Source organism: Sylvia atricapilla, chromosome 13 (genome assembly GCF_009819655.1).
Source record: "Sylvia atricapilla isolate bSylAtr1 chromosome 13, bSylAtr1.pri, whole genome shotgun sequence".
Taxonomy (NCBI): Eukaryota; Metazoa; Chordata; class Aves; order Passeriformes; family Sylviidae; genus Sylvia; species Sylvia atricapilla.
In genome coordinates, this window is record NC_089152.1 from 19,410,313 (window position 1) to 19,987,028 (window position 576,716).

A 576,716-nucleotide genomic window follows, 5' to 3' on the forward strand; every position below is an offset into this window, starting at 1 on the left:
AGGTCAGGATCGATTCCGGAGCAGCCGGGCGTGCGGCAGGTGTGGCAGGGGCACACCTGGGGACACTGCGGCCCCCACGGTGGCCACACATCCCAGCTGCAGGAACCCACAGTGCCCCGGAGCCTGCCCCACCTCCCACCTCTGGATTTGTCCCCAAAGCCTCACCATGGCCGGCACTTTCTCAGCTCCATCTGGACGAGTGGCAGCAACAGCCCAAAAATAAACTGGCCACCAGTGGCTGCTCTTGTGAGGCCGGCTTGGAGAGAAGTGACTTGGCACGTTAATGACAATGGCCACCCTGGGGACAACCCTTGGCATGTAAGGAGCTGAGCCAAAGTTAGAAATTTCCCTAGAGTGGACAGCGTTTAAATGACCTCCTGTGAAGGAATACAATTACTCTTTAAGTCAAATTTTTACATGCAGTGACAAAGCAGGAGGATGCCTCCAAGGCGGTCGTCTGCGATGGAATTCATTGTGTCTGATCTGTTACCTTGAAGCATCCGACCTGATGGAGGGTCTGTGGGAAACAGATGGGATAATGTGCATCTTCCGCAGTCATGCAGACACACTTCAGTGGCACTGAGATCAAACAGCTCAATTTTGTACCCAGATTTGACAGGCAGCAATGGTAGCTGCAGATGCTAATTTATTAGCATAGAACAGATGACACCATGTAGGTCGGAGCAGTGCCACGCTTCAGTCACGCTGCTCACAAATACTCCTGAAAGAAAAAATAGAAACAACCCCAAAAACCAGCCTGCAGGATCTGTTCTCCTCACAGTCACAGTGGCTTTCACAGGTATGTCATCAGTCTCAATTATCAGAATTAGGTGAAATGTAACTACTACCTGCCCTTCACATTTATTTCTTAGACACCGTTTGAAAGCCTTTCAAAAACAGTTTAGGCTATTGTCCTCATCCTTTTGAAAAGTACAAAGCTAGCAGACTCCAGAAGTGTCAGTAAATACACAACACCTTTAACAGCCTGACAGATACTTCAGCGTTGCCAGAGTAATCCCTGTGCACTTCAACAAAGTGCCATGGACTTAAGCTGAACAGAATTAGATAATGCCATTTGTCAGTGGCAATCATCACTCTGCAGGGAAAAGATATGCAAAAGTAAACTGAACCCTTGTCAAGACACGATAATTATACTAGTTTAACTAAAATCTGTTTGAAATTAATTTAGTTCTGTTAGTGCAAACTCTCTTGTGGGTGTCCTTAAGCAGTCACAGTCTGGTGTTCTCATTTCAGCTTGTGCCAGACATGAACACAAGTGGAACAGATGCCTGGTTTCGGTTGATGCAAAAATGTCTGTATCAGATTTTTCACCAACTCAGAAATTCAGCCAATATTCTATATTCAATATTCAGCTATGTTCTACATGACAAACCTTTCTTTTGTAGAAAGCCTCCCTGCATCTCTTGAGCTCTGCAGGCTGCTGGTTTTGCCCCAGTTAATGAGCTTCTGTGGTGCCCCACAGGAATCACACCATCCTCCTTACCCAGAGGTGCTTTTAACCAGGCTCAGATAGAAGCAGTTCCCAAGGCAAACTGCTCAAGTGAAGTATTTGCCACAACCCACCTACTCTGCTGAGAGAGGCTGTAGTTTCATTTCTGAGCTAAGACTTGTAGCTCTGTGGACAAAGATACACATTAAAACACAGTGTTGGGCCTTCAAATCTTCAGCATTGGTGCTGCTGCTGCTGTCTCGGGAGGCAGCACTAGAGCCTGGTGCTTAGCCCACCCACATGGAAAATGGGGACGGGCTTCTTACCATCAGTTCAGTGCTTCAAAATGAGCAAAAAGTCATTGTCTGGCAAACAGACACCAGGGGAGTCACTGGGAGGCTCTGAAGTAGATTTGCTTCTGTAAAATCAGAGAACTTAAAGTAACAGCTGCCGAAGGTGCATTTGTTGCTACATCTCCTGTTCTCACACTTTGTTTCGCTGTCATTAGGGTGTTGTTTTTGTTACATTGCAGCTGGCAGACTCAAGACATGTATAGAAAGAAGCACTGGAACTAGCAGACAATAATAAAAGGATAAATCACAAAAACTCTGTTTCTTACCCTCCAAAAAAGAGAAGGCTCAGGAATAGGGAGGTTGATTGCTGAGGTATTTACCTCTGTCTGCTCTTTTCGGTACCAGCCCTAGTTGAACAGACCCATAGAAAGCTCCTTTCTCCAGCTGTTGCCTGGTGTTTCACAGGTGCTGGGAGGAGCCCATACTCCCTGCACAGCACAGTGAGAGACAGGAGGGCCCCAGGGACAGAACTGGTGTGAAGTGGGGCTGGGGGGCAGTTACAGATCTCATGTCAGATGCCAGGTTTTGCCTGATTTCCCTGGAGTCTTAACGGTCCAGATAAACTGCAGTGAATAGCAGATTAACCTTAAAAAGATATGAAATCCCTGCAGTGTATCTACGAGAAGCAAGCTATTAACTTTGCACCTCTCCAAAGTGCAGAAGGACATAAATATTCCTCTAAAGAAAATGAAGAATTAAATCAAGGTAATAAAATTCTTCTGGTTCCTACACGGGCACTAAATTTGAATCAAGTTACTGTTGGAAATGGGCCAGTAGTCTGCCCATGTACAGCCACCACTGCGACCATCAAAAGAGAAAGAACTTCCCAGAACCTGTGAGCCAGTCATGCAGCTTCTCTTGGCCGGGGAAGAAAGTCTCCTCTGAAACTTTTCCATCTACATTACTGGGAAAAAAGGTTTTATGCTCTGCCATATTAATGCTTCATCTTATGTATTTGTGTTTTCATAGGAGTTATTGCTGCAATCACAGGACATCAGGGTGTGCTCCAGCTCCAAACAAGAAGGTGCAACAGGAAGTCAGAAGAGGTTGTTGGATACTGTATGACAGATGTTTTAATGGCATTAGCTACAAACATTCAAATACCATCCAGACCCAGAGCTTCACATTCCCAGGCCCTTTTGCAGCAGTGAACTGTTCAAATAATTTCCCTGTAGCAGGAAGCATTTCTCCCTTGTACCTTGGAGTCTCAACAGCTCCTTCCATAGGAACTGCAGCACACAGTCCTGATCTCTTCTCCTCTTCCTCGCTGTGTGTGTGAGAGCTTTTTTGTTGCTGGTTTTTAAGGTGATGGGCTCAGACTGCGGGGCCAGGAGTAAGGCTGTCAGCATTCTGTAGAAGTGGCAGAATGTATTTTATCTACAGCCCATCAGCACCCTGTTTGCTTGTCCTGGGCAGATATGTCCATGCCTAGAATCTTGACTTGAAAATTCTGGACATTCACATAAGAATATTTTGTTTTACTTTTTTACTAGGAATTAATCTGTGTTCATCCAACTCAACATTGCCTTTGGTGGTTTTGGCTTTTTTCTTTTTTTTTTTTTTTTAAATAATTCAAATCCATCTGGAGTCTTTTACAACTTTCTGCAATTTAAGCTAATCTTGAACAGATTTCACTTTGTGATTAATTACTTCTTCCTGCAAATCAGCAATTGGAGACACTGAGCTAAGACTAGTTCTTAGGCACCGTTGTCTGTCTTCCCTAAAGAATTTGTACTTGTTTCATTGGTTTTGGTTTCTGTCACAATTAAAAGGGTATCCCTAGAAGTACAATAAAAATACAGTGTGAGTTTTGTGCTGATCCTGAAGCACTTTACAAGAAGAGATTAATTGCTATGCTGCAGATCCAGGAACTGATGGACAGCATGGCAAAGGAGTGTATAAAAAAGACACAGCAAGCCATTTGGTGGCAATAGTATGCAGGAATCCAGGGCCTATTCCATCTCCTACACTATTTCTGTTTGCATTCTGTTCACCACTGACTCACAACTATCCATCATGACTTGACAGACTCCATCAATTAAATCTATTGTGGAATGATTTTTATAGAATTATCAATTTGTTTTGTCAATTTTAATAACAGTTACTCAAACACAAAAGTAAAAAGATTACAGTCCCAAAAGAAAGGGATTCAAAGCTACAGCAATGGAGTACCAGGTGAAGCTGCTCTGACACCCATTTCAGCTCCAATATCCATCTAGAGTGAGACTAGCGTCCTCTGTCACTTCACCATCCTCTTCTGTCTCCCAGGAGATGTCAATACCTCTGGTTTGCAGAAGACAAATGCTGCTTTGGAGCATCTTTCCCACTTGGACCAGCCTAATTCCCAAGTATCAGTGAGCAGCCTTTCTTACAAAGAGGACATTGGGGCAAGAGGACAGCCTCATTAACAGGAATAGGAGTCCAGTGGTCAGCTGCCTTGGCACCCTGTCAGAAATGGGAGTAACAGACCCTGCATTTAACGCCCAAATCTGCTGCATTATTATGCTGATGACTTCAAGCAGTCTCTACTGGAATCTTCAAAGGCCCTTGTGTGATGAGCACGTCCAGTTCATACCACCCCCAGACGTTCCTTCTGAGACGGTGTGACACCTTTCATCACCACATCAGTGTAAAATACTCTGAACAGAGCCCCAGTGAACTTGGGCAGAGAGTTACAGCACATTGGAAGATGTCAGTTCACAGTGTAAATCTCCCTTTTCCTATTAGGTAACTTGCAAACTGTCAAGGCTTTCTTCTGCTGTAGCCAAAAGGTGTCTCTGTAACAGCTTGGGATCCCTCGTGCTGTGCTGGGTACCTTTCCAATAGTGCTGCCCTGGAAAAATGCCATCTGCTGAGCAGCACCCCATTCAAGGCATCAGGGGCAGGGAGAGGGGCAGGCAGGTGGAAAATAACAGTCCAAGTCTCCGTTAGAACTACTGGCTTACGAGAAGGGCTCTCATTCCAGCACTATTGCAAATTTGACAAGAAAAGATAGCGGACGACAAATTACCTGCTTCAGATACAGACTCAAGATGGTGCTTTTAAGAAAAATGAGAGATGCAGCACTGTCCTCTCAAAGGATGTCCCTGCCATCCCTGGCAGACCTGGCAGTCCTGGTCAGGGATTGGGGACCCTGTGACAATCAGAGCACTGGCCAGGGAGCCTGACTGGTGACTTCCCCAGCAGCTGGTATGAAGCGACTGCAGAGCTGCTCCACACTGCTCTGTGTACAACCCGGATTTAGCTGTGCATCACAAGTTCTCTTGTCAGACAACAAGGGCTTTCCCGACATCTTTCCCATAAAAAGGCTACTGGGCAGGAAAATGGTGTCTACCTCCACTGAGAAAGAGAGAGTCGCAAATGGTGTAGCCAGAGCTCAGTGGAGCTGTGCCTGCCTAATACCTCTAAGCATCTAACCTCCAAATCCCATTAGTAAGTTTAAATAAGTCTAAGGGGGAAGGATGTCAGATTGACCACAGACCTGACTGTGGAGTGCTCTCCCTGCTGGGCTGAGCCCATCGCCCATGGCTGACACCCCTGGTTGTGCATCTTAGAGGCTTGTACCAGTAATAATCACCAGCAAAAATAACTTTTCCATAATACTTTCTTCAGTGTTGCATGCCTTTGTAAAGCTCTCTTCTCTTATCCCTCTTCCTCTATTTTTTTCTCCTTTGATTGTTTTCCAAATTTTCCCTGTTATTAACTACATGCCAACTCACTGTGTATTTAGTAATCAGATTATCTGCTAATACCTGCCTAAAGCAGTCACCATTGATTAAAGAAAGAGTGGTCATTATGTTATTTTTAATACAAATTATTTATATTTTTAATACAAATTATTATCCTGAGGCCAAGATTGAATTAAAGGAGAGATCAAATTAATGAGGGATTGAATTAAATTAGAAACATCTGATTGCAATATTTCCTACGTCTCCAAGCTGCCAAAAGAAAACAGTGGTTTGGCTGTGGATTTATGTTATTTCATGAAAAGGTACAAACAGCTTGTTTTAACTGCATCTGAGAAGTGTGCCTTACCATGGATATAGCTGGGTAAGTGCTCAAAATCCACAGCAATTTTGAAAGAGGATATAAGGTAATAGCAAAAGATTTCATCAGAACATGAGCCAAAAAAATCTCTAATTTGTTGTTTCACAGAAGGGAGGCCAAAGATTTCCAGGTGCCCTGGTGACCCACTGCCTCCCCCACACGATCCCTACGGAGGGAACAGCAGACATGGGAGCACACAGCCCCTCAAAGGAAAGATCTGGGCCACCTTTTGGATGCAGACAAATTTAATACATTCTGCCAGTCATTAAGATTGCCTTTGAATAATTTTATCTTTTCCACCCTCCCCAAAGTGTCTTAATGAGGGATATGATGTGAAAGCACTTCCCTAGCTTCTAATTTGGATATACTTATTTGTTCTAAATAGTACAGGGAATGAAGACTCCAAGCTTGCTCTCTACAGGGAACAATCAGTGGGCTCAGGACGTTGTCTGAACTGAACTGAGCTCCTCAGTTTTATAAGTGGTCTTTCTAATCCTACTTCTTATCCTACTTATCATCAACAATCCCATTGCTATTCCTGCCCTGAGTCTGATCTGACTTTATCACAAGCAGTACTTGTGTTGCTCTGCATTTCAGTCATTTTTGTGAGACTCCAAACTGCTTGTGAGAAATGCTTTAACTGACTTGATTGATTGTTTATCTCCCAATCATAAATGCTAATTACACATCTGAGAAGATTGGTTTGTGTTTATTGCCATACTTCCACATAGAATTATAGAAAAACAATTTTTTATTATTTTAATGAATTCCCTTTATACTTTGATCCAGTGAGTGCAGACTATTCCTCCCAGTATGAGAGACTGCTTCACAGAAGCAGTAAGCCAATCAAGAGAAAAATCTTGGCAGTATGAAGTTGTGACCTAATTCTATCCTTCACTGCATTTCCTCCTCTCTCCAAAACATCCAAAGTTCGAAACAGCTGCCCTTATACAGAACAGTTCTTCTCTCTACTCAAATAGGTCACTTCCAGAATGAAGCCATAACTGCACATAACCCTCTCACAAACCAGAGTGCATGGCTAGGCTCTGGGATGCTTCACATCTCTGGAAAAAGCCTTCCTTGTGGGAAATGCAGCTGTGTTTTACATCCAAGACAGAATGACTTTTCCCTGCTGATTTTAAAAATCAATTGCAATTACAGTCAGAACAACTGCCCAAGTTCAGCGTGCAACTCCCTGGTTTCCAGTCAGAGAATCCCCCTGCATGTGGCAGATCCCTGCACAAGGAGGCTCCATCTGGGATGGAGATGTGCATTTTGCAAAGGTGCATCTTTTGGTCGGTGGAAGTCTGAGTATAAATTAAGAAAGCTCCACTGCAGGCTGCAGAGCTGGGCTGGTTCAGGACAGCTGAGCCCTGTTTGTGGCGTGCAAAGGAATGTTAGGGAAGGAGCAGCTGTAACATGTTCTTACGTGGGTGCTGTTTATCAAATGGTGAAACAGCATGGATCATCTAAACTGTTTGGTGACAACTATAAAATTCAGAAGTTCGAAGTGCTTCATACAAAGGCAGCAGATCCCTGGCAAAGCTGCCATGTGGTGGGACCCACGGCTAGAGGCACCGAGTGTAGTGGTTTGGGGTTGCTTATCTGAGTCACGGCACCATTTGTGAAGTCATTTTACATTTGCCAAATTTGTTTGCTAACTGGGATAAGATTTTGGGAGAAAAAGGCAGAACCAGCCTCAACTTAGAAGTAAAACCAGATAGATTTTATTGACTTACACAGAGAAGAGAAAAAAAAACCCAAGAGGAATTAATTTCTAAGACCAACCCTTTCTCTCACTACAAACTATTCATTTTCTACAAACAATGTAAAAAGGCAAAACTCCGAACTCCAGGTTAGTACCACTCACAAAACAGTCTCTCAGTCTTTGAGAGAGAGAAGTCACTCCTGTGTTTGGTAACTTTCCACAAGAGAAAATCTGCTTGTGGCTTCCAATTCACACAAAAGCACCCGAGCAGGAGATACTGCAGTTGTTGAACTTCCCATATCACATAGCCTTTCCTGTGACTACATATGGGCCGTAGATTCACAGATTGGGGTGGTACCTTTTAAAAATGAGCTGTTTCAAAAAAACAAAGGACTTTTTCAACTCAAGGAACAGAGATGTCTTCTCACTACTTCACTGGTAGAGGGCTTCTTATCTCTCTCTGTTCAACCTCTCGGGGGGTCACAAAAAACACGGCTGTTAATTCATTATTCACTCAGTTCATCACAGATACCTTTGCTCAAATCCACAAATCATCTTCCTAATTTATATTGTCTACAATTTAAAAAATCATCCTGTTACCATAATCCATAAAAGATTTTCAGTCTAGAACCAAGGCAACTAGTCATCTCTACCATGAAAAGTCACTCTTCCTTTACTGACTTTGAGATCTCCATATTGTCCCTTAACCTGTCTCAAATTTGGCCTTTTCTTTCATCTCTGAGAAGGAGTAGAGTTTTAAAGTCTCAGTCTGTGCCAGGAAAGAGGTGAAGCCTGCCCAGGCCTGTGGTGCTCAGGTGATCTCTGCCCTGGCAGCTGCAGATGTTTCAAAGCCATGTCCATAGGGAGGAGGCTGATGGATCCCTGGTCTCCCACCCCTGGACTGGATGGCTGGAGCCGCTCACAGCTGCTCCCTAAGGCCCAGCGTAGAGCAGGGGAAGGGAGAGATCCTACCCTCCCCTGGGCCAGGGCTGCGGGCAGCCAGGGGGCCTGGGGCATGGTCCTGCCACCACGGCCCCTGTCCCTGCCAGACACGGGGACACGGGGACACGGGGACACCCTGCGGGACTGCAGCTCCAGGGACCTGGACACCCTGTGAGACTGCAGCTCCAGGGACCTGGACACCCTGTGGGACTGCAGCCCCAGGGACCTGGACACACTGTGGGACTGCAGCTTCAGGGACCTGGACACCCTGTCCCACTGCAGCTCCAGAGACCTGGACACAGTGTGGGACTGCAGCTCCAGAGACCTGGACACCCTGTCCCACTGCAGCTCCAGGGACCGGGACACCCTGTGGGACTGCAGAGACCTGGACACCCTGTGGGACTGCAGAGACCCGCACACCCTGTCCCACTCCAGCCCGGCCTCCTCTGGGACAGCAGCTCCGGAGTCCCGGCCATCCCCAGCCTCCCCGGGGACAGCCAGGGCCTAAGCCGGGATCTCCTCAGCTGTCCACGTGTTACCTGCTCTCTGGATGGGGTGGGGGGAAAGGGGAAGTCTCAAACTTCAGCTTTTCTATGGGTATCACCAAAAGTTGCTTTCTGTTTTCTGAATGGTCAGAACCGCAAGTGAAATTCAAAACCTGCCCCCGACTCCCAAAGGTCCCTGTCTTTTCCAGAGAATTCTAAGGTCCTAGCAGAGAGATACTGTTTCAACCCATGACACCGAGGTTCAGTGGCTGGACATCCTGCAGATATTTACCTCATAAATCCACACAAATCAGGCATGGTCAGGACTGGCCTTATTCATGTGTTTAAGAGGGGCTGTTATTACAGCTGGAAATTTCCAACAATCTTTTGAGTCCCTTTGCACTCTGTTTTATTGGTGGGGGTTTTTTAACCAAACTGAATCAATAACAGCACAGCATGTTCTCCCTATTGCTTATATATAAATATAATTTAAAGGCCTAAACTAATGCATGCCATGTCTTTCACTAAAGAGAAGTTCCCAAAGGACTAAACAAGAAAAAATTGTTTAAAATATGAGCTTTCAAATGATGAAATATGTATATCATCAATGGTTTACAGAACAACTGGCTTCTGTATTTACAATAGGATTCACCCTTATCAAATTAAATCTCAGTATAAAGCTATATCTTAACATTCAGCAAGTCCTGTATCCTTCCAAAATATCCTCACAGCCTCCTTTCAAGTTTCATAGTCATGCAAGTTCATCAGAAAGCAAAGGTCTTTGGATGCTGTGGGAAGGAGATTTGAAGCAATGCAGTATCACTGTCAAATGTGTGACCTCTGACCCTCAACATTCCTACCCAGCTCAAACACAGACACTGTCTGCTTCAGCAGAACAGGGCATCAACTAAACTGCTGCCATTCCTCTCTTTTTCACATATAAGTCTGACTGATTTTGAAACCAGTCCACTGTGCTAAATTAGAACAAACTCTTCACTAAGGAATTAAGAAAGCTGCTACATGGAAAAAAAAAAAAAAAAAAAAAAAAAAAAGTCTTAGTAGTGCATTTCATTCCTGAAGTATTTGTGTGATTACCAGCAGAGGAAGGCCTTCATAAGCTGTACCCAGACTCAAACACAAGATCTTTTTGCTAAGTCCATAGGTTATTTTACTGAAAAAAGGAGATACATTTTTTCAGTGGTAAGGTGATGCAGAAATCCACAGGTGCTGAGGTGATTGCCTGAAATATGTGAGATATAGAGGATTACAGGTTGAAAACATGATATTCAAGACAATTACCTCGAGTTTAAGATGAAATAGAACTGTCATGAAATCTATAGTACTAGGGTATAATGCAGTGAAGAATTAAGCTTCAAATCTTTTCACTTGCTCTATGCTTACAGGAAAATTAAACCTCTTGAAGTCCAGCTGTTTCTGCAACAAAACTGCTCAAAATCCATGTACCTTCAAATAGTTAAGGCACCCAAGAATCATGCTTACAAATGGATCAATCCAGTTCAGTGGTTTTGTGGAAATACACACCAATAACCACAGCCCACAGCCAAATGGGCAGGCAGACACGTTTCCCCTGGGTTTGTTCTGTAGCAGTGACTGCGGCATTCCCAGGACAGCTGGGCAGAGAGGACAGACTGCACAGCGGGAGCAGCAGTGAAAGGCACAGAGTGAGTGGATGTCTCAGGCAGGCAGGAAGAGGGGCAGCCAGGAGAGGCTGGCTGCCAGGCAGTCACCTCTGTGCTTGCTGCCTGCTCCCGAGCCTGGCGCTGTAACAGGGAGCCTTGTCCCGGAGCCCCTCCTGGGCAGAAGGAAAGCCTGCCTCTGGAAAGGCCTGAGGAGCCCACAGCACCAGCACACAAATCCTCCTGCTCTTCTGCACAGATAACAGGGACAGCAGCCAAAGCCTGGGCACAGGCATCAAAGCACATTGGTGAGGAAGCTGTATCTGGCAGGGAGGACATCAGGGGCAGCTCTGCTGGGGGATATCGACTGCCCCGTTTTCTGCGACGTGGCAAGGTATGTAAATCCCTGCCTTGGGATCCTGCTGTGCTCAAGTCACCAGATGGTGCTCTACATACAGACTTGAAAGTTCTTTATCTTAATGTGGGAACTTCTGTGGCCTTTTAGGAAATAACGATCATTTTTTTGTGAAGCCTTTCCTTTAAAGTTTAATTTGCATCTTAGTCTTTTCATCTCAAATAATTATTTTTTTTTTTGTGAAGCTGCTTATTCAGAACAGCTTTGGTGCTGGGATTTTTGAGACAGAATTTACAGGCATGAGACTTCCATTCAGGTCTGCAGAAAATATGGGAGTAAAATATAAGCTACAATAAGAAAATGTTCAGACATATAATTTTTACATCACTTATTTTGCCTGCAATGGGAAATAAACATACAGAATCTTCTGCATCACAGTGAATATGACATCATAGAAGTGGCACCATGTTAGAAATGAAATCTGATGATGTGGTGAGGATGAAATAGTAGGTAGAAGGTTTTTCAGATTAAAATAGCTACAGCATAGTAGCGCATTCTTATCTTCTAGAAGTACAATGCCAAGTGTATCCAAATCCTACTCATCTTCCCTCTGAAATCCTATACTCATCCTGCTTCAACTAATAGATTTAAGAAATTAGCTGAAATACTGAGGATGTGGATGCCTCTTTTTCTCTTTCACCACCTCTCAAAAGAAGATTCATCTCATTAAAGTATATTTTAGAAGTCACGTGCACTACGACTCTCAAGGTCAAGGCAACAGCATTTACTAGAGCATGCATTTGATCGTCTCCTTGAAATTTTGGGAACCGCCCAGGAGATGGCAGCAAATGGCACTCCGGGGCTAGGAGCCTCCGGGTGAGCCTGCGAGATGCTCAAACCAGCGCCGGATTCCCAATTACACCGGGTTTATCTTCTACCCAGCACGAACTCGAGTCATTAATTCTGTTCTTTGCGGAGTGGCAGAGAGAACAAAGCCACATGAGACTTCCACAATGTTGCACTCAATCGGTGTGCAACGTAAAAATATAGTAGCACCTTAAAGTAACTTGTCATTTTCATAAAATTTATAATTACTCGAATCATTTATTTCCCTACATGAAGGCTATTAAAAATAGTTTCAGGGGCAGCGCAATTTGTTATGAAATGAAGGTCAATCTCATTAGATCACTGTAGCAGGGATCCTAATAATATCCTGGCAGAAACGAGGTATCTCATTACAGAAGTTGTATTTTGTTTGAAATATTAGGTCGTTATTAACTGAGCACTAAAATACACATAATACTGGGTGACATAAATTATTCCCCTGAAAAACTGCCACATGCAGAAGTGGTAAAACAATGATGAAGGTACAATACAAAGCTTAACATTTTCTATCTTTTCTAGCTGGATTCACCTACTTAATATCAATTTGGTTTGCTGCTCCTTCTGGATACTAAGCCACAGTTGGGCTGCTAAAATTACACAGAGAGCTAGTTTCAGACTGTGACATTGCAGACTACAGCCAGTAAGAAAGAAGTTTATCTTTTCCTTGTAACAGCTGAGTAAGCTGCCATCCAGGAAATACCAAAGTTTAAAAGGAAAAAACTTTAAAACAGAGAGTCCAGAAGTAAACGTTGCTTTTACAAATACAAGAGAAGGAGTTACTTTCCCTTTAATTATCTTTACCCATTTGGAAGGTACCAATTGGTTTTTCTAGGCCTTTCATTCTACTGGAACCACAGCTGAACGTATGGATCTGTTTAAATCCTTCTCTGGAGCTGTATCACAGCACTTAACACGAGGCAGGATCATGCTGAGCATCTGCTCCAAGCCAGTCAACAGGACCCAGAAAGGTGCCACAGACGATCCGTGGGAGGGAGTTCCAGTTCCAGGAGCCCTTTCCAGAGGCTTCCACATCCATGGTGTTGACTACAGATTCATGATACAGCTGTGCGGTACATCGGCAGCCTCAGGAAACAGCAAAAAGCAGACAAAGAGGTTATACTCAATTCCTAGCACCATGAAGTGGATCCAGGAAAGGTTCTCCACCTGTGGAGTGTGTGCTGTAACAGCACAGCCCTTTCCCATAACAGGTTTAATCCTGGGAACACTGCAGAGGTTGTGGTTAGAAGGTGTGCACAAGCATGGACACAACCCAGAGCAGCTCACAGCAGCTGCAGATGGCACCCAGAGAACACTTTGGTAGTGCTGTTCTGCAGAAGCAAAGGCAGCCCTGCTGCTTTGTGACTATAGCTCAGGCTTTTTTGAAATTCCCAACTGGAAACTGGGATTAAAAAAAAAAACCTATCCAATTTCTGGATTTAAAAATGCTAATTACAGGAATGAAATATTTTAAATTCTATTTTCAGCTGCAGATCATGTAATGAACTCAGACTGTAGTGCTTAGCATCTGAGGCAGGGAGGCCCCACAACACCTTAGAGAGACAGCCCACATCCCTGTGGCCCCCAAGCCATGTCCCCAGGGTGTGCCACCACATCACCAAAATGAAGTCCTACCCATCATGTAACAGGGACATGAGGACATGCACGTTGGATGATAAGCCCACATCATGCAGTGCTTACACAGGAAGTCTGTTGGTTTTATTTGACTTTCTGCCTGGCACTGACTTACTATATTTACATCAGCTTCAAAGTTTTCTTTTTCATCAGTTTTCTTTGTGAAACACTTTCTTAGTAGGTAAAACACAAACATAAATAGCTAAAGTGAGAGAATTGTGAATTGGCTTGAAGTGGGTGCTGCAAAAGGGAAAAGGCAATACAGGAATACAGAGCATGTGCAAGAACAGTCACAGCACTGTCCAAAGAGCACAAAAGCGTATAGAAAATAACCTTAACAGCTGAATTTTGAACAAAGAACCAGCAAACAAACAGCAAGTGATGATCAGGTAAAGTGAAACGCTTCAGGGTTCTCAAAGGGTGACATCTCAAGAGCATTTCTGCTGACAGCAAATAAAAGTCCCCACCCACCCACTGTTCATTTCTGCCTGTGCATGGCCCTGACAGGGAGGCTGGTGCACATTCTCCTGAGCATCCTCCAGTGAACAGACTGGATAAAAATCCAGGTTAAAAATACAACCTTCTTTTGCCTGAGTTATTTTTTCCCCTAATCTGCTGCCACCACTTGGTCTCCATGGTTACACAAATACTTCTAGTGGTACCTTTGCTACTGTCATGCGAAGCAGGGTTAGGGAGAATGGATAAGCCAGCAGAAAGCTGCCGAAGCTGATACTGCGGCAGAAAGGGAAATCTCATCACAGGATGCTCTGAGATTTCACAAACTTTTCCTTTCCAGCAGGTCTGATTTAAGGAGTCCCCACCCCAGTCCCCTCTTCAGCAGTGGCCAGCTGTTTGTGAATAAAACAGTGTCACCCTCTCCTCCAACAGTGCCTTGGTGCAGTAGAAAGGATGTCAGGCAGGGCAGACTGGAGGGATTTAGAAGCAGCTCCGTTGCCACGGGAGAAGCCATGGAACACAGAGGTCATTTTCCAGGATACAGATCCTGAAAACTGAGCTGACTGGAGCTGGCAGAGAACTCATGCAGGAAAAGTAATGATGAGGGAGTGAGAAGGTGCTATTTGTAGTCTGGTGTAAAAGACTCCAAAGAACAGAGTGGACAGTGCCATTATGTCTCACTTCTTCTTACAGCATAAATTGGATGAACTACACAGATTCAGCTCCTCTCCAGCATCAAAATGGACCTAGAGGCCAAACCACACCTATTTCTTAACAAAAACAATGCAAATGCACCTCTGGGGAAACTGCCAATGCCAGTGACATGTTTTGAAATAGAACTTCTCATTTCTTGTTTTTTGAACTATTACATCAGTCTTTTGGATCTATATGCAGAATTGTTTTAGAGTTTGTCTAATATCAGACTTTTAGCTCCAAACTGTTTTTCTGTGTTGTTTCTCAAATCTGAAAGGTCACCTTCCAGCATGCCAACCCTTATCATGACACAGTGACTGCTATCAAATATAAATACAGAAATAAATATAGAATACATTAGAGCACACAAATATATTTTATCTTTTATTTGAACAAGGATATATTATCATATCAGTTCATGAAAATTGTATTTAAATGGAGTGTATATAAGTCTTTACTATTATAAATTGTATTTAATATAGGTTAAGTCAGATGATAAAGATATAAAGATAATGAACTAAGCTCAACCTATTTTTTCCCCTTCCTTAGCCATGAAGAGTACTCTTCATTCCTTTTACATCCCTTCAGTGGTAATAAAATGAACCTTGCTTCCAATATTTGATCATTACCAAGAAGTTCACAGTGGCCAAGCCTATCAAAAAGTGAAGAAACACAGAGTGACTCCTATGAGATTATCTACTCCCAGTGAAGAGCAATTAATGGATTGCAAATTCATGACAGGCATTCCTGGGAACACAAAATCAGGTGGGTGGGATCAAAGTGGTAAGAGATCTCTCCTGCTTCAGAGCACACGAAAGACTGGATTTCACCACTGATGCCCTCCCTACTTTACACTGAGTGTCCCACTTCCCCTCTCTATTCACTGGTCTGCAATACTCTGATATGGGTGCTCTCATTTTCTAACTGTACTTCCAAATGCTGAAAAGATTGACTGGGAAAATATTTGTCAGGTAATCAGTCATTTTTACTATGCATCCTTCAGTGTTCATGGACCTTTCCAGGCTATTACACACTTCAAAGAAGCTTATGATTACCTCCTCGGGAGCTGGAGAAAAAGCACGAGATTATTCTCTACTACCTAATTCATTCAAATGTACTTAACTCATTTTTATAACATTTGCTAAACTGTTTGTCCCAAAAGCAAGAACACACTTTTACTTTTGCAATGCATGCCTGCAAATGAAAATGACTTCTGCTGTGGAATTGTCTACAGGCCTTGCTAGATGAGTGATTTATGACAGTCCAGACCAAACTGCACCAATGCAAAGTGCACTGTGTCCACAGAATTTAACTCGTGGTGTTCAAAAAATCTGAGAGTTGAACTGGGCATCATTAAACTGAAGGTCAAACTACATCATTATTGAATTTGCTTGCGCATTTGTTTCTGCTCCTCTGAGTCTGCAAAACAGCTTCTGCAGCCACTTGCCTTAACCAGGCACGCAGCCAAGCTGCCCACTGTGTGCCACAGTGCACCGAGAGGCAGAGACTGAGTCCTGGTGAGGTCACAGACGTGCCTCTTGCTGGCACACATTCTGCCCTTGAGACCTTTGGGCCACTCTTGCCCCATCCCAGCCTTTGACCCTCTCCCCCCCTCAGAAGTGGAGAAGATATCCTTGTGCAAGATGTAGGATATCCTTGTGTTCATTTCTGGTACATCTCTGAAAATATTGCTATGATGGCAGTCACAAACTGTGAAATGCCGAATAAACATTCTCTGAGGAATTTCAAAGAGGTTTAAACTGTATTAAAAACAAAAGCACATCTTGGCAGTCAAGCTACCTGTGCACATCAAGAAAGGTGGAGATCTAAGCAAAAAAGCTGTGCTGGAGACAGTTCAATCCAACTCAGTCAAGCCAGATACTGTAATTGCAGCCAGTGCTTGTTACAACCTGCTTTCCAGCAAGCCTGGCTGCCTGCTTTCCTGGGAATTGCCTCGCCTCAGCTCACTTCAGCAAGCCACCCATCCTTCTTTCTGCAAAGGCAGAGAGCTAGAATTCCCTGCCTACATTCCCATGTAAGGAGGAGGGGCAATTTCTGATGGCACCTTATTCAACCCGGTTTTCCCCCAAATGTCACTCGGCTGGTGTGCCACACTTGCCATGAGATCCCAGACAGAGTCTGCAGATTTAAGTCACAGCACAAAACTTTCGCACATGTTCTCCAAAGAACCAAGAGTATGTTCCTGCACAAGAACCTGCAAAGACCCCACCCTGGCACCCGCCATCAGCCACCTTTCTATGCATGGCAGCAGCAAGGCAGCACAGCAGAGGAGAATGCCAGGCACTGTTGTATTGATGTGTTTGTCAGGAGCCATGCTCAGAGGAACACTTGGCATTTATCTTTCAGGCAGTGTGAGTGCAGCCCACACAAACTCTGTGCCGACTCAAGGCACTGCAGTCTCCCCATTCCTCCTCTCTCCCCACGAGTCCCTGGTGTTCCTGAATGCAGAAACCTGCAGCCCCACCACAGGCACTTGGCTCCCTCCAGGCATGAAGTCCTGGCCCTTCCTTCAATGTTAAATACAAAAAAGAACCCCAAGAGTCTCTATTGAACACCAGTTCCTATGAATCTATAAAAATTTATGTGAGATCCATCTATCTATCTAATCTATCTTTCTCTACCTGTGAAGGCAGAGGAAATTAATACAGAAAATCAGATAAAACTGTTCATTTTGATGTTGAAATTGAATAACAGCATTGTACTAAAATCTTTCTGTGAGTTTTTAAATATCATTGATCCTTTCCCTATCAAATTCCTCTTTTAAAGGCTTTCTCTCTATTAACTTTTAATGGCTTTTTTGATAGTATCGCCTATATAGGCTTTTAAAAATACCATATGTCACTGAATTGTAGTATAACATAAACAGTACATTAAAAAGCAGAAATTACAAGACACAATCACACCCCAAAAAGCCATAAATTCAGTGCAAAACCTCATTAATTGTGCAACCAAGTTCAAGCCTATCTTCTGGGTATAGAAATTAATTTTTAGTGTCTGAAAATGGTCTGATAACACTTGAAAGATTGGGAAGTTTCATCCATGAGCATATAAGGACTTGAAATGAAAGCTGAAAACCCACTTAGTGTCTCCATGGTATCCAGAACTGGGTCTGGATATAACTTCCCAAACTGTAGCAAGAAAAAGAACTAACTTCACTACCATGGAAACAGAACAGTGGAATATAACTGATTGTTACTTGCCTTTGCAAGACCAGTTGCTGAAATGTTCAGGCCTTCAATAACATGGGTAGTTTTGTTTCCACCTGAAACATCAATCTGCTGGGAAAGGACCAAGAAGAAGCTCACCAAACAAGGGAGAGCAGCCCAGGAATGACAGGCATTTCTAGGAAGAGCAGGGGATTAGAGAGGAGAAAGAGGGTTAAGAGGAAGATCGAGAAGGAAGATATCCTGGTGCAGGTAAGATATTAATATTGAAGAATTAAGGACTTCAGTTAAAGTAGATATTGCGGACATAGGCTTCCCTTTACATTTTGAAGAATAAAGGACTTTAGTTAAACTAGATATTGCTGACGTAGACTTCCCTTTACTAACTAGACAGTGTTGAGGTAAACTTCCCTTTTTTTTAACATAAGCCGGATTTAAGGAACTGATAAATCAGGAGGCCTGTCAATCAATAGCCTCCAAGAACACAATGTGATCATAAATCAGATAGTCTTGAGAAAACAGGATCCAGGTGTCACCAACACTAAAAGGTTAAAAAGGCAAAGCGAGGAAAACCATCTTACTTCATCATTTTGAGACCCCACCCTCTAAAAAGGACCACCGACCCATTTCAAAGAACAAACTACGCATGCTTAATTGCTTTTTGGCTAATTACCATATGAAGCAGGGAATGGGATGGACCAGAGTTATGAATATGCATTTGTGGTTTGGGTATTCAACACTTTTGTACATAAAACGACCCTGTGATGATCTGTAAATTGCGGTGTGTATTTGGGAGCTATCCCGCACGCTGCCCGGTGTTGTAATAAACATCCACTTTCTAACTTCAAACTGTTAGAGAGTCTTTGTCCGTCAGAGTTGGATATTGGTATTAGATCAATATCCATTTTTTTTTTTAACAAATCACAGGAAGAAAGAGGGCAGTAAGGGTTTGGTTGAATTAGCGAGACAGGAAAAAAAAAAAAAAAAAAAAAAAAAAAAAAAAAAAAAAAACCACCCTTACAATGAAAGGTTAGATCCTGGCTGTGCTAAAATAAACTTTATGTATAAACTGGACAGCAAAACCTGGATTGGCGTTACCTCTTCTAGAAACCAGGCACGTCTTTAATTTCTTAACTTACTTTTCTTTTGTTCCTGGCTGGAAAACGCCGCCCTCTTTGGACGTGTCCAAAACACCCAGGAATTACCACCGCCCGCATTTTCCTCACAGTTTGCGAGGTTCTGCAGCATGAGCCCCAGTCTTTTACTCCAGTGGGAGCATTCCTCCTGCACAGCAGACGAGGTTTAGGTTATAAAACGCTGATGTTCCCCTCACGAAGACCCGCTCTCCCCGCCCTTGGCCGAGCCCTCAGCGCCCCGCGGCCACAGCCCCGCCGAAAACCCACCCTCAGGCGGCAACAGGCCGCGGGTTTATTACGCCTCCCGAGGGTGTCACTGGCTTTATGGTGCAGTTTTTTTATGGGAGGATGCGAACGCTCAGAATTCTTTAGGACCTGTTTTAAGGCTGTAAGGCAGTCGGGAAATCACCGCCGCAGGGGCTGAAGAAAGGGCAGAGGCTGTGTTTGTTATACCCTGAGGCTGCAGGACAGCAGCGGCCCCGTCCCCGCCATGAGGCGCCCTGAAGGCGGCGGAGGCGCGAGGCCTGCGGGGGGCGGGGCCGCTTTAAGGGGAGCGGTTCGCCATCTTAGGCGCCTCCGCCCCCTGCGCCACGTGACGCGGGCGGCCGCCATCTTAGAGCGGCCGGGCGGGCGGTCACGTGCGGCGGCGCTGAGGGGCGCGGGGCCGGCGGCGCCATGGGGCAGTGCGGCATCACCTCCTCCAAGACCGTCCTCGTCTTCCTCAACCTCATCTTCTGGGTGAGTCCGCTCCCGCCGCGCTAGGGATGGCGGCCCCGACCGTCCAGGACGGAGCCTGGCCCCGGGAGCGCTGCGGGCCTCGCTCAGGAGCCGGGAGCGCCTCCCCGCACGGCTTCAGTCCGTATTTAAACTGCTGATGTTTAACGGGCCTTGTGAGCCCCTTGGCGAGCTGCGGGGTCAGTGCTGGGCGCAGTCCCTTCCTCGCAGTCCTTCCCCCGAGCTCCAGGGCGGGGGGATTGAACCTGGCATTGAAGGTTTAACGAGCGTTAGGGATCTCGGGGTAGAGGCTCGTGTGTAAGTGAATACAGCTTCTCTGTCGTACGTTATTGAGCTGCTCAGGTCTCTGGCAGTTTGATTTCTGTGGGCAGGGTAAGTTTTGTAGCGCTGCTGTGGCCGTCTCGGGTTTGGCCGTCCGCTGCGGGACATCCCAAACGCTGAGCGGTGAGTAAAAGCGGTTTTCTTCCTGGGAACACCACATCGGGACATACGTCTTTATACATTTATGTCTCGTGTATTCCGCTAGCCGCGGTAGCGTGGTAGTATTTGTGCATCGCTGAAACCTCCCACAGCTACAGTGACAGTAAGACAAAAGCTTTACAGAAGGGGGACAGGAGATTGCTGTAAATGACTTCTTTCAGGATGGACATACAGGCTCTGGCTTGGCTTTGTGTTCACTGTAAAAACTGGCTTGTCAGAACAGCGTAACTCTTAAATCAAAAAAAGAAGAGTGTAGATTTTAAAGAATTCCCGTTGCGCGTTTAGGTACTGCTCTAGTAGTCCCATCTCCAGGAACAGAATGTCTGTCGTCCCAACTGTTCAGGGATTTCATCTTTGGAAAAGTGAGAGTGGGTAACAATGCAACTTTTATGTTGGAACATAAAAGTGTAGCTATATATAGTAGTTTCATTTACTATTGAAAGTTATATAAAATCTTGCTTGCGTTACAGGATTTCTGTTCTTGTCTGAATTTTTACAAAGGAGTGCTCTTTAAGGGTGTTTGGAAATGAATCATGGCCAGGGAAAATGAGTATTTGTGCATTCTTACTGGGATTTGCCTATATAGCTGTTTTGGGAGAGGAGCAGTGCAGGTGAGGCATACTTGGCCTCAGGTGGTGCAGATTAGAAGTTTGTAATTCCTGCTGAGGTGCAGAGGCTCCCTTCTTTCTCTTTAAAGTAAAAAGCAGTGACATGAATCTCTTATTGCAGCAGTAAGGTTGGAATCCGCTTTGTTGGGTGTGGCTTTTTGTTACATGCATAGTTGCAAGTGGCATTTTAAAAGCTCTGTACGGCCTCCTACGTCATACTTAAAAGTTTTTGACTGGACACAGTTTTTGTGAGTCGCCTTCCTGATGGCACCTTGAAGTAGATTTTCTGTAGCTGCTGATAGAAATGAGGCTCTGTTTGGAGTTAATGAGCACAAGTTCTGTTTCTCCCCCGCTGCAGAAGCTTAGTGATAGGTGATGTTCGTTGTCTGCTGCATTTTGTAATTTAATTGCATCTCCGAATTGGCAGTTACTCATCTCATACAGTGGTGGGGTCAAAGTTATTTTGTGTAATGCTGGACTTCGTGCTTTGCAATTTTTGATTACTTTTGAGACAAACTTGGCTTGATTTAAAATGGGCAGGTTGTATTTTGATGAGATGTACTTCATGCCAAATTAAAATGTCATCAATCTTGTGTTCTGTAAACCACCTCCAGCCTATGAAGTCGGCTTGTGCTGATGGCTTTTTGGCAGATAAGTGACTGGTCAGGTAAGTGACTGGGTTGCTTGTGTTGGAACAACCTTGCACCTCATCAGCTACGTGCAGAATGATGCAGGCTTTCTGAAAGTGAGAGTTACAGAAAATAGTGGTTTTCCTTTTTCACAAGCTAGAGTCAGTAGCTCATTTGTTGACTGAGCTGATTATGTTAACATTTGGTGCTCATCTAGTTGGCAGTATAAGTGCTTCTGTGCTGTTAGAGAAATCTTTAGCTTGTTATCCTTGTGTAGTTCCAATATTGATAATTAGATCATTTGGATTTCCTGAGACTTGACAATAGACAAATGCCTATAATTGGTCAAGTAACTGTGAAATCTCCTTTAATTGCTTTTGTAAACTTACTCTCCCTCTTTAGGGTTTCATACACCACTCCTCTGTGTTATCACTGTCTTCATGGTCACGTGTAGGAATAGCAAGTTGTGACTCCACAGTGGATTATAAATTCCCCCCTTGTCCTGTGGGTCTCTAATTTGTGGGAGGATGTGAATGTTCAGAGACTTCATATCTGTCTCATGACTAAGATATTCAGAAAATTATCAGTGCTGTAAATAGGAGAGATATGCTTGTTATACTTTGGTTCTAACTTCTATAAATTTCTTTCAAGCCTGGAAGAAGCAGATCAGACCTTACTGACAGGTGACAGCCACTTACCATCCACAGCTGCTGATTTCAATTCTACAAGTTCATCTCATTTTGAAGAGTTGTGTGCTAATTGTTAAATTTTAGTTACCACCATAAAACATCATTTATTGTCTTGTGAAAACTTCTTTCTGCTGTGCAAAATTCTTACCTTAGCTGTACTTTCCTACATGTTGGTAATACTGCAGGATTTTTATTTTTTAAAGAAAATAGGCCATGGAAGCTGTCTAAAAGCAGGGCAGGTACTAGTTTATCATGTGGAAAGCTGAATGGACATTACTCACCTCTCTGCATTTTTGGTGCTGTATTTTGACAGTTCAGCTGAGTTACATTTGTGAGGGGTGTTGAGCATTGAGTGCCTCTTCTGTAGGTACCTATATTGCCTTTAAAATACAGTTCTGTAAGCAAACAATACCATGACTGGTAGTCATGAAGAGTAGCAGAATGTAAATCCTGTGTGGAACATGAGCTTGAGTTTTGGATAATTTGTCAAAGAGTGCTGAAGGTCGAAAATACTTCATCAAGAAATGGATTGATATGAAGTATCAGTTAAAACTTGCCCTCCTTAGACCAGGGAATACTGATCTAATTAATATGTTTCTTAGTGTCTCATTGCTAGGAGTTAATTTTTGAGTAGATATGATAAATGACAAAGGAAAACCAGTTCTTCAGTTGACCTTTATGTTATATTTGCACAAGATTTACTTGGTCAGCTGGTATCATTTTTTAGGGGATGCTCAGTCCTTTAAGAGTATCAGATAGGAAGTAATGGTGATTTGAAAGACAGTACAGCTTAGAAATAAAGTAATGTAACTTCTGGTACATATATCTTCATAATCAGCAAGATGTTTTTTGCTACATTGATGAAATGTTGATAATGACTAGTTGAAAAAAAATTGAGAATAGCATGTTCTTCAGGAAACCTCCTAAATTTACAGTCTGCATAATTTTGAAAGAGGAAGAAATATATTTACCTGCAACAGACAAAGACTGCTGTCAAATGTGTTTGTGTGCCCTTAATTTAAGGCTTCATGGTGTGACTTGCATAACTCAGTTGAAACTGGTTTGATGATAGATGAAGACGAAAATGCTAAGGAAATGTTTTCAGTCTTAGTTTAGTTCCTAGGAGAGAATGATAAAATATTCAGAGTTCCATGTGGCCTTGCTTCAGAAAAGGGAATCTGTCTAATGTGCTTTGACAGCCTGCTCTGCTAAAATAGTTCTAGATATCCTGTGCTTGCTAAGATTTTTATGTTTCACCTCTGTCTTCCTCTTTGAGAAAAAGAATGAACTCTGCTTCTACAATACTTTCAACTCAGTAGTTGCAAACTATTTAGGTTGTTCTTGCAGTATTTAGCTGGCTTGAAATCATTACTTTGACAGTTCATTTGACTAAAGCTGTTATGAAACATTCTTGGTATGATGGTTTAGAGAAATCTCAAGTCTCTACTTCTGTAAAGCACAAATACTTTGTACAAATCTGTCCTCCCTCCGCAGCTTGAGTGTGCCTGCCACAGTGCAGTGACCAGAGTATGGGAAGTGGAGGATTTTCTTAGAGGAGCTAGAGCAGTCAGTGTGTATATAACTTGTTGGGGGGTTCCTGGTAGGAAAAAAACAACAAACAAAATGAAATAGTGGGAAAATTCATTCAAACTTAGTAGTAGAAAGGAGGATTAGAGCTCACTTTCTCTTACACATAGCAATAAGCCTAGTAATTTCTCTAGGTGAAATTTATTGTGAGCTTGAGCATAGTTACTGCTGTGGACTTTAAAGCAAACTTCTCGAGTTCTTTGGTGATCAAAGGGTCTAACTGATGGATGATCCCAAAGGTAACTTTGCAGGGATTACTTGACCAAAGTCCTTTTTTCCTGGAAGACAGTTGGTTCTAGATGTAAAAATGGAATGTTTTCTACTTCTGTAGTGTGAAGCAAGTGTATCCTTCAGGATTGGCAATGGTTTGGAATCCTGTGCATTAAAAAATTAGTTCTTTTAATTAAAAAATTAGGATTAAAAGCACTCAAGTGTTGTGCCCTTTGAGTGATACTTCTTAAAATACTTGAATATTAATTTTCAGACAGCAAACATGCCTAGGTCCTGAATTTTAGTAATAAATATTTTGATTTGCTTTTAAGCAACGTATTAGTGTCATTTGTGTTTCTTTACAGGATGAGTTTCAGGTCTTTGCCTGGGATTTTTCAGGATTTTTGGCATCTGCTCTTGAGCTTAAAAGACCTAATACCTAACAAAACCAAGTTGCAAAGCTAAATGTGATACTTTTGAATAGTACAAGAAATTGTGATACCACTTCACCGTGGTGAACTTTGAAGCACAGAGTGATCATCATTGTTCTGGTGCAGAGCAAGGAGTCTGGGAGCAGTAGAGCACCAGCTCAAGTTACAGCCCTGGTGAGGGCTAAATCGGAGTAAAAGAATGGCTGTATTGTTAACTTGGCTTCTAAAGAGGCTGAAGACTGCAGATGCACTACATCTTGCAATTAGTGGCACTTCAAATATGTAATGCCAAATGCAAAAGCAGCCTAGCTGAGCCTTTTGCTTTAGCCTGAAAAGCCTGTGAGTTGGAGGTGTTCAGGCACAGAATTGAGCGTGGCTGGTACAGACAGAGCAGTCTGGCTTGCCTGAATTTTACAGGGTTTGCTTGTTTTCTAAGCCTTTAAGATAGTTTTAACTGTGCTATGGAGCTGAATGGAATTGCTGTCTTTCTTCCAAAAGATTTTTTAAGACAGTTACAGCTCAATGTTCAGGTTAGATTATCACTGATGAGAGCAAAGAGAGGAGTGTCAGAAAACCAGTATCATTGGGTTCTAAGCTGGCTCTGCATCGATTTCAGGAAGCAAAGAAAATATCAAGTATGGGTGTGGGTTTGTTTGGGAGGGGAGTGGAGAGAGAGAGATACACAGCAGGGAAGTGTTGAAAAGACTGTAAGAGAAATTAACTCCAAAGAGATCCTGTTGGGCCTTTGAGGTAAAGGAAATAAATTTTGAAGGACAGAAAGCTAAAAGGAAGACTTAGAAGTTTTTCTCATTGCCTTCGTTTTATGACAGTAATCAGGCTGTGAGTACTCTAGTGTTGGAAAGGACCAAAAATGTCAGAAGTACCCTAGAAGTCAAATAATGGAGAAACGTAGAAAAGCCACTTGTTCAGGTACTGTTCTAAGAAGCCCAATAATTTGGAGGCAGACTCCAATACCAGTGTTCCTGCTTGTGGGTAGGAAATGTTCAGGAGTTGGTATGCACAGACAGAAGTAACTGTAGACTCTCATAAATCTGTCCTGGAGTAGACCTGTGTTTTGTTTTTTAAAAAACGTGTTAGAAAGGCAGTGAGAACAAAAATTATACTCACATTTAATGTGAGGAAAGTAATGGACATGTTGGGAAGATGGTACTAGGACAGGATCCAGACAGGAAAGCTGAGGCTTTCTTAGTGTAAAAGGCTTTTTTCTTACTTTTTCCTTAGGATTTTGGGGGGGAGGGAGCGGTTGGGTTTTTTTTTGTTTGTTTGCTTTTGTTTTGTTGGGTTTTGTGGGGTTTTTGTTTGTTTGTGGGTTTTTTTTGGTTTTTTGTTTGGGTTTTTTTTTAGATGATGTAGATCGTCTGTCAGAATATGTCATGGGTGTAGTTAAAAACTCACGCTTGAAAGATAGCTCCATAGGAGAGTGAGTAATTGGTTTAGAGTGGTGTCTGTGTTGCTATCAACGTTTACCAATCAGCAGTGGCAAAGTTGGCAGCAGTAGGAATTTATAAGTAGGTGTCTTTACCAAAAATGTGAAATACTCCTCTTGCCTGAGTATCAGGTGAGTTTTCTCCTAAGATACAGTCCTTCACTGCTACCTTCATTTTCTTGTTCAGAGAGTATGTGTTTTTCTTAAAACAGTGAATAGAACACAGATTCTAAAAGGACTATTCTTTGGCCAAGCTAATTGAAACAGTACCACAGAAGAAATTCAGATTTTCTGCTGGATGTTCTGTTGGGGTCCCAAAGTGAAGCAAATTCCATAGCGAGGTGAAGAGCAAAAGTATGAACATACAAGTGTTGACCAGATCTCTTTGGCAGTAACATTATCAGGGTAGTGTAAGGAAGCGTTGGCTTGTAAAAGAAGCCACAGTGTCCATGGTTGATAAATAAATGATCAACGGAACAAGTTTAAATATCTTACACTCATCTTGGGTGGCCACAATTTTGGCTTTCAAGCTGCTGCAGTTTGTGAGCATTACTGAAAACATGAAAACTGTTCTTGGTGTGTGTTTGCAGCCTCGTTGGAAAACAAACAAGCAAGCTAAATCCCTGAAAGTGTTTCAAGGTGCAGCTAGACAGTGTACAGCCTTGTACACCTCAGGGCTTGTGAGAGGTGAAAGCTGACTTTGTGAAACAGCCACGAGCTTAAGAGGCTGTGTTACAGCAGCCCAAAGACTATTCAAAGAACCTGGATTTTTAACTGAGCTTTCCTAGAACGTGTTGAGTGATACCATTGTGTCATTGGATCTTCCAGTTTTCCCTCCAATTCTTTGCATAATTGTTAGGCTTTTAATAACTGCATAGACGCTCCAGCCAAAGCAGTAAAATCAATCTTATTGTGAACTCTGAGAGGTCCTTGTGTCTTAGAAATTTTCCTTCTGATGAAAAGGATGTTGAATTCCTCAAGTCTTTTGCAATGAGCTGTCTTCATTGACTGTACTGTGATACCAGTGTTTTTAAAGGTTAATTCATCCTAAAATAAGAGTGTGCTGCTTCAGGTCCAGAACTATGAGTTAGATGTAGACAACTGTAAAAGAATGTGAATGCTGAATAACCAGTCATGTCCCAGAACAGGCATGTGACCTGGCACAGGTTCAGGAAATGCTGCCACCTCTATTCAGAGCATTGAGCAGATTAAGTTGGAGAATTCTTCCTTCAAGCCCTGTTTATCAAAGACTTGTTTGAACTGTGTGCAGTTCATATATTTGGCTTCCATTTAATGATAGGAAATACATGATTGTAAACACAGCAGCTTTGTATTCAATTGTCTTTGACTTGAGTGAGTTTGGACTTTGCAGGTTTTCTGTTTACTCTGCAAGGTGGTAAACAGTGAGATGTGGATTATGAATTTTTTTTAAGTTATCCTTGTATCTGTATGGACTTTGGGTTCCTTAGACAATTCCTATTTTGAGATAGATGGTTTAAGCACAGGATACTATTTTGGGTGGTTTTGGTGGGTGGTTTGGTTTTGGGCAGGGGAGAGTCAGTTGGTTTGGTTTGTTGGGTGGTTTTTCTCCAAAAAGCGCATGTATTCAACTTTGTATTTGGTTTGCAGCAGGTAATAAACGTGCATTTAACTGGTGCAGCCCTGGTCAAGATAGACTGCACACTTTGTATGGGTAAAACTGCACACTTTGTATGTGTAAACTGTCTTGCTTGTTGCAGTGTTGATATGTTATTTGTGTCAGTGGATGGCCCTGTACTGTCTGCTGAGACCTCATGTTGGAGCTGCTGAGCTCCCAAGAGGCAGGGACCTCGGGCCAGTGCAGTCCCATTGACTGGACACCTCTGAGCAGCCAGCACAGGAACTGTACTTTTCTTTCTGGTTTCACCCAAAGTGACTCCTCTTACACACTCCTAAGACTATTCAGTGATGCAAGGCAGAAGGTAGCAAGAGAAAAATCATCAAAAGATGGGCAAAAAGGATTGTTTCAAAAGCCCTTTTCTCATCTCGGCTAAAACCCTTTGGAGACCTTCCCTTGCCTGGTTTAGAGCGGGCTGAAATAAACACTGTGTCCCGTGGTTGTGCTGTGAAGGGAGACGGGAGGGCATCTCAAACTTGTTTAAGTGTAAACTAACTGGGTAGTGTTGCTGTTTTCATTGGTCTGTGATAGACCAAGTCCTGTACTTGTTCAGAAACAGTGTTCAGCTGTGGTACACAGGGAAGGAGTTTTAATCTTTGTGGCTGTTAAAGCTGTGCAAGCTCCAGCAGGTACCTCTGCCCTCGGGACCTTCCTCCCCTGCAGATCAGTTGTTGAAGAGGTAGCAGCAGTAACTCTGAAGACTATGGTCACTTCATCACAGAGGCAGTGTCTGTTTCAGAAACACCAGTTCCTCGGCATTGTTCAGAAGCGAAACCCAGTGCTGTCATGGATGAATAGTCGTTCTTGTGCTATGTGTTGAAGGGCTTTAACGAAGTTTTGAAACCAGGCAGCTTTTAACCTGTCTAAAGGCTACAAAAGCCATGTTTCTTAAAATGCATGTACTTCTTGAAGTAGGGAAGGAAAGATGACACCTGTAGACAGATTGGAAATTTTTTTAAGGCTAAACTCCTTTTACTTCAAATACACTCTTCAAATGTTTGTGCTTATGCAGTTTATGATCCAGATTTTTCTTAAACAAGGAGGGATCCGATTCAATTACAACAAAAGGGCGACAAAGGAGTTCACAAATGGTTCTCATTTCAGCTTTGTGGTATATATTCTGTGACTGATGCCAACCACAGCTGTGGGTTTTCATTTGCCACCTTGTAGCATACCATATTTCTAACAAGCATTTTAGTTCTTAGAAATAGGAGATTACATCACTGGCCTGCCATTCACAGGCTTCATTGCTAGGCAACAGTTAATGTAATTCCATTGTTCAGTGACACTACTTTGAATCTTTGCTTTGTGTACAGAAAGTCAGTGTCTGCATTTTGCCGTGTTGTACCTAATATGGCAGGGTTTGTACAGATGGATTAGCATTTCAACATCTTCTGTGCAAGGGGATGATTTTGCAGTAGCTTGTTCATTCTTGTCTGGAAAAGAAATCTTGGTCTTTGTTACTGAATTTTCAGTTTTCCCTCCCCTTATATGGACATAGCACCTTTTATTGGATGAATGTGAGCCTCCTAGATGCCTTAAGATTCCTGCAGAGTACACAGTTACCTTTGCTGCAGAAAGAGAGGTGGAGAGGTCAAATGTATTGCTCAAATCCATGCAGAAGATAATACTTTTGAGCTGGCTCTTGGTATATTTTTCTTTGACTTAGTGTCTCTTTAGCAAAGTGCTTCAGGGAATATTCCATACATAAAGTCATATTCTGGTAGTGGTTGTGCACTGTTGTTTTACGGAAAAGAGTTGCATTAATGTTGCAGTACATCTAGTATGTAGTGGCAAACAGGACTGAAATTCTGGATACCTTTTGTCTTGTGGCTTGTCTTGTTCTGTGCCACACTGAACAGGCTTCCCAGGGAGGACTTCCAAGACTTGGACAAAGCCTTGAGCAACCTGGTCTGAATTCACTGTTGACCCTGCTTTGCACAGGCAGCTGGGCTAAATGGTGTTCCAGACTGAATTATTGATTGAGTCTGTGGCTGTGCACTAGCAGGATCCAGCCTTGCAGTGTTACAGCTACAGCTGTGTGTGTCTGCCCTCCTCTTCGCAGTGCAGGGAGGGGCTGCTTGTAATGCCAGTGAGTGGGAGCATTGGCTGGAAGCAGCCTGCAGTCTTCTCCCTCAGATTGGAGCTGCAGTGTGTCACATTCCAGTTGAGTGAGCTCTTGTGTCCAGGGTATGGATTGGTTTGTAATAGGGACACTACCCTTTATGGCAAGGTGAAATTCCCCAGGTCATTGCTTAGCCATTGCATCTTCTGAGTGCATTGTTTAAGCTTGCCCTTGTATTGGGACATTGGGAAAGCTTGTCATGAAACATTCAGATTATATTGTCCACATTGCAAATTGATATTTCGTTCTGCAGCAAATGTGAGGACAGTTAGGAAAGACATTTGTAAAGCACAAATTGATAAAGCCCTGTATTTAAAAATAAGTGTGTGTTAGTTGGCTCCTCAAGCAACAGTTGCCTCTCACTAGCTCTGGTTGGCTTAAAGATAATGAAGGTATTGATGTGTTGGGATCATTGTAATTGTAAGGGAGACAAGGTCATAGCAGATGGATGGAGGAGCTTTGTCTTACTGTTTAAATCCATCTAGTTGCAGATTCATCCTACAGGGCTTATTTTGCAGTGACTTCAAGTTGACGTTTTGTTTGTTGAAAAAGGACCATTTCATACAACAGTCCTTATGAGACTATCAAGTTTGCAGTGGTACATTTCTGTAGGTAGTTGGTTCTGCCTTTTAATAGTTCGTGGCTTGTATTTGTTTCTGCTTTCTGGTGGGATTCAGATGTTTCCAGTGCTGTGAACACTTCAGAAATGCTATTGTTTCCAGCAGTTCATCTTTCCCTAGCAGAGGTTCAAGTTTACAATGTGTACATCTATTGTATTCTAACAGTAGGTTGTGGATAGTAACTGGCAAAACTTGAGGAACACTACTTTATGGTGTTTGATAAAACAATTGTTACCTTGCTGAGGGAAGGGCTTGGTGTTCCAGGGAACTTACCATGTTTTTGTGCCTGTTGTAGGCAGCAGCAGGCATCCTGTGCTACGTGGGGGCCTATGTGTTCATCACATACGATGACTATGATCACTTCTTCGAAGATGTGTATACACTAATCCCAGCTGTTATCATCATAGCCGTGGGCACGCTGCTGTTCATCATTGGCCTCATCGGCTGCTGCGCCACCATTCGGGAGAGTCGCTGTGGCCTGGCCACGGTAAGTGCCACCCCCTGCACAGTCTTGGCCTGGCCTAGATTTCCCTGCCTTCTCTCTTAATAAACTCCTAAAACATTACTTAAACTTTTTCTTTATGGCCTGAAAAGTTCTCTGCTTAATTTTGTTAGGAACATCTTGTTTCAAATTTTCTGTTCTGAATAAAGGTGTTAAACAGTTCTAGCAGCAGAAGGCATCTCAGTTTTACCTTTTTTAGAACTGTGATAATCTCATTAAAAATGTAAAACCATATGATTAAGTCAGAACAGTTTTTTAAATCTCACTTTAATCTGTCGTGGTTTAAAAGCTGAATTGAAGGAAGAGAAAAGTGATTCAGAAGCCTTCTTGCTTTAAGTGTCTTGCATCAGGGTTTACTGAGGGTTGTCATAATGCCTGATGACTTTCTCTTACTGGGGCACTTGGTTTACAATATTTTATGCCCTGTGTTTCCAAGTATTTGAATTGTAATTTTTGCTTGAAAGCTAGTTAGGGAAGAAGAGAGGCTGGTATCTAAACTGTTCCCACAGGGGGGTTAGGGATTCTTTTGTTGAATGCTGTGTAGACTTCTTTAATACTACTCTTTAATATAACAAGAGACATGTATAGCTTACTGTCTTTTCCAGTTGTTACAGAGCTTAACCTGAAAAAACATTCCCTTAGTCCATCTACCACTCTAAGTAGCTGCCTGGGTAGCCTCTTTGATGAATCATTCCTATTTACCTAACAAAGAAGATTGAAAGAAACACTTGATTAAAGACCTGCAGTCTGGTGTTTTCAGTACTAATGGCAGCTGGACTTGCCTGACTGGACAGCTTATTGCTTGGTGAAGCTGTGAACACAAGTTTCAAGTTTCTTGAACATTCAAGTTTCTTGAATGAATTCTGGGCTCATTTGGTCAATTTAAGTGCCTACATTACATTATCTGTTAAATCAAAATCTTGCCTCAAAATAAATAGAAAAATCTACATGGAGACTTTTATTAGGCAAACAAAACTATTTGTACAAACACTCTTAATTTTATTTTCCAGTTTGTGATCATCTTGCTCTTGGTTTTTATCACTGAAGTTGTGGTTGTGGTTCTTGGATACATTTACAGAGCAAAGGTAAGAACTTCTGTTTCAGTAAATATTTTGTTGTGAACTCTGACCATAATACAGAAATGTATTCTTTACTGTGTTTGGTTCTGTTGGACTGTTAATGGGTATTTTTTAAGGGAATAAAATCAAATGTCTGAGTGGATTAATTTGTGATATCAGTATTTTAAAATTCAGAACATCAATGCAGAGAGCTATCTTGTAGGCAAAAAATTACCTGGAACATATCCTTAACAGTTAAACAGGAGAAGGGAGTCACAGTAATTGGTACTTTCATATTTTCCAGATGGTCTTCTAATTTATTTATGCTTTGACTTTGTGAATGATTGAGGCTACACAATGTTTGAACATAGGGCATATTTTTTTATATGCAATAACTTAAATGTTGTCATGTGTTTCAGTGTGCAAACTAACACTGCATAATAATAAAACAAAATAGATCAAGTGTGTTCCTGTATACTTTCTAGCTTTACACAGGCTGTTGACAGGGATTATGGCTAAAAAAACTTAAAACTATTTGCACTGTTTGTTTAATGGAATTAAGAAACAGGACCAGAAAAATGAAATTAGATGTGATTCTGCCAGCATATGTCAGAAATACACTGCATGGTATTAGAGATGCCACAATGCAGCTTGAAGAAACATCTAACTTGCACAGTTTACTGGCTGTTGATATGCCTATATCTAAATTCTGGAAAAAAAAGTAGACCAGAGAAGGCATTTTAGCAGTGACATGGAGTATGCTTGCAGTGTAGGACACTCAGGGATATCTTACCAGCAAGCTGAACTACAGTACCATTTATCTATCTTTAGACTTTTGTGTCCTGCGAACAGCAAAGTCTCACTGGTTCAGAATTCTCTCCTCCTTGCTTTCTCCTGCTATCCTGGAACAAATAGAAGACAGCTTAGAAGTAGAAGTGATGTTTTTGCCTGGGTCCCAGGGAAGGCTGCTTTGAGTAAAGAGCTGACCACAGGACCTTGAAGTGTTTGTGTTGTAGACTTGGTGCACAATGCTTACCCACTTCAGCAGAAGTGCTTTACTGGCCATGTTTGAGCTCAGAATGCTTTTCTCATGCCTTGCATTTGATTTCTGCTATCTTGGCAGTGAACTGAGATGGTCATTGGGCATTCTGAAGTTTGTAGCAGAAGTAGACCTTAGAAGCCACTGAGGAAAGCACCACAATTCCCAGGGAGTAGGAAGTGGGTTCTTAAATGTTGACCTGAACGGTTTCCTTCTGTTTCAGTTCTTGCAGAGGTGTTCTTTAATATGTGCAGAATTGCCATGGATCTGGTCTGGCCTAAGCAGTAGTTATCTTACTGTCTTCCTTGCTCCCATTTTGAATGGACTTGCTCTTTTTTCAGTGAGCAGTATTCACAGCAGACACAGGCAGATTCATACACCTTCCTTGCTCAGCTGTGTGTTCCTGTTGCCTCTCTTTTTTTTTATTTGCTGCCATTCAGTTTCCACTGCAGTAGGTAATTCAGGGCCAGAGCTTGGGAGAAGAGGGAAGATGGTCTAGTTTTGGTGGCAGTGTGATCTTATGTTAAGCTGTTTGTGGAAGTCAGTAGTTGAAAACTGAACCTTAAAACTTTGGAAGGACAGACAGGTTTTGTTAGCAAAAATGGCAATTTTCTAGTACCCTGCAGTATCTAGCATCTTAAACTATTGTTCCAAGTGCAACAGAAATAAATAGAAATAAATCTATTACCAGTGAGCTGAGAGGGGAAGTCTGCTTAGCCTTCTGATTGTTTTTGCCAGGATAAATAAGTCAGCTTTGTGGTTTGTTAATTTTGGTCTGTTGTTTCTGACATGGTGTGTGTACATCTGTGGGAGCCTTGGTTTGGCTTTTTTAAAGGCACCTGAATTGTGTTAGAAGTACTTTGTGTTCACTGTACAAGCTTCCAAACAGAAGGAAAGATTGAGGTCATAGCAGTTGTTGGTACCAAGTAACACGGAGCATAATGCCTCAAGAAAGTGGCACTGTGCTCTCTTAAGATACCATTACTGATCTTAGAATCACTTAATTTTCCAGCATGCCTCTGTAAACCTGTGTGCTGATGCAGTTAGGACTGTTGCAGGCGTGTGGAACATGCCCAGGCCGTGCTGAGATGGACTGAGCTGCTGCAGAGCCTTCCAAGCATTGGTCCTCAGCACTGAAAGTCAGGCTTATGGAAGTGCCAGGATGGATTAAACAGGCTTGGTTGGTTGAGGACCTGCTGGCTTTCTTCCTCTGGTTGGAGGGGCTCACACTCTTCATTTTTCATTAAACCTGCCTGTTAACTAGAACTAGTGATTTCTCTTTGGATCTTAGGAAATTTGCATGGTTTTCAGGAATAATGTTGCCATGATTGAACCACAAGCCAAATGATGCACAAACAAGCGCTGAAATAAATTGTTATAAAATGTATATGGCAAATTGAACAGCTGTTTTGTTATGAGTTGGAGTTGTAAATCAAATTAGTTAAATCATCAAAAAATTGATTTTTAAACTGGTCTGAAATGAGTTGCCTGTGCAGGCTAAATTTACTTTTATGTATACCTATCTTGAAATAGGCAGCATTATTGAGGACGGGGTGGTGGTGGAACTCGGCTTATGCTATTGCTGAGAAAATTCTTCCATTAAAGTATTTAAAGGAATGATGTGTTGACAAGACCTTCCTACTGTAGCTTGCAAATCTGAAGGATATGCATGCTTAGTGCTTAGTCCTAAAATTACCTTCCTTGCAAATAATTCCTGTCGAATGTGATAGAAAAAAAATCTAATCAGAGCTAATCTTAAAATTGCACATGTTTATCTACACTGAACTGTGTATTATTTAGGTAATATTTTACAGTAAAATATAGTACTTAAAACGTTCTAGTAAGATTTCCTCCAAACTGTGCATCATGGAATACTTTTGAGGGGCAAGTGATGGTTCTTGAGTGGCATCCATTTCTAACATATGTACTTGACTGCATCTTGACTGATTTGCAGTAGTTCTAGGACCTGTTGCAGTAAATATTGCTGTACACAATGCCCTCGGTGTTCCTTAGTCAGGCCTGGGAGACTGGGGCTCAGCAGAGAGCTTGGTCACTGTAGGGTCAGCCAAAAGGCATCTTTTGAATTTATTTACCTGGGCTTCAACCAGCAGAGTACGTGGTATGGCTTGGTACCTTCTGATTTGAATATCCTCATAGTCCCAAGGGGAATGAATTAGCCCAGGTGGTTTGAAATCGTTTTGGTTTGGAAAGTTGGCGTAGAAAGGTGAGTGCATGCTCTTAGTGAGAGTCCTTAACTTCATGAAATGTCTGCCACAGTGTCACAGAGGAAACATGTTCCTTTTTTGAGAGACAGTGCAAAACTACTTTGCCTGAAATCTGGAAGGTAGCTGCCTGGATTTTCCTTCTCCCTTAGCTGCAAGCTGGCAACATCATTGCAAAAGTCAGGTTTGAACTTTCGGAAGCTGTACCACTGAATTATGTGAGTTCAGATGAGGGGGAGTTACCTTGGTTTCCTGAAATGCTGTAGCTGGAAGCAAAATAATGTTACCTAACCTGTGCTACTTTTGCTGGTGAGCTAATGCAGATGCTTTCCTTCCCCTTCCTAGGTGGAGGATGAAGTTGATCACAGCATTCAGAAAGTATACAACCGATACAATGGGACAAATCCTGATGCAGCCAGTCGTGCTATTGACTATGTGCAGAGGCAGGTGAGATGGCAAGATGTGCTGATTTTCCACTCCTTTCTGTCCTTTAAAACACAGATGCTGCTGCTCTGCTGCTTGTGTAGATGGCCTTCCTTCATTCTGACAAATCTAGGAAATTGCTGAATGGACAATAAATAGCTGAACTTGGTTAAAATTAATATTAGGATGTTGCTGATGGGGAGATACGTTTTTATATAATTTGCTATCTGTCAGTCTGTGCTTGTATTCAAATATGTAGTACTTAAGTGTTTTTCTGCAGTGGAACATAATATACTTCTGTTCTTGGTATTGCACTTAGAACTGAATTCTTCACCTGTCTGATTTTCCAGCTGCACTGCTGTGGGATCCATAACTATTCAGACTGGGAGAATACTATCTGGTTCAAACAAACTAAAAACAACAGTGTGCCCCTCAGCTGTTGCAAAGCAGCCCTCAGCAATTGCACTGGCAGTTTGACCCGCCCCATGGACCTTTACTCGGAGGTAAGGCAGCCACAGCATGAGCTGGCACAGCCACATGCTTTTGCCTGCAATGCCTTTTCTTTCAATCAAATCTTGGGTGTATTTGCTTTAACAGAAAGTAGACGTGGTTTCTTGCAAGGGGGGGGGAATTCTCTCCTCTTTCCATCTGTGAGTAATTTTCATCTAATTACTTACCTAATTACATTATCTTTCTGCCCTATGTGATGCTTTTGGGGTTTTCTGGTTTGTCTAAATATGGTTGCCAGATTGATGCATAAGAAGCCTACTTGTTTCAGGGGTGTGAGGCTCTGGTTGTAAAGAAGCTTCAGGAGATCATGATGTATGTCATCTGGGCAGCACTAGCATTTGCTGCTATTCAGGTAAGAGAATGTTCTTTGTTACCTTCTTTCAGATTAGATCTAAACTGCAGTACAGATGGTTACAGATATGCACATACAGATATTACACTTTAACACAGAACTTCCCACTGCTGTGTGGCTGTATATTCTGTTGGAGCTAAACAGTCAGTGTTATATGCAGTAATCCATTCTGATGTAAATTATTTTGTGAAAACTTAATTATCTATGTATTAAGTATCATAAATGTCCTCTGATGGCATTTAACACTTGAAGAGTTTGCATAGTGTTTAATTTCCAGCTTCTAAACAGCTCATTCTTCATGCTGTTTTAGAGGTACAGCACTTAACTATGCTTCATGGTGTACAAATGTCAGGACCACCCAGGAGGTACACCAAGGTTTTTGACAGTGTGCTCTGTTCATGTACAACTAGTCCTGAAAAGGTCTAGTTGTCTGGTTTCTAGGACACCCTGGTCCTGAAAAGATAACTGAGGAAATAAACTAATGTGTATATTAGTATTTATTAAATTTTAAGGAAGAAATAAAAGACTAGCACTATCTCACAGACATATTTGTAAAATTGAAATGTTGAGTGCTCATCAGCTGGCAGACTTAGTACATTAATGACGTTATTTTCAGACTGTGCCTATGCTCTGGTCTCTGAGTAATGTAGTACATGTGCTGAATCCCAGGAGACCTGAAAACTAATTTCAAAGTTACTTTAGTGTTCTTTAATAGCATTTGAAGTAAAAAGCATACCTGTCAAGTCTGGAAATTCAAGCACTTTTGTTTTCAAAAGCAGCTTTCAGCCAGATAGTAAGTTTGAAGGTAAAGAATCTTTTGCAAAGTCTTATGAAAATAGGGTTCCCTTTATATTTCAATGCTGTAAGGAAGTACTCATAGTGCTATATACAGTCATGTTGAACTATTCAGACCCAGACTACGTTAGCTATGGAACTTCAGGTTTGGTGGGATCTGTGTTCATTCTCCTGAAGGGAAGGTATAGTTCTAATCGTCTTTCTTAAAACTTCAGTTGTTAAAGCAGTACTTGCTTGAGCAATGAAATGTATTCATGTACTGAAAATTAATGTCTTTACCACAACCATAGTTACTGTGACAATGTTTTTTTTATGTCAGGAAAAAAGTGTATCTTATGAAACTGACTGAGGTGAATCCCAAGAGGAGGCATTATTCTTAGTTTTGGAGTTTGCTGGTTGATGAACAGGTCTCCCCAAAGTGCAGCATGGTTATAATCCTTTCTGGCCCTTGCCCAGAGTTTCTGACACAAGCTTGCAATGGCAGTGTGGCTGCTTGCACCCTTCTGTTCAAGCTCTTCTATTATTTATCTCCTGAAATTTTGAGACATCAGTTCAGACATCTTTGTCTTGGCCACACAGAATTCAAGTATGTACTTGGCCCAGTTCTCAGCAGAATGGTCTGTGGGCTGACTGAAAGGGAGATAGAATGCAAACTTCAGCACATGGCTATAACTTGGGTCATACCCTGGAAACTTAGAGAAATAATTGTTTTTCTCACCATGTGGTGCATTTTGCTGCCTTCCCTGTGCTGGCTGCACAGTTCCCTCTGAACAGATTATTTTGTTATGCAATGAGGCTGTTCAAAGTTCATTACCTCTAATAGCCTATAGTCAACAAATTTAACCTTCAGTAATTGCTTTGAAATTAAAAGACTAAGAGTATATTTGCAAGGCTTGAAATACATGAACAACTCAGTCTTTTCTGTAAAGAAGTAATTTTTGATATGTTCATGTTTCAGTTACCATGGGGATCTTCCTGTGTGCAGTAATTCCCTGGTCCCAGCCACAGTGACAGCACAGAATCCTTATTAGATAGGGAGCAAAGGCACAGCTTTTGTGGTTGGTGATCATTTACAAAGGGCATATGTATATACAGCCAGTGAATTTTTGTACAAAATTGGTCTGGGGAAAGATTGAATGTAGTTATCGGTAGCAGGCAAGTTAAAACTAAAATTAATTTAAAAAAACTAAACAAACCTCCTTAACATAGGAGATGTCTAAGTTTTCCTGAAAGCTGTTAAAGAGGAGGATGCATGGATCATTCCTCAACACAGATGCCTAAAATAACTGTTCACAATATTAAATGGCAACCCAAGAGAAACAGACTCAAATCCCTTAAAATGTTTAGAGGTGCTAGCATATTTTTTAATGACATAATAAATAATGTCTGTAGAGAACATTGAGGTATGTGAGTCATTTTTGTGTTTATAATGAATTCTAGGAATATGCTCAGAGACCTCCTAAAGGACAAAAATGGTTTAAAATAGTAACTCAGAAGTTAATTGCATGAAGTTTTGTTATAGTACCTGAATTTTTGAGATTTCACACAACTCTGTATAAATTAAATGTCTCGAGGGAGCCACTGAACAGGGTTGTCTTTGTGCAAATAACTGTAGATGTTCTGGATCTACTTTTATTCATTTGATGTACATGGCTAGAGTGAATTCTAGCAAAAGACTAAAGGAGGTGTTGCTCTGCATCACACCTTTCATTTTGTTTTGGCTTTGAACAGCAGAGAAGGTTTTGTACTTGCAGACTGTGAGCCTTCTTGAGAGTTCTCTAGCCACTAGCAACTACCATAAACTGTCCATTTTACAAGTCTGACCGAAGTGGGTTTAATGGTAGATGCTCCCTCCTCACTTAGAAGGACTGTGTCCATGACCAGTCATGCTCTCATGTAACTTGTTTCCTCATGCTCTGACATGAAGCTGGCACACTGATGTCCCTGCTTATTGCAGAAGGGCTTGACTGGATGGCCTTTAAAGGTCTGTCCCAACCCAAAGCACTCCATGATTCTATGATAGCATGTTTAGGAGTCAGTCTGTGAGCTGGAACAAGCTGAGTGCAGAAAAGTGCTGTTTTTAATGGCAGCTGAAGTGTCATACTACGTTACTCTCTGTATGCTTTTTTAACCCATGCTGTTTCTGCTACAGCTCCAAGGCAGATACTGTACCTCAGGCAAAGAAGAGTATTGATCTTTACAGCTTGTTCCTTTCCAGGAAACTAAAAGCTAGATATTTCATACTCGAATTTCATCATGTCTCTTCCTAATCACTGCTTATTTAGATTTAGAGTTTTTAAACATTGTTTTCAGTCTTTCAGCAGACTAGAGTACTATATTGTGTGTACCATCATTTAGTTTTAAAACATGTTACACATCTGATGTTTGCATCAGCCTGTATTTTAAATAAGTCAGTAACTCTCCTTTTGTCCCAGTAGTATTTTCACTGGGCTTTGCTGTATCAGAGAGGAAAGACCTATTTGATTGTCTGCTCACCCATTTCATTCTTATTTGCTTTCTGTCCGAGGGGGTCTTTTGTAGTGTATTTTTGGAGTGGGCTCTTTTTTAAGAAATCAGGTTACCTTCAGAGTGCTGCTTTATAATCCAGAGACAAGACAGGAGCCTCCTGAAGTATTTGCATCTGTGAATAAACTTCTGTGCATACAACCAAATCAATACAATCTCATACTTGACTAGAAGCTATTGCCAGTTACTGTAGACCACAGAACACAACACCTGCTGTTTTTCAGCAGGTACAGTCTTCTACCTTCAGTAAACATGCAAATTGTTTAAAATATCATGCCCTGTATCCCTGATTATTTATATGGTTTAAGTCTTGTAAGTGGACACAGGGCGATCATACCCTAAATCCTGGCCAGCATGCCAGCACAGTTGTGGTACTGTGAATTTTCACATGTCTAAAAGTGAACTATTTGCCTTAGATTTAAGCTTTCTAATGTGACATGTTCACAGAGAAAGTTTCATGAAGTCTCTTTCAAAAGCCCATTCTCATCATAACAGTTAGGCTAAAGCATTTGAATTGCAGTTGGATTTTCCATACCAGATGCAGTATCTAAAAATCTGTACCTTTCATTAGAAAAACATCAGGAGTTTCTTCCACCTGAGTCTGAATTATTGAGGCAGAATACAAGTGGCTGACCAAATAGAAGTTTTGTTTTACATGTCCAGGATAATATTGTAAAGAAAATGAGATGGAAGTTTGTGGCCCTTGCAGTTTCTAGCAGGAGCCAGGGCTCCTTCGTGCGCTGTCATTTGTTGCCATTTATGTTAATTCCAGTCTTGAAGCATGCTGGCAGTCTGTGCTGAGATTGAGTCTCTTGAAGTACCTTCCTTGTACTCAAGCTTGTTCTCTTTTTTTTCTCCCTAGCTTCTGGGCATGTTGTGTGCCTGTATAGTTCTATGTAGGAGGAGTCGAGATCCTGCCTACGAGCTTCTCATTGCTGGCGGAACCTATGCCTAGAGGAGAACTCCAACATGCAGTTCAATCTCCCCCCACTTCTGTGGAAGGTGAATGGGCCAGGTTTACTTCCATAGCTTTCTTGCCCCAAGCACACCTTTCAGACATGAGGGCAGCCGCACTGTGCACTGGTGATGGGCAAAACAACAGCTTTACACAAACCCATATAATTACCTGTGACTTTCACTGTTTTAGCCAGCTATTCATGTATCTAAATGTTTTAGTCTGCTAGTAAACTTTCTAATTTCAGAACCATTTGCGAGTTTTAAGTGTAATTTGATTGATATGAAAGTCAAAGGATGTGTGCCTACCTTGGTAGATTACCTCTAAGCATTAACTGGCTGATTCTTGCATATAGAGAGAGGATGTCTTAAACCTTCACTACGTGGAACTTTTCTGGCCAAAGTTGTTCAAAAGAAGCCAGCTGTATTTAATTTGAGAAGAAAAAAATGTTTTAATCTTGCCCCTCACCAGTGTCACTTTTAAAAAAGAGAAAAAAAAAAACCTACCTAAGTCCAGTACACTGGACTCAAAAAACCCTAACTAATTTTAGGATTATGTGACTGCAGTTTTGACTTCAGAGATCCAGTCTTTCGAACATTAGTGGTTTAAAATACAAGCTGGCTTTTCAGGAGTATAATGTATGCACTACTGTTCTATAATGAAATATTTCATTTTTCTATGAAGAGCATTTTACGTGTTGAGTGAACTGTTAGACTGTAGACCTTCAGTTGGTTTGGAAAAAATGTAGCCGTGTAGAGTAGCAAAGTAGTATGTGAAAGTGATCTGAACTGTAAATAGTAAACCTGATGAAATAAATCTCTATATCCTCCCTATAAACATGTCTTGTTTTCTGTTTAACATTGTAGTGTATTTGGTCCAGTGGAGTCTGGGTGTGCTGGACAAACTGTGTGAAAACAACAGTTTTGGGTGGCTTCACTTCAATAGATCTGTATGTATGGTTTACTGGAAACCTGGTTGTAGTGTATTTGTGCTTTTTATTTGAAACAATAGCAGCAAAACACAGAACAACAGACTTGGCTGAACTTGATGGGAACTTAACATCTTTTGCATATGATTAGGGAATAATCAGTTGCCTCTAAACACTGGGCAATGAATAGCTTTACTGTGCCTGCTGTATGTTAATTATGTTTTCATGTGTCTTGCATTATTCAAATACTTAGTCACTGCCCGATTTTCAAGTGTCTTCAGGTTCCTCCTGCCTTACAGAAGCCAGGAATGTTCAGAATTTTTACCAGTTGCTTATGTACAGTTAAACTCGCATCCAGATAATCTCAACTAAAGAAACATCACTCAGACAAAGAAAATTCTAACGTGTACACATTGTTGAAGCCAGCGTGGCTTCTTGGGGGTTTTTTCTCGATTCTATTAACTTCTGAGGGTGGGTCATAAATGATGCTCCTTTGGGACTTAGATTTTCATCCTTACTGCAGCATGTGGCTCAATCCAGAGGTCTCCTGACTGTGGTATCCGATTTCCCAGATGTGGCAGCAAGCTTGACTGAATTTGATTGTCTTCGTATTGTATTGCATATTGTAAATATGGAACTAATAAGATTGAGATGATCCCGGCTTGTGGAGGTCCGTGTAGAGAAGTTTTAAGACAGACTTGTGTTGCATGAAACAAGGCGAAGGATGCTTCAAAAGGTGCTCAGCTCTTAGCAGCTACAAGGCAGAAAGAAACTCCACAGTCATGAGGCTGCACATACCCCTTTGAAATGAGGATAGGTTGGGGGAAATACCAGTGCATGTGCTTTGTCAGTCTTGCTGGAAGACATTGTGCATTTGAAGGACAGATGACTTGACAGTGCTTGCATGTAAATGAAGGCAGTCTCTATTTCCTCTTTAAAAGGCAGACTATTTGTGCTGGAATGTGAAAACTACTCAATATTTTACAACTTTATTACAATCTAAACAAAGCCTGACTGAACTTTTAACTGCTGTAAATTAGTTTTTTCTAGGAACCAGTGACTTTCTTGCATTACACCATTTGTGGTAGGTCTTGGACGTGTGACTAAATTTACGGTCGTGTTTGGGTTTTCTAAAATACAAAATCAAACTTCACACACCTCCACCCCATCCCCAAAAAGCCAACCGAACACAGACTTGTGAGGATCTAATACAGCACATTTTGTGTGATTTGCTGAAGATGGGAACAAGTGGTGTAGGTCTGTGGCTTCCCTTACTGCAAAAAAATGAATAAACTTTGGCTTGCATTAGGCAGGAGTGTTGGTGTGGCTGTTGTTTTGCCTTCGTAATTAATACATTTGTATCTGTATATTTTAGGGGACAAGGGATGGTTTAGTTTCATTATAAATTTTTTTTTTCTTTGATTCCTGTGTCTAGTCTTTTAAGTTCTTGTATGAATTTCCTCTTGGCTGTCTTGTAGCTGAAGAGTCTGAGAGGGCTCAGTGCAGGCTGCGCAGGAAATATTCAGACTTAGTGAATCTCTTTGTGCTGCGTGGAGCGTGGAGCACGCAGGCATGGAGCTTGCCTGCAGCAGGAAACTTTACCTGATCCAGAGGGGTTTAGCACAGGAAATAAGAATTGCCTTCAGGGTTGGGGTTTTTTTTAATTGGGTTTTGTTGTTCTCACAGCTATTAAAGTGACTTAAGTACATTGCAGTGCACTACCTGTGTTTTACTGCCTTTCAGCACCCTAATAGGAGGCCCTCCAAGTCTTATGAGTCTTATTCAGACTGCGGTCTAGAAAGGCACATTGCCTTATTAAAGCAGAGGAGAAGTGGTCTAACAAGCTCGATTTAACAGAGTTAGTGAAAAAAAAGAAATTCCTGCCTTGATAGCCAGAAGAAGATGGCTCATGAGATTCTTTGTACTTGCAGTTTCAGATGAGATTTGAGATAAGTACTTGTGATAATAAGTATCAGTGATAGTCTTCAGAGTACAGTTAGTGGGTCTTGTAACTGTGATGTTATCTTGGGCCTGAGACACATCCCTCTGGAATGCATGACAAGTCAGCAAGTGCAGTGGATCTTTGGTGTTCCATGTGCTGTGTCCTGCAGCAGCAGCACACTTGGGTCACTGCAGTACTTGGAGAATGCCACCAGAGCCTCCACCCTCCCTCCTGCAGTCCTTGCTCTTGGGAGCCACCCCCTATTGACTGGAGCAGCTGTCCTTGCTACACATAATAAGCTTAATTTCACTTCCACTGCCCTTTTCAAAACACACGTTGGTAGTCTTTCCTTGCTGGTCTCTGCAGCCTCTCCTAGGTGATCTGTTTCCCCTGGAGCTGCATTGAGCAGCTGGAAAGCTCTCTTGGGGCAGCATCTTTTAAACCATGATGTATGCTTGGGCTGTTGCTAAAAGGCACAGAGCAGACTTCCATCTGTGCTACATCCGAACTGATGTGAGCACAAGGCTTCCTCTGCCAAACTACTGATGTGATGCAGTGCCCTATAAAGTGGCAACATAACTGGATGCTGTGGACTGTGCCTGGCCCTGGGAGGGTAAGGTGCTGGCACTCAGCCTGTTTCCCACTGTCCTGCATATCAGTCTCCTGTTCCTGGGCCGCTTCAGCAGCGATCTGTCATGTCTGTTGTGATAACTGGGTTTCCTATTTGTCCCTCTCAGTTTCGGGGCTGCTCTTCATTACTGGGACTGATTAGAAGAGAGCAAACACTGGCAGGTAGCAGAATGGTGTTGCTGCTGATCTGTTCAAAGTCTGGGTATGATCTGATTTTGATGGGGCAGTCATAGTTTGCCTGTGCCCTACACACAGTAGGTGTAAACCTTGCCCTTCTACCTCCCCATGAAAGGATTACCTGTGGGAAACCTGCAAGATAGTCCTGAGGTAGCCCTGGCAGCAAGTCGTGTTTGCTTCTGTATACCATAACACCAGGTTTGGTGTTTAAAATAAGGCTTAATTGGAGGCCACTTGTTACTCGATGGAGGAGGAGGTGCTGGGGAAGCACAGCTGTACAGTTGCTCCATGGCCATGTGCTGCACCCTGGACATGTTTAATGTCCTGGCAGCTGCCCGGGGTGGCACAGGTAAATATTAGACTTGTTAACCCGCTCCTTTGTTTCTTCAGTCTGGCAGTTGCCTTCACAATACAGGTTTTCTGCTCACAATACGTTTTTAGTCCAGGCATATGCCTTTGATTTAGTCCTTGCTGTGACTGCAGTAATCCCTGCTGGATCTGTGCCTAGCCACAGATGTTGCTTCCTTCAGCGTCTGGACTCCAGGACAGGAGTTCAGTTGTTCTGTGTGGGGTATTTACAGCGTAGATGAACACAAAGTACGGTTTATTCATCATGTCAAAGCAGGGCTGGGTTTGTAGATTAAACGTGGACACGAACTTAAACTTGCACTAGTGAGGGACTATCCGAGCTCCAGTCTGGGGACCTGAGACTTGGTGATCCTTCTGGAGCAAGCAGAGAGGCACTTCTTTCTAGTGCTGTGCACTGAAGCACACATTTTCTCTCATCTTCTTTTGACTCCAAATGCTAAAGATCAGAGCTTTTGAGCTGTAAAAGTTTGTTCTTTGCCAGAGGGCAGCCTGCAAACTGGCTTGCTTGGGGTAACATGAGCCACAGCAGTGTTGGGACCATGGAGTTGTTCCTGCTGGCACTCCAGAGAATAGACAGCTTTGCTGTCATTTGCATGTGTGGTGCTTCAGGTACCAGCTCTTTTCACCAAATGGGCTCCTGACTGAAGAAGTGGAATGCATTTCCCTCATGCAAATAAAACACTTCAGCCGACCATTGGCAGTGGTGGGGCGTGACAGCGTGCAAAAGCAGTCTGGTCTAGAAAACTACTTCTGAAACGGAATTCTGAAGTTTTTCTCCCAGCTGGACGAAGGAAGCACCAACATCTGCTCTTGCCTGAATGAGTGTGCCAGCACATGGGGTGTGTGCAGGGGTAGTGTTCATTCATTCTCAGCTGAGAGTAGGAGAGGGATAAATCACCTGTGGCAGAGGTGGCATTGAGTCCTGTGCCCGCCTTTGCCAAGCACCTCACAGGCAGCAGGTAGGACTTAATTCCCAGTACACACTGTAGAACTGAGCACTCCGTGTACTTCCAGGACTTGGAGAATGCCCCATCCTTGGGAAGCATGCTTGGTGCTAGTAGCCTTGCACCCTGTGAAGCATTTTTGCCCTTTGAGTGCTATGTCCATTTTGTAAGCTTAAATCAGGTATTTATCCTGATAGCTTTGTTTCCCCCTGTACAGTAACACCTTCAGTATTGAAAAATGGTGTATTGAGGATACATTACAGACACTGAGGAAACATAAGTTAAATTTAGAGCTTGTGCTAATAAGTGCTGTGGTTATAAAAGCTGGCACAGGACCCTACAGAGCAGGGAGGATGCGTTTCTCCAGATGCCCTCTCCCTCTTGGGTTTTGAATCCTCTCATGACTGCTGAATTGAGCAGTGACCTAGTAAAACCTTTAGCTGCCACTTAGCAGAACAAAGTCACTATCGCTTAAGTCTCCCTTCCTCACCAGGGCTCAGACACAAGAAGGGCTGTGCAGCTCTTCTCTAAAGACAAAGCACTTCTCACGTCTATCAGTGCATTGAAAGCCTTCCCATTCACACTTACGTTACATTCTTATCCTGGGAAGGTTAAAGTTCACCAGTTTCCCAAGAAGTTCCTCCATGGGCTGTTTTCGGCTTAAAAATTCCGAACAATTCTTCTTTAGATGCAGCTGTTGAGCATTTGTGCCCGTGCAGAGTGGAAGGGAATGCACTGAACTCCCCCACACGCTCCCTGTGTTAAGTGTGTGTTATTTCATGTCTGCACCCCCCATCCTCACAGCCAAAACGAGCACTGTGTACACAATATATAACTTGTCCTTTTGTACGAGATTTTCCGTTGCAAATATTGATCCGAGCACCACCCAATGCTGGCTTGTTTAGGCTGGGTCTGGGATTTAACAATGCCCAAAATGCTCAGTGTACCAGGAGGATTTTCAGCTCGGTGTCAGAGTGGATTACAAGCTCTCCATGATGAATGGGGAGACTGAGGGATGAGGTGCGACTTCTCCAGTCATACCTTTGCTTCACAAAGCCATTGATTTATTCAAGGGTTTAGCCTGTGCTGCTTGAACAATCCAAGTGTGTAATCCAAAACGATGGAAATTTCATTCAGGTTTAGGCTGGAATGTCTCCAGCTGTACTGTGTGCCCATGTGCCCTGGGGCAGAGGCTCCAGCAAATGCCTGAATTTCAGCTCCAGGAGAATTGAAGTCAAAGCTGTACTTATGCAGCTGTACCTCCTTCAGCAGGACACCTGCTAACACACTGGTTACCTCTCTTTATGTCCACCTTGATCTGATGGTTTGGTTGAATTCTGGTAAGGGCAGCAAAGCTGGGATACATGTACTGGTTTATGTTTCCAAAACTGGTTAATATTGGCTTTTTTAGATCTGTAAGTAAATTTCCTCCTGCTTTCAAACATCCTCTTAGGGTATCTGCTCCCACTTCACCTCTGCCCCCCAGCTGTTTTTGTACCCTCAGTCCTCAGGAGGATATGTGGAATCCCTGGTTATAAATTCGAAGCTGTGCTCCAAGTTCTGTTTGCCTGGTGGCTTTGGATGATACTATCTTTCCCCCTAGAAATTTCAGGGATGTCAACTCTGATTTCTGCGGGTTTGCTGGGAGGTCACGGTGATTTCTGTTAGAGTTTTGTATCTAAAAGCGAGATCTAGTCTGCTTTCGGTCAGAATAGAGCAACACAGTAAATCTGCCTTTTGGGGCAGTGTGTGGGGCAGAACGGCTGCAGCCACATGGTACCCAGCAGTGACAGGCTGTAAATGTGCTCTTAATGGTGCCCCAGCAGCTTTGTGCCAGATCAGGTGTCAGCCGTCCTTCAGCAGCTGGTAGAAGGACAAGTTGAGCCCTGCACCATGTGTGTGTAACTGGCTAATTTGATGGAAATATGATTATCCAGCTATTCTAGAAACAGGTCAGATTGGCACTGTGCAGGATCCAGGAGTGCACAAATCTGGAGGTAACTGTGGCTCTGAGCAAAATGTGAGCTGGCTGCTGAATTTAGGTAATTGCTAGCAAAGAATAGATGGTGGCTAACAGTGACTAGTTCTTTGCCCTCTGAAGCGAATGCAGTGTTGGCATTTTGTTAATAACATAATCACAGGCAGGACATTAATTCCTCTTCCAGAATCTAATTCTCCACACAAGTATTCAACCCAGCCCACCATCCCTTGTGGTTCCTTAGCAGCCATTTATTTTCCAGAAGGCAGATAAAACTCAGCATCACAACTTTGTTTCCTTTCTTGCTCACTAGCTCTGAGTGTAGTTCCTGTTTAAGGACATGGGAAATATTAGTATTTGTGTGGCTGGGGACTGTTCTTGTGTTCAATGCCTCAGCCCCGCAAGCTGGAGAAAAGGAAAGCAGAGAAAAGAGATGGTGTTGAGCAGTCTAGGCTGCTCTCCAGGCCTGTACAGTTTGTCCTGTCCCATACAGAGTTGTTGCCACTGCACACTGAAGGTTGACAGTGACTTTTCCTACTGTGTTTGGGTAGCAGTGACGTAGAATCCCCTGTGCTCTCCAAGCCTGCACAGTTACGCCATGGCACAGTGCTACTGCCAGGAGGTTCTGTGGTACCACAAAGTGTGTAAGTTGAGGTTAGATGTTCCTTAATGCCCACCCAGGCTCCTGTTAGACACCCACATCTGGTGCTTGGCTTGTAATGCCTCTCCTCTTGACATCCATGTGCTTCTGCTTCAACTGCATTCTGTAATCAGTGAGGTATGAGCTGCAACTGGGAGAAAATTAATGGAGAGGCGACTCAGACCATGATTTCACCTCTTGATACAGGAAGGAAGCCAAGGTAGGGGTTTCTACTGTTTATGTCTTTATGTACATGATCAAAGTCACCACTTTGATGATACGGAGTTGTTCATACTACAGAGCCCAAGCCAGGGGTCCTCAGGGAGGTGGCAAACATTTCAAACCTCAAACAGTCACTGTGCTCCTGCTGTTGCTACATGATCAGCTGGGAAGAGGTTGATTTCTTCCTTGAAGCTGCGCAGCTGTTGGAAATGTTAGAAGCTGGTTGGCTCTGCAGATCACTGAGCTTGGCAGGAGGCCTGGCAGTGTTGGCTGTCCTAGAGCTCTGTTGGCTTTCTCTGTTTCTAGTCTGATACTACTTTGTTGTTACTGCTGGCTCATTGCCTCTTAATATGCAAAAATCTGATCTGTGCAGAGATGGGCCTCACCCTACACTTACAGATGTTTCCTAATTACGTGTGGTTGTCATTGGTTAAATGTTATTTCATACAGGTTTTCCTGTTCTTCTCCTTAATTGGTAGAAAACAGTGGAAAATAACAATATGCATGTTTTGACTTCAGTATAAGAATGCCATTGGAAGGGGCCCATTTCAGTTTCCCATCTTAGCTGAAAATTGAATGATAACTCAATTGTGTCAGTTTTATTGCCCAAATGTTCCCAAACTGGAGAGGAAATGTTAATAAGGGTGGTGTTATTAAGGCAGTAACCTACAACTGACCTTCCTGCTTTTCCTACTGATGGGGGTGGGTAGATGGATGACACCTAAAATGTGGGTGTTCTCAGAGGGTGTGAGTATTTCTTGATATCTCTGTTCTATTTGTGACAAGTGCTGCCACACAGATAGGGCAAACTGAAGAATTTGGCTGATAAGTAGTTCCAAGCCATATCTAGACAATGTGAAGTAGAGGATTCATGAGAAAACATTGCTGCTGCTTTTTCATTTCCTGAACAATCTGGAGTTAGCATGTTGGACCCAAGTGCTGTGACCCTGGGGAGATTTTGAAAATACCTACAGCCTCTTGTCACTCAACAGTGTATAGCAGAAGAAGAGATTGGCAGAAAGGATATTGGCTTTCTGACTTTTACAGCAAAAATACAGAATGATTTGATGGGAGGGAAACAGCAGCCACCATTCCACCAGCTGTCTGTTGGTGATGTAGAGCATGTGGTCCGTGGAAGCAAGGATGATCTGCAATAGGGTTTCAGGGCAATCAAGACTGGGCCCTGCAGTGCCTTGTGTGGTGAGGTTGGGCGCCCAGAGGAGTGAGGAGTCCTGCAAAAATCTGTGTGTCCCACATTAGAGGAGGTGCATCTCACTGGTTTTGTTTGGGTGGGGTTTTTTTTCTGTTTAATTAAGATAATCTGCAAGTATCTACCTAAATTTATTTGTTTGTTTATTACAGTCTCCTTTTTGGAGGAGTGTTCAAAAAGTAAATACATTAAATGCCTTGTGCTTTCAGTTTCCTCTCCTGCTGTAGCTAACAAAGGATGCTGTGATTATTGGGCAGTCTCCACTGGTAATGTCCTGGCCAAGCTGAAGCCATTGTGCATCTTTGTGTCACTTCAGGCGTGGTCGCAGAAACCTTCCCTTCCCTTCCCAGCTGGGTGAGCACTGCTGCTCTTATTCTGCTGCCTTCAGTGCCATTCCAGCCCCTCCAGAGCCTGTGCTGATGCCAAGGGCTGGGAGCCCTCCAGCCCAGAGGTGGATGAGCTGTGTGGTGACTGCAGGCAGCCAAAGGAAAAGGGCCTGCAGCAACTTCTGCTCTATTCTTGAAGGGAGAATTTGAATAGGATACTGCAAGTGTCTCTGACCTTCACTGTGTTTGATTTAAGAAAAGATTGCATTGACCATTACAGCTTTTTCTTTAGTCTGAATTTCTGTTGTCTTTCTTGTGTATCTGAGCTAACAGTTCCTCTCTCCTCCACGCCTTTCAGGTAGCAATAAGATTAATTTTCATTGTCCTGATTCAGTTTTTAGACCTAAAACCTTGGCAAATGGTCATTCCACCCCCAGAAATAGTTTGCACTGATTCAAATTAAGTCACCAGTTTTTAATTTTTTTAACTATCTTGAAATACTGAAAAGAGAAGAATGGCAGAAACTATCCATCAGTCCCTTGTACAGTACAGTAACAGTTGGAAACATTCTTAAATATTAAACTAGAAAGACTGATAGAGCTGAAATCTGTGAAATACAGCAAACCTGCACAGAGCAACATCTCTGAAGAGGTTTTGCTGAAGAATGAGCACGTTAGACGTGCCTGGAAAGAGCCCAGGATGTTGCTGTGGCAGCAGAGGTGCAGAGGCGGCAGATGGAGCCAGAGCAGCCCGTGGGCTGAGCGGGTGGAAGGAGGTGATGGGAAATCCTCTGGTGCTCAGAGGAGAGCAATCAGGGCAGGGCAGCTCTGCTGGAGGCTTGGCTTAGCTGCTCTTTGTGGTGTTGGATTTTTAACTTTATAATCCCAGAGAGGCATTAGGGAAACCTTCCAACCAAGGCAAAAGCAAGCCGTGGGCCCATCATCTGTCCCAGAATCCAGTGCAAAGCAGAGCCATGGCTAGCATGGATTTCATTGTGTTAGGAGATGGTTGTGATGGAGTGCCTCGAGTTTTCCTACCAGGGATGTGTCCTGGTCCTTCAGGTGCTCCTCTCTGGCCGCATTCACTGGTTTTTGTATTTTCATCATTGACTGGTAAGCCATCCTCTGTCAAAAATGCCAGCATGGCCTGTGCACGGAGAGAAAGGGATCCATGGAAGAAAATGTGGCTGTTGTGACCATGAGGGTGGCTCCCAGGCTGGCTGGAGACAATTCTCCATCCTAGAGAAACTGCACTTGCTTCTGGGATCTTTTCCCTTTGCACAGTTGAGATCTGGGCAGGATTTTCCTCCCAGGATCACCGAGCTTTGAAACACTGCTGGCAGCACATGTGCTGAGGGAGGACTGTGCCACAACATGCAAGTCCTAATCTCTCAGGAGCAAAGATGTTTTTTTCAGATAGTGTAGGCCAGAAGAATAATGGCATGAGGCAGGAGCAAGGGAGAGAAAAGCGTGGTCAGTTGGTTATTTCCTGACTGGTCGTTGTAGAAAAGATTATTATTGGGATGCCCTTGGTCAGCTGAAGCAGACCTTGTATGCTGATTGTTTTCAGTAAGAGAATACTTGTAAAGTCTGAGGACTGGGGCTTCCTTTCATCAAAGCTTTTCAAGATAAGAGCCTGGCACGAAGCCTCGCTGCCCATTCCTTTCTGCTGTCCACCAGCCATCCTCATTTTCAGCAATGACAGCTACAATGTCTCCTTCACTGATGTCCAGTTCATCCACGTTCTGAAAGGAGACAGGGAAAAGAAATGTAGTCAGCCTGAGGGCGCAGGAGGGCCAAAGCATGTATCTGGTGGGGTTTTTTTAATCCTGCTCTTCACCAACACTCTGCCAAGGTCCTCTGGTTTTGAAATACTAGACGATGAGGGATTAAGCAGTTTGGCTATTTCCTTAAGATCCTCAAATTTCCCCAGCCTCCATGGTGTCACCTCCTGCACAACCTGATGGTTTTATCACTGGGGAAGTCCAGAAAGGGTTAAACACTATTCTCCTAAACCAGCTCACCATGACCTGCATAGTCTGCAGGTGTTACTAAATAAAATAGAGCACAGCTTAATTCCTAAGGGGGATAACAGTGCCTCTGCTAATCCATGCCTGAAATAGGTCTCTCAGTTCTTTAGCAGGGAACAGCAGTGACCAGTGGGGGACAGTGACTCTTGGGCAGCAGTGACTTTCATCTGCAGACAAAAGAATTAGTTGCAAATAAGCTCTCACTGAGCTCCCAGGCAGCCATCAGTGTTCAGTGGTGCTGTCCTGTTTTCCATAGGAAACCACTTTGCTGCCCACGGTGTAGTAAATAGAAAACAGGCTTCCAGAGATGTTTGAGGTGTCAGCGAAAACTAAATTTAATGCACCTGAGTAGGTAAGAATGGACTCAGAAAATGAGTGGCCTCAATGTACAGTATACCAAAGGTAGTAACAGATTCTTTTCTCAGCAGGGAATATCCCTGTGTGGCATAGTTTTAAGGGACTCCTGGAGTAATGACGTGTTCCAGTTGTCTCCTTAGGGGAACTGCCATTAACAGTGAGGTGCTTTCAGCTGTGCTTGCATGAAATTTCATGTAAATAATAAAAGAAAGTTTAAAGTGAAGCAAAAAAACCCTCCAACATCAAATAAAAGGTGTTGAAATACTGTTATACCTAAGGGAAAGTGTTACTTTTGAGCTTTTTCTCTGTTTTCATCATTTATCTGGCTATTTTGTCACTGTCACATTACTTCAACATTGGCTGTTCGTGGCACGTCCCTCGGTGTGAGGCTGTCTCTGCACTGAGACATAAGACTTCCTGAATGCTGTTTCTTCTGCTGATCTAAAGCTGATAAAAGGAACCTTTAAACTGACATGTAAAAGCAGGTGGAGTTGGAATCCAGGTTCTGGAGACCATCTTAATTAGCAAATATTTATAACTAGTCCATTCACAACCTTTTACTGCCTAGTTGGGACTGGAGTCAGGGAGAGTTAAGTTATATCCCAGTTATCCCATATCCCAGTTAAGGATGCAGGTTGTTCTCTCTAACAGTTTTTGTTGGCAGATGAACCAGCTCCACTGTGATTCTGCAGCTTGCAACACGGAAGAACAGGGGAAGAATGTCCTTTATGGGATCCTGTCCTCTCCAGCAGCAAGAACCAGAATGCTAAACTGGAGCAGGACATCTGGATAATGTTCCTGGCTGTTAAATTATGGTAACATCTCCTTCACAGAATTTACACTTCCAAGATGTTTCAGTCAGTATCATTGATTTTAAATGTGATACTCTGAAGTATTTATTTCAAAGCCTGTTTTTTTTTACCTGGGCTGTGTAGTCGTAAAGTACTCTGTAATCCTGTGATGATGTGATCTCAGCATTTTCATTTACAAAAATGGATGCATAGACTCCGTCTGTTCTCTCTGCGAGGGGGAGAAAATAACAAATAAATACCCACCACAGAAACAAAGAGTTCAGTTGCTTATAAATGCATGGGATCATATGCAAGAGTTCACAAATACAAGGGTTTCTGTTCTCTCTCTGCCTGGGGATGTACGTGTATAGAAAAGCTGCTGTGAACTGTAGGTAAAGTCTTGCACAGAAACTGTCCCCCATTGATGGGATGACAATACACCCATTGAACTTCATGGGAGGTCAGAAAGTAGCTTCAGCCTCAGTTTGGGAAAAAGGTTTCCCCTGGTTAAACGTAATCCGAGTCATCCAAGGAAGGCAACACTGATTAAAATGGCTTAAAAATGCTGCTGCTGGGGGTATAAAATTCTAGCAGTTCTATGGCTCACATAGGACTTTTCTTTTCCCCTTGAGAAAAAAGGAAACTACTGTGCCAAAAGGGTCACCAGACATTTTCCAGTGGTTTATATAGTTCTCACACAGCGATTTGTCATGGACGTAACTTTTTTTGCAGATGTTTCATTTTAATACAGCTTGTTGTAATTGGGTAAACTTCTCATTTCTTCCCAGCATCTGTCTGGAGCTTCCCCTGCTGAGCACCAAATGCAGCAAGAGAGAGTGTGGGCTGTTTCTGGGTGCCGAGCAGGCAGGTCTGACAGAAGCAGTTAATATTAAAGCTGTTTTTAAACAACTTTTCTTTTGGTAAGAACTGCAGTTAAAATGCTTTTGTTTAGTATCAAACCAATAAAAATGTCATAAACTGTTACTTTCTGCATAGTCAAAATACTGTGTTTTAAATATCATCTGCTAAATTCCTAATTATAAAGATTACAAGACAGTAACTGTGAGGTGAGGTGAATATTTGTATTCATATGCCATGTGCCTGGTGTGTAAAAAATGTTATGTACTCTCTGGGGCTTTTTAGTGGTAGTTACGCTACACAAGGAGAAAACTCATATCTATGTCAGACTGCTGCTCTGAATGGACAGGCCTCCCCTGCCTAGATGTTGGGGAAACCTTATAAATGCGATTGCTTAGCAAAAGGTTCTGGAAATATGAAACCTATAATGGAAATAGAAATGAAAGCTGACTCTGAGTTGTAGGATACTGAGTCTTAGTTACTCTATAACCTGAAAACAATAGCCTAAATAGCTAAAGGAGAATCCCTTTGGATTGAACAATACCTTTCTGCTGGGTAAGGGATCCAAAGGTCAATGTAGCAAAACACAAGTCTAAAAGAGTAGTTTTTAGAGTTTAAAATATAACACAGTATGGTGATATAGTAGTTGTTACAGGCTGTGTGTAGATTCTATAGGATTTTGTGTCTTGTAATTAGTTGGTCACTGTAAATTAGAATATTCATCACAAAAGGAGATATAATGGATTGTAACCATGACCTCACTCTCTTACCTCTCCTCTGAACTCCTCTCTTACCTTCCTCTTCCCCCTATTCTCGCTCTCTCCTGCTCTCTTCCCCTGCCCTTTGCTCTCTCTCTCCCTTCTCTCTAAGCTCTCCCCCTGCTGTTCTCTCTCCCTCTCTCTTTGGGACTCCCCTCCAGCCCAGGCTGGTGGCTGAAGGCAAGGCCCTTTTACCCAGACCCTGCAATAAACCCACATGTTCTAGAATATACAGATTGGCAGAGTGCCTTGTCCCAGCCATCCACGGTTTCTCCTACACCTGGATGGAGGTTTTGAAGAATCTCTGGATTATTTGGCACTATCAACTGGGAAATTTGTTTAATACACATCCAAGCAAAAATCATTTCCAGGCTACTCTTGCCTGCCAACATGTGAATATCTACTCTGCTTTTCTGCTCCATGTCAAAGCCTGGTTTAGCAACATGATCTAAAACAAACACATCTGGTGAACTGATTTCCTGCAGAGCATACCCAGGGGAGGGGCTGAAGGAGTGGCACTTTCCGTGTTGTTTTTGCTGCTTCCATGGAGTAGTCCAGAAAATCTGCAGAATCAAGAGAAGCCAAAACCAAAATGAGTGAACAGGCCTGGGTATGAGCATTCCTTCATCTCAGGTCTCTGACTCAGCCTTCCCTCCATCTGATTCACAGAGTACATGTCACCTCTTTCCATGGCTTTCTATTTTCTTTTATGCTGAAGATATATTTATCTTCCTTTAAAAGTGTATTTTTAAAAATGCAGCAGACTACTGAACCATTAACTTCACTAAATTGTGCATGAAATGCAGCAGATATTTTTTTTTTTTGTAGAGCTGAAGGCTCATGGTGTGAAAGTCCAATTATTTCACAATGTTAAAACAATGAAAATTGCCAGTTGCTTATTAGAGATTAACATCTCTTTGTGTTTAAGGAAAACCCTGATACAATTTAAAATACAGACCTTGTGTAACAAGCCTTTCTAAAAGCTGTGAGTTTAAGTGAATTTTTATTTTAATCTATCCCTAGTTATTTCCTGTATCACAGCTGGGTACTGAAGAGTAAGTAAAGCAAGAAAATGGGTTAGGATTCTCAAGCAGAGATAGAAATAGCATTGCATGCTTAAGGCATATTTAATGGGTCTGATTTTTCAGCTAGCAAACATTCCATTTTTCTGGAAAATGAATATCCTCTCTCAAGAGTTCCTGAAAGACTCAGGCTGAGTCTCTCTAGGCGCCTTGCCCATGCTGCTCACAGTTGTGTTCTGAATGGCAGTACAATTGTCTTATGTAACTGCACAGGATGCAGCTTTGAATTCGTTATTAGAGAAGATCCAGTTTCCAACTGAAAAACAAAGTATTGTGTATGACCCTGACCAGCTCACTGGCAAGGCTGGACCACATTCCAAATGGGAGATCACTGCCTCCTTCCTGTCTTTGCCACGTCATAGGGTTTGTTAAATTATAAATCTCTTCTTCCTTAATTGTGATGCCCCATTGTGAATTTGCCATTTTAGTATAAAATATTTAAACCAATAGAGCAACCATACTCTTCTGCTGCTATTACTGCATCCATGTGCTAACATTTACCAGCAGAAATGGATCAGAATAGGGAAAATTGCCTCCCTAATCATCCCAGTTTTTCTGCCCTGTGCTTTTCCCCTTTGATCCAGCTGGAGAGAGCAGCTCTTTGTTCTGCTTAGCTGAGTGGTGCTGTGATCATGGAGGAACTGCCCCAGAGGACAGCTTTCCCAGCTCTTGCTCCCAGCCAGATTCACCTTCACCCTCCCTGGAACAAACCGGTCCTGTTGCTACATGCCCTGACTCAGGTAGGGAAGAGGAAACCAGTGACTGCTGGCCCCATAATTGTGTGATGAGCTCATTCTCTGTCCCTCTTCCCACCAGGGCACGGCAAAATTACTCTGACTCCATTTTAATACCTTCACTTCTTCCGTCAGGTCACACTTACTGATACGACGTTGCCTCTTGCTGCTATGAGGGAAGTAATAATTTCCCACGTGGTGTTTAGTCCCATTGCATGGCTGTAGATGTATAAATCCCCGTCCTGGGAACTGGCCTTTGGCACTCACCTCTTCATCATCCCGCAGGACTGGGTGGGGCTGCTGCTGCGCCTGCTGGGCTCCCTGCTGTAGTAGTTCTCGTACCCTATGGCATCTGCAACAGGGCAATGAAAGTGAGATGTTCAGACAGGAAACACTTTTCTCCCCGCCAGAACATGACCTGGGGCTGCTGGAGCAAACTGCAGGGCAGCACTTGTGTGCCCTCACCTGGAACGTGGCTGGAGCGGCTCAGGGGGACCTGGGGGCTTGACAAAACCATTCCAGTGGCTGTAAACAGCTGTGGCCTTGGTGGCAAGGCACCCTCAGCCTGAGCTGAGACCTGAGGGCCCACTGCAAGGGGTGAGGAAGGCAGTTTCCCCCATGGCTGTTCATTCCATTGCCTCAAAACTCCGGATCTGAGGGGCCGGAGTATGGTCATTGTGAGCCCTGAACTGTGTTCATGATAGAATTTGCTGCAGTACATTCTGTCTCTTGTTTCCTCAGTGTATCCAGTCAGGATTTTTTGTTGGATCTGAGGAGATTTCTGAGTGTTATTGTCTGGAGCAATAATGAGCAATTTCCTGGTGTGTACTTGTGTTTTCCCACCTTTCCTATCTCCCCCCACGCGTCTCCTGAGAGTTTATTTGCTGTTTACCCAGAGATATTTGGGGTTTGTTCTCTCAAACACATTAGGTTGCAGTTCCTTCACTCTCCCCTATGGTGTCATTAGGGGTGAAATTGAGACCATTTCCAAGTGTAGCTTTACAGATGAAATAGTTACACATGGATTTATTGGTCACCTCAGAGCTCCCAGTGCCCTTTCTGCCTGCTCCGTGTGAGAGCCAAACAAACATGAGTGAAGCCTGTGATGGTGTTTTATCTCAGCCCTGATACCAGCAAGGATCCTGAGAAAGGCATTAGACTTGGGCTAAAGGTTCTGTTGACATTCTCACACTGCTTCAGCCAAGATAATAAGCAGAGCAGGCACACAGAGCTGGAGACTGTGAAGAATCCCTACAAATATGACTCACGGTAATTAGGGAGTTTTCTGACCAATTTAAGGGTCTCCCATTGTCCTTCTGCATTGTGACTTTGGTGCAGTTTCCAGTCTAGAGGCCATTGTAAGATTGGGTAGAAAAGGAAGTGAGCAAGATCATCAAGAGGTTTTGCTCAGGATGAAGGTCTTCTGCCACACAATGCAAAATTACACATGAGCTTCCTCCTGCATTTTGCAAACAATTGTACAGATCAACAGCTCACCATGTGCTACAGTGCAAACTCATTAGCCAGAGCTGTAGAGATATTAGGGTATTGCTTCCAGAACATGTCATCTTCTAGAAGGTGGCAAAAATAAAAACAACAAAAAAGCAAGTCAGGTTTTTCTTTGCCTTTCATAAAACTCTCAAGGGTTTTTTTCCACCTAGTTCTTATTAGAAATGACTCTGACATAGCCAAGAGCTTTTTGTAGAAATTTTCTAGGTGACTGGAGAATGACAAATCTCAAATAGGAAAAATCCCCCAAAAAATCTAAAAACAAAACCAAAAAAGACCTAGCTGAGAATTACACATTTCTTAGTATATGGAAGTTCTTTCACACTGTTGCAAAGCACAGTTCTCCTCTCTGCCACTGAAAATGTAATTTTTCCTGGGTAAATTCTCCTTTATCAGTGAATTTAAATCCCCTATGTGAAGAAGAATAAACTATAGCAGAAAAATGGCATCCTGTGCACCTGTATCAATACGTTAGTTTTTAAAGTTCCCCAAATCCCAATTTTTAACCATCATAAGAGTAATGGCAAAAAGGCTGAGTGAAAAGTAGGCCTCAGGTGGCTCGGTGCTGAGTTGGTGGCAGCATCCAACTCAGCTGAAGAAGGTCCTGGGGTGTAATTCCTGCCTGCTTTGAGCTCTGCATTGAAATCAAAGGGGTGTAACTTCTTCATCTACAAGATAATTACTCCAGGGATCAAGCCTTCACACTGCTGATTTTGTACCTGTACAGCTCCTAGCATGGAAGGGTTTGTGTAACTCTCTTGTGATGCCTGTTGAAGCACTCAGGAGTGGTTCGTGTCCAGCCATGTGACACATTAGGCAGCTCCTTTCCTGTGGAGTGTTTGGAGAACTCTTACCCTGGAGCAGCAGGTTTTCATTTTACAACTGCTCTTGCCTCATACTTGGTTGATCTCCATTGCAGCCCAGAGGTTTTGAGCATTGAAGTCAAGGAAAAGGCAACTTTGGCTTGAATGGGTAGAGCCTGTGAACCTGACAGCAGTTCTGTGTGCTGGGACAATGCCAGTTTCATTTAGAATTTCCCCCAGCCAAAGTCTTGGTTTATACAAACAACTTCCTGAGAGCAGAAGATTTGTTATTCTCCGTAGGGCATGTGGAACAGAATAATAACCTGGGTCCTCTCTGTGCTGCAAATAGAGGCAGCACCTCTGTCAAGGGGCACTGGGGAGCAGTTACGTGGTAGGTTGGCTCTGTCTTGTCACCGCTGCAGGAAGCTGAAGTTGCCATTTCTGCAAGGCAATTTGCCACCTCCTTAGCAGTGTCACTTCAGCTGTACTGTGAAATGAGCCTGGCTGCAAAGCCAGAACTAGGTTTTTTTTTCTTTGGAGGGTTATTTTTAAGCTGGATCATTCTGCTATCCCACTTAGAGCAGCACACAGGCAGCGACATCAGCTCAGTGTGGGGGAAGTGAGCCATGGCAGGTGGGAAGGAAAAGCTGGAGCATAAACTCCTCCAGCTGGTTTCACCTCCAAAGGACATGTACTGTGCAAGCCATCTGACAAGATGAGTAGGAATAATTACCTGGAGGTTGTGTTCCTGTCATTTTTGTCTTAATGAAGTAGTCTATGTCTGACTCTACAACACAGTTCTCCAAGCTGACACGAACCTCTTCATACAGCTACAAAACAGAATCCAAGAGTTTAATTTAACTTTTAACATTTCACTTTGAATGAACAAATAATGCTCTTGTAGTAATTGTCCCCTTAAGAAATACTTTATACTTGGTACCTGTCTGACCTGGCTGATCTTTAGCCTGTCCCCTGTACCAATATTCTTGTAAACACACCTAATTGTTTGTGCTCTGGGTAGTCTTTAAAGAGAGCAGGACAAAGGCAGTCCAGGACTTTTCAATGCAATAAAGAAATTGATAGCAGGAAACAACCATTCAAAGTCAAATCTAGGGTATTCTTTATCTTCCAGTTTTGAGGCCATGACTGGATGCCTTTTTTGAAATCATGTTGGAGCCCAAATATACTCAGCTGAGTGTTTTGGTAACAGGAAGCATTCCCAGCAAAGCATTCCCAGCAAAGCATTCCCAGCAAAGCAAGGAGGACACGTGTGAGTGCCACCAAGTGTGACACAGGCTGTCTGCATGCAGACATGAATGTGGATTACATCTGGAGAGGAGTGAGGTGCTCCCCGGAGGCAGCACTGCAGAGCAGGGCAGGGCAGGGCAGGCTGTACCTCATCATCCTTCACACACTGCAGGGACAGCTGATTGCAGTGCACCCACAGCGAGTTCCTCAGGATCGTGATGCGGTCACACTCCTGCAGCTGGAAGACCTAAAGCCAAACAGGAAACGTGATGTAGCCTCATGGTGTGGAGTTATTTGCTTTGCAGGCTGGGACAGGGCTGGGGATGCAAACCTATTCTGAAGGCACCACTGTAAAGGATGTTTTTTCATTTGGTGGAGAAACTACGTCTACTGTTTGTGCTCAAAACTTTGTTCTTATTGGTCGTACCAAATTAAAGTTATATTTTAGAGACAAAAACAAAGCAGGTGAGAGGAATCCAGATGTGCATTTGTCTGCTACCTCTGCGGTTGAGCATTTCAGAGTCAGGGTCCTGTCTGCCCATCGCACTGAAATCTTGATGTTTAACAGGTCAGTAGAGTGCTGTCATGAAAGGGTTGTATTTATGTTAGAGGTAGAGCCAAAACTATCCACCTCTGCCATCTAAAATGTCTGTCTAAACTTCTCCCTTTTGAAAGTACTTGAGGCTCTCTGGAGTTGACTCTGCATATTGAAGGTTATTTTTGTGGTAAAGAGAAGGCATTTTTCAGAGTTACTCCATTCCTTCATCTGTCTGGCTTCCTCATGTTGCTGCACTGCTTAGGAGGAATGAAGGGGGCAGAGAGAAAAGTGTGAACCAATTTGGGGGAAGAGGCAGATAAGCTCTTTCTTGAAAAACTCTAAAAAACCAAATCACCCTGATCTCTACGTTATACTGTTAAAAGTAGAACAAAAAGTAGAGCAAAGTTTTGGTTTTCTATGAGGTGTGAAAATCTCTGATGCTTCCAGCCATCTGTCTCCATCTCTATTTGCTAGTAATTATGTCCAGAACACCACAAATGTATACAACTTTCAGCAGAACACTCAGCTGGGTATGCTGCCTGCCATCTAATAACTTACTGACAAAAAAAAAACCCCAGAAAAAGGAATCTGTCAAGGGAGTAAGCTGCTGTGGGGGCTGGTTTCTGAGAGTAAAAGCTTTTAAAGAGAACCTGCAAGGTGCAGAATGAGCATTTCAATACTTGTTCTGAACAGAAAGACTGTGGCATTCAAGGCTGCTGAAACAGCACCAGAGCCAACAGGGAATTTTTCAGCTAAATGGTGTCCTGTCAGGAAATGCAGGTAATTCAAGAGGGAAATGTAGCGGCTGGGCTTTTAAAACCCTTGTCAGCACCCAGGACAGCACAGCTGGGTGTTGTGTTTGACACATCCCTCCTGCTGCTGGAGAACCAGGTCATTCCACGACAGTGTGGCACAGGCCCTGTGATGAAGGTCACCCCAGTGCTGCCACTTTCTGCTTGCCCAGTGCAGCCAACATTTTCAGGCTGTGGTTGTCCAGCACTCCGTTAGAGATCCAAGCAACCCCCTCACTTCCAGATTCCCCACTGTGCAGCCACAAGTGTAGGATTTTAAGCTGCTTTTTGTACTAATTGCTAGTTTTAAAAAAAACTCAAAGAATATCAGTTCTTTTGTCTACAAGCACTTTTAAAAAAGGCATTAAAGATGCCCTTCCATTATGGATGGCTGTTTGGATTGAGCAGTGGCAGGTCACAAGCTCTGTGGGCTTGTCAGGATTCAGCCATATGGGACAGAAAAGTGTGAGGTTGTGGAATGCTCCACTGGTTTGTCAGCTTTTTAAGAAGGGAGAAAATACGCATCTTTGGAAGACTAAGGCTTGGCATAATATCTGTGGAAATGCCTGTGCCAGTTGTGGGGCCTTCAGTCCTCTCAGATAGGGAATATTGAAGAGGAAGCAAAGAACTGGAAAGGTACCCTCCTGGCATTTTATTTTCTGTGGAAATAAAGTCTGCAACAAGTAAATGTAGCAAAATCAGACTTCAGCAGATGGGCAAATGTGCTTGAAGGATTACTGTGATGAAATGTGTAGCTGATTTGGATGCAAACCAGCTCCTGTAAATTGTTGTGAAAAACTTAATAACCAAGTGTAAATCTCCTTGTCTATCCTCAGTAAAATGGAGATAGAGACTTCTCTACCGCAACCTTTCAACTGAAAGATTATTTCATGGCAGAGGACAAATATTCTTGCAGGTGAATTTAAAGTGCTATGAAACATAAAAAGGGGTATGCACCAGTTCATATATTGCTCCACCTCTCCCATCTCTCCACTTACTCCCCTCCTTTATTTTTACATAGCTGTGCTGATCAAGCAAGGAGAGTGTCAGTGAGACAGGAACAGCTATGTCTAAATAAGCTCTAGCTTTTGAAGTAATTTTGCACACACCTGCTGACACTCCACATAAAGCAAACAGCAAAACCCTTGGGATGATATTTCAGGCCTTAGATTGAAATCTTCAAATGGGATAAAAAAAAGAGTGAGCAAACATCTCAATGAAAGCCAGTGTTTACCTCACAGGTTTTGATATGTTCCTGTTCCCACTCTGTCCTGACCTTATCCAGCTGCTCGATGTTCTGTTTGTACACGTTCTCTGTAAACACAGAACAGAAACACAACAATCAGGGGAAAAGTGATAGAGCCTTTCTGTCTTTCCTCCTGTTAGGCCTTTCCTGTGATCCCTGCACTTCGGGCCTGTGGTTTGCTTGAAAATCACAAGAGTATGTGAGCTTGGAACTGGTGGGGCACAACAATTATTGGGTTTTCTTCTTTGTAGCTATGTACTAGAGTAAGGATTCTCTCTGTATGGTTTGTAAACTTTATGGTAGGGATAATACAACTCAGAGATGAAGAGCCTGGACCATCCTTGGGCACAGAGCATCCTTAGGCTCTTTTCCATTCCAAGCCAGCCAGGTGAGCCATGTGATTTGGGGTATTCCATGGGTAGGGAGGGACAAGCCTGAGCTCCTGAGCCAGCTCAGGTGTGTGCTGGCCTGTCCTTCCGGGCATGTACACGTTTGTGGCTGGAGATCACTGCTGTGCTCATGCACATGGGGACAGGGGGGTCTGCTTTGGTCTGTCTGGGGGCAATTTGCGTGTCTACTGTGCTTTCAAACTTGCTTCAAGAAGAGCTTTTGTTCCTGGGTGAAGTGCCTAAAGGAAGTCTTCTGTAAATTCTTTAATGCAAGCAGGACACAGGCATTTCCACAAAGGGGAGTGAATGCCAACGGCTGTCAGGTTGCTGCTCTTTGGAGGCTTCATTCATCTTTGGGTAGGTGGCTTTGGCAACCCTGAGAGCCTGAGTGATCTGGATGTGTTCTGTCAAAATCCTGTGCTGGTGGATCTTTGCTGAGAAGAATCATAGTTCAGCTGCAAACAGCATCACCTGCTTCATTTGCTGCATCTCTGCATTGCTTGGCTTTGTTCTGGCTCTGAAACAGGAAAAGAAACACCCCAAATTAATTCCTGACATATTCTTTCTTCTGCCCCAGTTTTTTTGTGCTGCCTGCTCTCTTTTCCCCCTAAGGGAAAGGCTCTAATATGCAAGGAAATTTCCTCTAATCCTGGCTGTCCCCCCTTTCTGTATGGTTCTGCTGAATGTCTGCTGTGGAGAAGGGACCAGGATTTCCCAGGTGCAGCCATAGGTCCAATGACTTCAAGGGAGAGTTTTCCATTCAGACATCCCTGCCAGAGGAGCTCAGAGCCAGCGGGATCCAGCCTGAAGCTGTGCCTGCTGGCTGAGTTGTTTGTCCTCAACTGTTTGATGTGCTTTTCTAATAGATATTTATAAGCAGAAATAAATGGCTGTTAAAATTCTTCATCTTTCAAGCTCCTCGTGTAATAGATGAAAAGCACACAGCTTTAAAAATACTTCGCAAATGCCACATTATTCCCCATGACAACTCAGAAGCCAAAAAGCTTCTGAAATTCACTCTAAGTAGAGGTTCTCTGTTTAAAAAACCTGCAGCTTTTAGCAAATGAGAAAACAGCCATCACTGAGAGCTCTGTACTCGCAGGTCTTTCTGCACAGATGGTGATGACAGCACAGTAATGCACTGCTCTAGACATCAGTGTAATACATTCTTCAATCCTGCCCGTGAAGGCAGGGCTCAGGTAGGGGTGCTTATGATCATATTCCTCATCACAGCTGCCTGGGAAACGTGTAGTAAGCTGGGAACAGAAGCTTCATTCTTCCTGGCCCAAACTGTTTGCAAATGCTGAGCAGAATTGAACAGCTTGTGAGCTGCCTCTGTGCATTCCCAACATGCTGACATGTGCAGGGAAGAAATGGCAATGGAGCACCCTGGGATCCTTCTGCATGAAAGGAGCTGGGTCAGGTTTAGCTGCCACTGAAGCTGTGAAATGTTCTGGTGTCATTTTGGCAGGGCTGGGATTCCATCCCCTCTTTGCAGCTAAGCTGCAGGGGTTTGCTCATCAAAGATTAGGGGATGCTGGAAATAAAATGTAAAGTTCTGATGCTGTTTTTAGAGTCTCCACACCACCACCCTCCACACTCCTTGAGATGATTTTTGGTTCTTTTTGCTTACACTGCACTGCTTTTTATCGAGCCAAAGGGAGTTCATTTATTTTGTTTTCTCCATCTGTTTCACTCTAAAATGTTCCCATTAAAAGTTAGTGAATTGTCAGCTACAAGTATCAAGACGCTGCACTGAAGGACTGCAGTGCCTTAATTTCCAACAATTTATTTTTGAGTGTCTAAATTTAGTTGAAATTAAGCTCCCCATAAGGAGAAGAATGTTGAGAAAAATATGCATTTTAATGTAAGATGCTATGCCTACTAAGTGTAAGAGACCAAAAGGCCAAACTAAGTGCATGACATATTTTTGACTTGTTTCTTTTACTTAATGAATAATTTCAGAGAAGAATCTCATTCAGTTTCCTTTCAGGATTCATAGAGCTATCGGATGACAGCCTGGGATAAATTAATTAGATAATTTAGTCCCTTCCCAAAGGATTCTTCGGGGTTAATTTGAAGACAAAGCAGCCCGTGGCATTCTGTAGAAGGGGTTGGTTGATTGTATTCTCCTGTACCTGGAGAAGGCAAACCCCCAGTGTTCCCTCTGAATAGCACCATCCTCTCTGGTACCTTTTCTGTTTGCTTCTGGTTCCCCGAGGCGCTGGTGCGTTCGAAGGACTGCTCAGCCTCGTCTGCCTCCCTGCACTTCTGCTCGTAGGTCTTCTTGGACTGGGGGAATGAAACCAAATGTGAGGGTCTGCCTGGGGAAACACGGCTGGCTTCCCCCCACTGTGATGTTCCAGACACTCTCGTGTTTGCACTTTGGCCGAGCAAACCCAGTTTGGGCTACAGAAAAAAAATCCCGGTGACACCATGAGGTAGAAAAGTAGAACTGAAACATTGGAGTAGGGGCTGACAGCAGAAATTGTATCCTTTTCCTGCAGCCCTGAAATTGTTTGCTTTGTGTAACTGCAGCTCCCTGCAGGGGTCAGGAATGCACAGGCTGCTCCACCACCACTGCTGCATCAGGCAGCAGATGCTGGCAAAGATGAAATTGGGAGCCCACATTCCTGGGGTGGCCAGGGGGTGGGTTGTCATGTGTTGCCTTGGCCATTGCTCCAAGCTGGGAGGAAGAGCCATAGGTGACAGTCTTGGTGTACTTCTCAGAAGCAAGAGAAATTCTTTATTTGCACAAAAACTTCTCTGTATCTTAGAGATGCACTTAGAGCAACCATATTTCAAAAAAAAATATATGGTTAATACACTTCCAGCCATAGCACTGACAGGTCTGCAACTACTTTTTTTAAGAGGCAGTTGCCCATTGGAAACCAAACCCAGCTCCCTGTAGTTTCTGTTGATGCCTTAAGTTTTAGCTTTCATAATTTTTAGGTTCTGTACTGCCTAACTCTGAACTTCATATTAGTGAGTTAGTGAGTTCTCTTCACAGGGTAGTTAGACAAAACAATCCTTTTCCAGCTTGAGAACCAAGGACAGCCACTGCAGCCTCAGGCCCAAAATGCATAAACAATGGTGAATTGAAGAGAGTGAACAAGGAGGATGGGACTTCATAACCTGAAGCTGTAATTGGACAATTAACCCCAATATGTAAATAGATCAAAACTTATAAAAGTGTGAAAACTCATGACCAGGTGCTCACCTTGAATCCAACCTGGGTCCACCATGGGCAGAGCCCCAGCTGGGCACTTGTACTGCCCAAGGTGTATCCTTGGAAGGTCTTTTAATAAATACCTATTTTATCCCTTTAACTCCCCCTAGCCTCTGTTCCAGGTCAGCCCCTCTAGGCATCACTGTTCCTGCAAGCTTTCCAGCTGCAGAGGATTCCTCCTGCCTACAAGATTCCCTCACTCTTCTGAAAATTGTACTTACACACACTGAAAAATTATCTTTACTCCACTAAGCACCCTTGCCTAGAAAGAATGACATCTGTTTGACCTGGGGCACCGTTCATCCTGTATTAACCTCCTGGACACTTTTCAGTGGGAGCAGCAGGGAAGATCAGCTTCCTCCTCTCAGCAGGAATGCCATCTTCCCTCCCTCACACACTCTTGCACACAGCTTTGACCTTTCTTTAAATAGAGGTACATGTGATACAGATTTCACTGGAGCCAGTTTGCATGGAAACCTGCCCAAGCCCTCCGTGCTTACCTCCATTGTTTTCTTATAATGGGACAGTTTGCTCTTTTGCATCCGCTCCATTGCAGACTCGTACTGTAAGAAACACACACAGCTCAGCATTTCTTCATTTGGGCTTCTTCCCTTTCCAACAGCAGAATTAGGAGAACCAGAGTCAGGGCCTTTCCATAAGCCACCTCTCTGTGGGGAAAATTACTTCACTCTGCTTTTATAAACGATAGGTTCCGAAGTGATACAGAGAGCTTCAAAGTGCCAGGTTAAAAAAAAAATAATCCCAGACAATTCTGCTTTGGTGGTTTACATTAATAGCCGAGAGGATATTGATCTTAATTTTCTTCCTCCTTTTTTTTTTTTTTTTTTTTTTTTTTTTTAAGGAGATGAAATCCTGCAACACTCAGACACAGTGGGCTCTGCCAGCAGGGTTCCTTTGCTGCTGCCAGAGCTTTATCCCACCTTGCTCCAGGCCAGATCACTGTCTCACCCACATGAGCACAAGTAGTTGTCCATTTTCAATCCAAACAATTCCTGTCTCTTCTATATTCCCCTGCTTCTGGCCACTTGATGCTCAGTGTGATGTGATTGCCATGTTGGAGGAGCAGCACTTGGATTCCCTGTCGTGGCTTTAGCTGTGATATGCCCAGCTTTACATGACAATGAGATGTGCTCCTACTGCAGGGGCTGGCTTTCTTCAGGGGGACCTTTGGTCCTTTAATATTTACATTCTGCTCGAGCAAAACTCTCTCCAGGGCCACCCAGATGTTTGTTTCACCTTGGGCACAGTCCTGAGACAGCTGCATTACAACACACATCAAGAGGGAGGTTACCAGAACTGCTAACACGACCCAGCGTGTTTGATGTTGGCTTCCTCACAGCCACATGCTGGACAGAGAAAAAAGCTTATTTAAGACTCCAAAGCAGCAGTTTTTCCTTTTTCTTTTTTGTTTTTTGGGTTGGTTTGGTGTTGTTTTTGTTGTTTTTTTTTTTTTTTTTCTCCTCAGGCCCCTCTAACTGTTCCCAGTCGAGTTACAGGCTTACAGTTCTCAGCAGGAGAGAGCCTCTCAGTGCCAAAGGGAATGGGGGACAAACACTGATGAGCAGGGTCTTTTAATGCCCTATTTGCTTCATCAGAGCACTGCCAACCTCAAGTCTCAGTAGCAGCACTGGTTTCATCCACATTCATATTAAGAATTATTTTCTATCCCGAGTTCCTGTGTGTCAGGGGTTTGTAGACACAAGAGTTTTGTGGCACCAGATATGAGTTATATGCATTTGCACCTGTTTAAAATTAGCAAAGAAAGGAATACTTATTTTACTCCTCCATCACTCATTGCTGTCAGAGTTAAGGCATGGTCCTGTCTTTGTCTTCAACCCCATGGACCCAGAGAAAGTGTGAGAGTGGTCACTGCTGTCTCTATTGAGAGTTATTTTTCAAGAGACTTAGGGCTTGATAAGGTCATAGGGGATGAAATGGCCTTAAATATACTCCATTTTTATTATACAACATCGACTAGCTGCTACTTATTCCGAGTATTTGGAATTCAGCAAATATTGGTGTTGCATTCAGCATGACATTAATTTGCTTTGGTGTTTTTAAACGTTTGTGTTATGTCTTTTTGGTGCATGTTGGAGATTGTGCAGGGTCATATCAAAGAAACCCATTAGCAAGGGTATAAAAAAGAGAAAGGGAAGGATTAAGTTCTTACAGAAATAATAATAACAGCATCTGCAGTAACACCAGAGACAGTAAAAGGGACTAAAGCCTCTGGCTCCTGAGTTCAGAGCACTACTTTATTTCCAGCTGGGAACAGAAAGAGATTTTTGTTCCACAGTCTCATCTATAGAGGGAACAGGGCATGCTGGTAATACTTTATCATCTTTTGCAGAATTCCCAGCCTATGGCTGGAGACAGGTCATCAGCAGAGACCCAAGCTGTTTCAACATTTCTCTGGTTTCTCACCTTTTTTCTTTGCTCCTTCTGCCTTTCTCGGAACTCCTCTATTCCTTTCAGTTCTTCCTTCAGCATTACTGCCAGCTGGATATGGGAGTTTCCAACACTTTCAATTTCTAAAGCAAACCAGAATTCATAGTCAGTCAGTGGGAAGGTCTTTAAAGATAAAGACCCATTTTTTAGGAGATGTCTCTGTGATGTGGCTGCCCTATGAGTTGTCACAAGCAGGGCAGCCTTAAAAAAGGTCTCCCTTGTGTTTTTGTGTGCACTGACATTGCTGAGGGTTCAAGAACAGAGTGAGTTTCTTCACGGCCCCTTTTCCCCCAGCTGCCCCTGTTCCTTTGGGGCTGAGGGTCAGGAGCTGTGGTGCAGAGGGAGGGAAGGAGCCCTCCATCACCCCTGGCTGTGCTTTGCCCTGGCTGGGCTGTCCCTGCTCACGGGAGCTGCTGCCAGCAGTGGGCAGTCATTAGATGAGGTTGCACACTGGGAATTTCCGAGGATCAGCCAAGACAGATTGAATTTCAGAGCACCTGGCTGGTGCTGTTTGAAGTGGCTGGGAGCTGCTCTGCGTTTGTCAGCTCCAGTGCCTCTGAAATGGAACCCTGCATTTTCCAGAAATGCTGAGCTCCCCTACCAGGCCCTAAAACACCTCCGTCCAGCAGCTGCTTTTCAAGAGGGAGTTTGGGTGTAAACAGCAGGTGCCAGTGACCAGGTACAGTGTCCTATTAAATCTCATGGTGCTGCATTTTGTGTGCGAAGGAGTTTCTTTGAACCTTGGGCACATTTAGGAAGTTGGTTTGATGTCGGTGGCTTGCAGAAGAGGGAACAGAGTTCATATCTTGTGACTTGACCCAGATAAAATTTACTGGAAGAACTAGCCATTTTCTTTGCCACCAGATTGAATAGGCATCCTTTTTCTCCCCCCTTTACACTACAGGCTGTGAAAGAAAAGCTGGGAATGGTGTGGGGAACAAGGTGAGCACGTTGGGTGCCTGTGTCTCCCAGGTGAGAAGGGAACAGGGAAATACTCACGTTGCTTGAGCATCTCAAATGCTGCCTTCAGCGTGCTGTGGGGCAGAAACAAGACACTTCATTAGAATTGGCTTCTAGGGGTGGGTTGTGAATCCAGGGGAAAACTTTCCCTCAGAATCTCCAAGATCCACATAGAGATAAAACCCTTAATGGCCTCATAATAAAAGTTGACCATGCTAACAAGCACAATAGCATCAATCTGTTACCATCAGGAAACACAATAAAATGCTCCATGAAGCAGGGAATTGCACCACTCCTTCTGTGCACTCCCAGTCTCGCTGTATTTGTGACCAGGAACGTTTACAGCCATTTCTCTGGTCTTGCACCTCGCAGGTAGATAGGAATGAAACGCCGGCGACCGGGGGAGATTGGGGGTTTTGGAACAGTAGCCTAAAGGGTGGAGCGAGGCCTGAAGGGTGAAGTAACCTGAAGGGCGAAGTGCTGCGTGCCGCCCCATTCCCGCCCCATTCCCGCCCCATTCCCTCCCCATTCCCGTCCCATTCCCGTCCTCCGTGCCCCGTCCTGCTCCGCAGCAGCGCCCTGCCGAGCATCCCTCCCCGCTCCTGCCTCCCGCACACAATCCCTGCTGGAGCATCCCGCCCCGCTCCTGCCTCCCGCACACAATCCCTGCTGGAGCATCCATCCCTCCCCGCTCCGGCCTCCCGCACACAATCCCGGCTGGAGCATCCATCCCTCCCCGCTCCGGCCTCCCGCACACAATCCCTGCTGGAGCATCCATCCCTCCCCGCTCCTGCCTCCCGCACACCATCCCGGCTGGAACATCCCATACTCGCAGCAGGAGGAGCAGACCATGCCGGGGAAACCCGGGCGCTGCTCAGCACGGAGCTGCTGGATGCAGCCACATCGCTCAGAGGGACATGAGAGGGAACCACAGGCTGATGTCCTGTCCCTGGCTAGGGCACAGCCCCGTTCTAGAAGGCACCAGAGATACCAGCACAGATGTGGTGAGAGAGCAAAAGGTGTGTAGAAGGCATTCTCAGCTTCATAAATTAATTCCTCTACCTCTGAACTTGCAGGCTGGCAGGGCATTTGCACACACAGGGGCCAGGGCTGGGGTGTGACTTGGGAGTTCTCAGATCTAGAGATGGTCTCTTCAAGGCCCAGAGTGTGTCACTCCTGGAAGGAATCAGTTCTGGCTCTCCACGGAGCCCTGCTCTGCCCCAGGCAGAGTCCAGGGTGGAGCTGCTCAGTGAAGAGCCCCAGACCTCCTGGGCTATTGGAGAGCCTGAGAGAGGCTGCTCTCACTTCCCAGCCGTGTGCTCCCACAGATGGGCAGGGAAATGTGCATCCCTTGGGCCGTTTCGGGAGCGTTGAGGGGCTCAGGAGGGATCCTAACTGCTCTGTGTTCATTTGGGCTGCACATCTGGCCAAAGCTTGCTCTCCCGGCAGTGGGGCTGCCTCGCCAGGCGTAAGGAAAATGCACAAGGCAGGGGAAAGGCTGGCCTGTCCTCAGCAAGAGCTGCATGGAAGCCCACACCAGCTCTAAGTGTCTAGAAATATAAGGAAAAGGTGTTTAGACAGAAAAGAAGAGCTGCTTGATTCTTTTTCGTATTTCAATTACATCGTGGTGAATCTCCTGAGATAAGCCAGGGAGAACATTCTATATTGAGTATATTTAAGTGTTTTCCTAACAATACTTAGAGATTTGAAGGTTTATTTTGTAAAAAGTTAGTGAAATTTTGATGGGAACTAAATTTTCACACCACAAAAGAAAACAAGCATTATTAGGTTTCAGCTAATTAAAAGCTTGACATTAAAAAACAAGTTGAATGTCAGCAGCAGAGATAGATTTTTCTCACCTAGAAGATCTAATGGATTATTTTGAAAATATAAATATGTACAAAGAATAAAATTTTCTTTTCCAGTAAGTAATAGGGGTTGGTGAATGTGCTAACAGCTTCATGCCTGAAACTTAAATACTGGAATTTAAAAAATAGAGGGCTCTTGCAAACTGGGGATACTTGTTGCAATCTGTGTTGATTTATCTTTCTCAGAGAGTTTTTTCTCTTTTTTGTTGGTTTGAACTTGGACTCAAGTTATGCGAAAACTGGCAAAATTACTGTAGTGGATAATGGAAAATAGCACTTTCTCAGTATATATCAAGGACAAAAGCAGTTTGCTGCTTCTTTTGTTTCCAGACACCTGAGCTTCAGGGCAGTTCATGGCCACAAGCCACCCATGGAGCTGTTCTCCTTTTCGCTGCCTGTCTGTAAGCCAAGGGTGTCTCTGCTGTAACCATGCATCTGCCTGTGGCCCAAGGAGGAATCAGTTTGTCCCCTGCATGGTCTCTAACGGCCTTTTCAGAAATCTCTGGGCTTTTTCTCCTTGTATGAAGTATTTGTCCAGCCAATTTCATAGCTGCTGACTGGTGTGAGTAGATTGAAATAGACTTAGGCCATTTCCTTCCTTATTTTTATAATAATAATTTTCTAAAATCAGTGAGTCGGACCTTTACACCCTTACAGGGCTTAAGGGGGCAGCAAATATGTCATCATGCCAAGTTATACATGTGGGAGAGAATCAATCAATCAATTTTTGACCTGTGGATCCATCAGGACGCCTTTATGACTCCTCAGCTGCAGCAGCCGTGCTGTGGATTTGCTCCTGGATGTTCTGATTATATCAGTGAAATATTTCAGGGCTTCAAAGGGTTTGATGGAAGTGACTCCTGTAGCTGATACACAAATGAGCTTTAGTTTTGTCTAGGCTGGTGTGGATGTACAGCACCTATTACCTACTGCTTCTGGGTGGGTTAGGCTTTCTAGTGGGATTGATATGGGCTTTACTCTGCTGTGTCCAACCCTCCTGGACACTCTGGAAGAGCGTTTTACCCTCAGGAGATAGTGCTGCTTAATATTCTGGTAGTAATAGTTTTTTTGTGTTTGTCCTGTGGCTAAATTAGAAAACCTAGGGTTAAAACCAATCTAAACACCGCTGAAAATATTACACCATATGCATTTGGGGTTTTGTTTTGTTTGTTTGTTTTTGATTATTCATTTCTGAGATATCCACACGCATTCTGGAAGAGTGTTAAACCACTTTGGCTAAGGACAGAGCTCCAGCCCTGCCTTTGGGCACCCCCACACGGAGAATCCCGCAGGTTTCTCTGAATGAATGAATGAATGAACCCCTGAAAATAAGGGGTTTAACAATAAGGAGTTTAACAGATTTATTCTGTGTATTTGTTAAACGATTCCCTGTTGTACACTGAAAGATTCCATTTGTCAGAATTAATTCTGGGTGGAAAGAGGAGCGCCTGGCTTTGGGAGAAGAGGGAGCAGCCTGAACCTGTGCCCCAGCCGCTGCAGCAACTCCGGGGGGGGATTGCCATCTAGTGGCTGCAATATTCCTACAGCTTTGGCTGTTTGTGCCTTTTTCTGTTTTCTTTCTCTCTTTGTATCTGGACCTTGTTTTTGCTGAAACACTGAGCTGTGCTGGGCAGTCCTCTGTGCCGTGGGGACCATCAGGAATTGCTCTGCTGCCTGCTTCACAGCCATCAAGAGCTGAATTTAGGGGCAGCGGAGATGTAATTAGCAGAGCCCTGTCAATGGCAGGGCCTCAGTGACAGATATTCTCACCACGCACCCTGCTGCACCACACTGTCCTGTCTCTTTAAATATTTTCAACTTTAAGTTTGAAAGTGTGGGCACTTTCCCCCAGTACTTTGCCTTTAGACACTGGGTTAACTGAGTAATTTAGAGAACTCCTTTATATCTTGCACTCAGGAAGGTAACACAGGTTCCTCTAACCGGAAAACCACAGATCGTTTTAAATTTTCTTTCTTTTCTACCTCTGCTTGGTGAATAGAAGCCTGAAATAACCCCACCTTTCCTTTCTGGTAGGTTTCTATTCTGACATTGGTACAATTTACAATGTTCAGTTGTTCTCGTCTTTAAAATCTTTAAAAATACCTTTTCTGGAAGTGAGAGGAGTGTGTGCCAGATGAACCCCACAGCCAGTCCCCAGCAGTGCTGTCCCCCCTCAGCCTCTGGTGCCGTGGATCCTGACAGCAGAGCTGTGAAACTCCCACAGGGCCAGTCCCCTGGCATCTGCCCTCCTCCTGGCACACAGGAACACCCAGAGGGGTTTCACCAATATTCCCTTCTCAGAGGCCCAGTGGTGGTGGCAAAGGGTGGGCAGAAGTGTTCTAAATCATCCTCAAATCGTCCACACCGGGGACTGTGTCTGTGTTGCACAAGAGAAATGAAGGGGGAGAAGTTGTGCTCTTCAAACAGGGAGGTAACTGAGTCACAACCCAGTCCCAGGCCAGGCACACAGCAGTGTCTGACATTCTTTAGTGGGCATGTGGCAAAAACATTGAAGAATGAATCTTGAAGGGTGTTTCCTTGTTCCCAGAGGAGCTGTGAAAGGCAGCAGCCCTCAGTGCAGCTGGAAGGATTTGTGTCCAGGTGCCAGCTGGGCTGTGGTGTAGAGCCACAGGAGCTGTCCTGTCAGCTGCAGGGTCTGCACTGTGTACCAGCCTGGGAGCAGTGACAGCCTGGGGGTTTTGTGGTTTCATGGCTTCCTCTGTGGAAGGCTCCTCTCATGCTGTGGGCTGTTCACATCCATGTTCTGCTGCTGGGATATTTCCAGGTGTGTGTCAGCGGTGGCAGCAAGGGGAAGGGGCTGTGTCATCACTTCAGGGCTGGTCACTGGAGCACAGAGATGTCACCCCAGACTTTAATGGGGCAGGGGAACAAACAGGAAGACATCTCCCTGTTCCTTCTCCTCCCTGTAAATCTGTGCCCGTAGACAACAAATTAGATCCCTTGTGGCTCCAGAATGAGCTGTGCCATCAAAATCAAAGGTTAAAACTGTCAAAACAAATTTTGTAACTAACATAAAACTAAATTTCCTCACATCTCTCAGAAAGAGAGCAGCGCTGCTCAAAAATGCCTGTCGTCATCACCAGAGAGCTTATCTAGATCAAATTTAACAGGGATTGAACAGAGGCTTAGCTCCATTTTCAGAGTCCTGAAAGTTCAAAGTACTGGAGTATAAATTCTGTGTGGGTTCAGAACATTTGGGTGGAGAATAAGCAACCACAGAAGGATGTGACCTTCCCAACTGACTTTTAGCTTCAGTTCAAAAATGCCTGCTTTGTGTGGAATAATACAGAGGATTCTGTATACTAAGTGACAGATGCACTATTTTTATCCACAGGAAGCAGCAATTGGCATTTCATTACAGATGCCCTCACCTCACACTCACTGAAATGTTCTATTTCAGGCATGGCAGAGAAGAGCAGAGCACACATGGGCTTGAAGGAACCACCCTTTCCCAAAGTCCTAAGGAGATGGTAGTGGGGAAAAAAAGGATGAAAAATGTAGGAAATCATACACATGAGAAGAGACAAGCAGAGCAAATGACAAAAATAGCTGTTGTCAGCCTAGGCAGAATTTAATCAGCTAGTGTGCGTTTACATCAGTTATTTTACAGAAGAGCAGAGCTCCCAGAGGCCCTGGTTTAGCTGGAGCTGGGCATGCAGCTGAGAGCTGGGCTCTGTATTCTGCTTTCACGTCACTGTGCTGAAGAGCTGCCCAAAGCCACTGCATGGAAATCCCCAGGCACCTTGCAGCCAGAAAGGTGTTTCCTCTTAAAGGCACAAGCTCTGCTGAGAGTCATCTCTAGTGCGAGAGGCATCATTGCTGTGCACACTCCCAGAAAACAGCTGCAACTGTGATCTCAGTCTGTAACTTGGCTGAAAATCCCAGTTTCTGTACATCCTCTCCCATGTGTGCCCCACAGAGAGTACAAATGCTGCAGTTTAAACTTGAAAACCTGTAGTTCTTTCTCCCCTGCTGGGTATGGGTATAAACTCTCATTTGCCAAGAAAACATGGCTATAGGTTCATCATAACCGTTTTGTAACTTCTTTTATAAGCAGAGACCAGGAAATGGTGATGCAGATTTAATTTTTAGTTCAAAAAGTGGGATAACAGGCATACATGGTTTTACCTATTGACTCAATGCATGCTAAAATGTTGCAGGGTTTTAAATAAGAAAAAGAAGAAAACACTAGAGGCTATTCCATAGAAAGCTGCTGCTGGTGTGGCATCCTGTGAACTCACTGATTGCTATGGGAGAAGATTGTTTTGAAGAAATATCTCCATACGCTTGCCCTGTTGTTCTCCCCTTCCCTTGGGATCTAGTGCTGGGGACAGAAAGTTAAGCTGAAGGGGTTAGTCTGAGCCTGTGTGATCCTTCTCGCAGTCTTACACTGAAGTGTGTGCATCCCTTCCATGCACTGGAGTGACCTTGCCAAGGCCTGTAGCAGCTGCTGGGTGAGAGCTGTGCCATGGGTTGGGAGGAACCTCCCCTCCCTGTGGGAAGGAATTTGTACCAGCTGCAGTGCTTTTGGCAAGGACAAGCAGCTGGACTATGGAGTGACAGTGTCCTTTGGCTGGTACCACCTAAAGGGAGCTTTTATTTCTTGAGCTGGAAGCTGGTGTGTTTGTTTGCTATGTCAGTGGTATCCGGCACCAGCTTCTTTTAGAAACCCCATCTTGTTTTTTTTTTTTTTAAAACAGAGAAGATGCAATGTGTCTGCCTTGCTGGTTTTGGTGCTGTCAGACAAACTCAGACCTGTGGGCTCCCCACAGCCAATTCTGACCCCACACCTCCAGCAGCAGCACCCAGACCTTGTCCCCTGCTCGCTCTGAGGTCACAGTAGTTGTCACGTTTCTGGGCTGGGGAGGCCTCAGTGGACACACCACGTGTGTCTGTCACCAGGCCACTGCCACTGCTGGGCTCCCACTGAAGGGCCTGGCCTGGAGCTGTCCCTGCCAGGCTTCAGACCAAGCTCTCCAGCCCAGGAGCTGAGGGAACAGCCCAGCCACACACATGGCATCCCCATGGCTGCTGTCACCTGCACTTTTCCCAAATCAAGAGACAGTGGTCCCACAGTTGCTGCTACATTCCAGTAAGCTTTTCCTACAATCTTTCTTTTGAGTCAGCAGCATATTCCTTCATCTCTGCCTTCGGTGAACAAAAAAGGGCAGTACAATCTATTTATATATTTAGCTGAGTTCAGCAAGTTGCTCCGGCTGAAAAAGAATTTGGAGAGAGAAGAGCAAGCCTGAAAAACGTTGAAATTGTTATTTTCTTCTTTTCAAAACTAAAAGCCTTTAAAATATAGGGGAGGCTTGGGACAGAACTGTTTCCTGCAGCAATGGCCACTGCCTGGTGCAGTGTGCCATCACCTCCTCCAGGCTGCTCTGGGGCTTGGCATTTATCACTGTGCTTACTCCCTGCACCCTGCTTTGTGCCTATCCTGACTGTGCTGAAATATCAACCTCAGCCTGTAGTTGTTTCTCTTACAGTCTTCTGGGAATTTTCTCATACCGGAGGGTTTTGAGTGTTTGTTGTGGATACATTTTTTATGTTCCTTTTATCGATTTTTTGAAAGAGTATCAGGTACCCTCCTGATATTGGGAACTACTGGGGTGTGAAATAATTTGCCAGAAGTGACAGAAAGCCTTTGTATCTGAGATATTTAAAAGATGGCTAAATTTAAGACTAGAGGATAGTAATTTTGCATTAGCAAGAAAATGACTGAGCGATTTAAAGTAAGTAATTCCTGCTCCTCTGCCATACACAGCAGGGCACAGGAAGGTCTAAAAAATGTTATGCAAAAAACCACTGGAAGCTACTTTTTTTCCTGGTGATTGTCAGATGGAAGTTCTAGGTACAAATGCATTAGATTTTAGGAAGCACTGCTACCCAAAGCTGCATTTGAAGACGTGAACAGCCCTGTTCAGCCTGTCAAGGACAGGTAATTCTATCAGGACTTAGTATGCTAGATGATAATAGGGAGTCCTGTAAAGAGGAAACATTTGGAATAATGCACTGGGAGAGTTGCAGCATAATCCTTTCAAGATTTTCTGATTTTAGGGAGTGCATTGATTCTCTCCCTCCAGTCTCCCTGAAGAACTGACCTTGGAGGCAGAACTGCTGCCAGCAATCAATGTCACATAAAAAACCAGAAACTTCACACCGTGGAGAACACACAGACCAAGAAAATTCAACAATTTTAAGGCATCAAAACCAAACACTGCATTTTCTTGTGTTGTTCCAGCCCTGGACAGATTTCAGTCTTTGATTTTTTGTTTGCCCTGGACAAATGCCCTTCACTGTCTGTGTAATTCCTTAAACAATCAGAGGATGCTGGATGAGAGAGAGCTAAGTGTCCTCTCTGCTTGAGAACAGGCACAGTGAGACACTTGCTGTGATAAAACATCAGTGCAGAGCTGGTCTCTGCCTGACCAGGTGTGGGTTATGGAAGCACAGTAAATTCTCTCTGCAGCATGGCTTTGTTCATGTATTCAGCCTTCCCTCCACGCCAAGCTATAAAATTGCTGTATCAAAGCGGAGCTGGGCCCAAGCCCAAACTTCCCCCAACTTGAGGGGAACTTGAATCCATATCCCAACACTGGGACTTGGCTCTGCTTCTAAATCAAGCTCTTATAATCTCTTGGGAAAAGGCAGACTCATGAATTGTCCACTATGTTACTGAGGACAGCCAAAGCTGCTCATTACTGAACACATTTGTTCTGCCTGCCTTGTACAGCCAGTAAAGGAGCTGAGGTGAAGCCTTCCTTTAATCCTGGAATGCTGACCTCAGCCTTTGGGTTGAGAAGAACCCACCCATCCTTAACCTGAGGTTTTAATTTCAGAACATTTCTCCTTCTCCTTTCTTTTCACCGATTAGGTCAGTGAACTGAGCCCCCAGGAAGGCAGAAGCCACCTCCTAGGACTGTGGGATCCCTGGGTGCTGCTCAGGGCCAGGCAGAGCTGGACCATTGCTGGGGAAAGCCTTGCAGGTTCTGCTGGCATTACCCAGCGCTGGTTAGCTCAGCAGTGTCTATGGCAGGCTGGCCATGAAGGATCCCTTTATGGGGTGCATGAATCACACAGTTAATATCCTTCACCAAGTCCCAGTGGTGCTCTGGGACCTCTGGCACCTGCCTGCCATGGCAGGGCAAGGCTTTGGGGTCAGGCTTTGCCATAAAATAGGGACAGGAAACCACTTGCACTGGGAGTGATAAATCAACAGGGAAAGGAGACTGCAATTAAGAAATGAGGTATGGAGGAAGGGAGCAGGCCCCAGGGATCAATAGAGCTGGTTTGTGTTTAGATTGAGGTCTTCACTTTCAGGATTGTCTTCTGTGACCCCACATCTTCATCCTCTGCCACCTTATTATTGTATTATTACTAGTTACAATAATGACAAAATGTCTCATTATTGCTGCTGCCATCAATAATACCAGTAGTTTATCAGCGGTGTTTATTAATTTAAATTCCATTCCATTCCATACAATTCCATTCCAACATCTGTCTTTCCCTCCCAACACAATTTATACATAATTTATGAGAGTAATGGAGGAGACAGAGAAAAATAGATGGCATTTTAGTGTATTTCAGCAGTTCCATAGAATTATTTCAAATTAGGTACCTTCAAAGGGATTTACATTTTCTATTCCTAAGCTAAGCCCTTTTCCCTGCTGGAGAAGCTGATTTTTTGGGTCTTTGTATTTGTTTTGTTGTGTTCACCAGCTCTCCAGAATTGTCAAGCCACCATCCGAAACATTTCACAACCTTCTCCTTTCTCTTTTTTCCCCATTACTTGGTCTGCTTTTGGAAGCAAATATTCAACATGAAAAATCTTGAAATTGAAAAAATTCTCAGGAAAGGATCTACTGGCAGTTTCCAAATAGAGACTTTGTGAATCCCCCTGTGAAGGACTGTGGTGTTTCCCTACTTTCCCTGTATATTGTGAAGAGTTGTGTAAGGCACTGAAGTGAGACCCCCATCCATAGGCAAAACAGAGGAGTCTGATATGTCCTCCAAAATAATTTTGTTTGCAGTAAAAAGAAAATAATTCCTTACTTGATTTCTGTTTGTCCTCCTGCTTTTCGGGCTATTTGAACCAACTCTTTCCCATATCTCTCTTCTGCTTGTGCTCTGTTAAAACAAAAACTTTTTCAGTTTCTCTTAGTGGTACCAGGATCACATTTACACAAATCTTGTAATTGTATCTAAGGTGCAAAACATCAGAAATGCAACTTATTTAATTTCTCTATCTCCTCAATCCTAGTGCTGTCAGTAAACCTCTGAAATATTTTGGATAAGTTATTTCTGGAAGAAATGAGATAAAAATGAAGCCCATCTTCATGGCTTTGTTTACTGTGAAATGCTATGAAGAGCTCTGCCCCCAAAACAAGGACTCACAGGAAGAAGGAGGTGGACAGAGATGAGATGAAGGTGTTCAGGACAGAGCAAGAGGAACATAGAAATCACAGCTGATTTCTATGGAATCACATGGATCACTCTATCCATGGAAACACCGGCTGCGAGGATAACGGAGAGTAGATTCCAAAGGATCCATTCAAGAGCTGTTGAGAGTTAATGGGAGCCAGGGTAGCAGGAATATTTCTATCCATTAGAAAGGTGAGGCACTGCTGGAAGAGCTGCTGTGGGGGCCGAGGGGGAAGGAGCCCTGGGGGTTGTGTGGTGAGGCTGGGGCAGCCTTGTGGAAGGGACAATTTGTGGTGCATCACCTAATGGGGAACTGTAACTGGTGACTCAGGAAAATGGTTCTGTTTCTATGGTTAATAAAGAAACACAAATCTTCCTTTGCTGTTTTCCCTTCCCCCAGCACTGGAGGAAACTTGTGTTTTAAAAGAAGTATTTGTACTGAATGTGTTACTTCCTTTCTCCTGGGTGCAAGTCCAAGGTGGAATCAAGTTGTCAGTCTTTGAGTAGCTGCTAAAAACGATTGAATGATCTACAATAAATAATGAAGAGATATCTGGTGCTAACCTCGAGGGAGGGGTGATTTTGTTTAGGCTAAGTCCAGTTCTCAAGAGCAGTTTCAAAGCATTTCAAACCGTTTTGGCCTGAAACTTGGCACCTTAGAGAAACATACTCTTTGTTCAAAAAATGAATTGGATGAGGGTGCAAGGCTCTACAACCCTGCTGGGTTTTAGTCCCATCAGTGTCCCCACTTGGCCAGGAGATGCTTTGTTTATCTGTGCTGAGTTGCAGCAGTTTCAGGGCTGCTCTTGCAGTTTTGCCCCACGGCAGCGGTTGGGGTGGGTCCCTGGGAATGTCCCAGCACCCTTCCTGCTGCCCTGGGCTCTGGCAGGACCTTGTAGCCAAGGCAAATCCTGAGGCAGGCTCATGCCAGGACTCTCCCAGCCCAAGGAGACCAGTGAGGCTGCAGTCACTGCAGCAGCAGAGTGCTCCTGGCCTCTGTCCATGACTCCCACGTGTGGAATGCTGCATGTGCTGCCCTCCTGCACTGGGAACTGCCATGTTTTAGGGGGCTGTTCCCACAGCACTGCTTGGCATTCCTGCCAGAGGAACATGGGGCAAAATATGGTGACAGGCCACTTCTTTTTCATGCTAGATGAATGACATTTCATCCAAATGGAAGCACACTCCAGACACATAATGCAGCAGAAGAATATATTAATTTTCTTCTGATTTTAGTACCAAGAAACACTTCTATGTCAGAAGTGTTTGCTTAGTACCTGTGCAGCAATGAGAATTACTCCAGTGCTGCAGTCCCACTTTGCTTGCTCAGTATACAAGTATATAAAGGGAAAAAAGCATGGCTAGCTTTTTAGCCAGTCCCAGCTTCTGAAACCTCAGCATGGACAGGACTGGACTAGCCCAGGGTCAGAGGAATTTGACAGGAGGCTGACACCATCTCTACATCTGTGTGCTGCTTTTCCCACTTTCCAGTATTCCTGCACACAGCCTCTAGGTTTCCCTGCAGCCACCCAGAGATGGAACACTTTGTGTTTTAGCCCTGGGCTTTGTTCTGGAGTACAATTGCTTTCCCACTCCCAAACCTCTTAGGCTCTTCTCTGGGTGTTTGTGGTTGGTAAACCAATGGAGTGTTAGTGGGGCCAGGGCAGGGTAGCTGGCTTCAGGACCACAGAAGTCCTTGCTGAAATTCCAACGTGAACCACATGGTGTGGGCAGCCTCTAGAAAGAGAGATTCTTTCCATCCTTTGATCTTCCGTTGGGTCATTCCTGTGAATGACGTGAGGGTGAGCTGAAACAAACATCTGCCAGCAATAAACTGGAAATCACATCTCTGACTCAGTGCCCACTTCTCGTCTCCTTTTCCTCCGCCCACAGGCACCTACACAAAGGCACACACACAAACACATGTAATATCTCGGGGGTGTGAAAAACCTCATGGAAACCTGTGAAAAATGACTCTACATGTATTTTTTCTTCTTTACGGAAAGGGCTTTGCGACTCCTCCACAAACCAGGAGAAACTTCATCCTGCACCTTTCAGAAGGCTCTGCAATGTTTTGGAAGGAGCACAGGCATGTGTAGCATTTGATGAAGAATTGCACTGCCCCAGGCCTGCAGTGCAGTTCTGATCTCTGTGAGTTATGAGGCACAAAGGAGCTATTTTAAACAGCTGCAGCTAAGCTGACTTCAGGCAGATGTGACTTCAGGACTGTCTGATGAGTGCCAACAAAACAGGCTTCCACTGGTGGTCGAGAAAAGCTACTTAAATAACTTCAGGTTTTGATGGGAGACTTCACACGCTGTGAAACAGCCACCTTTGAGTCTGACAGCTCACGCCCCCTTGAAGGCCCCAGGGCTTTAAAATCAGCCTGCAGAAAACCACCCTAAATCCAGAAAACTAGATGAGGACAGCATGGGAAGAAAAAGCAGGAAGGCAGAGCAGCATTCACAAGGTGACTGAGCTGAGCTGAGTTGCTCTGGGATTGCCTGCTGGACGTATAATCCATATTTGTGTGGTCTTTCCTGCATGTCAAGCCTGAGCGTGTGTGTGCTTCATGCTGTGTGCTGAAACTGCTGAAGCCACTTAAAAACAGAACCGAGTTTCAGAGCTGTTTGTCGAAGTCACAACTACAAAAATGAATGGCAAAGGAGCCAGAGCAGCAGTGTGATACACATTTTCTCACCCACAAGGTTGTCAGCTGTCCATGGTTGCTGTTGAGAAGCACCAAGAGGCACATAATCAGGAACATAAACTACAATATCTTTACTCAAAGCCTGCTAAGGTTGGTGAACAATGAGGGCTGTTTTGGGTGTCTGGGTAAGGTTTTAGGTAGCATTTTATGTAGCTTTGTGTTTGAAAAACATCTTATTTTTGGTACTGGCAGGAAACTGAAACAGTGCCTGTGGCAACAGCATGCTCAAAGAGAAACAAAAATGTGCAAGTCATTTTTACCTTGCAAAAAGGGAAACTTAAAAATGCTGCTTGTGGATGTAGGTGCTACTGTGTATTTCTGGACCCATAATGAGGAGTTTTAGAGGAGCTCTGGGTTTTTGACTCTCTCAACCTTCTCTTCTCAAGTCTTTGAGATTTCTGTTTATTTACCTTCACATCACAAGGCTGGGATTCAAATTACTCAGGCTTTTCTATGTAAGCTCATAACACTACCAAACTGAGAAACAGCCTGCTAATCCGGATGCCAAATGAGACAAAAAAGGAGGTTGTTCACACTTTTTTCATGCTGATTTTCATACCTCTGCTTGAGCAAATCCTCCACATCTTTGCACATCTTCCTCCCCTCCAGCAGCCGCTGTATAAGTACCTCGTAGCCGGTGTGGAAGGTGAACTCCTTGCACTGAAGACAAAAAGAATAAGCAATAGCTGTTAAGCACATCAGTTCCTCTTACCTTAATTCTAATTCTTATTTTTTAATTCCTCTTACCATATTTCTAAAAAGAAAGGTCAGAGTCAGCTCAGTACAAGCATCAGCTTGTGGGGCAGTGACAGTGCCACCTGTCAGCAGTGGTGTTTTAATGGGAGGATTTTGTAGCATGAGGAGACAGGATTTCTGTGTTTTACTCCTGGCCCTCCCACTGCCTCACAACAGGATCAGGACAAGCCATTTTTCCATGGGGAGCCTGAGTTAATCAGTACATAGTGATAGCATTATTGAAAATGTAGTGGTGAATGTTTTCTGAGCTTTATGTTACAGCATTATGGTAAAACCACAGGCTGTGAAACCATAAAGAGAATGAGTGTTTTCCTTCCCTCAAGCAGTTTATCTACAATACAAGCCCTTATATATGAACTGAATGCAGTTTCTCCATTCATCCACTGTCCCCTAAGCAGTTACCATTTAATAAATGGGCTACTTTATTGCTTTCTACCACCACTGTGAAGAAGACAGCTGTTTAAGTTTTGGTACTTGGAAAAGATCCTCTGGCAAGCAACTGCTGGGCACTTGAGCTTGTGCCTTTGCTTCCTTGTTGCTGGGACTGGAGAGGAGCAGGGGAGCTCTGCAGATGAATGATGGTGGCTGATGGCAGCCTCAGTGCTGCTCACATAGGCCTTGGGGCTTCTGTGGAGATTTGCAGATCTAGGAACAGCTTTTTTGGTTCTTCAAGAGCTAGGATAAATTTCTGCAGACAATCCCAGTAAACCTACAGGTTGTAGTAACACTTCCAGAGTTCATTGTAAAAGCCATCATCCCTGAAGAAACATGATCTCAAGCCCAAAACATTAGTTTTCCTAATGTTTCCAAGGGCAATTTACAATTCACACACACATCACAGCGAGGGATCCAGCTTTGAAATAAATGAGACGCAGCAACTTTTGCCATTCAGAGAAAAGAAGAAAGGTTCTGCACTTCCCTCTTCTTTCCCTCTTCTCTCTCTCTCTCTTTTTTTTTTTTTTTTTTTTTTTTTTTTTTTTTTTTTTTGAGGGCATTCCAATGACAGAAGGCATCACTGCTGTAAGAAAATTACTATAAATGGATCTCTCTGCCTGGCAGAAACACCCGTCAGATGCTCCACAACCAACTCACAACCCCAGCATTATAATTGTATGTTTTCGGATGCAATCAGCTCTATCCCATAGCTGTGCACACAGCTTTCTTGCCCCAGAAATGCTGCTCATGAGGTAAGTGAAAGCATCCTGTGGGTTGGTATCACCCCAGCAGCCAGCCACTGCCACATGCAACAAAGGCAGAGATAAGCTCCCTGTGAAGTCAGTCTGCCTTTCTGTTCAATATCCCTCTTTGTTCAGTAAATGCTGAAGCTCACTTGGTGTCTTCCCCCACGTCTTTTCAATTGGCACAGTTGTTATACTGAGAGGATGACCAATCCTTCATGTCTGAGAGAACACTTATTAAATTCCCCAAACAGAGAACACAACCCCGACTCGTTATCCCCCCAAGGCACAGACACAGACACGGCAGTGTGCTGGGGGCAGTCTGATGGGCTGAGTCCATGGGGCAGTTTCCTCAGCCCCTGGAAGCATCACTGCCTGCCAGGTTCCTCTGGGCTCTGCTCCTCTGCCTGGCCCTTCTGGAGAGACTGGGCTCCTCAGAAGGACCCCTGCTACAGAGAGTCATTTCATCTGTCTTCATCTGGGGGGCATTCATCTCAAAATTTGCTTTCTTGTCCTCCTCAGTGTTCCTGAAGAATGTGGAGGGCCTGTTTCAGAAACCCAGGGTCAGAAATCCAAAGCAGGGCTCGCAGGCAGCAGCTCAGGCTGTGCTTCTGTCACCCAGGCGGGCTGCAGAGGGAGGAGAGGAAATGCCACCGCCAGGCTGAGACAAGTGTGAGCTGCTCTGGGCACTCGTCCTGCAGCACTGCTTAATTTCCAACCACAATGGAGCACTGAATCACTCGGGTCTCTGCTTACTTGCACAAATGTTTCCCTTTCGTTTCAACAGCTCTATTTCTTCTTTCACATGTCATACAGCTATATCCCCTCTCAACTTCTCCTTGCATCCGAACAAACCTCCTTTGCCCTTCACTGACATTCTGCTTTTTTGTCCCATTGATTCCCATATGTTGTTACAGCACCTGTTCAAGGTTGAATAAATCCCTGTTGGACAAGGACGATGTTTTACCACACCAGTAAAGACTAAGTGATGCTTTGTACCATGGCATTAATGTCAGCTCTCTGAGGAACGCTTGTGGCCCTTCAGAGGATTGTATTTACCTTCTTCCACTTTCAAATCAAAGCAGTGGCACTTAAATGAGCTATGATCTACAGATATACCTGCAATTCTCTCCTCTCCTGCTATTTTATTCAGCAAGGTCTCAGAGTATATTGGATTTTTTCACTACTGATCTCTTATTCCCATTTTGTACTTTGAAACTTTGATTTTTATCTGTTTTCTGTTACCCCAGGCTCAAATGTTATCAGATACTTCCTGTACAATATTTCATTCTACCTGTTTTATTTCAAGCACAGCTATTCCCAGCCCATTCCTCATGTCTTGTGGCAGGATTCAGCACCTCCCCCAGATCAGTGTCTTTCCCCACTTTAGAATTCTTGCCCCGCTTTGTCTGTTCAGTCCCATTTTGTTTTTATCTAGTGTCTCAAGGATTTCCTGTGTAGCACCAGAGCTGACCCTACATTTTCTTTGTCAAGGCAATCAGACAGCAAGATCAGATCTCATTAAACAACCGTCTAGCCTTGCTAAGCTGTCTCACTCCTATTCTATTTTCCATTTGCCATTTTGTGTTATAATTAGCACCCGCATTGAGTGGTTTTGCAAAAGCTGTTAAGCACTCAGACAGTGCTTGGTACTTCTCAGAAAGGATTTTGTGATGATTCGAAGAACTAATGAATAGTCAAAGAACTATTTTATTTTTTTAGAAATTAGATAAAATGCTTTAATTAGATAATAAATATAGTCATTAAATGTGTAACACATCATTTGCTTATACTAAAATCTGGTTGCTTGGAAGAGGGCGATTTGACTCACCACCAGTAATTTCTCTCATTGCCAAGAAAGGGATTCTGCCTAGTCAAAGCTGTGGCTGTGAAAGAGGATTTAATCCTTGTTACTAAAAACGATTAGCTATTCCTTGTTGTCCAACAGGCCTATAATCACTAACAAGAAATTGCTTGACAGGGATTTCAGTGTTGTGAGCAGAGTTGTGTTGTCCTGAAATTCAGCCCCTAACTCTGCACGTTTGCTCTGCTCTCTACCTGGGGATTTCCTTCTTGTTTGACTCTTGGAAAGGAGGGGCAACCTTTCCTCTCCTCTGGCCAGTGACAAAAGTTGCTTCCCTCCAGTGCAATGAGCAGCACTGTTCCTTCAGAGAAAAAAGGAACATGGAGGAGAGTGTGTGACTGAAACCCACAACTTCTGAGCTCTAGTTCAGGCAGAACAGCTTTTCCTAGAACACCTGAAAGGAGGCCTGGAAGGCTGTAAGCAGAGGTGATGACAGTGAGCATGCTGGGATACAAGTTCTTCTTTCCATCCCTTTTTCCCTCAGAGGACTGACAGTGCTGCTCCCTCCCATCAGCACTCTCCTGGGAGGTGTGTGCTTGGGACTGTGCCGTCCCTCCTGGCACGGGTTTCTCCATGGGGAACCACCCAGCAAACGTCAGGAGTTAATTGTGGGAGAGATCATTCAGGACTCACTCTGAGCTGCTCTTCGCAGCCACCAGGGAGAGGCTCCGAGGCTTTTGCCTTGGTAATGAAGGCTCAGGGGAGGACTGGGAGTGTCAGTTCCCGCCCGGAGGGCAGGGTACCAGGATTGCTGTGGGGTGGCATATTTTCTCCTTACCTTCTGGTGGCACCAACCTTGTGTCTTTAACTCCCTGAGAATCAGCCTTATTCCAGAACATATTCCTCTGAGCCTTGTGCTGCTGTGTGCCCAGAGGGAACTATGAGGCTTTTTGAAATGCAAGAGTTCACATTTTGAAGTGACAAGGCTACTATTGCAATAATATAAAGGAGGAAAGACTAAAATGCTGTGCTCATTACCGAAGCAGCTTTCAGTAAGTAGTTTTTCCAATGGACTAGACTGAAGCAAAAACATCCAAACTCATGTACAGTGCACTCATGGTACACCCTGCACTGTCCAGCTGGTGATGGTCACATTGACACAAGCTCATCAGGTCATTGTGGCTGTGCCATGGCAGCTGGGCTTTTCTGCTGTGACTGCTCTCCTTGGAGCATTTCTAACCATGCTGGCACCTGGCCTGCCCATCCAGGACTTTGTTTAGAGAGAGTTTACATACCACAACTCACACCTCTCCCTGCTCCTGCAGGATTAGCTGGTTTGGCATCACATTAGCATCTCCCTCAGGGCAGCCTCTGCTGCTGAAGCCGTGTGTCCTGTTTGGGGAGTGCCAGAGCTCCACCTGGGCTTGCAGCAGGGCTCGGGGAGCTGCAGGGCTCTGGGAGCTGCAGTTCTGCCTCTCAGCAGGAAAAGCCCCATCTCAGCCTCTCCAGCTGCTCACCTGCTCACCTGCCTTCTGTAAGGAACCAGGTCCAGGTGGTGACAGGGTACAGAAGGGCAGTGGCACCACCCTGGTGGGGAGGAAGGGCTGGAAAAGGGAAAAGTCCACAGCAGACACTGGGTGTGTGGCTCAGTACCCAGCAGGACAGCGCTGAGCTGTCGTGGTGATAAACACAGCATGAGTCCACACGTGGTACCTGCTGTGCACCTCTTAGGGGGTCTGCTGCCAGCAGGCCTGGCATGGGCACTGACAGCCATAGCAGAGCTCTCAGGGGTTCCTTCAGCCTAATCTGCCCTCAGCTGGGAATTATTTGAAATGTATTATCTGCTAATATTTAAAAAATATTTTAAACCCCCCACACTTTCTCTTAAGTTTGAAAGCATTTAGTTATAAAAGTTCATTCCATGTCTCGGTTCCCAATGATATTTTTCCAAAGCTTGTATCAGAAGTGTTCTCACATGACTTTGGACTGAAAATGCTAAATGCTGCTACCTGATCCAAATAAACTATTAATACAGATTTTCAAAGAGAAAAATATTTGAAACTGAATCTCTTATATGTATCTTTGGAATTTTTCTCTAAATCAAATATTTTGCATTCATATCTTGTTTAGTTTAGGTAGGCCTATAAGAGTTGTAGTAAAATAAAAACTTAAGATCCAATTTTCCAAAGTTAAAATAGCCACTGGTGTGAGGAGGAAGTTTAGAGAGAACAGGGCACAGTGAAGTTTTGAACAAGCATCATTTTGACAATATCTTTTCCAACTGTCAGAAAGAAATCCTTTCTATCCACAGTGGTATCACACATGATAGTCCTGGGTGAAAGTAAGTTGTTCTGACTGAGTTAAATCAATTAATTGTATTCTTGCATCATACCACTGGGTACTGGCCCTGAGTGTTTCAAAGCTTGTTCCCTTGATCTGCCAATCTCCTTGTCAAGTGCTCTGCCAAGGGCTTTGTATGTGTAGATGAGCAGCAAACAGATCTAACAGCCAAACATGACTTAGAATCTCCAAGTACCTTGGGCTGGATATTTCCTGTCATGCCATGGCCTTTCACTGTAATTCAGTCACTTGCTTTATGCTTCATGGCTTTTCCCCAGGTACACTTTAAAATTTCTTAGTGTTTTTAGAAATATATTCCTGATACAAAGTGTTTTGGGCAGTTTACTGCTGTGTTTCTGCACCACTCACACTGCCCTGGAATAACTGGGACAGCAGTGAGCAGCAGTGCTGTGTGTGTGCTGCAATGGAAGTTTATTGCTGTCTTTCTGCACACTTTCTCCCGGAATAAGCAGGACAGCAGTGAGCAGCAGTGCTGTGTGTGTGCTGCAATGGAAGTTTATTACTGTCTTTCTGCACACTTTCTCCCGGAATAGGCAGGACAGCAGTGAGCAGCAGTGCTGTGTGTGTGCTGCAATGGAAGTTTATTACTGTCTGTCTGCACACTTTCTCCCGGAATAGGCAGGACAGCAGTGAGCAGCAGTGCTGTGTGTGCTGCAGTCCCCAGGGCAGCTCTGGGGCTCAGAGGTGCCTGGCACGGCCCTGTTGAGATAAGAGATGGTTTACTGCTGCTTCTTCCTGTTCCATGCTGCCCCAGCTCTGTTCCACCGCAGGGGCACATGAAAGAGCCTTTTTCAAAACCAACATCAGCTTTTCAGCCTGGCCTTCCTCTGCCTGGCCCTGGGAATGTGCCAGCAGCTGAAAAGGCAGCTCAGCACCCCCATTCTGAGCTGAGCACACACGAGGGGGAAGGTCACCATGCCCTGACCAGTGCTGGGTGTGATAGGAGTCCTTTTCCACACATGTCCATGTCACAATCAACTGTTTAATGGGTTTAAAAGCATTTGCCCATGCTGTACTGTGTAAGAGCTCCTTTCTTCTACTGGCTGAAATCAGTTGGAATGGATGGGAATGTGACAGTTGCTTGTGCTTTCCAAGATTGGCTACAGAATTTATACGAGCTTAAAAAAATCTAAATTTTTTAAAGTATTGATTTTTTTTCTCCTCACATAAGCAGAAAAAGCAAAGAAGAGTGGTGGGCTGAAGCTGGCTGTGTAAGATTTTTGTCACTTCCTGTAAATTCACTCTTCATGTATCAGAAACATAAATGTTTGCTCAGGATGTAGGTAGGGACATTTTGGTGATTATTCCAGGAGCTGACTTGGGCCTTTTCCACAGGAGGCTTAGTTTGCAGTTTTGCTGCAGCCTGTTACCCAAACCTGACATGCAGTACCTTTCATGGGGACAAATGGTATTTATTGCCAGGCAACAGCATAGAGGTGAACCTTGAATGGGACCTCAACAAATCAGAAAGAAAAAACCAGTGCCTCTGCAGCATTCCAATTGCTAGGCAGGCAGCTAGACTGTCTCTCCCACTGCCCCTACAGTGAGACTCTCATCAGACTTCAAACCTGCAGCAGCTAGGACAGTCAGAGGTAAAACTGAAATTGCGATTCACAAACTATACAATAGCACTGCAAATGACACCGAGCAAAAGGGTGGCTCCCCTGTAGTCTTTTGCTCTTGACCCTGCGGGTTTTCTCCGAGAAGGAAATGGTTGATTTCAAGTTCTGCTGATAGAGGAATTTGCTCCTCAGCTTCCTGAGCCCTTGTCCTCCTCACTGGCATCCTGGACTGCTCATGTGTAATGTATTAGGCATTCTTACAGTCAGACCACACTGTTTGGCTCTCTCCATGTTTTAATCACCCCCTGATTTGCAGAGCTCCAAAGTGATGGCTGCACAAAAGCCTGCCTCACTATTGCAGATGGTTTGCTGGCTGGCAGACTCACAGCACACAGGGAACAGCCTTGGAAAATCTCAGTTCCACTCTACTAAAAGGACTCTGCTTGTGCTTATTATCTCTGTCTTAGTATTGTTGTCTTCTTAATAATTTGATTAAATCCTATTCTGAGTGCAGTTCAGAGCCCCAGTGCTCCTGTGCTAGCAGAAGGAGAAAGGAGCCAACAGACAGATATGCATCACAACAAAAATTGAGACAAAAAACTAGGAATCCATTCAGGAAATCTATACAGAACAAACTTCTGGAACACCTCTATGATGGGCATAGTAAGAAATGGGGCAGGAGGCAGCAGAATCCCTCAGCAGTTTTAAATGGGAGCTTGATGTGGCTACATGACACAGGTTTGAGGTGGCAGCATCCCTTTGTATTTTCTCCATATGACTTCAGGCAATGACTAAGTCCATAAATTAAAGTGGCTTCTCCTTGGGAGTCAACAGAGAGGCCAAAAGTGAGGATTTGCACCTGTTTTTCAGAAGGCACAGCACTGTTGCCATGGTCCCTCTGACAGACAAACGTGTCAGTGGAGAAATCAGATGTTCCCTCAGTCTCCTACTGAGTAACATTAGCTACACAAGAGAAACTGGAAGAAAAATAAGGAGAAATAGAATCTTACAAGTAGAGGATACTTCTGTTTTACACAAAATAATGGTCAGAGATTACTTTTGTTTCTATTCCTCTTTAGTTCATGCACTTCCAGTTTCCTTCTCTGTTATATGAGGGCTTGTCTTCTTCTACAAGCACTGTGGGCTCAGTCCCAGAGCATGGTGAGTGAAGCAACCTGAAACAGCCCTGACTTGCTCAAGCACAGAGACAACTGTCCACCAGGTCTTACAGAGCCACTGGAACCAGACCTGCTTAGTTAGTACATTAATTTATTTAAAAATTGCGTGTGTCTTCTCCTTGTCTTAAAATGCTTAGAATTGTTTCCTGTCAGCCTGAAAAAGGCACTTCATAAAAGCCACTGCTGAACCCATGCTCTCTTTGTTGGTGTCTCCTGGAACATGGGGAAGGGTAAAACTTCAGGAAATATTCCCAGGGTCTTGTTGTACAAGGGGAATGAATTAAAGATTCACTTCATTTCTTAGTAAAGATTATTTCAATAGCCACATGTTACCAATTCCATTTCACAAGAGATCTTTGCCACCTAAATAATAGTTTTCAACATATCCCATTACTCAATATGATGCAACATCCTTACACTCCATTAGTACAGGATTGAGACAACCCCTGCCACAGCTGCCACAGCACCCTCCATCTGTTGCCTGTACAGGGAAGGGGAATTTCATGTGAACCTCTTTCTCCAGCTGTTTTATGCCGGGATGAAGCTTGTGACACAAGGGAAGGCTTGCCTGGACTCCAGCCTGCAGGCAGTGGCTGTGGGCAGGGAAACCACCAGTTCCTGTTTCAGGGTGTGCCTTCTCCCTGCAGAGCTCCCAGAACCACCCAGGGCTTTTGTGATCCTAGTCTCCTCCTCTTTGGTTAGCAAATGCACCTTAATTCTCCATCCCCAGAGAAAGCCTTTACCAGGTGAGAACTTTTTCATCAAAGCCCAGCTTTATCTTCCAAAACAGCACCCCAGCTTCCAGTAAAACTGTGTTTTTCCACAGAAAAGATTCTGTCAGAAACCCAAGTCCTAAGCAAACGTGCATCCCGGGTCATTCAATGGCAGGGCCCTCCTTCCCCTCTCCTGGTACTCGTGGGGATTTCCATCCCACTGAGCAGCAGCCCCAGGGCTGTTTGTCACTCCTCCCTTGTTAGTAACTCTTCAGTAATTACAGCAGCTACTGCAAGGAGCATGAAGTGATGAGACTCGGACCTCAGGGCTGCTGACCACCTATTTTCCTTTTTGGCTTTTTCCCCACCATTTATGTTTTATTTTTCTTTCATAATAGGAATACATTAGGCCTAGACAAATCGAGAGCAGAATATTTCTGCTATAGCAGAAATCGCTTCTTGATTTGAAAAGCTCCTACATTAGAGAAAAAAGCTTGTGTTTATTTATTTATTTGCTCTGACTAGAACCATAGGAGTTGGTATCTCTAAGCTAGCTTGAACTGGTACATTTTCACTTAATTCCCACGACTGTTGCCTTCCAATTCAAGCAAAGATAAAGTTGCACAAGGAGCAATGGAACTTTTCAATTCCTCAGTCTTGTTCAGTGACATTTTTCCACCACTTTATTACTGTACTAAACTCTATGTACAGTAAGGGAGTAATTCTCTGGGGAACTGAAAAATTGTTGGGATCCAGATGCGTATTTTCAATGTGAGTTTTTTCCTTCACCCTGACACCCTGAGCAAGGCTGAGTGATCTCCATGCAGAGCTGTTCCTCCAGCCCTCACCTCATCACAGCCTCAAATCCCCAAACTCTTACTGAACAACACAGTGAACTTTGCACATTATTGAACTGTGGCTGCTGAGAAAAGTTTTATTACAAAACCTAGATTAAACTGGAGATTAAACTAGTGTTTTCTGTGCCGCTTGCCAGCTGGAATCTACCTTGCTGTGGCAAGGCAAGAAAATGAAATCAGAAAAAGGTCTTCTTGAGCTAAAGGAGCTGAAATATAACCAAACAGCCCAACTTGCCTCCCCCACAACCACACAGTGAGTGTTACTGGATTGAAATTCCAGGGGTTCCCCTACAAAGCAGCACAAGTTCAGTGTCCCCAGCCAGTAAATGAAGAAAGAGAGAAATCTCTGCTGCACTGCAGAAGTGTCAGCCTTGAGGGAGGAAAGGGATGGCCGTGAATCACCCAGTCCTGCCAGGAAAAATTCAGCTGAAATGAGATCCATAGGGACACTCTGAGATCCACCCTGGAGAAGCGATGGTGGGAGGAGAGGCTAAGGGCTGGCACTGCTCAGCCTGTCCAAGAGGTGCTCAGTGTGTTTAAATTCCTGGGGGAGGGAGCAGGGGAGATGGAGCCAGGGCTTTGCAGGGGCACCCAGTGACAGGGCAAGAGCTAGCAGACCAATGGAAATTCAAAGAGTCCTGTTGAAGCATAGGAAGGGTTTTGCTGTGAGGGTGGTGAGACATGGTATCAGTTTGCCCAGAGAGGCTGTGGAGTCCCCATCTGTGCTGACACTGAGCTCAGTGCTGTGACTGGGCCTGTGCTGGGTGAGGGTTCCCTGGAGATATCCAGAGGCTCCTTCCAACCTTAGCTATTCTGTGACTCTGCCTCAGAAAATACACCTCAGTGGGCTGCTGCAGCAAGCCAGAGGACACCCTCTGATCTCTGTGTGAGGCTCCATTTCAAGCTCTGTGTGACAAACACTCTTTAGGTGGTGTTTGTTAAATGTGGTTGTGTACATGCAGGCAAAGAGTCCATGACTCACCTACTCCATATTTAAAATACAGACTCATGGCACACTTAAAATTGGCAGAAATAAGAATTCTCCTCTTTTCTGAGCCCAAGTAAAACCAACCAACTTTTGAAGAGCAGGATGGATCAAAACAAACCAGACACAGTTGTGTAAAAATATTAACAAAGTTGTCACAGTGACTTCCTTCATTAATCAATCAATTTTAATAGTCAAACCTCTCAGTTGCAACATGGCCATCAGAAAATTGTAATAAAGTGTATTTAACGGTCTAATTATTTCAGTCACTGACCCAAAATGAACTCCCTGTAAATCCATTCATCTGGTTTTAGTTCATTTGAGCTTCATTTTAGCTGCTGTGCTCTGCTCAGAAGTGACGTGTGAAGCACCCGTGTTTCCATAGCCATGACTGATCAGGTTTTGTACTTGAGATTTCCTCTGGTTTCAGTGACTGTTGTGGCTGCCTCCCCTGCACCCTCCACGGGTGCTTCTCCTTGCCTCAGTGAGCCAAGTGTCCTTCCCAGGGCAGCTGGGGGAATGGAGGAAGGAATTACATGTCTGAAAGAGCAGAGCAGCCTCTTCTGTGGAGATGAGGTTGGCATCACAACAAACACAGACACCAGCTGAGCAACCAGTTAAACTTTTCCAAGCTGGTTCCCCCTTTATTCCCCATTTTCACACACATCCTGCAGTGGTGACTTGGCTTGGATGTGATCAGTGCTGTGGCCATTCCTCTGCCTCTGGAGCCCAGGGAGACGCAGACCATGGCCATGCCTCTGCCTCTGGAGCCCAGGGAGACGCAGACCATGGCCATGCCTCTGCCTCTGGAGCTCAGGGAGACGCAGACCATGGCCATGCCTCTGCCTCTGGAGCTCAGGGTTAAGCAGGATGTGCTGAAAGCAGAGCCCACCTGTGTGCTGTTGTACAGGAAGATGATGTATCTTAATCTGCCTTGTGTCAGTAGGGTCAGATGTAACTGATGCCATGCCATTCAAACCAAACTTGGTGCGACTCACTTGCAAAGCTGGGATGCCAGGCTGGAAGGTTTGCCAGCCTCATTCCTGCCTGGCCAAGCTCAGCCCTGAGTGCCAGGCTGGCAGGAGCCCCCAAAGCTCCAGGTCTTCCCAACAAACCTGCCCAGTCCCATTTCCTCCTCACAGACCCTGCTGCAAAACAACAGGCCCTGCAAAGCTCAACCTCTACGGGGAAGCAGGGTAGCTCCTGGTATAAAAAAATCTTCCTATTTTGAGTAAAACAATTGATGTTGTATTTCTTCAGCATGTTGCCTAATAAGTTTAGGAAATAGCTTTACTGTGACTTTTATCACCACGAAGCTCTTGTTCCCAAATTAAGAGTCTCATTAGAAGCTCAATTATTTGTGAAGCTAATTACATCTTTTTTTGATATATATAACAGACCATTGTGTGAAAAAGCTACAGTAAGAGTAAGCTACAGTAAGACACCTTCATAGTCAGCTTTGCACTGAACCTGAGTTTGAACGTAGCCTGAAGTCAAAGCAAGAGACATGAAGCATCTTTGTAAGAGTCCCTGTTCCTGGAGCACTCCCGTGGCTCCCGTGACCGCAGTGTGTGACCACAACCACGGCTCCACAGGCAGGGATGTGGGATGTGGGAGGGACCAGCCCACAGCACGGCAGGGGAGCAAATCCTGCCAGCTCCTGTTCAAGGCCTGCTTCATATTTGCTGGCTTGCATCTCCCCCACACTTTTAAATGTGAGCTGTGAGAATCCACAAGCCCCGAGCTCATCCCACAGCTGAGAAGGAACAAGCATCTCACACTTCAAGGGTTTATTTTTAAATCCTAAGTACCTTAGAAGCCCATGACACATTTTCAGAATTGACTCGGCTCTTGGGTTTTATTCAAAGTTGTCCAAGGGAAGAGATTTGCTCCTACTCAACTCTGGGCAGTTCAGAGCCTGCCCCAAAACCAACCAGCTCTTTTGAAAATTTTCCTCATTCCCTGTTCTCAGGTGGGAATGGCAAAGCCAGAAGTGGTGCCAGTGCTTTCCTGCCCCTTGGCCAGAAATAGCTGCATTTCAGGGGCTGCAGCTGCAGTTTTCAGCAGCAGGTTAGAGGCAGACCAAATAGAAGGAAAAGGCAATGACAGGAATTGCACAGGAAAAGCAGCAATGAGTGCAAGAACACAGAATGAGACTAAGAAAGATACTCTGTGACTGAGGGGGAAAGATTTTCTTGGATAGTGTTTTTTGTTACAAAAAAAATTACTGTTGCTCTGCCTGTTAACATAACCCCATTAACGTGGAACTCAACTGGTGCCACACACCCGTTCCCCATTAACATGGGATTTTCCCTACATGTCTCATATGATGCTAGAGAAGACAGGTAACATCTGTCAGGCTTGTACAGCAACTCAGCAGAATATTAATCCATCAGCAACTGCCCTGCACTGGCTATCAAATCTAATTTGAATTTTCATCTCACTAAAATTTTCCAAAAAATATTGTCAGAGGATACAACACTTCTCTTAAGAAGCACATTTTAATGCAGACTTTGAGCAAATATACCTTAAACCATTACAGAGTGTGTGGAACATACAGAAATAAAAATTGTAATTAAAAAATACACAGATTTTTGCTCAGGCCATGCTACAAAGAAAATAAAATTGAACTAAGCATGCAAGTTCTAGTATAGTACTGTCACTGCTACATTTATTTGGAAAAGAGGATAAAACTTAAATCTGTTATGATGAACAATTTGCATTTTCCTGGAAGACAGCACATCCTGTTCTTATGAAGTCTGGAGAACTTTGGGGCGGGATGAATGGTGCTTTTTCTCTGCTAGCTGGGGGAGATCCCCCACTTTTAGGATTTCTTTACATATTTTACATTGAGGTAGGTCCTGAGGAAACCCCTGCTTATCCAAAAGTTTCCTGATGGTGGAGCAGGGAGCTGTTGCTTAGGGGCACCTGGTCGGGAAGAAGCACAGGGAGGGGCTGCAGCAATCAGAGGTCAGGGCTCTGTGTTGAGGCACCCACCACGAGGCAAACACCTTTTGGGTGTCAATCAGAAAGGCAGCTCCTGTTCAATGTACAGACCAAATATAGGAGATATATACTGAAGCAAAACCACATAAATACATTTTCTTCTCACAACAGAACATTATGAATGCAAAAAATAATTGCTGATCTTGTGATCTGGGGGGCAAGATGCACGCTCGTGCTGCGTTGTGCAATATCCTGTAAGTTTGCACTTTAAAAGACTTCTTGCATAGCTAAAGCTTCCATCCTGCAACCAGATATATTCCTGCTCTCTTAATCGAGCTGGGCAATACATTTCCAGCCAAAAATGAAATCCAAAGATACTTTCCTTTAAACAAGGTGTTAGCTTCAAAGCTAAGCAAGGATTTGAGTCATGGTAACGTGACTAAGCACAAGAGAGAAGTTTAGGGAAGAGGAGAATGAAGAACCGGCCTGGCCAGATCATCAGCTGGCATTCATCACCCTCACACTACTCCCATTGCTTGATTTATTCTCCCTAAAGACCAAGACACTGAAAAGTAGCTGTACCAAAGGCACCAGCCCTAAAAGTCAGGCAGTTTGTTTTCCAAGGAAGTTCAGCAATGCCAGGGCTGAAGCTCCCAGAGTAGCCCTGGCCCACGCTGTGCACTGCACTGTGCAGTCAGTGGGTGCACAAATGAGGACAGTCTCATGTAGGTGTGGTCATGCACAGTTAGTCCTAACATCAACACTGACTTTTGTATTTCCTCATTGTATTTGTATTATTTTTAACTGTTCAAATCTAGCACTCCAGTGGGGGTGGGGAGGGCTTCCTGAGGATGGTGGTTCACTGAAACGTGTTTTTGCCTCTGCCCTTCTGTTTTCTACCAAGAGAGGGTTTACCCTGAAGCGTGGGTGAAAAGAAAGACAGCACAAGCAGAAAAAACAGCCAGGCAATGGCAGGAAGAATTCATATGGCTTCATGTCTTTCTTTAAGTCAGTCCTAGATGCTGAATACACAATTACCCAGAAAAGAGTCAACCACATAACAACCTGTTTACTCAGCTTTGCAACATGAGAATTTTGATTTTGAACTTTCATTCTGCAATTGCAAGAGAACCTCAGATTACCATAGTGAGAGAAATTACTGAGGTACTTTTACCTTGTAACTGCAGAAAAAGAGCTTGAAAACAGGAGACCAAAGGGATTTTCAAACAAAAGTCATGTAACAAGTATGGAGCGGATCTCCTTGTTTCAGTATTTGCTGGTTTTCAGTCAGCTGTGAGGGCTTGGGCTTAGCTGTGGAGTATCACTGCTGGTCCTTTCTAACCTGTGCTGCTTCACAGCTCCTGGGCTCTGGATGCCTGGGAATGCTGGCAGCAGGGTGGGAGCCTGCAGGGAGCTGAGCAGGAACATTCTGCTCACAGCTGCTGGATCTGCTCTTCACCAAACAGGAGGGAATTCAGCCTATCATTAGCAAGAGCTCACCTGCTCTGGGAGTCTCCTGTACAGCTGAGGACACTCATTGCAAGCAGGTTCTCAGCGCTGTGAGACAGACAAATCCACGTCCTTTTCAAAAGTAGTTTCTGGCCCTAGCACAGGAACTGGGAATGTCAGTGGTTTTATGGGGACTGATATATTCTTTACACTGAATCCCACTGGCCAAGATCAAACACTGCCAAACACTATATTTTTACTTGGAGACAAATTTTGATTTTTACTAAACTAAATTTAGAACACAGAACAGCATTAAATTAGTTTTAAACTATATATAGAACCAAGCTGTATTTTAAAAGATTTTAAAATACAGAGACCTTGAATATAGGAAAGACATAGTAAATGTTCACTTACCCAAAAAGCATCTTTAAACTGCAGCTGGGTCATTATTATTGCTCTGTGGAGGGGTAGGAATCCTTCAGCTGGTCCGTTGCGGGGTGAAAGTGGCAGCAGGCACAGCTCTGAGCCTTGTCACTGCACCCCAGCCCAAGCAGAGAGTGCAACACATCCACAGACCTGTCCCTCCTGAAGTCAGGCTGGTGCCAGTAACATGAGGCTGTTCCAGGCAGCTCAGAGAAATGACCTGTGGCTGAGGGACAGAGGGCAGAAAAGCTGTTGCTCACACACAGAGACATGCAAGTGCTCAGCACCCGCACCCCAAACCTGTTTCTCTTCTGGTAAACAGTTAATATTGAAATGAGGAAGCAAGGAGATGTCAAATGGTGTCAGACTGCTCCTTGCCATGGGTGCGTGTGAGCGGACAGGAAAAAAATAGAGGGGAAAAAAAAGGCACAAAGTTCAGTGATATGATCAGCTGCAGGAGGAGAGAGAACGATTACAGTGCAAAGGAAACCACCATAATACAAAGAGATAAACTATTCTCTAATGCTGTGGTCTTGCAAAAAGAAGCAAAAGAAACAGAGGTGCTCCATTTCTGCAGCACCTTCTGGGACTGGCAGAGGCCCATGCCTTTGCACACGAGAAGCTTAGCTCAAAGCTGCATTTTGCAGCTGGAAAGGCTTTTCAGGACTCGGGTTAAATTAAGAACCCTGAGAAGCGTGCAGGTGTCTGCACACATTTAGATACCTGGATGTTGACGTAGAGAATGTTCCTGATTTGCAAGCCCTCATACAAATACTCGAATGAATATGCAAGATATGTGAAATTTAGAAGTAAAATCGGAAGTCTTGAAAAAGAAGAGAGCTAAGAGTTTGTTAACATCAGGACCTGAGTGAAGCCTCACAAACCAGTGAAGCAGCAGAACCCAGACCACACCCAGCACCCTGCTGACACCAGGTATTTCAGGCAGCTCCTCAGATCAGCTCCTCCAGTTGTTAGAACACAGCTGCAAATACCTGAGCACAGGGTAACACTTCTAAAGCTTCCCTGAAACCCTCTCCAAAGCACCTGTCCTCCAGGTGACATTTCTCTGTTCACCTCCTTAGGATGTTTTAAGCATTCTTTAACACCTGTTTTTAAATACTCACTGGCGTCATTGGGGCATAGGAAAAAAAAAAAAAAAAAAAGAAAAAAAAAAAAAGTCCTGTGGTGGTTGCATAGGCAAAACCTGTCTGTCCACACCAAGAACACATCAGGATTTACTGATATCCAACCAAGTGATGCTGCTCTGGGTCCCACAGCAGCAGCCCCCTGGCAGATCCTTCCAGAGTGGGGAAGCCTTGCAGCTTCCCTGGGCTCCAGCAGGACTCGGGGCTCTGCTCAGAGCTCTGCAGCAGCTGGGGGCTGCACTTACCCCTATTCATTCCATGCGCAATTTGTAGCTGGTGTTTTAAAGAATTTGCAAGGTTCCTTCCTGATGGTCTGAAGAAGACAGAATGTGCAGGAGGGACTTTGTGAGGGAAAATGAAGTGCAAGCAGAGGAGGGCAAATGAGAGTCTGGAGGGTCAGAGAGTAACAGGAAGAAAACATCATTGCATGAGAGTGGGAGAAGGAGAAATGTGAGGATTCGCTTGCAGATAGTGTTGAGGAGAAAGGAGTGAAGTTTTCTTCCAGAAGGAAAAATTCCTTGAAAAAACGTATTTTGAGGGCACTAGTCATACTTGATCTGTATGAAAAAAAGGAACTTTTTTAGATCAGTCCTTCCAAACCTAAATGTTTCCTGTTACTATTTCCAAGTTACAGCTGTGTTTTGAAACCATCAAGCCTGCTGTTGGGGTTCATAAAAATGCACTGAGTGCATTTTAGCCCTCTAAAATGATACGCTACTTTCTTGTTATTTTTAGTTTGGCCTCCAGCCACAAAACCAATTATTTGACTAAACCTCAAGCTGGGCTTTGTGCCTGCATCCATCCCACACAAGAGCTCTGGTGTAGCACAGTCAGCTCCCCAGCAGCTCCCAGGGATGCTCTCTCTTGACGCCATCATCACAGGCAGTTCACTCTGCGCTGGGGGGTTGAGTTTCTCAGAATAGCCCAGATCAGGTCTCCAGTTTGGGTATTTGATGAGCTGTCAGAGAGCAGTTGCTGTGAGTCCCAGCCCTAGCTCTGATGGAGCAGATTTGGGTCGATTTGGATCCCTGCTCCCAGGTCCTGATGGTGCTGGGTTATGCCCATAGGGTGCTGTGCCATGCAGGGGTAGCCAGACTTTGCAGCGCTTCAGAAGAGGGACACAATTCTCTATTCCTCTGTGCTCCAAATAGGAACAGGACATTAAGGCCTCCAGTTCCGAAATGCTGTGTCTCAGGATTGGGTTAGTTTCTTGCTGGGTGTGGCCAGAGTTCTCTGAAGCGTGGAAAGGCAGAGCCTGGGAGGGAGCTCTGTGCGGCTGAGGCAGGGAGCAAAACCACTGAGCCTCGCTGGGCTGTGAATGCTGTGATGCCATCTACTGAAATCCCCTGAGCGTGCTGCAACTCCCCCTGCAAAACTGATGTCAGCATCTTTGAGCTAAGCAGCAGCATTTTAGTGGGCAGGGAAGGGGTTGAGACTTGTCAGGATGCTTTGGACACCTGAAGGGCCTTTCAGCTACCCTTTTTCACTCCTTTAAAGGGGATTTTAGCCTAACCTGACAGGCTTGCTCAGAAATTCAGCATGTCAACAAGAAGCCTTAATTGGAACTCTTCCCTGACAGCCACTGCATCTCCTTCCACCACTGCTCTTAGAGGTTAAAAATCAGGTGTTCTCTTTGATAAGGCCAAGAACACACTTCCGGAGGGTTTTTCCCCAGTAATTAAATTGTTTGGCAGCAGAATGTACCATTTGAATCCATTCTGTGGTGAAAAGTGAAGATAAGACTGATTTTTAAAAGATTGTTTTAAAAGCCCTCAATTTTTCTCATTCTTTAGAATGGAATCTTCATTTAATTTTTAACTATATACTACTCTGAGAAAAGCTTTTTATCAGGGATTTGGGTGGCACGTTTGGATTTGACATTAGGCAAAATATGAAAATAGCACTTACAAACATTTTTTTGCTCATCCAGGATGCCAAGGAAGACATTCTTCAGAGGAAATGTTTCTGATTTTGGGGAGTCTGATCAAGCAGACAGTAAACCTTCTATTCTACGTAGCAAGAGGATGAGGGAGTCTATGAAAAGTGTTCAGGCAGAAGATAAAGAAATGCTGAATACTCAGATAATTCAGGTGTTGAGCTGGTTGTAACTTTCAGAAGTTACAGTCAGTCCTTGGGTATATTGTGGTCCCTTGGAATGGTGGTTTGGGACATGTCAATGGAGACTGGAAGACACTGGTGCAGTCCTTCCCAGCCTCCAGAACTGTTCCCTCTGAGATACAGCTTCCAAACAACTGCTGCAGTGCAGCCACGTCCAAACTCCAACAACCCAGCCCCGGGGTCTGTCTGAGCCCCACAGCCTGGGGATAGCAGCAGCAAGGAAACCACCATGCTAAAGGAGACACAGTTCAGCTGCTGAGCTGTGCCTGCCATTCTAATTCCCTACGAAGGCATCTCTGAATTTCCATGCAGGAAATGTCAAGGGCTTGCAAATTATCCCCAGTCATACCCATTAAGAATGTTGAAATCACCTTGCCTTCTGTGAGGAGCCAGTCTCTGTTCCCATGGAAACAGAAACTGTACCTCTGAACACCTGGCTTGGTCTGTTCCCGCTGCTCTGGGCCATCCTGGCTGCTGCTGGAGGCTGCTCCAGCACGGCCCAGACCCCACATCAGGCTCTGCTAAGCTCTGAAACTCAACTCCCTCTGCTCCTGTTAGAGGGAAACGCTGAACAGCCTTCCAAAAGCAGTCTCACAGTGCAAGACAGTCCTGCTGGTGTTCTGTTTCAGTAAAATCCATAATTAATATAACGATTAATTCCACAGGCTCTGTTCTTACCTCTTATCTAATATTTCATTGCAGTTTCTAATAGAGGCCATCACTAAAAGATGGACTCTGTTCTGCTGTTGTACCCAGGAGAAAGATCATCAGCCTTTGCTATACTGGTGAAGAACATGAATGGATTTCCTCTAGAATTAACATTTTGATACTTTGTATATAATAAAATTGTTTGTATCATAGAAATGTAGGGTCTTTTTGGGCTTGGTATGTGCTTAAACTATCCTTACCTCTGAGAATGTTTAAAGGCAAAAAAAAAGGAAAAAAGGGGAACTGTGGAGAAGTTCAGTGTCACTGGGGCCTTGAACAGCACAAACAGGATCAGGTTGCTCTTGGGAGAAAAGTAGAAGTACTTTGTGAAAGAGAAAATGAACTTATTTGAGGTTTTATCCCCTCTTCTTGTCATGAATTCAGGTTCCTGCTGAAAGATGTTTTTAATTTGTCTGACACCTTTTGAATGCTGTATCAACACACCGGCTTTCTCCATGCCTTAATTCAAAGCAAATCACTACTCATTTGGAAGTACTGCACATTCATTAGCCAAGCAAGGCAATGCTGGTGCTGCTGAGATTTCTGTGTCTCACAAGAATCCCGGGATCTGTGTCCCCACCATATCATCTGTAGCAGGTTCTGCCTCTGGACCAAATGCCCCTTCTTCAGCAATACTTTAGCATCATGGGAGGCAACACTTTCGCTTCCTTCAGCACATTTTAGCCAATACTCTGCTTATGTGCTCATTTAGAAATATCACCAGTCAGTTTAAAATTTTTATTTGTTTGTTTTAATATTCCTGGGCACACCGGATTTATTTTATTTTTTTAATCAGATCTCACCACCACTATGGCAAGAGCTGTACTCATATTCCCAAGGAACTGACATTAAAAAATATGGGTAGAAAAAAATCCAACCACTACAATTGAAAACGTGTTTTGAATTTCTATTACTATGATACCTAAAAATACAGCATATGTGGTTTTCCTCTGAATCAAAATTTCTAAGCTTCTACTGGTGACACATCAGCACTTACCTCGAAAGGAATTCCATTTGCTCTGAGCATAATTAAGAGGTGGTATCCTGGGAAAAAAAACAAGGCAAAACTAGCTGCTTTTACTCAATAGAGCTGGGAGGAAGGAAAACATTAGTCAAGGAACACACTGTGAGAGCATTAGAAGAGTTATTTATGTAGGAATTAAAAAATCCCAACACACTCCACACAAGCTGTTCTGTGAGCATTTGTCTGGAATACTCAGCTCATTTCTTTCCAGGAGACAGAAGTGAGTATTTGGACTTTCCTACACTGAACCTGTAGTGCCGTTAAGCCTTCAGACTATTTCAAATAATCACAAAACAGGACAGCTCTCACTTGTGGAGCTTTCAGTTGAGGTTAACTTTTAGAGGTTATTACTACAAATATTATTTAGTAATGCCTTGATGCTTTAGCCTTCCATATATCACAACTCAAAAAATAAACACAATTGCTTCTGCAAACTTGTCCAAAAAAGGCTAAATGCACACATTGCTTTTTGTGAATCTTCTTTAGCAGCCAGATAAGATGACACATCTCTGGTTGATAAAGCCAAGAATGTTGCCACTGGACATTACGCACATTTTTCACATCTGCAGGAGCCGCTATGGGTGACCAAAGGTGAGAAATGAATGCACAAAATACAGAAAGATAGAACATTTTAATTTTTAATCCAACAAATGAAGAGGGTCTTGACACAACATAAAATACCACTGTATTGCTAACGCTCTACAACTGTACATTAAAAATAATTATTGTTTATAGATGTAAAAATAGCAAGTTTTATGATAGAGTAAAACACAATATAGAAACCATTCAAAATAAAGTAGAAACCTCTTAAACGACTGAGGCATTTATGTAAGTATTTCTCCAAAGGTATTAAACAAAACACAATTCATAGTTACATAAACATCCCCCCATGTTCCCCACAAAACATCCCCCCACATTCCCCACACTCTGCCCTAATTTAATTGATTAGAAAAATAGTAGTCTCCGTTACTATATTTTGCATTCTTTCAGAACTATCTAGATTCTCCATTTTCTTCAAGTACAGTAGAACAACTCCTCACAATACAGTACTACTTTGAAGTAATTAATTTCCCAACAGTACAGAATTTTGATAGCAAGTATTTCAGATTAATTTTGAAGGCTAGAAGAGGCCCAGGAAATTTGCAGGAGGGCAATTAAATTTTGAATGCAAATTATTTACACAAACATTAGTGTACTGTAATTACAGCGTAAAACTTGCAATGCAGCTGGATGAGTGTTTTTAACAAAAGCTCCAAATGAAAGAAAGGGAAGAAAAAAAGATTACAAAATAAATAATCTAAAGTTCTTCATGGTAGAAACGTTCATCGTGAAGCTGCCTACCATAATCTGTTGCTTCACTGTTAAGAAACAAATCCTGGTTCTTAAGAATTTCTGCTTCAGAAAGTTTTTTGTCATCATTTAAATCCATCTCTTCAATGAGGTGCAGAGCCTGTAAAAGAAACAAACCACACACGCACCATGTTAAAAAAAATAGTGATTTCTGCTTATTTATGTATAATAAAAATAGGGAAGTCTAGCAGTAAAATGAAGAACCAATTGCAGAATTTAGCTGTAGTTCATTCACCGGTATTTTTTAGTTTAAAGCTAACAGACTGTGTAGCAGCTCTACTGCACCTCTTATTTCTCAGAAATAGGAGTCCTGATATGACATGGTTTTGTTTTCATTTGCTGAACATCTACAAATACCGTGATTTAGAGAATCCTTCTGTTTCTACTTTTCCTGATTGGTTTGGCTCAATGTAACTGAGCCAAAAATAACGGGGACTAACGTCAACCAAGGGGATTTTAAAAGCACTCTGCATGGCAAAAGCTGAAAGATTAATGACAAACATCTTGGCCAACACATGTCAATTCCTGAAAATGGAATAGATAGTAATTTTTCTATTTTTATGTTATTTACCTACTGGGTTTCTCAAGTAATTTTGAAATGCCAGAATGGAACTTCAAACAGCAGTTTGTGACTGAAATCAATGCTACCTTCTCTTTAGGACAGGTGACTTTGCTAAGCCTTTATATTACCCAAAGGAAAAAAAACTAGCACACTAGAGAAACAAATAAAAGAAATTATTAGTTGCAGAATTGAGCTATTACTACAGCATGGCCTTGCTGTAAGCCACAATTTGAAAGACAGCTAAGAAAAGCTAAAAAAAACCCCAAACCAAGACAGGTATGAACACACTCAGCAGCACAGAGAGCTCATGTCAGAACAGTGGTATTTCTGTGAACTAAGAACTGACCACAGGCAGAAAAGGCCATGCAAAGGCTCCCAGATCCTCATTTACAGAAGTACTCCCAGAACAGCTCAGCGCCCGACAAGGTCCCACGTGGCAGCACCCAGGGCTGCTGCTGCTGCTGTCCCCAGAGCCCAGCAGGGCAACAGGGGGCAGCTCAGGGGGCAGCACATGGGCTGTGGGGCTGACACAGGGAGGTGCCCCCTCCCCAGCAACATGAACCTGCTGTTCCTGTCATTCTGAACAACAAAATCCTCCATGGGAAAGCAAAGACATGGAAAATTTAGCTGAGAAGTTACTAGAAGAAAGGCAGAAATCCACTCTACTGCAGTCAGAGACTGAAAACTACCACAAAAAATAAGCTAAAATGAGAATCCACTTAAAAGCTATTAGGCTGTTCTACCTCTGATTAAACCATTTTAATTAGCATCATCAAAGTTTGCTTTACACCATCTTGAATCACAGAGTACTTCCATTTTCTGGTACTTTAAACAAGTTTTTAGTTCTATAAATTATGGTGATTTATCCAGTTAGAAGAATTACAATCAATTTCTTATTTCAAAATTATGCAGTTTCTTTTGGTAGTGCATCTCATTAGATTTACCTACAACAACTAAAAAATTACTTATTAAAATTCTGTACCCTTGAGTCAAAGCAGATAAGCTATTTAAACATGTCCAAAAGCACTTTGTTAATTTACAAACATTTACACAATTAATAGGAACTTCACATTTACCTAATGGAGTCAAAGGACCTGCATTCCTTGTCAAAGTGAAAAGAAGTTAAAAATACACACAAAGATCTAGTGATACTCTTTCTCAATAACTAAGACACGATAAATCTGAATGCTTCTCTCATTTTGCTGTGATCCTTCAAAATTCTCCTGCAGCAATTAAAACCTAACCAGCAGTCAAACCACGAACCTCTTCTTGTGCAATACCCTGATTGTTGGGTACTATCCAAGACAGCAACTCTTGAGGGCTCAGTTTTCCATCATGATCCTTGTCATAGTCATTCACAAACCGGTCCTTCTCAACCAGTATCCATTCTGGATCTTCCCTTGCAGCTAGTAAGACACAATAGTGAAGTTTAGAGTCACTCTTCGCTTTGAAGAAGAGGTTTTCATCTTTTCTCCTAAGCAAATTCATTTATTCTCATAAAACATAACCAAAAACTGATGTCACTAAACAAAAGCAAACCTTAATGGGCAGAGGAAAGTAGGGAAATCAATTTCATTTACTGTCACTATATATTTGAACACTTGTTTTATACTTACCCGATGTACAGGTATTGCATCCTGCAGCCTACAGCAATCTTAGACTTGTCCTTAACTCTTCCAGAAATTGGGAAATAATTCATCAAAATTATAAACACTGCAGACAAGCATGATCTGGCTTTCTAAGCTTTATGAAAATCAAAAGTAGCAGGTATCACAAGCACGTAACAGTTTAAAAATAATTACAATTCTATTATTAAGGAAGAAAAAGTGAAGGCTTTCCTTCCTAACATTTTGTTTTGCAAGGAGATTTTCCCTCTATGTGACATAAAGGGAAATTGTTGCCCGAAACCACAAGCAAATTATGAAATCAGAGCCCTCACGTAGCCTACTAGTAAATTTAAAGAGTCCTGCAGGAACACTGCCTGCAGAAGAGAAAAGCTGAAGAAGTTTGTACAATCACAGCTGATTCTCAAGTCTTGCTAACAAGTTGTGATGACAAAGCTGTTATGTGTTCTATTACTGCAACAATTTCACTCTTCTCCAACAACTTTTTATAGACTGACTTGGAAAAGCTTTCTTTCATGTTAAAGCAGGAAAAAGATAAAGAACCCTGTAGTTGCATCAGAGATCTGTTGTTTTTGCTGGCTCTGACAAACAAAGATGGTTATAAAACATGAAATTCCAGGTGGCTGATTAGAGTAAAGAAAAATGGATTATTCCCCTTGCTCTCCATATCCTCAAGCAGCTTACACAATTCTCCTCAGCTAGGATGCCATTCAGAATTAGCACTTCTTTGGGCCAAGTAGACTTTCCACAAAACTGAAGTTCCTGGGCTTTTTGGAATGGGAAGGATTATGTGCCCTAGCTTTTAGCAAATCAAATACAGTGTGTAAAATATTGAGAAATATTGATAAGCCTCAGGTAAGTGTCGTTCTTTTTGTTAAAGAAGGAACAGATCAAGTTTAAGGAAGAGCAAGACTGGGAAAAAACCCAAACAAATCAAAGAATGAAGGCAGCAATCAGGTTTCTGATACCTGGAACAGTGAAGTGACTCCTCACACTTCCCTTCCATCCCTCTCTCAACACACTCAGCTCAGTCCTTCCAAAGCAAGGCCAGCAGCTGCCTGCTCAGGCTGATCGAGGCCAGGGCAGTGTACCCTCACATTCCTGCTAGCTGAATCTGCAGATGTGTTCAGCTGGCAAATACGGCTGCACCTTGTTTCAGCTGCATCCTTTGTGGTCAGGAATTCGCTTCAGTCTTTCAGAAAACAAGAAGCAACTTGCAAGGAAACTGCAGAATGGGCTACACACAGATCACTACCAAATGGGGAAGACTGAAATAAGGAGTCTACTACGCCCAGTTTCAGAAAACAGAATTATTCCAAGACAGAAAATCTTACTCAGAATTTGTAGGTGTAAGTGTGAAAAGATAAAAATAAAGGCGCATCCAATTCTCCCCATTCCAAAAGCTTTTGTTAATTCCCTCTTTCATGCCCCTTCCCTTTTTTCCTTACTTGGGTCTCTTCTGTAATCACCAAGGAATTCTTCCAGGCTAACAAATCCATCACCATCTTTATCGTGTTCTTCTAAAGCCTCCTGAATGACAAAGTCCTTTTGTACACATACAAAGATCAGAATTAGCAACTCATGATCAAGAGAAACAGCAGTGAATCATTTTAGAGCAGTGACTTACTCCTTAAACGAAAGGACTCCCTCATTTCAAATCTCTTTTTGTGTTTTATGCAGACTAGTGCAGTATTTGCTTCCTGTAACAATAAAACAGATCCTGTCCTGTCCTGTCCTGTCCTGAAGAGTTTAGAATGTCAGATTTCATGAAAACTAAATCTGAAAGGTGTCCACAGAGCTGGAATCTTCAACACAATTCAAAACTGCAAAAGCAGCTGAGAAACATGAATATGTACAAAGCTCTACCATCTCACTTCACTTTTCTTTTCATGTGGTGGATTCACTAATTTGCATTTTTGCCACTTAATTGAATTTTTAGGAGAACTAGTTGGTCTTTTGTCCACCAGAGAGCCAAAACTGAAAGCTAAAATCTCACTGACGGATTTGTAGCCTAGCAGAGCTGAGAGGTGGCTAAGTCAGTCCAGTCCCCAGAGTTGGGGATACTTGTGCAATCCTGGTTCTTGTAACAGATTTCAAAGAAAAGCACTGAATTCTTGCTCCAGCTCGTCACCTCCAGCACCGGATCCACAAGACATTATCTGATTTTTAATTTAGGCTGTCCAAGCTATGTCCATAACTGCCCCACTTCCTGAGGTGCTGGGGCTAAGGACACACACTAAAAAGACCTACACACACAGGCTGATAAAGATGCTCCCCTAAATCTTACCGTCATGTACTCCACTTCTTCAGGATGTTCAAACGCAATATATTCATCCACATTTAGAGCAGGAACATCATCTCTATTAGCTTTCTCAAAACGTTTTTTCTCCTTTAAATGAAGCTTAGAAAATAGATTTAGTTAGAGCCCTTACTGGAAAGGAAAAACAACATAATAGTAGATGGCTGTAATCTCATCAGGATATTAATTGTTTCACATTACCTATTCATAATATACTGATGTTAAATTTTCACTAAAAACAAGTCATTGAGAGCAATAAGAACAACACTTCTAATTGAGATGGTTTTATTCTAAGAATCACAAAAACCTCTGCTTTTTTCAATTTAAGGAGCCATTTAAAACACACTAAAGAAAGATAATGAAAAGACCAAGAATTCTCAATTTAATATGTGCATCCTCTTCTAAAAGTTACCAATTCCCAAAATAACAAATTGAAGTACAGTGATTATAATTAATGGCAGCCATTAGAAATTCCAGAATTTACATATTAAGGGCACTTAACCTTCTGGATTTACATCTCATTTATGTCAAGGGCTGCCTTTAGTTCAGAGAAGGTCTTGAAAGATCATGTATGTAAAATGTCTTTTCTGAAGCCATTTTAAGGCCAGACTCCTTTACTACAGGATTGCTGTCCATTACACATGATCATTTTAAACAGGAGTCACTTCTCTGATCTGTTTTAAGTACGCATATTAGCATGCCATTAGAAAAGAAATAATATCTGATATAAGCAGGCAAGTTCTTATTTCTGAATGTCTTGCACTTCCTATTTCTGTCTCCCAGAAGTGCAAGGACTTCCTATTTTTTTCTGGTTTCATTTTGTACAAACTCTGGATAAAATACAGGCCCACACCAGTGACAACCAATCTCTGCTCAAACTGTACATGATGTGAACTATAAAAACCTTGGAATCCCATCCTTAGGTGTGCTGTGCTATCAGTGTGAGTGATCTGGGTATGGCAGTAGCCAGCAAGTCAGAGATCATAAACACTTCACAAATAACCATTTGAAATTGTACTTCTGATTTATATCCCATCTATTGACACTTTTCTCAATATCAGGCTAACCTGATGAACACAGAGCATAACATGTAACAAATGAAGTGTAAGATCTCAACTATTCTGTAAAACAGTTAAACGTCCTCTTAGAGAAAAGCTAACTTTAGCTGGGAGTTTAACTAGGAAGGGAATCCAGAAGGATTACAGAAAGTACTATACTGCAATGTAAGCTTGAACAATTGAGGGATAAACTAAGTTTTCCAGTGTTTTTTGGGAAGTGATGAACAAGGCCGCCACCTTCTGGTAATTTCCTGTGGTTATTAGATGTCAATTCTAAACCGTGTCTCACTCCTCCATCTTGATCAGAGCAGGACACTAATTGACAGACATAAGGAAAATGCTGTATGTGGCAGACCTGTGATGCTTGTACAACGCTGCTCATTTACAATCTACGTGGGAGAAGTCAGCGGGCAGGAAAACACAGCAAGCAGTCAAGCCAACATAAGCAAGCAGTTCTATCCCAGCTCATATAGCTATAGCTCTGTATGTATCTGTGATGACAATGTCTCAAACTTAATGTCTCAAACTTAGTATCAATATTTTGACTGGAAGTTCTTCTGGAAATCTTGTGGTATTTAAATGCTATGTAATTATTCAGTTATGTGACATTCCATTTACAGTTTGTTTCTTCAGTGTGTAAAATCCTCCGTTCACTATATTAGTTTCACTTCTGCTAGCATCCTATATTATCTACTACTACTCCAGTAGAAGCAGACAAAGCAATCCTCACAAAAAAAAATAAACCTCTGGCCAGAATAGTCTACAAATGCACTTATTCTCTTTCTGAGAAACATTTACATATAAATGTGGAACTTGAAGAGAAACAAGTTTTGCTATGTGGTGGTTCTTGGTGAACCTTTTCTCCCTGCCTCTCTTGCCTGCTTAAGCATCTGCTTTAATACATGTGACTCATACACAACTTCTGTGTTTAAACATCCTTTTATAGCTGTGGGAGTTGCACTTTCACTGTTTAAAACTGTTTGAATTGCTATTGCTTTCTCTGTGGCTCTCTAATGGACAGACAATCTCAGGGCAGGCAATACTGACACCCCACACTGAGTGCTTGAGCAGTAACTGAAAGAACGGGGACAGTGCAACCAAGGGGTTAAAGAGCTTCCTTCTGCTCCAGCCCCAGTGGTGCTGGCCCCTGCTGACGGCAGGACCCTGTCAGCCTGCAGACCTCACCCAGTGGACTGCAGCCTGGGTTTAAGACGGTGGCTGGAGACTATGATCTGCTGTAAGACTATCAATAGACTTATGCTCCACTCAGCCAGCAAAATACATTCAGGAGGTACCATTTCATTGTGTCTTTGTCAGTAACACCTTTAATACTCTACTACTTTCCTTTAATTACTCCCCTATCTCAGCTAGCAAAAGTGTTAAACATATGCCAGCTGCTCCTTTTTCTCTACCCATCTTGTTCTGCCACAATAAACAAATATTGCTGCCTTTGGCCAACAGCTCACAGGAGCTGCTGCTGAAACATTTTACCTGGCGAAATGATTCTTCTTCTTGATCCTCCAGGACAGTGTCCTCGTCATAATCAATTACACGATCATACATTTGCAAGTTATACTCCTTCCAAGACACCAATCCATCGCCATCTTTGTCATAGTCACTGAAGTGTTGCTTTGCTTCTTGTGTAACATAATGCTTAAAAGACTGCTGTATCCAGGAGCTCAGCTCATCTGTGAAAAACATTAAAAATATAATAAAACAAAGAAAATCAGAATCATCTGCACTATAAAAACTGTGAAGAACCCACAGATCTATTCTGTCTGGAATATACTTCACAATTCAGATGAAAGCATATAGGCAAAAGGTTACTTAAAGCAAACAGTCCGTTTACTTCAGGCTGTGGCTTTTTCCAAGGTAACTGAATGAGGGAATAGATCACAGCTACAGACTTCAGGGGGTCTGTTAATGGTGATGTGGCCTTGTCTTTTCAAATCTGAAGGAAATCAACACTATAGCATCATTTCTTTTTTCTCCAAAGCTTTATGAAAACGATGCTGAGTATGGTTTAGACGGACAACTCTAAATGTAATTTGGTACCCCAAAAAACATTGTTCTCATCACTCCGGGGCTTCTTTTGAAAAATCCACAAAGTGAAATAAAATTTAATTTAGTACCATTGCCTTAATTACCCAAAATAAAATATTAACTATTTATGTAGAGCTATTTTCCCTTTACTTGGGGCTGAAATCAAGCCTCATAGTCTGGAAAGGTTTTTTAGTTGCTTGTTTTTATAGAAATGTAGCTAAAAGAAATAAAACTTAATATACCTGAACTGACAGAAATACATTAAAGTTACTTCATTTAGAGAAGATTGGGAGAACATTTTCTCTCAGTATCTCTCAGCTATTTTCAGACGCCTGGAAGAGAAAAATATCTCCCTCTGCATTGCAAAAATTATACACCTTAATCAACTCAAATGAAATCCTGCCCAGAGGACTCATGACTAATAAAAAGTCCTGTAGAAATCACTACTTTGACACAGAAAAATCTTACAGCATTTTTAAATACTAAAGAATCTTATCCTGTCCTTCTTGGCACAATCCATGCATCAATACAACTTTATTAGTTTTATTTAAATATCCTTGAAAAGCAGGAATGGATTTTCTAAAATGTATTTTGAGTACTGAATTTATATTTGCAAAGGAATCAGCTTGCTAACAGATTCTGTGAACTGATTGAACATGCAGAGGTGTGTGTGCCAGCAAGGCTTGTGCACAAACCAGCACTGCCTTATAAGAAACTGCAACATGATTTCTTAAAGATGGTCACCATTAATTAATGGTTTATTTCCCAGCATTTAAGGTGTGAGGCACAGCCATGTGACTACATAATGTCCAGGGCCATGAATCAGAAATACTTAATACTCCAACATTAGAGAAGGAGCATTAACGTATTTCATCTTCTCATCTCTCACTGTCAGCCTCCAAACGGAGGCACCACTAATAGGGAAAATGTTCTCAAGAGTTTTGCAATACACTGAGGAATAACTGAGCTCAAAAAGCTTCAGTACCATAAATTTCTTAGTGTAAAAACACATTCCACTGTGAGTTTTACCTTTGGGAAGCAAAAGGAAGGCAAGTTTTCATTAGACTGAGAATCAGATGCAACATATATACACGATGAGGACAGAGTATGGGTGGAATTCCTATATAGACTTTTACCCTTAAAGCTTTCATGTTGTGAGCTGTCTGTGGTAGATGACAGGGATTGGCCATGCCACTGAACTATCTGACTATCTCACCTCTACACAATCCATGCAGGAACACAGAAATCAGTGTGCAGTTGATTAAATTGAGAGTGAAAGGCATGAAGTGAAGGGCATTCAAAAATCTTGCCTTTAAAACTGCATTTTGTTCTCTCACCTAGAAAGCTTCCTGCATGTTTAGAACAATTTTAATGAAATATTACTGTTCTGGCATTTGACCAAGGATTCTGCTTGCTTTGTGTGTGCACACGAGAAACTTTTTTGTCAGAATCACAGTTGAACAACAACAAAAAAGTTCATAACGAGGTTTAAAATTACATTAACATTATCATAATGATGTACTGAAAGAAAGGGCCTGAGTTTACCATGGAGTTCCTAAGTCTGACTGACAAAAACCTGTCTGGGAAGAGACATTTGACAGTGTATTATGATGAAATACAATCCATCAATGTCACTTGGTGTCACCAGGTACTGAAGTACATCTATGTAGTACTATGGCTGCAGTACTTTCTTTCCATCTTAAACGTGCTCTCTGATTTGCACATAACAGGATTACAAAGACAGAAACCCACTCGATTCTAAGTAGATTCAGACATGCAAAGAGCAGGTACAAGTGCAAAGGAGGTACCTTCAACCGGATACTGCTCTGACCCACACTAACTCTTGCTGGCCACACTCCTTCCATCACAGAATGGATCGGGTTGGAGGCAACCAGAGTGGGTCATCTGGTCCAATCTGCTGAAGCAGGGCCATCTCAGTGCACATGGCACAGGATTGTGTCCAGAAGGTTCTTAAGCATCTCCAGCGAGGGAGACTCCACAAACTCTCTGGGCAATCTGTGCCAGCGCACAATCTGCACAGGAAAGTTCTTTCTCATATTCAGGTGTAATTTCCTGGGCATGAGTTTCTGTTCATTACCTACTGTCCAAGTAGTTGGCACCACCGAGCAGAGCCTGGCTCCATCCTCTTAGCGCCCTTCCTTTAGGTATTTAATACACATCAGCGAGGTCTCACTGGTCTCTTATCGAGTCAAACAGAAACCTTAGGCACTGAGATAGCCCCAGTGTGAGCCTGTCAGTGTTTCTAACTCACTGTGCAAGGGATGTTTTCCACGGGATTCCCCCCAGCACCAACGCCACGGGCTGTGTCACGGGTAGAGCGCGTTTTCCTCCCGGAGCAGCCCGGCCCGCCCGGCGCCCCCCGTTACCCTCGCTGAGCAGCCCGTCCGCGTCCGCGTCGATCTTCTTCACGATGTTCCTCAGCCGCCGCTGCTGCTCGTCCGGGCTGAGCCGCGCGTACTCCTCCGCCTCCTCCTGCGGAACAGCAACGCGCCCCGTCAGCGGCGCGGCCCGGCCCGGCCCGGCGAGCGCGCCCGCCCCGCGGCCCCGCCGGAGCGGCGGCCGGCCCCGCCCGGCCCCGGCCCACCTGCCCGCCGAGCAGCGCCTCCCGGTCGTACTCGGCTCGGTGCTGCCCGCTCGCCGCTCCCAGCGCCAGCGCCAGGCCCAGGGCCAGCAGCAGCGGCCGCATCGCGCCGCCCGCCCTCAGCGACCCGTGGCGAGGGGCGGGGAGAGGCCCGGGGGCGGGCGGGGGGCGCGGCGGAGGGTCGGGCCCGCGGCGGCGGAGGGTCGGGCCCGCGGCGGCGGAGGGTCGGGCCCGCGGCGGCGGAGGGTCGGGCCCGCGGCGGCGGAGTCGCTTGCGTGCAGCACTCGCGATTCCTGAATGGAAAGGAGCTTCTCTCGCCTTTCTGATCTACCGGACTTTCTGGTCTGCCAGCGGAAGGCACAAATACCGTCAGGATATACTGACAATTATCCAAGTTTTAAACATTAGTGAGGCCTGGCAGATTGAAGTAATTTACTACAGTCTGAATGATTACGAGGAGCGTTTGGATATGGTAGGAGTTGCCCTGCACAGGGCAAGGAGTTGGGGTGGAAGATCCTGATGGGTCCTCTCCAACTCGGCATATTCTGTGATTGCCATAATTTCAGGCAAGCATTAACAAACTCTGCAAGATGATCAGAAAACAAGTTGTGCAAAATGTTTATACCAAAAAGGAGCGAGCATTAGTCTTGCTTGAGGGCCCAACTCACAAGTAACGCTTCTGAGGCAAAGAGAAAGGGAAGCGAGGCTTTGTAAGAGTTATTAATAAGGTGGATCAATTCAAGTTTTAATAACTGTTCATCACAGATAATAGAAAGCTGTAAAATAAATTCAACCTCATTGACCACTCAGACAAACTGAAAATATATCGAGTAAATGAGCAGGGGCCTCCCCAGGAATATCATTCCTAACAGCTGTCACATGAAATTGGTATTACTCTGATCCCGACCCCACTTGTGGTCAAATTAATAATTGTTACTGGGTTGAGATTTATGTAGGACCATCATTAGATATGTTATTTCTCCTTTCAATACAAGGGTATTTTCAACATTCCTCCTTCAACCAGAAAGAAGTGAGATTAACCTACCTGTGTTTCCACAAACACAATTGTTTAGACAGAGCCCCCGGTGATGGAAGTTGCTGCACTGTCCAGTCTCTTCCATGGTGACAGTGATGGACTGCTCCTGGTTCACCTCCAACTCTATTAATCATGAAGAGGTATGACAGTTCATTTTGAAGATCCAAGAGTGAAATATTGTAATAAATCAGTAAACATGTTATTGCAATTTCCTGCCCATATAAGAAATGTCTTTCCATTAAAAAATCTAATAGTGGGTTAAGTCTAATACCTTTTATTGGTTTAAATGTCAAATTTAATATCAGTAAATTAAGTATCAGTATTTAATAAATCACATATACAAAATGTGAATTAAGTCCTACTACTTGTGGCATGTGTAGACAAAGCAAATCCTATGAGCAATCAAAACAGAAATAAGATTTGATTAGTTTCTGAAATAGTACCCAGAATATTTTGTATTCTTTGTCTGATGCATTACTAAGAATGCTAAGAAGCTCTTCGCTTCATATCTCGAGGGTTGACAAGTGTATCAGATGAGACACTTCAGTGCCTACACAACTTGCAAGACCACATTTTTTATGATGAAATTCATTATATCCTATACCTTAGAAAAAAATCTGGATCTCAGCAAGAGGGAAGGCAGAGGAAATCATATTCTTCTCCATGTCAAAATACAATCCAGACCCTTTCCGGCACACAATTAAACCACAAAAAAATTAATGTTAGAATGTCATGTTTAGCACAAGTTCTTCTCTGAGAGATCTGCAAATGTAAATTTGGGCTGTTGGACTGGCAGCATGAGAGCAGCTGTCCAGCAGCACAAACACCAGTTCCTGACCAGTTCTTTCTAGCAAGTCAAGTTATCCATCTGGTGTTCACTGTAAGTTTTAGATGTTTCTACATTTCAGTTTTATAAATCATTGCCCGACTTGAATAAGTCATAGTTTCTTTTATTCTACTGCATGTCTTTTATACCCTGTCAGAATAAATTGTTTGACAATAGCTTTATTTAGATAGGCTTCCATTTTGACATATTCCTCTAATTTTATTGTTACCACATATCAACATTTTAAGCTGCAACTGAAACAGTTTATTGAAGACCTGTGTGAAAAGATTATCCTCCCTTTTTCAGTTATAAAAGTTGTTGATTTTGGCACATAGATTTAAGTAAGGGAAAAAAACTGAGCAGCAATAGCAGGAATTTATTTATAAAGATCATCAATTTAAATATACTATGTTCAGATTTCAAAGAGACAGTAATTTGCTTTAGTAGTACCCAAATATGACTTCTTGAGTATTCTAATTGTTTCATAAGACTTTGCAGAAAGTGTTTATACTCTGCAGACATTACTGACCTGTTTTTCTACTTCTTTGCATTTAGTGCAGTTATTAATATCTGAGGAAATAGGTTATTCTTCTAATGCTGTGTCTGATTTGGCATCAAACCAGAACAGCAGGATTTGATGCAACTCAGCTCAGCCACACACTGAAGAGGCAGCTGTGGGAACTCTGATAAATAATAAACAAGTGCATTATCAAAGGATGGCAGTGTGAGGGATTTGGATGGGACCTTCATGGCTCAGCTCTCTGCTCTGAAACACAGGAGAGTGATGTATCATTTCTGGGAGATGATGTCGTTACTGCAGATCCAACTGAAACGTGTATGATCTGCCAAGCTATCTATTCCCATCCTTGCAGGACTTTAATGTTTTAGAGATGACAACCTGAGCTGACAAGGTTATCATTTAGGCCTCTTTCTTCTCCCTATTCATGTCACACTGAGGGAAATGAATTATTCTCTTCACATCATGCTTTTATATGCTTGAACACTCCTATCACATCCCCTTTTGTCTTCTTTTGGCTTAATAGGTTCCACTTGTCCTGTGTTTCCTCACAAATCGCATTTCCCAGGCCTCAGACCCTATGAGGAAGGCTGGCCTCTTCACAAGCCCCACTTGTCCCCCGGTACAGTGTGCAAACTGGATGCAGTAGCCCAGATCACACCTCAGTGTTACACCCCAGGATTAGGTGCTTCTATTGTACCTACACGCCATGTGTTACACACAGTTATTTATGGTTCCCTTTTTCCCAGCTCCCAGCAGCGGGGAAGGGCTGAGGAGCTGACTGCCATAGCCTCGGTGATCACGCTGGCACAGGAGGACACGTCAGGCCAGCAGCAGCTGGACATGAGCACAGGGGGCAGGAAGGCTGATGCCATCTGGGCTGTAGCAGCGATGGTGTGACAGCAGGACAGGGCAGTGACCAGCTGTCTGTGCTGGGCACTGCTGGTGCCACATCTCAGATCCTGGGGTCAGTTTTGGGCCCCTCACAACAAGGAAGACGTGGAGGGGCTGGAGTGTGTCCAAAGGAGAGAACGGAGCTGGGGAAGGGTCTGAAGCACCAATGGTACCCACGGGAGCTGCAGGGGCTCAGCCTGGAGGAAAGGAGGCTCAGGGGGGCCTGAGCTCTCCACAACTTACCGACAGGAGGTAAGGGTTGGTCTCCTCTCCCAGGCAATGGTGGCAGGATGAGAGAGAATGGCCTCAAACTGCACCAGGGGAGATTTTAGGTTGGACATCTGGAGGAATTTCTTCACAGAAACAGTGGAAACTGTTAGAAACAGTTAGAAACATCTCTAAATACAATAGACTTTGGAACAGGCTGCCCAGGGAGGTGGTGGAATCACTTTCCTTTCAGGTGCTTAAGGAAAGACTAGACATGGCACTCGGTGCCATGGTCCAGGTGACAAGGTGCTGTTCGGACATAGCTGGGATTCGATGATCTCAGAGGCCTTTTCCGACCTAACTGATTCTGTGCCCGCCCCACAGCGTATTCTCAGGGGCTGTGGGCAGCCTCCAGCTGGCCCTGCCGAGGGGCCGCGGGAACCGCGGGGCAGGGGCGAGGTTCAGGCCGGGGCGAGGCGAGGGCGAGGCGAGGGCACCGCCTCACGGGCGGGGCCGGCACGAGGCGGGAGGGGCGGGCGGAAGGTGTGGGGCAGCTGAGGGCGCCGCCTCACCGGCGGGGGCTGCGCATGCGCGGGCCCGGCGGGCGGGACCGGCGCGGCGGTGGGCGGGAGGTGCCGGCGGGGGGCGATGACGTCAGCGCGGCGGGACGCGCGCGGGCGGAACGGCGCGGCGCGGCGGAGAGCGTGAGTGGCCGGCGCGCGGGCCCGGCGCGAGCGGGCAGCGCGCCAGAGGCGCGGGCAAGATGGCGGCGGGCCGGCCGCACCCCCCCTCAGCCCCGCAGCCCCGGGCGCTGCCCCGGCGGCCGGCTCTGCCACACGGCTCGGCGAGACGGGGCAGGGACAGCCTGGTTGCTACAGGCGACCGGGAGCGGTGGGTGTGGGTCAGGCCGTGCTGTGAGGGGGAAACGGGCTGTCCGTCTGAGGCAGCCCTTCCCGTCGTTCCCGCACTGCCTGCGGGGAGACTCGGGCTCCGCCTGAGGGGGATCGCGGTGCTTGTGATCCCGCCGGTCCTTCAGGCTGTACAGGCCCACCCGTCCGGAGTGGGTGCTGGGGAGGGGGAGAGGCACCCACGCTGAGGAAATTCGCTGTGACCTCGTATAAAATGCCACATGATGTATGACTGTTTGCATCTTAGAAACTAGTAATGTCGTTCTTAGCATAAACCCTTGGTCTGCCTTTGCTGTCAGAGACAAAATCACGGCTGACAGCGCGGTAGGTCTCGCAGTGTACTCAGGGTCTGTCTTCTCTATGCAGTTCTCTGAATACAGATTCTTATTTCTCCCTTACTTCCAAGTGAACTGAACTACTGGAAAGTACGTGGATCCTCATGTTTTCTCCTCAAATACATATGCCAGTTTAATGAGCTTTTATTAGCCCTCGAATACAATCAAGTTTAGTTTGGCGTATAAAACGTTTTCTAAGACGCTTTGTGTTTGAAGACTTAGGGGTGGATCTGTTCTGATGGCTGAAATGATGCAGAAGTACAATCTTTGTTTTCAAAACTCAGCTTCTTTCATCTAACTGCAGAACATTTTGGTTTGTATGGGTTTTGTAGGTTGTCTTAAGGCATACAGACATCTGTGGGCTTCTTGACACAGGCTGGGCTATATCCTTTTGGAAAATTCAGCTGTTTAGGTAGTGTGTGAACAAGTGAACAGCCTGCTTAAAGCAGTATTTTTCATGGTAAAGGCCAACAAAATCTGACATTGGATCTGATTAAATGTTAATTTTGGTTTTTTACCTAATTTTGGATAATTTTGCGCCTTTAATTTCCATTTAGCATCCAGTTCTTCAGACAAGTAAGATTAGACTGTTTGCTCTTGAATCAGCAGCTGTTTAGAATCTAGAATTTATCAGCCTTGAAGCCAAGAATTTAACTTTATTTCAGAATTGTTAACACTGTCCTGGAAATTCGTGATAAACCTATAAATATTTACGCCTGTGTGCTTTCTTTATTTGTGGCAATAATTCTGTGTTACAGCCACATAAAGTATTCACTTTGTCAGAGCTGGCTTGTACAGGAGCCTTCACATCTTAAAGTTAAATGAGAGCAGAAGTTTCAGTTTTGTTTTGCTCTGTCGGTAATTATCTGATGCTGATTGTTAGTGCATGTCTGATTCATTTTTCATTTTGAACTGATAGCCAGCTTGCCCAGTTCTCTGTCACAGGAAAGACTATTCTGCTTGCATCACTGTTCTAGAGCAGTCCATGCAATGATTTGTTTGAAAGTTTTGATAGTCGTTGTACTATTTACTGGATGATGTATAAAATTACATTTTTCTGTCGTGTCAGTCTCATTTTGTTTTCTTCTTGGACTTTTGGCTGGTTTTAGTATGGAGCAATGCAAACACTTTACAAATAAAATTATCTTCTGACAACCTTACTGTGTTCATCTGATGTCCATGACCTAAATGCTGCCAGCAAGCCAGAAGTAGTTACAGAAGTGGTTTAAGGTAAAATAATTAATTGCATTTTTTCTGACACAGGTATGAAAACTCAATGGGGTCGTCCAAGAATGTAATAAGTGAGCCCGTTGATGCAGAGGAAGGCTGTAACATGATGGTAAGACATTCAGTAACTATAACACTGTATGGTAGAGTGTTTTTCAAGGGCAAGAAATACTAGTTTTTCATGTTGGGAGTCATTCATAAATCAGTACATCTGTACCTTCTATGAAAGTATTGATTCTGTACCTTCTATGAAAGTATTGATTCTAGGAGCTCATAACTGTTATTCATTAACACTGTAGGGAGGAACCTTCAAAAAGGAATTTTACAGTAGGATAAATTTGAGCATTTTTTCCATTTGCATAAATTCTGTTTGTGTTAAGTATATAGCCTTTTTTGCTTTCATTCTTTTTCAGCTGACTCACATTTTAAGCTGCTTTCATCCAACCTGTGCTGTAGTGTAAGACCTTAATGTTTGGTTACACTTCACAGTGTGGTGTTTTTAGGAGGAGCTGAGGTTAGAGCTCATTGAATTCTCTTTGTGTTTCCATCAATATATTTATGTCCATGAACATGATTAAAAAGTCTTCATAAAAGGTCCTTAAGTATTTATAGCCACGAAAAGAAGCAGTACAGACTAAATAACAAACATTTGCTATTTAAGGCTGAGTAATTTCTGGTCCCTCCTTTTGCCTAAGGGCTGATGGTATCCAGAGCATGTGGCAGAAGGTAACTTTGGATAGTTGAGTACAAATCGCAGGGATTCATGTTGATGGAGCAGTCAAAAGCCAGGTGTCAGTGTCACTTGTATGAGGGAGGGGACTCCAGTGAGGTCTTGTCAAATGAGAAGGCTGTTCATTCCCACTGTGGCCTTTGGCACAACGATTTTCACTTCTCGGTGGCTGTACAGTTCCTCATTGCTGACTGGCGTTTGGGCCTCCCTCAAGGGTTTGTTGGGGTTTTTTCACTGATGTCCAGGTTACGGAGATGATAATTTTTTGTTAGGCTCTAGTTTCATGAAATGTGATTTCACCTTGAAATGTCATGATGAGATACTTATTGCTTCCTTTTTAGCTTTTCTGGCTTGTAGAAAAATAGATAATTTAGAAAGTTAGTTTGCTGTGGACTAATGTGAAGTTTTACACTCACGTCATTAAGCAACAAGGGGTTAAAAACCCAAACCAAACTTGCTACAGTAGAAATGGTCACACTTACTAAGAATTCCTAGCAAGAGTATGCAATTAGTTGTATAGAATAAGGATAGACTAGAACCAGTTCTGTACGGGTTCTGGACTTTTTATGTGCTTTATTTAAGTTGCTTTGGGACAATGTATGTAATTTTCTCTGTTTTCCAAAACTTCACAGATAGAGCAGTTCTATTTGTTCCTCTGTTGTGTTGCCTGGTGTCTCTGGGCAGGTCTGTGAAGCACTAGATGACACGGTGTGACTTCCAAACAGGCAACTGAAAACATCTGGATGAGAGAAACCCAAGTTAAACACTATTAGATTAACATTAAAGTAAAAGGAGTTCCTCATTTGTGTTGTGATTCCTACTGCCTTAATAAATTCTAGCCATTCATCTGCTGTATTTATTTTTAGTGTAATTTTACTGTATTTTCTTTCTAAAGATGTAGAAGTGGCTGCAGGCTTGAGCCATATGATGGTAAGAATGAAAAGAGGAAAAACATACCTCCTGATTCTCCTACAGGAAATCAGTCTATCCGTGCCTAAAATAATACTTAGGTTTATTTAAGTTCTTTGGGGTTAAGTTTGCCAGTGTTTAAAGCTAATGTGCTCAGCAGTTTTGTGCTATCACGGTACAAAAGTTTATCATCACCATACATAGTTTGGCTTTGTTGCAAAATAATTTCTGAGGATGAACTTTCCTGCACTGTAAAAGAGGTAAGATTTTATCTGGTTGTTGTCTGTCGATTGATACAAATACTTCTTAACATACTTGGTTTCTAATATCCTGTGATGGTGCATTTTACAAGTGCAAAGAACTGTGTTTATTAAGTAAATGAAGTGCATCCCTAGTGTCTCTTATTCTGTCTTTGAGTGGTTGCAGCTTTCGAGTAATACCCCATCACAGTTGCCAGGAAATACTTTCTAGGTTCTTGTCTTCTCAGTGAGAGACCTGGGCTTTTATACGTGTTTCAGATGGTTCCCACACAGCTCTTGCCTTTCTCCCGGCTCTCACCAATCAGCCAGCACATGTACTTTGGTCTCATGCAGCCTTTAGCTTGTATAATTAGTTCTAATTGACAGGGTAATTAAAACATTTGTGAAGTCTGCTGTGAGGCTCCAGCAGCATTGATGGGCACTTAAATGGAAGTGATGTGGTCTAAACATACCCATATTGAGGGCTGGGTAGTAACTCCCATGACATGCTCATGAAGAAATCTGCTTCTATGCAGAAAAATGGGAATGAAAATGGATGCATAGACCAGTTTCAGATATGTGAGAAAAATTCAGCACCTGTGCACCCCACTTTGGATGGTGTAACCACATACTGGATGAAATTAACATGTCAGACCAAGGATTTCTCTTTCTTGTGTGCCCATCCATGTATTCCTTGTTTTCAGGCTTCCTTCCAGCGCTCTAACAGCCATGACAAAGTGAGGAAAATAGTGGCAGAAGAGGGACGGACAGCGAGGAACCTGATTGCGTGGAACGTCCCACTGGAAAACAAGGAAGATGATGGTATGAGTTTAACAGTCTTCCACCAGGGCTTTGCACTTCCAGTCCTCTTCAACTAGAGTTGCTCATCTGGAAATACTTTCCTTACATAGAATTTCTCTGTTTAAAAATGTTCTGTTTAGCATGGGAAGTATAATTTAGAAGTTTTTTTCCAGAATGTCCCTTGCGATTGGTAGATCACTTTATAAAACCTTCCAGTGACAGGTTAAAAACTGTTTTGTGTGCAGGTAACATCTATGACTGTTTTCTTCTGCTGAGATTATCACGATAGTTGTGTAATACAATGATGTTGTCCTAAAGTGATCTCTTGTAACTGGGGAATTCAGAATTGTAGGAATGACTTAGAACAATCTAACAAATTGCTCTCTGTGTTCTAAAACAAAAAAACTTGGAAGTTTTTTTTTGGGGGGATCACTTAGGCATTGGTAAATGCCAATGAAGGATCTCTAAAGAAGGGGATACATGGGGACAGCTTTCTGTAATGCAAGTCCTCATAACAGTTTTGTTACTGTCATAATACTCTCTTGTGGCATGATGACTTACTTAAGAAGCCAGGAATTGACTTTTATTTTTATCCTACTCAAGCTGTTCCAGATGTCTGAATGCTATTTTTGAGAACTTAATCTCAAATATTTTTGTAGCTGCATGTCCCTGTCCAGGTGCTGCAGCTTTTGAGTGTCCAAAAGTAAATTTTTTTTTGCTGTGAAGGTGGTTGAACATGGGAACCATTTGCTTTGAAAAACTGTGGGCATCATCTTGCTTGGAGATGCTCAAAACCTCCCTGGACATGGCTCTGGACAGCCTGGAGGTTGAGCTAGAATGGTCTTTAGAGGCTCCTTCCAACCTCAGCTGTTCTGTGATTCTGCCAGTGAAAAAGATATTTCTAAGAAATGTTATGTCTTAAGTTGTGAGATAGTTCACCCTATGTCTGATGCAAAGTTGAAACTGTCTTTAAGCAGAATAGAATTGGTGCCCAAAGTATTTCCAGGTTCCAAATTAAACTTCTGGGAAAGGTAGTGATATGAATGTGTGTGTGGTAAAGGAACATGCAGTGTATCTCTAGCAGTATTTTTGAGCAACTTTTGGGTTGATTCACTTTCTGTGTAAAGTGTCTGTTATGTTTCAATACTACCTTGCTTGTAATATTATTTTTAGAAACTTTAAGACTTTTTCCTTAAAAAAGATTGTGAGTTATAGATGAATGTTTGCTCTAACAATTTCAGCTAAACCATGATAAATGAATGTAAAAGTGAATTTTTTGCTTTCATAAAATAGTAGTTATGTACAGTGATTGAAATCCAAGTGGCTGTATTCATTTCCTTCTTTTGGTTGTGTTAGCCCCGTTGTAACTTTTAAACTTTGTCAGTGGTGCTTTCTTGTTGAAATTCCTTAAAAATAAATTATATGCTGACCTTTTTGCATAATGCAAAGGATCTGATGATTATTGCCTGATGGAAAATTCCCTGTGAAAAGGAACTTGTGGTTAGTGAAAGCCTGGCAAGGCCAGATCCTTTATCTCTTGACCCTTGCTTGGCATAGAGGGTGTTTATGTGGGTGTCAGTGAGCTCTGGTTCATTCTGTGCTGATCCTTCCATATGTGCTGTGTCCCTGAGGGATGATACAGCAATATGATGGATTAGGATAGTTCTGACTTCTTCACCGGTTGTGTGAATCAGGCCAAAAGGTCAGAGTGCCTGAGCCAATCCTGCCACTCTTCTGTACAAAGCAGGATTTTGTCTTTGGGCAGTTTCTTCTGCTTGTAATGTTCAGAGGTATTGATTGAGCAGCACCAGTGTGTGATTTAACATTTTTAATTCAATACTGTTATTCATAATGAGATTTTTTTTTCTAGACACAGTGAAGGTATGAGTAAATTTTTATTACTAGGGGTAGCGTTACAGTGTTGATTAATTAAAATGCTGAATTCACCTTTTCCATTTGTATCCTTTTTCTATTTCCTTTAAAAATTGTGTGCTTATATTCCTCTTCTCATTTTTCCTTTTGCTCTGAAAGACTTGAGTATTTTATATGGCACACAAAGATAAAAGAGAAATAAAAACCTTCTGATTCCATTCTGTAAATATATAGTTCCTGCCAGTAAGCAGTATTTCTTTAGAAACAAAAGAGATTTCTGGAAAGGCAGATGATAATGTCTATTGTGTGTTTTGGAGCAGTGTGCACCCCAGTTATGTCAGATCTGAAATTCTAGTTTTGATTACAGATCAGTGCCATGACAAAATCCCAGGCATGGATGGTGGTGACAGAAGAGACAGTGACTGTTAACACTCTTCAGCCACTGAAATTCAAATTCTCCTTCACAGAGTTCAGTAGTACACAGCAGATTCTGTTGGATGAACTAACCACCCCTTGGTGTTTTAGGAGTCTTGAAACTCTGACAAATTCACTATGCTGGTGTTGTGTCTCCAGAAGGGAATTTGCATTCCAGGTCTGCAGTCACATTGCTTTTGCCCACCTTGGAAAGCCGCGATCATTCCAAGGGAGGGTTTCAGATTTTTCCCCTTTTTTTTCTCCATAATTATTTCACATGCCTAGAATGAAATTTGAGGGACTGTATTTGAGGTAAGCAACCACACACAAATTTTATTACAAAGCCATAGGTATTATTTTAGCAACAGTTAAAAACTTGCAGAGGCTTGACATTTAAATGTTCATAGGTGGTAAGATACCTTTGTAAGTTTGAGATTTGTAGAAAGATTGGGAAATCCTGTTTTTGTGAGTCTTCCCTTCTTATTTCCTATGTGTTCAAAATCACCTGGGCTCTTGCCATATAGAATTCATTTGCAGATTAAGCATTTCAGAGTAAGGAAATATATTTTACTGGTTAAAAAGTACCTGGCACACTCTGGGGAGTCTGCAGCATATTCCACTGTTTTAGCAAGAGCCTGCTGCAGAAAACAAGTTTTGTGGGATGTGATCAAAGTCATGAAACTTGTCTGTCTTTGGCCATGTGAGGAATTATGAGAGTCCTGACTGTACACATTGTGTGTGAGCCCTTGCAGCATGGGTCTGATGGGAACTGGCAGAATGTAGTGTGAAGGGAGGGAGATTCATTTAAAAGTCATAAGTTTCAAACCTTGAATTTCACTGGAATGAATGGCAGTCCAGTCTAGTGCAGGTAGATGAATACAGGCCATTATATTCTGGATGAGACATTGACAGTAATTTATAAAAGTAATTTTGTGCAAAATATCTGGAGGCTGGAAAATGTGGAGATTTTTTGGTTACACTCATGCTTGAAAGCAGTCATTTCTCCAGATCCTTAGCATTGTACAGTTAGAAAAATAGCAGCTACTGCTGCTCTGCAAACTTGTAAGAAGATGTGGTTCATAATAGGATTAGAAACTTCAGTGTGCTTCCTCAGTTGAAAATTATCATTTCTGCTGAGGATGTGATCATGGACAGTGTCAAAGACATTGAAACAACATGTGCAGTTGGTCTCTGCCATGGCCAGGACAGAAATGAAGGCTGTAATTAACTACTAAATGTAAAGGCAATTCCCACACCAGTAAAACTATCCTACAGAGAGAGATGAGTGGGATGGTTGTTGAGGTTATTAGGTAAAAGGTCGCTTTTGAAAATAAGTTATCAGTGGGGGTTTTTGACAGGCATTGCACCTCAGCTTTTTAGACAGGAAAACGTCACAAATCATAAACCCTGTGTGCTTCGTATTTAAATACCAGACTTCCAGTGTCAAATATGGCTGTAGCTCCTCCAATGCTTCGAAACTTTGATACTTTATATATTTCACATGGGCAACTTAATAGTTAAAGGAGATGATCTTGGCTCACAACTGTTCTCTCCTTACAGTTCAGTAAGTTGCTAGCAGGGGGTGCTATTCAGGTGTCACTGAGGTCTGTGCATCTCTTAGCAATGCCAGCATGGTGTAGTTACACATCAGTGACACACCAGTTATACACCAGTTGCCCTGAACAGCCACTGAGGAGTGCTGCCACTGCTTGAGAGTATAGAGGGATAAAAGCAGAAACAGACTTCTAATAACCAGAGGCCTTATTGTAAGAAAAGGAATTAGAAAGCTTGAAAAGGTGGTTACTGCTGAAATCCAAAGTTTTTTGGCCTACACACCTTAAGAAAAAGCTAGTCCTTGCCCCACACTACATTAATAAAGTTGAGAAAACTGGCTATTTGCATCTAAATGGCTGCCCCGTATAGGAAGTGCCTGGAAACTTGCCTTTGTGTTTAGAGGGGACTTGTTCACACATTTCACAGATCTTAGATGATAGATTGTTATTCTGGATTTTACAGAATCTAAAGTGTCTGCAACTTGGTGTATTCCTCTACCCCTTTTTAATTTTAGTGTACCCATATTTGTGGGAAACTTTTCACTATGCAAGTTGTGTATGCCATTGCCTTCAAAACCTTGTCCTTGCAGAGTGTAAATCACATCAGAAGAGAGACTTGGGTGATTGAAATACTTCTGTTATCAGAAGTCTGCCATGCAATTATTCCCCAGTTCAAGTTTTTAGTGACTAGGAGGTTTTATACATGCAGTAGCTGAATGACTTTTTTTTTTCCTGAATGCTGCTGAATTGAGTTCACTATATTAGTTTATACCTGTTTTTTGGCTAATGTAGCATTTAAAAAATGAATTATCAAGCAAATAATTTTTAATTTGTTTTAAATTAAAAGCCTTGTTGCCTGGAATAGCCAGTGATCTGAACCAGCTGTGGAAACCAGCTGTACAATGCTTGATTAAGACAGGTTTGCAGCTGCTTTACATAACCAGTGCAATGTAAAACAGCTGGGCTGCATTTGGGAATTTGGCCTCAGGACTGTTAAAAACTCAACTGGACAATTCTGAAATTCAAGAATGATCTTCATGGTCTAGGGAGGACTGTATTCAACTAATGCATTGATTTGGTTGGCTTCATCCAGCTGAATAATCTTGAAACTTCTCTTTGGATGTAATCTGTGCTAGAGAAAACTCTGGCCATAGTTACTGTTTTGTCTTAGCTTGCTTACTTTTTTGGTAATTGGATCCTATGATTTTCATGTTGTGCAAGTTTAGATAGTTGGAGGAATAATTTTTTTTTACATTACCCCGTAGCAAATCTCAAAGATTAAATGCAAACAGATCAGGTTGGTCTAGGCTAACATAGATTTTTCTATGCAAAGATAACTCTTAACTCATTTAATTGCCACCACTGGCAGCACTGAGACCTGGAATCACCCCTCTGACTGGGGGAATTTAAACTGATTTTGGAAGCATAGTTGCTAAAGTCACTTTGTATAAGCAGTGGATGAAGACTGGTATGTGTGAGAAGGGATTTCAGGCCTTAAGGAGACTGACTTGTGTTCTGTTAATGCTTTTCTCTCTTCGTTTGGCTACCTAAATGTTGATGAACTAAATCCTGACCTAAGTTCTTGTTTTTTCCCATCTTTCTTCGCAGAACAGTTCCAGAAGAACTAAATCATTACATTTTGTTTTTCCTAACAAATATATTTCTTGTTTTAATTCTGTAATAGCTGATTGAGCAATCATTCAAAAGCAGACTTCTTAAAATTTATATAGAAAACTAGTGTCATATTTGACATGTAGATTGTGATGATACTGTTTTTAGAGGCACTGAGAATTCAAGGCTTATCTTTGTATAATGAAATCCGTATGTCTTGCCTTTCTTGTATTTTTTTTTTTTCATTTTCCAATATTTTCTGGCATTATCCACATTCTAAACAGTGGAATATATATTTTGAATAGAAAATTTGCCAAACCTCCTAACTCAGGAATTGTGTCCCTCTCAGTACATTGCAAGATGAGATATGTGCATTGTAGAGTGCTCTATTTAATTAAAATCGTTATTGTTGATTAAAACAGTTGCTTCTCCCACAGGAAAATCAAAATGGCAATCTGGTGGAAAGACAAAAAGGGTGACGCAAGGAACACACAAGACTGCAAAGCAGGTATCTGCTAATTTTTTACTGTGACATAAAATTGATGACATAACACTGGTTTTCTGTGAGATCACTGATATCTTGTTGGCTGATTAAAACGTATCTGAAACTGTGTATACATTGTATTTTTAAAGCATATGAGTTTCAAAGTCAAGTATTCAGAAGTTTAAATTGCCAGAATTTAGGCTGTATTCTTCAGCTTTTCCTTTTGGCACTTCCCAGCCTTTGCACACATGACTTATTGGCATTAAAGTTATTTTAAGGAAAGTGTTGTCCAATAAAATGATACAGGATATTCTTCCTATAATTACATTGCTTAAATAAAGGCTGCCTTTCTTCTCAATTTCCAATTAAAGGAAAGTTCTTGACCTCACGTGTTAGTGGCTCAAGTCAGTATATCTTAATTGGGAAAAAAGTCCAGGTGAGCAAAATTTCTAGAAGTTAGGACTGGAAAGCAAATTTGAATGAGAATTGCAAAGAAGAAACTGGTCCTTGTTTTATTCAGTTTTTTTTTTTCTGTGAATGACAGCCTTTATTACATTAATAAAGTAATACCTCAATCTTTCCTCATGTTTAATGTTTTTAACCACTGTTTTTCTTTGATTTATGGATTTAGCCATTAGTACAGCTTTAGCCATTTAATATTTTGAGGCAGCCTGTCAGAATTTGGTAATAAAGCATATGGAAGACGTTACTTTTTGAAAAAAGAAAAAATGTTCTGCTTCCGTAGCGATGCATTTGCATCTTTAAACACAGGCATGTTCCTTTCCCAGTTTCAGGCTGTTACCCTGGTGCTGTGTCCTCACCCACTGCTGCATTCCAAACAGGGGGGTGCTGCTTCTCTTGGTGTGGCAGCTGGAGGATCAGTGGCGTACCTGGGGCTCCCTGTCAGGGTTTGCCCTCAGAATTGTGAGGGTGGAGAGCAGTGTGCAGTTTGGGTTCTGACCTGGGGATTGTGTGAACTCAGGAGAATGTGTGGCTGCTGCTCAGTGTGAGATTGCTCTACTGAAGCTCCTGTTGACACAGTGCATTCCTGGTGGCTTCAGTTAAGGTTTGAATACTGCTGAGCTCTGCATCTTGGCATCTCAGTTTGGCATTCTGCACCTTTATTTCTGCTGCTTTTCAGACACTGGATACTGCTGTAATTGGTGGCTTTTTTGGCTTACTTTTGTTGAGCTTTCACTTTTAATTTTCCTTTAAATATAAATGGGCCACTAATGTCAAGAAAATAAACTTACAAGAGCTATTTCGTACGGTCTTACCAACCTCATCCTCCTTTCAGCAGGGTGCTGGCAAATATACATTCAATAAATTTTGGCATCCCAAGAGTATAAATATGCATTGCATACTTTCCACTAGTCCAAGACAAGTTACTGAAACTATTAGAGGGTAAAGAAAACAAATTAAAAAACACCAAGATAGAGATTCAGTTTTAATGTCACTTTTGTCATCCATGCTGGGTTACTTGGGATGTAAGAAGTGATATTCCCATGCCTGTTAACCTCAAAGGTGTGTAAGCTTTGCATCTTCTGCAGTTGAAGATTTTAACTGTTGTTGCAAGCTAAAATAATTTTTCTAGTAACAAGCCACTAACTTAATGCTTACTAGCTTGTGTGATAGTGTTTACAATAAATCAGGTAGGTTAGAGGGTTTTATCCTTTCAAAGGTCTTCTCCTGGAACACTGGTAAATGTTGATTAGGTTTTACTGAGACCCTGAAAGTCTGCTTACAGAATAATAATGGAACTGCTGTGACTTACAGGGCCTACACATGGTGTTTTCCTCATTATAATATGGCTGACATATAAGAGAGAAGATAAATGGATGCCAAATACAGCAGAAGGATAACATTTATTGCTAAATATCAAAAATATTTCATGACATTGTCTTTTGAAGATAGGTTTGAAAATGTATCTTTCAAATAGTGGGAATTATGCGCATTTCCCATTCCAAAACAACTGATCCTTTATATCAACAGTATTATCTGAATGACTGTAAACCTAATCAGTTTCCACATTTTATAAATACAGGCAGCAACAGGTAGCACTGTTATTTTAATGTAGCTATTTATGATTCTGTAGTTACGCTTGCATTATTATAAACAGTAATTTCAAAGAGCTATAAATTAGCCAGTATATAAGCTTTGCTTTAAATGTTTTTACACAAGGCCTCAGCCTAGGAGCATCTTGTCTCCCAGCAGTTTGTTAAAAGGTGACTTATGTAATGGAAGAAAAAATATGAAACCCTTCTGAAATTGCTGTTCGTTGGTTGTTTATGCCATGCATCTTTCTGAGCATGACTCTTGTGCATACATTAACTAGAGTTCATCTGGAGTACACTTGGAGCACTTGGAGATATATGTAAGGGTAGCAGAGATGTTGGTGTGATTGTAGTAAATCAGGTGCCCATTCTTCTGCTTCTTACAGAAAAATTAGCATCTCACCACAAACGCAGGTGAGGGTGTTTGTGTAACAGCACTGTGTCTCCCTCCCTAATTGCAAATTGGAATGTGTTTAATGATGTGTGGTACAGGACAAAAACGCTTGAATTCCAGCCAATTGTTTTGAAAATTACACTGTTTCTAGTTAGTGATTAGATATCCTAATTATAAATGCTGTATACTGTCATGTGTGATGTCATTTGATTGTTCTTACTCAGTCACCAAAGTAGAGCATTTAGAACGGGATTTTGCATTAATCCCTGCAGGAGTACGCTTGTAAGAATTGATGTGCTGAAGATACATACCTCAGTGGACCAGTGCATCAAAACTACATTAAAGGTGCTATTAAATACATGAGTGAAAAAAGCCAACCACAACCAGATTACCTTAACAGGTAGCTAAAACCTCCATCAGGACACAGCACACAGTTGAGTGTCACTTGGTGTTTACTGGAGTGCTTGTCCACTGGCTATGGAATGCACAAGCTTATGGTAGCAACATCTTACAGTTCATTTTCTATTGTGGGAGAGAATTTCAGATTTAATAAGGGCAGTGGTGATTTGGTATTTTTAGCCAAATGGGTGTGCTTCAGAACATCCTACACACCCATCCCATTTAGCACGTTGGCTGTCCCCTGCACCTGTGCAGCAATGCAGTACTGGGTCAGTTAAGTTTGTGTTTCAAGGGGAGCCACATCAGCATTTCACTGGCATTAGCACGTATTGGCATGGTGGTTTAAAAACAGTCATGTCATATGTAATGTCTCGGTAATAGATTTTCCCTGTGGTGGAATATGGCTGGTATGTTCATTAGTAAAATGCTGTTTTCACATCTGGAGAAACAGATCTGTCAGAATAAATAATACAGCGTATGTAATTAAAAAATGTATCTTTCCAGTGTGCTGAGAGGCAGAGGGTATCCAGTACTGTTGTGGAATGCAAATATTGTAACTGTCAAAGAAACATAATCTAGTTAAACATAAGTGCTGCCTATATTTAAGAAAGTGTGTGTTAAAAAACTCAAGTCAGTGCAATGATGGAGTGATCTTCAGTGAGGAAGTTCTTGTTTACAGGTGTTTCAATATGTTGATAGAAGGTGTGTTGCAGAGAAACCCAACTCCTTACCATACTTCTGTTTGTTGTTCTCCTTTCCCCTTGTACCTTCTTGTTTTCAGAACACTGCCTTGGACTGTAAATTAACAGCAGCAGGAGCTGGAGACAAAAACTTTGACAAAAGCCCCACCAAGACCAGGCAGCCTCGAAAGGTGGATCTGCGGGCTCGGTACTGGGCGTTTCTCTTCGACAACCTCCGGCGGGCAGTTGATGAAATCTATGTCACCTGTGAATCAGATCAGAGTGTGGTGGAATGCAAGGTAATGCTCCACCTCTTCTTTGCCTAGCTGGATTCTATCTGGCTTTTTTTATATTTCAGAAAAATGGTAAGTGAGGAATTAGAGCTTCAGAAACATGTTACTCTTTCATTTATATTTTGTGTAGGCTTTTAGATAGGAAAGCTGAGGACGTACGTATTTGTATTTAACAAAATGCTTTCATCTTGAGCAGGGACTAAGTTTTGAAGTGTATAAAACTTGTTGTGTTCTACATGATATTATTAGAGCTCAAGTTTTTGCTGAAATCAGATTTTGTTTATTGAGTTCTGATTTTGTTATTTTTGTGACTAAACACTGATTGATTTCTTTTTTTCCAGTAATGTCCTTTACTGTAGGTGGCACTGTTGCAGTTCAGCTTTTTTTACGTTCTTTTGCTGCCTGTTAAGTGGCCTAATTACACACTGCTCCCTTTCTGCAGTGATAGTTATCACTCTTCTCACTCTCCCTTTGTTAAAAAAGTGATTGATGGTCGAGTGTAAGCAATGTCTAGTTGGGATGTCACTGTAAGACACCCTCCAGTTTCAAATAACCAGGATTTGTAATAGCTTGTGCATCTGGTTCACATTTTATTGTGATTTTGTAGTAGATCTGTAGAAATACCCTTGTCATTTAATAAAAATCACTCATGCTTTGGAAATGGAATTTATCGCAAGCATTAAGAGAAGTCAGAATACATTATAGAAGAAATGTTAAAGATATTACTTTGTTTTCATATTAAACATGGCTGGAAACTCAACACATTCTGGAAATGATTATCTAATCACTGTAAAAAAATTCATATATCAATTTAAGTATACTTTTTTTCTTATCCTATGCATCTCCTCCTCTGCTGTAATCAGACACGGCCGAATTGCTGTTGAGATTAGCGTACAAATACATTTCATTGAAAGCAGCTTTGAGAACTGAACAGTAGCTCAGAGGCTTCCAAATTCTGGTTGGTCTAACACAATTTAACGTTTTTTTACTGAACTGTCTTCCTGCTCAGGAAACTTCTCTGTAGATTTTTTTTTTTGTTTAAGAAAGTCAGCCAGCCTTGGATTGTAATTAAATTAACATTTTAAACTTTTGTGACTGAAAGAACAGAAGCATATTTGTATCATTATCACATATTTTGGTGGTTAGATATCATTCAACATTTTAATCAGGCTACTTGATCTGCTTTTGGATGGGGATACCATGCAGCCCAAGTGGAAAGTCTTCATTTTAGCAGACTCTTGACAATGATGTATGTATCTGTGTGGATCAGGTTACTTGTTTGCAAAACAGAGGTGAAAGAAACCAAAAAATGAGCAAACAGGGCACTGCAGTGTTTGATGTTGTGAAATTTATGTAATGTTCATATTAATCTTACCTTTCAAAAGGCCTTTTTTCTCAGCACAGAAGTATGCCTTACCTGAGCAGCTGGAATATGTTTGTGCTGTGGTCTTTTGTCTGTGGGATTTTCTTTTACAGGTTACTGTTAAATGATGATTATTCTTCTGATAAATTACTATAATTTCTGTTAAGTTACAAAGTGCGAAACTGCTTAGTCTTGGAAAGTATATTTACTAATAATGTTTCTCTTCTATAAATTCTATTATTTGTCATTATTTTATGGTGGTTTTGACAGATAGTCCAGTTTCTCCCATTTTGACTGCTGGACATATGTGGGAAATCATTATTAAATAAGAAACCAAAATGGTCCCACTGGTAACCTTTCCTTCCTTTTTTTTTAAATGGTATTTTGAAAAATCCTTTCAATTAAGATAAATTAATGTTATCAAAAATTTTTCCTTAATTTTGACTTTTTAAACTTCTGTCTTGGTTAAATGGGCAAGGTGCTATTATGTTTAAACATTGTGGTTGTATAAAGGTTGTCTTATAAGAAGACCTGTGTAAAAATGAAATGTGACAACTTCTGGCATTTTAAACCTTCTGCTTGACCTAGTGTAAAAGTGTAAGTTGGGTTTTTTTGGTGTTTTGTGCCTTTTGCTCTCCTGTGTCCTTACGAGTTGTTGCAGTTTTATCGATTGTGTTGTCACTGAAGATGTTTGATGCTCCCCGGTGGGAAAGGGCTCTGGTGGCTCTTTGTGGTTGAAACTGCAGACAGAAGGGTTGTGGTGAGGATCCAAACAGCAGCAATGTGTGTAAGAGGATCAGTGCTTGTGTGTATTTTCTCAGCTTTGGGCTCTGCTGAAGTTGGTATTCTGCTATTGATTTGGAATTGAGAACTCTCAAATCACGTATGTAGATATATAGATATGGCTTGGATGCTTTGTGTGGAAAGGTATAATCAACATGGTTGAATTATTTCTGAAATAAATGAATAGTTCTCCACTTTAAGCATCATCTCACTGTACATAAATTAGTTTGTGCAATAGTGATAAAAGATTAGATATATCCGAGTATGTAGGCAAATCCGGACGGCTGGGACAAGGCACTCTGCTCACCAGTATATTCTAGAACATGTGGATTTATTGCAGGGTCGTGGGTAAAAGGGCCTTGCCTTCAGCCACCAGCCTGGGCTGGAGGGGAGTCCCAAAGAGAGAGGGAGAGAGAACAGCAGGGGGAGAGCTGAGAGAGAAGGGAGAGAGAGCAAAGGGCAGGGGGAGAGAGCAGGAGAGAGCGAGAATAGGGAGCAGAGGAAGGGGAAGAGTAAGAGCTAAGAGAGCTAAGAGTAGCAGGAAGGAGAGGAGAAAGAGTTAAGAGAGTGAGGTCCTTGCTACAATACATTATATTTCCTTTTGTGATGAATATTCTAATTTACAGTGACCAACCAATGCAAGACACAAAATCCTATAGAATCTACATACAGCCTATAAGAACTACTATATCACCATACTGTGTTATATTTTAAACTCTAAAAACTACTCTTTAGAGTTCTGTTTTGACTACATTGACCTTTGGATGCCTTAGACAGCATGCTGAAAGGAATTGTTCAATCAAAAGGGATTTTCCTTCAGCTAGCTAGGCTATTGTTTTCAGGTTATAGAGTAACTAAGACTTGAATCCTACAACTCAAAGTCAGCTTTCACTTCTATCGATTATAGGTTTCATATTTTTAGAATCTTTTGCTACACAATCATATTTATAAGGTTTCCCTGATTCATCTTCCCCAACACTAGTAGATATGGCCCTAACCTTCAACATTTGAAATGAAAATTCTGTGAATATTCTATATATTAGCTGGGTTTCTGTGTGTCTGATGTTTTTATGACTATCTACCAACTATTTTCTAAGTTTGGGTGGCAAGTATAGGCACAACAGGAATGGTAATGTCTTTAAATCTCTGCTGTATGATAAAAGGTATTAAGACCAAAAGATTTTTAGAAGGATGAAGGCAGATTCTGTGGTCAGTTTTGGTTAATATAGCAGATGTCTTCAGCTGCTGTTCTTCTGTGGTGTTTCCAGGTGTCTCAGCAACTGATTTTGTATTTGTGTGTGTGTGTGTATGTATATATAAAAAACACTACACACTTACGTAAATCCTTTATTGAAAGTGTTTGAGCAATTGGATCCAACAACTAATGATAACAGCAAGTATAGAAGAATATCAAACTACCTTTAATTTAGTTTTAGAGGGTTTTTTATCCTAGAATGAATTAACAGCTTCAGCTCTTCTTTCCCTTTCAAAAATGCTGCATTTTATCATGTAAAAATTTAGTTCTGTATTCTTTTCACATTGCTGTTTAGAATTACTTAAAGCTTGTACAGTCTCTTGTCTTTTCACCTAACATTAGTTTCTGGTGTATTTCTGGGAGGTTTTGTCCTTCTCTTGTTTCTGAATGTTACAGATACATTCTTAAATCAGTCTGATTCAGTGAAAACAGTTTAATTTTGTTTGAGTTTCTTATTCCCTCTTATGAAATGGAAAATTCCGCAGCGGAGTTCCATCATTCTGCTTCTCACAAACAGCACAAGGTGAAGAGGTGGGTAAAGACTTTCATTAAAAGTTTAGACATGTTGGATGAGGTTCCTCTGTGTGAAAGAACCAAGTGAATCAACTTCAGTTAAAGCCTTTGGCTCAGGGGATGTCTGTGAGAGAGTTTGAGTTGATTGAGGCCTCCCAGAAGCAGAGAGAAGCCTCTCTGGGGTCCTTTTGGGCTTTGGTCTGCAAATTCCACTGATTTCATGTCTGCATGCAGACCAAGACTCCTGCTCATGCAGCTGAGCCATTGCTGGTGTTTGGGACAGCCAGTACTGCAGCTGGAGTGTGACAGAGGAGTGCAAGGCTGCCACACAGCGCTCACAAAATGCTCTTTCTAGTTGTGAATTTGGGGATATTTGCCAAGAGTATATATCTTCCTCAGTAAATGACTTATGGCTGTATTGTGGCAGTCCTGCCCAGTGAAAATCTCTGTGAGCATTCCTGCTGCCTCCTATTGGACATTTACTTTTTCATCATTGTCATCTTTCATGGATGAGTCAGCAGAGGAGGACAGGAAAACGGGTTCATGATCAAGCATTCCGTCTTAAAAAGAGATGAAGTCTTTCACAATGGTGATCTATTCTGAAGAGCCAGCACGTCTTTTAGTTGGCAGTCTGGGTATCCCTGTTCATGCCACTCCATCCTTTCCATCAGACATAAATGTGTATATATGTGTGTGTATGTATTTAAATTTTGTGTGATTGAGTCCCTGCATGTGCCACTGCATTAATTCTTCTGGAGAAAATTTCTTTTGGAAATGGTTGTGGCTCTTTGGAGCAGGTTCTTGTCAGGCAGGGGACTCAGCTGCCGTGTCAGAGGTGCATCAAATGAGACCAGATGTCGTGCATTTAGTACTTGGATCTAGGAAACCATGTGCTTGCTTAAAATGTTATTTGCCACATACTGAAGTTGATACAAGGAGAGTCCTTTGTCTAGAGGAGCTGCTTCCTTTCATCCTTTCTCAAAGCTGTAAGAATTGCTTTGACAATCATCAAACCAACCCCAGAGCTGGCTTTAATTATCTGTAATTCAACTGTATGAAAAAGCTACCAGGAATTTTTTGAAGTGATCTTTTGTCAAATTACTGAAACACCCAGTTAACCTTGAAAACATACATTAAAAAAAAGAAAGAAGGAATTTAGTCTGTGTGCTAAAAGCATACTCCAGTACAAAAAAATTGAGTTTATTTTGGTAAATACATAAACTAAAATATTCAGTATAGATAATGAAACAGCATAAAGTAGGCATGGTTTATAAAATAGAAGCTGTGTTTCTAGCTTGGCTAATAAGCCAAAGTACAGATGTGGTGGCTGAGTTAATATTCCTGAAGTGTGTGCTACTGTTTTGGGTTGAAGTAATCTTAAAATCCTGGAGTCTTCTATACTTTCCTGTTTGCCTCTTCCTTGTTTGAGAATGGGAGAATAAGTGCATGAAATGACATTTCAAAGTGGTTAAGCCATTTCTGAAGTGCACTTCCGTTCTGAAGGATGCCAAGGGCCTGTGTAGGACCTGAGTCGTGAATGAGAATTGTTCCGATGTCGCTACTCTTGAAGAATTTTGTTAGTTACAAAGTATTATAAACGACATAACCAAACTGATCATTAAAGAGGATTTTATTGCGGTATCAAAATCGGTTTTGGAAAAGCCACAGTCAAAACAGTGCTGAGCCTGGAGTTGGCACTGGGTGAACCGAGATTCAGACTTTACCGCTCCGAATCTCCCTCAGTTCACAAATTTTTGCCTTTGCAGGATCCGTTTTTATACAGTTTTTCGACTGAGCAGGGGTTTTCTCATTCTTTTGTCACTCTTATTCGTTTAGCATATTCATGTAGTTTCTTTTCTTGCTGTCACTCTAATGAAAAGTTTTCCAGGAAGGGATGAATACTTGATTCTTTTTACGGGAATTCAGTTTGGGAGTACGGCCTTAACAAGGCACATTTTCTTATCGTAGATGCATATCGGATGCTTATCACGAAGCCGTTGTTAGGGCCATCTCCGGAGGCAGCACATCTTTGCTGGGTGCCACCCTCCTTCCTACTGCAAATCGAGTCCTTCTCCTGTTGCTGACTGTGGTTTCACAATTCCTGAAATCTATAATTCTCAAGCACGAATTATTTTATCCCGTCTGTTACACAAAGTAATTAACAGGATCACTCAGCTGAGGAGACTAGAAGTCCGAGTTTGATGTAAATACATGGCAACAAGAGTAATCAATGAAAGCTGGAGAAAAGAAGGAGAATAAAAAAAGAGACAGGCAGAACTATTGATCAGAGAGTTGAAAAGAGAGAAAAAGGTAACAGGAGTTACATTGTGGCTAGTTTGGGTTTCATGTCATGGATTTTCCTTGAAGGGCTGTTTTTCAGTAGTATTGCTTTCTTAATTAGTTCAAACTGTCTCTTTAAAAATCGTACAGCATGGATGTGACCTTGAGAAATAATGCCATTTAAAATTGTTCTGACTCCAGTGCAGCCGCAGTGTGGCCCATAAAGGTTCCTTTCCGTCAGCAGCTTCTCCCGTGGTGCAGGTTTGCCCTGGCTCAGCAGCGGGCTCCGGGAGCTGCCGCAAGCCGAGGGGATGGCTCCGGGAGCCCCGGCGGGATCCAGTGTCAGAGGACAAAGGGACGGCGCCGCCCGGCCTGCTCTGCGCCGGCCGCGGGCTCCATTACAAACCAATCGAAGCCGCTGCAGCCGATTGGGGAGCTAATTGGTAATTTTAGCTGGACATCTATATGGAGTTATCTGCATGCCTGCAACGGCGCTTTCAGAGCCACTTTTGTTCTGCTCCATCCTGCTTGACAAAATGGCCCTCATAGCTTTAGGGAGAGAGATGTGCATCAGTGAGTATGGGGCCGCTCCAGCTGCTTGTCTTGTTTGTATTCCCTTGTTCATAAAACATGGTTCGGGTTACAGCTGCATGGGTCTGCTCTGATCATTTCTGATAATGTGGAGCTAAACATTCCTTAAAATAGGTTAAACCATTTATTGCGGGTTTTTTTCCTGTGCCAGCTAACTTCAGAAATATAACTCATATTCACATTAATTCTTCTTTTTTTTTTTTTTTGTTTTTGTGAGGAGTATGGCAGTGGCTGCCTTGAAAAGTAAATGATTCAGAATTAAATTTTGCTTTCTATGCTCTCATTGTTAGTAACAGTCAGCACAACTTAGTATGGGCTAACCTAAATGGACATGAATTGGATTAGAAAGCTGAAATTTTATTAGTGGAACTGAAAAAAGAACTGGCTGAAACACTTGACTTGTTCATTTCTTGTAGCAGACTTTACTTAAGAATTATTTTGGTGCTGTAAACCAACTGCTTTGTAAGAAAGATTTCTGTTAGCATTTTTGGGGAATATTTCAAAACAAAGAGCAACTTTTAAGTCAGCAGTGGGATTCTGTTTGATTTCCCTGATGTCTGACTTTGTGGTGCCTTTGCCTTACAGCAACCAGCATATGCTCTGTATATGTCATAAAGAGTAGCTAAAAGGATACTTACATCAAAACTGAAGCTGAATTTCAAAGTTAAATTAAACAAAATAAATATTAATCCATATGATTTTATATGAAAAAATATTTTGCGTGTGTTAGAGGTCTTTTTTCTGTTAAAAAGACAATTCAAAGTAAAGATGTGGGGGTTGTGATGTTACAGAAATGTGCATTAGTTACCAGGACTGTAGGAGAGTGTTTTTACTGGTTTTGGTGTGAAAGGTTTTACTGTTAAAATTTGTAGTTATACACTTAAAAAGCAATACCTTCTCATTTGTAATTGTTCCCAAAATTTCTAAATAATAATTATTTGCTTTGAGCAGAAAATTTGTCTTATTACCAGCAGGAATGACTTTGGCATAGTAAAGAACTTGTGAAACAGCAACATTTGTCATTAGTATTTTTCCTTATACCATAAAATTATGTCTGTACTTTACATTCTGCATGTGAAGCTCATTTAAGTTTCATAGAATTCAAGCTTCATTCATGGATTTTGATTATTTTCAGCACATTGTCATGACAGAGCACAGGACACATTTTTCTTGTCTCGGACAGAGTGGTTATGAAAGCTGCTCTTTCTGACTGACATGAGCTGAAACTTCCTCCCTTACAGAGTCATTCATGTGCTTAAATGGCAAAACTCAGTTTTGCTGAGGAGGTGCCTTAAGTCTGTGTGTGTTTTGTCACGTCCAGTCAATGATTTTTGAGTTGATACGTGGAATACAAAGAATTGCTCTTTTCCCTGCCAGTGGCAGTAGATGCCTGTAGTTTGCTCAGGGAACACAACTGAGAGTTCCATTATATTGTGTTTTGCTGTGCTTCACAGTGGAAGAAGTGGTGCCATTAACTGAGTAGAGGCAACTTAACCTTGAATTTTTCATTCTTTCTGGATGTAATGTGACCATACTATAGGTACCACACTCATATGTTTGTGCCTACTGGGCATCAGTAGACACAGTCTATAATTTCTCAAGGGTATTTTAAGCAGAAACAAGTCTCTTCAGCCACTGCCATTTTGTCTGTGGCTTTCTTCCTAATGTTATGTGAAGTTAATTTATATGTTCTTTTGTAACAGTTAATTTTATTTGTTAGAGACCAACATTTGGTTACCAATTCAAACTTCTTCATTAAGATTTTGCAAATTGTGAGTATATCTCCAGCATGCCTGCATAATTCCTGTCAGCGTATGTTTAATCCCACCCAGGTTCTGATGCAGTTGCCTTTGTGTAGTTTTATCTACTTTCACTTCGCAGATGAATTGTGTTCTTTTTAGTCTTCCACAGACCCGTTAGGTTTTATACAGTTTTGCCTTCTTGGTGATGTATGTCTAGCATATTTTAAAAGGTAACTCTGACCAAAAAAGGGGCATAAATAATGGAACAGGTATCCTTATGTGTGTTGAGGATTTTATTGCGAATGTTGCCATTTTGTCCTTATGCATTGTTGCTGACACAGATCTTGAAGAATCTGCACCTTTTTTTTTTTTTTAGGATAAATGTTTGAATGATGCTTCACATAAAAATCTTAATTATCTGTGTCTTCTTGTTTTCAGGGTTTTTTTTGGGTTTAATAAGAAGGCTAAATAGTAAATGTCCTTTTTTCTTTCCAGTTCCTTTATTGAGGTGGGGGATTGTTTTTTAAATAGAAAGATTGATGGGCTGGTTGCTTTTCAGGAAGTCCTGATGATGCTTGATAACTATGTAAGGGACTTCAAAGCATTGATTGATTGGATACAGCTACAGGAGAAGCTAGAAAAAGCTGATGCTCAAAGCAGGTAATTCAATTTATATTTTTTTAATCTACAGGGAGAGTAAAGTTCACAGTAAACTTCATTTTCTAGCAGATTCAGCAAATAGAGCCAATTCTCCTTTTGTACAAAATGTGTGTGAGGACATTTAATGTGCATGGTCACTGTCACTTAAAAGTAGAGGATATTTCCAGTCCTTTCCCCATCTTTTCTTTTTATATGGTTGGTTTGATGCTTTGATCTATACTGTAATTTGAAATAAACATTACAGTCTTGCAAAGAGGAATTATTTTTGATATGGGTCCGGCTGATAGGGTTTGGAGTTGGTGTAGAAACAATTGCTAAGATGAATTATTAAATTCAGCAGGATTTGTTAATACACTGAGCATTTGTTGGTTCTAGTTTTGCTTTAAGCTGGTAGAGGAAGAGTTATTGTGAATTGTATTTTTGAACTTTTCTTTCCTGGGTTTGCAGACCTACTTCACTGGCTTGGGAAGTAAAGAAAATGTCTCCAGGACGCCACATGATCCCAAGTCCATCCACAGATAGGATCAGTGTGACATCAAATGCTCGAAGGAGTTTAAATTTTGGGTATGAAACCAGCTAAGACATTTATTGAAACTAAAATAAAGATTGATTTGAAGCAAAGTTCACGAATGCACTATTTTTCTATAGTAACCAGTGTATTGTTTAGTTGTTTATTTAATCATATAAGCAATTATTTGCATTCCTAAAAGAAAAGCCTATGATCTGTAAAGGAAAATGCTCTCAAGGACTTACTTTTTTCCTGACTTCGTAATATATTTAATTACTGGTCAATACAAAGACCTGAAGATAAAATCCTATTTGTGTATTTCATGTGATCTGTTTAGTACTTTCTTCTCTCTACAAAACAAAGGTGAAAATGTCTGTTATTGGCATTTTAAAATTGCCAGTGTATGCAATGTGAATGGCCAGCTGAGTGAACAGAAGTCTGTACAGGTCAGAACGAGTCAGTGTAAAGTGAGATTATGGTGATTCTGATGTGTGGCAAAACTGATACTAGTTCAAATGTAGAGCATGTAATATACTACAGTAAAGTATCTTTTACTTGTTGAAATGGAAATGTCTGAAAACAGTTCAACAAAGATGTGCATAGATTTAGAGCAGCAGTGTCTGGTGCTGTCTCAGTCTGCAGAGCACGCATGTGTCCAGTTGAAATCTTTCTCCATAGGTGTGCTGTAGTCCCTTCAGGTTTGTTGGGATCCAGGGAACACGCTGCCTAGTTTCCTGAGTGGTTCCAGTGTCCTCAGCAGAGATGTGATACTGGACTCTTTGGTCAGCACTCTGAGAACTGAGCTCTGTGATATTGTGCACATCGAATATTTCCACAAAAATACTACCAAGTGTGTTTGGTGGAAAAAACAAAGTGTTTGGTGTAAGCCCTGTGTAGGTGAATCTGTTGGTACCTACCTGACAACATCTGAGAGGTGTCTCCTGAAATGCCTGGTGGTGGGGAGAAAATATGCACAAGCATTCAAATGAAACACTTGCATCTCATGGAAATCAATGCTCTTTTATTTTTGTTCCAACACAACAGCTCCGCACAATTAGTCTTTCAGTTAAGCCTTATTTGGCTGTAATCACTTGCTGCTACTGCTGCTGGAACTGTTTTATTCAGTTACAGGGACATGATCAGCAACTCGGTGTGTGTTAGAGCAGGGAACAGCAAGATGAGTTTTCTGTCATTCATTCACACTTTCAAACTTTTTTCCTTCTGTCTTAGTCCACTTGTGTGTCTCAAAGCAAGGCAACCCCAAAGAGCTATAGTATTTTGTATGTGAGAGAAAAAATAAGATGGAGAAAGAGGGCTGAGACGTACTTAATATTATAGAAATCTTCGGCAGAATGCTAGGAGTTAGTAGGAAAGGAATAGGGGGTACAAGAGAAGGTAGTCTCTTTCTACAGGTACCTCTGTAGAAAGTAATGATTCATATCTGTAGTCGTCTTCATATCTTTTCCCAAAGCAGTCTAGGAAAAGTACTGAAACTAAAACCAGGAATATTCAGAGGTAAACAAGAGCATTGATGCAAAAAGAAAAGAATTGGGATAAGAGATAGCAAGAAGAGTGTTATAAATAAGTTATGTGGAAGATGAGTAGGAAAATTCTGTTCATTGTTTTTAATGAGAGGAATTGGGAGTACTAAATGGTCAAACACCAGGCTTAAAATGACAGAAGTATTTTTCGAGACTTAGTATGTAGAATTTATTACTATGCATTGCTTTGGTTGCCAAAAACAGTAATGCCTTCAGAAATCGATATCACAAGGTTAAATTTAATTTTGTTTATTAAAAACAAAGATTTGTTGAGCAAATTACAGCACTTTTTAGTGTAAACTGCTGCGACCTGAAGAGTTTGCCAAAGGAGAAGTAGTTCTGTGCATCACTATTCTGATAGCCTCTGACAGACTGATGAAGCTTTCTAACAAACCATTCTGTTACTTGATCAGACACTAAAAAGAGCTGTGACTTTTCATTTAGGAATGCTGCAGTGACAATTTCTGCAACACGCCTGGCTCCTTCTGGTGTAAGTTGGGCTGATAAGGTAAAAGCCAACCATGGAACTAAAGCTGCCAATCCTGAGCTGGCAACAGCACAAGCCTGTCTGGTACCTCCGGCACAGAAGTCACTGCGGAAAAATGGCAAGTCCCCTTCAGTGGCTTCAGTTATTTTCACAAACTCTGTGCTATAAAGTGAATTCAGAATGTGGTGACCTATGTTCTAAGCAAAATTCAGCCTAGATTTGCAAAATACAGTGTTTAAATTCAATATAGAGGTGAAAGATTCATGCAGCCTTACATTGCAGTAGTTAAGTGTGAGACAAAAGTGTGTTTTCCTGTGTAGGTAACATTATGCTGCATTTTCACTAACTAGAATTTGATCTGTTAAAATACCAGTTTATAACATCCTAAGAAGCAAAAGGTCTTTGGTCATAAACTGCCAATCTAACTTTCATCCCAACTGCAAGTTGGGATGGCTTAACAATATAAAGAATAATGCATGTACAGGAATCTGGGAAGAGCTCAAGATGGTTTTATACGTCCTGGGAGAACATGCTATTAGAACTGTGTTGCAGTAACAATTGATGTTTCTTCCTTGGAAGACAAGAGTTACCACATTTAGTTATGAATTGTTTCTCTAATGATGCTCCTTGGAGAATGCTTGTTTCAGGATCCTAGAGGAGATTGCTTTGGTTGCAGACATTAAAAACGACCATTTGGTTTATAAAATTAGTTTCTTTGCACTGGATCCCTGAGATTGTTTTCAGAAATGCTTTTTTTCCCCCATTTATTTTCTTCATGTGTGGTCTCAAAAGACTTTCTGCAAAACCGTTGGGCAGGATGTAGAAATGGATATTCTGAAAGTGGTTTGGGGTTTTTTTTATTAAAAAAAATGTTCCAGGAAGTGCATGTATCAGTTTAAGATAGTTGTATGTTCAACCTAGGAGTAGTAGAAGCCATGTATGGTGACTTGCAGATTTGTGGCATATTATGGGAGTAAAACACCTTGTCCTGGGGTCTTGCATTGTAACTCATTCCGGAGTGGACTCCTGCCTGGAGCAGAACCATCAAAGCCATGCTCCAGGGATGGTGGTTTGAAGGGATCCATGGCTGCTGCTTGCATGAGGGAATAGTGTTCTGTGTACAGTTGCAGTGAGCTGCTTAAGGAGCAGGAGCTGTTTGACTGAGGTCTCAGCACTGTCACTGATGTGTAATTCCACTTTAGATACATGCCAGTAGTTGAAATTACTCATAATAAAAGCTTTTTCTGGTGTTTATCACTTGTACTAGTGACAGGCTCCAAGCTGTTGCTAAAATACCTTTATTAGGTGCTCCTGTGCATATGGAGAATGTTATTAGCTACACAGGGAGTAAAAGTGATCTGTGTTTCAATATGGGTAACATATTTATTAGGCTAAAAGGGAAAACAAAAGACTTGATCCTTGTGTTGCTTTCAGTGGCTTTTAGCAGTCTGAGGAATTAGTGTTGTGCTGTTTTCTGTTGAATGTTACTTGCAGCTGATGAGCTCCAAAAAGGGAGAAGCCCCTTAGTTCCTGTACTACTGGCCTACAAATTTTCAGTAATCTTCAAATCAAATGTATGATGCAATCCAGACTTGAAACATTTTATTTTAAGAAATAACAGTCATGCCTCTAGACTTCGTTTGTTCCTAGGAATCTCTCATTTTTGACACTGAGCATTGGAGAATTTCAGTGATTTTCTCGTGGCTGAATTGTTATGTTTTTAACAAATCAAGTTCTCTGTAGGGGCATGTTGTCTTTTGTGTGGGAAGTGGAATCACTTTGGTAAGATCCAGTTATCCTCACTTACAAAAGCACATGAAAACCTGTGAAGTTTCTGTGAAAGGAGCCACAGAGGCTTTTCACATGCGTTACTGAAGCAGCTCTGAGGCTCGTGTGTCACCTGCTCTGCCCCTTGCCCAGCTAATGCTCTCCCAGCTGTTTGGTGCATGTGGGCCTTGGGGGAAGGATTCCTCCTGTAATGCTCTCTTGCCCACCCAAAGCCCAGCTGGGGCTTACAGCCACAGCATTTCCCCAGACGCTTTTTCTCCGGTGATTTCCAACAGCATTATCATTAGGTCTCACAATGGCTTTGCAATGTGGATGAGTGGTATGATACTGTATCTGTTTCATGGTTGATGCAATTTTCAATTTTAACTAAGTAAGCCCTTAGGGAGAAAGAAAATGCATTATTTTTCCATGTAGTTCTTTAATCTTTCCTTTTCTGAATGCATAATTAAATGAGGTTAAATCATCTTAGCTCATTTTCCTCATTAAACTTACTGTTACCCTCAATATTTTAATGAGTTTTTAAAAATTGTCTTTCATGCTTGAGTGTTTTTTACAATACAAAATATAGTCTGTTCTTTCTGTCTGGGTGGTTTCTGGTCATGAATTCCCTGGTGCCTGTGGTAAAAAGTGAAATGGGTTACAAGTTTAGATTGTGTATTAGAAATGGAAGTAGGTGCTTACAATTAAAATAATTATTCCAGAATTTAGGAAAAAGAGCAATCTAGAACATGTGAATTTCTCCGAAATACTATTTTTTCCCAATGCTATACTTGAAATCTGGATGCTTTTTATTGTTATTACTATTATTATCATTAATATCTCGTATGAATTGCTCATGTCCATAGCTATGAATTGATGTTCTCTGTAATGTAGCTAAGAATGGAGACCTTGCAGGATGTGGAGCCCTCTCAGGCAGCTGTCCTGCTTTGGTCAGGATAGTAGCAGATAGTAAAATTTTTAGAAGGTAGAACCCCCAGGCGTTTGCGCACAGGTGCCTGGATTTCTTTTCATGGTGTTTCCAGTGAGCTCCTTGTCCAGTTCTTCCAGATGGAGCAACTTCCCAAGAGCCTGGTGGCTGGGAGGGCCTGGAGATAACAGATGGCTTGTCACATCCATGTAACACAAGAGCAGGCAGGGACAGCCAAGTTCACATGAAACTAGAGAATGATCAGGGTAGGCAAATGAATTATTCATTTACAAAGCTCTGGGAGTAATCAAACCCAGCATGTGATACATAGCCTGTGGAGATGGCTACTGGGCTGTAAGAATTCCAGATGTAGGGAAAAAATATGGAGGAAGATTGATGCCTTACTGAGTATTAACTTTGTCTCTCATTAGATATGATCTAATGTCAATAAACATATTAGCTTTGCAAACTCTTACTTAAAAACTGCCTGGAAGTGACTGAACGCTGAACTGCTTGGTGAATTAAAATGAATAGAATCTTCTAGTGCACTGTAGTTGTCAGGTGGCATCACACTGTTCAACTGGCTCCAGGTAGGTCAGGAGTCTGAATGTATACATGCATTAAAAACTGCTTTGTGTTTAAAGAAGTCACCAAACAATATTCTTTCAAATTCAAGTATTCCTGACTGTTAAAATTCTTGGTTGAGTCTTGGGTAATAGATATGAATCTGACAGTGAACAAATGCAAATTAAAAATTGAACATGTATAGCTTTTATGAAAAGATTCATTCTTACTTAAGTAAGTGTGATTATGGTTTTTCTATGCTCTGAATAATTTTATTCTGATTAATTCTGTCATTTTAGACTACTAAGAAATATGCCACGAGACAAAGAACAACTAGGCAAGACAGGCAAGAATATTCTTTTTTGGTAGAATAAACTTTAGTAGATATTAGTAGAATTATTAAGATATATATGGTTAATACATATTATTGTCTAGATGTTAGTAAAATCATGTTTAGGTAATAGATACTACAGAAGGGTATCTTCTGATCCTTATAATGTAGAAAATACACTTTTATGTAAAAGGTGACTTCAGTTTTTAGGACAAATAGAAGTGAAGTGTTTCAACAGTCTTGTTTTGCAAATGACAAGCAAAAGGAATTGCAACCCACAAGTTGCTGCAGTAAAGCGGTGGTTGTTTTTTTGGTTGGTTTTAGCAGTTCTTCTGAACAATCTCTGTTGTCTGTTACTTGCCAGTGAAATTTCTTGGCCACATTTTGTCCTAAGCCAGATACAGCAGAGTCTTTGTGGTCTCCTCAGTTACTAAAGTTGGTGGAGTCCCTGAAGGGCCTGACAGTCCTTGCCCCACAGCGTGCAGAACCAGATGCTACACAGGCTGTGAGCTTTCTACATTAAATCTGGTCGTAATTCCTAGGGAATTAAACCCTGTTCCTGGGATAATTGCCTTGAGAAGGCAATATATTCCCATCACTGGGTCCTGTAGGTAATAGTATTTTTCCTGTATGAAGATGAAGAAAAGAAAATAAGGCCAAAGTTGTCTGCAGGGGTCAAATGGGAGGCCTGTGGCAAAGGAAAATGTTATTGGTGTGGCTTTGACTGCCATTCCCATGTCTGGTCAGTGGGACACACTGAAATGGGTTCAAGTGCACGAGGGGAAGGAACATTGAAAGGCTTTTTGCAGACTCTGGTAGCAGCAGTGATCTGAAGAGATCAGCTATATTTATTCACTCAGCTTGGGAATTTTGTTTACTTTGAAAGACACAGCAGTTTTTCTAGAGTGAAACAGTCTGGATAGTAAAATACCAGATATTTTTTTTTGCATTTGTCATTACCATTATCGTTTGTGAACAGTTATATAGTTACATAAAACCAGCTGTTGCTTGAGCTGCTCTGCAGAGGTAAATTCCAGTGCAGTCCTGGCAAATTCCCTGGTAACTCAGGAGTTACACCACCTGTTGGACCAGGCTGCTGGTTCATCCTGAAATGTTAAAAGAACCCAACAGTTCAATGAGCAGTGTTTGAAAAACGCTGGATGTTAAGGGCATCAAAGGATGAAAGTGCCATTAATCCTGGTTTTGGCTCATTTCCAGTTCACTGGTTACTGCTACTCTTGGACATCAGCTCAAGTCCACCTAAAGTCTCTTCAGTCCAGTTCATGTATTAAGATTTAATATTAAAAACCTTAAAATATTAAGGTTTAATATTTGAGCTCCAGCTCTGGTTTTTATGCCTGAGCTACACAACCATCTTTGTTAGTAAAAACTTCAGAAATACCCAGAGAATCAATTTTTTTATACAAGTTGTATTCTAGATTATTACCCTGTGTAAAACAGGCAATTTAGTGCTGGGTTTTTTTTGCATCTCCACTTCTCCAGGTAAAAGTCATGTTCTACACCCTTCTCTTCCTTTCATGTGAACGATCTTAAAATCAGCTTTTGCCAAAAGGATATTGGACAATATATTCATAGATTTGAGTTTTTTGGAAGAAGTTTTTGTTCAGCAAATAGACTGGCCTGGGCTTACCTTTCACACTTGTGAGTTGTACTGTCAGGTTTCAAAGAATCACTTACAGTTGTGAGAATACGTGGGAAATTACATGCTGCTAATTGTTAATTAGTTAAATAGCTAAACGTTAATTGTTGGCCACCAAAATGTTACATAGGGAGAAGGAGTTCACCTTGAAATCTAGAAATCTGGTCATGCCTATGACCTGATGCTTCAGGCAAACAAATGTAACTTTAAATTATTTTCAAGTGTGTATCAATATCAGATCTATTGATCAGAAAGTTATGTGTAACAGCTATATAGAAATCAAAGTAAATTGAAGAAAGCTGCTTTTCTATTTTCTCCTTCAGTTTGCAGTCCCATTATAGCAATATTTTGCTATTTCCTGGAATCCAGGAAAAACAGTTTTCTAAAAGCTGACACCAATTTGTGTATTTTTGTTATCAGGTTGAAATAAATAGAAAAAGAAGTAAAGAGAGCACTGGCAGAATAGTAAGGATAGTAAGGCACATTTCTGTTTTCCGTGTTAAGTCATGCAATTGTCTGTACTTGCACTTTCACAAGAGACCTCTAACGTTACTGTTGCTGCAAAGAAGAGCAGATGTGGGTGCTTTGTTGTGCTTTGTTACCGTCTTATGAAATAGCAAGGAGAAAGCATGGCAAGCTTAAGTACATGTTGCCATTTCCCACACCTTTTTGTGTCTGAGCAGCTTCACTCTGCAGTAACAGAACGTGTCCCATGAATGGAGTTGTCCAGCTGTCTGTAATACCAATAGCAGTCCTTGAAGTAAAAAGCTTTGCTGAAGAATATTTCATTGATTTTTTTTGGTATTTATTTTTAAAGAGAAAATTTTTCTCCCACAACTTGTGTAACACTGTAATAAAATGGTTGTTTCTAATGCTTCTATTTATGAGTGTTCCTGTCTGAGAATGGCTTTTTTTTCTGTATAGATCGTAAGGATGCAGAGGGCTGGGAAACAGTTCAGCGTGGAAGGCCCGTTCGATCTCGATCCACAGCCTTGGCAACAAAAGCTCCTGTAGCTGCAGAATCACTGAAGTCCAGAGGTGACAGTGACAAAGAAAATGTGATTTCACCACCAGCAGAAAACAAACATGAGAGTTCAGACATCGGCAGTGATGCATCCAAAAGCATGGAGCTGGTACAGAAGGATCCTTTACAGCACTGTGAGGATCCCCTTACTGAAAGGACTCAGGTCAGTACATCATTCATCATTTTGAACCATTTTCTAATCTAAATCTTGCAACTTCTCTTCAGATCATTTTCTGAAGGTGATATTGGCTAGAGCTTTTATTAACTAACCAGACTGGAAAAGGCTTTTAAAATAATGGTTATTTCATTTTCATTTACGGAAATGCAGTGAGATGTCAGCACAAATAGGCTAATTAAAATTATGATGCTGTGGACAGCTTTTCTATGTTTTCCAAAAAGTCGGCATTCAGCACATCTCATGCGTAGATTGCAGGTAGAAAGAGCCAATTGTTACAAGGCAATGAGCCTGAAATAGATGAAGTTATTTGCCTCACTCACTGTTGTTGCCAGGTATTTCCTTAAAATTTGACTCTGACTTTAAAAATCAGTATGTTCCATTTTGTTAATTTTGCAAATGCCTCTTGTTAGTTCACAGCGTTGGAGGCCAACGGGAGCACTGGCACAGCATTGCAAGGGGATTCCTTAGAACCAGCTCCTGAGATGCCTCCAGTTCTCACCAGTACTGACTGCAGTTCAAAAACTCTGCAGATGAATGAAGCCTCCCCCCAGAGCACTGATGCTACAGACTGGTATCAAACAGAAAAAGCTAAATCTGAAACTGAAATGGATCCCTCAGATATTTCAAATGTGAGTGCTGCCAGATTGGTGAGAATCTTGTAAGATTTGTGAATGAATAATAAATCTAAGCCTTAATTTTCTTGGTGTTTGTTGCACAGTGTTTACTGTTAGCCATATGTAAAAACTGTAGAAAAATCTGAGGTACTTACTGTAGAAAATATAAATTGTTGCACAGATGCTTTTCATTATAGAAATCAATTCTGGTAAAGTTTTGGAACTTAAACTAGAAGGATACGAATGTGTTATTTGGAATAAAAAGATCTGTGTTCTCATTACTTTTTTTAATAATGTTTGTGCTAATTTTTCACTTCCTTCTAATAGCAGTCATTTTAAGTCACAGTCTCGTTAAAGTCTTTCTTCAGTTTCACTCATCATTCAAACTGGAAGCACGTGGGATATCAAAATTCTGTTAGAAGTCATACCTCTGCCTTTTAAGACTCGCTGAGCTGCTTTGCTGGGTCTTCCTTTACAACAAGCAGTTTGGAGGAATGCTAATCTTAAAGCAAAAAATATGAAGTCAATTTTCTGTTTTTATCTGGCTTCCCAAGAAATTGTCCTTTCCTGTCTGGAGAATTCTGCAGGTCTCAGGGTGTGTGCTTCACTGAGATTCTCTGAGTTGAGAGTTGCAGTAATGTTACATAAAATCTAGTATATTTTCATACTTCGTTTTGTTTTGGGGTTTTAAGGATTTGTGTTTGTTTCACTTTTGTTTTTGGTTTGGTTTTCTTTTGTCAGAAACTAGATTAAAATTCTGATTTGCAGAAGTTTCCCTTTAACTTTTGCAAATTGGAGTCCTGCTAGAGAACTTCCAACCCAGTACCTGTTTGCTTTTAGAGCAGATTTCAAGCGTCTCACCCACTAAAATTGTTTCAGATCTCAGTTTTTAACAGTTCAGGATGCTTCCAGTTGGTAGGATCTGTATCTCTTGGAAGTACTTTACTGCTCCAGATTAGACTGCTTGAAACACCAGTTTGTGTATTGTGGCACGTGGTTTGGTACTGGAGTGGAAGTGGAGTGGTTAATGCTGGACACTAGGGAAGGAAAAGATAATCAGCATGTCCAGGATTACATTTTTGCTCCACTCTCTTGTCATTCATGTTGAAAAACAAGTACAGCCTGAGATTCCGTTGTATTAACTATGGTAAAGTTTCCAGATGCAGTTCATGCAGATAATTTCCATCTTTCAGTAATACTTTGGAGCATGGTTCCTTTCCTAGAGGTAACAGCATGGCATGCCTTCATGTCTCAGAGTATGCCTTGCTTAGTGCCTAAGACAGTAAGTACTGGAGAAATGTCATTGTGCTTTTAATGACAGTGTTTGTAGAATAAGTCTTTGAATTATGTGAATAATTAATTTCATAAGTGTTTCTTGTAGTTATTAAATGAGTTAATAGTTGCTAACACTTTTAGTGGGATTTATATCTTCAGCTACCTTCACAAAATATATCAGTAAAAAAAACTATAAGTAAAGAGAAGTTGAACTAAATACCATATAATTCATGTTAACTCTGTGGAATCCTCCGTTTTGTGCCTGCTATTTATTTCGGGTTTTTTCTGGTGTCATGTTTCCTCCAGTCCATGGCAGAAGTCCTTGCTAAGAAAGAAGAGTTAGCAGATCGGCTGGAGAAGGCAAATGAAGAAGCCATTGCCAGTGCTATTGCAGAGGAGGAGCAGTTAACCAGAGAGATTGAGGCAGAGGAAAACAATGACATTAACATCGAGACTGACAATGACAGTGACTTCTCCGTGAGTGTCCAGTTCATTTTACTGTACCCAGATTCGACCTTTGTTGTCAGTGGAGAATGAATACAGAATTTGTTAGTATTTTTTTTGGTGTTGATGTAACCTGTTTGACATGTGAAATAGTGCCATGTAATAATTATCCCATAAGAGATATTTAGCCCTACTGAACTCAGCAGCACAGTGCTGCCAGGTTGGTGAGAATCTTCTAAGATTTGTGAATGAATAATAAATCTAAGCCTTAATTTTCTTGGTGTTTGTGCTGCTGAGTAGTACAGAGCCCTCAGAGCTTGCAGTCAGTGTCCTGCTGCCTATTTCTGGGTGCAAAACAGAGGCAGCTGGGACTTGTTACCTTTATTGCTACTGTGGAAGAGGACATGAAGCAAAAGTCTTCATTTTTACTGTCAGAGCAGGAAAGGCAGCTACGTTTAGGGTGGCCAGTTCTGTTCTGTTTCTGGAAGCATTGCTGAATATTGCTGAGTTGGCACTGTTTAATGTGTGTGTACACCTGTGAGTTCAAGTTTATGTTTTTACTGTCTGGTTCATATTAAATTTCAGGCTAATATAGGCAATGGAAGCATATCCTTCTGTGGTTTGTCTATGGACTGGAATGATGTTCTGGCAGATTATGAAGGTAAATTTTGATGTATTACTGTGCTTGCATGGAAATGACAGCAAAAATTCAGAAAAATTCCTGTTTTTTTCTTGGCCAGTTAACGTCTCAGAAGTTTGCCCAACAATTGCAAGTTACATTATTTTCTCTGTTTCCTGAGGAGAGATAGACTTCATGTTCAAACTGTGTGTCTCTTTGTTCTTCAGTTCTCTTTCTGCATGTCTCTATTAGAATTTTACAGGTTTTAATCCAGTTTCGTATTAACATCTGGATAAAAGTGTAATAAAATTGCATTAGAAAAGGACAGGTATTAAAGATGCTTCAGTCTATATTTGCACCTAGGCCGAAGGAAACCCATCTGGGAGAGAACTAGAGAAACTAATCCTTATTAATGGCATTTCTTATGGAAAAGTATGTTTAAATTGTCCCCACCTTGGTTTTTTTCTCTGCACAGCCCGTGAGTCGTGGCGCCAGAGCAACTCCTGGGGAGACCGAGTGGAGGAGGAGCCCGCGCGTCCCCCCGGCCACGGCATCCACATGCACGAGAAACTCTCGTCACCCTCGCGCAAAAGGTGCTGCAGTTCTTCCTGCCTGGCTCAGCCAGGGAGAGCGAGCAGCCAAACTCATGGCTGCTGGAAACTCATCGTAAATCTGCTCTGTTGAAGTCTCTGCGTGGAAAGTGCTGCAGAAATCTCTCTGTATTTTTCCATGAGTAGGCTTGTGCTACGTTGTCCACCAAATACAGTAGTCTAGAAGAGAAATATTCACATTTACAGGAAATAATTGCCCTCCAGTGGCCTACTTGTTTCCTCTTAGTGAAATGGAATAGAAATGTTTGCTACTCTGTCAGTTAATATTGTCTAACTTGCTTTTGTTCTACTTTGGTTTTTATTTAAAGAACAATAGCAGAATCCAAAAAGAAGCATGAGGAGAAACAAATGAAAGCTCAGCAGCTGAGGGAAAAGTTACGTGAAGAAAAGACACTGAAGCTTCAGAAATTAATGGAGAGGGTAAGCTTTCTCTGATATAAAGGGCTGCTCTACTGCCTTTCAGAGAAGGATTTTTTCTGCATAGTAGACATATTAGAGATTCAAACTAGTGGTGAATTGAAGTTGTCATCTGAGTAGTTTTCACAGCTGACTTGTGCATCACAGCAATTAAAGAAAGTGTTATTTCAAATCATGGACTTCTTGACTGTTTTAAGAGACAATCTCAGATTCAAGGAAGGTATGACAATGTATGTAGAAATATGTTGGGTATGACAGTGTATGTAGAAATGTGTTGCATGTGTCCAACAGAAATGGTGAAGCTCATCGAACTGAAGTGGTGTCCTTCAGGTTAAACTTAAGGCAGGCTTTGTGTAAGGCATGAAAATATTTTGTTACTGTGAGGAAGGCTTCAAGAAAAGTTAGAAAATGCTGAGGAAAATTCAGGCTGTGTTGTCAGATGCTGTGTTAGTGATGAATTGACTCCTTGTGTGTAGGAGAAAGATGTGAGGAAATGGAAAGAAGAATTGTTAGATCAAAGGCGCAGGATGATGGAGGAGAAGTTACTCCATGCAGAATTCAAACGTGAAGTGCAGCTACAAGCAATTGTGAAAAAAGCACAAGAGGAAGAAGCCAAGGTAAGTGACTTTATTTCAAAGGAACTATTTAATAGCTCTGCTTTTATATATGCTGTGCTTCAGAGTACTCCTGAGCAGTTTGTGAAGGACAGTGGAGGTTAGATACAAACACATGTGGGCCATGAAGCAGATAAATGCTGATGTCTAAATGGTGCATTTTTTCTAATGTGACTTAAAATTAATTAGCTGTTATTAGACATCGTGGCGGGTTGGTGTGGAAGAAAAGATGGGTTGAAATAAAGAGCTGATCGTTATCTTGCTGCTTTTGTTCCTCACAGTGTGGCAGCATTTTTGGTGATATCTAGTCCTCCTGGAAGGACTAGAAGATCTGATGGTCGATTCTCTGCTTTTTCAGCTCCATTTTTCTTCTCATTCTTGAGAGGGAGCTCATTTTTCTTCTCCCTTGTGGAAAAGCCACAGATAACAGCATAGTGTGTCCTTAAACTGTGGTTGTGTGGCTGTGTTTTGTACCACTGATGTTGCTGAGCAGCTGGGAATAGACAGAGACCTGCAGTTGGCATGTGGCAGTTACTCTAAATTAAGCAGGTTTAGTGTTCTTCTGACTTAATACATAATTCATTAAGGCAGTCACTGGATGGATGGTTTTTGATTCATTTTGCTTCATTTATACTACTTGGATAAAATTTTTAATGGTTTAACCCCAGGCAGCAGCTAAGCACCACACAACCACACACTTATTCTGCCTCCTGTCCCATGGGATGGGGGGAAAGAATCAGAAGTGTAAAGGTAAGAAATCTTGTGGGTTGATACAGAAACAGTTTAATAACTGGATGGGGAAAAATCAGTTCTAAGAAAAAGGAAAATAACAAAGAGAGGTAAATGATGAAGACAAGTGATGCAAAAGGAAACAATTGCCAGTTGTCCCACACCAATCTCCCCCCAGTTTTGTTGCTGCACACGATGTCTTGTGCTCTTAGATATCCCTTTGGTCCCTTGGCCTTGTTGCTGTGCAAGCCCTGCTCAGCAGTAACTAAAACATCCCTGTGTTGTCAGCATAGTTTCCAGCACAAATCCTAAACATAGTCTCATACTAGCTACTACAATGAGACTTAACTCTATCCCAGCCAAAACCAGCATAAAATAAATGAATAATTTTATTTTAAAGGCTGTTTTTCTCAAGTGAAGGTACATGTTATCTCCTCAAAACTGTTTCATTATATGATGAGCATGTATCCCAGCTGTGATTAATGCAGCTGTTCATTTGTGTTTCAAGATAAGCACAACAAAACTGATTGCGCTTTTTTACTTAGTTGCAGTTTCTCTCTTGGATTAAAAGGATTTCTAGGCTACATAATTCAGTCTGCTGTGCATTGATTACTGTTCCATTACATCAGTGTGACTTCTGTAATTGTATTAACTAAATCACACTTGCCTTAGTTCCCCAGATAAGCAGATGTTTCAAATATTATGTGTTTAAATGTGTGGGATCTGCTGCCTCATGAGGTTCTTATGTTCTGGAAATCGAGGTTAATTGGGCCAGAAGGCTTTAGAGAAATAGCTGATGGGTAGGATAGCTGCTGACCATGGTAACTGTTGCTGCCCAGTTGGTTATCTAAATTCCCAGTGCTTGCTTGTTTACTGACCTGTAAAATCCATTCTGTAAATGGGTTCTAGTTAGTAAACAAAGTTACAAACATGATCCTGCCGCTGTTTTTCGTGATTGGTTTTTGTCTTTCTGTATGTGCTCTTTTACCTGTTCTATTTAGTGTACTCATTAAAGTTCTTTTAAGCTAACCTTTTCTTATTATTTTTTGTTGTTATGTATTGCACTCTCCTGTGGTTGAAAAAGATAGTACATGTTCATGAAACAGGCTATATGGATAAAAATATTAGAACATAAGCTTGTTTGGTTTTTTCTTATTCATACTGTGTATACTTTCACTTTTTTGATCAGTTAAGTAGGCATGTATTTAAAGTTAGCTCAAAGCCTTGTTGGATTCTACTAGCACTTGTGTATTTTACTGAATCATCCATCTGGGTTTTAACATTACACATGTTATGACTGAGAGAATGGACTGATGAAGTCTCAATGCTGATAGAATTGAGAGATTTCTTTCTATATTTTAACCAAAGTTTCTTGTTTCTCTGATACAACTCAAGTTTTTCTTTTTATATTCCATGGGCTGCCTTGTTTAAAACAAATGAAACAATAAAAAAGCATTACAAAACCTAACGACTTATTCTCAAGTTGGTGGTTTTCCAACCCATCTGGAGAAATGTCCCACCAGTTTAATTATCAAGTGGATAATTAACAAATGGATGAAATTCCCTAAGATGAAACCTATTTCAGCTTCTTGAGTCTTTTCTTACACCTTCTGATTGTTTTCAGGTCAACGAAATTGCTTTTATAAACACCTTGGAAGCTCAGAACAAGCGCCACGATGTGCTGAACAAACTCAAGGAGTATGAGCAGCGCTTGAACGAGCTGCAGGAGGAGCGTCAGCGGAGGCAGGAGGAGAAACAAGCGCGGGACGAGGCCGTTCAGGTACGGCGGCTCTGGAGCTGCAGGGGCACAATGGAATGCAGGGTTCTGTTTCATTTCCACTCTGCAGACACTAAAATGCAGATTCTCTTAATTCCTGTGTATTTCATGCCTAAAAGAGCAGTGAGAGTTTGCTTTTCCCCGGGTAGGAGCGCAAGAGAGCCCTGGAAGCAGAGCGGCAGGCCCGGGTGGAGGAGCTGCTGATGAAGAGGAAGGAGCAGGAAGCACGGATTGAACAGCAGAGGCAAGAGAAGGAAAAAGCACGAGAAGATGCAGCACGGGAGAGGGCCAGGTAACTTTGCAGATGTTTCTTTGTTTCTCTTCACCTTCCCCAGCAAGCTGCACCTTCTCTGTAACAGCAGTACCTTCCTGGCTTGTCAGGCTTAGGATTTTAAAAAGTAGCATTAATAAGGATTCCTCATGAATGGCTTGAAAGAAGAAATCAGGTGAGTCATCATAAATTCTGTAGTACGTTTTTGTTTTCCTTACATGCATGCACAATATGAATTGTAAGGCTATTTTACTGTATTCATCTGATTTTTGTTGCTGACAAGGCCTTGTAATTTGCCTTTTTCATATTGCACCTTAGTTTTCAAAGGAAACAAAGAGTAATGTACCCATGTTCTCCATTTCCTCCACTCTGCAGATACTTTTGAACTTACTAGCATCAATTGGATTTCACCTTGTAGACACCAGAGATTGTATTTGTGAAGCACACAGCCAGGAAATCAGGCTTTGTTAATTCTGCTGCCTGTGAACTACTTGGTTTATAGTTTTGTCCATAATTAAAAGTTCATAAAGGGGACTTCACATGGACTCTTCTCTTTTTTCCTTTTGAGCCAGACATGAGGTGCAGAGAGAAGGAATGTTGGTGTATGAGACAGGTTTACTTTCCAGTCTGATGCAATCTGATGCAATCTACTTGTTTAATTTACCAAATTCTCTTTGTATTCACCTCCTATTTCTCCTTCTTTGCCTGCAGTTCCCCTGTCATAAGCATTCCTTAAAACCTTGCTAAAAGTTCAGGGTTTTTCTGTGATGGATGTTTAGTAATGAAAATTGTCATGAAGAGGATTTTTTTCCCAAGTAAAATATTCAGAAATGTATTGATCACCTTTCATATTCTGAAGTCCTGAGTGACATCGTAAAGAGATTCAGCTTTCCATTAGATGTGCAATGAATTCTGAGCAGGATCTGTAGCCTTTGCTGGGGCTTCATGGACCTTTCCTCAGTGTATTGAGCCAAAATTACCATGAGATAGAGTGAGTTGGAAGGGATCCTTCAGTATCTCATTGTTATTTGCAAATACTGGAGGAAGATTAGGACTAATGGAGAATTTGGTTATGCTGTTTTGGGAAGACAGACTGTACATGTGTAAGGCTTCTGCCTCTTTCTGAAATCTGAAGAAACCATCAAAATAAGCGAATGGCCGATAATTACCCTACTGACATCTTAGTCTTCTAAGGCCTTCTATGGTTAGATCCTGTGGAAAATCTCCCAGCATGTAATTCCTTGCTCTTTGAGTTTAGTCAGAGTTAAATCGGCCCCATCCCTTTGTTGCACCCCATTCTTTTCCTATGACTTGTGAGGAGAAGCAGATTCCATTTGCCTTCTGTTCCTGTTGTGTGTCAGCAAACCTCCTCTGTGTTTGTTGCTCTAGCACTCAGTTTTCAAATCCTTTTTGTACTTGATATTTCAGTACCGTGCTTGCACTTGTTTTCCTTTGCTTTTCTTTGCCAGATGTTGATTACATGAGAGATTTTTTCTTTTTTTCTTTCCTGGTTTTTGGGTTTTTTTATAATTTTGGGAAAGAGTAGGAAAGAATGTGTGTGGTGCCTTACAATGCAATGATTCTGTTATCTCAGAGTCATTACATCTCCCTAGTAACTGTTCTGAGGTTTCTCTACCATAGCAGAATGAGGGGAGGACTCAGTGCCCTGGGTTTGAAGCTCAGGGAAGGATGAGCTTGACAGGAATCTGGCTGTCCTGTCCCTTCCATCCTGGATTGCAGTGTGTTTTGGTAGAACCTCGGGGCTATCATTTGGTGTTTTGTTGGGGTTTTTCCTGCTGTTAGGATTTGGCTTGTATCCTGAAGATTAAATACTGGCTGGAATGAGCAATTCTTGAAGGATCTGCTTAAAGTTTTTTCAGTATAAGCTTTACTGTGTGCATCTGTTGGTGATTAAAACATCTGTATGAATGGAATAGTGTACTTAAATCTGACTTTAAAAGCCCCTCTGCCCTTAAGTTGTTTCCAGTAAAATTTTAGTTGTAATTTCAAAGTATTTTATATTCCAGAGAGTTGAAATCCATAATATAGAAAATGTTGTTCTTGTCAATAGAAATCATAAAACTGTATAAAGTGCCCTAACTATGGAAAAATAATGCTTTTCAGAAGGGCTTGTTCAGGAGTTGTGTTGATGCTCTATAAATGGAAACTTGGGAATTTTTTCAAAGACAAAACATTATTAACCCAAAATAGGAAATGGTAATAATCTGCTATAGATTGTAGTGTTCAGCAAATATGTAAAAATGCAGACTGAAAGAAACAGCTTAAGTGAGCTTGTAGTTAAGTTTTCCTTTCTATACCTCATGGATGGTAACACATAAACTATCTAATACTTCCCATCCATAATCTCCTTCTCTCCCTGCCTGTGCCCACAGAGATTGGAAGAGTTCACCTTTTCTTTCTGAAAGAATAGTTTTTAGTGTTTATCATTTGATTTGCCTCCTCTGCTGTCTTCTTTCCTGCCACTTCTGTGTTTTCTGTGGCCTTTTGTTTTAAAAGTCTTACTTTATCTGCGCCTTCTGCCTTTGGAATGGAACTGATTTTGTTTTTTTCTATCGGGTTTCTCTTGAAAAACCCAGACAAACAGAAATCCACACGTGATAAAATTCTTTGCAGTTTGGGTAGTAGTCCTTGTGTCAGGCTCTCTAGTTTTGTCGCTCAGGCTCCTTTAATTTTGGAATGCTTTTTGAAGAAATAGCTGGTGGCTTTGATTGACTCCTTCATAGCTCAGTTTTACCCAGAGCCTTCATTATGTCTTTGGCACTTTAGAGCTGCCAGGCTTCTCTCTCATGACACTGTACAAATTTTGTTTGTATAAACAGCATGAGTAGCTGACTTTATTCCCCTTTGGGATTTGATTGCTCCCTTGGCTTACTGATCACTAGGAAGTTGTTCTTGATTAAACTCTTACCTCCATACCTGGGTTTCTGCTTAATGGTCATGTTTACATGTCAAATTACAACCCTTGTTCTTTTATCAGAAAAAAAATCTACATCTCTTCAACGCAGTGATGTTGTTGGTCAGCGTTTTATCTGGAAGTTTCATTATTTAAATTTATGCCAATGAACATTTTATGAAGCACTGCCTTCAGTGCTGCAAGGGGTTTTTTTTGATTTGTCATCTGCTCCTCCCCATTGATTCACTGACTGCCCCCCTTGCCTGAGGAATGCAAGTGGTGACTGGGTTTCACATTCATCATTCTTTTGTGGTGTCTTGGGACTGAGGTGTGATCCACATTCTGCTACAAAGGTTCAAGTGTCTGTCTTTGTCAAGTCATTCAAATGAAAACATCAGCATTCTCAGATACCTAAGTTGCTTTTTGTTGTTTTTCTTTTCTACTTTACCATCTTGAACCTCATTTTGGGGTTTTCTTGTTCTGCATTCCAAACATAAATATAGCAGTATTAATCATGCTTTACACTGATGCAAATTCTCCCTATACTTATTATCTTTTGGTTAGAGATCGAGAAGAGAGGCTGGCAGCTCTTACTGCAGCTCAGCAAGAAGCCATGGAAGAACTGCAGAAGAAGATTCAACTGAAGGTATAAAAGGATACATTAGCTGAAAAATACGTCAATATTTCTTTGCACAATTCAATTCCATTTGCTGTCATTCAATGTGGTTTCTCTTCGTTGCTTTGTTTATTTTCCATCAGCACGATGAAAGTATTAGAAGGCACATGGAACAAATTGAACAGAGGAAAGAGAAAGCAGCTGAACTCAGTAGTGGAAGACATGCTAACACTGACTACGCACCAAAGCTCACTCCCTACGAGCGAAAGAAGCAGTGCTCCTTGTGCAATGTCATGGTGAGTTGGGCAGGGGGATGCTGCTGGAGCTGCAAGACCAACTCAAGCCATGAAGCTGCAAGTTCTGCTTCACTCACTTGCACACTTAGTGTGTCCCTGCTCTGCTTTTGTAAAAAGTGCATCTTTTTCTTCTGCCCATAAGTCAAGTGGGTTAGGGAAGGTTTAAAAGAGCTGTAGAGTTGTGGGTAGAAATGAGACTAAGCAGTGCTCAGTTATTGCTCAGTTATCAGTGCTCAGTGCTCAGTTATCTCTGCTGGGATAAGCAAGAACTCAGGAACATCCATGTCATCCTTTCCATAGCAGGCAGCTGAGCTGGGAACACCGTTTTGTGAGATTCTGTGGATATTTGAATATACTGTGAATTCAGGGGCTGATTGGCTAAGTGTCGTTGGACTGAAATTCACAGAGAAACCACATCAAGCTCAAGAAGTTCTCAAATTGATTTTGGTTTGACACTAAATTGTTGGACAGCAAAAGGAGTGTTCTCTTTGTCTCCTCCCTTCCTTTGGTGCCTGATTTTTTGGTCACCACTGGAAGCCAAGGAGATTGCGTGGCAGCGTCCCAGCCTCAGCAGGGGCTCTGTGCCTGTGCCTGCCTTCCCTGTCCTGGGGATGGTCAGGGAGAGAAGGCACACAGCCACTGGGCCAGAGCTGAGAGATCTCTTACTGATCACTGCTTTGCAGAGACTGTGCATTATGGGAGCCTTATATGCCACTGAGCATTATTTTTCTTTTAATTGCAGCATTAAGCATGATTGCATGGGATCACCTCAGGCAGTGCTGGAACAGAAACTCAGGCTCAGCAGGCTGGAGTCTTGTGTACTCACTGATCATACACTTCAGAATGAAACTCCTCCAATATGTGAAATCAGAATAAAGTGAAAATGAGAGGAGAGCCTAATGTATTTTTGAATCTGTTCTTACACTGCTGGCTAGGAAATTATTCTGTAATCTACTGTTAAGTACTGCATAAAAGATGTTTATGTGAATTAGGCTGAGGAGTAAAGTACTGTGCTTGAATTTCTGAACATACCCCTGACAAACTAACATATTTGATATAACATTTAAAGTACTGTTTTTTATGCAATATGGAATTTGCAAGGGAAAAATAACTATTAAGATATTGTCATTACAGATTTCATCAGAAGTGTATCTTTTCAGCCACATTAAAGGGAAAAAACATCAACAAGCTGTGAGAGAAAACAGTAGTATACAAGGACGAGAGCTTTCAGATGAAGAAGTGGTAAGTTTTATACTATTTTTCTATATTATTTCTGGTTTTAAATCCCATTCAGCTGAGTAGCCTATGAAAGTCTTGTATAAGGAGTTGAACAAGACTGTTTCTGTTAGCATGGGAGTCATGGCAGACTAGCAATGAAAAGCAGTGAAAGAAACAGTGCATTCACATACTGCAGGCAAGTGCCATTTGAATTTGATTCTTTGTAAAATGTGACTAACTGCTTTTCTGTTAATGAAAGGCATTTTTCATGTCACTACACTTATCTTTTCATCCTAAAAATCTTATACATTGCAGTTGTCACTATCCTGTTGTTTTCTTTGTTTTTTTTCTTGTTGCTTAAAATCCCTTAGTCCTCTTCTAGGTGAGCAGATGTGCTGTCCTGTGCATCATGGTCCATAATGCTGAAAACTGTAGTGCTAAATTACTTCAAAATGTAAGATTTGAAATGTTTTGGAAGTATTAATATTGCTAAGAAGAATAATAGTTTTTCAATAGCTTCTTTAGAAGAGTTGGCATTTAGAGTGATTTTGAGGAAGCATTGAAGGCATCTTATACTACACCAAGAGGCTACTCTTTTGTAGAAAAGCCATCTGCATAGCTGTTTCATTTAATTTTTCATTGCTGCTGCCAGATCTTGACTGCAATATTAAGTCAAGGCCTTTTCTGTGAGAATTTGGGTTCTGCCACATCCAAAAAATTTGTGAATGCCCCTGTATTACATCTGTCAGGTGTTAGGAAGAAATAATGTCCAAGCCAGTTCTTCAGCACTGATTCAGGTTAAATTTAATTGTGTTTGGAAATCTGTTTGCAGCCAAGCTGATCCAGATGCCACTGTCTGGTGGTTCTGATTTTTTCACTTGCCATCCCAGTTCTTTTACTGTTTTTATTTACTGAAATCTTCTCTTTGTTTTCAGCTTCTTACATCTGGGTAGTAACATATTTTCCTGTATAAAAAGCTTTGGAGAGTTAGGTCTCTGAAGTACTGAAATCTACAGATTATCACTGAAAAAGCAGAAAAAGATAACTGGAGAGGCACGGTAGTCTGGAGGAATAAATGTTTGTGGAGTTGCACTTTCCTTCCCCTTCCCAGCTGTAATGAGAGTACATAAACAGCTTTGTCAGGTTCTTTTTTCCTCTTGGACAGTGGTTAGTGGAAGTTGTGTGGTTTTGGATTTGGATTTTAGATGCCAGGCTTACCTAGGGTGTGTATGTGAGAAATCTCCATAGTGCACCTATTTGCCTGGAAATACCAGCTGTGAGTTTTCCCAGAATCTGTGCTGTGTGGGCAGTCCCAGGTATTGATTGACATTTTCTTGGATCTCTCTGGAATTTTACTGGTACCTGTGTGCCCACTGGTGAGTGAAGTGTGGTTCTTGCTGGGCAACTGGCTCCGAGGGGTCTGGAGGAAGACAGGGAGTGGATTTCCCTATGACTGGGCATTACACACTCCCCACATCTAACCTGATCTCTGAACAATTCCAGTTTCTGGAGAATGGGGTCAGGTGCCCACAGCTGCGTTTGCAACCACCTCCTCAAAGAGAAGTTCCACTAGAGGGCACAAAGGTCCTGATTTTTGTGCCTAAATCCAGGGTTTCTCAGCAAAACATTTTGATGAGGATGTTAGACCCAGATGAAGGTTAAATGTATTTCTTGAATAATGTTTAGTGCAGGAGAGAACAATTTTAACTGAATGAACAGCTTGAGAATTTCTATAGCAGATTCCAATATCCTTAACCAAGATGCTGCGTAGCATTTGGCATACTGGCAATGTATGAATGCTTCCATTGTTAGGGGTTTTATATATTATTTATGGCTATATTTCAGTTAGTCCAAATACAAAATTCTTAACTGTATTATCATAACCTGAAATTTCCTAGGCCTGAGGCCTTCTCTGCTTTTTATTACTTACTTTTTTTTTCAAGGAGCAGTACTGAGACACTTGTTATAGATCTGGGCAGTGCAAAGTAGGAAAGCAGTTTTACCAATCAGAGCAATCAACTTTGTGTATCCTTTGATTCAGTATGCATAGTTAATACCAACCTCCCACCTAAAACATTCAGTAACTTCTCAAGTTTTGAAATACTTGAGAAAAAAATTCCAAAGTATTACAGAAGTGAACCCATATTCCAGGGAAGCTTTGTAATAGTCATAGTTACTTATTTATCGCTGGTTTCAATTTTTCAGCCAGTGAAGATAACTCTAGTGAGAACACACTTGTGCTACACTTAAAGATATTACTTGTCATCTGTGATGTCTTAAGATTATATATGTCTTGTCCATGACCCCTCTTCTTTGACATAAAAGATTTTATTTATATCACCTTTGACCTAATAAAATTCCACCTTTAACCTTATGCACTTGACACCTCAGATAACTTACTCTTGATCTTTGACTCGTTTTGTGTTTAGCCTGTTTGGTATATTAGGCAGCTGCCTGGAAAGAAAGCTTTTATAAAATTCTAATCTGACCATAGAATTTCTTTTCTATTACTTGAGAAATCACAGGATTTGAAATACTTTAACTTTGTCCATCTTGGTAACTCAGTTTTGGGTATCTCCTCAAGATTTTGGAAGCTGATTTAAGCAAATGATTATATAATTTCTCTTCACACAGTAAGGATTTTTCTTGGTTGATTTGGCTATAAACAAAGTTAAAAACTTCTTAATGGTCATGGACACTGATTCCTCTGGGCCCATGGGTGGTAGGAGTTGATCTTGCAGAAATAAAAAGAAGCTGATGTATTCTAGGGGTTTTCTCTTTGCTGTAGTGTCTATAAATTCTGTAATTTTAGAGACATTTTCAGAGGTGAAGCATACTTCGTGTTGGAGCAGTGTCCCACTGGTTTGGCATTAAGTGTTAACTATGCTTAATTCCAGCATGTCTTGTGCAGGAGCTGACAGCTGGGATTAGACCATCAGGAAGGTGAATTCATTTGCAGATGTGAAATGCACAAAGAAAATAGTTTTGCTGTGAATGAAGATACAAAAATGAAAAAGCATGAGGTTCTTTTTCAGATTATGTGGCAGCTTCATTGCATGTCAGCCTTTTGGGTTTTCTTCATTTGGGGATTTATTAGTCTCCAGCTGAAGTAGTTGTACCTTTCTGTTGCAGCAAACAGCTCTTGGTTTTCTAACAGTGGATATCCTGTGAAAGCAAATGAAGTTCTGTTCACATTGGTTACTTTGTAACTTTGCTTTTTTTCTGGACTCTTATAGATACCTTAATTCACCTAGGTGGTAAAACTTGCAGCAGGGTAAAAATCATCTTCAGTATATTTCTGAAGCTTTCAATGCTCCCAGTGCCCCACATCATTTCAGCATTATCTCCAGTGTAGTAAGAGCATTCTGCCTGCATTATCTCTCTGCTTAAGTGCCTGGCTGTTTCCATCAAACTCCCAGCTTCGCCTGCTTTTGCACTACCTTTTTCCGTGCTATTGATTTCCCGTCCTCTCTCTCAACATCCACGTTGCTTTTAGTTCAGCAAAAGATGTAAACAGTGTAAGCAATTTGCTTTCATTGACTTCACTGGAATCAATTAGTATGTTGGTAGTCCTGACTAATTGCTTTGCTGAATTAAAGCCTGTGTGACACAAAGGCCTCACTGAAAAGGTGCCTGCAAAAGCCATAGGACAACACCTGGTGATTTCATTAGGCTGAGGAGTCTCTGCAAGGACCTTGTAGACGTTTTCTCCCACTTGTAGCTCCTAGAGATTCACTTTTATGCCCCTCTGCTTTCCCTTTTGTCTTTGCCTTTTTTGTCTCTCCGGGCTTGTTTGGAGAAATACACCCAAGAGCTCCCTTTGAACCATTGTCCCAGCTTACTCTGTATCTCCTGGCGTTTAAATGCAGTGGTTTAAAGGTACTTTCAGAATATAAATCATGTAATTCCATGTGGTCTATGAATGTTTCTAATAAGGGAAAAGCTCTTCTAAAAACCAGATGCAATAGATAACTTGGCAGGGTTTGGTTAATTTATATAAGGTGCGTGCTACAATTTTATGTATTCCGAAGAAGGATGGAGGAATATTAATGAACTGTTGTTTGCATATGTGAAAAATATACTTTTTTTGTATCAGGAGAGAAAACTGATTCTATTGTCATTATATAAAGGCAACAGAGAACTTCTAAGAGGTGTATTTAGATCAAATAAAAACATAATCCCATGATGGAGCAGAGAGGTGATCGTTGTCTGAAGACTGACAGTGTTAAAATGTGAGGATTTATATACAGACCTGGCTGGTTGAGCCCACCCACGTTCCTTTAGAAAAAGCTGCTGGCCAGTGGCTAAAGCTCCCTGTGGAGTGTGGCTGCCCAGCTGGCTGGGGCTGCAGTGGGAGCCTGTCCTGGCCCAGCTGTGAGTTACAGAGTCCCTCCTGTGCTGGCAGCTGCCCCGGGCACGGGCACAGCCCTGGCAGGGTGAGCTGGTACCTGTGCTGTGCCAGCCACGGGAGCTTTACAGCCAGCACCACACACAGGCAGAGCTCCTGTTTACAGCACTTGGAAGTTCTAAATGATTGTTAGATTTTAGGAGCAAGGAGTTGTTTTTCTGAAAGAAATTGAGCTGTTTTCCTGGAGGTGTGTGTTCCTTCCATTATTTCTTGCAGAGGAAATTACTGAGGGGGAAAAAGATATGAGAGTAGTTTAATGTCTGACCCTTGTTCTTCATCTGTATTTACAAAGAGCTGTCTTGTCTAGACACATGGTGGTGCCAGGATTTTGCTAATTCCTCTTTTTTTTTTGAATACACTGTATTTTCATTACAATTAAATTGTGTATAATTATTGTTTTATTGTTTAGCCTTTGCAGTATTGAAAGAATGCTTTTGTTTTCCTTTCTGAATCAGTGTTTTCAAGTTCTTGTCTTTAAATTAATAGAGTTTTATGAACTCCTTTGGGTAGCCTGTCTAAAAGATATGATTAAGCAAAATGGAAAATAAAGGTCACACTTCTAGTTTCATCTAATAGAGGAATTTGAGGTGTTTATACCTGTGGGTATGTGGCTTTTAAAAATCATTATACACAATCAATAGTTCTCTTTTCTTATTCTGGAACATTCAGATGTATATTACATATTACATGTCTACCTGTATTCATAAAATCGGTCTGTTTTGGGGTGGAAGGGATCTTAGAGCTCCTCCAGTGCCACCCCTGCCGTGGGCAGGGCCACCTCCCACTGTCCCATGGTGCTCCAAGCCCTGTCCATTCTGGCCTTGGGCACTGCCAGGGATCCAGGGGCAGCCACAGCTGTGGTCAGTGCCCAGTGTGTCCAGCCTTGCCCTTGCCCTGCTGCTTGCCCTTCATCTCTTCTGGCATTTGGCTGTTCCATTCTGACCATTACAGCACAGGGAGATGACCCTGACCCAACTCTGGTGGTGCTGCAGCCATTTTGGGGCAGTATGGTGATGAATGTGTTTTGGTCATATGTGCAATAGTATTCCTGTTTACTTTATCCACAGACTTCATAGCAAATTCTTTCTTGGCGTCTGATCATAGTTCTCCAACAGTAGCCCATTTTTCTCTGTTGCTCACAGGAAACAATCTGTAAATCACTTGCAAACAAGAGCTCCCCATCCCAGTAAAGCACCAGGTTCTGGTTGAGTTGGCTTTACTTTCTTTTTCCCCCCCCGAGGAAGGAAGGATATTTTTTTTAGAGCAGAGGTGTGTTGCTAGAGGAGTGGAATTATGCCAGGCATCTGTGGTCCATTTTTGTTTGTGGGTATTTCATACCTCATGGATACCTGTGGTCCTTTCAGCTCAGGAGCTCTGGCCATGTCATTCTGCTGTGAATACTTCTGTCCTAGAAGACATTGTCATGAACAGTCAATTATAAAGTCTAATCCATGTTGCACCTTGGAGAAGGTCTCTCAGTACCCCATACATCAATTCTGGTTTTTTGTACTTTGCACAGCAATAGCTTCTTACGTTTAATTTATTATAAAGTGTTGTTTTTCTTGGCAAAAATGTACATGATTAATTGTTTATTGGCTGTGTCGTTAATTTTGATAGATCACTGCCAGCAGCTGCACCCTTCCTATTTTTGGCTTGGATATCTTGAATATTCACAGCCAGTAAAAAAATCTCCTGCTGGCAGGCCCAAGTGCACCCTGATCCCTCCCTTTCTCTCAGCTGTCCTTGCAGCCAGATGATAATGTCAGTGCTTCCAGCTTTGCTCCTGCATCTGCAGAGATGCTTTCTGTGGCCAGGATGCCACAGAAGAGACACCATTACTTTGCCTTCTATTCCTATATTTCGGAGTGACAAGTGGGAATTATATTAAAAATCTGAAAAAATACTTAAAGCTCCTAATAAGAATATTATTGGCTGTTTATCTTAGTGGCAGATTGTGGTGTCATTGAATCTATGGACAAGCAAGGTGACTGAAAGTGCAGTCACTATTAGCAGTAAAAATAGTTTTTAGTTTGGGCGCGCTAAAAAGCAGGATTAGTCCCTCATGGAAAAAAAAAACTAAATCACAGATGTCAAGGAAAACTTAGTTGTACAATGAAAAGTCACTCCTCAGTTTTGAATGAATAACAAAAATTTTTTAATGCTCTCAACTCATCATCTGAAGTACAGTCTAGCATAGAAATGTGAATAATTAAAATTTATTTTGAGAAAATAATATTTGAATATTCATTACTTTATGACCTGTTTCTTATACGTGTAGCACCTCTAGTAACACTTAGTAATTCGTATTAGTAAGGAATACCTTCCTTTTTATGAGTCCTCACATTTTGGAGTGGATCACTTGTGGTCCTATAATAGTATTCGATTTCTTTATGATTGAGAATTACTGATCATTTGTGTTTCGGGCTGTCATTGTTTAAAATTGAAGTGTGCTTTTGATATAACTCATAGTCTACTTCAGCATCTGTTTTCCATATTAAATATTGTCCTAGGTTATGAGGAAAAAATAAAATATTGAGTAGTTCTGTTGAAACATGTAGTAAAATCATGAACAAATATTCCTGTGGTAATGTGATTTAAAATTTAACCTTAAAAAACCCTTCAAAATTTGGCAAATATATCCCTTAAGTGATTATATACACAAATAAGAAACCATTATTCCTGACTTCGGTAATAGATAGCAAAAACACTTTTTAATGGTTTTCTACAGTTACAGAATATTGTTTATTTTGGAACAGGTAGAGATGTAAATCCAAAAGATATATGTAGGCTTCAGAATAATTGCCTATTAATTTGCTAGAATATATTTCTTACGTACCTTACCTTTATGGGAAATACTCTGTTTGATATATATATTTTAATAATAAAATGGTAAATGAGTGACAGCTATTATTATGTGATATAAGCTAGTACAAATATTTCTTTATAGTCTTCCTCTTGTTTATATTTTGATGCTGATGTGAGAGGGTAAGTAACAACAAGTGTTTGGAAGTTCTGAAGGCCCAATTTAGATAAATAGCTGGAGACAAATGTTTTTCAAGTTGCCTTGGTCTGCAGAATTGAGTTAGAATACTTATGAGAATACCTTTTATTTCAGAACTTGGGGATTCAAGGTTGGAAAGAATACAAAAATAACAGAATAACCAGCCTTACAATGTTCTGGCATTTGTTCTTCATTTCTGGCCAGAATCCAGAAATACAGAAGGGAATGAAAATGAAAAATAACAGAGGGGAAAAGCCCTGTAAACCCTTGAGATTCCACAAGGTCATTTTGGCTTAGTTTTTTGGGGCGAAGGTCCCAATAGCCAGGAAGGTTTTCCACATCTGTCCTTGATTAGTTCAGGAATGATGGAGCAGGTCAGGAGCCCTGGCTCACACCAAGTGGCGCTGCCAGGCCTTGCCCTGCTCCCTGCTGGACTGAGGATTCCCCTGCTCTGCTGCCTCCCTGAGCCTGCAGGAGGTGTCAGGAGCTCCCTGGTACACTGCTGGCTGCTGCTGGCTTCTCCTGTGTGCTCCAAGGATTCCAGAGCCTCCTGTCCCTGCCTGTGCTAGAGGGAGGGCCAGGGGTAACAGAGGATCTGCCTCTGAGGCTGCACCACCTCAGCCAGGCTCTCCTTCACTTCTTGGCTTTGCTGCAATGTTGTCCTGCCCATGTAGGCATGCCCCAGGCAGAATTCAGAAAAAGGCAACACCTACTTAAAAAGAAAGGAACTGGAAATAAGTATTTGTGTTATGGTTACCTCTAATTTTAGAAGGAAGGAATTTCATTAGGAAGAATTCTGTTTGGCACACTTCACAATTTAATAAGGTTTCTATTAACATATCCTGAGTAGTGAAAGGAATAGTAGCTTATATGTAATACAGAAAGCCAAGAAGTGTCATAGTTGAAAAGATTGTGTAGGAACATAATTTTGCAGTTGTGTTCTGGTTTGATAAATACATACCCAAGGTTTCATCTGCCAAGGACAGATCCATGGATGCTCTTGCTGTAATTAGAACATTAAATGGGGAGAGCTGCTGAAGAGTATTGGTCTTGTGAATGGCTATTGTATGAAGAGGATGTCAGCTGGGAAATTTCTTGTCCAGCTGTGGTATTTTATATAGATTACTGAGGTTCAGAATCCAGTTTAAGGTACGGTTTTTCTCATCCAAGCAGAAGTGGGCCCTGCTCAGCTATATATATATTTCAACATTTTGTAGCATTTGCTGCACTGTCCATAGAAAACTTTGCAATTATGTTTGTTTTGGAGTCTGAAAAAATTACCTTTATTTCAGGAGATATTGATTGTAATGCTTTTATCCTTGTAGTGTAAACATGTCATATAAGAAACAGAGAAAACATTGGTTCTAAGAAGTACCTATTCAACTAATATTACCAACTTCAAGATATGAGATTACAGGGTAGATTTTCTGGTTCAGGCAGTTGAAGGGGACTAGGCAATGACCAGCAAGAATGTGACTTCAGGACTGACCTTATTAGCTTTAGCTTTAATGGTTTTGGCAATTCGATTTCTCATGTAGTTTGTAGATGAGGCCCATCTGTTGCATTTGGAAAGCTTCAGGATTTTCAGTGACTTGACTGAAAGTCAGAACAGTTGAGAATGGAGGGAGAAGGAAGGAATCATGAAGACATTTTTTGTAACTAACCTAATTTGTCTGCTTTGTGGTGTCTGCATTTTACATGGCCATTTAATGTTAGTCTTTATCACCTTGCTTGTGAATAAACTATTGAAATTTTTACAGAAATCTATGTCAGTTGTTCTAAAAATCACTTCAGTGTCCTATAAAAATTGAGAGGTTCTATGGAGTTTTCCAATAACAACACGTGTCTGTACAAGATGCTGTTAAATATCATGTAGGTGGATGTTTACTACCTTGCTTTTACTTCATGGCTTTTTCAACTGGAAACTGAGGATCTCCCCCTGAGACAGGTACAGGATGCCTTGGGGTTTTTAACAGTAGGTTCTTAGCTTTGGGGAATGCATGGAAATAACACTGGAGAGAGAGCAGGAGTATTTCTACTCTAATAGGTCACTAAGCCGTCATCACATGAGCAGAGAGGAACAGACACAGGCGATCATGAAGAAATCCATGTCAGCCTTCAGTTCTTGTTTCTTTGTTTTGCAGTTGCACATCCCAGCACAGGACAGTGCTTCCTCTTTGTGGCACACATTCATGAAAACTGAGACCTTACTTTGTGATGTTCCAGGTCTCAGCTGTGCAGCTCAGAGGATGGGTATCATGTATGAAAAATGATGGCAGAAATCTGATACAGAATGACCATTGTAGATGGCTCTGGTTTAATCCTGAGATAAAAGGTGTCCCAGGAGGACAGAACCAGCAAAATTAGTATATTGTGCATAAGCCTTTAAAACAGAGCTTCAGAGAAATCACACAGCTAAAATTTATATGGCTGAAACTGAAACTGTGCTGAACATTTTTGGTAGGCCTGAATATAGATCTTAATGACAGAAGCTTCCATTTAAAAAGATCCTCTTATTAGTAACGCTTCACATTTATAATGGCCTAAATTCTCCAAAGATTGCTGGTTTACCGAGAACTGGGAATTTGGGGCCAGAATGTGCTCAGCATAGCACAGGACCAGACCAGTGATGACCCTTCATGTTGCTGTAACCCAGGGAGGATGCTTTTAGGGAGAGGATAAATTCATTTAGTCTCAGAAATTCTGACTGCATTTAGTACTCACTTACATTAAAAAAATAATTTAAAAAAAGTGAAAGACTTTCAGGAAGAAGTATCCAGATTACCCAGTTACCTTCCTTACATTTATTAGAAATACACCCACCCCAAACTGATGAGTTTCATTCTTACTTAAATGAAAGGATGACAAAAATTTGCTGTAAAAACACTGCACTGGCCTCACTCTCTCATGCTCTGGTGGTTATTTTTGTGGTGTGTTCACCTGCCCAACTATGGCTATGCAGGTAAAATTACTCATGAGTTTAATTTATTTAAAGGATTGGACTTCCTGTACTTCAGTGTGACTCTGTGGATTCTGAAACCTTAATTTTTTCAGGTAAGTGGTGGGAGCTTAATAAAACACGGGAATAAATTTTTTTCCCCTTCTCTGGAGGCTGATGTAGCAGCAGCTCTCCTCAGGTGCCAGTTGTCACCTAATACCAAGCTACTTGTTCTCATTTCACACCTGAATGCTGTCAATCTGCCCACGGTGATAATCCCACGCTTTGATCTGTACCTTCAGAAAGTGATTGTTTTTGTGACACAAGGTATTGTTACTCTGGTCTGACTTTAATGAGCTCTATGAAGTCTGATATTAATCCACACTGGCCTGTGTGAAAGCTGAGAACGCTGAGAACTGTCATGCACAGAGGTGCTCGAGTTCCTGTGAGCAAATGTGTGCAACCATCATGGGTGCTCTCCTGGCCCCACAGCCTGGGGCATGAATGTGCTTGTTGAACCCTACAATTCTCTTCAAGTCAGCAGCTAATCACAGACAAGGTGATGAAAAAAGAGATGAGTGTCTGTGCAGGAGGTGCAAAGCTTTGTCTCCTTGCTTTGAGCCCAGCACAAGTGTGACCCCACGGTCACAGCTGCCCTGGTGGGGCTGCACAGCAGCCTGCTGCCCCTGGTGTAGCATGTGACCATCCCAGAGTGCATTGGGGACTTTATCCCACTCTGCTGTCACTTTGGAGCAGTAACAGTTTGAAGATGTGATGAACCAGAGTCCCAGTTGCACTGTTGGAATAAAGATGTAGAAGTAAAGTAATAGCCCTGCTTAGTTTTGTGTGTCACCAGTGCTGCATCCCACTGGAGCGACCTGAGCTAGGCTCCAGGAGGTGCTGGGCTTTTCCTTTAGAGAGTGGGGATGTTTGTACCAAATCCCATGGAAATCATTCATAAATATCTTTGTCAGTAGATGTCACAGTACCCTGAAGTGCTTGGTAGCAAAGCAGCAGTGCCGTGGTCTGTTCTGAAGAAGCCCTTTCTTTTCTTAATGTTGTCAAACTCCAACCCACTTGTGTCCTGTGCAGTTTGAACCTAAGGACAGGATTTCTGATTTTAAAAAGAAAAGGAAAAGGTATTTTTAAGTGGGTGTTGATGGATACATCTCTCTGAGGAGACAAAACTGAGCTGGGGGTTCATAACCAGGACAGGGATGGTTTATTCTGCCCTCAGCAGCTTGGTGGAGAACTAACTCATTGCAGTTCAGTCATGCTCCAAGGGCACTGCCTCTGGAGATACCCTGAGAAGGTTTTCTTTCAAGCACTTCTTGCCAAAACTAAATGGAGAATATTCAGGGCAGGGAAAATGTCTACAGGTGCTGTTAAAATTACCTTACAAGAGACTCTAGCAATCTGTAGCAATGTGTATGGTGTGAACAGCTTGGAGAATTCATTGAGGAAAACTGTTCAGGTGTGCTGGGACTTACCTAAGGTAGGCAGAGGAGCAAAGGGAAAATCAGCATTACCTTTAGAATTTGCTTAGAATAGAGGATAATGTTGGATTTCTTAAGTCCAGTACTCATTCAGTAGAATTAAATGTACTAATTCAGTATTCATTTTGCATTCCTGTGATTTAAAATAGATATTTCATTTACTGTTTCCACCAGATTTATATTCCTAGGTTATACCATGCAGCACTGCTTTCCAAAAACTAAGTGGTCTTTTTCCAGGAAATTTCACAGAGATTTATTTTGTTTTCAACAGGCGCAGCATTTTCCTGAATCAGTGAAAGAAAGTATAGGTTGTTTTCTGGAAAATACTGTCTTTAAATTTTTTTAGCGCTTCACCTTTTACTTTGAATTTTAAGGGTACTTACCAAAAAGGAAGTAATAACCACATCTGATTGTGGCCATAAAACTATAAAGATATTCAAGGATAAATTATCCTAATAAGCTGTGATGGTGACCTGTACTTCGTAATAAGTTTGGTATTTTGTAAGAAAGAGATACAAGCCTCAGTATATTAAAAATTGTGTAAATACATTCTAATAACTGGCATTAAACTGATTGTTTAGCATTTCTTCTCTGGGGAACAGAAGTTTTACCAATATTTTGCCTAAATTCAAATTTTTTTAATGTGAGAGGTAAAGTAAAAGCCCCATTAATAAACAGTAGTGTTGTAAAGCAGTCAATAGTAATATAACAAAATACATTTCCTTATACCCTAATGAAGACTAAGACACATTTAGATTTTGATGAAGAATTGATACAAAACCCACAATTAGCTTATTTTCTGTAGTGAATTATGTTGGTAGGGCAGGTTTTCTGAAGCTGTAAAAGGCAGCTCTGAGGAGAGAGAGGATGTCAGCTTGGAGTCCATACTTGTTAGGTAACAATTTCTTGAAAAGAAGACACAGCATTCATTGTTCTGCTTTTAATATTTTTTCACCCTTTTTAGAAAATATACAACTTGTTCTCTTCAGTGTGCAATAATCTCTTTCCCAAAATTCATTTTCAAATTTGGCTTCGTCTTCCTAACCTTCCGTTAAATATTTATTACTGTTTTTTTTTTTTTCCCTGGGAAGATAATCTGTTATCTCCATCACATACTTTAGCAGTAAATATGATTTCATTATTTTCTGCAGGAGCATCTGTCACTAAAAAAGTACATTGTGGACATTGTGGTTGAGAGTTCCGTTCCTGTGGAACCATTAAAAGATGGAGAGGAGAAACAGAAAATTAAAAAGAAAGCCAAAAAGCTAAAGGCACGGATGAATTCCAGGTAGTAAAAATTTCTTTTTATTTTTTCTCCTCTGAGTTTTGTTCTAAACTTTACCTTCTGTCATCTAATATGAGTGCAGTGGAAGACTGAAAAAACTGTGAAATTATTTGCTTTGGGAGTGTCTTGAAAATAACACTGATGAGCCTAATTTATGGCCACTTTCTCTGATTGAGAAAGAAAACTGAATATCGATCTGGAGCCCTTGGTTTCACCTGTTAAGAGCTTTTCTCATAATTGGATGCCAGTGCCCTGCCAAAACTGTATCCTCTCCTAGCATACAATAGCATGTTTAAATTTGTGTAAACCATGCCTATTTTTCTTTCTAGCTATTGATTTTTAAATGTAGTATCAAAGAAAATCAATAGTAATCAACAAATAGAAGTCAGCCTGCTGTAGTGTCAAATCCCATGACTAAATATAATCATTTTTTGTTGCCTGTCACAACAAGAATAAAGTTTAAAATATCTTAGAGTGGAAAGTGAGTTGTCAGACGTGCAATTTGTTCTTAGTCTAAAAAGTGACATCTGCAAATCAGTGTCATGTGCAGGACATCATTATATCAGGAAGTGCCAGTGTCACCCTTTATGGCTGAATGGGCCCCAGCTCAAGTTAATGCTCAGCCCAATATTGAAGCATATTTTTGCATTTCTCTCTAAAAATATTCCTCCACTAGGCAAGAGTCACTGTTACACATTTTCTCTGCCTTTTTAAGCAAGAAGACTTTCAAATAAGAGACAAAAGCTTGCACAGATTTTTAGACGTACATTAGAAGTGAGATGTTTTATTAACTCCTGTCAGGCACATCAGCCTTCAAACCCACAACACTCTCACAGTGTGTTACTGTTTCTGACTGCTCTCCTCTTTGCATGAGCAGGTCCACTAGCTGAATATCACAGCCTGAACTGGATAAGGTTCTTCAGGTTTCTGGTTGCTCAGGATGCAGAGTTATTCGTATGACTTGTTGATTTAATGCAGTTACTGGGTTCAGTTTTAATTGTTTCTCCAGGGCTGCTTCTGTTTAATTTAGTCAAAGATTTGTCAGATCTTGGAATGCAAGTTGAAATAAGAATTTGTTGTTGGCACAGAGAGGAGAAGAACTTTTTCAGAACATTTCTGAACATGTGTATGTGTCAGACTTCCGTGTGAGTCAGCATATTCGTCATCAAAAATTGTGATTAAAACAGTAATAAGGGGCCATCATTTTACAACGGTGATGTACTGTTGAAAAATACAGCGAAAGCTTCAAAATCGAAGTTATATTGAGGGGACAGGAACTTCGTGTTCATATTAAGCTTGGTTTTAACTTTTTAAGGGTGGCTAGAGTTTTCAATGGCATTGCTGTCCTTGAAGACAACTCAGAGTTAAATAGAAAGTTTTCTGATGTTTGCACAAAAGACTTACTAATAAAAATGTCCAAGAGCAACATAAAGATTTTTTGATGTTGCTAATTCAGTCTCAGGCGCTAGCACATTATCTACACGCCATGTTTTAGGACATATTTGCATCTCTTCTCTGGCAAACTAAATAGTTACAATGAATTTCCTTACACCTCAGCACTTGAAATAACACAATCATTTCAGTTTCTAGGAAGCTGTAGTATTTTAAACTGGAAAAAAATAAGAACTGCAACCAAATAGGTTCCTGTTACACTCCTGAGTTTTCAGATCTTAAATCACTCTTGTAGTATCAAAGCAAAGAAGGGCAGAGGTGAATGAGGGGACAGATGGTGATCAATGGGATATTAGATGTGTTGAGAAGTTTCGTTAGTCTTATTAATTATATTTATAACCCTAAGCCATTTAACTGGTGCTATCAGTAGCAACTGATATATAGGTAAGTAAATTATCTCAGGTTATCATGTATGTGCTGCTAGCAGGAGGATGTTTGGACACTCACACAAGAAAAATAGGGTTGGTGAAAGCTGTGTGGAAGCATTAGAGGTGTGCTTAGCAGATAGTTGGTACAGGCTTTGCAGGGGATTTAAAGCACTCCAGCCATGTGCATTTAGTAACAGAGTTTTGGGGTGATAATTCAGGTTTTACTGACTTGTCTGTACAGAAGCTGAAATGTGTTGTTTCTGGCTAAGAAGGCAAAAGGTTAATAAAGGAATCTCACCTTCATGTTTAATACTAAATTCAGCTGTGATTAATGGCTTTATTAATGACCCACAAATCAGAGCTGGTGGTGATGTAACAATATTTGTGTGGGGCATAAGTTGGAATGGTGAAGCAAACGAAAGGAAAATCTGAGTAGCTTTGGGAAACTTGAGCTATTTGGGTGAACAGAAAAGACAAAGAAAGGTTTAATACATGTATCTGAGAGAAATGTATCTGCATCACTGCAGTGCCTGGATTAGTTTTTCTTTTTGTGTGTGTTAGAAATGGGGTACAGGATTGTCACTGTGGGTCTTGCCTTGCTCCTGGAACCACTCCTGGGCTTCACCTGTTAGCACAGGCTGGCTGGAGTGAAAACAAGCAGTGGAAAAAAGTCTTGTCTCCCTCTTCCTGCTTTTTGGCATATGGCCAATGTAAACAATACTTTTAAGGGATTAAAGAGGTTGTGTTTCTGTTTCTAGCAGTAAAGGAGTCCTTGGTGGAGGTGTTTAGATGCTGTTTGCCTAATGTTCATTATGTTACACTACAGTCAGTAGTTACGTAAAAAATGCTCCTGTGCCTGCAGATACAACCAATTATTTGTATGTTGATTGTAATCTCTCTGATGTACTAATCTGGTCTGCACTATGTCTAAGCCATTAATATGTATATAATAACATGACTTATATATTTTATTATAATATTATATAGCATTATATCAATAATTATTTTATAATAGGCAGTAGATTACTACAGTTGGATATATAATTTGTGAAATTTTCTACCATTTGAAAAGTCAACTTCAGTGCACCTTTTGTGTATTGATGGCATTCTAAAGTAGTAATGTTAATCATAACTTGTTAATGGCCAATGGCCAGTAGTTAAGCATCAGTGGATTATGGATTATGACAGGGCAGCACTGACAGAAATGCTGTGCTTTGCTGTGAAGCAGAAAAACCCAAAAGTTTGAACTCCCTTGCCGATCTTACATCCTGTACACTTTAGACAATAGTCAATAATAATGGATATTTTCTCCTCCAGGGCAAAGGAATATGAGAGCTTGATGGAAGCAAAAAATGCTGTGTCTGATTCCCCATTTAAAGCCAAGTAAGTATTTATCTCTGTATATTTTAGACATGTGCTTTTTTTCCCCTGTCTGTCACAGAAGTGCCCCTGAAATATCTGGTGGAGCAGGTGTGGAAGGTTTTCCCTCAATGTAGGGCATGTTGCCATCCTGAGTTACAGATCAGTCTCTCATACAAAAGGTCAGACTTCAATAGATGCAGGTTTTTTCTCAAGACACTGTATATCTTAACCTGGGTAAGGTGCAATAGTAAAAAGAACATATACTTACTTTTTCTTACCTGGAAACAAGAAGGTTCCAGTCTTGGACCATAAAACTGAGAGGTGAAAATTCAGCGTTGGAATTCTAGGATTGGAAGTCTTATGTTCAACCTCTGTTTGGTCAGAAACAAAGGTTCTTGTGGTGGAAATACAGATGTTTTAATGCACAGATGTCTTAGGCTGACATTGAGCTTTTTAAAGAATGGACCTTTTTATTGTCAAGGATGAGGCACAGATGAAAACAGCTGGATGGAAAGATTAAAACAAGATCTGTGATCACTGACAAGTTCCTTCTGCTTAGTTTGAAAGTGAAAATTACTCACTTTTTCTTTTCTGATTCCATTGAAACCAGTTGGGAAAAAATGCAAGATATTCAGATTTCCAAAATTACTTTGATAAAGTGTATTACCTAAGATTTTAAAAGAAACTATACAGCTGTAGTGAAGAACAGTTAAGAAATGGAAAAGAAGTGGAGTGTCATCAGCCTTGGCAGAACAGGAGGGTTACCAAGAGTTCTGCAGTTCTGTGATGGTCAGCATGTCCTCAAATGACTTGGAAAAAGAGGGCCAGCAGTGAGGGGTCAGTGTGATGTTCATGCAGAGATTCAGGACAGTAGAGATGAGAACTGGTGCTGAAGGATAACTTTGAAGAGAGTGAGTGAGCAGGCAGTAAAATGGCAGGTGAAATCCAGTGTATGTTGAGTGCTACCCAATGGAGGGGGAGGACAGAACTCAACTGTATTTTCACATGAAAAGTGTGAGTCTTGAATTTGCAGCTGGGATAGGTAGTTCCTGGAAAGTATCAGCTCAGTGCTCAGCAGCTCATAAAAATCTTTTGTTACAATGACTTAGAAACAAGCGAAAACAGAACAAAGAATGTCTCATCAGGTACAAATACTTGGGTCATTTACATCTTTTGAATAGGATGTGAAGTTCTAGTTCTTTGTCTCTGAACATGTAAGCTGCAGTTGCTAAAGGTTCAGAGAATAGCAGAAAGGGAAATAGGATTTGGGGTATATCTTAGGTATTAGGAAATAAATAAACTAGTACGGCTTCTGGAGGAAAATGTGATAATGGAAGAAGTTCTTACTGGGGTTATGTTTTAGAGATCTACAATGTCACAAATAGCATGGAAGAGAGGGATGGTGACTGCTGGCTGTCCTTCTTGATACCAGAACAGGGGAAAGCTGGAGCCAGGTTCTAGAGAAACCAAACCCACTGTTCTTAATGCAGCATGCACGGAGATGTAGAGAACTCCCTGAGAGGGTTCACACAGGTGGGCACTGACAGGTTACCTGCATTCCTGCAGCTCTAGCCCAGCCAGCCCAAGAGACGCCTAAGCCAAAACTGGGGAAACAAACGGATTAGCAAAGAGGATTATGTAGCCTGCCCTGTTCTTAGTGTTCCTGAGACATCCATTCCCAGTGGGCAGATGGTGTGTGTGCCTTACTGACAGCTGGGCCTAGGGAGTCTGTAGCATCAGTCAAGGGGCTGTGGGGTCTCAAGAACTGGAGTCAAAAACCCTCACTCATCCTAAAATTGCAACAACTTTCCTGATTGGAGATACTTGTCTTCAGACCAAGATAATAACCTGTACCAGATCCTGTATATTTTGTGGCTCTTTCCATCACTCAAAAACTGCTGAGGAAGGTGGCATTTTGTAGAAGTTGCTGGTTGTTAAACAGCTCAGATCCTTTCAGTTAGACCTCCTTGATGTACATACAACCAGCCTGTATGCAGGTATCTCTTACATAGGCTTCTCAAAAGCTTGAAAACTGCTGCTGAATCTTAGATGTATTTTAAAATAATAAAAATCCATCACTGAGCTTTGACACAAGAAAGTGACCCATCTCCAGCAGATGGCACACCTGCATAAACACATGGAAAAGAGTTGGCTTCATTTCTTGTTCATCAGCACTTCCATTTGCAAGATTAATTTCATGGTATATTGAGACTTCCAGATTTGTACCTTTTGCATTTTGCTTTTCTTTGCTGCTAGAAAATAAAAAATTAGATTCCAGTCATCAGAAAGTAGAAACATGTGCTTTGGACTCTGAATATATTAATAAGCTCTAGTGTCTCAGTGTTAAACTCTGAGATTGTCAGTGATGTAACTTGGTCAATTCTGTCTCAGTTGTAGCATGAGAGAAACTCAGCTTTTAAATTTTTTTAAAATGTTTTCAAGTCTTTTGACTGATCCTGAATTTACAGTTTTTATTTCTCTTTATGTAGTTAATTGCTCATTTGATTTCAGGTAGAATCTTCTGCTCCATCTGCTTTTTTAGTTTCTTCCTTTATTGCCTCCGTTAGGGCCGTACCCTTTTACATGTGAACTAGTGATGGCTACTGTGAGCTCACTTCCATCATGGATCTGGGAGGTCTCTTTGCAGTCTTCATGTAGAAACCCGAGATCTATCAGCTGCTTACTGATAGCTGATTTTTAAAATATGGTTTCAGGTACCATAGTTATTGTTATTTCCAAAATTCCACAACTTTTTACCTGCTATGAGAGCTTAAATATTTGTGAGCTTCTTTGAAACTGGGGCGGGGGTAAAGATGGGAGCTCAAGTCTGAACTGGCTTTTTAAGCAGAGGAGTGTCTGAGTCAACCAGGAGCCCATTTATTTCTATTAAAATATGTTTACTTTGCACAACTCGTACTACAAAATGAAAGAAGAATAGGGAACTATTATCTCTTTTTGTAAGAGAAAGGATGAGAGAGCAAGGAATTTTATGAGGCGAGAGTTTTAACCCAGACTGTATCTGCTTACATGGCACAACCTATAGAGAAAAATAACAGGAAAATACAGAGCTAAGTACAAGATCCTACTTAACCAAGGAAGAGGAGTCAGCACAAAGAAACAACCAGTAGTAGATCTGAAGCATGGTTACGTTGAGGAACTGTACAAGCAGTCAGAGGATTGGCTCTTCAGCCAGAACACCAAGTGCTGCACAGGGATTCTGGGATGAGCTGCCCCTGTACCTGGCTGGGAGAGCAAACTGCTGCCAGCTGGGAGTCTGCACAGCTCTCAGATCTGCACAGTTACTGGGAAAAGTCCCATCACAGAACGAAGGGGGTGAAAACCCAGAGTGCTGAATGCAGTCTTTGGGTCAAAACAAATGCAAGGACTGTTTCTCCCAAGGGGAGGTTTGTTGTACTTATACTGGAGTGAATATATACCAATGAACAGAAAACATCTTTTGACTTAGTGGGCTATGGAGCTTAAAAATGGAGAAGTTCCTTTTTAAATTCTATTTACAATGGGGCACAATTGGTAGGTTTATTTATTTACTTAACAGAAGCCATGTGTTTTAGAATTAAGTAAAGATATCTTTCTTTTATGCTTCCTTGCTTATGCCACATTTCTTTATCCACTCCTCTACCCCCAAACTATGAGTGTCTTCACAAACAACGAGAACCATTTATGGAATGCAACTTCTTATCTGATTTTAGTTCTTAGTCATGTTGGCAGTTGTTAAAGAAGAAAGAAACCAGAGGTAGTCTTTGGCAGGTAAAAAGCCTTTTTAGATCACCTTTAAGATTAAGCCACTTTAATATTATGAGACCACTGATTTCCTGATGCAACTGATAGACTGTTTCAGTGGTTCTTTTTAGTTGAAGGTTTGCAGATTTATAAAACCTTTTGCACTGAGGAAGCACTAATCCAAGTGCTTTCTAAGCTCTACACTGATACTACACTAATAGCAACAAGCAGACAGGCTTTATCCTGCTGTGATGGACAGTGTGTATCCCTTCTTCACTGGTACAGCACTGGGATTATAAGTGGCTCTAAGGAGTTCTTTCTTAGAAATGACTTCTAAAAGATGGCTGGGACAGTTGGGGTTTTTAGTATCTGTTAAAAAAATGGTGTGCATTAGGGAGAGGGGTGGGAGAGTTCCAAATATTGTTTATTTGGTAGGTATTTTGGTCTCTGAATTATTTCATGTACCAAGAGGGACATTCAAGGAAAGTACAGTGGACATTGTCACCTGGAGCAGCCAGGTGTTGCTCCCTGCCTTTTTCAAGTGCATTTTTTGGTTGGTCTCTGGTGGCACTTAGGTAGTTTTCTAAGTGCTGATGGACTCTTGTTGGGTTTGTAGTATAAATTCATATTCTCTGGGAACTGATCTGAGTAATTATTTAGTGTCCAGTGTACAAGGATAACGTGGCAAAAGGTGTGTCAAGTGTCCATTAGAGCAGTCTCAGGTGTCCCTCAGCACGTTTTGAAAAGGGAAGGAAAACATTTTCACAGAGTTTGAGGATTATTTACATCTGTTTAGTATCTTCTAATGCAGAGGCGAGACCATGTATTTCAGTCATGAATATCCAGGTAACAAAGTATAATTGTCATCTGTCAATACCACAGGGAAACTAAAGTAATGAAGGATTGCCTTGTGCCTGAAGGGAATTAGCAGGTTTGCAGGGGGAAAAGTTAACCCCTTGGTCTAAAATTTTATCTAGTCTCTCCTCACATAACAAGGAATTGTTTAAATGTATTTTTTTTTTTTAAACTGTAAAGGGATACTTCAGATAGTATGGAAATTGGAACCACTATTATCCAGGAAACAGACTGCAGCACAAAAAGAAGAGGTAGAAAAAGAAATACTTCCTGTAAGAGTCTGCTGCAGGGGAGATGGGAATGTAGTGTGAAGTTTGTTCTTTCAGAAGCCCAAAGCTAAATGTCTGTATTGATCTAGTACTTTCTTTCATTAGGATATCAGTTTGTTCACAGGATAAACTCATCTTGCAGGTTTTCCTGGTGTGGTAGGCTTAGAGTCTAGTTAGTCCAGTTATAAGATATTATACCAAAATACTGATTACTGAGGGGAAAAAATAGACAGTCTCTGAAACTGGAAGTACTTACACAGAATTTAATTTCCAAAATGTTGTGAAAACTGTAGACAAGCCAGAGTGTAAATAAAATAAAATTCGGGTAGACTTTAAAACAAGATAAATACTAAGGCTGTGATTGGGTGGGTGGTGGATTTCCTCTTCAGAGAATGGATAAACATCCACATGGGATTGCAAATAAATATATTCAGAAAACAGTATTTCTAGGAGGTTTCATCATGATTCAGGTTTCCATTTCAAGGTGCATGAAGCTGCAGCTGGTTTGTGTCTGGCAGTGTTGGGGGCTGTGTGCAGCTGTGGGGTGCTGTTCCCATGGCACACCTGCAGCACCCAGAGGGTGTCCCGTGTGCCAGGACATGGACTGTAGTGCAGGGGTGGCACTGGGGTCACAGGGAACGGCTGGGGCATCCTCCACGGCCCTGCCTGGGGTGGGGCAAAGGGGCCACAGCCACCTACAGTTCCCTCTGGCATTGGCTGCCTCGGGGAGAACGGGGCCAGTGTGCCCAGGGATGGGGGGCAGTGTGCTCAGGTATAGAGCAGTGTGTCCAGGGATGGGGCAGTGTGTCCAGGGATGGGGCAGTGTGCCCAGGGATGGGACAGTGTGTCCAGGGATGGGGGCAGTGTGCCCAGGGATGGGGGGCAGTGTGCCCAGGGATGGGGGCAGTGTGCCCAGGGATGGGGACAGTGTGCTCAGGTATAGAGCAGTGTGCCCAGAGACGGGGGCAGTGTGCCCAGGGATGGGGCAGTGTGCCCAGGGATGGGGGCAGTGTGCCCAGGGATGGGGCCAATGTGCCCAGGGATGGGGGCAGTGTGCCCAGGGATGGGGGCAGTGTGCCCAGGGACGGGGGCAGTGTGCCCGGGGATGGGGGCAGTGTGCCCAGGGACGGGGGCAGTGTGCCCAGGGATGGTGGGCAGTGTGCCCAGGGATGGGGGCAGTGTGCCCGGGGATGGGGGCAGTGTGCCCAGGGATGGGACAGTGTGCCCAGGGATGGGGGCAGTGTGCCCAGGGATGGGGCTATGTGCCCAGGGATGGGGACAGTGTGCCCGGGGATGGGGGCAGTGTGCCCGGGGATGGGGGCAGTGTGCCCAGGGATGGGGACAGTGTGCCCGGGGATGGGGCAGTGTGCCCAGGGATGGGGGCAGTGTGCCCAGGGATGGGGCTATGTGCCCAGGGACGGGGACAGTGTGCCCAGGGATGGGGGCAGTGTGCCCAGGGACGGGGACAGTGTGCCCGGGGATGGGGCAGTGTGCCCGGGGATGGGGCAGTGTGCCCAGGGATGGGGCAGTGTGTCCGGGGATGGGGCAGTGTGCCCAGGGATGGGGCAGTGTGCCCGGGGATGGGGCAGTGTGCCCAGGGATGGGACAGTGTGCCCAGGGATGGGGGCAGTGTGCCCAGGGATGGGGCTATGTGCCCAGGGATGGGGACAGTGTGCCCGGGGATGGGGGCAGTGTGCCCGGGGATGGGGGCAGTGTGCCCGGGGATGGGGCAGTGTGTCCGGGGATGGGGCAGTGTGCCCGGGGATGGGGGCAGTGTGCCCAGGGATGGGGCAGTGTGCCCAGGGACGGGGCTATGTGCCCAGGGATGGGGCAGTGTGCCCAGAGACGGGGGCAGTGTGCCCAGGGATGGGGCAGTGTGCCCAGGGATGGGGCAGTGTGCCCAGGGATGGGGCAGTGTGCCCAGGGATGGGGGCAGTGTGTCCGGGGATGGGGCAGTGTGTCCGGGGATGGGGCAGTGTGCCCAGGGACGGGGGCAGTGTGTCCAGGGATGGGACAGTGTGCCCAGGGATGGGGGCAGTGTGCCCAGGGATGGGGACAGTGTGCCCGGGGATGGGGCAGTGTGCCCAGGGATGGGGCAGTGTGCCCGGGGATGGGGCTATGTGCCCAGGACTCGTGGCAGTGTCTGGCTGGCCCCAAGGCTGGCCTGGCAGGAAGGCCTGGGAGCAGAATCCTTTCCTTCCATGGGAGCTGCCCAGCAGCCTGCCCAGCCACACCCATCCTTACCTGGACATCAGCATACAGCCAAGACATCATGTCAAACCTGCAAGTGCTGGATACATTGATGCTATTGTTTCAAGGCTTTTTGGCTTTTTCTGGAGATGAGGTGTGTCTTGGAAATATTGACAGATCTTTTTCCTTTGCTCTATAAAATATATTAAACCTGCTAAAAATACTTAGCCCCTGTTAAGAACCTTTGTTATGAATATCTCTTATTTTCCCATTTGCAGTGCAAAAAAATCAGATACTAGTTTGCTCTTGCTGAACATATGATTTGTTAGTTTACATTATGGTAATGTTCCAAGACAAATCTGGGCCTTTTACGTGTTTCTGATATTTTTTCTGCATTCTGAATTATCCGGTTGTGAGGAGTACTAAAACCTTAATAAGTGAGATGTAAATAATTTAAGAAAAAAAAACCCATTAACTTTCTGTTTTATCCTGCGCAGTAAAGTTTCAATTATTTATCATTCCCTGTATGGCTTAGTAAGCATTGGAGGAGTGAAAATTGGGGGACAGAAGGAAGACTTATTAATTGTCTTAGGATGTTTGGATTTGGATTCAATGGTATTTCCAGAGTCACTGGATCAGGTGTGGATGCCATGTCCCAGTAATCCCCCGTGCATACCAAGAGTGTGCCAGGAGGCCAGAGTGTACAAAGAGCTCTCTCTTTCCAAATCCATTCACAGCAATGGCAAATTCTGCATCCAAGCACAAGTCCTCTTGCACAGCTTTCTAGTCCTTTGAAACAGTCCAAAAATTATTCTTATTTCTCTGACACGGCCAAGAAGTGAGTATGAAGGATATTTAAATAATTTCTCCAAGGTGGACTGGGTGGGAGGAGGCAGTTTTTATTTCCCCTCTCCTCCCCATGTGATCACACAGCATCTGTTGACTGCTTTTGGCAGAAGATTCACACTGTAGTAGGATATGAGGATGTAAGAGGTAATTCTTCAATGTGGCAGAATTGGAAATTCATTCTTCCAGTTGCTTACTCTATGATGATGAATACACACTTAGAAAGTTTGAATTTTGGTAAAAGTGTCCAGAAAGACTTGTAGAAGAAATGGAAAGCTGGAAGCTTTTCCTGGAGAGTTAGTACAGGTTGTTTTTAAACTGGGGACAGAAACTAAATGTGATGTTTAACTTATGGAGCTTCTTAACAGACTGAAGAAAAAGACACTTGTGTTAGTTGTGTCAGCTGAAGGCTCAGTGTAATATGATTATGTTCTCCTTGAGTCCCTGTGAGTAGTGTTTTGATAAACCTTACACATTTTGTATGCTAATGCCTGATGAAGATTAGGGAAGGGCCTTTCTTCAGCCTCTGTGGTTAATCCTAGTGGAATTCCATTCCTGTGATGTTAAATGAAGCAAATAGAATCTTGTTTTGCTGTCTTTTGTCCGAAGTTACAATATAGGGTAGTGGGCTTTATATATGCTTTAATCATGGAATTTGAGTAGATATACCAAAGAAATAAAGTATTTTTTGCTTAATGTACTAGGATATTTCCAAGGCAATGGCCATTCTAAATCCACTCTGTGAGAATACTCTGCTTGTGGACTGCAGCAATTCCACTGCTCATTGGTACTGTGGTCTTTTGATTTACTGTCCAAGTCCTGCAGTTATTTGGGCTTTGACTTTTAATTTTGTTTCCCATTTTAGCTTGTGGCTTATGGAGATAGACAGAGGTTTCCTCCAACCTCATTTTCCACAGAGGAAATAGCAGTGCAAAAAAAATCTCATCAGGATATAATCTCCTTTTATTTTTCTTGTCATAGAAAAATCCTGGTTGTATATTAGTGGGCTCAGCTGACGAGATGATAAGTCCAAGACTCAAAATTCTACAAATCATTTTTATTTGTACTTCAAGAATGTATATGTATCTTCAGCATGTCTTGAAAGCTATTAATGAAGCTCCTAATTTTTTCAAAGAGAAAACATAGAGTACTTGTTTTCTCTTGATTAAATGGAAACTCTCTATTCTTCCCCAAATTAATATTCTGATATTGGGGAGATATATATATATATATATAATTTTTTTTAGTACAGTGTGACTATTGTGGTACAATCTCCAATTCCTTTTCCTGTCTCATTTCTGAGAGACTGGTTAATGTAATCTTTTTCTTTTCCAATACTCTGTGGTCATTTTGTGAATGCCTTCTGGCTCTTCTACACTGATGTCTCACATTTTATAACAAGCATTGTTATCTTTGCCCTCATTTTTCTTCCTTTAGACTTCTGTGTGTAGGCTTCCAGTCCCAGCAGTGCCTGCCACTGCTCCTGCTCAGTTACCAGCTTTGTCCCATTTCAGTGCAAATTGCCCAGTAGGTGAAGGTCCAGCAGGTCCTGAGCCTTTTCACTCAGAGCAGCCAGGGGACACTGAGGCAGTGACATCAAAGCCATGGAAAGTGCAGAATGACACTTCCTCCTGATTGCCCTCAGTCTCCAGCTAAGGCACTCTGGCAGCCTTGTCTCCTCTGCCTTGCTGCTCCCACAGAGAGGTCTCCACCTGCACAGTCAAGGCACAGGAGGATAAACTCTGAGTGTGTTTTCACTGCTGTATTTTGGACCTTAGTGAGAGAATTGAGCCCTGGCACTGTGTGTTTCCCCTCACTGCTGAGCAGGGGAGCACTGGTGAATAGCCCAGGTGCAGATGTGTAAAACTGAAATGAAACCTAACCGATGTGTTTGTCTCCATCACTGCCACCTTTGCGTTTTGACTTCATGACTGACCCTTGTTAATAAAATGCCCTTTCTGAGGTAGGTTACAAAGCTGTTGCTTTTCTCTTATTCAAATAACCCTGAAGAGCCATTTCTTTTATGATGCCTATAAGAAATCAGCCAAGTGGTCCTGCTGTTCCATTTCCCTTACTCATCTTAAATCGGGTGAAACCATTTGAGAATGAGGATATGCTGTGGAAGGGAATAGGGAAACAGAAACAAATGTAGCTAATAAAGCACCTTTATGGCTGTACTGTTCACTCTTTAACTGTGCTGTCTCCTTGAAAAAGTGGATAGTGAAATGTTACTCCAAGCTGACTGTATCTCCTTGGATGTTTAGCATTCTGTTTAGACTAGATGATAATAATATTTAACATAGATTTTCATGATTCTTTCAGTGTTACCAGAGGTTCATGACAAAGATGTAAGTTAATAAGGGAGTTTTTGCTTTAACTGCTCTTTGTGTTCTGTTTTCTGTTGAAGGTTACAGCGATTAGCAAAAGACCTTCTGAAGCACCTCCAAATGCAGGACAGCTGTTCCTTGGGGAGCAACAAAGTTCCTGGTCTGGACAGGACTTTAGGAGAGATCTCTCGGATTCTGGAAAAAGAGGTATTGTGACTTATGATCGACCTATAAAATTGTTTTGCCCTCAAGTCTCATCAGTTTGGATTTGTGAATGTTTAATGTGAGATATTGAAGGATAAATGACCTCTGTGTAACAAGCAGTGTCTGCTATTACACTTTTCACTTTTTTCCCCTGTATTTTTGTGAGGATTGTTTTTAACCTGGGTCATTTCAGTCATCTAGTTTATAGTGCTTACCCACAAATAGCTTTTACAGTAAGGGCCAAACCAATCAGCAGGAAACAGAGGAAGGAATGGGATCCAGGTTTGCTGGGGCACCAATCTGTTGAGTTTTGCCAGAGTTCAGCCAAGTCAGTGGGTCTTTGCTGGAGGAGGAAGGTATGATGTGCGTGTATGTGGGATATTTCTAGGTTTTTAACTTTTTGAAAGTGATATGATTGTAGAGCATGTTTTGCTTGATGGTAAATATTGGATTTTTTTTTATTGGTAGTGCTGCATTTGCATCGTTTTTCCTATTTCCTCAAGGTCAGTCTGCTGCCACAGTGCTTTGTGACTTGTAATGTTTTTTTGCTCCATTAGGACCACAGTATTTGAGTTTTCAGCTGGAACATTATGTTCTGTTCTCTCTTCAACCACTAGAAAATACTTCTCTTTCTTATCTGTAATCAAAATATAATGAAAATTAGTTCTGGAAGAAACCAAATTAATGAAATCTGAGGAGGGGTTGCATCATTGTGGTTCAGAGTTGATATTTGTGAAAATGAGAGCTCTGCTTGATGCTTTTCACAGCTTAATCTGTGTGGAAAGCACAGTTGTTAATGGCCCATGCTTTTAAATACTAGAGCCTGCCTGGGATACACAGGCACCTCATGTCTTCTGGTGGTTCCTTGGAGCTGCTCATCAAGCTTAAGAGTGTGTTTGAAAGAGTTGTGCCATTTTCAAATTTTACAGTGTTTTCATTAATTATTGAAAAATTAATTTTTATTAATTTCAAAATACAGAAATCATGTACCGAATACTATGAAAAGATGAATCTATTTGAAAGTTATCTAAATAATCCTTGGAAACTCTCTGGAATGTGGAGTTGTATCCAGCCTTTTGCTAGTAGTTGTCTGCTGAGATTTTTTTTAACGTGAGATGTGAATTGCAGCGAAGTGTTTACTCATTAATTGTTGACATGGTTTTGCTAGTTGTTGAGTCTGCAATGGGGAATTAAAAACTGAATTTGATAGTATTAGTAGACATGGGTTATTTTGTTGTTGATTTGGGGGTTTCCTCCCAAAACATACTGAACTACTGGAGAAGTATTTTTCTGTCTGAGTGTCCTGATCAATAAGGTCAAGAAGGATTGATTTCAGTAGCTGTTGCTGTGTTTATAGCACAGATCATACATGGTCATTTGCAGGAGGGGATGGGAATTCTCTTGTTAACTTGGGCGTCAGAAATCAGCAGACACATCTTACATGTCAGTGGGCACTGAAAAGAGCCCTGATGGTGTCAGTCAAGGACTGAGAGGAGGGGACTGACACTGTTAATTGAATTTCCCTGGAGAGCATAAAAATATAACCTAATGTGGGGGGAGGAAGGGGGAGTGGGAACCACACAAGCTGTCAGTGTGTGTGAGCTGATAACATTGATTTACCCTTGCTAATGGCCTGGCTTGAATAAAGAACTGCCCTGAGGGAGGACAGGCTTCACTATAATAGATCCTTGCCACTTAGCTAGAAATTCTTCTTACAAGAAGTCCTGCTAAACTATTACAAAATGTAATTGATCCAAAACCCCTCTTTTCATTCACACTGTGAAACATTGGATTTTTCTTTTGTTAATAGTTTACACTGCCTGAAAAATTTATGTATTCAGGCTCACCAGGGGGAAAAAAAGACTGGTTTTACAGACGATGAAATAAATTGCTGAGCTGGTGTTGGTAACAGTAAATAAGAAAAATATATACCACTAAATTTCTCAACAGAAGGAAGGGTTATTCAGCTCATTAGAAATTACATGACTGTGTTAAAACAGCCTGAAAGGGTGGGGTGTAATATTTATGCAAACTTGAATCACAAAAAAAGCCACACACAAAAGATTTGCAGCCCTGTCTCAGTGGGATTTGCCTCCAGGTACAATCAGATCACACTAACAATTTCTGCTTGGACTTGGCCTTCATCTGATGTGTTCTGCTGTACTGAATAAGGCTTTTTCTCACTTCTGAACCTCTTTCATACTGTGAGAACATTCTAGAGTGCTGCATGCCTGCATGCTTATTGTGGTCACACTTACTCTTGTTTCTGCCTTCCTGCTCTGGTAGACACAGCACATTCTGCACCTGGGGCCAAGTGATTCCACTGATGCAGCAAGAAGTGCTTGTTTAATGCAAACTGAAAGGTTTATGTATCCTCTAGATACTCAGATTTGAGAAATCTCTCTCAGGCAAAGATGCATCTTAACTACTGTGTGTTTTGGAGTCCTGGCTGTTCATTGTAGCACATTACTTGCTTCCCATTCACTGCTGCTGGATCCTCGTACAACACAGTGTATTTTGAGTGCTAACAAATGAAAGAGATGTGCTTTGTTTTGCTTCAAGTAGTTGTTAGCTCTCCATACACTTCTTGATATGCCCACATTGCCTAAGCTGGATAAAACTCTGCAAAAAGTAGGAGCTTTGTGTCCAATGCCAGAAAAGGACTTGTGAAAAATAAGCAAATTGAAGTGCAGATTTTGAGGATCTGACTTGGAGCATGGCCATTAGCTGCATGAAACATGTGGCTCATGTGTCTTTAAATTAAATATGCTTAAGAGGTACTCTAAAGTCATAAACCACCACGTGGTTCCAGTTTTAAATAGGCATGTGCCTCTCAGGCTGTGTATTGGTAGGAGGCAAGGACACAAATCCCAGTGTTGTGTACTCCTGGTGTGGTGTGCCCCAGGTGTGTCCAACACATACTGCTGCTGCTTTGGGTGTGCTCTGCATTATTGGAAGGCAGTGCTTGGGTTTGTGTATATCACCCTTTCTGGCAGAAATCCTGGAAAGAAGCTGTATTCACTTTCACCTCTACTTTGTAGGAAAGTACATTAAGAAAACAAACACATACAGAGTCACAACAGCAGAATGCATGCAAATGTTACCAGAAAGCCCTGGCCTGAGGTTGTCAGATGTCATATTGGACTCTTCAAGCTCTTAGTAAGATCTGATAATCAGTTTACAGTCTCCTGTGAATGAGCCTTTGATGCTCTTACAGAAGGCAGAGCTGATGTTTGAGGTGGCAGGGCTAGAGCACTTGTCCTGCCACGGTTCTTTTGATTTTAGGCATGTTCATGCCTTGATGGGCTGATTTTTACACATCCATCACTGAGAGCAACTGTGTGTTTGAGATGTGCAGGGAATCCTAAAGTAACTGCTCTGGTCTGCCTTGAGCAGACTCCCACAGAAATGTCCTGTAGTGGGGAACTCTTAGGAACCAGGATACTGAGAGGAGTATATCCCTTGAGTGTGACTGCAGCTACAGTTTTAACTTGCTTATGTTTATATCATCTATTTCCCTATTATGTAAAGAGGTGAGATGTACTGATTAAAAACTTGCTGATTAAAAGAAGTCTACTGATTAAAAAATGTCTCCTTTACAGACATTAGACCCTAAGCTGACTGAAGTACTTACATTTCCAAGGTTTTGACCCTGACCTGGGTCAGAGATTACTGCCTCTCAGATGGTCATCCTTATATTTGCGGAGAGAATATCTCTTCCCTAAAAATCTTTGCAAAATTTATTTAGAGAGGGTTGGGTTTGCCTTCAGGTTTTAAAAGTCCTACTTTTAAATGTTAGCAGTGTCCTGTGTGGGTTTGGATAGGTCTGTGCTGGGCAGGGTTGGCAGACACTGACTCTGAGGGACATGCAGGGTGTTGCCATTGTAAGGGTGGTGACAGCAGCTGAGGGCAGTGCCTTTTCACCTGGCTCAGCTGCAGCTGAAACACTGCACTTAAATTTGTACAACACTTATGTGACATTCAGACAAGCCCTTTGTCTCTTGTCCATCCGACTGGGAATATGGCACAAAGATAAAGTAGGATGCTGTGTGAACCTCACGATTTTTGGAATTGAAGGGCAACAATTAATCTGCTTAACTGGAATTGCTTTTATATGATACTTCTTACTGATCACTAGTTTGAAAAAGATTTGCACCACAACACGAGTGATAAAGTTCCTTTAACTGAGTGGTTTGACTGAAGCTCTTAGAGCTCTGCTCCTGAGGAGAGGGCTGCAGCAGCAGAATGCAGGTTTGATCTGTGGCCCAGCACAAACAGTACAGATGAGGCTCCCATATACTCACAAGGCACAAAGTCCTACAAACAAGACTTCACTGCTTCTGTTCAGAAAACTTACTGTGATTCTGGATGGGTTTGAGGGTAGTTATGTCCTCTATCTCCTTCAGGCTCTCTAGGTGCCATAAAAATCTCAGTAAATAATAGTGACTGTAAAATAAATTGTTAAAGTGTGGAATTAAAGTGGAACCAAAATTAAACAGGAGGCTTTTAATAAATGTGCCACAGTGCTTTTAGTTACTTACCAGCTCTCTTCATGCAAATCTAGAAGCAGCTGCCTTTCAATAGGCTAAGTTTGAGTATGGGTTTTTTTGCATTACTAATTCAGAGTAATATTCTTACTGAAAACAGATTTCAAGGGGGAAATTCCTTAGAGAAGGGTATCATTTTGTAGCTGAAAAATATGTGAATATGAGCTAGTAATTGACTGCAGTGGTTTAATCCTTTTTCTAAAAAAAGGGTCTCAATGCTCATGATCTCTAAAACATGCTCTCTCAGTTACCATTAATGGTTTGTTTTGTGTCAGGCAATGTTTTTGGGTTTGGGATTTTTAGAGAGATTTTTCAGCCTCCTGTTTGAGCAGTGATGATGTCAGTTATTTACATTTCAGTAAAATGTTTGTCGTAGCTTTCAAATACATGGGGACTGTAGACAGACAGTGTTTATCCCATTGTAAAGACTGTCAGAAATGGCTGGCTCTAACAACACACTGGCCCTGTATTTATGTTTTATTCTCTAAACTGTTGGGCCCACTGGGGATGGTGACCATAGCCAGGGTGAAGAGGGACAGTCCCCCCAATAATACAAACTCTTCATCATCAGAAACAGAAACAATAAAAATAAGAACTCTTGGAGAACTAATGTATGGAACAAAAGCAGTGTTAAATGGAACATGTGATAATTTTCTTCAAATATCTGCACAGAGATTTAAAATTGCCCTATGTGTGTATATGTGTGAGTATGTGTATATAAATATATATATGACGTATGTATACAGACAAAATAGATTTTAGAAGCAAATACTCTGTTATTAAGACTCAGTATTGTTGCTTAAAGTATATTTAAGAACATAGTGAGAATTGTGATTCCCAAACTCTTGTGCATTTAATTTTGGTGCTGCAGATATTTGCACACAAGGAACTGTGTGTTCCTGGTATAGCAGAGTGGTAAGGAGAGAATTGCCAGCCTATCTGTCACCATCTTATATAAGTCAAAAAAAGCATTATATGTGAAAAAGAGTGAAGATTACTGTCATAGTGAATTTACCTAAATCATGAACCTGTGGCTTGGCTCATATTGTCTGTATTTTGTGATCTTGCGTATATCCATGCATGTACACAGAGGCACAGTATCTGTGCATCATTTAACATACAGCCTCGCAGCGGATTCATTTCCTAGACTGACTGAAGCTTTACAGAGTTGACCTTTAAGCCTTATTCTGGCAATGAAAAGCTTGGTCAGCATTGTGCTGGGTGCAGGTTTGTGAGTGGGAGGTGTTCCTGGCAGGGTGGTTCTGGATCAGCCCGTTCCTTTCCCTGGTTACTCAGCATCTGCTGGCTCTCCAGTAGAGGACACCACTGGTAGAAACAGCAGCGGTCCTTTGAATCCTTACAAGTCACAAATCTATTTAGAAGTAGAATTTTTCTCTGACAGCGGGTTTAGACACCATTGTGCTTGGAAATCACACAGCTCTTTCTCCTGCTAAGCTGCTTACAGCAGCTGTCTCCTGGTGTGGGTGCACAGGGGACTTACCTGGATAATCCTTGTGTATCCGAACAAAACTGAACCCTGCAATCACACAGAGAATTCTGCAGAAGAAATAGAAGTACACATATGCACAGTACTAGTTTCAAAAGGAAACAGCTACACGCCCAAAGTCCAAGAGGCACACTGATGAGCTGGAGCTCTTGGTGCTGTCTCTGCATTGCAGAGGTCTGTGAGCACATTGGGGTGTCCATCTATGTGTCTGCAGCAGCCCTGCAGCTGGGCTGCAGCACTGCCAGGGCACTGGCAGCAGGGCTGAGCTGTGCCACAGCTGAGGGTGTGATGCCTTGGGAAGACTGACCTGGAACAGAGACTGGACAGAGCTAGAGAATAAAGTAGGTATTATTGAAAGGCCTCTAGGATCCACCTTGGGCAGGACAAGAGCCTGGCCAGGGCTACACCCAAAGTGGACTGAGAATGGTCACAGAAATGGACGACCAGTCACAAGGTCTTACACTTTTATAAGTTTTGGTCCATTTTCATATTGGGGTTTAATTGTCCAGTTACAGCTTTGAGTTGTGAACTCCAATCCTTGTTTTCTTTCTTCAGTCCACTGTTTATGCTTTTGGGCCTGAAATTTGTACTCATTGTCCTTGGTCTTCATCGGAAAAGAGATTTGTTTTGTCTATCTACTGTGAAGGGATCTTACTAACACTTAATATGAGGCTCAGAACTACATCCCTAGGCAGCACAGCAGCTGAAAAACATGAAAGCTAAAACTTAAGGCATCAGGTGAAAGCAGCTGGAGAGGCCCTGAGCCTGCACCTTTCCACCTCCCCCTGCGATGCCTCAGTGGGGCCCTGCGGAGCCCTTGGTGCTGTCACGGTGCAACCTCTGCCTTTCTCTCATGTGTCTTTTGGCTCTTGGCCAGGTGAAGATTTTCGTGCACTGGCTTACACCAAGAAGCCTGCTTTTATATCAGTCAGTGGTATTTCCTAGCCAAAGTTTTAAAGAACAAAATAAATACCTACATGCCACCATAATTGCGCTTTCGTCCTTATGGGTTTTGTCCTCTGTAGAAGTAATTTGTATTCTTATTTGTTACAATGAGTAGTTAAAACTTTAAGGTTCATTTTAGCTAAACATATGATGTATTTCTATGCAAGTAGTGGATTAATATTTTAATCCACCATTAATTTTTCAACTCAGGATATTCCTGCAGTAGCCAGTTCCTAAGCTACAATGATTCCACATGAGGGGAAGTAATTAATCAAATGTAATCTGAATTATAACTATTTAAAGCAAATTTAAAATTCAAAATCCAAACTTTTATTAAGGGTAGTGAACTACAAAATATAAAAATAAGTTTTAAAAATTATTTTTTTAAAGTAAAAATGAATAAGTTTAAACTAAAATGATGTTTTTCCAGCTACAACTAGAATTCGAGCTCTTAAAACTTCGTATATTGCCACTGAAAATCTAATAATTTTGCCAACATAGAAAGTAACATAGGGAATTCTGTATTTATACATCCTTTGTTGCAAGTGTTAAGGACAGAACCTGAATCAGAATGTGAACTCCAGAAAGGGTAAAGCAGATATAATTGTTGGAAAAGGCAATTATATGTCTTTATGAGATATGAATAACCCTCCTTAAAATTAATTCACTTCTTTAAAGCCAATACGAGTGAGAATTAAAGAATGTTAATGTCTAGATGATCAGCACTGAGTGCCTGTGATGCGCAGGGCCACTCAAACACAGCTTGAACAAAGTTCAGCCATGTTCAAAGCCTGGACTATCAACATTGTCCTGTAACTACCAGTTTATGTGCAGAGGGTCCAAGCTGCTGTTGGAATAGAAACATCCCCATCTCTATCAGCTGCAGCAGCAGATTTGATAGTCCCAGCACAGAGGCTGTGGGCAAACACAGCAGGAGCTCTTTGGATAGCATTTCCCACCCAAACAGCCTTTTCCTGTCACTGCCTGGAAGAAGTCAACAGGTCAGGTGTGTCTTATGTGCTGCAGGTTGGGCAAGGCAGCTTTATCTCATCAATAATTCCTTCTCCCAGAGTTTCTGTAATCTGTGGATTAACCTTTTCCCCAAGATGAACATATAAATAGGAGCTTCTTACTAGGGGTCAGTCACAGAATATTTTTTAACTTGCTTGCTGGAAATGGTATTAAAAGGCAAGTCGAGTTCACAGATAAGCTCTGCAGTGTTCTTATTCCAAGATTATTGGGAGGTTAATTTCTGTGCTCAGTGAGTGTAGTTGAGAACTGTTGCAGGATGTAATTAAATGCTGTCAGCTTCCGGTGTTGTACTAATTGTGGCTTTTGCTGTCAGATCAGGCTTCTGCATCAGTTTAGAGCTGACATCATATCAGAATGTTTACATCATATCAGAATGGATATAATGGATATTTATACATTCCAGGGTATGCAAAGTTCCTTCACTACTAGACAAGATATATGTGTTAGTACCATTAAACCCCTCTTCTCAGTGAGGAGAACTCTCTACCCCGGCACATTTCTGCCAGTAGCAGAGGCCAGTTTAGAACTCACAATAAAGTAATGATTAATATGGTTTCTAAAGAAGTTTTTGTTTAATTTGGTCTGATGTTATATATACACGCACGTATTTTCTTCCAAGTATTTTTAAGTTCAACAGTGATTTGAGACCATCACTTCTGACTTGAGAACATGTTACCCAGTGGCCTTCATGGTCTGTTCTGATGTCTGCAGCAGCACACAAACCCACCCTGTTCCTGTGCCCTGCAGTCCCTTGTGGCTGTCCTGTAGGTGGGCTCATGGGTGAATGGTCTCAGAGGTTGGTTACAAGAGAGCACCCAAGGCAATCAGGGTGAGAGCTTTGTTCAGAGTTGAAATGCCCTTGACTTCATGACTGGTCTTTAAACAACCACTGCTCCCTCTCTATGTGTCCTCTCCCACATAATTTTAGTATCTTCACTTTGGCTGGATTGCACTAGTTTTCATAGTCTGGTTTCCACAGATCTCAGCTTCTTTCTAGTAGCTGACAGCTCTCAGTAGTGACCTGTTGTCACAGCATAGCTGGTCTGTAGCTGGACAGACAAATCTGGCCATAACAGGAATCCAACTTGGCTAAGCCTAGCTCATTCTAGAACAAGTCTCTGGGTAGGCAATGATAGGGTGGATTTGAACTCCAGCAGGGACCCCAGCCACTCCCTTTCAATCCTGAATGCAGACATGTCACTGGCCAGTGAGCTGAGTGATGCTGAGACCCCACCAATCAGCTGTCCAAGCCTGGGAGTTTTCAACCCCCTTATAAAAGGAGATGCTGAACTCCCCTTATAAAAGGGGAATGAGGCGTAGAATATGAGGAACAGGCATTGTTAGCCTTGCTAAGGTGGGCTAAGAACCGTGGGTTGGATACAACCAGAGGCAGCACTTGATATAAATACTTCAGCACAGACTGGCAGATTTATAATTAAAGCAGCTTCTAAAGTCAACGAAAGTGACAATAAAGTTCTGAAGCCCTGCAACTTAGTTTGGACTTGCTGAGGCAGTTAAATTCCAAGGTTTGTGGCGAAGACTGGGTGCCAGACAAGGTGGTGAGGGGGCATGGGCACCGTTAAAAGCCTGTGGAGGAGGCGGCTGGACAAAACAGCCACCCCGTGCCATTGCGCTGCTCTGAACGGGTGCCCCACACCAGCACTCTGGGTGCCGTGCAGTGGGGCCCTGGGGGGCAGCAGAGCCGGGGGGACGGCCAAACCACAGCGTGTGGCAGCTGAATTGTGCAGCCCCGCCACGTGGTGAGGGCAGAAGGCGGCAGAGCAGGCGGTGCAGCCCCGCTGGGCCAAGGAGACACAGAGGGCGTGGGGACCTGCCACCAGACAGAGCCCCAGAGCCGCAGTGCCATGGCAGCCAGCAGAACTATGGCAGCTGCCCTGAGCTCTTGCACCGCCCCACGCTGCCATGTTGGGCTTTTGGAAGGAGGTAAAGCAAAAGGCAGTTACAAGTGGGGATATAGAGGGGGCTGAGCAAATTTCTCTGCCTGTGTCTTTGCCATCATCAGAGTACTGGCAGCGGGGGCATGGGACTATTGCAGCATTCCCAGCGAGGTAATGGGAGTGGACTGATCAACACATCCCTTTGTTGCAAATTGCAAGTCCTCTTTGAGTTAACTTCTGTTGGTTGCTAAGCACGGGCTGGAGTCACCTGCAGATACAAATACACTTTGATTTATAACTGCCAGTGAATTAACCCCATTTAACGTGAGGCAAATTGCAAAATTACTCTGTACTCCAGTGTAAGGTATGATGTTTGAAGCTGCCTGGAGAAAATTTGCAGAGGAACAGGGACTGCTAACCTCAGAAGCTTCGCAGCAGCATCCATGCTTTGGGGCAGGGGTTTCTCAATTAATGGGACTGCCTCCCATAGAAAGTACCCAGATGCAAGCCTGTCTGATCCTTCAATACTAGCTCAGGCGAAAGACTTAGGAATGTGAGCCCTAATGAAAATTACAAACATGTCTGTGCCAACTCAGAGATATTCAAGTATAAGCTAAAGCCCCAATGAATTATATATGCATTTCATAGAATGTTTGAAGGATGCTATGGAAAAACAAATAGCAAACAGCAAAGCAAGGGGTCAATTAATACTACAATTAGCACAAGATAATGCAAATGAAGACTGCATAAAAGTTACAGATGCATTACCCGAAGACAATCCATCCTTAGAGGAAACAGTGAATGTGTTCGCTAAGGTTGGAACTGGATCATATAACATGAATTTGTTAGCTAATTCTGTTACAGCTGTGGTGAAACTGACAGCCCATTGCTACAGCTGTGGACAAGGCCACTCGAAGGTGAGCTGTCCCCACAAGTCCATCCAACAGTAGACATTTCAAGGACAGAGGGGTGTGAATACAAACTGCAGCTGATGTGGGAAATCTGGTCATGCAACCAGACTATGCAGATCCAGCTATCATATTGATGAACAGTTTCTCAAAGGCCGGGAGAATGGGAGACCAAGCACGAAAGGGAAATGCGTGACGCCACGAGTATTTTCCCACCTTCCAGTACAAGCCTGTGTGACCAGCTCACAGCAAACACGAGAGGATCAGCTGGCATGGATGTTTGCACCTCAATCCCAATAATTATAAGCTCATTAAAGGTACATAAAGACCATCTCGAAGCCCAGGGGCTCATAGGGAGAGGACTGAGGGCACTACTTCTAGGGAGATCTAGTGCAACTTTGCAAGATATTTACAGAACAAATGCAAGCCATGGTATCAACCTCTACTCCACCCATGACTATCCCTGCTAAAACCCAAATTGCACAACTCATTCCTTTTAAGTCTTCTGTCTCTAAAACGGATTCTAGGGTGCAAGGAGACCAAGGCTTTGGATCAGCAGGACAGCCCCATGTGTGCTGGACTCAGGTGGTGGATGATCAAAGACCTAACATGGTGTGTACTGTTATGGTGCTTCCAGCAAAGCCTTTGCAGATGCAGGTCAGTGGTGTTGATTGACACAGGGGCAGATGTCACTGTCATCTCTGCCAACACTTGGCCTTCATCGTGATCTATCACACCTGCAGGATCTGCTGTTGCTGGCCTCAGAGGCCACACAGAGCTCCATGAGTAGCAAACCTGTGTTGGTTAAAAATCCAGAGGGTCAAGTCAAAATTTGGCCATATATATCACTGCTGCACCACTTAACCTATGGGGGAGGGATATTCTAGCAGCATGGAGAGTCTGGGTGGGGATGGATTTTTAACAGGAGCCACTGTATTAGAGGGCATAAAGCATCCCACATTAGCTGTAGAATAATTCACTACTCAGCCTGTATAACAGTGGTCCCTTTAGAAAGACAAACTGGATGCCCTAAAAGCCCTGCTACAAGATCGGCTAGTTCATTGAACTTCCAGTGAGCCTTTGAAACACCCTGGTATTTATTATAAAAAAGAAATCTCGTGGATGGAGGTTGCTCCATGACCTGAGAAAAATCAGTGCTGTAATAGGAAGCATAGACGCTTTGGAACGTGGTGTGCCATCTCCTGCAATGATCCCTGCCACCTGGGACGTTCTGATTGTGGACTTCAAAGACTGTTTTTTCACTCTTCCATTACACCCAGACGATACCCCAATGTTTGCTTTCCCAGTGCCTTCCATTAATAATGCTGTACCAGTGGACTGTTACCAATGCAGAATTCTTCTCCAAGGCATGAGAAACAGCCCTACAGTTTGACAGTGGTACATTGCACAGGCACTCTCATCAGTGAGAGAACAATTTCCAGTGGCATACTGTTGCCACTACATAGATGACATTTTGATAGAAACTCAAACAAAAAATGATCTCTCACGGATTTGGCCAAGCCTGTTGCAAGCATTAAAAACACTCTGGAAATACTATGGACTCCAAATAATGGATCAGACTATATAGCCACAAACAATTCAACTTTCAACCAAAATTCAGACTCTAAATTATGCACAAAAACTTTTGGGTGCCATAAACTGGATTAGACCCTATCTAGGATTGACCAACTCACAATTGGCGCCCTTATTTAACCTCTCAAATGATAATCCTGAGTTAACTTCTCCCAGAAGATTAACTCCAGAGGCAAAAGTTGCTCTTGAAACAGTAGAGCAAGCCATTACAGACAAGTACATTAGATATGCGCAGAGGTGTGCATTACTGTATTTATTCTCATTGTTGACTTTCATCCTACTGGTGTTATTGGGCAGTGGGATACTCACTGGCCCAATCCGTTGAACATTCTAGAGCGGATGTTTTTACCTCATCAACCAAAAAAAAGGCACCTACCATCTTTGAGCTGATTGCACACAATTAATTATCAAGTGCCACCAGAGGTGCTTACAACTGAGCGCTGGAGATCCTTCAAAAATTATTATGCCTGTGATTCAAGAACAGTTTGAATAGTGCTTTGCTAACAGCACAGCCTTACAAAGCGCCTTGCAAAATTTCTCGGGACAAATTACTTATCATCTACCAAGCCACAGATTACTGGGTCAAGTGAGGAAATTGCACAGTCTTTAAAACCTCTAAATAGCTGCACATCCCTAAAAGGTGTTACAGTGTTTGCCAATGGTTCTGGAAAAACAAGAAAAGCCATTGTGACATAGAAAGAGGAGGGTGAGTGGCAAATATTGGAAGGTTATAAGAGTGGATCACCTCACAGCTACATGCTGTACTTTTGGCTTTTCAGCATTTCCTCCACATTCCTCTAAGTGTTGTGACTGCCATGTATCACACAGAGAATAGATGGAGCACTATTATGAGAAATTGACAATGCACTACTATTTAACTTCCTAAAGATTCTGTGCCGTACTATCTAAGCCAGAATTTGCTTATTACATCTTACACATCAGAAGTCATACAAATGTACCAGGTTTCATTGCAGAGGGCAATGTTTGAGCAGATTGGCTAGCTAGCCCTGCTTGCACAGCACCACAGCCAGATATGCTTGCACAAGCAAAGGCATCACACGGTTTTTTCCACCGAGGTATTTGAGCCTTATAGTGACAATTCCAGCTGTCAAACACAGGGGCTTGTAATATAGTTAACACCTGTGCTGGCTGCCAAGGCCACACTGCACCACCGCAGATGGGCGTTAACCCTTGTGGACTGCATGCTTTGCAAATCTGATAAACTGATGTCATGCATACCCCTGAATTTGGCTGTCTAAAATATGTGCATGTCTCAATTGATACCTTTTCATCAGCAATATGGGCTTCAGTATACACAGGAGAAAAAGGGTAGGATGCCATCGCACATTGGCAATCAGCCTTTGATGCTTTAGGTATCCCCCATACATCAAACCAGAGAATGGCCCTGCTTACATTTCACAGAACACGAGACAGTTCCTACAGCTCTGGGGTGTGTCACACCTCACCAGTATTCCCTGCTCAGCAACAGGACAGGCCAGTGTAGAATGTGCACATGGCACTTTAAAGCATATACTTACTAAACAGAGAGGGAGAATGTGTGGTGAGACCCCACAGAGCAGAGTGGCTAATGCTGTCTGTACCCTAAACCACTTGAGAGTATTAGAAAAGTCCCAGAACCCAGTAATTTTAAATCACTTTTTATCATTATAATCATCCAGCAACACTCAGTTGCCCAAACCCATGGTGCAAGACCTTGCCACCAATATGTGGGAAGGTCCTTGGGATCTCATTACTTGGGGGCAAGGATGTGCTTGTGTCCCCAGGACACCAGAACACGTTGGACACCTGTCTGGTGTGTCTGCCCTGCACTGCGTCCTGCCCAGGACTACAAGCAGCACCCCTCTGACAGGCCCTCAACTGACATCATGGAGCCACGTGTGGATCAGTGATTGAAACAACTTGTGGACCTACCTCATGGAAATCTGTGACTCTTGAAGTGACAGTTTGTATAGGATTTTATTTGTTAACAAATTGTTTCTTCTGTTTGTTGGGTTTTTCTGAGGGTTCTAAAGGTTGAATGGCTTCTTGTTTGTAGTGTTAAGCTGCAACTTGTAACCTCTAAGCAGTTAGCCTGTGACGTGATAGTTTGAAGGATTGTGTTGGTGGTGGTCCTGCCTGACAGCTCCTGGATGTGAGTGTTGTAATTGCAGTGGTATATAGGATATATCACTGGCTGGGGGGAGCTTGGTTTGTTGAGTGGTGTGGAAAGCCTTATCTGAGTTAGACTCATGCTGTCTTTTGTCATCCTGTCTGCAAAGGGCATTTGCAGGTAGGATCACAGAGAATGCTTTGCATTTTTTAATAAAACAGAAAGAAGGAATTATCACAGCATAGCTGGTCTGTAGCTGGACAGACAAATCTGGCCATAACAGGAATCCAACTTGGCTAAGCCTAGCTCATTCTAGAACAAGTCTCTGGGTAGGCAATGATAGGGTGGATTTGAACTCCAGCAGGGACCCCAGCCACTCCCTTTCAATCCTGAATGCAGACATGTCACTGGCCAGTGAGCTGAGTGATGCTGAGACCCCACCAATCAGCTGTCCAAGCCTGGGAGTTTTCAACCCCCTTATAAAAGGGGGTGCTGAACAGTAAACCAGCTGTTTGTCTCATGATCATCAGAGACTCCAGTTGTCAATCTGCCTTCAACCTACAACCTGTAACATAATAGCCTGTCAGATTCAGTGTTGAGAGAGAGCTGACTTTCCTACTCACTGAACAATACATTGTCCAATAAATGTTGAGAGAGGACAGGACAAGATTGCATAATTTTGCTTTCTGTTTACCTGTTTGAGAACTTTTATTTGTGTGATTAATCAGAAAAAGTCAAATTGGCCTCAGCTAATGAGCCATCTGTGGAAATGAAGGAGCTGTTCCTCTTATTAAACCTCAGTTGTTGCTTTCTTCCTTTAATTGATGCACTTACTAGATGCCCTGTTATTTATAAATAGACCAAACATTTATTTTTAATAAGCGCCAGTGGCTGCAATGCTCAGTGCTGTCTCTCGGGATATTTATGAGGATAATTCTTACTTTCCCAAGCAATATTGTCTGTTTCCTGTAATGCTGCTTGGCGTGGCTGAAAGTAGCTGAACAGAGAGCATGGAATTCACTGGTTTACCTTTACCTGTCTTTCCTTTATGGCTTCCACTAATTCTTGTGGCTTCACAATCAGGATTGTGAGGGTCCTGTCCTTGTCAACAGAATTACAACAAGCTGCCTCTCTGGGACTTTACTGCTGAACTGAAAAGCCACTGCAGAACTAGGAAGGAGATTGTGTAAATAAAGCTCATCCTGTTCAATTAGATCATACAGTGAGTCAGTAAGGAGTCCTATTGAATTTGGTTTGACCTGACAATGTGGGCAGATGTTTGCAAGCAGAAAAATGAATTAAGTATATGATGGCATAGACAGAAATTAGGTTTATGTGCACAGGATGTTCAGTGTTTTCAGGACAGGCCTAAGAATCAATGTTTTAGTATTGGTATTGTCCCTAGGCCTGAACAAATTTTAGGTTGCTTGTCAATAGTAGACTTTCAGAGAGGATAGTCAAAAATGGCTCTTCTTTTATTTTTGATACAGTTAAAAAGTAAGGTGAGCCTCATTTTCATATTGCATTTGAATGCTGTATCAAGTGTTTGTTTTTTAAGCCCTTTTGTTCTTACATGTTGGTCTTCCTCCATGCTAACTCCAGGCTGTGAGGTTGCAGTTGGCCTACCTGAGCTGTGGAGGTGAAAAGCCAGTGTTGCCCAGGTGCCTCAGGAGCCAGAGGCCCCTTTGCATTGGCCTGAGCAGGTGCTGAACTTGTGCAGGGAGTGAGACACCTTCCTCAGCCCCTTTTCCAGCAGGTGCCAGAGAACTTCCACTCCTGCCTGAGGAAACATAGAACAGCTGCCTTTCCTCTAAGGCTTCAAAATCACCTCTCAGGCTTCAGAATCTGCACTTTGCTGAGCAGGACAAGGTGGGAGGGAGCGTTTCTCAAGGCCTCCCTTTTGGAGCTTTAACCCATAAGCAGTGCAGGAGGAAGAAATGGATACAAATACATGAAAGGTATTCCTTGATGTGAAAGAATACCTCCCTCCAGTTCAAACCACACTTAGCCAGTTTTGGCTCATATTTTAATCCTGAACTAGCTTTCCATTGATACTCAGTGGTTGAAACTTCATTTATTTATGGGTGAATTCACTCATGTTTGAAAACCGGTTTGAGGTTTTCACGTGGAGTGGTGGATTATTATAACACTAATTTCACTAAAGAGAAGTGTTTCAGGGAGCAAAATTGCCTATTTTGTCAAAAAATACTACTTTGGTGTACTCTCCAGAGATTTTCACTGTATAAAGTCTGGAGAACTACTTAAATAATGTAGATTTTCTACAGTCACAAATTTGTCCAGGGGATTGAATGTGCATGTAGATATACTTGTGTATTTATTTAAAGGGAGAGAAAAGATTAAAAAAAAAAAAAAGAGAAGCCAGCCCAATATTCAGTTGTCTGGTTTGTTTTTCTAGGCAAGCTTTGAACTGCATTGCTTAGCCTCTGGCATTTTAGATAGAATCTTCAAACACTAGATAAAAGGAAAGAAAAATTCTTAAGATGGATTTCAACTATATTTTGCTAATTAGTTACTATTTCTTCCATCAATGAATGGTTTAGAATAGAGTTGCACAAGTGTGTTCTTTCAGAAATAGAAGTCAGCATGTTTTGAAGTATTTGGGTTCCATTCAAAAATAATTTCTTCTGAAATACTGTAGTGTCTGAGGTCTGCTCAAACGGGCTTTCCAGATCAGCTTCTGATTTGAACATTCTGCAGGACCAGCAGAAAATGTTCTTTAGGTTAATGAAGGAAAAATAATTTTTCTAAATTTTGTTTTTAGTCTACATGAAAATACTTGTTTTGGAGGTTTGTCTTTGAGGGAGGGTCTACACCAGAGTATTTCAGTTAGTTCATAAATATTTCAAATGGTCAAAATGGGCTAAAGTCACATAGAGCAGAGATAGCAAAGATGGCATTAAATCGTTTCAGCTGTTAAAGCTCAGCATTATTTCTGATTCTGCTTTACTTATTAACTGATAATAATACTTTAACAGGAGAAATGCATGGAAGTGAGTACTTTGGTCCAGGACATTGGATTTCACCCAATATCTCTTGCACCAAATTAATAAATTATGGTTTAATTAGGATCATATTTTTCTAGGAGATAATCAGGTTTGATTTAAAAACTTTAAATGATTGAGAGTCGACTGTATATGCTAAGTATATTATGCTCAGCATTAATTACTCTTGGCATTAAAAAAACTCAATTTTGTTCTCACCTGATTTCATTCAGTTTCAGCTTCTAAATAGTAGCTGTTCCTGTGCATTATCAGACATCTTCCCATTCATTCCCTTCCACAACTGTCATCCCAGCATATTCTTCCTTTCCCCAGGATAAACTAAATTACACTTGTGTTGTGCCTCCTGGTGAGACAGATTTCTCTGATCTCTTCTGCTCTCCAAGTGCTGCAGTTTGCCAGTGCCCTGTGCAGGGGAGCAGCAGTGCAGGACAGGGTTTGGTCTCGCTTTTCTCCTGGGATATTGAATGCACAACTCAAAAGCTGTTGCAAAGCAGTGCTGGTGTTATTTCCCTCTGTGTTACTTTGTGGTACCTGCTGACTTGTATAAATTCAGCAGCATTTTCCCCCAGTTTGGTTTTATTTCTGAAGCACACAGTTCACATTATGAGACTGCTTTAATGAGTGCAACAAAAGCCTGCCAAGTACCAGCACAGGCCAGTTGCCTTTTCATGTGTTTCTTTGTCGGCCACGTTCGGTAGGACGGGGCATATGTGTAAATCACTCTTTTTTGAGCTGTGTGTATTTTTCTGTACCAAATGCCAGATAATGAGATGAAAACATTATATTGAACTTTCTATTTAATCTGCTCATTTTCGAATTTGCCAAACATACTTGTGTCCTCGGGTAAGTGGTGCTTCCAAAGGTGCCACAGATGCCAGACCCTGATAAAATCTACCCTATCTTGTTAATGAACACACAAACAGTTGTTCCCCATCTGCTGCCTCTGTCTGAAAGGTTAGGAAGCCCTTCCTTGATCACAAAGGACGTAATTATTGTCTGTAGAGGAGTCAAGTACAAAGACAGTCCATCCAGTCTGACCGCTACTACACTGCAGGCCACCAAAGATTAACAGCTGCTTCTCCTTTGATTAGGTTAGGTAATAACAGTTACTTTAGTTAATAATTGGATGGATTCCCAGGCCATGTAATTCAGGTTTAGGCTGTCATTTTTTGCTGGCATGTAGCTGAGCTGTATTATTGGAACAGAGCCTGTAATCCTATTAGTCAGTTGTCACTCAAGCCCTAAGAGAGAAGGGAAATTCAAATCCATTAAGGTGTTGTAACAGGTAGGTAAATAACTCAGCCATGCTTGCCCACTGTGCAGGGAGCTGTCTTGACTGTTTGTCCTTTTTTTAAGGATTAATTTTAAGTTTTTTAATATGTTTAATTCATACTTAATGCATTAAATGTTTACATGGTTTGTCTCATTTATCAATGTTTCTGTTTACTGTGCCACACGCATTAGTGTACACACACTTCGAACTAAGTTACTTGATTCGTACAGTGTTCTGCCTAAATTAAAGGCTGTGTGCATCAAATGACAAGTTTGTAATGGTCCAGAGATTAAATACATGCTTCCTGTCACATCAGCTGGGTTGGCTTTCCTCCTGTGCAAACATGACCACTGTAGTTCCCAACGATGGGCTTGGGAGGGGTAAGGAAAGCAGACTTTTCCTGGGCTGGGTTTGAGTGCTGTGTCTGCTGCTCTGAGGAGCTGCATCTCCGGTTTTGTTTTTCTGATGTTCGAGACACATCTAGGTAGCATCCCCAAGGTTTTTGTGCCTTCTTATCTCTGTTAAAAAATGCAGAGATGACAGTAATAATAATTTTTGCTTACTTGTTCATTTGTCTTTGCTCTCCTGTGTCACCAGAGAACTTCAGAGCATAGAAATCCTCTTGTGTTTAAAAATCAAATTGTTTAAAAATGTTATTTAAATAGTTGTGAATTTCTGAAAATACATATTAGCAAATCAAATTTATACACACTATTTAAAAACAATGTGTAAAAACATGTTTATATATTTTCTGTTGTTCAAGGAACATGAATCCCATGGTATCGATTGCAGAATAACCCTCCCAATCTGAATGTGTAGTTACTCAAAGAACAGTTCCTACAGTGAAATAACAAAACAGGTTTCATAAACAGGAGAGCTAATTAATTTGGGGGGGCAGATTAGAAGTCTGGAGGCTCCTTTCAAGCAGCAGAAACATGCAATGCTGGTTTATGCTCTTTTCAAATAGGTATGTAATATTTATTCCCTGTAGGATCTATCAGTTTTCATACTCACATGATGCCTAATCTGCTCAGAGCTTTGGGTGCCTCCAGAGTAAAAGTAGTTACCTGAAGGGGTGTTTTATATTGACACCGCTTCAGGCAGGGATCAATTTAAATAAAAAAAGCATGTGAACAAGGGCTCTTGAGTAAGTGAGATATCTCAGTCCACTTCTTCTGAATACCTGTTACAATATGTATTGGCTAATGTAAAGCTTTAGCACTACAAGACATCATATTTTCAAGGATATTCAAAGTTCATTTTTGAGAGAAAGACAAAATGGATAAGATGTCTCACTCACCTAGTTTAATGATCCAAGAAAGATTTCCTCAGATAATTATAAAAATACTTAAAATTTGAAAATTTCTTCAAGTAAGAATTAATTCAGACATATTTTAAAACAATTTGGTGTGAGTTGGCTGCTTCAGAGATGGAATGACAATATGTTCCAACACTGAGGGGATTTCTTTATAACAGCTCACCAGTAGGAGGTCTTGGCATGGGTGAGGGACAATTTCCAGTGTTTCCTCCAGTCCCATGGTGCTCACCCTGCAAACGTCAGCAGTGCAGTATTCAAGTGACTCTTCTGCTCCTTAGCAGACAGGGCACATTTTCCTTTCAGCTCCCCTGGCCCAGCTCCAGGAGCTGGGATGATCCTGGGATTCCTGAGAGCTGGACACTCAGACTGGGGCCAAGGTCATTCACTTGTGCCAGATACCAGCAGCTACTTCAGCATCACCATTGCATTCCAAGAAATGGATTAGAAACCCTGAGAGTTCTCCATCTTAAAAGAATCACTGGGGAGAGATACATTAAATGTGCTAAAAGCCATGTATCCCTACGTGGCAGTTTTCCAGACCTCTGTGAGCACAGGTAACAAATACCGTGCTCATGGATTTCCCCAGCTTCACTGCTGGTTGTATCTTCCTTCTATGGAAGCTTTCCCTCTCTTCCCCGCACATTGCTAGGGATTTATTTTTGTCCATAAGCATCGAAATGAATTTTTATGAGTAATCTAGAAAGAGGAGTGATAGGACATACAACTAAATTTTACAAAATCAGAAGAAATTGCAGACTCCCTTCTGCTTCGTAGAAAACTATAGTAGTAGCAGAAGTTTCTAGAATGCAGATTTGTATTTTGACAAGTAGACCTGTATTTTAGTAAAGTATTAGACAAAAGTGAACCAGGCTCTGAAAAAAGTCTGTCTATAAAACAAGTGACATTCCAGATTGAAATGGAAGGAGAGCACATAGGAAATAAAACAACTTCAAAAATGTATGTAATTTTAAAATAGATAACGTGAAAACCTCCCCTCATAGCAGGAAGACATTGCTTCTTTCAGTGTGGCTCTAGTGACTGATTTGAGATAGGGGGAAGTTCCTTTCTGGACACTTCATTACCTGGTATTTTTGGAAAAAAGAGGAGTTCTGGAAAAAATCACAGATAAGAAAAGTTCATATGAAAAAATACAGAAGGTGGAGTTTAGCATTGAAGAGAAATTAGAGTTGAGAAACAAGCCAAGCAGGAAAAGGAAGCAGTGTGCAAGTTCAAGAATGGAGCAATTGCTGAGGGGACAAACAAAATGAATGCAATAAATTGGATATAACTCAGAGTAATGGGATGAAATAGAGAAAGGGCATATTTGCTCTGAATGACAGGAAAAGACTTCTTGCCACAAGAGCTAATAGGTTGTGGCATAATCTCACATGAGAAATAGGGAAAGTGAGAAGTGGCAAGTGCTGGGCACATTTGGAGCTGAAGGAGTGCTGGCAGATAAATCAGCAGTGTCACAGCCCTTGGTGCTGTGCTGCCCAGCTCTGAGCTCCTGTGTGCTGCTGCTCTGCACTGCCAGGGTGTGCCCATTCCCAAGGAAAGGCACTCTGCAAATAACAGCATCTCTCTTTACACCCGAGAGCTTTTCAGCTGAAGCGAGCAGGGGAAGGTTAGAAAGGCCCTGGGCTCTGTCTGGGGCTGCTGCAGCACTGGGGGAGCAGGGCAGGAGGTTTGAGAGCTGTGGCTGGGAGCCAAGGTGCTCAAAGAAAGTCAATAATGATAATTTATGGCAGGACTGGTTCTTTGCTGTTTGGGTCTTTTCTTTATGGCTCTAGCAGGAGTTGGTGGAAAGTGTTATTGGGAGCCAAGGGAGCTTAAGGAAGCAGGGGGTTGAGATTTTTTTTTAGATGGGAGGAAGAGGAAGCAGAGGAAGAATATATGAATGAAACTCAAGAGTAACTGCAGTTAAGGCTCACTGGGCTAAAATTAACTGCTAGAAATTATACTTATTAACTAGCCTGTAGGAAATCACTGGCTGATTTTCTTAACTGCTTGGTGAGTTGGCGCACAGATTTCCACTCATTTGAGGCTAGTTATTCCTTGGAAGATAAATCTGGTTGTCTAAAAGTCTAAATGCAGTTCATATTAATTGTGGGAAATGCTTTCTTTTTGAATATCTGACTTCTATGAATAGTTTTCTGTAGCTTGAAAATTAAATACTGTATAGCTATTTGCTTGACCAAATGGAGAGTTGCATGATTTAAATGAAAAGTAAGTTATATACTTCTTTCTGTAATGTCTGCTCTCACAGGGAAAAATGTTGCCCAGGTAAATCATAGTACAGCTGCTTAATTAGTTTTGTAGTTATTCAGATAAATATTTTATTGTCGGTGTCATTAGGAGTTTTTCCTGTTATACATTCTGTTACAGTAGAATACATTCTTTACAGAGCAATAATAATTGTGTTTGTAGAGGACTTCGATTTTTTTTTCCCATATGTGAAGTGCTTCCACCCCGGGGGTGGGGGTGGCGGGGGAAGAAGAAATTATTTCCTTTTAGCTAGAATATCATCATCATTGACAAAATCAAGATAATCAAATACAAACTGCCAATAAAACTATACAAAATTAGCAGCTTAGAAATAGAGAATAAAATCTTTCTTGCCTTGTTGTAAAAAGAGATTATAACAATTTTGCAGGAAAGGAAAAGAGCATAAGTTCTAAAATACTTGATCTGCTGCAGCAAACCCCCAGTCATTTACAAACTGTGAGAATAATGACAAGATGGTATTTAAGTGTAAAGTTCTGTTTGTTATATGCAAGTTCCTTGCAGACACCTAGGATAAAGGGATTTGCCTAAGCTGTTTTATGCATATTTATAAACCAAGCCTGAAGGGTGTCTCCTGTTGGAGAAGTTTGTAAAAAGGAGGAATTACCTATCTAGAGATTGTCTGTATTTTAAAAATCATACAAAGCAGTGTAGCTACAAAGATAATAGCAACAGGTAAAGATGAACTTTATTAAAATCCCTGTAATTGTATGTCCTTACAGAAAATATGGTATTCAAGTGTATTATTTGTGTAGTACTGGATATGTATATACTATAATTAAAAAACTAACTCCTGAGACATTCAACTCCTGCTCTAGAAAGTCTCTTCCTTGTGCATGAGCAGTGAAAGGCTCTTTTTCAAAAGCGTCCAACATAATAAATAAATGTTTGAAGGACTTTCTACGTTGACAGAATCCACAACTGCCAGAGGTACCCTTTCTGTAGACATTTCTTTAATTTCTATTGGTTCTCTTCTGTGTTTGTGTTTCTTCAGAACACAGCAGATAAAATTGCATTCCAGGCTGCAGGAGGGCTGAGTGCACTTGAAAATGTTCTTCAGATGGTGACTTCTCCCACCAACCTGAACGCAGCTGCCAGGGTTCCCTTCAAGTGAGTATGATGGGTCCTTCACCTGCACTGAGAGTCCCTGGGAATTCATTTCATACCTGCTGCTTCACTGCTGCTTCTTCTCCTAGTCCCGTGTGGGACTTCAGAGCAAAAAACTGCTGTTCTCTGTGCCGTGGAAGGTGAAAGATGTTTCCACTCACCCTCTGGTTTCCTAACATGGTGATTTTATTTTGAGCTATGATTTATCTGAGCAGCAGCTAATTGTATAAAAAGAGGAAAGATGAAACTGTGTTTAACAGAGGAGGAGATGCATGTCTTTTGAAGTTAGTCTGCAGAGATCTCTAGTGGGAAGCAGGAGAATTTTTAAAAGGGTTGTAATTCACTGGAATCTGCTTTTAAAATTAAATAGTTGTAAGATACTGCCAGCTGAAAGGGCTCCTACCAACAGGTAAATCAAAATTCTTGTGGATTAGAGAAATTCCTCTTTACAGAAAGGATGAATGGAAGGATTTAAATGTCTAATCCCTAAAAAAAAAAGGTGGTGACTAAGCAGAATTTCCTGCAAAAACTGGTAACTCAAAAGCACGCTCTTTTCCCTAATCTCTGACTGTAGGTTTTATACAGTCAAGAGCACATAGGTGCTTCCAGAGCACAGCTAGGCAAAGTTTTAGTACAAACCCAAGATATCCTGCTGTGTACCATTGTCATCATTGTTTGTGGATACTTTGTAATATTGATTTAATTGTAATTTAGGCACTGCAGTGTGACAGTTTGGATTAAAACTGGCTGATAATACGTTATGGGACACAAGTGTGAAGTGCTAGGAAAGAGCCCTAAGGAAAAAACATTTTTAAGTGTGTTGACTTTGCACTTCTAAGAGAATAAATAAAATTCCTGCCTTTGCAGTAATGCTGAATGCACTTGCTGCAGGTCCAGCCAGCTCCACTGGTGAGCAGTCCTGAGATGGGCCTATAGTGAGCAGCTCAGGAACAGCCTTGGGCTTCTTCATTTGGAGAGTCTCTAATTCTGAGTTATCTTATCAATGTGGGATACACTTCACAAGGGACAGGATTGCACTGTGTGCCCACATAAAGCCTAGTTCAAACTGAGCTTTAAATTCTTAGAACATGCACCTTCTGTACATCTTCAGTTTTTGTTCTTTCCTTGTAAGAATAGTCTTGCTTTGGTAACCTTTGTTGAGAAGGTTTGAGAACATTGTGTTTACATTACTGAGAACATTGGGTTTGAAGCTTGTGAGGCAGTTTGAGGATGTATTAGGTCTTGAAGGAGTTTGTGTGCTAATGAATAAAGCCTTCTGTCAGCCATATTTCTGTAACAGAAATCACACCCAAAGAGCTGATAAGAGGTTTTCCTCTCTCTGACAGTCAGTGTCTATCTCACACCCCTTTCAGACCAGTGGTCACTCAGATTCCTGACCCTGTTCGTGACTGAACTATAAAAAGAGGTTTTTTGCATCTTTGAAAAATTATCTGAACGTTGTTTTATTAACACAGTTTTTCCACTAGCCATATTTCCAAAAGAAATACGGGGGCAGAAAGGAGATTAATATAAACTGTTCTGACAGCATTGTATGTTAAAAACATCTTCCGAAGAACTTTGCTCCACTCCTGAAATACAGCATTTCATTCAACTTCACAGCAAATTGCAGTCTGCAGTTTGCAGGCACCTGAAAGTATGGAAGTTGGGAAGTTATCCATCAGCTTGCACATAATTGACGCAGGATCCTGCTCTCAAAAGCAAACTGCTCTTGCAGGGTTGGTCTGGGAGAGTCTCACTGCTTGAGTCTGACTTAGACAATCTGGGGTGTGCTGGAAGTGGCCCAAGGAACTTGGTGTTGCTGCATGGGATGCAGAGCCTCCTCTGTTGGTATTTCTGTGGCCTTTTTGGTGGAGAAGGACGTTCTGTGCAGAATCTGCACCTCAGCTCTGGAGAGCAGAGGGTGTCCAGAGGGTAGGATTTTCCATGAGCAGTTTGAACCAGGCACAAACCACATTCGTGGGTATTGGTGTGGTGTCACTGAAAGGATTAAAGGAATTTTTCACACACAGAGTGTTTGAGGGAGGTTCAAAACCAAGGGCAATCATAGAATGTGTTTCATTCTTTAAACGAGGAAGAAAATTCAGATCACATTTCTCATTTAATGTTGATGCAAGTTTGAAGTTACTTTTCTTTCTTTTGTGCAAATGTCATTTACATCTGGATTTCTTGAACTTTGAATCTAGTGAAGCAGCAGTTTTCTCTGTTTAAAGACAAAGCAAAGCTCTTTGGAAAGAAGTTGAATGAAGACCTTTCATGAATTGCAGTCCAGTCTTCCCCCAGCCAAATATGCTTTGCTGAAGAACACTGCTGTACTTCAGATTGTTTGTGGGTTCTTGGGATGTTTAAGCATTTGTACTCATCTGAAATGGGGAATTTGTCTGTTGCTTTGCGATGAGGATAAGCTATTTACAAGTAGGTGAGGAGATTACATGGGCTATTATCTACATCTCTGTTTCCCCAAAATCCTGGCTGTATGGTGCAGCTCAGAACTTTAATCCCATGTCTACAAGATAAAGCTTTATTATCAGAAGATTTAACAATATGCCTGTTGTTTTGTACCGCTATCCAGCTCGGTAGTCAGAGCAGGATGGGAAATGCTGTGAGGAAGACGTGACATTTATGAGACAGATGATACATTTGGTGTTGGGGCAATTTTTCTCCCCTTCAAATACATCACTGGAAAAGGGAAAGAGAAAGCAGTGGGTTATAGTAAGTTTTATTTTTTATGTTAGCATAAAAATTATTGTCCAGCTGTATTATTTCTCAAAGCAGTGTTTTGTAGTTTGCCAGGATTTGTCCACTTCTCCACAAAACAAGACACAGTCAGCTGAATTTATAAAGGTTTCAGAGCCCTATGATACTCTTCTTGCACTTCTCTAGAAAAGCAAATGGGAGCTGCACAGCAAAACAGTTTAATGCCTTCAGATGAAGAGCAGGAGATGAGTCTCATCCCCTGGGTTGCCTTGCAGTGTGCAGCTCATTTACCATGACATGTTGGTGACAAACCTGCTAACAAATGAGGCTTGTAGGGTTTGTTTAATTAACATTTGGGAAATGCTTTGACTTTCTTGAGTGACAAGTATTTTAAAAGAGAAATTGGCAGTAGTTTTGTAAGGAGGAAAGTTGGACTTTAGCTACAAGTTAGGATGGGATTGAAGTCAAGTTTAATGTACCTTCTGTTTTCATACAGTTTCTTGCATCATTTATTTAAAGCAAGTAGTATCAGAGTAAAAAAGCTCAAACCATAATTACGTACATAAAAAGAAATTAGTGCCCCCATAATATTTTGGATAGCATTGATACGAATTATATTCTTCAGTAAGAACTGTTTTGAACTAAGAGCTGGTTTTATAGCTTGTTCTCTGTAATTTTTACTTGGCTTTAGGAGCATACACTTCTTAAGCTGCAGTGTTGTTGTTCATGCAGTTTTATTGCTGTTTCAATCCATATTCTTACCTTGATGGTTCCTTACCCATTCCGTGCACCATTTTGCAGTAATATTTCACCTCCCACTTCTTTGCAACTCAGGAGGTAATTGCTAATACTGATCCTTTTCCCCGTTGGAGTGATGTGTAATATTCAAACTGATTAAAAATGAGCCATTTTCTACTGAATTAGCACATCCTAAATTTGATAAGGCTTAGTTTTGTACTATTGCCCTTCCAAATGGAGTTTTTAGGGTTATTCATTGATAATCAAAGTACATTCATTTGTAACATCAGAAGTTGTAAGAATAGGGAAAAGCTTTACACTTGAAACAGGTGAATTATTGTATGTTGATGCCCTGGTTTTTGTAAAGCAAAAATCGAGTTCTTGCTTCTGTATCCTGGTGCACTATCGTGGATAATTCTTCATGGCTGCATACTGTTAATGCCTCAGTATTTTTAATAAAAGTTAAAGTTTGTCAACTTGTTTATATCAGGCAGATTGAGGAAATGAAGATGAGCTAACATTAAAAAAAGTCATCTGCAGACATATAAACTGTTGAGATCTAGCTTGATTAAAATGAATCCTCCTCTCCTCCTTCATACTCGTGTGAAATAAACATAACATACAGATGCATATTTTTGTCTAGTGTAGAGACAGATTTCTTTTTTTGTCTCCAAGCCTGTGTACCATAAGGAGGTTTTTATAATTGGATTTACTCTGGAGGAAAGCCTTGCATCCGAGGGCAGCCTGGCGGTGGGCTGGAGTGAACGTGCTGGGGCCAGAGCTGGAAAGCTGCTTTGTGGGTGTGATACAAAGTTTACAGCAACAGCCCGAATCAATAACCACCTGCTTTGCACTGCCTCCTGCTTCAGGCCTTCAGCTGGCTCTGGGGTCTCTGGGGGTAACACCTTTGGCATTCAGAGCAGTCATTTTCCTCCGAAAGGGAGGAAGATGTTGGGAAATGCGTTGGGGGTTTCGTCCCTGAGAGTTTAAGGTGTGGTTAAATAAAGTTGTGGCTCTGCTGTTTGCAGCCCCTTGCTTGTCTAGGTGGCCTTGTGCAGAAATGATGGCAGTTGACAGCTGTTGTTCTCTTAATAAGATTAAAGTAAAGAAATTAGTTGTGCTGTCTCTAATCTGCCATTTAACACTGCCAACCACCTGGGGACACTTCTGTGCTGACACTCCTGGTGCTGAGCCCCAGTGAGGCGGGGCAGCCCAGGCAGAGCTTCAGCGCCTGCCGTGATCACAATGTGTTCAGACGAGCTGCTGCTAGCAAGCTTATGGTATCAATTAAGTGAACCCTCTTTATTGTTGTGAAAAATTAATTTGACATCCATTTGCTTCCAGCACCTTTTCAAATGCATTATCAGAGTCTCTGGAAATGCCGGGACTCTTTGTGACATGAGGTTCACTTGGGAAATATAGAAGCGTGATGCATTCTTACAGTGGAATTTGGTCTTTATTTAAAGTGGGAAGTTTTTGTGTTTTCAAGTGTAAAATAAATGGTCCTCTTAGGAATTAGGAATCCCATATATCAAAAATCATTTATTGCAGTGAATTAACTAAATCACCTCAGAACTCTGAAATGCTGTCAGAATTAACCTACAAGTTCATTTTTGACACTTGGATGAATTATACTGTTTATATTTGAATAGAATTGATCTTTATTTTAGAATAGCTGATAAAATGACAGAAGCTGATTTAAAGCATCTTCTCAACAGAAAATAGAAACTACCAATATGGTTTCTTCTCTCTCCCCCTTTCAACATGCTAACACCAGGGAATAATCATCATGAAGGGTAGAAGGAGGTGCCTAATGAAAATATTTTTCAGTTTAGTTATGTTTCAACTAAACCACCTATCTAGTCAGGAGAGGAAGACAGAATTGTGTTGCAAGATGGGTTTGTAAAAATGCATATGAAGCATGCTGCTTCAATTATCTCTAGGTGTTATCCTTGTAGGGTAAAAGTTAAGTTAAATAGGTGAAAGTTAATCTTTGGTCAATACGTAATGATTTAATATTGTTTTCACACAATGTAAGCTGCAGATTGAAATTGATTTTATTAGGCAGTAGAGTAAAATTAATTACCAGTACAGTTAAGTTAATATAACTGGTAATATAGTGATATTCAGAAAAGGAGAAGTAGAAACGTTCATTCACTTCTTTTCTGAATTCTCCAGCTGAGGAGACTATCCAGCCATACAAATGAAAAAAATTTACTCCACTTTTTCTGGCCTCTGAGCATTTCCAGCTTGCCTTTGCTTGAGAAACACAACACATGTATGTGGGAGGCTTCCATTTCAGCTCTGGGGAGCCAGGCTGAGTGACCAGACGCCTCAGCAATGAGCCCAGCATCAGTAAAGCCACAGTCCGTATTGTGTAAATAATTTGGTTGTTTCAAAAAGCATTATAGGAGAAAGATAAAGCGTAAAACTCAGCTCCAGAAATATGTTGGATTAGTCTGCAGCTTCTTCTGTTAAATACCAGCTTTGATGATTTTGGTGCAGTAACTTGGTGTTTGTTGCAGTCCCACTTTTGTATGACCTTTCAACAGTGCTCGTAATTTATTTTCTTCTTTGGAGCTTATTTGAACTTAGTCACATTTTTTCACATGTTGAGAAAAACTCAACAAAGTAAAAGTTTGGGGTTTTTTTATTTTGGTTTATTTTAGAGTAACAACTTGAATGTCTAACCATCTGTATTTGTATTATTGGATGTATTTATGATGCATTTGTGTTGTGTGTCTGTGTGTGTGAAGTAACAGTGATGGCTTTTGTAATAAGCAAAGCTCAAGAAACAAACTTTTTGTTTATTCTGAAATAGAGGTCTCTTTGGTAAGATTAATCTTTGTGAGAATATTCTCTAGGACTGGTCCCAGCTTCACAGCAAGGCCTGTTTTGAGAAGAACACTTTAACTGGCACAGACAGAAATCACCGCCTGTGGTGCAGAGAGCAGTTGTGCATGTGCTGGTGTTTGTGTTGTTCCCATTGCAAAGCTGTCCTCTCTGCCCCAGCCATCGGGGGGCTCCCCCAGAGCTGCACATCAGCCCTGCAGGCTCTGTGAGCACTGGGTGACAATGTGGCACCAGAACCTCTGGGCCAGCCCTTCCACCTGCTGCCCTTTGATTCCTTGCTCATCTCTGCTCCTCGTGCTGGGCACAGGCACTGCTGGCATCTCCTCTCTAAAGCTGGCCCTGCTGTCCTGGCAGTTGCTGTCAAATGCTTCCCACAGGGCACGAAGGTCCTGCCAGGAAAGAGTTCAGTGTGTGCTAGAGCTGTAAGCCACACACAGAGAAATGTTACCTGTCCAAGTGATGAAAGTGGCTGATACTCTGGATCAGTTTTGGTCAGAGTTTTGAATACAGGAGAGTCGAGTACCCATAGAATATGTGGCTTCTCACAAGTATGGCTTTATTTTTTTGAAGTTATTTCATTAATTCCGTTTAAGGTGTTAGTTCTCTTTGGAATCCCAAGTGGAAGAAAATTAATGTGAATTCCTGCAGACTTGCTTTTTGATGTGCTGCCATTTATTTGCTTTTAATTTACTGAAGAAAGTAGAATTCTAATTTTTCTTCCCTTCTGATTTTTTAGGTCACTGTGTAGTACAGTAAATGTTTACAGTCTCACCTGCAGCAACTGCATAGAAAACTGCACCTATGTTCTCTTTAGTAATAAGATCACTTTTCTGATGGACCTGTTGATACACCAGTTTACAGTAAGTAAAATACCTTTTTTATTTAAAATTTTAAATTTTTGCATGCTTCACAAACATGTTAAAGTATTTAGAGTATAAGAATGCCAGGAGGTAAATAAGAATAAAGCCTTGAAAGAATGAAATTCATTTGTTGTTTGTATTTGGTGGCTGTATCTACTATATTCTATAGAAATTGATGTATTCGCTTCTACTAATAACTTCTGCCAAAGCATGTGTACCGGGAACTCTGAGAGTGGATATTGTTCTATCTTTAGTGTTTCTGAGGTTGTTTTCTTTAATTCACCCAATTTAAATATTTAATATTAATAGGAATATTTAAAGTATAGACTATAATGAATTGTCTCTGTGTTTGATTCTTACTTGTTTCAGTGTCAGGAATCTAAGTCAGGTTAATACATTGCCAGAGTGATTTGCTGAAGTGCTTAAATAGGACTCTTTAGCAGTGAAAGTTTTAATTTTCCAATGTTTCATTTAATTCGAAATGTGATTAAATATTTTATTTGAAAATTCATTTTTAATTCATAGTGACCTGCTCATCATAAGATATTTAGTCTTGGTTTTCTGCTTATAAATTGTGTGTATGTATTTTCATGAGCCAAGCAGTTTGTTAATTGAAAAGTTATGTACATACTTTTAATAATTTAAGCGACGCTGTTAGAATCAACAAGCCAGAGGACTGTTGACGAACACTTCAAAAAGATAGTCCGAGTTCTTTGACACAAAGAGAAGGCAAATGCAAGCTGTGCGCTGTGCTGTGAGCAGCTGCCCGCATTGTTGGTGCCGAGCTCTCCAAGAGGATTGCAGGTTTTAGGTTTCAGCGCTCAGTGAAAGGCCGGGGCAGCGCTGGCTCTGCGGGGCAGGCTCCGGGGAATTACCCTGGGGAAATCCTGCAGCACCTCCCCGGTGACAAGGCTCACTGCTGCCGGAGCCCTGCCCTGGCTCCCCCGGGCTGTCATTTCCTGAAGGAACACAGAGGGGATTTCTTAGGCAGAGCTGGCCACCTAGAGCTCGGAGATACTACAGAGGGAAAATTTACTGCGCTTAGAGCTGCTTTCAGTCTGTTGCCAAATGCTACCCCTGAACTGCAGCAAAACTGTAATTAAAGCTTGATGTTTCCCATGATCCACAGTGGACTTTTCTTTCCTATACAGAAAGTCTCTTATGTTCTCTTCATGCAGAATTGGCCCTTAAACTGGGATATCTTCATACTTCCATGAAGTGCATATTTGAGTACAAAACCCAAAAACAGTGCTACTTTTCTAACACAGATTTTTCTCTCTTGAAAACATAATAAATCAGATCAAGTTTGAATTTTTCTTTTTTTTTAATAAAAAAGAAATGTCCAAACTGAGAGCAGCTCCGAATACCAAAATAGTAAAATATACCCCCAGAGACTTTTAACTGCTTCCACTTTTCCTGGTTGGATGAGCTGTGTGATGCAGCCTTTGCCCATGTCATTTGTATTTCCACTTACTGTTGAAAAATAAAACCCAAAGTAATACGAGGAGTAATATATAGGAATATATATTTGCAGGGTTTTAACAAATTATTAAACAAGTACACCAATATTTGCTGAACACAGAAACAGTACTGTTTTGAGAAGCATTTCAATATATTTTTGAATACATCCAGTATGAACCCTATTTCCAACCTATTTTCAGTTTCTTGTGGATTTAGTTTGGTTTGGGGGGGTTTTGTGTGTGTGTGTGTGTGTGTGTGTGTGTGACATCCAGCCTGTCCTGGTGAATAGTTCAAAATGTCCTGTTTAGACCTTTCTCTACCTCCTGCTTAAAGGGACTGGTAGGAAACCTTCTGGAGCCTGAATTACCCTGTTACCTTCCTCAGCCTCCTTAGCTCAGGTAATGCCTAAGTCAGTGTCTGTTGAGGGCAGCAGGGTTATTCCCTGATTTCCATGATTAATGGATCAAACCTTCCCACCTGCATTCATAGAGGTCTTGTGCTGGAGTTGGAGCTTCATTTATTTACTGCTGTCTCTGCTCTGCTTTGTCTACTGTAGCCAAAAGATAGTTTCAGAATAATTGCAGCTTTTCTAGCTTTTCTTCTCTTTTGGAAGGTTTCATACCAATAAAACCGAGTAATTAATGGAGCTAGAAGGATGTAAGGATCATTTCATGTTTTGGGGTTTTAGTTCCAGTTGAGTGACAGCTGTCACGTACTTTCCCCAAAGTTGTCTGAGAAGTCATACACCTAAACCATGTCTGTGCGATATCATGACAGATCACTGGGATTAGTTTTAAGGCAATCTTTCAATGTATAGTATCTGAAAATTCTAAGTAAGACATCGTTAGTGAATGTGCAATGAACATTAGGTGAATTAGCCATCAGCAAATGTAGGAATTAAAACCCAGTTGTTGGTTACTTTTTTCTTCTCCAAAATACACAGTGCTTAAATTTGAACCGTATTTTAGGTAAGTGGCCAATGAAATTTTACCGGCTTTAAGTTAATCTGGCTATCTAGCCCCAGGAAAGTCATTTTTCTCCTCCGCTTCTTGCCTGGGATGTGCTGCCATTTAATTTGGGTTCTTCAGAATAACAGTATACACACTATTGCAGGTTCTTCACCATTTGTGGTCAGCTTTTTAATCTTCCGTGCTGCATCAAATAAGGCAGCTCCATGTTAGCACTGATGATGGCAAGAACTTTGAAATCCAAGGCACATCTGTGCTGCTGGGCTCTTCTAGTCCAGTTTGAAGTTCATCTGTCTCCACAGGGTTCGGCTGTGTGGCACGGACAGTTCCCTAGTTCCTAATAACAAGCCCATGTGGAGAACAGTAAATCCTGAAAACAGGGCTGGAGTAAAAGAGGTGGAGTGTTTAGGGGTAGGGAATTTAAAATTGAAACCTTCACCTGGACCATCTCAAGCACTTCCTGAACCATTTCCATTTCCTTGGTTCACTAGTTACTACATAGAAACTCTGACATCCTACTGAGACTTCTGAGATGTATTTTTCAGAGTGTTTTTGAGGGAAGCCCAATGATGAAGCATGCAAAAAGCACAAAATCACTAATGATAATGGGAGAGTGGTATGAAATAAGTGACCAAATGAAGAGAAATTGTGTGCTTCTAAAGGTCTGAAGTCTTTCCATTTAGGTTTACCAACTCTACATTTAAAATTCTTAATGGCTGTGGAGGACTCTGTCTTTTATGAAATAAAAATATGAATGAGTTGTCAGTGCTGGACCTCTACATTGCTAGCTGGAAATTGTTTGGTGTTTTTTGTTAGCACAGAAGGAGGATGTGCTCTGATATGCAGAGGTATTTTGGTGATATGAGTCAGAACAGAGGAGCATTTTCAGCTATATTAAATGTGTGCCTAAGTGCTTCACTGGATTGGGGCCATATTGTGCAGCATCTTACAGGATTAAGCCCAAGATGCTGGGCAGAGCTGAAGAGCTTAAGGCAGCTCTGCACAAGCATGGGAACCCCTTCACAGAGGGAATTCTCTAAGGAATTCTCTACCACTTGTATGGAGACTGTACCAGAGCTGAGAGTCAGGTCACCAGAATGTTCTGACTCAAAGTCCAACTTAAAGAAGGTGGCAGTCTTGATCAGGCCCAGCAAAGTCAGCCATCAGAAAAGCTAAAATAGCGTTGAGGTGCTGGATTTGTCAGATATTTGGACAGTAGTTACATATAAACTGATTTTCCATTGTGATTTAAAAATGTTTTATAGCAATTGCTCAACAAATCAGTTGAAGTGTGTAATCATGCCTATAGATTTGGGTCCTATAAACTGTTAAACCTGTTAAACCTCAAGAATGTGGAATATTGTTAAATTTACCCATCCAAAGCCCATGTTCAACACAGTTTCTCTGAATATTATTAACTCCTTGTCTAATTAACACAAAGAAACCAGAGCTTAAAAGCTTTCATAATTACACTATTAAATCTTAAGATTTCCTACCCCCTTGCTTGATATAGTAATCAACAAGCAAGCACCCCAATTAATTTTGCTTCTGCAAGCACACCAATTAATTTTGAACATAAATCTCAACACACTTTCACAGTATCCCATTAATCACTTCTTCGGTAAAAGATCTGATCTGTTGTCACTCATCTGAGTCAGTATAAAAGGAAACTCTTCAGGGAATTAAGTTCAAATTTACCCATTTTCTGTCAAACTGTATTTCCTCCTCTCTCTTGTTTGACATAACACTGTGTAAAACCCCACATTTGTTCTCACTTTATATTAATTAACACACACACGTTTTCCAAAAAAATTGAACATGAAAAATAAGCTCTGCAATAAATGACTCTATTAAGTGCCAGATCTATTTATTTTACAAATTAGGAAGAGCAGTTTATTTTAAAGCATGAGCTTTTATAGCTAAGGACTATATACTTAGAATATATATTTCTCCTATGTACATTGAAGTGGAAGACAAAAACCGGCATTATCCACTTACAGTGCTGTTCATTACAGCAAACCAAAGGCTCTGCTGCATGATATTATTAGATCTTCTAGGAAATAGCATGTATAGTTTTTTTTTATCTAAGGCAAGAAAGCAATAAGTAGCATTTGTTAGCAATTTTTAAAACTTAATGTTCCAAGCACCAAGTCACCACATTTAAGTTGATTTACACATTGCAAAGCCCAATCCATCTGTTTCAGTGAGCAATTGGTATCATTAGGCATGAATTATTTTAGTCAACAAATGTTACTGGAGCAACGTAGTATTGTTTTTCCTATTGAACTTGAATAAGCAGCTAAAGACTTCTCACTTGTTCTCTTGGCTCAGCACCAGAAACAGACCATTACAATGAGTTTTAAGTACCAGCACAAGGCTCAGAGCTAATGAATAATAAAGAAATGTGCATGTTGTTCTTTGTCACCAAGTGTTACCAAATCCCTCCTGATACCTATACAGGAGGAATGCTTTTCTCCGGCCTGGCTTGCATACACTGAGTGTCAATGATTTTAACCTGGAAGGGAAATGACATTTCAGTCAATATTGATCCCTAGTGCCTGTGTCAGCCCTCAGGCCATGGCAGGGCAGAGGCTCCACAGAGGGATGTGAGGCTTGGCCCAGCAGCATCAGCCGTGGGGATGTTCCAGGAGCCCGAGCCCTGACTGCTGCCAGTGTCTGCCTCGAGCCCTGCAGGACTCCACACACACTCCCCTTACTGTTTGATTCTAGTAGGGCAGGATTTCAGCTGGATACATTACCTTGGACTGCACAAATGGAAAAGTTAAATGAATTTGTAAAAAATTGCACTCTCCATGAGGATTTCCTTCCAGATCTGTATCCTGCATATAGATTTGTCTTCAGATTTACATGTTGTACAGCTCAACTTCACCTTTTTAGAAGAGGGCTCTAGTTAAATTATTTAGAGAAATGAGATTACTCTGAGGTCCGCTCAGAGAGAACTGGGTGTTGTGCTTCTGACATGATTGACAAGTGGGTGACCTCTGATGGACAAATGCAGTGGTCACTGGTGATGTTTTATGCATAAGAACACAATCATACTAATGACATACTCTGCTGCTATCAGGCTTCCTTGGTTCTCAGGCACTGCTTTCTTTTGGCTTCATTTCTTCTGGTCCAGCTTGGATTATGTGCTTTACCTTATCTTGTACCTGAAATGGTTTCATGTCATCAGCACTGCTAGAATGTTACTTTATTATTACTTTTGGTGTAGGCCTATGCAAATCTATAAATGTTTCTCTATAAACTTTGGTTGGTTTTACTGAATTCTGGTTCTTTGTGGTTTTTTTCTCTTTACTTAGGTCAGTGTTCCAGATGACCATAATGCTACTGCAGGCAGAAGTGTCAATAAGCAGGTGTTTGAAGGTTTAACAACAGGACTTCTGAGGGTAACTGCTGTGATTTTCAGATGTCTCATCTCCAGCTTCCCAGATGGAAACAACCACTCTACTGCACTGAAGATGTTACAGGAAGTTAAGAGTAAATCCTCACAAGTGGAAGCCTTCAGCAGCAGAGTCCAAGACCTAATCAGGTTTTAAAAAAGAAAATGAAACTTTTCTAAGTATTCTTTATGAGAGAGAAACCAAATTGCATTGATTTAAGAGAGGAACAAACTGCTTTAACCTTAATGTAGTGAGAGTAGTTTGTGTTGACGGTCAAGAAGACTATTGAAATACTATATTCTCAATGAAAAGTGTTCTTCAAAATACTGCCGACAAAGAAATTCAGAAACCCAAGATTCTTTTATTTTTGGATTTGTTTTTTGTGTCTTTTCCATTGATCTTCTCTCCTGATTACCCAGGAGCCAGCTTCCATATATTTTTATCTCAGTTCTCTCTGCCAGTCGTGTGTGCTCTCATGTCATACATGAGTTCATATAAGCTTGTCATAAAATATACCTTTCCTATTACAGAAATCACCCAGTCATTCCTAGAATCTGATCTTACCAAGTAGCTGCACTTCAATAGCTGAACCTAAATATATTAGTACATACATAATTAATACATATTTTAAATATATGAAACTAATATATATCCAGCAGTATATTAGACTTGCCTAAAAGTATATAGTTTCACTGGTAAACTATGTAAATAGTTATCAATAAATTATCATAGAAATAGTTACCAGTGTGTCTTCAGCGCTCTGAAGAAATGAAATTCTTTATCTGCTACTGAAAACATGTCACAGTGAGCCTTCAGACATTTCAAGAGTCTGGTATGATGCTGATGGAGACAAAGAGGACATCTGGAGGAGGCAAGCAAAACAAGTAGTTGTCATAGATACCAGTGACCTCTAAAACTTTCATGTTCTCATGTAACTCTCCTTCTCCCCAAACAGGTTTTGATAGAGTGTGAAATTTCAGGATGTTGTATTCTGCCCATTTATGAATGGGAGGGTGGGAGGTCTGTGCTGAGCAGACATCTGACACTGACTGGCCTCAGCACAGGCAGACCCTTAAGATAAGGAGAGACATGAGAATCCAAGCAGGTCCCTCACCTGAGGCACTTTAGGGGATCTGGTTATAAATGGGGAATGAAAGGCATGATGACAAGGTAATGGTGCAATTAGGAAAAAAAGAGAGAGGGCATTTTAAACCAGTCAAAACCAGACAAATTCTGTCATTAATGAGAATCTTTCACCTCCAGGTCATTGTATCATATGTCACGGGGAGTTGATTAAGTGAGAGTTTTAGGAAGATGGGGGAAGAAAGAGAAATGCTGAATTTTTTTATTTTCTATTTGGGACTGTTAGACCTGATGCATAAACACAATTCTCTGTGTGCTCTCTGGGTATCTAAAGGGTAGCCAGGTCATTTCAGCTGTGCTCCTGTGGGTAAAAAGAGATGGAGGCAGTAGATTAGAGAGCTTTGACATTCCACTTGTCTGTGTGCTCAATTCCTCAAGGAAAGGAGTGCTCCATCTTCCCGTAGTCTCCAGATGCCAGTGAAGAATAGTCCCAGCAGACTGAAAGCTCTCATCCATTTCCTCTCTGCCAGAGCAGCTGCTTTGTGCCCAGAGGTGTGGGTGGAGAGGAGGAGGACAGTGGACACAGTTTGTGGGTGTCGTGCTGTAGAAATGCTGCTAGGGAAGAGAATGTTGATGAGAAAGGTTGTGCCTTTTTGTGAGCCACCATCTATCAGTATTAGCTCTATTTTATTTAGCTCTTCCTCTCCTCTCCTATTTCTCAGAGCTGTTTCCAGCACTCAGCATTTCTCTGTGACTGTGATGTATCTAACACCCAGCTATGTTCCTGGAATCATTCCACTAATGCAGGAGAACTTGTTTATCACCTGTGTGATCAAGTGGATTGCTTAGATCAAAATCTGCAAGAAACTTAATGCTAGTAACCTTTCATGTTGCTAAATAGAACAGGCAAATTTACCTGCATGAGTGTGCAATTAATAACATTTGTGCATCTTTGAATGTTTTTAACTGCTGTACTTCAGCATCTTTAAAAATCTTTCATGCTGCAGTTTGACTTCTGGCTTTATATCCAGCTTATTCTTAATTCCTTCACTTCTTCCAAAAGCTTTGTGTCAGTGGAGTGGGCGTTGGCAGAGGGTCTCACTTCTTCTAACCCTGAGGAGAAATCTGTCTTTGATCAACAACAGTGTCTGAAAAGGACGAGGTTTTCTTCCTTAATGTCAAAACTTCTGTTCTTTCACAATCAGACTGTAGGACATGTTGTGAGGGAACAGTGACTTTTAATAAACAATTGTACTTCTCTGCGCTTTTGTGAGAAGCATTATCTAATCAGTAGTCTTTATTTACTAGAATCAGTATTACTTAATAATGTTCATTAGTTAGGGTGGTCTAGTCATGGTGTAAACTTAAAGCCAGTGGTGTTCCCTTCTCGAGGAGGCTCTGTTCCAAGAGCCACCTCTGCCAAATGGGGCTGAGGAGCAGCAGTGGGACAGTGATCTCAGAAACAGCAGGGTTGGTGTAGACAGTCAGGGGAGGAACAGTGAATCAGTTGTTGGTGACTGAAAGGCAGTTGCTTCCCCATGTCTTTTAAGTGAGGTGGAGGCACAGCATAAAACAGCAGTTCTTCTGATTTTGACAAGAGATTTCTCCACAAGAGTGGAAGAAAATACAAGGAAAATTAGAGGAGAAAGAAAGGGAGGCGGTTGGGACCTTGGTGTCCACAAAGAGAGCTGATCTCACCTGAGTGAGCAGAATATGGTGATTAAGATGGGCGGAAGTCTGAGAAGCTGGATGGTAGTGGTAGAAAAGGAAAGTAGGTGAAGTGAGGTGATATCAGCAAAGTGACATTGAAAAAATCTATCTGTGCACTGTTTAAACGGAGTCGATAATGATCATAGTATGAGAGAACCTGCTCTGGACAGAGAGATCTTGGTACAAGGGTGCAAAGCAGATTTTTTTAGACATATGGTTCCAAGCTATTAGAAATTCAAAGAAGGAACTTCAGTTGTTACCTGAATATCAGCAATCATGGTCTGGTCAATCAGATAATAAAAAAGAAAGGCATTTTCAGTTTTTAAAAAAAGGTCACCACATGGTTTTCTATATATTCAATTTGAGTCCTGAAAAGGTTTTTTGATCTGTACTGATCCTTCTGTACTGATGATGGAAGGTTGTTAATATTCTAGCTGTCCCTGAGATGTTGCATATGTATTTATAGGAGGGGAAGAAGGCCCAACAGTGGGCAGTGGTTGCTATGATGTGTATTGCTATAAAACGTTACCTGGGTAACATCATTGTCTTCTTGAATTAGTGTGTTCTACAGAGTTTACCTCTTCATGCTAAAAAGAAATTGTGCTATTGCAGAGCTATCAAGATTATTATAAATCATCTAACTATGGCAAAATTCCATTGTCCTTCTAGCAGTATGTTAAAATAAACATTTACACTCATCTTTCTTGTACAGTATAATACAGATTATCCTACAACTGACAGATCTCGTAACAAAAACTACTGATAGTCACAGAGAGCCAGGTCTGAAGTTACTGTAATTGGAATTGTTTTACTGAAGCCTTTCAGAAAGAGTATTTAAGTAATCACAACCTGCTTTTGGAGTGGTTTGCAAAAATTACTTCTTTTGCGACAGTTCTGGTAACTGTTGTGGAACTATTTTTTGTAATACATTTTTCCTCTGTTTGCAGTTACGTGGTGAACATAGGATTGGTGGACAAGCTGTGTTGCTGTTTCCTGTCTGTCCAAGGCCCTGTTGATGAGAACCCCAAAACTGCCAGTTTTCTGCAGAATGCCACGGCAGTGCTGCATGGGATTTGCCAGCTGTGCTTCGCTGTCAATGGAAGGTGGGTGTGCCCTGGCTCTGTCAGCTCAAAACACGCTGGTCAGGCAGTGTGAGGCTGAGGCTGCCAGGCAGAACTGGCCCACTGTGGGACACACAGGGACAGAAACAGTGCTGGAGATTTCCTCTGCTCACCCTCTCACCAGCAAACTGTAATGATTACCTGCACCGAGCTTGGTTCTTGTAAGTCATTTATCAGAATTGCAAACTCTACCTCCTTTACTCATCACTCCACACAGGCTTTATCACTGATAGTTTCAAGTGTCCAGTCTCAAGGACTTCAAGAGGTATTTTATTATCAGCTAAAATCAACGCCTAATTGATTTGTCTCTATGATTTGTCTCTAGAGCAGCCTGATTCGGCTCTTGTTCTTTAAATTACCGCTGTCAGTAAGAGAATTCTATTTTCCATAAAGAAGGCTATTACTGGATTTGTCAGGGAATTTTCTAATGCAAAATGCTTGTTGTAGTAACCTAACCAAGGTTGTGGGAAGTGTGCATGAGGTGTGTGCCTGCCAACAAACCTGGACTTCAGTGGTGTGCGGTGTAGGACAGCCTGACACTCACGTGAGAGTCGGAATTTCAGAGCTTTGAGCTGCACTTAGTAGAACCTACCACATTGTTACTGTTACACACTTCAGGAAAAATCAAGGCTGGCAGAACTTTACAATGCATTCCTGAAGGGTAAAATGATGCTAGGGTTGGAAAACTAGAGCTAATAAAACATAGGATAAGAAACAAAGCTGTAGGTAAGAGCTGTTGCTGGTAGTCAAGGACACAGACACATGGAAAAAGAACTGCAAGAAATATGAGCCCAAAGAGACCATCCCAACTTACTGAAATTTCCCTTTCTGAAAGCTGCCAACTTGACATTTTAAATTCCAGCAGAGCGCTGCCAGAAGTCAAATACTCACTAAATAAAATAATAAAAAAAAATCACCCTTCTGTTAGTGGAATAATAGTTCTAGCTCAGAGTGAGTAATGCAATATTTGCAATTTCTGTAGCAGGCACACACTTCACCAGAATATTAGAGATCTTTGCACCCCAAAATAGTACAGCACTGCACATCCATCAAGAGCATCTGTTCTTTGTAGCACCAGAGTAATTTTGGGGGGATGAGTGTTTTTCTTCACAGTTAGACCACGAAGTGTCTGATCCTGCCACCTCCATAAACAGCAACGCTCTGGGTTTTATCCAAAGGTGCTGGTTGTCCATGTATGCCAGATTAGAGTGCTCATTTGAGCATGAAAAGAAAGGAGAGGAATAAACTTGGAGATTTCAAAACTGTTGTCTTTCAGATCAAAAGCTTTGATGTAACTGATTAGAAGGGCAGTTTAAATCACATGTCTTTCATCACCTGAGCCCACTCATTTAAGCAGTGAATGCTGAGGGTAATTCAGTCATGTTACAGAAGTCCTCAGTGTTGGAGGTTATTTAAATGGAAAAAGGTACTGCCAAACGCAGATTAAGGGGGCAGAAACAGAGCTCAAATTTATTGAATTCTTAAATGTGTCACACTACAGTAATACATGATGTGTGATACCTGATCTGCAGCACAAAAGGCAGCCCCTCTGTGAGAAACAGATGCCTCTTTCATCCCTGGTGAATGGTGGTGGAGGCAATGCAGCCTTTCCAGTCAGCTTTTCTCCTTCTCCAGCTCAGTTAATACAGGCTTGAGCACCAAAGCAGCCTGCCTGTTGCACTCCTGTCCATCCCAGTCACCAGCCACTCATCAGCCAAGGTCTGAGGCTGTGACTGAGATTTGAGAAGGAAGTATTTCAAGTGCTCTGACACTGTAGCATGAAAAGAAATTTTGCCAAAATAATGGCAGGCTTTGGCCATCGCTGCAAGAGTGATTTTGAAATGTTCTTTTCATATATCCTCCTATATAAGGTGGTTCCAGGCTGGAAACTTCTTTATGCTCCTTGGTGGTACTCAGGGGATGGGCATATAACATTAATCGGGTTTTTTTAGTAGAACTTTTTCAGGCTGTTATCTGTCATATAGAAAGTTGTCATTCCATGCTAAATTCATGAGAGTACTTTCATAGAGTGCTGTCTGGTGTCTGTGCAGATCCCACACACAGCACTGAGTGGGAAGCTGACACAGGACAGTAAATATTGGGTGGGATACCAAGACCACCTCAAGGCTCAAACCAGCCCAGCACAACAGGGAAATCCTGCATGAGGTGTGAGATCTTTCTCCTGTGCCTTCAGATCCCAGCACGTTGTTGGGAACTGCAGCTGTGATCTGCCTATCTCCAGAGGGCCAGGAGTTCTTGTTTAGTTCTTGTTTAAAACTCAGGTTTTGAACAATTAAAAGATCCTGCTCTGTGGGTACTAAACATCTTGGGCCATTTCTGGAGCTCTGAGGGAGGAAGAGCTGTCAATCTAGACTTCCCTGCCTTCCTCAAAAGTACATCTCAGAAAACTCCACATTTAGCAGAATATTTCTAAACCAAGCTCAGAATTGATACCCAGTATGTATTTGGACAGTTATTTCATGGAAATAATTCTGTAGGCAGTGAAGAGATGTCAGTCACGTCTCTCTCTGCACACACCTCTGTGTCAGGCAAGGTGTCACAACAGTAATGATTATTACAGAATGGCCTCAAATTATCAAATATATATATATATCTCAAAATTATCTATTAAATGAGGCCTATGGTTGATATAATGTGGATGGTAAAATTTTAAGACATTAATGAAGAAAAGACTTCCTTTATTACTCTGGTAGACTTGTAGGGAAAAAAAAAGTCCAAAATCATGGAGTTAGAGACAGTAAAGAAAAAGTCTTACTAATGTAGAAACATAAATGGAAGGATTTTCAATTTTAAAATCATAAAATGTAATTGAAATAAGGGAGTCTATTCTGAACATATGTTGTAAACATACCCTATTATAAGAGGGATATTCTTTCCCTTAATGATCCAGGTCTTTAAAAAAGATTTAACTTCTATATTGATCTTACTTTTCAAATTATCATTTTTGGTACTGGTTAATACATGCTTGATTGATTCTTTTAATTGAAACTTTGCTGTGGATGGAATAGCACATTTTCCAGACATTGTGGAATACATATAAAAGATCTGTTATTGGAAACCTTAATAACTTGTTACCCTGTTTCAAGCTTGTTTTGATACTTTTTGTCCTCTTCTCTTACACAGTGAGAATCATTGAGGCTGATTTGAGACCTCCAACTAGAAGTCCTATTTTTCTGATGCTGTATTGCCTCTATAGCTAACAGTGGAGCTGAGAGCTCCTTCCTCTCTGATGAGTTAAAAAAAAGGTGTATGAGAGCTGAAAACAGGGCATTGTCCCTTATTGTTTGTAGGGAGAAGTCAGAAAATGCAGCATGTGTGAATATTGAGCTCTCTCTGCTGAGCAGGTGAACCTGACATGTGATACTTGGGCTTGAAAATGGTGGCCTTGGTAATGCTAACTGGTTTTTGTTCACTATTAGGAGTAACAGTAGCCAGAATAGAAAATAGAGACATTTTTATTAATGAAATAAAGAAAAATATTATGTACACTTTATATGGAGGAACAATGGGTTGTGTAGTCATACAGATCTTTTGAAATCTGTGTGGAATTGCAGATGCCCAGTAGCAATGTTCAAGATGACAGCCCTGTTTTCTGGAGTGCACATTGCAGATATTAGAGATAGAAGGCCTCAGGTCCTGACTGCACATCTGGAATGTGCTTGGCTTGTACCCACAGAACAGAAAGCAGTGAGCAGGCTTGGAATGCAGGGAGCATTAATAAAGGCATGGCCATGCTGCCTCAGCTCAGCCTTCCCTAAAAGCAGGAGGGGACACTAAGTGAGAATCTCCGTGGCAGGTCCTTTCTCAGCATAGCAAAGGTTTTGCTTCTGTTCCTGTCTTCTGCCTTTTACTTCTGCCTTCTCCTTCTGCTGCCCAGTGTTCATCAAGCCCCTTTTTCCCTGTTTCTCTGGCCCTAAGGTCGCTGTCCTAGAGGTTTCATTGTTGCTCTGTGGAGGGCTGGAGTTAATGCCTTGTTTCACTTTTGTCCATGAGTGTGAGTGAATAAAGTCACACTAACACAGAGTTAATGCAAAGAGCAGGAGGAAAGTACTGCAGTGTGAGAGTCAGTCCCTGAGGCAGATGTTCTCCCCAGGAGCAGTACAGTAGAGAGCAGTAACACAGATACAAGGAGAATATTGCAAATAATAGTCCCTCAAATTATGTAGGTCCATGGGAACATGAGCTGTTTAAAAATGTTGATGTTTTCTCGATATAAGAAATGCTTTCAAGCTTTCTTGTTACCCCAGAAAATACAGTGTCAGAGCAGTGCAGTAATTCAATTGTTGCTGTTACAAGTTATCTCAAACCAGTGGTGGGATACATAAATGTGTGTCAGCAGCTAATGGAGCTGTGGGCTAGGAGCTGCAGTGGCAGAAAGCTGCAGATGCAGGGGCTGATCCAGGGAACGGTGCCTGTCATGTCACACATGCACACGGAAGTGGGCTGGGCTGGCCTCAGTTTTATTACAGTAATTAAGATAATGTCTGTTTTTGCTGCTGGATGGAGAATCAGATGCAAGTCTGTCTGAATCCTGGTTTTGCTTCTCACCACTTCCAAGTGACAGCAGCTCCAGCAATTGCTGTTAAACTAACTGCAGCTTGTGTCTGAAATTACTGGAAGATTTCGCTTCATCACTTCTGTGCAGCACTGCAATCCCTGCTTGACAGTGGGAATTGTAGCAAGGTCTGACAGGTGCTAAATACTTCTTCCTTCTTCTTTTATTATTATTTTGCCTCTTTATTTTGACATCTCTTTCTAAAGAAGTACTGAAGATAATTTTTAAATCCCAATAATAAAAAACCCCAACAGATTATATTCTAAGCCTCTTGGAAACTTAGGTTTCCATTTCACTCCATATTTTTAATCAGGAGTATATACAAACATTATAATGTATACCCTTAGAGAGGCTTGTCTGCTTGTTAGCTCAGCCAGTTTTTAAAACAATATCTTTTCAGATATAAACAGTTTGCTCATATTGAAGCTTGGAGAAATTGTAGTTTTGTACTTGTTCTGCAGAGTATGCTGTTTCTTATCAAGCTGTATTGAATTCCTGTTTTTAATAAATAGTGGCGTATTTTAAGCAACAAAGTACCACTGTTTAGTATCTTTCTTTCCTGCGATGGGTATAATCAGCATTTTTTAATTCTTAAACCCTTTTTGTGAGTCATAAACCACATTCCTGAGAGCAAGCTGAAAATCACAGTGGCAGCCCATAATGAAAATTGTGTGCATTTCATTAAACCTCTTTTTATATTTTTAAGATCTTGCAGGTTGTTTGACTGTACTATAAATATTTGTCTGGTTTTTTGTGTTTATATTTAACACATAATTATTGTGACTGGTAAAGTTTGAAAGCCTGTTTTTTTTCCCAGCTATATCAGCCGATGTCAGAAATACAGTGGGTCTTGCTTCCCTTGAGGGATTAATTGAAGAGTTTTTGTCCATAGTGACTATTTTACTTTTGCAGCTGTTACAGACTCAGAGACAAAGTTCCTTTAAGTAGGAGAATTAAGAGGAATTGCAGCTATAGGAATCTGATCTCTTAACTTCAGTTCTGTAAAGTCTGATTTTCTATTTTGACGTTGTCATCTTATGTTATTAAGGTTTTTAGGGATTTTTGCTTCTGTCAATCCCAGCAGCACTGAATTTTCGTTGGGCTTACGTTTTGAGGTGAACTAAAAAACTGCTAAATGTATGAAACCCAGTGTTGTGCAGACTTGACAAGAATCACTCTGAGCAGTAGAGACAGAGCTTCCTGCCTTATTTTCCATCATTTGATACAGATTTTTTCTATTTTAAAGCCCACAGCAAGTACAAATAACTTCTTTTACCTTTTTATTGTAAACATTTAGGCTTAAAGGGATGTAAACCAACAGTTCAGCTCAAGAGGAGCCACTGGTCTGTTCACATACTCAGAAACTGAAGTACAGACAACATTCAAACTCACTTTTTTCTGGCGGTTCCTTCAATCCATCAGATCTAGAAGACATTTTTAATTTCTCTTTAACAGTTTCATTCTGTAGTACAACTTCAAAGTTTTTCACCTTTTCTGTGAAAAAAACAATGTTTGCGTTTAGAGTCGTTTTACAGTCAACTTTCTTATGCATATTTTGATTCATTCTCTGCTCCAGAGCAGCACAAAATGGTAAAAGGATTTCATCCAGCAATGTAAGCTTTCTCATATGGAATTGTTTAAAAATAATGATGGAGTGAGAGTAGAAAGCAAGCTAACTTGAAGCTTTGGTAAAATTGGTCAATCTTCTGATTGCAGAGAGTCAGAAAAAATTCTGTGAGGTATCATATGCAGTAATTAATTTGGGGTTATCATTTCACTGTGAGTGTCCTTTTCTGTTTGGTGCAGCTGAAAAAGCTAAGAGTGAAATCAGGAAATCCTGGTTGGCAGGAGGAGCTGTGCTCTCGTGGGATCCTGTGGCAATAAACATTCTAGTTAGTCGAGTGTAACTAAGTGATGGTTAGCACATTTTGGCTTCTGCATCCTGCAGAACAAATCCTTGGACATCAGAAGGCATTTTGAAGTGAGGGGTACCAAGGAGCCCAGACACACCAAGCACTCAGCTCTCAGTGCACAGGGTGGTCCCAGAGCTGCCAGCTCTCCCCCCTCCTGCAGCCGTCGGAGCGTGTGCCTCCCTCCCAGGCAGGCTGATGTGCCAGCAGGACCTGGAACTTGGCAGCAGGGATCTGCCAAAGGCACGGCTGGCACGGCCAGGTGATGGCTCAGGAAGTGTCTCTGCTGACTCCGTTCACACACACTCACTTAGAGACCACAGAGCTTCAAAATGAAGATTTAGGACATGGATTCCAGACAGAGAAAGCAAAGCGCTGCTGTAAATTGTTGTGCAGCGTAGCCCCACCCAAACACACTTAGAGCTCTAGTAGTTTTTCCACTTTTTATTCTTTGTGCGGGAAATCTTAAGGAAAACAGGCACAACTGTGTTGCTTTTGTTCTTACTGTGTTTTACTAAGGGTCTGATTTTTTTCTCTCAGAGGCTTGTGGACTAGTTATGCTGTCCGGAGTGGGTTTGTGCAGCACAGGTGTCCCTGAAGCAGGCCTGGAGGTAGCAGCAGAGGGTACAGCACTGAATAGTATTTCAGTAGTTTTTTCAGACTATAAATGGAATTAATTAAGAAATGGTACCACAAGTGCTAATTTCAGATGAGATCACTCCTTACATCGTCTGACCTACTGCTTTGTAAAGTTAAAGATGTGAGGGGACAGTGGTGGAAACAGATGGGTGCCAACAGAGCAAGCTGTATGCAGCCCAAATACTGTCCTGTCACATTCACCTGAGCTCAGAGTCGCTCTGGGACATGAGGAGTGCATGTTCATGATCCTGCTCTGCCACTTTCCATCTCTTTGGGCCAAGGAAGCGATGGAGTGCTGTTAACAGACAAATTCTCATGGACAGATGTTGGTTTGGGTAAGGTGCTGCTCTCTTGCCTGCTTTGTTTGCTTCACTAGGAAAAGTAAAAATGACAGAACAAGGTGATGGTTGCTAAAACTCGGTCCTTGCTGAGCTCATGGTTTAGTTTCTCTGTAGAAGACATCTGTCTGTAATGGTAAAAAGCAGGATTAGTCAGTCTGCCTAGAATCTGTGTTGGAAATGTCACTGGAGCCAGTGTTTGTAGCAGAGGGGTGCAGGGTGCTCCTGGTACAGATACAGGAGAGATTATTGAGAGCTGTTCTAGTCAAGGGGAAAGCTTCTTACTGGTTCTGCTCAACAGGAATATTCTGAGCCCTCTGAGTGTCTGGTCTTTGCTGTCTTAAACCGAGGTCTTCAAACCTACAGAAGTTATTATTTTATTCATTATTTTAGAAAATGGTTCTGGTTTCATGTCCATTTCCTTTGCTTTTAGTATTTATAAAAGGAAAAAAATACCCTAATTTAAGTTGTCCTTTTATAATGTTTTCTCATATAATCTTGTCATATTTTCCTTTAATTACGAAAAGGAATCACATATACACTCAATCTTTTTAGTCTCTTTTGATATTGACACTTCCTTTTTTCTTTATTTTCTTTCGTTGTTTTTTTTTTTTTTTCTTTTCTCTTTTCCTTTTTTTTTAAAGATGGAGACATAGTATATGAGGTAAAAACCAGACCTTGATGTAGCGTATTTTCATTGTTACTGTTTGCTGTGTTTTTATTATTTTAGTGTTTCCTTTGATTACCAATATTGACCAAATACGTCTCCAAAATGAAATTCAGGTAATTTATGTTATGGGTTTGAATTAGAATTCAGAGAACATAAGAGTTGCTGAATTATTTTGTGCCTTCACTTTGTGCTCGCCTACCCTCCACACATTATTTTTCCTCCAGGGTAGTGATATTCTGAGTCTTTCTTAGTACTTGTCCTGCATCATCTTCTGGGTTATTAATAATGTGAAAAAACATGAGTGGTAAAAGTCATGGAGAATTATGTTAAGTGTTTCTGAAAGTCTGGATGTGAGAATGGAAAGGGCAGTCCTGAGTTATTTGCCTATCTGTGCTGATACCCTAGATAACCAAAAAGCTTCTCCATTATTTTATGTGCATGCCCAAAAGATGGCAAAGAAACCCAGTTCCCGTGTGCACAAGCTGTGCTGGTTTGTACCTGCCTGTGCTTCACTGCCCTGCTGCAGTCTCCCATCACAGCATCTGACTGAAGTAAGAAGCAGTGTTTTCCTGCTGCTCCACCACTTCATTCTTAAATTCCTGCAGAGCCATTTGATTAAGATCATCTGTTCCCAGTAACTTATTTTGCTACTTAGGTAGGCGGTTTGTTCCAGTGCCTGCAGCCCATCACTGTGGCAGGAGAGGCTCTGGGGAGTTCTCCCACTGCTGCTGGCTGCTATTGCAGGCAGCAAAGGTGAGAGCAGGCAGCTGACCCGAGGCAGGGCTTGCGTGGAGCCCCTGCCTGCTCCTGGAGTGCCCCCAGGTTTCCCACTGGTAGCAGGAGCACAGGCACTGGACGTGGAGCAAGATCCTGAGCAGTACAGCTGTGCTGCAATCAAAGAGAGCATGAGACCGTGCCCTAATTATTGCAGGTCTTCTGGAAATGCTATGGTTTCCTGGCACTTCAGGCTTCTTGTTTTCCCTGGTTCCCAGCTGCCTGTTTCTGTAGCATTTGGCCCCTCCCGGGCCAGCACTGCTCGCTCTCAGGCTCGCTGTTTCCTTGGCAGGTCCTGGAGCATATTTGACAGTGCACGTCAGGACCCCACAGGACTCACAGCAGCTCTTCAGGCCACGGACCTGGTGGGAGTGCTGCACATGCTCTACTGTGTCCTTTTCCACGGCACCATCTCAGATCCAAACACAGCCAGCCCTAAAGACACCTATGCCACCAGCACAGTCCAGGTTGCCATTCACAGTTTACGTTTCTTCAATAGTTTTGCTGTTCTTGACCTGCCTGCCTTCCAGGTAACAGATGTTTTAAAACTTCTCTTAGTGGAAAAATGGTGATTATTGATCATATCTTTGGGTTAAGTTTTGTCTTTAAGATCTTAGTTATTGAAAGAATTTTTAAATGTTAGGTTTTGTGCATAAAATTTGTAACTGTTCTTATGTCTACCGTATAGCTGTGGCTGATGAATTTAACCAGAAAGTGAAAATTTAGAATACATTAAATGCTGGATCCAATCCATTGTCTTTTAACTTCTTTTTTTCTTGTTTCTAGCGTAGTACTTTTTATATTTATTTATATTTGTTAAGCCCCAAAAGTGTAAAAAGAAAAATCCTAGTCAAAAGGACGAAATAACAGTTTTTCTTATGTGAAAGGATTTGCTTGTGTTATAATCATATATTACATTTTCCAGTGCTTTCAGGGACCACTTCCTTTAAGATCGTGCAGCTGAAACTGAAATCACTTGATACCATTTTTTAGCAAGTAAAATTTTGTTGACCAAAAATTGGAAAATATATTTTTATCATTTTTATTAAATTAAAAAAAAATGCTGCATTTAGGGTCCAGAGAAGGACTGCTTACCTTTTTCTGTTAACAGAGCTCAAGTGTAAATGAATGATTTTGCCACAAAAATGCTGTTGTATTTCTCAGGTAAGTTGGTAACGTTGTACTGTTAATATAAAACACCTGTCAGAAAGCCTTGCCTTAAAAACACATTTGGCAGCATCAGTCTTACACAATCTTTAACGTAACAGGTTTCTTTTTCATTTAATGTGTAATTTGTATATGTTGTACCACACTCTCCATCTGAAATGCATTAAACTCAGCAAGAGCTTTTCACAAGTGAAGAATTTGCTGTGGCTCCTTTGGTTGGTGTTTCTTGCTGTGGATTTTCAGTGCATTCGGTACAATCTGTAACAACAGCAGCAAAACCTCTGTGTGCAGCAGTGTTCAGCTGCAGCCCCAGTGCAGTCAGGGCTTTTATACAGGGCCAGAAGCAGGATATTGACTGCAGTTTCATTGCACACCCTACTGACTCTCATTTCCTTCTGCAAACAGAGGTAGTTCCCTCCTACACCTCGTTGAGCACCTCTTGGTTTGAGGCTGGTTGTTTATTACAGGTGTATGCCAGAGTCAGGCTTGAACTGGAACAGCCACAGTTGTAGCAAATCACACTGGCTGGAGGGCTGCTCCCTGATATCCTGAGAAACCACTGTTCATTTTTAAAGCACCATCTCCTGCTTACCCTGTCTGTAATTATCCCTTACCAGTGCCATTATATCTCAGCATTTATAATAAAGAGTCAGCATTAACTTCCAAATGGTCTGTGTTAGCCTGTTCTGCCTAAAATGTTGCAGGTCAGTAAGTATTGCATGAGAGGTGGCCAGAACCCCAGCAGTGGGAATTGCTTCTCTCAGTCATGGACACAGGGAGTATCAGGAGCATCCACCCAGCTGTTTGCTGGACTGTGGACATCGTGTTTGTGATGGACAAGCACCCTGGGGTAGCCTCAGCAGCTCTCTCCCTTCTGTGCATTAATGTGATTTGTTTCTGTGATGTTAAAAATCCCATCCACCTGAGGCAGTTTGCTGGACACCCTGACCCTTTGGGCCATGGCAGGCTGGCAGACAGCAGAGGGAAAAGCCTCCTTTATTGCTGTGTGATCATTATCTCTAAGGAATAGTTTTATCACAAATTAGTAGGACTGTGGAATAGGGGATTCTGATTAGCAGAAGAGGTCTGGTATTCCTGAGTTTGTATTAGCACAGATGGCTCATGGGTATATATTTCATTTAATTTGACAGTCTAAACAATTGAAAGATGGTAGTGAGAAACAGCACAGGGTCCTGAGCTGATATTAATTCTGGCTAAAAAGGAAGCACAGTTTCCTTGAAAAATTAGTTTAACTTTTATACACAAACTCAGGTGCCCTTTGACCTGTTGTTATCAGGGGAAGTTAAACCCAGAGTGCTGGGTCACAGCGTGCACGGACAGCACTAATTAAATAAGGATGGACCTGAGAACGTGGAGTTTACATGACATAAAGCAGTAAAAGGTGGCTGTATTGGGCATTAAATTTTGAAAATACACTGACTTACCAGAATGCTTGAAGTTCAAGATCAAAAGCATCCACAGCTGAGCCTGGTTTCATTGTCAAGGATCCTGCTTTTGCTGCGTGTATTTGGAATTCAGTAAGACTAAACTATGCCACAGCCTAGGAATTATGTATGAGTATTTACCACAGGCTACAAGGTAGAAAATGAAGAAAACTCTGAAATCAAAGAGATTTTCTCAGGCCTGCATTGCTGTTTCATTAGAGTTAGGGGTCTGTCATGCTCATTCCTTGTGCTTTAGTTTTCCCCTTTGACCCTGTGTCGCTCTGTCTGCTTGACATGTTTATTAAATAGAGGCTGTAGGCTGCACAGATAAAATCTAATTCTGAATCTCCGCATTACAGCAATTTGCCTACTTTTAAAAAACATCCCAAGAAGGTTTGCAGCTGAGTGTTCTCTCCTTTTGGATGTTTCTAACTTTCTGTAATGTTTGAAAAGTCATTATTTGTTATTCATCATTGTATTCCATTCAGAGAGTGAGTTATTAATGAGAAATGCATTTTGCTCTGGTGCAGAAATGAAGATGGTTTGGTTTATTTTGCTTATTTCTAAGAGATATTACTGAATTTTCCTGGATCATGTAATGTATGTCAAATGAAATGGTCAACCTAATGTTACACTGAATGTCAAATAAGCAGAATCCAGTTTCTTCTGTGTCTCTTGAAAATCTGAATTTATTCGTGCTTCTGTGGCTTTTAATGTTATATTCCAGTTGTGAACAGTAAGCAGCTGAAAAAAGAGATCTGATCCTGGCCTTTCCCAACAAAGAACATAGTCTGCACTTTGCAAAAAAACCCCAGAAGAGTGCATTTGATGTGTACACAATTCACACCAGCTCTAGAACATACTGCTGGAGTGTTAATTTCTGTTTCTTGGCCTATTTTTCAGTCGATTGTGGGAGCTGAAGGACTGTCCCTGGCCTTCAGGCACATTATCAGCTCCTTGCTGGGGTACTGCTCCCAGCATACCTGTGAAGGATTGCTGCACGAAGTCATCATTTGTGTGGGCTACTTCACTGTAAACAACCCAGATAACCAGGTAAGGCAAATGGAAAAGGGGATCAGAAGTTATCAAGGGCACATTTAGTCATGGATCTCTCCAGGAAACTCATCCCATCAGCATTGGTTTTGAAGCCCTTGGGATTCCTGTGAGCACAAAGGGATGTGTTTGCAAAAGACAAACTGAAGTTAAGACAAAGACATTTATTTTGTGTGTATATGTTTTTTTGTCTGTATATTTATTTTGTCTGTATAAGCAAACTCCATTTCGTGTTCTTATGCTGCCATTGCATTGATTTGAACTGGCCTTGCTCACTGCCAAGATGCACGTAGCAACTGATATTTTGAATTCGAAGTTAGCTTCACATCAGCTTGATCAGATGGTTGTGGTAGCCAAGGTAAACCTTTTTAAAGCCAACCAAGCTGTTCTCCCGTGAAGACTTGTCCTTGGATGCCAATGTAGCTGTCTCCCTGCTTGCCAATCTCACATTTAAGCCATTCTTCTCATGATTCTTTTCAGTCATATACTAAATGCCCTATTCAAGAAACAGTAGAAATTCCCCTTTAGCTTCCTTGATTGTTGTCCACTTTTGCTGCTGGACTCTGTGCCCTCTCCTACTGGCTTATAAAATAACACAGGCACAAAACTCCAAAAATATTTCAAATATAGGAGTCTTAAAAATCTCCTGGTTTCCTCAGCTTATATGTAGCATCTCAGGTTGTATTGGGCAGGGCAGGACTTGGCACTGGCTCTTTGAATATGTGAAGCAGACTCTGAATTGTAGGTTCTGCACTGCAGTGCCCACATGTTGGGTGTGATTCAGTTGAATGCTGCATTTTGTGCAGGTACTCGCTGTGTTCTTTGTGCTTGTACCACCTGGTTCCCTCTTGTGCTCAACTTTTGGGATAGGGGTTCAGGATGGGGAGCTCAGTGCCCTCAGTTCAGCTGATGATCAGGAGGAAGTGTTGAAACTTGTTAGGAAAGGTTTTAGAGAAAAGCAGATCGATAGCGTTCTTACAGTTATTGACTATAATTGGAACACTGTGATATCTCAAAGCTGACAATGCTGTCACAAGTATTATATGATTGTATCATGATGTTTCTGTGGGATTGGCCAGAGCTGGAGGGAGGATGCTGCAGCCTCCCTAGCCTGGTGTGACCAAATCCCACTCAGGATCTAGAGCTGCCTGTTTGCAACACTTCAAAATGGTCATTTTTAGCCCTGTGTGATGCTGCTGCCATTTTGAGCCCCTGTGCTGTCTAACGAGTTGAGCTGGCTCCCAGTTGTGCCAGCAAATCACATTGTCTTCTCTCTGCAGTTCAAAAATCCCTGTTCTGGCACACGAGTGCAGACAGATGTGAATGGAGGAGTTGGCACTGCAGGAAGAGTGCAGCAGAGGGATTTCCTGCAGCAGTGCCAGCCTGCAGTGCTGGTGCCTGGGGAAGGTCCGGCCATGGCCAGTGGGCACCGTGCCCTGGCAGCAGCCCTGGGGCTCCACGGGCTGAAGGTGATTCTGCAGCTCTCAAAGGTTTAGGGCTTCAATCAGACAGCCATGTCAGTCCTTCTCGTGCCCTGAAAGCTCTCTTAGGGTGGTTTCCTTCAGAGGTACAATCCAGATGTCATGACGTGCTTAACTTTTTATGTAATTTCTACTATTCTTCATTAATAAGATTTTCACTGAGGAAGAGGCATTTGTGTCTGGCTTTTTTGTTCAAAAAGGCATTTTGAGAAACTGAAGCTTTCCTTACTCAGGTACTTGAAAGATACTGGAAGGTTTTTCAGTGAAAGGAAGTAATTTTTCTTTTACTACCAGGCAAAACAGTACGACTTTCTTATGGTCATTATTTTAAGGTGCTCTTTGTTTTGTGACTTCCCCTAGACAGACTGCTTTTCATGAAGAGGGAAATGCTTTCTTTTCATTCAGTTATGGTTTAATTTTTTATTACATTAAGAGCTTCCAATCTTTGCTTTCATTGTTGATCATCTAGGGAGTTCTACTAAAAATAAAAAATTGGTCTCACAGTGGAAGTTTTCAAATAGTAGGCTTGAAGTCCTGGCAAGTACAGTGTAATAAAAATAGATATGCTAGACTTGAGCTGTGAAAACAAATTTCTGTATAGCCAGATAGCTCTATTTAGTATTTGAATCAACTTCAACTGAGTCAATAACTGACGTATTTCAAGGCAGATCCAGGTTCTTCTTGCAATCAAATGTGCATTTGTCTGGAAACATTTGTAGTTTGAAGTAGTTTCTTCTCTAAATTTGTATTTCTTGTTACAAACAGAGGTATGGTTTTATTCCTTTCAGTACTCAAAATGAAAAAGAACAAACAGTTGTCTGGAGTTTTCTGTGTCCCATTTTGTGGTTCCTTTGTCTATCCACATCAACAGACAAATATCCAAAGCAGCATACTGGAAGAAGAAAAAAAAGGGCAACTTAAAAAAAAAAACACAGAAAACAAAGCAAGCAGTTCCCCAGTTTGGAGAATAGATAGATTTCTGAAACAGAAATTTTACAGCCTGTCAACCTCAGCATTGACCTTCTGTAGTAGTACAGTAATTTAAGTAAGCAAACTGCTACCACTATGCAGACAAAATCATAAGAGGGCAATTTCCTATATATTTCACATGCATAGAACAAAATCTTCCAAGAGCATCATATGCCAGCCCTTTAATACAATATAGGTGTAACTTCATTTATGATGCCGTCTGTAAAAATCTTTATACTTAGTCGAGTAGCAAATTAAAAAAGAAGGAGGAAAGTGCTTTTCTCATGTGTAGCTTGGGGATTCAGATTTCCCCACAGCTCCAGGAGCCCTCAGCCCCTCCTGCTGGGTCCCACACACAGAGCCTCTGCCTGGGCTCCCACTTGGTGTTTCCACCATGCCTGGCTCCTGGGCCGGGCCCAAGTGATTCTGTCGAGGAGCAGTGAGGACAGTGGATTCCTGAGGAATACATTCCTGAGTGTTTTGATAGTGCTTGCTCTGTTTATTTTAGAAAGACTATGATTTTGCTGACTCTGCCCACATATATTAGTAATATTCCTTTCCTTCATTCCTATTCTGTTTTAAACATTTGTAAAGCTTTTCCAGGGCAGCTGCTGTCGCTGAAGAAATAAATCAGTTATGAAAGTGAAAATTGCAAAAAGCAAGGAGTGTTTCTGTAATATTTGCAATGCTCCGAGGGCAGTGGTGAGGCCTGAGCTGCCCTGTGCTGTGTTGGCAGGTGAACTTGTGTTCACTACAGAGCAGACAGCCTCTGCTTCACAGGCCAGCTCAGCTCGATTGGGCATCTGCTCCTCGGCAAGGACGAGCAGGGAAAAGGGATTCTCTCTCTCTGGCCACCATTTAATCTACTGCTGTGCAAAAACAAGTCCCATGATACCAAGGGTAGACGTGGAATGCTAAACTGTGTAATAAACATAATGTCCAATCTTTCAATAGCCAACCCTGCTATGGCAGACTGTAGAATTACAGTTCCTAATTAAAATGTGCTTGTTAATTAAAATTATCCTTCTATTTTATTATATTTTTATTCCCTTTTATTGTTTGATTTAATTAATATAATGAATATAATTAGCATGTGCTGTCAACTCACCTTGTTTGCATATTATATTGAATAATTGAATGTGGTCCTGTAATTAAATTAACAGGAATGACAGATGATTTGCTTTCTTTCACACTGCTGCATTGGGAATAGAAATCTTTCCATATTCATTGCAGTTAGGGAATATTTTTCATCTGAAAAGTCCTCACAAATCAGATCCTCAGCCTCTGGATCCTGCCGATAGGCTCCAAAAGAAGATGCATTATTTGTTTGAATTCCTATGCCTTTATTTAAATTAAACTAGCTTTTGTTCTCCCAGTCTTTGATACATACTGTATTTAGGGTGCTCTAGAAGAATCCCACCAACTTTAAGGGCTTGTAAGATATGAACTGTATGCTTCTAGAAGATACTATGGCTAGATTGCAAAACAAAATTTCTGCTGAAAGAGTCAAGAAAAATTGTGTGCAGCTTTTCAGAACTTTGTTATAAAATTAGGCTTGTAGATAGAAGTGAAAAGTTCTCTTAGAAGTTTTTTAAAAATGTACGTGCACACTGTGTGTCCTTGAAGAAGGGATTTCATTCCCAAAAGTCTTCCAGTTGTGTAAGTCTAATTTATTTCTCTGCCCAAACCCTCTATCCCCAGACTTTTGTGTCCATAACAAGGTATGTTATTATAAACTCATAAATAATTGAAATGCTAATATCTAATAATATGTATGCTGAAAACAGAAGCACATGGAATTAGATGTAATAGTATCAGTAACCTACTAGAAATTACTCCTTGCTATACCGATGTGGATTATTTGTTGCAAAACACCTTTCAGGCATCCCAGCTAACTGCAGGTAAAGGAGTAAGGAGCAGTGAGATAACAGGATATTTTGGCAGGTAATTCCTCCCATGTTAAATATGTAAAATGTCACACAGCAGCATCACAGGTAAAAATATAATATGTAAAGAAATTGGAATATTCGTGGTAGGCACAGTTCTGGAAGGATCTTGAAATCTGGAAGGATCTTGAAATTTAGGACTCACTCGTGGCACCCAAAGCATGGTAGTTAGTCCCCAAGAAAGGTTTCATCCCAATATTATTTTCCCTTTTTTGTTAAATGATTGACTTCTAGTCATATTTTCTTCTAAGCATTTCTTGTGTCTTAAAATAGCAGGAGGCTTTGTCATACACAGTGTGTATCACAAATACGTATCTGTGTATGACACATCCTAGCTGTGGTTACAAGTACTGGGCTGCAAGGGACACTTACAAAGGGACTCTGCATTCAAAGTGACCTTCTGGAGGGAAATTATTTTGTGCTTTTGACAGAGTTAGTACATAGTGAGTTTTAGTATGGGGCCAGTTTTCTGGAGTGTTAGCGGGAAGGAAGAAAAATACTTCTAAAATGGAAAAAACTGTGAAGAACAGAAGTGAACAGGAAAACTTGCAAGTTACAAAAATATGTAGAGTTTCCGTATAGATTGTTTACTAGAGGCCGTCATTAAACTTTCGTGATTTATGTTGCTTTTGGGGCTGTGGAGTGACAGGAACAATTTTCATCTGGTAGGTGAACTTCATGAAAGTACAGCACAAAGAGTAAAGATGCAGGAATTGGCAGTTACCATGCAGTTAACATCTCTATCTGTAAGTAAATAGGATCTGAAATTTCTTAATTCTGATTTTGTTATTTCTTCTCAAAAAGGGATTTTTAGGAATATTGATTTCATGTTGAGGTTATGGGTTTTTTCTTTTAAACTTTTTTTAAAAGCTCCATACCCTGATGTTTTAAAGCTTTATAGGTTTGAACAAGTATGCCTGGTAAATTTTGTGGTATAGCTGATTTTGGCAAGTGAGTGATTCATGTGAAGTTGTAGTCTTGACTCCCATTTAGAAGCACTTCAGCTTGTGAACAGAAATCCCCTAGGGATTAAAGTGCCTGAGTTAGAGTGGAGTACATTAAGGCAGCTCTGTAATGTATGCTTTGGCTCTCACAGCCTTACATCCTCAGCCACATAAATTCACTTAAGTGAACCAATGTCTTCAGGAAAGATGGCATTCCTGTCTGGGCAGTCAGGGAAAAGATGCCTTTTAGATAATTTGTCAGACACCTTTGTTGTTGTTAGAGCTTCCTGTTGAACTTTTTCTTTTTAAGAATGATCTATGACAAAGCAAATCAAATATGTCAGAAGCATTTGGGACCACACATTTCATGTGTCACATCTTAATTGTATTTCTAACATTCCAAAACGCGTCCTGGATGTTTTTGGGGGGGTTTCGAGAGGATGTAGGGAAGGTAATTTAATATGAGCAAAGACTTAGTGTGAAGTAAAGTGCATTTCGTTTCAGTTTGTGATGACTGGCCGATTCCTGTAGGGAGGAGAAGAGAGAGTGTGTAGGAATTAGTGTGAGAAATTAATGCATTTGGATTTATCTTACTGTCTTCCTCTCCAACTGTAAACACGAAAGAATAAGCTTCTCACCCAAAGTCATAAAAGCCAGTACTTCCAGCAGCCTTCAAATACAGTCCCTAACTGAGGCTCAGGAGTCCTGAGAGGGAGCCGTCAGCTGATGCCGCCTCCGGAGCAGTGTTCTACTCCTACTCCTGGGTCAGGATAAAGGAGTTTGGTGGTCTCAGCTTAATCCCCGGTGGATCTTCGTCCACATCGAAGAAACACCAGGTTTGGCATAACTCTGCTCCGTAAGCAGTTTGTTCCCAGCTCAGACCTGGGCCTGGGCCGTGCTGGGTTTGGACGGGGCAGGAGCTTACGCAAGGCTGCTGTCCTCCTGCCTGCTCCACCCAGGGCTGCGCTCGCCCCTTTGCTTGGGAACCGCTTTTCACGCTGAGACTTAAAACAAAGTGGAAAGCCTGCAAATATTTAATCAGCCTTGCGAGCTATTGTCTGTCTGGCCTCATGTGTGAGGGAACTCCCTGTGCTGCTCTCATAAACTCTGGGTTTCGCCGTGGCTGTCCCCGCCGTGGCCGGCCCCATGCAGAGGCAGCGTCGGCCTGCTCTGTGTTCCCAGCAGCTGACAGTTCTTCCTTGGATGCTGCTCGGAGGGTGGGAGCCTGCAAGAGGCCCAGGGAAGTCTTCCCAACCCGTCGTGGCGTGTTCAGCTCAAGTCGCACTTGATTGAAGCGATACTGAAACATAAAGAGCAAAATGCATTAATGGAGTACTATGGAAAATATTGCTCGTCTCCCTCTCTCCTTAGTAAAGGGTAAATTGTAGCTCATTTTTCCTGGTAGAAAAGCACATTTTCTTGCTCTCTGTTTGAAGCTTTGTCTTGGACAGCTCTGTAATATGTCCAGTGGCTCAGTGTTTCACAAGCTTTTTAGTTGATGACTGGATACTTTGAGAAACCCTTTACATTTCTTGTGGAAGCCGTTAGACAAAACGTGCTAGGAATAGTAATTCCAACACTGTGTAGCTTACTTGTGAGTAGAGTTCCAGAGTGTGACAGAAAACGTTTGCTTTTGAAGAGAGAAAATGCTCTGAGACACACAAAAGGATTTTATGTGTTTTAGACTGTAATGTTTGAATTATTCACACCTTCTGGGGATTTTGACCAAAACTAGCTCTGTTTCCAAGGATGCTAGCAGAAACCTCAGACAATAGTTTGCTTGAACGTCTGTTGACTGCTCCTGTTTCTTCTCTACCCATTAAATCATCTTCCTTAAGATCAACTGGATTTCATTCAGAGTAAATGACTGGAGAATCGTGCCCAAAGCAGCAGCCTAAGTTTGTAAGTGGTTCATCATCGAAGCTGAAGATGTTGTCTGAGTGTGAAGATGATTCTTCAGAAACAGTGCAGGGGTGCAAAGGCCAATTCTAATCACTTCAGGGCTCAGAATAATACCTGAAGATTTGAGATGTGTCACAATAGGTTTTTTATTTTATCTGACAGAATATATATTTCTCATACATTTGGACCTATAATACTATTTTTGCTTAAAAATTACTAGGCCAACACTTAAACATATGAATCTTTTGTTAGATTATTGTGGAAACAATGAAGCTTAGAATTTTCCAGAAAGCACTGATACCCTTTGGTTTAACAGGGTCCATAAGTATATGATTAACATTAAGTGTGAGAATAACATCACATTTAAATGTTTATTTTTATGTTAATAAATGCTAAAGTGCTATCACTTCAGAAGTTAGGCTTTTCCTTAATAGTTTTCCAGGTCAGATGTTAGATTATTGTTTTCTCCTGTAGCCTGGACAAGTATTAAATTCATGAGTAACCTCAGTGCATATTAGAATTGCTTCCATTTTCCTTTTATCACACTGTAATGAAGTTTATCTTTTACAATACTTGTTTAACATTATTGATTGATTGATTAATTTAATCTTATATATACTTCATTTGTTGTCTTATAACTAACGTGAGTTGTCATTTTGGGCTGCATTTTTTCAAAAGCTTTGTATAATGAACTTTTGCTAGATTTTCCCCTAGCATCACGTTTGATAAACATTTTTACATTTTCAGTGCATCATTGTCCTGGTGGTGGCCCTTGTCCTATCCTAAATGTTGATATGTCTTAGGATGATTATACAAAAGCTGATGCAAGAATTTTTTTCTGTGATGTAAACACAGAGCATCCCTGAATCTGCTTAAACCATAGAGCTCTAAAAGGACAATGCTTAGTATGTGGTTTGTAGGAAGACTGATGTTATTCCTGAGCCACCCTTATCTTCTCTCTGAAAGCTTACACATGACACTAAGAAAATAAACACTGGAATTTTTCAAATAGGCAAAATTCTTATTTTTACATTCGAATGTAGGATTCTGGAAGTTTCTTTTTGCATGGAAATGGTGCACTGATTCCTGAGAAATGCTGGGAGGAATTTAGAACATTCTTTGCTCAGAGCTTTGCCAATAGTGGAGTTTGCAAAATGGAGAGAAAAGAGCTTGACCTTAAAACAGAAGAAGAGCCTAAGTGGTGACATATTCTGCTGATTAAATACTAGCAGTATGAGATCTGTTTATATAGAAGCAAAGAAATAATGCAGATCTAACTTTGAAGAGAAACTCTGGACTACTAATATAAAGACTTATTTCTTTTACAAAGTTGTTAATAACCTGACATCAAACAAAGGGATTTAACTGTTTGCTGGAATACTGTTACAGGAATTAGATGAACAGTTCCTATTCAATGAAGTTATTATTTGTTAGTACAAATTAGAATTGACATTTATATAAATGATAAATACATGGATAAGAAACATTAATGGTTTCCATAGTGGGTACCATTTTGAGATCCTAATGTTTATAATGGCCATGTTGAAGGTTGGAGGCACAGGTCATCTGAGATAGCAGAGAAGGCAGGGAGTGCCCCTCAGAGAACCATTAACTTCTCAGACTGATTTCTAAGAAAATCTGAACATGAGCTGCATTATAGGAGAAGAGCACAGGCAAGTAAAGGGCACATTTTAATTCTTTGTTTCATAAAAATGAAAGGAAATTCTGTTGGGAAGGATGTTTTCCTAGAAAGTGAATTCAGCTCCCAGTGATAAGCACTGTATTTGTTTCTAAGTACCTGTGGAACACTCCATTTCACTGCCAGGTTTTTCTCCAAGAGCCAAAGAAGGTTTTGCTTCAGGAAGTTCTGAACTTTCCAACTGCTTGTTCCTGTATCCACATTAGTATAACTTTGTCTCAGTTTTCACTTGAGAAAATAGCTACAAGGTCTAACGTTTGGTCCAAATTAACAAAAACCCTCAGCCTGACTGCAGGCTACTGAGAACCCGGCATTTCCATGCACAGTTAGTCACACAAGAGCAGTGCACTTGGATGACTTGTAAGGTTTTGTTCCAAACTCCACATTTGGGGTTGTGCCTACAGATTTCAGTTCTCTCCTTGGAAATCTTTTCCCTTTCTCTGCTGCCCATTTTCCCTTTCTTCTGTGGATGAAAGGAACGGATGGACTGCAGAAAGCACCCAGAGTTTCCATGGCCTGGCTGGGAATGGTGGTGGGAGGCAGTGCCAGAGGCTCAGATGGGTGTTGTCTCCACCTTGTGCCTTGCCCTGCCCCTGCCCTGTGCCCCAGCAGTGCCACTGGTGCCAGCTGTGCCTTTGCTCCCAAAGTTTCTTCCCAAAGTGAGTGACTTCTCACTTCTTTGTTTTGCCCTTCCACAGACAAGAAGTTTGCTGTTGGCTTACTCTGCTGTCGGACTACAAAATGAATTAGCTTCTATAAAAGATAATTCTGGTGGTTTTATTGTATATATTGACAGAAATAAGTGACAGGAATGATGCCTTTACAGAGCTGCAAATGTCCAAGTGAAACAAGAAAACCTAAATCCACCACTAGAACTAGACTAAATATTGCTCTAAAAATCAGCACTTCCAGTCTGCAGTAATCCTGGACTAACCTTGTGTGGTTCACAAGCAATGAAAAAGTTCTTGGTCTGACACTGAACCATTTATTTTGTAATTTGTAATAAAGTATCTGACAATATTTAACATACATGCATAGAACCATTGGAAACCAATCTGGGACCATAATCTTCTTTAAATCTCTGAAAGATTGCAAGCAGAGTTTTAAATTCAATTGGTTCCTCTTTTTTGAATGCAGTTACAACTTAGAAAAAGAAACTCAGATTGTCACCAAAAATTCGACTCTCTAATGAATCTTCACAGGGCAATTTAATTGAACTGCTAGTTCTTGACAAATTACTAGCATGCATCTCCATTACATGTCCATTCAGAACATATGAATATATGAATGATATGAATATATGAATTGTCAATTCACTTTAACATAACTAATAATTGTTCAGTATTTTACATACAGTCATTTTTCAGTGTTCTAAATGACATTTTTATTTTGTTGATGCAAATCGTGTTTGTACACTCCGTTTCCTGATTATAAAAATACAGTTTCAAAGGCAAGAGGATTCTTATTTTAGTTTTCTGTAAAATTAACTCTTGAATTGGTAAGATTTTCATCTGAAGTGACATGTAACTGCTGAGACATTGTGTGGTGTTGCTGTCCAATTCTGAAGTTCTGGATCCTGTTAGTTATTTGGATTTTATTACTCTCCTTTGACAAAAATACAGAATAATACCTGAGGATTTATACATATTTATACGTATACATTTTAAAGTAATGGTAGTTTTCGCTGTTAAAAGGAATACAGAGAAAGATTAAGTGAAGTACAAATATGCATATGCAGTGTGTAAATAGAACTAGGAGGTGTTCAGCAAAACATGTTTCCCTTGCTAGTTCTTGGGCAAAGGCTGCTATGTGTGCTATTCATTATCTCCCTGCAAAGAAGGAAAGGAGCTGCACTTTTATGATTCTTATTCCTGCAGCAACATCAGAACATTATTCCGGGGCCCTTGGAGCTCACTGAAAAATTAAAGCTGCAGTGTTCCCCTTTGCTATCCATAGAGAAATCATGCCTAAGTTTTTTAGGTTCATATGGTCTGTTAGTTCCTTAGAAAACCCATTCAGTCCTGGGAAATTCTCCTTTGCAAGGTGCCAGGAAGCAGTGGCAGGAGAGGAAGGCTGCTGTCCTGGTGGGCATGCAGGGAAGAACTGAGAATCCAGGATGGAATATCCTTATGGAAATCCCTCCAGCAGTCACCTCAGGTCTGAGTGACCTGAGTGACTGGAGGAAGCCTTATCTCCCAGCAGAATGATGAGCTCCTCTCACTACTTTATTACTGGTTTATACCACATGGAGCTTTTAATTTTTTTTTTTTTGATTGATTGTCCTATTTATTGCTCGAGTGCTGTGTGGCATATTGCTGGCTTTTGTCATTGAAGTCTGTTTTGAAAGACTGACTTTTATACTGCTTCAGGCTTTCGCAGTGGGAACTGCAGCAAATGGCCAAGCAATACACTTTGTAGTGAATATTGGCCCGAGTGAATGTGAGGAAAACATGGATTCCATCTAGAGACTTCAGAAATCATGAATCTTGTTTTCTTAAGTATTAAACTTCAGAAATACCAGTAGAGTTGATGGGGATGATTATTGCACGTGCAGGAGCAGAGCCACACTGAGCATGGATCGCTGGTAGGACAGAGGAGGGAGCCTGACCCGCTGGCTATTGGAGATTGAGCAAATTAGCAGGACCTGCGGAAGGCTACAAAGTGGCAGTGGCAGAAGATAACTGATGGTCAGCTTTGAAAGGTGTGGCTCAGTGAAAAGTTCCCACGGGTCACATCACTCCTGGTGCCGGACCGTCGGCTGTGGGTGCAGCAGGCACAGCACACGTGGTGTGGGAGACCTGGAAATGCAGACACCAACCAGGTGTCTTGCCTAACCAGGCAAGATTAGAGTCCTAAAAGTGAGCATTTGATTTGCTCCAGTCTCTCCTCAGCAGGCTTTTGCACTGACCAGTGCTTTCTGGTGTGCTAAACCTGAATTCTCACCCACTCTGTAACAGCGGCTCCACCTCAGAGATGGATCAGGGCCTGGAGTTTGGCTGGGGGCACAAAGGAAATTTCCCTTCCTTCATCATGAAATAGCATTTCAGAAACCTATTTGCTGCGTCTCTTACCTGTGTGTTGTTTGGGTCTTCACAGGATTGTTCTAGCATTTAGTACATGTTGGGCCATAAATAAGATAAAATAACTTGGAATTTATTCCAGCTAAGCACAGGCAAAACCAATAAAGTTGCATGAATGTCTTTAAGTTTTGAGACTAAGCAAACTTTTAAAAGGAAATACAGAAAACATCAATGTGGGTTGCCTGTTGTGGATTTTAAAAAAAATTGTAGTAGCTTGGACTAATTTGATAGGTCTCAGTTCAGAAAAAGAAAACCACAAGCAAATATTAATGGAACATAGGCACATAGCTGAAGTTAAGCAGGTGCTGAAGTGCTTGGCTGTACAGAAATGCAATGATTTAATTAGGATCTTGTTACATTTGACAGGCATATCTGACTAGCAGGCTAGAGAGAGAGCAACAAGAAAAGCTAATTCTAGGTAAATGCATCTGGATCCCGGTCTGCGGCAGGAAGAAAGGCAAGCTGCATTTCAGTAAGGAGTTTGTGTCTTGTATGAGAGCAGTTTGTAAGATGAGTATTCCATATTCCAGGCCTGCAAAACTCCCTGGGATTACTAAGAGAAGTGACTGTTCAAAAAAAAAAAAAAAAAAAAAAAAGGCAAGAGAAGTGCAAAGTTTTCATTGACTTTCTTTGTTGTTCATCTGCTAAGTCAGGTGCTGGCCTTCACTTTCTCCAGCCATTGACAGTGAAATAAGGAATATGTGCTCTGCTGCAGGTTTATTTGATTGGGGCTTTTTCCAGTAAGGGGTGACTCATGGTTTTTTTCTTCAGAGTACGTAATATAGTGTATCAGGTTTAGTAGCTGCATTAGTACAATGAGCTGAAATCATTCAATTGATTCCACATGTGATAAATACCAGATTAAAACAGTCAGCAACCCCTCTATATACCTGCCTATCTTTAATGTTGATAACGTCATGGTAGTAAAACTGTTGAAAAGAAAAAGGTAATGAAATAGTAATTCCATGGAAGCTATTTGAGTATCTGCACTCTGAGTTTGGCAGGACTTCACTAACTATCCATGGCATATTTAGGACAGGTAAAGGAAGTGAACTGTGAAATGAAAAATTAGAAGTCCCAAAAACTTCTTTGGCTCTGCCTGTTCATCAAGGGTATGGTGGCCATTAAAAAGAAATCAAGAGTTCCCTTGTTCTGTCCTGGATCAGAAATGCCAATTGTAGTTATTTTAGTACCAATTTTGATTGACTTTAAATACTTTACTGATTGTAGAATTTATGACAGAACAATAGAACAGTATGATAAGCACTCTGGTTAATTTAAAATGTTAACAGTACTCCCAAACCTGGAGAGCACCTCTTGCTTACAGGGTGGAAGCTGAGAGTTTAGAATCATCCACATGCTTCAGTGATATTTTCTTCAAAACAGTGTCTGAAGGTATACTTAATTGTCACTTTTTTTGCTGTCTTTTAAAAATTCCTCCTGTCTTTAAGGGCATTAAGACATTGCTACCAGTATTTTGAAAGGTTTTCAAAGTCTTTTATGACTGGTGAACTGAAACAAATGCAAACTATTATTTTGTTCATCTTGTTTTTAAACTGAACTGCATTATCAACTTAGTGTGTGCTCTAAAGGTATTATTAAAAGTGCTTTGAAAACTTGTAAATCCCTGTAATTTATGTTCCTGTAGTCTTAACTGCTTCTTTCTGTCCTTCTGGTTTTAATTTGAATGCAGTCTTGTCTGGGTGTGGACCTGTAAAATTGTGTTTTTCCAAGTACAATTTACAGTCGTGACCCTCAGTTTTACAGTGTTCCGACGTTATAGAAGCTTCCTCCTATGCCAAAAAGCCAACTTTGGGTCAAACAGCTCTTTCATATTGTAATTGTCTAATCAGGGTTACTTGGAACAGATTTGATTTAGGCATTTTTTAGTTTATGGCAAAGATTTTATAAGAATATCAAGTGAATTGGAAAGGTTCCTTTGTAGGAGACCAGTGATAGCATTGCCTTATTTCTTCAGATGTATACAGTTGTAAACTTAGCCTTCTTCATGACAACAGTCCCATTTATCTAAACAATTCTCCTTTTAGAGCCAATGGCACTGATAGAAACTGAGATAAGGAATACAGATGGGAGGATCTCTGGAGTCTCTCCTTACAGAAACTCCTGGCTGGGCAGCTCACAATCCCCTTTTCTTTTTGGTGCCTGAGAATATGTGGCAGACATCTCCCATGAAACATAGTCCTCTCAAATTGCCAGCTCCAGGAAAGGATGGTCAGGCTTCAGGAGGGTTTTTAAAATCCTGGTGATTTTTTTTCCTGGATTTTTTTTTTCCCCCCGTGCTCAGTGTGTTTAAATGACAGGCGTTGGGGGTTTTTGTTTCATGGCTCTAACTTAGAATAGTCCCTGAGCTATAATTCTTTGTCACTTGAATTAAGGTATTAAATTATCTATTTTATTGTAATCTGTAAATTAATCCCTTGCTTATTTACTGTCTTTTTGGGTGATAGAGAAAAAAGAACTTTCAGAGCTTTATAATTTTTATATTATTCCACAATAAAAATAGTACTTGCACACGGAAACAGAAGTTATTTGAACTTAATGTTATAGGCTTTATTTTTAGTACTTACTCCTCATCCATGCGCATTTTTTTAGTATGACTTCAGCACCCTTGGTGGTTAAGAGGAAGAGAAGAACAGATAGATCACGTGGTTTAATTTTGTTGTGTTTGTATTTTCAGATCATTGTACAGTCTGGCCGTCACCCCACGGTGCTGCAAAAGCTCTGCCAGTTGCCTTTCCAGTATTTCAGTGACCCTCGGTTAATCAAAGTGCTCTTCCCTTCGCTCATAGCTGCGTGCTTCAATAACCCTCAGAACAAGATCATCCTGGAGCAGGAGATGAGCTGTGTTTTACTGGCCACCTTCATCCAGGTACGGTCAGGGCTGTGCTAGCCTTTGCTCTCAGGGTGGGGAGCTTCAATAAAACAGGCAGAGAGCAGTGAAGTACTTTCAGATTCTCTGCAGCTCTTCTCAAACCACAGATGACACCCCTACTGGAGGCATTTTATCACACTACAAGGTTACTGAGTAGTTCAGGTTCTCACTATCTGTGCCCAATCCAGTCTCCATTAAAGTTACTGGATGTACTGGGAAGATTTGATGTAGATCTTGAAATGATTCTTTTTTTAATTCCTGCCCATGTAGCGTATCTGAAATTGCTATATTAATGTGTTTACATATAAATGTACAGTTGTATACTGTGCACCATAGATTTACAGAGAACCGGGTAAGTGTATATATTTTATGCAGAAAATACACAAAACATATGTTACCAGTCTAATCTTGCAATCTTTATTTTTGACAGTAAGCCACCGAGGTCATTACAAATACTCGTTTGAATAAAGATTTGCATTATTTTTCCTCCCTTTGTCTAAATTTATATGCTGTTTTATCTATCAAATTTTTTTTTTGCATGCCTCACAGTTTTCATGCATTTTATTGACAGTTTCCAGTGAATAAATGCCGTTTTCGTAAACACTCTACTACTAAAAATAAATACACTTTTAGGAGTCTGTAACCCTGTATCAGTCACCTGAAAGTTACTGTTGTTGATAAAGAAATGATAATCGAACTTCTTTGCTTCACAGTGCTTTACAGCTAGTCCAAGAATAGGCTACATGCATTTGAGAGAGAAAGTACAAGATTTAAATATTTACTAAAAGTCTTTGTGTAACATCAAACTTAAGAATGCAGCTACTTTTTATTCTTTTAATACTAAAATAATTGTAGAGCACTTTTTAAAAATAAGTTTGGAACCTAGTATTAAAAAACATTTGCCGTATAGTAATGAACTTCTGGTTAAATACACAACTATAATTTAACCTCTTTGATTTTTTAATAGTGAAACTGAAAAAAAAAATTTGCATTATTAATTAATGCAGCAAGTTTAGTTTGGAGGTTTTCAGCCAAAAAACATGGGAATGGAGGAGAATGTTCCCTATATGAATAATTAAGGTTGTTTACCTTGATTTGTGTGCTGTGAGAGATAGAATGGCACTAAAATCCGCAGCAGCTACGGTAAAGTGTAAGTATATTTATAAGGGCCAATGTTACTAATTTGATTTCCAGTTAGTTATATCCCAGATGGGTACTGTGCCTGGAGGCTTTTTAAGGAAGGTGTTCTATTAAAATATGGGAGAGTTGTGTGTGCTGTAAAGTGTCCTGTCACTGCTGACCTCACCGGTCCTTCGGTATTTTGCCCATTTGAAAGTCTAATCCCAAATACTGCACACGTACACATGGAGAGCAGTGCTGGCAGGATCCAGGGAATGCTGAGATCCCACACACACAGAAGGGACTTGCCTCTCTATTTCTATTTCAACTGGCTGCTGTTTGTCAGGCAAATCTCTCATTTGCTTCAGTAGGTTTGGGTAAGACTGTAAAATGTTGCCTGGTGACTAGAAAATGAGCTTCTTCCTTTGCCAGGGAACGCAAAAAGAAGTCCTGTTTACGTAAAAGTTTGGTGGTGTGTACGAATATATCACTTAAATACAGTGTGTTAAATGTGCAGCCAAAATCAAAGGAAGAGCATTGCTGCATTTTACAGTGTTCTCCCTTACCGAGAGATTTATTTCCATCAGCTGAAGTTTGCATCAGCCTGTTTATTTTTGTTACTTCTGTTTTGAGATGTGCAGAAATGAGTAGAAACATTCAGGAGTATCCACGATTTGCTGTGTTGCATCTTCTCTTGGGTAATCCCTTCTTCAGTGTTCTGCTGGGTGAAGACTCCAGCAAAGGACAGGATATGTGGTGGGGAGCTGGCTGGTTCTGGGTGAGCTCAGTGTCCCTGCTGGCTCCAGGGATGCTGCATCCCAAGGCCTGACAGCAGTGGGATCGTGCAGTGCTCCACGCTGGGGGCACAGCTGGGGGCACAGCTGGCTCCAGCAGTGCTGGGCAGCAACTCCACATTCTCCAGGAGATCAGCACCTCAGGCTCCCAGGGTGCTGGGAAGCACAGCCATTGAAATTGGGATCAGTCATTAATTTTTTTAAGTTATATTTGGAGTTGGGAGCAAAAATCTGAAACACTATTTGTTTTACAGAAACATGTCTATGATAAATTAAAAAATCACAATAATAACTATTTCCTAAGAAGACATTAAAGCCTTGGGTTCTCTGTTGTGTACTAAAAATATATTTTTTGAAAACAGATATAAATAAATTTATTAAAATCCACTCTGAATTACAGAATTTAAGTAAAAAACACTGGTGATATTATGTTACAATATGTAGCAAACAAGCCACATTTGTTAATTTACAGATTACTTGGAGTATCAGTGTTTTTGAACAAATTTGAAGACTTTAAAATGTTGTTTTAATTCCTCAGATGTAAGATCCGAAAACCTGGTGTCTTTTTGTTTGTTTGTTTTTCCCCATAGGATTTTGCACAGAGCTCAGGCCAAATGGAAAATCAGTTATCTCAGCAGAGGGGTACGTTCCTTGCAGTGTAACAGAGTAACAGTTGGGTATGAAAATGTGTAGATACTGTGATTGAAGTTTTTTGAATCAGCATTGCTGAAAAGAAATAGAGTAAATTGCAGCAGGATTTTACAATTTGGGGGTGGGCTTCCTGGCTTACATCCTGACCTGCACATACACGTCTTCCAGTCTGCTGCTTGTCTGTCAGGGATTCGGACTGTTAATCTTTATTCAATGCTATGTGGTATCATGTCTTAAAATGTGATACTGTACCTGCACATATTTAATTAGCTGACACAAAGGCTGCCTTCAAAAGTTTTAGGTTGCAGAAGCTATGCAGCCACACCAATACATCCAGGGAGCCAAAAATCTGTAAAATACTGTCCTGTAATTGTCCTTTAAAGTTTGTCAGTTTGCAAAAGAGTCGTGATTTTTTTCCCCCTCAGTTATTATAAATATTATTTTAAATGCAGTCAACCTTTCTAGGCTAAACATTGGAAAGATTCTCAGCTGAGATGGCTGTTACTTGCTAAACACAGCTGAAATTCAAGTGTTGATGGGCATCTCATCCTGAGTAGCCACATTGTGCATAAAACGCAATGCTCGGTCAGTCATTTCTCCCTTATAACAAGTAGAAATCCACCACCATTTCCTCAGCATTTCCCAGGAGATGAGTGGTTCTAGGTCTAAAGCATAAAGGTTTTTTTTTAAATAAATTACAAAATTAAGGTAACTTTATGGAGATTTTTACTGGCAACATTAGACATCTCAGCCTGAAGCAGCCTCGTGCAGTGTCTGCAGCACCAACTTTCCAGGATTGTGTTTGCATGAGAATCTGCTTGAGAAACATCTAAAATCCAAGTGGAAAACTTGTTTTTTATTTTCACTGTTCAAACTGAAGGAACTTTTAAACAAAGATGTGGTGACATGTGAGTGTGATTTCTAAACATTCCCCAGATGCAAAAAAGTTGACTTAATAGTAGTGTAGGCAGGATTATTTTTATCTATCGCTTGAATCTGAGGGATGGTGTCCCCAAAACAAATGGGAATAATAACACTGACGAGAATAAAACCTGAAAGCACAAACTTCATAGTTGGGTGCTCTGTGGAGGGTCAGACCCTCAAACCTGTGCACAGTGAAGTCCTGTCCACGTCACTGCACACTCTCGAGAGTGAAAGCTGCAATTTCTGCTTACGCTCTGAGCTCTGAGGAGTCGGGAGCACAACTCTTCTGCAGCCCTTTGTGGTAAAAAAAAGAAACTGCTGAGCAGAAAACGCTGCTGAGGCTGCCCAGAGTAGAATGAGCTGGTCCCCAGTGGGTCCAAGAACATAAAGTGTGCAGAGATGTATAGTGTTCCTCTGCACAGGGCAGAGAGCCTGAGCAGCTTACAAATGGAAGCCTTTGCTCATCAGACCCTGTGCCCCCGTTCTTAAAGCCAAGCGTAGATGTCCCGAGCTCCACAGAAGTGTCACTGCACGGTCTTTGGATAGAGAGAGGGGAGTAAATTACTTGAAGTATCTCAAATTGGCTGCACATTCATTATTCTTGTTTTATTGCCATCTTATCTTAAGAGGGAATAACTTGGTAATTTTATGTTCTGTCTTTAACAGAAAAATTTTTCAGTTCTCAAGATTACCTTGAGCTCTCCAACAGATTCCCCCGGCAGTTCTGGGAAGAAGCTCGACAGTTCTTCTTGAAAAAATAAGAGCTGCATTTAGTTTTTAAATTCCTAACATCGTCACTGACCGGTTCCTGCTGATTACCTTCTTTAAAACTCTGTTCCTAAACGTTTTTGATACTCTAAATACTTACGCTGTAGATATATAATTTGCACTATTTGTATAAGTACTGTAGATACTTCCAAGTTTTGTTTTGTAATTTTGATAATTTGAGTTTATTTCGTTCTTGTATGCAATGTCATGATTTTGGTGTTTTCTGCCCTGTGGTGGGACTTGCACTGCAGAACTGCTGAAATAAGGTTGCAGATAGAGAAAATATGTTCTATATATCTTGTAATAAAATAACTTATTCTGTCTTGTGTGATTTCTGTGTTAAAATCATCAATATGTCTGAATTACCATAAGCAACACGGTTCAGAAAGAGATGGAAAAAACACTCATAAGATGTCTTTCTCGTTAATTAAGAATCAATCAGAATCAAATCAAAGTAATTCGTCAGATCTGGCCCTGGGGGAAGTTTGCTTATAATTTTTGGGGTAATTGAGGGTACGTCAGCTAAGACAGATTCTTTAGCCCTGATGCGTTTTGAAGCTCTGGGTTAGGCTCGGGCCGGCCGCAGCCTCCCGGTGTCCCCGGGCCGTGAGCGCTCCGCGGCTGCCGCCCGGCCCGGAGCCGCTTCCTGCGCTGCGGCGGGGACCGGCACCGCGCATCGGCACCGGCACCGCATCGGCACCGGAGCAGCCCGCTCCTGGCGGACCCCGGGAGAACCCGCGGGGCTCCAGCCCGAGCCGGACGGAGCCGGGTACCGCGGGGACCCCGCGGCAGGGCTGGGAGGGCGGCAGGGTTCCCACCCCACCTGTCCCCGGCCGGGAGAGCTGCCCGTCCCGGCGGTGCAGAGCAGCCCCAGGCTGAGGCGGCCGCGGGCCCGGGCCGCTCCGTGTGCCCCGGGAGCCCGGTCCCTGCACACCCGGTCCCTGCACACCCGGTCCCTGCACACTCGGTCCCTGCGCACCCGGTCCCTGCGCACCCGGTCCCTGCACACCCGGTCCCTGCACACGCGGTCCCTGCACACCCGGTCCCTGCACACCCGGTCCCTGCACACCCGCTCCGCGGTCTGCCGGCGGTGAAGCCACCGCTGCGCCGCGCTGTCCGTCCCCTGCGGCCCGGAGGGCTCCGGCGGGTCCCGGCTCTCCCGCCGCTCCCCTGGCGCCCGGGGCCGTGGCCGGGATTTGGCCGCCCGGCGATCCCGCAGGGAGCTGGTCCTGAGCAGTCCGCGCGGGCGATGGGGAGGGCGCGGGAAACGCCGCGCTCCCGGGTGATACCAGAGGCAGATAAGGAGTCGCCGTCTGGGTGTGGGACGGGGGCGATGGATAAACGGGAGGGTAGGGCTGGCCTCGCCGCCCAGGGGGAGCTCCCCGCCGCCCCCGGGAGCAGGCGAGGCGGCTCCGACCCGCGGCAGGTGAGCGCACGGCCGGCCGAGCCTGGGGGCTACTCCGAAAGCGAAACCCGCGCTCCGCCTCCCCTGCTGTAAATAAGCGGCCCCGGTTCCGAAAGCCGATTAGCGCGGGGCGCTGAGGCCGTGCCCGAGGAGCTGCGGCTCTCCCGTCCCGACCGCCTCTGTTCCCATCCCGACCCCTATGGCCGCGCCGCTCCGCGCATGAGGTGCCCCTTCGCCACCCTTCCGCCACCTTTTAAAATTAGGTTTTGGTTTTTTCGTTTAAATCCATTTTTCTTCTCTTTTTTTTTTCTTTTTTTCTTTTTTTTTATTAAGTCCAAAATATTTAATCCCACTATTCAACCGCTGACTCTGACAATAAATAACAATAACTTACTTTTGATCATTAAAGGCTCAAACAATCCATCCTTCGTCCATTGATAACTTAACATTATTAGTATTGGTTTTCCCGTTAAAAATTCTCGTTTCCGTGTCCCGTTTTTCCAGCGATCGTGCGGGGCCGGGGACCGCGGCCCGGGCGAGGCATCGGTGTGAGATGAGGCTGGACGGCACGGCTCCGCGGAGGAAGGTCCAGGCCGGCTCCGCGGCCGCGCGCCGGAGGAGTCTCTCCCCCTTTCGTAGATTTTTTAAAATTATTGTTTATCTTTCCCTTCCAAAAAGAGAAGAAAAACCGTCCCCATGGCAAGCGGCTGACGAGGCAGCCCGTCACCGTGCCGGGCTTCGGTGGGGAAATCCGCGTTTCTTTGGGAAAAGGAAACATCGAAATCCGCATGGAAAAAAAAGAACAAAACCACGAAATAACCAGGGCAGGGGCCCTCTCTCCGGTCTGGTGAAGGCAGCGAGGATCCCGGTGCTTTTTTGGCCATCGGTAACATATTTTTGTTTGGTTTTAAATAAGAATAATTAAAAAACAAAGGCGTTTGTCCGACGCTCTGGGAGCGGCCCGGGGCCGGGTGTCTCATGCAGGGAGCGCAGGCATGCGGAGGTCCCGCGGCGGGGCGGACGGGCCGCTTCACGTCTCGGCCGGGCTGGGTACCATGCTGTTGGGGGTGTCGGGGAGCTGGGAGGACAGCGACGTCACGTCGCTGCCGGAAGAGGTGCCCAAGGAGCCGGACTCGGAGAAGGAGACCTGGGGGAGTAGCGGCGGTGAGGGCCCGGCGCGATCACCCCCTGCCCCGTCCCCCGTCCGCAGCGGCCGGGCCCGGCGGCCCGGGGCCCGCCTGTCCCCCGCGGCCCGACCCGCGGCCCGGCGCGGCTCACCAGCTGCTGGAAGGCGGCGGGCTGCTCCAGGTCGTTCTGCAGGGCGAACTCGCTGAGCGCCTTCCAGGGCGGTTGGTAGGTCTGGACCTCCACGGCGCTGCCCTGCACGGCGCTTTCGTGGCGGATGGGGCTGCCGGCCACCAGCGGCGTCCCGGTGAGGCCCTGCAGGCTCTGCGGGCACACGGGCATTCAGCGCGGCTGCCGCCCGAGCCCCCCCGCCCACCTCTCCCTCCCCGGCGGGAAGGGCCGGGCGCTCACCGTCTTGTCGCTGTGCTGCTGCTGCTGGAGCTGCTTCATGAGGATGGACTTTTTCTTGTCCTTGCAGCGCTTGTTCTGGAACCAGACGCGGATGACTCGGGGACTGAGCCCCGTCATTTCCACCAGCTGCTCTTTCATCAGGGCGTCGGGGCGCGGGTTGGCGGCGTAGCAGGTCCTCAGCGTGTGCAGCTGCTTCTCGTTCAGCACCGTACGGACGCGGGTGGTCTTCTCCGCCGCCTTGTGCGCCGGCGGCCGCGGGGCGGGCGGCCGCCCGGGCACGGGCTCTGCGACGGGCGGGGAAGGCGCGCACCGTCAGCGCGGCCGCCCGCCGGCCCTCGGCAGCCCCCCGCCCCCGCCCCGGGCCCGCCGCCCGCCCCGCCCGGGAGCCGGTACCTGCGAGGTGCGCGGCGGCGGCCGGCGGCAGCGCGGGGCTGCGCGGGCCGCGGGCGGCGGCGCCGTCGGAGGGCGGCCCGTGGTCGGCGCGGCAGAGCAGGTCGCGCTCCCGCAGGCAGAACTGGTCTCCGGGCAGGAGCTGGCGGCCGCAGGCGGCGCAGCGGAAGCACTCGAGGTGGTAGACTTGGTCGCGGGCGCGCATCACCAGGTCGCTGCTGCTGAACGCCGCCCGGCACTGGGCGCACTTGATGCCGAAGAGCCTGCGAAGACGCCGCGCACCGTCAGAGCCCGCGGCCGCGCCGTCGGGGCGGCTCCAGGAGGGGCCGCGGGGGCGGGCAGCGGCCGAGAGTCGGGTTTTCGTTGGGGGAAATTCGGGGGAATTAAGGGGCTTTTGTACTTTTTGGGGTCAGTTTATTTTGTTTTCCCCTAACGAGCTTTGGTCACCTGCTGTAATCCCGTTTGCAGTAGGCCTTGCCGTCGCGCAGGAAGCATGTGCACGTCTCGTCCAGGGGCTGCCCGCACTCGGCGCACTTGAGGCAGGCGACGTGCCACTCCAGGTCCGGCGACACCCGCAGCAGGAAGGGGTCCTGGATGCGGCCCCCGCAGCCCGCGCACAGGGCCAGCCCCGGCCGCCCTGCCGGGAGCGAGCGGGGTTCGGTCACCGCCAGCGCCGTGCCACAGCAGGCGCCGGCAAGGACGGAAAGGCGCTTTTTTACGCTTCATCCTTTTTTCTTATTCTGATTTGTTTGGGTTGTTTTCCGATAGAGGAAGAAAGAGAAATAAAGACAGATACACGGACAGAAATGATGGAAACATGAAAGGAGACGAATACGGCCAGGAAAAAAAGAAAGAAAGAAAAGACAGAAAAAAAAAAAAAAAGACAGAAACTTGATCAAGACAAATAAATGCAGAAAGACAGAGATGCGAAAGTAGAATTTCGGAAAATGAAAATAAAAGCCGAAACACAAAAGCAATAAAACAACGGATGACGAAAACTTAAAAAACAAAGAAACAGACAAGGAAACAAACAAACAAACAAACAAACAAAAAAGGAAGGAAGGAATTAAGGAAAGAAAGAAAGAAAGAAAGAAAGAAAGAAAGGAAGAAAGAAAGAAAGAAAGAAAGAAAGAAAGAAAGAAAGAAAGAAAGAAAGAAAGAAAGGATAAAGTAAAACAGAATGATTGAAAGAGATATAAAAGCATCTAAAACTCAGAGACAGTTACAATGGGAACATGGTCAAATGAAAACAGTAAGAGACATGGAATGAAAGAAACAGAAATAGAAATAAAACTAAACAAGAACAGAAAGAAAATGAAATTTTTTAAAAAGACGGAAAGATTAAAAAAATTAACTGAAACACGAAAGAGATAAAGAAAGAAAAACGGTAGCACGGGCAAAGAAAGAAAGAAAGAAAGGCAAAGCAGAGGGAAGCAGAGAAAGAAATGGAAACAGGCGAAAGAAATGAGCTCAGCGGCGCGGACAGCAGGAAGGACAGGCATTCGGCAAAGAACGGGGCCAGCGGGGCCGGGCAGCGCCGGGCACGGACGGGAATAGCGGCCCCGGAGTTGCCGGGGGCCGAGCCCGCAGCCGTCCGCGCCCGCCGAGGGCCCGCAGCCCTTCCCGGCGCTGTCAGCGCGCCCGCGCTCCGCCGGCCCACCCGACGGCAGAGGCGGCGCGGAGCCGGACCCGCGGAGCCCCGCGCCCCGCCGCCGCCTTGGCCCCGCGTGTCGCTGCGCCGCGCGCACTTACTCTTGGAGGGCTCCCCCATGGCGCCCGGGAGCGGCCGCGGCAGGAGGATGTCCACCATGCGGGCGGCCCCCTGCGCACCGGCGGCGATGCGGGATGCGGAGCCGCCGCTCCAGCACTACCCGCGCGGCGCGGGGCGGGGGCCGCGCCCGCCCCCCCGGGCCCGCCCCGCCGGGCCGCGCCGTGATGTCAGCGCGCAGCGGAGCTGACCTCAGCCGCGGGCCCCGGAGGCGATTGGCGGCCGCGGGGAGAGCCCGCGGATTGGCGCTGCCGAACAATGGGCGCGGAGCGGGGCGCACGGCCCGCGGGACCCGCGCTGGAGCCGCGCGACGGCGGCACGGACGGGGCGCGCTGCCCCGCGCCCGGCGGGAGAAGCTTCTGCCCCGGGCGGCCCCGGGACCCCCGCCCCGCCCGCCGCCGTGCGCTCGGCCCTGCGCGCCGGGAGCGGCGGCACCGGCGGCCCGAGGACCAGGAGATTCATTGTAGTTGTTTTCCCTCCCCTGTTTTCCCAGTTATTCTTTTTGACTTTTATTTCGCCTATAATTTTCTTCTTTTATTTCCCTTTTCCTTCTCTTTCTCGTCTCTTTTGCGGTTTATTTCGTTGTTCTTTTCCCGGCGTTTCGGCGTGCGGCCGGCAGGTGCCCGCGGGCGGAGCGGCGGGACGGTCGCGGCGCTGCGCGGAAGCTGCCGGCGGACAGCGGCTGCCCGCGGACCCCGGCTTGGCGCCGGGCAGCCGCGGAGCAGTTCCCAGCCCGTGTGCGACAGCCCCAACGGGCCGGAACAGAACCGACCGCGCCGTCGGGCCGCCGATCCGGGCAGCAGCCCCGCGACCAGTTGAAATTAGCGGAGAAAAAATAGTGGTTTGCCGCATTTTTATGCACGTGATTCCGTGCTGTTCCCGCAGTTGAACCTCTCCTGTTGCTTTTTTCTGCCTCCCGTTCTTTTTTCTTCCCTCATTCCCCCATGTCTTCATGGGTTTCCCGTGCATTAGCAGAAACCTAGGGAAAGCACTTCAGTCGCCTTTGACTCGGTGTTAAATTCGCGAAGACTTTGCAGAACGGCAGCACGAGTGCCTCACAAGGTCCAGGAAAGCTTATACACGCCGGAATTGAGATTGCCGCTCTCTTGGGGCTATGGTCCTGTCCTGCTCCTCCACCTTTTCAATTTTACGCGTGGAATTTGACAGGCATTTGCCAGCCTGTGTGGCTAGGGAAGGACGTGGTGACTTTAGATGTTGGCTCAGGAAGGGCAGGCTGCGCTCAGTTTTCTCAGAGGAGAGAGGCGGGATGGGTTTTCCAGTTGAAGCACTTGTCTTTTGTGCGAGTCAGGCACCCTGCGAGTATGCAACCCCAGGGGCTGGGGAGGGGGAGAGGACGCTTCGGATAAAGTGTTTCGCTATTTGGCCCGCTCTACCAGCCCGACCACAGCCCCTGCTACCCCTTTGAGGACCCCAAATGTTGAAAGCGAGCTTTTAAATTTGTACAATAGCTGCGGGGGAAAGGAGGACGGCTGCCATTGGAAGCACCCACTTCAGCAGGGCCGTGTGTCACCAAGGGGTTTTGGTATCCTTGCCTGCCCCTGCGTGAGCGAAGGTGCAGAGGCGCGGTGCAGCAGTGACATCCTCAGGGCAGGCTCAGCCCGGGTGTTCCCCTGCCCGTGTGGCTCCTGCTGGGGGTTGTGCTCTGGCTGCTGCCTGCCGCTAGCATCGCCAGTAGCAGAGCCAGTCAGAGGTGAGAGGTATGAAGGCGACTGGGAAAGTTTAGTTGGTCCTTCAAACTGCGGTGACCCCGAGGGATGGGTGATGGGAACCTCGACAGCCCTGCGGGGCAGCACAGTGCCACGCCTGGGCACCTGGCAGAAAACAGGGTACAGAAGGGTGACTTCAGCCTGATCCAGAATTCAGAGTCTTGGGTGAGTCAGTATCTGCGTGTGTTAACAATAAAATGCAAAAATGTCAGAGTGATAGGAGAATGAGACATGTCTAAGAATACAGCAGCTTGGCAGGGATTCTCTGTGTTGCATCAACTTTTTCCCAGCTGAGGGCAGAATCCTTTCTGCTCTCCCAAACCTCCCACCAGTTTAGGAGTTAGTAAAGTTACAGCTGAGCCAACCAAACTTTCTCCAAACCTATGCAAAGCTGTGCTCCAGTCACACCTTTATGCCAGCAGAGCAATGTGCTGGCACCAGGCAGGTATCACTGGACTGGACTCACAACACAAACAGGCAGGTAGGAACAGTGCTGCACAGGCACTTCAGTAGAAGAGCTAAAAAAATGACTTGCCAGGGAAATGTTGAAAGCCCTGCACCTCCTCTATGTGATGTACAAAAAGCTTTAAAATTACTACAGGCAATGCCATGAGGCACTGAAGCAACCCAGCACCACGTGTATTACAAACAGGTTAATTGTTGGTTAATCTGAGGCGGGGTAAGAGAAAGCACATCATAAAATCATGGAATAATTCAGTCCAGGAGGCTACCTCTGGAAAACTGCATCCAGGTAACTTGGGACTGCTGGAAGCATTTTCTAGTCAGAGCCAAATGCAATCTCTCCTGCCACACTGATTTCTCCTTGCTCTCCTCCACCCACTGTTCAGAGATTCCATCCTCTTTTGCAGCAGTTCCGATGGGTTTGCTGTGAGAGCTGGCAGGGGCTGCCTGGCCATGGGTTGGGACTGGCTAATGGTACTTCCCACTCTCTACAGAGCAACTCTGGGGTTTGCTCCCAAATACAAATACGACTTCCCTCTAGAAGGGGGAAATGGTAACTATTTTTTTTTTGTTTGTTTGCTTGTTTGCAGCAGATTGCAAAGGCAGTAAACGCTGATTCTCTCAGAGCCAACCATGGATTAAGTCCATTATAAAATTAAAACAGATGGAACGCAATTTCACTTACATTACAAAAAAGGACAAGAACCATCTGCAATAAGATTTAGCATTGCAAAGCTATTGTTATCATGTTACCATTAAAACCTTTGATGAAGAGTTTTCTTTCTTTCACAAACTTGTTCACATGAAACAAATGTTTTATATATCCATCTGCCTAAGATAGTCATATTTTATTAAAAAGATGGTGTCTCAAAAGACCTCTCTTGGTCCTAGCAGAATATGGCAAAACAAAGAAACGTAAAACTCCAACACTGAGACACTGGGAGCTTCAGTGGGGCAGATGTAGCAAAGTGAGAATTCCCTATCTATTTTTCCTTTAAAAAACATTTCCTTGTGTTTGGGCACAATGGCTGATACTGAAAATAGATAATTAATGAGATAATGGGATACTGCATGTCACCTCCTGTCCAATGGGATTATCTGATGGCTAATTATGGACAGATTGTGATTAATGTGATTATGGATTGGATATTAATCTGATTCTGGATTGATCTAGTTATGTTTTAGTCTGCTCCAAATGGTTAATTGGATCTGAGATAATAGAAATGCAGCTTGCACCAGATTTTGCCACATCAGTTGATGAAGTATCTTTTGATCTGGGTGGGTTGCGAACAATAAATTATTTACAGCTGTTGAGAAAATGACTCTTCCTTAGAATGTAGTCATTCATTTTATTTTCAAGAGTCTTTGAAAACAAAATCAATATCCTTTCTAAAAGAAGATGTTGACAAAAGAAAAGCACGTACATAACTCACAAACAAATGTGACGAAATTAAACAGTGGTTAACCCGGTGGCCTAATGTCTAGTGATGCATTTGAATTGCTATGTGGAGCTTTGGGCTCAATTCTTCTGAGACCAGCAGGGGTTGGGAGCATTGCAGGGGAACAGGCCCCAGCGCTGGGGAAAGTGGTGTTGCACAAGAGCTACTGCCAGCCCTGCTAGTGATTAAGAATCAGCCATGGTAACATGGCAAAGGGAGCCCTTGCCATTTTTTGCCTCCGGATAAGAAGGATTCAGAAAGTTCATGAGTGCAGAAAAGACTTATTGGCCCATCTCCTCTGGTCTCCTTCACATCAGACCATACAATTGGACACAGAATTAATATTTTTCCCTCCCAGTGAGCCTGTTAATTTATGGTTGACCTCAGTCATCTCTCCTAGAGATGCATCTGGTCGTGGTGCCGCCTGCCAGTGCAGGAGAGGCTGCCTTACTCTTGCATCCTGCTTGTTAACTACTTTCACTGGAATGGACACCCAAGGGTATAGTTTAGGTTCAGTCCCCACACACTGGATCTTGTTATGCCATTATCTGCAGGATTAAAGGCGATGGGCAAAATGCAAACTTTGTAGACTTCATCTTAGACTTGGTGACAGGGCAAGCAGGAGGTACATCAGCCTTTGTCACCAGGTGCTGTAAGTGGCAGGTAACTTCACCAGAAGCTTCTCCTCCCTAATAGGCTCTGCAATAAAAATATCATAAATCAAGCAGGCACCAAAACACTGAGAACAAAACCTACTGCAGCTGCTGTGCTTACACGGAAATGCCATTGACTGAGCTGAAACAGAAAGAAAAAAGGAAAAAGCAACATGCCTTGAAAAGTGCTTAGAGGCATGGAAAGAGCTGTTCCCCTGGAGTGACTGTCCCTGCTGCTGTGTGAATGGCCTGGGCTGCTGTGAGTGGGAATACAGTGGCATCTGGATTCCTTTCCAGCAGTTCAATGAGCAAAAAAAGTGCAACTACCCCTTTAAATAATAATGCTGGTGCAGCAGGTCAGAGAATTTTACATTGTCTGCCATTAACAACCAGACCAGCTACATGCAGAAGGAGGTCGGCAGGTTGCAAGACCCCATCCAGGTGTCTGCACTGGGAGGGCAGCAGAGCTCTTCTCCCCAGCACTGTCTCCCTTGTCCTCCACAAACCACCACCCCTCCTGGGCAGGACACATTGCCTGCCAAGCTAACCTGAGCCTTTGCTTGCAGGAGGTCATGAGGGTCCCGTTTTCCCGTGAGCTTCGTAGAAAGGGCTTCTTGAACTCCTCAGGTGATCTTGTTCTTTTAGGAATAAGCAGTAATGTTAGGAATCTGCAGTGATGTTTCTCCCAGGCTCCCTTGTTACTTAACTGCCACATGGAGTTTGAGAGCAAGAGAGAGTCGTTTATAAAAAAGAAAATACCTGCCCGTGGTGGTTTTGTAGGCTCAGTATTAGAAGGGTTGCCCCTGCTATGGAGTGGCTTTGGGGGAGCTCTTTCCTCTGTCCCTCAATTTGTAAGCAGGGCTTGTGGCATTCCAAAGGCTCCTGGAAGACCAGCTGCTGCTCTGAGCCCTGCAGGAGAGTGGCTGTAAGGTGATCTGAGCAGAGCACTAAGCACACCTGTGACAGTCTGTTCTAAAGGACCTCCAGTGTCAGACATGTGGGGACGTGTCCTTGTGACACTGATGATGAGAGGCAGAGAGCAGGAGTCTGGGGCCATGTGTCCCTCCTTGTGTGCAGCCTGTGGCTGTGGGCAAGGGGGGACTGGCAACGTCCTGGGGGTGGCTGAGCCACTGGGACCCTGTGAGCTCACAGCACTTGGGCACAAATCACTTCAGCAGCAGCAATCTCTCCGGCTGCTGCTTCCCAGGTGGGTTTTGGTGCCATCCGGCGCTGGGCTGTGGGTCCTCTCCATCGGTTTGGGGTCCTGCTGAGCTGTCAGCAGGTTGCAGTTGCTTTAATATTATTGGATTTTGACAGATTAAGAGGCGAATCCTTTCGTGTGTTGGGGAAGCTTCCCAAATGAAGCTCTTTTAATTTATCTGAGTCAGCTATCCCCAGGGTGATTGCAGGAGAAGTAAGCTGAGGATGACCTGTGACAGAGGGACCATCATAGCAGTAATAAAAAAAAAATTCCTGCTCTTCACTAAATCCCTTAGTCATGAGGCTGTATTAGCTGGATTCCATATGTTTTAATTAGGAATTATATATTTTAAGAAAACCAAAATCCGATTCTAGGGAAGACATCATTACATATTTGTAATGGTCCTTCTTTCATTAGGCTTCTCTAGAGATACCAGTACAGGTACCTGTCCTTGTTTGCAACCATATTTTTAAAAGTTTGAATAATCTATGCTATTATTTTTTCTTTTCCCCAATCCCAATAGTGTGAAAAAATGTAATTCTCTTCCCAATGCAGAAATTGGGTCAGCAAATCCTAATGAAATAATCCTGGATAACAATGCACCATACAAGGATCTGCTTCCACTAATTAATGACTATTTTTTCTTTCAAAATACAAAGCAGTAACTTCTGCCTGCAGTGGACAGTGATTCTACCTTCAGTGGCACCTGTTTGTTGCATATTTTTGTTATTGTTATGGGAAGGTGAAATAGAAAAAAGCTTTTTGCCGTGGTTCAGCTTGTATGGATCATGCTGATATAATCCCTACCTGATTACAGTTATAAGCTCCTAAAACACTGGCCATAAGTGATAAAGACTTCCTTTGTGCTTCAGGCTTTAATCCGCATCAAGCCAGTTTCAATAAGGATTTGTGCATCTGAAGTGTTGCTGAGGATTTGAATCAAAATTATAAACAGAAAATTTAATAAAAAGTCTGTCATGTCTCTGAATTGGTGATGCTATACCTGTAAATCTGACCTGAAAGAGCAGCGATATCACTCTGCTCATGAAAATATGATGTATCTGCTATGAAGTGAGACACACTGCAAAAGGATCAATTTATTCTTGGCTATGATGTGATTAGTACTTTTGATAGTAGCTCACTTTTGTTTTAGTGTGCAGTAGCAAAGCCCCAGCTTGAATGAGATCCCTTTGTTTATTCCTGTGATTTGGGGTTTTTAGGTGTACGTTTGTTGTAAAGATTTCATCCGCATGAGATGTGCACATTGGAAGCTTAGTTTTGGAGCCTAAAATAGGATTATGAAATGACATGCCACACTTTTAATGAGTAAAACACTCCAATTAAAAAGACATAATGGGCAAATTAAGGATTCCCAGGATATTCTTATTTTGCCTTTGCTGTTGCTTTTGTTGGATTACCTAGGGTGCAGGTAGGGATTTCTACACTGCATAAAACTCCACATCTCTGAAGAGTTACACCGCACCTTAACCATCATTCAAACTGGTGATAAAGAGCCACATCAAATATTAATCCTCTGATTAAACTCCTCTCAGGGTACTGTGGCTTCTGCAAAACCATTTGCCCCCTCATATTCATATAAACAATTGGGGGATTTTTCACTTAGTCATTGCACAGACCAGGCAATGCACAGGCAGCTCCAAACATTCATTTTATTTTCTTCCATTTTTGGGGATGGATGGGTGGAGCCAGAGCAGGCAGAAGTCAGAGCAGCCCTGGAGCTGCTTTAATCCATATAATGAGACACAGGCCCTGAAGGAGGTTTGCCACCTCCTTTAGCTCTTCCCTTCACAGCCCTGCTTTGGGGCTTTAGGAGTTAAGGTAGTGCTCTGGGGCCAGAAAGCTGTAATGTGCAGGACAGCTGCTTTTCTTTTATTCTAGAGACATTTGAGACTGGAGATTTGAGACGAAGTAAATTGTCCATTTAGATGTTTGAGTTGCTGGACCTGGTTAGCTTTTGCTGTAAAGCAGCACTTTTTGGCATCTGATGTGAAAATCATGTGGCAGAATAAATTTAAGAGGTGATCCTGTGCCAAGACTGTAGCAAAGTTGAAGAGTCTTTTTGATCAATCTGCCTTTTGCTTTCTTATGGAGAGACTTAGCAATGCAGAACGAATCACTGACATGCTGAAGATCACTGCTGATTCTTGGAGAAACAATCCAATGGCCATAATTGCTGGCGAGGGAAGAGGAATGTTTCGGGGCTTTTTTACACTCGAAACCACTTCAGAATGGGAAGGAAGAAACTGCATTCGTAGCTTGTGATTTCTGGGCTGGGAATTCCATTCTGGAGTGTCCCAAATCCATGTGTGCTTGGGGCTCCCGGGCTGGCAGGACCAGCTCCTCAAGTGTGGCAGCTCCTGCCAACTTCTCCAGGACATCAGGTTTTCAGAGAACCATAGCAGCAAATTTGTCCTGAAGCATTTTGCTTCATTGATTTTTAAATCTCTCTCCTTGCCCCTCAGAAAAAAATCTGGAGGTATGGAAAACCAGCAAGTCTCAGTCTGGTCCCTGGGGCATCCTGGTGATGTGTAAGGGGAAGGCACAAGATGTCTTTCCTTAGTTCTGAGAAATCATAACGAAACAATGTATAAATTATTCAGAGCTCAGGAGATATTGCCTAACGTTGCTTGGGGACAAGCACAGGGGTGTGGGTGAGACAACCAGAAATCTGTGGTGGTGAGAGGATGCCATCCAGGGCTGGCGGTACCTGACCGATCTTTGAAGTTTAGGCGTGGTTTGGACAACTGGCAGGGCGCCACATTTGGGAAGCACGGTGACACCTGGGCTTTCCAGTGTGCCCCACACTCCGTCCCTACATTCTCTCTTCGGCCTTTGCTGCTCCTCGTGGCGCTGGCAGCGCGGCCCGGGGGGATCTGGCGGCTCCAGGGCAGCCACAGGCCACAGGCTCCAGGCTGCTGTCGGCTCCACAGCCGTAAATTCACTGTTCTTTCTCTTTGCAAGGCACATTTCATTGGCTTAGGGTAGGATCTGGCGAGGACCACCGGCATCTGAAGGCATAACTCCGCTTTCTGTTATTTCCTTCTCTTTAAAGGCCTTAACCCTTCGAGGAAGCAGTGCGGGGACCGCGCACGGGCGGCCGGCAGCGGCTGGCCTGGGACCAGGTCACTTCGGGCTGCCAGGGCTCCGCAACTCCGCTCTGGCCACCGGTACCGCCCGGCCCGTGCGGGGACAGGCTGCGTGTGACAGCAGGCCGGGGACACAGCCGGCTGTGCGGGGACAGCAGGCCGGGGACACAGCCGGCTGTGCGGGGACAGCAGGCCGGGGACACAGCCGGCCGTGCGGGGACAGCAGGCCGGGGACACAGCCGGCTGTGCGGGGACAGCAGGCCGGGGACACAGCCAGCGGTGCGCGGCAACTCAGCCGGCAGTGCTGGTGTCAGCAGGCGGCTCGGAGAGACAGCCGGGCGGAGCGGGGCGGACAGAGGCGGGCGGAGCGGGGCGGACAGAGGCGGCCGTGTGGGGCTCAGCGGGCGGAGCGGGGCGGACAGAGGCGGCCGTGCGGGGCTCAGCGGGGGAGGACAGAGGCGGCCGTGCGGGACTCCGCGGGCGGAGGCGGCCCCCGGGCCATAAGCGCGGCCTCCCCACACTCCGCGCCCCGCCCCCCGCCCGCTGCCGGCTATTGGCCCGGCGGCCGGCCCAATGGGGCGGCGGGGCGGGGCCGGCCGTGCTCTCGCGAGAGCGGCGCGGTGCGGGCCGGCGGAACCATGTTGCGGGCGGCGGCGGCGCAGCGGCTGCGGCGGGCGGTGAGTGCGGGGCGGGTGGGCCGAGCCCCCGGCGGCGCCTCCGGACACGTGGAGCGCACCGAGCGCGGCCCTGCCGCCACCCCGGCCGTGCGGGCCCCGCCCTGCGAGGAGAAGGGGCCCGGGACGGGCCGCGGGGCCGAGCTCCTCTCGCCCGGCAGCGGTGGTCCAGGGGGGCCTCTGAGAGGCGAGCGCCCCGCGCTGCCGGGGTCGAACTCCTCCGCTGGACTCCTCTCCCGCTCTGTCTGTTAATAATAAAGTTTCCGAGTGGACACGGGGTGTTACAGAAGCCCTTCCTAGCGGTCACGGTAGGCAGGAGTTGAGGACTGTTGTCCCGTGTGGAAAACTAACGTAGGCATCAGGGAATCCTGCACCTCTGGCAGTGCTCGCTCGCATCCACCTCTGAGCAGGACAAGCTGAGCAACAGGTGCAGGAGACTTCTAAAGTGTGTTACCGTAAACTTTTAAGAACACTAGAAAAATGTTTGTTTCCTGGGAGAGGCTTTCTGGGGTATTGCAGATTAATCCAGCGTTTTTCAGTCCCACCTGTGCAGAAATGTGATTGCCTTAATTATCACAACATGTGGATGAACCAGATACAAATCGCCTGTTGCTTGTCCAGTTTGACCTTCGTATTGCTCAGCTGGGAGGAGTGCGGGGCTGTCGAAGGTCATTTGCTGTTTGGTGTGTCATTGTGGCTGTGTCACCAAGGTCTGGGTGAGCTCAAGGTTAACTGGAGTAGATGATTGATACGATGTCCCCAAATAGCTGCTCAGCCTCTTACAATGCACCGGGAGATATCCCCTCCACCAGAACTGTGTATAAATAGCCCTTGTAAACAACTGTTCATCTCACAAGTTTCTTTTTGAGTGTCCGAGGCTTTTACAGGTATTACAGTTCAGTACAGTTCTAAAATAGTAGTCATGCATATGTTAAATTGTTTCAGTTGCTAAAAATCTCTTAAAACACGAGCAAAGGTAGACTAGGTCAGATATGATTGAATTAATCAGGAAATCCTAACTGTTCTAATCGTGGGCATGTCTCAGTTGTTGTTGGGCTGCAGGCTTTGTAGAGCAAAGGTCTTGATCTCTGAATCATATGGTGATGCTATGTAAATAGTACTTTACTCACATGCTCACTGCACAGTTTGGTTTCATGGTCTGCACGTGTGCCTGCAGCTCCTTGCTTTTCAGCCGTACACATCTTTGTGTAATAAAGCCAGTGAAACCTTGTATGCATCTTCAGTGTATGTGTAACAATGTAGCCTGTGACAGAAAAGTCACATTTGTTTCACTTTTGGAAAAGTGCGAAGTTTAGCCCTGCTGGCAGGTACAGTTCAAGAGGGAATGCAGTCTCGAGAAAAAGATGAGAGACCTGTGAAGTATGGGCAGGAAGGAAAGTTGGACTTTTATATAATTTAAAGATGAGAGTACTGAGGAGGAATGAGGCTGCAAGAGCACAGAAAGTTGGTGCAGAGGTGGGAATAAGCCATTTAGGGAGTTCACCGCGTTGAAATACACTCAGCGGTGTTTGTATTTCAAAATAGCTGTGTTGATTTTTGTTAATGGCTTGCAAGGGGTATATTTGGAGAAGTTTATTGTGTATTACATCTTTCTCTTGCTGCTTCAATCCTTTTGTAATGCTAAGTGTTTGTTATGATTGCAAAATCCTTTCTGCAAAAGTGTTTTTTTTTTTTTAATTACTGTTCTTTGCTGCAGTTATAGCTCCTTTTTAATTCAGGTGCCTTTAGTGTTGTTTTTCTAATTAATGTTTCCTGGAGTTATAGAGCTGTCTCCTAGACCTCTTTTGTACCAGGTCTTTAGAGAGGTTCTAGAAGTATATGCTTTATTGCTAGAGTTCCCTTCCCTCCCTGAGTTTACCAAATATATTTAGTTAAAGTTTTATAGCTACAAGACTGTCTTACTGGAATTAGGCACTGCTTTGTTGTTTAGGTTAGCCCTTATCTTTAGTAATACCCCAATTCCTAGTTCCTTGCAGTTCCTCCTTGGGAACTTTGCCCAGTGTTAATGGTTCTCCATGAGATCCAGAATTCGTAATAAGCAGTTTTAAAATCTTAGCTTCTGGGCAGTTTGCTTTTACAGCTAAGAAGGTCAGCTCTAGAGATACCTTTGTAGGTCCAGTTGTTTGGTGCTCTGGTGAATGCCTGTTTCGGTTTTGTTCCTGTAACTTCCAGTGGCTCTTCTAAAGGGAGACAAACTTCATTTTCCCAGGTGAAGTTTCTAGCACCCTGTTTCTCATTGATGCACAGTTGGAGCATGGGGCTATGTAGAATTCACCTGCTGCATCTCCTGTATTTACTGGAAGAACTTTTTGGCTGCCCCATCTTGCGTGGCTGCGCCTGCCACATGTTTTAATTAGAGCTGGTTTCCTAATTCTGGTGTTATTAAATGAGTGTCCCTGGAGCAGGCTGCAGGCACTTGGCCACCACTGCTGGCAGTAGAGGCCACGGCTGCTGCACACCAATCTCACCCAGCAGCAAGCAGAGATTTACAGTGCTTCCTTCTGGGTTTTTCCAGCCCTTGACACAACTGTTTTTTAGCATACAAGCAGTAAATCTGTATTTAAGGGGCGCTGTTCAGGTGGCCTGTCTGTGCTGAAAGACCAACAGATGCTCAGTTTGAAGGGACGCTGTATGAAGAGCAGCTCAGCTGTGCAAATCCCCTGGGTGCCTTGGGTGGGTGGTGTTGGCTTTACCTGTGCTCGTGTTCTGGATGTGCCCAGATTGCTGCTGTTTGCTGGGACAGTAACAGTGACCAAATGGTATTTTATCTGGAGCCTAGAAATCCAGATACTGTACTTGTATTTTTTGCACTCTGGTTGGAAAATACTGATGAGTTTCTGAGTGGGGAGCAAAAGGGTGCTTTGAGGGAACTGACAATCCGTTCAGTGAATCCATGGCTATTATCCAAGTGGCTTAATTGATCAATACTGCACATGTGAGTTAATCTTAGCAACTTTTAGACATCTGGAAATCAGAGGCCAAGTTTGCTCCACTGTAAATACTGGGGAGGAAAGGGGAAGTTAGAAATTCTGGGTGGTTTTCATTCACAAATGTTAGTTTTGGTATAAACTGAGTCACTGTCCAGAGTTTCCACCAGAGAGGAAGTGCAGATGTTTCTGCTGTAGAGGAAACATAGATGTCTGTGTGTGATTTGTACCTAAACCTGAGGAAAATAAACTTCTCAGTTCTGCCACCCTGTTGCTGGTATGTCATTACTTGTTGTCATGCTGCAAAAGCTACTCAGTTGCCCAAGTTGGTGGGATGTTTACCTGGAGGTGATTTCTGTGGGTAGCCTGATTTTTCCAGAGCTTGATTTTTACCAGGAACCTTCCGTGGCACAAGCACTGAGTGCTGTTCCTTCTTAAGGCATTGTTTTCAATAGTTTGATTGATCTGTGTGTCTTATTTCTTGTGCTTTCTTGCCTTGCTGCCAGCTGGATAGGTTTATTCTCTACCTTCCAATTTTATTTAGGCTTCAAAGGAGACATCCTGCTCAGGTGCAGAAATGATGTCAGTGAAGCAATGCGCTGTTCTCCCACATGTGCAGCTGGACAGTAACTTCATCAAAATAACTACCTGTCCTATCATTGACTCATTGCAGGTTCTTAGTTTTCAGGACCATATGACTGGATGAATTACCCTCTGGTTTTTACTGCAGATTTTTTATTATAACAAACAAGTCAGTTTGGTTTTGTTTATTGAGGAAATTATTTAATGTGTCTTATTATATAAAATTCCGACCCACACAGAAATCTCGTTTCTCATCTAGATTTTTACCCATAATATGTAATGTGACTTCAAATTTATTTTGAATCTGGTCTTGTCTTGATGTTCAGAAATGTCACCCATGAAGTGACCTTCTGGTGTGCATATTGTGTGTATTCCCACAAATATAAAATGTGGGATTATTGGTTTAGAAATAATACCTGATTAATGCTGTAATAGCTAGTCTGCTTAAGCAACTTTTATTGCTTATATTCGTTTTGGCTAAAAAACAAATTTTTCTCAGTTTATTTTAGAATGGTTTGACAGAATGATGATGGTGGTGCTGTGCTTATTTAGGGAAAAAAATGATAATACAGGCAGAAATAAGTGTGTGTTTAAAATGCATGTGTCTCCCTTTGGAAACCTGAAAACTTGAGTATTTTCCAGTATGGTCCACTTTACCCTATCACACAACTGTAGATCATTGGAAAGTGGGCTTTTTGCCACAAAGGCACAGATTTATTCTTCAAATGGTGACTAAAATTTCATAAGTTTTATTGCAAATGATGTATGAAACAGTCAAAAATGCAGCATTTGATCTGCAGTGGCAGTAAATATTTTGTTACTGGCAATTGGGTTGTTAGGAGGTTAGAATATTTAATCAGAGCAAGTAAGCTTAAGCAGAAGAGATTAAATGCAGAGCGCTTCTACAAGAATCCTTATTGTTTTAATCAAAAGGACAAATCACAATCCTGCAAAAAGATTCTGCAAAAACTTAACTTTGTGTTTTTATTTGTGCACTGTGATTAGCTTCAGGGAAGTCCCTGGGATTGGCTTTCTGTGTTGGAAATTCAGTATATTGGGGGGCTTTGTGGGGTGGAAGTCCACATGCAAATTTTAGCCTCTCATACTTTCTGAAGCTTTTTTTATTTGAAGTTGTAGGCAAGTGCATGTTTGGGGTGAGGGGAGATGGGCTTGGAATGTAAGTTTAAAAAAGTAGTGTTTGGCTGTGCATCTTCAGCGTTGTTTTAGTATTTGTTCCTTGGTTTTATTAATGAATTTACTTGGTTTTCCATGTGTTCCATCCTGCACTGATCATAAATTGAGTCTTCAGTTGGGTTTTATGTAGGGTAAACAAACGCTTGATGGACAATATTCCTGTTCCCCTCCAAAACGTTTTCCCTACCCTAGTATTAGTCTTGGAGGAATAATGCTTTTCACACATACATTTGAATATTAGAGAGGAAGGTGTCAGAGTTTAGAGTATTTTGGTTTGGGGTTTTTCTTGCCTTTTTTCAGTCTTTTTTGTTTCTTTCATTTTTTCTTTAGAAGTTCAAGTTTGTGTATGGATGATGAATTGGTCAAAATTGTTATTTAAGGACCAATAAATTGTGGAGATTGACTAAGTGCTCAAATGTTTTAAAGGAAAAGAGGAAAAAAGGAACCTGATGCCTATAAAGATTTCTCCTAGTGTGTTTTCAGGCTGTGAGCCCCTGCTGTTTCATTTTCATCCAGCCACTGCGTAAAATTTTGCCTCTCTATATATCTAAATATAAAAGTGGGTTCTGTAGCTAGATTTTGTTTAAAACTTATAATTAAACACTGCCAGAGAACCACTCGAGAAAACCCAAGTAAATATTTATTTGCAACTGTTGATTTTCTTGCGTGTTACTCTTGCTTCTCTAATCCTCACTCTTTAAGGAACTTGGTTAAGTTGGTCAACTGAGCTGAATGTAATGTGTTAAAATGTTTTTCTTAGTTTTGTTCAGTGTTTTCCTGTGGATTTCAGTTTAAGCACAGCATGTTACAAACAAGCTGAAGCCAAGCAGGCTTTTCATTTTTTGTGTCACCCTATGTATTCTCTTTACTTAATAAAAATGATCTAGAATGAGCCCGTTTTGTTTGACAGCAGTGTCGTACGATTTGTATAAGCGATGAATTTCTGTAAAGCCTTGGATGCTCAGGGGAGCAGTTTTTGACTTCAGTGCACCTCCCTTCCTTTGCAGGCGTCGGTGCTCAGGAGGTCTCAGAGCACCTTGGTGGTGGCAGAACACGACAATGAGTCTCTCACACCCATTACCCTCAACACCATCACTGCGGCAAAGCGCCTGGGAGGGGAGGTCTCGTGTTTGGTGGCTGGTACCAGCTGCGACAAGGTAGGAAATGCTCTTTTCATACCAGTGAAATAAAGAACGCAGTGAAACAATACTTGGCAGCGTCTTGGGCAGCCTAAAAAAATAATCTGTAGTGAGAAGAAACCATGCCAGGAGTTGCTAATCTGCCAGGAAAGTCCTGCACTTGGAACTGCTTCTCTTCTAAAGAGAAAATATGGCTATAGATTTCATTTCACACGGGACAGTATCAATAACAGTTGTTACATGCTTAAGCAAGCAAAATTTGTAGGACTAAAGGACAATTAACTTTTAAAACAAGATACATCTCTGTAAAGTTTAAATGACAAATATTGCATTGCTATGTATTTGGAAAGTGGCTTGTGCTTGTTTAAATGCAAACCAGCAGAAGTGAAACAACAGCAATAAATTGGGCTTTTGTGCAAGTTGCTTTTACGAACCAATCACTAGTTGTGTAGAGAGTGTTTGCAACCTGAAATTTTGAAATTAGTGCTTCTTGACTTTGTCACACAGCTCACGTATGTAAAAGGTTCCTCATATGTTAGCTTTGTATTTTAGTGTAACTTTTATGTGCCAATTCTAGAGACAGTGTAGGTAATACTTAGTGGCACTTTTATTCCAGCACGACTTGGTATTGTGTGAGCAATAAAAGTACAAAAAACTGTGCCTAATATGTACATACTGTTTATGAACTGTTATTCTGAAAGCAACATGTAGTATCTCATGAAGAAGGCATACTTAGAGCAACCTATTCACAAATAGGTGGAGAAACCTCAGTAAACCTCAGTAATAGGTGGAGAAACCTCCACCTTGAGGTGGAGATGAAGCAAATATTTAAATCAAGAAAATTAAAAAGAAAAAAAGAAATAATTGCCTGATGTGTCTTTAATTTTTCTTATTCTATGCACTTGCGTAAGAGAAAAATTATTACAAATGTTTTGTTTGTTTTAATGCTAAATATATGGAGCCTGTATGTTATGGTGGAAAAAAGTATTTTATGAAAAATGGAAGGTTTAGAGATTTTTATTTAAGAGCCAGTGGCTCAAACAGATATTCTGCAGCAGCTTTTAGGAATTTTTTCCTTATTTCCTTTTGTTAATTTTTGAGGGTAAACTGATACTCATCAAACTCAGTAAAACTATGCTGGTTCTTGGATGATGCATGTGGTCTCCAGATCTCCCTGTCAGTCCTCTTCTCTCTGATCTGTAGTAACCCTTTTATCATTTAAACTTCACTTGTGCCAATTCAAACAAAAAAAAAAAGCATAAATATAAATTGAAAATACACATTGCTTCAGTGGACAAAAAGTCAGATGCAAACAAAGGGTCGCTCCTAGAATTTGGACAAAAATCATAACAGCGTTGTTCATTTGTATTTGTTTGTGTGGTAGATACAGACTGATCTAAAAGAAAGTAGGATTGGTTTCTTGGTGATTGTACTGGAATACTGAGCAGTAGTCCTCAAGTGTGATCGTTGTTGGCTGCTGTAAGAAATGCTGGAGCCCTGTGTGCAGGAGGCAAGGTTTCCTGAGCTGGATTTGCTCCGTAGTTCTCCTACTCACAGATTCATTTTCATTATCCCATAAGGCACTGTGCTGGGGATCAGAAGATGTGTAATTTATTCTATTCAGGTTTGTTCTGATTTTGAAATTAATGTACTTTTGGTTCTGGTTTTTACTAATCTATAGGCTGTGAGCTATTTGGAGTGGGGACTGCCTTGGCATATTAAGTTTGTGGTGCCTGTTAAAGCACAAACTAATAATAATTCACTTGTAATCACAGGTAGCATCAGAACTCAGCAAAGTGCAGGGTGTTGCAAAAGTTCTTGTGGCTCAGCATGATGTGTACAAGGGATTTCTAGCAGGTGAGAGTTGTTCTTACCTATCGACAAAATAAATTTATTTGTGTATTTGTATTTGTGATCAAAAAGAAGATCGCTGTAAATTCTGAGCAATATATTTTTATTCTCAGAGGAGCTGACTCCCTTGATTGTGGAAACTCATAAAAAATTTAATTACACCCACATTTGTGCCGGAGCATCTGCCTTTGGGAAGGTAAGTAGATCAGAGAGCATCAAAAAGTTCGTGTAGAAAAGAGACAGACACTGCTGTACGTAAGAGCGTCAGTCAGAGGCCTGAGACAGATCAGCCACGGACAGTTTTGCATTTGCATTTACAGTAGTTTGCTTAAGAGGTCATTAATTAGATTTCATGATCGATGTTTGAGTTCTTTTACGAGCTGATGTAAAAAAACCAGTGTAGAAGAAATATTCTGTGGTAACCAGCCAGTCCTATGGACACAAGGCAAAATGTACAATAAGGCAAACTGGATTAAGTGATCTGAAAGCATGAAAATTGTAAGGAAAAGCACAGCCAATTGAGATGAAAAATCTGTTATTTGCATGTTGAAATGAAAGTGTGCAGACCTATTGGAAGCAAACGTTTTTTTGGATTGGGATTTGCATCTGTGATATAAGTCATGTACATTGAAATGTCTGTAAACATATATAAATAACACTGTTCTAAGTCCCAGGGACTTAGAGTGGTTATTAATGAAAATCATCTTAATGGTTTAATTTTTCAAATTTTTTTTTTTTGTAAGGAATGTGTTTATAAGTACATGGAGAGCCTCAGTACTAAGAATCGAGGCAACATTGTGGTGCAGCTAAATTAGAGAAAAAGGATCCTTCAGAAATCTTGCTGATGTAGGACGAGTAATGACATCGCCTTTCCATCTCATCTGACTACTTTCACTTCCAATCAATATCAATCCATATGCTTCTATTTTTGCTAAGAGAAATCTTTATGTACCTTAAGCCTAAGGTTTTTATATATATATATTGTTTTTTTAACTGCAGTGTCATAGTAGGAGATAATGGCTTTTGCTTTAAAGCTTATACTGCCGTTTTTGAGTGCTTCATGTGAGTAAAGATTTCAGAACTGGGTCCTTTTTTCTTGTACCAGATTAGGAGGCAGACAAAAAGCAAACAATCATCTTACTGATTTCTTCATCATTTCTGCTGTTCTTTTTTATCCTTCTTCCCACTCCTAAAGGTGCTAAGTAATTTTCTAGAGTAAGTTTTGGAGGAAGAGAATATATACTTTAATAATAAATTTAATTTTTTTAAAATTGCTTTGGAGGGAAGAGTGCAGGGTTTTTATTCCTGTTGTTTCTGGCATCTGACTTCCAAATGCACCTTTTTTTCCTTGAAGTGCCAAGTGCTCAGCAATCTATAACTGTCAATTTTCTGAGTAAATGACATCTGTATTCAGTTTTAGAATACTTGAAGCAAATAATTTAAGATATTGAATTAAGAGTTTACTTAGAGTAAGTCTCATAGAATGTCTAATGTTACTACAGTAATGGAGTTTTATTTGGCTGCTAAAGCCACATAAGTAGCCCTTCAAAAATCTTAGGTCTGCATGTCTTAGAGACAGCATTATGTGAAGGTAAAATCAGGTCAGCAGTGTTCTTTTACTGACCATGTGCATTTTACTTAGAATTTACTTTGCTAACTTTTCATCTCTGACTTCTAGAATCTTCTTCCCAGAGTGGCTGGCAAACTTGATGTTGCCCCTGTTTCTGATATTATTGAAATTAAGTCCCCAGATACTTTTGTGAGAACTATCTATGCAGGTGGGTACTCACAAAAGCTGTGTGGTATTTGTCCAATGAAGAATCCAGTACTGCTAATTTTTCTACATGATCCTATTGTTAAAACCTTGGAATATGATAGGAATTTTCACTTTACAATCTCAGTTGCTGTGGTTAATAAAAAAATGAAGCTTGGGGATGGACATGATGCTTGCTGTGTGAGAAAGGAAGTAATTCCAAGGGCCTTGGTAGAAACATGCCAAACCCAGGTCTGTCACCCTGAGGAACAGAATTTGGTCACATCCTTTCCATGTACTGTGCTTGTTCATGCCCTTCTGATCAGATTCTGGAAAGTGTAAGACATCAGGTTAATTGTCCAGCTTTATTTAATAGGAGTAGCATTAGTTCTGATTTAAGATACCACAGGGTTGTTTTTTCTAATTATGAAGACATTGAACAAATTATTTACAATATTTAATTGACTTAATTTGTAATTATTTTTTTCAGTCTTGTTTCTCTAATGCTTGGCTGACACTGTGTTTTATGTTAGATATGAGCTCATTAGCTAGTGTTTCTTAATTTTTCTGTAAAGATTGTACCACATGTACCAGCAGGGTATCACTTTTTGAGTTATGGTACTGGAGTGTAGTTTTGTGCTGCACTTTAATTTACTTCCCAATAGTTCACAGTTTCAGAATGACTTTGTTCATGAGTAGTTAGTTTAGTAAAATGTTGCAGCATTTTTTCTTCTAGCTTTCCCTGCAGCCTACAGTGTAAAGTATTGTATTATATTATAGGGTAAACACAGTCCCACAGATAGTTGGGAGAGGCCTCATTGTCTTCAGTTCTGATGAATTCATGCAACAGGATAAAAGATCTACTTTGAATTATAGACATTCTTTATGTGTAAGAATGACATTTTCAAAATTATTTTTTTCATCCCTTCTGAAATTTAAAAGCTCATTCATAAGAGATGGTTTGAATGCTTTGTATCCTTTAAAAATAGAGGATTTGCATTCGTACTTGAGAAACATGGGGCTAAAACGTAAATTAAAGTATTTGTAATCTCTGTTTATTAAGTGCTGAGTTTTATCTAAAGTTTATCATAAGTACTGAGTTTCATCTAAAACTGCAATTTTGGGGAGTACCCTGGTGGATGTTGCATATTCTAGTACAACTGCTAATGTGGTTTTGATATTAATTTTATTTGGTGTTTTTTTTAAAGCACAGTATGTCTGATAAAAATTTTTAATGTGACTCTTTTTAGGAAATATTATTTGCACTGTGCAGTGTGATGAAGCAGTCAAAGTGTTTACTGTCCGGGGAACTTCGTTTGAGGCCGCACCGGCGAGTGGTGGCAGTGCCACTGTAGAAAAGTGTGAGTATTTGTTCTGGGGTGCTGTTGTTTAGTTTAGTACAATTAGTTTTGCTCACTGAATGGTGATGTTTTGTAGAAGTATTATTTGTCAAAGCAAACTGATTGTCATAATGTTAGCTCTATACTGTTAATTACAGATGCCTGTACTTTTTAGTGATGTCTAGTAAGAGAACATACAGATTATCTGCACAGTTACTTCCTTTTCTTTGACCAGAAATGGAGATTATCTGTGCTGAAATCTGTGCTTGTTCCACTCACTGCCTTCAGTTCTGCCACTGCAGTCTTGAAAGTAAGGACAAGTTACAGCTGTTTGAATAACCAGATTGGTTTTCAAAACAAGACTGAGCAAAAATAGAAGTGTTTGGCTCTCTGCAGTTTTGGTTTAATCATATTGCAGTTGAGATAGGTCATTACATCATCGGGCTAGATTAGTGGCAGTTTGAATTGATTTGAGAACACCCAGTTGTTGTTTTAAATCAGTTTTAACTACATCAGTTTTAATTTACAATGTAATGAAGCCGGTGCAGCTCTGATAGTTGAGGAACCCAGTCACAGAATGACAAAGTAGTTGAGGTTGGAAGGGATCTCTAGAGATCATCTAGTCCAGCCCCGTGGAGCAGGTTGCCCAGGACTGTGTTCAGTCAGACTTTGAGAGTGTCCACAGGTGGAGACTTCACAATTACTCTGGGTAACCTGTTCCACTTTTGGTGACCTCTGCTGTTTTTCCCTGTGGGTCTTTTTGTTTTGTGGCTTAGTCCTCATCTAAACCATCCTGTATTTCCTAATGTCTGTGGATGGCAGAAGTCAAACATTACTGCAGTTAGTGTATTGCACTGGTGGTGCGTTGCCTGATGACTTGTCTGCCTGTGAGAGAGAGGCTCACACTGCTTATGCTGGGTTGGTATCAGCGTGTGACTTGTACAGCAGAATTCCTTTTAGTGCAGTTTGAGCTGTAGGTTCCCTAAACACAACCGGGGAAGGAGGCTGGTTACTCAGAGCCAGCAGCAACTGCTGAGACTCATCAACAGCTTGCGGCACAATTGGTTATAGAATGAACTTTGAATTAAGCTGAAGTTCAGATTTCAGCTTGAAAACACATGCTTTCTCATTTTGCCTGTGGGTGTTTGGTTCATCTGGTGAATGCAGTGACCCCTCCACCACCCGTGGGTATCTCTGAATGGATCGAGCAGAAGCTGACAAAGAGCGATCGACCGGAGCTCACCAGCGCAAAAGTGGTTGTGTCGGGGGGTGAGTGGATCTCACTGAAACTGTTTGATGTTGCACTGAACTAATGGCACCTCTTGGTAAATCCTATCTGTAGCAGAACACTGTAATGGGGTACTTTAAAAAAACAAAAGAAATTAGGATGCAATTCTGAACTACTCCGTGGGGGCCACTGGGGAAGCACCCAATGTATATTTTGTAAAGAGGTAAAACATGAGTTTAGCATATGCTGGGAGGTTTTGTAAGAACATTGTCATATTTGGTGAGCCTCTTTAAGATTTCAGCAATATGAAGTGTTTTTTTGGGTGGAAATTTATCATGTTTAAAATTACTGCTGATCGTTTCAGTCAGTCTGAACATTATGATGTAATGACCTTAATGATTTTAAAACCTATATTGATTGTATTCTGCTCCTTAGGTATCAAGCGAGGGACTGTGATTTTTACTGTATGCCTGCAGCCAAAATGAGTTGTTACTAATCCAACTACAGTGTTTTGTTCCTGAAGCCAGCAGAGGGAGCACAAATTAGTTAAAAAATACCATTTCCCTAGTTTTGGAGAATGACTTTGATGATGCTGTATGCAGGAAGTAAACAAGACAGAGTGGTGTTGGTTTATACATATGAAATATTAATGGCAAAGACAAAAGCTAAATCTCCAAATATTAAATTCTGGTTAGTAATGTATCCAAAAATACCCTGTGCAACCATGTCTTTGCAAATGTTAATCATCATACAGAAAGTTTACATAGGCAAAAAAAAAAAAAATCTTCAAACACATGTTCTTCTTTCTTGATCTTCTGTTGTTCTTAATTTTTAAGGGAGGGGCTTGAAGAGTGGTGAAAATTTTAAGTTGTTGTATGACCTTGCGGATCAATTGAATGCTGCAGGTAAACTTGTTTTCCTCCTTCTTTTAACCCTGGTTATTATATTTAAACAGGTCACGTTAAAACCAGAATGAATCTTTAGTCTTTTATTTTCATGTCTCTACCAAATAGTTAAAATGCTCTTAGTTTAGCAATAGATAAAGTTTTGTCAACTATACTTAAATGCCTGTGTATGAAGCAAAATACTAACCTGTAATGTTCTCTGTGCTTCTCAAATCTCCAGAAGCTTGCAAACAAAAAGTCAAGTTGTCATAGCTCATTTTGATGAGCTGATACTTTCTGCATACATCCTTTTCTACTGCCTCTTTACAGAATCCCACTCTCGTCGTAGTTCGAGTGGTCTGTCCTTTCGCTGTGCTTTTGTACTGAGGAGAAAATCAACCATATACAATGTTTCAGCCAAGTATTTTGTATAAAGGGCGGGAAAGAAGGAGAAACTGTTTGCTTTAATGTTTTAACTTCATTAATTTTAGCATTCACATGTATAGTTTTACATGATTGGCTTAGTTTTTAAATTGGTGTTTTTGCTAACGAAATGTCCATATGGCATTTTTGAGTTTACTTTGATTTTTTTCTTTACCATGCCTGATTTTTGAGATTCAGAGCAATACAAAATGGCACATATGTTCCATCCAGACTTGAAGGAACATTCTGAGAAGGCATTTATGGGAAAATCTTCTGACAAAGCAACAAGAAAAAGTCGTGGAAATATGCCAGATTGAAATCCTTGGTTTTAAATATATGGCCCTTTGGTGGTGGGAGTAGGGATTTCCTGTTGCTTATGAAGTGCATTAGCACTTACTATTTGGAAGTTTTTAGCTAGTGGTATAGAGAGGGATTACCATAAGAGCTTTTAAAAGGGAAGTTTTTAAATACGTGCCCTTAGACTGTGGGACTCTTCAGTAAAATACATGGGCTTTTATGGTGATATAAATTTGGCTCGCAAATATTTTAAAAGAAAACACTGAAAATATTTTCTTTCAACTAGTTGGAGCTTCCCGTGCAGCTGTTGATGCTGGCTTTGTTCCTAATGACATGCAAGTTGGACAGACGGGCAAAATAGTAGCACCAGTGAGTATGGAAATATCTCTCATCTTAGAGCTGGGATGGTTTTTAGCCTGCATTTTCCTTCAGAGCGAGCACTTAGACATGAGCTGAGTCTTAATACTGCGCCTAAAAGGAACATCAGTGTGCCCACTGTGATATTGTCACTTGACAATGCGTTTACAAAATGACAGAAGCAAGCTGGGGTGGCAGTCTTTCCTTTGGGTCAAAGGGATGTGTTCTGACACAGCTTTGTCGGGGGTTTTCTGCATTTTTTCATAGCTGCCTGAACCTTTTTTAGCTTCCTAGCAGCTGGCATTGATATGCTAAAGAATGTCATTGCTGAAATAAACTCAAAATTATATTGATCCGTGGCTTGATCTCTTGCAATTGTGTGTTCTGGGTTTTTTCAGGTGATGATTTTGAAAAATTTTTAGTTGCTGTTACTGGATTGTTGCAGTACAGTCAAAGCAAAATTTTTACAAGAAGTGAAAGTGCAAGAAATTTAAAAGAGGAATAATCTACAGATCGGCTGCTGTAGAGTGGAATACCAAGGACATACTCTGAATGGCTTAATAGTGGGCAATAACACGGTGCATATCGTTTTCTGCTATTTCTGCATCCCAGTATCACAGGGAACTGATTTCTGTGTCTTTTTGTGTCTGTGTGGGGCTTTCTGTCGTGCAGAAGTCTGAGGCTTCTTTCACTGTTCCTTATGATCTGAGGACATACAAGGAAAACTGCAGTGAGATAAAGCACATTTGAATGTTTGTAAATAGTGAAGTACAAATGTAGCTCACCTCAGTGTGGGGCAGATCCTCTAGTGAGATGTGATGATCTGTCAGGGGTACACTGAGCTCCACAGTGGAGTAAAGGTTTTGCTTCTCAGTATGCAGCTCTTTGTGTATGGCAACAGAATGCATCAAGGGGCAATTTTTAACTTGTTCATGGCTTAATGAGGCCAAAAGGGAAGAGTGAGCTGAAACTCAGCATATTTCAATTGCTGCATTTACCAAACCATAACACTTTAAATAATACTAAAAAGCTCTGTGTGTTCAAAGGCTTCACAGGATCCTGAAATGTTTTGCCTTTGCCATTGCTGCAAATTTAAGAAATTCAATCCATGACCATTATTTTTCTAGTAAAATACATCCAGCTGGATAGAGTAATACTTGGATGTCAAAGACAGGAACTTGTGAGTCTGTTGTCAACTCTGCTGGATTTTCTTGAACAAGATGTTTCATGCTTCTGAATTCGTCTGTCATGAGTTGTGGGTAGGGATGTTTGCTACTTTTTGCCATCTGATGATAACCCTGTGGGGCTGAGTGGAGCTATATCTAGGCATGCTGGTGTTTAAACCTGTAAATCTATATGATAACCAACTGCTACAAAACACTCCTTCTGAGAAGTAGACCTACTGATAAGACCAAGGTCATTCCAGAATCTTGATAGCAGTGATATTAACCTCTGCTGTGTAAGGAAATTGGGAGGTTCTGTGGATTATAAATGCAACCTCAACTCTTTCTGCTTACCAGGGTATAAGCTAAGTGTCATTTAAGTGTGTAATTTGAAAGGGCACAAGATGAGACTAACCATCCTTAGTTCTTCACTACCCAGATGTCTGCTAATGAGGTGGAGAATATTAATTTGAAGACAGCTCAGCTCTGGTGTGTTAAGGCTCAACAATGAACATTCTTTCCAGAGTCAAGGGTGTATAAACAATTACGTTGAAATGAAAAAGGCTGGTTTTTGATGATGATGCAATGCTATATTTTGCCACAGATGGCCCATAGCAACATGTGAGAGTCATAAGAACATAAAACCACATCATAGGATCACATCCATGTTGTCATTGTCCTCTTCTAGAGGATTGTTAAATAGCCTTTAGTCAGGACTGATGAATGAATGTTGAACTCTGGTGTCATAAATGATCTGAATTGGCACAATTGCATAGTGCTCCATCTATTTGTCTGCAGGCTGATGCATTTCTCTCATCTCACTTCTTAGCAAGTGTTTATTAGATAGTGAGTTGTGCAGAGTACTGGAAATTACATGTCTCTTCTTTCAAATTTCAGACATTTAGTCTGGACCTTAAAATACGTGTAAGGATAGCATTCAGTGCTGTAGAAATATTGCAAATATTAAATGTTAATTGTAATGAAAGTGCAAGTTGAATTGATACTAAGCCCACAGAATTGCTGACTAGAGGTTTTGATTTTTCAATGTGCTGGACAGGCATCTTAAATATGAAGCAGTTGAAAGCTGCAAATTCTTAATTTAACATTCCTAATTCTACTTCACTGTCTTTTTGGTACTTCAGCTAGAAAATTATTCTCTGCAGTGGAAAATAGAGTTGACTTGAAGAAGAACTGAGGTTTTTTGGTCAGGTCAAGATGATGCTGGCTATTTTAGCAGTTCTCAGAAGATGCTGCTTTCTCCCTGTATGAGACGTGCCTGGTATCAGTTCAGGGAGAGCTTGTGATGTTCTGTCTGGAGAACTGCAAAGCAGGTCTGAATACTGGCCAGGTGGAGCAGCTGAGAGCTGAATTTTGTGTTCAGTTTTGAGTTGACATGGTGTGTGCCCTCTAGGTGTGTGGGTTTTAAGCAGGGGAAGAGTCTCAGATACAAGAAACTCTCAGAGTTGGAGCCATGCATGTTCTCTTGTGCAGCTGTTGGCTTCTGATGGGAAAGTATCTTAGTGTATGCTCTTACACTTCTATTAATAGTCTCTTGCCCAGTCTCAGTGGAGGACTGGAATGCATTGTTTTCCAGGACTCTGGAATGGGGTCACTTGGAGACTACAGAGGGACAAGGGTTAGTTGCAAGCTCAGGAAGAGGGGAGGTGCTTCTACTTTTTCTGTGTGACTGCTGGGGTGTGTTTGTGCTCTTTGCTGGGTAATAAGATCATGGTCTGAAAGGGCTGCTTATTTCTTCCCCTGTGCCTTCAGTTTTGGGTTTGGGGAAGGAAGGCTGGTTTTGGTCCTCAGTCCTTCATAATTCTGTGACTGGCTTCAGTTTTTAAGAGTGTGTGACAGGACCTGAGACCCTCACAGGCACAGTAGTGTTCTGGAGTGCTGAGGTGTTAATACACAAACACAGTGCCACCCAGGGAACAGCTGGAGTTCATTTGACTTCAGTGATGGAAGACTGCAGTTAATTAAAGAGCACAGATTTCACCTTGGGTCTGTTTGAGCCCTGGTTCTACACAGCACATCTGCTCTTCCAAAGTAGCCTTGGACTGTTAAACTTCAAGGTTTTGTTCATGTTGGTGTTTATGCATATTGTTGGGTCTTTGGCAATGTTTCTTTTGTACAGTTTTAGTCTGGTTCAAACGTTCAGTGTATTATTTTTGTTTCTGTTAGTACCTTTTTTTTTAACCTCTTGATTTCAGGTGATTGCAGCTCCTATTTGAACATTCTGTCTTATGAAAGAGAAGGTTGATCTGTATTACTTGATGAGATGGAAGGAAGGAAATTTTTATACATAAGTGGATATATTAAAATATAAAATATTTTCTTCCTAATTAAAGAAAGCAATTTAGTATATTCAGTCTCTTTAATCAATAGCAACCATTTTAGCATATATTTTACAGTTAGAAGCCAGCTTTTTCCACTCTTTCTTATATGCAGGTGTTCTGCAGAAAAATGAAATTCGATCCTCAGGTTAAGTACTGCATGTAGTTTCTGTTTAAGGAAAAAGCCTTTGTAAGAATGTTCAAATTAGCTGGTTTTGGATAAAAATATCCTTCCTATGAGTGCCTACTACTAAATATTAGCTGAGTATATCCAGTTACAAAATACTAAATTCCCTACAGAAATCAAGCCTACCACCATTACATCAGAGTAACTGCTGTATTTAGAGGAGAAATTTCAAATAGTCAGGTGTGTTAGTTTCCACAGTAAAAGTCTTTCCAGTTCTTTCTCTCATGTTTATAGAGAAACAACGACAAAAAAAAAAAAAAAAAGAAACAAGGACAAAAGAGATGTGGAGAAGAAAGAAGGAACGAAAGAAAGTGGTTTTCTTAGTTTTTTGAAACTTTTGTAAATGGAACATGAATGCTTAATTTATTAGTTCAGTATTAGCTTTCCTTACCCAAGGCATAATTAGCAACATTTCTAACGTGCAAAGCAGTATGTAATCTTTCTCAGGAACTTGTGCAATTTGTCTGATTGATATTCAACCCAAAAATAAACTCTGACTTGTGAGAAAAGGCAAGGAACTGCTCTAAACCTTTCCTGGGGTGTGTGGGCTCTGCAGTTCAGAAGGAGGTGTTGGGGGGACTGATGGTCACTGATGGGCCCCAGTGCCACTGAGGCAGCTGGGCTGGGGAAGGTGCATTCCCAGGGCTGCTGGGGGGACCTGGACACTGCCCTCTGGAGCAGCATCCACGATCCAGGTGGGGAGTCCTACCCTGCAGTGCCACTAGGCAGCAATCTTTGAATGCCCAAACTGTTCCCACGGTTTCCCAGGTTTTCCCTTGCAGCCTGTTCTAAATAACTATGTCCTTCCCTCAGGTTTAGGAGGAAGGTGGGTTTGTTACTGGGATTATCTCACACTCAGCTTCTTGTCCTGAGAAAAGAGCCAGAACCTCTGTGACACTGAGAGATGCTTTTCTTGGCAAGCATGTGTGTATATTGTTACCCTCTGGCCTTGTGAAGGATCAGCTGCTGCCTGAAAGGTGTCCTTCTAGTTTATTCTCTTCAGAGTTTAAATGTTCACTCTTCTAAAATTAGTGCTCTTTCATGGTCTAACTCTAGAACTGCCTTAGTTTCTGCTGTAGGATTTCCTAGCTGGCAAAACTACTTTCTCTTTTTTTTTTTTTTTTTTTTAATTTCATTTTTTATGTTAAGGTGTTCAGTTGCTGCTGTCTTGTTGCTTTCAATATTGGATACAAAACACTAACATCGCAAGAAACTGAGGTGGAAAACTCAGGAAGGCACAAGTTAGGAAATATGTGATGTAGGAATAATTGACACTGGATTAAATGATTATGCTAGAAATGTGATATGATTGCACAGAATACAGGTGGCATGTGCTGAGAAACCTCATGTGGGGAAGGCAGAGGGGAGTTCAGTGTAGGTCTGATATGATGGCCAGGAGGAAACTGCTTGGCTTCACTGCTCCAGCTTTATTTTCATGCTAGAAGATCTCTTTGGCTATAATAGATTGAAGGAACTTCAAAAGGGAGGCAGATTTACAACTGTCAGGAATTGACAGTAATAATGAGAGGAAAATAGGTGTGTTAGAGGTGCATCTTCAGTTGAGACACTGAAGAGTGAGATGTTGGTTCACTTGAAAGGCAACAAAGCTGTGGAAGAATGCTGGAATTCTTGTTGCTCCCCCTCTCCAAGAGGCTGGGATCCTTTCTCTGTGCCTTCTCTGTTCTCTCACTGTTTTACTGGGCATCCCTTTCACTGTGGTGAGTGGCTTTTTGGCACTTAGTAGTTGTCATTTCGCTTTGGGAGTAGCAGGAAGGGAGAGGCACAGTATCACATCATTTAGATAATTCCTGTGTTTTGTATTTCTTTTTAATAGGTAGATGCTAATTGTCCTTGAGAGTTCTTTCCCATTGCTTTCTTCGGGATCCTTTGCATGTTCAGATTATCTTATCTGCTGTTTCCTTTCACTCTCTTGTGAGGAAGCATAAGGAAAGTCAAACAAGGCATATTTTATTCTAGTATTCTTCTTCTCTAGTAGTTTTCTTCTGTAGCTCTTACCTAAAATTACTAACAACAGAACAAACTAATTAGTTCCCTTGGCATGAGAATTGTCACTCCTCTTGTCTAGATTTTCTTATGAAAATGTTCTACTCTGCTTATCAATTAAGATCTTAATTACTTCCTCATTTGTTGCACATACAAGGGAATATTGAGATACCAAGGTTTCTCTCTTCAAAAGCATGGTACATAATTCCTGCTCTGTTCAGCTCAGTGCTTTGTAGGAATGTGTTATTTGTCCATCAGGTTTGTGGTGTTATTAACAGACCAGCAGGTGCACTTTGCATGGTATAAATGGCTGGGGCTCTTAGGTAGGTAGCAGATGGGGATAGCATTGGGAAAACCAACTGTGCTTGGGAAATTGTTTTTGGAATATCTCCTCTGCTAATTCACTATTGTTCAAGAGTAGCTTTATGGTGGCAAACTTTGGAGAGCTGTTTGTATGCAGCTGGGACTGAATTTACAGACTGCCTTTCTCTGACTTGCTAAAAAGCTGAGGATTGACAATCCCTTTCATCCTGCATTATCCAGTGTAGCTTTTAACTCCAAGAAAACTATGTTCACAAATTGATGCTCTGCTCCTTTGGGGTTGGTGCAGAAACATTAAATTGTACTAAAATATTCATATGTGAGTGCATTTAGCTGAAAGCAATTGATGTGCTTTTCCCTGGAGAGAGGGGGGAAAAATTTTGCTGTATGGCCCTGCACTCCAGCAGACACCCTAACCATGCTTAAGAGTAATTACACAGCTTGACTGATCAAAGGTTCTTAAAGTGAAAAAGAAACTGTAGTTGGGCTCTAGTTTAGTGATGTGTGCTTTTTGAATGGAGTGGGTTGAGCTGCCTCATGTACTGGACAAGTGTGTGATACACAGTGTAACAGAGATGAACTACTGTCAAGCCAGAAAATATTTTATTGGCTTAATAGCTTGTAATTGGAAAGAATCTCTTGTACAAAGCAATTTTGATCACAGAGATTTCTTTCTAATTCCATTGTCCTTTCACTCTTGCAAAGAAAATAAAATATCTGAGGTGCCTTTAAAAAATAGTGTTTATGCTAGAGGGGTTTATTAAACTGGCCTTGTTTAAAGGCATGCCATTAGTAGGATGATAAATGGATGTGCATTGGAGGTTTTCAGCATAATTCAAAATTGTCATAAAAATCAATAGCAGCTGACAACATGCTTGCAAAGTAGCTACCTCAGCTTGTGGGGCACCTGTGGCTGCCCTGTGGTCTGTCACAGCACCATTCAAAGGCTCTGCAAGTTGAAATAAAAACTGTTCTTGTAGTTTTCCTAAGCGAATGTCCCTTAACTGCTCCAAGGCAGCCTAAGGCATACTTAAATATTCTTGTAAGTATAAATGAAGTAATATATGTCACAAATTATTCTATAAATAATTTCAAGAGTCTCTACGCACAGGGAAATAATGGCATTGGTATATCAGTAATTGCAATCATCCACATGCAGCACCCCTTGCATTTATCCAAACAGCATGTAACTAGCTGCTGGATTCTGGAGCCCCACGTGCAGATCTGTGCATGTGAAGCCTGCCTGTGTAGAAGTTGGGTATGTCTGAAGCAGAAACAGAGTTTAGGGAATGACTAAGGAGGATTGTTTTTCCATTTTAATGATCAGCATGTAATGACTGACGTGGTCATTTCTAGTGGAGAAATATAAGTCTAGATGAATACTTTAGCTAGCAACTGAGAAGGCGGATTTTTGATTTGGAATCTTGACTTTGAATAGGATAGATTTGGGAGTTGTGGGGTTTATTTAGGGTGGTTGTGATGCAAATCTGTGCTTATAAACTTGGAGGTCTCTGTCAGGGTCCTGTCTGCCTCTGGAGCTGTGCAGGACATTGTGTAGCAAAGAAAGCTCTCTTGATCCATGTGCCAGTTTGCTGGCAGTCACCTTGGGCTGCTGCTGTTGTCCTTGGGGAAGCCTCGTGGGTGCTGGTGCCCCCCCTTCACATCTGCCCATTACTGATGTACTGAGCCCTTCCAGCAGCAGCACATCTGGAGTGTTGGTACTTCCTCAAGGTGCTTTCCTGTCCTCTGCTTTGCACAGTCTGAACTGTTTGGTGCATTCAGTGTCCTGTATTCCCTCCATCCTGCTCTTCCTTGCCATCAGCTCTCTTCTCTGGTGTCCTTTCCCTGTGCTAATGTCTGCCAACAACTTCATAAAAATATTTGTGGCATGGCTGTGATACTTGTACAGTATTTCCTGTGAAATGAAGTTACTGAGAACCAAGACAATTTCCTAACCTAATGTCAAGTCTGTATACCACCAAAACTTGCACTTCCTTGACTTCAGTAGCTTTTGGCACTTCATTCATTCACAGTGCTGTGAACCCTTTGGTCTGGAAATGTGTGTGTGCTGTTTTGTTGCCTGTACTCTTGTGGCACAGTGCTGGCAGCAGCCCTTCAGTGAAAATCTGCCTGTGCCCAGTACTGGGGAGTTGATAAATGCTATTCCATGTCCTGGACTTTGCTGTCAGTGCCTGTAACTGGGGGCTTGGATCAGCTGCCTGACAGCAGTAATTAGAGCCACTTCCAGGGTTCCAGAAACATGAAGTTGAAGTTGGTATGTCTGGCTCCTGAGAGGTGTGACCCAGACTTGGATTCATCTGTTCTGTGCCTTGTATCTGTTCTGAAGGAGGACCCTGAGCTCCTTGCAGAGCTTGCTGCTCTGTGCTGCCATGGCCCAGCACACTCTGGAAGGGACTTTGCCCTGGGCTACCCAGCTCCTTTCTGCTTCCCTCCTTCACCTGCTTCACAGGGCTTGGGGCTACAGTCCTGACCTGGCACTTTCAACTCTGGCACAGCAATGACAGGACTCAGCAAAAGGCCTGATAGAAGTTAGTGATTTCAAAATATCAAAACAAGGTTATTAGTCTGAAAATAAATAAAGATTTGAATTTCTCAATGCTTTGTGTTGGCTCTGGATGACCAGTTGAATTCTCTTCAGGATGGTAGTGAAATGTCCTGAAGCTTTATCATTTAGACATTGTGGGTCCTTTGGGTCCCTCCTACTGAATTGCAGAATAGATTAAAACTATGATTAAAATGGAAGTGTTGGTAAGAACCGTGCTGTCCTGTGTGTTCTCTGTATGAAAACACTGCTGAGGTGCTCTCCTGTCAGGGTTAGAGGACCAGTTTTGTGAACCAGGGAGCCAAAAGCACATAACCTGGAAGGCCATGGCCTAGATGTACAATAAATGCTTTTAGACAAGCCTGGTGATTTACAAATGTCCTTTTAATGAAACATCCTTGTCTTTCCTAGATATTTTAATAGAATATATTCATAGGCATCTGGCTCCTGGTTAGCTGGATTCTTTCCAAAGATTGAACTTCACAATGTTAAGCAGACTGATAAGAGTATCTGGTAGTCTGGATGACTGGCACTTAATGAATTGCTCCAAAAAAAATCAAATTACGGTAATGTGTCTTTAAAAAGAGCTTGTATTAAAGACAGCATGATGTTAGAATAATTTCTCCCACAACATCTGTTCTTTTATTTGGTATAATTAAAATACTGCATTCTTACTGTGAGTTCTAATGTGGACGTATTATGTTACATTGCAGCTGTGGTTAAAATGGATTGACCTCTAATAGTAATCCACTTGGTAAAAGCCTGCTGAGGCCAAGATGTTTCTGAGTGTGTTCACTGGCTGTATGGTTTTGTGGAGGTACATGGACTAGATTCCATGTTTCAATTTCAAAGGAAGCCTTTTTGATAGGAAAGACTTTGTTTCTGCTTTATTTCCTCTCCCTTTCAGTTTTTGCAGGAGAGAGTTTTTATATAAAAATACAGAAAGACTTCATAAATTTCATTTATCTATTCCTATTTAGAAAACAATATAGTGAGCAGAGTCTAACTGTAGAAACCAGAAAGAAATCTTCCCATTTTTCTTTAACTGATGGCATGACTCTGAGGCCTGTGTGGCAGAAGCCTCTGGTCTCTCATACCTTTGTTTGCTGCTCCCCTCTGTAGGTCTGTGCACGTCCCAGAGCTGGGCTTGGCTCTGCCATGCTGAAAGCCACTTAACTGTAATGCAGTTTCAGCTGCACAAGTGGTAAGATAGTTTTTGACCCTCTTACCCACCCTGTGGCCCTCCAGTATTGAGTTAAATTAGATCTATATTTCCTTAGATATGAAATACCCGTAGTAGTTTTAAAAGAGAAATTATGTTAGTATTTGAGGCTGTGTCTTTTGTAAGCATGTGTGAAGTACCACCTTTTGACTGCTTTTGATAGATGAGCCCCTAATTAAACTTACGTGTTAATTTTCTGGTATTGAATGAGTTGGTGAAAAGCAGTTTTCTTTAGTTTTCTTTAGTTTTCTTCTGTAATATTAGTTAGCTAAAGAGTACAGTTCTGACTGCTTGCTTGGACTTGTGCTCCTGGAAAAACTGTCAGGGAACTGAAATAACCCTTTGTTTTTGATAGATGATAGAGTGGATGACTTTCAGCCCCAGGAGAAGTAGTAGTTTTCAGCTGTGAATGAAACAGCTGATATACATCTATTTGCCTTTACATTTTCATCTCTTTTGACTGTGAGACTCTTTGGAGCTGTGAAACTGGGAGTCACAAAGTGTAAAGCTGTTGGTGTACCTTCTGGACTCTGTGTGGGAGTAGGGAAGGAAGGCTTCAAGGCCATGTGAACGTGGAGGGTTGGGGTGAGGAACACAAACTGCAGGTGGGCAGTGCACTAGCCCACCTGGCTACCTCAAAGGTTTATCCTGCTCTATAGGGAACCCTTCAAAGGCCCAACAGCTGAATTTCAGCTTTGAGCATTCTGTCTTAGGTAAAGGCTCTGAGGGGCCTTGAACAAAAGCCTTGGTTCGCTCTTTGGGCAACTGCATCTTTAGGGCAACTGCATCTTCCTTAATATTTGCACTGGGAATCTGCAGGCTCATGGATAACATGGATTGCTCTGGCCTTCAGCTGAGCAGTGTTCTATGTTTTTGATGCAGACTTGGTTTATTTTTTTCCCTAATTTGTCTCTGCTAGATGCTCCTTTGGGATTCTCCTTTTGCAGTCACATTGCATCCCCGGTGGGGAAGAGCACCAATCATCAGCTGCCTTTAGTTTAGAAAACTACTGTAATGTAAAAACTGCTGTATGTAATTGATTTGGATTAAGGTTTGTGAAAGCTTACTGAGACTGTGGTGTGGGGACCAAAAATGTCTCTCTCTTGTTTTTCTAGGAACTTTATATTGCTGTGGGAATATCTGGAGCAATCCAACACTTGGCTGGAATGAAAGACAGCAAGGTATGTGAAGGTGGAGTCTAGGAAAGATTTTTGAGGAAGGAAATGACTTGACTCCCTTGCTTTTGCATCAATGCTTTAGATGGTTTTTGTATTTTCTGCTGTTTAAAACACTTCTTGACAAAAAGAAAGATACTGTAGCAAAACATCTCACACAGTAGAAAAACCTTTGCACTACAACCCAGAGTGATCAGTGGAAGCAGCTAATGGATTTTGCTTAAGAAAACACAACCCAAAGCACATATGCCTGAATTCTATACAATAGTTCCATTTGCCTTTATTCCAGACTATGACATATTAATTCATGCATAACAATGCACAATTTGAATTATGAACTTACTATTCCATAAAGTAAAAGATGTCTCCAACATTCCTGCATTTAGCCATTCAAATGGAAACCTGCTATAAAATGGCAGTAAAACTTTAAAAGGTTTAACTCATTAGCTGCCAAAGCATATAATCCAAAATTGGAATTGCCAGTTTGGCCCACAGGGCAGTGTTTAAACAAGAGGAGCAGAGTTACCTGCTGATTGATACTATCAAATGCCAGATATCAAAAACTGAAGGTCATGCCTCCCACAGTAGTTTTTTAAAAAGGATATATTTTTTTCTACTTTTGGGGAATGAACTTAACCAAGCTACAAACTTTGAATAGTTTATAAAAGCTGAGGAAAAGGGTTGCAAAAGTTAGCAGGTGGTTTCTTGTGTTTAACCAGCCCCAGACCAGTGAGTTTGTGACTGGTAATTGTCCTCACAAACCAGCCTGTGTGGTGGGATGATCTCTGCTTTCTTACCTTTTTCTTTTCTTATGTATTATGTAAGTATTTTGGGGGAGGAAATGATAAGCTTTCTAAAAGCAGGGACTCCAGTGGTGTTAGCATTAGTGGAGAAAAACCCACCAAAATTCAAACTGTTAGGGGTGTGTGATGGGCAGGGGTGAAGATCTCTCCTGAGAAGTGGGAATTGTGGCAGTGTATTCCCAGGGGCTTTGGTGGAACAGCACTGCCACAGTGTCTGGTGCTTGCAGTGCAGCAGAGGCAGAGTCCAGGCACAGCACTGCAGCCACAGCCACCACTGTGCTGGCACACCGTGGCACAAGTGGCTTTGTTTGGAGTTGAGGCTCCAGCTGTGGCCTTGGCTGAGAGAGGAGATGGGCAGGTGGGATGAGCAGCAGCCACTGACTGACAACTGGATATTGGAAGCTGCATAAAGACTTGATGTGACTCACTCTGTGTTTATCTGCTGCTTTATCTCAGTTAAGGCTGCCAGCAGCACTGGGAACCTCTGACATGAAGTGCCAGAATTTCCTTTGTTACAAGAACACTGAGTGGTGATACTATCCTATACTCTAACAGCAAAATCCCAGCTTTTATGGCTTCTCCAAAGGCATTTTTGATATTTTGAGGTAATCTGCTGTAAGAAATAAGGACAGATGAAATTTGTTGATATGAGGTGCTTATTTAACCCCTCCATTTCTCCCATACCTCAGGTTTTTTAATGTAAGCTAATGTGTGTCTTGTAGAACTAAGATTTAGTTACTCATATTTGGAATGTGCTCTGCCTTCCTTTTAGCTAAAGCATTTAGATGGGGTAGTTATGGAAAAGATCCAGTTTTCCCAAACAAAGAATTTTGCAGCCATGGGAGCTCTCTAGCACTTCCCCTGTCCTCCCTCAGCACTCTGAATTATCTGGCATGGTGAACTTGTACACTTCAGGATATGTTTTCCAAAGCAATCAGATGCTTTCTACCAAGTGAAATGTATAATTTATTTGTTCTTTTACACCAAGGTAGAAAATGCAGCTTTTGAGGAGACCTGGAGAATTGTTGCTTTCTTTCCTTATTTCTGATTCCCTCATGAGAGTTCCCCTGTCTTTTTTTGCTCAGAGATTTAACTCACAGAGTTCTGTTGTGAGCAAGGTGATACTTTGCTGCTTACCTGAGTTAGCAATGAGGTAGGGAACCAAATCTTACTGAAGTTAATTTAGCTAAAGGAGGAAAAGGAAGGACTAGGCTGTTAAACCAAAGCTTTGGACAGTTTTACAATCAAATTTTAAATTACTTTTGTGCTAAGGACAGAGCTGGCAGCCCCTGTGGTGTCACGGACTGCTGGCCTTGGCTGGGCCTCAGTATCAAGCCAGTGGATGGTTCTGCAAGGAATGGCAGGGCCTCAGGAGGGTGGGAGAAAGTCTCTAGTGGGCCAGTACCCTCCGGGATCACAGCCTGGATTTGATTCCTGCACTGCAGCTCATCGGAGGGGGGCTGCATTTGCAAACAGGGGTAACTGAAGTAAAACCAATACAGCTCTGGGGAGAACATGTCGAGGGCAGCATTGCTGCAGCACATGCACATCCATGGCTATGAGCTGGCCAGAGGGCAGGGGCAGTGCCTGCTTGCATGCATGTATAGTATGGGGGCCTTTACAGGGCCTCTCAGGGGACAAATGGGTGTCAGGAAAACCACGATTTGTAAACTTTTCTCTTTGAGTTACTGCCACTAGGCCCCTGCTCACCGAGCCATTGGTTTGGTTGGACTGTGAGTGGAGGGAGTAAAACAGACACATGGAGTGTGGCTCCCTGGGTGTGGCAGGGAGTGCCTCAGCTGCCTGGTGGGCTACAGCTGCCCCCAGCCATTGTTCCCATGGGCAGTGTGGAGGTGGGCAGGCACTGCCCCCGTGCTGTGCTCTGGGCCCCTTCTGGGTGTAAGGCTCCTTCTGGGAGCTTCTGCCTTTGCTCTGGGGTTCCTTTCCCTTCCTCTGCGGAGTGCTCCCCATCCTGTTGCAGATTTTGGTGAGGACACCCCCCATGCTTCCCTTGCTGGAAGCTGTCACAGGCAGTTAAGGATGATTCAATGTATGGCAGAGCTTAAACCAAGACATTTTCTGGGTCACTGTTTTGAGATTTGTTGTGCTGTTTTCTGCTGTGTGACAAAGTAAATGCTGTGTCCCACTGTAAGTACAGAGGCCTTTGTTGTGCTTGTTGTAGCTGCTGCCTCCAGGTTACTTCTGCAGTGGTGCAGCTTAGAATAGGCAGATAATCCTTTGCAGTGGTTTTTTTTCTAGGCTTTTCAACAGGGAAGGATAGCAAAGATGTGTATGATGAGAAGGGAAGGGTGGGTTTTGGGTTGTTTTTTTTTTTTCAGGGGGATTGTGGTGTATGTGGAGGGAAGGAGTTGTTTGTTTTTATGATGGAAAACTATTATATGCCCAGATAAATTTTCTGCTTCTGGGGGCTTGAGGAGAATATAGCCCATTTCCTGGCTAAGACGTGCCCCTGTAATCCAGCCCCAGAGGATGATCAGTATCTAGATTCATATGCTGCTTTAACTTTGCTTGCAGACCATTGTTGCTATTAACAAGGATCCAGAAGCTCCAATTTTCCAAGTGGCAGACTATGGACTGGTAGCAGATTTATTTCAGGTGAGGCTAAACTTGATGTGCAGGATAACTCTGGGAGAGCTGACAGAAGCTTATGTAATATAATCTAATGAGTCTCAATGACGTCTGTGTGAGGGTGTTTGGGTTGTTGTTTAAAAATTTGCCAAAATTTGCTTTCTGACGTCATGATTTGCATGCTTAAAATCAAATCCCTGCACGTAGGTTGTGTCACAGCTAGCCTGCCTCAGTTCTGCTTTCCTGAGGTTGAACCATTTTGGAAGTAACTGCACATAGGTGCTTGAGTGAATTTTTAAGCTTCATAAACTTTGGAATTAGAGTGTTGGCAGGAGGTGTGATTATTTCTGCCTGGGCTTGCTGCCTCACTGACTGATGCTCAAGAGGAGCTTACAGTTCCCCCTGGAGCCCTGAGCCAGCCCTGTCCCAGTGCCTGTGTGTCACTGCCTGTGTGCGGCCACACGTGTGAGTGGCGGGAGCATCGTGGCTCTGTGGAGGCACGGGCAGGAACTGCCAGCACTTAATGCCACTCCTGAAATAATGCCCACTGGCTCCGTGGTGAGCACGGGCCTCTTTGTAAGCCAGAGACAAAGTCACTTTCTGAAGAAACACCATGTAGACAATTACCTTAATAAATTTTGTACGAATGCATTATTTCCACCTAATGGAAATGTAGCTCTCTTAAATAATTAAGAGGCTTTATTCAGCAGGAGAGAAGTGGGGAGTGCTGTGAGCTGGGGTGACCCACAGCCCCTGGAGTGCTGTGCTGGGTGCGAGGGTGGGCAGTGTAATTGCAGGGCTGGGAACTGCACAGGGCCAGTTTGTGGGGGACGGAGGGAAACATGCACTACCCTGGCACTGGTGTTTGCAGGCGGTGCCAGAGATGACGAAGCTCCTGAAGAAGAAGTGAGTGCTGGTGATGGGACCTGGCGCTGTGGAGTAAGGGCAAATAAAAGATTTTACTGGAAAGAGGTGGGGTCGGTCACTGTGGTGTTGGGATGGTTATTACTTGTTTTTGTTGGGGTTTTTTTTTGGCGGTCGGTTGCATGGCACATGAAGTGATGGGGTAGAAGAAAGCAAGACAGGGAAGGCAGGTAAGCGGAGGCAGCAAGAATGATACAGTGCAGGAGGCTGTATGTATTTGTCAGTGTTTATTCCAGTCTCCACACCTCTCCCAGCCATGCTCAGCCCCAGGCAGGTTAAGGCTGGGGGTCCAGCTGGGGAGCCAGGCTCGGGCCCAAGCTGTCCAGCAGCTCTGTCCTGCCCCCAGGCACTCTGGGGCTGTGCTGGCCCTGGACTGGTGGAAGTTCCATGGTGTTCTCGGCACAGTCTGTCTGTCCTTCCAGGCACTGTGAGTCCATACTGGCCTAAGGCTGCTGGAAGGTCCATTGTTCCCAGATGGCCACCGTAGGTCCCAGCTGTCCCAGAGCTGGTGGCAGGTCATGTGCCACAGACACTGGTGAGCAGAGGTGGCACTGGCCTTACCCTGGGCTGGTGGCCATTGCAGGAGATGCCACAGGTTGTCTTCAGCACTGCCACCTTGCCCGTGGCAGCCTCGTGGGCCAGCACGTGCTGAGCGTGGCTCCGTGGGCGTCCCCACTGGCCCTATGCCTCAGGAACCCTGCCCAGCCGTGGCTCTGGGGGTCCCAGCGCCCCGTACTTCTCTTCAATCACTGGGGCGCCCTGGGGGCAGTCGAGGAGTGGCTTGAGCTGGAAGACATCAAGACTCTCCTGGTTCCTGCGGTTGTAGACGCTGAGGCGGTGGCCCAGGTCGGGGCTGGCCCCCGCGGAGCCGGCTGGGCTGGGCAGCTTCAGGTTGACAGGATCCAGCCCCTTCTGCGCCAGGCACGCCTCTTCTGACAGGGACGAGAGCAGCTCCTGCACCACGGCGTGGGCCACGCGCTGCCCGCGCCCCTCGGCCGCCTCCTCGCAGGCCGTGCTGCAGTCTGGGGACGAGCCCAGGGTCTGGCTGCTCTCGCTGCAGCCCCGTGTGCCCGAGCTGACGGTGGAGCGCGAGGCGCTGCCGGACGTCAGGCTGGCCGAGGTGCCCGTGCTGCCCAGGCGCAGCGGCACCTCCACCGCGAACAGCTCCGAGGACACGTTGGGCCGGTGCACGTCGATGGCGGCTGTGGTCACCACGCAGATGGCTGCCTCGGGGACACCGCTGTCTGCAGGGACAGAGCACAGAGGCAGCTGAGAGCCCGCCCGGGGACGGGCTGCAGAGGGTACAGAGAGCTCATGTGTAACACTCCGTACCTATAGTGATGTATAAAAGCCATCTGCAATGCACACACACTGTAGTACATAGACCCCCTTATCTATCTATCTATATATATATACACACATACAGACATGCAGTACCACAGCCCTTTTCTCTATCCCCAGCTCTCTGTGTTTATAGGGGAGCAGCTGTAGAGGGATACACAGCTGTAACACTAACTCTATGCCTAAATGTGTGTTTATATAGTCACTCCCAAACACCAGAGGTTCAGTTACATAGCTATTGGGGTGTGTATGTGTGTATAAGGAACTGATCTATAATCCATCATGCCTGTATGGATACATGGACAGGCAGATAGGCCACAGTCCCTTCCTTAAATACCCGGAATTAGCTACTGCTACAACAGTATGAAAATTGTACTCATTTTTCTATATGTGTGTATGTGTACCCATAGGAATACACACACACATTTATACCTGCACATAAGAATACAACCTCCACTCTGAAGACAGTCTTCAAATTACAAACACATGCCTTTTATGTGTCTCCTGCTATATACTGGCAGGACCTATACAGCCATACCTAACGCCACATCCCTGTATATACATACACAAGCACACATACATTTATTACATACAATACACAGGTGTACAGATGCAGTCTCTCACTCTCTCCCCACCCCACTTTATATGTGTGTGCTCTTTATATACAGAGATGAGGAATTACGTCTGTGTGAGCCCAATATAGAATACATGGTACACAGCCCTTCTGTTAGACACACACAAGATTTAGTGTCCCCTTGAAAGACACTTCTCTACCATTAAATAAAATATATACAGCCCCTCTAGCTTTCTATAGAAATGTACACATATTTCTCTGAAGGTGTATGTGTATTTATTGGCTAGATATATAGGTAAGAGATGATACCTATACATGAATCTATCCCTTTGTGTTTACATAGCTATTTATAAACATGTTTTTAGACTTTAGACTACAGGGAGATCCATACATGATACAGTACAATACATATCCTATACAGACAATACATGCCTCCCCTTTAAATACATAGAATTATTATCTATAAATAGAACACACCTGTGCTGTCACACAGGGGTTTACTTACCTTTATATATAAATACATAGATTACATAGATTTCTCACTGTGTGTATGGCTGGGGACCATAGTTACAGGGATATACAGAATACATTTTACCTGTTCATGAGCACCCCCTCCCCCCCCCTTATAGTGTCTTTATGTATATGTATCTACATAAATATGTATATGTACACACACACATGTAACCATGTATCTTTTTACAGCTTCCCCAAGTACATTATGGATATATTACACGTACCTCTCACTATACATGTGCAGACACATGTATATATAACACACAGGTGAATCTACAGTCTCTTACCAACCTAATTTTATATGCACCTAACTTAATCTTTATATATAGATTTAAACATACAGGTATGGGAAAGAGCTGTGCCTACATTTACAAGTCCCATATGCACCTATACATCTATTTTTTACATATGTATCTGTGTATATACATGCATAACTATATAAAAATGTACGTACTATCTACAGGACATAGTTGTTGTTCTCCCCCTTTGAAAATGTAACTGTTACTCTTTAAATAGAATGTATACAATTACACACGTATGCTTACCTTTGTGTATAAATATTTATGTCCTCTGGTGTGTATATATAAATCTGGACTGTATAGACAGGGATATATAAAACCCACATGTATCAATTTAAGATATACACATAATACATGTATAACACTGTAGCTATATATGATACCCCAATCTTTATACATGTTTTAAATTATATACATACACCTTTATACAAACAGCGAAGTTTATTATGGGGATGTATACATACACACATAGATCTATGCGTAATACAATATGCACCTGCCCCAATTTAAATCCACATAATCTATACTTGCATAGATTTCTCCATACAGATATGGGGAGCATGTGTGTGTCCCTATATTATTTCACACATACATGCACACATGCTGTAGTGTACGAGCCCCCTATAATAATACATTATACCTATGAATATGCAGACATTTTACAGATGCACTGTGTAGTCCCCTCTTTAATGCCACACAATTGTCACTTGCACCACACAGCCACACCTTTCTGTAGAAATGCACAGACCATGTGTACATACACAGACAGTGTATTATCAGATATGCATTATAGCTATACTTGCACACCCAGAGACATACATGTTATATATAATGCATATATATAGCATAGCCAGTGAGATGTGTATATACACATCCAGCTTGTTAGAGATTATTACAGGTATTCAGAGGGCATAGAGAGAGAAATCTACAAACAGTGCTGTACACCTGTATATACATGCATATACATATTCTACAGAATACATTGCTACATAGAGGCAGCCTCTCTTCCCCTCTCACTTTTTTATACACATAATCTTTAGATTTCTCCATAAAGATATGGGCAAAATGTGCATACATAAGCTCATACAGTGTATTTTGCACACACATATATATACACATGTATACACTATAATACATAACCCACCCCTTAAATATAAATAATTATTACTAAATAAAAAAGATCCTGCCTCTCTATGGGTGTATATTTATGTAGAAGATGCATGTACATATTAATATATATTAAAAATACATTGTACTTTTAGTTGAGAACTCAGATATATCTTTATTGCTATCTGTATAATGGAGCTTAATATCAAGGGCTGTGTGTATATATACACACACATCTTGAAGTAAATAGGATATGCCTGTATATATCTGCTCATTATATACAACACACACAGTCATCTGTAGACATACAGGCAACGTATATATGGATGAAGAGTCCCCTATAAAATACAGCATACAGACATAAGGACTTGTGATACATGGAACACACAATAATAAATACACTCTGCTCCCCTTAAACAGAACCCCCCCACAATGTATACATACATACAGATATATATATGTATACACACATTTATAAATCTGTGTGTACATACACAGGGACTGCAGATGTAAGGATATACATATATAATAAATTATACATAATACCAATGATACATACTATACATATAAAATTATATAACCCCCCCTTTTAATGTATCTCAATGTATATTATGTGGATATACATCTATAAATAGTACCATATACTTGTGTATGTATCTCTCTGTCTCTACACACACTATAAAATACATAGGTATATACAGGGTATTCCCCCCAGTTTTGTATATGCATGTATCCATACAGACAAAGGGGAATATGTGTGTTTATCTGCCCTGTAATACAGAATATAATGTATATCTCTCTATAGCTTACACACACACACGTATATGAGTATCTTTGTAGACACATGTGGAATGTCTAAGGGATATACATATGAAACACATCGTTGCTATATGTGAACACACACACGTCCAGACCCCTGCATTAGGTATGTATGTATATTCACAGACATGGTCCCTCACACCTTTCCCTTTTTACATACTCTACACCTATGTATAGATCCATACATCTTTATACATATAGTACTGTAGAGCCTGGGGATGGATGTAGAGGGATAAACGCAAATAAAACCAATACTTTATACCCCTGTGTGCATGTGTGTACATTTTTAAAATAGCTCTCTATATAATTCATGTGTCTGTGGATACAAAGGCTTTCTCTCTCACACACACATATATACAGGTTTTATATACCCATATACACAGCTTTATATATAGACATCCATATTTATAAGGGAATGTCTCTATGCACATATCAACGTTTTCCCTTCACAATATATCTACTATGTATGCATATTATATATATAATACATATCATGTCCTTTCTGATATATAAACCATATATGTATTTAAACAGGCTCTCACATACCTACCCACATATATGTCTCCCTATATCTATATATGTATCTTTACATATATTTATATATATATAAAATACGAATGTAGTACACAGATCTTTACCTGTCTTTGTATCTGTCCACATCTATACACATAAAGAGACTCATTTATACATACACAGATAGAGGATAAGCCTATATATAAAATTCTATCTACCTATATAATTATAGAAGAACAAGTATATATTTTATATGTAAAATATACACGTAACATGCATAAAATAGATTAGAGAGATGTATATGCAATCATATACATTTCTAATATAGATATAATTATGTTTCAAAATAAAATCTACAGACACAATTTTTCCCCCTCTGTATGTATCCATGTGGGGAATTTGTATATAGGGATATAAATTATAATACCTAAACATGAAACATACACACAGAGATAGACCCATGTTATAGGTCATACATGTGATACATAAAAATACATGTATACAGCCATTCACACCTCCTTGATTTATATTACCTAAGAAATCTAAAGTATGAATACACAGTTTCTCTCACACATATTTATAAATATGTATCTATCCTCATATATATGGGATAGACATATATATACACATATATATGCCACACTTAAAATATCTTTATACAAATTACATAGTACACATACATAATCATATCTAAGTATACTGCTCTCCATGTGTGGATATGGCTATAGAGCCATAATACATTACATGATACGTGCACACATATTTTGTAATGCATATAAAATATAAATCTGCAGACACAAAACATGTACAAATGCCTTTACAGATCTTTAAATATGCAGGAACACACTGTAGCCATATTCATGTGCACATATCCTGTTCTATGAACCAATATACAGAAACCCTCCAGAGCAAGCATACCTATCTCCCCCTGTACAGAAATGATACACTGGACACAGACAATACAATATCCCTGTGCTCACAGTCACCCAATGGTTTAGGTGGGCCCTTCCAGCCCATCCAGTGCCAGCCCTGCCAGTGCAGGGACACCTCCCACCATGCCAGGTGCTCAGCCCCGTCCAGCCTGGCCTCGGGCACTGCCAGGGATCCAGGGGCAGCCTCTCGGGGCCGGCTGTGCCAGGGCCTCGGCCCCCTCAGTGCTGCCAGCCTGGCCCAAGGGCACAGGGGCTCAGTCCTGGGCAGCTCTGGGGCCTCCTCTGGCCCCGCTGCAGCAGCTCCACGTCCTCCTGATCCTGCTCCTGCTCCTGTCGGGGCTGGAGCTGGGGCAGCTCTGCAGGGGGGCTCACCTGAGCGGGGCAGGCGAGCTCCACGTCCTTGTCCTCAGGGCTGCTCTCGATCCCCTGGTGCCCAGCCTGGGCTTGTGCCCAGACACGGGGCCAGAACCTTCCCCTTGGCCCTGCTGAATGCCAGCAGGGTTCAGGACCCCCCTCTCCAGCTGCCTGGATCCCACTGGATGGCAGCTGGGTTTATGACCAGACACTCACACCCCCTTCTGTTTAGTAATTATGTAGCTTCAGCTACATATACATCTATATGCCTATGTGTGGATGTATACACAGGATTAAAGATATACAATACATTATGCAGAGATACATATTTTCATTTCTGTAATACATACACATGGTATTACTGTAATATATACATATATTCTGACCATCTCTCCTTTCACACTCCTTTATACATTTTATATATTTATTATATGCATTCTAATAAAATATCCCAGTATGTACAGAGACACAGCCTTCCACACATCTTTATATTTATATAAAGATACATCTATATGTATACACAAAATCAAAACACCTTTATATGTGTATAAATCTGCTCACGTAATACCCATATGGGATGTGCCTATGTTTGGAGAGACATATATGATACACTACATACATACACATACAAACATGTGTATGTTTACTTACATCTTTATGGATGTGTATCGGTTTGTGTTTATATATATGGGATATGTAGAATACACTACAGATTTATATACATACACATATATACATATTTTATCTATATACTAGACACATCCTTATACAGATTAATCTATCTCTATATACCTGTATTTCAGTATGTATGCATACTGTATATAGGGTAAAGTATGTAGTACATTTTATATATATACATAAATGCACATATATATTTATACACACACACACACACAAACCTTGTGTAGTTTCTATGTACATGTATATCCAGGCACACACATTTTTTTCCCTATAACCCTGTATAGATATGGGGATGTATATGTAGGGATGTACGTTTATAACACATATTTAAGGACACACATTTTTAGTATACATACAAAATGTTATATACATAAGGGGAGTGCACACTGTCACCTGTCAGAGCCTGCCTTGCTCAGCCTCCCCTGTGCTGGCAGGCAGAGCATGCCCAGCCCTGGCTGGGCTGTGCAGAGCCCCCATCACGGTGTGCAGAGCCCCCAGCACAGGCAGAGCCCCCTGGGCCAGCAGGACGCCTGCCAGGAACATCTAGCTGAAGGCTGCCCTCAGCTCAGGCCCAGCTGCTGAGGTTTCCCACCATTCTGTTTAACCTTTCTGAAAGATTCCCAGTGTGGTGCTGGGCTAAGCTGTCTCCCCACTTCTTTTCATTTCTTTTGTCCCTAGTGTTCATTCTCAGATCCATTTGAACTGCTCTGTGAGCTGGACAGCCCAGCTACAGGGAATTAATCCCTCCCAGATCCCCAAACTATCCCGAGTCCCATCAGCAACAGCAAGCTTGGGGCCCTTCACCTTTCAGAGAATGACTACTGGCACATACTTCCACAGACCACAGAAGACTGTGGTGGGTTTCATTCCAGGACAGATGTACACCACTGCTCAGTCTCACCTGCTTTACGGCACACAACGCAATGCAAAAACACTGCTCACGTTTGTATTTTCAAGCAACACTCACCACTGCTGGGCTCATTGTAGTATCGACTGATGTAATTATTCATATCATCCTCTGAAAGAACAGAAAGGCAGCCCTTAGAAGACCATTTATTTCATTAAATGGTTGAATCCCACCCCATGGAAGGCTTCCTTTCCCTGCGTGCCCAGAGCCACCTGCTCTGAAATTTTAGGCCACAAGGCATTACACTCCATCCCTGCTGTGGCTGCAGCCAACCAACACAGGGACTGGATCATCCTTTCTCACAATCCTCTGCAGCAGCAGCCTGGGAATGAGGCACTTTGGGCTCCAAAGGAAAGGTGCTCTGTGATCTTTCCAGAGGCTGATGTGCGGTGGCCATTTCCCCTTGCTCTGTAGTGACAAACACAACACGGGCATTTCCCAGGTCAGCAGGGCCCTCCCCTCCCACCCAGGGCACACAAATAACCCTGGTGTTTATCCTGACAGGCTGAACCAAGGGCATCTGCACAGACAGACCCGCTGCTGCACTGACATCCGGAGGTCACCTCCTCCACAGGAGAGAGGGAGGCACCATATATCATTTTAATGTGCAATTCCCTACCTTCTAAGATAATGTCTTGTCTTTTCCATTTTAAATGAATGAAGAGTTATTTTGGTGTACATAACACATGCACATGAATATACAGCATAATGCTAACATTACACTATTTGTTGGCTTAAAACTAAAAAGTTCTACTAATCAAGGGTGCAGTACTAAACTTGTAGTGCATGCACGAGAGCTACACCTGAACTTCAACAGCAAGTTAAAAATGACGATGTGACCACAGAAGAGAAAGCAGCAGCCCTATTGCATGTACAGATTTTAGATGCTGCAGATGACAGGGATTTACTGTTATCTTACAGAAAAGCAGAACATTATACCGCTGTGGAAAAAAGGAAACTTCTCTAGTTCTGAACAGATGGCAAACATTGCTGCTAAGAAACAGGATTGGCAGGCCCAGAGAATGTCAGGCTTCCGAGCAACCTGACCTGCCCAATTTGCAGTGTATCTGTGCTCTAAAAGCATTCTCTCCTTTTAAGTGCTCTTTTTGATACCATGTTTCAGAAACCCATGCTCATCCCTTTGAGCCAGATTTCCTTCGTCCCCTGGGTCTCTGTGGCTACAGTCCTGCCTCATCACAGCACATTGCGGTTTGCAGGTGAAAGAAACAGATGTTTTCCAGGGAACACTTTCCTCACACAACAACACCCAAACCACCAAGCACTCTGTACCTGAAATAGCTGCACTCGTAAGAAGGCAATCTAACCTGACACTGAAAGGCAATGTAGTTGTTTTTCTGGTTTCATTGGATCTTAAAAGCTTTTTCGGCCCTTGTTGATCTTTAAATGCCTGCAGTCAGAGGTGTGCTTTGTGCTAATGCCTGAGTTTAAAAAAGAGGCCTCAGAGTAGCTCAAGGCAATGCCGCTGATTTAGGAGTACATTGCAAGGCTTTTCAGCTATCTGCTACTAAAATACACATCATTTCAGTCATGCATGATTGATACTCTCAGTGCCACAAACCTGTCAGCCCTACAGACACAGGTTCTGGTTCAGAAAATGCCCGTGTAGCTGTATTACTGGCAGGGCACTTTCAGCATCCTGAAGTCCAATTCTATGCAGACAAATGAGGAAGGCAGCACAGCACTTTGGCTGGACCAGGGTCACCCTCCCTTGACACCTGACAAAAGCCACCAACAGGGGCCTTGGGTGCTCCCAGTACAGTCTCTCTAAATGCCAAGATACTTTGCATCGAAGACAGGAAACACTTGGAAGTCACTCACCTGCTTCCCATGTCCTAAAGGCGATGCTCAAATCAATTCCTTAGGCCTGCAAACACTGACTGCCCTGCCAGCTGACAGAAGGGACAGGGCACTGCTCCCAAACAGCAGCTGCCTCCAAACCAAGGGAGAAGAGAACCAGGCTGCTCTGCAGGGCAGCAGTGGGCACTGCCACACACCTGGACAGGAAATCCAGAAATGACTGCCCCTGCTCCCTCTGAGCTGGGAGGAGAATTCTGGCCTGGCATGGCCCTGTGTGTGACCACTGGCACACAAGACTGAGGGAGCTCTCAGCTGCCTACTTTAATGTTATTCTATGATGGCATTATTACTGTCATTGCTCACCACTGCTGATCTATTTAGCTATAAATCAAATATATATGTATAACTATATCCTTATGTGCATGTGTACATAAATATAAAAGACATATTCAACCTTGAGTAGTTTCTTATGAATAAAAACCAATAAAGAGTAATGGAATAACAGCAGCAGAATAAATATTTTAACAACAGATTAAGTTTCTGAATCATTACATTAAAGCAAACTGACAATTAAACTCATCTGAATCATATGGGAGTCTCAGCTGCTTTGGGCATTGAAGGTTATAAACAATTCCAGTATACCTCCCATTATATTCTACATTGCTGAAAAAAGGAGTTCAAAATAATGCAACAAATACCCAACTGAAAGCACCTATCTGTGCATATAAAATATACCCACAAAGCCATAGCTGTGCACAGCACCACGGAACACTGAAGTGCTTGTGGGGATTTTGAGATGAAATCCCTGCTCGGAGTGGGTCCCATGGGATCAGGATCAGCTGGTGGCACGCAGGGAGTTTGGAGGAGCAAGCAAGGAAGACCAGCTTTGTACACAAGGGGCAGAGCACTTGTATTATTTACATTCTACATAGTGCTTTCTGCTGTCAATTTGTTCCAGTTTCAGCTGCAGAAGGGGAGTTGTCTTAAGAAATACTTCATTCTTCACAATTTCCATGGGGTTTTTTTAAACTTTTTTTTCATTATTATTTTTATTTTAATTTTATTTCTACCACCTTGGAATTTTCAGGATCCAGATTTAGTTTTTCTTCTTTCCTAGAAATCCATCTCCTCCAATACACAGAAATGTTACCTGCACTTCCTTTTCCAGGAGACAGACTTTGCATCTTTAGCTATAAAGATGCCTTAACAGCATTTGTAGCAAACTAAAAAACTGGCAGTAAGTAAAAGGAAAAGTATTTCTCTCTTAATTCCCATGAAAATGGCAATGGATGGTGACTGGGATCTCTTGCTACATGTACCAGCAGAAATCACAGAAACTCTTCTGTTGGAAAAGGCCTTTAAGACTGAGTCTATGAGGAAACACAACACTGCCACTAAGCCACGTCCCTCTGTGCCACATCCATCCTTAATAAATGACCCCGAGGAAATCTGGATGACAGGAAATTTACTGATGAAGACCGAAAAGGTGTGAGCTGAGAAGGGAGAGTGAGGCAGATCTTCCCCATGTGAACACCTGTGTTGAACAAGGATGGAACTACCATCTTCCCTGCAGAGTGGTAGCATGGAGGCAGTGAGATCCTGTGCAGGGATCCAGCTGAGCGCTCTGCTGAGCAGGGGAAGGAAGGAAAAGAACAGACTGCTCTCTGGTCCATGAGCAGAATTTGCTCAAGCAGCGTGGGCTGACAACTCCAAAGGGTGAGGCAGCAGAGAGCACAAATGGACAGTGGGGCTGACTTCAACAAGATCAGAACTCCCAGCCCACCCACAGAAGGGAATGTCTGACTGGGAAGGCTGCTCAAACTGTGCCCTATCTCACATAAAGCCAGCCTCCCCTGCACGGCTGTTCACGGCAGTGCAGTCCTGTCTCTGCCTGCTGCCCAAATCCCACTTATTGAAAAAACATGTGGCTCTCAGTCAGGATCTGTCTGACAACTACTGGGTTTTGTCTGATGAAGTTTTCCAAGTTATCTGCTTCTTTTCCTGCAGGACTCCAAACACACACTGCAATGGTTCAGGGAGTAATAAACTACTTAAGAGTACAGTGCCATATAATCTCATCTGACCCAAGAGACAACATTGCAATCTCCCTCTCTTGGCCTCAGAAAAACCTAATAAATTTGGTGAAACATATAAATGACATTCCACCCAAGGCAGATCTCTTTCAGTTCTATAACACCTCAACAGTAATCTTTAATTGTTTCATCAATGCCTTAAGTGAATGATCTGTGACTCCCCTGCATAGAAGAAAAGGCCTTAAAAAGAGGGTTTTATTTTGAAATACTTTAAGTATTTTATTTCATATTTTCATTTTCATTGTTTGTACTGCCTTCTGTCTCTCCAAGCTGAATTTTCTGAATTGGAAGGTTATTTTTTGCTGTGCAGCCTCCCACTGAGGAAGTGAGTCCTCAGAGTAATGTCTTACCCCAACTTCCTTCCAGAAAACAATCTTTACTAGGTTGTTTCTAAAGTGGCAGATCTTTCATCTGTTTCAACAGGAACCAGGAGCAGCCAGCTGGCACTTTCCAGGAGATTCCTCCTGCCTTTGGTTTGAAGACAGATTGCCACATTAGTGCAAGCTGCAGTACTCACGCCACTTCAATTCACACACACATCCAGTCCCTGCAGAGGCTGGATGGATGCCTGGGCACATGGATATTCCATCTTGAGAACAACTGTAAAGTCAGCTTGCACATGAAACAGAGCAACAGCTTCAGCCTGGTCCTATGTAAGAAATCAACCTGTGGTCAAAGTCATTGTGCAGAAGGAAATCTGGAATATGCAACAGGCTCCATCATCAGCAGATGCTGCTGGGACAGAAACACAGAATCCTGACAACAAATGGGAGGCTTTGGGCCTCACTTGAGCAGATGATGCAGCAAGAGCTGACTGGAGCACAGCTGGGATGCAGCACAGCTCTGTATCAGGGTGGCTGTGGGCACAGGATGGCCTGGGGGACTCTCAGTGCTCTTCCCAACCTTGTTCCCTGAGTATGGATCAGCAGATCCACATCTGAGCTGGCTCAGTACAACCAGCCTCAGACTGCTGGTTGCTACAACAGAAGCAGACTCCGAGGAATCTGGGTCTGCTTTTGTGAAACAGCAACATTTGCTAAGTCTAAAATACAAAGCTAAGGAAGAATATGGCTGCCACCAAAACAATCACCAAGACAAAAAAAAAAAAAAAATTCAACAACAAACTGTTCTAAACTGGCAATAAATAAATGTAATCTGAGAATTAGAAAAATGCTTGTAATACTTTAGAACCCAAGCTGCTGGAAGGGTGGCAGAGGGCAGAACACATCACTGCTGTCACAGAGAGCATCATCTGCTCATGAAAGGGATCCTTATGAAAGGCATGCCCGGACAGTGGAAAACATTCCAGTTGTGTGTTCCTTTACCTGTCAGCAGTGTCTTCACACCTCTTCACATTAATGATGAGAGACAACTTCACCCTCACAGCCGTGACTGTAGGCTCACCCCTTCTGGGAGTGAGCAGTTTCTACCCCACCCATTTGGTGACTATGAAATACAAGAGCCTGACTCCACTAACTGCACACACATTTCTGTAAGTGTTGCTTAAGGTTTATTTCCTTTGATTCCTGCCTGGCCGGTCAGTGCACAGAGAACCCACAAAGCCTGAAAGAGGCACCTAGAGAGAAGCCAAGCTGAAGTGGTGTGCACTTAGATACTCCATTTCCAGGAACAGACATCAAAGTAGATACATTTCAGCATTTGAAAATAACCATAAACTATTTTTTATCTATTGTTTTGCACTAACAGGGTTCTCTTAGAGCACTAACAGATGATCACCAAAGGAACTGGCTTAGAGTTTAAAAGCACACAACCAGCTCAGACTGCCTTGCAAGGAACAACTGACAAAATCTGTTCCACTGCCCTGCTTTGCCTTCTCAGACAGCTTATGAATAAAATCTTAAGGGAAGCCCTACAAAGCTCCAGAATTTTTTATGCTCCCCTCCCAATATTCTACTTTCTTCACTTACAAAATAGTGGGCACCTATGGGGAGGGCAAGCTTTACTTTTCTTTAAAGCATGATCATAAATTGCAGCAGTTCCCCAAAAGACTTACTGCTAACCCTATAAAAATGGAAATTTGACTTAGAACAGTTAAAAAACGGTTTTTGGCAATGTGAAATTCCGGTTCTTGCTCAAAGGAATGGAAGGGTAGTATATTAATCTTACAACATGGCAGTACTGTAGAATTTCAAAAACTGAAATGATATATACAGGAAAATGAGAAATTACCACTGGGGACTCTAATTCATATGTTATAGGAAAGATTAAAGAATAATAAATTTTGGAAGGAAGTATTAATGACTAGAGGGGGCACTGTGAACCTGGCATTCCCTGAAGCCTGGAACTTTGTATACCAAACACTAAAAATGATTTGTGCAGAACAAGAAAACATTAGCTGTTATTCTCACCATGACCACTTACATACCGTTCAGGGTACAAAGTCCTTTACAATTTATAACTTCCTTTATAATTTAACGATTAATAGATAGGATGATATTTGCCATTATGTGAAATGGCAACCATCTCTGGGAAGAAGAAAAGAGCACTCAGTATTTCCCTGCTCTCAGAGAAAGGCTGACCACAATGGTCCTGTACATCATTAGTGATGCTGCTGTGCACTCACACAGACAGCAGCTTTCAGCCCAAGCTCTTCACAAACAGAGCTGAAGTGCTCTGAGAGTGCAGCAAATGTCAGAGCTCTGCCCTGGGTTTGCAGCTCCTCCAGCCCTGCCCTTCTCTGGGGTCTATTTGTTTCCTGCTGTTGACATTGGTACCCTTTGACTTGGAGGCTGAAAACTGTTTCAGCATTCACATTTGTCTGCTCTGGAGATAAAATTCTTGTCAAGAGAAATAAAACCTCAATTCAAAGCAAATTAAAGGTGAAAAAAATTCCTGCTTCTTAGGGAATACAATATATCCTCCATATATTTTCCATGGAGTTAGTCCTACTCTTGGTCTCTTGTGAACTGCTCTGGAGAGACAGAAGCAATGAGCAGTTCATTGTTCCCAGAATTAGCACAAGACTGGCCTTTAGGAAGAGGCATGAAATGTTAGCTGGGGAGTTATGGGACTCTTTCAGAGCCCTGTGTCCATCCGACCAGAGCCCTTTCTTCTCCCAGAGTCGTACCTGCAATCAAGGCACTTTAAATATGAAGAGCAGGAGATCTGCTGAGGGAAAATCTGGGTGAAAACAAGCAATTGGAAACTCCCGTATCAGCCAGCACACACAGAGCTCTTTTGGTGCAGGTCTCTGTGTGTCCCTACACAGATTCCCTGAGGTGCTGCACATACCATGTGGTACTGGGGTTACCTGACTGACTTTACTGAATGCTGTAGTAAATGGCTGCACAAAATCCTCTGTGAATAACAGAGTACAAGCTACAGCTGCCCCTGAGGAGCTTTAACTTACGCACTGTCCCATAAAACTTCCAGGTAGGGAAATGAGTAAAAAGTCTCAATGCTTTCTTATTCCATCAGCCTTTCATGGTGAAGAATTCTGCACTGAATGTTTCCATTGTTCAGTATAGATGGGGGAAATAAGATTAGCCTGAGATGGAATATCCCATTTTCTCATGCAGTATGTTTTCTAGCCAACTCAAGCTTGCTGGTTTGGCAGAATTCAGAGCTCTCTGAAGACAGCGATTTTTTGAAGGCTGACAAAGTTTCATTCGGAAAAAAATACATGCATTCCATTCCATCCCCCAGCCTCAGGTGCTGTATGTAGGGCTAATATTCTGCCAGAGCACAAAAAACCAGCACATCAGAGCCTGCTCTGCCAAACAGCTGAATCGGGGCTTTGAACTGCTGCTTTCCTCTTGACAGTGGAAGTGACCTGGTCTCTCACTTCTCTCCCTAGCAGTGCAATAGGCCATGGCAGGAATGTTTCAGAGCTCACAAGTGCCAAGTGGCACTCAGAATGATCAGCTGCAGCCTCACTCTGGAATCTTTAAGGAGGAAAAACACAGCTCAGAGAAAACAGTTGCAAAGCAATCCCTAACATGGTCTGACACACAGACTTGCAAAATATAACCCTTGACCCAAAGGTCAGGTGTTAAAACATTGGTGGCTGAAATTCCAGACAGAGCAAGTGGTGTGGGAAGGCCTGAAGGCAGCCCAGGCAGTGTGACTGCAGGAGAGGCAGGAGGGTACAGGAATTGTCCTCCTGTGCTCTGCAGAACCACCTCTCTGAGTGTTTCACACACCTGAGCAGGTGGGGAGATGGAAGATCCCACACCAACTGCATATGCCCTTCCCACACAGAGGACATGGAGCCATCTTCAGCCGTGCCCTGCTTCCACCTGCACAGCACAGGCAGCCCTGGCTGACACCTGCACTGCTCAGGAAGGTGCAAAAGGAGAAAATACTGCCAGCATGGCAAAGGGAGGATGGTGAAAGCTGCTGCAGCAACTGCTAGCGTATCACTGGGAGTAAAAGTTGGTGCTGGAGAGCTGGAGAAGAAAGTCCCAGTCGAGATGGGGAGGGAGAAGAATGAGGCAGGGCTGGCCCTGGATCCTTACTGCCCAGAGGTAACTGCCTTCTCCAGCTGTGAGCTGAGATTTCCAAGTTGCATAGAAGCAATCCCTGAGCCAGCACTGCAAAATTATCCCAGAAATGCATATGAAATCCTCTGCCTTGACTGCATGTGCCCTGAGCTGTGCACACTGAACACCACTGCTCGTGCACTCTGAGCTGCACCCTGTGCTGGCAAGCCCCATGTGATGGGAGACTACCACAGACTGCTGGCCCTTGGTGTAAGGACACAGGAGATTTCTCCAGTCCAGCTCCTGCCTCATTCCACAGCAACTACTTGTTCAAATACAGTCATCCTAATTCCGGTTCTGACAACAGGCATTCAATGCATCTACAAAGACTTTGTATGCAATATATAATACAGTGCACAAAAAACATTTTCTCTGGTACTTTTAGATGATCTCCAGGAACTGGAAATTTATTCTGCATATTCAGTATAAATGTTTAAATATAACATAACTGCACCTTACCCAGTATGTGAAGCAATCCATGTTTTCTTATTTGCTGAATGTCTTTTTTTCAGTAAAAAGAACAAACCCCTCTAATCATGTAACCTAAGTGCAGAAATCAATCCTAAAGATTGGGTGTCTACTTTGTTGCAAGTGTGGGCAACATTTTACACGAAGACATGAAAAATGAGTAATTCTGTTAACCTGGATGTTGGAATGAATACCTTGGACAGAAAAATTTTTAGATCAACCTCCACAGCACTAAAATTTCAGCAAGCCTCCTTACACTGTGCAACACTCTTCAGTTCCAAATGTAACCCACAAGGAACACATGCATAAATTATAATATATCCACTGGGGAAACCTCTGAAATACTACAAAAAAAAAGGGAAATGCATTTTAGGGGTTAGTCTCCTCAACTGTCTGCTTTTAAGTACAATTTCATATCAGGAATAATTAATGGCTCTACTGTAGTTATTACTTAGATATTATAAAGAGGAAAAAACCAAAACAATTTCTACGTGCTTTCACTACTCTGTAGAGAAAGGAAATGATTATAATTTGAAAATGACTAACAGCTTTTAAAGCGTCTGTCCCTTGAATTCTAAGGAGTCTGACCAACATAAAGAGAGTGTGCAAACTTCTAATTCCAACAGAATCACAATAATTAAGCTAAGATGCCCAAGGAAGATTAATATACCACTAAGGCAGAAAGTGTTGTCTTCTCTGGAATATTACATTAAACCAGGAGACATTCTGCACTCCACTGGAAGGGCTGGTGGATCACAGGAAAGGAGCTTTGTCTTTTCCAGAAATGAAATCAGGTCTAGCACTTACATAATAAAATCTGATCCAAGTAAATTTAACTGCTGTTATGCCCTGAGCCACAGAGCTGCCCAGCAGACACCCCGAGGCAGCAGCGTGCTCTTCACCACAGCCACGTGGCACTCAGACATGCAAGCAGGATGCCCACACTGCCCTTCCCTTTGCTGCCCTAGCAAACACTGGAAGCTTTAGGAAACTGCTAAGAGCACAGCCCAGGCAAGGCAAGCCTGACAGCTGATGCAGGAGTCCTCTCCAAACCACAGAAATGCAAGTGGCCGAAGACCAGAAGTGTTTTTCAATGTTCTTCCCAATTTCCCTGCTTTTACCTCTGAGTGATTATCCTTTGGCCAACTTTCATTTGGCTGCTGCTTCTCTAGTGTTTGATGAATCTAATCACGAGGAGAGCAGGAAGGTACATCATGGCCATTTTCTTCCCCTGTCATTTCTTTGGCTCTGTTTAGAACCTGCTCCCCAATACAACAGCTCCTGCCACTTCAGAGCAGATGCAGCCTCTCTGCAGCAAGGGGAAATGGCAGCCTGCAGGGAAGCAATCAATTCCTGCTGGAGTGGAGGTGTTCACTGACCCCACTGTGGAGGGATCAGCTGTGCAAGGCAGCACTCACCTCGTGCAGGTCGCAGCTCAGAGATGTTCTCGGTGGCTTCATCGTCTGAGTCTTCAGCGGCCACCACCTTGTACCTCTTGCTGCTCTGTTTGTTCAGCACGTGTGGGACCTGCAGTGCAGCCTCTCTCTCCGCAGCCAGGTCCAAATCCTGCTGAGCAAGGTGGGCCCTCAGCTGCCTGATTTCAAACTAGAAGAAAAAACAACGCCACAAACCGATGTCATGTGAGCATGGCCAGAAGTTTATATGCTGCAGTTGGAGACCTATTACTCATTTTATCACTAAACACTACAGCCTGGTAAAACAAACATTGTGGTTGAGCCAGGACACGAGTCCAAGCTGGTGGTGCTCTCCCAGAGCCTATGTGAGCTGAACCATTTCTCACATAATCTAAAGACAATGACTGTCTCATGCTGGTCTTCCATTTTCCACAGCCGTGTCCTGAAGGTAAGATTTCGGACAATTTTAACAGTCTTACTGCCCAACCTCATGTAACCTTTATAGAAGGAGACCACTTTTAACAGGCATTTAGGGAGTTAGGTTGATGACAAATATCCCTAACTAGAGTTTGTAATGAGGCTTCCAGTGGAGGGGAGGTTCTCTGAGCAGCACCCAGAATGGTCCTCCCTCACTAACTACACAAGAGGAGGATACAATAGTCCTTTTCTGGCCATTCCTCTCAAACATATTAAAGAATTTCTGCAGCCACAAGGGGATTTGCTCAAGACTAGTGTTATAAAGCAGACACCTGACAAAAAGAAGTTACCAGGTACAATCTGACTGAAGGATACAGGAGATTGTGCTTATTTTTGATGGCCACACATCTCCCACAATGCAAGAAGGAAAATGGTTTTTTGGAGAGGTTGTGGACACCCTTTAAACCCTTATATAAGAAGCAGGACAAAACTCCCTGTACCACGCAGCACAGCTGGGGGGCTGCAAGGAAGAGTTTCTCTTTAAAAGAGTAACTCTTTAAAATCAGCAGTACAGCAGTGAACAAGTCATGTCCAATTCTAGAGTTTGAGAGGGAAACAAACGAGAAGAGTAACAGGCAAACATTCAAATGCAGCACTGCTGGGCCTTCCCTGGTTCAGGGCCTGAAGACCACTGCAGAGCAGGAGGACACAGCAGCTGCCACTCCACACTCACAGCACATATGGAATTAGCACCTCCATGCTGGAAAAGTGGTGTGGACCAGCCCTGGCTGAGTGCACCTGGCTGTGCCTCTCAGCCCTCAGATGTGACTCAGAGCTGTTTCACTGGCAGATTTTGGAACCCATCACCACACCCCGTTCATTCCCCTGCAGTCAGCCATGGTTCAAACAACAGGGAGAGGACACTAAATAGAATTTCCACAGATTTAGGAAAGAAAAAGGGATTCCAGTTTGCCAGACTTGGAACCTATCTGCTTCCCAGAGCACCTGGGAGGGAACTACAGTAACTGGAAGGCCCATTGCAAGACTCAAATCTAGAAAGCCAAAGGGCAGTTCTAGCTTTCCAGATCCCACTCAAAGCAGCTAATCCAGGGCTCTAACAAAGCACACAGCTTTTCCTCCATCTGCAATTCAGTGCACAGAGGCCTGGCAGCTGCAAACAGCTGGCTGCAAGTGTGCACTGCTTTTACCCAAAGGTCTTCTGGCAGTGGCAGTCAGAGGTCAGGTGCAATCAGCAAATGTCAAAATCCTGCCCTGCTCCCTGATTTCCTGCAATGGAGCCTGCATGGCAGATTCCTGCAGGTTGCATTGTGTTAACCTACTGCTAGGAACAACTGGCACTGCTAACTCTGTTCTCAGCCAGTCTGAAGCATCTTGAGGCTCAAGGTGCTTGTGCCAGTATGAACATAGGGGAATTTCAGGTTTTATCCTTGACTTGAAAAAGAAACAGGAATCACAAGGAATACCTTATATTTCCAGAGAAAGATACCCCTTCAGACACCCCCTCAGTTTAATGGAAGAAATGCACTCAAACATGACAGGTAAAAAATAAATTTGGAGATCTTTATTTCATGCTATCTAGCTCAAACATCATTTCTGTTTTTCCACATCTCGCCCTTCAAAAACATTCATGTGTCAGAAAAAGAAATAACTGTTATTAAAATGCTTAATTCTGGCCTAGAGGTATAGCACAATTTCCTTTTTTCACGGAAGACTGTTTCGCAGGCATTTTTAACACAAATAGACAGAACTATCCAAAAGTCAGCCGAATAACTATGATCCATCATCGGATCCAATTTAAGGAACTTCAGCATTTACAAAGATTTGCCGAGCACTGTAACAATCAGAAGCCTGAATGCACGACTGCATTATCCAAGTGTGAAGGAGAAGGAGCCCGCAGCAGAAATGCTCACTTTATCCCCACTCACAGTTCCTGGGGATCAAGCGAGCCTTTCCAAACCGCACAGGTTTTACAGTTTTACAGCCCCACGGCCGGGCAGCTTCTCCTCTCAGAGTCCCGAGTCCCGAGTCCCGTCTCCGAGCGCATCAGCGCCCGTCCCGAACGGGGACACGGGCTCTGCTGCCACCTGCCGAGCGCCGCGGGAACTGCAGCCGGGACCCCGACCGCGGGCACCAACCGAGCGCCAGTGTCACCCTGCCACGGGCACCGGGCACCGCTGTCACCCTGCCACGGGCACCAACCGAGCGCCAGTGTCACCCTGCCACGGGCACCGCTGTCACTGCTGTCACCCTGCCACGGGCACCGGGCACCGCTGTCACCCTGCCACGGGCACCGGGTCACTGCTGTCACCCTGCCACGGGCACCGCTGTCACCGCTGTCACCCTGCCACGGGCACTGGGCACCGCTGTCACCCTGCCACGGGCACCGGGTCACTGCTGTCACCCTGCCACGGGCACCGCTGTCACCGCTGTCACCCTGCCACGGGCACCGGGCACCGCTGTCACCCTGCCACAGGAACCGGGCACCGCTGTCACCCTGCCACCGGCACTGAGCACCGCTGTCACCCTGCCACCGGCACTGAGTAACCGCTGTCACCCTGACACGGGCACCGGGTCACCCTACCACGGGCACCGGGCACCGCTGTCACCCTGCCACCGGCACTGGGTCACCGCTGTCACCCTGCCACCGGCACAGCTGTCACCCTGCCACGGGCACCGGGTCACTGCTGTCACCCTGCCACGGGCACCGCTGTCACCGCTGTCACCCTGCCACGGGCACTGGGCACCGCTGTCACCCTGCCACGGGCACCGGGTCACTGCTGTCACCCTGCCACGGGCACCGCTGTCACCGCTGTCACCCTGCCACGGGCACCGGGCACCGCTGTCACCCTGCCACAGGAACCGGGCACCGCTGTCACCCTGCCACCGGCACTGAGCACCGCTGTCACCCTGCCACCGGCACTGAGCACCGCTGTCACCCTGACACGGGCACCGGGTCACCCTACCACGGGCACCGGGCACCGCTGTCACCCTGCCACCGGCACTGGGTCACCGCTGTCACCCTGCCACTGGCACTGAGTCACTGCTGTCACCCTGCCACGGGCACCGGGTCACTGCTGTCACCCTGCCACGGGCACTGGGCACCGCTGTCACCCTGCCACGGGCACCGGGTCACTGCTGTCACCCTGCCACGGGCACCGGGCACCGCTGTCACCCTGCCACTGGCACTGAGCTGGGGCACCGCTATCACCCTGCCACGGGCACTGGGCACTGCTGTCACCCTGGGTCACCACAGGCACCCAACCCAGGTACCCATGGTCCCCTGTCATATACCAGAACCAGAACTTCTGTTCATAAAAAGCATGGATCTACAGAGGAGATTGGTTCAGTGGGAATTGTTTCCTAACAATTATCCCAGGATCCTGGGGATGCTGGAATACAGTGTCAGCCTCCCAGAGCAGCCCCCTAAAACAAAGGTTAAGTCTAAGGGCACATTCCTTACAGGCAAAATGCAATGAAAGGCTGCATGAGCAAATGAGGTTGTAGGTGCTTCTACCTACAGAATATTATACTGCACACTGACTCCAGGCAATTCTAATGTGTACAAGAGCTAATGAGATTGCTCTGACTGCATTCAGGCAGTCCAGAGCAGCTAAAATAAATCTTTAGGAGGTACAAAACAAAACAGTCTTTTTAAGTTAAAACTGGGCCAAGGTAACACATGAAATTTCTATTTGCAGTAGGAGCTGATGTATAGTGATCTGAGTGTACATCTGGACCAGCAGAGCTGGACTGAGGAAACCACAGTTTGTATTCCACCAGCCTTCCCTCAAGCCTGTAGGATTGATTTGTATAAATTAGCTCATAGGTATCAGCTCTGTGGAAGAACCTTGCAAATCTCATATAGAGTCAGTGAGAAAAAAAAAGCTCCTGTGTGGAAGATGACTTGTGACCAAGGAGAGAAAGGTAAACCACCTCCTGACTCACGGTGAATACAAACAGAGCACTGGCCCACTTGAAGCTGCTACTGACTTTACTTACCAGGACACCCATGACATTCATGTTCCTTAATTACACATACTTTAGTGGCTTCTGGTGGGTATTTACAGTAAGTTCCAACATACTTTGTAAGGAAAAAAATATTTCTGAAAACTTCATAGAATCCCAGCAATAATCTAAGCTGAAATGGAGCTGGGAGGGCCATCTAGTCAGACACCTTGCTTGAAGCAGCTCCATCTAGCTCAGGCTGCTGAAAGCCTGTCCTCTCAAATTCTGACTATCTCCAGGCTATGTACCGGGCACCACCTCCCTGGCAAGATGCACCAGCGCCTGCCCATTCTCATAATTAAAACGTTTGTTCTTGGACTTCACAGGAAGTTTGCCCATTCCATGCTTGTGTATTGTCACTGTGCCCCTCTGAGCATCTGGGTACACCCCACCACGATGGAGCTGAAGACAGGAACAAAAGTGTAACACATGTGGCTAATGTGATAATACACTCATTACCAAGAAAAAGGGAGATACAGAACACTTTACAGAAGGATGAGTAACTAGATTGTCTGGCATGAAGACAAAGTTCATCAATGGGAAGTTTAAAGTTACCATTTTCAAAATCCGTTACAGTCCTCCTGCAGTACAAACCTGGCCATATTTTGTCAGGAAGCACACCAGAAAGAATTATGGGGCACTCCTGTGCACTTCCTCACTCAGATAATGCATTAGGTGATTATTTCTAAGCAGGTAAATTGACAGACCTACCTCGAGCTCTAGATAACATCTCCTTTTACATGCCTGGTTTTATGAAGTGGGCCACCCATCCTAGCTGATATTTTATAATACACTCGTAAGACTCAAAGAGACTTAGCAGTGAATCATGGAATACTCCCCTTTAATGGTCTAACAACAGAGTAGGACTGACATAGTTTCTGAGAGATCAATGAACATTTTAGCCAGAAGCTTACTTGTGTCTAATGCAGGAGCAATAACTGCTCAATTCTGTTAGTGCTGTCTGTATAGAATGCCCTGCCCTAAAACTCATCTGCCACTAGGATACAATCCAATGTTTATTTCCATTAGTTTAGCCATTGTTGGTAACAATAAAAATCAGGAGACAGTTGCAAACTAATGATTTACAGGTAGAATAAAACACAGGATGACCTTGGCTGCCTTCCATCCACCAAGAAAATGACTGGTAGTTAGAAATAAATTAAAATTATTGCAAGAGGATAGCGCATGTTATTTCTCCGATAGGTAATTTTACCAGCTAAATAGCCCTGTCATTAAACTGGCAGCTGTTGTACAAATTATATTCCAAGATAAAAAAAGAAATTACAGCTTCCATAGTTGTTGCAGTGTTAAGAATGATGAAAACCCCAGTTCTACAGGAACCGACAGAAAAGGAGCTCTGCTGTGATAAGACTGAGCACATACTCTTGGCTGGGCTGAATTACTCTCATGAAAGCTAAGCAGAGAAGATCCAGTAAGTATTTCTATTATCACAAATGGAAATTCCTTTACAGGTGATTCCAGAGAAAAAAGCAATCTTCTCTGACTGGAATTTGTAGCTAATGAAACTTTAGAACTTTGCTTTGCAATTTAAGTTATTCTGATGAAACAAAACCATCAGCAACATACTCTGCATATTTTTGACAGTGACTGCAGCGAGACTTCTTTTACCTTTATTCATTTTTAAAAATCCCTCATGCTCCATTCCCGTTTAACAACTCTTTTTTGGCCAATGCAGAATAAATAAAAAACAAACTATCCAAACAGTTGCAGTGGGGTACTACAGAGAACAAAGTGGTGGTCTGTGCAAGTATAATTTATAAATATATTCTGGTGTACAGCTAGCCAAAAAGCAAAACGTGGAAAGAGTTTCCATGTTTGCAAAAGTGTATCTCCAATGTCAGTCAGGAACTGAAATGTAGTTTACAGTTGCAATACCTTATCACTGGTCAAAAAAACCCACAACTGACAAAAGAAAGAGAATTGAAAAAGATGAAGAGAAGTTGTATCTTTCCTGCTTTTAATTTTTAAAACAGAAATTCTGGTTTTGTCTGCCTAGCATTAAGCACCAGCTTCAAATCAGCATGGGACTTCTCAAAGAACTGGCCACCAATTATTTTTGTTTTAAATCCCAAGCAAAAGAGGCCAACTATTTTTCCCAATTCCTCTAATGAAATATTTAATACTTTGCTTGCAACTTTCAAGATAATTTCATCTGCAGAATAAGCCAGACCCTGAGAATTCAAACCCAAATTGCCTGAGCAGCAGCAAAGCAATAAGAAACAGAACACAGAATCTCAGAATAGAAGTGCTGAGAAACTTTTCCAACAGGAATATTCTCTAACTATCTAATAAATGCAAATCACCAGTGTGGTCACAAAGGTGGCAGCACAGGGTGAATCAGTGCCTGCCTCCACTGCTGGACTGCAGGGAACCACGGAGACTCGTCTGTTCTGCCCACGTGGGCAGTGCAGCCCCAGCAGCCACCTGCCCTGGCACAGCTGGCACCACACAGACAGCGCAGCCTGGAATCCTCCTGGCTGCTGCTCTGGGCACAGCCAGACTGCTGCAGGCAAACCTCCCTCAAAAACAGACAAGTACATGCAAACACCGTGAACGAGCAACCCTTTAGAAGGCTCAGGATCAAACAAAATGCAAAAAGCTGACAGAATTTTAGACATTAAATACCATTAGGAGCCATTTTTCCCTTAAGATGCTGTACACAACGTTAATGTGAATATTATAATGCTGACAAGTTGCTCTTGACTGAATTATGAAGTTAATAATTTACAAATAAAGGATGCAGTGCTCGTGTCAATGTCTTATGTTGCTAGCTGCAGCAAATTAGTACATTTACCTGGTATTATACAACTGAGACAGTTGTTTGGCAGCAAGTCAGGCCAGTAAGAGGGATTAGCACGCTGTCATCTTTCTACAGTCCGTATTTTTCCACAGCAGATGACACACGAAAGCAGCAAGAGAACCTGCTCTGTTTTCTCAGATTTATCCTCTCCCAATGCAGTATTTCTTTGTTTGATGTACAGGTCTTGTAATCATCAGAGCTCGGATTTAGGGCTACGCTAGTCAGACATTCACAAGTACCTGGCTCAGAATGAAGAGCTGCTCCTGACCCTCATCTGGGATAATGAGCCCACCTCTACTCAGACTATGAAACAATAACACCAAAAATTGTTTAGAGATTGGGAATATTATCTGGCTGTATAGCAAAGTTCCTAAAAACATATGTTTTACAATTTATGAGACTCAAGACCATTACTATGGTCTGACAGAAAAAATACTGCACTAGTACTCAAGAAATCACTGATTTGCTTAATGGGTTTGGTGAAGAGAGAACCTCTCCCTTGTAAAATGGGGGTATTCCATTTACCTGGCAATTTCACAACCCTGACAAACCCAAATCACTAAGTATCACTGAGCAAAGGTGTTATGAAGAGAACTGCAGTTTTGCCAAAGACACTTACATAATTGGCACTTACTAATTTTTGGCAGAAGACAAGCCTTAGGTTTAGAACTTTGTTATGGTTAATATAAGTGACTCAAAACCAGTGTTATGGAACGACACAGTGTCTACAGTCTTCCGAATGCAGTGCAGACAAGGCAACTCAGCACTGCCAGCAGTTCATCACAGAATCCTAGGCTGAGATCCAGGAGACCTGAACCTAAACCTAAAAATCCAGTTGGGGACCTAAATATTGATGGTTTTCTATTTCAGAAGTACCTGCCACAAGGCAGGAGTGGTAGTTGAAGCTAGAAATCTCGAGGATTTATCTGGATGGTATCTCACAGTTCCCCTTTCACTGAAACAAGAAGTAAATTACTTGGGGATCATCCTGTTGTGGTCTGATGGTCACCTCAACACTCAGTTATCCCAAGCCTCAGCATCCATCCCTGCTTTCTGCTTTAAAGCAAGTTAGTCAAGAACTCATTTGCATAAGACAAATGGCAAAAACTCCTGGCTCATTGCCCCAAAAATGGTTTTACACCATTTTCAGGTAAAATATATTCATTTGAGATATTTCAAACTTCACCTTCCCTTACCTCTAGACTAAATCACTGAACATTTGGGTGCCTGAGAAGAGTCTTAAATCTTGACTTGCTTCCAGGAACTAGAAGCTTCTACTGCAACATTCTGAGCTTGCCAAGAGTCTCTGACTAACCTACAGGGAAGCTGCCTTTTGCATTTAAAGCAGAGAAATTCATCTGTTTTTAACTACACTTCCTTTTTACTAGGAATACTAGCTGCAGTCTCCAACAACGGCTTTTGTATGTTAGTACTATGTCAAGCTTGCTGTACTCATTCAATAAATGACCTACTGGAACCATTTATTTTCTGTTGCTGACATTTGTTTTCCTCACCTCTGAAAATACAAGCCCAGCAGCAGAGGTGGCTGACTGCTGTTTGACAAATACCATGTGGACAATAATATCCTGGCTGCAGCTAATGCTTCCTTAGCACTGAGACCTGTCACCCCACAACACAAGTCCCAGTGGTACTTCTCAAAGCTCAGTGTGCAGCGAAGTACATGAACTGTTTGATTTGCCTTGACAAGATACATGTAAATAAAGACATAAATGAACTTTACCCCTTGTTCTTGGCAGATCTGGGTTAGTCTTTCCAGCTGCTCATCTTGAATAACTTTTGCCTTCTCATATTGCTGAATCATCATCTCCATCTCCACTTTTACTGGAAGGACATACGCTGGAAAACACAAATAAAATTTAAAGCAACCCAGCTGTGATTCGGTTTTTCATAAGAAAGAAAACCTTTACAGGCCAAAGAGCATCATCCCTTTCCCTTGCATCCAGAGAAATGGAGTATTTCTAATAGAAATGGAGTATTTCTAACAGAAGCAGCACTAGAGAACTTTTTTCAGGGAAGGATTTCTAGCACAGGAAATGCAGTGTCTAGATACTGTTTGGTCAGACCTCCATCTGCCTGGCTGAACTGAAATGCCTGTGCCTGCTCTTCCCAGATTCCATGCTAGTACAGCTCTTCCCCAGTGTTTACCACAGATTTCCTGAATTGCTGGGTAGGAGGATTTTCTCTTTAGAGTCAGTCTCATTCCCTCTAAACCTGAACAGCACAGCTCCCTCAGGAAAAGAACTATTCCAGAGCCCCAACCATTTAATTCCTAGACTTTGTGGTAAGAAACCAGTCCTTAATGGACACAACAGACTAAGAAAGATGTTTTGAAGAAACAAAAAAGGGCATTTATCTTTTCAAGCTACAGCCCAGTTTTCAGTATGTTTTCTGAATGGCTCTAGAAATTCTGCTTCTGTCTTAACTATGGCAAACTCAGACTGATCAGAAAAGCTGGTCAATACATACTACACAAAATCAGCTGACAAACACAGCTACACAAAATCCTGACATATTCTTTTCTGCTTCAATCAGAGGGCTATGACCTGTCCTGAGCTCTGAATAGAGTCTGCTGGGCATTTAAACCCAAAATAACAACTTAACCCTGATTTTTCACACATGAGCAAAATAACCATGCATTTCTTTCTTTTCTCTAAGCTGCCTGAAGCTGCTGAGCACACAGTAACCTACACTAAAGTCCTTGCTTCCAGGCCCAGCCACAGAGACTGCTCTCTGCAACTTTCACTTGCTGAGGCCTTTTCATCTCCCCTGGTACATCCCCCACAGAGGTCTGTGCAAAACACCACCACTATCCACTTCATTCCCAGGATGTACAGCACTGCAGACAGCATCTTCCCAGCTGGGAATCCCCAGGGCAAGAAAATCCTCCTGGAGTCTGACATAAAACTTACTTAATAACAAAAACTTAGAAAATAAAGTCCCAAGATAGAGCTGGCTGTATGGTTACAGGGAGGGTGCAGCAAATATCAGCAAAGCAGACTGGAATCTATTATTCTTCAGAATCAGGAATGACATCTGGTGGCAAGAGACATGAAACAGGTCAGGGCATTTACTTTATGGGATAGGGGATGGGAAGGTGCCTAACAGGAAAACAAACCAATGAATCATAAAGGTTCCTAGGGAGCAGGAGGTACAACCATGATCTCCAGACCTACTCTCCTCCATGGGAGTCATAACTCTCTTCTGTTCAGTATTAGCAAAATGTAAGAGAAAGGACAATGACAGGAACAGTGGTAGCAGCCAATCTTTCTGTATTTTTAAAACCTCTTTTTCCCAGCCTGCCATTTAATGCTTGGAGTCCCAAACTGAGTCCCCACTCACCATCAATGATCCTCTTCACTCTCCATATCCGCAGTGTGATGATAAGGCTGATAGCATCCCATGGGCTGCTGGGGCCATTAGCCACTGTTGAGGCCACCATTGGTGCCAAGGACAAGATTATGACAGCACCATCAAACACCTAGAGAGAAATCAGTTTTTTCAAACCTTTCCCTGCTGTTCCTCTTTGAAATCTTGAAGGACTCCCTCTTTGCCCAAAAGAAACGCAATTATGGTACCTATTTGAAAGGGATATGAGAGGGGGCCAAGCCACAGAAAGGCTGCATCCTTTTTAGGCAGCACAACAGAATTCCAGTGCTTTTTATGAGGTGAGGAGAGATAAATTGTGGTGGAAGGGCAGGGGGAGAGAAAGGTATTTTGGAAATACTGGCCAAAATCCCCAAGGAGAAGTGATAGTCTAAATGTTATTACAGCCATAGTTTTATCATCACTGGTATTTATTACTTACTACTTGGCATAGGGTCATTAAAAAAAAATGCAGGCCCTATCCATAGATCTTACTGTCTAAATGAAGAGATCAAGAAGACAAGTAGAAAAAGATGGAGCCAAGAGACTTGATGGCTCTTGGCCATGTCCTGGCTACACAACACGTGTGGGAATGGCTGTGCCCCTAGACAGAAAGACTGCCTGCTCTCACTTTCATGGGGCAGCAAGGCTTGCAAGAAATTTGACAACTGGGACTGCTCAGAATGATTTATCTGATACTGGCTGTTTTGGGATTAGATCAGAAAAAGCAACTGTACAAAGTGTCAGACAGAAACGAGCCAGTAAATGTGTTTCAGAGCAGAGTGGCAGCAGTGCTGTGTCTGCTGCACACTGCCCTAGCAGGGCAGAACACAGCACCCTGTTCTCATTCCTGCTGAGACCCCTCCCCTGCTGCCACAGCCCACTGATCAACTGTTTGCATCAAGAGGCAGGGCACGGATTTTTGTAAGAATTACTTATTCAGAACTGTGTATAAAAATTCAGCGTATTGAAAAGAAATACTTCTTACTACAGTCCCTCAGTGGGCAGTAAAAAATATCACTATTCCAAATTACCAAAATGAATTATCAGAAACTGCTGCATTTAGCCTCAATAATAAGAAACTCTGAATCAACTATTTAAGTTTAATTTCATTTTTTTAGCAAAGTAAGTTAAAATGTTTACAACTTCGTTACAAAAATATGCAAGTCTCTAGATTGCTTAAGCTCCAAGAACACCCAGATTGTCTTCTGGTTCTTCCTGCACAGTAGTGATTTATGAGGCAGTATCAAGAAAGAGCTTTTAGTTTTCATGATCTCCAGATTTCTGCTCAGATTTGGATTAATGTATTATTTATAACACATGAATTTTCTTTCTCTACAAAAATTTTAGTAATTTTTACTTTGAAATTCTACTAATTTTTAATTTGAGGTACTAATTACAGTGTTTATCAAAACAATTTCAGAATAAAAATGGGGTTTTTGCCAAACTAGTACTTACTACCAGGTAACTACATGAGATTTTTCAACTAACACAACTAATTTAAACTCAGTTATGGCAATGGGGATATAAAACTCAGGTGACAATTTTTACATCTCAGGGTACCAGTATCACCAGGTCGATCAGCACAGCTCTAACAACAGAAGGCACACGAAGAGCAAGAAGACCAAAATCCCTCCCTTGATAAATTCATTTCAAATATTGCAATCTTCTGAGTCTCTCACAGAAAAAGAGACTGCATCCCTCAGCTATGGATAATGCATCATGAGAAGAATGCGTGTATTTATCTCCCTTAAAAGATATTGTATTGCACCAGGTCAATAACAAAAGTCATCCAAAGCAGTTCTTCATGACCTTGCAGGGGCTGCCTGGGAAACAGTACCAAGAGAGAGCTTACCTCTATTTTGTTTTCAATGTAATCCCATATGCCAAGGACCACAATCCTCAAAATAGTCTAATAAAATAGATTAGGGGGAAAAAAGATTATGAATGTTATTGCAGTCTTAGATAAATGTTTAGCCCTTTACCTATTTAGAGAATAATTTTTTGTATTATTTAAGCATTATACATTTCTTCTAAATAACAATCAGGTTCTAGAAATAGCTAAATTTCTATATTAAAAAAGCAGATATTACTTCTCAACCATTATATTGACTTACTAAAACCTCCACACACAAATTCCAAGTTCAAATGCTCATCAGTTTTCCACCTTCCTAAAATTCTGCTTTCAGATTTGTGCAATTTAGATTACTAACCCTCTCCACCCTCCTGACCCAAGTCTATACATGATCCACCATGGGCCCCCCTCAGTCAGAAGAGGGGGAAAAATTCTTTTTTTTTTTTTTTTGCCATCTTTGATATGCCAGTGCTTACTCATTTTCTAAGAGAAGAGTCCCTGTCATGTCCTGGTGCCTGAAGGTACTGACATTTGATCAGCCTGAAGAGCAGATGCTCTTCACTGGACTTGAAGGCAGTTGCTTTATTGTAAGATCACACAAAGTCATGGCATAAAGGAGAAAAATCTCTCTGTGATCCTTCTCTATGAAGCAAAACAGCAGTAAGTTGCCTCAACAATTAAAAAAGAGGAATAAAGAAAAAACACAGAATGAACCCATGGTGAATTCCCATTAAAAAATCCAATGGCACCTTCCCTAATTATTAAATTGGCTTTCAGAAGACACAATAAAAAAAAAATCCATCAGTCAACTTGTGATTGATATTGAACTCACATAAAAGCCTAATTGATAGGGATGTTTCCTGCCAACAGCAACAAGGTCAGATTTGGACAGACATGAGGAGTCTACCTGCAGCTGGAGCCTTACAAAGACCACCAAAATGCCACTTTCTCCATTAAAGAGCAGCATAATGACTCAGTGCTCAGCAGGCCTACTATGTTAGGGGTGTGAGGGGTGACCATGCCCAGAATTGTGCAGAAAAAAGTGACTCTGATGAATACATACATCTCCTCTTCATCACAAATACTAATGTTAATTCCAAGCCAACTCTGAATTTATGCCAAACCTACTAGCAGTATCTAATTGCAGAACAACACTGAATTGTTCAGTAGTGTTCCTATGCGTGGTTTTGCCAACCCCCAGGAGCCCAATTGCCTCAGCTGGCCTGGGATGACTGTGCTCCCTTCTTCTGGCACTGCAAACCTGGATAACAGCACTCACCACTGCTCTGCCCAGGGAGACACTGCTGTGGGGCAGATGGTGTTGCAGAGCCCAGCCTCACAGCACCAAGGAGCAGGAAAGTGAACCAGCCAACACCTCTCAGAAATGGGGCATGAAAAGGCACAGGCCAAGGCTGGCTGAGAAAGTGAGGCATGAGCCAGAACACAAAATGCAGCATCCTCTTTCCTCTACAAAAATGATCACACTCTATACAGACAGCAAGATGTGCCAGTGCTGCTGGTCTGTACTCTTAAAAACACTGTACTTCCAAAGCACTTTACAAATGCAGCATGGGAGTAAGGCTCTCTCCATAATAACCTATATCCCCAAGGTTTATTTATTATGTGGAGGAAGAGATGCACAAGAGAAGTGCTCAAGTCCCTTAATGACCCCAAACCAGCAAGATGTGATGTGACACAGGCACAAGGTGTAAGTACACGTGCTGCTGACCAGCCAAGGCACTCCTGCAGCCTCAGCTCAGCTCCTGAGCTGAATTCTGCCAGGCAAAGGCATCCCAGCTCCTCTGTCAGCATCTCCCTCACTCCCCACCAAGGAGCTGCACAAAATGCTGAAGAACAAGTTACTTGTGAGCTCATCACAAGTTCAGCTGTATCAGTTACCTGGGGTCCACACAGGTTCCACAGCAGGCAGCCATGCAGAAATACATGAGTACAAGAAGAGCCTTCCACAAAGCTCAGGGCACCACCTTTCCTGCAGCCACCTGCTGAGAGCACAGCTCATGCTCTGCTATGCTTCGGCAGCATTTATGAAGTGTGAGGTCAATGAGCAACTAATACAGGATGGCTGAACACTTAACACTTTCACAGAAACTGAAAGTGAAAGTCTCCCTTTCACCCTCACCTTTCACCCCTTTGGGACAGGTGTGCCCAAAGGTATTTTCATCAAAATGAGGCATATTTGCACAAAGAAAACTGAAACAGCCTCACAACCCTAAATATGATTTAACATCGGACTGGTGAGGGAATGTAAAAAGGATTTTCCTTCCTGCCTTTTTAATTCCTGACTGCAGCATTTAAATCAGACTGTGCTACTGCCACATTAATGGGTGTGAGCAGTTCCAAGGGCTGGAAGCTAACACAAATGTTTTCATTGTCACTCTGCTGCTGTGAATCAGCACCAGTCAGCAGTGACTGGAAGTGGTCTTGGCAGACATTTACTGCAGGATTGGATGCTGGTGTCCAGTAAGGCATGCCCAGATGATCAGCACCTTGGCTCTCAGCTCAAGCAGACACTGCAGGAAGGTGAGTGTAAGGGAGGGATAAGCCAGCTCCTCCCCATCCCAGAGGTGCTCCCTTCACACCCAGCTGGCCACAGCTGGGCTAAGCTTAGAAAACATCTATTCTGTGTGGAAGCTCTACAAGCTGTGCACCAGTACTATCACTCTTAACAGCCCATGACCACTGAAGTTCCAAGAGCCAGGCAGGGCAGTCTGTCCTTGGTGACCCAAGTGATCCCCAGCCTGGCCACTGAGGTGCCCCTGGGCCAGCTTGTGCCAGCACAGCTCCAAACCAGCCCTGGCTTTCCCCACTCTGCAGAGAGAACATCCACTGCTGCTGCCACAGCTCTCACCCAGAAGAGGTGGAACCAAAGAAATTTGGACTGTACTGGGTAGCTCCTTGATTGCTCAGTATAATAAATACTTTGACTGCAAATGAAAGCATTGGTATTTCTTATATATAACACTTAGGCATTTTTTTCTAAAGCAATAAATTTGAAACAAAAATATGTTTCAAAAAAATACATACATATTGCATTTGATTGTATACTGTCTCTGTACAGAACTTTAAAAATGAGGACCTGTAGCAGAATCTGAAAAAACACAGAGACAGAAATTAATAATCCAGGAAACTTCCTACCTACTGCTCAAGGACCAAACTGAGAGATGCATATGAATTAAAAGAGAATTGCAACTGTAAAACATTCATCACAGACAAAACCAATGTTAGTCACAACTCTACCATTTGTAAGTACAAGAATCTACAAGAAAAAGGGGAAAACAGGAGCAGCACCACTGTCTCCTACTGATGTGCAGGCATGTAGCAAATGCACACACATAGTTTTTCATTACACCACAGGCATTCTGCATTCTTGAATACAGATTTGAAAAAAAGCATTAAGTATCAGTGTGAGCACTTTGCTGTTAAAGGGAAGTACTGCCAGCTTGGTTTTCTTGTACTTGGAAAAGCAAGCTTTAATTTTTTTTGACTGAAAATCTTTTAATTAGTAAGTCCTTAACACATATATTTTTTTGGTTATATCAGAAATACATTTTTCTTCTGCTAAAAGCTAATTTATTACGTAAAAGTCTGTCCAGTGCACTAATAAAAGGCAAATGACTGAACATTTCTGTTAACTTCTTTAAGCTAAAGTAAACCTAGATAAAATTTTAAACCATTTTTCATACAGAAATCCAATTTCAAAACCGACAAGTCTCCTGGTGACACACAATTGTTTGCATGACATTAACTGTCTTCAGTGAAGTTGATGATGAACTCTGTGATGCTGCAGGTTCTCTCTCTGATTTTGTAGGGAAACTTGGCCAAGTCCTTTGCTGAGCCAGCTGTATAAATTCCCACAATCTGCATTTGTCAGCTGACTGCATGGTACATTAGGTAATTTTAAGTACTTTTCTGCTTGCACAGTTAATATACAATTTACTGCTCAGTGAGTCACTGCGTCAAATCTCTGTAGTGAGAAGAAATCACAGGAGGAAATCACAGGAGGGGAGTTGGCCCAGGACAAGCAAAGGAGAACAACTCTGCACTTCAGGATGGGGTAGGGATTAGGCAGGAGATAAGAGAAGATAGAGGAGGCTGGAAAGGATGTCCTTAGAAAAGCCCTCACTCCTTTCCTTCCTCTGCCACAGAACTTACCTGTTTACAGAGGCTACAGAAACCCTGAGGATTGAGCTTTTGCCTTTTGGACATACCTCAGAAGACCAAATATTTATTGAAAGCTTTCCAGAACACCTTGTACCCAATCTGTAATTTATAACCCCTCTCATCTGGGTCACTCCAGAGGCCCTAGATCATCAAGTCCTTAGAAGAATCCTCTTTTGCCATCTCCTGGTGTGCCAGTACCAAGCTACTGCATGAGATGTCCTAGCACAAGCTGTCCCCAGGCCACCAGAGCCCAGAGGAATGTGCTGGCATGCTTAAACCAACACATCCTTATGTTTCCAGGGCACAGGCACCCTTCTCACACAGCTTCTCTTCAACCAAGGCTCTGAAACTACAGACCCTACATCACCATTACCTTTTACAACCCACCCCCATGTTCCACTCTGCAACTGCTGGGGCTCCATCAGCCTGTGGCACCACAGAAATCATTCCCTGCCAAAGCCTGGGGCCATGAACAGACACAGACATACTGTGGTCTCTCTCACTAATATTACCAGCACATCACATACTCAAATGCACCTTCGCACTAACTCTGCACTTCTATTTCTTCTTAAGTTTTCGTAATACTCTCACAATGTTAATTCTTAGCATATGGGGAAAACCAATGAGTTTTCAACTGACAATTCTGTACAGATTTGAAAGGGCTTTTCAGGCATGGGAACAGCTCACCAAAGATTCACCACACAGGCAAGGTGGCCAGGGAACTGGGCTTGGGCAGCCCTGCACCACAGGTTCCCTCTGGGCATGGTCACAACAAGTACTAACACCTCTCTCTGACACATATGGTACAGGAGGTGCTGCACTGCCACTACCAAGAGACAAAAGCACAGATGAAGCACTGATAGAGCACACTGTAGGTTAGGGATACTATTGGAAATGAAAGGGGCAGGCTGGCATTTCAGGCAGACGTCCAGCTAGATTCCCAGAACTTTACAGGACCATTTTCCATGGTAACTACTACTTTGTGATGCCAGAAAACTGCTTAGTAAAGAAAATTCCCAGTATATTAAAATTTATTTTATACACACTAGCAAAGAAAGAAGCCTAAATTTGCCTTTATAAATCATATTAATATATGAAATCTGTATCTTTGTTCCTAGACCCCACTACTCAACCCATTTAAAAAACAAAACACAGCAATGAAGTGCATTTATGCACCATGAGAAAAGTTGTGTATACATGGAATAAAAGTAAACACACATAAGAGAAACCACAGCTTACAGAGGATTAACAGAAGATGATTATCTACTTGCTCAGCTCTTTGAAGCTCACAAATAATATTAAAAAAGTAACATAACTGAGTTTCTCTAACATAAATGATGAATTTGTTAAGGTAATGACATTTTTACTTAGTTTTGCCATTTAGGATGTTTTTCTTTTTTAACAGAACCTTAACAGCAAAGTCTTCCTTTGGAGACTTTATTCCTTTCAAGGGTTGCTATTGACAAGCAGAAAAGTGGCAAGTTTCTATGAACACTTCCTTTAAGCATGTAGGATGAGTAAAGCCTTGGAGCTTTTCCTCCTGTAAGAAAGACATAGCTAAGGAAACACTGTTTCTCAGCTGGGAGCCCAGACTGACTCTACTCAATCTGAGAGCTCATTTCTTAGATACGGATGCCAGAAAAAAGCTGTGATTCGGTATGCAATACTTGTTCCTCCCAGGGAAACCTTCAAGTGCTTCCCTTCAGCAGAGTGCCCGAGTGCTGGGCTGGCTGAAGCACACACAGAGCAGTGCAAACATGAATATTCTTGCACATAGACTCAGACTCATCAGTCCTAGAGGAAAAGCAGAACTGGGCAACAATCACAGTACTCGTGGCAACGAGATGGAACTGTTAAGAGCAGACTTCAATCCAGTTACCAAAACTCTGACATTCCCATCTTCCTTTCCCCAGCCAACGAACAGCGAGGCTGAATTTGCCCTCTTGAGAGGGTGCAACCCCAGCCCTGCCTTGCTGCTGACAATGGGATTTCCCCCCAGTGCCTCCCTCTTCTGTTCTGTCTTAACGTCTGGGTAACGTTTGGGGTACAGACAAATCATTGTGATGTATGCACATAGAGACAAACCATTAGTAAATTCTGTTCAAATACTTGGGAAAAAACAAACAAAGCTGACGTACACTTCACTTGAATATGGATATTTTAATGCTGGAAAGTCACAGACAGTGACAGAGAGTATAAAATGAACGAAGTGCCTTTAAGGCTTGTGGCTGTACGACAAGCCTAGGGAAAGCAGCAAGATGCTGTGAGAGCAGCTACCCAGCTCTGTTGGCAGCTGTTCTGCTGGCATTTGCCAGCTGCTGGTATGTTTAGCCCCTTCATTTTAACCAAGCAGAAAGCCAGTGTCTGTTTAACTCCACTGCCATTACCTGGAATGCTTTGAGAGCACCACCTTTAATCAGTTGTATTCTTCCAAAACATTCAGATTTTGTCCTGAAAGTTTTATCGGTCTTAACAAGTCTTTTATAACTTTGTTCTTTATGCTGAGGCCTTTCTGAAGAATTGTGTACCCATATTTACAACTAATGGGAACACTAAATTAAAAAAGAAACAGTAAACATCCAAATTTACAACAGGGTACTCACTATGGAAGCAACTTTTTTTGAACACCAGAAACCTTGAATCCTTGCTTTGAATAGAAAAACAATTACTGAAGGACTAATCGACCCTCAGCAGTTGCCTGTTATATCCAGGTAAACTCATTAAATCTGCTCATCTCTGGAGTATCATCCTGGCATGAACAGTCACAGACTGCAGAATCTCACTGTAACACATGATCTTCTCTAACAATGACCCTAAAGACACGTGACTCATGGTGTGGGAATCAGAGGGGGAAAAAAACCCTTGAAGGGACCAAAAGAGTAAATAAAATTAAGACGGATTAAAAAAAAAAAGCCATTTGCAATTTTTGCAGTATTTTGTGACCTCTTGGAAAAAAAATCTGGATGACAGAAAATTATACCCTCTGTTTTTCCTCTCTTAAGAGACACAATTCAACATGAACTCAACCTGGCATAAAGCTAACCCCAGCAGGAAAGGTACACCTGCACACTTTCCCACACTGATGGTCTCTGAAGCACATCCAGCTGCTCTGTGGAGCCACCTCTGCCTCTGAGCTGCCAAATGAATCCAAGTCCAAGAATCTACCCTGGTCTGTGCATCTCACATGGCTATCTTGTGGCCTCATTTTTCTTTGATCTAAATTCAAACCAGAATCAAATAGGTGAAGGAAGCTACTTTGGAAGATGGAAGTAGATAATGAAGTGAGTGATAGGTTTATAATAAATGAGAACAGCAAGTAGACAAAGTAGTTCCAAATATCTAATAAAGGGAGAAAAGCAACTCAGATCCAAAACGAGGATGGTGAGTCAGGGAATCTCTTTTGGCTCTGCGAAACACTTCAGTTACCTCTTTTCCTACAAAACACTCAACCACTTTGGAGGGGCCCCTGTCCCAGCAGAACTGAAACAACCAATTCCTTCCTTGAGCCAGCTGAGCCCCAGCCTCAAGGATATGTCTGCAGTGCCACAAACAGCCCACTAACAGCTGTATACTCAGGGAGGGACACAGGAGCAAGGCACTGGCCCAGGTTTAAGCAGAGTGCTGGTTGTGCAAGGGAATGACAACAGAACTGCAGACTGAAGTCCAGCTGCAGAAAGTAAAAAGGGCCAGGCAAGCCTGGCTGTGCAGTTATGCTGATGGCAGCAGTTACAAGCTGATACTGTTGGGAAGCTCAAGGTTGTGGGAAGCTCCAGGGTACTAATCCTCAGTGAGGAAAGATTGTGGAGGGGAAAGTATTTCTTTAAAGGGGATGCACACCATCTAGCAAAATCAAGTTTTTGGGAATTAGAATATGCAATTCACAAAAGAAAGATGCAAGTTCTTTTAATTGTTTAGAGATTATTTTCAGTCATCTTACATGTAACCTACAGCCCACCACCACTGTCAAAGGATAAGGCCAGTAATGGACCTGTTTGTGTAAGTGCAGCAGATCCCTGCCTGCCATCAAACAATCCTTTCAGAAAGCACCCACTGACAACACCAGCTAAAAAACCCTGCTGAGAAATACACAATAATACATATAAATGTATTTAATAAGGAACACCATGGAAATTACCAGCCATATATGACAAGTATCAATTCAGTACAAGTGATCCAAAAAATCAATTTTGATTATTGGTGTTTTGTAACCTCAAAACTATCTAAATTTCTTATAGAATGAAGTAATTAACAGATCTCTCAGGATTCTATTTTCCCCTACTGAACCAGAAAAAAAATTAACATATTTAAGTCCAAGCTATCTTCCAACTTAACAAACATAAAACTTGTTTTTGTGACAAGTAACACATCACAATCTGAAAAATGGCAATAAAAGCACTTTGGAATAATTCAGGAGCAGTCTAAGTGTCTCAATACCAATGACTTCTTTCTGGAACAAAGCTGAAAGCTCAGAAAGGCAGATTATCCCAGTTTGGTCATTTGTTACATCACGACTAGAGTCTTTTCCAGTGCATACATTCATATACACTTTGGCAAAGAAATTCACCATTTGTTTCATTCTCTGACTTAGTCTCTATGCAGCAAGCTGGAATATATAAACCACCTTAATAAATTGTGACAGGAGATAGCTCCAGTCTCAAAACAGATCTTTTTATACAAAACTCTCGTGATCTTTATTCTTGAAGAACATATCTTCATCTAAATCCTATACTTTATACCCAGTGACACTGATAACAAATGGATCAAACTATCCTGTCCAATGCCTGTAGATTCAGAGATAATTATTTCCTTCCACAGCTTTCCAATTATAATTTGTAAGGCAGTATCTTCCCTTCCATGTTTCCTTACCAGTTCTAAGCAACTGACATACAGTGCTAATCTAAACAATATTTTTTAGTTTGCTAAGTGGAAGCAGCAATAGTACACTTTTGCTTGTTTTTTTCCTTAAAATACACTGTGCAACATTATTTACAGTCAAACTACTGTAAAACTCTTTCTAATTCCAGTGACAACATAAAAATACTTTGCAGTTCTGTATGTGATGAAAGACTTTGGTTATACATACCTCAGAAAAGAAAACAGAGAGGATGACTAGGCTGATCCAGTGAATTACTCCTGCAAATTGGGAAGCACTTGAAACTGCAATTAACACAATACAAGGAAGGGTCATTACAATAGCAGAGTGCAATTTAGGTTTAGCATAATTAGTACTGCCACAAGTTACATTAAGTAAAGCTTGCCTTCTGAGATTTTGCAATGGAAGTACCAGAAGGAGGATGGGATGCAATGGACATGGAGCTCCAGCCCTGCCAGCTGCTCACTCTCATTCACCATGTTAGCAGCCTTCACTAGAGCTTTAACAGATCCTGCTGCTGATAAGCAAAGGCAGACACAGCTCAGGCCTTTGATGCTCTACCACTGCTTCATGTTCTCACCCCACATGCTGCTTTAGTACGAGATGTGTGACTAATTCCTGTGTACCTAAAAATCCAGATCTAGGACTCAGTAAGGAAACAGAATGCTCTACTATCCCTGCATCATTCCTTGTGTTCAGTCTTTGACAATTCAGCTCAGATGATCAGTATTTGTCTGGAACAGGTGCTTAAAAACTAGTGCTCAAAATCGGCTTCAAAATACATTTCATGCTGACAGAAAAATGCAGAAAAGTTGACAGAGTCCACTAACTGAGCTGCTAACAATTCCTACTCCCATATGCTTCAAAGGTTGGACTAAGGGAATGAAGAGTAAACATTCTCTCCTTCCTGCAGGGTATTTGTGAGTGTACCATCTCCACAGCAGACAGACCAGAGCAGTCTGTGCAGTCTTGCAGTGTCACAGAATGACTGGAAGGCAAGCAGTGGCTGTGTGCATAGAGGTACAGGGCTGTGGCACACTTCACTATGTCCCAAGAACATCCAGGGCACACACTAAGTGAAGAATTTTATTTTAAAATCAGAATCGATTAATATGAGAAGGAGAAGAGAAGGCTGTAGGAAGAAATCGGGATACAAATAAAACTGCATATGCCCTGCCACTGGAAATCCCACTGCTGAAGCTCTTTTGGGGCTGGATGACAGCATTTGCTGCACTGCAGCAGAGGAACTACCTAAAGGTGAACCAAAACGACAAAATACAATATGATATAAATTACTAAGGAACATAATAATCGGCAATATACAATATAATAAGGTTTCCTAAGGCACTGTCTCTAGCCTGAAGAACTGGAAAAACCCTTCGGACGCTGGTTTTCCAACAGGGCTCGACTGACACAAAGCTCCAGCTGCCCCCTAGCGACACAAAAAGCTATCACAGCCACGAATCTGGGCTGAGAGCTCATCCCGACAAACCCCAGCGAGCCGCAGCAGCGGCACCCGCTCCCGGGGGATGCTGCTCCTGACTCCCGGCACACACACACACCGCAGGGCGCTGTGCCATGGCTCGGGCAGCTGCCCCACTCCACACTGCACCTCGGCACTGACCGCACAGCGACGGCAGGACCAACATCATTCCCGGCGCTCCTTTCCCCGAAACCGCTGCAGATGAGGGATGGATAACAGGGTCTGTATTTCTGAGGCATAGGAACCTGTCACAACTTTTTTTGTTTCTTATTTCTTATTTAAATGAGGTGCAAATGCATTAATACTTATCTATTTGTGCTTTTGCTAAACATCACAAGGAATTGCGATGTTATTTTATTATTGCATGTGAGGAGCTTTGAAGACAGACTTAAAAACCTGATTACAGAACACAGACCTAAAACAAAAGACCTATTATATGCCCCTTGCTTTCTGGGGTTTCTAATCCTGGTGTGAATACACGTCGTGCTAAAACACCCTAAAGGGTCTCTGACCTTTTCACGTGTGGGTCCTACAGTTTGCAAAGGTGGTGTCAATCTATGAAACCAACAGCTTTGTTCATGGGAGAAGTGCATCATCCAACCAAAGACTACATTGAAAGAAGGAGAGAAGAGCTATACTCAAAAAATGTCATAGTCAAAGACAAAAACAGGTTTCTTCTGTGGCTTTTTTGTTGGTTGGTTGGTTTTTTTTTAATAAAGGGAGGCTTCCGAAGTAATTATACATGGATTAGCAGTTGTTACTATGGACAGAACTGGCAGTGATGTGCTGTAAGCTATCCTTAATGCACAGCTTGTTTTATAAAGAATAAGGAGCCCTTTAAAACTGTAATTACATTTTTGAGAAACAAAAGTTATGGGTAATGGCTTTTCAAAACCTTAATGTAAGTGACACACATCCCTTACAAGGCACAACTGGAATACTCAGATCAGGCTCACTGAGACAGCCTCTAACTGATTTAAAACAAGATAGAAAGTATTCAAACTGGGCAAAAGCAACAAGTCTCATGGCAAATTATTTAAAATGGAAACTAGTAACACAAGCAGAATGGGTCCTGAGCACATCCAGGCAGGGGCCACCTCTGAACAGTGATGTCACCTGGCTCAACCAAACACCTGCAGTCATGCACAAGGTGTAGGCTGCACAGCTTTCAGCAGTGTCACATGCACCAGACACACATGGGAGCAATGATTCCTAAACTTAAGCCTTCTTTAGAAGGTTCTTCAGAAAACAAAAGGTGACAAAATGGCTGCTTCTAGAACAGAGTAAACAAAACTGTTAAAACTCAGAGAAATCAACAGTCTTTAAAACGCTTCGTCTCTATAGGAAGTGAAAATTCTCTACATAAACAGAAAGATGTGACACCTTAATAAATATTGTTGAAAGCTTCTTCCTCATTAAGGCCTTATACCCACAATTTGCATTCCTGACTTTTTTGAAAGTGGCAGACTTGTCCAAATCCTGGGCTTCCTCATCCAAAAATGGTGAGTGACCAGAGAGCAGAGAAAGTAACAGCTGTAGCAGAGTGGCCATGCCCTGAACAGTGTGTGCAGTATGGACAGATGGCTGGAAATGGGGAGCAACAGCATGGAATGACAAACAGTCACTTATTCATCTTACAGAGCTTCAGAAATGGCTGCAATTATCAATGAAGTCCCTTAAAGTCATCTTAATACAACTTCAACACTTGAATCTTTACTCCTCTACAATCAATTGACAAATTGCAACAGTAAAAGGACTTCAACAGAATAAAAATTTGGTTTGCTCAGTTTAAAGCTGCCACAGGAGACACAGACACTCTTTGATGCTATGTACTCCTGCAGTTATGGGATCATCTAGAACCCCAGCTGCCATTTCAACCCATCTGAGATCACATGGAAACACTAGAGGTTGCTCCTCAACATTTAGCTTAGGGGAAAATGTAAGTGGAGTCTGTGGTCATGTCAACTTTGTATCATAAAAGAAAAAAAAAAAAAAAAAAGGGATGAAACAGAGGAAAAGAAGAGTAGGGGAAAAAGAGATGAATTAAGAAGCAAACCAGCAGCATTAAAATTTCCATTGTGGAACCTGTGTAGAGTGAATTCAGATAAAGCAAAACTCCATTTAAGCCATTATTTGACTCACAGTGTGTTAGCAAAGCAGAATAAAAACCTGTCTCATTTCAGTGAGACAAGCTAGAAGGCTGTAATTTCAATTCCTATCCAGTCAAGCAGAAGTAAATTAATAAGAGGTTAACACCAAGTACCCTGTTTACTTTTGTATGTTCATCACTTTTGTCTATCCACATGTGATGGGTATCAGAGATAAATGATGCACAGATTTTCTTTCTGTGCATATGTAATATGCCTGTAAAGGACAGCACTTTTCAAGTACTAATGACAACACATGTGAATCTCTGCATGCACACTTTGCTTGCATCCTTGGAAAATTTGTCCTGTACTGAATTTGTTATTTGGCCTGTCTTTAGTCAGAATAATAAAGAAGAGACTGACTTCACTATACTAGGGTTCCACAAGAACAAAGTTCTCACCTAGCCTAGTTATCATTTAAATCGTAGGGAAAAAAGTCCCAAATATCCACCCCCTTCAAAAACCTCCCAGCAAGAAGTTAAGCCCTTATTTCATCAAAACTAAAAAAAAAAAAAAAAAAAAAAAAAAAAAAAGAAAAAAAGAAAAAAAAGAAAAAAAATTAAAAAAAAATCCTCCTACTCACACTGGAGAAGCTTTATATCTATTAGGAGTTCCAGAGTCAGAAGAATCACCACCAATACTACACAGGCTACCAGGAAACTGTTGAGACTTGCACTGAGCAAAAATACCTGCCACACAGCTGCTCGTCTCCCACAACACGGTTTTAGCCAGTTAGATCTAAGGAAATAAAATTAAGGGAAAAACAAGAAAAGAAAAGAAGTGAAAAAGGAAAAGAGCTAAAGAGCAGTGAACTCAAAATTTTAAGTTCTCCTGTTATGGATACACTCAGCAATAATGCACAAAGGTTTTGCAAAGTTCACTTTCACTGGTTTCTTTACTGAGAGAAATGTAAGAATAACTTTCAACCTGTGATCTCCCCAGCTCTGGTGTCCAAATGCCTTCAGTGTACTGAGTCATGCAGCCCTAACCATCATACACACATTTTTGCTTTCTTCCTGTCTCGCAGGTTCTCATATGCTCTTACTTTGATAGACATGCTATATTCATTTATCAGTGAGTACCAAGGCACTGCAGGACTCTGCTATTTAGAAACCAACGACTTTGTAAAAATAAATTCTCTGCTACTCAATTTTCTGGCCATGCACATTTATCCCTGCTCTACTATGAGACACATTTGACAAGGGCTGCCAAATTTAGGTTGCAACAACAAGACCATGACATCATGAACAACAGGAATCTGGAAAACACTGAAGAAGCACCTCAGTGATTCCACAGCTACACTTAACAGTAGCAAAGTTACGCAGCCTGTCAAAGTGTCAACCCTCTGGCCAAGGTGCTCTCACTTGGCTACTTCTCCAGCCTTCACCAATCTGTTTGTGGATCAGGCCAAAAATTACCTTGCCAGAGTTTGGGGGACAGCATGCACCAGGGACTGCTCCCAAACCTGGTTTGGATGAGGTCACCCTTTTTTGGAGCAAAAATAAGGTTTAAGCAGGCTGCAGGAAGCTGTGAGGAGGCTGAGCTCTGAGGACCAGAGCTCTGGAGGGAAGCTGATGAAACAGTAAATGTTGCACTAGCGTGGGGCTAATGCAGATACACATTTACAAGAGGGTTGCTATTAATTTTTTTTAGGAGTATTGGCAATAGGAATAACAGTAGCATGGACTTCAGAAGAATAAAGCCCATCCTGATACTGTTCATCTCCTAACTCCTCCCTCTCAGTATCACTCTGATGCATTATATCACATCATTTCTCATCACAGTGTTCTTCAAGGTTCCTGTACTGGCTCACCTCAGAAAGTTCAGATGGGATGGTTGCCTGACACTTCAGGTTTTCAAAGCACTGTAAATATACATTAGGTAATGAAAAGCTGACATGATTTATTAACCAGGGTTTAAAAAGCTGCAAGGGTGGTTAGTACCTCAGTGTCTGACTAAAATATCACTACACAGAAATCAGTGGTATACAAGAATAGATGATGATACTGATAAATTCCTAATAGACAGCTCTCACATTATAATCAAACACTTGGAAAAACATCACAAAATGTTCTCTGACATACTCACAAATGAGGGAGAAAGCAATGCCAAGCAGTGCTCAGAGACTCCACACTTGGGAACAGCTTCTCAGCATTAAGCACACCAACAACTCTTGTAGTCAGATTGCCTGATTGCCTGACTGTAAAAGAGCTCCTTGACTGACTCTCAAAGTTTCAGAGATTTGGCAAGTGTTACTATCAGCAACTTCCCCTTAGGTTAAACTTTGTTATGGCTCCAGCCTGAATACTGAATGCACTAGATTTCAAATAGGTTGTGTTAAAACATAAGGCAAAAAAAAAAAAAAAGGCATTAGGATAGGGCCTTTTGCCAACTTGATCTTTTAATGGATTTTATTTTACATCACCTCAAAACAGAGTGATTTGTTTTTTAATGCAACTATGATTTTGGGCATAAAGCAGGTTTTTTTTTTTTTTATATTTATAAAAACAATGAGGGGAGTAGCTCTGTTTAAACAGAACAGGCTTTAGTTCTAGACTCTGCTTACATTTATCTTCCCTTTTCCAAAAGGCTCATTATGCCAGTATTTTAATATTGCAGGGCAGCTTTTCCTATTCACAAAATCATCAGTAGAGGGCCCAAGTACCTGCCTCTAAAAGCTCTGGATAGTCAAGATTTTCAAATATATCAAACATACTAGTAAGAATGAACCAACTGTAATACTTGACATACAATACATATAACCATGATAATTATTACTCAAGCTGTTAATTACTTACAGAATCCTAAATAACATGGCATTATTCTGTCTGTTCAGTATTATTATTCAATACTACCAATTCTAAAAAGCTTCTGAATGAAACTACCAGTTCACAACTGAAAAAGCAATCAGCTTAAGAGGTCAAGTGCAGCTAAATGTGCATTTCCACCTGTACCACACTCATAAAATATATAAAGTGACTTCAAAGACACAAAAGGATTTGGAATTTAAGCACTGGAGAACCACGTTCAGTTCTGTATCCTGACTTGTTACGCCAAGGTGAGTTTGTGAACACCTGGATGGACAGTGATTTGTATCTGCACACCCCTGTTTGCAGGCTGTTATCAATCACCCTGACTCAACACACAAATCTCACTTCTGTAACACATTTTAGCAGAGTAGTCCCTCTCTCTCCCTTCTGATGTGCAAGGGCTCATCTATTCAACAGATGAGAAATCTGGTTTTGGAGAAAAACTCCTACCAGAATTAGCATGGGTTCGAACTTACTTACCTTCCAAATTCTGGCCATTTCACCTGTGACACTGCAAAGCTACACCTAAAATTTTAAGTTCCGATTAGAAAGTCAGCTATGCAGAATTTAAAAAAACCCAACAAACCAAAATATAACTTATACAGCTCATAAATTTATAAAGAGATTTCATACTAACCATAGACAAGCAGAAGACCTTTCTCCCTCACTTCAGACAAAGAACTCCAAAGCAAACAAAAACTCCAAATCATCAAAAACCCACAAACAAGTGAAAAAGTTCCCTATTCTGTTCAGAAAGTAAGTGCCCATCCTGTTTGTGTCCTGACTGTGTCTGCTTGAATTCACAGACAAGTGTGACTTTGGAAAACTTTCCCTCATGACTTCAAACAGGTTCATCAGGTATTTCAGCTACTTAGTCTCTACAACAGAAATATCATTTACCTTTCTTGCAATGCCTGGATGAAGTAAATAAATGTACTAGCACAGGAAATTTTTAATTGTTGGTGACACTGAGTAAAGTTTCGTTCTGAGACATTAAAATATATTTAGTGGAATTTTACCAGGGGTATTTTTTTTTAAAGATACTTTCACACATGGCTTAGTGCAAAACCAATCTGTCATCATCCTGTTAGTCTTACTAATGAACAGCTTGGGAAAAAAAAGAACATAAGGCCAAATTGGGAAAGGTTGAACATATTTATCTGGTAAGCAACCACTACAACGAGTTTTTTCAAGCTGTTAACAGCTGTCGTTGTTTCTGTTTTCTAGTCTTGTAAACAAATACCTCAAAAGGAGCATTATACCTTACCCTGTATTCTTTTTCTTTCTTTTGGCTAAACAGCAAGTGTTTGGACCTCACAAGATGGTCATGATCAGAAAACAGAAGGATGGATGACATCCAAATTGCTATCTGCAGGAGCAGAAAGGCCATGGTCAGGAAATGACAGGAACACAGGCTAAATAACAATACCAAACCTGGCTGAGCCAACAAGGACAGCAGAGCCTCACAGCAGGCTCCGGGGAGCAGCTGCAGGCCTGGAGCAGCTAACTCCAAGGAACACACAGAGCTCTCTGCACCTCTTTTCTGGACTTCTACAACTTGGTTTAACTACAGAACCTTTAACTGTTGAGAACACCCATCTTTTTTCCCCTAAAACTTGTACTATTTCAAACCCCATGGCACTTCTTGAAACACTCCTGCAAAACTCTGCTGCACAAATGGCAAGAAAGATTCCTGCATTCTTCTCCCCAAGCTCACCCAATGGCCAGTTTGTACACACATTCTTGTGCCAGTATTATTCTTTAGTTTGATTAGGCCTTTTCCCTAGCTGGCATTTTGTCCACGATGCATTATGCATGGAAATGGCAGCCACGTGTGTAATTCAATTAAAGCCCATGCATTTTGTAGAACAGACACTCAATTTCTGTAACTACCTTAGCAGCCTCTTCTGCCTGTGAATACAGACAACTGGAACAGCAGATAATATTTTAGAATAGGCTTAATTAATTACATGAATGCTTCCCACCTCTATTTGAAGTACTGGAAGCTTTCTAGGATCATTTGCGCTTTCTTTATAGGTGTTTATCACACCATTTGCTCACAGACACACTGTGATTTACCTGGCCTTTTACATCTCTCACTAGAAAACTCCTTGTTAGGTTTTTCCTTTTTACGCAATATAACATCAGCCTCAAGAACTCCCTTTAAGAAACATAAGAACAGCCATACTGGAACATACTGAACAAAGGCTTGGCATCTTGTCTCCAAGAGTGGCCATGAGCAGATGTCCCAAGATGACTAAGAACACAGCAAACACATAAATCCTTCCCCTTAACATTCTCATAGCATCCAACTCTTTTCCATTTGGTCACTTCCTGAGCAATGTATTTTCTCGGGTTGTACTTAGTAAACTTCAAGGAATTTCTCTTCCACAAACTTTTTCAACCTCCCCTGGTGGGGATAAGCTACTCCCAGCCACACATCCTTCAGAAAGTAGCTTCAGGCATCTACTGTCCTCTGTGCCAAGAGCAAACTCGTTTTGTTTCTTCAGAACTGCACCTTAATCTATTAATGTACCTTCGAGACTGTATTGGAAAGGGGGTGTGGGGTGTCAAACCTGTTTTAACTTCTCAGTGTCACAGACTTTGGAGTATCAGTCAACCTTCTCTTTTCCAGACTGCGGAGTCCTAGTTTACATAGTAATCTCCAATGGAAGACGTATCCCATCTTTGATCACTGTTTTTCTTTGATTCTTTTCCAGTTCTTTTATATCTACCTTATCCTTTCTGACAGGAATCAGAACTGCACTCTGATCAGTGTTGAAGACATGGGCAAAACTTGGTTATACAGAGAGGCAGAACAATGGCCTCTCTTTTATTCTCTGCTCTTTTTCCTAAGAAATCCTAAGATCTGATTTGCTTTTACATTGCTGCTCAGCATTTAGCTGATTTTTTACAGCCCTGCTATCTAGGCAAATATTCCTCTTTTCCACATTTCCCCTTTGTCCTATGGCTTACCCATATTTCAATTTTTGCCCCAAGCCATATCTTCCCCAATTTAGACAACTAATTCAAGTGTCAAACCACACAAATTAGACTCATGTAATTTCCAGTCTCTAATAAAGAGCTTTGCAAACAGTGATTTTTGGGCTACAAATGCTACATTTCTATCCTCAAAAACTACCTGAGAAAAGCAAGTTCTGTTGGAAAAATACAGAAATATCTCCAAACCGAGAAACTCTTAAAATCGCTGAGCTAGAAAATTAATTCTTTGTCTCACTTACAGTACTGCTCTCTCTCCCAATTGATAAAAGTACACGGGGGGACACACTCAAAGCTCTGAGGTATTGGGATAAACACAATAATAAGCTACTCTGGAAAACAAAATTTACCAAGAGAAACACTTAAAAGGCTGTGTACAGAAACAGAAATTTCTAAATCACCTCACACCTCTAACACAGCCCAAAGTTTCACGTTGTGTCTACTGAAGAGCTGGGCACATCAGAGGTTCTGTTGAGCTGAATGCGCTTTTTCTGCTGCAGTGCAGATCTGTTTTGGACCACAGCACCGAGAGCAGCAGTGATAAAGTGCTGCACAAAGAACAGATCAGCACTACACTCTCATTCCCTGCATCCTCACATTAGGATTTTGCACCATCTTTCTCAGACTATGACTGGCAGTTAAAACTAAATTGCAACTCAGTAAATAGGAGCTTGCTCACTACATGAAATAATTGTGTCCTCCAAAACCTTTGTACTTTATGTTGGGCTTGGACTTCATTATCCACCACTATTCCAGATCCAAGATCTGCAGAGGTGCACAAAACTTTTCAGAAAATGGACTACTTTTAATTATGCTACCAGATAAAGACAAGAAAAGCAGAAAACAATGTGAGAACTTAATCAAATTCTTTTAGATAAAAAAACTTAAAAGTTTTGTAGAAAGCCCCAGTAAAACACCTCAAAAAATCAAAGTCATATCTGATAGATGAAACTGAAAAGCAAAATAATGGCACCTACTTGGTAGAATTACAGAAGACAAACTGAAAGAACAGACATCTGTTTTTTCCCCAGAACAGGTAAATACATTTACCAGCCAAGTCTTGCAACCAGTTTAAAATGAGAGCTCACAACTCTTCTCTGTCTTAATTTCTGCATCTCTGTAAATCTCTGTTCAGTTTTGGTTTCCCTTCCTTTCTCTCCTTATGGTTTTCTTTTTTCTGCTATTCCCACTGTTTAATGCACTTTCTATCTGTGACCAAACAAATCTAAGGCTACGAACAGATGATCATAAGTTATTAAATTACAACAGCATGACTATTTACAGCTAATGTCAAATGAGTCGCATTAACTGTGTGAACTCACAAACTTCACAGCATTTGATGTAAAATATAGTATTTGAAAACACTTCATGTTTTAAATGTTTAACATTAAAACTCAAGAGCTGCAATTTAAAATACAACAAATAATTTAAAAGTTTGTGTACATACTGTTTCTCAACTCATCCCGCCTTGTTTCTCAACTCTAATAAACACAGATCTTTATCAAGAGAGATGCTCACTGTCTATCTGAATATTCACACAATGAAATACTCTGTAGTACAACTACCTGTCAATTATTTAATGATTTATTGTGATTGATACCTATTAACTGGAACTTACAGAAAACACACAGGAAGGAGAGCTTTTCCTTATCCATGTACTACTTTCTGCATGTTGTCAGTTTTTCTGCTATTTTCCATCACTTTTATTGGACTTGATGCAAAAAAAGCAGAAGAGAAACTATTTTTTGAAAAACAGAATACTTAGGTTTGGGTTTTTTTTCCGATTAAGAGTGGCATTTAAAGCAATGTTAACATTTAAAAATCATCTCACCTTTCTGGGTGATGAGCCTCCTTAAAGAAATGCTGGCATACTCATTTTATGCAAACTGAGTTCAATGCAGCCACAGCCTCTCCAGTAAATTCAGGACAACATGCTTTGTATTTTGTTTGAGGGTTTCAGGTAGAGCAGAAAGGTTTTTCTTGCCTGATTACCCTTTCACTACTTACAGGTGTACATCAGGGACAGGCTTAATGTGCCTCTAATCTTCAGTCCTTTCTTTGTTGCTTAGCACAGGGATCAGCATTGTCATCTAAATGACAGAACCGTCCACAAATTCCTTCAACAACACCAACAGACAGGAACTGAATGCCCTGAGAATTTGATATGAAAAGGCAAAGACCTATCAAACTGCACAAAGAATTTTATTCCAGTATTAAAGCCACAGAAAGGTCAGTTCACATACAGTCTGTCTAACACAATAAAGACAGACCATAACTTTCTCGTTTTACTTCTCATTTCTTTCTTCTCTTGTGGGAGGGGTAGCTCATGTGATGCCATCTGAGAGTTTCCAGGCACACAAGGAGGGTTATGACCCACCTATTCCTGATCACCTATTAATATCAGCTTTATTAAGAGAAATATTCCCTCAGATGAAACAAAAAGCTCCTCTAGGTAGCAACCAGGTAAAATTTGTGCTTGGATCCTGAACACTTTGCAGTCTTAAAGAAGAAAAGGTAGAGAAAAACCTTGTGGGCACCTTGGGGTGCACACAACTAAACCATTACATCAGAAGACTTCTTTCTTGCCCTCTCATTCATCTCTAGTCTGATGTCTCTCTTGCTTCTCCATAGCAGGAAATGCAGACTTATGCTGAATGCCCAGAGTAAGCAGGAACCACTGACTGTGGACAATTCTGCTGTCCAATAAGGCTGTGGAGAGGCACAGTTTGTAGCAAGCACCCAGTCCTGTCCAAGCACAGGCATGTGCCAGAGCCTTGCAATTAGTACAACTCCAGCTTGCCCAGCTCAGCCGCAGATCTAGAACATCAGAGTCCCACAGAATACATGCTGGCCCATGCAGGCTGGCACCTTCCCTGACATTCCCAGGGAAATGCATGCAGAAGGTAACACATGGAGTTTGCAACAAAAGGCAGACTTCCAGGGAAGGGAATCTTTTACTCTCTGGCATTAGCAGTATCTGCTGGTATCTCCACCTGCACTACTTTGCAAAACAGCACTGGGGGAACAGAGTTTCAGTCACGAAGATGGATGCTGGCAGAAACTACAGGGATTTTTGCCACTTTCTGTCACCTTCTGTGCTGCTCTCTCCACATACCCCTCTTTGTAGGTAAGGGAGATGTGGCTGCCAGCTCCTGTATCAAAGTGATCTGACCCATCCCACCACCTCCTTCTCACTCGGATTGAAGCCAGTCACAATGAACAAGGCTATGGGAAAGAATGACACCACATTCATGAAACCAGACATATTCCCAACCAAGCCAGGAGGTGGCACAGGGATAGTATTTTACTTTGCTGCTGGGCTTCTGAAGCCCAGCTCTGCTCCTAAATTTCTCAGGGTATCAGTTGTCTTGGATGCTGCTGAAAGGAAGAAGCCACCATTCCCACAAGGCAGCTGAACACATTCAGTCAAAATACATTGGGATGTCCAAACTTAAGCTCTGAACTTTCTTCAGAGAATGTACTCTGCAGCTGGGAGGGCACCTGCTTATTTCCATACAGACTGAAAAAGCCACAAGAGAAGTGTGAGTGAAGGGAGAGATCTCTGCTGAGGAAAAGAATGACAAGCCTATTTCCATGCTTAAGACTGGAAAGGCACTTAAATGGTTACAGAGACTTGTGACATTTGGCACAGTGAAGAATCGAGTTTCAGATAATAAAAATCTATAAAATGCACATTTGAACTAAACTGATATTGACTTAACACCAAAATAGCCTGAGGGTTACACCTGCATACTCCAATTAATTTTCAAGTGCCTCTTTTGCTATGCAGGGTATTTTATGTTACAGTTGTACCACACTTTATATAACCTACTCAAAATGTATTTCCCCTTGTTTGCAGTAACAATTTTTTGGAGAGGTCTCAAAAAGTCCAATTTGGAAAGAAATTAAAAGCAAGAGCCTTCCCCATGCCTTGCTTCCTGAGTACCACACAGAATACCTGCTGAGCTGAGATCAAGCAGGTCTCTGCTGATTACAGAGCACAAGTTAAAATGCACTGAGTTGTTAATAACTGGAGGTTTATATAAAGCCTTTGGAAGTCTTCAGCAATGAGCATTCTGTATGGCTTACTGGAAAGTGCTCTCCCTGGACCTTACAGTGGAGTGGGTCTGTGTCAGTGTGACACTCAGGGGAACAGCAGGCCCAGAACCAGGGAGGGCAGGCACGAGTGCTCAGCCCATCTCTGTCCCGAGGGATGTTACATATAGTGTTATCATTCCTGACAAATGCATCCCCCTAAAGACATCCAGCAACTGTACCTCTTCTCCTCCTTCCCACACACACTAGCAGTATACTCCACCACTTTACTGCCCTCACTACTCTCTGCGGCAATTCAAGTTTTTTACTTCTTGTCCTAAACATCTTCGAGATCAGTAACAGGCCGTTCCCTTCCTCACTGAAGTCTCCTAGAAGCTCCCCTCAAAGTCTCTTCCTCATGTGAAACACAGCTATTTCAATCAGTACTCCATGGCAGTTTTTTGAGCCTCCAATCATTCTCACTCCCCCTGGATTCCCTCCAGTTGACCCAAATCTTTCATAAAGAATTTCATACAGCAGTCTACCTACAGCCACTTCAAGCCTGAACCAGGCACAAGGATGACTTCTAATGTCCTGTAGGACAACAGTGCTACCTAATCTGACATTGGGCTATGGTTGGACAGATGTTATGAACTGATTAGGATCTTTTATGGCAAGAAACCAGGAACTACCATTCTATGAAAATAGAAGCAGTATGTACATACTGTGTACATTAGCAAACTACACAATTCAAATTACTGGGTGACAGGCACACTATCTGTCCTGGAATCAGCAGTATCAGATATTCTCTTTCAGTCAGGAGATGTACAGTTATGTACAAGTATCACTGCAGACAACTGTCATCATCCTGAAACACCTTTCTCAAGGAAACTTTCACCAGACCATTCTGCTTTTCTAACAGGACAGGTATTTAATCTGGATATCCTGAGATAAAGCTTCCAGACTGTAGCCAAACAATAGGCATGAATCACTTAAAATGATAAACAGCTCTGAAACAGCCCAGATTAGTGATACTAGAAAAGGTCTCTACCATCCTGTGACAATGATTTTATATAGAATTTAAGGACAACTGGCTGCACTTCTCCAGCTTAAGGCTTCCTGTTTTACAGGACATGAAATTCCTGTAACCTAAAACTATGTAACAAAAATCTGCCCTTTTTACTTACCCTTCTCTTTGGTACTCCTCATCCAAATTTGACAAAAGCTGGGACCCAGCCACAGACAGATCAAGTGCAGCTAAAGGTAGATCTCGATAAGCAAAATTAACAAGCTGCACAGGAGCAATGCTTTTAGTCTCTTCCTCCACCTGTTGGGAAATAATCTCAACTTCTGAAACACTGCCTTCAATTGTAGGCCTGAAAACATAATAAACACATGGATACACATAAAGAAACATAAATGAGCAAGCAAGTAAAAGGAAGATAGAGACAAGAACTTCATAGAACCCTGAAGAGCCGGCAACTTAAAAGGCCTCTGCAAGGTCATTGAGGTGTTGTCGTCATTAGAGAGGCAGATCAAATCTCTCCAAACTTCAGCAGATCTCACTGTGATCAACAGAAACCTCACAAAGGAGAACAACATTTCACTCTGCTGAATCTGCTTCAAAAGCACCAAATATAAATGGCTGTATTACAAACAGAGAAAAATGCATCAGCCCAAAAGGAACATATTTATGCAAAACAGAAAGAAGGCATGTAACTAGGCTCACTGCTTTGTAAGTTAGGTTGGCTACTAATGAATAGCTAGGCTTTTTAATTATTATATTCAAATCAACTATTAACTACTAGGTGCAGTTAGACCCCTCTTCCACTGTAGATTTGAACAGATTCAAATAGCTCTGATGGATAGCAGCTTTGTTACATTTACCTAAAAAGGATCATTCTGTTACAAGTTATTTCAAAATGGTTCTGAAACTAGGGAACAGTGATTCAGAAGAATTATGGCCTCCTCCATAAAGATTATCTTAACTAACCTTACGTACAGCTTCTAAATCTGACCATGTATTCTTAGAGCAGCCCACTAACACCAATGGAAACTCCACGCAGGTAAAAACAGTCTGACAATGTATATGTCTCCCACAGTTAGAACAAGATACTACTTCTGTAGGAATTTTATCTGCTACCATTAGTGCACAGGATGACTTAGCTGTAAGACACAGCTTGCATGTCAAGGGCTGATCTTTGCAGCACCCAGCAAGGCTGCTTGCCCTGCTTGATTTGAAGGATGTGAAAGCACAAATTTCTCCAGCTTTCTTCCAGAGGAGCCTGGTAACTTCAGGAGAAATCTCAGGCTACTGTTAGAGGTTTGCAGCAAGTGTGAAGATACTCTTTTTCCACAGGGATATAGTTAAAAAGTTCTTAGTACCCTGTGTTATTTGACTGTAAAATTGCATTTTATTTTAAAGCTTATTAAAATCTTCCAGCAATTTAAGCAACCTGATTAGCAGTTCCTTTTTTTCCCCAAAAAATAAAGAGAAAACCACTTAACTGGTATATCTTGTATAAGGATATCATTTAAGGATGTGGGTGAAGGAACTAAAATTCTATGTTGAAAGTTTCCATTGGTCAGACTCTCACCATTAGACTACTTTCAGATGGAGGACATTATTCTTGAATTAAAAGGAGCTGTCAGAATTACCCAAGAAAGTAATATACTGTTATATGTAGAGTATTTGGCAGGGAAAGGCTGCAGCTGTGTCATACTTTGGCAGAAAAAGAAGGTAAAGGGAAGTACAATCTGAACAACCTAAAAGCTTTTATTTTATTCACGTGTAACTAATAATGGAAAGTAACGAGATTCTTTCATTTCCGACAGAACTGTATTCCTCTGTAAACAGTGAGAAACCCAGAGGTAACAGCTAATTTTAGCAAGAGTTTTCTTTGATTTTCACCTTTAATGCCATCCTGTGGACATTTACCTTTGTAAGTCCAAGATGGTTCAGTTCTGCATGAAAGAGCATACAATGATTCAATTTCCAGTATAATAAAAGAAACAGGAAATGGGTTGGTGCAACCTTCCCTCCCCCAACAGTATTGAGTTTCTGTATTCTTAGACAGACTAGATTACAGATAAAGTCTGATCTGATTGAAAAGAAAAACAAATAGACTGGTGTTGGCAGACAGCTTTGGTGGTGGGAAAAAGAAAGATACACAGATCTGAAAATAACACCACATACTAGTTTTCAGCCACTGCTGTTAGTAACACATCAGACTTGCTTATAGCATCATTCATGTATCTTCTACTAATTCACACTCTTCAGACAAATACAAAACCCTCCTGATGCCACATTATTATTCTCCAGGTAGCAGGCTGTTCCCTTTCATTTAAAGTAAGTTGTATCACAGGGTACTTACTGAGGATTGGTCATGTTTGGGAGGATGCAACCAAATCAGCTGTGGTTCCAATATTTAACTACTTCCAGCTGCTCTTCATTAAAGTTCTAGCCTTGCAAGATTAGGTCTCTGTGAGAAGCAAAACAAGGTTATCTTTATAAAACACAGCTGAAAGAAATCCAAAGGGCTACACTGACTTTTGCTGTCACACTGCAAATGCATCTAGTAAGTTAGTTCCCCCCCTGATTCTTTTTCAAAGTGTTTTTATTCCAGGATAACTCCTCCATATTACAGAAGCTGTAAAGTTTCAAGGCATTAACTTTTACACACAGACACATACATCATTCCATAAGAACATTGGTGTTTTTTTAAATCACTAGATTGTTGAGAAAATAATCAAGATCAGAGGGGGAAGGGGATTTTCAGAGAAAGCTCATGGCTTCAGGAGCATGAATTCTATCGGAAGATAAATGATTTTTTACCATTTTTTATACTCTCTAGACATAAGCGTTAACACTGTCAATGAAGTTTGGGGGTTTGCTCTCCATTTTCCAGTTTGAACTGTTCATGACTCCCTTTGCTATCTCAGGAAGTCTCTGCCAATAGTTAAATCAAGTTGTCAAACATTCTAAATGGGCTGTTATCAGGATAGCATTTTGATCAACAAAACCCAGTAACACATTTGCAAAAGGCAAAATCTCCACTTGTCCTGTACCAGGAGCAATGCATGGCCACCAGAGCAAAAGAGGACAAGCCTGTGAGAATCAAACTTACTGATACACAGGTTTTGGAAGCAGGAAAAATGACGAATACCACACAACAAAGAAAAGCTCTTAAAAATCCTGACAGACCTTGTGAAGCTATTGTGAAATAAGATGCTTCAAATTTTTTTAAAATAACATAAAATAGTTCTATTTTGATTAAATATAACAAAATAATTCTATTTTGATTAAACAGAAATAAACACTGGCAAATTAGAAATACTTACAGTGACACCAATGCTCATGAAAAATGCTCTTATACTAAAACTGTATCCCAGAGTCATTTACAGGCTGAATTGTTAGTCAAGTATTTACACTGGAGACATACAAATGTAGCTACATTAAGATCCTTAACAATCACTTCATACAAAAAAAGGAAAATTGAACTTACGTCTTTTGTAGAGCCATTTCCAAGGCTTTATTTCATGTTTTGTAATTTTACAAAACCGCACAATGCAGCCAGTGCATTTTCACATTTTCCCGATAACGTGCCTGGGTATGCAAGAAAATAAGTTCTTCACTGTGATCACCCTCCCTCAGGGAGATAAGTCAGCCAAAAGCAATTTAATTTCATACGAAGAGGACAACTTAAAAACAAAAGACTACACATACTTTAGAAAGACACACACCCTCCATTTATTTACAATCTTGTAATACATCTAAAGACAGAGTAAGAAGCAAATGTTTTTCAGATAAAGCTTTGCTAATACAGCAGAAACTTGATTTGATATCCATTCAAGTATCAATAGGAGTCTATTCTGTGGCCTTTGCACGCCTTGAATATTTTATTTACCATGCTCCTACGGCAGCAAAATAAAAAAAAACATTTGCCTAAAATGACAAATATTTCAATCACACAGAGCTTTCTGATGGCAATTGTTGCACCTATCAGCACAACAAAACTAAAATATAAGACTCGGGCTTGTTTTTCACTGTTAGCTTCCTAGCACCTCATTTTCAGTTGACAGTTTTACAACATGAAACAACCCCAAACAATTTTGAATGAAAAATTTTAACCAAGTCAGTTGCTCTAAGCACTCAGCATGAGAAAATAGTCATTGCATGAGGTACTGTGCACCTGTCTTCTGAGACAACTGAGAATCCTGCTCTAACTGCACATGCAGGCCTGGAGAGTAAAAAGTATATGCGGATACAGCTGGTTTAGGAAATGGGAATAAGATGGAAACTGGCCTTAGAGGACAGACAGGCAAATGTAGGTATGGCAGCTTCTTACCCTAGTAAAACCTCACCATTTATTCAGGAGACAGCACAGTGCTGGTAACACTCCCAAAGAGGACTTAGAAAAGCAAGCAGTGACAAGAACTATACGTTTAGATTTTAAGAAATCTTATTTTTTGGATTAATCCATAATACTCCAGGGAATGGGCCAGGACACAAACACTAAATATTTGTCCCTCCAGAACAGTTTCCTGCCTTCCCAAAGCTGAAAGAACATTTCCCATCAAACAGAGCTGTATTTTACAACTCAGCCGGGGCTCTGAAGCGCATGTGACCGGCGGCAGCAGCACTAAGCCAGGCCAGCTCCTTCCTGCTGGAGCTGGCAGCTCTACAGGGAAAGTTTGCTCACCCCAGGCCTGAAGGAGCCGCTGGCAGGAGGGCAGCAGCTCTTCTGCAGGGAGCAGAGTCCAGCTCGCCACAGGCGCCGCGATCGCTACCATGACACAAGGAGCTCACGGGGCTGAGAGGAGCAACGCCAGGACTCCTGGAAGGACACACGGGGACTCAGCTCTCCAAGGGACCCACTGCAGCCTCCCTGAAACAGAAAGTGGCAAAACGTGAGTAATCTCCGGTAAAAATGCCTCATGTATTGGCTGATCTAATGAACTGAGGAGACAAATAGAGTCAGTAAGTGGACAAAAAAATGTAATAGGTTGTGTGTATGTATCCATCTCTTAAATGGATTATTACTGTGATTCATGCTTCTTTCCAGACTTTATGCAAGCAACTGAAGTATCTTAACATATACTGGTATTCTGCAAAAATGTATTTTTTTACCATCCACTCTACTCCATCTGTTTTTAACTTCCTTTTAAAAAGTCACATTTTATAGCAACATAAACCACTTGCAATTTCCACATGAAATTTCTGTGCGACTGAGTGGTGTTTAAAGGCAGCAGGGATTAGCAGGGCAATTTTATCCTTTTAAACTTCTCTCCTGCTTGCATTCCTATAGGATTTTTCTGTAGGTAAAGTGTAGTAACATTGTTCCTCTCCCTGCCAACAAAGATATGCAGAAGGCAACTTTTGGGTATTCCATCCATCACTTGAATGGAAATTTTTCTATACAGCCCTTTCCCCACCCAACACACTCAATGTTCAGTAGACAAAAATGCCTCATCTCTCATAGTCTCATCTTATGGAATTACTAACGGGTCCAGGGTTTTTGGTGTTTTTCCCCACCTTGTAGAATTGAGAGTAGGCAGCACACAGCATTGCTGAGCTGCCACATGAGCATGGGCAATGCCTGACCCCTTCGAGTTCAGCAATGCTGTTTGTTCTGTGGAGGGTTTTCCAGGTGAGATGGCTGTAGCAGGAGCAGTTTCCAAAGTTTAACAGAAACAGTTTAGATATGACAGAAGGGAGTGGTCCCACTAGTTTCTAGTGCAAGCTTTCAAGCAGTGCAACAACCAGAAACATTCACTGCACTAAATGACTGACATTTTGTATGTACCATTTGTATGTATGTGCAATCTGATGGGAAGCATGTAAGTTTGCAACTGGTAGCCCAGCTTAGAACGTGCGGGATCACAGCTCAAATCTCAGCCAAAGTGATTCAGCTCTTCACCCCTCCCTTAGCACTGAAGGAAGTTGTACCCCAAACACTGAGCTTTTTCTGAGGCAGGATCTCCAAAATCCTTCCAAGTGCTATCCTTGCCTTCCAAGCCCTTCAGCTTTGCTCTGTTCTCAGCACCCTCACTACACATGCCAGTGCTCCCCAAGGCTTCTGCGAGGTGTCCTTGGGCTGACTGGGATTTTCCCTCTCTCCTGTGCAAGGGGCACTGGCAATACCTGCTCACAGCTCCTGGCTGTGCAGCTGCTGGGGTCATGTGCTGCACTTGAGCAAAGGTCCCTGCTGCTGGCCTTGCCCAGCACACATCCTGCCCCAGTTATTTGTTAATGTTTACATTAATCTTCTATTGTCAGTCACCACATCTCGGCTGGAGCTTGCTAATGTGAGATAAAATCCAGCTGAAACAACAAAAAGCATAGAACAGAGTTTGGAAAATACATGCTAAAGTATAGTACATGGTGCACATACACTCTAAGCTAAAACAGAAAACAGAACTCCAATAGCAAACTTCAAAAAAAACCATCTATACTCTACTGGTGCATGAAAACCATGGCTTTCAGCATTGATTTAAGTACAGTCTTACAGAACATGTGTCACAATGTAGTGGGCCCAATTGGGGGTGGGAAGTAGGAAGATGATTTAATTTAAGGCTTTTGCACCAAAGCCCCTACGAACTTGTACCCTATTCAGCTGAGCTGAAGTCAAGACAACGTGATTCAGAGCTGTTTGCTGCACTTGCTCATGTTCTGAGGTGTATTATCATGAATCTGTAAGCTCCTGTACAAAATGCAGATGCTACCTGAAGTATCCAAGTTTGTGCCTTTACAAGGTAGCTTACAAAACCAAATTCTGACATGTTCTTCTAATACATTCCCCAATAGCAGCTTAAGACACTTGGACAGGTTTAGAGTTTGCATTCAAAGGAAATGCCACAGGCCCCTGTCAAGGAGACACCTCTGTAGCTGCAGCATGGGGTTTTGTGTCCTCTCCAGCTCCTTCTTCTGTCCACACCCCATCCATTAAAAAAAAACCACGCAGGATGGCTTCCCTGACACAGGTCATAGTACAGCTCCAAAAACAGTTGTGTCAGCAAAAATGAGAGTGCAGGGCAAGGCATTGCGCACAGCCAAAGAAACAACGCACACAGAGCAGAAAGACTTTAGATCAGAAATACTCAAGGACTATTTCCAGAGCCTTGGCCACTGGCAATATTCAACTGGAGCAAACACTCGCCATGAAATCACTGAAGAGGCTGGGGAAGGGGGGCAGAGGAGGACTTTGTGGGGGTTTTCTACTTCTGTGTCACACCACAGCTTTTTACTCTGAATCTGCTCCACATCAAGAAACAGAATTTTGCTTCCTTTGCGCAAACAAGTTACATTCTTACTTCAGTCTATTAATTGAACGCCTTATACACTGTAAAGTGCAAATGGAAATGATGGCTACTGATGTGCCAGCTGGGCAATCCTAAGAAGGTCATGGAGCTATTCAGAAAAAACAGGAAGAAAAGGAATAATCTGAAATAAGAGTAATAAGAGCAGGGGAAACACCTAAACAGACATTACTCCAGAAACTTTCAAAGCAAAATGACAAGAGTGATTTATACATTTAGCTCTTGTGAATTAGCCAAGTCAAATTTTTTGGTGATGAAGACCATGAATATCATCCTGAGGATCACCACAAACCTGATATGATCACTCATTGCTACTATGGCAAGCTGCATTTCTTCAAGAACTGAAATTCCCAGTCCCCCTGGGATCACAATGGTTTTTGTCCTGAGAATTTTAATTAGCTCCAATCATCTGCATTTAGAAAGTTTCATTGGTCATGTATGCCAAAACTTTTCCCTCCAGTAATCTAGCAACTTGTACTTCTGAAGGGGAAAACCTGACAAATTTGCAGGCGTGGTTCCAGCACTTCCTTGCTTTACTTTGGGTCAAACAAAATTGTTTTTTCTTTTTTCCCCCCAACAGGAAAAATCACAGGTTATGATAATAAAAAAAATTCTCTTGATTAAACTGCCCCTCCCTAATGCATTCTGTAAGACAAGAATTTGTTAAAGTATTAGACTCGTCAAAAAATTATGAATGCAGAGATGCCAAACAGAAAACAAAAAGCAAATTCACTTCCTTAATCTTTTACATTCCTATGCAGTGTCCAAAAGAAAAGAGGCACAAGAGGAGCTTTTTTTCAGGGAAGAAAGGACATGGAATTTTGCATCTTTTTCATGGAGGGACTCACAGCAAAGTTTTTAAATACACCACACTAAAAAAAAAAAAAAAAAAAAAAAAAAAAAAAAAAAAAAAAAAAAAAAAGGTATTTAGATTGGGAATAAGAAAAAAACGTCAGGCATTCAAAATTAGGAAATGGCAGATTTGTACTTGCTCATGCAGTCATAATTCTATCCCCTTGTGGAATCATCCTGTGTGCTGAAATTAAGCAGAATGCTGTTCAAGGAAAAAAAACCAGCATGTAATCACGTAGCTAAAGACCCTCATTATTCCTAAGTGTAACTCACACTTTCTAGAGAGAAGCCTAGATGGGCCAAAGAAGAGAAAAATTACCTTGTGCACAGTTACAATAAACTCTTTACAAACGCAACATGATCACTGGTCGAATCCTGAATGTTTCAGTACTGCAAATCTGGACTTCAGAACAAGTACCAGTAGCTGGATCCAGGCCTTTAGAGGAGGATAATCCAAAAGAGACTCCGAGGAGAGCCCAGTTGAGGCCACCCTCTTCCCAGGAGCTTGCAGGTGTGCAGCACATGGCACTTCCAGAACCAAAGGGAGGAGCTGCCCTTTTTGGGAAGGTTATAAAAAGACTCCACTCCCGCTCCTTCCTTGTGCTCTCTCCCCACATGGAAGCTGGGGGCAAGGGCAGGGGCTGTGTAGCAGGTCTCCAGACAGGTTCTGTGACCTGCAAATACTCCAGCATCAATTGGCTTTCAACACAAGAGCTGCCCACAGCTCCTCTGGGCTCTTAGTTCACGCTCCATGGTGCATACTGGCACTGCTGGAATTCATGGCTCTCACACAGCCCCAGTATTTTCCAGAATAGGCACAGGGCTGGCAGGTACTGCAGCAATCCACAGTGTTGCTAATTCAGAAGATACCACGGGGCCAGGAAAAGGTATTCTTTGCACCGAGGGCTTTCTGCTTGAGGAATTTTAATACAATGGCAAATACTGAGAGCAATATGGATCTTAAAGATGTGCAAAACCTGTCCATCTACAAAGGCTACCCTGATAGCAAGTTTGCTCTTAGCTCCTCAATAAACAACAGGCATTCATTCAGCCAGAAGATTATTCATTTGATCTCTTTCTCTGGAGTAATTCCAAGCATGCCATTTCCCTTTCCATTTTCCAAACCACTCTCATTTAGCTGTAATAAATTGGTGATCCCCACAGTTATCTATAGGTCCTGCATGCGGTAGAAAAAATCCCCACACCACAGGGCTCTTGAGTCCGGAGAATAACCAAAACAGAACAATCACACAGCCAAAAGGCCCCTTCACAGATTTGTCTGGTCTTTCCAGTCTCCTCAGTGAGGGAGAGCCCCAAGCAGGACAGGGCACAGGGCTGGCAGCTCACAGCATCACCCTGAGCACCTCCTGCCCTGCTCACAGCTGCTGCTGGGGGACCTCGGCTGGAAAGCGAGGCCAAAGCTGCACACACAGAGCAGCAGCTGGGCCAGGGAGAGGAGCCCTCTGTACAGCACGACACAGGGACCCCAGGAGGGACCCTGGACTGGGGAAATGGCTCCTGAACACTGTGCAGGTGCTGCTCCCGGCTCGCTGTTGGAAGCTCAGGGTTACCTTGCCTTTGAAACGTGCCACTGCACGTGCTGATAGGGAACAGCCTGGCATCAACAGCTCCACTGGACTGAAAACATCCAACTTTTTCTGGTCCGGGAAACTACATGACTCTGGGCTCAGTCAGCCTATAGTCAAATGATCATTTGACAAATTTCCTAACACGTGCACTTCCCGCACAAACATGATTTTTTTGTGCCACAAATTCTGTTTCTCAAAAGAAACAAACAAACCCCCTCAAACAAAAACACATGCACACCCCCCATTTGAAATCCAAAGTTGGGTTTATGATTTGTTGGCTAAAAACAATTACGTTTCTGAATTTAAATGTTTGGGAATGACACTAACCTAGTCAAACTGTATTAAACCAAATTATTACTACTGTAAGCAAATCAAGTGCCAATTTAGTTTCAAAGAAGTTCGGTTTGCTTTTGTCTGTCAGGAGTCAACTCCTGGATGTTTGTTTTAGCTCCCTTTTTCCTGCTCCCTGGAAGTGCAGTGGAAAAGTCAAACCAGAAACCTGCAGTCACATCTTTTTGTTTTCAAGCCAAGCAAGATCTGTCCAGCCACTATTCAGAATAGTGAAGAAAAAAATATGTATCCTTTTAAACATGATAGAATTAATGTTTTCAGATCTATTTAGATACCTAGCAGGTCACCTCTGATCAGATTTGAGCAATTAGATTAGATAATCTCTGATTATCACACATGAACCTAATTTTTGCAGCCTATTAATGGCTTTTGAGGTAAGAATAGAAGTCCATTTGAATCCAACAGCAAATTTTATTTGAACAGAGCTGGAATTTCACTCAGGCTTTTAAGAGCAGCAGCAGAATAACACAAATCCTTGAGACACCCCGAGTACGAGGTATGTGTCAGTTCTGGGGGGTGACACTGCCAATCTTAGTCATGTGAAAGCACCAGTGTCTGTCACCCCCGTCAGAAAAACAGGCTAAACTCATTACATTTTCATTTTCATCCACCATATGTGCTGCCCATCTTACCTGGAGCTTAACTCTCACTTGAGCTTCTGAGCATATGCTTAGATTATTCTAACTTTGAGATTGTCTTTCAGCCATTAACCTTCAACCTTAAGACTCTCCCTCAAGCTATTAATTTTAATTTTCTTCAGATCCTGGGCCCAATGAATTCTGGAATGAAAGGCCTTTAGAAATTTTAGAAGCATCCTGTAGTTTTCCAGAGAACGTAATGTCAACCAAAACACAGAAGATTCACGACACTACAATAAGAATGGGAAAATGTACAGAGAAAAATCTTGTAAGAAATTGTTGGCATCACTTGAAGCCGACGATTTCAATGCGTCTTGCCAATTACAACTCTGTGAGGCCTATAAATATTATATTTCTAGCTAGGAAGGAGAGTGAGGAGTTCTTTAGACCAATTCTGTCTCTCACATAATCAGCAGTACAGAATCAAAATAAACCTAACTAGTCTGGTACTAAATCCAGTATTAGACAAATCAAAACAAGCATCTGGAACCAAAGATTTCATTCTAAGACCAATTACATCACAAATACATTTGTGAGAAATATCTCTTTTGTCATTACTGGAAAGTATTATGGGCAATGTTCCAGACAAAATGCAATAAATTTATATGAATTTATGGCTTTATTGTGTATCTTAAAAGCAAGTCTATAACAATTAGCCCATTGATGTGAAATGTATTGATCTCCTCCTGGACAGTGTTGTGCTTTGTAATTCAGCTTTTGGAAACAATCAGCCCCACTGTTTTGAATGCAAATTTACAAATACCTGCAGCATTTAATCCTAGTGATGCGCACAGTATAACTTCCACTCTACAAAAACACACTAAAATTCTTGAATTCACATCTGTCTTGTACTTCAGAGGCAAGTTATCCCACAGAGGCACGGGGACACAACAGCTGGACTGCTTTTGACTGGCAAAGGCTTTTCTGATCAACAGGAGCCTAAGAGGCAAGATTTAACTACCTTATTACAGCATGCAGAGTACTGATAGCCATTATTTAATATCTATCTGGTGCATTTAATCAGGTCACCCTGGTTCCCTTAGCAGGTGATGGAATGCACTTACTGCAAATTCCAGCCAGGTTTCTGCCACAAAGCACTGATGGTGAGGGACTTGGTCCAAGCTGTGAGCACGGAGGCCCCAGCCCAGGCAGCCCTGTGAAGCACCTGGAGCCACAGCCCCTGTGCAGCCCTGTCAGCTGGAGCAGACTCCCTCCTGCAGCAGAGTGCCTTCCCCCTCACCTCTAACTGAGGGCTCAGCACATCACAGGGGACACACACACGTGGCCTGCAATGTCTGGAGTGAGCCTGGGCTGTCCACTGCAAACTGAACACATAAGGCAACAATTCTACCCACTGCATCCAAAATAGGGGATAGGAAGTGAGGGCTCTTTTTTACTAGAAGTAATTGATTCCTTAGTTGTTTTATATGGAATACAAAAAGGATTAATGAAGCTTGCAAGAGAAGTACTTTCTGAAAATGTTAAAAACATTTGATCTGAACAGGCATGCAGAATCCCTTCAGAATGAAACTATTTGCTTAGTCATATAAATATACATTAAAATGCATTTGGCTACTGGTAATAAAATAAACCATACATGGAAATTAAAATGTCCCATTTATCTTTTTCCCCTCTCAAGAATGCCTAACATCACCATCCCTGCCCAGCCCTCATCTCTTTTAAACTCTGCAAGAGCCGAGAGGACTGATATTCTTGTCACATGAGGAAATGCAGAGCATCACAAGCTACTGAATAAATTTCAAAGAAGATGCAGGAACACCCACCCATGAACTCCCTTTGATTAGAGGGGAGAACTGTCGGCTTGTGCTCTTCCACTGACAGCATCAGCATCAAGATAAACTTAAAATCAAAGTTTGCTAAAGGCTCACAAAGTTCACTCTTCACTAGGAAACTAATCTTTTTGTGATTCAAAACTGTGAGCCTAGAACCAGCTTTTCCTGTGGCACACTAATTTGGTGCTACTGCTAACATACCAAGAAATCCATGTTGTGAAGCAATGAGGATGGGTACTCTGGGATTCAGATACAAAATCTACCTCAGTATCCCCCCAGGCTCCTGCAATGCACTTTGAACCACAGCCCTAAAGACACGTGGTAAAACTACAGCCCCAGAAGAACATAAGCGAGTGAAAGGCACCGAGCAGTAAGAACAGCAGTATCTTAGAGGCTGATAAAATATGCACCATGGTTCAAATAGAAGTGTTAATGCTCTGACACTGCTTCAGCTGTTCGGACTTGGGTGCCTGAATGCCACTTCAGGTGCCTTCATAGGACTAGACCATGGCCTCCTGGACCCCAGCTTTTCCTTCATGGAGGAGGAAAAGGATGAGGAGAGAGAAAAAAATAATAGAACCAACCGAACAAAAAAAGAGAACTTCCCTGCCTTTAGAAAAGCTTTGGAAATTGGAAGGAATTTGGAAATTTAAAGGAACTGTCATGATAAGACACAAAGCAAACTGATGACTCTAGCAGCAAAGGCACCCCTGCCTGGGAGCTGGTCCTCCTGAAGTGGCCCCAGGAATCCCACAGGCTCTGCCCCAGCAAGCTCCAGCTGACTCTAACAATACAACCACAAAACACAGGGCAGGGACTGGCACAGACAGGGACCTGCCCTCAGCCTCTCCAGTAATTCCACGAGTAAACTTTGCAGTAACTGCTCTACCCAATAGTCATCAAATCATAGTAAAATGGGAAGAAATAAATAGCATATACAAAACTCTCATGTATTTTCAATTAAAAGTCATGCAAGTTAATTCCTAGGCTGCTCTTTCAATATACAGCCATAGGAGTTAATTTGCAGTTATGGAGATGACAGAGAAAAGTTATTCTCATTTAAAATGTCTGGCACTAACTTGAAATCAGACCTCAGTGGCTTTTACCAGTGTATTAAATAATGATAACAAATGTCTACTAAAGGAGATACAGTAATTTTCAGTGAACACTTCTATCACACATGACAGTGTCTGCTGGAGAAATGTACCATGGAAGCTTATGCAACAAACTGCTACCCTAGAGCTCAGCACAGGGAATATATAAACCACATGTTTTAAAAAGCTTTGTTTAGTAACTGTTTTCTTCAAAACAGAAAATTATGAAGAAAACAGGAAACCCCAACCACACTGCCCCACAAAAAAGCCTTTGTCCTCTATCCTCCAGTATTCTGTGGCACCACACAGGCAGAAAAGCTTTGGCCACTGTGTGACCCAAAGTAGCAGTCATCCTGCCACCCTTCTCAGCTCTATTTCAGCAGTAGCTTATTTAGCACTTCAAGTCCCATGACCCATATCCAATAAGGAGGTTCTGTCTAATACACTGAGCAGATAAAAGGATGCTTTTCAAGCAAAGGTTATGCAAGGGATCCATACTGCAATGCAAGCCCCAGAACAGTAAACAAATGTCAAGATATAAATAAAACCCATTTTTGCTCTTCAACCAATAACCTATACCAGCCACCTGCTTGTAACAGAACTATGTCTGTTTACAGCTGCAAACACAGACTTTAAGATTTATCAATTCATCTTTACTAAAAATACAAAAATACCCAAAACTAACTACTTTATCAGTCTAGTCATTAAATATTTTTAGGAGACAGAAAACTCAGAAAAACACGTTAAAAACAGACAGATGAGAGCAAAGAAGCTACACTTGTATTAGCTTCCGGATTAAAATCATGAAGAGCTGGCAAAACAGCTCTGAAAATTTTCAGAATATTTTCTGTATCACCATTGCACCAGCCCAACCATGATCTGCTAAACAATCTATCAAACTCAGCCTAAGACTCCCCAGCCCCTTCAACAGAATTTAAATAAGCAACTGAATACATACTTCCTAACTGAACACAAAGCCCAAGATCACATAGTAAACAGATGCTAAAATGTGGATTCGTATTCAAGTTTCTGATTTTTGGTTTAGCATTCTGTTGGTAAAAATCCTGCCAACTCTCCAATAGAAAGAAAAGGTCCAGCACTGGAGGCTAAGAGTAGGTTGTTGAGGTTTTCATAGATACATATGAAAATATTCCAAAAATAAAAGTAATTGGTTTTGAAATCTTATTTGATTCAGAGATATAGAGATCAAAATCAATACAAGTTTCCCAATGAACCAAGAATATCCGCAAGATATTAAGATGATACTGGCATCAGGTGAGAGATCTACTGCACTTGACACTGTAAAAACAAGCACTAGAAATGAGACCATTTGCTGCAAAGACCAATACAGGATTTAAAGAGACAATATCTTGTGAGCCTTCATTTCTCATCTTCATAGCTCCAAAACACTGGTCCTTAGTAAAACATTCTCTTCTGCAATTCTTCTCACTCTCAACACACTCTTTTAAAACGCAGTGTTGACAATTGACAGGTTATGAACTGCAGAGCTCACAGCACTTGAAAAGTGGAGGATAGAAAGCTTTCAGATGGTCCCAAGCACCTGCTCTCAATGAGAGCAAACAAAGGAGTCCACTGCAAACTCCACTGTGGGCCAAGATGGGAAAGACAACCAGAATCCTATCACTAATAAGGTCCTAGAAATGAATAGAAATGAACACAAGAAAGTTGGCCCATACTTTCATTATTCACATGCTACTTAACAGACACATTAGGTGATTTAGAAGGTGGCTTTAAAAGTGATATAACCCCTGCTCCAAAGGACTTAATCTAATTTGAGGCACTGCTTGCAGTAATAACATCACACAGTTTTGAACAAGTGTAGATTGTTGATGAATACCTTATCAACACAGGTTGATTTAATGGACCCACCACACTGATGCTGAACAGAGGACCTTTCAGGACAAACAGCATGAAAAACAGGGAATGCTCCAGGATAGGAAAATTCCTATCTTGAATCAAAGATGAACAAGCTTTTGACAAGATATTCCATTACCAAGTAATTTCAGAATCTATAATACTGTTAATCCTCTTCTACTGAGCACAAAAGAGAGAGGTGTCCAAAGCAAGTGTGATGAGCTTCAGAAAATAATGCCATTCAGACGTAGCACCAGGCAGCATCCAAAGGCTAAAAATACAGGCAGGCCAAACCACTGTTCTCTCTCAACCAAGAGCAGAATCCTTCAGGAATGTGACAGGACCAAGGCAACCACTGAGACTCCATCAGTTCAGGCAGTCCCACACTTTACACACATTTCACCACTGCTGCAGCTGCAGGCAGAGCACACAGCTGGAGGGCACAACTATTTTCTCCTGCCTTTAACAAGAACACGCCCCATTTCAAAAGTCCCAAGAACAGTGGTGCTCTAGTGTGCAATGTAACTCTAGTACACATCACATTTCACTCATACAAGGAGTCAACCCATTCGTTTTCCATTAAATTAATATTTACAATTCTTTTATTCTGGTAAAAATATATGGTGAGACATAAAAACTAAATGCACACACACACACATTTTTCCCATCTCTGCTTTCAGAGGACATGGCTAAGTGAAAGAAACGATTACTGTACTGTGTCCAGGCCAACAGTTTTCCTCTCTGGATTAGCACTCAGAATTACCACAGCTTATGCTGGTCTTTGGGACTAGTTGCCCAGTTTAAAGGTAACTCAGGTGCAGCTGTACAAACTGCACTCTGCAATGCAGCACTAAATTAACTATTTAACTTAAACCCACTTTTCCTATTTACTGAAAAACAGCAGCTGAGAACTATGGATCTGGCATTCTCTCACATGCAATAAGATTTGCTGCAAGTATCTAAAAATACACTTCCTGGCTTGCAGCCCAAGGAACCAATCAATGAAAGTTCAAGAGGTGCATTTCACAGTCCAGATGTTCTCAAACTCTGCTCCATCGACAACTTACAGAGACGGCGGGTCACATTATGCTGACTTTTCTCCCTTTTGCTCTACCAGTCTGTGTCCAGAAGATGAAAAGCACATTTGAAATTCTCGAAATATTTCTCCTTAAACATCTCTTTTTGCTACAGTTAGCATAGAAATATCACAGCAAATCAATGGGATGAGAGGCTATCCCAGAGACAACTTGATGGAAAACACAAATCAAACTCGAAGCTCTGCAGCAGGATGAACACAATGAGAGCCCAGAAAGCAGAAAAATTACAGGATCTACATGTACAAACACACATTACAGACAATGACAACAAGTCTACATGCTTTTCCTAACCCCACCTACTCACTTTATCAGTGGATACAGCGTTGAAATTTGTGAAAACTGGACAAGGGAAAGAGAGCTTACCTGCTTATTTAAGGAAAAAAATTGGTAGGATTTTCTAGGCAAAGAAATTGTAATAGTGAACAGTGTTACTAGATCCTATTTCATTAAATACCCATGCCTGAATGATTTCCTACAACAGTTCAGCTGTTTAATATGTAAGTTGGATAACATATAACTTGTAACAATAAATTATTATAAAAACGCAAACCCATATCTCACAGAAAAGATGAAAACTAATTTAAACACACACTTATCCATGCACCAAAACAAACACAAAGCTACAAAAACTGGCAAAAACCTAAGCTTGAAAACACTGCCATAGTCCTTGCACAGGGATACGGAAACTCTAGCTATGGACATACAAATGCTGTCATCCATCCTTTCACCTGGATATTAAATCAGCAATTAGCACCCTGAGCACCTTTGACACCACACACTATGACCAGCAGAAGGAGAGCAGCTCAGTCCAGCACGTAGGGCCGGTAGCTCCTGCTCCTACATATGGATCTGTCCTTGCTCGAATTACAAGAATGCTTATAGTTAAGTCCTTAGAGGGCAAAATGAAGGGAATTTTTCGTTTGATACAAGGAAAATCATTAGAAATTACATACCATGCAGCTTCATTGCCCTTAGCAGAGAATTGAAAAACAGGTCATGTATGGCATCTTTTATACATCATTTTTTATTTTGATCTTGGCTTGCAAGTCCTTTGTTTCTCCTTTCCTTGCAAAGGCACACAAATCTGTGAGCATACCCCGAGCAGCCTCTGAGACTCTCTTGCTGCATTTTCCAGGGAGCAGCCCTAATTTTGCCAAGTCAGAAGAATCACCAATCCATCATTTTTGCTACATGTTGGAGCAGAAGACTAAAGTAAAATTCTAATATTCAGTGCTTTTCCAAGAAAAAAGTGCTCTGCAACTTAAGACTGCTCCATCTTTCCTTCCCTGAGTAGAACTATTGCCCTTGGTCTCATGTCTCTGCTTCAGTCACAGACTGCTGGATGACACAGAACATGCATTACATTCTGTGCTTTTTTCCAATCCTAAATAACCCAGACAGACTCCCTGATTTTATTAAAACAATTGTGTGTACTACAATTTTTTCCTTTACCACCAAAAATTCCAACTCTTGCCCACTATGTCATTTAATTTTCAAGTAACCATTTTTAATGTAAGCCACAGCACTCTACCCAGGTACTCAATTTCTGGTGTGAACAAGAATTTGTTTTCACCTGGAGGTTCATGTCTCTGCAGCACAGGTCAACAGCTTCATGCACTACACAAACCTTTCAGACAATATTCTGCTAGCAGAAAATATTCCTTTACAGACAGGCTTCTAAATCAGCCCAACTCAGAACTATTGCTGTGGCTAAATATGAGGCTCAGGTGAGAAGGGATTTCATTAGTTCACTATCAGTCTTGTTGTCTGAAGGGTTACTGAGATCACGGATGCTGCTGCCTTGGTCTCTATTTTTCACATGTCTTTTGGCAGATATATAGAGCAAGACACATTCCTTTAAGTATGATAAATGCTACAATCGCTGCCATCTCCTTAGGGAAGGCAGAGTGCTGATCACAGCTCAAATGGGCATTCAGCTCACACAGAAAATACAACTTCTCTATTGCAAGGCAGGCTCATCTTCTGCAGGCTGAACAGTCACAGACAGAGAACATGTGTGTTGATTAGCTGACTGCTGCACTTGACAGAAAAAAACATCACTTTGGGTGGGTCTGATCACTTTTATTGTCCTTTAAGGCAATAACTTTATCACCTTACTGCTTTTCTCTTAAACTCCATCTTGGGAAAAAGAAAGTAAGATAAAACCCAGACGAAAAAGGTCTGTTCATCATCACCTGCTCCCCAGCCTGTACAAAACTGAGTCCTGTAGCACTGGGGATTCTCCCAAGCTGACAGTCACCTCCAAGCGTAAGCTTACATAAATGAATGCCCAAGGAACCTGCAACTGACTTGGGCTCATATTCTGACATACTTGTAAAAATTATCAGCTATTGACACTGCAGTCAATAATTTCATATTCCACTTTGGGATCTTGAAGGATTAAAAAGCTTAAGTAAATATTCATAAGGCAGAAATACTTTCTCTCCTCTAGGTAAGCAAAATAAGGTGATGTGTGACAGAGAAAAACATGGCATTTCTCTCATAAATCCTATTTGCCTGTCTTAATCACACTCTTGTTCTTCTTCACTATTTATTTTCTTCCCCTTCTGTCCACCAGCAGTTCGGAAAGCTTCCAAACTGTTTTATTCTTCAGGACATTTTCTGTTTGCTTTGGTTTTTAATATGGTCTATGTTTTAACAGTCTATACGGTCCCAAGCATTGCTGCAAACACCCATATACAATTAAATTTAATAAACAAACAATCAAACAAAAATCTCTTCCAACAGCTTCAGAACTGCAGGTATGATACAGTCAGTGAGACATACACAGCAGAAGAGGCAGTCTACCATCCTGGAAGCTTTTACTGAACTGTTCTATTTAGTTCTTACATCACCTGAATAACAGATGATTTAAAATACAAATATTCTATGTCATATACTTCAAACCTAGGCTCTGAATGCAAACAGTGCCATTATCTGCTTAACAAACCCCAATTATTCACTGAATAATCAAGCTACTGTGCAAGTTCTGAATGCCTGTAATATTTGATAATATGGTGTTAATATGATATTGTTATTTGATAATATGTGGTGTCTTCTGACCTAGATACTGCTGCCTATAGTATATAATTAACGGTTTCAGATACATTTTGCTCCTCTTCTGCCAAATGTTGTTCATGCAGTATGCTTCATATACTCAGTGAAACTAAGAGAAAAACAGCCTTTTTCAGACTGAAGTGCTTTGCTAAACCGTTTAAACACAACCATTAAAAGCCTCAAGATCAAATGTCCATCTAGGAGAAGAAAGTACCACTGCTATCAGTTTTTCTTCCAATACCAAATCCTCCTTTTTATAACTTAATATTTTGAGCACTGGCCTTTCTTTTCTTCTACCTTCATTCTAGGAAAGAACACTTGGCATTGCCTTCTGATAGCATTATAACCAAGACAGGTATTTAATTTCATTAGACATTACCAGGAGAGAATGCTCCTGCCTCACACAGCCACAACAAAAAAGGAGTATGTTTAAAAGTGATTTTTAAAGCTTGTGAGATACATAGGCACTAGGGCATAAAGTCCTCGCTCTCTTGACAAAATGAACTGTGCAAACCTGTATTTCCCAGTCGATTTGTCCCATGTACCTTAATCCTTATTTGGAGACATGAAGCAGAAGAAAGCTGTCTGACTTCATGTGCTCACTCAGTCCCTGAAATCCCTCCATCAAGGCGGCCGTGAAAGCACCACTTAACAGTGTTCTCAGATGAGGCTGGGGAGCCCTTCTCACCAGAGATACACCTACTTCATTTAACCCAGCAAACATCAATCACATCCCCGGCTGCTGCACTCACCTGGGCACTGAGACCCGGCCCCAGCTTCCAAAGCTTCAAACAAATAACCAACTAGTCTTTGTTTGCTAGTTCACTGTAGCCAGCACTAACCAGGAAATCATCTTACACTGAAAGTTGCTCTTCAAAAGCATCAAGCCTGTCTACGCTTCAGAATGAAGCCCTGCAGACAGGCAGGGTAAAATACCCAACTGCTAATGGAAAAAATACTGTTTCTTTCCATTACTCCCAAATTTCAGAAAAGCACAAGGGAGCTGCTGATGAACATTTTTAATCAAAAGAGACCGTAATTAAAAAGAAACTGAACATCACCCTTACAATTGGACAGTCCATAGCTCAAGATGCAAAGGGTTTTAACAGTCCCTGAGCTCTTATTCCTTGGGCTCTTGAGGGAATCCTTTGCCCAGCACCCCAGGCCTTCCCAGCATTTCAAAGAATGCCTTCATTAACATATCAAAACTCCCTCCTCCCGGCAGGATACCGAGCCCAGGTACCAGCCTAAAAGCAGCACATCAAAACAACTGTTACAGTCCCTTCCTCAGCTAGAACAAGGGCTTTTCACCTGTACAACAGTTACTTCTTCTTCTACAGCAGAATAATAGATGCAGGAAGATGCCCAGTATCATTAAATTAAAAACTTTTAGAATCTTTAACTAAATAGAATCTTTTTCAAATGTCAGTCTCAGGAGTCACTATGGTGACTATTCCGACTCCTAAAACCAGAGAGAAACTGCTTTACCAGTTACTTCTATCTCATGAGAAGAGAACTACTGAAAGAATTCTTCCTCATTTTCACATTAAAAACAATAGCAGGGAGACAAGTTTGATGAAGATGTCCACAAATCTCACTCAGCATGTCACATTTAAATTGATCACAGATTTTTCCTGCAACAAACCCCAAAACAGAATATTTTTCAGAAAACTTCAATCCAAGTCATATGACACCATGCATTTAAAACCCCCAAATACTACCCAGGAAGTACTCTCCGATGTTCTGAGCTAGAGAACTGGGGCTAAAAAAAAAAGCTTTGAATTTTTCCGTGCCACTCTTTTTTCTTCTTCTTTTGAACTGGAAAAAAAAGAATTCCAGAGAACACAAATCATTCAACAAAGCAGTGCAAGGTGCAGCTCAGCAGGGATTCAGCAGACCCTGGCATCCAGTGTCAGCTGGCAGAGCCAGCTGCCCTCAGTGCTGCTATACAGGTGTTTGGCTGTACATCACCAAAAGACAGGCCACAGCTCTCATCAGACTCTAATAGAAGCCATGAACTATTTCCTCCTCCCCAAATCTACTCAGAATTCCTAGTTTCACTGCTGCGTACTGAGGGTTGAATTCCCATTTTAAAATACTTGCAAGACATACTAATGCAGAGAATTGTTCAAAAACAGTTCTTCTGAGTAAATCTCAAACTTAAGATTTTTTTTTGAAACCTTAAAATGAACTTTTCTCATTGCATGTTGCAGTACAGAACAAAAGTTTGTTAGAAAGCTATCGATAGTCCTTTAAACAGGCTCTCCCAGGGAAAAAAGGCAAAAAAATCTCAATACTCACAATATTTAAAAACTTGACTGCACTTCTGCTCCAAACAAAATGGAAACTTTCAAGAATGCAGTGAACAAACTCTAGCCACTCTCCTCCACAAAGCACAAAGACAAAACTCTTCTTTCCAATCCACAAGCACTTTCATATGACAGTGGAATCACTGCAACAGTACCATACAGTAAAGGTGCACGTAACAATCAAAAGTGAGGATCCCTGATCTAAACAGCAGGAAAAATGACTTTCTTATGATTAATTTTCTACATGTATATCCACCTGTTCCAATGTAAAAAAATACAGACTTTTCCTTGTGGCTACGTGAAAAACAAGCTCTTGACTTACACAATCAAAAAAGTACAAAAGTTAACCCTCCTAAGTATAAAATAAATTGAATTTAAAAACTACTTTAGCAGGTATTCATGTCTGCTGATAAGGAATCAGAATATTACAGCATAAATAACACCTAATTGTTTTTTTAGCGGTATTCCTTTAGATAACTAGAGGAAAGCTAGGTTATTACTATTTCAGCGTTTGGAACATGAAACGTGATAACAAAAATGTACACCTGCTCATGGTGCCAAAAACAGTAAGACTTTTCTTTGCCAGCATTGACCCTTGATATGCAGGTAAACAAGAAATACCTGGGCATATCCAAAATGCACAGGACCTGAATTAACATCTGCTATGCATTTCAAGAGACTATGTGACAAGCTTGTGCTAGGATGCAAAAATGTCAACAGACCTTTTTATGACAAACACACAGTATTATGTCTACAACTAAGGGGTTCCTAAGCACTTATCACCATTCACTATATTCTCACTAAAATGTATTTAGACTGCAAATCCTCTGGGAGAGGACTTATCTTTTATCTGTACCTGAAGAGTCTACTGTTCACAATAAGGATCCCAGCCTTATTTGCTTTAAATACTAACATACCACAAGTTGGGTTTTTTTTTTAATGTAGAAGATTGAAAACATTCAGAAAGAGCCCTTTGAACAGAACGCATTCTGTGCTTAATTCACATTTACAGCGCAGTACAAACACTTCAGCTGTCATTCTAGTAACAGTTTTACCTACCTAAGAAATTCAAGATGGGACCAAATTTGCCTGCATAATGATTTCACACTAAGTGGCAACCAGATGGACAGCGCACTGCCATATGCTCCCCTTTGCTCAGAGGTGGAAAAGTGAGCAAACGTGAACCACAAAAAAAGAACAGAGAGTAGGGAGGAAAATATCTCTGCAGTGTGCCCATTAATTGATGTACATACCCTTTCCTACCAGGAGCATTCACCAACTTCCCTGCTCCGTGTACCTCAGACTGTCAATTCAGGGAGCAGTGGTTAGGGCAGCTGAGAACAGCCGCTGTCCCCCGCACAGTATCCTCGCTGGGAGGGTGCTTCTCTGTGCTCCCGCAGCACTGACACATTCCTGAGAGGAGCCGGGGCTCCAGCACAGGGAGGAGAACCAGCATCAGCACGGCCCTGAGAAAGGGAAGGGAACAGGGACTTCCCTCCATGGGGCAGCCTCTCTGGAAGCTGCACTCTTTTTGATGAAGCACCAAGAGCCCAGAGGCTCAGAAGTTGTGCCCACTCTGCAGCCTCCTCTCAATTTTTTTTTTTTCCCAGAGATAACAGGTGTCAAAGACTTTTAAGTAAACCTTGATGCTGCCCATGTCTTGTAGGGCTCTTTAGTTGGAGGAGGAAATCTGGCCATATCATCATGTCTCCAAGGAGTACCTGCCCTTTTGAGCTAGTCCTAAAAAAAACCACCTTTTCAAGTTAAACATATCTATTTAATTGAACTACTGCCCCTGCTCTAAAAGTCCTTCTTTTTAAGACTAAACAGAGGAAAAAAAAAAAAAAAAAAAAGAGCATTCAGATTTCTGGAGGTGGCAGCTGGTAACAGAAGAAAAACAACAAATATGTGGAAGAAAAATCTTTCACACTGGCTTTTTTTAAATACACTTGTGCAGTTAACATGTGAACTTTAATCCATATTTCACTTTCCAGTTAAAAAATTGCTTTCAAAGCTGTCTACTTTTATCATTCCACATAAAAATGCAATTATTTACTATATGTGGGTTGTAAAATGCAGGCAGTTACTATATACAGAGAAAAATCATGCACTGCTTGCTGAGACACACCACATGCCTCATGTTTACATCCTGTATGTTTGCTAACTTTAATTATTACAGACAGAAGCTCTTTAGTTCACTTAAAGAAGAACCTTCTTTACATTTGTACCATCAGCTAAAGTGACTGGTAGTCCAAATGGCTGCTATTCTGTAAGAAATGATTTGATAAACTTTCACAAAAGCATTGTGAAGGAAAAATTATAAAATAATTCAACAGCACAAGTCTCACTAACTTCAATAAAACTTGAATTTTGCTATTTTTATACATGAATTTTCATTTTCTATTAGTGGAAATACCTGATAGGCACACTTAAATATCAGACACATAGCACTTTCCACTACAAAGACTTTCATAACTTTTTTTGAGAAGCTCTGACACTTGCCTCGTCTGCAGGCAGCCTTTGAAGTTCCCTGGAACAAGAGGGATGCTCTTTGTCTCACAGCAATCCATTCAAGTTAAACTGAACTGTTTTCCTATTCCTGCTTGCTTTTTAAAATCAAGTATTTGGTGGCCCCTCAAAAGCCAGCCCAAATGGACACAAAATCCCTTTATACAAGGGCTGGTACCTCTGACAGAACAGAGTCAAGTGTGCTGTGAGCAGGCTGCTGAGGCTAAAAAGCAGAGGCAGGACACAGCAGAAAGGAGGATGAACCAGGGCAGCCTTCACCTGCTGCTCCCCCACACAAAGTGCAGAACCCAAAGGCACTTCCCCCACTCATCCAGCAACAACCTTACCAAGTAAGGCAACTACTCCAATTAGAAATCACCACTGAAGGCTCAAATCCCATTCAGGGATTTTTTACAGTCAACAAGGAAGTTTATATCTCCATGTAGTGTAATTTTACAAAAAAACCCCTAACCAACCAAACAAGAGGGGCTAAGCCTCCCATTGCCAAGAGATTCTGTGTTAGAAACTAATTTGCAAGAAGGTTATTTGGGCTGAAAGTAACATCTTGAAAATTCAGAAGCACCAAGTTTAAAACAGCCCATTACTTTAGCCCCATTTGCATTAATCCTCCTCTCAGCTATTAAAATCACAGACTACTCCTCCTCATTTAGTACGCACGTTACTTTACTAATGCAAAAAAAGATACAAAAAATGCCCCAAAGAAATTTTAGTTGAAACGCATCAAAGCAACACTGAACTCTAGCATGATAAAATGCAAGTGAGACAGAGGAATAAAGCAAAAAATAAGCCAATGCTACATTTTACAAAGCTTAGTTGATGAGCATTATTAAGAAGTATCATTAGAAAACCTACACTGCTACTGGAACTTACAAGAAGGCCTGACTTCACACTATTCATGCAAACCCAGTGATTTCAATGGGATTACATGAAGGTAACAGGCTTCACTGGGACCTTATAACTAAATTAAGAATTAAACCCTAATACATCAACTTGTCAGACCAAATCCTAAGCCCAGCAAATGGGTGGGCTGAAATATGACAGAGACTGATGTAACCTTGCCACTGCCCACAAGACACCAGCTAAGAATTTGGAGGAAAAACAGTCTCAATTCACCTTGGACAGAAATCTCTAGAGCCAAAGAATGAACAACAGCAAAATTCTTTCCCTGAGCAACAAGAAGCCAACTTTTTACTATTTTTTACTCTTCTTCTCTTGAAAATGGCATTTCACCAAGAATGTTCATATTCACCTACAGTACAAAAATACTCCCAGAAGTTCAGAAAATCTTTCCAAATCAAAAAATCCGAAACTCCCCATTTTCCAACACCGTTGATTCCAGACTTACCCTCATATTACTGAACCTAACAAGTGTGTGATAAATATGCTTCAGCAGCACACAGTATCACTCTAGAACCAGTGTGGAGAGGAAAACAAGGACTCAAACCTCAGTCCTCCTCTTATATACCAACCAGCAACATAGATTCCTCAAATGGCACTTATTGGACACTTCTGATATTAACACATGTGGCGGAAAGGACTCCAGCTCAGTCTTCTATGTCAATATTGATATTGCTGTGCTCACACGGATAAAGTATTTTTTCTCTTAGTTAATCCTATTCTCCAAGAAGCCGTTTAGCTGAGCGCCACTATAACTGAACTAACACCCCGTTTGTTGCTCTGACAAAAGATCCAGTTTTGTCCTCCATAACACAGTTCAATTAATTCTTTTGCTATTGCCAAGTAATGCAACTAATTTAAATGAATACTAAAGAGACAGGTAAATTTTAGTCATGTCAGGATCTCACAGGGCCATACAGTTTCTCCTCCTAATTTGGAGCTAATCACATGTAGTAACACCGAAACCATGTGCTTCATCATGCTGGAGATTTTGCTAGTCCTGTCCCTCTGTGCTAAAAGTAATCTGTGATGCAATATTACTGCAGCGTCAGACTCCGCAGCGCAGAGGCCATCAGAGACAAACAGCAAGCTGCCAGGTAGCCAGGTTTGGGGGAGTCCACTGAGCCCGAGTTGGTGAAACAGCACAACAACACTGGGGGCAGAAGAGGGAAAGTGTAATGAGCTGCAAGCATCTTGTACAGGGCACCTTCAGAACTGTAACCACGCTTACATCCAACTAACCTTTGGGAACCGGCACAGTGAGAGGGGAGACAGCCACACTGTGTGTTCTGTTCTGCATTTATGCTGTCAGTCACGATCTGAAAGTACATCAGCTGAGCAGCAGGCTTGCACTGGTACTCACACTGCAAGCATACGTAGCTTACATCATAATTTTTTTACTGGCCTTTTCATAAACCAATGCGAGTTTAGATCTTTATCTCACCTACTACTCCAGTTCTGTGGCTGAAATAGCTGATGCGTACTCTTGCTTCAGGTCCTTGTTGTCTTTAGCTAATTACTACCTGCTAACCACATCTAACTTTGTGTGCAACTTCCACCTTTTCACCCTTCAGGTGAAAACAGCATCTTGTCCTAAACAATTTTGTGATACGTAGCATCAGGACAGAGCTGCAAAAATTCCACTTTGTTCAGAAATATAGAGGAATGAGTAAGATGAGTATGCACATGCACTGCTTTGGGAATGGGCTCCTCCCTCACCCCGTCCCCTTCACTGACTGTAGGCACACTCTTCCCAGCATTTAGGAACCATAACACGTTTGAAGCAGCACACACTTGCTTCTTATTCTGCATCCTCTGTAAGTGAGGAGTATTCCTCCCCTTTTCAGCACAGAGTATTCTGCCTCACAAGACAGACATTGTTCACAATATCAAGACACACATTTTCCCACAGAAGATACTTGGTGCACAGTGCTAATTGAAATATCTCATTGCAAAGCACCTGTGTGCTACTATTGCACAGTCTAATTTATAATCCCCACCTAACGTGACTGTGGTAGCAATAACCCTTTTACAAGTGTCCTGCAGGAACTCGCACCATCTTCACAGGAGGTATCAAAAAATTATTATCAGTATTGTTTAATCTAATCCACATTTGGTTAGTAATGTTACTACAGCACGTTGGAAGTACACAGGTTGCTTACCCTTCTTTGTGCAAATTCCAGTAATAAGCATCACAAAACTAGCAGGATTCCTCAAGAGTCACACAGCAAAGCAGCAGTTTCTGTGTGCCTATGACAGGTGCCCTGCGTTCAGACAAATGAGCCTCCTCTGCTGATTGCATTCCCAGCTGTAAATACCCCGACACCACGTCTCATTTCACTTCTTTGACACATGCAATCTTCCGCAGCTGTTACAACTGGCATCAGCTGCATGCTGTAATACAGAGCTTGTAGATCCGTTTACACTTAAACCTGCACGTAAGAACCAAGAAAATCTGGAGAAGCTTAGCAGAACCTTTTCCTAACTTCAATATACTAACAAGCTTAGAAACCATGCACGTTCATGTACTACTATTTTTAAGAAAAGTTGTTACGACATGCTGTCCCATTACAGCTCATCAATCCCTACAATTTAGATTTTACCTCTACAAATCTAACAAAAAAGGCCTATTAAGTTTATCACATTTTATGGAAGGCAAACCGAAAATCTCCTAGTACAGAGCACTCTAAATGGATTTCGACTCCAGAAAAGAAACTACTATCCCTTTTCTCGTTGGGGCAAGCAATGATGCCGCTCCAGGACAGGGGATTTTGCAAGAAGCGATGCAGCGCCCTAGAGATAGAGAGTGCTCTTGCGTGAAGACACTGCTGAGGCACCACCGTCGGGTGGGTTTGCACACAAAAACAATAAAAGCAACTTTCAGGCTCAGGCATTACCAGGGCTGTTCATACTCGGACTCCGCAGGTCAGAAGTTGTCCAGCCGGGCCCGTGAGGAGCGGTGCCGGCGGACCGCGATGCGTGAGGCGCCCCCCGGCCCCCGCGGGGTAACCCGCCCCGGCTGCGACACCGCGGGGCCACACCGGCAGCCGTGCCCCTCGCACGGCCCCTGGGCTGACCGCCGTGAGGGGCTCGGGCCCCGCTGCGAGCCGCCCGCGGCACGGCGCCCTCCGGCCCCCGGCCCCGCCGCCGGCAAGTTGGCGGGAGGCGGCGCCCGCCGCCAAACTTTGTCCGCCGCCGAGGGGCTCCTCTGCCAGCGCGGCCCCGTCACCGCGGCGCGGGGAACCCGCCGGGCCGCCCTGCCCGACCCCGGCGCCGCCGGGGCATTGCGGCGGCCCCGGGAGGCGGAGTGACCGGGATCCCCGAGCCGCGCACGGCCGCGATGTGGCACCGCACAGATCGGGCTCCCGCGCCGGAGCACGGCAGAGTCCCGCGGCTGGGGCACGGCAGAGCCCCGCCGGCCGCGGCGGGCCGGGGCACGGAGCGGCGCTCCCCGCGGTGCCCCTGTCCCCGGCGCTCCCCGCACGTACCTGCTGCCCGCGGCACCGCGCCGCCAGCGCCCCGCGCGGGGACCGACCCGGGCGGCGGCCGCGCGCCAGCCCGCGCGCCCCTCGCGCCGTTCCTGCCGGGTCGCCTTGGAAACGCGGGGCCGGCGCGCGGCTCGGCCCGCGGGAGCGGAGGGGGCGCGCGCGCGCTCCCCGCGCGTCACGCGGGCGCGGCCGGGCCAATCGCGGCGGCGGGCGGCGCGCGCTGTAGTACTACGGGCCGCTGCCCCCGGCCCCGCCCCCGGCCCCGCCCCCGCCGCGACCCCCGCGCCCGCCCGGACCCCGCCCCCGGCCCCGCCCCCGGCCCCGCCCCCGCCGCGACCCCCGCGCCCGCCCGGACCCCGCCCGCTGCCGCGGGGAGCGCACGGCCGGGGCTCGGCCCGCTCCGCTCCCTTCCCGGGAGGCCGGCATTACATAACGGCGCCGGGGCGAGCAGCTGCGGGATTACAGCATGCGGATTAGGGATTACGTTGATTCAGCAGATTGTCCTGTGCATGTCTGAGAAAGATTACACCAGCAGAGTTAAGAATACCCGTTTGCTGTGGTAAGCCGTGGTTTAAGTAGAACGAATTAACTCAATACAAAATTAATTGCACACACAAAAAAAAAAAAAAAAAAAAAAAAAAAAGGAAGTAAACCACCCCAAGGTTAAGAACGAACGTGCTTTAAATGGACAAAATAATAGAGAGACTGAAATGAGACTGAAATTCTGGTTTTGACAATTACCTCCCCTATGCTTTGGAAAAGCTGCTGTTAGCAGTAACCAGCTATTAGTGCTGTGTGAATGTTAAAAAATCAAAATCATTATTATGAAGACTAGTTACACTTGATTCCTGATGACTGCCATGCAAAGTAAATATCTAAACTCTTATGACATGCATTTTTAGTAACTCAAGATTATTTAAGTGGCCCTGGTCTACTGTATTATCTCATCATGTGCTAAACTGTCTACTTGTATGTTAGCCTGTAATACAGATGTTTTGACTTCTGATTACTGGATCTGAAATTACTGACATTTGAGAGCTGACATTATGAGAGATGCTACATCTGCCACTGAGGTATGAATAAAAATTAACCAAGCAGATAGAAACTTTAAGTGGCATTCATTTCAGCTGTTTTTTTACAAGACTTAGGGATGAAACTCGAAAGCAAAAGTTCCAAAGAAGAAATCAGTAAGCACACGAAATGATAGAATAGTGGTGGGGGTTGTTTTCCAAGGCTGATAGTGATTTTTTTTAAATGCAAGGGTCTTGTAAGATTTAATAATTCCCCTCACATAAGCACACACAAGCTTGAGACTGAAATCTCTATCTCCAAATTAGCAAGTTGTAGTATGACTACAATAGTTACATTGGACAGAAGCCTCAACTTTGTTGCTTTGCCAATGTCTGTATGAATATCTCATACAATAAAACGGGTTTCAGGTGGAAATTTGCAGTTGGTTGCAGGCTGCTTCGGAAATTTTGGCAACAGAAAGTTTTCCATGACATTCACTGTAGTGTCTCAAATTTCAATTTCAACACCATGACAAGAGCTTTACCCCCTCTTTTAGAATATAATTAATCCTAGACATACTTTAGTGGATAAAAATGAAAATGTAAACCTAAATTTTGCTATAGGGATTCCTAAGATAAGAGGACTCAGTCTTTTGTTGTCATTTCAGAAAACTGCAATGGAAAGAATTTTGAAGAACCGTTTTCAAAAACATTACCTGTCAAGCAAAGCGCATTGAGATTTGTGAGCTATTTGTCATCTGCCTTAGCTTCCTGTCTTTTGTCAGGATTTCCTGATATTTTGGTTATCCCATCTTAAAAGAAATTTCCAGTATGTAAAACATTGTTCTTATACAGATTTGTTGTAAGATCTCATCCAGAATTCTTCCTTATAGAGATCCTCATTTGTTTCAGGCAGTTTGATGGATTTTTTCTCATGTCTAATGATTTTCTGTGCTCAAATCAGTTATAGCTTCAGACACTGAAGGTATGAGAAGTTACACCAAGGTGAAAAAAACAAACTCCTTTTAACAACACTTCAGGACAGTTCCTGGCTCTTGGAGAAAGTACGAGGTGTCGACTAGTGATTGCTTGACAGGTATCAAGGACATCTCAGACAGAAATTTATATTCAATCAGCATAGTAAGCAATTAAAAAAAAATTCGCTTCATTGTTTTCATGACACAAATATTTGAGCTCAATATTGGGGCAGAATGAGATTTTACCTTTTTTGATTTTTAGAAAGAATACATAATGCAGTAAAATCCCATTTTCAAAGATAGTTATAAGGTGCAATTTAATCTAAATGTACAAACAATGTATATTTGAAATAGCCACATGACTGAAACGATCTTCTTTCATTCGGGGGAGAGTTTATATAGAGATTAATTTTAAGAATGTTTAAATAGCAAAGATCCATAAACCAAAACCCAAATAATTATTCAGTGCTTGCTTTTTATCTGTATCTGCTCATTAATACTTACAGGTACTGTGGATGCTTAGGCCAGGTAACGAGTAAACGTACACAAAACCAAAATGCAAAACAGATTCTGATTTAAATATATGGGGAGTAAAGCACACAGATTCATTTAAAGACAAATCTAACAAGTTCAAGACTTGTTCCAATATATCTCAGTATACACAGGTGACCTAACTTTAATGTATAAGCATCTCAAACAATGCATTACTATTATTAATATCAGTTTAGATGACAGAGATGAGGGGAAAAGGATAGAACTGGTAAGATTTTTCAACAAGCTGGTACACAGCAAAACAGGCTATATTTTGAATTTCAGATTAAAATACTCTTAACTGGATATACAAAGTAACCTTTCACAAACTCCCAAGATACATAGAAGATTAACATTTGAGCATTCATGCAATTGGATGTTTAGTTTCTGTGAGCATAGGCCCCATCTGCATCTAGAGGAACACTCAGTTTGGAAAGCGCAAGGAACGTGCACAGATGATCTTAGTGTTTCTAGTATGAGCTCAGGGCACACACAGGTGTAAGCGAGTTAGAATCAAGTTTAGCAACAATTTCTGCTGTAGTACCTCCTTTTATTTAAATATATCATCTTATTCTCTAATGAGATAGAGTCCAGTTTATTCCTTTTAGAACACTGATACACAATTGAACTTCTGTTTGGAGTACAACACCTCAGAGAAAAGCATCTAAATACACGATTACCTAATGATGTACTTTTCAGTCTTAAAACAAAGTCAAAACTGTGAATGCTGTCAGCAACACCTCTTTCAGAAACCATCTTTAGACCCATATTGTGATACTTACTACCAGAACTTAAAAAATAAAATTATGCTTTCACATTGGTGAGGAAGTATTTTCACTCCCTCCGTTTGCCACCCCCTATTTTCTTGAATGCACAGGCAGTGAAGTTTGAAAATAAATAATTGGTAATCCCACAGCCTTTCTCAAGCTGTCGTGCTCTCTGCACTCAGTTTATAAACAATTTGTCGTTCATGGAACAATTAGTCCTAGTCCCAAGAGCTGATGACTTGCATAGCACATCCATTTAACACACTGATGCAGTAGAAAACTGTCAGCTTCTCCTAAGGATTTTCTGCCAGATCCCTGGATTTAAGCATCTTCTGGAAAAGTTAAACTTAGACCAGGAGCAGCACCAGAGATACCGAGGTATATACTGACAGTAAGATGAAGGAAAGGAGATGCAAGATCCCCTTTTGGTGGTAGCAAATCTCAAGCTATTTTGTTAATTCAATGATACCTATCCCAATTAAATCTAGCACATGAGCTAGTCTGAAATTTAGGTTCTATATCCTGTTTATATTTTGTGAGAGCTCTTGGATATTGTACCGTTTTCTGGAGCTTTCTGTGAAAAGGGAAACTAAATGAACAAAGACTTTGCTCCAATCAAACACAAATTTAAATCAGATTTTTGATGTCAGTGTAAAATATGATACAATTTTTATGTACTACATTATGTGAGTATTTTGAATTCAGCAATAAGCTCTAGTGCTGGTAACCCTAGAAAAATATGCAAGTGATCCTGTGAGCATGACGGGGTGTTACCCTGTTCTGTACTTGGCCCCTGTACACGTTTGTCTTTGTTGTAACCTCATCCATACTGCACTGAAACCTTTTTAACACTGTATATAGAATCCAGATCTTGACTGCTAGAAAAATGAATCTCCAGGATGATTTATTTCTTTTAAAAACTGGATTTTAGTTCTGAAGTGACCCCTGTTCATTTGTTTCTTCGTGCCACGTGCTATGATAATTGTTCTTGGTTCTGTACACAGAGCAAAGTGTACCTGTGAGCCAGCTCAAGAGGACGCCTTTGGGTGGGGACCTTGCTGTTACAGCCCAGTGTCACAGGGAAGTACCATTTCAGATTTTCTTGTATGGACAGGACACTTAAAAAGAGAGAGAAGCCACCTGAGGTCCCATGAAAACCAGAACCATCTACTTATAAAGTAAGTAAAAATGCATTACACTTTTTGAAATGGGCCTCTACAGAAAGTCAGCTTTCTGTTAGTTAAAGCTGCAGTATAGGCAACTATTGCTCATAAAGCTGATAACTCATTTTACTTGATAATTTAATGGGAAAAATCTTCTTTCTTCCAATGTGGGACAGTTTGCTTAAATATTTATTTTGCATACACTCTGAAGAAAGAAAGAGCAAACATGGAAAAATGATCTGTTAGACTTGTTCAGTAACCTATTTGGTACAGTGAACTTTGACTATACCTAACAAGAAAACATAGCTAGGGTAGATGGTTACAGAGTTGGCATGCCTACAGAATAAGTTTCTTTTAGCAATGTCAAGTGAACATTGGTTTCTGTCCAGGCAGAGGGTTTCTATTGTAGATTTTAAAAATCATTGTACAAGTTCTGATAAATTCACAGCTTACATTACTAATTTCACCTGACATCCAGACATGAGGAACACTCCAGTGAAACACATATTGGCTCTGAGAAATGACAAATTGGAAAGTCCTTGTTTGTGGAATGGAAGAATTCTATCACCAAGATCTTATCTGATTAATTAGCGGTCTGAGAATGGTTCAGTTGTGTGCACTGTGTTTCAAGGTGCAATTGTCAATCCAATTAGCTAGCCAGAATCAGACTGCCTAAATGCATCAGGTATTGCAATTCTGAATAAGCATGGCAGTTTTTCAAAAATATGCATTGTTTAAACATGGTTTAGTCTGAATTTAGTTTTGCTCTGCCTTCAGGGATTCACTGAACTTGGCAGCAGACTTCAATGTTTGCCATTAACTGTGAATTAATGGAACTTACATATAACAGTACATTACTGTCAGAGTGCAACAGATGTCTTAGCAGAAACACTGAAAGCTGCATTCCAATAGCTGTTTCTTCGGGGGAAAAACCACCAGGTTCAAAAATCACATGCTTAATTTACATGTTTGTCTTTAGGTGCTGTTGTCTCTGACCAAGAACAAAAATTGTTGTCAGAATAATATGCGAACAGGTAATTTTTTCCAAGTCTTTACTTGGATACATACACCTATATAATTCGAACTCATTAAAATTGCATTAATTTTGGTAGCTGCCACTGGGATTGTCACAACTGCTCTGCAGAGATGCCATCCCTCACTAGAGTTTACCAGCCAGCGGTACAAATTCTGTAAGGAGATGTTTGCTTTGATCAGTCCTAATATTTCAGTTTGTGATTGATTAGGATACAGTCCAAAGTTGCTTACAAGTGAGGAAGCATGCATCAGCCCCCTTTTATCTTCTGTCAACATTTCCCACTCCTCTCTCTTCCTCTTTGTGTTAGCAGTCTATTATTTTAGCCTCTGGACTAGGCAAGACAGCTGAGTCAACATCAAGGCTGGCTTGGCTCTTTGGAGTTAAGCTGGTGTTGAGCCTGCATTTGCTTGTTTTTAATAGTCAGGACAGTCAGGTTACAAAAGTTTAAATGCAAACAGACCAGACAGTTTAGGGACACAGCACTGTACCAGCTACTAGGAAGAAAATTAACTCTATCCCAGCTGAAACCAGGACACGTGCAAGTCCTCAAAAAAAGTAATTAAGAATAAGTGTATTTAGAGTCTGCTATTACCTCAGTCAGTTTTAAATATCCAGTCTAGCATTAGAAAGAACAACCTCATTTTATTCCTCTTTGCTTCTTCCACCAAAATTCAACTTAAAAAAAACCAAAAAACAACTTTGTGTCCTACTTCTCTTTAATCTCTCACACAGAAGGGGGTATCAAAATACATAATTATGTGTTATGTACAACATACATTGATATAGTTCTATTAATTTCAAAGCTAAATCTTTTGTATTTTTTTAATTGTCCATCATCTCTTGACTTGTTAAACTTTTCTGTCTTGATTATGGAGTGTGACTGTAGTATGCATTTAACTTTCAAAGCATACAATTTGCATTTTTAGATTAATATAATGTATTGACTTACCTCATGAAAAATCATGACACATTCACCAATGCTAATGTAATTGGGTTTTGGCTTGTATTGAAACCCTTCTGATTCTCCAGTACACCCTTCTGCTTCATTGACTGTAGATTTAAAGGGATAAACTGGTGCTTTCACACTTTCCTGTCTACAGAAACAGAACTGTAACTTTGAAATTTGCAGCAAGCTACTGCATTTCAGTACCATAGGTGTGGAGTACCATAATACCTATTTTTTGTATTGAAGCAAATTACAATTTGTTAGTAATATTTTGCCTAGTGTTAAAGCTTCCTGAATTTAATTTTTTTTGTTGTTTTTCATAATTCTAACACCTACATTATACTGTGTTACCTAGGTAGTTTTAATGATCAGTTGCAAAGTATTAATACACAAAATAGAATTAATGAAAAGCACAACTAAATTGAAAAAGGGGCACCTGATCTAGGTGGACATAGAGGTTTCTTCAACTTTCTCATTACTGCTAAAATTAAGGTTACCATTTTCCCCTTAGTATTGGAAGAAAAGTCTATCTCCAGAAAGAAGTAGCCTATAGAAAAATTGTCTGTAATTACAATCAAGAAGGTTTCAAAGGCTTCCTATGCACTTTCTGTTCTCTCTCTCCACCTTTCTCACTTTTCTCTGAAAGACCTAAGAGAAAATGCCTGAGGTATTTTGCCAGAACAGAAATGTCTGGTTGGGCTGCAGAGCTGGTCCTTGATACAAAGATCACACCTTAACAGTGTTCATTCTCCCAAATGTTCCAAGGCCTGAATGACTCGAGGCATTTAGCATTCTTCAGTACTCTGCCCCTTTGCCGGTGAGAGACAGGTCTATTTCTGCATAAAGATGAAGAAACAGAACCAATAAGGCAGGATTTTAAGGAAGTTAACAAATTCTCGTTAAGTCTCATGAGAATTTCTTTGAAACCTTTCCATGAGCTGTTTAAAAGGATTTTTCTGTGTGGCCTACCTTCTGTCATCTTACGTTTCCATCTGGTAGAATTTTAACAGTTAACTCCCTCAGAGACTTAACAGAGTTGAGAACAGGTCAAAGTTGAGAGTTTTGTTTCTCCTCACTTGATTCTTAAAATTATATGGATATTCCGATACACTGTTGATGTGTTCAGTGCCCTCTCTCCATTTAAGGAAGGATGTAGCCTTCAACTGAAGGATGTAGCCTTCAAGCCTCCCTCACAGGAGGTCCACTGTTTTGTTTGAATAGCCTAAAATCAACTAAGTTGTAGTTCCTGTTTAAAAACCTCCTGGTATTTTCTCATTCCCATTTTATTTCTATTGCAATTTTACAGTTACCCATACAAAATAATGTTAAAAGTCTTCTAATTGTGAACTTGCAGTAAATGAATTGCCAACAGACAAGCACAGAAAGCTTCAGAGTTAAAATAAATTTCCATTTAACTTCTAACAAGGTATGACAGAACACACATTTCTGTGCAACAAGGTCAAACATAAACAATCTTTCCAGCCTTTCTTCTCCCCTCCTCCAGCTTCCTAATTTATCTGCACACAGGCCAAGAAGGTCCAGTTACCATTTGGATGCTGGCACTTCAGTAACAGGAACATGAAACTGAATTCCTCTTGGGCCCTGGGGTATAACTCTCTTCATCTTAAAATAATGTAAGGACTTTACTCACACTCTTACATCAATATGCTGTCATAGAAAGGGAAGAATGTAAGAAAAAAAGGGAGAGTGAAATTGCTAGTGCTGGCCTAGAGGATAGCAGGATGCACAGTGGTTTTGTTGCACAGAGGTAGAAGTAGCTGAGCATTTCTGCCACTCTTAAAAAAGCCTGGCTTATTTTAGATAAGAAGCTGTAGAAGGTCTCTCTAGGGTAGAATGTCTTATGGCCATACTTACTTTTTTTTCTGCAGGAATAAAGGGGAACCCTCTTTTTCTTGAAAGACAAATAAGAAATCTAAAATCTTTATTCCACTTAACTCTATGCTATGTATAGAACATGTCTTCTATATATAAATAGTGACACAGCAGAATTCTTGTTTTCAGAACTTCTGGCAGAAATAACAGCAAGAACACCTAAAGTGTGAGGTAACACTTAACACCCCTGTGATGTCAGAAGACTGCTCTATTTTTGTTTTGATTGAGATACTGTGGTTTCATAAGATGGAAGAAATATATAAAAATATTAGATTCATATGTATGAAATGAGTTACTGATGCATTAAATGTGTCATAAATACATTCAGTCCAACTTCCAAATTTAGACTGCTTTCTAGAAGAGTCAAGTGTTACAGTTAGATGCGCTTTTTAAGCACAAAATGGACAAGTACTGCTACAAGTGCCAACATTAGTGTCCTGTATTTGGGGTGTTATTAGAATACCTAATTATGTTTAACACATTAAGGATTCCTCTAATTAGCCTACTGAGTTAGGTAAAAGCCATTTTGAGATGGGTGGAAATGATGTAGCCAGCAGTCCTGTACATAAGTGAGTGTTTGCAGGCTGTCCCCTGGTTTGGCCATTGAGAATCGGGGTGGGGAAACCTGGTGGTTCCCACTGTACTACAATTCAGCTTTAATGCAGCCCAGAGCAGCCTCAGAATGTCCTGGCCCTTACCTGGGACTATTCTGGGTGTATCTGGACTGCCTCTATTGCAGGAGCTAGCTAAGCTAAAGATAGTTTGTGCCACTGGAACAGGACAAACCAGACTTCACTTCGGTCATCATGTGAATCACTGTACTCACTATGGTGAGTGGTCATGAAAAAGCAAAGGAAGTAAGGGAGAATTCAAAAGTTCCTCTCACTGCAAGAGAAAATTTGATTTATTCATCTAATTTAAGTGTTTCACGAGTGATACGGTGATAAATTGGTGATATTTTCTGCCTATTGTTACATGAAACTTTGGCAAAACAGCACTCTGTGTTGTTGGCCTGGAAGGCAAGATATATAACTTTTTTTGCTCATAGGCTGGTTTCATTTGTGTGCTAGTTTATGCTTTTTGGGTTTGAAGTCTGTTTTTCTCAGTGGTTTTTTTTGTCTTATTTTTAAGATCATGAAGAACTCTGTGGCACCAGTTATGGATCTTTTTGTCTAAATGGAGGGATTTGTTATATGATTCCTACTGTATCCAGTCCATTCTGCAGGTCAGTGAAACTAAAGTTTGTGTATTGGACAGTAGCTGTCTAAAGACTATTTTTCCATTTTCCTTCTTTAAGGAATCACTGCTAAAGCATTATCTAAAAGAAAATACTAATTACATATTGCTTACCTAGCTTACAGAGACATGGCAATATGAAAAATAAATGTGTATACTTGGTGTATACTTGCTTGGCAGGTGAAACAGTATTCAGTTATGTATGCATTCAGGATTATATCTATTTAGAGCCACATTTCCTCCTTATGATACAGAAAGAACAAAATACCCTTTACCTAATGGAATATAGACTGTGGGAAAGGCATTCAGAAAGGCAAAGGACAGTTTTGTTAACAAATTAATTATATTGCAAAATTTTTTGTAACATAAAATGGCCTGACCTGAACAAAATGCAGAGATATAATAATATAATCTTTTAAGGGGAAAAAAAAGAATGTAATGCAAGACTTACTGTGTTCTTCGAATCTTGCTGAAATACTCAAAGAGCAGCTTTATAGTGACAGCCAAAGACTACTTGATAAAGAAATATCAAAGCAGCAAATACAGATACTTCTTACACTCCTCCATAACAGAACCATGCTTTCTTTTGAAGCCCATGTAGCAAACTGGGAAAAAAGCACATCCTGGTTTTGCATGTGGATACATTTCCTGCATAAATACTGCCCTATGTTTTTATTCTCTGATTTACCAAGATGTAAGACGTTAAATAAAACTGTCACTTTTCAGGTTTCTGCATTTACTAATTTTGAGTTATCATTCATCAAACTAAATTGTGCTAGATTTAATGGGTTTGCTTAACAAAAAAAATAGGCATTCAGACAAATATTACATACACTTAAGGATATTACCTTTTTTCTTCCATGGCAACTTCTGTTCCCTCTTCTGTCTTGAGCTATAACTAATGATAATTGGATAAAATAGTTGAAAAGGAAACCACCTCTTTTCCCAGATGCCAAATTAAAATACTATTTTCTTTTGTTTGGGACAGTTCAATCTAAATATTTAAGCACATAAATTCATTCAGTTAGAGAGAGAAAAGAGGCAATTTTATGGTAAATGCTCATTGAAAAATATACACAGCATATCACTGTCATTGTTCAGTGTCACACCGAATCAGATCCAGAAGTGAGATTAAAGCTCTCAAGTGCTGTTTGACAATTTATTCTGTCTACTAAACCTTGCAAGCTTATGCAATATAAAATGAATACTACACAAACAAAAAGTAAAATATTTTAAAATACATGATTTTTTTTCTAGAAGGAATCCTGTATTATTTTACATAAATGAAAAATGAATGGTTAAACTAAAGAGCAGCAGTTAAACAGTTTCAAAGCACCCTCTCAACTACTGGACTGTGTAGGAAGATGTATTCAGTGCAATAACTATAAATATGGAGTAACAAATACTCAGAAAAATTCATTCTTCAGGAGCACAAACTAGCCAGCATAGATAATTTCCACTTTAACAGCTCCAAATGAAGTAATTTTCAATTCAGTACTACAGGATTTTATGATCTGCTGAAGCAGGGAAGAAACATCTTAAGAGCATTTTTGTTATACTCAGCCAATCCTATTGCATTTAAATTATCAACTACTTTTTCTGTATCTAGTGGTTGATTATGAAGTTAGATGGGTTTAAATAGCAGCATTCTATTTAAGCACATCATCATTCTAAGCATGTTCCTTAATCAGTCAGAGAAGGCTAATTATAGATGAGAAAAGTTTTGTTTACACACAGATATCTTAGTAATCAGCAGTGATGTGAATAGAAACAACAGAAAAAATGCATCACTATTCAACAGAATTCAGAAAATATTTGGTGCTTTGGAACTTCATGACTGGCATCATCACAGAGTTGCGCAGTTTCTTTGATGAAGGTTTCTGCCAAATCCCACCCAAAGCTCCCTAGTGTTCTCAAATTATCATCTCCTACTGAAAGAAAACTCGAATCACTTTTAGAATCAAGGGCTGAATGATAATTAATTAAAAGGAGGAGATGGAGAAAGAACAGACTAGCAAACTAAAAATACCTTAAAACACATTTGCCTTAACATGGGCACTTAGTTACACAAATGTGTTGTGCTCAGCAGAGTTAGTCCAGATTACCCTATGCAACATGAGTGGAAGTAATTTCACCATAACACTAACAAAAATGCATCATTCTTTAGAGGTAGGTGTTTTGTAGCATGCTCAAAATTAGGAGCTGCTGTTTATCTTTGGAATTTTGGTTATTTTTATCATTCTGAAATGGATATACATCAGGCAGATATTTAATATCTACAGAACATTAGTTGATCCCCCTCTATGTGCAACGGTAGCAGATTTTAAATACAGCTGATCTGTGTTAAAACATGAGGTTGCTCAGCTGCCATCTTTCTTCACTGCTTTCCTAACAATGAGTTAATGTTCTCAGCAGTATAAGACACACCTGTCACCATAAACCAGATGAGCTTCAAACCCAGGAACACTCAAATGAACTAAATAAACAGGCAGCAGGACAGAGAAGGATGGAAAAGGCAGCTGCCTCAGATGTATCATAAAACACAAGGCTGAAAGCTGTTTGCCTCAGCACCTGATGCACAGCTGTCCCATAATCACTAATTAATGCACTGCAGAATTAAGTGAAGATTTTGGGTTCTTAGGGGAAGCTCTGATACTCCCATTTTTTTCTTGAGACCATTCTTTGTATTTCAAGCAAAATACAGATGGTATAAGACAATACATACAGAACTCTGCTTCAGAGGGCTATACACACAGAAATTAAATGAATGCTCTCATTTTGGGACAGGTATCCTACTCTGTGGAGGGCTAAGTACTGCAAGACACATAGGCAGACCTTGGAAATCTCCTCCCTTAAATTCCTGTGTATGTTTCAAGGACATATTTTCCATTTTCTCTTCCTTTGGTTCCATCCTAATAGAATCTCTCCTCCACCTTTCCTATTCTTTACTGGTAATCCAGTAAATCCCATGCAGTCCTTCTACCACTTTTTGTGTCCTCCCCCCTTGCCTGGCTCTCTGGGATGGCCTTTCATTCCCAGTTTCAGACATCCCCACTAGTCATATACTTGCTGTGCTCTCAGCCTTCAGAATATGCCCCCTGCAAGTTGCCAGGGAAGAAGGGCCTCCCACTCATCTGGGCTTTTCGTCTTTCTCTGCCTCCAAAAGTACACTTTAGTGTACCTTTAGGCTCTTCTGAAAACAAACTGTCCAATTAGTATTTTTCAGTTCTAATTTTGGTTTGAAAAGTAGTAACAAAAGTTAGAATATATACCAAAAGTATAGCTAAAAAAGAGTCAATAATTAAGATTTATTTTTAATGAGACATAAAATATAAAATCCAACACTATCATCTTATGTGTTTGAAAACTGTTAGCAATCCAAATTAATACAGCTGCCAGATATGGAAAACGTGCCATATAAACATAGCTAAGGGAGGGGAGAACAAGCCATTCTTTTAGGGAAGAATAACCCATTCTTTCAACTTGCCTCCAGTAGGAGCATATTAATTTACTCTCTATGTATAGAGAGTAACAGTTTTGAAATTTCTCTTAAGGCATAACTTTTTTAAAAGCTGCTTAGGTGTCCAATTAACTTTGCCACTGCTTATTCACTTTGGCTCTAAATTTTTTTTTTCATATTTACTGGATGTTCTTAGACTATATGGATTAGGACAACTTCTAGGGGTCTGCAACAGACTGAAGATTATGTTGATTTTGAAGTTATTTGCCATGTAATCTGAATTGCATTGATAAGCAGATAATTTATCATATTTTTCTGCTCAGAGCTCTGTATGTACATGCAAGTCGTTTTTATTCCAAGAACAAATCAAGATTTTCCTGACCAAAGGAAGACTAAGTGAAAACTAAAGTCAACACCCTGATAGTATAATGCCAAGCAGTGAGAATCTGTGTGCATATTTGACTCAAATTCTACTTGCTACTTTTACAGTCTTATATACTTCCTTATGATGCCCACCTTAGAGTCTGGCAAAGAAAGAAACTTTACCTTCTTACTAAATCCCGGTGCCATAGGTTCATTTGCACTGTCCAACAAACAGCATCTGAAAGGAGACAGCAGTAATGCCCATATTACTGCAAGGCTGTTATGTTTTAGGTACTCATCAGATTGCAAAGAATCAATGTAATTGTAAAGGATCAATGTAATTGCAGACCTGCTGGTCGTCTCCTGACATCTTATCCAATGCAGTCTATTTTCATCCACCTTGCATTGATGTGATGTGATTAATACCCTGTGCTGAAAGATTCTATAGATTTCTTTCCATATGCTGGCGTTTTGTCCAGAGCTGCTACAGGACATTTGCATACAACATTTAAGGCTGGCTCTTCTCACCTGTTTAGAGGTGTGCATGTGTGTGCATGTGTGTGCAGCCACCTAAGACAGCAGAATTCTGGATGCCAGCTGAAAATGGGAGGTTTTTGTCACAGATTTCCTCAAACATTGAAAGCTGCGGTCTTTCAACTATGAATTAAAAATTCCATTTTCTTAGAGGGGGAAAGACCTTTTTTGCATTTTAAAAATCAACTCTAGAATGCTGCATAGTTGGGCCGTTTAAAGGCAACCAGGCATGTGCAGCAACAGCAGGTTAACAGCATGCAGACAATGTGCAACAGCAACACCTGGCTTGTGAACACAAACCCAGTGAGTGCAACGCCTCCTTACTACAGCCTGCACCAGGGTCCTCTGGGTTTTGCCCCAACTCATTCAAGTGCAGGTGCACCAGTGCCTGCCATATCAACAACTGCTCTTAACTTGTGCTCTACTTTTTGGCATCCATTATAAATAAGATAAACTGAGTTGCTTCTAGCTTTTAAGGCTGTGTACAGTAAGACTGACTCTAGGAGATGCTGTACAGACACCATCATTCTGGGTTATGTTCTCAGCCCACTTGCTTGTTAGAGGCTATGTTTCTGTCTTGCTTGCAGTCACTGCATATGTAACTCCACTGAAATGATTGGAGCTCTGCTAGTGCAACAGGATAAGCAGAGAGAATACCACTGCTAATTACTGGAGTCTGCTTAGTTTCTTTCTCACCTATTTTAGCAAAGGACGTACAGAAGAAACCTTTCCTGGCTGTGTTAAAGCATCAGTTGCTTCTATCTTTAACATAAGCCTTTAACTATTTGTACATCAGGAAAGGTGACTATAAAAACTTGTTCAAACTAATATTTGAACATCTGGATTTTCAGAAATGCCCCACAGCTTGGTTGCATTAGCTATAATTTTATTATTTAAATGTAACCCAGAGATACCTCATCCTAATTTTTCTTAATGTTTCTATGAAAACCTGTGTAGTTTTTAGGTTATATGACAGCATTTTCTAGATAGTATGGAGTCACTTTAAGCAAGTGTCTCAACAGGCTAGCCTAGAGAAAGTGGATGGGTAGTTTTGTATTCCATAATCCATTGCTCACAATTAAACAAGTACTATCAAACCAGCTAGTCATGTTTCTACAACTTTTTTTAAAAAATTATTTTTATTATGACCATGCAGAATTAATAGGTTCAGCATGGAGTATGTTTTAAGTTTGGCATGTGCTTCTTTTGTATAGGTTTTTTTCTCTCTGCTGTAACTTTGGATTCATATCACTATAGTTTTCCTCTTACCATCCTAGGCCTTCAAACTCTTTTCCCCTCTTGAATTATTGTGACTACCTCAAGCATCTGGTTCTGTTTTCTGTTTTGCAGGAAGTGCTATGATCTCAGTGACTGTATAGCTATGCTGTCAACACATTCCCAGTACTTTTTCTACAGTCTTTGCAGAACATGAGTACAGCTTCCATGCACTGTTCACACCAACTCACTGTCTTGTATCAAAACAGCTCAGTAACCCTCATCCTTTACCTGATCCTCTATGCAGCTACAGCTGTCTTGTCTTCCTCCTGCTTCATTCTGCTCTTTAGGCTACTTTACTCCCTTTACACTCATTCTTTAGAACCTTTCCATGAGCCTTAATTTGATGCCAAAACCTATTTTTTTTCTTCCTGTATAATTTTAGCCTTGCATTATTCTCCAGTTTTCATTGCTATTCAAGAATACTCCTATGAATTTCTTCTTCCATTTTCTTTCCATTACTCTATTCAGCTTTCCAAAGCGTTTCTCTCTCACTTGCTAGAGAACAATGCCCCACTCAAACTACACTTCTACTCTTAAAGTATTCTACAGCATTTCAGAAATAGGCCGCTGAAAAGCCACTACACTTAGAATAAATATCTGGAACATTATCTCAAGCAATCAGAGCAGTCTGCCTACCCTTGCTTCTCCCAGCAGTGAAACATCATGACTTTGAAAAGCCTCAGATTGTCCTTAGTAAATGATGTCTGTTTGATCAGTTGCATAGCTTTAATATATGATGATAATTAGATGTCTTTTTTTAGTGTCTAAATCTTCCATTATATTTCCAAAGACAAAGAACTAAAATAAAAGGGTAGTAACAGTTTGTGCAGTGGTTTAGGACAGCAGTCCTGAAATACTAGTTTATAACCTACAGAAAGTGTAGGGGGAGTCACATCAGGCATCATGTTAGAAAACTCACAGAGATCTTTTGGTCTTAGTTAGATATGCTAAACATTCTTCTTTTTTGGCAGTTCCTCCCCTCTCCACCTTCCTATCCCTCATCTGAAATTATACCTTGCAGCTGCCATTGGCAGTTGGGAACTTGAAGTATGTTGCAGTTTAGTCCATTTTTCTCAGCTGGAGCCTGAAATTGCTTATGTCACAGATTATTATGATTTCAGTGCCAGAAATAGCAAGAAGGAGCAGGATCTTTAGCACTACAAATAGAGAGAAGCAAATTTACATATATAAAAAATACATGCAGAATGTAGGTATTGAAAGAAGTGCTTTCCATTTTCCATAATGAAATCAATTCCTTAAGAAAACTTTGCAGAATAAGTGCAAAACACATGACAAATGGGGATTAGCTTAGCATCAACCTACCTATTTTGGACTAAATATTAATTACTAATTTTATTTTATTATTTATAATAAAATAACATACTATTCTACCATGATAAAATACTGTATTTGTCTTAATCCTTGCCTTAGAAGAAGTTTTCATAAGCTCAACACATAAAATAAGCATAGTAGAGAAGACTTCTACCTAGGTCACTCCCAGAGGGGGTTATTTACCAAGCATGTAACATATTCTGGCATGAATTATTACATTGCATAAACTACTTTGGCAGTTTAAGCTGTACTGTGCCTCAATGTATTCCCATTTCCTTGATCTCTTTAGCTGACAGTACTATCTTCAACAAAGGTAGCCAGAAAGTTACCTGAAACAGGGAAAAGAAAGCATGATTACTGTGTGAAAACCAGTGGGATGACACAGTTAACACTAAAGAAGTAGGCTCAATTAATTAAATGTGTCAGTGATGAGTATATGAAATGTAATATACAAAAGCAGTATGGATCAGAATGTAAACTCGATGCCCAACATACCTAATTCCCTTTATATGAGGTGAGATGAAATTCCGTAAGACTTGCTGTGAAGCAGATATAACCTTTGAATTGTGTCATAACAAGTTCTCTACCCAGAAGAAGTCATTGTCCTTTTTATCAGACGACAAGCTACCATCTAATCTAAATACAACTTGGTTTCCCAGGTGTATCGAGAATTACACAGGGGCTCGTTGTGAGGAGGTTTTGCTGCCCAGCATCAAGTCCCAAACAAAAGGTGACCTGTTTGCAGCTTTCTTGGCTTCCCTTCTTCTTCTAGGAGTTCTTGTAATTGGAGCATTCTACTTCCTTTGCAGGTAAAAGTAATTCATAAGGCTGAAGCTATTCAATCAAGTAGAAATTTCTTCTGGTAATCATGTACTAATTATTTGAATGTAAAAGTATGTAATGAATTATCCATAAGGTTGTATGGTTATTCAGCATAATGAATGTGGATGTCTCAACTTGTTGCTTGTAATATTTACTTCCTGGCTTGAAGTTCTCTCAGTGTCATTTCTAAGCTCTTACTTACAGTTGCTTTGTAAAAAATACACATAGTACATCCCCATGTGAGATTTTACAGTCTATCTAGAGTTAGTGCTAACATTTTAAAACATTAGTCCACCTTTTGTTGTTCAAAGACTGAGAAGTCGAAGTAAATTAACAATGTGCTTAGGGATCAGAAACTATTCCTACTGAACCAGCAACCAAAGCAGCTCGTGTCATTATCTCCTAATTCCTCTACTGGAATAAGAGGATTCTAAGTTCCCTTTCTAAAAAGGAAAACTAAGGAAAGAATGAAATTGAAGAATATTTCCAGGTATTCTAGAAGTATTCTGAAGTATATCAGATGTTTACTAGCTTTTAGGACAACCCAGAAAGCTAACTAATTTGTCCAGGATGATCCATGTTTGAGTAGAAGGGAAACATCAGTGCTAGACAGTGAGTGCTGCAGGGTTGGTTTCAGTAGCATTTTACACATATTAGGATTTGGAATGAAAACAAGCAGTTACCGGGGCTGAGGCAACTGTTTGACACTGTATATATATACTTACTACACTTGTACCAAACCCAAACAAACGTTCATCTTCACCTGCAATGCAAGTCGACTTTCTGTGTCCCCTCTTTATTTGTAGAGAACAGCACTTTTTGTTAGACTTTTCTCATTTTGCCATATACCATTAATATGTATTTATGCATCTCTATGCCTCTATAAGGCAACTTACAGCCCCTGTAATTCTTTACCATCACAGACTTGCAGCCTCTTCTTTTTCCTCCTATACTGCATTTCTTCTTGGTTATGATAACCAAAGGGCTTGAAATTCTATTCTTTGTGCTCCCATGGTCACATTGCCAAATCAACCTTTTTGTTCTGTGCCTTTCAATGAGCGACCTTTGGAATATCTGGTCTAGTTTTACCTCAGCTGCTGTCATGGAAACCCACTGAATGCCAGGTTCTCCCACAGCTGAATTTAGAAGAGATAGAGAGCATTTGATAAAACAGTTGGTATAAAAACCCCTTGATGTAAAGGATACCCCCCACATTAGCAATTTTAGTTAAATTAATCATGCTTAGCCATGGAGTGCTACAGTGGTCATTCACTAAAAAACATTTTCAAATTGCTATGAAGTTTTATGCAGCTTAAACCATCTTAAGAAAAATGGACTCAAGTCTCACAGAGATACAGAAAGTATTTCTTTAAAAGTAAAACTGTCTCTGAGAAGAGAAAAAAAAGTCTTCAGAGAGTAATGTTGTCAAAGATCCCTTTCCTTTTACATACAGTAAAATTAGGGAAAAGCTGGAGATGATCTAGTGAGTTTTATAGTCCAAGTACAGAAGCTTAGATGGACAGCAGTGACAGGTCTGTGAAAAATCTTTTATTAGACAGTTAGAACATCAACTTCTCTTTACTCAAGCTTTACATAACTGGCAGAACAAATAGTAGTACCTCTTTATCAGCAAAATAGAAAGGGCAACAACTCAGTTATAACCTAGTTGACCTTGAACCCTATCTTACACACCAGACTAACTTGGGAAATCTTGTAAACCCATTATCAATTTCTTTAGTACAGATAAAAGAACCTAACTGGCTAAAATTGTCTTGTCTTACCTTTACACTTCAGAGGCTGATGTAGGATGATCATCTGCTAGAGAACTCACCTATAAATGAAACACTACATCTCTTGGCTGACGTGACCAACACATGAGGAGTCTCAATGGATACTTTAATCTACTCCCCTTTTCAGATGAGTGAATGAGGTCTCACTAAGAATAAGAGCTGTCATTAATCCAGACTTTTTTCTAAACTTCATCTATTACCTCTGTCTTAAAAGAGAGTAGAACTAGGGCTTATAAGGGTTAGCTGAGAGTTTACATCATCTTTGACTTGGCCTCCTGACAGGATATATTAAGTTTAAAATGTTAAGAGACATACTGTGCTAAAGTTTCCACTATTCCACTTTATTAACAAAGACATTTGATCCACAATCAGAGAGCAGAAAGCCTTTTCCCTGATACTGTGTTAGTGAGCATTTCCATGGCTCTTTCAGCAGAGTGTTCTAGTGGCATTTTAGTATAAACAGTAATGTTATCTGGAGGAGTGCAGAAGAGGAGATACTAATTAAAGTTCAGGACAAGGAAACTGAATTCCTAAAATTATATATCAAATTGTTTGGAATATAGAACTCAGTGCTCTGTTTTCTTGTCTGTATCATCGTACCTCCCTTTCCAAGTTTTCTTTCTCTCAGGCTATTTGGGGCAGATTTGAGGACCAAGCATGTGCAAGGGCATTTCATGCTCCCTAGAAACAAATCCATTCAACATACAAGAGTGGAAGTTTAATTGCTCTGCTTATAAAACTAAATCATAACTAACAGTGAAAGTAATCCATAAAAGAGTAGGGCTGCACATGAAAGCTCTGGGTGAACAGTGGGAAATAATTCTCCTTTTACATTTAGCTGAGTCATCACATTTTTATCAGCTGATGATTTATTTTTTCCAGTCTGCAGAGTGCATGGAGGCAGGGCAAATGCAAATCTAGCCGCTCTCCATCCTGAAACAACCCCCCACCCTCTTCAACAAACAGTGCTGATAAAGCCTGTCCCTCTGACATGGGCAAAACAGGGATATGTGCAAAAATCCCTGCTATTACACTGCTACTGAGGAACAAATGGCATATTCTGCTTCCAGCAATTCACCTATCAGACCAGGTCCATCTGGTCTTCTTCCTCCAGAAACATATTGTACCAGGAAGAAAAATGAGAAAGGTAGTTGATGAGAAGAAGAGCCACATAAGCCAGCTTTTTTCTAAAAGCTATAGAGAAGCCTAAATGCCACACATACAGCTCAGAAGGATAGAACAGATCCTAGGGAAAACCAAAATAAATCTGCAATTTCTATACTTCATCGTAAGTGTATGCTGAAATGCCAGATTACCTGTAAGGTAAGTGTAATATTGATGAACAGGAACTCAGCCAGCCAAAACAACAGGGTCTAGGAATAAAGCCATTTAAGCTGTCCAAGACAACAGACTTTGTGGAGGAGTTATATCACCACAGGACGCAAACTGGACAGAACAGAGAATAGCTCATGACTCTTAAGAGCAGATGTCTGATTACTATTAAAAGAAAGGGAACTAGACAGCAAATGGTCAGCTCCATTTACAAGATTTGCTTCTCCTCAACCAAGTGTGGAAAATTTGATATAATTTCCAAACACTAAGGGAATTGCTAAATAATTTGGTGCTCTTTACCAATTGTTTAAATAAAGACCGTAGAAATAAGACAAACAGGACATTACCTTCAGGAGAGAAGCCATGTAGTTCCAAATGCTGTACTGCCCCCTGATCTGTTCTTCTCCCTCAAATACATACTTCTCAAAAACAATGAGTATTAATTAGAAAGTAACTGGAGAAGATCCATGTTACTTTTTTCAATCATTTTGAAAATCATTCAATTAATGCCTCTTCCTTGATAACTTTTTACACTCTGTATTTTTCTCTCTCTCTCTCTCTGTTGTCTCCTTGTTTTTTATGGTCAGAAAAGTTTCCATTCCAAGGATAAGTTCTTCAGAGTGTGGTGCCAACCTAGTTGAAACTACAAGCAGCAATGGCTGCAACAGTGAGTACAGTTTAAAATTAAATGACTAGACTCCACAAGGGAAGTTGGGGAGGAAGTTGTTATTAACTTTTTTTTTTTTTTTTTTTTTTTTTTTTCAGAAATAACAACAGCCTAAAGCATTTGAGTGGGAGAATGGTGAGGAAACAACATGCAGAGCAACCCTAAGAATCTAAGTTGTAAAGGGTGACACAGTAAGCAAGATGAGAGAAGAAAGCTGACTGAAAAAGAAGGCTGACATGTGGGAGGAGACTACATCTAAGACTTAAACAGTTGCACTTATTGGAATTTCTATGTACTTTTAAAGCTGTATCAATTATACAGAAATCACTATCATTTATGTTTGAATTCTGTGAGATTTTTTATCGTTTTCAATAATGCATAGGTAGATGCATGAGATAATTTTGGGGTTTACTACATGGGCAATAAATAAAATACATTTTTTTTAATTCACAGAGAATATGAGATATCACAGGAATTTAGTGTGAGGTGATACTGTGAATTTTTGATAGGGGTTTTTCATTTTTCACAGGATTTCCCCAGAGGAGCTGAAGCCTGTCTTGATTGAATAGTTTCAAAATTGATATTTGTGATACATGTCCACAATTTGGCTTGTTTCAGATACCCTTACCAGATGTAGGGAAAAAACCCCAACCTTTCTCCCAGCTAATACTTATGTTTGCTGCTTTTTTTTTTTTTTTTTAATTGTAACACAACACCATTGGTAGTTTATTGCCCAGCTTCCTGGCACACAATTTTAATTCAAATTAAAGGGAAACATTAAGAAAAAAGATTGATAATGGTTAAAAAGGGTTTTTTAGGCAGAGTTTAGTACTCTTAATACTTAGCAAGACATCTTCCGTGATGTTTTTTTAATTGTCTGGCTTTCTTCTGAAAATCTCACTACTGAAGGAAATACAAACCTTACCTTGAATGTTCTAGCTGATACTTGAGATAGCAGAAATCAGGAATTTTGTTCATCAGGTCTATTTCTGACACAAAATATTATCCAGACAGATCTCTTGGCTGAAAAATATGTTGCCCTTTCCAAAGATTTATTTCTTTTATTCACATAAGCATCTGTTGATCACACTAATACATACCACACTTTGGTACCTTACAGGATTCTTACTCAAAGAGAGGCCACCTGTCAATGGTCCATGTCTTTTTTTTTTTTTTTTTTTTTTTTTTTTGCCTTCACAACATAAAGAGGATATCTGGTTAGTCAGAGGCATAGAAAGTGTGAACTGAACAATTTTCTTTTCAATTTATTTCTAGCACTGGAGGCTGAAATCAGCAAAAAATCAGTTATGTTTCCATAATGGCACATTACCAAGCAGGTCATTATATGGGATTTATAAGGCTGTTTTGAAGGGCAGGTTAGCTGAGAAAGGAGAGAAAATGCAGAACAGAGATTTCTTATCTCTGAAACAAACAATGTGAAGATTTATAAAAACATAGGCCCATAGGAAATGTTGAATAAGCTCCTATTTCTAGGATGTCTACAACATACTCTAGTGTCAGAAAAAGCGATGTGTACTTTTGTATCAATGTAGAGAAAAGCACAGTGGGACAGGGAAGAAAAGGCATGTGGGTAGAGTGCATAAGGTGAGAAGTCAAAGAGAAATCACATTACAATGGCTACTAGAACACAAACCAGAATAATTCATTACCTTTTGAAAACTCCTGTCAGAGAGGTCAGAGTCTAAGTTAGTGCTCAGCATGTGAAAGGAGAATCTGAGGGCACCAAATTAGGTAGAGGACCTGATCCAGAGACTAAGTTACATAAAGCACTAAAAGATAACTTTCTCCACAAATTAACCAATCTTACATGTTATTTTCTGGACTTCAAATCTTTAGCAGGTAAGCTGAAGGAAGCTGATAATACTGTTTTAAAGACTAGGAAGGATAAAAGTTATTTTTCATCACATAGTGATAGGCCAGTGTTGGACAGAGTTCATGAGATATGTAGCAGTACTGACAGCTACATCAGTCAGTGTTACCTGAAGTACTTTGCACAGCCTCAGTGAAAATTAATCAGAGATGACAGCTGGTAGATCACTTTGCTGTGTTATTGATCATGAGACAGTCAGGCTTACAGTTTGGTATACTGTCTGTGCTGAAAAAGGAAAAGCCTTATGGTCACCTTAAGTGGAAATTCAGGAGGGAGATACTAATAGAAAATGTAAGAAATAAATGGACTGAAGTTATACAGAATAAGCTCTTAGAATCCTCACAGCTTTCTAGACAGACATGAAATAATTACTCATTGTTACTGTGTTTGTTTGCATTATTTGGGAAACAATCTGTACAAAAAGTGGGGCTGAATAAACTGACCCCATGTTTAAATGCAAACAGGCTGATTTATGAAACACTGTTAGCAATTCAGACTGCCTCAAACCCATTGCATCTGAGAACATTTCAGCTTCTAAATTTATTTCATTTCACAGACTTTGGGACTATGATGTTCAAATCAAAATGACATCAGGCTACAAATTCATTTTAAGGTGGTCAAATGCCACAGAAAGTACAGGGTAGCCAACATTATATATAATTTTACAAAACAGTGCAACACTCTTTAGCAATGATTGTTTACAATATTAATAAAGTAGTCCTGTGAGTAATTAAGCTAAAGAAACTCCAGTTCCAATGAATCAGATCTTGTGGCTAGAGTCAGTGGAGTCTTAAAAATTATTATGTTGTTTATGAAAGGGTGAGTAATAAGGGCTCTCTCTTGTCTGTTTGACTCCCATTTTCATGAAAGAGAAGATCTCATGTCTTTGTAATTACCTCTCCACCAGCTGAAAGATATGTAGGGAACAAACTGGAAAAGACTAATTTCCTAAGAAACTCCATTACTGTGATTACACAACAATCGATTAGAGTATTATGGCAAAAATTCTTTTATACCTGGGGATCATATCATCCTGCTAGAACCTGGTAGTAAAAGTCTATTCATAATGTACTGCAAAAACCTTTTGATCACTTGCAGAACTGAGAGTAAGAAATCTCTTTATAGACCTGTAAGAAGTTGCTTATGTTACTCAATATATAATTGTTTTTCATTAGCAGCCCAAACAAACACTGGAGCAAAGCAGAGTTAAAAGTTACAGTTAAGGAAGAAAGCCAAATGGGTTTTCAAAGAAAATGAGGATTTCTCTGTGCTGCATAGTATTTTGATTTATAATGTTAAATATTAAGCAGAAAAACCAACAGGAGTCCATTTGATAGCACTCCTCATTTTAAAGATAACTTCCATGTTTGTTGCAATGTATTTGTCCAGAATGTGCCCCATCCAAACCACCTGCAGTTATTGTTATCAGAACCCTCAGAATTCATCAAGGTTACTGAGAAAAACAGGGTGAAAATAAGAGCCTGAGAAATGGAATACAAGGAATGCAAGACCTGGATAAAGGAGGCCCAGAGAGCGATAACCTGGAAACAATCGTGTTTCCTGGAGGGTTCATGCGGGATGCGTGGACAAGACTAGGAACCAATCAAATAATGATGAACATGTGAACAAGCAGCCTTAGAATCTATAACTGTACCTTAATGTAAACAATAAATGGCTTCTGTTGAAATCATATTGGTTCTATAGTTCAGAAGTCCTGAGCTCCCACAAATGTTGTGCAACTCCTTCAAAATTTAGTGCACTAAAAGAAAATGTTTTCCTTCTGGCCCTGAATTTTTGAAGAGCTGTAAAAAGGCTCTCAGTCACTTGAAAAAGAGAAGCCAAGATGAAATGCAGGATAGAACTTCTCACAGCAGAAATGGTCATTATTCTGTGTAAGTTACCTGCTTATGCTTATCCAAGTTTGTTCTTGCTCTCCTGGCAACTGTAGCCTTTTCAAGATAATCTGTGTACCAGGCAAGAGATCCATCTCGTGACAGCAGAGCAGGCAGTACAAACCCTGTGAAATACCCGTAGTCAGGCTGCTGATCAGTTCCATCTCTGACATTCATACTCCACTAAGTCCTTCGGCAGGAACCATTTCCACAGCTAGGTAAGGGCATATGAAAAGAACCTACAGCTGCAGAACCTGAAATTACAAGAAGATACTACCGGTTTTGTCCCCCAAATTAAAGCTACAACCGATTTTTAACACTTTTCAATGCAGCTTTATGTCAGTTTCTGTAGCATTCGAACACACTTTTCTGAGTGCTCATTAAAAGAGACTGTTTTCAAATTATCCTCTCAATGCAAGTAATGATATTTCAACTAAAGCTTCTGTGCAAGCAAACAATGGGCTATAAAAATCTGGGTGAGCTTCCACTGGTGGTGTTTTTTAAGAGGGCTGGGTCACTTGAATCTATGTTGTACATTCTCCATCACAGAATTTGCTGCTGTGTCGACCCTTCAGATATTTTCACCAGTTCTGAAGATTCTAGGAGAGTTCCTCATTTGAGAGGATTATTGTTTGTAGTCACCGTTGCCATACTGAAAACTCAGTTGAGTTTATTTCAACAAAAGCTGTTTCTAACTCTCATAGCTGTAAAAATTTATCATGAAAAGGTGACATGACCTGCCACTGACTCAGTGATGTGAATCTCTGAAACATTTGAGAATTCTGTGCTACCTGCTAATCTCAGGGAAGATATACCTGTAAAATGTAATGATGACAATTTATACATTGTATTTTAAAAGCATTTAGAAGCACAAATCCCAATGATTTGGGAATAATTTTTTTTCTCCTAAATTATCAAAGCACTTGGGAAAAAATTAATTAGCTAATTAGATAATTCTAATATAAGTATCCAGGTGATATAATTTCCAAATAATTCAAACCGGTTGTAGGCATTTCCTTTGAATTTCCAAATTCTCACTGTAGCTGTATGTTCTCTTTGGAATATCCCACACTGTCCTGAAGTGCTGCTAGGTATGAAATGATCAATTAAAAGGCCCTACAATGTTTAAACTGGTATTTGTTTCACCTAAACCAGTAGTATAGGATTAATGCACATCAGCAGCAGAAATGAGCTTGGTTCGCCTCACTGCACACCTTGGAGCCTGCAGTTCAGAACTCCTTCGAGGCCAATCTGGAGTCCTGCTGAAACAGCCTCTCCTGAAGCCTGTGTCTGACTGAGAAATGGGCTTAGCAACAGGAAAAACTGCAGATGATAATTAGATTCAAACAACTGCGTTAGTTGTGCTGGCATGCAGAACATAAAACTGCTGTATTAAGATTAAATGGATTTTAGAGATCCACCGCAGATTCTGGTTTAGCTGTGCCATTGCCTGAGCTCACCATCAACTTCTCTGACCTTCTGGCAGAGTCTGCACTGTTACTGAGGACACATGGTTGATGACTCTTCAACTGCTCTGATACAGCAACCAGTTAACCTTCCTAGGCTGGTCAGCATGGCTGACAGCACCAGGAACCCTATCTGCATTACAGAAACGAAACATTTCCTTTCTGTCCTGTTAAATATGAAGGTTATGCAGACACAAAGCACCAAATGTGACATTCTGTTTATGCTAAAATAACACAGTCCCCTCCAACCAAGGGGCTTCTCTGAAAATTCAACCATATTCCACTTCCAGATACTTTTCCCTCTAAATGAAATAAGTAAAGGTTATCCAAGTCACACCCACACTTACTAATCTCCCATCCACAGACGGCCACTGGGAGTTCACAGCCCATCCTATCTTCTAATTAAAAAAAACCTGTCATCAATACAGCCACAGGGAAGTGCTGCCTATGCTCAGCACATACTGTCACCAACACTTAATGCTCAGGACAGACACACCCCAATAAGGCTTGTTAGGCCAAGTTCAGGAAAGGTTTTAACTAGACATGGGCATAAAGTCACTAACTGAAGTCTTCCTTGGAACATTTCTTTAAAGCAAAAAATGTTATTTTGTTGTAGAACATACAGGTAAAGTATTTTTACTACACTGAAAATGGGCCAGCTGCCTGATTTTGCATTTGGAAGTTTGGTGATAATGATGCAAAATTAATCTTATTTTCTTGTCATTCTATTCTTGTCATTACTAAGTGAAAATAAAAGGGAGGAAAGAATTTAAAAAAATGGAAATATATTATTAGCTATAATGAGACTATGCTGAATTTACTCACTTGATACTACATGCCAGCTGCAGCAATCAAAACAGGTGACTGATGTAAAATCATAGGAAAAACATGCAGAAGCACAAGTCTTATTTTAAGTCTCTATATAAATATTATATTATAAATATAATAGTATTTATAACGTCTTGTGTGTCCCACAATACCAAATTTAAGAGAAAAACCTTACTAAAAAAACTTGAAGATAGATAAGACTTATTTCTAAGCACTCTGGATTTAAAAGATTGTGATCATGCTACAGGAGAAGCAGCAATCACTATATTCTGAACAACACAGTTAAGCAACTGAAATTCAGTTCAAGGTGGTGAGCCCAGCTGCACTCTTAGCCAGACAACATCTTTAAATCAGAGCTTTTTCTCTTAAGAATAGAAGGCAAGGTACTTTGACATACTTCTATCTTTATTTAACAAGTATTTTGTTACTTTTCTCTAAAGATTTTCATTGATTTTATCGAGTAAAACTGTTCAGTTTTGTAAATAGGACTCTAGGAAAGTTCAACATCTCTCTAAAAAGAAAATCCAGGAAATGGTAGATAAAATGCATCAGTAGTTTTCCTGCTTTACATACATAAATTGAGCACATTAAAGTACTGGCTTTTTCTACATTTGGGTTTGTGTTTGCCATTGACACTAAATTGGGAAGAGCTGTCAACTCACTCAAGGACAGAGGCCCTAAAGAGACCTTGACAAGAAGATGGGCAATCACCAACTACATGAAATGTAACAATGGCAAGGGCTGGATTCTGCACCTGGGATGGGGCAGCCCTGGTTGTGTGTATGGAATGGGGAACAAGAGGGTGGAGGGCAGCTGTGGGAAGGGAGAGGGGGTCGACTGTAAGTTGGCCATGAACCAGCTGTGCCCTGGCACCCAGGAGGGCCAGTTATGTCCTGGGGGCATCAGGTCCAGCACTGCCAGCCAGGCCAGGGAGGGGACTGTCCTGCTCCCCACTGTGGACCGGGGCAGTCTCCAGTCCTGGGGGCAGTTTTGGGCACCCAGTATAAAAAAGACATCAAGTTTAGAGGGGGTCCAGAGGAATGCTATAAGGAAGTGAAAGATCTGGAGGGGAAGCCTTATAAGGAGTGGCTGAGGACACTTGGTTTGCTCAGCCTGGAGGAGACTGAGGGGAGAGCTCATTGCAGTCTTCAACATCTCTTCACTCTCATGACCAGTGACAGAACTTGAGGAAATGACATGAAGCTGACTCAGATAGGTTTAGGTTGGGGATCAGGAAAAAATGTATCACCCAGAGGGGCTGGGAACTGGAACAGGCTCCTCAGGGAAGTGGTCAGAGCACCAAGCCCTGCCTGAGCTCAAGAAGAGTTTGGGAAACACTCTCAGGCACTTGGTGGGATTCTGAGGGTGTCCTGTTCAGGGCCAAGAGTTGGACTCAATGATCCTGATGGGTCCCTTCCAATTCAGCATATTCCATGATTTGTAGAAACCATTTTCATTTTGGAAGAAAGAGACTTTCTTCAATTGCAGAATTCTGTCAAATATAATTTCCTGCAATTCTGATGTGTACAGGGGATTACACAAAATGCAAGGCTTTCTCACAGATATTACAATAAACTCTATTGCAACTACAAGACTCGACAGTATTACCAAAATGATGTTTACATTTTGGAAGGGGCTTTGACTGCAAGATGTCCACTCTTCCAGACTTCTCAGCTCTCTGAAATGAAACAAACAGCTCACTGAAGCATTAAACCTTACTTATGCTTGATTTGCTTTAGTTGAACCAAGGTGAATAAGAGTCATAACAGTAGTATAACCATGAAGCAGGTCATCCTTTATATCATTACATTCTCTTAATACGAAATTCCCAGTAACTATTCTATCACATCCTATTTCCCCATGTCCAAAAAAGCCAAAGAGCGGTACGTTTGGAAAAAACTTCCTAAATGCATCTGCTTCCATATTCCTTTTGGTTTTGTAATGCCGATATCCTCTGCCAACACAGGCAAACATGAAGCCAATGGTGTTGTGCTCGGGGATGTTTGCTGCTTTGAGGCGCTGCATGGCCGCTTCTGCTGTCCTCTCATCAGCCACATCCTGGTCTAACAGGACAGTGGCACTCTGGATCTGGGGCCCGCTGAAAGCCAACCCAACCACACCGCAGGCGTCACCGGGCTGGGCGTGCTTACTGAAAGGCAACAGGCACAGAGTTAGAGAACCTTCGCGGGGACCACTTCTCACCTGACTAAACTGCTGCTGTGGCAGATGGAGGTTCAAAGCAGCTAACATTGCAGTGATTCTGATACCATCCAGAGTTAAAAAGCAAACCAAGGATTTCATATTTTAGCAATGTTTTTGTGTAGCAATTTTTCACAAGGAAACCCTTCCGCATCCATTACTAGGTATTAAGCATAAACTTGTTTCACCCATGCTGAATTCTGCAGTTTGTGTATGTTGCAGCTCTACAATTCCAACTAGACCATTGGTTAAACTTAAGATGAGCAAAGGCACTGAGGATTTATACATCGAAGCAGAGCAGCAGACAATAAAGGTTTTGGATTCACGTTGCTTTAAATTGGCCAGGACACACAGGGTTAAGTAGTTACGTACTTAACATACTTATCTGCAGTGACCTTATTTAAGGTCAGCTCTCTTATCTGGGGCAATGGTGCAGCTGGCAAAATCAGATGCAAGAAAAACACTGATACTAGTATGGACTCCAGACGCTTAATGGCATGAGAGGAGCCTATGGGCATGGCTGCACTGTGCTCCATAGGATGGAGAGCCATGTCCTTCAGCAGCCATGGTGGATCAGGTGAGCTCCTGAGGCACAGCCCTGTTGTGTACACAGCTACTGCTCCGTGCTGTGAGCCAAACCCAGGCAGATACGCAAACGCATGTTCACATCCTGGGCTTTGCCACAACAAGCACTCATTTACCTGCCCTCCAGAGATGAAATGCTGACTGCAGTAAACACACAAAGGTATCTGAAGCTGGAAATCTCTTTTTAACTTGGTTTCTCCTAGCTGGTTTTCCAGAATCCAAATCCTAACACAATCATACAAAGATTTCAGCTTTTCTGGCTATATCACAGGGTAGAGTTGGGATATTTTTCCCTTTAAGAAATCGTTATTTTACTACTGGTAAAGAGGATTTTCAATTTTACTAGAAGGCTATTGATCTGCAATGTTTCTCTCCTTTTAAATCTTTTTCACTTTTTACCTTGAAAACAATACCTACTTCTCAGAGGTCAGTGATGTAAAGCTCTCCACTTGTCCCCCAGCCAGGATGATACTTTTCTCATTCAATGGATTAACTATTTGATGAAGAAATCGAGTAGCTCCAGTCTTCCAGGAGTTGTAGCCAAACAGAAGAACAACACGGAGATCTGGGTTATTCTTCAGACCTATAAACAAAAGCCAACACTGGTCCCCTTATTTTTTAAATCCTAAACTTTGAAGTCCAACCATCCTAGTTTTTCTTCAAATAATACTTCACACCTCACTCTGAATGCTCTGCTTGAAACATAACTGAGGCAACTGGAAACTGATACTCAGGATAACTTATCCTTAGCACTCCAGAGATTGGGAGGAACAAAGATGCACAGCCACCAGCTGGAGCCCCACAGAGGCTCTTGGAGCCAGTACAGAAGCTGCTGGTTCTATGCAGAACTCCAGACTGGCACTGCAGAGAGCAGCACCTCAAAAAAGCCCAGGTAAAGGAGAGAAAAATAACATACCTGCTTCAGCAAATTTACTTTCATCAAAGACCCTGCTTTTCACGTCTTTAGAAAAATGGAAGGTATGAATTTTCACCCCATCAATTTTGGGAAACAACAGAGCAAACCCAGCTTCACCTTCTTCAATTTCTTGAGGCTGATTGCTGCTTGAACCCATTGGGGTAACTACAGAGAAAAAAAAACAAGCATCTTGTATTCAGAGATTCAAATACTTTCATTTACACTGTAACATGGGCAGAAAGAGGTTGAACAGCTCAAGTGATATCAAACGTGACAATCTACTTCCGTAACAACTAAACTAATTGAAAACTGGTCTGATTTTTTTGTTAAAGTTTTGGAAAGATGAAACATGTTGGTCCTGCTGGCTACTGATCGTGCTGAAGTCAGTTTTGACACAGGGCTATGGATATACTTACACATATGCCCCTAGGCACACCAAATATAATATTAGGAAAACAAGAATGGTGCAATACAAGCCTTCCGGCCAACTCCTGCAGACACACAGATACACTCAAGTTTTTACGGTGTCCTATAAGCATGTGATGACAGTATAAAGCAAACTGACACAAAAAATCAGGAGTGTATTATTAAAATATGGCAACAAAAACAATCAAACACCTTAGTTATGATGTGAGAAATGAATTTAAGGTCAGAAACTATAACAAACCAACTTTCTAATGATAAAAATGAATCATGAGAAAAAGCCTGCCACAGGAGGCTGTGAATTTTCCAGTTACTGCATATACCTCCTGCTAAACCATTACAAACAGATATATACCAGGATGTCCTGTACAGTTAGTCACAATATGACTGAAGTGCATACATAAATCCAAGCAACATTCAATAAGTACATCAAGGTGCCAGGGAAAGCTGCCTGCCCAATTAAATCGACCCTTTTAATTACAGCTGCAATACATGACATAAGCTCCATATCACTTAGCAGTGACACTGTGAACTCCTTAAAATTGATGCCGTGCTGAACAAGGTGGGAGATGACACCTTCAAGCTGACCTCTCAAAAACACACACATTTTGTTCCTACCTACAATCCCTGGGGTGACCAGTCCAAGAACCTGACATCGCTTTGGCAATAACTTTTCAAGTTCCAGTGCTGTTTCTTTACTGTTTCTTTTTCTGGCTGTTAAAATAAGAATAGACCAACAAAAACCCATCAGACAGCAGTAAAAGAGTGTTCTGAGCAAATCCCACAGCCAAGCCTGTCCTGTTTAACCAATGCTGCCTATCAGTGGCTGCCCTGGTAACAGCATGCCAGTCTGTGCTGCTCCCTGAGAGCGCAGGGCTGCCGGCAGGCAAACACACTGAGTGTCCTCCACAGAAGGGAAAGGAAGTCATCTGGGCACATTAACACAGATCTATGAGCTGCTTCGTACCACAAATGCAATACTATGCAGTCATGGTTTCCGCAAAACATTTCCTTTCCATTGAATCTGAAACTCACAGAATCCCCTTTCAGCAGATTATGCTCTACTTACATCTCAGTGTATTTTGAAGTGGGAGTGAAATAGACACAGGCTTTACCTTTCTTTTGCTCGTGACATTCCTCGTGCCCGCTGAACGTCTCCACATCAGCGATGTAGAGCACTGTCTGTGGCAGCACGTGCACCTTCTGCAAAGACACAGGCGGAGGAGTACAGGAGACAGGATGGAGTGGAGGGAAAGTGGGGGAAACTGCTCCTGCTCCACCAGCGGCTCACACTGGCCCCCTCCTCCCTCACCAGCCTCCTGTCAGCCGACAATCTCCCATTCACCTCAGAAGCACCCATATTTAGCTAGTGAATTGGTAGCATAGGGAGAAAGCTGACCCAAACATCACACAAGCAAGAACAGCTCTGCAGACTGTGCCCATGACCCTACTCCTTCTTTTAGCACTATCAAAACTCTTTGCATTCATGGTTGTCAGCTTCTGCTGTTCATCACTGCTGATGCTGGGAAACAGTGTAGAAGCGCTTCCTGCCCTTCTTGTCCCAGCTGGTTTAACACTGATCTGCTGAGGCACATCTCCTGTTAAATACCCTGACATGAATCTTCGTGAAGACCTAGCCCCAGATTAATGCTGGAAAGAAATCCTGCCAGACAGAGAAGTCCTGCAGCGTTTACTCAGTGTCTCCCAGCGTATGAGGGTTTACCTCTTAATAAGATTGCCGGGATGAACACATGTGCCCTGAACTGCAAATCCTCGGCGTTTTGACCGGTGTATTAACAGGCAACACTCGAACTGTCAAAACCGCCTACGCCTCCAAGCACGTCCCTGTTGCCGGCTGCTTGGAAGAAGCGCGTTCAGCGTTTCAGTGAAGACGCCGAGCTCGCGCCCCTCAGGCGCCCCCTCACCTCGAGCTCGCGGGCCAGCGCGCGCACCAGCGCGTGGCTCTCGGCGGGGCCCGGCTCCAGCGCCGACACCCACGCGATTCGCTGCCGCGTCCGCAGCGTCCGCCGGGCACACTCCCTCCAGAGCCGGCACACGCTGTAACACAACACGGACGCGTGGGCCGCACCGCCCCCGCAAACCGGAGCGCCGCCGCCGCGCACCCTATGGCCCCGGCCCTTACCAGGCGGCACGCAGCAGCGCCTTGGTGGGCAGGAATCCGAGGACACGCTCCACCACCTCGGCCAAGTTGGCGAGGACGTAGCCCCCCTTCGCCGCGGATTCCATGGCCCCGCCGCCTCCCCGGCCCCGGGACCCTGCGTCACCCGCGCGCCGCCGCGCCTGAGGCGACTTCCGGTTAGCGAGCATGGGCACACCCACCACACTAGCGCCGCCTAGCGGAGGGGAGGACCCGCCCGGCTCTCACCGCCCCTCTTCCCTCGCGCCCCGGGCCCCAGCACGGACACAGTGCTTCGTAAAATGCATTTTATTCATAAACTTGATGCAAGTTTACAAATTACTGTACATTGCCAAGGAACGCTGCCAGAAGAAATGGAACCCAAACCGAAGCATGCGCCGCAGGGGCGGAGGCCGGGGCCGCCCCCAGCTCCGCCGTGCCCGGACAGCAGCGCAGCCCCGGCGCTCGCCACCGCACCGGGGAACACGCACCAGGAGCGGGGCCGAACATCTCCCATCGTTTCTTTCGAGCTAAAAACTGGATCTAGAAGCAAATGCACAAGGACCCGCGGGCGCCTGATAGTGAAAAGAGCACAAGTTCGATAGTCAACTAAAAAAACAACATAAAAACATGCTTCTGCACTTCTGAAAGTGCTTAATCCACGGAACACACCCTTCGCTCCGCCCCGAGGGGTGCACAGGCCTAAGGACTAGTACTACAACCAAAATAGAGTCGATTCTAGTAAGGCAATGAAATTGTGTAAATACACAGACCCAGATTCATCTCCTAATAAAGAAAGAACAGTTCCCATTACTCTTTCAATAACAAAACCACCGTCATGACTATGGCAGCATTTCTTACGCTTCAGAATTGGATGACATGTTTTTGTACTTTACTGTAGCTTTTATATAAAAAATTTTCATTCAGGGACTTTCATCTCAATTTGTGCCAATCACTTTGTAAGTTCATTAGTTTAGAAATGATTGCAACAACCCGTTAATAAAATGGAACACCTAAAAAGGTTTTTAGTATTTTAAATAACTTCAAGCTTCATACTGTGGCTCTTCTTGTTAAGGAGGTTGAGCCAACAAGTAGCAGGAACAGCCCAACAAGTTCTGATGCCCCAGTGGAAGTGACTAGTTACAAGGTTTTATTGGCACAGCCTTGCTCTGCATAAAAACAAAAAACCAAAACCAAAACAAAACAAAAAAATCCAAACAAAAAATTTTAAGACAATCTAAACAAAGAGCATATTTTCCAATAAACAGTTCATATTCTCATACAGCCATGAAAAATGTTTAATGACTTAACATACATGTATTTTTCCTATATCATTAATTTGGAAAATACTACAAACGCTGTCATTTTAGACCAGAAAAACTACTGTGATTTGCAAGACCTGACATTTCCTAAAACAGTATTAAACAATGTATTAAACTTCTTGGCTTTAAATGAAACAATACAATGCAAGTCTCTGCAGTCTGCATTTGCAAAAAGTAAGAAATACACAGAAGTGTGTGAACAATTCACTTCTACTGTATGATCTTTAGTAAGTCGGTAGCCTGCTGCAGGGAGAGCTTATGCTTTCAAATAAAAAAGGGAGAAGGGAGGGCATGGCCCAAATCTGCTTAATCCATAAGAACAAATATGGTAAAGGCCCAAACTGCTCAGTCCAGATGCCTAAGAAGAGCGGAATGGTAAGGCTGTAACTTATACTGTACATGTCAGTTGACAGATTATCCACTAACTTATCTAATAGCTAAAGTCCTCAGTACAGCTGTTATAGGGGCACTCATAGCTTGAGTCTGTGTGTTGGAAAACATAAAAAAGAGCTTGTTTTGTTGACATTGGTCCAGGTATACACCAGTCCTCAGCATTAGCCATCCTCTTTCGGAGGAGTGTACCAGCCTGTGGAGAACAGAGACATGTTAGGAACCAACATTCCTGTGCCCAGACTATCCTACTCTTCACCTGTGGGAGATGGAAGCCTAACCTGGCTCATTCCTTCCCTCTTAAAGCAGTCCAGCTCTGCAACACCCAGTGCCCTAAATGCAAGTAGTCAGCAGTGGGAGACAAACCACGTGGCACATTCCAGGGTCAGACCTGGTATTTGGGTGTGCACACATGGATTTCTGTGGCAGCATTTATCTTGAGCTGGACAAGTTGAACACCAGCAAGAGGAAGCTGCCGAAGGAGGAACATTTCTCTAACCAAACTTAACAGATGAGAAGTAAACCCCTTAAGTCTTCAATCTACCTAAAACATAAGATATACAAACATGACTGCACTGGGACACTTTTACAAATCCCATTTTATGTACTGCAGAGTTAGGCATGCACAAGCAACTGAATGGTTTATCCTGCTTCTGCAAGTCTTACTGTAGGAATAAGCTCAGCAATGTCAGTTGAATAACTGATCTCCTGACAATTTGGCATGTTTAGCAGCTGAATCATACCTGATCAAGTGTGCACAGCTTTTTCTAGAGACCTTCAAAGCTCCAATCTTAATTCTCCCAGCCTCTTGTAACATTTCCTCTAAATGTGTGTACAGTGACTACAAGGCCTATTTGTGCTGTCCCAGAGAGCACTAAGCTCTAAGCTCAAGACACCTTTCACAGCACTGAGTACTGTGAATGCATTGTGTACAGCTCCTGAGGCAGGACTGATCATTTGTAGCACAGCCAAGTGATAAGCAAGTAAACAGCCACTCTGGTTTTGTAGCAAACTAAAAGAGCAAAAGGTTCAGTTAACAGCAAGATCAGAATACTGTAAAATTGGAGAAAGTGTTCAAGTCATTATCTTTGATCTTCCAAGACTACAGGTGTTTTGTTCTGTGTTAGCAGCAGGGAAGCTGAGGTGTGTACTGCAGTCACACAAACACATTCACAATAACCTGAATTCCTGGAGGACGCTGTGTCCAACCCACAGCACAGAACATCATGGAAGTGTAACTGCACTGACTCCCTCATCACAAGACCAGGGTACCAATTCTGCTGACTACCTTTATGTAACATGTAAGCTACTTAAACCTTTTAAAGCCTCAGGCTTCTCATACTGCCACAGTAAATTCAATTATACCTGAAGCACTTGTACACCAGTTTTATGCAGCAAAGAGACTTTAAATAGAGTAAAAAAGCTCAAACCAGAACAGATGTCTCCCTATTCTATTGTACAGTTTCCCAGCTAGTACACCTCACTTGGATTTCTTGTATGTTTTAGTCTCAGGTCTTTTTTTCCATTTTCTCTCTTCCTTAATGATTATTTCCACAAGGTTCTTGACACTGAAACAAAATCTTTCAGAGAAAGGGATCAACTTCCAGCTAATACTCCACCAGTATTAAAGTCCTTTAAAGCTACAGTAACAATGAAGTTCCTAGATCAACTGGCTGAAAATGAAATGGAGCTGCCTTTCAAGCAGCAGCAGGAACACACCCTACATTCAGGAAAACTGAAAAAGTTGCAATGATTGCAGTCAAGTTATTTAAGCACTACTGTTTTTCTAGTGCAAGAAGAAAAGAAGGAAGAAACATTTATGGTGTTCCCAAGCCAAAATAAGACACTTTGTCACTTAAGTTTCACTGTAGCCAAACACCAATTCCCAGGGTGCTGTGCAGACAGGAACAAAGTGGCAAGAATATACGTACCATTTTTCTCATGTATTTGTACTAGTGACTTATAGGACTGCTGTGCTCTTGCTAGATTATATTGATTCTGAAAGGAGAAAAACTAACATAAAAATCTGCATGTAGACATGCAAGACTCAAAAACAGTTCTCACAAGGAAATTCTACAGTGGGTTTAAAAATAAAGTCCATGCACAATGTTATAACATTCCTAACTTTCAGGATTCCCTTCTCAGAGCCAGAAATTCCAAGTCCTCCCAATTCTGATCCTCCTTCTCTCCCTCCCTTGCCAATACAAGGATAACAAAAGCCTACCCTGCCCATCCCAAGGCTTTATCCACATCATATGCTTGACTTTACACAAAAAACATTTTAATTGCCAATAAAATACTCATACAGGCACCAGACAATTCAAAATGCATATATATTTGCAACAGCAAATCTGTGATTAAGCATCTTCTATGAGATTCAGCAAGGAAATGGAAGCCCAATATTGATTTCATAAACACAGCCTTTAATTCATTTACCTTATTGGCTCCAAACTGTACTCTGGCTTTTCCTTTGACTAAAGTGGCATTGATCTGCATGATGACTGATTCTATTGAGTAGGCACTGCTCCAGCCCTGGAGGAGGAAAGGAATATTAACATACAACATGTACTAGCTTCTTACGCTCACCTTGCCAATCTATTTTGGAATGTGTGTTTGAGGATTTTTTTTTTTTCTGCATTCCAGTTTTAACTACTTCTTTTCAGTTAACTTTTATTTTCCACAGAAAATCTGTAAAATTATATACAGTCCTAGTACTAAGAACTCATAAGAGGAATGAAATGGCTGAATCACATTTCCAAAATACAGCAAGACAGAAACAAAAAAGCTCCACCCTTACAACATTTTCAGCAATGTCACGACAGAAATTACAACTCCTTTTTCCAAGAAGCAGAAAAGACTGATCTCTAACGAAGCCAATGAAGTTGTAAGAATTCTGCTCATCTCTGGCATTACTTTACCTTCCAGAGCTCACAACAATTTCTGTCAGAGCCTCCAAGCAAGTTACTTCATTCATTTACTTATTTTAAAGAGAAAAATCACTGTCTACATGAATCATCTATGACTATAATCATTCGTATTCCTCACTTCTCCAGAGCTGACTTTATGCAGTTGAAGAGGCCTCTAGAAAATAAAATCACATGTCCTGCTCCCCAGAACTCGCTCTTCACGCCGCCACCTTCACAGAAATTCGGAGAACTCCAAGCTGACACGCTTGCACTTCCTGCCTCTTCCTCACATCTCTTCCAAGGCAGAAAAGATCTCAGACAAGATCAGCAAGGATCTTGGGCCTGAGGTTTAAATCCACCATGTTTCTTTTGGAGTGTGTATTTTATTCCACACAGGGACTCTTCAACTCATGGGAAGCATCTGTTCTCATTATTTTCAGGCAAGTTTTTTATTCAGATAACAGAGCTCGTATTCACCTGTTTAGTAAGAAGTTCCATGCATAATGCACCTCCACCTAGGACATACCTAGAAACAAAAGTGAAAGAAAATACACTTGAAAGCAGTCAGTAAAAAGATGCAAGTGCTCACAGCACTTTGAGCTCCTGCCAGCTTGTTTGTTCAATTCTTTGTTCCTACAGCTGAAATGCCCTTTAACCAGTAATATACTGCAACTAGTTAGCTATATTGTATTTAGGCAAAGAAAATTAGCACTGTGACACAAAAATGAAGTTGTTTGCTAACTAGACTTAGTTTAAACCACTGACTGAGCTGGTCTGCACAGCTGCAGAGACCATGGAAGAAGTTACTTCTTATAGCTACTCTACATATACATAGGGCTGATGTGTAGCTAAAAGAAACCAACAAAATTCAATTCTGTAAAGAAGTTTAGCACCATTTCAAACAGTGTAGGTGCACTTCTAAATCATATGAGATAACCAGATCTTTTCTTGCTCTTTTCCTGTAAATAGCTTTTTTAAATTTCAAAACCACTTGATCCATAGTGCTGACTGGGACTCATCAGAACATCTGAGCATAACAAAACCTGGACTGAGGGAAGAGAATTTACCACTGCCAAAATGTATTCTCTTCTATGATCAAGACATTTAAATCTCATACATCCATATGACATTCAGAGCAAAATGACCACTGAAAAGCTGTCTTTTTTCATTCTAAAAAGAAGTCTGAGTACAATCAAATTAGAATCCAATGGTATTTGGGTCTGCTTGTTTAGTTTTGACATAGCAGCATCCCTCATGAACCCTATTTAACTCCACAAACCTTACTGAATTCAAGAAGAATACATGGCAATTCAATTCAAATCAGAATCAGCACCAGCTATCACAGACTGCATTTTCAAATGCAGGTATCATTTCCTGTCACCAGGAGATGCACCAAAGCCTTGGAAGGTGAATTTAATTGTCTCTCTATGGATATATACAAGTGCCACAGACAGCACTTCAAACATGCTTTAGATGATACTCGGAGCACATTTTCAATTAAATTTAGTGGGTTTGGAGTAGCATTTGAGGACTTTTTAAACAAAACCTTTATGGCAGTATTACCAGCAAGAGAGAGACAGTTAAGACTTTACAGCAAACTTAAGGCAACACAGGGATCAAGACCTGTTCAAAGCACCAACCTAACAGGAGAAGCAACAGCCATGTTAAACCCCTCCAGAGGTCAGTTCTTACACATTGTGGCAGGCACAGAGTTTTTCAAGTTGTAACATTTTTACCACAAAGCAGGATTTCTGCAAGGCAAGTCAAACCTACCCTCCCGTGAGCACAGGAGACACCACTCGCACAAAGGGAGGATCAAAAGGGAAGTTATCCTGAAAAGAATTATAAAATAACAGGTTAAAGAAAATACTGTGACATTGCTTCCCAATCAGAAAGAATTTCAATAGCCTTATTTGTCAAATCAGATTTGAAGTACTACAATTTTTCAGTTCTGTAAAAATTCCCTTTCCATAGTACTGGCTAAAAAGCTTTTTTTTTTTTTTTGCTTTCAGTGCCTTAAAAGTTAGTTTTCTTTTTTTCTTTCCCCCTCTTTTTTTTTTTTTAATGCTACAGATCCATTATTACCCAAGTAACAACTGAGGGTCATACTTTCTATAGTAAGCCTCAAATTTAACTGCAGCTTTTCATCCCATAGACACTTACCTTAAAAGAGAAGTTGAGTAAAATGTATTCTACGCCTTCTTTTTCTTTTAAGACCTGAAGATCACTATGCAATGGGCTATCAGGATCAACCCTATAAAAAGCAGCAGGGAGGAGATCATGGATGAAGTTAATATTTTCAATACATGCAAACCGTAATTCCTTTTATAAACTTCCTTTATGTATTTGTAGTTGACAAATCATAATTTAAAGTGAAATGTAGGAAATTCTTGCTCCTTTTACCAAGTAAAACCTTTGCCACGAGATCAGCATGAAAATTTGCTGCAATGTACTACATTCCCAATGCTATCACGTGCTGCTTAAACACAGCACAAAATAAGCTGTTTATTTGAAAAGAGCAATTTTAATTCTCTTTCAGTTTATAACAAAGAGGGACTCCTAACTAACAGGAGGCTGGATGGAGCAGTGAGTGCAATGTGGTTATCACGTCGTTCTCTCTTTATTGTCTTTCAGCAATGACTTTTATACACTCACAACTTAGTTGACATTACAGGTCACACGAAGTATGTAAACAGTCTTGGACTTAAGGTGGTTAAAGCATCAGAGCCACAATTCTGTATATCAAAACCTCATTATTGCCCAGAACACCTTAATGTCAGAAGGGAATTTTTACTGCACCACAACTGGGAATTTTTCCTGTGTGACAGAGGCCAACAGGCCCTGTGGGCCCAAGGGGTCCACAGGCCCCATGGGCTCCGTTTGGAATTGCTCACTCTGTCTTCACTCCTGCAACATCAGTTCAGTTCTGTTCAAATAAGAGGGGAGAAAAACAGGAAGACTATAGTTACCTAGTTTTCAGCACATAGTGAATCCTTTATGGAATATGTAATTGTAGTTCTGCATCAGCTGTGTTAAAAGTAATCTGCATCAGCAGAAGTACTAAAGCCAGCAGCTTCTGCTCAGCAGAATTTCAACAACTGTTTGTTCCAAAATGCTGGTGGTGAGCAGCCTGGCCATTAAATCAAACACTAGCAGGTTAATCCCACCAAGCTCTGACACCCCATCAGCTTTTAAATAGAAGATACTAGTCAAAAACACCTGCAGCAAGCCAAAAGCAGATGTTAAAGCAACTTGAAAGGCCATTAAATCTAATCCTCTGTTACAGCTGAAGCTACAAAGTTATTAGATTCTCATTTCAGAATTTCTTGGGCAGTTTGTCCCCATCCTACCAGTGTGAAGTTACTGCAGGAAAAAAACCTTCCATTGCTTAGGAACCTCTCATTTCAAGCCATAGTTTTGCTGAGCGAGTTCAAAGGGACTTGTTCTAGCAACAATCCTGGTCCTTCCTCACACAGGCTCTTTCCTCTGACATCTACCCCTCAGCTACTCTGCACACAGTGCATTTGTTTCCAGACACTTTTTGCTGCAATAAACAAACACAACACTTCTTCCCTTATACATTCTGGAAGGCACCTGCTGCACATATTCCCATTTCCTCTTTTCTGAAGACAGAAAATGAGACCTGGGCACTTGAACAGAGGTTTCAAATCACTGCACATGGTTTGAGCACTTCTTACAGAAACACTTGATAGGAAAGGCCTCCAACAGTGTGGCACAGATTTTTCTGATGTGTCATTCCTGCCATTTTCAGCCTCAAAACCTTCACATGCCCATGATTACACTAAGAAGGAAGCAAAACTATTTCAGCAGCTGGTGACACAGTTTGCGCAAGTCTCACCCCTAGGACAAGGCAACAAGTCCCACAGCCAGGTCAATTACTGTGCTGAAACAGCTTCTGACCTTATCCTTTTCCCCCAGGACATATCTGAACCCACAGAAGTTCCTTCATCCATTGCCAGATGTTGCAGTCACCCAGCACAGTTTGGGTAGGCTCTTCTTTTCTTTAGAGTACTGTACAGGGATGACAGGAGATGATCCCCTTACAAGGAATAATTTCACTCTAACAGCTCTAGGATTAAAGTTATTGGGCTATGGATGTAGCAAGGTGAGTTATGTACTGCTTTTTCACTTGGTGTACTAGGCGATGACAGAAGATAAGGTACATATAATTATATAACTCACAATTATATGATAGCTAAAAGTTTCAGTTTTATGTGTTTAACTGTAGATATAAACAACTAATGACACTCAGTTCTGCTTTTTCCTACATCTTAAATGAAACTAGAAGCTGAATTTTCCTGTAATTAAAAACAAAAAAATCACGCAAAAGTTCTTGAAAAAAAATTTTCATCATTTAAGGCTTCATATTTTGGAGCAATTTTAGAATTGAACAGTAATGACAGTTAATGCAATAAACACAGCGTTGGCAGTGAAAAGCAGGTCTGTCTTTTTGTCAGTTGAATTACTACAGTTGCATCTCTACACATTTCTATGTATCAGAATTACAGCCCCTACTTAGTGGCTACAATTACCATTACTGCTACTACTATCCTAACACACTATTTTATATGCTCTGGCCAGAGAGACTGGAAAGGATCTCTCCAGCAATAATAAAACAGATTTTTCAGAACATGTAAATGTTTTTCAGAACATGTAAAAACTTTATTAACTTACTTGAGAAGCTTAACATGCCATTCATACAAGCTGTCATTTACCAGTTCCACTGAATATATCCCTGTAGAAACATTAGATGGAATTATTTATGCACTGTAAGTGTAGATAGAAAACTTAGCAAAAACATTTTTTGCTTTTAAATATGAATACTGTCAGCAGTTGTAAGCAATGGGTAGATACTGATGCTGAGGCACGTCCTTCTTCCAGCAGCAGATGCATTTCTGACCAAGTACATGGAAAAAGTATTTTCACTTCCATTTAAAAATTCCACATAAATCAAAACTTTTTCTGATACTTAGCCATTTCACCTTCAAACCTTCCACAACTACAACTCCAGCTTGCTTATTACTCACTGTATTTTACACCCAGTACCCTACCAACATGTTTTTAAGACACTTCACAACACAGTGTGAGTGTGCAGCATTGTGTTTCCCAAGTTCTCATCAGTGCAGGCAGACCAGGACAGCACATGGGACAGTGTACGCACTAGAAACCCCAAGAAAAGGAGATACTGCAGTGGATGAAGCACATTCCCAGCAGCTAACCGAGGAAGCCAGAAAGATGCATCTGAAGAATGAAACGGTCTGTGGGAGCCAGCTGGTGACTTTCAGCAGCCTGTTTGTTTTAAGCATGTTAAACAACAGTTGTGCATTTCACTCCCAGAGAAGGATGGAAATTATCTGCCATTTTCTTGTATATTCAAAGCTTCCTGTCTGCATAAATTCACAAGCAGCTCTGGAAAAAGCAATAAATCTTTAACCACCAGACAACATTTAGAGCATGGTATCAGTCATGTACAAAAGTTAAACCTCTTCTTTCACAGAATATTCATGCATACAGACTAACCCACTATTACAAAACCCATTACCTGGCCTAATATTTAACAGCATCTTTGCTGCTGACCTAATTATTTGGAAGCCATAGGCAAATCAGGAACGTGCTTAGGATTTCTGAAGGCAATACAACCACCAGATTGCAGCCACCACATTCTCCACAAGGAAGAGAGGGTATTAATTTCTGAGTTTTATTATTCTAGCATAAAAATAATCTTGCAGTTAAAACTTATAAGCATTAGTACTTGGAGTACAGATGACATTTAAAGCTGTCCAGACATCTTCATTTCTAAAGCATTTCAAAACTTGGCACACAAGTTAATGACCCCATGCTTGTTCCTCCTTACTGAGTGCCACTAACAAGTGGGTACTGCAGCGAAGAGCACAATTTCTAATTTTTCTATGCCTAGAATAACAATATAGGCTTGAACACACTCACTGTGTTACCCATGTCTCTTTTAATCAGCAGCTACTTCAGAGACATGACATCTCTGAGGATCAACCAAAGGAGCTATTAAGGCCTTTTTCCAATTCTGCAGATCCAAGGACACTATTTTCTGAACTGACCTTCGTGTAAGTCACAAACTGTAAGAATTTCAATTTGTACTGCCCTGATGTAACAACAAAAGAATTCAGAATTCTGCTCATTGTCAACTCCCATTAATGACATATCTATTCCACTGCTGTATCCAGAATATTTTCTTCCACCTGCATCCAAATGGAAGCAAAGAATACTTATTAGAGAAAGGCAGAAAGTTACAATATGGCTCCTGACACCATGCTAAAGAACGGAAGATGAGAACTTCCATCCCTTTGTTCACTCACTGAGCCTCCAGCCCCACTCCTGCCCTCCCTTCCATCATCCTGGGCCTCCAGTTCTTAGCCACAGTCCCTGTCCCAGTCCTTCAACTCCAAGGCCCACACACTTTGCCAGCTTCCTCAGCAGAAAGAGCTGAACTCTGATGAGTTGTACTGCCCCTAAGCCAGAAGCTGCAGGAGGGTTCTTCAGAGAGACAGGCTCAGCTCAGGACTGAGCCCTAACACCAGAGCAAGACACTCCAGCAGCCTTTCAAGCAGCCAAGTTTTGAGCCAAATAGCATCTGTCTCTCTTCATCAACAGCAGCAGGGGGACTCCATATCTTGATGCAGAAGGTACTTAACAACACTACCCAAAGGTGAGGGAGTGCGTTGTTTGGGGTTTTCTGAATAATCAAGAGATGTTATTTGGAAGTAAATTATATGCTTTTTTGTAATTTTAACAGTAAGAAAAAAAAGGTTCCTGTCAAAAAGAATTTAGCTTATTAATAGCAGTTTTTGAGAAATCCTTAATTTAGGAAAGCAATCAAGGTAGGTTCCTCTTGCTTAAACACAGAAGTTTTTATCACTAAAAGGTGATCAAGTAAAAAGAAACCCACAGAACCATGAAGCAAGCAAAAAAAGTAAGAAATTGGAATGTAGAAAGGAAAACAATTCCTTTCAAAACAGAGGCAACATCCTACTTAGGGTAACATTATATCAGAAAGTAAATCCCATAGAGTTTTTGGATAAAAACAGGGAACTGAAGTCCATATGAACTATACATGAATAAAACAGATGCTAAAGATATGAACAGAAAATACTTCATTTAATATCTCCAAATTCTTTGTTTCTTGCCCTCCCTCCCCAATCACCTAAATTATATTAAGTCCTTTGTGACTCTCCAATCTAATATGTGGAAATTAAATAATCTTGCTTTGCAGGACTTGTGGCTCTCCTTATCTGAACAGGCTAATGAAACTTTCTCATTCACAACAGTATCTTTATTTGCTGGAGAACTGTTTGCTTCTGTCAGTTTGTAAGAAAATTATTTTGTTTCTTTAAGGGCAATTCTTCCCCTAGATTTCCCAGGTAGATAAGCAACTTTGCTGTTGAGCACAAGCTTGTAATCTTTTGCTTGAACTCCAGCAGCATTGCTTCATTTGATAAAGGAAATTAGTTTCTAAAATAGATACTACCTTGAATGCACACCTACAATTGAAGCCACTGTCTTTTAACAGTACTTTTTTTATAAAACAGTCTAATAGAAAAGAAAAAGAAATTAAAAGACTATTGCTACAAGTATTATTCACTTCAGAACCCCCAGTGTTGTCCTACTGCCAGTTCTAAAAACACGTAACCTCACACAAACTAAATAAAGTGATGCTTACCCAACTAAATATCAGCCTTAGCCTTTCTGGCTTGTCTTACAAAGAAATAAAAACAGCATTAAATTACCTTGCAACAGTTACCAGAACCTGGAAGTTTCACAATGGTACCCTTTGTGCATTAGCAGGAAGAAATAAAATTTAGGGTAAAATGGACCATGGGGCAAGTAGTCCAAACAAAAATTATATTAAAATAGCCAATTACCTGCCACAGCCTGTGCACATGGTGACAGTTAGCTAAAAAAAGGCAAAACTAGGCTATGAAAGCAGGAGTTTTGTGTGAATGAAAAGAACTGAGAACATAAATTCACTCAAGGTCAAAGAAAAAATGAAACCATAAGGAATGAATCTAGGTACGTTTTATAACAAGCAACATCAATTTACTGGCAAAATGTAATGAATGTGTAGGATGGTGTTTCAAAGCAGATTTGCCATCATTGTTGTAGTGTCAATGTCCACTTGACACTACTTCATTATTATGTTTTAGAGATCAAAATGAGACATCCACCTGCAGTATTTTTACGTATTTCCAAAGTCATAAGCTCTAAGTTACTGCACTCATCCTTTAGAACTTCAAACTTCTGCAAATTGAGCAAGATTCACTCTTCCTCATAATTTAAGAGTATGCTCTCCTACATCGAGATCAGCCTTCTGCAACTCATTAAGACTGTTTATCTAAAGCCAAGAAATGGCATTATTAGGGAGCCTAAGCCCTCCTCTCAAAGCCCAGCTACCCAGGGGCTGACTCCCCCACATGAGTGAGCACCCCACAGCAGTTTTTACAGTCTGGTTTGTTATAGCCACCCGTAGTTCTAATCACCAAAACAAACGCCAAAGGTCAAAAGCAGGCAGTAAAGCATCTCCCGTGACGTCATGCAGATCTGCTTCTAGCTCTTCCCTAGACTCACTAATCCATTCCTTTCCAGATGGATGGTGACTGGGGCACACCAGCAAGCACTCAGTTGCAACAAAGCTAAAAGAAGGAGGCTGCATTAGATCAACACTAGGCTACCTCATCAACTTTATACCTCTCACATTTTACCACTGTCCCTAGCACTTCCATGCATGAAACAATCGACCTGAATGTTAAATATGACAAATTAAAATAGGAACCTATTGTCTCCTCACCTCTGTTCTTTTACGCACGATTAAAATGGCATTGCCAAGTGAGATTTAAGTCCACTAGAAATAAATATGGGCAGAAGTTCAGGAAAGTGATAGAGCATTTAAGTTTATACTGACTCCCTAATTAGGCATTCCTTCTGTTTCCATCTGGGCCTGCGCCAGGGTCTCACAACTGGCTGCAGCAATGGAGTTGTCTATTCAGCAGACCTAGAGGAATACAACTTGCCCAAAATCTATGCCATTTCTATTTCTCATATGGTAACACTCAGACAATTCAATATGCTGAATCCCTTGCTGAGCTAGTTTAGCTACAGCTACTATAAGGAATACATGAAACAGCTATCCATTACCTAAAGATAATCACTGGTCATTACTCAGACTAATTTAAAATACAAGCTTGTTTTCCACTGTAACTCACACCATTATTCCAAGGATTATATTCTGACTTTTCTCCACAAATAAACTATTTTATGTAATAAGAGTATATATAATGAATCTATGTATTTTTACGTATGTGCACACACAAACATGCATGTATATACAAACACAGGACAACAAAACACAAGAAAGTGATCAGGAAGTATTTCCCAAGAGTATTCATTTAAAGTATATTTTAAAAAGAGAAATCTGATGCATTTTACCTGTTTTATAACTCTGTGATCTATATATATCCCTGAGTTCTTTCATAAGTCGATCTGAAGCCTGAACTGACCCAGAGACTGCACCCTGAAACAAACAAAAAATTCCAAATAAGTGAAAAGTAGTATTTACTATTTACATTACAATATTTACAGCTTTACATTACAAAGTCATACTAACCAAAAGCTATTAACAATATATTAATTTCTGCATGAGAATTAGGTTTCAGAAAAGTTAAATATTCCAGTGAGCAAAATCTACTCCAAAGAAACAAGGCCCTCCCTTAAAGAAGCACATTAATATATACTACTAAATGTTACAGGTGATGCAAAATTTTAATCAAGGCACAACAGATATTTTTCTGTAAAGGACCTAAACCTTTGGCATTTTAATTTCCAAGATGGATGCACAGTACATTTCCGAGTGAAATGTTCCATTTTACATTCTGCTTTTACACACTGGGAAGAAGTTTAAGCCTAATCCTAAGAACAAGCTTCTACACATAAGGTTTTATTGCTTTCTCAGAGGTGTATTTTTATTTGGTCGTTGAAAAAGACCCAGGAGTTGGGAAGTATCCACTCTAGAACAGCAGCTTCCAGAGGAATAAGACCAACCAGTGAACTTAGAAAACGTGAAACAAAAGCAGTACTTATTGCAATTGAGTGAAAAAAAATCAACATCTACACAGAGAAAGACAAAGATAAGTAAACGTTACAATACAAAATATTTCTTGTGACTTATCATAGTTCTTGTGATTTATGCAACCAGAGCAAAACAGCTTCTGTTCTTTTCTCAGTTCTCAGTTCTGCACTCAAAGAGTTCTCTGTACTCTGAGCTCAAAGCGAGAGACACTCTTCAAAACGCAAAAAAAAAGTTAAAACACAACTTTCTTACATGTTATGTGATTACTGTGCTTATATATCTTAATCAAAATACCATTTTAGGTTCAAGAGTTCTGAAACAAAGACAGACAAAAGCTAGCATCATAAGATTTAAAATACAGAACAGGAACAAGGACTCCAAGTGAGCTAAGGTAGTTGCCACCCGAAACCCTGACCGTGTGACACTTGGGCTTTCACCATCAGTCTGTTTCCTGAGAGCAGATTATTCCATTGGACCCTTGCAGTTCCTTTCTGCTCCTGTTCTTCAGTCACTGCCACTGAAATACAGGCTATCATATGGAGCTCATAAGCATGGCTGGGGGGGAGAAACCATGACAAAAAAAACAACAACAAAAAACTGTCCCACTACCAAATAAAAAAGACCCACCTAGAATAAGTCAGCCTGTCTGTATCAAGCACTGAATGAGTAGGCTGATGAGGCTGTTTTTTTACTCCATCTAAAAATTCAAAGATACTTATTTCTTCAGTTTCCTTCCAGACATTAGGAACACCTATAAACACATCCTTTTGGGACAAGAGTGTCAAAAATTATTTCTGGAGGATTATAAAGCAGCTGTGACCATTGCCTAACACCTGACACATCCCTCCTGTTTGCCTGAAGTCCATAGTGGTGTTTTACATTCTACAAGGTCTTAATTGTAGGACCAAAGTACTTTGTAATAAAAATGAAGGATCAGTAACAGTTACCTGATGGTAAAGCCCCCACGTAATCCTCTGTCTTCTATATCCAGGAGTATCAAATAATACACTTAACTTCACATTAGAATCTGTAGACTTTTAAGGCTATTCATTTTCATATGCCTTTGGATTTAATTATGCAGATTTCTGAAATTCCACTAGTTTTCCTTAACAGACAGGTGTGAAGCATGAACCTTGTAATTAAACATGCAAATAGCAGGCAATGCCTTTCATCTGATTAAACAAAAGCTACATAAAAACAGGGCTTCACACAAGTAATTTCTACATTTATTACAGCCCTCTCTATAGGGCACTACCAGACAAAAGGATCTCTCAAACACCAAGTACATGAAATTTTATGGGAAAAGGTTGTTTATATGCAACATCTACATATTTCTACTGTTCAGGGCAACTATTTACAGATTAGCTGAAAAAGGAAGCATTACACTTAACCAGTTAACACAGCCATGTTAACCACCATTCTTTGTATAGTTGCTGTGGTTTGTGAGTGTTAACACTGAGACTCATCAGTATGACGAATCTGGTAGAAAGGGATTTCATAGACAAGTGTCAAGACTTTGGTTTTCTTCTGAGCAGAGCCATGCAGATCCTTGCCCCTTCCACTGTATTTCTTACTGGAAGAAGGAATTCTCTTACACTTTTCACAGACTGTCAATCTATAAATATAGGTTAATTTAAGAACAAATTAGATGGGCAAAGACATCCTGTGGAAAACTCTCTCTCTCCCTGCATCTTAATTTCCATCCAATTAAACTACTGAATTTCTATACATAATGTTGGAAGTTCACCTTGGCAAATGAAAATTTAAGTATCTTCTGTACTGGAGGCATTTAAAAACCAAAGTTAACACACTCACATCCCCAACTGCCATTGTAACTACTGATAAAGGAGGTTGTTATTAAAGAAGTCAGTTGTAGTGTGTGTAAGCAAGCCTCAATACATTTTGTCTGTTAACAGAGTTTTTCACCCTTTTTTCCTACGAGATTCTGGTTGGGCTGCCCACTCCTTATATAGCAGCACTAAATACAGTTACACATGCTACTCTAAAGAATCGATGGACTGGAAACCAGTAATCTACAATCAGGAGAAAGGACAGCAAGCTCAACTAAAGTAGTTTAGCACAGGAGCTTATTTTATGTGCTCTGAACTACCCTTGGAAGAACTTGAAGAAGAAGGTAACAGCTAAACCTGATAAGCCTAATGCCAAACACCACTGCTCTGAAGCATGTCTTCATTCTGGTACCACTTGTGGGTTTTGGAGCCACTGTAAAGTGCAGTCTAGAAGAGAGCATGACTTGCATCCCACCACTGCACAATACAGAGCATTGAGGTCAGTTTTGACTACAGCAATACTAAAATTAAAACCTTTTTCCATAACTCATTGCATGCAAGTTATAATTTCAAAGACTGAACTCAGATATAAATAACAGCATCCTTCTGGAAAAGTGGGACTTGACACTCCAAGGGAGATAAAGTTCCCATTTCTCAAATTGTGGCAGTAAGATTTATAGTTGCAACTGCCTCACACATAAGTGGTGAATCATGGAATCTGACGGGTCTCTGTCACATGGAGCTGATGCCCAGATCAGAAAGGCAAAGCCATTTCATCTGTAGTAGTTAAATGAGCTGCCAGATGAAACCCAAGTGACTGTTTTTCCCCTAATAAATAATCAAATAGGCACAAAAAGTCTCACTTAATCATCCTGTCCTGTACTAGCATCATTTTGTGGCTCTCCAGAACGATGAGCAGGTAAGCTGGAGAAATCCCTGCTACAAGAGGCAAACATCTTTGCTGACAACATGCCAGTTGCTGAGAGTTGCAAATAACAAATACCTGATGCAGGAATTCTCACAGCCAAAACTGTTGGACATGAAAAATATTCATGAGATGTATCACAAGCCTGTCCTGTTCTCAAACTCTTCCCCCCCGGGATGAGGCACTGTTGGAAACATGAAACTCGTAGTGCAGTTGGACCAGCATTTGCCATTGCCCTGCTGTAATAAGGCCACAGAGACACCAGGCATTTATTTTCCCCTTCCAACCTTCAAAATGCACCCACAGTCTGCTCTTCCCCCCCACCAAGTTATAAGGGATAGGAGGTGACGTTCACTGCAGTTTTATATCCCAAGTGCTGATCAGAAGAATACTGTGAACACATCAGAACACTACAGGAAACCTCCTCACTCTATAAATGTCAGAAGGTATAGCCACAAGACCAAAAATTACCTGCTGAAACAAAACACGAAAACTTCTCCAAGATAATAAACTGAAATCTAAAATTACCCCAAAAGAGCTAAAGAACACAAATTCCATTGTCACTTAACTTGCTCCATATTTGTGCAGAAGCACATTCATTCCTAGTAGTTAAAAGGAGGTTCATACGCCCTTCAAGAATTAGACTAAAAATAGAAATGACACCTTAGATTTCATAAAATCAGAAGATGAAAGTAGAGACATTGGAGACTTCTAAAGGGAAGTGCCTAAACTCCTCAGTATGAAACAGGACAAGCTAATAGCATTATCTAAACAAGAAAGGCATTAATCTCTGAAATGACTATGTGGAGAGAGGCCTCTGAAAAGCAAGCAACAGCAAGTTGTTAAATATTTGAAGTTAATGATTCCAGTTCAAAGACCTTTTTTAACTCCAGGTAAGCAGTGGTTCTTTAAAGTTATTACAATGTTAAGAGGAGGATTAATTCTTGCTCCAAGTTAAATACTGTACCACAAGCCAAATTTATTTCCTGATGCCAGCAAGAAGAATGGGATTAACGCTACTGCCAAGGACAGAATTCATTTACAAAATTAGTAAATACACATTCTTAACTTGTACAGCACACATAAACCCTAAGAACTCCTATAACATCATCTTGAGAAGCAGAACAATGTCTTTAACCTATCAGGAATAAATGAGAATGGGGGTGCATGCACTGCTTTCCCATGAACAAGCTTTGAGCATGATCTGTAACTCCAGCCTGCACTGCAGCCAAGGGGAGAGAGGACAGCCCATGGACTTGGTCCAAAGAACATGGAAAGAAACTGAAAAGGCCTCTTCTGGCTGCACTGGGCACCAGTCAAAGTCCCATATTATGCTGCACATTCCCTTTTCCAAAAAGCAGCATGTAAATGGCATGGATTTGTTTTACTGGCCTCTGCTGAGGAAACAGTATCCTAAAAGGCTGCAGGGCTCCTGCTAAAAAAACAGACAAGGTTTAGCCACTGCATTTATGTTTGTGAAACTCATACTGTCCTCTAAGAAACCCAGTTGTGAGGGCTATACAGATTTAAATTTTGCTTTGTGTTAGGACACTCAAACTTCTGCTCTCTTAGAGCACAGTTAACATGTTCCATTAGAAGTCCCCTGGTCTGACATCATGGAGGACCAATAAAATGCTACTGGGTTAGCTCTTTCCTAGGTCAGGAGCACAGCTAGAGCTTTTGACTCTCCAGCACCTAAGAGTAAATCCTCACAAGTCCTTGGAGAAATTATTTCAGCAGCACAGCTATTTCTGGTGACCCACAAAAATACCACAGTTCCTCAGCAGCAGTTGAATACCCTGTTCCCTGTACTCAGCTGACCTTGTTTATGCACCAGCATCAACGAGAGTGTCTTGGCATGAGAAACAGCTATTATGTAAGTTGAATCTGCTGTTGTCAAACAGAAAACCAGCAGTGTGCATTTCAGCTCCACTAAATGTGGAGGGAAATAGCAAAAGGAAAGGCAGTATTTGCCAAATGGGAAAAGAACAAATAGCAAAAGAAAATCTGCACTTTTAAGAGGCTTTCTGCACAAAGGAAGAATGCTGACACTACAGAAACCTTTTTCCTGTTCTACCAAATTTTAGATAACTGTAAAGCAGGTCATGCCTTTCAGGCTGCAAGAGGATATATTTTCTTTAATTGTTAAAGACTCCTTACTACTAGGAGTGAGCTATACACGCAGAAACACACCAAACCTCATCTTCTCAAACTGTGAACATTCAAGTTTAAACAAAACCAGCAAGTGACTATTGTGTTTATGGTTAGTCAAGTCTCAAAACCAGACTTGGCTATCCAGCCAAAGCAGTTTGGGACCTTACATTTGCCTCCTTTTAAACCCTGAAATACCCATCAGGTTCGGGTGTTAAAATTTTAAAACCTTTTGGATGAAGCAGAATGTAAACAGAAGTATTAAATTTCATGTTTTACACATTTTAAGCCTCTACAAAACAAAAGCTTTGATTATTTTGGGAGTCAGGGTAAATAAAATTAAGGTTGTATGACATCATCACACCCTCCTACACGCACCTTTGAGAAGTAGAAGCCTCTCTGGAACCTGGCACTTGGGACAGAATGCTTCTAAGCCTCTGGAGAACTTTTTCTATAACTGCCTGCTGTCAAGATCACTCAGAAAACTGACAACAAAGCTCCAGAGCTGCTGAAGGCCCCTTACTTTACACACGGCAATAAAAAAACTGCACAACAATCCACCACCCTTCAGTAATTTCCAGGTGGCACAGCTATTACTGAAAAATAACTCATGCATAAAATGGATTTAAAGCACAGGTTAATGAAGTATTTTAAGTCACACATGACTTTTGATATAGGCAATTTTAATTATGGCTTTAGTTTTTCTTTTTTTTTTTTTTTTTTTTTTTTTTACTTTAATAAGGGTTCAGCAACATAAGACACACTCACAGCCTAGATGCATTCTGCTGATTCTGCAAGGAAAACTAATGTTTGTAACAAAGGCACCAAGCAAGAAACAGAGGGACAACCACATCGATACCTCTGGAGATGAGCAGTCAAACAGTCAGCTACAGGTTAATTTATGTCTAGGTGCACAGCAGTGGGCTTTCTTTGCTGAAAAACATCTCTATTTTAAAGTCAGAAGTATTGCAAAGAAGCATGGAATCATTAACTCACATTTAAGTGATCTTGCCTTTGATTTTTTCTGATTTTTTCTAAGATTGCAAGGTTCTCTTTTTCAATGCCTTCATCCTCAGATTTCTTCCCATCAACTGGTTCCTCCTCCTTCATATCATAGTGATCCAGATCTTCAATGTCCTACAGGAAAGAGAGAAGTTAATTGTAAATAACTGTACTGTGCTCTTCTTTCAATGAAACCCTCTCCAAGGGCATGTGGGATACAATCACATACTGCACAGCACTATGGATTTGTGATCGTTGGATGCCATTTCTATTTTGTTCTAACTTCACCCTCAGCCAGCATATCCACTGGAAGTATAGGGAGCCTTTATAATACAAATGAAACCCAAATTCACAACATGTTTCTGGTCACAGAAACAAGCACAACCTCTACAAGAAGATATGGTTGTTGAGAAATAGCCCACTGAAGTAGGTAACAAACCAGACTAGAGAATCCAAAAGTACACCAAGCTGGGGTGGCTCCAAGATGTTTCTAAAAGCAGACTCTTTTACAATTAGACTCCTACCTATACTACACTTCTCACAAGTAGTGATTAACATATCTGGCAGGGCTACTGCAACCCTTCAAGAAAGTTAAATGTTAGAAAGCTATGTGTACTTTATTCAAGGTTAACACTTCAGCTAAAGTAATGAGTAGATTAGATGCAGTAATTTTGGAATCAAGACGCAAGACAAAATTCTGTGGTCAAGCATTCTGATCACACAAGCCAACACTTGGGTTCTACATTCTAGACCAAGGCACTAAAACCTGTCCACTCTGTATCCTGAGATGGGCTTATCTTGGTTCAGAGGAGCACTCTGAATTTCAGACAATTGCCTGAAGGTGATTCAAATGCTGGCTGTGAAGGAGGGGAAGTGTGTGAGTACCTTGACATGAAAACGGAAGCATTGCAGCAGCCACACCAGCAGGCTTTGGTTACACAACTACCAGATATACTCCAGTATGCAGAGCTCTGCCACACCTGGGGCTGCTCTCTACACACTATCCATTTGCATGGCAGGAAAACTCAAATTTAAGGATGCCCTATGTAACAAGAAACACACCTCCATTTGACAACACTGTTTCCTTCAGCTGTAACAGACTTTAGACTGAGTATTCTTGAAAATGCTCATGTTTCTCCAATGGTAGACCAGAGGAACTGTAAACTGCTTCTCCATTTAGAACCGGGACTAGACTGCAGGTTGCAGATATCACTGCCACACGCAATGCCCCTGACAGCTGATTAACAGTGGCAGAGCACTTCTTTTTTGTACAAAGTAACCCAAGCAGAATGCAAAAGGCTACTCTAGCAGTCTGCAAGCAACTAGAGCTTTGTGGCAGCAGGATATGCAACACACCACCTTTACAGAAACACCAGCTCCAGCAAACCTAGTCTGGATCAGGCTAAATATGGTGTAAGAAAGGCTGCTTCAAATTTAAGAACTTGGTAACATTTAGATCTTTTCTATAGGAAGATAATTTATTCAGAGAGAGTTGTTCATTCTTACTACACCTTCATTAAAAATCTAAATCTGAAGTAGTCAGAACAGTTCTACTATAATAAGGCAATCTATGGTGGTGTAGAAAGCAAGCATCTTGGAGCTATTCTAATACGTAGCAGAAGCAAGTAAAAAGGGTGAGTCTTACAACTAAAAATCTCATTAAAGAGAGCACCATGTCGTCAGACAGAGACATCAAAGTTCAGTGCGTCTGTTTCAATATCCTTCCACTTACTTCAATTTATTACAGTCAAAACCTAGCACACCCATTTAATGAGTCAGCAAACTGATTTACTCTTAGCCAGTCTGCTTCAGTCTGGGAGGCACTTCCAACTGTCTCAGAGCCAGTTCACATGCTGCTTGAAATAGGAGTTAACAACGCAAAAACTTACTGATTTGGCACACAATGTTATGTATTGTTTGACTAAAGCACAAACAGATGTCCAATTCTCTGTATCCAAGTACCTCACAGCTGAGATCTAGGTTTAAGAAGAAAATTTCACTAGTTTTCTGGTTGAAAGGAAAGCTGACATTCAGGCAAACATCCAAATTTTAATTATCTTTTCTGTTCAACACCAGGGAAGTTACATTTTACAGTTAGGTTTAACTATTAGCCAGACATTGCAGAGCAAAATGCCAAAATTGTACTAGATTAGGACAACAATCTCATATATAGACATACTTCACCCATATCTTCTTCTTCCTCCTCCTCTGATGTAACTTCTTCTGTTGTTCCATTCTGCAATGCAACAAAGAAGGTTCTGCATAAATTCTGCACATGCTTCTTGCTTTCAAAAATCAGCAAGTCTACTCTCAAAGAGAAGCAGTAAATGCAAAAGTAACATGTTAAAATTCAGTCCTTTACAGCTAAGGGCAAGATGCATAAAGATGTTTTCCTGGAGGATGAACATGAAGAGACTTTTGCATGAAGCAAAAATAAAATGTCTCAATTGATTCCAATTAAGTTATAAGTAGAAACTTTAGATTCATATAAGGAACATCCTATTTTGAGACAGTGACAAATGCAACAAACACATCAAGTGGGTTACAACCCGTGATCACTTTAACCACGCAATCAGATCATGGCTCTGACTAAAATCCATCTACACGCTACACCCCTAGAAAGAAAAAACTCAGTGAACATTAGACCTCTAGAACTTAATAGATTCTTGTTCTCACTACCTAGAACTTCCATGCAGACACTACTATCATCATGTAGCCATTGCTACTAGACTATTTGAGGAAATATCAAAACCATACATTGAGTTCATCTTTATGACTTTCTCTTTCAGGATACCAGTCCAAGCTCAGAAGTCTGAGCTGCAGAAATACTCAGGAGCATTCTGATATGCTTGTCTTCTGCTCACTCTTCCTTTGGCAAAGAATGAATGACACTGCCCTAGACAATATATGGGACCAGATTAACCTTTAGACAGAATTACTAAGGCCCCTCTTATTTAACTTGAAGCTATCTGACATTTCTGCCTAAGAAACCTTCCATGAATTTGTTTTTCAGTTTCACAGCACATGTGACACCCTCCACAAAGCCGCACCCTAACAGCACAGCCCACTGCCTTACAGCTGTACTGCTGAATGGGTGGTTCGGAGAAAATACCTACAGGATTACAATCTGGCACATGACCAAAAATTAAGCAAGCCATTTGTCAATACTATAGTACTGTCACCACAGGAAAGCCATCTGTTACTCTACCAGAGTATTTTAGCAATCATGTCATCTTAATGTGTACAAGAAAAAGGAGATGCAATAATCTTATTAAAAATACAAAAAAAAATAAAAGAACAGTTACAGTCAGTTACCAGGTCTGTTTTCAGCACAACACAAAACATTTTGGTTAAGAACACCTCACAAGCCTTCACAATTCTTAATTTTTCAAGTGCACAAGAAGTAAGCAAGGCACCTCCCTACCCAAACATATGGCTTTGATATCCCAAGTCTCTGCAAGGGACTGAAGAAGGAAATAATCAACAGTTCATCCAAGTGCACACTGTGAAACACATACTCTTCAACAAAGAGCCAAATACTTTTTCTGAAGTAAGTTTGGGAAGCACATCAAGCACACAGAGATTGGCTTGCAGTGTTTAGTAGGGAATTAAACTTGACAGCACTGGTATCACACACACACACCTTTCAGTGATACACAAACCTCCAAGGGAATTGTGCAATATTATCACACCATCATTAAATGGATTTTGCAAACAGAATTCAGATTGAAGACACCATAACAAAAAAGCACATCATATCTCAGTTCTGGTTTATACAAGGTTTAATCATTGCCAGTATCTTGCTTCTTGGAGTTAAAAAAAACCTCCATTATTGGCATAAGAAGGTGTCCACAGTTTTTTAATTTACCTGTCCAGCTGGCAATGGCTGATCTAGCATTTCAACATCTGGATGCTGAGGAAGATTATATAATCTGCAGAGGTCACATATTAATCGCTTCAGCTGCTGAAGAAGCTATAAAAACCAACAAAACGTGGATATGTTAATTTAAACCAAAGCACAGATAAATATATTCTGAATTTTCTTCACACATTGACACTGAACTTAAAATCAGCATACAGCATTTAAATCTGCTCAGGCTGGAATAAAATTTCCTCTGGAATCTTTGTAGTGAAGTCCCCACAACAGAAACTCAAGGACATGGCAAGTTAACAATGACTCTCATTCATCTTCCTATGTCTAAGAAGAAAGCCACAAGCAGAAAAATAATTTGCCCTGACAGCATCATCTATTCCAAACATAGGTGTCCAAGTTACTCACTATGGAATAAGCAAATGGTCACATTTCATGAGACAAAATGGTCCATTCCCATTTCCCAGCTTAAATAACCATGTCTTCAAAAAACTGTTCCTCTTTGTCAAAAGGAGGAACAGTCTGGTTTTCCATATCCTGAATTCTTTTACAGGGTACACCAGCAAGGCAGTATAAGCAAGACAAACCCTGTCCAAGTCCCAGTAGCCACGCAGGCTGTGAGCTGGAGCCCAGGCACTCTGCTTTGTTGTATCTTGCACCTGGGTGAGGCACAATGTTACCATATCTAACTTTTGTTTCCTACCTGCAGCACAACCAGGGATTGTACTCTGTTAAGGGCAAACTAGCCAACACCTCACACTCTCTAGTGTGAGTCAGACAAAAAAAAAATACTTCTGCAGAAACAAACATTAAGTTTGCTCTTTGATCACCACATTAATTAAGTTGATTTCTACAGCTGTTCACTTTCTCTAGGCAGCGCAGATTCATAATTAAGGCCAAGACTTGAAAGACTATACTACTGCATTTCCTAACCTTCCAAGGTCTTCGCACAGCTATGGCAGGAAAAAAAAAGGACTGTAAAATCCATTTGTAAAAGGGTCAACACCTCATTACTTGCAAAATAATACCCTATATAAAGTTTGCAGAAATTACACATCCATTTCTGGACTTCCAAATACAAAGGAGAATTTGTCTTGCCACTTGTTGAGGGCAGCATGCAAGACAGCCATTTCTGCACACGCACTCCAAAATACTTGTCTAAAACCTTGCTACTGGCCATTTAAATGCTCTCACCTTACCCCACTGAGTGAAAAATTCGGTCTCTCCAGGGTTAAGAGCTCATTTTCAAGCCCAAATCACTAGCAGTGCTATGCAAACGTTGCCCTATCTGAAAGCTTCAGTGCTTTTCCCTTCAACAGCTGAATTCCACATTGTGTTTCATAGGAATGTTATTTATCCATCTGAGGCCATGAACTGAGACACAAGCCTGCATTACAGCACAATCACACCGTGTCTGCTGTTTCTGCATCATTCATGATAGTCAACCCACACCAAAAACAGAGCAGATAATCACCCTAACTCAAAAATAAAGCAGATATCACCAAAAGGACTGGGGCACCAGCACCACATTTCTTAGGAGTGAGACCTGATAGGTTTTGGCAAAAACCCTTCTGTTCTGTAACAATCACAATTCTCATCAGCATTAAGACTCTATACTTGTTTGAAGCTTCCCCGGTATCCAGAACATCAGGAAATCTTTTAGAAGACAGGAATCAGGTTAATCAATCAAAAAGTTAGTAGCCAGATAGAATCACAGGTCTTAGAACTACTGTTTTCAGTATGTGCAAGATACTTAAGAGTTGCACTGCTAAACATTTTGCTGAGGAACTTTTTCTCTGCACAAACAGTGTCTCATGCAGAACTGGAGCATAAGCCATACAATTCCAGGAGCTGTAATTTTTCTCACAGAGATGATAATTTGTTTAGATCCTTGTGAATCATTCAAAAATAAATCCAAGCAGTGAGGGAAGACTGCCACTATTGGCATTGGGCTGGTCAATTAGCAGTGGCCTTGGAAAAGCAGATAAACACAGTATTAGATGTACCTTGACAAAAAGACAATACAGGCTGGAAAGTTAAGAAGTGCTTCCTTCCCTGCTTCTTTCACTGCCCCTCCTCCCCACAAAATGTCCTGTCAGCTGAACTGAAATTCAGAAGGGATTTTTGCAGCCAGAACCTAACACACTGTAAGCTTCCCTTACTTTTAAGCACAGAACCACAAGCAAGGAATAGGAACACCCCCAAAACAACAAGGTGCTGGCACAGCCTGGGCCGAGTTACAGCTGTGCCTGACAAGGGCTTCCAGCTGCATTTCACCTCCTCATTTCCACTGCATCACAGATCACACTACTGTGTGGCAGCTTATCAGCTTTGTGGCAGATCAGTTCCTTGGTGTGCTTCAGCACACAAGCACCATTTCATCAAGGGAGAGGCAGAGACCTGCTGAGAACAGGAATCTCCCTCCTTGGCAGGATTCTACATTGCAAGGTTAGCTTAATGCAACTCATACTGCATTTCATTTTTATAGATCAGCTGCTTTATTTGAAGTTAAGTGCCTACAATTTGCAAAGGTGGTGGCAGAGCAAGAAGCTGACCCTGTCTGTACAACCCTTCCACCCCTCTTCCTTACTGCTACATTTTTCCTCCACAGGAATTAATTTAATACCATTGATCTTTCTGCCATGGATCACCATCACTGTTATCCCTTATCCCCTGCTCATCTGTATGAAAAATCACAGGATAATTCAAGCTGAAAGGCACGCCTGGAAGACATCTGATCCAGCCCTGTGCTTTAAGCAGGGCCTGGCATGGTTTGGTATGTGTTGGTATGTACATGAACCGACTATCAAAAGGCAGAGCAGATTTCTGTCATGTATAAATAATTTAAATGTATTTCCAGAGTAACTTCACAGGCTTGACTAATGTACAATGAATGCCTAACAAACACTTGGAGGCTACTGAAGAAAAATGATCTATCAGTACACTAGTAGTTTCCCTGGAATACACACTGCCTGAAGCACAAAGTAAACAGTAACCTGAACTCATAACCCACAGGGTAAAGGAGCAATGTGAATAGACCACAGAAGGGGAGCCCTCAAGTAACAAAATACAATACATTGATAAATTTGTTATATTTATTACAATTAATAGTAAAATGACAAAAATTACACCATTAGAATACATCTCCTCTATAATTTTTAATGCCTCAGGAGTTCTGAGAAGTTGGTGGTTCTTTTGGATACCATAATGCTCGTTTAGAACACGAACACCTCTTGGAATTTTGTTTCCCATCTTAACGTCCTAAACATCCAAAACCAGTTTAGAACAATTTTGTCTGAAACCCAGCCTACCCTAGGAGGCTATTTTAATGAATGAAAAGATCTTCCTAAAGCAGTATGAAAGCATTAACAGTTTTAGGATACCTTTGATGATATTAATATCCTGCTGGGTTCACTATGCAACGCTCTGTTTTCTGACTACTAAGAAAAATGAATTTAAGAAGTACAGTTTAAGCACACAAAGACTTAATTATTCTATGTGTCTCTACCTACACCCACGATATCTATATAAAAATAAATGCATCAATAAATCTTAGCCTACCACCCAGAAAGTGCTGAAGAAAGATACAAATGGAAAGAGAGGAAAGCAATCATTGCCACTTGGAGTGTGGCCACTACTTGGCTATCAGGTAACAGTGACAGTACCTTGCCTGGCCTCCCCCACACTCAGCAGCCTCGGGCAGTTGCAGAGCAAAGCAAAACCGATTCCTGCATTTTGTCCCTGCAACTCCCAGTACAGAAATAGCTGCTGCCACACTGGGAGTTTGCAAGAGAACATTCTTCCCTGAAATGCCTCCATGTGGGACTTAATCTGACATTAACACAGAAGCAGAGTACTTCAACACAGCAGCTTATCCAAGCTGTAAACATACTTATGCCAGGAATTGTGTATTGACTTTTGACATCTTCCATGCAGGTTTAAAATCTAGAATGCCAGAATTAAAGCTACCCTCTCTGAATTTAAATTCATTTCCATATTCTCTCCAAAAAGCAAACATCTAAATAGTGAAGAGCTATACTTAACATCTCATGAAATAAGGTTTGAGGCTTCAGACTTGCATCATGTAGCTTCCATAATATTAAACAGAACAAGGGAATTGCACTATGATTACTCTTTTGCATAGCACAGCCACTAGAAGGCAGATGGCAGTTTCATACTTATGAAGTCTAAAGTTTGGCTGATGTTCAGAAGGAAATTCAGGAGACACTAGGAACCAAAATAACTCTGTAGCCTCTTCATCTGCTCACTGAAACTTGTCCAACATTGACAATCAAGCAGCTAAGCTGTCCAAACCTGATGACACCCATGCTGATCGCATTCTCAATAACCTTCCAGCATTTTTAGTGTTTTGTCAAATTTTCATAGCAAAAGCAGCATGCTGGTGCAAGGTAGCTAACAATTTCAAACCCACGGAAGATTTTCCAGGAAACGTGTATGATTTCAACATCATAAACCAGTTTTCATTTTGCCAAATGTCAAATGACAAGGCTTCCACATGTCAAACATTTATGCCCGAAGAGCATGTTCTTCAATTTCCCAACAGCTGACACCTGTCCCATGTTACAAGGCAGGTAGAAAGGGCAATGGAATACCAAAGGCTAAACCAGGGTACATGTGCTAGCGCTGCTTTTAGCACAGCTGAGCTCCTGGAAGAGTCCAATTTTTTTCCATTCAAAATTTGACTGCTCCAGTAACTCTCAATTTAGAGCAACATGGCACTAATGATCCTTCACCTGCAGTAAACTGAAAGAAAGCTAGTTTGAAACATTCTGGATGATTCCAAATTTAACAAAGTGAATTTTTATGAGACTCTGATAAATTAGAAGTCTTTGGACTTTTACATGTAGTCCCCTATCCCTTCCTACTCTGCTGCAAAAAGTCTGTGCAAGCTGCTCCATGCCACTGAGAGGGAGGGAGTTCCATGGGGGAGAAGTGTAGAGAGAAAAAACACTATTAAAAAGTCACAAGCCATGTCTTTGGAGCAAAAAAAGAAGTCATATTTTATAGTGCAAGTATTTGTCTCCTCAGCCACTCCTATCTGCCTTCACCTTGGCATAGCACCACGCAGGGTGGATTCCTGAGAAACCAATGGGCCATCACAGGTGTCTATTACATCAACCCATTAGCTTTACATGGGCAAGTACAATCTTGATAGCAGGAGCTGTTTTCTTACCAGCTACATAAGCAGTCTGTGTGCATATACAGTTCAGCACAGCAAGTCCCGTGCATGTTTACAACAAAGCCTTCCAGCCTCTCGCAAGCAGCTGCACACAGGAAATATCTTGTTCAGAAGCTTTAGGCTGAATATCAGCCACACCAGCTTCAAGCTGCACAATCTTTCAAAAATTGTCTTTGAGCAAAAAGCTTAAAGTTCGGCCACATTTTCTGCTACTGCCCCTTTCTGTGTCTTTTTAGGCAAAACTTAAAGACTAAGATTTAGAATACTCTTCTGAACGCAGTTCAATCTAAATTTTCGGTTGAAGTAGAACATAGATGCACATCTTGTGCAATCAGATTCAACAAAATGCATGAAAACAATGTTCCTCTACAATTGTTTTTAATTATAGCAAGGCCCACAAAGACTCTCACTTTTATTAGTTTCCTAATTATTTCTGCTGGAAGTCAAATGCATCCTAAACTGTCTTCAGAAAAAGACACCTGTACATTCTTATTTAAGGCTGGGTATCCCAGATGAACGTTTTCTCAGTAAACATAACAAATAGTAGGTTTTCCTAAGAAAGAACATTCTCAATTTTCCCCAAACCAGAAAAATACTAAGCACATAATCCATGCAATAAGCAGTATTCTGCAGACTGATTTGTTTTGTATGTATCACACTCACGTCCAGCAAAATAAACACAAAATGTTAAAATCATCTATTAATAAAGATTGCCCGAGTTTGTCAGTATGCTGCAATACTCCTTTTTGTAGCACAAACTGCATTTTGTACTGAAATTTATTTCCAAGCATTATTTACAGACAGTTTTCTACACGGAATAGGAAGTTAAGTTTTATATTCATGTGCTTTTCCCACGCTCCCATCATTACATGAAAAGGGTATTTAAGATACAATGCTTGAGAGTTTTCTGAAATATAAAATAACCATCAGAATCTGAACACAAAGATTTCCTTTAAGCAGCAATTGTCCAAAGTTACAACACCCTTAAATGTTTCAGTACCTAAGGAACATTCTGATGAACCAAAAGCTATCAGATCAAGCTTCCTTTGAAAGAAGGAAAGAATCAAAGAAACCAAGAATTCTTGGTATTACAGTCATGTTTTGGGGAAAATACGTTCTAAAGAGTACAAAGTTTTGCCTCTGCAATTGATTTCTGTGCAAAGAAAACTACAACAGCTGTTTTACTCAGCAGTTCTAATATTTTCATACACTTCACTGTTTAATTATTTTCAAAAAACTTCACACTGCTATTACTGGGGCTGAAACTTTACTTAAATACTTACTCTCTAAAAAGTTATCTTTCCCTTCTTGCCTCAAATCTTTTGGATTACTTTTGGCTCATAAGTTGTTTTAGAAGAGAAAGTTGTTTTTATAAAATCCCCCAAATAACCCTGAAACTGAAGTAGTTGACCTGCTTGCTAATGTGACAAAGTCAAGTAAACACACAAGCCCAAATGCCCAAAATAACAAAAATACACATATTAATATATAATGATTATTAATAACTCAAATAGTAATACTATAATTTATAATACACAAAATACTCACCAGAGTATTGCTCTTCTTAATATCTTCTAAACGCTCTAAGACTGAAGTCAGGTTTGGGTCATCTGATTCTACAAACCATATTGGTGATGAAGAGGGGTAAGATTCCTGTTTAAAAAAAATAAAAACAACACAAGACCCAAAAAATAAACAAAAAATCCCAAAGCTTATAAAAATCACTCATCCCCTAAATTTTAAAACACAGTATTAATATCACCTTTTATCTTACTCTGTGTCAGGTAACACAGAAGCTTTTAACACCACATTTTTAGGCAATACAAAAGAAATTGAAAGATAACCAGCCAACTGGTTCTTCGCGTATTTCAACCTATTTTTGTTTATCCATCAGATGATAGATATACATAAGAAACAGTGCTGAAATGTTTAGAAACCTTAGGGGCAGGTGGAGCAGCAGGGAGAAATTTAAAAATGTACTATGGGTGATAATTAGCAAAAAATGGAAGCACAAGTAGTACATGTCAATGAATAAAACTGATGCTGATTTTTCATAAAAACACAGCTTCTTACAAAGGTAAATTGCGAAAGGAATAAAACTTGGAGTCTTTAGATTTCCTTCGCAAACAGGATTATTGAAACGCTCCTAGCACTGACCCACAGACGAAAGCAATACAGCTCAAATGTCCTACCTTGGAGGAGAGTTTAACTGGCAGATCACAGTGCCAAAATCTGCCATTTTATCTTTGTACTAGGAAGGCTGACAGAGAACATTCCATTGTTGAAGATGTCTCATGCAATACACTGCATCCAGGAAAGCTCATGGCATAACTCCATTCCATCCACAGCATCCCATGGCTGGCAGGTGCCAGGACACAGCCAGGGGACACCCAACAAGCTCACAGGACTACAAGTGTGCTCCATTTTCCACCACAAGCCACAGTCTGGTCACATGGAACCCATGGAAGAGATGTGACCCACCACTGCTCATTGTGCCACTAAGGTGCCACAGCAGGCAGCCCTTCAAAAGGTGCTTGGCAGACCCCTGCTACAGAAAGCTAAAGAAATCCCTTGGCTCTTGTTCAAACATTTCAAAAAGCAATTCCAATTTTCTCCTCACACAGGTGTGTGACATTGTGAGGATGGAAGATACCACGTAGCTTCCAACTCAACAGTAAGTGTCCCCTCATAACATTAATTTTAGTTATTTAAGTGATTTCAGTAATTTAAGGCAGTCTCCATTTCTCACCCTTCCAATTAAATTTTAGTAGCTGAAGACAAATCGATGAACCTCAGTTCTATCATGCAGATATTATCTTTGTATCCCTGGGTCTTACAAAATAATAAGGGAATTTTCATTTGTTTCCCTCACTGCAGTTGAAAAGGGGAAAAAAAATCCATGTTTCTCATTCCAGAGACAATAAATTATGCTTCATTCTTCAACAGTTAACAGGCAAGGTTTGAAAACTGGAGGAAAATACAAGCATGTCAAAACTGGCTTTTAATAAAGTGCATTTCCTAACTGACCTTCTGTCTGAAGTGCTGAACCCCATAAACAAAGCCATATGACTAAAGGACATCAGCTTTGGCAAACCAGACTGACACCATACTCCAGAGAAGTTCTAGATACAGAGGTCTAAAATTCCCCCCTTTGGAAAACTGAAGCCTTTGCATAAACTTCTTTTTAGTGAGTTCAATCCCCTCGAGTTTATGTATAATTTTTTTTCTAAATCACAGCTAAAAACTCCTTGAAGAAATACATGATATTCCCAGTATCTTTATGAAAAGACAAACTGTTCACACCTTTCATCTTCACTTCAAAGCACGCTATACTATACTTTGCTTGCTCTTTCTATTTCTTGATGGACATGCTGGTGTAAACCAAAGTCATGTTTACCCTACTGCCTTTCTTTTAACTTCATGAGCTGGACAGCAAAGTTTGGGTCTCAAGAACAGCGGGGTCAAACAAGTATTCCAGCAGTGGGGCCACAGTTAGTGGAGATTCCCTTGTGTTGTTTGCCCCACAAAGCAGAGACCTTGGAATACATGTTCCTGACTAACTAAGGCCTAACATCTCAAATATCCGTCCAGAGAGTCCAGTGCTCAGCTTGCAAAGATTTATGGCTAAGGCAGGCTTACAGATGTGATTTAAACACCTTCTTCCTTTACTCAGCACAGTACCTGAGTTTATTTTCTCCCCAGTTTCACTTAATAGATTAACCACTATCTCTGTGGGAGAAACAAGACTGAATTATCTGTTGCCACAGGGTATCTAAACTGTCATTTTTAGGAGCTAAACTTCATTTAAAGTATTTCTGGTTTTGTACTGATAACATTTTACTCATCTTTAATAACATGGAACCGAATTGTGAAGTGTTCTGCACTGGTGCAACCTTCTCGCCTGGAGCCTTTCCCCCTGCACACTGACCTGGATGTGCAGGGGGAACAACAAAGAGGCAATCTCCACTAACTGGGGCCCCACTGCCCAAATACTTGTTTGACCCAGCTGTTCTTGAGACTCTAACTTCTCTGTCCAGCTCATGAAGATATAGGCAGTAGGGTAAACACTACTGCCATGACTTTGGATTACACCAACATTCTCATCAAGAAATATAAAGAGCAAGCAGAATCCAAGATTCACAAAGCCATCTGTTTCCTAAAACCCTCAGACTCAACAGAATAAAAATATTCTCCGGATACAGTCACATTTGGACTGTGCACACATGCACCATCCTGCTAACAGGTATTTTTGGCCTTTCTTTTAAATCAAGCATTTTTAAAATTATATTAGTTCTATAGACTATACAAGTCTATTAATTGCAAAAAAATTATAGAAGACAACCACCTGCTAGTCCTCTCTTCTAAATCAAATCTGGAATCTGAAGACTGCTTAGAGAGTGGAACTCAACTCTTCCCTGTTTATATTCCTTTTTTCTGACAATTTTATTTCTCCTTTCTCCACCTGAAGAATATAAGGAACAACCCCACAGTACGACATTCCTTATTGCAACCAGTATCTATTCCAGTGTGGAGGCCTGTATAATTACCTTCTCCAAAATACTTGCAGCATGTTTGTCACCAGCCAGGGACACGACTGACAATGCAGATCTGAGGAACAAGCAAACCCACTAGGAGTTGAAATGCATTGCAGTGGCTACTTGAACATGCTGTTGCCTCCTGCTCTGAGCGAGAGTTCTTACTCATGGTTTACACTCACTCCATCCTGTGCCCTGAGAACAAGCCCTCCTGTAGCTGAGAAACCCTACAAGGACTCCATACTGCCTGGATTATTAGTGTATAGCACACATAAATAATTATGTCCTAAAAGTTATTAACTACTAGATTTTTAGCCTGATCTAGCTTTTGAAACATGAATGGGAAGAGTACACTTCTCAGAAAGGCTCTTCTTTAACACTGCAAGCATATTTACCCAGCTGTATCAGAAAATACTTCAAGTTTTAAATTTTTTGGAATATGACTATTTAATTGTACATTCTAACTTTTTCACAACAGATGCTTAATATTAAAATACAAATTCAATCAAATTTCCATTTTGTTGCAATGGTTAATTCTTCACACTTACCAATAAGTATATTAATTTAATTAAAAACATAAATGGCATTAAGTTTCTTTAGATCTGTAAGTAACCCACATTTTTGGAACATCTGATTTCCACACGAATATGAGTCACAATATTTTGAAATACAGAATTCACACATGAACTTCAAACGTTCTGAACTTGAGATATAAAAAAGCTCATGAGTTTGTAATAACCACGGCAGGCAACTTAAAGCTAAGCTTGTGGTTTGTAAGGTCAAACAAGTAAACTTCACATGAGCTAATTCTGTTGAGAGAATTAAGTCAGCTTTTTTCCCCCCTGTATCTGCATGCTATAAAAGGTAGATTTGAGCTGTTGAGTTGTGTAAGAAACACAGGCTTCTCAAAAACATTTCATGAGAGGAAACCTAAAACAGCAGCTGTTTTACTATAAATTGTCAGTGGCTAAAAAGCCCCATCACTCTGGTCCTTGCCCCAGAGAGCTTCCATGCAGTGATTTTGTCTCTATGATCTCTCTCAGCTGCACAGCTCTCACCATATTCAGCACTGGAGATGTTTTATGTAACTGCTGCTTTTTTGCTGCTCTCCACAAGCAAAGGCAGCAGCTCATCCCCAGAGGGAGGCTGTGGGACAGCAGTGACATCACACCTCACCCACACGGGGCAGCACAAAGGCAGGATGTTTACAGCAGCACAGATACAATTACAATTCATGGCATCATCACTTCTAGAGACTCTTTGTATCAGCACCAGGACAGACTGGGAGCTTTGTCATCGCAAACACTTCTGTGACAGACTGCAGCAAAAGAATTTAGCCTGCTAATAAACATACAAAATACAAAGGGAATAAAGCCCTGCGGTTCTGCCATGGGAACAATTTCAAACAAAATCATTTAGGAAAACCACTGTGTCAGAAGATCACACACAGGACCTCACTGTTCAGGTATTCCATTACATCCTCTGTAAGAGCTCTACTTACATTTAACCATTTTGCTAAGCAAAGGAAAACAAACAGAACATCCAGCAAAATGTGACAGAAGGTTCTGGGAACACACACGTTAAGACAGCTTTTCCTAGGCAGGATCTGTCATCTAAGTATATCCTATCTAAGCTTTCTCATCCTGAACAATAAGGCCGTTTCCTTGCAATGTTATATAATCTTTATCCTGCTTTCTAAAGCTACAGTGACACAGTTTTGATATCAGTAAGAGACTTTTAAACGAGACATTTCTAAATCACTACAATACAGTTAGAATTTGCTAAATCAAAACATCTTGCTCTCACTCATAACGTTAGAGCCACCTGTACCTGCAGTTTGCTACAATGCAAAAGAATAATCATCTCTCGTTGTATGCAATTGAGCCATTTTAGCACAGCTAAATGTAGGAAAACACATTTAAACACATGGCTGCTGCATTATGATTAAAAATCACAATGACGTGGTGACAGTTTTTAATTTTCTTTAATTTCCCAATCATACTAGATGGAGAAAGTGTGGGGGTGGTCTGTTTTAAAAATCCTTAGCCTACTGTCTGAACAAATTTCAACCATTTTTATTTCTTTTCTGTTTGTTAGTTTTCATAAAATTCCCTATCACAGACAGAACCTATTTCATTTTTTTTTATACCAGATAGACTAAAACTTAGCTACTTTTCCTAACAGTCCTTATAATATTCATTTTCTCACACCCAAAATATTTCTTCACTCTCCTTTACTTACAAAAAGCAGAACATCAAACTCACAGGTCTTCTAACCAGCTAAGATACTCTGAGAAGGCTGGAAAGAGACCATTCTTGCTCAGCCAAATCTCAGTAATGAAATAAATCCTAATGGACCAAGACATCTCAGAAGTCTAATACAATCTTATCAAGGTGAATACACTTGCATCTACAGACACATGCCAAATAACTGACTACAAATCACAGATGGCTTTCCAACTTTGTCCATTTAATTAAACAGCAGAATCAGATCTTACATTAAGGTCATATATACATCCTACCTGAACATTCAATAAATACCGAAGAACAAACAACAATTAGCTATACTTTAGTACACATTACTTGCAATTGTTAGTCAATCATTCACCACTTATTTTTCCACCTGTATCAAACTGCCTTTATAGGAAAAACCCACAGAGTTAATATTAACACAAATATCAGGATTTAGGAAGATATTCTTAAAGCTAAAGTTTAGCTTGGTGACCATAAAACACGAGCACTTATAGCTACTTAAAACAGCATTAGTTGTGATTACACAACTGACATATTGTTTCCCATTATTAGAGGCCAAATTTTCCAAAGGCAGCTTAAGAAGCAGTTAGCATTTTCTACCACTAGCAGCTCAAGTGCCAGTGAAATCCACAGGCTTAAGAACCTTTAAAAGCCAGCAGACTGTCATCTGCCCTCTCAACCAATCCTTCATAATAATTAAGAAAGAAGAAAGCATGAAGAACTACTTTCATCAAAAGTGATCCAAATCAAACTATTTCCCAAAAACCTGCAGTTACTTAAATCCCCCAAATTTTCAAACTGACGCCACCACTTGCTGCGTTGTATAGATCAAGTCATTGAACACTACAATACTCTAACATTTCCATTTTTAGACATGAAAAAAAGTAATTTTTAAAAAGAACCTAACATGTCAGTGATCCAGAGTTCTAGAAGATAAGAAAAGTGTTTGCAACGGAGGATTTAAAATGAAATTTAGTATTAGTGGTAGCAAGTAAGCAAAGTGGATTTTAATCATCACTACCAAACGAGAGAAAAACTTTAACTTGCTCTTCCTCTTGAATTTTAAAGTCATACATAACATGCTATTAACTTGCCCAAAGGCAAGCCTGGATAGCTTTACTTTTCTTCTATCCTCCCTAAAGCTTGACAGGCTCAGTTCAGTGAGAACACTTGTTACAAGTAATGCACTTGGTAAGGCACCAAGTTCCGCTGCCCAAAATACACTTCTCTCTCTACAACATACAAAATTACTGCAATTCTACTCTCAAATGTAATGGTTGTATCAACAGCTACATCCTATCCACAATCCCAGGTGAAGCATCATCCTTTGGTAGGAGCCCTGGGATTGCCAGAACTTAATCATCTTGCACCTTTACAGGAAGAAGGTGAAAGAATCCCCTAATCCTGTTCTATGTCAGTTCTGCTAATACGCTCAACGCCGCAGAAGCCACTATCTTCAGGAGCGCATTACATCCAACAGGGTCACAGCTGGCCTCTCCCACACTCTCCAGGGAAGGAGGCAAGTGTAGCAGAGAACCTTGCTTTAGAATTGCTCACATCATTAAGCACATCATTAAGCACAGCCATGCTAGAGAAGGCAGGGTCAAAGGTATGTGCCTCATGGAGCAGAAAGACCGTAACAAACCACAGCTCTGTAGATGGCAGTAAAATTCACTCTGCAACCACAAATTGTCCCAAACAAAAATACACTTCTCTGTACAAACAAGTTCTACCAACTGCAGAAGGCTACCACAAAAGTAACCAGGAAGAAATGTTTGTTGCAAGCATACAGAATGGTTCTGGGGATCCCTTTTGTCTTCACAAGACCCTTCTGAGAGCAAAGCCACTGCCCTGCTGTCACATCAGGTGCCACAGGCACATGTGGTGCTTGGGCACTGCACCTTCTCCAGCTGCCTTCTGCACGAGTGCACAGGAACCACAGCACAGCTCTAAACCAACTGAAAGCTTAGATCATGGAACACTTTGCAATATACAGATTCAGCAGCATCTGTAAGTGCCAATCTTCATTGGCAGCAACCACAGAACCAAGGAATTTCAACACTGACAATATTTCAATGGCAATGCACTTGTGTACAAATCATTCCAAAATCTAAGCAGTTTGTGACCTATACCTTCACCTGCACTAATCCATTAGTTCAACCCAAGCCCACAGAATTCTCTTGAAATTATTATGCAATCTTTAATTTTTAAATTTATTTCACCCAAGACAGAAAGTAACATTCTGAGAAAAAAAAAAAATCCTGAACACTTAAGCAACTGCTGCTTTCAAACAGGCACTTACAAGAGATCAATAACTTCAAAGTTTGTGGAATAATTTAAGATACTTTAGTGTTTTCCTTCCATATCTCTCTTTCCAGGTACACACATCTCTCACTGCCCAAAACATCATTACCTGATAAAAATCCAAAACACCTACAACCGAAGTAGCAAAGGCACAGAGTATCCCTTCAAATGGCCACAAACATGAATGCAAATGTGGCATTCTAATCCCTACATTTTTTGTGGCCAAGTTTTTGTGGCCAGTTCTTCTTCAAATTACTTAATCTATGCAAAATGTCCCAACTGCCAATTCCCATACATGGAATTGCACATAACCCCAAGAAAAACAGGTTTATCAGATTCTCTTATCAGTTGCCACAGCCTCATTCTCTCCATACCAAGCAAAAGGCAGGAGGCTACTTGTCCAGTAGAACAAAACTACACAGACTTAAAACACTAATCTGGAGCATAAAAAAAATAATGCATTTTTCTGATAAAACGCAGTTTACTGTTCATCACTGTGAAGTAGCATTTTACTCTCCACATCATCATAATGTATAATATAATCTCTCCACTCAAGGAAATTCAATGAAAAAAACCAAACTCAACACTTTTGTCCACACCCAACTAAAAATCCACCAAATGTTACTGAACTGCTGCTCAAACACAACTCAACACTACAGGATTGCATTAACAGCATAGCAAGTCAGTTGTTCTGAGGCAGCATGTAGTCTCTGAAAATGTACACTATCATGGAGGGCCAACCTAAGGGAGATAAGGAACATTGCTTTGTCAATGTTAACAGCAACAAATAAAGTTAAACATTCTCCACACTCAAAACTGAGCAAAGCACACAGCACTGCTGAAGACCAAGTGACTCACTTATTGGGAACATGGCTGTAGTAGACCTGAGATTATGTCCAGGGTTTTATTACAGCACCTCAAAGCACCTCAGAGCAGCTATCCTGCTCCTCACACACAAAACCCCACTGTGTGCTTGCACCCTCAGCTTGCCTGTTGTCAGAGGTGTGTTGTTTCAGAGCCCTCACACACCAGAGGCTCACTTTAATGCACACATTACTCATGCACTCCAAGCTGGCAGTGCTTCACCTATGGAGCAGCTACACACATGGGCTCAAGAGAAAGGTATTCTGCAAATCTGATTCTGCTTTACTACCAGCACAGAATCTGATGCGTCTGAATTCCTTCAGGAGGTCTGGTTACATGAAAGAAATTATCAACTCCTTGTATTCCTCAAGAGTCATTAGCTACTTCTGCAACTATACAAGCCAGTTATCATCAACAAGACTGTCACAAAGCCAGAGTAACAAGAAATGGCTTCTAGTATGGCTAGAATAGAAGAACTGGTTATAACTAAGTTGTGACAAATCCCTCTCTCACCAACTTAACTCCAGAAAGTTCCCTTACAGACTTGCTCTCACCTTTATCACTTACACAGTGACTCCACAGTATGCAAAGTCTGATATCACCTCGGTTGTCACCCAAAGATCCAGGCTTCCCTTCTTCCTCAAACTTCAGGAATTTACGTCTTTCAAGTGTTGTAATCACTCAGCATCCCCTTCTATCTGTGCCCTTTCCCCTCTATGAGAGCAATCTTCCTCTTTTCCACCTTTTCCCTTTGCAAACTTGCTATACTCCAGACACACCTGCAGGTAGAAGAGTTTTTCATTCTCACCCATAGCTGAGAGAGGTCCTGCTGCTCTTTACACCTGAGAGCATTCCAGCCACCACTCACTAGGCTCCCAAGCTCTCCCCCCACACTTACATGTAGACAGCTGCCCCTATGCTGCTTAACCACAGGCCTTCAGATAACAGCCATTTGAATGGAACTTTGTCCCCCGCATGCAAAATTTCAGTACCATGGAGTTTAACCAGTGTTTACCATTAGTAAGTTAAATACCACAACTCTTACCACAGTTATTTCCTACTTCAAAAATTCAAGGAAGCCTGTGGTATCTTGAACACCACTGCTCAGAAACGCTTTGATTTTTTTTTTCTAATGCCACTGTACAAGTTCAAACAGAGCTTATATTCCCACCTTCCTGAAGAACCTACTGCAAGATATCCAAAAGCATTGAATTCTTTTGCTCCAAGGGGCAAAAGATTATGAAGTCAGAGAAAGAGAATACAGTTCATATTAAATCTTCAGAAATCATGTCTTAGCTGCTCTACAGTACTTAGTACACCAAGATGTCCTGTAAGCAAGAGATAAAGAAAAAAATCCCCAACATGTAAGGTCATTATTTTCATACCATGCTGAGAGATTACAGCTGGACACAAGACATACAGTAACTAATATGCTTGATGCCACCAGAGAACAACTGAGAACTATTGTGATTATATTCGCTTCCAGTATCCTGTATACAGGCAGACTGAAGATCTAAATGCTAAAATAGCATCTTCTTACTACAGTCAATCATTTAATTTTACAGTGGTCTTCTAGGAGCTGGTCAAAGGTTATTTTTGCCTCTCTTACATAGCTTGTAGCTGAAGAAACACAGTAGAATACATACTAAATCATTAACTGTCATGTCTCTTAAGAACAGAGTATTACCATTTAAAGGAAAGAAAAAACCCTAATCCTCCAGCCAGGAATTCAGGCATTTACAACCTTTCAAAACTACATAAAGGCAAACAACCTGACAGTACTGAACAGCAGTCCACACTGAGGCATAACTAAAATAGTAGTCACTTCTGTTAATCAACTTCTACAAATGTTTCTTCCTATCAAGAACTTTCACCTCCTTTTTGTCTTTCCTAATAATACTATTATTTAGAGAACTGCCTCCATCTCTGCATCTTGTAGCCTCCAGGAAATAGTCAGATTTTTCAAGTAAGCAAACTCCTCGTGGTTAAGTCTGGTCCAGCTGTCACTGTAACAACACAAGCACTGGTTGGGGCCCAGAGGCCTGGAGCCACCCCAGGCCCTGCACCCAGGAGAGGTCGGTCTCAAGTGGCACCCAGGGCTCTGCCAGCAGCTCTGCCAGCACTGCTGGATCCAGCAGCTCCCACTCAGTGAGTGTGGTGCCCCTGCTGAGATGGGACAGCTGTTTTTGCAGCTAAACCAGACTGGGAAATAGTGCAGATCAACAAGAGCTTAGCAAGAATTTTTACATGCCAGCTAGGTCCTTAATGCAGCAAACTCAATTTCAGCCACCTCACAAGGCACACAGCCTCTGCTAGCCTGCAAGAAACAGCAGCACTATTACAGAGTGCTTAGGACACCATCACACTTTGTTCTTACTACCAGCAATTTTCAATACATGTTAAGGATAGCAACAAGGCATCAATACACGAAACGTTCTGAACAGCTCACAGGAGGAGAGATGCTGAGTAAAAAGAATACAGCTCTTTCTACAAAACTTCATTAATTATCGAAGTGCACAGAGAGTTCTTTCAAAGACCACAACAACCCCAGTTCTGAGGTTCACTGTATCATCAACTCACATGAGCAACCCACTGGAAATGAGCACAATTTACTGTACATTGAGACCTCAACATATGCCAGCTTTTCTATTTGAAGCCCACTGCTGCAGCTTTCTAGGATATTTTAGGAGTACTTAATACCTTGTAGGGAGAAGAAAGAGAACCATCTTCAAAGTCCTGAAGTACTGGTACCAGCCTTCCACACATCACACAACCAGATTGTGGTGTAAGAAAGGTCTTGTCTTCCAGACACAAAAGATTCCTCCTACTCCTTTTTGTGATATTCTTTTTTCAATTACAGTTTTGACATAAAAAGAGAAATTAAAACCCTCACTACTCTTTGAGTAGCTTTTTTGTTAGCTTAATTTTGGTTTGCTAAACATAACAATCCTAAACTTGGTCAATTTCTATCACGTTATGTTTGATTAGAGTTGCATGAGTGCCTTTTTTAAAATCAAGTATATCTAACTCTAGCTAAAAAGTACATATTATCAAGATAAAACTGTGTATGCTTTTATACAGTCCTCCATATGCTGTGAGACAAAGATCTCAACCTCACTACAGAACATCTAACAATGTACAAAAAAAAATAAATCTGTGGCTGGAACTGAATGCCTCATTCATTATGTGGTTAGTTTTGTGCACAAATAAATAACCTTTTTAAAAGGTTACCAGCTGTCTAGGCATTAGCTAAGAGTGAGTTGAATATGAAAATCCTGTGCCTTGGAAGAACTGTCCCAGGTTCCAATACACTTACTCTCTGTATATACCCAACTTGCCAAAAGCTTCACAGGTAGTATCTTTTCATCCATTCTGGTTTTAAGGGAAGAAGTCTTCTCCCATCAACTGCAATTATCTGTAGGCAGCAAGCTTTTCAAGTCTTTCATAGCAGCTTCTAACTCCAATTTAGCAGGCGGGTATTTTTCAGCGGAAGATGCTTTTTTTCCAACAGAGAAGCAGGAGTTTACTGAGTCAGCCACATCACCTGAACTGAACTGCACAAGTATGAAGGATATCACTGCACATCCCAGCCCTGTATCTGTTTGGGGGAATCCTGCTCCCACTCTGAATTGGCACAAACCCCCATTCTACCTGCAAGGGTCACTTGAGGAGACAGAATTTCAAGAGGAATTTTGCGTATGGGTGGAAAGATGTTAATATCCAGTTTCTCTTTGAGGAGATGACATAAAAAATAAAAAAGGTTTTACAGCAATCCAAACTTGTCCTTTTCCTTGAAATAACAAGGAAAATACTTCAGCATAGAATAATTCTAACACACCCTTTGCAATAACTATGACCTAAGTCTGATAAGGTACCAAACGGAAACCAGAGACTGCATTGAAGGATACTTACCTGAAGTTATAATCAATAAACACACTCCTCTAAGGCCATAGGCTTGATACTATTTCAAAACACATGAGGAACACGACAAAGTTTTTACTGAACTTGATCAACTGGAATAGTGCTGTTAACTAAAAAGAAAACTTGAGAAAAACAGAAATAAAACCCCAAATGGAGACACCGCTGTTGGCATAACAAAATGGGAATGTGAAGGTACACAGCCTAAACAAGTTCAATAACTGTCTAAGACAGTTCTCAGGAATAAGCAGCAATGTTTCAGACAGGGGTGACTCCACCCTAAAGTGCCTCTTTTAAACTAATCTGATTAACCATGTAAGCCCTAATACAGGTCACTACCAGAAATAGCAAAGGACAGACTTGGACAAAGCTTGGCTGCCACTCTATAAACAGAACAACTATCAAGTAAAAGGCGTCTTGCTTTGACTTGAAGCAGTGTTCAGTATCACAGGTACAGTACCCCTGAGATGCTACAGCCAATATTGAACTTTGACAGTTCTACAAACTTATACTGCAGAGACAACCAGCAAAAAATCTCAGCGAGATTATCCAGTGACAGACTTCTCAAACTGTGAATTTTAGTCTAAAAAACTTGTGGAGACCTATGCAGTTTCTAAGCATATATGCTCCCTCACCTCTCCAGAGGAGTATTTCCTCTTCCCTCTAGGCTGGAGAGAAAAAAAAGATTTATTGGGAATATCAGAGCCAACTTAGTTACCAGATCTCTTTTTAGCTACTGAAAGCTTCCTTCCCTATCAGATATTTCTCCATCCCATAACCTCAGCATCTCTACACACTGCTAGACAGCTGTCATTTTACATAAAATATTGAGGTATGCTAACAGAACCACACAAAGAAAAGAAGTGGTGATTGAGCTCGGTGCTTACTCTTCCCTCTTAACAGGATTCTTGAAAATCCAGATACAACTCACCATATCCTGTTGCTGAGTAAAGGAAATACCCTGGCTGGATCAGTATAGGAAGGGTTAAACTGGCTAGGAAAAGCAAACCGCTAAAATTGCATATTTGGTCTGCAAATCCAGAATGCCAAGACAGCAGGTTCTGATGCAGAGAGTCTCCCCAAAAAAACATACTGACCAACAACTTTATAGGCTTATCAGTCTTTGCATGCTACTATTGCTATCTGAAGTTCTCGTTCCCCCAGTACCTGCAGAGACACTGAAGCACAGTAAACAAGACTTAGGATCTTCTAGTTTAGAGTATCCACAAAACAACCCAAAAAATATCTGCGGAAAATCAGGAGTTAGGGCCAAGAGACTCCATTCAGTGGGAAAGGGGAGGAAAAAAAATCACTTTAGTTACACTTAAGCATTCTAAAATGTGTGTCAAAGAACTAGGACAGAAGCCCAGAGATGAGCTTTCTCTTCTTGGCTCTATCACCTACTGCCTATTTGTTTCAAGGGACCCACCTCTATATCTCAGGTTACCCTATCCCATTTATTTTTAAGAGATGGGGAAAATAGTCACCTGCCTCGAAGAGCAAAAAATTAGTCAATATTGGAAAACACCAAGCTGCTCACAGACAACTGTAAGCAGAGCTTTCAAGAAACTCAGACACAGCCTTTCATCAAATGAGAAGTCTCAGCTCTGAGGTTTCAAACAGCACTTTTCCTGCTCTTTTTGGAAGTTCATAGGCCACAAGTCTAATGGCACGTGAAAGATCTCCTGACCTTTGGGGCAAATGACTGGAACAGCAGATTGCAGACACCGTTTCCTTATTAACACAAAGATGGCAACAGTGATCTAAGTGGTTTCTTGCGTTCTCAGACATACCTCAGCCAAAGGCCTACAGCTAAGGGGCATACTGCTTTACAATAACAATTACTATCAAAAATAGTTACAGTGAGAGTAGTCTTAGAAGTAGATAAACACTACAGCACAAATCCTGGGCACAATTTCAGGTCTTACAGCTGCTGGCTTACCTGTAAGCTGTGACTTGACAAAGAAGAAATAACCCATCAAATTCAACTGGCAACTAAGGGTGCACAATCATCATTTTATTGTTTCGAGTGAGACTTACGAAATCATGTTATGTGGAAACAAAAAGCCTAATTTCTCTGCAGTGGAACACTCTCTACTGAATAAAAAAATATTTATAGGAAGTCACACAATCAATTTGATGGGTCATGTCTGGAAAAAACAACACCAACATATCTTGTCTATTTACCATAAAACCCTAAAATCTTACGTCTTACAAGTATCCAGTAAAACAAAGACTCATCCCATGACCACAGAAGCAACTTCTCATAACAGTTAGTTACGAAATCTGAATGATCCACTTAATAATTCACCTTTAATTTAATAAAGTTGCTTTCAGGCAAGAGAGAATCTGGTCATGACTATTATCAGACTTGTCTAGTTTGCCTACACAGATTTTCATCCATCAGTACTGACACACTTATATGAATGTTTTGACCACCATGGTGTTTGAAACTTTCATACAAAGACCAAAAAAAGCAGTAGAATTTATCTTCCTTAAACACAAAGGTGCTATTTTCACCTGAAGTTTTTCAATAGGTCACTGTTCAGTTGAATCTTGATATGGTATTTAAATTCACTTATAACTGCAACCAACCCAACAAAAATGAACCTCCAGCACTTTCCTGTAGATGAGTCACAGATGCCAATATATTCAGATCCTTCGCCGAGTTTAGGCCCTAAACTTCTAAAGAACCAGAGGATTGTCACCATGTCACACAACACAACGTTTTACTCAGCTTCTCTTCCGTCCATTAAAAAAAATATTTAGCCAAACGAATTTAAGAGGAAGAAAACCCACAGAAAAGAGAACCTTCCAAACCCTCGGCAGGCAGCAGAGCCTCAGTTCGGACATGGCTGCTCGCAGCCCCTGACAAGTTTAAACGCACCGTGACGACAGAACGGCCCCCGGGCAGCCGAGCAGGGGCTCAGCGTTACCCCCGCACGACGGCGACACGGACAAGTTTCCCCCGGCCGCGGAGCCCCGGGGGAGGCCGGGCCCGCCCCAGGCCGCGGCCGTGTGGCGCACTCGGTAAAGCGCCCGCCCGCTCCGGGCTCCGCGCACAACACCGGCCGCCGGGCCGGGCCCCTCTGCCGCCCCGCCACCGCCCCGGGGCTCTGCGCCCGCTTTCCCTTTGTTCCAGCTGGTGGCTCCCGGCCCCGGCCCGCGTCCTCCCCCCGTGCCCAGGTCCCCCGGCGGAGAGCCCGGGAGGAGCCTCCGCCGCGCAGGAGAGGCCGGGGCCGCCCGGCCGCCGTAACTTTAGTGACGGTGGCGGCGGGGAGGGCGCCCGGAGCCCCGGGGAAGCGGCCCCCCCGTGCTGAGTCACCCCGGCGGGGCTGCGCCCCCTCCCCGCGCCCCGCGGACAATGGCGAGGGCGGGCCGTGCCCTCCCCGCCCCGCGCGGCCCCCGCACCGTGATGTTGCAGTGGATGGTGAGCGGCGGCGGCGGCTGCGGGCCGGAGCCGGGCGGCGGCGGCAGGAGCACAAACTGGCAGTGGAGCTCGTCCAGCTTCCAGGAGACGATGCGGAAGCGCTCGTGGTCCTTGTCGAAGATGGACTCGAGGAACTTCAGCTCGGCCTTGAGCCCTGACACCGACATCCTGGCCTCATCTCCGGGCCCGGGCCTGCGCTGCCGCCACCTCGCTTCGACTCAGCCGGCCCGACCCTGGCCCCGGCCGCGCCTGCGGGGCGGAAGATGGCGGGGCCGGGGCAGCCCCAGCCGACGAGGCACGGCGGAGCTCTCCTGCTACCGGCCTCCTGAGCCCGCTCGCTCGCTTAAAAGGGCAACAGCGCAGTCCGCTTCCCTTCCTCCCCGGCGGGCCGGGCCAGCCGCGCCAACCGCCCCGCCCTCGGCCTGCCCTCCTCCCGGTAGCCCGGCCCCGCGCCCAGGACACGCGCACCGGGGCCCGCTCCTCCCCCGGGGCCGTCCGCGGCCGGGCTGGCCCTCCGCACGGCTGGAGCCGCCTGCCCCAGCGCTGCCCGGCTGCCCCTGCCCTGCCCGGCTGTCCCAGCGCTGCCCGGCTGTCCCTGCCCGGCTGTCCCTGCCCTGCCCGGCTGTCCCTGCCCGCCTGCCCCAGCGCTGCCCGGCTGTCCCTGCCCTGCCCGGCTGTCCCAGCGCTGCCCGGCTGTCCCTGCCCGGCTGTCCCTGCCCTGCCCGGCTGTCCCTGCCCGCCTGCCCCAGCGCTGCCCGGCTGTCCCTGCCCTGCCCGGCTGCCCCTGCCCTGCCCGGCTGCCCCTGCCCTGCCCGGCTGTCCCAGCCCTGCCCGGCTGCCCCAGCCCTGCCCGCCTGCCCCAGCGCTGCCCGGCTGCCCCTGCCCTGCCCGGCTGTCCCTGCCCTGCCCGGCTGCCCCTGCCCTGCCCGGCTGTCCCAGCGCTGCCCGGCTGTCCCAGCGCTGCCCGGCTGTCCCAGCGCTGCCCGGCTGCCCCAGCCCTGCCCGGCTGTCCCTGCCCTGCCCCCCTGCCCCAGCGCTGCCCGGCTGTCCCTGCCCTGCCCGGCTGCCCCTGCCCTGCCCGGCTGTCCCAGCCCTGCCCGGCTGTCCCAGCCCTGCCCGGCTGCCCCTGCCCTGCCCGGCTGCCCCAGCGCTGCCCGGCTGCCCCTGCCCTGCCCGGCTGCCCCTGCCCTGCCCGGCTGCCCCTGCCCTGCCCGGCTGTCCCAGCCCTGCCCGCCTGCCCCAGCCCTGCCCGGCTGTCCCTGCCCTGCTCGGCTGTCCCTGCCCGGCTGCCCCTGCCCTGCCCGGCTGCCCCTGCCCTGCCCGGCTGCCCCTGCCCTGCCCGGCTGCCCCAGCGCTGCCCGGCTGTCCCAGCGCTGCCCGGCTGTCCCTGCCCTGCCCGGCTGTCCCTGCCCTGCCCGGCTGCCCCTGCCCTGCCCCCCTGCCCCTGCCCTGCCCGGCTGTCCCTGCCCTGCCCGGCTGCCCCTGCCCTGCCCGGCTGTCCCTGCCCTGCCCGGCTGCCCCAGCGCTGCCCGGCTGTCCCTGCCCGGCTGTCCCTGCCCTGCCCGGCTACTGCCGCCTGCAGCGCGGCCCGCGGCTCTCCGCTCCCCGCCGCCGGATCGCACAAACCGCTCACCCGTGCTGCTCCTCGCACACCGCTCAGCGCTGCGGAGGGGCACGCGGTGTTGCTCCCTCACCGCACTTGTGTTTTGCTGAGAAAAAACTGCAGCTTTGGGTTTGCGCTTGTCATCTCAGACTCCTGTCAGTTCTTCGGTACTCCCCGGGGGTCAGTCGACTTAACCCAGGAATTCCTGTCCTGACATTTCTGCCGGATCCATACACATAAAATCTAGTGTCGGTCACCGGAGACTGGAAATCAGCAACACAGAGGCCAAGAAAATAAGATGTTACTACTCCATTTAAACTGCCCTGTAATTGTTTGTACAACATTTTATCGCCAGAAAAAGCATAGCAATGCATGAAAGCATTGGTAGTGAAGTGAACACTCACTACATTCAGAGATAAGAGGTGCTACCCTTTCCTGACAGTGGAAATACCATCTCTGCACCTTTATTTGTCCCTTCCCATCTTGGTTTTGCATATAGATAGTTGTCAGTTCTTTGGGAACATGTAGCAGCTCTCACACGACATGAAGTTTATACATGCAATGCTGTTGCACTGTGTCCTTCACGTTTCCCAACCAGCTATTAATTAATGCAGTACACACATAAACTTGAAATCGGGAATTGCCCTTTTTTAAAAATTGATATTTTACACACATCTTTAATTCCAGACAAACTGGCAGCACTTCACAAACCACAAGCTGAATCTTGTCAAGTGGTGAGAGCTTTAATTTTGATCCAGAAAACCAGTAACACACATATGCAATTCCAAGCATGTGGAAGTCTTACAGATTTGTGGGCTTGAAATTCCTATCCTTCCAGCAAAGAGAGCTGCAAAGAGCACACTTTGCTACAAAAGAAATCAGGAAGGATTGACACTGGTTAAATATGCTGAATGAAAGGTACCAGAAAGTCCACAGGAATTTTTAGCTGTCATTTGAAAGACTCTGGTTATAAAGTGTGTGCAACTCAGCTCTCCTAGACAGGCTGAACTATTGCTTATACTGTACAGCCTGCAAAGCGAGGCCAGAGTGGATATTACTGTTGTGTGTCAATGCATCAACAGGCAGGGAAAAAACCCTTTGAGATATAAGGGATGATTTAAGTATAAGGGTAAACTAGCTATAAATAAGCAGCAGAAAATGACTATACCTATTAGAAAAGGGAGGACTTGGAAGAGGTCCCCTATAGGAACCCCAGAGACAAAACCAAACAAAGCAGACTTTGTCAGGTGCTGCATGGTGTGATGCATGAAACAGCAGAGGAACGAATTTGGTGACTCAGCCCAATTCCTCTCGTACGATAGGATTTTGGCCTGGAACTCCTCACTGCAGCAGTTAGGTGAGTAGGCTTAGCAAGTTCAAACAGCACCTTCTGTCATATCTTACCAGAGCTGCCTCTGTCACTACCTCTGCTCTCCCTACCCCCTTGTCTTCTCATCTACCTTCTCTCTCCTCTGCCTCTCCACTGACTGTGACACCACACTTTTTTTGGCAGCTGCACAGGTGATGTGTGTGGATGTGCTGGCTGAGAGGACACCTCGCCTGCAGTAGCTGGTGGAAGGCATGGGAAGCTCTCTTAGACACTAATCCAAACACCACACTGTCTGCTGAGCACCTGCAGGCCAAACAAATTGTTTAATTGGCCAAGTGTGTTCTGCAAACCTGCTCTAGAACTTTCCCCAGCTCCTTCAGTCTGCCTTTTTGTTGCAGGCTTCAAGAAGTAACATTCAGCTGCACAGCTACCACTCCTCTGAATTTTCTCCCCTTCTCAGTATTTAGTAGGCATTGTGCAAGCTGTGAATTAGTTTCTTTGATAAGACCTTGAGAACGCATTGGGTCTGTCTCCTTTTCTGGAATTCAGAGGCTGCTTCAGAGGTGTAAGGAGCTGTTTGACATGTTTCCTGTTTCTTTCTTCAGGACTTGCCATGGGACGTTGACATGAATCTCATGTTGGTTGTAAGATGATTCAGGAAAGCCCAGAGTTTCCCAAAGACCAAAATTATTGCACACAGGGCAGGACTTGACATCTCCTGTTAGTAAAGGTTATGAATCTTGGTACAGCCTCTCAGGACCACTCTATCAGATTCCAGTAGTTACAGCTGCTCTTTAAGTTCCTTGATCTATATTGCCTGTAAGCACCATTTTTTTCTAAATTGCATGCACATCTTCAACATCATGATTACCTCTCTCTATCATACAGCTAGGTTACCTCTCCCAGGAGCTGAACTTTGGCCAAATCCCTGTTTTAAAGATAACACACTTTCATAACCTTATTTGTTTCTTTATTCTCCTTTTTATTTAAATACAGGAAATTTTGTAAGACTCTTCAACTGGAACTCTCAGAAAAACCCCAGAGATTCCTCATTGCATTCTTGGGTAGAGCAAAGAGAAAAACAGTTAAGACCAAAGTAGTCTTTCCCCTTAGCGTTTACTGCCAGCCCTGTTTCTCACAGATCAGATGGGCATGTCCCTGGCAAGACAGAAGGCCAGCAGCAAGGGGCAAAGGGAAGGAAAGATGAGTTCAGGATCAGCCATTAAGAAGGAAACGAAGTCAAATATGGGATGAATAAGCGTTGGTTTCATCAAAGCAATAGTCGTCTGGGGCTTAAAGAAAGAATATTCAATAGCACAGATGAATTTCTGTTTGTATTAGTCCTTTTCTTTCTGTGAATGCCTTTTCCAGGTCTGCTGTATTTCCAACTCACTCCTAAATGAAGCTCCTGTACATTCAGTTGAGTGTGCCTAGCAAAGGATTGATTTGTTTCTCTGAGTGTAGTTTATAGTTTTGTTTTTTGACCTCACTTCTCCCATTTACAGCCTGGCACTTAGAAAGGGTCTTTCTGTTTAATTGTGATGTCACTTTCCCAAAAGAAATGTCAGCGACCAAAAAGGAACTGCCATTTCAGAAATAGGGAAGACCCAGATCTCTTGTAACCCTGAACCTCAGCAGACAGGGGAAGTAAAGGATAAAGTTACTGAGATGGGAGGAAGTGTAAATTGATTTTACTGATGGATGATGCTGTTTGATAATAGCTGATCCCCAGGTAGACTCTTAAACTTTTTCACAGTTAGCAGCAGAACCTGAAAGTAGAAAAGACAAATAATACTTGACACCCATAAAGAGAAGGACAAGAGAGGGACCTTACCTGAAACTGTAGACAAAGACAGAAAGAGTCAAGAGGATCCTGCTTTGCCAAGATACAAGTCAAGCTGTCCTGCTTGCCAAAGCCAGGCTTTCACACCATTCTGAGCTCACAGCATCAGTGTCATTGTTTCAATAATGAATATAATGCTTCATTATATTCATTGCTTCAATAATTTCAATAATGAAGTCACCTTCAATGCATTAAGAAAAAAAACATGTATCAGTGCATGAAAGATTATCCCAGCTGGTGGATGGGGTCCGCCGCTTGGGACCCAGAGAGCCACATCCACCCCAAAGGATGTTTCGCTAGAAACAGCTCCTTGGGGTCAGGGCTCTCCTCAGCTGGACAGAGGGGCTTTTCAGCATCGGGCAGAGCAGTGATTTTTCAGCTCAGTGATTTCAGCTTTCAGTGATTTCAGCTCAGTGCTCTCAGCTCATGCCCTTGTGAGTTAGCCCCTCTTTTAGCCGGCCGTGGTGAGAGAGAGAGAGGTTTCGTATGGAATTTCCGCAGGTGGTACTTTACTGAAAGGGTACCAGCGAAGGGGATCCAGGGACGAGGAACCTCTGCTGGCCAGAGGAAACTCAGGGGTTTTTATGGGACACCAGGGTGGGAGGAAAAAGGGTACAGAACCAATCAATTGTAACAGATCTACATAAAATCCCGAGGGGGCTTGTGGGTCTCCAGACAGATCGCCGTGGCTAGAAGGTTTGTCTTTGTCTTAGGGGCTCTGGGTGAAGTTGCAAAATTCTTCCTTGACTCCTCAGCTTGGCTCCCTCCAGGGCAGAGCAGCTGGGGCTCCGCCCACCCCCACAACTCCTCCTTTTATATTTAGTAAAAAAGCCTCACCAGCCGTTCTTTTAAAGCAGCGTAGGAGGCATGAGAACATAAGCAATACGATAACAATCACAATGAAAATCCATAAAACACTTTTAACCAAAGAGGCTACTTACCTTGTCAATCCCCATTGTCCAAAGAGGTTGTCGATCCAGTCCAGAGACTTTTCTGGTTTTATGTCTTTTACTAATCCTTCTAGTTTCTGTATGTTCGCATGGATGGATGTTGAGTGTGAAGAAAGGTTCAAACAGCACATTCCTTCAAAGTTTTGGCATTCGTGTTCATTGACAAGCAGCAGATAATCAATCGCTGCGCGGTTTTGGAGGGTTGCTTGTCTGGTGGTCTCCTCATCCTTTAAAAGATCACTTAAGGTGGCAGATGTGGCATTGGCTTGCTTACTGAGCCAGCACCCCAGGTGATCTATATCACCAAGGGCTTTAAGCGCAGCTAACCAAGGGGTGAACACAGAAACTGCAACTCGCTCTACCCAGTGTATGATGAAATGGCTGGTATCAAGAAGCATCAGGTGCAGTGGATGAGGGATTGAATAGTCCCTCAGACACCAATTTCACTTTTAAAAGGCTTAGTTAAGGAATGGCATTACAAAACCAATCTATCTTGGAGCAGCTTGGGACAGAGTGGGATACAGTTGCCCAGATGTTCAGTAATAGGTGTCAAGGAGATGTCTGCAGGCACTCATGTACCATGGCCATGAATTTAACATCAAAAAAACCCAAGTTGCATGATTTTACCCAGGATGGTCAGAGTAGTTTTCCAGCTCCAGTTCTTCTGAGTCCATCCCTGTGGCTGTCAGCAATTAAGTCAATTAGGTCCCTTCTTTGGAGTGCTTTGGCTCATTCGCTGAGGAGTGTTTGTAATCCTGTAGAAGAAACCTGTTGGTGGAGATCGTATTACTGTTTGTGGATTTGTAGTTCTGGCTGTACTTACATCTGTGGCTGAACAGTGAATATTTCTGGACTGCCAAAAGCTGGATGGTGTCTGCTGCAAAGCAACGTCAGTATGATTTTGTTCTATATGAAAGTTGTGGGAATTAATTTATTAGAAGAAAGGTGCCCCAGGAAAGCCAAGCCATGCTATTCACAGCCTTGCAATGCTGCAGATGGGGATTAAAATCCACTATACAGACACATCAGAAACCAAACTCCTTGTGCATACAGTGAGGGAACTACTTCTCTCCTTAATGGCTCACACAGCTGTTGCTATAGGACACAAAATGAATGACACGCACCCAGTCAAGTCATTAGGGCAAAAAGAGAGAAGGTCATTTTTCTGCTTTGGTTTATACAGATTTTGGGCAATGACCATGGATTGGAGGATGAGGTTGACAGCTCTCCAACCACGCTGGTCTAACTAGAAGTCCATCAATTGTCCCTCCTCAAAAGAGGAATAAAACCTAAGAAGGACAGGTACCATAACATCACACAGCTTCCTGAAAACAGACGAAAAACACATCTCTGAAAGCAATAAGGAACCATGCAGCTATATTTGAGGCATTCCGTTTGATAAAATAAATGAACAAGCTAGAGAAAAAAAGGAAAATGTGATATCATTTTTCCAAACCCAGCTGGGTGAGGGGAGAGGTTGTTGCATGGAACACTTCAGAGTAGAGCAACACACCTTCCCTGCACTCTTTAGGACTTGCACCCTTTCCCTGGGATCCATAAGCTCATAAGCCTTACAGGGCTCCTTTGCAAGCTTATCTTCCCTTGCCATCATAGATACTTAAAAGGGATATTCAGGAGCAGAGGTCAGATGCCAGGCTCAGTCCTGCTAAATACATTTCTGCCTGGAGTGGGGGGCAGGGGAATGGGCAGACCCCCAGCTCAAGTGCTCCCAGGGCTGAGATGCAATTAGCCACAGCTGAATACTCAGCCCCTCCTTCCCCCTTTTGATTTCCTATTTTGACTGGCAGTGCAATAGTTAACTTTGTCTATATTTAAAATATCAGCACAGGGCATCTGAGTTGGCAGACACCAAGGTGAACCGGGCAGGTCAGTGTTATTGTTTCAGATTCTGCAACCACATCACTTTGCACAGAAAAGACAGATCAAATGCATCTCAGCAACCCTACTATCCATGGCTTCTCATTTATTTTCATCTTTTTTTGTAGATAAGTTCAGATTTTGGAGAACAGAGGGGTGCTTGGGACAGTACTGTCCCTGTTCAAACCCTCCACAGACTCAAGTGCTGCACGAACACTGACCTTACCAGTGTCACACCAAACCAGGCCCAGGATGCAGCCTCATTTGATATGTGGGGAAGGTCAGACTGGGGAGCTAAACCAATCATTTGCTGATTTGGAAATCACAAGTGTCCTCAGGCCACAAGATCTATCAAGCCTCAGTATGAGATTTTTTTTTTTTACATAAACTGCATCTCCTAAATTTTAAATATCAAATGCACAAAATTGAGTTTGGTAGATACAGCATGGGAAAAAAAAAAAAAAAGGCAGTGAAGTATATCTGGAAAACAAACCCACATACCTTTATTGGTGAAAAAAGGACAGAAAAAATAAGTTTGTTTTGGTTCTGTTTTTGGTTTTTTTTCCATTGTAAAGCTGACTTGAAGTCATCTTTCCTTACAGTGACTGAGAGAAAGCCACAGAAAGCATCAGTCTCAGAATCAAATGCAGGACCAAAACTCACAAAAAGAATGATCATAGCAATTTCTGTAAATCTGACTCTTTTCCTGCTAGGAACAAATTCTAAGAGCAAAAAGCTGCTGAAACGTGAAGGATAACAGACTCAAGCAGTTATATGTTCCTGGGAGTTGGTAAGGAAGGGAGCTTTCATATGGACTTACAACATCTGTGAGTAAAAGGAAAATAACAGAACCAACATGGCTTTAAACAAACATTTGGAAGACTGAATCACAGAATTCTGAATATAAGTAATTCACATCTCTTTTGACTTAACAACACCCACATAATTTGAGAACTGGCTTAAGAATTGTGAATAAGATATAAAAATATCAAATTACTGAGCAGGAAAAGGTACTTAATGTGCTTAAAATGGATCATGGTAGTGCTGTGTTAGAGTTTGGACGAAGACTTTCACTGAGATTTAGAAGAGACTGTAATTGATGAAAGTATCAGATGACACAGGGAGACATTTTGAATAGCAATGAGGACAAGAAAATAATTCCAAGAGGTGCTGAAAAATCAATTACAAAATCAAGTCCTCGATCTATAAAGCCGCAAACCTAGCGATTCCTTCTCTCCTATAGATTGTATTTTTACATCACCATCACACTGGATCTCACTTGGGCTCATTCTATAACCCCCTCTGCCCCCTTCCCAGTTCCTTCCCATGCCTCCACACTTCTTACTTTCCACAGGATTCTCTGTATTTCCACCCACAATCACCACCAGTTTTGGCTAGGGGAGGCACAGCAGATGCTGTCACTGGTTTCAGATTCTACTCTGCTTCATACATTCTATTGTGTTCTTTACCGAGAAAACTGCAACTGTGATCTTGGCAGAAAATTATCAAAAATCACAGCAGAGTGTGGGACTTGGAGAACAGATTTCTGATGTGAGGCTTAATAGCATTAAACACCAGAACTAGATTTTCTGATGCAGCCAATGTCCATTAGGACACTCCTTTACATACCCCAATCCTAGCCCTGGCTTGCACTCACTTTAACTCCAGGCAACCTCAGAATAACATCTGTGTGACACCTGCAAGAATGCAGTATGGCCATGAACTCACCAAGGTGACTTTTTTCCTAGACAAGAGTCTTAACTTGTCCCCTATCTGGCTGAGATAAAGCTGGAAGATTTATCTGGCTTGAAGGACCAGTCTCATGTAAACAGTTTTGACTAGGGAATAGTCAAAAAGGGATACACAGTCTTCCCACAGGGACAGGGGCAGAGGAACAAGGCTGGAGAGCAGGAGCTTTATCATCCCCTCCCTTCATCATGGCTGTATCATGTAACCAATAATACAGCCAGTTGTAGCACAGGCCTGCATTTATGTTCTGGCTGCCCAAATGTGCAGGCTGAGAGCGCTGTGTAAGGGATTATTTAGTACTGATGCAGCAAAGAAGCAGGAAAAGTTAAATTAAGCTGGGAAGAGGAAAACATAACCTGAACGTTGGCCCAAACTTCCTGTCACCCTGACAGTCCTCGAGGAAGCAATGGCATAGGGCAGAAGAGCTGCCAAGGGTGGCCACCAAAGCGGGCCAAGGGTGGCCCAAGGTGAGCACGGCGGGGAAGGCCACGGAAAAGGCTGTGTTTTACAGCGGTGGGATGGGCTGGAGAGGGCAGAGTGCGGGGCAGCGCTGGGGATCCGGGACTGCCGCGTGTCCCGGGTGTGCCCGAAAAGCTGCCCGTGCCCGGTGTGCCGGCTGTGCCCAGGGACCTGCCCCGTCCCGGGTGTGCCCGGGAGCTCCCCCATGTCCCGGTGTCCCCATGTCCCAGTATCCCTCTGTCCTGATGTCCCCGTGTCCTCATGTCCCTCTGTCCCGCTGTCCCCATGTCCCCGTGTCCCCATGTCCCCCCAGCAGCCCCGCTGCGCTGGCACGGCGCCCCCTGGCGGGCCCGTTCCGCTGCCGGCGGGGCTCTGCCGGGCTCTGGGGGGGATTCCCGGGCTCTGGGGGGGATTCCCGGGCTCGGGGGGGGATTCCCGGGCTCAGGGGGGGGATTCCCGGGCTCGGGGGGGGGATTCCCAGGCTCGGGGGGGATTCCCGGGCTCGGGGGGGATTCCCGGGCTCGGGGGGGATTCCCGGGCTCGGGGGGGGGATTCCCGGGCTCGTGGGGGGGGGGATTCCCGGGCTCGGGGGGGGGGGATTCCCGGGCTCGGGGGGGGGATTCCCGGGCTGGGGGGGGGATTCCCGGGCTCGGGGGGGATTCCCGGGCTCGGGGGGGGGATTCCCGGGCTCGGGGGGGGATTCCCGGGCTCGGGGGGGGGATTCCCGGGCTCGGGGGGGATTCCCGGGCGCGGGGGAAGAAAAGGCCCGCTGCAACGCCGACAGCCATGAAAATAAAAGAAAGAAAGACAGATAAAAGAGGGCATTGGAGCTCTTCTGTGCTCTGAAATTGATTTCAAGCATTCAGGACGGTCCAGCATTTGTCCATCACCTCCGACGGACTTCGGGGAACACCCGGGAGCTCTACGAATTCTTAGACTCAGAGGAGCTGTGTAAAAACCGTCCTTAAACGCTGTGAGTATAACAGAGAAAAGTAGCTTACTGTCCCCTTTCCCTAGCTTTTCTCAGCTCAAATTAATTACATTTATACATTATTATTAAATATTAAATTATATCCCTTTGTGTGTCTGGTGGTCAGTATGGCTGACCATAAATTCTTACTCATTTTTTTTGTGTGAATCATGCTATTTCATGAAATATTTTTCTGGATGAGATTCCTTTTGTTCAGGTACTCCGAAATCAGCAAAATCAACAGCACACTCTTCAATTTATCTTTGCAGCAGTACAAATGCTGATGCCTTCTTCTCCAGGCAAGGACGTAAGTCAGGAACATTTTAAAGCCCTTTTTCCATTCACAAAATTTAAACTTTTTACAAAAAGGGCTTTTAGAAACATGCAGTCATATACCAGCTGGTGGAGCTCAGTAAATAGCAGGGAGATTGGTCCACAAACATCCCCTGAATTGGAAGAGAATCGTGACTCAGCCATCTTTATTAACTTTCTGCTTTAATTTCCACAAAAGCTGACACCTTTGGGATATTGCTGCTTTTTGTTTTCTGCTGACAGAAAGCATTACAAATCCACTGAATTTACTGTGGAGTTGCTACCACCTTGACGTACTGAAGTTCTACAGAACAGGTTTCCTTGGCACAAATGCAAATGTATAACTTCATATAGAACAGCTGTAACAGATGTGGGTAGCCCCAGTTATCAACTGCTGAAATTGGTCAGAGCATTACCCCATGTCTATCATGAGACCAAATATGAATTATAAACCAGGCATATATAGGCTAAACCACCTAATTCTGATAAAGAACCCACTGAGCTCCGGTGGAACCTGCCCATTAAGTACAGCAAGTCTGGAATGAGGCCCTGTCTGCAGGGGAACATTTAGTCACTGAAAAGGTACCCTGACATTTCATTTGTAGTATTATGATCTGGGGGAAAATACTGTAGTTAATGTAAATGAGTGAAATATCAAGTGTCATCTTTCAAATGCATTTGCAACAGATTTTCATATTCAATATGGACATCTGCTCAAAGACCCAGCTAAAAGACGTTTTAAATCCCCCAGAACTTCATACTTTTCTTGTTGTTTTCTTGGAGACATGAGGGATACTTTCATCCTTTCCTCAGCACTTTGAATGCTAAAACATACCTTAAAACTAAAATAGAAAGTGTTAAACATTTAAATCAGAAAATGAATTTTCAAAGAAAAAATACAAAATGCCTCATGAGCAGCTACAATAAATAGGTTATTTAATTTGGGAACATGAATGTTTTTATTAGAAATTATGATTGAATTTCTAGACTAATTGAAAAAAATCTCCTTATACAATCAGTAAAATTAGGAGTTGTCTAGTATCCTAAGTACTGGAAGAAATTGTGAGAAACATTATTCTAATGCTTTTTTAGGCTGCAGAAGCAAAGACATTGATGTGATCTAATCAAGCATTCAACTTCCAACACATCTTCTTAAAAAGTTCTGTTTGGACTCTCTTTAGACCATTCCTGTGCTAGTAATTTTTCTGATTGTGAAACGTGCATACTGTTTGGGCTTAACAAAAGAACCCAGGTTTTACTGGGCCACATCACTCTGAAACAGGAAAAAAATAGTGTAGGCTTTGTTGTAGGCATACAAGCAGTGCCACAGAAATAGTTGGAATTTAAGCACATACTTTATATTAAAAGCAAATGCTCAATTGTTTTGCAGGATCAAGAGCTACAAGTCTTAGTGATGCCATGGTTTCTATGACAACTAAGTGTGATATTACATGAAGGATTATGATTTAAAGGAACACACATCTGGCCTTTTCCACTGGCGTAGTCCTAGTTTATCCTGTACGTACCTTGTGTACAAATCTGTCCATCTTTGTGGAATCACTGAGCCCACAACCAGGAAGGGCAGGCCTCACCAGAGCAGGCAAAAAAGAGTGAAGTGCATCCTGTTCCTGCAGATTTCATGGAGAAAAATAAATTCAGACTTGGGGCTGCACTATCCTTGCAGACACAGCTGCAGCCCGGGAGCTTGCTGCTAGCTGAGGGATCCCGCAGCAGCAATGCAAGAAATGAAGTGCCTGGTAGGAAGCAGCAGGTGCTGTGCGCCCACACTCCCTCCCTTCAGAGCCCTCACAGCCCTGACAGGGTTTCCTGCACCCCAACCTGTCCTAGGGTTGGTTCCCTGTCCGGTTGAAGGCTTGAGCTGTGGGACTGTCAGCCAACCCCTGGCCTGAGCAGGGCACAGACCCACAGCTTCCATCCTCCAGCCCAGCAGTGTCTCTGCTGGCTGCTCACTGCTCCTCGCAGCCCTGAACTGTGCAGAAACTCCACTTTCCCCCTGCTTGCTGATTAAATTATTCTCCATTTGGCTCAGCAGGGAACATGTCTGATGTCTTGGAGATATACTCCAGCTATATCCATGGTCCTCAGTGATCTCTACAACATAACCAGAGAGGTATTTTCATCCCTTGGGAGCAGGCTCCAAAAGTAATTCCATATGACTTAGTGCTAAAATCTAGCCCAGACTAGCTAGTTTGGAACAGGGTAGGAAATACCTGAGGAAAAGTAAACTCTCTCCTTGTCCTTGGTGTAAGAACAGCAGCCTGCTCTTTAACTGTGAGTGCCTAAATGCAGCCTTGCAAACCCCCAGCAGCCAGAAGGCTGCAGCACGTTCTCAGCTGCTCGTGTGCTGTTGCCCAATTCATCTCGGCAGCTCGGCCATTTTGGGTAGGACTATCTTCTCTGTCTCACTGTCTCATTTGCAGAGAGCAGCCTGCCTCTGGGCTGCTGTGCATTCAGGACACACTGATTCACCTGCTGCTTTTACAGGCAAATGACTGCCAGTGTTGCAAATTTGTTCGATGGCCCTTTTAAATACGTGGCTGGCTTTATAGCAAACAGCTCCCTTTAGGTTAGGATAAATGCTTTACCAGGGAGATTAGTGCCACTGCACTTGTGAAGTCATGATATTCCCTACAAATAAAATCAGTGGCTATAAATATCCGGAACATCTTCCATCCTATGAGATTATGAGCTTCTTCCTTGCAAAACAGATGAGCTCATTGACAGATAATTTTGTGATAGCCAGATTGCTTCAACATCATTAGCCCAATTAAAGCTCCTTTTTATACCAGTAAAATAATTGATGTACTGATAAACTGCTTCAGTTCATTGTTAGTGCAGTATCCACAGCTGCTCTGAACACATCCATGTAATCAATATGGCCCACTAAAAGGTTTCTAAACAAGTTAAAACTCTTCCAGGAATCAGCTGGATTTCTGGGAGACTATCATGCTTTTTGTTCTGTGTTTCTTTTATTTACAGAGGCATTAAGTGCAATCACAAGCTGATCACACACACTCGAGCAGAGCATAATATGAATGTCGCATGCTATTATTGTAATAGAAGTTGAGCAAGAGAACCTGTCTTGAGGCTACTTTTCCCATATTAAAAAAATACCTAACCTAACCTGCATCATTCTGACAGAACTAGGTTAGGGAGTGACCGAGTGTGCGTGTACATTGGCAGAGCAGGATGTACCGTGAGGGTTGGCAGAACGGCAGCCAAAGACAGGGAGCTCTAACTCCAAAATTCTGCAGCAGCCAGAACAGCATCTCCCAGAGCAGCCACAGCAACGTGACCAAAAGGGCCCATTTCAGCACCATGCCAAGCTGCAGCCAGCACTGAAGACAAACTGGGGCTCCAGTCTTCCTGTTCTCATGGGTGCCATTGCCCCAGTCCCTGTGCAAACAGCTGTGCAGTTCCCAGGGCAGCTGAGAATGGAATTCTTGTGTGAAGGTGTGGCTGTAGGTACAGCCATCAGGCTCCTGCCCTGCTCTCTGGGATAGATTAGAAGCATTCTCAGGAGCCACAGAAAATCCCTCTAAATGCCTAACTTTACTGCAGGTCCAGAAGAAACAAATCTCTCAGGTCAGCCTCTCACTGCTCTTTTTCAGAGGAGGGAGAAGCCTCCCCTAAAAGCCTGCACACATATGTTAGGGAGCTTGGAGCATTTGTTGTTGGCTGCAATTAAAAACCCCAACTAAAACTGCCAAAACCTTTTAGAAATTTTGTCAACCTGCTACAAGGCAAATGCTTGAACTTCAGAGTTACTCATCCACGAATTTCTTTTTTGAATCACATACTTCTACTTCAAGCACTTGCCACATTCTAGAGATAAAGGGTTTTAATCAGCTGCAGACACCCATGCAGAAGCAATTACTTCTTCCTGATGCCTGCAGCATTCCATGAGAACTTCCCAGTGTGAAATGCAACTGCACATCTCCTCTCAAGGTTCACTGCAGGTAGCCTCATACCAAGCACTAACTCTGGGTGCTGCACATGCACTAAGAGGAGCTACAAAGAGGTGTATTTTCACATTCAGAAGAGGACATCACATGCCTACAGCCCATTATGGGGACTAGGCAGTGACATAAACAGAGCTTTTCAGCTGTTTGTTGCTATCTGCTGCTAATGTTGCCACTAGAAAAGGCAAAAAGCCAAGTCTGCATTTTCCGTGCTGAAACACAAACCTTTAACGAGTTTATTTTGAATTGTGTCTCAAAGACCAGGCAGAGATAGGCAGTAGGCTGCACAGCTTCGAACAACTTGCCAAAATCCTTTTAGGAAACAAAATAGCATACATTTTGAGGGGTTCCCATCTGTCTTTAATTTCTAATTTGGTTTTTGCAACTCACACAGCTCAGAGGGGATTTAGCTGAGAATACATAATCTGAAGCTGGGTTCCTGAAGTTTTCTTCATACCAGGATGACACCTGCATAAGAAACTTCTTAAGCTGCTGAGCTGCAGCTCAGGCCCTAGGTCTCCTCTCTGCCTTCAGATAAGGAGGGTCACCCAGCCCCAGATCCCAGTGCCCCCAGGCAGGGTGCTCCTGAATGTGCCAGGTACAGCTACAGGGAAGTAGCTGTGTCAGGGGTGAAGCACTGAGCTCTCTCTCTGTCTCTGGCCACCTTAGCCCACGATTCCTGCTGGTCCTGGTACCAAGTTTTGTTAGTTGGTTTGGTTTAAAATCCCTTTGGAGGTTGTTTACAAAGGCTTTGGCTCATGAAAAGCACGAGGCCCACTTTGGAAAGGGGGGTGGTGCCCAGAGGCTGTGAATTCTACATTACTTCAGCTGTAGAACTCCACCTTAGAGTTCCCATCCAGGGAAGAGAGCCAAAGATAGCTGCCTCTTCCAAAGAAAGATCTTCTAGATTCTACATCACCCTCTGATGTTTTGAAATTTCCAGTGGACCACATCAATCATGGGGAAGTGAGAAGCAGCATTTACACTGAACCTTTCATCAAGAAGTACAGTATCATCTGTGTTGAGGATACCATCTTGTTTTGAAAATCCCACATGTTAGAATCCCTTAGGCTTCTATTATAACATATAGTGACTAAGAATAATTGCTTGTTTCCTGGCGTTTCAGTTAGTTTGCTTAGTGTGCCTGGCAGCATTTTGCAGTTTCACTGTTTCCCCAAGGCTGTCAGTCAGTTTTCCCTGTTGTTTGTGTGGGCTTTTCACACACAACACAGAAGAGAAAAAAAAACCACGAAAAAAACCAACCCGGGAAAATGTGATTATAACCCACTTAAAACAGCCAGCAGGGGGATGTGCAGGACAAAGAACTCCTGTGACTTTTAGAAAAAAGTGATTGCATTTCAAATTTACTATGCCTAGTTAGCTGTAGAAAATACAATCTCTTTCTATTACAAAAGAGCACAAGTCATCAGCCAATCACTGTCTCTGGCAATTTCGAAATCAGCTGAAGAAACATAATTTCATCTCTGTTGATTGAATTATATATGGCTATGTAGGTTAAGTGAGCATAAAAAGTCAGTGATCAGCTTCTGCCTAGTACTTACATTTTTAGAAACACAAGCTGGGTAGTATGTTCTTTCTAGAATGGGAAAATAGTATGTAGTTATCAAGGCAGGAAAGCCAGAAATTTTGGATTTTGCCCCACCCAGTAATCAATAATTAGCTCCATTATTTACAGATCTTTAGTTTTACTTCTGTTGGTTTAACCAGTTGTGGGCTCCAGTCCTCAAAGGTAAGATGTGCCTCCCTCCAAGGAAGGGTACTTCTTTCAGCTTTTGTGTCCCAGCAGCTCAAGCTGCTGCTCTGGGCCCTGATGCGGTCCGAGAGGCTGAGAGCTGAGGCACAGGGAGCTCCGTGGCCCTCAGGGTCAGCAGGGACGAAATTACCTTGCTGAACTCCTCGGTACTAATATTTGTCACTTCTCAGAGAAGAGCTGCTTTAAGAAAACCATCCAGGACGTGTAGATCTCCTATCTATAGGGGGATGGAGCTCAGAGTATTTTTTGTGACTTCTATGTCTGTGAGCAGACCTGGTGTTTAACAGAAGCAGCTCTCTTCACACACCTGCCCGGGAAAGTGCCACCCACAGCGGGGACGTGTCGTTCTCGGCACGGCGGGGCAGCAGCAGGGACAGGAGGGAGGAGCACGGTGATGCCTCCCCCACACAAGTGTTGGTTCGCTTTCTGCCAGCAGCAGCACGGGGAGTGATGCCGGAGGGCTGACAGAAGGTGGCGAGAGAGGAGCACTTTCGGAAGCAGGCCGGGGCCGTGACCCTCAGCGCTGGGCAGGGAGGGGACAGAGCCACCCCAGGGACACGGCACGGAGTGACCGACTACAGGGACAGCTCTGCTCTTCAGATCCCGTCTGCTCCGGGAAGCTGCAATTGCCGGAAAAATCCGTACAACTTGAACAGACAGCCGAAATACTAGCTACAAATCTTTTGAGGCAGAAGGGGAGAAAATAATTCTGAGCAGCCTTGAGACACGTGGCTGTTCCTCAGGAGGCTGTGCACACACTAAACTCGGCAGGTGCCTCCACACAAGAAGCCAGGGGTACTCAGTAAAACTGGAGCATTCTAACCATATCACTGCAGCTACTATGGGTCTGTGTTCATCCAGAGGATATCAGAACACTGAACATTCAAAGGTAATTCCTTATATATTGCCATGGTTATCTTCTTCTCCTACCGACCTGATGTGCAAGTTCAGAAAATACTCCTTGAGTTACACTAAACTGTTAAGTTCAAGCAAAGTGTTCTATTTCTAGACAACTGCTCCTGTTAATTTAAGTCACACTAATTTTACTATTTGACATCTTGGGTAAACCACATGGTTTTTCCAGTATGAGATGAAATGATCCTGATAATTTTAGTCTTCCTGAGAGTCTACAACATACTCTCTACTCTGAAAAAGCACCAAGAAATCTGTTTTTCTGAGGTTCATAAAGCCTTCACCTGTTTGCCAGTGTTTGCTTTGGCTCAGACTGAAGTCCACCAGGGAATTAATTCTGTATGATAGCCAGACAGAGCTGTGATGGAGTTTTACCATCTGAGTGCAGCACGAGATGGTCTGATGAACAGTTTTCAGTGCAGATACATTCGTAGTGGTTACAATTTAGTGTAAAAGGAAAGCGTGCTCACATTAATGTCCCAAAGCTAGTCTATTCCATTTTATTAAACTGCCACTGGCTGCACTGGATCATTCCTAACCCATCTGACTCTTTGGGATGATGCTTCCTGGTGGCAGATTCTGCAAAGTCCTACACTGAGTGACTTCGCCAGGGTGGCTTTGGGTCTCTTGGAAAACAGTCACTCATCTTCAGACATTATAGGAGAAGTAAGGCAGTGTTACAGATTGTGTTTTCCTCTGTATAAACGATGCTCACTTTGGTACCTGGGATCCATCTGCCACACTCACAATGCAGCCAACTGTTTGGCAGTCTGCTACAATGCTCTTCACTTTTGTTTGCTGTTAACCTTTTGCATTACTGATTTAGCTGCTGATTGACTGTGGTTTCTTTTGCAGAGCATGGTAAGAAATATTTGAAAATCACCCTATCGATGACATAACTACACACCATTTCAAGTGGGTTTTGTCAGTACTACCTGACATAAACAGTCTGCAAATATCCCCCATTCCCCCACAGCCAAACTCTTGTGAGATACATATATTTGTAGAAACAGCCCCCTAAATGACAGAGATGGACATGGGAGACTCACACTAAAGACTTTTCAGTCACACACTAGCAAACAGTTAAAAAAGAACCTCTCTGAACACACAACTTGAGCAACCAGTGGCAGAGAAAGAGCACATGATCAGCTGTGACCTACAGAGGAGGAACAACGTCCAAGAGGGAAGATTGAAAATAGCCTCCAGGTAGGTTCTCTGGGGAAGTTCAAAACTCCATCCATATCAGCAGGCACCTAAGCACCTTTAAAACAGGCTCAGAGTCTTTCAGTTCACCTCAGTCAACCTGTGGTTCCTCTTGGCTAGCTTTTAGTCACTGGGTTTTGCAGACACACAGCCCTTCCCATGGCTCTAACGTTGCTGCTCTGTGGTTAACACTTTATAGCCACCAGCCGTCCCATACCATCCTCTCCTGGCACTCTCCCCACCTGACCTGAGGCAGGAGTGGGAGACAATCCTGCACTGCCTCAGCTGTGGTGTGTTTATTACCTGCAGAGCAAAGGCAGCAGGGACAAGGTGACAGGGTTTTGTGGGGTGCAAGGCTCACTCAGGTGGCACTCCTCAGGGAGACAGCTTCTGCCCTTTGACAGCTCCTCTCCTCTAAGTCATAGAGAGAAACGGTTGACTGGGAGGCAGCTATGAATGTGTGCCCAGGGGAGCAAACACTGAGGTGTGCTGTATAGCAGCTGCTCATAGGAAGTTCAGAAAACAGAAGTTTTCCTCCAGCAGAGAAAACAATGAGAACTAGTACAAAATACTGATGCTGCAGTGAAAATTCCCTAGTACAGATGATAATCTCTTCAATTTATTTGTGTATGAAAGTCTTCAATTTCCTAATAAACAGGTGATTTCGACTCCTGTACAGCACCTCTTTGCCACAAGAGTGCATCCTTGCAGCTTGCACCAGGCACACCCGTTCTTGCTGCAGCAGCAAGGTACCTTAAATCCTGAGTTGCCTTATACCAGCAGCCCTGAGCACAGCTTCCAATAAGCAGCTGTTTGCAACTGCTTAGTTTGACATAAGATCTGGTTTATAGCATAGCAAATCAATGGGATGGTAAGAAAATGCCCTGTAACTAGATTTAAGAGAGGTATTGAATATTGGTACACTAACAAAACACTGCTAGAAAAGCAGTATCCAAAGCAATATTGCAATATCCAAAGCAATATCTCTGGCCTATTTTCTTAAGATTTCCTTGCCATATTACCCTTTTCCCTAACATGCTACCAACAAAAGAATAACTACCCTAGTAGTTTAGCTCACAATCCCTTACCAGGTACTGGCTACGTCTCTGTCAGCATTGCAAAGAAGTGTTTTTGTAAATTAAACTTCTTAGCAGATGATCTCCAGGCACATCTTAGGAATAGGAACCAAGGTGAATAGAAATAACACAGTATCTGAAGTGTACTCTTGATATTACACAAAGTCTCACACACCCAAGGCTATGAGGCTTGTATGCAAACCAGGCAAAGGGAAAGCTGATGAAAACAGAAGTCTCCTCAAGTTTCCCCTCGTAAAAGAAGCTGTTCCATCTTTTTGTGGATTTTGACTTTCCTAGGTGGGCTTCTTCACCCCTGTGCTTGCCCTGCACAGTTGGGTACAGAGTTGGAAACCTAGAGAGAATATTGAGTTGAGTATTTCCTACTTTGGTCAAAGAACATTCTTGCTGAGACCCTATGAATTAACAGGAGCAGCTGATCCCTAGACAGGCTATTTCATTTCACAGACATCTTTCTGGAACCTTACTGCTGTCTTCCCAGAAACCACTCCCTCTGGGAGTGTAATCACCTTATACTTTACAGAAGTAGATGCATCACTTCTGATATTTCCACAATTTCTCCAGGATGACTGCCCTGTAAAAAAACCACTATAAATAATCCCTAGCAATCCCATTTCAGACATAAAGACTCTACAGATTATACACTTATTCCTGATAATTTTTCCTGGGCTGATAAACGATTGCATTGTTTTGATTTACAGCCACACTGCACTATTGGATTCTTTCTAAGGTCTCACTGCCTGATACTTTGGAAGACTGACTGGTCTAAAAGCTATGCCAAAGCCATGGGGACCCAGACAGCTGGATCACTGCCCCAGTTTTGTCACAAGCCCTGGGCGTGGAACCTCACAATTGCCACATGAGGTCAAGCAAGTCACAGAGCCTGCTGGTGCCTCCCTTTAATTTCCACCTGTCATCTGTCTCATCTCTTCTGGAAGCTCTGCAGAACAAGGGTTTCTTCTTACAATAAACTCATTCAAGATCACAGGTGTGATCACAGGTTTCTAGACACAGCTGCAGCACAATGGGAAGCACAAAAGCAGAGCTGAGCTATTGTCTGAGCCTGTCCACAGCATGAGGCTGGTGAGGCCTGAGAGATGCTGTCAAAAAGGATGTGTCAAGGGCAGAATTCATGACGAGTAAGATTGCTCATCTGAATGTCTAAAAGTAAATGGGGGTGCACATTAAAGTAATTAAATTCACTTAAGAGGCAGACAACTGTGATAGAGACAGTCGTGGATAATGAACAGACAGTGTAGTCACTGAAATGGTCTAACTAATAGGTACTGGCTGTTCTAAGATTCTCAGTGACGTAAAATGATTTTTGTTTTAAACTTCTTAAAAAGGAAGGAAGAAAATGCTTTTGCAGAAGAAAGGAGGACTAAACAGGGAGATCAATGCTCTTGGTTAAACAGATACATATCAGAGAAAAATACTTAGAGTAATAAGTGGTGGTTATAAATATGGAACAGTCTTGGATGTGAAAAGAGAGACAGGATATTGGTGTGAAGTGGTGGCATGCCTGCTAGGAAGAAGACAACAGGTCTTGGATGAAAAAGCAAAGTAGGGCAAAAGAGAACAGCACTTAAAAAATCCACAACAAAAATCCCGAATTTCTCATAGGTTGTAGAGGCCACTACTAGAAAATATGAACAAGAATCTGATCCCAAAACAGATATAAGTATGTCCCAAATCTCACACAAGCAGCTGATTAGTAACAGCCCACGGCAGGCAGGGACTTGTCACCAGAAAAGGAAGTTAGACCTGAATAGAAGGCTGGCCCTGGGCTGGAGAAGACAGTAGGACAGCAGGTCTTAAGCTAACAAGGAAAGGCCAAGGTGCAAAAGTTCTACTGAATTTTTGAACTGAACATTTCAGTTCAAAACCTCTGAAACTGTGACTTTTCCCTCATCAGCTGATAGGTTCTCCAGCAGTAAAACAGCTAAAACAGCCACTGTAGGATAAGGGGGTTAGCTAAGTTTAGATTAGTCTGATTAGCAAAAGGAAGATTTCCTGCATCTCAGCAATTAAGAATCAGCTGTTACAGCTGCACATTCCAGTTATTAGGTTTGGACTTTTAGGAATTAGGAATTATTATTCTTTACTTTTGTCTCACGTCACTAATGAATCAGTTAATCCAGATCAAATTCTAGTTGTATGCCTGAATGAGTACTCTCACATGGAAGGTTTGTAACACGGAATTCCATCCCTCTGAAAGAAAACTTTCCTCCTACAAGTAAATGTAAAGCAGCACAGTTATGATCTCCCAGCGTTCCACGAGGCACTGCTTGCCACCTCTTTTCAAGAATTTCAGGCAATCGGTCAGATCCACCTTTCAGGCATATGTGATTAGCTGGGGATCAAATTAATCACAGGTGGAAACATAGCTATGACAACCAGGTTAATGGGTGTACTCATATCTCTTTGGAAGTCCAAACATAGGGGAAATTGTTTTCAAAATATGGCCTTTGTTTTCCCATACTTCTCATAAGCTGAAGTACAGTCTGCTAAGCTATTTTCCATGATTTACAGTGGGATTTCCATGATTTACCTATGAGAGAAAATGTCATCCGAGCAGAGGGACAGGTTTCATTTTTCTACCCTCTTCTGGGATCCAAAGACATCTGAGAGAAAAAGTCAATTCCACTTGTGATATATGTTACAAAATAATTCATGCAAAAGAATTAAAACCTACAGCATTCATATAGCCAAAGTTGGTGACAGGAAAAAGCGGTTTGCATTGGGTGATAGGGGAAGAGAAATGCAGATACCAAAGCAAGGGTAAGCTGTCTCCAAAAACGTTGATTCCAAAGGATTTCTTCCTCTGACAAGGCCCCAGTGATATGCATTCGATATGCACTTATGATAATATTCACTGCCAAAAATATTTGTTCCTGAACAGAATTCCAGTAAGAAAATGAATTATTATTCACCCATTCCAGGAAAACTTTTCATCATACTGGCAGCAAGAAAAGAAAACACATGAATATGCTAAAAGGATAAGAGCAACAAAGGAGTAAGAAGAACCCCCCGCTCAGCAGAAGAAAGTATAAACCCGGACCCTGCAAAAGCAGAATCGGTGAACTCTGGAGGTCTGATGTTCTACATTTCTGATCTCGTTCACCCAGTGCCTGGCTTGGCACTACATTGCTTGTGCCTTTTCAAAAAATTATATTCTGAATATTTAATAATTTTTCTTTAATTATTAAATCAGCTAATTTGTTTAGAACACACTCATTATCTGCAATATTGCTCATCTGTGTGCAAAGACAGACATCCAGCAACAGGCAAGCCAAGGACATTGGTGCATGAAAGAGGACCAGGACCATTGTGACTGGTTCTTTGGTCTGGGCATCCTGCAACACCATTCTGTTATTCCAACAACCTTTGGTTTTATAGCCACTGCTAAGAAGATCTGAGGTGCCCCTAAACCTGCATGGTGGAACAGCACAAACTTTGACAATGACATTACCTTTGGAAATATCAGCTGGAAATAGCTCCTGTTTTTCCACGTGTCAGAGCTGGGGCAGGAAGCAGAAGACCTCACATTTGACTTTTTTGGGCCTGATCGATGGGCAAATGATGGGACACAGTATCAGGTTTTTGCTGGTGCCACTTCCAATGCACACATTGGTATCTAGGCCAGTGGTTCTGGGCTTTCCCTTGGCAGAATGGCTCTGTCCCAGAGCTTTGCTGGGCTTTTGTGCAGAGGGAAGCGCTCGGTGCCTTTCAGCAGAAGCTCCAAGACAGGTCTGGAGAGCTGAGTGTCAGCTGTCACCTTCCTGTTTCCCTGGTTTTAGGAAAGCCAAGGAAAACAATAACATGTGGGTCAAGATCCTGCATTGCCAAACAATACAGTAGGACAATTTATTCTCCTTGTTCAGGCTCCCTCTATCAGTAACTACTGCTGGTATCTTTTATATCCAGGTGGATAAAGTGTGAAAAATGAGCTTCACTTCCTTGGTAAAATTTAAAAGTTTAATTAAAAAACAATTGGGAGACAGAAAAGCAAAATATGGCCGGGTCCTTGGCATTCAGCCAAGAGCATACCTTACCATCTCAGAAGCACTTCTTTAAATGCACCAGCATGTTACATATCCATAGACCTTCATGCATTATTCAAACATTCCTTTGCTTTGTTTCAACATCCAATCTGCCCCATCCCATTTCTCCTTGTGGCTCCACTCTGTCCCCACACTCCCTGATAACAGAGAGGCAGTAAATTCTTCCTTTGGTGTCTGTCCTGTTATCTTATCCTCATCCAGATATGAGAATGTGAGGAATTTCCTGATTGTCTTTACTATTCTCTGAGCTAGCTACAAAAAGCATCCTACATCACATAGTTTCTATTTTAATATTATGCTATTGCCTAAGAAATATATATACACATTCATCACACCACTATTTCTAGGTTTGGTTAATAGCAGAAATAAAAGAAACTATATTAATACAGCAAAGTTTTCCAACATTATACATATAGCATTCATTTTAATATTTGTGAAAAGCCAACTTTATAATATGTATTTATAACATAAAGGAATGACCTAGAAGCAGCCAGGGCTCAGAGCTGTTTTTTCTTTGCAATACAGGTTTAAGAGCCCCAGTCCTCCAACCGCTGCAGCAGGTGCTTAAAACAGGCAGTGAGTGATGAGTCATTCCACTAACAGGAGAAGAATTGTATTCATTATTTACCAGTCCCTGGGGTTCTGTGCTGCTTGGAGATGGCCTCCATCTCCTCTCAATCATGTGACACATTCCAGTTCAGTGCAGTTCATACAGCTCAGAGCACAGATCTTGTCCGGAAGAATCTCTCCTGTACTGCTCTTTATGGGCAATCTCTTCCTCATGTTCCTTCGCCAGCCTTATAACCTCCTGGCAATGGTTCAGCTCTTTTACCCTTTAAAAATTCAGCTGGTGTTCATGAAAGGTGCCAACCTGTCAGCACTCAAAACTGCAGCCTGGTGTTGTCCCACAGACAGGCACTGCAGGTACAGGGAGATTGTGATGTGTGACTGATAAGGCATCTCAGCCTTTTATGAGGCATGGTCTTCAGAGGTCAATTGGGTGCTTTTACAAACAAATTAATTTCTTACCTTCTAGCTGAGAATATGCAAGGTCCAGCCACGCAGGTTTGGACTAAATATCCCTGTGGCCCCACCATTCTGGATCTCCTGGTGTCCAAGCTCAGGGAAGAAGGCTAGAGGGAAAGTAGTAGCCCCAAATACCCTTCTACAGACTGCAGCTCAGAGACTTCCTGCGTTTGAGGTATTTAGTGTTGCCTAGAGAGTATGAATGTCTTCTCCATAAACTTGTTCATGGAAGTGTTTGGCCTCTGCAATCCTACAGCAATAATCCCACAATTTATCTACCTGCTGCAGTAACCCTCATATTCTTGTCCCTATTGTGGACCTCCCACATGAGGTTCATGTGACCAGAGAAGATAGTGATAATTGTTGCCTCATCTGCCAATGACCTACCCCAAGATACTGGATGAAATACAGCTTATCTCTGGAACTCTGCTTTACCCGGGTCAAAACAAGTGTTAAAACAAACAGATTTTTCTAGGACATCTCTGGATGAAGATGTTTGTAATGTGCATTTTTGCCGTGAGGTGACTGCTCATTATAGCCTAAACGGACAGGCCACAAGGTCAAACCATGAGGTCATTAATGGTAGGTTTTGCAATGCAGCTAATCTGGAGCAAACACTAAACTCACACTTGGAAGTAGGCCTGGAGCTTTTTTCTGATCCTCCCTCTTCATCCAGGCTTAACTGCTAATGCAACAGTGCTCTTACACCACCATTCTCCCTCATGGAAATAGCTAAAAACCGTCTTGTGTCCCCATTCAGCATTTTTAGAAGGAAGGTGTACACTGAATATTTGCAGTGGCAGCTTATAAAGCAGTACAATTTGGAAAGAATTTAGAAATATTCAAAATTAAAGAGATCTGGAGAAAAATGTCTATTACATGTTTGCCAAAGACAAACAAGGTTTTCTGAGAAATGTTTTGAGTTTTTATTGCAAACCACAGTTGCTTAAGGCAAAATTGTAAATACAAGATTTCAGAGTGTTTCACCTCTCCATTTTTGACAGAAATATGACTGCATAGAAATCTTAACAGAAACTGTTTCTTTAAGTTTACTAAATCTTTGGTAAAACTAATCTTTGCTAAACCAACTCAACCAACCTTTCTTAAAAACCTTTCACAAATGAAAATGCCAAAAGGTGATGAGAGAGAAATAAAAAAGAAGTTTCTGCCATTTAGAAGATTCAGTGAGTTAAAAAGAAGATAGAAAATGAATAACAGAGAGAGGAGAGAAATATTTGGAAGATTTTTTAAAAGGTAATTTAAAAAATTACCTTTAAAAGTGTCATTCACAGGATTTCAAAGGGACAGCTCTATGCCTGAGCATCTTGGCATTGATTTACATGAGCAGGGAAGGTGGCAGTTGCTCCTTCTCTTGGTGCAATTCCAAATTGCTCAAGTTCACTGAAAAGTTTACTGGTTGGGTCTTACTCAAGCAGAACAGAGCAAACTGACAGTGAGGGTACATATTCATTTATAACATTCTTCAGGGCTTTGGACAAAGCCAAAGTGTTTTAGTCTGTCTGAGAACCAGGAAATACACGTTTTGTAGATTATGACTTTGGAAGAGTTTTCTCCAAAGAAGAAAAACATACTACTGCCATGGAATACTCAGTATTTCACAACCACAGCTACTTCCTCAGCTCATTTCTGCAACAAAACGCAGCAATGCACTTCAGACAATACCATGGTTGGTGTTTGCCTGGACTGGAGTCCTTTAACTCTAGTAAGTATTACTAGTAAGTATTACTAGTAAATATTACTACTTGTATTAGCACTAGTAAGTATTACTATTTGTGCCCATTTTCTATCCAAATATTTTAAAGAATTCTTGGGATGCGGGCCTATATCTTCTGGAATACATCATGAAAAAAGAGTATTTTTCTGATAGCTTGGCAATCAAGTCAATGCATGATTACACAGCCATGATTACACAGAAGACAGACTGGCAAATACCCTGTATGAAGTCATCAGTTGCAGTAACCATACTCTTAATGTAACATGACAGCTCTTCATTCAGTGACTTTGTGAGAGAAGCTCTGCTATTTAGAACTGTTAATTTTATTTTTATTTTGAGCTAACATGGTAAAAGATTATGCCCGAATTGTCGTCATGCTAAATGAACATGAAGTCTGTGTGCAGCTGGAGTATACAAAACCTTGTTCAGCTCTGTTTTCCTCTGGGTGCACTTGGGATGACACCTACATATCCAATGGAATCCAGCCTGAGCAAGGTAAAATCTCTCATGATTTTACCCAACTTTAAGTTATAAATTGTAGAGGAATGGCTAGCTGCGAGAGGTCACGTAGACCCTGCAGCTGCATAAGCATCAGGATGCTGATCAGCCCTTATCTATATAGGTGCCGTGTCCTTGAGGGTAGCTGTGAGCAGGATGGGGAAGCAGAAGTTTGGAGAACAGCTAACCACAGGAATGCAGAGGTGGGAAGTAGTTAACGCTTTTTCACGTAACCAGTAGTGAGCTTGCTTTAGTACTATGCATGAGCTTAATTAAGTATGCTATAAATTGTGTAAACTCTTCTAAATAAACTGAGTCTTGCTGCTCAGTCATATTGATTGTGACATTTCTCCCGCCGACTGCCACAATAAATATTCAGAGTATAGACTTATATAATCAGGGCTTAGTTTGGGCTGTAAGAGACCCTATAGGTCATCTAGATCCAACATCCTGCCATGGGCAGGGATACCTTCCACTAGATCAGGTTCCTCCAAGCCCCATCCAAGCTGGCCTGGAACACATCAGGGACAGGGCATATATGGCTTTTTTTATTTAAACTATGAACATGAAAAGCTTTATTGTTTTGGATCCAAAAATCTACCACCTTGCTCTACATGCAAAAATTTCAATTATGACCCTATGCTGTAAAAAATAGTAATGTATTTCTATTTTGAGCAACAAAATGGTGGGGGGAGATTAAACAGAATGAGCAAGAGTGAAAACTAAACTAATTAAAAGAGAGAAATTAATATAATTGCATCAAATACTTGTGATAAATGTAATACTTGAATGCAAAAGCAAATCACCCTGCCACACATGGCTCAATCCGAGCTGCATCTGCAATGTGGTGAATGAGCACCTTGTCAAATCCAGCAAGATTCCTGCTGCACTTTCATTCTGAGGTGATATTTAGAGAATTAATTTGTGTTTTATAGAAATATATGGTATAAAATAATTTTGAATCCAACAAATAAAAAGTGACTGTGAAACTGCAGCCTCTGCCGGGAACAGGGGAAGCAGCACATTTGCAGTAGAAGGAAGGGTGTCTCCACCAGGAGATGGATCTCCTCCGAAGATGGGATTACCAACGACCCAGTGATCAGCACCTGATGGAAATCTTGTCTCCATCAGCCTGGCTGTGCATCCCAATACCATTCCTGTAAATGTAATCAGGTGTCCTGCCCTGCCCGGAAAGCTGTTCATCCGACTGGCACAGGGGAAGAAAAGAAAAATGAATTTGGAGCAGTGACTGAGTGGACAAAAGGATGAGGCAACCTTCTTTCTGGCCTAAAAGCTGTATAAATCCGGCCCTGCAAAAGAGGACTGTGAACAGGGAGAGAAAGGGCGCGATAGAGGCCGGAGCTGAGGTCACCCAGAACCCATCCTGGGCTCGGTGCTGACCTTTGCTTGGGGCTTTTGTGGATTTCTATTTGGCAATATTTCTCAATTAAATGGTTTATTAATGAAATTGGCTGATCACTTATTACAATTCCACATCATTTTGTCAGGGAACAGCCATGACAACACTCCTCATCTTTATGCTTATTCACATCTCTTTATGTGCGCCTGCCTGCTCTCACAGGGCTGCCACAAATCAGTATACCGTTCATTTTTCCAGGTGGAAGAGCACACAGAAGTTTCTGAGCTGGGCACAGCAGCCTCCCTCGCCGCTGGGCCAGTGCTGCTTTCATGGAGACCTTGATGCTGCAGGCCATGGTGCAGGGCAGGTTTTCCAGCTCACTTCCCATGGCACTGCAGAACCTTGAACAAACTGCCAAGTACCTGAGGAGCTTCATACTGCCAGACCACAGTCCTACCACAACCCACAGGAGAGAACTGAAAGCCAGCCTGGGGATAAGCCTGTAGGATTGGACCCTTTTGGCATCCAGATACACCCTCCCCAAATCTGGGAGAGAACTGGACTGGACCAGGAAGCTTTGGCTGTACCCACACTTTACCCACACTGAAACTTCCCTTCTCAGTTTCTGCTGCCTCTGATTGCTTAGAAGCTGGGCCCAAAAGGTGCCCCATTCAGTGCTGTTTCTGCTGGCTTTGTTTCCTACCATTCAACATTTCCACGTGGTTCCCCTGAGGTGAGGCCCCTCTCTTTCCCTGTCTGGCTCAGGCACCTCCATGCTCTCCTGCAGGGCCACGGAACAGGCTGCAGTATAAACACAGCTGCATCTGCAATCTCCAAGGGATATAATGCACAGACACTCACTCAGCTTCTCTAGCACTGTGCAAGAAGTGAACTTGGCAAACTTTTTAAAATAGCATTCCACATTTTGATATTTACTTGAGTTTATCATTACATCAGCATGGGAGTATTTGTTTAACTGACAGGTAGACTTGTTATAAATGCCTATTATAAAGTTGCCTTTTCGCAAGATGTGTGCTATATGATTAATAACTTTGTGGTGAGGATATAAGTTTTTATTTCTGCTGTTAGTGAAGAAAATTAGGCATAGTGGTAGGAGTGATATAGTACTTACTTAAACTGTCTGTTTGGCCGGGATAACATCCCGTGAACATGTAAAGAAGACCCTGCTATTGATACACCAACTATCAGCATCTCCCATCTGAGGAAAGCACGGACCAGGGCCCAATCTGGAGGTGATAATGAAGACACAGCCCAGAAACACGCAGCTCTAAAAAGGCAGACCCGAGGAGGGGCCATGCAAAACAGTCCCTGGAATATGGAAACTGGTTTATGGAAAAATATGAACATTCAACAGATTGATACAACAGAAAGGGTATTTAAAAAAGCCTCTGAAATAGCAATTTGTGGGCTTGGCTGAATGCCAAGTCACCTGGCCGGCCGTACTTTGCTTTTTCCTTATCTCCTAATTGTCTTATCTTTTATTAAAACTTATTTCTTAAAATCTACAAAAAAAAAAAAAAAAGTGAATCTCATTTTTCACAGACTGAAATTCATTCAGCTCCATTTTTAAGGTGCAGGAGTGTTCAGAAGACACTTCATAGAATCAGAGTGCATGAACCAACACACTTTAATGACTTATCTGTGACACTATTTAAGCATTCTAAAAAGTGAGAAGCTGAACAATGCACAGATGGTCTACTTCACATTGAAAAGAAATTTGTATTTTTGCACTTCATGAGAGTAGCTTGAATTCAGTGAAGCATTGTAACAGATAAGCCAGAACTGCTGACATTTGCAAGCAGTGAAATGGCTCAGTATTGAGTGCTGCAGGCATAAACTCCAGCTGACAAAACAGTTCCTCTCAAGTTTTATAGGGAGGTTAATACAGGATGGATTGTGAGGATAATGCTTTTCAGGTTCAGCCCTTTGTGGAAAGGTCAAGCCACAAGCACAAATACCCTATAGACCGCAGCATTGTCAGAGTCACTGGAATTTAGCAGCAACTGTAATTTCAATCACTGCATCTACGAGTGGAACTAGAGGTCACAGGTAAAACACCTTCTCCTGGGTTCTTGCTGAGCTGTATTTGTTCTTTCATAGGCCAGGCTTCAAACAAGCCCAGCATGCAGCCAGGATGGCACATTGCACAGGTGGATGTGGTTGAGATGTTTTTGTGGTCTTTTTTGTTTGCTTGCTTGCTTTGTTTTTTTTATAAAATGCAGCTCAGAAATGTTTGCTACAAGTATTATTCATGCCTCTTATCAGTCTAAAGGATTGAGGAGAATGGTTGTTCGCCATATGTGGAAGAGGATATCATGATAGCCAAAAGAAAGAAAATCTTTCTCTTAAGGAAAAAATCTTGTTCCAATCCCCGGGTACATATATTTTCCTAATTGCCACTCTTTTTTAACTCTTCCAGTCAGAAACTTAAATATTTGGCATTTATTTGAATGAATGTTATATATCTTGTACCTGTAATTACCACATGGAGGTAAAGATATGTTGTTGTCTCAGTGGATTCTACTGATTTTAATTCTGAAGAAAAAACAATGTGAGACTTGGGAAACTTGGAGCTTCAATTCTGGATTCTTTGATTCTGTTGGATTATGGAATGTTGTACAAATTTCTTTTGATAGATCCCTCCCTTTTAGTCAGTTCTGAAATCCATAAATGCATTATAAACGACATTGTTCCCACAGCAAGGCAAGCAATTAATCTATTACACTCACTCAAATCATCACTTCTATTGCAAAAGTAGTCACTCAGACTGGGAATCTGGGAGAGAAAGATTAAATGTCTGGTCTTAAAACACAAAGATGTTAAGCCCAAACTTATCACGATTGAAAATTAAATTCTAATTATTGCTTGCTTTTACAATCATTTCTGTCTCATGACTGAGAAATCTTCTGACAGATTTTGGCTAAACTGAAATGTTTCTAGTCAGGTGCAGCTGTAATACTTTGCAATGAGAAAGTTTTCATCAAAACATTCCCAGCCAGCTCTCCTTTTAATACAATTTGTTCATTTAATGATGAAGATTTTCTGGTAGCTCTAGAAACAAAGACACTGCAAAGCCCAGCCTCGTTCATTATTTTGTTACTGCTTGTTCTTGTTGTTTCTACCTGCAGCCACAGTTTTGTTGCTGAGTCCACAGAGCGGCTCTGGAACTTGAAGAGCTGCCAGCCTGAGGGATGTGCATTTAACAAGCAGAGTTTAGGATATTTACTCACCAGGTTTCAGCACAACTTAGGCATTGGACCAGTATCACTGGAGACAGAAGAAAGTTCTAGCAACTCTTACAAGTTTTAAGCTCCCAATGAGTAGAAAGGTTTGAGCCAAGATAAAAATATCACCTTTGTAGTCCTTGGCATAGAGAGAAGCAGAAGAAAAAAATCTCCTGGAAATCCTTGTAACTGTGGGAAAGTCAATGACACTGGAACTGAAGAAAGCACATTTTTTTGCCACCTGAATAGCCTTACAAAGACAGGCAGCTGCTATTCTCAGCCACTGGGAGCCAAAGCTGATAAGTAGAAGCAGAAGAGAGGGAAAACCCCACCACGTTTACAATTAGTGCTGGACTTCCAAGGAGAACCAATGCACAACTTTCACACAGAAATGACTACAGGGAATTTCTGTTGAAATTCATGGTAAAGAATCACTTAATGTGATTTTAACACATTGAAGTCACATGATTTTTTAATCATATTAAGTGTGACTAAAGATCACACTTAATCATATGAGTGAGAGTTCCTTACAGAAATGATGATTTAGAGGAAGCATAAACTAGACTAGAGGATTGCCTACCTCACAGTAGACAGGAATAACTGTCCCCTATATATGCCAGAAAAACATCTACACTGTAGCTACAGGCACATCCAGCACAGATATTCTAAAACCTGTGTGCTACCACACTTGCACAGGTCATTCCAAGGGGTCTCTAACCACTGCTATTTTTCTAACAACTCTGTCTCTATGTACCTCCAACCCATCAGCCTTGTACTTGCCCTAAAAAACCCATCTAGGGCCGAGTCTGGATGACTGGTCAGTATCAGAAATAGACCTTCCCCATGGCAAAATCTCTTTCATCAAATTTTAATGCTTGCTTCCAACCCTGCAGCTTTAGCCACGAAGCACAGATGACAAAATGGATCTCCATTATCATTAAGTACACAATTTTGAGAGTTCAAGAATGCTCATAATTCCATTTGGGTTTCCATTTAGGATGAGGCCACTGTTCCACAAATTACACTGTCTATCAAATACACAGCTTTTGTAAAGTGACACTAAATCTCATTTCCTAATACTGTCTCAGTGATCTCATGTCGTAAATACAAGCACACAAAGAAAAACAGGGAAGGAGCTTTTCAAACTCCTCTTGATGATTCCATTATGCTGCTCCTTCTACAAAAAATACTATAAATTTGAGAAACAGACAATTTGCATCCTGGATATCCATTAGCAAATTCATTACAATCCCATTACTATATAGGATTACAACGTAAAAACAACTTTTGTGCAACACAGTGGAGACCCACTGACAATCTTTCAGTATGAAATTATAACAAGCTTCCTCTGAAGATGAAATCACAAAGAAAATGGAACCGTTTTAATACAGCTTCTACAGCTTTTAAAAAGAACACCAGGAATTAAAGACTGCAATTTAAATGAATGCTGTATTATGGGCAATAAAGCCCAGCAGCGCATAAACACCATACTTCTGCATCTGGTTGTTTTTTGCCTGTCCAAGTGTTAGCATTTCAGTGTCTGTTCTGCAGTGGATGATGACACCTGAGCACAGCAGATCTCAGTTGTGTGAGGTGGACACAGGCTGGACATGAACTACCTGAGTCACAGCACTGCAGCCCACATGGACAGGAGAGCAGCACAGGAATGCTGCAAAGCCCAGAGAGCAGAGCTGGTGCTGGGCAGTCAAAGCACCCATGGGAAAGGATGCTCTGCAAGACAACATTTACAACTGCTCATGTGTCACCTAAAGCTTTGGACTCCAATTCAATATAACTGTAAGAAAAATGTTTTGTTCTAAGCGTGCATTCAAATGTCAGTACTTTTCCATAAATGAGTGGACATTTGTGCAAGATCCTAACACAGCTGGAATAAATGGTGTAGTTACATATTTCTTCAGTCTGAGTAGGCAAATAATGTCTGTCTGATTTAACCAAGGAAAGATTGTTATTGATGCAATATATTTCTTAGCCATTTTAAAATAAGCAAATCAATAGTCCTTCCATTTCCTCTCTGTCCCACTGGACTGCAGTAGCAGGATTATTTTTCCCCAATATTGGTCCTAGTTTTCCATTAGCTTAACATTCACCCTCTGACTAATCCTTGAAATCCACTCTTGTCTTCAGTGCTAGGATTGTCTAAAATGATTATATGATAAAACTCACTCTATATCTGTTGTTTATATTTTTTTTTCAAATATAAACCCATACCAAAGCCACTGCTGAGGGAAGGGTTAGATGGACAGAGCTCAAAACAAACCTAATTCTTATGCTTCTTTCTGGGTTCAGACTAGCTTTCAATTAATGTATCAGGACCCTCCACTGGCCCAAAATAGAGCAGAACTGGGACAGCTGTTTTTTGAAATGCTATAAAGGGACAGAGGTGCTAGCACAAAGCAGTATCTGTAAAAGCTACGTTCACTTCACTGATCACAGAGAGATATTTGTGTGAAATGATAAATGCCTAGATAACAATCTTCCATCCAACCATAAAATGTAGCTTATGCCCAGATGCAGCTCTATAAATAACAATCAGCAAAGGTCTGAAAGGACAGCATCGGGAATGTTGCTAAGAAAATGCTTTGGGCATTTTCAGATAAAACATCTGCAGCAGGTGTATAAATAGAAAACAAACTTGAATGATTATTCCAGAAGTAAGGTTTGCTCTTCCAAGCTCTTTCTGGGAGAAGTTTCTATATGAATACAATATATATGCTTAGACATAACCCAAGAAGGTGTGCAAAAATAAATAATGCCCTCCCTGGCTGACAAGGTTACTCAAGCACAGTCCTTGTCACAAATCCTGCAAGTCATCACATTCAGTGCTCTCTTCTAGACATCCCACATAGCTTCAGACATCAGCTCTGAGCTTTCTGAGTAGTCACTATTTCATTAGAAAAAGAAAAAATACTGATTGTAAAGTTTAAAATTTCAAATCATGTCCCAGCTGAATATTGTACTGAGAGGATCAGCTGGAATGCTCAAACCCAGCCCCAAATCATCATGAACAAGTGCCAAAAATCACAAATGTGTCCCATGCAGCTGCCAACACTTTCAGCTGGCACTGCACATCTTGGTCACAATACAAAAATCTGTGGTATGGAAAGTGCTGACAGTGCAGCACAGCCAAAATAATAACATCTATCAGTATCATAGGTCTAGCAATCTGAAGAGTAAGTGCTGTGTCTGTTCAAAACCTCATGCTCAATCTCAGATCCCAATCATTAGAACCCAGGCTGGAAGAAGATTAGGAAAAGCATTTGTCAGTGCAGAAATGCCCCCAGATAATTTGGACCTATGAGGAGCATCATGGATGTGTCGTAATTTCTATAAAGCACCCTGTACTCATGAGCACTGCCCAGATTACACGGCTATACAGCTGTGGTATCCCTGTCATTGCTCAGGTTTAAGCCCCCAGTCCTGCAGGATTTACTCCCATGTTTTTCCTTATCTCTGCTCAGACCAGGAAAGTTCAATGGACCTGTTCACATCTGAACAGCAGAACACACAGGAATTCTTACAGGACCAAGAAAGGACAAATTAATGATATTGCTAGCCCATGGTTTTTAAAAAACTGATCCTGCTCCAAAGATAGAGAAAAGTGGAAGAGGTTTGATAACGTTTTCAGTGCCACACATCTGTCACTGCTCAGTGCATAACAAAAAATCATGCTGGGAATTCACGGAGATTGAGACACATATGGTTTGGCAGCACCATCATAAATTCCTGTTACCACATTAAACTAATTGACTTTAAAAAAGGAAAAATTATTAGGAGACAGAGAATTCTCATGGTAAAACAACACATAGCATTAATGAGCACTGCTATTCATTGCTCATACTCCTGCCTCTTTTTGATACACAAGTGCTCCATTGCACACTAGCTGGAAATACTACATAAAAATGTAAGAATAAAAAACCACTTTTTTAACTTCTATCATATTATTCATGATAGAAGTAGAGAAGGTGACAGCAACACAGATCAGACAAAGAAGATGACAGCAATACAGATCAGAAATAAACAGGAAATTGCAGGATATGATGAGGAGCAAAACCCAGACAAAGTAATTTACCAGTTAAGGAGACCTAGGTATGGCAGCTGCATCTGGATGTTTCAGAGATTGTGCAAAAGAGAGAAGCAAAACCTGGGCTGTCTGCATATGAGAAAGGAATGCAGTTTCTGTGCCTGCTGACAGGGCAGGTACAGAAAAGAGCAGGTAAGTATCTTTACAGTCTGAAGGGGCTCTGGTCATGTTGTCTTTTTCTCAGAATCCTGGAGCAAACCTGATGACCTTACTGAGCTACTTTGGTGCCCCTGAGCCCTCTCCCTCCAGGTGATGGCACACAGGAAGAGCTCCAGTGAGAACCCTGCAGTGGGGAGGAGTGGTGAATCCAGAGCACACCAAATGGATGGTCAGGAATGGAAACTCCAGAGGGAAGTATCCCAGAAGCCTGCTCCAAGTCAAAGAGAAAATGCAGCCTTCATTTCAGGCACCGTGTGGCCCTCAGCTCCTGCCTGGGAACACGTGCTCTGGCAGGGGAGCTGAGAAGGAGAATCACCCCCCTAACCTGCAGGTGGAGGCCTTGGCCAGGTGAAGCAGAGCTGGCAGTGTGCCCTCACTGCAGCACAGCCCCAGGGCTCCACACCACACCTTAGCTCACATACAAAATTGTCCCAGGAAACTCCTCTCCTCCAGGCAGGGTCCCCTGCTCTTGGACTAAGAGTCTTAAAAAAACTTGACCCTATTCTTAACCCACAGAAGGCACAGCTCAAGTGTTTTGAAGCCTCCCAATCTGGAAGTGAGAAAGGGAGAGAAAGAGGGACAAGAAGGAAAGAGTTGTAGGAGTCACTGAGGCCTGAACTACCTTATCAGGACACACTCAGCTGATGTGGCCACAGATTACCCATCCAGAAATGCTGCAAGTGCTATTTCCCCTGATGGTTATGGCCAAAGGGAGATTTTGATAGAACAACCCTTTCTTCTCTGTGGCAGAAAGAGATTACATAGAGCATTCCTACCCAGTGTGCACAGGGAGGCCAGCAGCAGCATTTTTCTTGACCTTGGCAGAAGTGAGATCATCAGCCACACTGCAATTCAGATAAAGAAAAAGGGGGAATCAGGTGGGAGGGACAACATGCCCACATAAATGATTTCCACTCAAGCACAAGACAACCATGTCCCTTTTTCCACCCAGTATAGAGTTTATGGAGTAAAAGATGAAAGAACAGATTAGAGGAAACTGATAGACTAATAAAATATGTAATAATTAGTAGAATTAACAAAAGCACTTTCCTAGCTGGGCAGGCAAAAATGAAATTTGTTATTTTCTTTGTGTATCTGACTGAAAATTCTGAGTAAAGTCTCACTCCAGGCATGCAAAGCCCCATCATTTTCTGCTTACGTTGTGTCTGCAGCAAAAACAGCAAACCAGAAAATTATTTTTGCAATATAAAAGCTCCCCTAAAGGAAGGCACTGTTGATCTGAGCTACTGTGGGAACAGAAGGCAGATTTAGATGTACTGGACATGAAAACAATGACAGTTAAAGAAATGGCCTCAACAAAGTGGTAGATTCTTCCCTGTCCTGCCCCAGTGACACAAGAACAGCAGAAACTGTATTTCCCAAGAGGCAGGGATCCAGCTACTTGCTACTCTGAAGTTTTTGAGAGGCAGTATCTCCTGGGATGATTTTATTTTTGAATGACTACAACTGCTCTGTTACACTTCCCCTCTTCCAGGAGCAGCTGGGTGCCAGGTAACTGCGTCTGCTCCCCGAGGCTTGCTGAACTAGAAGAAGCTCCAGGAGTGTCTGAGTCTTGCTCACAAGGACAGGCTTGAGCAGAGTTCCACTGAACTTACAGCCAGGACCTGCGTGGTGTGAGCCAAGATCAGGAATGCAATGGGGAAAGTGTCCTGCAGCAGATGTGGCAACACTCAGGACTCTGGGGAGAGCAAGAGTCCCACTGCAGACGAGCAGCTGGGGAAGTTTTTTGGCCGAAGTGCAGCCTGCAGGCAGCCGTGGTGCCTTGAGCTCCACAATGTTTGCAAAAAAAGAGAGTTGCTGCAGGGTAAATCCATGAGGCCTCATTTTCAGCTTACCTGTTCTCCTTCCCTTTGAGTGAAGTTCTGGATTTAAAACAGGGGCAGGAAGAGCAAAATCTGCCTGGGAACACCTATTCCCACTAGATGAGCCAATAGGAATGGCTACAGTCACTTCTGGCCCATCTGGGGCCTTCAGTGCTTTTTGGTCTCCAATAGTTTCTTTTCCAAATGTGCTAGGAAAGCCTTCTAGGACCTGTCATCTGCTGAGCTAAAACCTTCCAGCACTCTCTGAGACTCAGTTAAACTGGGTACAGAAGTGGACACAGATTTTTAGATGGCTCATAAACTCTTTAGATCTTCAGTAGTATTATTCCTAGTGGATGGTTTTATAACATGATTCAGGACCTCATGAGGAATTGCTCAATACCATACAAGATATTCTTAGCATGTGTCACGTCTGGAAAACTCCTTTTACTGTGCTATTTTCTTAATGTGAAATTCTTCATAGTTGTTCTCTTTTCAGGAGAGCAGAGTTTTTGAGGGCTCTTGGAAATCTCAGTATTTGACAGGAAACAGATTTGTTCATGTTATTTTTTCCACCAAAGAAGAAAAGTGCACAAATTCCCTTCTCAACATAACTCTTCTTTAATTTCAGAAAAATTTCAAGATTCTTACAAAAATATCCACAGGGATATACAGACAAAAAGCAAGTCAAAGTACAAGTCATCACCGTAAATCAGACACCAAGAAATCACTTTGTCAGTTTTAAAAGCAAATAAATTTTATCTTGGTAGAAATAACCTTCATTGTGAAGGTGAACTGCTTTTCCACCAATCTTTGGAGATATTTAATAACCAGTATGTACCCTTTTAAAATCCTTTTACACTATTGACATACATTTCATGAGGCCAATGAGGCAAAAAAAAAAAAAAAGTCATTAGAGTATTTCCTGAAGCTCTGCAGATACAAAATTTGCAAGACTTGCATATCCAGAGATAATACAATCAGCAGCAGCACAGTTAGAATATTGTACTCAGATCTGCAGCTGCTTCCCACTCCATAAGGAAATGGAAGACAAGCACAGTTATCACTTCCTTCCTTCTGTTTACTGAAAAAAATTTGCAAACTCTGATGGTTTCTGGATTTTAAGAGTCCAAGGAAGTTACCCCAACACCAAGTAAAACCCCATCCATTTTCTAGACACAGAAATGGTTCAGAAATACAAATGTAATCCATTTCAAGACTGGTGCAGTGGTTAGACACCCTGGATAAATACCCACTTTTCTGTTAGGGCTTTCCTTATGTGTCTCTGAAAGAAGGTTCCTCAGACAGACTCCCTTGGCAATGAAATTAGTCCTTAAAGAGAGTATAAATTAAATACAAATGAAACATGGAGCAGTGGAAGGAAACACTGTCCAACTGCCAATCGGGTTTGCAGTGCTGGGTAGCAGCTGCTGTTTGGGAGTACACACAGAGCGGCTCCAGCCCTGCCTGTAGCTGAGCCTGGGGATGAGGGGCTGTGCCAAGCCCTGGTGTGACCAGCTCTGCTCTTTGCTGCAGACCCAGCTGGGCTGATGGGGCTGTGTGCTGCACGACACGGTACCCACACTCCTGACTTAGAACTGGTCCACAGGAGAAAGGTGAGTTTCAGATTATCTCTGAATCTCTCGTGCAATTTCCACACATAGCTTGGACTAGCAGCTATTACTTTGAGTATGTAACTTCAGTTTGGAAGGATGGCTCATCTTTTTCCTTCCAAAGTTAGGTTTGCCCATGTGAATTTTCCTTCCCCTAAAATGCAGTTGTGAAAAATCAGGATGTAAAAGGAATGCATCAACCCACATAGCCAGCAGAGCTGTGGTAGCCCTTTTTTATTTGAACTGTGCCTTTGAAACCTGTTCAGCTCAATGCACGTATCTGCAGACAGCAAACACACAATGTATGCCCCCCTGGAGATTTAGCTTTTCTTTCCTCTTTATTGTTAACTTAACAAGACTAAAAGCTTACTCTTTTGCTCTGTGTAAAAAGAAACCATATAAACCTCATTTTGCCCTGAAACTATATAAACTTCTGCATGCAGCCTCTTTGACCAAACAAAAATATTAATGAAGCTCAGTTTCAGCATCTGTGCTTGATTCTCTTCTTTTTTCACAGATGACATATTTTTTTTAAACTCATCCTTTTCTGCCTATTCATAAATGAAAAGAATAGAGTTCCTATGAGAGCTGTGAATGGTAAAAGATGGCAATTTGCTGACTTTTTACTACTCCATCAGATGAGGTTGGTTGTTTGCATTTAGCTCAGTGCATTTAGATTAACAAACCCAAGAGGAAAAGAAAGGCTCTGGAGATCCTCACAAGAATTACCTGACTGGCTGCACTGCCACTAAAACAAGAAGAACTTTCAAAATGGAGTGTGAGCGTTTTTCTCACAGAGAAGCTTTGGCATTTTAGCTATCTTGTTTATATCCAGGCAACTGTCCTCAGTGTGTATGCATAGAATTAAATCAGAAAAGCTTATTCCTGCATAAGAATTAAAAGAAATCTGATCATAATTTAACTAATTATGAAATACACAACTATCAGTTTGTCATACAAATATATTTCTAAAAATATAAACCAACTTTTCTTTTTCTTTTTTTTTTGCCTACAGACTTTGTTCCTGGTGTGAAAATCTATGCATGCAGAGAGTCTAAAAGTGCTGTTCTGAGAGGAATGATCTATTCAGTTCCCAAATTATCCCCTACCACTATGAGTCTTAGAAGTTCTCCTTATCTACATATTCAAATTGCACCTGTCATCCTCATGACCACTTTTCTTCTTACATATGAGGATACACAACTTCAGCAGCTTGCACTCCCTCTGGGACTGGCATATGGAATTTCACATAGATGAATCTGGAAACAGTTCTGTTCCTGTGGCCGTGAGAAATCTCACACATACTGCTGCCTTTGGAATTGCATAGGTTACACATAGGGATCACACATAACTGTTTTCATAAAATCAGAAGGAAAGAATTAGAGCAGCCTTACTGATATAAAAGCTGATGGCAACATGTCCTCCAGGTGCAGAAAGGAAAGTAATGCTTACTTGAGAGAACACTTCACTTGACAGTAAAGCCTGAGGAAGAAATAAGCAATCTTCTTTCCCCTCCATCAAAAATTCAGCTGCTGAGTGTTTTTGTGAGGAAATAAGGCAGTGGCAACTCTTCCTCAGCTTATTCCCAACAGAGGACAACAAGATGCTGCTTTCCTTGCCCAAGTTGCTCCCTTCGAACTTGCCAACAGACCCACATCCCCTTTGGGCTGTGAGCAATTTTGTGTTCCAGCTTTACTCTTAGGCCTTAATGCCAGTGTTATCAAAAGGACACAAACACCCAATGTTGGCCACAGGGAAGTTTGATGTGGACTGTGTACCACACCCAAGTTATTGTCAAGCAATACTGACTGGCCCCACAATCACTTCAAACAAGATTATAACCCAAGCAAAGAAAAGCAAACCAATGCCAATTCTGCAGATGAAGACCAGATTCTGAAGAACAATATGCCTTGTGAGAGAACTACAGTACTCAGAGCTGGAAAAAGAAAGCAGAAATGTTTGGATAGTTTGAGTACCTAAAATGTTAGGAAGAACCTTATGGAAGACAAATATAACAGGAGGCACTATCACTCATGACCAACTTGCAGGAGCAGTTATTTTGTAGTTTCTTCACTTTACAACCACTTCATATATCCCCTCCTTGGAGACCACCTCCTCACTTCTCACCTCCTTTAGGCTCCTATCAGAATGAACCCGGTAGAGAGCACCAGTAACCATACAGTACCCAAGCCTACTTGTATGGGCAGGGAAAAGAAGAAATGGGGCACTGAGAGAAGGAGGAGCTGAAGGGAAGTTCAGGAATTAAGCTTCTTTTCGGTTCCAGGTAGGAGACCTGTAAGCCTTCTCTGCTTCTCAGTCTTCATCAGTATCCAGGAAAAAAAACATGTGGAGGCTCATAAACCTGCCAGACTTCTACCCTGGAGGGATGTCCCTTGAATGGAATGTGAGAAGTCCATCCCAACTCTCCCTGGCAGAGTTAACCCTTAGATAAGGCAGTGCTCTCTCCAGTAGGGCAAAGCATCCACAATGCTCTGATACACCTGTGTAGATCCTTTCCAATCCATTGGTTTTTCCCCTTTGGTAACACCCCATAAACACCCCAATATTGCTCAGTTCAGCAGGGAGCTGTCATCCCTGGCTCCCTTTACAGAGTGTTGGACAATAAAGGCTACCCTGTGGAATTGCCACACGACTCTCCTGTCTCTCTGCCCCTGAGTCGGTCTGGGATAACCTTGCAAGGCAGAGCTGAAATCACTGCTGGGAGCTGAAACTGTTAACGTAGAAAACACATAATCACAGAATGATTATATGAGGTGCTTTATTGAAGAGCTTTGGGAGTCGTGGTAAAGACCCAAATCCAACTCCAACGAGGGCTCAAAATGTGTACAGCCTTTTACCCTTTCGTTATACAACTGTATGTTAATCATTAAGCTCCCATTGTTCTATTGTATACACCCAAGCATGAATTTTGGTAAATATCTTCCCTTGTGATTCTCATGATTCTGGTTTAAGATAATAATCATATTCAGCTACGAACAATTCTTTCAATTATATCATCTATCATATGATGATTAGGTACAGTTTCACCTGACCCAGTAGAGAATAGCTTTATTTTTAAGGCCTGTGTATCGAAGTACAAATTGTTCTTATCCCCCCTTCTCCCCTGATTACCCAGGCAAAGTTTTACTTGATTTGGTTAAAACAATAACATGAAAGCCACATCCTGGTTGCGGTGAGGCTGGTGTTCTATTCCCCAGCTTTGCGGCTGCAGAAATAATTTTTAATTTTAACCCTATACTATCATTCTTCCCTTTGAAAGTATTTCACTCTAAATCCATTAAGTGTAAATGCTTTCATTCAATACAGTCCATTCATCTTCAGAGTCTATACTGGATGTTCAGCTTCAAATCCGTGATTGGTATGGGCTTCGTTATGGAAGTTCTTACAGATCAAAGGTGCTGGAGGTGGAGCCTTGTCTCATGCCTTCATTATTGTTCTGTTCCAGGATGTCCTTCTTTGTATTTCTTCTTTTAGGGTCCTATAAATTAACCAGGTTGCTAGAAATATGATTAATAAAACTATTAAACTTTCAAGGATAGACTTCTCCCATGAACTTACATTCCATCCTAACCCTTTGAAAATTTTGTCTAACCGGGTAGTAGCTAAACCCTTTTGCTCCTCTTGTGCCTCATGCTCTATTTTTTTTAACTGGCTGATATCATGTTCTACATCTGCGTTTACTTTGGGATGTGGATGCAGCAATGGTCAATTTGTCTGTTTAAATATCCACACACTCCATGTTCTTTTAGGAGTAACATATCTAAAGCAAATCGATTTTTTTAAAATAGTTTTGATAGTGGCTTTTAATTGTATGTTGAGTTCACTAAATCCTTCTCATGTAACTCTTGCTAATTTGTCTACCTGACCTGTGAGCTTGTGCAGCATTTTTTTATTTTGGTCACTTGCAACAGGACCAAACAAAGATTCTAGGGTCCACCTGAGCTTTACTCCACTAGACGTTCTCGCCAGGTGTCATCCTAGTTTTTATTATTTGGGACATCTTGTTTTGCTCTTATCTGCAGGAGCTCATGGCTCCCATTAAATGGGGACCTTTTCCAAATTTGACATAAAGTGGGAAGGCCCAGAGTGATTTCCTTTACCTCCTCATGGCAAGTGTGTTGTCCATGTACCATCACTTGTTGCCCGTACAAATTGTCCCAGACTTTGGTACTCCTGCTATGTCCTACTAAGATCCTGGATTCTATTTTGCATTGTTTGTGTCTGATCTCCCTGCAAGCATAAATTCGTAAGGCTACAGCCGAGGGTGACCACTGTTTTATCTCCAGATCGTCAGAAGTGCAATCATAGATCTCATTACATGCTCACCAACTTACTTTACCTGTTTCCCTTCTGCTAGTAGTATCAGTGTTCATTACTGCTGAATCTGTATCATTGTCAGGGGCTTTCCATTTAAGGCACCAAGGAGTGCTTGCCATATATTGGAATTTCTGGAGTATACCCACAGACCATGCACTGTCCCAGGGCTCCAATTCTCTCCAATCCTTTTCTTCACACTTCTACACCACTGTGTTCTCTGTAGCATTTTCTTCAATCTTTTGATAGTATGGTAACCAGCATTCCCATTCGGCAAGGTCTTTATCTTTAACCCGCCACTCTATGATTTGTCCTACTTTTCCCTGACTTAAAATACAGTCCTGTTTCCTCATGTGTTTCATGTAGGCCCTTTCTGTTATCTTCCAAAACTCTTTGACCACAACCCTTGATTCTGGTACCTGTTTACATTTAATTGCAATTTGTTCCCTTTTATATCAGGTAATTTTGATGTTATGATTCCCCAACTTATTTGGTCTCCTGCTGCCTTTGGTATTGGCAGGCAGGCTGTTGTTCTACTGGTATTTTGCGTTTTGACAAAGTCTTTGACCAATCCAATCATCACATTTTTAGCCTGAATTGCATTAGGGTCTTCTATTACCTGTGTCCTTGTTTGTACCTCTCTCTTCATTTTAGAATGAAGAGCAATTGGTTGACCCTTTTGCATTCCATGTCCCAAAGCAACAGTGATCCCTACTGGTGACATTAGAATCCATAACGTTAACATTAACCACAAGACGAGCATGAGCATGGTTACTGATAGCATTTAAAACAGTTACAGACATTTTATCTTCAGCTTTGTTGGTCCCACAGCTTGCATAGCTCACAACTGAACTCCATGAAGGACTTTGTTCACTCACGTGTAGTGTATCCAGGGTTCTACTCCAGCCACTTTGACTGCTGTGAAGGTAGTTAGCAGTACCTGATGGGGACCAGTCCACCTCTCTTTCAGTGGTTCTTTGTTCCCTGTTTTGATATACACCCCATCTCCTGGTTTGATGTAGACTGGATTCTCAAGACTCAGTGGTCTATTCCACAGGAGGGCACTTTGAAGCTGTGCTAAAGTTTTCCCGAGAGACAGAACATAATTATACACATCCTGTTTCCCTGTAACGTGTACATTTGGATTAGAGTCAGGAGATTCATATGTTTTTCCATACAATATCTCATAGGGACTGACTGACATTTGACTCCTGGGCTTTATCCGAATCCTCAGCAATGCTATTGGTAATGCTTGTGGCCATTGCAATTTGGCTTCCTGGCATATCTTACTAAGCTGCCTTTTCAGTGTCTGGTTCATCCTCTCTACTTGTCCACTTGACTGGGGTCTCCATGGGGTATGGAGGTCCCAGGATATTCTCAATAATCTACTCACCTCTCATACCACTGTGGCTACAAAATGTGGGCTTCTATCTGATGATATCCTTATGGGCACCCCAAACCTGGGAATAATCTCCTGTAATAATCACCTAGCTGTTTCCTTTGCAAGATTTTTGTGACAGGGAAGGGCTTCTGGCCATCCAGAAAATGTGTCAACCCCTACTATCAGATACTTATATCCCAAACTTTTGGTAGTTCTACAAAATCTACCTGCCAATAGTCTCCTGGTTTTATTCCTACCTGAATTCTTCCTAGCTGTGCCTGTCATCTGGCCACTGGTCTTTAAGCAAATCTCACATTTTGACATTACTAATTTTGCCATTGTTTGCATCTGTACTGAGATTAGGTGTTGCTTCAACAATTTTATTAATGCCTCTGCACCCCAATGACTCTCATTAGGTCTTATTTGTAAGATTTCTCTCATTACCAAGGGGGGTACCACTATTTGCCCTTGTGTGGTTACATACCACCCTTCTGCATTCTTCTGTGCCTTCAGCAGATGTGCCAGTCTGTCATCTTCTATTGTATACTTTGGCTTGGGAGGTAAATTGAATTGAGAAACATGAAATTTTGACGGTATCAATGCCATTGTTATCTGCACTTCCTGTGCCACCTGGCAGGCTGTCCAATCTGCTTTTCAATTCCCCTCATGAATTTTGGAGTTGCTGACTGATGTGCCTTGCAGTGCGTGATTGTTACTTGTCCAGGCTTTTGCACTTTGTTTATCAGTTGCAGGACTGCATCATGATGTTTAATATGTGTCCCTTGGGAGGACAGCAGTCCTCTCTCCTTCCATACTGCTCTGTGTACATGCACCACTCCAAAGGCATATTTTGAGGCAGTCCATATGTTGACTGCTTTCCCCTCACTCAGTTCTAATGCTCTGGTTAATGCAATCAGCTCTGCTCTCTGGGCAGATGTATTAGGTGGTAATGTTTTTGCTTCCACTGCTGTGTTAATTGTGGTTACCTCATATCCAGCGTATCTCATTCCATTTTCCACGAAGCTGCTTCCATCTGCGAAGAGTTCCCATTCTGGTTGTTCCAGAGGAGTATCCTTCAGGTCTGCTCTTGCTGAATAGGTATATTCGATCACCTCTACGCAGTCATGTTCTAGTGGACCTTCCTCAGCTGGAGTACCTAGAAATGAGGCTGGATTCAAAAGGTTAGTTGTTTTTAGTGTCACATCATCCTGCTCGGTCAGGGTTACCTGGAATTCCACCATCCAGCTTGGAGAGAGCCAGTGGCCCCCTTTCTGCTCCAGGACTGTGGTTACCATGTGTGGCACGTAGACATCAGTGTGTCTTCCCATCGTGAGCTTCCTGGCTCCTTGTATTGGTAGCGCATTAGCTGCCACAGCCCGCAGACATGAAGGCCACACAGCACTTACACTGTCAAGTTGTTTGGAAAAGTAACCCACCGGCCTTTTCCAACCTCCCAATCGTTGGGTCAGGACTCCCAGTGCCAGGCGTTGCCTCTCATGTACATACAGCTGAAAGTCTTTGGACAAATCAAGTAACCCTAATGCAGGAGCAGTCGTCAATGCTTCCTTTAATTTCTGGAAGGCCATTTGTGGTTTGCCCCAGATGAACGACTGCATCTTCTGGGCCTCATATGAGGGTTTCATAATCAGTCCATAGTCCATGATCCACAGGTGATACCACCCGGTCATTTCAAGGAAATTCACAGCTCGTGTAGATTCTGGGGCTCTGGAATATCACAAATAACTTGAACATGATTAGTACCCAGCCTTCTTTGTCCTTGTGAGATTTCACATCCCAGGTAGATAACAGTCTATTGGGCAATTTGGGCTTTTTCTCTTATATCCTCCCATTTCCAAGGAATTTAAAATCTCAGTTGTTACCTTTATGCAGGTTGCCTCTTCTTCAGTCATAATCAGTCATAATCAAAATATCATCTGCATATTGGAGAAATAGGTATTGGTCTCTTGATACTTGTTGTTCTTTAATCCAAATTTCTAGCTCCTTTGCCAGCTGACTCCCATCAGTAGTCAAGTCCAGGTGAGCTGGATCTTTCTCCCACTTCCAGGATGTTCCAACTCAAAGGCAAATAGTTTCCTACCATCTTGGTCAAGGGGTATGCAGAAAAGGCATCTTTTAAATCAATTACAGTAAACCATTTATATATCTCCTTTATAGATGTAACAATGTATAAGGATTGGCCACCACTGGATAAATATCTTTGGTTATCTCATTTATGCACCTCAAATCCTGTACGAGTCTATACTCACCATTGGGTTTCTTTACTGGGAAAATTGGAGTATTGTATTCTGATCCACATTCTTCTAGAATTTGATACTCCAATAATTTATCAATCGTCTTTGCTTTTCCCTGTCTTGCTTTTGTTTTATAGGGTACTCTTTGATCCGTACAGCATTTCCCCCTTCTTTCAATTCTACTGTGGCTGTGCCAATTTAGATTTTCCATGAACATCCATTTCCCATACAGAGGGAATTACTGCATCTTCTACTTCCTTAGGAATATTAAGAATCGGTTTTTCTTTTACCATTAAAATCTTTCCTGTTTTGGACTCGGGTATCCTCCATTACAAGTTCATCATTCTGAAAAGTAATTACAAGTGCTGCCCATAAACCATGCCCTAAGAGTGGAGTTGGGCACTCAGGCAAATACAAGAATTCATGTGTTAAAACATTATTCCCAAAGCTCAAATCTAGGGGTTGCAGGAATGGCCGTGTTTCTTCCCTCCTTGTGGCTCCAATGATTACAGCCAACTTATTCTCAATTTGCCCCTCCATACAGTTCAATACAGAATGTGCATATAAGAAAGGTAACCTCCTTTCCTTCTAAGCACAAAGTCACCATGGGCTCCTTTAATCCTGACTTTCCTTCACATAAGACTATGACTCCAGCCACACTGTTCACTTGGGGCTGACCATTCTGGCTAAACCAGTTTCAGCACTCTCTTTTCTAGTGACTTTCCAATAAGAACATTGATTTATTATTAGTTTTTCATGGCTTCAGCCAAAACCACTTCTATTACTGCCCTGACCAGTTCTACCACATCCTTGCCCTGTCCTTGTAAAAGTGCCAAAAGATTCTGCCCCTGTTTCTTAGCAACCTCTTTTTCTCTATTGTTATAAACTTTATAAGCCACCCCAAGTAGTTTGTCCAAATTTCTTAACTCTTGCCCCTTCTGCCTTAGGCCAGGCAGGGGCCAATTTTGACCGGGTCCAATGAGATACTGGGGTTACTGGTTTATCTTCATCACTCCCACTACTATCTGCTCCTTCTGCACCCTCCCCATGTCTCTGTATCACAGCTACATCTTGGTCATATCCCTGGGGATAGAAGGGGTAGGTGAAGATGACAGAAGAGGGTTCAGGGGGACAGGAGCAGGTGTCAGCAGGGGAAGGAGATAGCTCTGAGGAGAAGCATATTGGGTAGGCGTAAGCGGGGGAGAGGTAAGAAAATTAGGTGGGGTGAGACCAAGTGGAGTGGAACTCAGTGCTGAGGGGTCACTGGTGGGGACAGTGGGTCCCACTAACAAATCAGCTTCTAAATAATTCCCTCCTTTCCCCAAACCTGCACTCAAAACCAAGTGTTCCACACAACACTTATCATGGACACAAGCCAGGCACTGATTGTTTTCAAGGATCATTGTTTTCAACCCACACTCAGCCAGCCACTCTGGCTTTTCCTGTAAATAAAATCACCATACGGAACTTCATCCAATCTCCCCCCTTGTTTATAATACATCAATAACTGTGAAATCATGTTCAATTGCAACAACCCATTTTCCAGCTACGTTTTCCCAGCTGCATTTTCCCTTTCTGCAAGACGTATTTTGGCCACCAAGTGTTACAATAATCAATCAACTTAGCTTTACGTAACTCTTGCCCAAAATGGCCCTGTTTCCAATGGGCTACTAAGCACCCCAAAGGAGAAGCATGCGGTATGGGGTAACTCCCACTTTTAACCCTTTCAGCTTCTCCCTATGTTACAGTACATGAGACCACTGATGCCGAACCTGCAGGGCTTTCGCCCTGTCTAACGGACGGCGCCTAGGCAATACCAGGAATTCCTCAGCCCAACCACGCGCAGCTTTCGCCGCGTCTGACAGGCAGGCACCAGACCAGAATAAAGCACCTTACCTCTTCTCCAGGGGACGTTGTGAGCGGCGGGGGGTCCCGCCTCGATGGGCTCCCCGAGAATCCCTCGGTGCCGGCTGGAGCGTGATCGGGACGGGAGGTCCTCAGCAGCGCTCACAGGGTCCCGCCTGGGTCGCCAAAAAGTTAGCGAGGAAAACACATAATCACTGAATGATTATGAGGTGCTTTATTGAAGAGCTCTAGGAGTCGTGGTAAAGACCCAAATCCAACTCCAACGAGGGCTCAAAATGTGTACAGTCTTATACCCTTTCTTTATACAACTGTATGTTAATCATTAAGCCCCCATCGTTCTATTGTATACACCCAAACATGAATTTTGGTAAATATCTTCCCTTGTGATTCTCATGATTCTGTTTTAAGATAATAATCATATTCAGCTACCAACAATCGTTACAATTATATCATCTATCACATGATGATTAGGTACAGTTTCACCTGACCCAGTAGAGAATAGCTTTATTTTTAAGGCCTGTGTATCTAAGTACAAATTGTTCTTATCCCCCCTTCTCCCCTGATTACCCAGGCAAAGTTTTACTTGATTTGGTTAAAACAATAGCATGAAAGCCACATCCTGGTTGCGGTGAGGCTGGTGTTCTATTCCCCAGCTTTGCAGCTGCAGAAATTATTTTTTATTTTAACCCTATACTATCAAAATCACTGCTAAGAGCTGAATCTCTAGCAGCCACTGGCTGTGCCTTGCTGAGGCTGCCCAGTGGCCGAAGGACTGCCCTGGAAGGTTGTCTCTAGTGAGACCTCTCTCTCTGGGAAGATTGCAGCATTCCGAGTTGGACCACAGACTCTACAGCTGGCCATAGATGCAAACTGCTATTATCAACCAGCAATGGGAAACATACCTGGCCTTTACACAGCTGTTAGGTTAGGTAATCTAAAGGCAAAAAGAAGACAGCATGAAGGAGTGCTTTAGACTGTTATGTAGACAAAAATGTGGCCAATATCCCAGTAAATCCTTATCTTTCATTGTGCTTCTCTGTTGTCAGTGTAAGCCAATGACTTGGGCTGTATCACAGGAATAGCCATGCTCAGCTTGCCTTCCAGTCCTGTCTGCGTGGTGCAGGACTGCCCAGAGATGGTCTGCTGTGTGCAGAGCAGACTAAGCTCACAGTGTGAGCATGGCCCTGTCCCGCTCACCCTGGAGGCAGGCATCCAGCCCAGGTGCCCTGAGAGAGGCGCTGGCTCTGGTCACACAGGGCAGCACAGAGCCTTGTGTACAGTGTGGGAGGAATTGCTGCCAGGGCTGGGCTCAAGCACAGCCTTGGGCCCACACTTGCTCTGCAGCTTGGATGTAACCTGCTGACAGCCCTGAGCCCCCACTGTCATTGCAACTTCATTTAATTTATACCACCTTCATTGGATTCTGCTGTAGAGCTGTCAATCAAAATGACAGTAGGTCCATTAAGACAGCCAAATGCAATTCTGGATAAGTCAGAGGAGGTGAACTCACTCACTGTATGAGGACTGACAAATTGACTATCGCCTTCTTCCTTCCTTTTGTATTTTTTTTAAGTCACCATGTGAGCCGTTTCTTGCATTTCTAGTAATCCTATTAACCTCCAAAGTGATGCAGCATGGGAGCCCAGTCAATCAGCCAGCCAGTGAGAATTAATGGCTAGTGGAGAGGCTGCCTGTGATAGATTGAGCTTTCATGCAAAGAAAATTGGAAATGCAAGTGAAAGAGTCAATGGAGTAAGTCGCAGTAGTCTGGGGCCCTGCCAACAACCGAGTGAAAAATATCTACAAAACACACTGTACAGCTCACTGCAGTAACCTGACCCTCAGATCATGTGCCAGGCAGATTGCTCAGGCCACAGAAAAATAAGGTCTGATGTCAACGCATTGTTACCAACCTCAGATGGAGTTGCTAACTCATTAGTGGAATGAAGCTGGGGGAAGAAGCAGATGAGGCTCTTTGTTTTGGAAAAGATCCAAACCATCTCCAAGCCTTTTATCTATGGGTGAGGAGGCTTGTGAAAGGCCACAGAACACAGCGTCCTTCGCCACAACTCACTCTGTGTCTGCTCACCTCTGTGTCAGTTAATAGAAACTTATGGCAGCTTTTCTAGCAGAACACACCAGAGATAAATGCAAAAGTTTCCTTCTTTTGGCAGCAAACCAGTGTTTCATCATCCAGGACCTGAGATAGAACTTCAAGGCCTCAGTCAAACTGAAGCGCTGAGGCAATGGGACTGCAACTCTCTAGTCCTCTGCATTTGCAACAAAAATCTAGTTTTGACTGCTTGATGCATTCTGCTTCTATAAAAGTTTTTCCAATAGAAAAGCAAAAATCTCCAAATCTGACAGGTGGTTCTGGAAGATAATCCTCCTTCCAACAGGGAAGGGAATACACCTAACCAGTTCAGATGCACAAGCCCATCAAGGAATGCTTGGAAGATGGGATTTGGTTGTCTGCAAAAACAGAGGATAAGGTATATTGGTTTCCTAGGGTCACATGTAGGTAGACCACAGTCATACAAGAGCTTTTATTGTCACACAGAAGCAAAGAGAAACACTGTTTACTTCATTCTGAGCCTTCAACACTGTTCTTTGTGATGCTTGATGCTGTGCAATAAAGCAGTACACATAGTACCACGAACACAAGGACCAACTTTATCACCCTCACAAATAAGATTTTCTTGGCCCTATAATGAAGGGAAGCAGACAAAGATGGCTTGTGATGCTCTTTAGTCCTATCTATCACCTGCATTGTCCGAATGTCACACAAACAGCTCACTTGTATCAAAACACATGGTGGGGGGGGTGGGGGGGTGTGGAATTTACCCCTGACATAGTCCATTATGCTTAGATTGTATAAACTAAGTGTACAGGGGTGTCTTCTCACTCGGTTACTCCTGAAAAGATACACTTGTATCCAAGGAAAAGTTTTAAGCACAGAACAAGCAACCCAGTAATAAATGTTTGGTTGGGTTTTTTTCCCTGCACTTTCCAAGTGGTTTCAAGCAAGACATGTAAATAATCCACTTCTGGAGTCTAATTTCTGTAGGAGAAAATTAAATTACCTTTTGGAAGAAGTGACTTCTGGCTAGCATTCTACTTAATTCATTCTGTCAGTGTGTACTTTAGTGCTCTGTGTGGGAGACTGACTTTGTCCAAGACTGATGCTCTCGACTCTATAAATTGAATCCACTGATGCGTAATTGAGCCCTTGACTATATCAAGCATTTGCTTCACCAGACCCTCTTCTTGCTTACTTTTGCTATATTTGCTCTGTGAAAAATATGCTGTTTTCATTCTGGAGAATGAAAAATTGAGAGCTGTGCTAAGCATGCTTGGAGCCCTGCAGAAGTAGGTAACATTTGATACATGTCGAGTAACACCTTTGATTTATATTTTGCTACTTCTTTTGTTTTTAAAACATGTTTTTAAGCAAATCTTGTTGGAAGCAAAAAACAGTTAGTGTTTGTGTGAAACAGTAATTACTGTGGTTTTGGAAAGACAAGATCCAGGCTGACTCCATATCATCCTGTGAAGCTGTGTGTATCCTACAAAACTTACAGGGCTGCTCTTGGGGCAGTAGCCCACAGTCTGAAGCCTTTTTGCAGAGCCCACGAGCATTCTGTGGTGCCTATTGATTGTACAGCACTCATAGCACAAACACTGTCACACACCTCAGATCCTTCATCTGCAAAATGAGGGAACACGGTTTTCCTTGATGAATAAGTGTCCCCACGGGGAGGCCAGTTTCCTTGTGCTTCTGTCAGTGCTAATTAATAGCATATCCTGATTGGTTTTCACTCATTCAGAAAGAAGCACACAACAGCAGGATTGCCATTCTAAGTGCCATTTGTCTCTCTGTTACTGAACTTTCAGGCTTTGTTCCAAAGAGATTTAAAAGAGGTTAGGAAGCAGCTGTTTAGAGCTAGTGTCTGACAGGCACAAGTGTGTGAGCACAGCAGTCTGAGCCAGGTGTAAGCAGCTCCAGCACAGAGCCCTACCCCCCAAGCTGTGCTTGTCCCATGGCTGCCCTGCAAGCACTGCCTGCCCTCAGTCCTAACCCCAGTTTCTGCTGCAGCTGAACTGTCAGAAAGCTTGTCTGCTTTCTGTGTCTGGTGAAATACAGAAAGGCACCAAAGAGCCACTACCGCTGCAAAATGGATAAGATAACAAGAAAAGATGAAGCAAAAATCAAGTTTTAGACAACACACCTATTTGGAGAAGCATATTTGTAGTCAAACATCACCAGACCTTTTGACAGAAGGGTCTGTGTGTGAGCCAAGACAACAGAACAGCTTGAAGTAATGGTACAGGAAAGTCAGACCATTACTCCAGGGATTGCTTATAACACTTCTTAAACTCTTTTTGCTGTAACCAGGAACAATGTGACTATGTTAGCCTGGATCAGAGAAGCTTATTCCACGAGTATAACATAATTACACCTGACTTGCATATAGTGGAAATTCTGCTAAAACATTTGAGGATCTCATTAATCTTTCCTGGCTTAAAATACAGCTCTATATATCCGGAGAATTTCAAACCTAATGTTTGGAAGAGAGAACAGTGCTGAGGTTACCAATTTTGATGCAGTTTACCAGCTAGATTAAAAACTGTATTTGTCCCAGACTTCCTGCTGGGACAAATGATCTGGCCAAGCTGCTCCCTGCCCATCTTGCAGAGACAGAAGAATACTCTTCCTTCACCAATTAGTGTCCCCATCTGGGACACTACAAATGGATGCTTCTTGGGGCAGGGGTGATGCTCCAGAGTATACAGCAGCACCCAATGCAACAGAGCTCTGATTTTAAACTATTTTAAACCTAACAGTGTGTCACAGTGGATGTGACAACAATTACCTCTGGATAGGGGATTTTCTGTTTGACAAACCTCTGCTAATCAGCAGCACTCATCCCCACCAGAAAACATGATCTAGAACCTTTACACAGGAAACAGAAGAAGTCACAAAGAAAATTGAGCAATAACTAGAAATAATTTCAAGTAAAACAACCTGTAGCTAAAGTTCTGGAAATAGCTATGCTGGGAAATCGATGTTACACATACAGACATTTGCCATCATTGTACATTTTCAGGTTTCCTTAGCTGGGTTTTGTCAAGAATGTATCTGTGTATTTTTACAGCACTGATGTCACTGGCACATGTAAGCTATCTCCCGATTGTCATTCATAACAAAATAGGAACAGGTCGTTACAAGTTTTTCTGGAAGCCCTTTGGTTTCTCTGCACCAGTTAGGCAGATTGCTTTTGACATGTGGGTTGCACTTGCAGATGCCAGTCACGGAGCAGCAGTTTCAGAGCAGTCTCTGTCATCCCTCCAGCTCTAGAGGTCACTGCACAACCAGGATTACACTCAATCCAGGATCCAGAGCCTCTGACTCACCCACAGCTGAACAGACCTCGTGGTGTCATAGAGCAAGGCTCACATTCTTAAGTTTTTCAGGTTCTTCTTACATGTATAATTAATATCATATTCTGCACCTTGGTTTATAGTAGTCCTCAAATAAAGCATATTCAGAAGGCATTCAAATGAAGGCTGCTATGAAAAATTGTAAGAGTACTACCTGATAATACAAAGTTCCACGTTTTCTGAATTTTTGGAAAGTGTCAGAGGCTTTTTGTTTGTTTGTTTTGTTTTTTTCAGTGAAGTTAGTTCAGAGAAGCTTTCTGCAGGTGTAAACTCTCCTCCCTGGAATAACTGTAGATCTGTATGTACTGGAGCAAGAACCTAGGATGTGATTTCCAAGTCCTGGAACACAAAATAGTAAATTATTTGCAAACATATTGTGCAATATTTGGCAGAATTACATGGCAGAAAATCTGTTCCCAAGCTCTTAAAAGCCCAGTAAAGGTCTTTACAAATTATTTAATGCCATCCTTTGCTTATTCTGCTTTCACCTTACAGAACTGCACAGGACCCAACACAGCAGCGGTTGGTGGGTGAAATCAAATGAGACCTTTCCTAGGAAGGCTGAAACATAATCAGCTTCATTCCCCATATTCAAAAGCAGTGGTGAATATGGTACCCCACCTTAATGTCTATGTACACACAGGAGAAGAAACATCCACATCTCAGAAGCATTTGGAAAGAACCAGAGGGAAAAAAAAGCAAGTTTCCAGTTTCCTCAAGTATCTTTCCACTGTGTCTGCTATGATGAAGATGGACAGTCCTGATACATTATTTACAGTGCTGTTGAGAATGCCCACGAGCCAAAGGAAGCACATTGTAGGGAAGAGAACTGTGGAGACACAGTGAAGAGCAGGGCAGCCACAGCTTCTTCATGGCACCACAACAGTGCAGGCAATGCTGAGGCTTTTTGGGGGGTAACAGAATTGTTCTTTCTGGAAGGAATCCAATACAAAGTAATATATTTCTCAAAGAAGCATAAAAGCTCAGCTCCCTCCTTTAATGATGCTAACTTTTCATTATTTCCTTTATTTCATGAGCCTGCCATTAGGCCATATATTAATTATGACCCTCTTTCTTCTGCAAAACAAGTCTCTTCTGTGACCAGACTTTCCTCTCCAGCTTTCTTCCAAAGTTGTCCTCTTACCATTCACTTCCTTCCATGCTCCATGCACCAGCTCTTGCCTCTACTCAAATCCAGCATTAGTCTCTCGTTTCGAATCCACCATGTCAAATACCTCACAGGAAAATGCCTTCAGATGAGCCCCAAGTTAAAAAAGCACACCAATATCACGTCTATAAGTTGTCTTTTCTGCAGTGTTGCAATGTATTAGTATCCAGTTGCTTGGCAAGGATCAGATGCTGCAATGATTTTTGCTGTTACTGCAACTACAAACAACAGCAGGAAGCACCAACAAAGGCTGCACTGCTCACAGAGGTGGCACAGCTTTTAAACTCAGGACAACAGGAAGCATCTACCTCCCTCTGACACAGCATCAAGAAATCTGCTGCCACTTGACAAATAAATGCATTAACAACAGCAGCAGCAGCTTCATCAATAGGGACCTGCCTCTGGGCTTTTGTGCCTCTTGCTGCTTCCCTGTGCCTGAGAACCTGCTGGGAGGCAAGCCCTGAGGCAGCCCCACAAACTGTCAGCAAACGGCGGAGTATTCTAAAGGTACAGCTGAGGGAAGAGCACTTTGCACATGGGTGAGCACAGACTGTCCACTCCTCAGCCACGGCATCCGAGAGCTGTTGAAGCAACCAGCAGTGCAGAGAACTCTCCTTCGAGTGCTCAAATGTTTTCAGCCTTGGGCTACTGAGAGAAGATTCATTTCTCTTTCTCTATTTCCCTACTTAATTTCTTATTTTCAGATGTCTGTTTTGAGACATTGTGCCTTGGTAAATATAAAAATATAAAATATTTCAGTAGGACATTGCAATGAATGAATGGCAGAACAATAACTTAAAGCTAGTATAGAGTTTCCTCTCAACTCTGACCCCAGAAGGAAAACTGGAACAAATCACAGCACTATAAATTACTGTGGACTGACCTCACACTGAAAGTTATAAATTGTAGACTAATATTTTAATGCCAGTAGGCAATCTGGATTTATTTACTACTCATTTGTGAGTTTTTTCTGTACAGGTCTCTGAGAAGTCGTTGTAGAGCTGCAGGGTATTTTGACACTAGAAATTTTATCAAGCCTATATATTTGGGTTCTGAGGTTTTTAATGGGTATTTTGACAGTAAAGACATATTTGAACCTGTAAGTGGGAACTTGGTTTTTAAAGACATGCCATCTCTTTATTAAGTGACCAAATGTGATTAAAAGGGCCAGCAGATGAGATTCAAAGCCTCCCAAGTGTAAAAAGGACCTCACTTTTACCAACTGTTAAAAAAGCCCAAACAAATAAATATACAAGAAGACAAACACAGTAAGTGTGTGCTAGCTCTATTCCTACTTTTTATGGCTTAAAAGCATAAGGATCCCAGCCTTACTGACATTTCACTCCTCAAGATCACTCCAGGGGTTTACTCTCAAGTGAACTACATGAACAAACCTGCTATGAAAAGTCTTTATCTCAGGAGCAGGTGCAAGTCGAGCTCTGAAGGGGTCATGCCAAAGCTGAGTGGGCATATGAAAGCCTGCAGCTCCAGTGAAATGAAGCTTTAATGTTGCAGTTTCCTCTTAGCAAGTCATTCTGGTGAAGTTGGCCAAAGCTTTTTAAATGTTAGGGCATCTCTGCATGTTGATTAGCAGCCAGGAGCTATAAGCATGGAAATGCCATTTGAAACACTCGTAGCATAATTTGCATATATTTGTTGCAAAACCTAATTAGGATTGCAGTGCTTGAGATAGTAAATTGCAGACAAGTAATAAACTTCTACAACGAGTTAATGTCTAGTATTTTGCAGGAGCTGGGCAAACATAAGTGCTAAAATAAGATTGCAGTCCAATGTAGGTTCTCCCATTTACAGAACTAAAATGAGTCTATTTATATTGAGAGAAGTTGTATTGCACTCTAGAGTTTATCTGTTATGTGACATAAGAAAATGCTGCCTAATGAGGACTGACCTAGTTTTAAGAACGGAGAGGGTACCCTCTGTTTGCTTCTCCTTTCACTGCTCACTAGCAAGTCCCTTCCCCTTTGACATCCCCTGACCAAAACAGTACAACACATGGCTGATAATGGCATTTTTTCACACTCCCTTTAGGATCTCACCAGGTAACATGAAATTCCCCAGGGGAAAATAAACACCACCACTCCCCTGAACCTGAAGCACAGGGGCTTCTTGATACTAGTCCTCACAGCAGGGGCCAGAGGAGGGTTCAGAGCCCCTGGTTGAGGAACCTGTTCGAAGAGTAGTTACTTCAGCAGCATTAATACACCATAAGGAGGAGATAAAGCATATAAAAATATTTCTCTGATTGCATTGAAAATTCAGCTCCAATGAAAAATCATTGATACTGAGGGGGGAAAAAAAGGATCTGCTTGTCTCAAATGGCTCCTAAACTAGAAGTCTGAGAGAGGCCTTTCACCCAGGCAGATTTAATGAAATATTATTTCAGAAGCAGAGATAAAGCCTGCACAGCAAAAGCACTTCATCAAAGGGAATCTGACTCATAGTGCATCTACATCCTAAATAGAAAAGATACAGCCAAGGTCAAAGGGAAAATGAAAGCTGATGGGGTGGAAGCAATGTGCCCAAAATTATGCTGCAAACCTGAGCCAGTTCTACAGCTGGTGTCCTGACACTCTTCAAGCCGTCCTGAAGGACTACTGCTCACTTCCTTCAAAAGATTCCTGCAAAATCTTCCTTCAGCTGGTCACATGTGGATTACACTAAACACCTTACATGCAATTTCTGAATGAAAATATTTTTTTTTTCTTTTTTTAATATAACCAATGTCTTCCATATATACCTGGAAAACTTACCCAGAAATATACCTGGAAAACTTGCATTTGCTCCTGCAAAAATTCACCCCTGCAAGTACATCACACATCTTTCTATACTCAATAAGCTTTAAGTTTTTACACGTCTATTTATTTTCTCTACTATTTCTATGACTTTTTTAATAACACAGATACAGTATAAAGAAAAAATAGTAAAACCTAAAATTATTTAGTCATGAAATGATAAAGTTATCAAGATTAGGGAGCTGCTGAATCATCTGAAATTACTTAAGTTTGTATATGCAAAGAAACTGCAACTGAATCAGACTAATAAACAAGTAATTGCACAAAAAGCCACTCGGTAAACAGCCAATATTCAGACCAGTAATGCAAAAAGGAACACCAATGCATTTCTCACTGCCTCTTATTACACATGTAAAAAATAGGGATGGTTTGCTCTTTTCACATCTGGCAAAAAGGAAAATTAACAGAGTAATTGTAGTATGAATACAGTAATTCAGTGAGACAGTTCTTTCATATTTATGGGCAAAACTAAAAACAGTAAAACATTCATTTTAATCCTGTGGGCATCAGTTTTATAAAGCATAGCTCTAGATACCAGGGTGAGCACTCATGTAACTATCTTAATAAAAGATGATGTGACTCAAATGCCCTTGACCTACAGCCAGCTGAAAACCCTCAACTCTTTTCCAGAGAAATGAAGAGACACGTTTTTAATCTTAATTAGGATTAAGGGAAGTCCATATGAAAGGAAATTCTGAGTTTCCTACTGAAACTCCCTGGTCTCCCATCTAAAAGGACATGCCACTGGCAGTGGATTAAGCTGCCATTCTTGAGACATTTTCTTTCCCTCTGTCTGCCCTGCCCGTGTGGACTGACATTCCCCACACAGACCAGCACACAAACCCACTCCCAAAGCACTGCCTGCCTCAGTCTTGCACTTCAAGGCAAATCACACTCAGTTTTGACTCACTCGTATTTCAGGATAAGGATTGCTCCCTGTCTGGAGCTGATTTGTGGCCCATTGAGGCTGCTGGCACGGGGAGAAGCAGGGTCACAACTGATTTATCCCTTTCAACTCAATGCACTGCCAAGTGCATGTCAGTCCTGAGAGTGAGCAGACATGAAGCTTAGCCCTGAAAATGACCTGTGCCCAGTGCCATGTCACAGTGATAATTTAATCCTGGTCTTATTTACACTGACTACTAAATCATGGCTTTCTCCAGTCGAGCAAGCTCAGCTGCTTGCAGTCTGCACACACAGTTCAGGAGAGGTACTGTGGATAAACAGTGATGAGTTTCCTTTGGTTCACTGTCACCCTCTCACATCACTGCTAAAAGCAGCAGCTACAAACCAGGGTAAGACAAACAGACCCTGTCTCACGTGGGTCAAAAGGCTCTGGATGGGCAATGCCTGTGGTTCGCATGCATCACACCTGAGGGGCAAAACCAAGTCCCACTTCTTAAGGTAAAACATTCAGTGTTAAAAAGACCCCAAACCATAAAAGGAGCTGGCTAGTGTCTTCCTCTCTTCTCTGCTTGTTTTATGCTCTTAGGTGGGCTAACCAGAAAGGGAAGCAGGACAGCAGCAGGAAGGAGATAATTAAGTCATCCTGCGTTATTTCAGGTATGATATTGACCATACCCAAATATAACTAGCTGCTAATGGTGAATTAGTGCTGCCAAGTCGTCTTCTCTCTATCTTTCTCAAATAATTTTCCCTGGGGATGTGCTAGAAAGGAGACATTCCAATCCTCTTTAATAGGAGTTTATTTAATATAGCCACTGCCTTTCAAATGAAGTAATCAAAAAGGACAAAGCAAATTTTCTTGATTTCATATCAGTTATTTCCTCCTGTAAGGGCCTTTAGTTCTCTTAAAAAAATTCATCCTCCAAAGAGTTTACCTTTTTCATCCAACCCCTCTACTTGCTGAAACCAGTTCAAGGTGATAGTCCATGAGGAAATAGGAATTATTGATGCTTTATTACTCACATTTTATTGCATCTTTACAGAGAGAAGACTTCACTTTCCTTATAATTTAAGCAAGCCTTCTCTGTTCTTTACAATCCATAAAGAATTAAAAATTATTTTCAAGTTTACCCTGTGAGGTTAATTTGTGATTACTTTCCCAGCATTGGTTTGACTTCTTTGATATCAATTTTACCAGTATAAATACGTACAGAGCAACTATATTATCAACTGTTACCGAAATCCCCCCACTGCTACAATCAGTAGGATTTACAATATTTAGATTACTTCAGCACATTGAATTCTAGTTTTCTAAAGTTTTGGGTGTAAAAAGCAATACTACAACTTAACTTCTGTCCTTAAATATCTAAAATATATGTGTTTTCAGTATTGTTTCCCTATTTCCAGAGGAAATATGCATTCATCTCTAAATGCAAGAACTGCATTAACTAACAAGAACAGAAATGAAGAGTGGCTTGTGTGGTCCCTGTGCACACATGGGAAGTTTGATACTTGACACAGGAGGTTACTCTCCTCATTATCCACAGGCTTAGTTGTACTTTTAAAGGCCTGGCTTCAGCCTTTGTCATTTTATTTAGACATTTAAATCTGCAAAATAAAAGGTTAGCAATGCTATACCATCATTAGGAGAATAATAACAGCATGAAAATCTGTATTGGTGCTCAGAACACACAGACATTCAAACTGTCTGTCTCAAAGATTAATTGCCTTACAGTCACATTAATTAATTAAGTCACCTGAATAAGAAACGTGCTTGATTGATTTGGTAAAGATAGAAAGTTATTTCAGGTAATTAAATCTAAATGTGACTGCAAGGAGTTACAGAAAGATCTCACAACGCTGAAGGAGCATTCAAATTCAATGGTCTTAAAACACCGTTATGCATACATGGGTAAAATAGTGCTAACTAAATATACTTCTTAATAGAATACTCACCATCCGTAAATAAAGTATTGTAAGTGTCATCATGAATGGGTTTATGAAAGTGCTTGATAGTCACGGGCAGTAAAAAGCCAGATATGTCTGGAATTCTTAAAAAAAGAGTAGATAAACAGAAAATATGAGCTTTTCTTAGCAGAAATCTCTGCGTTTTGATCACTAATCTGTTTCTTTTACTCTTCTCTAAGCATTCTGTGTGTTACCAAACCATCAGCAGAGATCAGCAATTTGGATGTCAGGACCTTTGTCTGCTCCAGCATGACTGTTCTCACCCATGTTTTAATCACCAGCCACCTTTCCCTACACAGATTTTTGGTGGAATTATATTTTAAAAAGATACATCTGATTATTTTTTTATTTATTTTCAACCCCTCTGCACATAGTTGAGCCGTGATGGCAGAAATTATCACTGTTTTACTGAGCAGTTATCACTGTTGCTGCAGAAGGCATGAGCTTCCACTTCCCCTACACCTGAGTGTCCTGGGAAAGCCTCACTGGGATGTGCCCCACTGCCCTCCCCCTGCCCCACAGCTGGACAGCACATCAAATGCTCTGCTCGCCAAACATGTCTGGAGGACAAAGGTGGGCTCAACTGTGACTTATGCTGCTCCAGAGAGAACACCTTCCAGACTGTCATAACAGAAAGGTGTCAGAAGAACTAATAAATAATGAAACTTGACTTTGTTTTTCAATATCTGCAAGTCTGGCATTTAAGAAGTGGTTTCCCTGCATGGGTACAGCAGCAGAGGAAGCAGTGTTTGTGAGCATCCCTCCCAGCTGCTGTAACACAGTCACAGTGTGGCTACAGGGATGTGGCAGGACTGAGCTGGCATGAGAAGGCAGCAAAACAGTTCCCCCTGGGAACTCATAAATGCCAAGGAAAGCCCAAGGCAGTGCCTCAGCCCACCAGGATGTAACACTGATGAAGAGGATTCCAGACACAGAAGGCCTACATGGACAGGCAGGTGCACCTGCAATTATCCAGGAGTGCAGCACCTCAGTTTATTGGTACTGTTGGAAAATCACTATTCCTGCGTAAGAGGAAACAACTGAAGGCAGATACAGTCTTCATTGTGATTTCTGTGGACTTCAGATCGGGTTTTAAATACAGTGTCTTCAACCACTGCCCCTGGAGACACTACAACTGCTCATGGCCTCCACACATAGAAAATCTGTAGCATGTCCCTCCAGTGTAGAGTGACTCTTCTTCTGCTGTGTGTGTCCTGCTCTACCTTGGGAACTGACAGAGCAGAAGTTCCAGTCCCATACCCTCCTCTCTGCTCCTTCCTCTCACACCAGAAAAAACTAATGTGCTTACTCCTAAAGGCCAGTTCTTGTCCTTCACAAATGAAGTCACTATTGGTATTTGCACATTTCCAAGAGTGTGGAGTGAGTCACTTGAGTTTTTTCATCAGTTTCTGTATTTATGAAGAGTGGTAAGATCTATAGTGTACAGACAGTCCTCCCCACTATGAGAGTACTGCTACAGTTCACTATAAGCAAAAAAGTGCATGTCATTCACGAGAGGACTTTTTGGTAACTATTTTACAGTGCTGGTTATAAATGGGCTCATTGATTTACTTACAGCCTGGTGCACACACTCCTGCAGGGCCAGACACCATTCATTTTTGCAACACTTGCCATTGTCTTCAAGTAGGACAGTGTTCTAATACCTAAATGCATTTGTAGAGTGAGTAAATTTCTCTATTCCCATTACTCATTGATTTTTCATTCAATGTCCTGCAAGTCTCAAACATCCTGAAATCAGTAGCAACTTCTTAAAAGAACCCATTATTAGACCAAGGCAGGAGCTCCCAACCATGAAGATGTACTTTCAAAACCCCTTTGCTATGATTCTGCATTTGCTATGCAGAAATGAACTTTCCAATCCGAATAGTGTAGACTTCTGGCAAACAGGCAAAAGTCAGAGAAACAGCACTATCTGTTATCAATTTCTTTTCTTGGCATCAGTTTTTCATCTCAGAGTTTTTACAAGGTCAGCACTGCAGTTCTACCAGCAATTGCTGGGACAGGAAAGACTGAAAGAAACTGAATTAACAGAAAACCCCCCACAAAATACCCCAACCAACCAAACAAACCCCCCCCAACAAACAAATACCCAAAAAACCCCCAACAAAACAACAACAAAAAAGACATCAATGTGTCTATTTTCTTACTGGTCTTTGGGATAGCATGATCTTTAACAGCAAACCTTCAGCAAAAGTGGAACAGAAAAACCACATGTATTTAAATATTCATAACTTTTACTGCTCTAAATCGTTAGAAATAGCTCTGCTCTCTACACACTAGAGAGCTGATCCCAGGACTAGAGGCATAACCCTTCATTATCTTCCTAATGTGGGCAACATATTGATTTTTGTTCCTTTTATTCATGCATCAAGGCTCCCAGCGAGTGCACGTATGTGTCTATTTGAATGTGTGGAGTAAAGACCAGAGATGGATGATTTTCTTGGAGATTTCGATCCATGTCTCTGGACACAATAGCTTTTGCCCTAACATTTTATTTTTCTCTGCTCCTTCCTGTAGGAGCTGTTGTTTCTGTGCTCACCCTGCAGCAGTGAAATGAGTCTGAGCTGTGTCTCAGCTGAGAGCAAGCAGTGAAGCATGATACAAACCTGACCTTCCATCCTCTCTGCAGGCAAATATGATGCTTTTACACTGCTTCCAGCCTTGGCTGAACTGAAGTTGAAAGGACAGACTCATTCCTGATCCTGTAGCTGGTGCAGGAACTTGTAAAGTGCACAGATCAGATCTCAGTTGAAGTCCCTATCAGCAAATTGAACCATGTCAGAACTGTCTCGAAAAGCAGGAGAAATAGAGAGGAGAGCTAAATCAATTCTCAGCCAAGTAAACCGACAAGAATGTATCTTTTTACTCACCCACAGTGTTTCTTTCTGTTTAAATAAAATAATTAGAAGTGTGTAGCAGTTGTTGTAGTTTTCCTGGTATTTTACTGATGTGGAAAAAGGTAATAGAAGAGACTTTGCCTGACACTCCTTACTGACACTCCTTACTCCGTGTTAGCCAGTGACCAATGCTACATTTCAGAATAAACTCCTTTTTGCAAAGGTAGAACTGGCCTCAAGCCCCTGTGCATATTTGGATCTTTAATGTGTCCTTACTTCTTGCAAAAGAACAAGATTTTTCCTAAAGGGGAAGGCAGAAACCCTTGAATGAGTGTTCCAGAAGGCTGTGTTTGGGAATGTCTGAGCATTTGTGTGAAAGACATGACTGCAATTACAGGAGAGACAACATGGAAAATGGAAATGCCAGAGCTCATGTGAGGTCTGTCTGCAGATGCCAGCCTGTAATACTTCTTCTCCAGCCAGGACGTGGGAAGGATAAAAATAGCACTTAGCATCCTGGCTAACTGAGCTGTGACAAAGTGCTGGGCTGACTGCTCAGTGTCATCCTGAAGGAATCAGCACTTTTTTGGGATGCTACTTCTAATCTTAATAATTGGAAGTGATTGAAAAGATCAAGTGTGCCAAATACACGGATTCTATTTCAGAGCAAAACTGTAAATACACAAAAATCAGGGGCATAGAAGGAAAATTCCCTCTAGAAATAGTCTCTTTTCCTCTCACTTATCCAATCCAAAAGGATTTAGCTTAGTACTTAATGTACACACTGGTTAGAGAAAATAATCTATCCAGCATTAAGTGCCTTCTGTGGCATTTGCTGCACAAATCCAGTGTCCCAACTTAACCATGTTGGCTTTGAGTGAGCTCATGGACAAAGGCAAGAGGAAGAAATGAATACAGGCAGATTGGGCAGAAAATCCATCCCCAGAAATTCAGTCTCATCTTTTCACTGACCTCAGGAGACTATAACAGAGATAGTTGTGCTCCAAGTGCAGCATGGTGATGACTTTAAAAGGCTGTGCCAGGTGGCAGGAGAAGCAGAGAAGAGTCTAACAAGGAGGGTGCTTGGAGCATGTACAAACCCAGCAAGGCTTCCCTGACTTTGTCCTGTTAGAACATGGGAAGTACTGAAGAAAAAGCAAACCACCCGTTCCCTAGAAGCTTGGCCAGACTAATTTTCAGCTATAATTCATGCTTACCTAGCCCTTGCCAAGAGCTACCTAAGTAAAACCAAGGTGACTTTCCCAGCTACCTCATCCTCCTGAGTACACAGCAGGATCGTGTACTTCTCTAAACTCCCCAAGAATAACCTCACTGGCTGGTAAAAAGCCAAAGTATTTCTTTCATTATACACCTCTCTTAACCCTAAAATAAAGACACTGTCTGATGACAAACCCAACAAGGAAGGCTTCAAGACATCATTCCAGAGACTTAAATAAACAAAATTATGGTCTTGTCCAGACTTCCTATGAAGCTCTACCTCCAGAGGAGGCAACCTTGGACTTCAGGCACTGAATGCTCCTGCTCAGACTGAAGAGGTCTCTGCAGGAGCAGTCCTTGCTGTATTCACCTACATAAGCCTTTCAAGCATAGAAGAAAGGAGTGGAATCTAAAATGTCTTCTTTTCTCAAGTCTGAAATCAATAACTATTTGCCAAGATGTTTGCATCTAGGTATTACTCAGAGGTCATGATATTCAGTGTGAGCTCTACTGCCTTATTAGGCTGGTAATGAACTCATAAATGTCTGAATGGGACATGCAGTGAATGTCACTTTGAATTTCTGTAGCGGCCAGTTCATTATCATGGCCCAAAGTAAGGTGCTACTTGACCTACTAAGAGGCTGACTGCATGAAGATTCAGGCTCAGGAGCTTCTATGCATAGATGCACATTTCATGCTCTGTATACTGTAACTTACTGGCTATTTTCACCTTACTAGAATTAATTATCTCTCACTTCTGTCAGTTTAGCTCAATCTCATGGAGCAAAATAATTGGCCTTTACCAAAGCAGGCATCCAAAAATATAACTGAAAGGTATACTGTCCAGAATTTAGACTTTTTTTCCATTCCTCTGCCTGTATTTGTGAATTTTTCTGTTAAAAAACAATCACACCCTGACAGAACAGATTCAAGAAAGGATGGCAAAACCTTCTGTCGATAAACCCAATGGGACTCTGTCTTGGTATAGGACAAATTTGGGAGAAAACTCTGGAATAGGATCTCTCTGGGAAGCAAACTCAAACGGCCTCTTTTCTCAGCTGGTTTGGGAAAAGAACTTCTTTGGAGAAAAGCGGAAAAAACTATTTATTTAACAAAGAAGTGATCACAAGCATAAAGAATGAACAGTATGAAACAATAAACCTTTTGTTCTGGAGTGAGATGGCAAATTGAAAAAGTCCTTGCTGTGGGTGTAGCACGACTCAGTCAGTCCTTTATTTTTGGCTCTGGAGGTCCAGGCCCCGGTGGGCTGCAGGTGTGAGCCCTCGGTGCTCCTCTGGGTTCTTCAGTCCAGAGCAGGTTTAAACAGTCTCAAGGAAAGGGAAAAAAAAAAAAAAGAACAGTCAGGAAGCTTCTCTGCTTCAGCTAGCTAAACTAACTAAAATAAAAAAGGTTTTTAGTCCTGCTGCTGCCTGTGCTTCAGACAAACAACACCGTCCAGAGAAAGAATGCAGAGGAGTGAATGCTGTTTTCAAAGCAAACTCTGGCTTCTTCTTTCTCTGCTTTGCTCTTAGAACCAGTATACAGCAGGCACAGAACTCAGTATACAGCAGGCACAGAACAGACAATTGGGGTTACAAGGATCATAAAGTCACCCCAGGACAGACCAGGAGCTGGAACTTCTCCTCAGATACAAAACATCTTGGTTTTTAACCTATTGGTTTGATATTCAAGCTGCTGCAAATAGCTCTTTTTGGTCTTAAGAAAGTGTTGTTTGCATAAACCTAGCCTAAAGCAGACACCACTGGAGCAATTTTTAGAAACAATTCTAAAGCAACTGAATATCCTGGATAAAGTGAAGCTCGACTGGCACAAGAATCAAGCTGACTGGGTAAAATTCACATTAGGGCATTACATAATGCATGTATCTGATCCCTGTTAAAGTAGGATTTAACAGCCTCCAGCTTTCTAAGTCACTTATCCTCTCAACATCCCAATGAGGAAGCAGAGAGAAGCTAAGGGACTTGTTCAAGCACACAGAAATTGTGGAGAAGGATAAGGAATGGATCCAATCTAGACAAACCAGGTACAGAGCTCTGTGTGCAGAGCCTGCTCTGCTTGTGCCATAGAGCCAATCCACCTGCTGAACTCTCCACGCAGAAAGAAAAGTCATGAGGGGAACCATAGGAAACATCACACAAGAACCTACATCTTGGGCAAAAGCAAAATTTCTTTCCATGGCTCTCCTCCCTGACTGCTGGTTGCCTGCTCCAGTGATTTCAGCAAGGCTCAGGCTTACCCCAAATGCTATTAATGAAAGACCAAGGAGCCACCTGAACCAACTTTATTCTCTGTTGCATACAGTTATAAAGAATTTTTATGCTTCTAGAACAAAACTCCTGGATATAGAAAAAAAAATAAGAACCATCTCACATTTTGGTTGCTACCATCTTCCTGCTAATTAGATGATTTATTAAGTAAATTATCAGAAATGAAACCTAGCCAGTTAATCATCCTTTAAAATGGTAGATTGCCTTGATTTTTTAATTACTGCAAGATTGAAAAAAAAATTCCTCAAACTAATGTGCACTCATGAGCTAAACAGGAGAAGCTCATAATATGCCTCCCCCAGAAGCACATAACCCGAGGAGCCAGCTCAGTACTGCGTCCCCTGGGAGCTACACAGGAACAGCCATCTCTCTGGAAGAACACACAGCTGGCCTGGGCTCAGCAGCTCAGGAGCTGGGCTATTTTTTGTTTGCCTAACAAAAGTAATCAGCTATTGCTATGCTGAGTCACCAGAACATTCCCTCTGCAGGAACCTAGTTCTGGACCCAAATGGTTCTCTAAGTGGTGAGAGGAATAAAAGTAAAACACGTAACTTCTTCTTTTTAAATTATTTAAACTAGTATTGCTTGCAATAAATACTCAGCCAGTAACCAGGAATTCTAATATCTTATTGTCAGACTTAGGGCACGTGTTTTTCATCCCACCTGATTAAGGAGACGCTGATTGTACGCAGGCTAGGATCTGGGTCTGCAGAAATGGCATAACTAATCTCAGAGAGGGAAGAAATCACTGATAGTGAAGCAAAAGTAAAATTCAGCCTTCCTCATGTGGAAAGCTACCAGTTGCTGCACCTGCTGCTTTCTGAACCCAGCCTCCTTCCTCCTTTACAAGAGCACTTGTAAATCTACAGGTGAATAATAAAAGGGAAAAGCTCCCACAGAACATTTCCCTGGAATTCTCTGCCAGCAGAACATGACAGATGATCACCCTTAGCTCCACTACGCCTCTTGTCTCTCCAGTGTGCACAAAACCAGCTCCAGTGCTGCTCTCAGAGTCGTAAAAGAAAGGAACCAGCTGATGCACAGAAAGCAGAGGGTAGTTTGGATCTCACAGTAATACGAAGTTTAGTGAAATCAGACTGTATCTGGCTTACTAGCATTTAGTTCTCCAGCTGGGTACTGGCGAACATAGCAAGAACCATTAGTGAAGTGGTTGCAGGCATTTGCCAGCTTGCCAGTCCCCCAGTGCTGTGATAAAATTGGATGAAGAACCAGCTGATGAGTCAAGCAAAAGAGGAGGAGGTGGGTAAAAGCAAAGAAAGAGAAGAGAGGGTGCAAAGAATCCAGTCAGAGAAGGAAAATGTCTCTAGAAACTTGATAGCAAAAGGGGTCTTGTGGACAGTTAATTCACAAAAACATTTGGATTAACAAATTGTGAGAGGTTTAAAGGAGCAAAATCAGAGGGGGTTGGGAAAATAAGATACCATGTAACTACCATCCTAATATGAGTAAAACTAAATAAAACAAGGAAAAGCCCATCTCCTTAACTTGGGTAGGTAGTGACCTTATGGTTTATATTCCAAGCCTTGTTTCCTGGTAAAACAAGAGTTCTTATTGATGTCACATTCCTGGCCAGCTGGTCCCAGGACCAACACTTTGAAACTTCACAGCTGGCTGAAGCTGTGCTCACCAGAAGGCCAAGGCTTCAAACCACTTCAATATCTCTGCAGACAGGTATTATGCTTTAGGTTTGCTTATCCAAGAGATAGGATTTTGGGAGAAAAAGGCAAAAGCAGGCTCAGCTTAGAAGCAAAACCAGATAGATTTTATTAACATACAGTAAGAGAAGAAAATAAGAAAAAGAAAAAAACCCAACACAAATTAATGTCTAAAACCAACCCTTTCTCTCGCTACAAACTGCTCATTTTCTACCAACAATTGTAAAGAGGCAAAACTCAGAACTCCAGGTCAGTACCACTTATAAAACAGTCTTTCACTCAGTCTTTGACAGAGAAAAGTTACTCCTGTGGTTTCATAACTTTCAAACAAAAGCAGCTCATCCAGAGAATCTGCATCTGTGGAAACTTCCCATATTATGTAGCCTTTCCCATGACTACCTACAGGCCATGGATTTTACAAACTGGGGTGGTACCTTTTAAAAATGAGCTGTCTCAAAAAAAAAAAAAAAAAAATAGTATCTTTTTCAACTCAGGGAACAGTGATGGTCGTCTTACTTCTTCACTAGCAGAGGGCTTCTTCTCATCTCTCTCTGTTCAACCTCTCATGAGGGCACAGAAATGTTCACTCAATTCATCACAGATACCTTTCTCAAATCCACAAATCATCTCCCTAATTTATATTGTCTACAATTTAAAAGAATTTCTGATTACCAAAATCCATAGAAGATTTTCAGCCTAGAACCAAGGCAGCTTGTCATCTCTAACACTTAAAAAGTCATTTTTCCTTTACTGACTTTGAGATATCCATATTGTCCCTTAACCTGTCTCAAATTTGGCCTTTTCTTTCATCTCTGAGAAGGAGTAGAGTTTTAAAGTCTCAGTCTGTGCCAGGAAAGAGGTGAAGCCTGCCCAGGCCTGTGGTGCTCAGGTGATCTCTGCCCTGGCAGCTGCAGATGTTTCAAAGCCATGTCCATAGGGAGGAGGCTGATGGATCCCTGGTCTCCCACCCCTGGACTGGATGGCTGGAGCTGCTCACAGCTGCTCCCTAAGGCCCAGCGTAGAGCAGGGAAAGGGAGAGATCCTACCCTCCCCTGGGCCAGGGCTGCGGGCAGCCAGGAGGCCAGGGGCATGGTCCTGCCACCACGGTCCCGGTCCCTGCCAGACATGGGGACACGGGGACACCCTGCGGGACTGCAGCCCCAGGGACCTGGACACCCTGTCCCACTGCAGCTCCAGGGACCTGGACACCCTGTAAAACTGCAGCTCCAGGGACCTGGACACACTGTGGGACTGCAGCTCCAGGGACCTGGACACACTGTGGGACCTGGACACACTGTGGGACTACAGCCCCAGGGACCTGGACACCCTGTGAGACTGCAGCTCCAGGGACCTGGACACACTGTGGGACTGCAGCTCCAGAGACCTGGACACCCTGTCCCACTGCAGCTCCAGGGACCTGGACACCCTGTGAGACTGCAGCTCCAGGGACCTGGACACACTGTGGGACTGCAGCTCCAGGGACCTGGACACACTGTAAAACTGCAGCTCCAGGGACCTGGATCGGGATCTCCTCAGCTGTCCACATGTTACCTGCTCTCTGGATGGGGTGGGGGAAAAGGGGAAGTCTCAAACCCAGCTTCAGCTTTTCTATGGGTATCACCAAAAGTTGCTTTCTGTTTTCTGAATGGTCAGAACCGCAAGTGAAATTCAAAATCTGCCCCCCACTCCCAAAGGTCCCTGTCCTTTCTATAGAATTCTAAGGTCCTAGCAGAGAGATACTGTTTCAACCCATGACAACAGGTAACCAGCAGCAGAGAGAAATCCCAATACGCTCATCTTGATTAATCAGGGGACCTGTACTAGGAACAGCCTTGCAAACCAGACTCCATTTTCAGCCAGTTCCGACATTCCTGGGTCTGACCTACTCATGACTGCAGTTATTGAATAACCCAAGCAACTAAAGAAAATAAGGCTGTGTATCAGAGTTTCTGGGGTTTCTTGCTGTTTTTAGGCAGTAGAAGCTGCTTAAATCATGGCACAAAATAACATTGTTTGTAGTTGGGTGCTAACCCCGAATAAAAGAGCTTACTCTATATAAAAACACACCACCTATCATGGGGCCCGAGAGCCTTAATTCTTTGCATGACCTCCGGCAAAGCAGTGTGTAAGTCTCCAGATACTTTGAAGAGTCAACAGACAGTAGACAAAGGATTTTCCCACAGGTACACACAGATGTCCCCCCAGGCACTCTGGTATTCAGTCAGTGCTTCCAGTTCTCACCTACACAAGTGTCCTTGCCTTGACAACCTGGCTGCCTGCAGTTTTGTGGAACCTGTCTCCAGAACCTGCCTGCCGTGCAGCATTGCAGGGCTCTAAGCACAATCGTCAAATCCTCTGTACTTCTGCTTTAGATCCCTGTCTCTCCAAGTGCTCCTGATGGCAGCATAACCACGAGCAGGTGGTACAGCAGCCCTTCAAGTGGATTTAAAAGCGCGGCATCCTTTCCAGCACTTACCACTCATTCACACAGATTCACTCCAGAGTATCTCTAGTTTTGGAGTGTGGTTCCTAGTTAGTTCAAAGCTATCTTTTGTGAAGACTGCAATACAAAGTGAAGTATCAGGCATAGCCTTTCCAGCTGGGAGCTGTTTACCCTCTGTACCACCTTCTATGAGGTTCCATCTCTTCTTATTGCAGCTGCCTGAACCCAGCCTGTACGAATAATATTAATAAAATACTAATCTGCTTCAATTGAAGTATTTTCCAAGTGTACACAATAAAGTAATATGAAACACCCTGAAGATAATTTTTTTAAAAGCACTGAAGCCAACATAAACCTCAGTAATTTCTTGGCAAAGCATAAGGAAGAAAAAGACCGGCAGGATCTGCAGTTTCCTACAGGCTCACGTCCATTTGATCCAGGTTTGAGCTACCCTCTGCTCAAACACGATACAAGGGCCAGGACAAATAGATTGCACTGACATTTCTAGTACAGCTGTGCTTTGGAGAGTATAACTGGAATACAAACAACATGGCTCTTGGTTTAAAGCAAGCAGCACTTCACACTAATGGTGTGTGTGCTCAGTCTAGAGAAACAGAAATCCATTCTATTGCTGCAGCTTTGGAAGTGTCCCTGGGAAGGGAACCCATGCAGACATGGGATAGGTAGTGGTAAGTAAGACATCAGGCAGGAGAGTCCTTTGAACACAAGCTGGCAGAGGCAGAACTTGGGAAAGCTGGGGGATGTGATATTTCCTCCTACCCAGCAGCTACTCAGCAGCTGACTTCAGTCAGAGAGGAATGCAAGGAGAGGGGGGGAAAAAGGTAATACATGACATGCAACTATCCTGTGCTCCCTCATGACCATCCTCCTCTGAAACTCTTTTACCAAGAGACCCAGCTGGTCACAGAAAGCTTAAACAATTGTCCAGCTGAAACAATTCCTCTGTGATGTGGAGATCGAGGACATGATTTATATTTGGATTGATTGAGGGTGAGCAATTCCAGACCGGGCCCTTTGGCCTGGGGGCCTCTGGGGCCCGTGGGACCTGCAGACCTCTGGTTATGGTGCAGCAGAAAATTCACATTTCAAATTAAGGTGTTCCGGGGAATAATGGGTTTCTAAATGTAGAAGTGTAGTACTGACACTTTAGCCACCTTAAGACTAAAATAAATAAGGCTTGCTTGCATTCTTTTTATGCCTGTAATTGTAAACTATGCTGTGAGTCTATATAAGTCACTGTCTGGAAACAATAAATGAGAGTTCAACACGGTAGCCACATTGGTTGAGACGTGTCATTTGCTCTGCCCAGCCTCAGACTCTCAGCAACACTTCTGATTCCTCTGTAAGCAGAGAACTATGAAACATGAATTTCCCAAAGCCACCTCTCGAAAGCCTTGTGTACTAACTATCAGCTCCTTCCTCTCTCTCTCTCCTCAGTTCCAGCTAACAAACTCCTACAGATCTGCTTTGAGAGCAATGGGGAAATTCTGTTTTCTTGAAAATCCAATTTCATTCCCAACAGAGATATTTGTATCTTCATAATCCACACATTTCTGGTCTCCCATGCCAACCACTCACTTTCTGCAGCCTCCCTGATCCCAGTGTTGGTAGCCCAAAGCCAAAAAGAACCACTAGGCTCAGAGGAACACAGTTTCATTATAAGTGAATCACAAATTTTGCAGGTTAAAAAAGATTTTTTTCTTGTGATAATTAGGCAAAACCCAAGGGATTCATCTGAAAAGAAGTTTTTGAATCTTGGACTGATAACACTTTACCAAGGTTAGGTTCCCTTGATGTTGCTAAAGACACTATGAAAGGCCTGTGGCCTGTCTTATATGGGACAAGCCATTCCCATATACTAGGGGATGATGATAAATCTTTAACAAACAGTATTTTAAAATTCTTTGTCCCAACACCTTTATAAAGAAATCGAGCATTATAAGCTCTCTGAGCAGCTCATCCCCCTTTCTCAGCCAGCGTAACCAAACCCTGACGAAGCTGTTTTCCATCATCTTGATTTCCAAATCCTTTCATCTCACATTCTAAGACTGCTTTAACTCTGTGTTTCAATGCCAGCAGCCTCAGGGACACAATCTTCTCTAAGTGGAGGGACAAAGGAACTCAGGTCACCGAGAAGGCTGGGAGGAGTGTCCTCCTTTGGACAAACCTCACAGCTTCAATGACAAAGGATTCACCTTTCTCTCACGTGCTTACATTCAGCAGCTGTCTTCAGGTGAAAAGTAACTCTTCACTGACAGCTGTTACAAAAGTTAATTGTTACTAGAATTAACTGAAACCTCAACAAAATTGTATTTAGGCAGAAAAGAGTCATGTAAATCGTAAGAAGTCAGGACACATCTGTCAGACGCAAGGTAGGGACATGCAGAAATACCCAACCTAGCTCAGAATTTCAAATGAGTGCACATGCTTCAAACCGAGCATCTTCCTGCTCCCAGTGGGAAGTGGTCATTTAAATGAAAAACAATTTAAAAGAGGAATGGGAATATTTTTAAAACTCTGGGAAAGGAAATCAGTGGCAATTAGAGACTAGAAGCATTTAATCTCAAGGTATCTCCAGTTCAGTGCCTGCAATATTAACAACTTATTCAAAATCAGAGCATTTTCGTTGGAATGCTGGCAATACAAAATATTTATTAAAATATTTTCAGCAAGAAAAATCTTCACAAGGTTAGTTCAGTGTTGATCTGACCTGATCTGTCTGGTTTTGTGCCAGTCCCACTAAATCAATTACTCCTACTGCCTCAAATGGGACTGTAACAAGAATATAATATATAATATATGATATATGATATATGATATATGATATATGATATATGATATATGATATATAATATAACAAGACATGGTTATAGCCTAGTCAAAACAGGATGGCTTTTGTCCCCTTGAATGCTGGCATGCTTCAGACTGCCATAAATAAGGAGCAGATGGAATACAGATTGCACTGGGTAGAACCCAAAATAGGTTTTTGGCTATGGAAGACACAGTCCTCTCTGAAGCCTCTCAATAACATAAAAAATTGTAAAGTTCCAGTTGAATTCTAAAAATACACCACCTTTACTGACAAGCAAATGTACATGATGTTTATATTTAGCTCATGGCCACGTTCAGAGCAACTGCTGTTGAGTTTTATGTGACAACAGGGCCACTATTGTTTTTACCCACACACTGGGATAGACATGTCACAAACCCAATTTGACAAAGATTTTATGGACTGCTAGAGAGGAATCACACAGACAGACATAAGTTAATTATAGAGGATTAAACAAAAAAGAAAACCAGAACATGTAGTAAGCCAGATGCTTTGTTAATCGCTTTATATGACTACTTAGGAAACAAACAAATAACCCAGTGAGTCAGATCTATTACCTGCTCAATCAAATGTTTTGCTATTCAATCAGATACCTCTTTAAACAGAAACATAGTTTCTTAAACTAGAGCCAAGATATTGCCTTGTATGTCACATAACATGGCTTCCATCCACTGAGAAAAAGCTCAGAAGCAATGAGGTGCACATGGAAGGTAAAGATAAGGTCACAGATGCTGCTGAGCAGACCTGCCCTGGTGAGGTCTGTGTGGCTCAGGGACAGCCCAGGCTGGAAATAGAGAGGAGGTGTGCCCGCCTAGGGCACTGCAGCTGCCTGCCTGGCATGCTAGTGTGCTGAAGGCAGGGCCATCAGCACAGCCCTGGAAGGGTAAGAACTACAAATAACCTACAAATGTCCGTCCATCAATCTGGGCTGTCACAGGGGTTTGCTGCTGGGGAGGAGGATTCAGCTTTTTATTCAGCATCAGCACCTCACTACCACCAACCCCCTGAAATATCGATAATTTGTGTGGGTTTCCTTGCTCGGAAAAATGAACGTCTCCTGAGTTCTCATAAGCACAACTGCCACTAAGGATAATAAAGCCCAGAAGTGGTTACAAAACTGAGGCCCTCGTAATGATTTCCTTTCCTGGATGATTAAATCCACACAACAGAATCCCAAGACGTCGCTAATGATAGTAGAATCTGTCAGTATGTGAGATGCTATGAGACTTTGGGAATTAAACCCCATTATTGCCCTAAATTATGGATAGATTTCTCCCTTTCCTTGGTGATATGCAACATATTTTTTCTTCAGGGCAGTTAGATGATGTCAGCACAAATTACTGCTTTCCATATAGTGCAGATGATAGAACCAGAGGCATTAAAGAAACTTACAAAAGCCAAATCTGAAGAGACAGAAGGAACTGCTTCCTTCGACTTGGAAATAACAAATTCTGCTGTGGTAGGATGGGTAAGGCAAAAGAAAAAACCTTTAATTTGGGACACTGATGGAGCTTCAAAAGCTTCACATACTTAAAAATCTAAATTCAAGTTTGGATTCTTGCTCTAAATTACCAAAAAAACCCATAAAATAGAAGGGCCTGTCTTTAGATACTCATGTCTCTCCCTTAAATGTACATTGATATGTAATACTGAGAGATCGAGTTCTTATCTAGCAGACTAAAGAGCTCTATTTTCAGCTTGGAAAAATAATGAATATGCAATTAGAGTGTTTTTCTAAATGGCTTCCTATTCTTTTAATTTTTCTTAGAATATCAAAGTTGAAGGAAGGGCAGAGGAAATGCCAGCGGTTACATGACAGTTCACAAGTTCCATACATGGCAAAGTTTGCAGGCAGTAATGGGATCTTTTACTCGAACAAGTGAGATAACCACAAAAAATCCCAACAGGTTGTCAAACGTATGACTCTATAAATTTTTTTGTTACTTGAGACAGAAATACTGAATTTTCAAATCCAAGACCTGGGAATTGCTTCTTTATCCTGCATAATATCCCTCTATGATGCTTCCATTACTGCCCCGTGTGCACCTGCAGCCAAGCTCTTGGTTGCCACCTGCTGTTCCCGCTCCTACACGGCCCCACTTCTGTCAGCCCGGCCCGGCCAAGGCAAGGAGCCTCCAGGAATTGGTAAGAACAGGCACAGCTGCTCCTTTCTCCCTGGACACCCTGGGTCCCCCTGGTCACACAGAGAGGAATCATTGCCCTCTCAAAGCCAAATGAGGAGCACCAGTGGGGAGTCCCGGTTCGGGAGCAGCAGATCCATGAGGTTGGCTATGGATCATTTGGTGCCCAGGGCATTGGTATGAAAGCCCTCCTCGCCAGGGCTGCCTTCCTGGTGGCCAGGTTTGTGCTTGCCATCAGCGTGACTGGCAGCGCTCCCTGCTGCCACCTCTGCCCCTGTCCTGTACCTGGCTGTGGACAGAACTAAAGAAGATGCAGCTTAGACTTCTGCTTCAGCTCTGGCACCGTTACCTCCTGCATCCAACACGGAGTTCCACCTCCTAGATATTTCCTCTGATATCAGACTTCCGAGTTCCACTTCTCCCAGTGCCTGCTGCTTCCCAAGCTGAGAAGGTACAAAAGCCCTAAATGTAAAGAATTAATTTTGGAGCTTCTCTCTAGGCAAAAATTAAAGCTGTATCTGCCTCTTCACCTCCGAGGCCTTTTCTGTGTTTTCAGTTCCATCCTTCTCTGCAGTGCAGCAGGGACAATCTGACTTGTACCCAAACACTTTTAAGTGACCTTGAGGAAAGTCATCTTGAAAATTTTATGTTTAGTGGTCTCCTGTATTTACAGAACCACATGCCCCGCTCCTCTGTCCTGGCCACATTTCTTTACATTTAACATGTTTAATTAATCAGTTTTGAGAGACCAAATGAACTCCATGACAGACAAGCCCAGTATCCATTTCGTTTGCTTGTTAAGGAACACAAAAGCCTCTTTGGTAGTAGAAGTGTGAAAGCCAAAGTACCAGTACTACACAGCTTCCCTGTGTTTTCATGATTCTTTTTCATTCCTTGCCATCCAAGCCCTTTACAAACATAGTTAATTCTTTGAAAATCCTTATCTTTGCTTTACACCTGGGGAAAATGAAGCACTGAGCAAGTGTGATACTTGTTTAAACACAGCCCCAGAGACACATGCTAGAGCTGAGAACAGAGACATCTTTTGGCTCTCGGTCTTGTATCCTAAAGCCCTAATTTTTTAGTGCACTTTTTCAATTTTCTCATTTTGAAATGTAGCAGTTCTACATAAAAAGCTCAAACAGTACAGCTGTCCTTCACTTTTCTCTTCCTTCTCCATTTGAAGGGATGTGCAGATAGAGATTCCCTCCACCATGGGTGCAAGAGAAAAACCTTTGCACTGTTGCCACAAACAGTTGAGAGGTGTTTTTTTTTTCTGGCACACAAGTGATCTCAGTAACAGAAGGCTAATCCACAAACGCCAACATCTCATCCTAAAAGACCAGTCTACAGAAGAGCCATTACTATCCTGGCATGGGCCCAACATGAAAGGAGGGAGGTAGCAGTGGGCAGTTTCACTAAAGAGCAATGGCTAGAATTCAAGTAAAACTCTTCACAATTTTGCAGTGAATGTGTTCTGCACCACAGCACTGCTGCCTTTTCCAGATGACCGGGTATGTACTTATCTGCTGCTTTTAACATCTTGCAGTATAGAGAGGCATCTTGAGAAAGAAAATAATTTTTATGCCAAAAAAATGATTCTTCTAAGAAAAGTCTGGCCACTACAATATTTGCCAACCTCATGGATAAAACTCGTATCAGTCTACAGTCCAAGCAGATCTGCAGGTCTGGCCCTGCAACATTATATTCCACAACAGAATGAAAATATCAAGTTTGATTTATTTATAGCATCTACTTTTGGTAGACAGTAGAGCTTTTCTCATAGCTGACCGATTAGTGCAGAAAACACAGTAGTAAATGGTACTAAAATTTCAATCTGCATAGTTGACTGTGCATTTGCCTTAGCACAGGCTGCTTACTCTTTACTCTTGGAATAATGATGTTTTATTTCACAGTAATGCTATATGAATTATAATTTTTGACACCTATGGTAAATAGTTTTTTGCTGTAGGTTTTTGCTATAGGGCTTTCCACAGATTTCAGTAGAAAGGTGTAAATACTGAAAAAACTGAAAATAAATCTTTAGTAACAGATTCTTAGGCTTTGTTTGAAAATAAAGAAAGTGAGGAGGATTAAGAGGGGCAATTCTACTGAATCTAGAAAACACTGTGAATACTAAAAACTTACAAATGGATCTTTCCCAAGACATGTAATACACTCATTACATCAAAGCTGGAAATTGCACAGCAATTACACTGATTTGGCAGGTAAACAAGCACAGTTTCTTAGTTAGATAAACTTAGGAAGTTGTTTCCTACTCCTGGAATCTACATTTAGAGTTTTTACTTCAGAAAGTAAGAGCACACAAAAAGGCTTATGCTGCATATAGAACACACTGATATTGCCAAGGATGTGCACATATTTAGCCCATTTTTATTAACTTCATACAAAATACAGGCATTGCAAGAAAGACTAAAGCTTCCAATGTTTTCAATGTTTATGAATATGTGCCAGTCATACATTGGGCACTCAACAAGTTTTTGTCCAGTAAATCTCAAAGCAAGTAAGAGGAAGCAAAAGAATAATAAAAATATGAGCTCCAAAATAGCATAATCACCTCCAGCTGATGCTCCTGCTTTAGAGAGCTCTCTGGCCTTGTTACACTTGTGCACTTCGAAGGTTAAAGATGTTGAAAGTAACTAGTGAGTGTTAGAGGCTTTAATATTATTGCCTAAATACTCTACAAACACCATACACCTGGAGCTCACAAAGCACATGGTGACAGCTTCTAAAATTAACCAGAAAATGAAAACACTGTTCTTCCAGGAGTGACTTTGCCATCAGGCATATTCCAGAGCAGAAAAGTGGCTTTTCATTTATGGATAATAGTTTGTATTTTAGCCATGAAAGCTGGAATTGCATCCATTGCTACCGAGTCATTCCTGTTTTTAACATCATCCCAGTGCTAAGAGTGGCAATTCTCTGGAGCATTTTGGGAGTTTGGAGTAGATTCTGATGGGATAACATCTAGTACCATCATTTGAAACCCTAAAAGAGTGTTTTGACCTGATAATTTGGTATCATCCACAGCTGTTTTGCATTGCCCTTTGCAAAAGCTTAATGGTGTTTTGCCTTGCCTGAAGACAGCTTATTACAAATACCTGTACAAATTGGTTAGAAGCCATCTGGGAAGGCAAATGCACCTCCAGAAATGCTGTAGGAAACAGACTTTATGACACGATTACCCACATAGACACAGTCCATCACGGTAGAGTAAGCCTCTGGATGGAAATTAGTTCTCCAGTATAAAGCATCTACTAATCCAAAAAAAGCTTACTAAATTCCGAAGCTTTAGATTACAGTGGACTAAATGTTTCACATACCCTTGCCCTTCCCACTAATTTCTACTAACAGTTGTGAGGACATAGCTAAGCTCATCCAGCTGACAGTTCCTGGAACTACATTGCCACAGTTTCAGTTTGCCCTGCAGATTTTAAATCGGGCTGCACTATAGCGCTGTGAAATGGAGCCACAGGAGTACAGCCTAACCCAAAAACAGTAGCACCAGAATGACTGAGGCATCTCACTTCTCTAATAGGACTGTGAGTGCACTTGTAAAGAAAAAAAATCCAGGAATACAAAACGTTAGCTCCAGTACAGCTGTTCTAATGAACTCATCTAAATAGCGGTGAGCAGGGAAAACCAGAATTTTACCTGCAGAGCCCTCTGGGTATTTGCAGAAGTTACCCATAAAAAGTTCAATTTTTCAACTGAACAGAAAGCAACATAAGCCTTACTGCTGATGACATGAGCCAGGACTTTGGCAGATATCATTAATGTCACACTTATAAGGGGTTAAGGGAAAAAATTTGCCATTAGTTAACATTTCCTGTAGCAATTTTCAACCAGAAAGTGACAGCTGTAATGTTAGTGCAACATCAAGTCAATTCTATGTTTTCTGAAACTTCATTTCAGCATCACAACTACTGGAAACTAAATGTGCCTTTCCACCCAGAAGCATTTATTTTTGCAGCAAACTCCCTGTACCTGTACTTGTGTCATTAAGGAAGCCAGCTCTACCCTAGGTTGCTTCCACTTTGAAAGCTCCAGTGCTTCTGACTGGTTCTTTTCCTAATGCAAACAGCAGCTGGAAATCACCATGATAAATCCACAGAAGAGGACTGCCAGTTTCCCTGGACACTTGAACATCTTGCATTCCTCATGAACGAAGAGCTCTAATACCCTACGGCATGCAAAGCATCACAGCACCAGGAACAACCCCCAGCCAGTTCAGTAGATGGCTCCCTGCCTGCTATTCCCACCCTTTCACAGTGTGTTAACATGCAAATCCACAAGATCACATATGATAATATCTGCTAACAAGGCTTTTCATTTGGAAACCTCAACTTAATGAACAAATGGAATCCTGTGACGTCAGTGTCGCAGAGCACGAGTGATGAAGGAAGACCTTGAGTGATCTGTCAGAATGAGTGAATGCCAGAGGATGGCAAAGGAAGGAATATGAAAACCAGCTGTGGTAATTCCTTCCCCCTTAGCTTCAGCAGGATAACAGGAGCAATCGGTGCACGGTCTGTGCCCCTTTGGCTCTGGGAGGGCCCACTGCTTTGGTGAAGCAAGCCCAGCCTGGTTTGTTACACCCTGAACTGCTGCTCTGCTCTGAAGCTCCAAGCAGTATAAACTGGTACAAGCACAGAGACTTGAGCCACGCATCTGTTCCTTCTACAACCACTGCAAAAGCACAGAGGTTGGGTTGGCAGATGGAAGATTTGCCTTTGGGGAGAAATAGGTCAGATACCAGAAAGTAACAACTGAGAAACAGATGCAGTGTTTCTTCCCTATCATACTGGTGCTTTGCTCAAACATATTCTTCTTAACTGAACTTTCAGCTCTGTGAAAGCAATTCCTTGTACATCATGAGAGACAATCTTGCCCAGCAGGCTCAGGAGTGTAGCAAGGTCTCTGATGTACAAGCCTCTGACAAGGTACATGAAAAGCACACTGTCATGAGAAGCAAAAAGTGGAAGGCTTGAGATAAAGACTTCACTCTGGACACATCTCCTGCATTTTTTGACCGTTGTAAGAGAACCATTTTCTAAGGTGTCTTTTTGCATGCTGTTGATTAAACATGAGGAAAAACAGAGAAATAGTGTTATATTTTCATGGAGTTAGTCTATTTACAGGTAGGCACTAGGACTGCACTGGGTTTTTTTAAGTCAAGTAGATTTCCCCATCGTAGCAGTTGTGTTTATCTTACTGAAACCAACCCCAATCCCCCTTGGGTCCCACACTATTTAGAATCAGAGAATAATTTCAGTTGGAAGGGACCTTTAAAGGTCATCTAGCCCAACTCCACCCTGCAATGAGCAGGGACATCTTCAACTAGACCAAGTTGCTCAGAGCCTCATCCAATCTGACTGTTTCCTTAGATGGGGCCTCTACCATCTTCCACTTCTCTGGGCAACCAGTTCCACTGTTTCAACATCCTCATTGTAAAAAAAATAATTCCTTATACACAGACTGAATCCACTTCTTCTAGTTTAAAAACATCTCATGTCCTTTTAGTTTAAAAACATGTCCTATTAAAACATCTGTCCTCATCTTTCTTATAAGCTCCTTTAAGTACTCAAAGACCACATTAAGGTCTCCCAGAGCCTTTTCTTCTCCAAGCTAAACAGTCCTAACTTAAACCAAATCTAGCTAATAGATAGTGAATAAGAGAGAAAAGGGAGTGATGAAAGCAGAAAAAAAGACTAAAAATAACAGGCAGGAACTTGCACAGGTGACTGACCCCTGATACCAGGCCCAACTTACTAATTAAGACCTGCAGCAAACCCAGCACATTAACGTTGGTGTGTTTAGCAGTAAGGCAACAGTGTGCTGAGAAATTTTTTCGAGTACACAGAAATCATCTACCATCAATTCTGCTACATAGTCCACAGAACTTTTTATCATCTGAGACACTTGCATAGCATAAATACTATAAATGCACCTCTAAACAAAATTGATTACATGTATGTATAGGAATGTTCAGAAGTTACAGGGAACCGAAGCTGGTTTGGGTTTTTTCCTATCCATGGACTTCAGCCTGTCCTACAGTGCTTGCAAAGGGCAAATAAGAAAATAAGATCTTCTTGCCCCCTCCTTCTACACAAATCTTCCCATAGCAAGTCCCACAACACATGACACTCTACAGTCTGCTAAGCTCTTCAGCTCTAAAAGATGAATTCCACAGAATTTCTCTAAACTGAAATTCTGAAGTGTCTTTATCCCTACTGCTACTTCACCACAGCTTGCTTTAGCTTTCTTTTTGAGATCCTATCAGATGCTAATGACAACAAATTTTCTGTTCCTCTCTTGGTGCTCCCAGAAAGTTTTTGGAGCTAGTTTAAAGAGATAACACATGTGGGCCCTGGTGTGGAAAAGGGCTGGCAATAGGTAATAAACTTTCTCTCTTGACACAGAAAATAACCCTCTGCTAGGGTTATAATTTATTGACACTAAGAGGTTTTATGGCACAAAGTTATTACCAGCTCTTCTCACACAGCTATTCCTAGCCAGCGCACTTATTAATCAGAAAGCCTTTTAAATGTGATCTAGTAGCAAGAATTAAGCAGTTGTGTTTTGCACATCATGTCCCTTAGCTTGCTATTTCATTTCCTCTTTTTAAACATTATCACATTATGTTCACTCTTCTTATTTGCTTTTCCCCTTCACAAAGCTCTTTAAACAGCTGCAAAGGGGGAGGGACCACTATGCTCACGAAAATTCCACTTTGCAGAATGCTTCTGTCAGGTCCTACTGTCTGTCTCTTTCCAGGCATTTCATACCTCCAAGATTCAGGTTTGCTTTCACATCTCTTCCCTCTGCCAACAGAGCCTATCGCCAGCTGTCTAAGCTGAAGAACAGTAATACACATCTTTTTACTGCCGTGAGGAAAATGTACACCCTCGTTCTCTTTGTAGTGGGCTCCTTTTGTCTGAACGGTAAGTGGCCTTTTCTTTCTCATACAGTTTGAGAACAGTGAGAGCTTTTGGGGGTATGAGGTAGGACAGCGACATGAGCTCTGCTATCATCACCTTGGGAGGTTGCTGACTTAAAGAGGATGTATAAAATTGATTATTTGACTGTTGTTTTGGGCTTGTTTGGTATCAGCACATGCACTATGATGAATATGGACAGACAGGTGGGATATAAAATTACATAACTGTAGGAGATGACAATTATAATGACTAAATAATATCCCTTTAGATGGTCCCAGGATCATCTGTGATAGGAAAAGCAGATACTGTGCTGAAGGTGAAAAAAATGAACCATGATATGTCCCATAAATATGACAGATCTCATCCCTCCAGCATTATTTTCTCAAGTTCCTATATTTTGCAAAATTCCTAATTCCTGATTTTTAAATCAGAATGGAGACAATTTAAATTAACTTGTCATATGTAACTATCTGCTACGAAAAACATATATTTATGCTTTTTATACAAGAATGTAATGATTTCTCAGTCTGTCAGGATTTCTTGGATATGTTTTTGCCGACACAAACAGCAGCATGCATTTAACATGGGAGCTTCTTCCCATGGACAGACTCCACTGAAGTGCTCTGAGAGAAACTGCTGAAATTGAACCAAGATCAGATCACACATTTCCCATTATTACCTATTCATCCCACAATTCTTTTGTTTCTTCCATCTCTGAAAGGCACCTTTAGAAAACACCTGCTTTGTAACAAAAGGAAGAGTGAGGGCCCACTTCAGATTTCTAAATTATACACTTCTAAACCCTGGAGTATTTCCTTTTTTATTTGCATCCATTGCAGTGTAAAAATTAAAAGTCTTTAAAATACGGTGAATTCACTGCTACTTCCATTGGAACAATAAGCATTCCAAATCAGCATGTGTTCTTCTACGAGGTTATGAAAATCTTTTGCTTGAGATCATGTTGAGAAGTAACAACATCATGAAGTCATTTCAGAGAAGATAATAGGACTGTTTCATTGTGTTTCTTACTTGCTCTTTACTAATTACAGATGGGAAATTGTTATTTCACTTATTTGTGAGAGAGTCAAGGACTAAAATGGTTACACATGCTACAATGTTTCTTCTGAAAAAATACTATTTCAACATTTATTACAATAACCGAATTCAGAGAAACACTAGGAATATATCTTATGTTAAATTTTGAAATGTAGACAGTGATAACAGTGAACTTGCATGCATCTCTCAGCATTGCTCCTTTCTGCTTTTTTTTTTTTTTTTTTTTTCCCCTGTGGAAATCACTCCAAAAATTTGTCATTACACTGAAATCAAACAGCATAACACAGAATGTCTACTTATTTCATTTTATGTATTTAAATTAGACTATGTAAAAAGAAAATCTCCACAGCAGAGTGAATAAAGTCTGTGGTTTCATTTCTTCTGCTGTGAAACTGGAAGCATCTTGGGGCAATTTTTTTAATGCTCATAGTCCCAAGGAGAAAACAAACTTACCGAGGAATGTGTACTGCAAGTTACGTGGCAGTTCCTCTCCTTGTCACAGAGCAGATGTGTAGTGTGTTCAGTGAAGCTAGAATGATTTCCCCAGCTCAAGATCTACCCCAATGGGCTTTATTTATTACTGCTTTCAGTACACAAAGATACTCCACTCCCAGATTAGGACTGTAGGACTGCCTAACCATTACTGTAAAATCAATTGTCTAAATGCATCAGTCTACCCTCTTCAACATCTCTGGTGATTACTGCTATTTGGGGGGAAAGAAAAAGCAGTTTGTGGGGGAAAGTACACTTCTATTTCTTCCAAGCCTGAGAGGAAAAAGAGAAGTTTCAAAGGCCTGGCTACTGACACACAATGCACATAAAGATGAATCGGGATGCCTGGTAATTTTGTTCTCATTAAGTGCCATCTGGTTTATATGTAGATTGTTAGTGGAAAGTAGACTATAAAAATTAGACAAGAAACACTCTTTTTTCCCCCCAGTATTTACAGAGATTGGTTTTAACAAGTTTTAAGGCAGTGCAGGGCTGACACCTAGTGGTGTGTGATACAGGCTTCTGAGTGAGGTGACTGAGTAACCCCTTTATTTCTGGTTACTAAACGGCTGGGATGGCATGACAATTTTATAAAGGATTATCACTAGTGAAGGAATGCCACCGCTAAGAACATGTAATAATTTCTCAAAGAGACTCATTGTTGAATAAATATTTTTTATAATTAAAGTCATGGCTTGTCATTAATCAACATAAAGTTCATTAACAGTCAGTACTTGGGAATCTGAGCTGTTCTCATCAGACACACGATGTTTGGATTTGCAGACCAGACGACTGTGATTGCTAAACGCAGGTTTCAGAGTAAAAGCTAATTACAAATCCAGAATTAGCTTTCTGCAAATATTCTACAATTCCTACTTTTTACTCTCTGTTTAGCAAATACACTCAGTGCTGGAATATTCACAGACAAAGACAGCAAGGCAGTGAAAACATAGTCAACAATTCAAACAAGAACTCACATCTCTGCTAGCAGTATTCAGTGACCCCTGAAACAGACAAACTGACAATTTATTTATATTTGAATTGTAAGCCATGTGTTTACATCACTTATGTATGCAACAGAGGGAATGTCTACTAAAAAAATACCTACTAAAAACAAACTCAACATAAAACTCCACCAAACCACACAATAAAATAACTTTAACAAGGATTCTCTCTTGAACCACCACAGGACTTCTAACCTATCGTTATAACCACAAGAAAATTCATTCCTAGAACATGGTCCTCTTTTCTTCACAGTATCAAATTTAACTTTTCCTTGACTGCTATACGCAAAAAACCCCTGAAGCTTAGCAAGAGTCAGCATAGCTCTAGTGTGAAAAGCTTTTGATTAGGCACCTTGCATTGAGAAGAAATGTCATATTAAAATATCATGTGGTATAGGGCTTTTATAATGACTTGCAGGGAGGTACAAAGCAAGTGTGAATCAAAAAACAACTGACCCAACAAACACAGATACATTCATCCAAATTTGTTTTCCCAAATGCCTTGGGAAGTATTTGAAAAGCTTACTCTGAAGAACAATCTTACAGTTAAGCATAGATGAAAAATTTGGGCTAGCAGGCCACAGCTCATGCTGGTTTACAAGAATTAAACCAAGCCTGGTGTTTACTTCAACCTTTCCACAGAGCTTGAGTAAAAGATGTTCTTAGATGTGAAATCTGTTTGATAATCTTTCCTTTTTCCTCACTCCACTTTCTCACTGGATCACAAACAAGAAGGTCTTAGGGTCTTTTCTTAACCTGAGTTGGTTTCAGAAGAATTTCAAGTTTCAAGAGAGACTTGTTCAGCCTAGCAACTTGCAGCCCAGTTCACAAGGAAACGTGGCATCTTCCAGACATGCACACAAACTTCAGCTGCTAATTTGATTCTGGCCTTTTGGTGTCTGCCTTTCCCCAGATTTCATGAATATGCTCCAACATAAAAAAAAACCTAGAACAAATTATTGTACCACAAATTTAAAATACTTGCATGACCAGTGGGTTTCACTGTGTGTAATTGCTCTGGGAAATAATGAAGCAAATATGCTGTAAGGACACTACCCTCATTTCTGCAATATCTAGAGGTGGATTAGGTGAACTGAATTAGGTGGCCTTTTCTATGGGAAAGTCATTCTATCAATTGCATTGGAACCTGCTTTCCCTAACACTGTAATTTCATCAGCATCACCACACAGAGCTGCCCAACACACAGCACAACGTCTCTGTTCTGTTGGCAGGATGTTATCAGGACCTTGCTCATCAATATTGTCAGGTGGTCAACAGTGGCTTAAAAAGTCCACAGGGATGACTTTAAAAAGCACACAAAGAACATGAGAACAGAATAAACAACCCTGGGGTTGTGCCAGAAGCTGCTCTGCTCCACAGTGAATGTTCAGGCTTGTTTGATAGTAACCTATAGATACTACATTTTGTAGTCACTGGACTCCAGCTTTGGCAGTCAAAGATTTACAGTATTTGTGCTAGTCCACAAATCAGGTTTTACTTCCACAAAAAATAAGTCTAACATATTACCTTGAGTTTTCAAATTTTGAAACAGAAACATCACTAGCTACCAGAGAGTCCCCAGTCACTAAAAAACCCTTTATGACTCCTACAGCTTATCACCTGCTTTTCTCTACATAAATAAGAGTCTTTAAATTTGTATGTGTATCTGCAACTGTGTCTCCTACATCACTAAAGAGAGAAGTCACAGCTGGATCCCTCCCTTTGGATCATAGAATAATTTTTCCCCTGCCATGAAGAGGGTGGTTTGCTCCCAGTTTCTGAGTGTAATCCCAAAAGTATCTACCAATTTGAGCTTCACATTCTATTGCAAAAGACCCCAAAAGGTTCTCATTGATCTGCTTTGATCTGTGCTCTGTGAGGGACAGTCAACTTCAGCAGAACAGACATCAGTGCAAGCACCATATCCTCTTGTTCACACAAACCTCAGTCTTTAGAAAATCAAAAGCTGTCATTATTTCTAAAGATGATCCGATGCACAGATATTCTGTGACCCCTACATCATGCCACTTTAGTCTTCCTTCCATAATGCTGTTTTGTGACACTTTACAGGAAGCATGGCAGCAGATGCTGAAGAAAAACTAATGAACCACCTACTGAGTCCTGACAGATATAATAAGTTAATTCGACCAGCTGTCAACTCCTCCCAGCTGGTATCCATAGAATTGCAGGTTTCCCTGGCACAGCTCATCAGTGTGGTAAGTTCAAATTAGGCTATGCCTTTACATTCAATACTACTGCACAGCACTCTAAGTGATAGTTATACCAGTCTGTTCTTTTCTCTGTTCTTTTCTCGTTTGTGTAACACTATTAATAGGCAGAGCCCATACATGCCATTAACTGGTTTTATACCTCACAATGAAGCTACAATGGGGAAATCAGTCTATGCCTAAGCACTGAAGGACTTGAGGCAGATCTTCATGCAATAGAATTCCATCTAGCTAAAATTTTAAGTCATTCCACTGATTTCTGTGCAGTTACTGTAAGTCACCCCTGGCCAGGACCTCTCCTGGACTGTGCACAGCAGCAATGTGCACACCATCCACCATCACTGGAATGCTAATCCATCTCTACTGAGGTAGTTCAATGGCCTGAAAACAAGCTACAAAACCACATCCAAATCACATGACATATCAGGCATATCAATCAAGAACAGTGGAATGTTGTAAAGAAAAAGACACCTTAGTTCTGGCTGGAATAGCTTAACATAGTTAAAACAATCCTCATGAAAACAACTCCTCATATTTAATAAAAACTACTTCAGTGGGCCTAAAAGACACTTTCACCCACAAGGTTAGTGTGTGTTTAACAGTTATTCCAAGGTGTAAACGCATCATTACTAAGAGAGGTTCACATTAACTGCAGTTGGAATGAGAGCCAGCATGTAAGTGGGAATAATTTCCTGAACTGGGGCTTTCAACTCTGCTGCTCTGTCCCTGGATGACAAGGAGATACACATGACTGCTTCCCTGTCAGAATTTGTGTTAAGGGCTAGTGACTGGACTGCTGCAAACTTTAAGAGACATAGAGAATTTATGTTCTGAAATTCAAGAGGAAATGAGAAAGACTCTGTTGGAACAAAAGGGAAACTGTACAAAGATCTGAGGTTTCATGCACACACGCAGACTGGATATAATATATATCGATACACATAGATACATATACACACAGGATTCAATGCCGTGTATGCCGTGTATGGATGATTCTAGTTAAGTGCTCTCTCTCTCCTGGGGAACTCCATCTGGACACAGGCATGCCTCCATACATCCTGCACTACCACCATGAGAACAGTGTCCTCCCCAGAGTGCAGATTCTTGGTATAAAAAGGGGGGTATCTTGCTCCAAAGGCCCCGGTGGTCAACAACCTAAACAAGGTGGATGAACAAGCAAGGATCAAGACTAGCACAGCTCACTCCCTATCCCTCTATAGCCTCACTCTTTGAGCAGAACAAAATTAGGCATACTGTAGGCTCCAGCAATGTCAAGCATGTTCAGGATCAGAGAATCAACGCATTTTCCTACAGAAATCCTCTTGACAGATCTTCTACAGGGAGATTTCTCTTCTGTCAAGAGATAGCAGCCCATGAAGCAGAGCCTAGCAGCTGAGAGATTAAATGGCAAACTTTACACCAACCTCACACAATTTTATGTAGGCCTTCCTGATGGTCAAATGCCTCTCCTGTTTCAAATCACTTTTGGAAAAGTGGGGCAGAGGAGGAAGCCAGTTTAGCAAGGCAGTGAACATTGTTTCCAAATTACTACACTCACTCCTGCCATAACTGTTCTTGTTAAAAGACATTTGGAATTCTGCATTTGTGGGGTTACTATTTATCATCAGTATGTGTACAAGACTGGCCATCTTACCTCAGAGAAATGTCTGTCTTGAAACACACTAGGCAAACTCATGCTCAAAACCCCACCAAATAAATCTTATTACTGCAATGAAATGAAACATTTTAGAGGCCAGTTTTTCTCTCCATTTTTCCCTGCAGAATGAACGAGAGCAGATCATGACTACGAACGTCTGGCTGAACCAGGTAACAAACCCACAGAGAAATGGCTTTTGCAAACCACAAGTGTGACTGCTTTCACTCCATTACATGATTGTTTTGTCAGTGCTGGCCAGGACACTCCCATCACTACTGTACAATTCTTTTCTTAGGAGTGGATTGATTATCGGCTGGCTTGGAAGCCCTCTGACTATGAAGGAATAGATAAGTTGAGAATACCTGCAAAACACATCTGGCTGCCAGACATTGTGCTTTACAATAAGTAAGTAAAACTGGTGTAGTTTATGCAGATTATGAACAAAATTTTAACCAAGGAACAAACATCAGAAACAATGAAGTAGGTCTGGTAAAATTTTAAAAGTGAATTTTGTCACTTTTAGATGGTAGCAAGTGCATCTGACTGGGCTACTGGGCCCAAAGGTAATTTTAGTAACACCAGGTCTCTGGTTAAAGAAATTCCAGCACAGCTGGAAGATGTCTGCAGCGTGAGCAGTTACAGCAGAGGATCCATGGCAAGGCTCACAACTGAGAGACATTTATATGAAAACAGACTGTATGGAAAGAATAAACTGTAGGTTTATATGTTTTATAAGTGCACTTGCAAGAAGAGATCTGTGATCCTATCAGACATCTTAGGGTCCGAGATACAGTTTTGTCTCCTTCTTCCTCCACTCCTTCTTCTACCACAGACCCCAGGACATAAATCTGTTACAAAGTTCACACATACCAAACTCCAGGAGTTCATATTCATGTAGAAAACCAAATTATATTCCATTTTCATAAAGCATTGAAAAAAATTATGAATACATAATAAATCTGTCAACATTTGACCCTGTTGCTTTATAGTACTGAGAAAAATATCATATTTCAGTTCCTCTTTCAAACAAACAGCTGGCAATTTTGTTTTCCTTTGGTTTAAGTCTCTAGCAAAACCTTGAAGTGGATTATGAACGGTTTTTTTAATAATCAAAATTTATACTTTTATGATACTTCGAAAACCAATGAATTAATGAACACATGATGATTTATGAACATATACAGATGGGAAACCCAGGAAGTTTACATATATAACTGAGTTAAGTCCTTGGAATCCTACTACTGGAAAGTAGACTTGATGAACACTTCAAACTAATGTATTAGTAACAAAATAATTCAGCTAGTGGATTAGAATGTACTGTGGCTGCTCAAAGCTTGTTCTTGTCAATTGTGTCTCTGCCCTCTGTTTCTTTTTGCTACTGGCCAAGTGATCTATTTTAATAGTTTGTAAAAATGGAAAGAAACAGTTTCAAAAGGTTTCTTAAATGCCTGGGAACAAGCCTCACCATATTGGATTTCTACATTAGTATAAAGCTTCAATTAAATTTTAGCTAAAGGAACGCTCCATGTAACTTCCTGCTGCTGAAGCAGAGTTTCACAGGCATCAGTCAGTTCAAGGTGCCCAGGAAAACACAAAGCACGCCCCCATGCCCACAGCTCTGTCTGTGCCCCGTGTGAGGGCTCTGGGACTGCAGCCCAGCCTCTTCCCACAGCTGAGGCAGGGCAGTCAGCACTGGAACTCTCATATTCCCAGCCCAGGAGTCTGCCCAGCACACGGCATGGCACAATGGCAAAGCCAAATCAGGGAGTACAGATAAGTCAGAACTAAGATACAATTCACTTCTCAAAAAAGAGCTATTTTATTGACGATGAACTAACGACCTCTATTAGTGGCTGTAGCCACTCACTCCTGCATCGGCTTTTTTCGCTGTCTGCATGAATTAGCTGCAAAGGTCTCAGCTCAGTGCCAGGCACTCATTGCCTCACCCAGGTAAGCCCTTTCCAGAGCCAGCCCTAGCTGATGCAGACACATGTGCCAAGCCTAAATATTTGTAGCATTTCCCTGCTTAGGAAAAAAAAAAGTCACCCTTAGCACTGAAAGAACTCTATTTTCCATGATACCTTGTCAACAAACACGAATACTACCTCAGGATACCTAATGGCTTAAATAGCCTTACCTTGTTTGGCCCAGACTCTTGGGCAGGAGAAGGTACTACTGAGTGACAAGGTACTACTGAGCTTCTCCCTGAGTTAAAGGGCCCATCACAACACAGAAGACTCCCCTGGTGGAAGTTCAGCAGCACGAAGAGATACAAAGCCAAGATTATTTTTGGGCACTAAGAATGCCGTGGCTTGTCTGTTCTGGTTTTGTAATAAGTAAACATTAACTGGAGTGACGCAATAAATTATAACCCATATAATTACATTTCTTCTGCCTACACTCTCCCTGCATTTCTAACTAATGCTGCTCATCTTTATTTCCTTGTCCAAGTCATTTAGGAGTGATGCTCTGTGTTCTTAGCAGTGGCTATGTTCCAGATCAAAGGCACCTCTGTTTTCACATGGGATGATCTCATTTTTGCTCAGCCTTCGGAGATGTAGGAAGCTTTAATGACTTGAGCAAACATGTATAAAATACATTGATTTCTTTGGATGAAACAGAAGTGTGTATCTGGTATTTAATAATAATTTTATGACTTTTTTTTCTGTAAGTATTGGACCAAAAATCAACTCTCTGATTGGAAGAAATGCATACATTGATCTCCCTGTCAAGTTATAGCTCCCTACAGCATAGATTAGGGAATAAAAGTATTACTAAACTTTGATTCATGGAACAACTGGGGCCCACAAGACCACGAATGTCAGACCTTTTCTGTTTTGAACTACATTTTTCCTCCTAACATTTTATCACTTTCTCCCCTCTCTCTTCTCTGCTCTCGTTAGTGCAGACGGCACGTACGAGGTCTCGCTGTACACAAATGCCATTGTAAAGAACAATGGGAGCATTCGCTGGTTGCCACCAGCCATTTACAAGAGTGCCTGCAAGATTGAGGTGAAGCATTTCCCGTTTGACCAACAGAACTGCACGCTGAAGTTCCGGTCCTGGACGTACGACCACACAGAAATTGATATGGTACTTAAGACTTCCATGGCAAGCATGGACGACTTCACGCCAAGCGGAGAGTGGGACATTGTAGCACTCCCAGGAAGAAGGACTGTAAACCCTCTGGACCCCAATTATGTTGATGTGACATATGACTTCATTATTAAAAGGAAACCACTTTTTTATACCATCAATCTTATCATTCCCTGTGTGCTAATTACATCCTTAGCCATCCTAGTATTCTACTTGCCTTCAGACTGTGGTGAAAAAATGACCTTATGCATATCTGTGTTGCTTGCCTTGACTGTGTTCTTGCTGCTGATCTCCAAAATTGTCCCTCCAACATCTCTAGATGTTCCATTGATTGGGAAGTATCTCATGTTTACAATGGTGCTGGTGACCTTCTCAATAGTTACCAGTGTCTGTGTGCTCAATGTCCACCACAGATCTCCAAGTACTCACACTATGCCCCCCTGGGTAAAGCTGGTTTTCCTTGAAAGGCTCCCAGCCTACCTGTTTATGAAGCGCCCAGAAAATAACTCTCCACGGCAAAAGCCATGCAACTGCAAAAAGACAAAAGCAGAGAATCCTTGTATGGAGCCATCTGACTTCTACAAGAACTCTACCTATTTTTTGAATACAGCTTCTGCCAAAAGATATGATATGAAAGTCTCTGAGACACTTGACAATGTCAGCAGTCATCGAGATTTTAGGTTAAGAACAGGCGTGAAATTTTCTCCTGAAGTGCAAGAAGCAATTGATGGAGTCAGTTTTATAGCAGAGCACATGAAAAGTGATGACAACGACCAGAGTGTAAGTAAAAATGAGAAATCCATGTCCTTCCAAACTTCATCTCCCATCTTCCTCTGTAACATGGTGTTCCTCAGAAAGCATATTTGAACTCTCTAGCTATTGTCAAGATTTCAGAGAGATTCTAGATATAGCTCATAAAAGGAAATAATTTATGCCGTTAATGAACAGCAATTTGGTAACTGCAAATACTCTCCTGATAAATAACATGGCTATTTCTACAAAAAGAGATTGCCCAGTAAGTCCTGAAACACTCCTTAAAAAGCTTTGTTTTCACATTCAAGTTGTGATTCGCAGGGCAAGAAAACAATATTCAGTTCCAGGTTAGAAATAGAATATTTTTCACCGTTGTGAATCAGTAAGACTGTGATTTGACCCGTGGCCAGGCCAAGTTAACCAGAAACAACGTACTTGCAGCTCAAGCATTTATTTACCTAAATGAGCACAGCAGGATTTAGCAAAATTGGTAGAAGGCCTTGGCAAACACCCTTTCTGGGCTAAGACACCTGTCTGTATATGGTAAACACCATGGGAAAGAGCTGACCCTTCTTTCATTTGAGTTATTTTTATCTATACCAGACTCATTACTAGTTGGGAGAAATACTTTATTTAAGCAGTGCTGTTGCTGCTCTATTCCCCACCCTACCCAGAGGCCACTAGCTAGCACAATAGAGCTGATAGAAACACTCTGTGAGTAATGCTTGGAAAACTCAGGTGGGTCACAGGGTTTTTTTAGACAAGCAACCACAGTTGGGAAAAATCATCCTCATATCTACCATTGTCCTGTCTCTAATCCAGACCTCAGTGAGGCTCCAGGTTCTCTATTCCTGTTGTGCTTTCCCTCCCTCAGCCAAGCAGATTAAATAAAGTCTGGTTTCTGATCTTGCAGAGGTCCCTGGAGGAGCATGCTGCTGAGTAGTTCATGTTTTCTATTAAGTGAAATTACTGTCAATAGAGATAAAGAAGTCCAGCTATTAACATTAGACATGACCTTGTAAACATTGAAACTGACTGAACAGAAGCCGACTTTGTAGCGCAGGAAAAGGTTTTCTAATAGCTCAGAAATTCTTGCAAGGATGTGTTGCACACTAAAGGATCAACAACGCTTTCACTTGATAACAATTTTCAAGAGCATTTTATATATTGAAAATCCACTTAACCGCTTTTCACATAAGGTCCTCTGATACTACATATAATTTTTCAAGATTCATAACTTTATTCTCTGCTTCCTTCCCTCATCACAATGGTCTGATAACAACTGTTCATGTACATTTATATGGTCTGACTGGCTCCATTAGCTGCAGTGGGAATTAAAAGTGTGCACCGAAGGAAAAATATGTAATATTCTAAATCAAACATGGTTCAACTGATAAGCATGATAAAGTCCCAAATGTGAGGACATTCCATGTGTAACTAGGATCAATGAGAGAGGAAAAATTATTCTTGAGATACAAACAAAGATTGACATATTTCCCCCTTACAATAATAGCCCAATTAGTCACTTCAGTTTGAGACAGATTCTAAGGCTATGACTTTCACAGACAACACACGCAGGGCAAAAAGGGATTTTAATAAAAGCAACAGTATTAATATGCATCAAACCCCATGAATAAGATGACTGCTAATAAGAGAAGAACTCTGAAGCTAACCTTGTTTAACAGCAGTAAACACCACCTATTTTTGCCCACTGAGATTAATAGCATTTACAAACTGAAATTGAAGAAAAAATTTTCCTTAATTAGATTACAGCGTGGGTCCTTCAGGGCTGGCACCACACCAGGCAGCCACACTCAGGATCTGAAGTATCCAAGAAAGCTAAGAAATATTTACTGTATTTTTCTCCACTGCTCAGATGGGTTGTAGGAGAAAAATCCCTTATCAAGTCTAAAGCCAGTTTATTCCCTGAGCCTTGAGATCTGTTTCCTTTTATTTTGATAAACAAAACCTCAGCATTAGCAAGAGGAAGACCAAAAGAATATGACAAATTGCTAATATCTTTAACTGGCTTTTTCTTCCAGGTCATTGAAGATTGGAAGTATGTTGCCATGGTAGTGGACAGGCTGTTTCTCTGGATATTTGTCCTTGTTTGTGTCTTGGGGACTGTTGGATTATTTCTGCAACCGCTTTTTCAAAACCACACTGCTGCCATAAACCCTTAGCTATTATTTAAAATTACACAGACATTTGGTCTCATTCTGCTCTCAGTTTCCCTATGTTTCACTCCAAAAAGGTGCCAAGTGAGTTGCACATCCCTTAGAGTAGGGAAAAGGAAAGTAGAACTTGACTTACTGGGATAGGAAAAAAAGCAAAACAAACTGAGAACTAGAGTTTTTTCCAGTCGAGTCCAGTACTTCTGGTGATATCTTACCCTTTTTTCAATTATTTGAAGTCTAAACATTACAGTGAAAGACTTTTACTGTACAAGAGATCATCCCGGCATCATCATCATCATATTATTATTATTATTATGTATTATAAATATATTGCCTTAGGAAGGATACTTTCTTTCCTTAGAATACTGCAATTTCCCTATTACAAAGAAGGTACTTGTGTGAAACTTATTTCCTTCAAATACATCAAAACTATTTGCATCTGATTTATAAGGAACTTTGCAAGAGGGTTTGATACTTAATTCTGAACTGAGAAACAGAAACACTTCTGAGGTAACCACTGAAAGGCTTCTCACCTCAACATCTCTGGTGATGGATTGACAAAGGCCAAATTAATGTATGATAAACTAATATGTATATAATACTCTGTTTGATGATGAGATATAAATAAAACAAAAACTTTTCCTTTATATAGATTTAGTCCTCAAATTTCCTGCAAGTTTAACAGCTTGTGTATCTGGGGCACAAACACACTTTAATGAGTCTAAGGCTATGAGCACAGAAAAGCGACAGGAGAAGCCAACAGTGAAAGGCAGCAAGAATGAGAGGACACCTGAGAACACACAGACCTGTGTGTTTTTACCTGGGGAGATTTTAATGTGTATTTAAGTATAACCCTCAACAAATCAGCTGGGGAAGATGTAGGGTCTTAAAGTCTTAGAAAAGGACAGATTGAGGCACTAGACCCCCATCACAGGACAATCCCACCACAGTTTGTTCCAGGTAACCTGCAAAAAGAGAAGTGGGCTCCTGGCTCTGTTCATGTTAAACTGATCTCAGTTTTCCCTTGGGGTGCTGTGAGGACACACAACAATTGTACCACCAGTTGTCAGTATAACTAATGCCTGATGAACAAGCTTGTGAAGGGGATGTGAGGCTCATCTGTCCCAGGGGGAGTAGCTGACACTTAAACCTGTGTTCCTCAACAAGGCACAGCAGAAGACAAATTCCAGCTCTTCCTTGCTTCGTCAAGACCAAGCTACATTTCTACCTAGATTGCCATTCCCAGGTAGCCCCAAGTAAGCACATAGATTTAGCTGTGCCAAAGCAGCTGCCTCCACACCTTTGCGATGGTTCACAGCAGCTGCAGGACTGCATTCACTCGCTCCCAGCCTGTGGCTGAACCCCCCTGCAGCAGTGGCACACAGCCCCATCCCTGAGATCTAGGAGGGGTCTGAGCACTTCAGCAGGGCTGGCTGCCCAGCAGTCTGAGAAGGAGATGGGGGAAAATACCACAAGTGGGGTGGGTGAGGCTGTCTTCAGTCCCATGTTAGAAGAAGAAAGGGTTCACACTGTCACCCTCCCTTCTATTCCCCTTCCTGTAAGCACTCCAACAGTATCCCTCTCACAGACAGGGCAGGGAGGTGAGGGATAACTGTAGGACTGCCTGCAGTACTGATGCAGGTACACCTGGGATCACCATATCCTCCTCTCACAGAGGGGGCAGGCCCCTGGCCATCTCCCCAAACATTAATTATTCTGGACACTCCCATAGACACCGGTGGGTGGTGTAAAGTTTAAATGGGTTTAACGCGCTTTCCCCACCTTAAATGTTTCTGACTCCTTTTCAGACCTAGAGAGCAGAGCTATTCCTCTGCAGGCAACTGAAACAACAGCTGTTAGGTGAGATGGGACACCAAAAGCCCCGGGAGCAGAGGGTTGCCTTCCCCAAGCAAGGAGATGCTGCTGCATGTTAGGCTACATCCCAACCACAGGTGCACACACTGCCCCAGCTGCTGAACGGCTTTTTCTCCTTACAGTGAAGGCACAGGGAAGTCAGAGCAGCTGCCAGCACATAAAGGTGAAGGCCCTTTAAATATCAAAATAATCCTGAGCAGGGAATCTGAAAGAGGCAGTTGCAGACTTGCTGTGAGAGCTGCTGCATGGCCCTTCAGGGCAGGAGGGAGAGGGACTGACCCAAGCCAAGCAGCCAGGGATGCAGCAAGGCAGCTGCAGACCCCCTGACTGACACGGGCCTGTGCAGAGCACAGACCCACTTTTCTATTGTTTCCACCCAGCATCAACGGCATTTTGGGCTCTGTCCCACTCTTACCCTCATTACTCTCCTGCCCTTCTCCCTCTTATCCTCCCCCTCACTGCCTGAATGCAATAGAAATGAGGCCTCAGGTGCCACCATCTCAGAATTAGCCTTATCTTTACGAGCAGTAAAGACCAAAAATGCTTGGCTCTGTAACTGCAGCCTTCAGCTGAATTATCCTCAGCATGGACAAAGATTTTAGAAAGGATTTGGCAGCTCAGTTAGCAGCTATCACGGAGTCCAGGCAGATGAAAGGCTCAGATTTGACAAACAGAAAAAGCTTTCAAGAGGCACATAACTGGCCCCAGGGAGATCCCTGCAGAACCAGAGCTCCTCATCCAGGAATGGTGGGGTCTGGTGCTTTCCATACGCTGTGGCCACCTTACTCCTTTCTTAATTAGGAGTGAAACAATATAGTCTTTCCTAGCTATGTTCTTGGAAACCACCACCATATCTTTAGCATTTCCAGATATAATTTAATCCATAGCAAACTTCAGAATGAAAAATTTCATCCAAAGTTCTAAAATTCTGGAAAATCTATTCTAAAACTGCATTTTCCAGTTGGCAAATACTATTTTTGTCTAACCCTCAGCAGCTCCACCTACATAATAGGTAGAACTGCTCCTGGTTTAACTTGTCAAAGAATTATAGGGTTTTCCACTTCGAGATTTTAGAAAAAATTTAAAACTAAAAGACAGGAGAAAAGGAATTATCTAAAATGTCTTCTTGCAGGCAAATACGAATATGATAATGTCCCAGCTCATTGAACAAAAATAAACTTCAACATTTCTACTTTCCAGGGATTTTATCATAATGCTTTCCATTTAAAAAAAGCAGACATTCAAAATGTCATTTTACACTAAAATTGTTTTTCAATGGTAGTGTGCAACCAGTCTTCGCTTCTCTACCAGTAAGGAAAAACCTCTGCTGGGTTTCCCTCCATTCCCTACCATTGCAAAACTCTAATCCTGAAGCAATCTCACCTTGCATCGGAACACGTAGGAATTCCAACATCACTACTCACATGCACCACCTGCACTCAGATGAGTTTACTGGGGACTCTTTCTGCACTCCTTCAGCCAGAGCAAACTGGGAACAACAGCAAGCAACCTGGGAGCATCAATACCCCGGACAAAGGTGGGAAAATACTCTTTTCTTCATCACATGAGTTGATTAAGATTTGATCTTAGCAAATCTTAACAAAGCAAACCCCCTCTAATAGCAGCATGTTTATTTAAAGAACAGAGGCTGCATAGTTTGTTACTGCAGATCTTTCTGGGTAGATCAGCTTCCCCCTACCCATACAAATTCTCCTTCTGTGTAGTTCTGCAATGCAGTCATGGTGACGTGTTCTCATCACATCACCCTTCCCAGCTATAAAAATAATTCTGCCACAATCCTGAGGTGATTTCACCAGGAGATCCAGCACGGGATGTTAGAAACAAAGCATCTGTGCCATACAAACACCACTGAAAATTTCAGTAACTAGGCAAATTAAGCTAAAATATCTGTATCTCTTGACGCTATGGCTCTTCGCTTCCTCTGAAAATCAGTGTTTCCAAATTACTCAGGTTAAACATTGACTTTTGGGGAACAAAGATTATGATTTGATATTTGAAGCTTTAACTCATTTCTAGTTGGCATTCAAAAGAACAAATAAAATTCTCAGTTATAACACTGCTTATAGCAAGGAGACAGAAAGGGAAAACATTTAGCCTCAATGCCCTGGAAATGCAAACCCAAAAATATCCACAAAGGGTTAAGCCAAAATACCAAGCAGCCGAGTTCTCTGGAAAAAGAAATAAAATCAAATTGACAGTAAAGCCTATTTCCTCCACGCTAATAGAATTACAGAAATTATAAGAGCATGTGTCTGGGGACAAAGTGAATGATGCTCTGAGAGATAGGGCTAACAGGATAAACAAGCTCAGTGCTAAGAACCGAACCCAGTCTGGCACTCTTTTACCCACTGGTACCTCTTAACAGCACCAAATGGAGGTCATTGCTTGTCCTTCCCTAAGGGCAGGCAATGAAGCAGCTATTGGTGCAACTCCTGTCCTACAGGGCTTCCTTCTCATCGGTTCTAAAAGTGAGGGTAGAATCCCATATTTTTCCCTCCCCACTTCCTCCTTTTACACAGATGTGTGCAACAACCACTGCATGAGGCCTGCTTCACCCAGTCATTCCAGATGGGGAGGGCAGTGCAAAAGGTGACATGTAAGATTACAAGGAAGGGGATGGGCACCTGGGAAATGCCTCACTTTGCAAAGCATGATGCTATGGCTGAACTCCAAACAACTCCTCTTCCCTTCTAGTGTTCTTTCCCATGAGCAACAAGGTTTTGTGGGATGAAGTTGGGATCCTGTATTACCCTTCGTATTCCCCTTCGTATTCCCCTTCTCAAATTTCACCTTTCTAATCTACAAAATACGAATACTCCAGACTCCAAACCCCATTCTCAAGGGTTTGGTCAAGTTTGATTTCCATTTAAAACCCCAGATTCTTGCTAGATCCCAGCTGCTGTGTTTACCACTCTGGGCTCAGATCCCACCACCAACTGTACATGCCTTTAATTACTCCTTGGGAATAGCACATCCTTTTTATATAGTCAAGAACCCAGCACATGCTCTTGTGAGATGAGACACAAGCAGCAAAAAACCCTCAACAGCATAATTGGAAATCAGGTCCCATGATCTCAGTTCACTGCTAAATCAGGCATCCCTAATGTCGATATTCATTTCAGAACAATTCAGTTACAAGATTTGTATTAATTAAACTTCTCCTAGCAGATTGGCACAAGCTTCTGACTGATAAAGATCCTGAATAGCAGCTGGCTGGAAAACTCTTCAGTGTTGTCAGATTACCAGGCTCATTTATGCACCATTTTAAGGACTCTTGCCCACTATCTGTGCCAGAAGACTGTTCTTTGCCTACAATAACATCTGTTTTTCCTGCACTTTATTTGCTGTTTCCAAAGCTCTGCCTGCCTGGGTAGCTTGAAAGGGGGCAGCACAGCAAAGCTAATGGGAGCTCAGTGCGCAGAGCCGTGCTCAGGGTCCTGCCGGCTGCTGCTCGCAGGCATTTCACGCATCGGAGGAGCCGAGCCCTCCCTGCTCCCTGCGCTCCTACAGTCCTGGCAGCGGAGCTCAGCCTCAACAGACCTGTCCACAGGCAGTAATTCATAACACCATGGAGAGCCTGAACACTCTCCTTCTAACTGCTGCTGTTTGCTTTCTCTGTCAAGGTGAGTGATCCTTAATTTGTTATTCTTTGATGGTGAAGCGAGGGTTGAAAAGGGGAGCAGGAGATGGTTTTGGTGCAAATTATTTTTAAGAAGTGCAGAAGTGCTCTCCATCCTAAGGGACAAACGTACGGAATCGTGGTATGGCTCTTTCTGTTACATAGCTTGTTGTTCAGTGGGGGGCAGGGGGTTAAGTTTATCCTTGTAAAGTAGTTAGGTAGTCACGATTAAAGATGCCAAACAGGACACATAAAGCCATTTTAACACGAAGGAAAAGCACCTCACACACAAAGGTGTGGTTTCACATATTGCAGAGAAGACAAGAAAGCGGCAACATTAAAGAGCTTTGAGTACGTGCTGCAAACAGCATGTCTTCTCTCTGGAAAGCACAAAATGTTTAAACAAAAACCACATGAATGCGCTTCTGTAGAAACAGTGGATGCTAGATGTAATTAGAGTGCTGGTGACACGTAAAAAGGCTGGCAGTTTAGGATTGACTATAGCAGTTGTTAAGATCTAGATTTAAAATTATTTACCTAAAAGATTGGGAGGTATTTATTCCAGGAAATCTCAATCTAAGAGATAGAAGATATCAAGAAATAATATGGGCAAGACTGGCAGTTAAAAAGTGTTAATTTTTTAGTTAGCAAGTTGGCTTGAATAATTTCATTAATCTGAAAATAAAATTGCACACCAAATGAACAAGAACACAACCTTGAACACAAGGAGTAAAAATCAACCAAACAAATCCAAAACCAAACAAAAGACCTTTTAGCTGAATAGTTTCCTGTGAGGGGAACCCTTGTCTTAGGGAGAGAGGTGAGGTCTCTCAGATTCGAAAGTAACACCTGCTTTGTGTAGCCTGTTACCTGCAGAAACTTTGGCCTCCCCCTTTCTCTACTAAAAAAAAAAGCTGGCAGAAAATAAACATGTTCTTCCTTGCAATTATTCGTATTTCATACATATCCATATTTCTGTTTCAAAGGAACTGTAGAATATGTTCAACAGACTTCAGTTTGTGCCTTTGACAAATTTGCAGAGCCCTATCCATTAATGACAAAACAGACCTTTTCTGGTGTTCCAGTTGGAATTCAGGAGGATGTGTTGTCCAGAGGAGAGTTTAAGAGATAGCCCCATAAAAATAAAACCCCACTGGCTTTCAGTAGTGTCAGGATGGTTATTGCCCAGATAGTTTGACAGTAAAATGGTAGTGTAAAATACAGGCTCTCACACCTCATCCTGAAACAGGTGAAGTACCTTGTTGATTAAGAATTTCAGTTTGCAGGTTTTTTGTTGGCCACAGGGTACAATGAACTGCACTTATGACTGACAAAAAGACAATAGGAATTTACTATAAATAGAAACGACTTAGAATGATAAAGGAGTAATTAGCATATTTCTTTGAGTGTGCTGAAATGTCTTTGAATGTAACAGTTAAGCAAATTTTAATATATTTTTTGAAATATTTTAAGAAGCAGGCTGTTATCCTCACTATAATCATGCCATCGTGACTCAGACTAGAAAGCAGACTTCTGTTTCCTGGGACGACTCCTACTGGGAGGCGTTCTATCCCCTTACCAGAGGCCGGGGCTGTTGGACTGCACCTTCCCTTTCCTCCGCTGCACAGCCCTCCGGCCGCGCCAGTTCTGGGGGACTGGCACTGTGAGGGGCAAGGGCTTTTGCAGTAATTCTCCGAAACGAATTTTTTAACTCACTAGCACGCGTGTGTTACAAAACCTGTGTCGTTAGCATTAGCTTTCTGCGCTCTCCTCGCAGCCCAAGGCAGTGCCCCGCACGGCACGCTGCTCCCCGCTCAGGCGGGGCCGGGCTCTGCCCCACACGGGGGTGCTGAGCAATGAGTGAGCGCAGAGCCGGGCTCTGGCAGTGCCCGGGGTGCTGAGCGGTGCTGAGCGGTGCTGAGCGGTGCTGAGTAATGAGTGAGCGCAGTGCCGGCCTCTGGCAGTGCCCGGGGTGCTGAGCGGTGCTGAGCGGTGCTGAGCGGCGCTGAGCGGTGCTGAGCACTCAGCGCAGTGCCGAGGCGGCTCTGCCCCGCCCGGGGCCGGTCCGACGCTCACCCCGTGCCATCTGCAGGCTGCGGCGGCTCCGAGGCCGAGCACCGCCTCTACACGGCCCTCTTCGAGAGCTACAACCAGTTCGTACGCCCCGTCAAGAACGTCTCGGACCCTGTCATCATCCAGTTCGAGGTGTCCATGTCGCAGCTGGTGAAGGTGGTGAGTACCGCCCCGCCGGGCACCGCGGCAGGGCCAGCGCTTGTCCCGACACACCTCTCTTTTCCAGGACGAAGTCAACCAGATAATGGAAACCAACTTGTGGCTGAAGCACGTAAGTAGCGCTCAGCGACAGCCCGGACGGCACCGGCTCGCTTCCCCTCCGGCGCAGAAGCGTTCCCCGCCCCGCCGGGGCGACCCGGGGCGCGAAGAGCCGGCCGCCCAGAGAGGCGTCTGCGGGCTCCGGGAGCACGGGGCCGGCGGCAGGCTCGGGGCACAGAAGCGTCCCGGGGCAGCATCCCCCGGTGAGGGTGCCCGTAGTGCAGCCGCAGCTCCCCGCTCCGCGCCGGCGCCCCGAGCCCTTCCCCGGGCCGCTGCTGCCCCCCCGCGGCCGCCGCGCCGCCCGGCAGGCGGGGATGGAGCGGAGCCGCGGGACCGGGAGGGGCGGGAGCCGAGCGCAGGAAGGCTGCTACGCTTACTGCAGGCGCCAAGTACAAGATTCTTGCTCTGGAGACTTCTAAACGCGCTGCCTCGGCAGACACCAACGCAGACAGAAGCACCTCGGCACGGCGGTCGCGAACAGCGCCGCTTGGTGCCGGTTAGCTCCCGTAAAATGACAACAAACCGAAAATGTGTATTTCACGTTAAAAAGGCTTTTCAAAAATGCAGGTACTCACTGTTGCAGTCAGCTTAGTTACCAGCTTAGTTCTCACTTCCAGCTTGATATTCCAGTTCGTTAAAATGGAATTTAACAAACACTGGTGACAAAGGCTGTTACATGAGCCGTAACAAGCTGGAGTTCTCTGACCTAAGGTCCCTTGATTGATGCTCACAACTTGCACCACAGCCTCCAGGAACTTGTTTTCACTGTCCCACAGATGCCTAGGTTTTTTTGAGATCAAAGTTATTATTACAATGTGGAAAAAAGTGTCTTATTCCTTCTTTCAGCTTGTTCCAGCAACAGAGTAGGCATTCCAGGGCAGAGTCACATATATTTAAGTCATATATGGATATGACCAATATCTGGATATCTAGGCCCACCTACAATCTCCATATGAGCAAACACCACGTATATGTGTTTGTCCAAGAAGCATCTAAACACTGTAGTATCCAAAATAAATCAAACTTGGAAGTGATATGACAACATTTGGTTCAGACCTAGTCCAGTGAATTTCAATTTCTTCACAAACCTAACATGGGCTTATTTCTACCACAATTAGATCTGGAATGATTACAAGCTTCGGTGGAATCCAGCAGACTATGGAGGTGCTGAATTCATCCGAGTTCCATCTGGCCAGATCTGGAAGCCAGATATTGTTTTATATAACAAGTAAGGCTCTTGCATATTTAACTTCTTACTTCAGGGAGAGAGGAGTGATGTTACCAGTTCTAAAAAAAATCAGCAGCAAGTTCCCAGAATGCACTGAAAAGCTGTTTTTCACACCTGTGTCGTGTATCCCCCCCATTGCTGTTCTCACCTTATGCCATCTCTGTCAGCA

The 576,716-nt window shown here is 42.0% G+C and overlaps 12 protein-coding genes across 16 annotated transcripts in view; 6 read left to right on the forward strand and 6 right to left on the reverse strand.

Annotated features, from left to right (window-relative positions):
- Positions 1–19,551: 19,551 nt before the first annotated feature.
- Positions 19,552–41,401, forward strand: TSPAN3 (tetraspanin 3). The gene is made up of 7 exons (XM_066328750.1): positions 19,552–19,702; positions 30,478–30,669; positions 31,695–31,769; positions 35,349–35,450; positions 35,777–35,929; positions 36,205–36,288; positions 40,472–41,401. Exons 1-7 carry the CDS (start codon positions 19,640–19,642, stop codon positions 40,562–40,564), a joined length of 762 nt encoding a protein of 253 aa, XP_066184847.1. The 5' UTR covers positions 19,552–19,639; the 3' UTR covers positions 40,565–41,401.
- Positions 23,850–115,622, reverse strand: RCN2 (reticulocalbin 2). 2 transcript variants are annotated; one of them, XM_066328749.1, is made up of 8 exons: positions 115,497–115,622; positions 115,279–115,384; positions 112,340–112,536; positions 109,779–109,880; positions 108,940–109,036; positions 107,130–107,272; positions 104,855–105,404; positions 23,850–23,860 (listed from the first exon to the last, which is right to left on the reverse strand). In XM_066328749.1, the coding sequence occupies exons 1-7, from the start codon at positions 115,596–115,598 to the stop codon at positions 105,252–105,254; spliced, it is 900 nt and encodes a 299-aa protein (XP_066184846.1). In that variant the 5' UTR covers positions 115,599–115,622; the 3' UTR covers positions 23,850–23,860; positions 104,855–105,251. The 2 variants fall into 2 exon arrangements, with proteins under 2 accessions (XP_066184846.1, XP_066184845.1); XM_066328748.1 differs by having other exon boundaries at positions 109,779–109,892.
- PSTPIP1 (proline-serine-threonine phosphatase interacting protein 1) lies at positions 50,390–99,397 on the reverse strand. The gene is made up of 15 exons (XM_066328747.1): positions 98,951–99,397; positions 83,307–83,407; positions 79,669–79,743; positions 69,761–69,795; positions 68,738–68,844; positions 66,793–66,855; positions 65,257–65,355; positions 63,535–63,580; positions 62,663–62,742; positions 60,248–60,346; positions 59,585–59,681; positions 56,807–56,891; positions 55,216–55,286; positions 53,239–53,336; positions 50,390–51,674 (listed from the first exon to the last, which is right to left on the reverse strand). The coding sequence occupies exons 1-15, from the start codon at positions 98,981–98,983 to the stop codon at positions 51,543–51,545; spliced, it is 1,221 nt and encodes a 406-aa protein (XP_066184844.1). The 5' UTR covers positions 98,984–99,397; the 3' UTR covers positions 50,390–51,542.
- A 4,037-nt stretch (positions 115,623–119,659) lies between the features above and the next one.
- On the forward strand, positions 119,660–263,735 carry SCAPER (S-phase cyclin A associated protein in the ER). Its single transcript, XM_066328752.1, has 32 exons — positions 119,660–119,677; positions 121,480–121,555; positions 124,026–124,143; positions 130,010–130,080; positions 133,685–133,882; positions 142,963–143,063; positions 143,511–143,627; positions 145,557–145,717; positions 151,774–152,036; positions 152,462–152,680; positions 154,247–154,417; positions 154,970–155,045; positions 155,479–155,596; positions 155,923–156,034; positions 156,508–156,648; positions 158,999–159,154; positions 159,301–159,443; positions 162,901–162,982; positions 163,096–163,248; positions 164,383–164,490; positions 177,461–177,597; positions 180,732–180,797; positions 191,085–191,211; positions 214,640–214,755; positions 221,795–221,918; positions 227,668–227,897; positions 231,489–231,644; positions 240,862–241,099; positions 244,085–244,234; positions 258,954–259,145; positions 261,652–261,703; positions 263,303–263,735. Exons 2-32 carry the CDS (start codon positions 121,493–121,495, stop codon positions 263,395–263,397), a joined length of 4,254 nt encoding a protein of 1,417 aa, XP_066184849.1. The 5' UTR covers positions 119,660–119,677; positions 121,480–121,492; the 3' UTR covers positions 263,398–263,735.
- Positions 263,736–265,751: 2,016 nt separating this feature from the next.
- On the reverse strand, positions 265,752–268,587 carry ISL2 (ISL LIM homeobox 2). Its single transcript, XM_066328753.1, has 6 exons — positions 268,488–268,587; positions 267,183–267,372; positions 266,739–266,998; positions 266,346–266,629; positions 266,088–266,258; positions 265,752–265,956 (listed from the first exon to the last, which is right to left on the reverse strand). Exons 1-6 carry the CDS (start codon positions 268,543–268,545, stop codon positions 265,840–265,842), a joined length of 1,080 nt encoding a protein of 359 aa, XP_066184850.1. The 5' UTR covers positions 268,546–268,587; the 3' UTR covers positions 265,752–265,839.
- A 9,104-nt stretch (positions 268,588–277,691) lies between these two features.
- ETFA (electron transfer flavoprotein subunit alpha) lies at positions 277,692–307,094 on the forward strand. The gene is made up of 12 exons (XM_066328763.1): positions 277,692–277,769; positions 283,498–283,647; positions 285,405–285,486; positions 285,594–285,676; positions 287,159–287,258; positions 288,484–288,594; positions 289,741–289,842; positions 290,638–290,706; positions 291,692–291,774; positions 302,674–302,739; positions 306,072–306,152; positions 306,997–307,094. Exons 1-12 carry the CDS (start codon positions 277,731–277,733, stop codon positions 307,033–307,035), a joined length of 1,005 nt encoding a protein of 334 aa, XP_066184860.1. The 5' UTR covers positions 277,692–277,730; the 3' UTR covers positions 307,036–307,094.
- Positions 307,095–307,261: 167 nt separating this feature from the next.
- Positions 307,262–366,247, reverse strand: TMEM266 (transmembrane protein 266). The gene is made up of 12 exons (XM_066328755.1): positions 366,121–366,247; positions 364,924–365,024; positions 363,793–363,900; positions 361,606–361,794; positions 351,157–351,311; positions 347,154–347,227; positions 337,889–337,945; positions 336,010–336,148; positions 334,391–334,506; positions 325,389–325,575; positions 315,150–315,200; positions 307,262–308,293 (listed from the first exon to the last, which is right to left on the reverse strand). The coding sequence occupies exons 3-12, from the start codon at positions 363,804–363,806 to the stop codon at positions 307,731–307,733; spliced, it is 1,545 nt and encodes a 514-aa protein (XP_066184852.1). The 5' UTR covers positions 363,807–363,900; positions 364,924–365,024; positions 366,121–366,247; the 3' UTR covers positions 307,262–307,730.
- Positions 366,248–390,716: 24,469 nt separating this feature from the next.
- Positions 390,717–411,780, forward strand: NRG4 (neuregulin 4). The gene is made up of 7 exons (XM_066328764.1): positions 390,717–390,865; positions 394,596–394,769; positions 395,734–395,788; positions 399,761–399,854; positions 407,492–407,641; positions 411,364–411,443; positions 411,542–411,780. Exons 3-7 carry the CDS (start codon positions 395,779–395,781, stop codon positions 411,556–411,558), a joined length of 351 nt encoding a protein of 116 aa, XP_066184861.1. The 5' UTR covers positions 390,717–390,865; positions 394,596–394,769; positions 395,734–395,778; the 3' UTR covers positions 411,559–411,780.
- Positions 411,781–417,904: 6,124 nt separating this feature from the next.
- FBXO22 (F-box protein 22) lies at positions 417,905–423,972 on the reverse strand. Of its 2 annotated transcripts, XM_066328757.1 has the most exons (7): positions 423,787–423,972; positions 423,569–423,701; positions 422,759–422,846; positions 422,262–422,357; positions 421,221–421,385; positions 420,722–420,887; positions 417,905–419,669 (listed from the first exon to the last, which is right to left on the reverse strand). In XM_066328757.1, the coding sequence occupies exons 1-7, from the start codon at positions 423,969–423,971 to the stop codon at positions 419,240–419,242; spliced, it is 1,263 nt and encodes a 420-aa protein (XP_066184854.1). In that variant the 5' UTR covers position 423,972; the 3' UTR covers positions 417,905–419,239. The 2 variants fall into 2 exon arrangements, with proteins under 2 accessions (XP_066184854.1, XP_066184856.1); XM_066328759.1 differs by lacking the exon at positions 422,262–422,357.
- A 102-nt stretch (positions 423,973–424,074) lies between these two features.
- Positions 424,075–471,185, reverse strand: UBE2Q2 (ubiquitin conjugating enzyme E2 Q2). 3 transcript variants are annotated; one of them, XM_066328760.1, is made up of 13 exons: positions 470,739–471,182; positions 455,003–455,107; positions 448,252–448,356; positions 446,563–446,619; positions 444,378–444,518; positions 437,876–437,960; positions 433,094–433,154; positions 430,562–430,652; positions 430,172–430,230; positions 428,876–428,924; positions 427,929–428,024; positions 427,424–427,490; positions 424,075–425,688 (listed from the first exon to the last, which is right to left on the reverse strand). In XM_066328760.1, the coding sequence occupies exons 1-13, from the start codon at positions 470,922–470,924 to the stop codon at positions 425,657–425,659; spliced, it is 1,134 nt and encodes a 377-aa protein (XP_066184857.1). In that variant the 5' UTR covers positions 470,925–471,182; the 3' UTR covers positions 424,075–425,656. The 3 variants fall into 3 exon arrangements, with proteins under 3 accessions (XP_066184857.1, XP_066184858.1, XP_066184859.1); XM_066328761.1 differs by lacking the exon at positions 470,739–471,182 and adding an exon at positions 470,127–470,369; XM_066328762.1 differs by lacking the exons at positions 424,075–425,688; positions 427,424–427,490; positions 428,876–428,924 and having other exon boundaries at positions 427,956–428,024; positions 470,739–471,185.
- Positions 471,186–554,887: 83,702 nt separating this feature from the next.
- CHRNB4 (cholinergic receptor nicotinic beta 4 subunit) lies at positions 554,888–568,087 on the forward strand. The gene is made up of 6 exons (XM_066328754.1): positions 554,888–555,013; positions 559,633–559,778; positions 561,573–561,617; positions 561,743–561,852; positions 564,351–565,323; positions 567,339–568,087. Exons 1-6 carry the CDS (start codon positions 554,968–554,970, stop codon positions 567,477–567,479), a joined length of 1,461 nt encoding a protein of 486 aa, XP_066184851.1. The 5' UTR covers positions 554,888–554,967; the 3' UTR covers positions 567,480–568,087.
- Positions 568,088–572,914: 4,827 nt separating this feature from the next.
- The window catches only part of CHRNA3 (cholinergic receptor nicotinic alpha 3 subunit), a 7,768-nt gene continuing 3,966 nt past the window's right edge, over positions 572,915–576,716 (forward strand). The window contains exons 1-4 of the mRNA XM_066328756.1: positions 572,915–572,992; positions 575,081–575,220; positions 575,288–575,332; positions 576,438–576,547. Of these exons, the coding sequence (XP_066184853.1) occupies positions 572,938–572,992; positions 575,081–575,220; positions 575,288–575,332; positions 576,438–576,547 (350 nt within the window). The 5' untranslated portion in view covers positions 572,915–572,937. The remainder of the gene's footprint in view (positions 572,993–575,080; positions 575,221–575,287; positions 575,333–576,437; positions 576,548–576,716) is intronic.

What these genes read in the sequence shown, in the direction of transcription:
- PSTPIP1 (XM_066328747.1), bottom strand. Translation starts at nt 98,983, where the DNA reads ATGACCCAGCTGCAGTTTAAAGATGCTTTTTGG. An exon ending in AGTTTAAAGATGCTTTTTGG is followed by an intron (nt 83,408 to 98,950) that starts GTAAGTGAACAT and finishes TTTTGTCTTCAG; the next exon opens with TGCAAGGAGTTCACCTTCCA. An exon ending in GGAGGACAAACAGAAATCAA is followed by an intron (nt 69,796 to 79,668) that starts GTAAGGAATTAT and finishes TCTGCCCCACAG; the next exon opens with CACGCTGAAGGCAGCATTTG.
- NRG4 (XM_066328764.1), top strand. An exon ending in GTATCCAGTCCATTCTGCAG is followed by an intron (nt 399,855 to 407,491) that starts GTCAGTGAAACT and finishes TTGGTTTCCCAG; the next exon opens with GTGTATCGAGAATTACACAG. An exon ending in GCATTCTACTTCCTTTGCAG is followed by an intron (nt 407,642 to 411,363) that starts GTAAAAGTAATT and finishes TTTTATGGTCAG; the next exon opens with AAAAGTTTCCATTCCAAGGA.
- ISL2 (XM_066328753.1), bottom strand. Translation starts at nt 268,545, where the DNA reads ATGGTGGACATCCTCCTGCCGCGGCCGCTCCCGGGCGCCATGGGGGAG. An exon ending in TGCAAACGGGATTACAGCAG is followed by an intron (nt 266,999 to 267,182) that starts GTGACCAAAGCT and finishes GCGTCTTCGCAG; the next exon opens with GCTCTTCGGCATCAAGTGCG. An exon ending in AGCAGCACAGCGACAAGACG is followed by an intron (nt 266,259 to 266,345) that starts GTGAGCGCCCGG and finishes GTGTGCCCGCAG; the next exon opens with AGCCTGCAGGGCCTCACCGG.
- UBE2Q2 (XM_066328760.1), bottom strand. Translation starts at nt 470,924, where the DNA reads ATGTCGGTGTCAGGGCTCAAGGCCGAGCTGAAGTTCCTCGAGTCCATC. An exon ending in TCTCCTGTGCTCACGGGAGG is followed by an intron (nt 428,925 to 430,171) that starts GTAGGTTTGACT and finishes TTTTGTTTCTAG; the next exon opens with GTATGTCCTAGGTGGAGGTG. An exon ending in ACAAATACATGAGAAAAATG is followed by an intron (nt 425,689 to 427,423) that starts GTACGTATATTC and finishes TGTTCTCCACAG; the next exon opens with GCTGGTACACTCCTCCGAAA.
- RCN2 (XM_066328748.1), bottom strand. Translation starts at nt 115,598, where the DNA reads ATGCGGCCGCTGCTGCTGGCCCTGGGCCTGGCGCTGGCGCTGGGAGCG. An exon ending in AAGAAGTGGAGTACATGACG is followed by an intron (nt 109,037 to 109,778) that starts GTAAGATTTAGG and finishes TGTGTACAAAAG; the next exon opens with GACTTTGTCATTCAGGAGGC. An exon ending in TGATTACAGAAGAGACCCAA is followed by an intron (nt 107,273 to 108,939) that starts GTAAGGAAAAAA and finishes GTGTCTTACTAG; the next exon opens with CTGCAAGGGAAGATCCAGAA.
- FBXO22 (XM_066328757.1), bottom strand. Translation starts at nt 423,971, where the DNA reads ATGCTCGCTAACCGGAAGTCGCCTCAGGCGCGGCGGCGCGCGGGTGAC. An exon ending in CGCTGGCCCGCGAGCTCGAG is followed by an intron (nt 422,847 to 423,568) that starts GTGAGGGGGCGC and finishes GTGTCTTTGCAG; the next exon opens with AAGGTGCACGTGCTGCCACA. An exon ending in AAGTAAATTTGCTGAAGCAG is followed by an intron (nt 420,888 to 421,220) that starts GTATGTTATTTT and finishes TTTTGTTTATAG; the next exon opens with GTCTGAAGAATAACCCAGAT.
- CHRNB4 (XM_066328754.1), top strand. Translation starts at nt 554,968, where the DNA reads ATGTACACCCTCGTTCTCTTTGTAGTGGGCTCCTTTTGTCTGAACG. An exon ending in GGGCTCCTTTTGTCTGAACG is followed by an intron (nt 555,014 to 559,632) that starts GTAAGTGGCCTT and finishes GACACTTTACAG; the next exon opens with GAAGCATGGCAGCAGATGCT. An exon ending in GACATTGTGCTTTACAATAA is followed by an intron (nt 561,853 to 564,350) that starts GTAAGTAAAACT and finishes TGCTCTCGTTAG; the next exon opens with TGCAGACGGCACGTACGAGG.
- ETFA (XM_066328763.1), top strand. Translation starts at nt 277,731, where the DNA reads ATGTTGCGGGCGGCGGCGGCGCAGCGGCTGCGGCGGGCG. An exon ending in CGCAGCGGCTGCGGCGGGCG is followed by an intron (nt 277,770 to 283,497) that starts GTGAGTGCGGGG and finishes CTTCCTTTGCAG; the next exon opens with GCGTCGGTGCTCAGGAGGTC. An exon ending in TGTGAGAACTATCTATGCAG is followed by an intron (nt 287,259 to 288,483) that starts GTGGGTACTCAC and finishes GACTCTTTTTAG; the next exon opens with GAAATATTATTTGCACTGTG.
- TSPAN3 (XM_066328750.1), top strand. Translation starts at nt 19,640, where the DNA reads ATGGGGCAGTGCGGCATCACCTCCTCCAAGACCGTCCTCGTCTTCCTC. An exon ending in GTCGCTGTGGCCTGGCCACG is followed by an intron (nt 30,670 to 31,694) that starts GTAAGTGCCACC and finishes TTTATTTTCCAG; the next exon opens with TTTGTGATCATCTTGCTCTT. An exon ending in TTGACTATGTGCAGAGGCAG is followed by an intron (nt 35,451 to 35,776) that starts GTGAGATGGCAA and finishes CTGATTTTCCAG; the next exon opens with CTGCACTGCTGTGGGATCCA.
- SCAPER (XM_066328752.1), top strand. Translation starts at nt 121,493, where the DNA reads ATGGGGTCGTCCAAGAATGTAATAAGTGAGCCCGTTGATGCAGAGGAA. An exon ending in AAAGCTGATGCTCAAAGCAG is followed by an intron (nt 143,064 to 143,510) that starts GTAATTCAATTT and finishes CTGGGTTTGCAG; the next exon opens with ACCTACTTCACTGGCTTGGG. An exon ending in TGTTCTGGCAGATTATGAAG is followed by an intron (nt 155,046 to 155,478) that starts GTAAATTTTGAT and finishes TTCTCTGCACAG; the next exon opens with CCCGTGAGTCGTGGCGCCAG.
- TMEM266 (XM_066328755.1), bottom strand. An exon ending in TGAGCTGCGACCTGCACGAG is followed by an intron (nt 315,201 to 325,388) that starts GTGAGTGCTGCC and finishes CTGTTCTTTCAG; the next exon opens with AGGATGATATGAATAATTAC. An exon ending in CTACAATGAGCCCAGCAGTG is followed by an intron (nt 308,294 to 315,149) that starts GTGAGTGTTGCT and finishes CTGTCCCTGCAG; the next exon opens with ACAGCGGTGTCCCCGAGGCA.